The sequence below is a fragment of the Equus caballus genome, chromosome 31 (assembly GCF_041296265.1).
Source record: "Equus caballus isolate H_3958 breed thoroughbred chromosome 31, TB-T2T, whole genome shotgun sequence".
In the NCBI taxonomy this organism is placed as follows: domain Eukaryota; kingdom Metazoa; phylum Chordata; class Mammalia; order Perissodactyla; family Equidae; genus Equus; species Equus caballus.
Window position 1 is genome coordinate 17,548,708 of NC_091714.1, and position 576,716 is coordinate 18,125,423.

The 576,716-nt window shown below is 42.1% G+C and overlaps 1 protein-coding gene and 3 long non-coding RNA genes across 8 annotated transcripts; 2 read left to right on the forward strand and 2 right to left on the reverse strand.

The window, feature by feature from the left end:
• Positions 1-88,687: 88,687 nt before the first annotated feature.
• Positions 88,688-438,767, reverse strand: UST (uronyl 2-sulfotransferase). Of its 5 annotated transcripts, none has more exons than XM_023632884.2 (9): positions 438,276-438,767; positions 323,594-323,637; positions 273,580-273,735; positions 260,738-260,817; positions 251,740-251,893; positions 203,045-203,142; positions 200,930-201,087; positions 94,936-95,024; positions 88,688-90,205 (listed from the first exon to the last, which is right to left on the reverse strand). In XM_023632884.2, the coding sequence occupies exons 1-9, from the start codon at positions 438,520-438,522 to the stop codon at positions 90,167-90,169; spliced, it is 1,065 nt and encodes a 354-aa protein (XP_023488652.1). In that variant the 5' UTR covers positions 438,523-438,767; the 3' UTR covers positions 88,688-90,166. The 5 variants fall into 5 exon arrangements, with proteins under 5 accessions (XP_023488652.1, XP_070112516.1, XP_070112514.1 ...); XM_070256415.1 differs by having other exon boundaries at positions 94,936-95,073; XM_070256413.1 differs by lacking the exons at positions 88,688-90,205; positions 94,936-95,024 and adding exons at positions 147,772-147,996; positions 153,225-153,504.
• LOC138921660 (uncharacterized) lies at positions 111,997-145,128 on the reverse strand. The gene is made up of 3 exons (XR_011434416.1): positions 145,029-145,128; positions 143,544-143,590; positions 111,997-112,075 (listed from the first exon to the last, which is right to left on the reverse strand). It is a non-coding gene; the product is annotated as an uncharacterized lncRNA (long non-coding RNA).
• Positions 125,380-135,872, forward strand: LOC111771377 (uncharacterized). The gene is made up of 4 exons (XR_011434415.1): positions 125,380-125,762; positions 126,661-126,907; positions 127,331-127,438; positions 132,436-135,872. It is a non-coding gene; the product is annotated as an uncharacterized lncRNA (long non-coding RNA).
• A 256-nt stretch (positions 438,768-439,023) lies between the features above and the next one.
• Positions 439,024-440,464, forward strand: LOC111771378 (uncharacterized). The gene is made up of 2 exons (XR_011434414.1): positions 439,024-439,327; positions 439,613-440,464. It is a non-coding gene; the product is annotated as an uncharacterized lncRNA (long non-coding RNA).
• The last annotated feature ends 136,252 nt before the right edge of the window (positions 440,465-576,716 follow it).

Below are 576,716 nucleotides of genomic sequence, written 5' to 3' on the forward strand. Positions count from 1 at the left end.
GGATAGACCTTGAGAGTACTATACTAAGCGAAATAAGTCAGAGGGAGAAAGTCAAATACCGTATGATCTCGCCCATAAATAGAAGATAAAAACAACAAACAAACACATAGAGACAGAGATTGGATTGGTGGTTACCAGAGGGGAAGAGGGCGGGAGGAGGGTGAAAGGGGTGATTAGGCACACGTGTGTGGTGATGGATGGTAATGAGTCTTTGGGTGGTGAACCTTATGTAATCTACACAGAAATGAAAATATAATGATGTACACCTGAAATTTATATAATGTTATAAACCACTGTTACTCCAATTAAAAAAATAAAGTTAAAAATAAATACATAAAAGAACTAGGAGAAAAAAAAACAGTCATAGGGTCTGAATCAGCTAGTACAGGATGCTTTCAGCTGCAAGAAACAGAAGCCCAACTCAAGCTCGCTTAAACAATAAGAACGTGTACTGAATCATGTGAGTGAAGATCCAGAGGTATGCAGACTTCAGGCATGGTTCGATCAAGCCTTTTGCTTTATTTTTTCTGTGACTGTCACAGCTCTGCACTCTTCTCTTGACTAATTTTGTTGTCAGGCTAGTTCCCCTGAAGGTCTTTGGGTTGGCCATCAGAGCTACATGCTTTCTTGCTCACGAAGAAGTAAGGAAGAGAACAAGAGAGAAGACTTGGCATGTCTCATGAAAGAAAGCCATAATTTAGACTCTAACAATAATATAGACTCCAGAAAATCATTCCTATGTTTTGTTGGCTACAATGAGCCTAGATATCTCTGTTCCCAAGCCATTACTGGCCAGGGGAATAGGAATGGGGTTACCATGATTAATTTACACTAAACAGCCAGGATGGAAGAACTAATATGTGCAATACCGTTCTATGTAGCAAACTACCACAAAATCTCAACAATTAGCATTTATGTGACTTATCTGTCTGTGTGTTGGCTGGAGGGTGTCTGATCTAGCATGGGCCCAGCTGATGTGGCTTGGCTGGGTTGCCTCTGCTCACATAGCTCTCCTCTGCTCTGTATAGCTTCTCCTCCTGGGACCACAGGCAAGATCTTCTCATGGCAATGGTGCAAGTGAAAGAGGGCAAGTGGAAGGATGCAAGGCCTCTCAAGGCTTAGGCCTGGACGTGCCACACCATCACTTCTGTCTCATTTTATTGGCCAAAGCAAGTCACAGGGCTAAACTTAAAAAGGAAGAGAAATATACTCTGTCTGGTCAGTGGAGGGAATTCAAACTCCTATGGCAGAGGCTGTCAGCAGAGCTAAGGGTAGAGTGAGTGAGTGAATGCTTGTCTTCAGTGAAAAGTTTAAGGAGGTGCCAAGATATTTAATCAAGAAAAATCATATTTTAATGATATATTTTAAAAAATCAAATTTAGTATAAAATGAGCAAAACCCCAAAATTTTAGATAAAGCAGGATCCACATGGGAAGGATAAAGATTTGGGGCCAGCAACCCAATCTGCCGTAGACCGCCAACCGCAGTGCTCCCTGTATAGAACTTCATGCCTCAGCCTTTGGTGCCTTAAAAATAACTCTGCCCTCTTGAGGTTTGCTGCCTGTTGTCTTCTAGGCCTGTCGCTCAAGTATCTGGCTATCCTGGAAGTCATTCAGAAATTTAATAGGAATAATCTCCAGAAAATGTCTTGAAGAATAAAGTATTTCTTGAGACATCTTTGATAACAAAAAAAAAAAAATAAGAAAAGAAAATTGAATTCCGTTCAATGGTTCTTGTATGTTAATCCAGTTCTCGTTTGCTAGTTTAAGAACTGGTACAATTTCTGTAAAAATTAAAATTAGTGGAATGGTGCAGTGATTCTCTAGAGACTGCACTCCTTAATATTTTGGATTTTAAATACAGTGCATGTCCTGACAAAGTACAGTGAAAGTCTTTTTGGATCAATCACAAGTTATGTCATAGGTGCTTAACTTTTTTTTTTAAAGATTTTATTTTTTTCCTTTTTCTCCCCAAAGCCCCCCGGTACATAGTTGTATATTCTTCGTTGTGGGTCCTTCTAGTTGTGGCATGTGGGACGCTGCCTCAGCGTGGTTTGATGAGCAGTGCCATGTCCGTGCCCAGGATTCGAACCAACGAAACACTGGGCCGCCTGCAGCAGAGCGAACTTAACCACTCGGCCACAGGGCCACCCATGGGTGCTTAACTTTTTATAAATGAGATTGGCTTAGGAATTCAAGGGCCGTACATTAGTTTGTAGAGAACTTTCTCTTGTCTTGTGGGTGGGTTGTGTGCTGACCTCAGCACTGAGGGCTTTGGCGGGAACTTGGGAAACACTTCCCGTGTTCGTAGGACTCCTTGTGTGTGGAACTGCCATGAGTCCACGGGCTGCCACACATTTACGTGGGAAATACTTTCCAAAGAAACTTGAAAGAAAAAATATTGTATCCCAAATTCTATCATTGTTTTATTTAAAAAGCAAATCTCCAGCTAGCCCGGTGGCACAGTGGTTAAGTGCGCACGTTCTGCTTCAGCGGCCTGGGGTTCGCTGGATCAGATCCCTGGTGTGGACATGGCACCTCTTGGCAAGCCATGCTGTGTCAGGTGTCCCACATATAAAGTAGAGGAAGATGGGCACGGATGTTAGCTCAGGGCCAGTCTTCCTCAGCAAAAAAGAGGAGGACTGGCAGTAGTTAGTGCAGGGGTAATCTTCCTCAAAAAAAAAAAAAGAAAAGCAAATCTCTTCTCCAGTGTGAAATGCTAGAGCTACAACTTATTTCTTCCTAAGTTTGTCCCAGTGGGAATCACATGTTGGGTCATATGGGGTGACACTTACCTTTCCATCTCATCTGCCAACCTCCTCCCTCAATCCAGCTGCACCCAGAGAATTATGGAAAGGAGGGGTTGACGGGGCGGCGGGGCGGGGGTGGGGTGGGGCTGGCACCAAACTGAGGAGAAGTAGAAATCTTGTCATGTGGTGAGAGGTGGCTGATACTAAGTGAACCCTTAGCCTCAAAATATTTCCCGCGATGGCCTGGCGTGGAGCTGAAATATTCCCCCGATAGTCATTTGTGTAGGTGATTGAGGCTCTGCGTCTCCCAGGGGCGCATCCAAAGGCCAGCACGCTAACCGAAAGGGAGAACTCAGGTAGTGGCTGACTCACAGCGACAGAGCTGTGCGTCCAGTGAGATTGAAAATGGAGACAGAGAAAGAGCGAGGCTAAATCCTTGAAAAGCTGGTGGAAGGTGGATAGTATGGAGGACAGCAAGTATCATTTGGGAAAGAGTGTGAAGATGTGTGAGCTTTTCAGAGAAAACTCTTAAGGGAGGCAGAAACAAAGCTGCTGGTGCAGGGGCCCCTACGACCACATAGTAAGCACCAGTATGAAGTGAACTCATAATGTAAGATGGTAAATATAATTTCCAAAGATTTTCCAAGATTTGGAGCAAATATAGCAAAGGAAGGGGATAAACCTGATCAAAGTCAACATATCCGTTAAAAAAAATAGCTGGCATGATGCTATATTTTCCCCGCTAAACTTCCCCTTTGAAATATATTTTATACACCGTCTCGAGTTATCCCTTTTTAAAAACCCAAATGCAATTACGCCATTTCCTTGAGCAAAAAAAGTTTGGTGCGTTCTCACTGTCTGTAAACTGAAGCGTAGACTTTTCTGCATGACATAAAATGCTCTTTAAAATCAGGCTTTATCTTACTTCATTCAAAATCCAAAATAAATATTTACTGAGGGCCTACTGTGTGCTGTTTTAGGATCTGCGTCCACTGGTGAACCAAAGCTACTCCCCGCTCTTGCTCCCCACACTCAGCCCCCTGCTCATTCTCATACTGAGCCCTTCCTGCCCTTTGCCCAGGAACTCCTACTCATCCTTCAAGACTCAACTCACATATGGCCCCTCTCTGTAGCCTTCCCTCACAGGCCAAGCAGATATAATAGCCTCTTTTCTGTTTTCAAATAGCTCCTAGTTTATATTTCAAGTACAGGACATAAAGTTTATTATTAGTTGATTTTCTATCTCTTGAGCTGGTTTGTAAAACCAGTGACAAGCGAGGGCTTGAAACGGAGTAGACAGTAACTGACTGTACATAAACGAGGAAAGGAATGAGTGAAGGAGACACGTCTGCACAGGAAGACACAAACCTGAAAGTGAAGACAGAGGGTGAATGGGGGGCAAAGAGCAAAGGAGAGAGAGAAGCCCTCTGCCGGAGCTGTCCGTGAGGGAGTTGTCCCAGATCTGTAGGTCCTGGTGGGGCGTGTTGGAGGGCCCAACGCTGAAGAGGGGAGGATGGGAAATAAGCTGGAGGGTGATGCTGAACTGTCAGGGGCAGAGTTCTGCCTGCTTAGAACCACAACCACGCCCTAGGCGCTGTGCTAGGCTCCGGGCAGACGCCACCTGGAATTGCATCTAGTAGAGTAGGTGTCTGTGTGTGTGTGTGGTTGGGAGGATGGAGTGAGGAGTGGGGAGAGGGTTGCCACATGTCCTTAAAGAGGCACAACTACGGTAGAAAATGAATAGTGGTGATAGTGGCTGGGAGTGGGGACAATACTGCTCTGGGGACAAGATAGAAAAAATGGCAGATGACCCCAGACACAGGCCAAGAAGGACCAGTGACGAGACACTCCCTTGGATGTCTCATTCCTTTTACAGGCAGAACCATAAAAATTCCTGACCCAGCTTGTTGACAATTTCATTTCCCAGAGGGCAGAAGGACTGGGGAAAATGCTCCCTTTGAGAAATTTTAATGAGCAAGGCCAAATTCGAGTTCACCCAGTGCTCCTTATGAGCATCTTGGGAGAAAGTCTGCGATAGCTGGCGAGGGAGATTCAGATGCGGACAACTTTCATGGATGCTACATTTGTGGAATGTTGATTTCTTAGGATTCAGGGGAAAGATGGACATGATTCTGTGGCCCAGGATTTTGGAAGAGAGGGAGGCTCGAGAAGCCCAGACGAACTCACAACTGGGACTTGTAATGTGTGATTACACCTGATCTTATTGCGAATAAAAGGGAGCCCTGCCCCCTCGCCCTGACCCCAAACAGACTGGCTGTGCTGGGAGATCTCGAATGAACTTTAGAGGGGCAGGTCCAAAAGCTGGTAAGAAAAGCATATAGTCAGGATAAAAACAAGTAAGAAACCTCGTAAGTGTAGGTAAGAATAGTGCCAGGGACGCGGAAGCCCCACGTGAGCTGAAGGTGTAAAAGGGGCTGAAAACTATAAAGGCCATAAAGACCATAAGACTATTAAGTCATATTAGGTCAGAAGATCAGGGAACAGTTTGGGTGACAAGAAAACCCAGTGGTTAAGACCAGGGCTTCTACTTCTCGGCTTCCATTTCTGTGAAAGGAATGCTTAATGGCACTTACCCCATAGGATTGTTTTGAGAATTAAACAAAATACTGTATGTGAAACACTTAGAACAGTGGCTGGCCCACAGTAGGAGGAGTATGTGATGTGCTGGGGCCCCCTGTGTCCTTATAGACATATTAAGCAGGCTTGTGCCGGGCCCCAGGGATGCGGTGGTGACGCAGACGGGTGAAGTCCCCATCCTCACGAGCTTACATTTAAGAGGGGGAAGCAAGGGTATCATGAGAGTGAGTTACCGTGTGGTGGGGGGCGTGGAGAGAGGGGAGCACTAACCTGAGGAAGAGAGGCTTAAACTGAGACTGGCTGGGGGTTGGGGGCAGGGCAGAGGAGCAGCAAGCGTGGGGACCCCGCTCAATGAAGGAACCGAAAGTCGGCCATGAGTGCGGGGCATGGAGAGCCGAGCAAGCGGCTTCGAGAAAGCAGAACTCTTGCACTTTCTGTTTTGTTTTAGTCTTCTTGGCCAATGAGAATAAATTTGAGACTCAAAAGGTCTAAATATGGGAGAGGCGGGGATCAAAAGAGCCCCCAGCTCTTCAAATGAGAGCCAGGCCCTCCACCTGCACCGTTGGCTCCTGACTCCCTCGCCTTGGATGGCCCCATGTCCAACGGTCTGTGCTCAATGGCCCATCCGGGAGCACCTGCTGGGAACTCGGGATTCCTTTGACCCTTCAACTTTTATTTTAAAAAGTTGCTGTCAAGCAGAATACATAAGAACTTCCAATTAGTGGTTTTATGAGAAGCTTTGTTTCAATGGTGCCAATGATGTAGGTTGAGGAAATCATCCGAGAAGATTTGAGTTTACATTTGCTGGAAATTGTTTCATGCAAACTGCTAGGGAAATAGTGTCCTGAAGGAAGGAGATGATTGAATTTTTAGGCCTGGACAGACCACTTGTTTCTCAGAGCCAATTCTAGGCAGCCACTTCCTTATGAGGTAGGCAGACATGTATGGTCAAAAGTCCAGTGACCACCGTATGATGTTCACAGCCTACAGGCACAGGAAAGAGGGGTGGGTATACAGAGATATCTGTTTCAGCCTTGTGTGGAGAGACGCAGAACTGGAAACCATCCATCAGCAGGAGAACGGCGGAATACTGGTGGTGTGGATACTGCATGACCATCAAAGTAGGAGCTGGAGGGTTGTCCGTGATGTTTACTTACCGGACCAAAGTAGGCTGTGGAATGCAGTGTGTGCTGCATCTATATTCATAAAAAGAAACAACGAAACACCCTAATTTCGTACATATGCATCATTACCTAATTGTATGAGCACAGATAGAAGTATGACCTCAGGAAAGTAAGAATGGAGGGATTAAGTTAGGAAGAGAAAGACCTCTTAATTTATATAATCATGGACTATTTTATTTAGTTAAATAAGTATGAATTCTGAAACTTCAAATTTAATTTTTAAATGCATTAGAGAAACAATTTGAGTCCGATATCAAAATGAAGAAGAAACAAGGAAAAATGTCATGGTCATTTCACATCCTGTTCTGTGATATAAAACTACATTTTAAAATGATGTACTGTGAGATAAAAGCATCAGTGCTCTTCTCTGGGAGAATGAAACCACACACTGTGTTGATCTCTGGCCTCGAGTCCCCTGCTCACCACTGCATGTGCCCCAGGGTGCTCTTAGACCAGTCTGAGAAGCCAAGGGCCAGCTCCATCCAGATCACCCTCCACTTTCCAAAAGTTGGATCTTTAAGCTCCACTGACTCCTAATGTCGTGCTCTCCCGCTGCCACTTCTCAAAATCTATGCCTTGACCATCTTCAAAAAATGTCACTTCACACCTGTCTGGCAAACTCTTAGCATCTTGATTGGACACTGTAGCTGGATGCCTGAGTTCAAACCCCAGCTCTGTCATGTGGTAGCTGCTTGATTTGGCAAGTCGCTTAATCTCTCTGAGCCCGTGCAATAGAGATAATGCTGGTATCTACACACGGTCTCATGAGAATCCAGCAAGTTAATACATTAAAAAACGCTTAGAGCAGTGTCTGCCATATACTGTTACATAGATTGCCCTTATTATCACTCATCTCTCCAGATTCAGTGCTGGCACGGTCGTTCCCTAGCACACAACTTTGGAACTGCTCTCTCCTTCATGTTCCCTCAGCAGCCTGCACCGTGTCCTGGGTACATTTCATTACATGATTCTCTTTACTAAATTGTCTCCCCTTACCCCTCACTCTTGGACTTTGAGCAACTTTCGGGCAGAAATCAAATCTCTTTCATCTTTGAGTTGCCAGCATTCGGCACAGCACCTAGCACGGAGTGGAGGTTAAATTGATGTTGAAGGAATGGAAGGAACAATGGATGGATCAATCCATCCATGAGACCCTTCCTTATTTAGGTTGTTTCCGAATCCTCTGGAAAGCCTCAGTGTTTGTGTTTGCGTTTCGGCACACCTGTAAGTACTTACATCTCATTGGTGTGCATTGTCTAATTTATCTTTCTTTGTATCAATCATGTTCCAACTTAAATTATGTGCCTTTTGGTTCATGGCGTGTATTTACTTTCTTTGATGTCTTTTTCAGTTGCCAGCTGGAAGAGTCTGAGCCTATTTTTTGCCAAATGGGATGGGAGGACCTAGGAGGCAGGAAGTGTAGAGGTGGCTCCTCTTGGGGTGTCCTAAAGACAGTGACCAGAATTTCAAGGGAGTATTTTCAGATTCCACAATATAATAAGAGAAAAGGAACCAACCCCTTAAATGGAGAACTTTCAGTCACCTCTACCCAGGTCCACGTTTCAGTTTCATTTCTGTCCATCAACTCCTCGCCTTTGATGGAGTACTGAAATGAAAACAATTAGGAAAATAAGATACTTAAAAGAAACCCATTAAAGGGGCCAGGGTTTAGGAAGGAATTCAGGGTGTTAGGAAGAAATTCACTTCAAAGACTAGCCTTTTAGTCAAACAAAAAGCTGGGGTAAGTCTATGAGGTGAAAATACAGACCATCTATATCCTGTTTAAAGATAAAATATTACGTTATATAGTCAAAGGGCTCTGATGAAGTCTATCCTATTTTTTAAGTTATAGGGGGTGCGGAAAGGTTTGCACAAACCTATTTCCGTTTCCTAGTACACAGAAACTAGATATAATATCAATCTGTTATAAATAAACCTGATGCCTCCTCCAACATTTGTCATTGCTTCTGACTAGTCTACTCGATCTGTGAAAAATGAGATTACTTGAAAACCTGTCCTAGATTTTAAAGCTGAGCAAGATATACTGATTATACAAATATTTTTATGTCACTATATATCTTAATAAAATAACATTCATGTCTGGAGTGCATGTCAGTCTGAAAGTCTGCCCAAAGTCAGATCTATTTATTTCAATCAGGAAAGGCAAAGGGCCACGCTGGCAGCCATTCAGCTTGTCTCATGGTTGAACACAGATAATAATAATTTTGGGGGCACATGAGCAGATTCCTGAAAGGAGGGAATTAAACCCTGTGTTTACATTATTAATCAGCAGGGAACTATTTCAGATGCTGAGACCAACGGGAGGCAAAGCTGATTTCTTCTCTCTTTTTAGATTTCGAACCCCGGTGGACATCCCACTGGAATTTCAGATTCAGATTCTAAGTTCTGAAAATTCCAGTTTATAATGAAGTGGTGAAAGGCCTGTGTTCCCAGGGTCAGCCTTAATTCAGCCCTCTCTGGCGCGACGCAGTTGGCAATTTCCCTGTGAGGAAGAGACTTGCACTGCCTGCCGTCCTTGGATGGTTGGTCCAGGGGCCGAGCACCGTGGGGATTTGATGCCCATCACTGGGGATGAGACTAACAGCCCCATGGTGAGGAGAAGGGCCCTTCTCGTGTCACAGCCTCTTCTTCACGGCAAAACAGCCCCAAATCAGAAGCTGCTTTGGGGTGCCTAGGGGACTGCCAAGAGAGGAGAGTTACCTGCTCCTCAGGAAGAATGGTGTTTGTTTCATGTTGGAAATTCTCTTAAACCGTACATTTTGGGACACTCCAATTGTGTTGGCAGCTTAATCCCAGAGGAAATCTCTCCTTTTGGGCATTGCGAGTTAGTTATTAAATCTTCAATTTCCTTTAATCGGCAGAAATTTAGTTTTTATTCTACCCAAGGACAACTTTATGTACCTTGTAATAACACGTACTAACTGCTGTGGACTGAGTGTTGGTGTCCTCCCTGAATTCACATCTCGAAACCCTAGCCCCCAAGGTGATGGTATTGGAGGTGGGGCCTTCGGGAGGTGATTAGGTTTGATGAGGTCATGAGGACAGAGCCCCCAGCATGCAATTAGTGCCCTTGTAAGAACAGGAAGAGACTAGAGCTCTCAGTCTCTCTTTCTCTGCCGTGTAAGGAGACACCAAGAAGGCTGCCATCTGTAAGCCAGAAAGTGGTTCTCATCAGACACAGAATCTGCCAGCACCTTAATCTCGAACTTCCCAGCCTCCAGGACTGTGAGAAATAAATCTCTATCGTTGAACTACCCAGGCTATGTTATTTCACTATCGCAGCCCAAACTGACAAGACACTGACAATAAATAGAAAGAGAATAGATTCATTTAAATTTCAAAGTGCTAACAGGTTTTGATTTATATTTAAAAAATACTTTTTACCGACTTTAGTATTAATGAGACCGAGAGGGATATTTGAGTTATCTCAAACTTTTAAGGGACTCTTATGATATTATATTTCTGTGTAGAAAAAAATTAATTGAACTTGGTAAAGATGAATGTTGGGTCCATAAAACCAATCCAACTAGAGACCAAAGACTAGAATTGGCATCATCGAAATGATTGCACAAGTTGTACAGAGCATTGTTTACATACGGATAGGTTTAACGGGCAGGAAGGAGTGGCATTGAGCAGTGACTTCCCCATTATATAGAGATTAGTTTACCAGATTCCTAACAGAAATTGGAGCCTGATGGCACAGGTGGATAAGGTTTGATGAGGAGGGTGACTGAGGAAAGATCAGAGACCTGGGGAAGGTGGGATCCAAGGAAGACCTCAGGGCCTCCAGGAGCCACCGTTGCTGGGCAGTGGAGAGAGGAGACAACAGGGAGAAGGCAGAGACTCAGCTTCAGATCAAGTCTGTCTCCTCTGTGGTTCTTCCTGCTTCCCATTTGCACGTTTGTGTTCATGGAAGCTCTCCTCGAGTCTGATTCCATGGCTGCATAGAGATGTACTCAAAGTCTACTTCTTTGGCTTGAACGATAATAGAAATCACAATTCGGTTTGTAAATCACTCCAGATAGCATAGTGCGGAATTAATGTCTGGTAATATTTGCCTGGGAGTCTTGTATGATCTCTTGAAGACTGCAGCCAGTCTCACCTTCCTTTCTGACTTAGCTCATTTGCATTATATTTCTTGATCCACAGTGTTGGAACAGTGGCTTGCAAACAGAATTAATTTGCCAGCAGATTTTAAAGGAACGCATATTCAAACTAAAATACCTTTTCAGGTAGTCAACCTTTTCAAATGTTTATTGGATTGGGGTCTGATAGAACAAATAAAGCAAATATGTCATAATTTCTTATAAGGGCAACTTAAAAACATTAAAATGACTGATAATACACAGAATAAACGTCATATTGATTTAAAGAGTTTAGGCAAAAAGTCACCATTTGAAAACAAAAAGCCACCGTTGGAAAACAGAAAAAATGGGAAAGTGGTTTGCCTGTATATATAATTAAGAGTAAGTATTAAACTTAGCCAAAAATGTACTGTCTAGTCTGCTTGGACTGCCATAACAAGATATCACAGACTGGGTGGCTTAACCAACGGATATTTATTTTCTCACAGTTCTGGAAGCTAGAAGTCCAAAATCAAGATGCTGGCAAGGTAGGTTTCATTCTGAGGCCTCCTCTCTTGGTTTGAAGGTGGCTACCATTTTTCTGTGTGCTCACATGACTTCTCTGTGCATGCAAGGAGACAGCCCTGGTGTCTCTTCCTCTCTTTATAAGGGCACTTGCCCTTTGGGATTAGGGTTCTACCCTTACAACCTCATTTAACCTTTATCACCCTCTCATAAGCCTTATCTGGGAATACAGTCACAACAGGAGTTAGGGGCTCAACATTTGAATTTTGGGGTGACACATTCAGTCCATAATGTGTATCATAATTAAATGTGAAGCTCTAAATATTTATATTAGTTAAAATACAACTATTTGACATATTATGGGTCAAAATATAACTATTTGACTTTATGTTAGAAAGTAATGAACAAAACTCAACAGATATTACACTTAAAATTTGCTTATTGTGTTGTATATAAAATACATCACAATAAAGAAAGAATAAAAAGATAATGGAAAGAGTAGAAAAATAAAGGTAATTGTTCTTTATTTGAATGTCTCTAGTCAGAAAGCTGAATAGTGATGTTACCACCTTTGTTTTTATAATAATAATAATGATATCCTACAATTTCATAGCATCTTACAGTTTACAAAACATTTTGACCTACCTGACCCCATTTGCCCCGGAATTGGAGACGCTCTCCCCGAGTGCCTCTGTCTGTGGAATGGCGGTAGGGCTCCAGCAGAGAGGGGCAGTCTCCCCGTGGATGTGGGAGTGTCCCCCCTGTTTCATGGCCTGGAGGAATCCTGCCACCACTGCAGGAGGCAGCAAGCTAGATGACTTCTCTGGCCAAAGGGACAGTAAGAAGACCAAAGTCTGATTCCTCTTCCCTTCCTCCCAAACTAAGGAGGAAGACCCCTGCAGGACAGATGACAAAGATTCCTGCCGCAACCCGTTACATGGGAAAGGCCCTTAGCTGAGGGCGTAGTGCCTGGAGAACCTTCAATAAAATGCATTATTAGAATTAATAATGATAAAAATAGCACAGCCAGGAACCTTGGCTCGGCCATGGGCGGAGTCAGCCTGGCCGTTCCAGGCCTGAAACCCTTGCTACTTCTCACCACCGTCAACCCCAGGACGTCTATAGCTGGACTGTCAGCTGTGGTCACAGGGGCCCTCTTTTCATTTGGGGGCTGCCACTGCGGTTGAGGATTCTAATAGAGTGGCCTTGTCCCTGTGCAGAAAAGCCTGACAATAGGCATAGTTTACCGCTAGGTCACACTGTCCACGAGACTGTCACCCCTGTGAGGACAGGAGATCCCTCTGGCATGGTCAGCATTATCTCCCTAGTGACTGGCTCTGTGTCTCAGTAGTGAACAAGGACTCACACTTCACAATTCTGACCCTCGAGGAGGCCACTCAAGTGCCAAGGACGGGAGAAAATCCAGCCCTTGTTAACATTACTGAAAACAAACAAATAAGAGAACAAAATAGAGAAGCCTGGAGAAGCGGCTTGAGTAAAACACAGTTGGATCTTTCTTGCCAGTACCTAAGCTCATGAAATTTAACTGAAATGCCCCAATGCCGTGTCAAAACATCGACATATGTCTTTCTAATTGAAAGCCTAGGGTTGTGGCAAGGCCTTCGCGTACTTAGAGCACCTTTTGATCACCACAAATTCTAGGCTTGCCCATGACATTGTTTTGACGGTGATGTTGTGGCTGGAGCCGTGGCCTGTCCATCAAATGGCTTAGCCTCTGCTTCCTGGCTCGGTCACTGGCTCAGGTGACCTCATTGCATAATCCGGGTAAGCTCTGGCCATGGCAACTCTGGGCGAAGTTTAAAGTAATGGTGATCAAGAGGCTAGGCCCAGCGTTCCTTTGTGCTTGTCTATCAAGGGATCATATGACATTTGAGTTGATAACAGTCAGACATGCCAGGCTCACTGGAAACACAAATGCCCTGCGTGTGTGATATTTGCAATGATCCCTTTCTAAGTGTCACTTGAGTTTTAGACAGAGAAATGCGTTCATGGCTGGATATCAGTTGGTGAGGCCCTGACATTCCCCAGACAGTTGAGTTCATCCCTTCTAGAGGTCTCTGAGATATTTCCACGGCTGCTGTCTTCTCTTCTAAACTGGTCATCTGAATATGATAAATGTGAGTTTTACTGCTAAGATTAGATACTCCCTCAGCCCCAGCTCTGTCAAGGGGGTGGTTTTGAACAAGTATATAAAGAAGGAAAAGGAGGGCGAGTCTTGGCTGTGTCATCTAAGACGTGAGAGTCTCTGTGTGTAAGTAAAGAGGCTTCCTTCGAACAGGAAATCTGGCTGTGTTCACAAAGCCTACTAGGGAGCAAACCTGTGTTTTAAGAGGAAATGATAGTATGCTCTTGGAAGCCTCAGACAGCTTCCAGAATGTGCAGGTTTGTGTCTTTCCTTCTTCTCACAGGGAGAATTACTCCAATTGACAGGGTTGGGTGGGACCTGTTGGGTAGCATGGTGGATGATGCATTGCCCTTGGAGGGGGTGGGGAGCCACCATGGCATGCCACCTTGGCAGGCCAGGGCCAACAGTGATGGACATTAGTCCAGCCAGTGACCTTGCTCAGCACTGGGTCACTGGGCCGGGCCATGTAGGGTCATCCTCAATTGCAGTAAGTTTGAACCTAGTAAATTAGCTATGCCTTGTGCACGTGCACCTAGGTTTGCAATCCTTGAGGAGCACAGGCCAGAAACCAGACCCAGCTTGGGCAGAGAAAAAGTATGCACAAAGGCCAGGTGCCCTCTGGAATGAGAAAAGCAGCGTGGGGATTTAGAGGCATGAAGGGTTCTTGGAAATTCTGAAGTTCCAATGTGGAGTTTCCTGGTTGCTCAGTTACGTTCTCTTTTTTGCTGAGAAAGATTTGCCCTGAGCTAACATCTGTTGCCAATCTTCTTTCTTTCTTTTTCTTTTTTAATGTGAGCCTCCACCACAGCATGGCCACTAACAGACAAGTGATGTGGGTCTGTATCCGGGAACTGAACCCTGGCTGCTGAAGAGGAGTGCACCAAACTTAACCAGTAGGCCACTGGAGCTGGCCCTCAATTACGTTCTTGTTAGGCCATTGGACGTCAGTCTGTGCCAGGCAGCGCGTTGGGTGTTGGGAATAGCAAAGTGATGAGGAGAAGGTCCCTGCCCATAGGAGCTCACTAGTTAGTGAAGGAGGTAGACTAGCAAACCTGAGTCAACGCTGGTAGAAGCCTGGGTTAAGTATTACAGAAGTAAAGAGGGATAAAGGAGAACCAAGTGCTGTGGGAACAATGTGTGTGGAGCAATGAGTGTGGGGTGGGGAGTGGTCAGGAAAACTTGATGGTGAAGAAATGTTTGAGCTGAGTTTTGAAGAAGTGGACGTTTATCAGGTAAATGGGTTTGGTGAGGGAGGTGTTTGGAGTAGAAGAACTGGCAATGGGAGTTGTCACTTATCCCTGAGCCCAACAGCGCCTGGCACATAGTCTGGTGCCTGCAGTGCCGGGGGCCGTCTGTCACGCTGGAGGCCCTTAGGTGTTCCCTGAGAGGAGATGGTGAGTTCCAGAAACGAGGCCCTGGCAGGAGCTGAGGCAAGCCACACAGTCATGGCTAAGGGGTTTTGTTTCATAGTGTAGGGCTCAGGAAGCCATTGAAAGTTTTGTAAGCAAGAGAGACCTGGATTCCACTGTGAATTTCAGAAAGGTCATCCCAGGGCGAGGTGTAGAAGGGGTGGGAGGAGGTGACAGTGAACGGCCTGAGGAAAGGCAGGACTGACTGCTCCCCGATTCTAGAGCAGAATTGGACCCAGATATGTCACCTTGGTACCTCCATCGCGTCAAGGCTGTGTGTGGTGCTTCCGGGATAGTGCTGCCTAGAGGATGCTGCGTTCCTGGAGAAGCAGGAGGGGTGCCGGGCAGACGCAGAGTCTCTGCGTGAGAGGGGGCTGGAGCTGGAGGGAAATGGCAACAAGGACCACATGGCATCTTCAGGGACTAACTTCTCAGCACATGTGAAGCCCCCTGAACCTTCCAGAAATATATAACAAGACTTTGCAAAGTGTGGTTATACAATAGCAAGTAGTGGTGAGTAACATAGAGTAAGAACAATTTAATTTTTGTTTAAATTTACTTTCAAAGAAACAAAATGAAAGTCATGCATTATATCTGGTTTTGTGTCTTACTCTACTCACTTAGCATTATTTCAAGGGCATTTGCTTGTGCCCTTACGTATATTGTTGTTTCTTTCTAAATTCCAAGGAATTCTTTATGCTGAGAAACAATGCTTCATAGCATCTAACACAATGCACAGAAGGGAACTCTATACAAATAAATTAAAATATTTTATTTAAAGGTCAATTTAAAAAATAAGAGAGTTGGAAAGATAAATTATTTGGCTCTGCAGCGGTGTGTCAGACCAAGTATAATACAGCAAAATATCAGTCTTGCAAAGAAAGTCAAAGGAAAAGATTATGCTCAAAATTGCTCCTGGCTGACTTGGCCTCCTGGTTATTAATTCAAATGTCCCTCTTATTGGTGCTGTTAATGGCTTCAAACAGATCTTGTCTCCTTTTATGCAAGGGGAAAATGGGACCCATTCCAAACAAAATAGCAGTAGCAGAAGGAAGCCAAGATTTACAGCATTGTTAGATAAGTCCAACTATTAATTTTCTTCAAGCAAGTCCCTTTTCATTTTTCACAGATATTTCTTACACTGCTTAAATCTACAAGTTAGACATTCCTAATACTTAGAAAGATTTTTAAGTGCAAAAAGAATTTTCCCGTTTGATTAGCATCCTCTCTCTTTTCCTGGGCTATTTCACCAACGTAAGGTACTGACAGAGCAGTAGAAACCTCAGATGTGTGGTTTTCAGTTCTCAGCTTAAGATTGGGGAGGAGGGATGGGAAGGGGAATTAGAATCTTTGGGGTCAAGGAGGAGAGCTAGGCAGAAATCACTTGAAAAAGCTCCTTGAACATGATTCTGACATGTCCCCAGGTTGAAAATGAATCGTCGAATCTTGGAATTTAAGGGATCTCTGAGTTCAGCCAACAATACCTCTTCCCTCAGGCTGGAACCTTCCCTGTTTGATCCTATGATTTATGCTTGAATACTGTGAATGAAGGTGACCTCATGGACATGACATTCCTGGACCACTTTAATATTCAGAAATTATTTCTTCACCCTGAACTCTGTGTAGTGGTCGTTTTTCGTTTTTTGGATACCTTAAATCCATTCCCCCTTCCGAAGAGCACCATGATTTCCTCTGGAGGCCTAACTTGCCTTCCATTGGAGCAACCTGGGTTGGACAAATAAATCTAGATATCCTCCAGCTGTGGAAGTCAAAGAGCTCTCCGGAAGTTCCTTCTGCCAGACTCTTCCTGTCACTTCCCTGGGACAGTCAAGGGGCAGGCATGAAACCCAAGCATGTCTAATAAAACTCACGCCTCTGGGACTTGAACAGAATGACACAAAGACCAAGGAAATGGTTGGAATTCTTTTATTCTAGAGGTGGTGCCAGGCAAGATGGTCACGACGTTCCTGATATCAGGATCTCGTGGGGCCACCTCTTTCTTGTCGGCCCCGAGTCTGGTTTCTCAGCCTTTCCAATAACTGATGAACTCCTCTATCCAAGTGAGGTGATTTCTGTTGCTCACAACCAAAGAATGCTAACTGACATTATCTGCTGCCTCTAACTTTGCCCAACTCGTCCAAGTTCTGCTCTCTGCTGTTACATAAGGTACATCCGATCCCCCTTCAATATGACCTCTGAAATTTTTAAAGACATCTATCATGTCCCTTCTAAGATTTCTTTCTCAAGTGAACATCTCCATTTCCTTGAACTCTTCCTCCCCTATTATGGTTTATGGAGCCGGCACCATTCTGTTTTCCTTGGCATACAGCCCAGTTTATCAAGGTCCCTCTTACGGTGTGTCATCCGAGATCGAAATCATAATCCCCATCTGGCACTTTGACTAGTAGAGATTATGGTCAGGTTTTCCCTTCCTTCACCTCTGTACTCTATTTATACGACTGCACACAGAAGTGGCATTAGATTTTATTCATTTTATGTAACACTCTTGACTCAGATTGGGCGACACACAGTGGGCATTTAAATAACTGGAGTTATTATTGAAAACCTCCTGGCTTTTTCATAAGAAGTGCTAAAGTTATGTCTCTCATATTGCATTTTTGCAATCAATTTTGAAAATCTAAAAAGTGGGGCTTAGCATTTATTCTTGCTTAATGTGCTGCCTTTTGTTTTTGGTCTATTCTAAGGCCAATGCCATTAAAATTTTTTTTGACACTTTCTAATCTAAATAGTCCCTCACATCTTTTCATCATCTACTCATTTGGTAAACACGCCTTCGATGTTTCCATTAAGTCATTGGGAAAGGTGTTGCTCAGTTCAATGGTACGGCACCAGAGACCTTCCTCCAGGTACGAATCAATTCATTATTATCTCAGCACAGAGTATTGCTTGCTGAGCATCCAACCTAACTACATTATATTTTTCCATTTTGCCCACAGAAAACGATAACTAGCAACGTGGGCTCTCTGGCTGAAAGCGCCATATACAATGTGTACACGTAGCGGGTGGGGTGAGCATCTGTGAAATGAGCATGTTGACTGTTCATCTTCTTTTTCATTCGAGCACCAGTGCCCCCCAAAGGAAGACTTCGGCAAACCCCCAATACACAGGAGATAACAGTGGGTTAGCTCCGGGTTAGGTGGGGATGAGGCAGGCAGCGACTGGCCCCAGTACCCTTTAGCCAATCCTCATCATCTTCCCTCTCCTCCTGGCATCTCTTCAGAAAGGAATGACCTCCAAGAGCTTATGGTTTTAACATTCTGATTGAAAACATCATGAGTAGCAATAGTTTCTTTTATTTCTTCTGCCTTCAAGTCTACACTTGTCAGGAGGAGAAGCCAAGATTTTATCAGATTGCCTGCTTTTAGGAGGTTTCTATTTGATCTCAAAAATATTATTGAAAACCTCCGAGGTGAAAGCTTTGGTGAATCTTGGGTGTGCTGTTCAATACATTTATTATAGACACAGGAAAATATAAATGACAAGTGCAAGTGATTACTACGGTTAAAAGACAGAATAAAAAAATCCTCATAAACTGAAGTGAAAGACTGTTGAAATTTCATAGGGATAAATGTAAAAATGCCACATTTAGATATTAAAATGCTCAAAAATGAATTATATATGTGTAGGATTGAGAGATCTAACTTAACGGCATTTTGCCTTTTTCCTTTTGGGGGGATTTCCAGGACCGGGGTGGTGAAAAATTATGCTACCATTTATGGAAAGCTTGTTATGGATCAGGCATTTGATACAGATCAAGGGTAGTTTCTGCCCTCGAGAAATGCATAACCTAATAAACAACTCTGCTGCCGTGGAGCCCAGGAAAGCAGGACTACTCAATCGGGAAAGCCTTCCTGAGCAGATTTTCATTTGGAGAATCAGTAAGATCCACAATGACCCGGTGCTTCCCTGTGTTAAGCGACGTCTCATGTTGGTGATTCAGGGATAGAAAACCAGCTCTGGCCTTTAAGAGGCTCCCAGTATGACGGAGGAGACAGACAAGTGACTCAACCATGACATTTATGTGTGACAAATCCGACACAGAGATGAGAGCAGGCTGCCGGGCCCTGGGCAGCTCTAAGCCAAGGTCGGAAGGAGGGCTAGTTTGCTTCTCCCTGGGGTGGAACTCCCAGGATGGGCTTCCTTGGCAGACAGTAGGGGTCTCATGACAGAGAAGCAGAGCAGGGATCTTGAGAAGAATGAGACTTACTGTGGACACCTGGATGGCTGAGACTCTGTCACTGCAGCAAGTGGCCCCGATGATAATTTGTGTTGGAAAAGCCTGTTGCTGTCTCTTGGCTGGCTAGTCACCATAGTATTCATTACTTCATTGGTTATTTTCTCTCCCCATTTACCTGTGCCCACAAACTCTCCCTTCTACTTCCACCTTCGGGTTAGTGGATTTCCATACAGGATACCCCTCTCCTGGTATGAGGTGTGGAGACTAATCGGGTTACCTCAGGATAAACGGGCTTACTGTAAAGCTACTTACTGTGGACTGGCATGAGAGTGGGTACTTCTTGCTGGGATTCCAGCACTGGCTCCCGTCTGGCTTCAGCTCCAGCAGGGGTCACAGTGGGAGGAGAAGAGCAGCATCCCTCACGAGGCGCCGGTGGGTATGACTGCCATTCCCAGGCTTGTTCTGGTCTGGGATACTTTCTCAGAAGGCAGTCCAGTCTGGTGGCCAAAAGCAAGGGTGTTGGTTCCAATGCTTATCAATGGAGTGACCCTGGGCAATTCTCCTTCTCCGAGTCTGTTTCCTTATCTGTCAAATGGAACCTGACTTCATTGGATTAAAGGAAATAATTAATAGAAGGCAATGAGCACAATGCTTGGTATAAGTGAGAGCTAAATAAACCTGTTTTGTTATTCAATACAGTGATACCCTCTCACTACTTCTATGGTTGAAACAAGGCATATCCTCCCCCATTATTTTCTAAATGGAAAAGATATTTAAGGCATATTGAAATTACGTTGCGCATAATCCCCAAATCAGATTAGAAATCTAATTTGTAGGAAAGTCAGAAGAAAATGCCACAAAAAGTTGTTTAAAAAAACCGGTAACTACTTAAATACGTGCAATTTACAGAATGCAATTAAGCATCTAATTGCATAAGTATATAACCACAGATGCACGCCTGTTTTCTCACTACAGTTTTCAGCATTTTCTGTGGAACAGAAAATAAAGTCTTTGGTCTTAAAGTGGTGACTGTTCAAGTTCACAAAGCATGTGGTAGTTAATCATCGGTTCCCTTGCCCTTTTCACATGTGTAATAAAAGAGAATCATTGTCTACATTTCATCTCCCCTTCCTAATGTTCCCCAAATACTGACGTGAAAGCTCAGAAGTACAAGAACTGAACTGTAATGTGGAGGCTCCAGGTTCAGTGTGACAGCCTGGGGTTAGACTAAAAGTGTCCTGAAGGCAGCAAGACCTGTCTGCTACACCTGCAGAAAGAGTTTTTCCCGTGAGCCCCGAGCTGGAAGCAGGCCAGCGTGCTCAGTCGGTGAGCTTGCCTGGTTTCTATCCCACAGCACTTCTCTGTCTTGCAGCAAAACCACGGGCTGTGAATACACAAAAAGCTCCAGGGAGCTAGGCAATCTGTTTTCACTTCCCCTAAGATGTCAGAATATCAACCTGACCGTAGAAAAACACTTAATATAACTTCCTAACCTTTATTGTGAAAGCCAGTGTGTCAAAAGTGGGGTCGAGTTCCTAGGATGAAAATAGACCTTCCAGTTCACTGCAGCTCGCCCTTACGGCCTTGTAGGGCAAAGAGGCTTGCCTCGAGGCCAGCCTGCCGGTACACTGGTAAGAAGGCCCAGCCAATTCAATTCGCAGGTTTCCCTGTGCTGTATGAATTATGACTGGCGAGAATACTCGATTAGCTTATCATCAAGGAAATGGAGTCAGCCATCACAAGGATCAGCGAGCTTTGCTCTGATCCCTAACTAGAAAACTTGATAAGTTTATTTTTAAACTCTATTCCTTGCCCCAGGCACTTGACCCAGGAAATATCTGTTATTGATTTTTAGTCCCTTTGGTAATTTCTTAGTCCCTTTGGTAGGGGCTAAGAGGAGGATGGAGGGAAGTTCATCACTGAGGAAGGGGTTTATCACTCTCTCTGGCATGACTAGCATATGGGAGGGGCTTACTGTATCAAATACACGAGTAGATGAATTAGTGGATGATTGCAAATGTTCATGCAGGCTGAAACTGAAGAGGTATCCATCATGCTTATCAATGGCATATTGCAATAAATACCCTCAGCAACAAGATGTTGCAAGAAATACTCCTCTTCAATAGGATGTTGCAATAAACACCCTTATCAATAGATTTTTCAATAAATACTCCTCATCAATAGGATATTGCAATAAACACTCCAAAGGCTCTCACTTTGTCTAATTTCATCCAGTTTCATCCAGTATGTATTCGGCCTGGAAGAGCCAGGAGGGAAGCTGGGATTTCATTATACCATTCCATTCAGCCAAGCCCGGGCTTTTTGACATTTGACTGAACTCAGAGCCAAGCTTTTCCGTTTTTCTAACTTCTTACCCACTTCTGGGAGAGGTGTTCAAACATATTTCCAGAACTTGAAACTAGCCAATGTCCTGAGCAACTGCCATTAGAATTGGCGAAATTTAAAACTTCGGTCCAAATAATAACATGACCACTAAAAGAACAAATAAGTCTACCCAAAGCAACACTGCTGGATGGTTTGAAAGCTTAACCTACAAGGGCACCGTTGGAGTCAGGGATGACATTTTAGGTCCCCAGGGGTGCAAATAAGAAACTGAGGATCCAAACTTGCAAGGGTTTGCACCAGAGTCTTGCTGAGCCAGCTGTGCAGGAGATGGCAAGTCTGATTGTCCACAGCACCCACCAGGTCCCCAAATCCTGCCCTTCTGGATGGCCGCCCATTGCCAGGCCTCCTTTCCAGGCCCTGCTGACTCTGTGTAGGCTCCACTTCCCTCGTGGAACGAAGCCCATGCAGCATTGATGTGGCTCCCAGTGTCCCAAGCAACCAAACAACACCTCTGATGGGCTCTCCTGCTGCACAGGGTGGGCCTGCAATTCTCAGGAGGGAAAAGGGTGAGCCAGGATAGTGGCAAAGGCTGACCACTGTTGCCAACCCCCCTTAAAAAAAAAGTATATGTATGGGGCTGGCCCCGTGGCCGAGTGGTTAAGTTCGCGCGCTCCGCTGCAGGCAGGCCAGTGTTTCGTCAGTTCGAATCCTGGGCGCGGACATGGCACTGCTCATCAGACCACGTTGAGGCAGCGTCCCACATGCCACAACTAGAAGAACCCACAACGAAGAATACACAACTATGTACCGGGGGGCCTTGGGGAGAAAAAGGAAAAAATAAAATCTTTAAAAAAAAAAAAAAAAGTATATGTATATGTAAGTCTTTATTTAGGTTTGCTGGGCTGTCTACACGAAGCCCATGTTTTCTTTATTAGCAAAAGCACGTTGCCAGTTCGGGGTTTTACTTTGCACCGTTGACAATTTCATCCTGCTCTTGTGTTTGGTTTCTGACACCACGTACTTTTTCTTCCCTCTTGGTTTTGGCATCTCTGGTGTTTTCTTCTTTTATCTCTCTCTCTCTGCTCCCCTGCCTCGTCCTTCACAATGCGTGCACTGCGGTTTCAGACGGCTGGCTGGCTGGCTGGCTTTGTGGATTACGTTCAGAATGCGAGTTTTAGTTTCACTCTTTTAAAGGTCCTCTGTGGGCCAACCTTTTCTCCCTCTGTTTTATTAGCAATGTCAGCCTTTATTACTATCTAATTGTTCTTTTCTCCTTTGTTTCAATCTCCCAAAGATGAAACAGACAGTTCAGTTTTCTTTGGGGGTCACTCTGCTCTCCCTACAGGGGGCTCTGTCAGCATCTGTGTTGACTCTGAATATATCCATGCACACACACGCACACACATGCGCACGCACACACATGCACACGCGCACACACACTCCCCTCTTGCGTGACTAATTGGCCATGGCTATCTTGGGGGTTTCTGTGGTTCTTAGAGGCCAGTGTGACTGAACTGGCACTTTGGGACTCTTAAACCGAGCACTTTTAAAAGGCTGATTTAGAGGGAGCTTTGACAAAGGTTCTTTTAATTATTTTTTCCTCTGCTTTGCCAGTGCATGCTGCTGTAGCCAGTGAGAGGCCGGGCCCAGAATCGCGAGGGGGCCAAGCCATTAGGTGTTCCTGCCTACTCTGCAAATATAACAGGCTTATCACGTAGAACTCTGTCTCCAGCTGGTTTAAAATGTAGGTTGTGCCAGGGGGTAGCAGCTGTTACAGGCTGGGGAGCCAGGAGACAGTGGGGACGTTTTATGGTTCAGGGAGGTGAGAGTTGACCACGCTGTACAGTACAATGCACCCTTCCATTCTTCTATCCCGGTAGTGGAAGGTTCTGAAGGGCAACCTGCCTCGCGGGGTCCCCAGATGCTACCCTCTCCTTCCTAGCTAGACCTCAGGCAAGCTTAGCACTGGTTTTCAACACGTGGGACCAGAACACTCAGTCGCATGGCAGATAATGAATAATTCATACATTAGTAATTCAAATAGTCACAGTGATGCATAATTCAAGTGAAAATTTGTTATTGTAAATGCTGGGGAAATGGATTCATTTCAGAGATTTAAAACAATTTTTTTAAATTATTATTTTGCTTAGGCTTCGAGGTTGGAGCAGCCTCTATTTTTACAGCTGTTTTATCTGAATTGGTGCTGGGCTTAATGGCTTTGCCACAGTGTTGATCAGATAGGGCCACGCTTACAGCTGGGATAATTCACCAATAACAGGCGCTAATTTGCTTTTTTCATCCTGAGAAATGAAGCTAGTGTAGACATTCTATTTTTTCTCTCTCTCTGGCCATGCTTGCTTCCTGCCCCAATTACATTAGCAGAGTTATTAAAAAACACTTTATTATGGAGAGTTTCAGCCATCCACGAAAGGTAAAGAGAATAGTATGATGAAACTTCATGTACTCATCGTCCAGAAATAACAATTATCAAGACATCTCTTTCATCCCCATAGATTACTTTCAAGCAAATTTCACATTTTTAAAATACCGTTTAATCTTTCTCACCCAGTACTCTTCAGCACATTAGCAGCTCTTCTGGACTTTTAGCAAGGATGGCTCATGTGGCCCGTATCCTACCCAAGGTCTGGAAAAGACTCCTCATCACATCCTGGCGATGTGCTCCAGGGGCAGTTGTAGTTTCATGGACGTGGAGGGCATGGAGCAACCTGGCCTCACCCCTAGTGACATCACATAGGAAACCAAGCCCTTGGAGGAATGGCCTGGAGTGCCTCTTCTTCCCTCCACCCTCAGGCAGCGGCCTGGCATCATGGGAATTTGCCTTGTCTGCTTGTTGATGGTAACATGACTCTCTTTCTCTTTGAGCCCATATCAAGTTTTTGAGTCTCCCATTCTGGCTTACAGCTGGGACATCAAGGAGCTAGTTTTTTCACAAGCAAGCTTCACTCACTTTTCATATTTTCAATACAAAGTAGACTGTAAAATTGGTGGTTAGGATGATCAAAGTTTACTGGAGCAAAGAAAAGACTCGTTTTAAGAAAATGACTCTGGACATAATACTCAGTCGTGTACAAGAAAAGCCTGAAGAATTTGTTTACCATTTCTAATTTCTGTAATTTAGATAACACGGCAGGAAAAAAAACCCCTCTCTAATTCGAACATTAAACGTTGTTTACAAGAGGTAAGACTTGTTTTCCATGATATATATGTTCCTGAAGAAACTATGTATACACTGTTTTGTTTTTTGAGGGGAGGGGAACGCTAAATAATTTCTGTTGAATCTGGAGTTCTCCACAGGAATTTTGAAATAAATCTATTTGAGAAGCAAAGAGCTCCTTTAAAAAATGAAAAAACACCCCCTTTATTTATTCATTCATTCATCAAACCCTTTTGGGCTCTAAATATTTTGTTAACTTGTACATTTTTAAAATTTGGGTTTGTGTGCCGTCAGCGTTATGTAGTTGGCATTTTGTTTTTATAAATAGTGGCCTCACTGGACGTAATAACTGACATCAATCACACTGGGATAAGAGCACATCAATATTAGGAAAACCCAAATGCCTACACTTGTTTTTACACTTACTGTCTTACATGCTTACAGCGCTAAGTGAAAAGACACAGTCTGTGGTGGGATTTGAAGGGTCAAAGATCAGCCTCGTCTCCACGTCTCTCTGCTTTCTGACTTGTTTCAGAGGAGGCTCCATTAAGAAAACATTAAGAGAAAACAGCTTCTACCTGGGAAAGGCAGCAACTATTATTACATATTCCTAAAATTGCGAATTATCTTCAGTAAGGGCATCATTGTGTGAGCATCACAGAGCGGAAACCTGGGGCAGTGGGGACTGGGCACGTAAGGACCGAGAAGGAACCAGGATGTGAGTTATGGTGCGTATGTGTGGAAACACACACGCATGCACACACACACTCACACCTGAGGACTAGTAGGACTGCATTCTTTGGCGTCACTGAGAGATGGAAACAGATGAGTCCTCACACTTCCCTTCACACCTGCCTTTTGATTCCCTCTCAGCCCACAGCCACGCCTGAGTGGAAGGCTTTTCCTGTGTCCCGTAAAGGGCAGGCACGTAACCGGCTCCAGAGCCCGGACCCCATGCTGTACCAAACACTAGCCTCAACGCTGGATGGCTACAACTGGGGATCCTCTTGTCCTTCTTGTCCTATCTAAGCCGGGTTTAATTAGACCCCTGGACGCCCCTGGTGGTGGCTCTTTTGTCCCTTCATCAACTGCTCTTGTGCTTTGTCAGCCTGCTTGGATGTGGCTTTGGAGCTTCTATGAGGAAAGGCCTCCACAGGGCTCCAGGCCTTGTCACTTCTGCAGCCTCCCTGGGCCTCGTGCCTGCTTCTCTTCCCTGGTTATCCTCGTTGACCTTTTACTGCTTTGATCTTGGCTTCTTAGCTGCTGATATTCTACTTCTCAAATTCTGCTTGTTTTCAGAATACTTGAAATGCTACGCTCTATTTTCTCCCAATTCTTAAGCAATGGGGCTCCCTAACACCAAAACACACTTTTTCAGTCACAGGCTCCAGCAGGGAGCATGGCCTGCTTTTTGCTGACTGCCTGGTGACTTTAATAGTAGATGAGGTTTCTTTAGGGGGATGGGTAAGGCCCTTCCAGTTTAAAAATTGTGTCTGCTGCCGTCAGCTATGGGACAAATAAAATTCCCATTACTCTTCTGGAGGGGGGATTGATCCACAAGAGGGAGAGCAGCCCAGAGGGAGGCCCCCAGCTCCCTCGCAGCCCTGCGCTGAGTCAGCCTGCCAACTGCAGGAAGAAGATTGCCTCCTTTCTTGCTCTGCCTGGTATCCACGGGTCTTGTTGAAAAACTTCAGACTATATTCGGAATCTGGCAAATTCTGAAAAGTTTCCCTTAGACATTGAGTACTTCTTTTTCTTTTCATTAATAGACTCTCATTCTTCTCCCTTCCAGTTTTCTGACGTACAAATTGGTTTTAGTTATGGTAAAGCTTTAAAACACAGATGGATTTTGAAGGCCTACAAGCCACTTCTCAAGCGGGTGTTTCATATTTTTCAGAAGATTTGTGTCCCTATCGCCTAATTTTACAAAGAATTACAAATTCTCTATTGCCATTATTTACCATTTGCACTTCTGAAAGCAAGGACAGTGTCTTTCTTTCCTCGTTCGGTTTGGCTGTAATATACATAGCACTTTGAGGTTATAAATATATTTAGCTGAACATACCAGCTTTGAAAAGAAGCACTAATAGAAATTATGAGCACTGGATATAAACACAAATTCCAGAAAGAGACCAATGATCCTCAACATCCTGTATCTACACAGAACTGAAAAATGGCCAAAGAGTATCATATGCTATCAATTACACTGACACTTTCTAAAAAAATATGTATGGAGGAGCAAATACCTTAATTCCTTTGTCAGTTCTCCTTTTACTTTTCAAGAGCCTGTTTAACTCCCACACAAAGGTGTGTAGTGCAGCATTAATCTGTGTATCAACCTGTCCATGACTTAAAAGGGCATTGCAAAGCAGGCTCTTGCCTGGCTGTTTATGACTAGTTTCTTCCTGTTGCTCTTTTGTTCTTTGAGACATTTGTGTTCTCGCTCACCCCTCGTGGCACTGCGGGCTGGCACGCCTCCCGGGACGGGCACCAGACTCTAGCAGCGTGAATGTTTCCTTCCTGTAACCTGAGTGAGAACCACAGTAAGTGGGGCTGTAAGTTACAATGAACCCAGGATTACCGGGAACAAAAGGAAAACAGGATCCATCATTTCAGAGTTCAACCCAGGAACCACTGATATGCATGTCAGCGTTTGACAGTACAGATAGGAAGATTTACGGGAAAAACCCAAGCAATTTGACTTGATCTGGGAAAGATTTATTTTGGACTTTCAGAGGGCAATATTAATGCATTTTTGCTAAAAATAGAGTATCTTTTCCCAAAAGGGAGACTTTGGTTATCTTCCAAAATGATTGGGTCACCGTGTTGTAAGATAATACACAAATGCAATTAGCTCCTTGTACTATCCAAAGTGTGTGCCAGAAATCCATGATTACATTTCATTCATTATCGCCTTTCCCAGCGCATGGGCCGCTGTAAACATCATTTTCTTCCAAGGTCAGCTGCAGTTACTGCACTGAGAACTGTCTAGGTATATTTAACTTTGGGGATGGGTCCAACATGCCACTTTAAAAGATGATCGTATTGTTTTTCCTGCTTTCCATTTCTGAAAAGGCAAGGCTTTGGCCAGTGGGTACTAGACGTATCTGGCTGCAAATAGGTTACTAGGAGCCAGGCAATGTGGTGCCTAATTTCAGCATTCACTTAAGTAAAATTATTTATGACAGTCCCTACAGCTTTTTTTTTTTCTTTTCCTAAAGGGGGAGATGCATAGTCTCAGCCAGAGTGAAGGAATATTTGCTTTCAGTTTCAGCTCTTGGTGCATTTAAAGTATGGCCTTGATGGTTTAAACTAGGTATGGTATATAAAAAATTGAATTAAGTGTCCAGAAAATGGAATGCGTTCATCCAAAACATCACTAAATCAAGTTCTCCAGTAATCACACAGCTTAACATTTTTTACACAAGCAGCTGAAACAACATCAGAAGAACTTTCTAAAATGATAGGGTCAGTTACTCTGTACCAGGCATTTAATCACCTGAGCCACAGAAAACCTGGATGAGGGAGATTTGAGAGAAGAGAATTGTCATTTCTAACCATCCAAGTCCGTATTACAAATCGAAAGTATTTTCCAGTGGATTAGGATGGGGCAGAGAGTCTGGACTATACTTTATCAAACGATGACACAAGGAACATCAGGAAACACAGGCTCGAGGCCGGCCTGGTGGCGCTGTGGTTAAGTTCCCACATTCCACGTCAGCAGCCCAGGGTTCACTGGTTCGGATCCCTGGTGCAGACATGGCACCGCTCATCAAGCCATGCTGTGGCAGGCGTCCCACATATAAAGCAGAGGAAGATGGGCACGGATGTTAGCTCAGGGCCAGTCTTCCTCAGCAAAAAGAGGAGGATTGGCAGCAGATGTTCGCTCAGGGCTAATCTTCCTAAAAAAAACCCCAAAAAACCACAGGCTCCAATTTGGAAACGAATGGGAGTTCTAGAACCATCATATGGATGAGGCTTAGGGATCTATTGTTTTAATTTCTCTTTAGTTGTACCCGTTCAGCAAACTAAAACAAAGGAAAGTTGGTGCAAGAAAAGATCGTCTGAAATGTTGTCCTCATGGACACGTCAGATAGTTCTGAGAAACAAATTCCACAGCAGAAACAGAACAGACTCTGTTGTCTGTATTAAAACCGAGCTGATGAATCCCCATTTTCTTACCCCAAAGCTTTCTGTGATGAAATATTCCTTTTGATATTAATAAGATAGTCTTCTGAGTTTATAATTTACGTTGCATGGTTATTGCTAGTCAGCAAAAAAGAATTTTTTCTTATTGGACTTGATCTTGGCTCAGAAAATGAAATTGATGCAGAAAATAATGAATGGAACGGGGGTAGTGGTCACAGTTTAACAGAAAGATAGATTTATAATACTCTCGAGTTTCTTGTTAATTTTGCTTGTTAATTAGTAGTTCCTAGTAGACGTGATCTGGATTACTTAGGAAGAATGATTCCAGCAAAATAGCTTTTCTAACTGCACAGAGCCTGAGATGTGTGTGTGGATGCATGTGTGTGCGTGCATGAGTGTGTGTGTGTGTGTGTGAGAGAGAGAGAGAGATTGGCAGTACTCCACTGCTCCCTTGCTAGGCACCAGCAAGAAAACTATGGGTTATCACCCATGAGATCCTTATTTTCAAAGGGCATGACTATTACATACATTCACATGGTCAAGAGGGCATGAGTAACTTTCCCCAAGTCTCATAATCGGAATGGAAATCAGGGGTTCGAATACTGGCATTTCTGAATGTCAGACCTGGGCTCAGAGAACCAGGAACTCACTCTCTCCCGCCTTCCTTCCAGAACTGATTACCCAGCACAATCTATTCGACTTAAACTTTATAAAGAACTTTTTGCTCCCTCCTCCCTACAAGCGACTGAGAGACTTTTTCTCAGTAAGTTAAACGCTGCAGTTAGAGAGCGTGTTAACTGTTTCGCTGTGGCAGGGAGAGGGACTGAGAGAGTCTGGCCTCTGAAGGCTTTCTGTAGGCTGGGTTCTCAAAGTGTGCTCTGTGGACCCTTGGGGTTCCCCAGGCCCTTTATGGGAGATTTGCGAGGTCAGAACTCTTTTCATAGCACTGAGGTGTTATTGGCCTTTTCACTGGGTTGACCTTTGCACTGATGATGAAATAACAATGGTGAGTAGAACTGCTGATGCCTTCAGTCAAGGCAGTGCACCAAATTGTACCAGCAGTCATTGTGTTCTTCATTGTCACATACTTGCCTGTAAAATATGCTAGTTTCACTTCAGAATGCCCTTATGAAGCAGCAAGAAGTATTAATTGCATTAGTCTGGATGGTCAATTACAGATTTTTTTTTTTTTTTTTTGCTGAGGAAGATTTGCCCTGAGCTAACATCTGTGCCACTCTTCCTCTATTTTGTGTGTGGGTCACTGCCACAGCATGGCTAACGAGTGGTGTAGGTCCGCACCCAGGATCCAAACCCGCCAACCCGGGCCGCTGAAGTGGAGTGTGTTGAACTTAACCACTACACAATGAGGCCTGCCCCCAGATCTTTTTAATACCTGATCAAAATGGGAAGTACACATAAAAAATTTCTGCTGCATATGTGAGTACCATGGTGGTCTTGAGGAAAAGCATCTGTGTAGTTGTTTGAGCCACGAACATAACGACTCATCATGGACTACCATTTTTACTTGAAAGAACGAATGACAGGCAAACTGTACCTTGGATACACAGCGATGTTTTCTTGAAAAGGTACTAAGCAAGTTGTCATTTCAAGGAAAGTAACTGACAGTATCTGTTGCCAATGATAAAATTCAAGCTCTCAAGTGAAAATTAGGTGTTTAAAAAACTTATATCTCCCACTGTGGGCTTGACAGCTTCCCCAAACTCCAGGACTTTTCTGATGAGACTTGTGCTGATATTAACAAATGTCATTTTGGGGGATATTAGATAATGAAATGTGCCAACATTGGGAAAGTCTCAACAACTCTGAATTTCCAAGTGACCAGTGCATGATGTTACAAGATCACGCATGGGTTCACAGTGAAATATCGCCCAATGGAGTTTAAAGTTACAGGGTGTGAAAAGTTCATTGATAATGGATCCAGATTCCATTTGCAGTTCGGCTTTTTATAGGAAACTACCACTGGTTGAGTTTTGGTATGGTATCAAAGAGGAATATCCAAAATTGTCTGAAAAGGTTATGAAAATATTCTTACCTTTTCCATCTACATACCTGCATAGAGCTGGATTTTCTTTATATATTTCAACCAAAGCAACATATCACAACAGCTCGAATCCAGAATATATGAGAACCTGGACAGGCATTAAAGAGATTTGTAAAAATGCACATCTCTCACTAATTTTTTAAAATCATGGTTACTCTTCATGAAAATGATATTTAACTCAACATGCAATGGGGTAATTATTATTATTAAATGAATTAATCAATAGTTGAATAATTGCCCAGTTTTAAATTCCAAAATGGCGGATATCAATAGATATGACCCACAAAACCAAAGCTGTTTGGGGTCCTCAATAATTTTTAAGAGTCTAAAGGGGTCCTGAGATTTAAAAAATTGATAACTACTTGTCTACAGGTTACAGTAGGGGTTTCTTGGGGGTCTCAGGCCTATTAGAAGTACAGTGGGAAGTTATCAAAAGTAAGGAAAGAATTTGGGGAGTGGGGAGATGGGAAAGGGTTTCTTTGAAGCAAGGGTGGACTGTTTCTAGGCTAACACATGGACACCTAAGGGTCAATGGGTGAATCGGGTCACTGGTTGAAGATAAAGGCAACGTATAGTAGCAGGCAACTTAAAAAGGCTTCCCTTCCCTTAATTGGACCTAAAAGGCTTTTCCAGCTCTCCATCCTTAAAAAGAGCAGTGCTTAAAAGAGCAGATTCTAAACGAACAGAAACTCAGTTGGAATCTTGGCAAGGCCACATCACTAGCTGTGTAATCCAGGCAAATCTTAGTGGTTACCTCAGTTTCCCTTATCTGTAAAATGGGTTAATAACACACAGAGTTGTTAGGTATAAAGCGTGGCATTGCATCCTAATGTACCCGACCCAGTGTCTGGCACATGGTAAGTGTTCAATAGATGTTAGCCGATCGGTTAAACACACACGCTAATTCCAGAATATGAAACACTTAGGGAACAAAGGTTAATGTTGAAAACGGATCTGGCACAACTATGGCAAATGGCGGCCCTGCCTCATCTAGAACAGAGATTTTTCTAACTGTGAAGCTTCCGGGCCCTAGTGGTTTGGGTTCTGGGAAGGGTTCTGTGGGTCTCTTTACCCTCTGGCTGTCACTGACGTACACCCCTCTCCACACCCTCCCCAGAGACTATCATAATTAGTAACTGAGCAAGTGACAACAAGAGGTTTACAAATAAAAGATGAGCAAACCAAAAAGAAAGATCACATGTTTCCTCGACACAGCTCTTTCTGTCCTAAATCTGGTTTTGGCTGGCAGTATCCTAGCGGTCTCTTTTCTTTGCAGTCAAGGATTTTAATGGCATTTTAAAAAGTCCTAGGTTTTCCATCTCTACTCATTCGTGTGCCTTTCCCAGGCCTCTCTGCTGAAGTTCACTAAACAGACTCAGCACACAAGATCACAGAAGATCCTTTTTCCAGAGACACTGGCTGTTTCCTCATTCTGGGTCAGCTTGGTCTGGAGAAACGAAGTGAGGCTCAGGTCCTCCTAGCTCTGGGAGAACATGGTGGTTAAGAGCGCTGCATCTGGAGCCAGAGAGGCAGGCTCAGATCTTTACCAGCTGTGTGACCCTCCCTAGGCAAGTTAAATTCTCTGAGCCTCAGTTTTCTCATCTGCAAGAATATTAAAGCAGTCTCCTTTTATCCTTATTCCCTACCCTGCCAGCTCAGAGCACTTGTTTCTAAGAGGACAGTCCCTTCTGGGACTTAGCTCCTGTTTTAGCCTCTTTGGCTGCAAGGACCAGAGACCCAACTTGAACGAGTGTAGGCACGAGACTCAGACGCTTTCTTCAGGTTTAATGTCACTTTAAAAAAAAATCTTCCTTTAAACCTTGATTCCAAATTAATCTTTTTTTTCCCTGAATAAGCATTTTAATAAATCTCTTTTTCCTTGAATGAGCATTAATCTTTTTTCCTGAATAAGTATAAAACATGTGCAATGTTCTTTTGGCATTCTGCAAGAATAAGTGTGCTGTGCAGCCAAGAACCAATTTGTTCAAGTACCAAATTTACTACAAAGAGTTTTTTACGTAGTGGATGAAACAGGAGCCACTGAGGGCTAGTGATAAGCTTTCTATTCTTCTAAGTCGGTTTGGCTTGTATATTTGTTAGGATTAGTTTAATTACTGAGCGTAGAAAATCCCAAATAAGTAACTGATGATGCATACCACATCAGTACACAGTTCTGCTGTGACACGGACTCAGGGTCCTTGTGTCTTGTGGCTCTGCCACGAGTGGCCTCCATTCTCAAGGTCACATCATGGTCTAGGACTGTGTCCCAGCTCTAGCATTAGCGTCCACACTTGCCTTCTAGGCTTCAGGAGGGAGGAAAGGGAAATCCCACCAGGATTCTTTCCAGAAGTCGCATAAAGCACTTCACATTAAATCCCATTGGCCAGGACTCAGTCACATGGTTACATCTAGTAGCAAGAGAGTCTGGGAAATGTAGTTTTTATTCCAGGCAATCATGTGCAGGCTGAAAATGGGAGGGCTTCTATTACTACAGAAGAAGGGAAAGATGGGTATTGGGAGGCAAGTAGCAGCCTCTGCCACCAATAGTTTTTATGCTGATCTCATCATGGTAGGGGAAGGTGCTACAGGCTAAACCAAAGATTGGCAAACTTTGCTATAAAGGGCCAGATAGCAAATATTTTGGGCTTTGCAGCCATCTTGTCTCTATTGCAACTACTTAATTCTGCTCTTGTAATGAAAACATACATAGACAACACGTAAATAAATGAATGTGTGCTAAACAATAATACAGATACTAAAATTAACATTGATTCTCCCCTTACTGTGTCTGTGCTAGGCCCTGTTCTGAGCACCTAACAGGCATTTTCTTAACTATTCCTTACAAAATGATGAAGTAGGTATCATCACCATCAGTTTTATCTGTGAGGAAATTGAGGCTTGGAGAAATTAAGTGACTTGCTCGAGGTCATGTAGCTGGTAAATGGCAGATTATTTTTTTTTTTTCACTGAGGAAGATTAGCTCTGAGCTAACATCTGTGCCAATCTTCCTCTATTTCATATGTGGGTCACCACCACAGCATGGCTGATGAGTGGTATAGGTCTGCGCCCAGGATCCAAACCTGTGAACCTGGGCTGCCGAAGCAGAGTGCCCTGAACTTAACCACTTGGCCATGAGGCCAGCCCCTCATAGGGGTTTGAATGGAGGCATTGATTCTGCAGCCCACTCTCACCCTGCTCCCCAAGAAGGTCTGGGCAAAGGGGTAACCAGAGCCATGTGACCAAGAATTTGCTCCAAGGTAGTGGATTTGGAGGGCTCAAAAGACCTAAATAATAAGTTTGAAAGCTTAGCACCTAGTTAACAAGAACAGTTAAAATGGGAAGAAGCTATTACATAGAGATTGTTGGTAAAAAATCTCTTTGTGAGCCTCGTCAAGAATTACGTTGTTGATGTAAGGGCTTCTGTAAGTGCTCTCCTGGGCACCCTAATTTTTTGGATCAGGATAACTGGCTTTATATAGGTATTGGTGGGGGCTCTTGGCGGGAGGACATGCATGCGGGTAGGTGTGAGGTGGTTGGGGCTGCCTTGTACTATCACGTCGTGACCATGATGAGTGAGCAGCCCCATAGGGCTGTGCACAATCTGCCCCACGATATGAGGTGGTCCTAGTGTTGAGTGAGGGCAGGAGGATACAGGCTTTTAGAAGCTAAGAAAAACCCGGCTGGGTTGGAGAGGTGAGACAGAAACCTCAGTCTATGTCGATGGAGGCCAGAGCCCCGGGGAGCCTTGTTTTCCAATAAAGGGAGGGAGATTTGGGTGGGAGGAGAGACAAAGGAGGAACAGCTTTTGCTGTTGGGGTAATACTTGAACCCAGCTGGAAGGCTTCCTTCTCTGTAGGTAACTGGCAAGTCTATTTGTCAGTATCTAGCAGCTTTGTATGAGATATAAACAGATTTCCCTGGAACGATGCTGTCTCCAGGGAGAGGTGTTCAGCTAAGCAAAGCACAGCCCTCCTCTGCTAGAGCACTGGCTTTGCCACCACAAGGCCCAGAGTTCCTTTCCAGCTCCTTTATGACTCCTGGAAAGCCGTGCGGGTTCTCAAATCAAGGATAATTTATTAGGAAATCCTGCCATTTGCGACAACATGATTGGACCTTGAGGGCATTAAGCTAAGTGGAATAAATCAGACAGAGGAAGACAAACAACTGTATGATCTCACTCATATGTGGAATCTAAAAAAACTGAACTCCTAGAAACAGAACAGATTGGTGGTTTCCAGAGCAGGGCTGGGTCGGGTGGGGGAAATGCGAGAAGGTGGTCAAATACCTTTGCAGTTATAAGATATATATCTTTCCAGTTATAAATTAAATAAGTCCTAGGAATGTAATGTACAGCATGGTGACTATATATAGGTATACATATAGTCAATACGATACTGCATATTTGAAAGCTGCTTAGAGAGTAGATCTTAAAAGTTCTCATCACATGAAAAAGAAATTTGTGGCTATGTGACATGATGGATGTTGACCAGACTTACTGTGGCAATCATTTTGCAATGTATACATATATCAAGTCATTATGTTATACACTTTAAAGCAATGTTATATGCCAATTATATCTCAATGAAACTGGAAAAAATAAAATAAAAAAAGAGAAGCCTAAACAAGGATAATTTATTACTGACGTAATATCAATAATCTGAACAATATGTATAGTTTCCAGAGCAGTTGTATCTACAGTATCTCATTCGATCTCCGTAGAAACTCTAAAGGTAAGGGGTGACCAAAATAACTAACACACGTGGAGCTGGGATGCTGTGGGTTACTGGCTGCATACTCTGACGTGTATAGTCTTGTCCAGTCCTCCAGCCATCGTGGGAAGTCGGTTGTTAGAGCGTGCCCATTGTACAGAGGGAGAAGCTGACTCCAAGAAATTAAGTATTTTGCCCAGGACCAGACAACTGACAACTGGCGTGTGGTATTGCCCAGACTGGAACTCAGTCTTCTGGAATCAGTTCCATCGCCCCTCTCATTATTGTTCAGCTGTGAGTCCTTATAGAGAGTATGATAAGGAAGGAAACACTGGTGGATGTTAGGGACTTCTGAAGACAATAGATTCTATCCAAATACCAGAGCTACTTGTCCAAATAAAATTGAGAAGCAGTAGCAGCAGTCCCCAAAAAGAATTAATCAGAGCTTCAAAGTGGTACAGATCAGGCCTAGATATGTGGCGGGTGCCCAATAAACCCTTCTTTATTAACATGGACCTGTGCTCATGATGGAACAATGAAATTAACCAAGAAACATTTCCTGATTTATTCATTCATACATTCGACTGACTTTTTTTGAGAGCCAGGCTCTGTTGAGATGTAGGGGGTAAGAATGAGAAACTGACACTCCATCCACTATTAACCAGCACAGCTATATGAGCTCTTAAAGGTTGGTGTCCATTCTGATGGGTTGGTGTCCAAGCTGTACCTGTCGTCCAAAAGCTTGAACACCATTGCTGGATCCAGCAATAAACCAGTTCCTGTCCTTGTGCCCCTTATAGCTTCATGAGAGGAGAGAGTCAATTGAAAAAAATCAACTAATCAACATCAGGCAATTATAAGAGAGCCTACAATACAAATAAAACAGGGAGATGTTCTAAGGGTGACGCCTTTCATGCTTTTCATCTTGTATTACTGTATAAAGATACTTGATTTCAGATTGAATGAATGTAAATAGAAATTAAATACAAACTTGAATGAAGAACGACAACAACAAAACCAGGATGGTGAGATGGAGGCTTCTTTGGGCACAGGGATCCGGAAAGACTTTTCTGAAATGGTCGTAGTTCACCTGGGACCTAACAGCAGGAAGAAGCCAGCCTGAGAGAAGGGCATCTTGTGGAGAGGGAACCGCCAGCATGAAGGCCCTGAGACGGGAATAAGGTTGGTGCGTTTGGGGAATGGAAAGAAGGCCAGTGTGACTGGACACAGTGCGTGACAGAGAGACAGGTGTATACAGGAGGTCAGAAGGGAGGACATGGCTGATTCATGAAAGGGTTTGAATTTTATTGTCAGTTTCAAAGAAGCCACTGGAGAGTTTTAAAAGGGGAGCAACTTGATCTGATTTACGTTCTTAGAAGATCACACTGGTTGCAGTGTGGAGAATGGATGTCGAGGGAGCCAGACTGGGTGCAGAGAGATCTGCTGGGACTTTCAGAGCACTTTGTAGACTGGTAACGTGGACTGCAGAGACAGCCATGGCAAGGGAGGGAAGTGGATTGCTTTGGGATGTATTTTGGGTATGGAGTTGACAGGTAATTTGGACATGTTGAAAAGGGCGAGGAATTGTGTTTGCCTCCTAGGTTTTTTGCCTGAGCAATGGAGATGGAAAGGACTGGGAAAAAGCAGATTTTACATGAAACTCTGTTTTGGACATGTTAAGTTTGAGATGCCTGTTGGGCCCTTAAGTCAATACACTTATGCGCAAGGCCCGTGATATGCAAGGTGAACTACATACATAGTTTACAGAAAGCCATAAGATTAGAGAGGATTTTTTAAGGCCATTGCCCTGGAAGTTTGATATAGTGTGGACATCCAAGGAGACTCTTAGGTGATTTTTAATGTTGGAACCTAAGATTTGTACAGGAGAGAAGTAAGAGATGCATGAGAGAAGCAGGCAAGAGCCATGTAAGGAGACGATGGGGAACCATTGAAGGGATTTGCACGGAGAATGATGTGACCACAGCGAATTTTTCAAAGATACCTCTGGCAGCATTATGCAGGGGGGACTGGAGGGGAGTGAGGCTGGAATCAGGGTGAACAATGATTTAGTGCTGACAGTTCAGGTGAGAGATGATGAAAGCTGGAACTCAGCCAGTGACCTTAGAAAAGAGGAGAGAGCGGATTCAAAAGATTTTCAAAAGATAGATTCGACTGTACTTGGGGATTTTTTTGGCTGTGAGAGTGAGAGAGGAGTCCTCACTGAGTTGGTTTTTCGGCCTGGGTGCTGGATAGATGTTGGGCCATTAAATGAGATCCGGAGCTCAGGTCCTTGAGGGCAGGGGTGGGTCTGACCCCATCCTGTTTTTCCTGCGCCAACCCCAACACCCCTCTTCAGGCTGAGGAACTGATTCGCTTTAACATTTCCAATAAGTGCTTCCTCATTCAAGAAAGTCTTGATGAATTAGAAGGGAGCCTAAGGGTGGTACCCGGGGGAATGCCAACATTGAAGAGGTAAGCATTAAGGAGACTTGGTAGGTAGTGGGAGAACCAGAAATCGGAGGAACCAGCAACCAGCAGAGTAGAAAGTGACGGAATGGTGGTCAACAGCAGTACGAGATGCCAAGGAAAGGTCCAAGGAGACAAGGACTTACAAGTGTTCTTTGGGTGAGGGTGTCAAAAGTAGCATCAGCCAAAGCAGTTTCAGGGGCACGATGAGGGTAGAAGTCCGGTGGTGGGGGGGTGGGGACACAACCTGTTAGGACAGGAAGTGGAAAATACTGAGTTAAAAAACTTGTGGGCAGTGTGGACAGAGAATTGAGAGATTTCTCACCCCAGTTTCTCTGTTTTTTTCTCCGTGAATTAGGAGGAGGCAGATAATGCCCTGCACCTGAGGGAAGCAGCATGGAAGCGTAAGATCAGCCGTGAGTGTAAAGGCAGGGAGTCTTGAAAAACCCAACTTTGGATATTCATCTCTTTCTCATCCTGATCTCTAGAATTGTCCTTCAAGGAAAACTCTCTCTGCCCAAGACACTTGAGTGTGAACTCGAGTTATGTGAAGTGCCAAGACGTGAACCCTGCTACCCCAGGTCACAGAAGGACCCTCTGTCAGAACTCAGAATTAATCCTGGGAGGGTAGCCCTGCCTCTTGCTGTTTAGCTCAGCGTCTTCAGACTTCAGTTTCACTTAGTATTCCAGCTCAGGCCAGTTGGTTGTTTTCAGTCGCTCCCGGTGACTCACTTTAGCACTTCCATTAAACACAAAAGAGCTTGGGTTTGGGGCCCCCAGCCATGAAGAGACCGAGAAGGGCTGGGAGGCATTCTAAGTGCTGCCCTTCAGAAAGAGATGTTAAACTCGTGTTTCTCCTGATAGATGTTGGTAGCTGTCCAGAGAAAAGTTAAAGTTCCCATTGCTTTTTCCAGAAAGAGTAATGGGGAGCCCTTGTGTTCCAGCCAACAATCCCTCTTCTCAATAAAACAAATAGGTTCCAATGTTGGCAGCTTTCTGAGCTGTTGCTGAGAACATAAAGGCTGCTCTGTCTTCCTCTGTGGTAAATATAAAGCAAGCATTTAACTCATTACTAGATAAATCACACTGAGATGGCTCAGAAGAAGCGTCTGGTACTGGTTTTTAAATTTTTTTTAACGTTGCTTAATACGTTTCTCCTTTTTTTTTAATGTTACCTTTTTCAGCTTTATTGAGGTATAACTGACAGATAAAATTGTAATACGTTTAAAGTGTGCAAAGTGATGATTTAATAAATTTTTCCTTTCTTGACTAATTCAGTACCTGAAAGAGACACAAACATGTTTAACAACAGCAGTTTAAGTAAGGTAACTAATTAGAGAAATGAATTGGTTAAAGAAAAGATGCGGCGAGACTCTTAGTGTTCACCCAGTGATTGGGTGCTCCTCTGCATTTCTCAGCCCTCACGGGCCAGGTGGGCTCGGGGACTAACTCTGGCCAGTGGGAAGATGGACAGAAGTGACCATAAGACATTTCTAGGTCTAGCACTTAAAATAACCCAACAGGCTTCTGGAGCTCTCTTTTCCTCTTCTATGATGACCATAGAGGCCACGTGTTGCAGTTGGCGTGTATTTAAGATGGAGGAGGGCCACCCAACCCTTATCAGGCATTAGATGACCAAGAATTAAACATTTATTGTGTTACGCCATTGAGTTTTCTGGGGTTTATTGTTACTGTAGCAAAGTCTCTCTGAACCTGACTAATACACAAATGATATCACTTTATCAGGAAAGACAAGGCGTTTCACAAGTCCGAAGAGATAGCAGACCCTGAGATGAGACAGGAGGTTTCCTCCCTCAGAGCTGTCTAGGCGAAAGTCTGCCTTGCTCTTCAGGTCCCAGTCTACATATCGCTAGAAATTTCCAACAGTCTTCATGTTTAGTTATTACTGTAGACCATAGTCTATGATAACAGGCTCCTGCTGAGAAACCAAGGCTGTTTTCCTTTAAGGCTACAGCTTGATGGCAGTCAAAAGAATAACAATTTATGTGCAATTTACTCATGTGTTGGAATTTCCCAAAGCCACATTAGCTATGAGTAAATCATAGTTGTGATCATAGTAACCTCCCATGTTTCACTATCTCTTTTTGCTGCCCACTGGTATAGACCTTGTGACAATCTCTCCAAGTTTTACTGGGGGCTCCCTAGAGGATGCCTCCCATGTAGTAATGAACAAGTCTGGTTATCTATAGCTATCAAATGGCATGCCCCATTTTTCTCTTCTTTTGTGCCAGCCCCCTCCACTGGGTCCTACAGTTTCTTCCAGATATCCCTTCCTGTCAAGCTGGACATTGTTGCTGCTAAGTACATCAGAGGGGCCATGTGTAGGTGGGCATTACTTCTGCTTTTGCCGGGCACAGCTAGTAGACAATCCTAGTGAGAACACACTGCTATAATCTGAGTCACCTCCCCCTTCAATCACTAAATCAAGCTTGTCTGTCTCGTTCTCTCAAATCTTAGAATAAATTTTACACAGGAGACTTCTGCTGGGTCGACCTCACCAGCTTTCCAGACATACATCAGACACATAGAATCTAGCGGTATTTACAGGACTAACGGTTAGCATCTTGTTACACCTATAACTATCATTCACTTAAACATTTTGTTAATGTTGATGTTAGAAGTTTACTAAACTTCCCAATAGATTCTCATCCATTTTTCTTTACTCATTCACTCTCTTTGTCCTGGGCTCCTCCCATTTTGTCTGCCTGGCTCCAGGAGGATGGGGAAGGGGAAGAGGAAGTGGATGTCTAGGTTCTGTGGGTCCCCTTACTGGACCACAGTTTGCGTAATATCTTCCCTCTACCTACCCACTACAAACAGATCCCCAGACCCAATGGCACACACAGAATCTGGAGTTAGGCCTTGAGGACTCCAGTCTTTTCTAGACCATCTCCATGAGGTACGCCTCATCCATATTTGCTCCCTGGAATCACAACTAGCAACAAGCTGGTCTGAGAAGGCTGGCCCTGCTTGGGGTCATCCCTGTTGTTGTCATCCTATTTAAAGCACTCAGTATAACAGAGGGTTTTGCAGGGATTAATAAGCAAGCCAGTGCTTTGCAAAACCCGCGCATATCTAAGAATCCCCCTCAATGGTGTTATTGCACATGGACAAATATGCAGAGCCTTCTTTGACCTACTTCTGCATCAGCTATGGATGTGTTTTACTGAGGTCCTCTCGTATGCAAGGCATTCTATAAGATTCCTTGTATATGTTATTTCATTATTTTTCATGAGAACCCTGTGGACTAAACGTTGTTTCTCCACTTGGCAGAAATGGAGATCGAAATTCAGAGACTCTAAGTAAACTGCCCAAGGTGAGAGTAGTAAATGGCACCCTGAGATGGAACTGGAAGGCTGCCTTTGTCCAAAGCCTATGTCCCCCGCCCATTTTTTAAAACCCATACTGCACTATCGTATTTCACTGGGTGAAAGTTTCTAATCACCCAGTGGTGTTACTCAACCAATGCAACCACAGCTGGGCTCATGGTAAAGGCCCAGAATAGCCTTGAGCCCTCTCAGTTCTGGTCCCCTCCATGGTCTCTGCCTCTCATTCTTCCTGGTCTTCAGCAGCAGGAGTAGGAGTTTTAAAAAAATTTTTGATTTTTTATTTAATTTTTTTAAAACCTAGATCAAATGTACTCACACATTTCCCAAGATGTAACAATAATTCTCAGAAACATCCACGTTAAGAAAGAGAGGCATTTTTCCCAACTTGAAACACACTCTTCATACATTTGCCCCACCCACAATGTAACATGTAAAACTATTATTTAATTAATGAGTAGTGTCATTAGCTTCTTTTTTCATGTTCCTGCTTTCAGACGCTCTACTTTTTCACTCTTTACCTTCCCCTGCCCTCCAACCAGGATAAGAAATTGGACTGATGAAAAAATCACTTTCTCCTTAGCCATGCAAAGACCAGGTAAATTTTTGAAATTATTGCTTAAAAAGTTAAAGAACTAACAGAAGCATAAGCTCAACAAAATTCAAATCATACAGAAGGTGATAAAGTAAAACCAAAATAAGCCTATTCCTTCCAACTCAAATCTAAGGCCTGAGTGATAACTACTTTGATTTATTGATGTTTTAAATTCTTTTGATAGCTGCTACCTACTAGCATTACACTAGCAACATGCTTATGCCTCTTTTTCTTAATTTCTCAACTTTGGGTAGTATCTATTGGCTGCCCACCGAGAAAGATGAAGGATTTTGCATACTTACAACTATTATTTCCCACATGCTTTCCTCCTGACAATTGCACTGCATTTGCTGGGGAAGAAAGGGAGAGGTGAAGTCTGGTGTCTGCCCACCTACTCCCTTGGCAATCCTTTCAACAGTTACCCAGATGCCTGCCCCCAGTCCACTCCTGTTCTCTACTGGTTGACTCAGAGCTTGGCATCTCTTGAAGCTGTGTGAGTCAAGGGTCTTGTTAGGAAAACAGAACTCATGCCAGGTAGCTGAATAGAGGGAATTTAATTAGGAGGATTAATTATGAAGGTCTTGGAAGAGCTGAAGAGCAAACAGGAGGATGAAGCAACTCAGATTTTAGAACCAGAGGAGTGTTAGGACATGAGATTCCCAGAGTTCAGCAGCTCAGGCTCCCCCTTTGCTGGGGGCTGGAACTCCATAGTAGGGTCCCCCAGCTGGAGCAAGACCTCTAGGTAGGACTGGAACCATGGAGAAGAGGTAGCTACTGATGGAGACACTACCCAAAGCAGAGAAAGAGACGGAGAAATACCCTCGCATCGGACAGTCTCTTGTCAGAGCCTCCCTTTGTTTGAAACTAGCCAGAAGCCAGTTTGGCAAGGGAGTCTGGAAAATGCAGACTGTAGGAGTTGGTCACCTAAGAGACAGAAAGAGCAGAGAGAGGGCAGGAAATAGATCTGAGAGCAGACAGGTGGATGATGTTATTACAGGTTGAGTTGTGTCCCCCAAAAGATATGTTGAAGTTCTAACCCTAGTACCTCAGAATGTGACCTTATTTGGATATAGGGTCATTGAAGATGCAATTAGTTAGGTTAAGATGAGCTCGTACTGGAGTAGGGTGAGCCTTTAATCTAGTATGACAGGTGTCCTTACAAGAAGTGGAAAGAGGGGCCGGCCCCGTGGCGCAGCAGTTAAGTGCACACATTCTGCTTTGGTGGCCTGGGGTTCACTGGTTCAGATCCCGGGTGCGGACATGGTACCGCTTGTCAAGCCATGCTGTGGTAGGCATCCCACATATAAAGTAGAGGAAAATGGGCACGGATGTTAGCTCAGGGCCGGTCTTCCTCAGCCAAAAGAGGAGGATTGGCAGTAGTTAGCTCAGGGCTAATCTTCCTCAAACAAACAAACAAACAAACAAAACCAGTAATAATAGCAACAACAACAAACACAAAAACCCATGTGGTACCAACAGCCTGAGAAATGACAGACTACTGGCGTTGAGAACAATTTCTATTTAAGTGCCTACAGACCCCCCAGGTTTAAGGGGACCACCGAACGACACAATTTCTAAAACTCTCTTCTTATCGTGGGTACTGAATCAGCTATATACTAATTGCTTAGGATACTCTTGCCTGATGGGAAAAAAGTAAAAGCAGCCTTCTGATATGTGTTATTCCCCTAAAATGACTAATACCAAGGTTTTAGAGAATAGAAAAACATTATTTTGAATGGCATTTTTACATGGGTCATGGTATTAAAGTGCATGGTTTTTAAGATCTAAAAGAAAAGAAAAAAAGCTATCCAGATTCACTCTTTTAACTGTTTTAAATTATCTTTCTCCATCTACGTGGCAGTAAAATGATTTCCAATGGAAATACTCCTCGCAAAGCTACATTTTGCTCTTTTGCGTGCGGGGGCAGGAGAAAGCGAAGGCTTGTTTTAAGGATTCTCTCAACAAGACTTTCTATATTGTGCTCCCAGACAGTTCTGCACATATTTACTCGTTTTCCTGGCTTCGTGCAGAATGGATTAGGTTTGGTGATAAAAATCCTGCTTCTTTCTAAGGCTTAAGATGGCTAAATTTGCTTGATTTTATTTGAAAGTTGTGATCTTTACCATAGTACACGTGTGTTCCCTAGGAATGGGCATTTTCATCTGGCTTCTTCAGTGTCTGTACTGAAGGCTTGTAATCCTGTGCGAATGAGAGCCCTGAGAAAACCGCGCCTCAGGAAGCCCCCAAATGGAAGACCGGTTCCATTACTGCTGAGGCCACTTTCTAGCTCCTGGACGAGCAGAGGCTCGCTTCCCAAGAGCACATTCTCTACGTATTCCCATGGTCATCTCCAGTTCCATGTCCTAGTTCTTGCCAGACTGCAGGTTCTTAAGCTTACTGGAGAAGCAATGTCCATCTGGCAGGGCTCGGGGTTCACCCCACTGTTCAGTATAAATGCTGGTGACGGTCACCCAGGCTCTAGTTCATAGGGTCCTGCGACTTTGAGTTCAGACTCTCCCTGATACGATTTCTCCTGAACTGAGAGCTCCAGACTCTGTTTTCCTATGATACTTTTTCATAACCATCTATGACAAGATGCTCATGGTGTCTCATCTTTTGCTCTAAAGCTTCCTTAATCATTCACTCAATAAAAATTTAGACGGTGCTCACCTTGTGTGTCGCCCTTTGCTCAAGCATAGCAAGAGGATGCTTTAGAAATATGTGATATGCTCTCTGTGTAGGCACTTGACTGGCTAATCCAATACCCATTCTCCAATCCTTTTCCCTTGTCTGCCTCCGCTTGGGATATTGGAAAAACCAAATATTTGTTCCCCTGGTTCTTTTGCAGCTAACAGTGGCCATGTGACACAGTCTTAACTGTGACAAAATTGTAGCAGGGGCAGCATCTCTGCTATCCCTTCCAGGTCAGAGCTATATCCAACTCATTATTTTTAATGTTTTCATGATATTTCATAGTGTATATGTATTACATTTATCCAACCATTTCCCAAATGATAAATAGCTATTTCTATTTTTCCCAATACAAAAATGCTGCAATAAACATTTCTTTTCATACATATTCAAATATACTTATATAATTTGAATATATTGATATGTTCTTATGAACTGGTGATTTTCTTTCTTTTAGGATAGAGTCCCAAATGCTATATTACTTGGTCAAAATATATATGTATTTAAATTTCAAAAGATATTGACAGAGGGGCTGGTCCAGTGGTGTAGTGGTTAAGTTTGCTTACTATGCTTTGGCGGCCTGGGGTTCACAGGTTCGGATCCTGGGCAAGGACCTACACACTGCTCATCAAACCATGCTGTGTTGGCGTCCCACAAACAAAATAGAGGAAGATTGGCACAGATGTTAGCTCAGGGACAATCTTCCTCAGGCAAAAAGAAGAAGATTGGCAACAGATGTTAGCTCAGGATCAATCTTCCTCACCAAAAAAACAAACAAAAAAAAGATATTGACAAATAATTTTTAAAAAATATAGTGGTTCCAATTCTCAGTAGCTATGTATAGTTATGTTTATTTCCCTACATCCTTATCAGCGCTGGAAGTTATTTCTGTTTTCACTTTTTACCATCCTAATGAATGAAATTAGATTATTAGTGTTGCTTTAATTTTTTTTTTTTTTAAAGATTTTATTTTTCCTTTTTCTCCCCAAAGCCCCCCGGTACATAGTTGTGTATTCTTCGTTGTGGGTCCTTCTAGTTGTGGTATATGGGACGCTGCCTCAGCATGGTTTGATGAGCAGTGCCATGTCCGCGCCCAGGATTCGAACCAACGAAGCACTGGGCCGCCTGCAGCGGAGCGCGCGAACTTAACCACTCGGCCATGGGGCCAGCCCCAGTGTTGCTTTAATTTTAATTTTCTGATTCCTAATGAAATCGTTCATCACAGATTTATTGGCCATTTGGAGACCCTTGTCTGTGAATTACAGGGTCATATCCTTTCTCCAATTTTCTAATGGCTCGTTTGTACTTTTTCGTGTTGACTTGTAGGCACTTTTGTGCATGTGAGAGGCGTTATCCTATGCCTACCATATGTATAACAAATATTTCTCCAGTCTACTTAATTTGTCTTTTGAATGGAAAAAGACATAAACAGTCTTAAAAAACAATTTATGTAATCAAATATGCCTTTCCTTTCCTTTTCTTTCCGATTTTCTTGATTAGGAAAGTCTACCCAAACTCAACGAATTTATTTTCTGAACTTGGTTCAACATTTTAGGAACACATGCTTTCGAGGGCATGCAGTGTGACACAACCAATCTTATCTGAGAACTGCGAAGGAATATGTGCAGAAGGCAAGACTGTAGATGGGACCGGCACGGCAGACAGGCTGAGAGCTCTTGAGTCAGATGGTCCTGAGTGTGAGGTCCATTTCTCAGGTAGGGGCTCTGGGTGAATAACTGCTGGGATCTTAGACAAGTTACTTAACCTCCTCTTCTGGAGAAGGGAGTACTAGCACCCCCTTCACATGCTTACTTTGAGCGCTAACCACTAACAACAAATGCATGGAAAGAATTTAGCAGAGGGTTTAGCACACAGCAAAGGATAACCATTGTTATTACTGTTACTAGTGCAGAAAGAAGTAGGAGAGAATTCTAGAAATATAGGCCGGAGTTAAAGAGATTGGACTTAATCTGTAGGGGGTAGAAACAATGGAAAGTTCGGTAGCAGAAGTGTAGTATGGGATAGGTGGTGTTTAATAAAAATTGATCTCTTTAAGGACTTGTGGTTTCCTAAATGTCATATTTATATCTATATATATTTATATTTATGTATTTATGTTTATTTTTATATATAAATATTTTATTATAAATATTTATATTTCTGTATTTTTATCTCAAAATCTTATCTCAGAAAAAGACAGCACATCTTAAACCCAATCACATTTAAAAAGCTATTGTGATTTGGTCAGACTGTGATGATTCTATCAATCTTATCTGATTTTAGGTGAAGATTTTTGTCTCATGATCAAAAACACATTCAATCCTAAAATGAAACAAACTCTGTAACTTGGATTTTCCGTGTGGCTATTTGTAGGGAGCTAGGTATCATTAATTCAGCCGAGAACAAGTGAGGGTCATCTCACTGGCTCTCGCCACACACCCACAGGTGAATAGGATGTCACCTTACAGCAGGATGTGTACACCTTCCACATCTGTTATGGACTGAATGTTTGTGTCCGCCCATATTTATATGTTGAAGCTCTAACCCCCAGTGTAGCTGTATTTGAAGGCAGGGCCTTTTGGAAGCGATGAAGGTTAAATGAACTCGTAAGAGTGGGGCCTCAGTCCAACAGAATTAGTGTTCTTATAAGAAGAGACATCAGAGAGCTTTCCTCTCTCTCAGCACATACACGGAAGAAAGGCCTTGAGAGCACGGAGCAAGATGGCGGCCGCCCACAAGCCGAGAGAAGAGGCCTCAGAATGACACTGAATTTGCTGACAGTGTGATCATGGACTTCCAGCCTCAAGCACTGTGATAAAATAAATGGCTGCTGTTGAAGTCCCCCAGTCTTTGTTATGGCAGCCCAAGCTAACAGAGCATCTAGAGTCAGACTCTCATTCCATGTGTGGATACTAGGGGTTACTTTAATCCAAGTTAAAGTTATTTTTTAAGGATGGAATTTCCGTTCCTCCATTCCTCCCAAACTGGGTTGGCTTTGTCTCCAAAGGAAGGATAAAGGAACACCCTTTCTTCCCGTTCGTCTGGATGCTGGGACCCTCCTGCACGAAGTGTGAGAGAACGCGGACCAAGAAGCCACAGGGTCAAGTAAACCAAATAATTGGGAGAGCCATAAAATAGGAAAAAAAATACATCTCAACTTGAATCCGATCTGTGAAATCACAGTTAGGGTTTCCTCACGCAGCGATGACGTGGCTTGACTCAGAGGACGCTTTTCCTGGCCGCTGGTCTCCTTGTTTCAGGGCACTGCTGAGAGACAGATTCTACGAGAACGTAGCTGAAAACAGAACTCTGACCCACAACCTGCCTGGGAAACCAAGCCCTTTACCTACAACAAACAAGCCAGGAAGCCAGCCTGCCATAAGTCAGACTTGCAGATTGCTATCTCTAGTAAGCTAAGTAATAATTCTACAACAATTGGCCTTGAATTGTCAGGAATTAATTAATAACTGCCAACTTCTCTAACTTTTATCCCTGCTTCCAACTTAGGACCAACCAGAAAAAGCTAAATCTATACCCCACAACCCATCACATGGATGCCCCACTCCTAGTCAGCCCACCTATGGCTTCCCATGCCACAGCCTCCAGTCAGGGCACACATGAAGCCTTCCCTTTTTTTCCGCTAAAAGTTTTCTCCTTCCTCTGCCTATTCTTTTCTTTTCTTTTTGTGAGGAAGATTGTCCCTGAGCTAACATTTGTGCCAGTCTTCCTCTATTTTATGTGGGATTCCACCACAGCATGGCTTGACAGCTTGGCTAGGTCCGTGCCCAGGATCCAAACTGGTGAACCCCAGGCCACGAAAGCAGAGCACACGAACCTAACCACTATGCCACTGTGCCAGACCTCCTCTGCCTATTTTTGAGTTTCCATGAAAATGCAAGAGATGGTAGCTGACTCCCTTGCTATATGGCAACTCGGAATAAATAACCTTTACTTGTTCTTATTGAGTTGGTCTTTATTTCCACAATGTCTTTTTAGCTATTCTCTAGAAAATTCGAGCGATTCTTTTCCTCCCTAATCATGCTCTGAAACATTTTCTCTCATATTTATGACAAGGATAGTTTTTTCCCCATGATTGTTCATTTTGAAGGCGCACGTGATGCAGTGCAAAAAAAAAAATCATGCTAGATTTTTGTGAAAATATAGAGTAATCCTTAACATGAAGGAGAAGCACACCAAGCCTCAAAAAGAGAAAATTATCCCCATCTTTTGGTAAGTGTGGACTTTGAATATAGCACACGGGGCTAGTGCTTCCAGAGCGACTGTTCTAGACCAGTGATGAGCATACAGGGCCCCCGACCACCTGTTCCTGTTCTTTCCCACCCCCACCACTTTTCAAAGGTATTTATAGTGACTTAAGCCCGTGTTTCTGAGTTCCTGGATCTGACCCCTGGCAGCCTCCAGCTTCCCTGCCTTCACTGTGCCGTTGTCGGTTGTCTGTTACATTAAACTGGTTGTGTGGCCTCCTGGGTGTCCCCTTGGGAACTGGGCATGCGGTCCAGGCACTTGTTTTTCTCAAGCCAGTGAAAGAGGCATGAGCAACACCTCAAAGGACGCTTTCAAACTGCTGATCTTGGCAGTTCTGCTGTTTTGAAAGACAACAGAACAGTGGGAAGGAGGAAAATTTCATTGCCTCGGAGCCTCTCTGCTTAGCTCTGGAAACAATAGAAACAAAGGACGTTTTGGGGGGAATTGTTTGAACCAGGTCTTTATCTGCATTGCTCGGAAAAAGGTTTAAAGAAAAACACATCTACCAAAAACCTCTCCACTAAATTCAGACTGACTCAACACTGAGTCTGGTTTGTTTCTCCTGAATATAAATGAATCGTTAACTTCCTAAAGTTAGGTATTGCTAAAATAGGAATCTATTTAAATGACTTGGAACCTGTGGGATTCCCGATTTAACCCTATAATCTACTTGTTTTACAAACTTTAAGTGACTTGATGGAAAATGAAGGCTCCAAGCTACCATTTGGTGTTCGACAGCTTCTCTCTTTCGTTGGGAGGAAGGAGGGGCACTTCTCGGGGCCTGTGTCAGCGTAATCTATGCAAATATCAGCACCCAACAAAGCACCGTATTTTGATTCATCTGTAGTTTTCCAGGCTATTGCCAATGGTTGAGCAAGTTAAAGTAACGTGGAGTTAGGAATAGAAGAGTTGAACGTACCAGCTTATCCTTGTCTATCTTTGGATATTGGTCAGGCAGCTACCATGGACTGGAGACACTGGGTCCAGTTGCCAAAGACAGTGTAGACTGGAGACTGCTGTTCCTTCCTTCGTGTGTGGCCATCTCTTCTGACTTAAGAATGCTCTTCCAAACTGTCCAGATATGAGTTATAAACAGCTGATAGACCTTCAAGGAGAGGGGCCTGGAAGAGGCCAAGAAGCACAATTAACGGGAAAAATAAAATAAGCAACCTTTAAAAGTGTCAGCCCAGCACTACACCCCAAGTGCGGAAGGGAGAGGGCAGCCGATGTCCCCTAAGTGATGGTCAGCCAGTCAAGTACACATAGAATAAAGGAAAAATGTGTAAAACGGGACTTTATTTTGAATTGGAATCATAGACTCTGTTCTCTGCCCTACTCCAGGTGTTTCCTGATCCCGTTCCAGGTGCCTTACCCAGTTTGTCACTGGCAGGCCCCATAATTGATTCTCTGGGGATGCATGTGGCCCACCGCCTTGTAGCCAGTCACCCTCTCTGACTTTCACCTTCCACCCCTCCTTCCCTTCCCATGATCCCTCAGACCCTGGAATCTCCTTTACTCCTGATGAGGGCTCTCTCCCTGGGTAAACTTTCGGCAGGCTCCTCTGAGCCCCCTTTTTGCCTAGGCCTCGTCCTTGGCCCTGTCCTTAGCCTGCTGAGTCCAGTTTTAGCAACGAATCCTGCTGAGCCAATTTTCCGAGAATTGCCCGCTCTTGCTATCCTGTCAAGCTCCCCACCCTCAATACCTAACCAAGTTCCGCGTGGTCATTTTCCGCTCACTCCTTCACCGCCTGCGGGCCATCAATTTCCACTTAGTCCTGGTGTGTTCCGAGTTCAGTTCAACCTCGTTCCTCCTGCAGTAGTCTTCAAAAAGGTCTTCGCCGCCGTTCACAACGAGTGTCAGAACAATTTCTCTGGAACACTGCCCAACCCCTGGGGCCCACCTCTTCCACACATGGGGCTCTTCCTGTCCTTTAGCTCTTCACATTAACTTGGTGTCCCGCTGCTGGGAGCTAGGGCATCGGATCCCATGGGATGGAAGAGAGGAGAGGAGAAGAGGCTTCCTTAGCGGTCTGTCCTCAGGGCTGCTGGGCAGGATAACCCGGGCTTCCCTACTGCTCAGGTTCACAGTTCTGTGGCATCTCTCTTCCTTCCTTTTGCTACAAGAAGTCCCGTCCCCTTTAGTAACCTTGGTCTGAGACTCCAGGAGAAAAAAAAAAGGAAAAAGGAAAAAAGGAAACAAACAACGTTGATTTGTGATGCTGAAAGAACTCATCCTGTGACACTGAAAACCCCATTCTGCCACCAAAGAATTATCCTCTATATGGAATTAGAGATAAAATTAAAGTGATTTGAAACTGGTACCAAGCAAACAACCAAAGGCCCTGCTGAATTATTGATGTAGTGGAAAAATCATGGGTTTGACGTTAGATGGACCTAAATTTAAAGCCCAACTCCCCCATTTTCCGTGCTGGGAATTTAAGCAAGCAGATTACCTTCTGGAGCCCCATTCGCCTTACTTACAAAAAGCTCTATCTCACAATATCAGTGAGAGGAAGAAATACGCACCTGGTACATTCTCGGCACACAGTTATTTTTTAAAGGTTCATTCTCACTTCCTAATCCTCATTCTGTTTGGGGGACCGCAGTCTCTACGGGGCTGATTTTGGAGACTGGAAAAATATACAGTTCAAAAAGTTCTTGATGTTTATCTTCAAGTTTTATTTTGTGAATTTATTTGATGGTAACCCTATATTTCAACAGTTCTCAATGTTTTTGTATGCTTGTTAACATTTTATGAGGCAAGAATATTTCTTTCAGTCTAAAATATAAGGACATTTTAAGACAGTTTTTTTTCTTTCTGCTTTTTCTCCCCAAATCCCCCCAGTACATAGTTGTATATTTTAGTTGTGGGTCCTTCTAGTTGTGGCATGTGGGACGACACCTCAGCATGGCCTGATGAGCGGTGCCATGTCCGCGCCCAGGATCCAAACCAGTGAAACCCTGGGCCGCGGCAGCGGAGTGCGTGAACTTAACCACTTGGCCACGGGGCCAGCCCCTAAGACATAGCTTTATTTCATCTCAGCTAACACATATTTTTAGACACGTAGTTCCATAATGGTCAGAGAAAAATGAGAAATGTTTAGTAGAATGTAAAGTGATGGAACAATAAAGTAAATGTTCACAAACATTGAAGCTCTATAAATGTTTAGAAAAATGTAAACATATGTAAAAAGTAGAGAGAATAGTATAATGAATCCCCATGTAGCTATCATTCAGCTTTCACAATTATCATTTTCTGCCGATCTTGTTTTGCCTATAACCACCCTGCAATTCTCACCATTCCCTTCACTGGAATATTTTTAAGCAAATTCCAGACATAACTCAGTGTGTATTTCTAACAGATAAGGGCCCTTCTTATTTTAGATAATCCCATCACTATTATCACATCTAACACAATTGAAAAATAATTCCTGGTTCCTTATATCATACTTACATATTCTCAGTATGTACTGAGTGTTCAAATAATCAGATTGTCTCCAAATCATATTTTTACAGTTGATTTGCTTGAATCAGGATCAAAGTAAGATCCACACATTGTGTGTGGTTAATGTTTCTTAAATCTCTTTTGGTCTATATTGTCCCTCCTTCCCTTTTCTGCCATTTGTGCATTTATTTGTTGAAGAAACTTTGTTATTTGTCTTGTAGAATTTCCCATGATCCGGATTTAGCTGATTGCATCATTGTGGTACCATTTAACACAGACCCCACCCTCTTTATTTCCTATAACTGGTAGTTAAATCTAGAGGCTTCATCAAATGGAGGCTCATTTTTTTTAAGCAGGAAAACATCACAGGTGGAGTTGGTCACATCAGGAGACTTATAATCTGTCTCTCTTTCAGTGAGTTTCCAACTGATCTCTGAAGAGAAGGGGCACTTTGCTTCCAATCCACAATGACATAACTCCTCCCCCACATGTGGCAGAAAAGACGCGGACTTTGGGGTCAGCCAGACTTGAGATAAGATATTGACCTGTGTGACTAGACAAGACATGGTGGCTCTTACTTTCTTCAGTGCCGGATATTTTATTTTCTATAAATATTCTTGAGCTTTGTTCTGGGATGTAGTTAAAATACTTGGAAACAGTTTGACACAGTTTTAAGATTATTAGCTGGGTCCAGAGCAGCATTAATCAACGACAAATTTGGTGCCACTACAGAAGCGAGACCCTTTGAGTTTTCCACCCAGCGCCCACAAATTATGAGGATTTCCAGTCTGGCTGGTAGCCCATGTGAGCGTCAGGCACTGTTCCCTCTCACCCTTGAGAGTGTTTCTTTTCAAGGCTCGGGTAGCGTCCTTGCACACACACACTGATCAGTCTTCTGCTGAGACTTAGAGGGGAACATCTCGGATTTTTGGAGCTCTCTGTCAGTGCAGCTCTTCCCTCTCTGGGACTGTGCCCTGTGAACTCCAGCTGCCTTCTTCTCCAGACTCTCAGCTTCATCGCCCCATTTAAGGAAACTTCTGGGCTCTACCTAGGCTACTCCTTCCCGTGTCATGGCCTGGAAATACAAGGTGATAAGCTGGGACAATCAGAGGACTCACCTCATTTATTTCCCATCTTGTGAATCATTTTTCTTCATTACCTGACACCCAAAGTCTTGAAAACTGTTTTTTTAAATATTTTACCGTGTTTTTTAGTTGTTTCAGGTGGAAGGGTAAATCATTTTTCTACCTTGGCCAGAATTGGAAGTCTTCAAATGGACCTCAACTATATTTAGCCTACCAACCCTTGAACACAATATATATCTGCATTTATTTAGGCCTTGTTCAAGTTTTCTTAGAAAATGTTCCTTTAGTTTTCAGTGTAGATAATTTCCAGCTATTTTTGAAGATTTATTCTTAGGTGTTTTATTTTGTTTATTGTTTTCTGGAGGAAGATTTGCCCTGGGGTAACATCTATTGCCAATCTTCTTCTTTTTGTATGTGAGCTGCTGCCACAGCACGGCCACTGAGTGACAAGAGGTGTAGGTCTGCACCCCGGAACTGAACCTGGGCTGCTGAAGCGGAGTGCACTGAACTTAATCACTGGGCCACCAGGGCTGGCCTGGGCTATTTTACTTTTTAAAATGGCTTTCTGATGCCCTTTATCATTTCTAGAAGATCTGTGCTTCTATCTGGTATCAATCCCATCTGACGTGAACAACTTTGTTATGCTGGCCTACTGGCCATGAATTCTCTCAACTTCACTCATCTGCAAGTGGCTTTGTTTTGTGTTTTCATAGGATATTTTTTCTGAGTAGAGAGTTCTAATTTCTTTTTCTTTCAGTTTTTTTTTTTTTTTGAGGAAGATTAGCCCTGAGCTGACATCTGCCAATCCTCCTCTTTTTGCTGAGGAAGACTGGCCCTGAGCTAACATTCATGCCCATCTTCCTCTACTTTATATGTGGGACGCCTACCCCAGCATGGCTTGCCAAGCGGTGCCATGTCCGCACCCAGGATCTGAACCGGCGAAACCCCGGCCGCCGAAGCAGAACGTGCGCACTTAACGGCTGCGCCACCAGGCCGGCCTCCTTTCAGTGTTTTCAAGATGTTGTTCCATAGTCTCTGGATGCCATTTTTTCTGATAAATGAGTCATTATTTGTATGGTGTTAGCTTTGAGTAAAGTGTCTTGTCTCTTTGGCTGTTTAACATTTTTTCTTTTTATCTTTGAGTTGTAGCAGTTTGCTTATGCTGTGATGGATGTGATTTTCTCTGTATTTAAACTGTTTGGAGTTTTCTGAGCTGCCTCGATGGCTTGATGCACTTCATCAATTTTGGAAATTTTTAGGCCACTTTGTCTTCAAATACATCTTCTGTCTCATTCTCTATCTCTTATCTTTCTAGGACTCCAATTATATTTATTTTATACTATTTCATATGGTAGCACACATATGGCTGCCTTGTTCCCTTTTTCCCACTTTTTTCTCTTGTGGTTTAGTTTAGATAATATATATTGACTTGTTATAAAGTTCACTAATTCTTTCCTCTTCTGTACAATCTGATGATAAACCCATTGAAAGCTTGCTTTATTTCTGATACTTTGTTTTTCATTTCTAGCATCTTTGTTTCTTTTTTATAGTTTCCAATTCTGCTGAAATTCCTCATCTGTTCATGCGTATTGTCTAATTGTTTCCACTAGGTCCTCTAATATATTTATCACAGTTATTTTAAAGTCATTGTCTGATAATTCCATCATCTGGGCTATCTTTGAGTCTAATTCCATTGACTGTTTCTTCTCTTGGTCGGGGACCACATTTTTTTTTGTTTGTTTCTTCACAGTTCTTGGACTTTGTGATTCGATGCCAAAAATTGTGTATAAAAGACCAGTAGAGAATGAAGTAGGTAGTATCTAACCTCAAAAAAGAGCTTGGCTCTTCTTCTGTCAGGCTGCTGCTGAGGAGGACTGAGTCAGTCTGATATGTAGTTGAGCTGGTACTGAGGTTGTCACAACTTTAGTAAGATCCATTTGACCTTCCAATGTTTTGAAGACAGAAACAGGACTTTCCTTTCAATAGGGCTTGGGATGCGAGCCCTGGTGAAACTCTATAGTTGTCTTTCTACTTTAGAGTCCAGCCACCGACCTTCGAAGCCACATACGATTGCTTCCTGCTTTACAAGCTGGTTGCCAACTTTTCGGGCCTGTGCAGAGTTCTCTTTGCTCCCAGTCCCATTCCCAGACTTTGGCTCCTTGACAGATCTCTTTATGCCCTCTCTCCCACACCAGACTTTGGAGGGCCACTGCAGGGCACTCAGTGGAGGTCCAGACTATCTCACAGGGAATTCTCTCATCGCTCCTGCCCTGCCCTCAGACTTCACGGGGCCATTGCTGTGTACTCAGTGAAGGCCTAGTGTGTCTTCCAGGGATTTTCCTCCACTTTCCTGCCTTTCGTGTATCCTTCAGTGTGCTATTAGTATTTGGAGAAGACCTGTGTACCTCAGAGGGCTGTCTCTTTGAGCTCCTTCCCTGCCTCCAGTCTTGGGTGGACATTTCCCATGAACTCAATGAAGGCCTATAGGAAAGAGTTGGGTTTTTGCCTGGTCCTCATGAGGACTCTAGTCCATCACGTTAGCCTGTGTGACTCCTCCCACTACCCTGCCCAGTAGGAAAGGCACTGTAGATCTCTTTCCTCCTAGGGAGAAATTGTCCCTTTCTGAAATGACGTTCATTAATTTTGGCTTTTTAAAACTATGTTTGGTGGCTTACCTTGCTTCTTTCATTGTTAGAGTCTCTGTAACGTTTTTAAACTTTTTTTAAAGCAACTTATTCTAAAACAAAATCTTACATGAAACCTGAATACATGAAACACATCAAAGCTGCACCTTCCGGTTAAAACATACTTTTTGAGGGTAGGGGGTGTGGAGAGTTCCACAGCCTCTCTCATTAGTCTCTGCAATGTCTACTTGGAGAAATTTTCAAATTGTTTGAAAATCACTGGTCTGATGGTCAAGCATGAATCTTTTGTTTGGGATCTCCAGTCTTTACTATGTAGTGTGGTTTTCTCGATATTTTCAATGTCCAGTACTCTCTTTTCTTTTTACATGCCTCTACTTATGCTGTTTCCCTCCATAGGATGCTTGCCTCATTCCCAATTTAAATCACTTATCCTTGAGGGTTCAGCTTACCCTTAAGGATTTCTGCGTTCTGAGAACTGTTACAGCACTTACCGTTTGGCCTATCCAGTGTGGACATACCGACTGTGGGACACCTCCTCCTGGTTTGGTGAGCGTTCTTCTCGTCTCTATAGTTGGACACCCTTTCTCCAGATAGGGACTATGTTGGAACTTGTGTTATGTCTTGTTTGGGGCTGGGAGGGATGGGCAGGCTATGAGTGTTTGCTGCTGTGACCACTCTGGAAGTGTGAAAAACGTCTTTTGTTTGATGGCTCTTTATTAGCCAGGATTGTCCTGTGCTCATGATTTCACATCTTTGTATTGAAGCCCACTTGGCTTCTGCTTAAAACGAACCTTAGTTCAGATCACTCTCAGCTCTTCTGAGTCAGAAGAGCTATGGGATGCTTTTTTTCCACTATGGGATGCTGGGGCTCCATGCGCCTTTTTAGTAGCAGTGATGCCTGAAAATTCACCATCCAGATATTTTATCTACCCTGCTTCCCCCATCCTTCGCCCTCTGAGCTGGTCGGGTCCACCCACGCTAGCGTGGTGCTCCATCGAGCCTTGCCTAGGTGGGGTAGACTGGCTGTGTTCCAGAACCACACTTCAGTTGGATTAATGCGACTATAAGAGGCGCCAACTGAGAGTGTGTCGTTTCCCTGATATCCCCTGAGCTGTCAGCGATACAACTGGCCTATTGCAAGGTGGCATCTAGAATATCTAGGCAAGCTCTCAACATGTAATTGCGAGGATTTAGAATTAGTATGTTACTCTTGATTGAGCCCGATTGCTTTCTCCAGAAACAGCTATTTCCAGGCATCTCAGACTCAAAGAGATTTCTGGGAGATGACATGTCTTCTTTCACCCCTGGGGAAATTGGAGAACTTTTACCTTTCCCTTTTCTAGGGTAACTCAGCCACCCTTTTTCCTCAAGTATTTTCTTTTAGAATCTTGGGGGTTGCTATGTTGCTAATAATACCTATCTTACAGAATTGCTGTGAAGATTTAAAAGGGCATCAGCCTTGTTTATAGTCTATGCATATTTTTCAACATGTTCGTTCTTCAAGCCCTTTTATGATGTAATTGGGCCCCAAACAACAAAAACACATAAATAAACACCAACAAGGCTGTTTTCATTAAAAGCTCCAAGTTTTAGGACCATAGATTGAATCCTCATTACAGCATTCAGATCAATTCTGTGGTTGGCATATCTGGAATAAGGGTACACACGCCCCAAAATTGCAAAGACTAGATGGCAAAAGACTCGAATGTGTACACTTCTAACGTGGGAGGACTTTATATTCTGTTTTCAGGGGCACTCTAAAGTATCATTTTCTTGAACTAAATTTCCTTTAATCAGATTCACACAGCTTCCTTCAAAAACAAGCCTCCACTGCATCTTTTGGTAGTGTTATAGCTGTGCATTCATCCTGCTTTCATTATATCATTTGCCCAGTTGGCATTCTGCAACTCTGAGCTATCTGCTGATAAAAGCTGAAATTTAAAATCTGCCTAGTAATCAGTTGATGGACTGGGCCTGTATTAAATGACTCAAAATGAAACGTGTTCTAGGATGTGGGTAACTTTAAGTCCAGCTTTCACCTTTTATTATCCGGGTGAATCCTGCCCTCTTGTACTGGGTGTGGGCACAGGTAGTCAAGTTTACAGGAGGGTAGCATATTCTCTCCCTTGCTTTGCAAAGGGGGTTATTGTGAAAATTCCTTGGGGCTTGGGTTGGACTATTTGGGTACTTTATCATCTCCATTCTGAAATGAACTCTCTTAGGTAGCGGAGGGGCTGAAACCTTGGCTGGCACCAGCAGTGGAGCAAACTGGCCCTCTTACCAGCTTGATGGGTGAGGGGATTTGCTGCTCGTGTAGATAAGATTTGATGTAGTTAGACATTGTCAACACATCCTGGTGTAAATACAGTGCCCTTCCTTGACTTTCCCAATGGAAAAATAGATCTCATGACATTGACTTTCATTTTTCAACTACAGCACCCAAAAGGTCTTTTCTTTTAAAGGGGGCTGGGACATTGGCCTTTCAAGGTCTCCATTGCTGAGCAGACTTAGAAACATAATCCGACATGCAGTTTGATTGTTCATACATGGACATGTTTATAAATGCTCATATGATTTTAAATGTAAATTTACACACAGAGGAAATGGGACATATCCGCAGGAAGTAAGTATTTACTACTTGATGGCATTAGTATCAGCTTAGATTATAAGGACAGTGGCTCCTGGATATCTTGAAGGAAGGGATGATCTAAGCTCCACCGTTGTCAGATTTGTTCTTGGCTTTATTGTCTTTTTATTTGGTCATTCATTCATTCATTCAAGCACTATGCCTGGTGCTGAAGATATATCTTGAAAACCACACGTTGTCCCATTAAGAGATTACAGTAGAATGGGAGAGACAAAATAAATAGGTCATTTCTATACAGTAGTAAAGAGAGGAGATGAAGAAACACACAAAAGGGATTCAGCTTCCGGGCGGGCACTGGGAAGGAGAAGGAGTCCTGGAGGAAATGACCGCAACTTTATATTACAATATTTAAGAGCATAAGGCTCATCGTCTCTCTCATTCCCATACTGACTCTTTAAAAATTTTTCCCCCTTTTTCTATTTATTCTTCCACACAAAGTTTGTGTTATTTTTATCAAATTTCAAATTTGGACTACATGGAATTTATAGATTAATTTAGACAATCGCGGTCTTTATCAGGGTTGAGTTTTCTTATATAAGAATCATATACTTTCCTCTATTTGTTCACATGATTTTTTGTGTGTGTGTGTGAGGAAGACTGGCCCTGAACATATATCTCTTGCCAATCTTCCTCTTTTTGCTTGAGGAAGATTGTTGCTGAGCTAATATCTGTGCCAGTCCTCCTCTATTTTGTATGTGGGACACTACCACAGCATGGTTTGATGAGCAGTGCCTAGGTCCATGCCCGGGATTCAAAACCCGTGAACCCCAGGCCAGCAAAGATGAGTGTGCAAACTTAACCACTATTCCACCAGGCCGGCCCCTGTTCACATCTTTTTAAATGATTTTTAGTAGGGTTTTATCAATATAGGGCCTACACTTCTCTTATTGTGGTTATTCCTAGAAATTCGCCCTATGTATTTTTTGTTATTGTGATTGGGATTTTTAAAATATATTTTATAACCGATAAATTGTGGTAAATAAGAAAGCTAATGAATTTTGGATATTGGTTTTTTACCTGGTGATAGATCACACCAGAGACAGGTGATGCCCCTCCCATTTATGGATTCCTTACGACAGGTTCCCTGGGAAACAGACTCGGAGATGGGTCTGTGTACAGGAGATTTATTGGGGTGTTCTCTCAAGAAAACATCTGTGAAGAGTGAGAGAAGGAGGATTGGAAAAGGAAGAAAGTGAGCCACAGTGCAGTTGCAAGACCTCAGCTGGTCCCACAGGACCTCTAGAGCTGGGATGGTCCTTCAGAGCTGGCCTGAACTGAGGCAAGAGGGCCAGGCCATTGTACTCTCACACTGACCACTCACTGGATGTGGGCTGCCCTTGAGGAAGCTTGGGCCAGGCGGTTCCCTTTAACAGAGGGCAATTCCAGAAGCCACTGGAAGTCAACACTCCAAGCTACTAGGGGATCCAGTGCCTTGATCCCAAAAGGGAGAGCTGGACAGTGCCTCACAGCAGCCACTACACTATTTTAGTGTTTTGATCCCTAAAAGACTATAGTCAAGGACGCAAACACTACTGATAAGCCCAGAAGGTCAAAAACACCTAGGTAGCAGCAGCTTCTTTTACCTTTAAAAGACTTGCTCTTTAAATTTACTTTTAAAGACTCGTAAAGGCATTTCACTCTGAGAATGATACAGATAATGAAGTTCTTTAAAAATGGATCACCTTCATTTTGAACTCACTTTGATGTCCCTTGAAGAAATAAATCATATTTATGCCCGGTACAGGGAGACTTATAAGAATAAAGCAGTGGGTCTTCAGTCCAAACATTATTGGATAGAAGTTTAAAGTGCCTTGACCAGTTCAGACCTGTTGCAAAAATCCCACCTCCCCTCAAAACACGCTCAAAGGAAGACTTAAAAATAGCCACTTCTTTGCTTTTCCCCTCAGTTTCCTGGGGAATAATTTACATAAAATAAGATCTATTTTAAGCATAGATTTTGATGAGTTTTGACAAATATACACACCTGTGTAATCACCACTACAGTGAATGTACAGAACATTTCTATCAGTCGTTTTCCAGTCCAGCCTCCTGGCCCTCCCCGACTCCACTCCCAGACAGCCGCGGATCTGCTTTCTGTTACCATGGATTAGTCATACGAGTTTCATATAAATGGACTCCTAGAGTATGTATCCTTTTATAGCTGGTGTCTTTCATTTCATTTAATATTTAAAAAATAGTTTTATTGAGGTATACTTTACACACAATATAATTTATCCATTTTGTACAGTTTGATGACTTGATAAATATATACAGTCCTATAACACTGCCACAATCAAGATAAGACATAGAACATTTCCACGGCCCTGCAAAATGCTCTCATTCCCCTTTGCAGTCAATCCTTTATCTCTAGTGTCTAATAAGCTCTTAATCCCATCGTGTTATATTTTTCACATTGTATGTAGTTTTTTCGTTTTTAGAAGGTCTATTTGCATCTTTTTCAAATCTCCCTTCTTCTTTCATCATCATGTTCATGCTTTCTTTTATATCTTTAAACACGTTTGTAAGATTTTAAAATCTTAATCTTTTAATCTTAAATCTTTCAAGTTCCTTGTCTACTAATTCCATTACTTTTGTCTCTTCTGTGTCTGTTTCCATTGATTGATTTTTCTTCTGGTTGTAGGTCAGATTTTCTTGTTTCTTTCCATGCTTTGTGAATTTTGATTAGATGTTGTGCATTGTGAATTTTGCACTTTTGAGCGCTCATCTTACTATATTTCATTAATGAGTGTTGGTTTTTTCCCTGGCAAACAGTTGTCACTTGGGATCAGTTTTATCAAGACTTTCTTTCAAGCTTTTTATAGTGGGTCCACATCAATCTTTACTCTAGGGCTAATTAAGCCCCACTACTCTGGCATCATGATTCCTGATAATACGTTGTCATTATTTTTACTTTAAAGATGTTTTCTAAAAATACTGAAAATGAGGAAAAATTGTTTTATTTTCAATAATATATTTACCATTTCTTGTTCTTCATTTTTTTTGTGTGCATAGATACAAACTTCTTTCTGAGTGTTATATTTTTTTCTCCCTGAAGAGCTTTCTTGAACATTTTTTATAGTGAAGAGTTCTCAGGTTTTGTTTGTCTAAAAAAGTCTTTATTCTGTCCTCGTTTTTGAAAGGTGTTTTCTTTGGATATAAAATCCTAGAATGATAGTTTTTTTCTTTCTGTGCTTTAAAGTTGCTGTTCTATTCTCTTGTGATTTGTGTTGTTTCTGACAAGAAGTCTGCTGTCATTCAATTCGTGTTCCTCTACACGGTGTCTATTTTTCCTCTGGCTGCTTTTCAGATGTTCTGTTTACCACTGATTCTGAGCGGTTTGACTATGCTGCTGTTGCAGTTTTCTTTGTTTCTTGTGATTGGGATTCTTTGAGCTTCTTGGATCTGTGGTTTATAGTTTTCATTAAATTTTGACAATTTTTAGTCATTTTTTTTTCTTCAAATATTTTTTTTCTGTATCCGTCCCTCTTTTTCTGGGACCCTGATCACATGTATATAGATCAAGTATATTGTCTCATAGGTTTCTATCAATTGTTAATTACAAAAAGCCTTTTTTTCTGTGCTCCATTTTGGATAGTTTCAATTGCTACATCAAGTTTACTGAACTTTTTTTTCTATAGTGTATGCTTTTTATCCCAACCAGTGTGTTTTTTCATTTCAGATATAATATTTTCACCTCTAGAATTTCCATTTGAGGCTTTTTTATACCCTCTATCTCTCATTTCATCATATGCATGTTTTCCCTACATCCTGACCATAATGTTCATATTAGTAGTTTAAAAATCTCTGTCTACTAATTTCATTTCTGACATTTCTGGATTTCTTTCTATAGATTGTTTTCCTGGTTATGAATTCTATTTTCCTTCTTTTTTGCATACCTGGTAATTTTTGACTGAGTACTAGACAGCATGAGTTTTACATTGTTAAGCGTGGGATTTTCTTGTATTCCATTAAAGAGCGTTGTGCTTTTTATAACAGGCAGCTGCGTTACGTGCAGTTTAGTTGAATCCTTTTATGTTTTATTTTTAAACTCTCTCGGGATAGGGGTAAATGAGCCTTTAGTCTAGATGTAGGTTAATTCTATTTCTAAGGCTTGGCCCTCCTGGAGTATCTCCTAAATGTCCTGTGTGTTTAGTAAGATTTCTCTACTTTGCCTCATGAGAAGCTGAAGTATTACCAACCCTGTGTGAACCCTGGGAACTGTCTGGATACAGTTCTCTGGCGATTGTTTTTTCCCTGGAAGTTGTTCTTGCCTGGCCTTGTGGGTTTTTATCTGACATAGACATGTTCAGTTAAAGACTCCAGAGCACCCCTCTGCACATGTCTGAGTTCTTTCTCCATATGGCTCCCTCCTGTCATATATTCTGCCCCACAGAGTTACCTTGTACTCCTCAAATTTATATCTGTGTCTCCTCCATTCTGGGCTCTGCTTGCATTTCACTTCCATGCACTGAACTCCAGAAACTTCTTCCAAGGAGGAAGCCTTGTCAATGGTAGAGCTCTCCTCATTCTGTTTCCTTTTCTCAGGAAGAACAGCCCTACCATGCTTGTTGTACAATGTTTGAAAATAGCTATTTCCTATATTTTGTCCAGTTTTCTAGTTGTTTATGACCGAATAGTAGTTCTGGACCCTCCCAATGTAGCTTTTATGTTACTATTTTTTAAATGTATGTAAAGTAAACATCATTAATGTTTTAAATTCGTTTTGTGATCAAGTTTTTTTTATGATATGAGTGAATTTGATTTCCATAAGCAAGGTCTCAATTTCACTTAATGGAAATAAGGTCATCAACTTCTTATGGTTTAAACATAAAACCACTTAGGTTGTAATTCAGTGGTTACCAGGACCCTCAGATACAACACATTTTGCATCTTGTTGGGAACAAAAGTAGTTTCAGCCTTAATGTGGAAAAAACGTTTTGCCTAATCATTGCAATAATAATTCCAAAGCTCAGAGAACAGAAATTGGGGCAGACTTTAATCATAATTAGAAATAAAACTATGTACATTAGAAACTAATTAAGGAAGATGGTATTTCTAGGGTTTTTTTTTCAGTCTTTTCTCTTTCTGCATACCTGGTTTGCTTGCTTTAAATGGCTTATGCACATGAATAGTCTCCATCAAATGATCAAGGTAGACTAAATCCCAACTACGAATAATTGCCCAAGTACCCAACGCCTGAAAATAAACCAGGGTGTATGTAGAGACAAAAGGCAGCAAAACTAAACAAAGATAAATATCCTGGTATCATTGAGTTAACAAGTCACTTCTGGCCAGGAGATGGGTCTGTCAGTGTCCGTACCAATACTCCTGGCTCCCACTGCACACACTTGAAATGGCTCCCCCAGAGAGACATCTTCAGCTGATGCAGAGAGTCACCTTGCCACGAACCTTTAGAGCTAGAAGGGATTTTTATAATCAGTGCCCTCCTTCCTTTTACAGCGGAGTTAATGATTTTTTGGTGCCCAAGAGGCTGCCACTGTAGCTGTTGCCTTCTGGCTGGAAGGGAAGATATGTTCCTTGTATACTCAAAACCCAGGATGCATTTTTCATAAAAGTCATTCACAAATGAGAGGGAACGGAGTTGCAAACAAATTCTTGTACCCAAGTCTGCAGATATTAGGGGCTAAATTGGCTTTCGGGTTGGATGCGGAACTTAGTTTCTGAGACAATATGAGTTTCCAGCGATAGGGGGTCCTTGTTATCCCGTATTCATTAGAGGAGGCTCTACGGTTATGAGGTTGCAGGATGCACAGGGAAGCCAAGGTCAGAGGCAAGCCAAAACCATCAGAGCCTGAAAATATTTACTAATGACCTGACCGCTTGGGAAATTGGTCCTTAGATGAACAACTCTCCCAGCTTAACACTAGAGTATTTCTCAGTCCGTCACGTCAAAGCCTTTTGTGGCCTGTCTTTTGCTGATGTCTTTTGTCGGAGCTTGTTAACATTCAACAATAAAATACAAATACAAAAGATTCAGGAGCTCATAAAGTTGATGAAAGCAATGCTGGAGAATTGTTGGAACCACACTCAAAGTTTTCAACTTTGAGAGTCTGGCAGAGTTAACCTGACAAAGAACTGAAGGAGAGAAATCTAGTACAGGTAAGGTCAGGACATACCCCTAGGCTGAAAACGATTTGATTATAAAGGACTAAGAGCAGTACTGGGAAAATTAATGATACCCTACATTTTTTTTCTGACTGCTTTCTTTATGACCATGCTGAAAAAGCCAAATGTAAATACCAAGTGACCTATGTCTTATTAACCTATCATGCAATTTGTTTGAAAAATAATAATTCCCTCCTCAAAAAACCTCATGCAATTTTTTTCAAAAAATTAAGATGCAATTTAGCCTCAATTTTGTTAAATGTAGTATATATTTGTCTTTTATAAGGTTTAGTTTTATTATTCAAGATTAAGTTTCTATCAAACTGTTTTTTGTATTTGGTGTGAAATTTTGGTCCCCATTTTAAAAGAATTCGCTTTAACTGGCCTTTAACCAATTGTGTGACTGTTCATTTTCTTTTTGCTTGAGAAGATTCACCCTGAGCTAACATCTGTGCTGATCTTCCTCTATTTTTTTTTTGTATGTGGGACACTGCCACACCATGGCTGATGAGTGGAGTAGGTCCATGCCCATAATCCAAACCCATGAATCTGGGCCACAGAAGTGAAGCACATGGCATTTTAACCACTCAGCCACAGGGCTGGCCTGTGACTGTTCTTTTATACAAAAGAAATTTGGTATTATAGTTCTTTAACAAATTGGGGACCAAAAGGAAATGCCCTTGGGTGACTTTTCTAGTATAGAGACTTTGAGATGACTATCTGTCTATCTGGAGGTCTTCAGAAATGCAAATTACCCACAAGAGACTAGCTGGATTAATGGATGCTAGTTATAACTCACAGTTTGGCCCAACAGCACTTCCAAGAGGCCCTCGGTATGGTAAGAAAAGAAGGACCTTCCAAATCCTAGAACCTAGATGGTGTTCCTGCTCCCATCCACCGTCTTCAGCCTCATCTCTCCCTTCTCCCTACCCTGCATGCCTCACCTCCTCCGCTCTGAATTCCTTTCCTTATACAGGGCTCTCTCTCTCGTGGACCTAAGACATTCTGATAGCAACAGCAATCATCCTGGTATTTGTCTGAGCATGTGGTTCAGCTTTGGGTATTCACATTCAGATGTAAATTATCCATGTCACCATCTTGCGGTACAAATATACTCGCGTGTCTTTTATTTCCTTTCTCCAGTGATGCACTGGAGCCACCCTGTCCCTCATTACGCAGGAAGTTCATTTTCCTTGCTCTTGATCTCACCTCTCCCCACTCCCACAACTACTTAAGCATACTGGAGACTTGGCCAGTCCTAAGGGTCAGTCTTGTCCCCAAGTGCCAGTAGGTAAAGAACTGGCAAGTCAGATTAGTCTGCTAGTGGGCTTCAGGTTTTGGTTGCCATGATTCACTGTCAGCCCTGCGGTGGTTTTGCTGCTGAAAATGGACCTGTGCAGTCCAATGCGTCTTTGTCCATTGCTTTGAGGATGCCCTCTCTTGTCGACATCTGCCAGGTCTTGACAGCACCATTAGTACAGACTTTTTTTAAGTTTATGCTCACATGCTCAACCAAATGATCCCAGAGTCCAGTCTCTGTGCAAGAAGGCCTATGTCTCCATGGGTTTGCAGCCTCTGCCATCCCTGTTCCCTCCACCTTCCTTTCCCCATCCACTTGGTGCTGGAGTTGAGCCTGAGTTATCAGTCCAAACGCCCAATTCCTTCCTTGGGGTGTCCCCTTTGGGCCCATGGGGCTCCTCTCTTACCAACAGACCTCAGTTGAGAGCCTATCTAAAAACCTACAGATAACTTCCCAATACAATGGAACCTCAAAAAGGTTGTTTTCTTGGTGGTGAAGAGAACCACAAAAATCTGTGAACTAACAAGAAATCATCTAGTCTAAACCCTTTATTTTAGAGAGGAGGAAGAAAGAAATAAAGGTCAGGGCCCAAAATATAACAGCTGGTCAATAAGAGACCTGGCATCAGGAGTCTCCGGTTTTCGTACAGCACTCTACGTCGCTAGCTTAATAACGTCATGGCATAACCAATGAAACTCTTCCCAGAAAGCTTTACCCCATATTTCGTTTGCCTGAAGAACACTCAAAACAAGCCATGGGCTTCTTGGCACTGTAGGGCCACCCTTTTATCTGTCCTGCTTTGTCATATGTGACCAGAGCATTAGATGGTAGCTGAATATTGAAGTCGCTTTCTTAATACACACTTTTCATACCAAAAAAATTTTATTTTGTTATTTCAAAAGTCAATCAACATTTTTAAAAACAAAAGGGGAGGGCGTAAGGGAATATAGAATTGTCACATATCTTTGTTTCTGTGTGCGATGCTAATATAGTAACTCGGCTGTCCTCTGAATGTCACTGTATTGAGTGGATTCCTCCAGGACCTTTGACTCCATGACTTGGGCCCAAACCATGGAGGTCATTTTAAGATGGCAGATTAAAAGTCCTGACCGGATTTCTGTCCCCTGATACCTCTGCATGTCTCTTCATGTAGAATTTTATTTCCAGTCAGTTCTTTGGGCTGTCTCCTCGGGTTGCGTAGCGAGATTTCCTTCCCCTGTCTCAGAGCTGTACCTTCTCCAAGCTTGAAAATACTACAAGAACTAGTTCACGGGTCTGGACCTTCAGCAGCTGTATTGCCACACTTCCTACCCTGTGGACACCTGGGACAGGCGCTGGGGACATATTTGCAAATGTCCCCATTTGCATACCCAGGAGGTTTCTGTGAAGGGCAGCTTGATCAAACCAACTAAGACCTAGGTCTGCTTTCTTCCAGAAGAATGGTGCCTCCCACCTTACGTTGGCTTGACCAAGAACACTCAGGCCAGGACACACAAACGACTCCCCGCAAGCACCCAGAAAACCTCACCTAATCCTCTCCAAACTGTCAAGTTCACTCAGACCAGTAGGAGACCATTAGATCCTCTTGCTAAAAACGTTCAATCTGCCTCGTTACGCTCCCTGATACATTTTTTCCTTTGGATCCAGTTCAGTGCCTAGCATGTAACAGGCATTCAGGGAATATTTGTTGAGTAAAAAAATTTTTAAAAATCAGTGACCCAATTGGATGGAGAACTCTGCCTTGGGCTAAAAGAGAAAAACAGGAGGTGGTGAGTGGGCGTTGGTGAGGGTTGGGTGTGCTGTAGGCAAATAGATGTGGGGAGTGGTTGATGTTGATTTCACAGATGAATTAAAACATTTGATAACCCTGTAAATAGACTACTGTACAGTTACATAAACAGCATACTTAGCTTGTAGTTATAAGGTGCTAAAATAACTATGAAAAATGAAAGAGACCATCAATCAAATGGTTGTTTTGCCTACGTGAAAGTCAAACAACCAATTTGACTGATTTTTTCCCTTCTCTGAATTGACCCTTTGTTCTGTGACCCAACACTGTAGCGCAAACTGCCACTTTAAGTCGATGCTGACTGCCGTGCTGAGGACCGCGTTCTGCAGGCTCCTCTGTGAAAAATGAGGCAAAGGAAATCTGCTCAGCCATGCTGCCGGCTTGGTCAACATTTGTCAAAGTCAATGATTGAGGTCGTTTTATCATCAAGCTGATCGCTTTACTGTTTCTTCTTCCAGGGCGTTAGGTAGGTGGTGGAGGGGAGAAATGAGTAGAATAAAGGCGGCAAGTAGGTTCTATTTTATGATCTCTCCAATTTAAAGGTAATTTATTTTTTGAGTTGGAGTAGAGAAAGACACATTTATATATCTCTCTAAAAATGCGCTTACTTAAAGACCCAGTGGTAGGCTGGACAAGGGCTCCCAAAACATCCAAGTTCTAACTCCAGGCTCCTGTGAATATGCTACCTTACATGGCAAGGGTCCTCCTCCCTCTCACCCTCCCCCACGCCCCCTCCCCTTCCTACCTCCCTCCTCCTACTCCTCCTTCTTTGTTTATAGCCAGCATTCATTCATTGGACATTCTGGCATTTTCCATGAGTGCTGGCGGGTCGAATGTATCCTGCTTTGTATCCTCCACTTCCCTTTTCCTTCCCCCACCTCAGGCAGGCAGCATCTTCACAATACCTGTACATGCAAAGTCTCCTGCTATAGCGTCTGTTCACACCTGCCCTTTTTGGGCAAAATCCAGAATTCTGCCACTTTTCTGAATTCCCTCTCTAAGTATACCTGTCTTAGTTTCCTAGGATGCTGTAACAAATTACCAAAACCTGGGTGGCTTCAAACAACAGAAATTTATTCTTTGGGGCCAGAAGTCCAAAGTCAAGGTCTCAGCAGGGCCATGCTCTCTCTGAAGGATCTGTTCCATACCTTTCTTTCAGCTTCTGGTGTTGGCCCACAACCCTTGGCGTTCCTTGGCTCACAGCTGCACAAGCCCAACCTCTGCTTCTGTCTTCACATGGTGTTCTCTTGGTGTGTCTGTGTTTGTGTCTCTTCTTTTCTTCTTATAACAACACTAGTCACATTGAATTAAAGACCCACCGTATTCCAGTATGACCTCATCTTAACCTACATCTTAATTACATCTGCAAAGACCCTTTAACCAAATAAGTTCACAGTCCTAGGTTCCAAGAGTCAAGACTTCGACATATCTTTTTGGGGAACACAATTCAACCCACCAGAGCCCTTTTCCATAGGGATCTGCTCTCATCTCTCTCAGCCTGGGATGGTCCTTGAGATGCTACTTGATCCTGATGGCCATTCCAGTCAGCCTTGACTCAGAGGAACTCAGGTCATGGGCAGCTTATGGTAGGAATATACATTAGAACTAAGGCACTAACATCCCGGGTCAGGAGCCTAACAGGGTTGGTCCTGGAGCTGGGAGGAGAGTCTTGATTTTGGGAGGCTCTGAGGAGCTCAGCAGCCAGAGGTGTGAAAATCCATTCTCATGCTGTGCCATTAACATAGCAGTGTTGCTTTTTTCCTGCCTCACAGCAAAAGTGTCTTCCAGTCTCTACTCACCAACTTTGCTCCCTTACCCTAACTGCAGCTTGTTTCTGATTTGGCTTTTCCAGGCCTGATTCTGCCTCGTGATCTTTTGGCTGTATGACTCACCACGAACTGACATGTTCTTGTCACGTTTCTTAGTTGTCATGCTGTTATGGACTGCATGTTTGTGTCTCTCTCGAAATTCATTTGTTGAAACCCTCACTCTAAATGTGATGGTATTTGGAGGGGGTGCTTTTGGGAAGTAACTAGATTCAGAGGGTGTCTTGTGGGTGGGGCCCCCATCACGGGATTAGTGCCCTTGTAAGAAGAGGAAGAGACGCAAGAGCACGCTCTCTCTCTCATGTGAGGACACAATGTGAAGGTGATGGTCTGCAAGCCAGGAAGAGGCCCTCACTAGGAACTGAATCTGCTGGGACCTTGATCTTGGACTTCCCAGACTACAGAACTGTGAGAAATAAATGTCTGTCGCTTAAGCCACTCAGTCTGTGGTATTTTATTATAGCAGCCCAAGCTGGCTCAGACATGCTTTATCTAGAGATTCTGAGTGACTCAGGCCCTCTGTCAGAGGCGGGCATCGGGGCAGGGTTTGCGAGGGTCAGGCCTGGGATGTTGGCTGGGTATGCTCATCTCCTCTGGTCTCAGGGTTGTGTATGCTCCTGTGTGTGTGTGTATGTTTGTGTTGTGTTTGAATAGGAGGTGTGGTCCAACCCAGAAGGCTCCCTCTGTAATGGTGGCATTTGACGCTTGACTGCAGCTGCTGAGACAGCCCAAGTCTTCTTTTTTTTTTTTTCCTAAGGTATGCTTTTTGGTGAGGAAGATTGGCCCTGAGCTAACATTTGTTGTTGCCAATCTTCCTCTTTTTTTTTCTCCCCAAAGCCCCAGTACATAGTTATATATCCTAGTTGTAAGTCATTCTAGTTCTTCTATGTGGGATGTCACCACAGTATGGCTTGATGAGCGGCATGTAGGTCTATGCCCAGGATCCAAACTGGTGGACCCCGGGCCCCCGAAGTGGAGTGCGTGAACATATCTACTCGGCCACAAGGCCAGACTCCCCAAGTCTTCTTAAAACGCAGGAAAGAGGCTGCCTCTGGTTCTTCTGGGATAAAGCTCCCACCAGGTTAGTAGAACTCAAAGGAGTTCTCAGAATCCTTACAGGCAACTCCAGAAATTTCAGATGACACTTCCGTGCTGGTGCAGAGGTGTGTACCTCTGACATGGCAAGACCGGTGCATTTATGGAGGGAGAGAGGACTTTCAGACCCAGGACACTCACTGCCGCTTAGTCCCCAAGCACGAGAGCCAGATCCGTGGATTTATGCTTATTTGTTTGTTTGTTTTGGTTTTTAAGCTGCTGAAGTACTCACCCTGTTTCATAATGAGTAGAGGCAGCCAACACATGCTCATGGACCTCCTTTGTTGAACGTATTCCAACTCAGAGATGGAAGAGCGCCTCCTCAAGTGTAAAGAAACCCCTTTGCTCACGTAGCTGAAATTTTAAGTACCACTCAGGTCTGGTTTCAAATCTGGCAATAAAACAAAAGTTTTTCTCACTATTTCATAGATTGGGTTTCTCTGGTATATTTCAAGTCAGCGTTGTAAGCTGACCCCTCTAATATTTCTGGAGATGAAATGAATAGGGGTAATTCAGCCTCACAAGCTCAATAGCATCTTGCTTGCCTTCATTTAATCACAGCGTGGAAGTGTCTTGGCTCCTCTTGCTGCACGACAAAGCTTGATTATGACAGGATATGGAAATCTAAGTTAGATATATTTGAGAAGTCACTTTGACGAAACTATAACATGTATAGGTCTATAAATCTTTGAAAGTCATTGATAGGAAAGAACTGGTTTACTCAAATCTTATAATCTTTCCACTTTAAAGAAAGTTCTTCACAGAACAGTTTACGTGAGTTCCAGGTTCCAGAGCAAACACAACTGAGAGTTTCAGATTACCAGAAAGAAAGACAGTGTATGGTGCTTAATGAAACTTTATACGGACGTGCAGAAAACAGGCAGTAAAGGGTGAAATGGCAAGAAAAGGACTTCACAGCAGTTAAATTACCTGCTGGGACCACTCTGCTGGGCTCTCTGAGGGATAAAAATGGTAGAAGTAATAATGCTGGCCCTCTAGAAACTTCCAGTCCGGTTGAGGAGATGAGATGCAATTTAGGGAAATATTAAACAGCATTAAAGTGTTTAAGCGACGTTTTAAAAGAAAGCAATGGAAGAACAATTCCATGGTAATCCTGGGCTAACTGCCAAAGCCATCCTATCAACAGTCACTGTTCTGCATTGGAAAGAAGGAGCCTTGACTCAGGATATGATGCCGGAGAAGAGCAGCTTGACCATGGGGTGGGTAAGAGGTTAACAGACGAATGGATGAGGGTCTTTCCAGGCAAGCAGAATGAAGTGGGCAGAGGGCAAAGAGGGGAAATTGAAAGATGTGCGTAGGAGAAGCAGAATTTTTGTAGGGATGTTGAGAAAGCTCAGTTGTTTGTATTTTATGTTCTACAAACACCCTGAGAGAAAGAGGAGGAAAAAAATATCTGTCCTTCAAAGTCCAGATTTTGTAATAAGTGCTGATAATCTGAGCTTCCTTACTGCAGAAATGTGTAAATGCATGTTTTATTCTAAACCACAAATAGAATTTTGTATACAGTGAGACTGAGATATAAACTATAAAAAACATCAGAATTTTACAAGTCAATTCTTGTACAGTTTCTCTGATAAGTCTTTTTTCTTTTTCTTTTTCTTTTTTTTTTTTTTTAAATCATAGATGGAATATTGCCTTGTCCAAAGTGGTTGGAAATGTCTCCCATGGAAGGTTTCTCAATGAGAAAACAATTATGCGATAGACTCGTGTTTGCCTCACTTCTATGCAATTTAATTTACCGGAAGTGAAGCTTCTAGCTGAGGGAACTTCCCAGAAACCTCCTCAATCCTAAAGCAGAACCTCAGAACCAAAAGGTAGGAAAACTGATGGTTTTAGATCTACGGCTTTGTGTCAGTTTATGAGGGGTCAACGGAGTGAGGCACGGCAGCCGTTTACTCATCCGTGTTAAAATGGCTTCTAGCAGACACATCTTGTAAAGGCCCCAGAACTCATGGAAACTGCCGGTCATCCTGACCCTAAGCTACTGTCCTTCTCCCAGGTAACTTTCCAAACGGTTCATGTAGAGTTTGCCAGCACCACACAGTAAGGAACACAGATGGTGCCTCTGGGTACCATGTTGGTGTCTCTCGGAGCTTCCGCCCGTGTTGGTACAGCACAGAGATGCCTCAGTGGGCTTCAACTACACTCCGAAGGCCTTTAGGCTGTTTGCCCAGAAGCTGGGCCTGGTCAGCATCAGAGCTCTGCCCTGGCCCTGCCCTCTTCGGAGGGCACAGAGCCCTGTTTGACAAAGCCCATTGAAATGGAAGCCCATCCCCAGAAGTTCATGTTTTACTGATGAATACGCCCCATTGTGAATCTGTATATGTCGTTGCTGCTCATGGGTATTCTGTAAAAGGCCTGTTTGTATATGCTAATTGAAAGGATTTAAGTGTGACAGAGTTGCGTTCTGGCAAAGCGAGGTTGAGAAGCAAGGTTTTCCAGGGCCCAACCAGAGAAGACTGGAGCCTTGACAACCAGGAGTTTGTGCAGGAGGATGGCGAGAGGAGAGCAGGAGCAGGAAGACAGACCACGGAGAAGAAAAGCCTGGCAAAGCAGAAAGTCCTAGTTCACAGAGGCCCCCAGTGGAGACAGGGGTGAAGCAGGAGGGAGGAAGACATGGGTGAGGCTGAGAGCAGCTGCACAGGTGTGTCTACAGAGGCTGGCTTGCCTACTTTTTTCTAAATTCTTCCCACCCTCCACCGCGGGTACCTGGGGCCTCGCGCTTCAGTGTATGAACCATGTCATTCATTTTCTGAGTTCTGACGCTTTCACATCCGGGGGCCTTGCTGACCCTGGAGGGACTGACTCTCCCAGGGCCGGCCAATTCCTAGAGAGAGCAAACACCTCGCCCACAAGCGCACCTTTCAAATACAAAGCAACCAATTCAGAGTCCACACCCCTACACCTTCTTTATCAGGCTCTCACACTCTGGAACACTACCCACCTGCCTTACTCACTCCAGGGCCAGGTACCAGACAACTAGGACAGCCCCTATGCCCCAGAGGCCCCTGAAATTATTCAGCTAGCCAGCCCTAACTAGCTTACGCTGTCTTGCTCATTCTTTCCTGCAGAAACTACTATAAAGCTTCCTGCCACAGTGGCCCTCCTTGTACTTCTGCCTCCTGACCACCTGGGGCTTCCCCATGTGGCCCCTTGTGGTGTGGTGTGTCTCCCCATCTTGGGCTAGGTAAAGTTGAAACTATCATTTCAATGGCAATCATCTCTTGATCTGTTGGTCTGACCATACCTAAATAATAACAAAACCTATTAAAATCTTCAGTTCCCCCCAAATTTCATGTCAGTGCCCTACCCAAGTCAGCCTGCTCCCTAAGTCCCCACACTCTGCTGTCAGCTCTCTTCTCTCTCTCAGCGTTAGAGACTTCATCTCATTGATAAGCAAGTCAATTAAGTGAAGTTGAAGGGAAAATCAAAGTTTAAGAGTTAGCAGGTAGCAAAAGTGCCTAATACTATCTCTGAAATTATATATCGAAGGCTGAAGTGAAGCTTGAAGTATCTGTTTTCTTAGATTCACAATGTTTGGCCTGGGAGTAGAAAGGAGGTGAAATTAAGAAGTAGATTTCAGGGGCCAGCCACGTGGCCGAGTGGTTAAGTTCATGCTCCACTTCGGCAGCCCAGGGTTTCGCTGGTTCGGACCCTGGGCGCTGACCTAGCACCGCTTACTAAACCATGCTGAGGCGGCATCCCACATGCCACAACTAGAAGGACCTACAACTAAAATATACAACTGTGTACTGGGGGCCTTTGGGGAGAAAGAAGAAGAAGAAGAAGAAGAAGAAAAAAGGTTGGCAACAGATGTTAGTTCAGGGCCAATCTTAAAAAAGAAGTAGATTTCAGATCCATTGATCTAGAAAGATCCAGGCCATGAATGGGCTGGACTTGGGTGGCGGTCTTGAGACATGCAAGGACAAGAATATTGGGTGATTACTATGTACCAGGACTGTCCCAAAGACTTTATGACACATTGACACATTTAATCTTCCAACAAAACTGAGGCAAGTGCTATTATTTCCATTTTAAAGATAAGCAGACTGAAGCACACAGATGCTGAATAATTTACCCAAGGTCACACACAAGACTAAGCCACAGGGATGGGGTTCATATCCAGGCAATGTGGCCCCAGGGCCTGTGCTTTCAATCACTTTGCTATTTCATACAGTAGAAAGGGCCCCTTCTTGGCAGCCATACAGACCCATGTATAAATTTGACCCTACCAATTATTCGTTGTGTCACTTTGGGTTAGTAACTTGACCATGTTATAACCTGATAATATTATAACTTGACCATATTAAAACTTGACCGTATTATAACTTGACCGTTTTATAACTTGACTATATTATAAGGGTTCATCTATAATGTAAGGGTGATAATACTTATCCAACAGGGCTGTTCTGAGGATAAAATAAGATGATAACCATGAAATAAGAACACTGACCACTACGCTATATAAACAAGCTAAAAATCAGCGTCCCTTTCTTTTCCTGAGTGAGGCATGCTGGCCTTTGCATGATTACCCCGCTCAGTGATTTCGTGGTGGCCCATACCTGAATTATCCTACGTGGGAAGAGTCAAGACACCGGAAAGTGCGTCATCAGCAAAGTCTTCCTTCTGAGGAGGGCTCCAGGCAGGCAGGGCTCACATTCAGTGCTATGCTCCGGTATGCTCCTAGCAGTTGTTAAAATAAGAAATATGTCCTCTCGGGTTGGTAATTAACTGTTTCCCAGAGACTCCCTCCCCACCACGGCTCCTGTCACTCCAAGCATCGGGTTGGGCCTCCAGGACACTGGTCGCAGCACCAGGGCTGGCGCCCATTCTGGCCAGTCAATGCCCACGCTACTCTCATGGTTAAACATCTAGAATTTCACCATTGCAGGCAGAAGCAGAAGGCTGTAGGGTGGCCCTCAGATCAACACCCCACCCAAATCCTGGGGTGGGGGCCAGTCAAAGCAGGGAGCAGGTACCAGGCATTTGGCCATAGGGATCAAAGAGAGAAAGAGAGCAAGCTAGTCTTCCTCCGTCCTCCCCTCCCCTCCTCATCCTCACCTTTGAAAGTGACCTCCTCAGGGGCAGGTTAACATTTTAGACCCTTAGCAAAGATGAAAATGTCCCTGTTTATAAAACTGTCATTCCGAAGCAGACCTGTGCCCCATTAAACCGACCAGAGCGATAAAAACCACCCTTCTCTGGGCTTCTGTCTAATTGCATGTGGCCTCTCTGAAACCTAACGGCTCACAGCTATAAGGGTCGCTTCTGGAAAACACCCCGCCATGAGGTCCACTTGTCCCGGGACCACCCACCCTCATTCACATTTCCTATGAGTCTGGAGATAATCGGCTTTGATTTGATCTTTTGAAAGCGTATCTGCAGTTTCCTGGGAGCTCCAGGAGGCATCTTAACCCCACAGTCGAGGGGTCGCTTGGGCGGGCTTCCGTTACTTTGCAGTTCCAACCAAGGCTTTATCCACTCTGCTGTGGGCATTTGGGAGCAGGCTTCGGAGACCCAGCAAACTCAGCTAAAGATAGTTCAGGAACCATAGTCATCACACCCTCTCAGAGAGAAACGCTCGAATTGTATTTCCTTTCATATATAATAACTGCACGGCTTTCCACATAATTTGTCATGTGTAATCTTGTCTGCTTTCTCAGAAATCCTGTAAAGCACCCCATTTTATAGATGAAGAAAAGGAGAGTTAGAGGCACTGAGTTCCTTGCTCACAGACGGAATAAAAATAGAATCTTTCTGTATATTCTGCCCTTAACCAAAATTGCTTTGAATTGAGGAATCATAAATAAACGGGTTAATAATTCCTAGGAAGTAGGAATCTTTTAAAATTATTTTGACTTTGTCTTTAAAGGTAGCATTGGCTAACCTTATCCATAGCCTCAATAAATTGAAAAGTCAAGAAGTGGGGACAGGAAGTTGGTATGTGAAGGCTTATCATTTCATAAGTTGCAAGACCTTTGTGATCATTTAGACCAATTTTCCCCAAAGTATGTGTCTCAGGATGTTAGCAGACATTATGCATTAAAAGAATTTCATGAGCAAATTGAATTCAGAGCAGTAATTTAGGCAGGTGAGTAAGTGTTTGCTGTTGGGTTATCAAGGGTTTTAGTAGACTCGTATGTTTGTGACCAGGTGATCTCATGTTAAATGTTTAACAACCAGTTCTCCAGAGAACAAGCCCCGCTTCGTAACATCTGCTGCTATCTGTGGTGTAAATACTCCCACCACATCGATGTCGAGTTACAAGCACAACATCAAGCTCATGAGTTTGGGAAGAGATGCGCAAGAGCACACTGTCACATAGTACTTCCACAACATGTACCTCAAGAATGTAAATAAAAGAAAAATGTAGTAAAATAATTAGTAAGTATTGCTGTGAGTAATTACTACCTTTGTTTTTAATACAATTATTTAATCATAAGTTACATAATTTAATTTTTAATAATGACTGTATTTAACAATTGGTTCAGAAAATTCCTATAAATTGAACAATTGATTTTGCAGGCTGGAGCAAGCTGGCTCCAGCACACCACTGCTGCTGATTCCCGAGGGACTGGGTGGATGGGGGTATATTGTATGGTACTCTCCAAAATGCCTTGACCAGGGACCCTTTCTTTCGGGAGCATTTTACAGGATTTGTGGTCTGTGGAGCACGCTTTAGAAACTTGATCTAGTTTAACTAAGCCATTTTTTCCCCTTTGTTTTTCTTCATTTTCAAAGCTCATATGGTTTCCTGGCTACTAGCTGGGAGCTTAACATACCACATTTCCATTTAATTCAATTCAATAAATGTGTATCGGACTCCTGTTATGTACAAAATATTATGCTAGTACTGTGGAGAATTCTAGATGACTAAGAGTTCCTGCCCTTGGAGGGCAGGTTGTAGGACAAAATCCACAAAGAACTGTAGGAGAAGGAGCATCTGGTTAGCGCCGTAGGAAACGCACAAGGAGATCAGAGGAAAACAAACCATGTCCAACTGGAGATGTTATCATGAGACAGTCAAGTCCAAAGTGGAGCCTGAGATCCAGCAGTGCCTCTTGCCTGGGGCTGGAAGAGGTGCAGGCAGACAGGGCGGCCAGCATGTGCTCCTCCTGGCGAGTGTGTCTACTCACTCATTCATTACTTCTTCAGCAGACAGGTATGGGAGGTCCTGGTCCGAGGCCAGTGAAGCCCTTGGTTTTAAAAATTTGCGTTTTTTATTATCAGCTAGACTGAGTGTTTGTTCACGTACTAGTTAGCTCTTTGGGTTTTCTCTTCTGTGAATTGTCTCCTTGTCTCCTTTGCCCACTTTTCTACAGGTTTTCCTGCCAGTTTGCAAGGGTTTCTTCTAGGTTCTATAATGTAAGTTACAGATGTTTAAAACACTTTGTCCAGTCCGTCACCCACCTGTTTTGTTTGTCTGTGTTGTCTTGCAGAGTTGACACAGTGTAGTGGTGGAGCACAGGGCTCTCAGGCCGACCGCCACTCCTGATGGGACCCAGGACACGTTACTTACTGATCTGTGCCTGCTTTCTCTCTGTAAAACAGGGTAACCACGACTCCAACCTCATGGGAGTGTTAGGAAGATTAGAGAAATGAATATACTTAAAATTTTTCTTGGTAAATATTAGCCTTTGTCAGTTGACCTGGAGTCTTTCATTTTGATGTCATCTAATCCATTAATTTTTACTTTTATGGTTTATAAGTTTTGGGACTTTTCCAAGAAATTCTCCAACATTCTCTTCTATTAATTTTGTATCTTTATTTTCACATATATCTCTTTAACAACATGAGGACGTCCTCTAGCTTTATTGTTCTCCATGTAATGAGCCAACACCACTTCTAAATAATCCATCTTTTCCCAAGAAATAATACCCTATTATTTCTTTTACCTTTAATTATATTTTCTCTAATATTAGTATTAGATTAAATATAGTTTATTATATATAAATATTAAAACTGTTATCACATCTTTCTTTGGTTCTTATTTAACGTGTGTGTCCTTTTCCATCACTTTCTTTTCGACCTTTCTGAAACTTTAAAAAAAAATCTCTTGGAAACCATAATAAATGCTGGAGGTCTCTGTCTTTAGATGTCTATTTTAGTCATTTATACTTTTAATAATGATACATTATATATAATATATAGTTGTTATTATATTAGAATACAGTTTATTTCTACCATCTCACTTCATAATTTCCATTTTCCATGGCTTTCTTTGTTTCATTCCCTCCTTTCCTACTTTCCATAGTCATATTAAATTTTCTTTTGCTTGTTTAAAAGTTGTACGTTCCATTTTTATTATTCCAACCCAAGTTAGGTTGTCCTTAATTTATTAGATTATCTCAGGGCATTATCTATTGTTTCAAGAAGTATTACAAAAATTCTCTCTGAAATGGGATCTTCTAATTGGCTCTAATAAAAGTAAAACTTTGTTCAACTTCCTAATAATTAAATACATGCTAATTGAAATCACAATCAAACACCATCTTTTTAACCCTCCAAGAGTGGTAAAGATGATAACACCCAGCATGGGGAGGATGGATGGAAGCAAATAGTGTTGGTGGAGGCATACATAAACTGGCACAAAAATTGTGGAGACGATGTGACAAATATCTATCAAAATTTTGAATGTACATGCTCTCTGAACCATCGTTCCCACTCCTAGGAATGTATCCGGTGGATAAGGACTGAATTATAGCTTGTTTGTTGTAGTAAAAATCTATACTCTTTTCAACTTCTGTACTGTTTCAATTTCTTACTTTCATCACATATCACTTTTATCATTAAAAATGTACTATATATAAATATATATATATATTTGAAAAAGGAGAGAAATATAGAGAGGTCACTAAGCCAAAACAAACAGTTTCTAATTTCAAAAGTTAGAGAATCTCTGCCTTACTGTATCACTTTAATGGTTTTCTAAACGATATTTGCCTTAGTTCAGGCTGCTATAACAAAGGACCACAGATCGGGTGGCTTAAACAGCACACATTTCTTTCTTGTAGATCTGGACACTGGAAAGTCCAAGATCAAGATACCAGCAGATCTGCTGTCTGGGGAGGGTCCTCTCCCTGGTTTGCAGATGGCCATCCTCTTGTCATATCTTCACACAGTAGAGAGAAATTGGACTAGCTCTGTCCCCCTTATTATAAGGACACTACCACAGAAATGGAGGCTCTGCCCTCATGACCTAATTACTTCCTAAAGACCCCTCACCTCAAAGTACCTCCACATTAGGATTTCCACATATGAATTGGTGGAGAGGGGCAAAGAGTTCAGTCCGTAGCACTTTTGTATTTCAATGAAATAAAAATAGGGTTTTCTCTACTCATATCTTCTTTTATATGAGTTCTTCAAAAATTCAATATAGTTTTCCAATTTACTTTTATAAGCGAATTATCTAAGCTAGGAAGAAGTTAAAATAGCTGAACTAAGGTCCCACAGTGAGTTAGCACAGGCCTGAGGCCTGACTGACCATGGTCGACTCTGGGGGGAGCGTTCATCTGAGAGACACGTGGGAGAGGTACCAGTGCTCCTCATTCCTCAGTCCTCATTCAGTTCTTTGTATATCTGTCCCAAGAAGAAAAAACCCTCTCCAGGGCCTGGAAGGAGTCCTTATTTACTTTGGAATTATTGCATTTGTTTTTCCTCTCATAGACCATTCAAGTTGTAAGCACTGGTCAGTCTGCTACACGGCTTGGTGATCAATGAAATTTGACAATCTAAGTCGCCTTCCATTAGAAGGAATTGCATAATATTCCATGAAATCATAATTTTGCATTGCATTCTTGAAACAGGCCTACAAGGCACAGAATGAAAGCAACGGGAAGTGCTAGTTTGGAAGGGGCAGACCCGTCAAGCCATGTTCCTGAGCTCTGCAAGCAAGGATTTGGCGAAGGAATTTACAGACTCACGAGGGCTTCAGAACAGGGAACCTAAGCAGCCCCCGTTTCCAGCTTTGAGTTATGCTCTGTTCAAGCAAAATACCCTGCTTCCTGAATGTTGCTTTGGCTTAATTTCAGCAGAGTAGCAATTCTTAATCCAAAGCAATCAAGAAGAATTTGTTCGGTGGTCAAACAGCATTTTTCTGAGTGCTTGGAAATCACGAAGGTCCAGTGTTGCACAATGTTCTCTAGCAAACAAGGCAGAGAAAATGAACAAATGTGCCAGACTATGCCAGGATCAGCCCTGATGGCACTGAGACTGACCCAGACTCCAGTGAAGTCCATTTGTTCAGCTGTGAAATAGGAACATAATAAGACTTTATGTTGAAATCTGAAATTGTACTCTAACAGCGCTGGGTGTGTGTGTAAACGTGTATGTGTACACAATTCATCCACATTACAATTGCCATTCCAGTCTAGTCCAAAGGCGACAGATATAACTTTGGTTAATTCTCACTTTTTCAAGAATATATTATTCACTATTTCCTCCATGCCTCCAAAGCACTTTGTCCATATTTTCATTAATGCATTCATCACATTCTGTCATAGTTAGTAATTTATCTCTCTCTCTTCTCAGATAGACCTTAAATTCTTTGAGAGCAGAGACTGTGTCTTCATCTTTATATTTTCAAAGATAAATGCAATGCCTGGCATACATTAGGCACGACATAATCTCTGAAGAGTAAAGCTATAACCAACAACTGAAGTCTACCCATGTTTTGATCATGCAGTTATAAGACACTTTGAAAGAGTAGATACATCACTCCCCAAGATAGATTCAAAGCAGGGGTGTGGTAGAATGCCAGAAGACAAGATACAGCAAGAGACTCTCTCCTGGATGGCAAAGAAAAAAATATATACATATAATCATCATCTTTAGATTTGAATAAAATCGAGGGCAATTTTCATCCCAATCATTTATTATCTAAATTCCTGGCCACTAACATGCCCGGAGAGTCAAAGACAATACAAGTTTGCATGTTTTAAAAAATATATTCCTAAAGCTTTTAGAGATATTAATAAGGTCACAGAATAAGCCAGTGACACAGGCCAATTTAAATCCTATCTTTTGTTCATAAAACTTTGAGAACAAAACGATGAGAAGAAATCATTTGAATGCTTATCCATCTTGAACCATTAACTCCAGTAATAAAGTTTACTGAGTGTACATTTCTTATTTCAAATTAATTTAATGAACAGAACAGTGTGAATTCTATCCCTGAATTTTACTTACGTGTACTACTAATTTATACAACAATAACTTACAAGGAGAATGTGTACACTATGGCATATCCACAGGCCTGTGTGTCAAGATGGACTTGCACTTCCAGCAAGAGGTAAAATATCTTCATTTTTCGAGCCAGGAGAGATGAACTAATTTGAATTGATAGGATTTTAGGAATGGAACTCTGGACCATTGGGTTTAATTGGTTAATCCCTTTAGAGAGATAGGAATAATTGGTTAATAATTTCTAACAAAGAGAGAATCCCTGGGTTGGATGAGTAATTTTTCTTAGTCTGAGATTCAGTACTAACAATTTTGCACTACTTGCTCACCAAGGAGATTTTGGGGCAGAAGTTGTGGAATGTGACGGGAGAGGCCAGGAGGGCAGTAACAGACATCTGGTACACAGCACCTTCGAATCTTAGAAGGTCAACTTAGAACCCAAGAGAAGTAGATGACATCAAGATCCTGATTAATGACGGCAGGGACTTTTATTTCTTAGATAGAATGACAATATCATTTATGAAAAAACTGTGTAAGGTTATTCTCTGATATGGACTAGTCCTTGAGGACTCAAAGGAGAGAAGGATGGCACTTGGGAAATGGGGCAGAGAAAGGGGACCCGGTTTTAGGGAATCAGCTGAACGTCCTTCACCTCCTAATATGGGGGTGACTTGAAAAGTGGGAGGAGTACTCTTAACGGTAGCCCTTGAATTCCCAGGAGAGACCAAGGGATCCACCCAACATGAGGTGATGCTCTGTGGTATGACAGGCGCTTTGATGTTCCCATTGCAGTGCAATTCTGTTTTTTGAAGATTCTGGCCATCTTCTGGATGGGAGCATCAAGCTGCCTGTCTTTCTAGATATTGTCTGCCAGACTACTGTTATCACATGAGCAAGATTATTTTCCCCCCTCAAGACACCACTAAGCTTGGAGAATCTCCAGCTATCTAGGCAGGTAGACATGGGAGGATGAGCTTCCAGAGCTGGTCCTAGCTGGGAACTGGGAGACTGTGCATCTCTCTTATATTCTCAGTAAGACCCCAATACTTGAGGGAACTTGGATGAGTTCCTTGCAAGTGAAGAAAGCTTGCCAGAACATTCATTTCTGTACCCTCATATCTTTGCATCATTCCTGTTGTCTAAATTACGACTGTTAACTTAAACCAAATTAACTTTGACCTTCCTGAATTATTTTTGCCTTTTTCCCAAAGGAATAAAACCTGGTTCATCCCTCAACCGGTAGAGAATGTTGCTGCCGCTATAGACGATGGCAAAGATCCTTTAAATAAACAGCATTTTAGGGTTTTAGTCCTTTATTTCCTAACAACCACTGTGAGGCAGGTAGGTACCTTTGATTGTATATTCTAGCTTAGGTACCCTCCTAAATTCTCAGAGGCTATCTAGGCATTCAAATTAAATTTAGCTGAATATAAATGCACTTCTCTACTTTGCTTCAAAGTCCTGCACAGAAAAAAAACAACCAAAGGAAAAGACTTCAAAAATTTCCCCCTCACTTTCCAACTTTTGAAGCATCCTATCCTATACATATCTTTCTGACTGAGATAGTTCAAGTTAGCATAATTCTAAAATAGCATTGTAGATCACGTCTTCAGATTGGTTCTCTCTAGACTGGTGCTGCCACAGAGCAAGGGCTAAACCTAGTGTATGTTTGAGGCTGCACCTCCTGGAACGGTGCCTGGCACTCATTCACTACTAATTGAATGAAAAAATGTTAGGACTTATTCTTTTTAATTAAAGTGTGCCTCATCTTACAGATCCAAATGCCTGATTCAGAGTTGTTAGGTTGGAAGGCTACACACTTATTCCAGTGATTGGGCCATTATTCTAATCCCTTTTGGAATTCTCTTATTGGAATTCCTGTCTTAGACCAAGGCATGTGGTTTTGACGGATTTATTGGTGGCAAACCTTGGTTTTGTGAGAGGCTCTGCTATTTAGAAAATGCGAAAGGCATCTGGAGGCCACTGTGGTAAATAAGTTGAATAACACAACATTTTAATCTCATTTGTATGTGGTTAGAAACTAATGAGACTGATTTTCTGATGCACTTCATAAACCATATCTGAGAGCCATTCCAAACGGGAATTCCACAGATGTTTTGAAGAAAGGCAGTGCCACTGGGATGTGTATAATCTAGGTGGGAAACCACCTTAAATGGAACTACAATCCTTTTAGGCTTCTTAAAGAAATTTTTTGAAGTTTTGACACATTAGAAAAAATTCCAAGTGTCCTCATTCCATATTCACAGGCAGTGTTTGTAGATTATTTGGAACTGAGTGTGGCTGAGCCCATCCCTTTGATCACCCAGACCAGTGGTCCTGATTGCCATGATTAGTTTGAGTTTGTGGCCATCCTCATTGGTCCTTCAGTGTCCCAGAAGGGATGGCATTAGTATCGTTGCTTCTTTAGCCAATTATGTTTTTACTGGATTTAAAATAATGAGCTTCTGTGCAACCTATTAACTTCCTTCATGCTGAGATGAGAATAGCTTGAAGCTGTGGAAAAATGCTGATATACTTAAAATAAAGAACCAAGATAGCCATATAAACAAACCTCAGGGAATTTTAACCAAGAAATTACTGCCAAATAAATCTTCAGCCAGTTAAAATGCTGAATATTTTATTTCAAAAAGGAGCTATAGTTTTAGTCTCTGCCATGCTTGTCAACACTCTACTGTAATAATAAACTTAACCATTCATAGAAACAAAACTATGGAAGAAACTTTTTCACAAACCCTATCAGCACCCCTTTGTATCAGTGGAAGCAGAAATGCACAACTGACTATTGGTGATCACAAACATTAGGGTGGGGTATTTGGAGTTCATAATAAAGAAAAAGAAAATAAACAGCTACCGCTAGATGTCAGTTCCATGAAAATTGCTGACTTCCATGGGGCCCTTCTTGCAAGAACAAAAGATGACCTGAAAAATAAAAGCAAACTCTGGTTGTGTTTCATGGTAACTCGCTAGTATATTCTTTTTTCTCTCTTTTCCCTTTAAGTGCTCATTTTCTTGAACCTACTGCTGTTTGGTGGAAGACTGAAGCAGCCAAACAGAAAATTCAGGCAACAAGGCCAATAGAATATGTATTTTAACCATATTATGTGTTATAAAAACAGTATACATCAGAGGCCAGCCCAGTGGTTAAGTGCGCACGTTCCACTTCAGCGGCCCCGGGGGTTTGCCGGTTAGGATCATCCATTCGGACATGGCACTGCTTAGCAAGCTGTGTTGTGGTAGGCATCCCACATATAAAGTGGAGGAAGATGGGCACGGATGTCAGCTCAGGGCCAGTCTTCCTCAGCAAAAATAGGAGGATTGGCAGTAGTTAGCTCAGGGCTAATCTTCCCCAAAAAACAACAAAAAAATATACATCCATCTTAGGCAATTAAGAAAATAAGTCAACAATCAAGAAGAAAATAAAAATCACCCACATCCCCACCATTCAGAAATAATCATTGTTAAAATTTTGATTCATTTCTTTCTCATCTTCTTTAAATGCATTATATTATATGCAAATAATTTAAGGTAATATTAGAAGCATACATATAATTTTGTATTTTGCTTTTTTCTTTAGTATATTATGAACATTGTCCCATGTTAGTAAATACTCTTCAAAAAGTTGATTTCTAAAAGCTCGTGATAGCTGATCATATGCATGGAACATAAATTTGTCATTGAAATTCCTGTTGGTAGATATGTGGCTTTTTTTCATTTTCCGGTTATACACGTCTCTAATGAGCACTTTTCTCCATAACTTTCCCTGCACTGTTATGGTTATTTCCTTAGTATACATTCTTTGAAGTATAATTCCTAAAGTCAAGGGATTATTTGCATGCTCTTAATTAACATATTTTTGGTTAAAAATAAATGGCACCTCTACTGATATATCGAAAAATACTGTAATAATACTCCTGACTTACTTTTCTTCCAAAAAGAAACATCAGACACTGGAACCTTGGGATTATTAGTCCCATCTCTATGCAAAATCAAGCATAATGTACAAATTCCCTAAGACGGAGAGTTGGACTAGAGTTGGATTTGCTAAGAGACTCAGTGTGAATGCAAGAAGCATGGTAAATATGTTTAGGAGGCCTGCAAAGACCATCCTTATTCTTACAAGGATCTTCCCAGGCTTTGCTGGAAGAGTGGGATTGGCAACTATTTTTATAACGGGTTGATCTGGGGCCTCTGGCTCAACCTGAAGAACACACATATAAATCACAAAAATTTGACTTAAGAGACAAAGAAACTCTGTTGTTTCACGAATGTTCCTTCAACTAGAAGATTGGACTAGAGCAGCCTTTTGGGGCCATGAGTGCCATGAGTACTGGTGAGGAAACAGAAAGAGCCAGTCTGCCAAGAAAAGTCAGAGGATGGAGCCAAGGCACAGAGAGAAATAGAGGTGGGAGACCATCGAGGTGGGGCTGTGCAAGGGGGCAAAAGAGACAAAGCAGGCAAGCATTTAGTTACCGACAGATCTGGATTGCCTAGGTATACATTTTCAAGCTTCACGAAGCTCCTCTCTTCTTGCAATAAGTCCCCCTTTACTCAAACTAACTGAAATGGGTTCTGTTTCTTGTGACCGAAATTACCCCACCTCAGACATTGGGACTGATGCTGATCAATCTTGCTACCTGGCAATCTCAGGCACAGCCTCTTTGCTTATATGGCCTGGTGCTGGTCAATAAATCTTAAAGAATAAGGAGAAATTAAAACGAGAATGTGTAACTGAATATACCTTAATTTGAAAATGCTATCTTCTCTTTTTCCTGTGGATAGGTCACGTTGGTCAGACTACATGCTGACATGTGAATTTATTCCCATCAAATGAGTCAGTTGAGGTTTAGAAACACAAAAAAGAAAAAAACAAACAAGCCCCAATTGTTTTGGAGGATATAAAAGGAGCTAGTTGGTCTTATTGGCTCGTGCTAACAAAAAATAACCCCAAAAACCTGGCTTCAATATATTTGAAACAATAATATTAGCTGTTCCTGCTACCCCAGTGGGAACAGAGTTGTAATAAAGTGCATACTATCTGGATTGGTGTGATTTTTCACCTGGCACGGGCTGAAAAGTACTTGTTACATAGTCCAAGGTTGAAATAGGAAGAGCAAGGTTTTCTTGTATTCACATTTTCCTGAGCAGGTGTCTGTGCAGGGAAGACTATGAACCTGGGTGTGGGCAGCTGAGACCCACTTTTTGAGGGATGTCAGCTCCCCTCCTTGCTCCCTGGATAATGTCCATACTGGCGTTAAGACGAGACTCTGCGGAGACTGGAGTGTCTCTGTTTTGTTTTTGTTTTTCACTTTTATTTTGGAATGGCAAAGTGTGGATGAGGAGAGGATGATGTGATCGTTTGGGGAGAAAAGATCCAAGGGACAGGGCAAGGACACGGCAGAAGCTGTCGCTTCTCTGTCTTCTTCCAAAATTCAAATACTCTAGTGGGTGATGTCTGGTTTCTTGGGAAGGCCTCATCTTGGCTGGATCCCTTAGGAGCTAAAAGAAAAGCTGAAAGAAGCATTTCACTATTTCTCCAAAGTCTATACCCAGAGGAATTTCGGCCATGTCACACCAGAGCCTTCTTGCAGAGTGTCACCTGTGTCCACCTGAGCGTATATGAAACACAACTGAAGACTACAGTTCTGGGGTCTCAATCAAGCCAGGGGCAGGTGAATTTGTTTATGAAAGCAGGTGAGACATTTGTGGGGGACCCCAAAAAATATTTGAGAGGGCCCCAAGGTTTTACACTAGCAGGTAGGGGCAATAACAAATTATATTGAGATTACTACTTTACTCTAACAGCATCTGTGTGCCCCCTGGTGAGGTCGATACTAGATAGAGACAAAAGCAGTGACATTTTATACATCTTAAGCTAGTTATAATGGGCTGCTATTGACTGAACGTTGGTATCCCTCTAAAATTCAGATGCTGAGGCCTAATTCCCAGTGTGATGGTATTTGGAGGTGGGGCCTTGGAGAGGTAATTAGGTGATGAGGATGGAGCCTTCATGCTGGAATTAGCGCCCTTACAGGAAAAGACACGAGAGAGATGATCTCTCTTGGTTAGTGAGGACACAGCAGGAAGGTGGCTGCGTACACGTCAGGAAGCCAGCCGTCACCAGACCCTGCATGTGCCAGCAGCTTGACCTTGGACTTGCCAGTCTCCAGAACTGTGAGAAATGAATTTCTGTTGTTCAAGCCACCCGGTGTTTTGTTATGGCGGCCCCAATGACTACGACATGAGCACTGACGTAATTTTTATTTGCCAACTCCTGCTGGTCAGAAACAACTGGGAAACTCCCTCACCCACAGTTTCATGGTGTTTGTAAATTCTTTTGTCTTTATTGTAAATACTTCACATTCGAAGAATGATGTTTGCCTCTGGCTCATCTGCTAACCAAGTGCCCGACGCCCTTCTGAATTTACGATTCAGAGCATTCATTTCTCCCCTCTCTGGGTTTGTTATGTGTAAATAAATGATCGTAGAAATGATAAAACAGATGACAAAGTAAAGTATGAAGAGGATGCAGAATTTCACAAATGAAAAGACATAAAATTGTTGCTATTTGATACTGGTGAAAGAGTACAAACTTTCGGTAGTAAAATGAGTAAGTTCTGGAAACTTAATTTACAGCATTGGTGACTATAGTTACTAACGATGTAAGGTATCCTTGAAATCCACTAAGAGTAGATGGCAAGTGTTTTCACCACACACACACACAATGGTAACTATGTGAGGTGATGGATATGTTAATTGGCTTGATTGTGGTAATCAATTCACAATGTATACATATAACAAAACATCACGTTATACACCTTAAATATCTACAATTTTTATTTGTCAACCACAACTCAATACGGCTGGAAAAAACAAGCAAACAAGAAATTACATATGTCCAAGGCTTTATCTTGCATCATTGGTATACATAAAATTATGGCATACATATCCATACAGTGAATCAATGCAGTCATTAAAAAGATTGAGGAAGTTCTTTATAAACTGAGCTGGGGGCTGGCCCGGTGGCGCAGTGGTTAAGTTCACACATTCCACTTCGGCGGCCCGGGCTTCGCCGGTTCGGATCCCGGGTGCAGACATGGCACCGCTTGGCAAGCCATGCTGTGGCAGACGTCCCACATATAAAGTAGAGGAAGATGGGCACAGATGTTAGCTCAGGGCCAGTCTTCCTCATAAATAAATAAATAAATAAAATAAAATGGATCCAATAAAGTTTAAAAAAAATAAACTGAGCTGAACAATCTGCAAGATATATTGTTGGGTAAAAAAAAAAAAGTTGCAATCTGGATGGGGCAAGGATTTGGAGGGGCATGTGGGTGTGCAGAAAAATATTATGCAAGTATTTCAGGAAGTGATTGGGCAAGCCCTCGGAGGCTAAGGTTAAACCAGGGCTCCTCTTGTTGGCCTGTGGCTCTGCAATTTCGTCCGGGCTCGTCCAATGGCAAGATTTATAAATGGGCTCCACCCTAGTTGCTGCAGCCAGCCAGAGGCGCTAACGCTCGTCTTCACTGGATAAGTTTGTAAATCCAGGATAAAAAGATTAATGTAATATTGACATTGTTATGTCAGGTATGCATTTGTAGGGATCATTGAATGTAATAGATTTTGTCATTACTATGCTACTTTGAGTATGCTTGATCTGACTTTAAGATATGTGAGATTAGAATCATTGGCTTTACTCTATTTTAAAATTTATGAGAGTCACAATAGTTGATTAAGTGTTAGGAAAGAATGTGCTTGTTAAATTTGTTAAATTTACTTAGTCATTTGACAAGACGTATTAAGTATAGAGGTATTACATACTTAACTGTAGTATGAAATGTTCGAGAAAATTTGGTTAGTTATTTAAGAGAAAATAATTTAATCCTTTAATTTATGAATTAATTTAAACATGAATCAAGGAATGTAAAAATGGCTCTTCTTATTTTTGGACAATTGCTATATTTCCAAGAGTAAAAGAAACAAATTAGCAAGCTGAATTTAAACGTCTATAAAAACTAAGATTCTTAATTTGTGGCTTCAATAAATTGAATACTAATTTTAAGCCCTGCTACAGAAAGTCTTTCTTTCTGGACACAAAAGCTCTCTGACTTTTAAAAATTCAATTGATCGTCCCACTGTGATCTCAGAGACAGAGTAACTTAAGTGCTTGAGATGGAAAAAGCTCAGGGAAAACCTTAATTTAGCTGTCTTTAACTTTTAAAATCCTTTTCCAGTATCCAAGTTAGCGTAGTCTTCATTGGGTCTTTGTAGTCTTCAGAGTGAAGCGTCTTACGTTCTCCTTGGCTCTTTTCCTCCTTGGAGATGCCACTGGAGAGCAGGCAGAAGCACACGATTTAATTTCCCCATCTGACTTACTAAGAGGAATTATCATAAACATCTCTATTTCTTTCCTAACCACTTACCTCTTTTATTCGCTTTCTAAACTCACTTTTCTCCTTCTGCAACTATTCTAAGAAGAAATTCACTTCTACGGAATTTCTCGAGGTTCATAAAAAGGTATCCGGGAGCGAATTCATGTGGACCAGAACTCCGCAGTAGGGAAACGTGATGTGGGCGGCGTTATGATTTGCAGTTCCTGAATAGATCGTGCTGTTCCTTGTCTTTGTGACTGCACTGTCCTTTGCTGTGTCTTTGTCTAAACTCACTCCTCATTTTTCCAAATCTCATCTTTTCTTGACCAATTTATTTTTCAGGACTCCCCCCCCCGCCCAACATTATCGAGACTCATTCATGCTGCTATTAGGTATTTCATTCCATGACTAGATGACATTTTATTTATCCATTCTGCTGTCGAATGGAAATTTCAGGTTGTTTTCAGTCTTTTTATTTATTACAAACAACACTGTTGTAAATAATCTTATACTTGTCTCCCGGTGTACATGTGCAGGAATTTTGCTCGTGTCTATAAGTATCTAGAAGTGCCACTGATGGGTTAACTTTTATAGATGATGTCGAAGGTTGTACTGATTTCCACTGTCCTACAGCATATGAAGCATTCTGTGGTTCCATGTCTCTACGAACACAACATGTCAAGATTTTTAATATTTGCCAATTATGTGGGTTTGAAATTATGTCTCATTGAGGTTTTAATTTGCACTTCTTTGATTACAAATCTTCGAGTATTTATTAATATTTGGTTCCCTTCCTTTGTGAAATACATGTTCATTTTTTTGGCCTATTTTTCCATTGGGTTGTTGATTATTTTTTTAATAGAGCTTAGCACATAGGAAGGTATATAAATGTAAATATGTTTTTTGAATATATAAAGAACTCTATCATAGGAATTCTTTATGTATTCATGATCCTAATCCTTTGTCAGTTTCACGTATAGCAAATATCTTCTCCCAGTTGATGGCATGTATTTTTCACCCTCTTTATGGTATCTTTTAATGAACAGAAATTATTTTAATCTAATTTATTTTGTCAATATTTTATGATTTTCATCCTTTGAATTGTGTCTAAGAGTGGCTTCTGTACCGTGAGGTGGTAAAGAGGTTCTCCTATATTCTCTTCTAAAAAGTTTTTGTAGGAAAAAAACCAAGTTTATTTTCAAATGGCTTCAAGCTTATAGATAATTTGAAAGAATAAAAATAGTACAGAGAAGAGCAGTATATCCTATACCCAGATTCCCATATTGTTTACATTTTACCTCTGTTTCCTTTTGCATTCTCTCACTTTTTTTCTCTTTCTCTCTTGAAACACTTAAAGGTAAGGTAAAGAAATCATGATCCCTAAATACTGAAGTGCGTATTTCCTAAGAATACACACTTTTAAAGTTTTAAAATTTTGCTTTTAATTTAAATTTTAAATTTAAATCCTTGATTCCTCAAGAAGTAACTTTTGAGTAAATTATGAGGTAGAGATCCAATATGGGTTCTTATGGAGGTAGCTAAGAGTCCCACACTCTTTGCAAATAGTCCAAGCTTTCCTCCATAACGCTACTTCTAATAAATATCAAAGTTTACACGTTTGTGGCTCTAGGTCTGGCCTGTTAGCCTGTCCCATTGGTCTGTTTGTCTATCCTATTAAGATAGACCACACCGTCTTAATTACTACAGCACTGTGGTGGGCCCTTCTGTCAGGCTGAGGAAGTCCGCCTACCTTCTTTATCTTCTTCAGGGGTGTTTTGACCACAAGAGGCTCTTTGACCTTTCACATAAATTTTAGAATTAGTTTGTCAACTTCCAAGAAAAATCATTTGGGGATTTTGATTGCAATTTCATTAAATCTACAAATGAACTTTGTAAGAACTGACATCTTTGCAAAATGGAGCCTTCTGATCTATGAAGTTAGTATGTCCCTCCATTTATTTAGGCATTTTTATTTATTTATTTTTTTTTAAAGATTTTATCTTTTCCTTTTCTCCCCAAAGCCCCCTGGTACATAGTTGTATATTCTTCGTTGTGGGTCCTTCTAGTTGTGGCATGTGGGATGCCGCCTCAGCGTGGTTTGATGAGCAGTGCCATGTCCGCGCCCAGGATTCAAACCAGCGAAACACTGGGCCACCTGCAGCGGAGTGTGCGAACTTAACCACTCGGCCACAGGGCCAGCCCCATATTTAGGCATTTTTGAATCTCTTTTAATATACATTTATAGGTTTTGCTTGCAGAAAGGTATTGCATATTCTTTTGGATTTATTCCTAGGTGTATATATTTCTTCATATTGTAAATGGTATCTTTCTAAAATTTAAAACTCAATGTTTGTTATGTTATAGAGAGCACAATTGATTCTTACAAATTGGTGTTATATCTAGTAACCTTGCTAGAAGCTCTAATGTTAATAATTGTCTGTAAGTTTTTTCATATTTGCTATGCAATCAGATGATCTCCATATAATAATAATGTTGTTTCTTCATTTCCAATCCTCATCTCTTCCTTTTCTTTTCCTTGCTTATCTGCTGCATATTGAATTTCATTGAATGATTTCTCTGGATCTATTAAGGTGATCATATTCTCTCCTCCCTTTAATATGTTATGGCAATTATATTAATAAATTTTCTGAGTTTGAACTAACGTTGTATCCCCAGAATAACTTGATCATGCTGTCATACACATTACATAGAATTCAGTCTACCAATATTTTCTTTAGGGTTTTTGCCTCTATTTTCATATCTGAGGTCTTTTTTACCCCTGGGTTTTGAAAAAGAATTACACTAATTTTGTAAAATAATTTAAAGTAATGTTTCCTCTTTTTATGCTTTCTGAAAGAGATTGGTAAAATTGGAAGTATCTATTCCTGAATTTTGGGAGAACTCACCTGCAAAACCATCTAGGTTTGGAGTTTTATTGTGGGAAGATTTTAAACTATTCATTTAATTGTTAATAGTTATCAAACCATTCAGATTTCTATTACTGCTTGAGTCATTTTTGGTAATTTATATTTTTTAGGAGTTTGTCCATTTTATCTAAATTTTCAATTTATTTTAATAAATTTCTTCATAATATTCTTTTTTATATTTATAATCTCTACTACATCTGTGGTTTGGTTCCTTTTTTTCTCAGTCCTATTGTTTGTTTATACCTTCTGTCTCTTTTCTTGATCAGTTTTGCTAGAAGCTTGTCCATTTATTAATTTTTTTAAAGACCCGACCTTTGGCATCTTGATCCTCTTTATTGTTTTTATTTTTCCTATTTCATTAATTTCTACTCTTGTCTTTATTATTTCCTTTTTCCTTTTCTCTTTGGGTGGATCCTATTGTGTTTTTCATAGTTAAGTTCTTAAATTGAATGTTTAGTTCAGTAATTTTCAATCTTTTTTATATCAGGAATATAACGGTTATATTAATTTATGAAATAAACTTCCTTCTCTATATTGCTTTTTTCCCCTCAACCAGTCTGGAAGTTATGCACTCTATTTCTAGGTTTTTAGTGGCTCCCCTCGAAATTTTATCATGAATATCTCATTAACAATCTAGTGTTAATATCTTATCCTTTTGAATAATCCAAGTATGTCCATATGTCTTACCTACAACTACCTCCCAATCCATCTCCATGCTGTTATTGTCAGGTATCTAATTCTGCCTGGTTTTTGTTTTTCCAATCCCTAGAAACTAGACATGATTCTTTCTGTTACTCCTTGATAGTAAAATCATCACCATTTTGGGTCCCAAGTTAATTCTTTCAAGTTCTAAGATAGTCCATGACTCACACTGGCTTTCATAGCCCTGAAGAGCGTGGACTTTTAGTCTAGGCCTGACCTGGACAATACCACAACCATTTAAAAAATGAAATTCATGAAATCATTGCTATTTCTGAGAACTGTTTACCTCAGACAAATTTCCCCTTGATTGAGATGATCAAACAGTGGCTGCTCACTCCCCCCTTTCCTGTTTTCATATCCTGACACATACTGTGTTTTCTTGCTAATGAAACAACTGGGGGAATTTTCTAGTACTCTTGAAAATCTACTTTTAAAAATAAAGTTAATGAAATAGTTCCCCTTTTACTGGGATTCCACTAATTTCCACAAGTTCCCCTTTCCTTTCCCTGCGACTGAAGTCTTGAATCTTTATTGGCAGATGGGTAAGACGTGCGATGTTTGATACAGGAAAACAAAGAGCCTCAGTAAATAGGGAAATGTGGGCTTCACTTGTCAGAGTGCATTCCATGAGTTTCCTGACTAAACAGTTCAGAAAAGCCCTTTAAGACAGGACTCTCATTGGGTATGCGGCACAAAAGGGGCCATGTAAAAGCTTGAGGGAAGAGAGAATTATGAGTATTCTCTCTAAACAGAAAGCTGTATTTCTGAAACAACCTCTGTAGGGTTAAAGCAATTTAATTCTTTGTCCTGACAGAGCGACTGGAAGTGAAGAACCACTTGATTTCAGACTCGGAATGGGAGCAGGGACTTGACCTCTGGCTGTTCCACTCTTAAACCCATGGCCTGACTCAAATGACCCTCTCAAGGGCTCCCCAGTAAACCACATTAGGCTGTTTCGATTTTGGTCTAGCCCAAAGCTCGCTGAGTGCCAAACTCATAGAAGGGGTGGGGAGAAAAAGCCAATCTCTGACCAGACGAAGTGATAAACCAATCTCACCTGGCAGTTCTGGGAGGCCATCACGGGGCCCAAGCCTGGGGACAGCATGGCTTTGCTGCAAAAGTCCTGGGAGAGCAGACGACAGGACTCTGGAACATGTATTTGCAAAGTTAAGCCACAAAGCCACAATGATGACCTCTGAGGAGAAAAAGAAAACTGGGTGGAGAAAGTTAATACACGGACAAGAAATTTCTTTTGCAAAATCTACACTCAAAATGATCTCTTTGGTTTTTTTAGAACCCATAAAATCAGCTTTTCTAAGATAAACAGTCAACACTGTTCGATAACGGGGACATTTTTTCCATAAATAGGCAACAATAGAAGATTTCTTTTTCTCTCTTTGAGAGTTCTCTGTTCATCAGATCTCCAAATCTTGACCTTTGAACATTAGCAATATTAAGATATTTTGCCTCATCACCAAATGTCTTAAGTTTTCTTTCCATTTCTTGAAAGGGACGCGCTTTACTCAGCCTCTGGTTGCGGTGTCTGTCAGGTGGCAGTTTGGGGCACGTCTATTGTAAACCTTCCCAGAATACTTTTAGATCTCATCTTTTCTTAAGATTGAGGGCCGCTGGATTGAACACATTTTTCTTTCTCTGTCTCAAATAGAAAATTCCTGTTTAAATTTCCAAATGAATATAAGGTATTCTTTTTGAGAGTAGACATTTTTGCCTTCCTCGTAATCATCAGTTCAAAACCTTGAAGTGTCTCGTGAGAATGCAGACTTTATAATTTTACATTTAAACACATGTCCATGTATGCCCTTCTTTTAAATGATATTAATATGTGTCCAGTGCTGACTATGTGCCGGGCATTGTTGTGTTTTACATATATTAACTCATTGATCCTCACAATAGCCCCATAAATATGCACTGTCATTATTTCCATTTTATGTGTGAGGAAGCCCAGGCACGGAGAGTTTAAGTGAATTGTCTCAAATCACATGGCCTGTGACACAGGACTGCGGCTTCAGATTGGCAGCCTGGCTCAGCTTCCAGTTCATCACGCTCCACTGTGATACCTCTCTGGCCAAGTGTGCTTCGTATTTACCCTGTTTCCCAGGCTCACACACATGTGGAAGCTGCATTAACTCCTAAAAACCACTAGGTTTACTTACTGTGCTAAGTCAAGGCATCCGCGGGTACTGTCTGATTCCTCTGACATGAGGTACCTGGAGTAGTCACACCCATAGAGGCAGAAAGGAGCAGGGTGTCAGGGGTGGGGAGCAGGGAATGCGGAGTTGTTGTTTGATGGCTACAGAGTTTCAGTTCTGCAAAATGAAAGGAGTTCTAGAGATGGATGGTGGTGATGGTGGCACGACAATGTGAATGTACTTAATGCCACTGCACTGTGCCCTTAAAAATGTTTAACACGGTAAATTTTATGTTGTGTGTATTTTACCACCATAAAAAAATGCAAAAAAACAACACACCCCCCCCCCCCCCCCCCCCCCCGCCCCAGGATTCTCTTCAATGGGCCAGTGATTCAGCAAACACCAAGTATCCGCTTGTCACCAGGAGCTGCCAGGTAATGGAAAAATTGTGTTCAACATCTTTGAACACTTCCGAAGAAGCTGGGGTTTGACCTGAGAGATACTTCTTATTGGAAAGGAATGTGTGGATCAGATTCTGTCACACACCTTTCACCATTGTGATTCAAGATGGTGCTGTGTGTTGGTGGAAAAGAGACCAGAGCGGTGTCTGGCCAGAAGTCGGAAGACCCGCAGCGGAGCAGCCCATCCCCACACTGGGAGCACATGACTTGAGTTGGTTTGTCCTTGGTGGGTGTCCCCAGCTTGGCTCTGGGAGTGGTTCTCCCCTCTGGGGGCTCCAGCTCTCGGATGCTTTTGCTTCTGAGCCATGGTCTGTGGCTGCTGTGTTCTCCAGGTGTGTCACAGCTTGGCGGCCTCCCTGGCCTTGCTGGCCAGCCCTGCTGGGGGTTAACCTCCCTTCTGTTCCAGAGAGAAACCATTGGCGTCCAGTGTCGTTCCTCCTTTGTCCATAATCTGAACCAACAGAATATAATCTTGAATGTTCTGCCTTCACCACAATAATATAATAACCACTGCTTTGTCAGGCACTGGGGTACACGCACAACCAGGTTTCATCGTCACAGCAACCCCACTGACTCAGGGCCAATATCTCCAATTAACAGATGAGGAAGCTTCCTCCAGTTCCCCCAGGGGAAAATAAGGCCCCAAATACACTGTCTCATAGCAGCCTGTACATTGACCGATGGCCGTTTTCTCAATGTATAGTTACAGATGTGTATGATGTCTTGTAATGGCTGGCTCCTCTGCTAGATGATAGGGTCCTCCCCTGTTTTGTTCTAAAATCACTCTAGCAAGACGGTGCTAGGAATATACGAGGCATTTCGCAAACATTCGTAGAATAAAGAAATGAGTTACATAACTTGTCCAAGGTCACATTGCTCATAAGCCATAGGTTGAAGAATAAGATCCAAATAAAACCTTTCCTTAGGCTCTATGTTTTAAAAATTATATATGCACATATACACACTCACACATACACACACTCTTACATATATGAAATTTAAAAAAAATAGGGCACGAGGAAGAGAAAAGGGAGATCTGCACTATCCGCAGGGAGGAAGGACCTGGGGCAGGGCCCGAGCCCTTCAGGGATCACCATCCTTCACTGATGGGCAGACGTCGCAGAGGATCAGCGCCAGGACTTGGCTCCAGGCCAAGGCAGCAGAGGCCCTCGGGGCTGGCAGCGCCCCCTCCCAGAGTCAGGGGGAACTGACTCTGATCTCAGAGTCCATCCAGGTCCCCCTGCAGGAAGCTCAGCTCTCCCTCCACTCTGCCTAACCCGTCAAAGTCGCTGACTCACCCCCCCACCCTGTTCACACACTCCCACACCAATACACATACCCTCGCGTTCATACTCACACATTAACACGTACGTGTGACACACACTCCCACACACATCCACACACTCCCACAGACACACACACCAGACTCACTCACCCATATACATATGCCCTCACACTCACACCTAGGCACACACACCACACATGTATACACACATGGTCACACACACTTGCATGTATGTGAGACTGAAAAGCTTATTTACTGTGCTTTCTGAGGCTCCCTAGTGACGCTTGGAATTAGATCTAAACTCCATGGTTTGGCATTTGAGGCCTGCCACATGAAATCCCAACATGTTTTTCCAGCCCTTTCTTTCCCCTCACCTCTCTCTCTCACCTCCATTTGGAATCTATGGGGTGACAGCTTGGACTACTCTGGCTGGCAGATGAAAGCCTGACACTGGGGCCCCTCTTTCCTTATCCACGCTATCGAGGCCTTCCATCGCTAGTCCATCCCTGAGGGCTAAGGAACAAGGCCCCTGTTAGAACCCTTCCCATCTTTGCTCAAGCTTTGTTGACTGCTCTAATCCTCCCTGACCTACCTGGTGAAATATGACCCTTCTTCAAAACATAGACAAAGGCCCCATGTTGTGCATTTGTCCCCAATCCCCTCACCCAAGGGAGAACGCCTCTCAAGCCCACCTGTACCACACACCAGCCTTGCATGAAAGTTGCTTGACTTCCTTCATTACGTCTTAAATCCTTGGAGACAGGATGGTTAAGTGCTGCATTTATCTGCATAGTTTCAAAGAGTTTAGCAGGATACTTGCACAATCAGGTGCTCTAAAAACTCATTTACAGTCATGTGTCGCTTAACAACGGGGGTATGTTTGGAGAAATGCATCGTTAGGCGATTTCGTCGTTGTGCGAACATCATAGAGTGTACTTATGCAAACCTAGATGAAATAGCCTACAACACACCTAGGCTGTATGGTACTAGTCTTACGGGACCACTGTCATACATGGGGTCCATTGTTGACCAAACGTTGTTACGCGGTACATGACTGTACTCCTCTAGCCTCTCAAGGGCTAGTACAATTTTGGGGTCAGTAAATTCATTCATAGTTGTTGAGCTCAATTTATGACATTGTGTGTTGAGATGTCTTTAAGAAAACCATTTAAGTGTAAGTATTATCTGATAGGGATAAAACATTAAGCCAGTAACTCCTGCTTGTGTCCATTGATGTGAGGATCCCTTCCCTGGGCTGGTCACAGGGGAACAAGATCCCGGGGAGACGGGATGAGCAAGGGTGTCAGGGAAGGGCCAGCTTCTGGGCTCATGGTTCTTGATGGGAAGCAGGAAGAGGCAGCTAGGTCACAAGATAAAAGTGAGAAAGTTCTGGAAAAAGGAATGCACAGAGGGAAAGGGACAGAAAGAAAGAAATAAGGATTTAAAAATCATTGAAAAATTTTGCCTTGACTCGGCATGCCAAGCCAGAGGGTCAGAATTGAATTAAGAGGCTTATGCAAAAGGATTCCCATCACACCATCTCTGTATTTGCCGAGTACAAGTTTTCTCCTTTGAACAGTTCAGTGCAGTGCTGGTTGCTTCTGTGTCCATTATTATTAAGACGAGGCTCCCACATGAATAGCATATCAACTTTATAGAAGCTACCATGGGCTCTTAAGAGGAAAATGTCTATCCGAGTGAAAAAATATTATTATTGCTACTTTATTACTTTCAAATTCAGCTGAAGCTTTGCGTTGGGGCCATGGGGATGTCTTACACGCATGGCTTTGATCTCTGCATTATTTATTTCCATATCAGAGTGAGGGTTTTTCCCGGGGACTCTCTCATTTCTAGCCCAGGGCTTCTTTGGCAGCACAGATGCTGTGTCAAACAGTGGGGCCCTGGGATTTGCCATTTCAATTCAACATGCAGATTTACCTTTAAGGGCTTAAAAACTATCCAAAGCGGGGCTGGGGAGGAATAAAATTATTTTTTCCCTCCTACCTCCGAGTCCAATTACCTAATAAAGATCCATCGTGCCTTTTGTCCGAGGAGCTCTGTGACCTAATTTTGCTCCTTGCCTCGGTTCAGATATCACAACCCATTTTTACGCATTCAGCTTTCCTAATGAAATCCACATGTCCTAAATCAATAAAGCCATTGTTTGGCTTCCTGCTCTTTCTCTGCAGTGCCTTTTGCCTGGTCCTATTTTATTTGCATATTTGTTTTTAGGAAATATGGCTCTTTATCTAGATTTTGCCCCACACCCTGCTTTTGGGGGGTCTTTTTCTTATCTTTCCTTTTAATGATTATCAGTTTGTTGGTGTGTAGCTATTAAACATACAGTTCTTTCTTTAATGGGCTACTCTAAAGGAAATTTTGTTTATGCAGGTTTTCTGTCTCAATAATGGTTTGTTTTAGATAGGTTAAGAAATTAACAGTGGAAAATTTAACATCTTAGTTCAATATTTTTGTATACACGGAGGATGCAAAAGCCCATGTGTAAACTTCAGAATCTCAGCTTTTATTGCCTGTCAGTGTTTTCTCTTTTCCCCAGAATCTCCAGTCTGTCTCTTCTTCCACTCAACAGCCAAGCATTGCTGAGTATGTAGATCTTTTTACATTCTTGAGTCCCCCAGATCACGTCAAGTTCCTCTTTAGTAGCTTTGTGCTTCTAATGAACTGTAAGCCCATGAAAGTTGCCTGATGGCTAGTCAGGCTACTTTTGCAAGCAACATTTTACTTATCTGAAAATCCAGGACCTCAAAAGAGAAACCTACCCATAAGCCCCAGAGACAGTACCAAAGGGGGTGTTTTCTTCTTGAGTAGCTCTCTCTGAGTATTCCTATAAATTCTAGGTAGTTCTCTATCCCATCACTGACTTTCAACAGAGTCAGGCAAGGATGGGCCCAGCAGCATCTTTTGTTACTCCTCCAGGAATCTTTCCTTTTCTCATCTCTCCAAGTTATCATGGCAGAAAGCGTGGGTTGTGTTAGCAAGATGGCGCTTGAATGTAGAAGATGAAGATGATGATGATGGAAGACCTGGTTCCATTTAGTAGCTAAAACGTTAGTGTTTGACCATTTTATTCACCAAATTCTCTTGAATTCAACTTTGCCAAATAGGAGAGAAAAAGGAATAAACAAATGATGATCCTAAAGTTCAGACATTCTTCATAATCTTGTTCTTTTTTCTTCTTTCTTGATCTCTCTTGGCCTTTTTTGTGGATTCCTGCTCATGTCTCTTTCTCATTTTCAGCATCTAGGCAGAGTCATGGCAACTTTTCTCTTCCCAGATCATTTTCTTTTTCTGCAGTTTTATTTAAATCATATCCTAAGGGTGAAAAAAAATGTCTTTTCTTTTCCTGAAAAGCTCTATTGTTACCATTCTGGACTTTATGTCAGATGGGGAACTTGGAAGTAAAACTCCACATGTCGTATATATAGCTAGCTAGCTACTGTAAAAAACAAAAAGGAAAACTCAAATCCACCCACAACCGCTTTATTCATATCTTTCCTTGAGGGGAAGTAGTTGAAAGGCAAAGCAATGTACATGACTGTTCTACTTTGTGCACCTAAGAAACACCATCAGCTTCCAGGACACTTCTGCTTCCTTCGTGGAAAACAGAGAAAGCAAGAATTCTGTTCTGTCTGCTGTGACCAAGGGTAGCTGCCCAGCCCTTTTTCTATCTTCTCCATTTTCTCTCTCTAGACTCTTCATTCCTCTGGAACATTCCCTCTTCAATGTCTAGAATTACTTCTCTGTCACTTCTGCAAACTGGTTTCAAGTCCTTTTGCTATGCAAATATTCCCTGTGGGCCAGTGCTTTTTGGCCCTTCAGGTTTTCCTTTCTTGAGCTGGGGAAGTAAGAGCAGTGAAAGAGGCTCTGGAAACTGGAGCTTGGTTTCACTGGGGCTGAATGTCCTTTCATTAAAAAGGGGAACATTGTGTTTGAAAAACTGGGAGTTCCCTGGAGTAGGGTCTCAGACATTCTCCCTTTGGCTGGTGACAACATCCTTCAGCTGGTTTGTGGACTGGAGTAAGCCTGGGAAAGCTCTCACAAAGGCTCTGCTCCCCCTCCCAGCCTGGGTTGGGAGTAGCACCCAACACCAGCTTAAGGTCAAGCTCCCAGCCGCCTCGCCAGCACCTTCTCTTTACACAGGTCTTAGCTCCACCTCTATCATTGATTGGCCCTGGCAGGAAAAGGGAGCGCTCTTTGAAAACCAATTCCCAGCATTACCAGAGGATGCACTCAGGATGGAAGAAGTGGTGGGTGGTTCCGCAGAGCTGTGTGTGACCAGCTGGTCACACCTTTCTTGCTGTCATCGTGATTTACTGATTGGGCAGTTCTGCGATGATGAATGTTTACGCCTGAGTTGTAAGTGGGTTTCAGATGTTTTAAAAGAAAACAGGCTGTGTGTCAGGTCAGGAATAGCAAAAAGGTTTCGTTTTGATTGCCGGTTTCAGTACTGGCTGCTTAGAGCACTGTGTTGACAAAGATTTTGAGGTTTTGTTCTGGCTCAGCAAGACTGGTCTGCAGCGGGCATGGGAGAGAGGAGTGGCAGCAAGAGTTCTGGATCTTACTCCTTCTATTTCCAGAGGAGGAAGTGACTCAAAGGCCAAGGACATAGCCTTCTCTCCTGATTGCCAGAACGGAGCTGGTCTAAGCCTCTCACTCCTTCTCTCTTTCCTGGGGCTCCTTTGGTGCTTCCCAATTGTGACGCAGCTAATCTCACCCCATAAACTCAGTCTCACTCCACAGGCTCCGTCTCACCCCACAAGCTCCGTCTCGCCCCACAGCTCCGTCTCGGCCCACAGGCTCCGTCTCGCCCCACAAGCTCCGTCTCGCCCCACAGACTCAGTCTCGCCCCACAAGCTCAGCGGAAGAGAGTCAACAAAGAGAAAGGAGAGACTCATCTGGCACATGCCCAGGGAGCATAGCGATTGGATGCTCAGCTCCTCCACCTGCCAGCTGGGACACTGAACAATTCCTCACCTCTTGGTGTAAGAGTTTCCTCACAGTTTCCTAGAAGGGGGATAATAGAGCGTTGTCATGAGGATTAAATGAGATAACATAGAAAAAGCACTTGGCACATATTAAGTTCCCATAAATGTCAGCTATTGTTATTAAATTATATATAACCTCTCTATTTTCTTACTGAAAGTCCCACTCCTTCTATGGCGACTCAATACAGTGTCTCCTTTAACGATTCCATTTTGTCCTTGTCCATGTCACGTCTCGTCCCCTTTGGGACTCTCTGAGCTTCTGTTGAAGACAGTGTGTGGCTTTTTGGGAAATAGAGGCATCTCAGGATCAGAGAATGATAGTCCAGAAGGAATCTTGACAGTCTTCTAATTCCCACCTTAGGAATTCCCAGCACGGAGCCAGAGATGGGCAGCAGAGGGTGTGCAGCGTTCCTTAGCAGTCGTGTAGGTTGATAGAAACTTTGATAAAAGCATGAAGAAGACGATGAGTGAGTCTGAGGTCTTCCTGCTTCCCTTTCATCCTCTCCAACTTCAGCAGCTCCCCTTCCTTCTGGCACCCAAGGCTCCCCTCAGCTCATCGTCCAGGCCTTTTCTTCCGAGTTCTCTAAACTTTCATTCCTTGGGGAAAGCATCCTACTTGCATTTTTAGGAGGTTCTCTGATTCTGATGATTCACACTGGTAGGAATGGCTGATATAAAGTGACCACTTGGCAGTATTTACATTTTAAAAGTGAAGGCCATTAACCAAGATTATGGGGACATGTAGTACAATTTTTAGTCTGGAGGGTTTTCCATCCTCCACCGATATTTCGGAAAATCAGGAGTTGGTCAATAGGTATCCCCTTTTTGGGAACGTTGCCTGCTGACCACTGATTCAGAGAGAGCCTTCTTTTTCTCAGCTCATGTCAGGATTTTTCTAAAAGATTTTTAGAGAAGACAGTCCTATGCTTCCCCATGTAGCTTTCCCTGACTGGTCAATAATTCTCACTGTCAGGATGTTTTCTCTTATATCTAAGCTAAATCCTGTCTGTGCTGTTTGATCCATTTTATTTCCTCCTGTCCTGCCCTCAGTGGAAACAGAAAACAGCTGGGGAGAGTTCCCCGCACACAACAAAGGATTCTGGCTTCTAAGGATATTTGATTTAAAGGTAGCTTTCTAGAGCAGCCACCCCAATACAGACCTCTCATGCCCTAACTCGGAGGGTTGGACTAGGATCTCATACTTCAGAAAAACCAGGGGCACCATCCTACACCAGTTTTATGTCATTGCCGTGTGTGTGACAAATCCTCTGTTTACCTTGGGCCAGCTTCAGAAGGTTCTCCCAGCGCCACATTCTAACGAAGAGCCTGCCGTGAAAGGCCCGTATTTGAACCCTGTTAACATTCTCCACAGCCTTTCAGACTTCCCGAATGTAGCCAACAAAGTAGCCGCCGTGGAGGACATGGATAATGTCACCATCGTCAAATGTAGTATTTATCCATTTATTAAAAAGGGGGAGTACGCAGGGTGTTGATGCACAGAAACTGCAGAGCCCAAACTCTGAATAGTCTCATTGATATTATTCAATGTTTCACGGAGCACAAATCCTTTGTCAGCTTGGTGAAAAAGGGAGACAGATTTCGTTACTGAATGGGTTCAGAACTGTCACTTTAAAGCAGCTGGAGTACAAGTCTGAGCCCAGACACATTCTTGCCAACATAACAAAAACATAATGCTTTATCTCTAAGTTTGCTAACTGGGAACGGAAATAATTTTCAGTATTTTTACCTTGCAAGTTTATCTCTGCTGTGTTATCAACTGCTTTTCAAGTGGGATCTAAGTACCACTGTGAAATGCCAGAGAGTAACTCATAATGATAAAAACTAACATTTATGGAGCATGTGTCCCAAGTATTTGATGCATATTAACTCTTTTTAAAAAAATTTTATTGAGGTCACATTGGTTATAACATTATGTAAATTTCAGGTGCACATCATTATATGTTGGCTTCTGTATAGATGGCATCGTGTTCACCACCAAAAGTCGAGGTTCCATCTGTCACCATACATATGTGCCCCTTTACCCCTTTCACCCTCCCCTACATTAACTCTTTTAATCTTCCCAACAACGCTATGAAGTAGGCACTGCTGTTATCCTCATTATATAAAGGAGGAAACTGAGGCACGGAAAGATTTGGAACTTGCCTGAGGTCATCCAGATAGCAAGAAGCAGAGGCACGACTCGAATCTGGGCAATTTGGTTCCAGAGTCCAGACCCTCAGCTACAGCATGACATGACTTCTATGCCCAAAGCCATGAGTTGAGCATGGCTGTCTCTCTGAAAGGGCAAGTTGCTTGATAGTGAGTAATTCAACACATCCTTTTTTACAATGATTAAAACAGATGCGGTATGGAGTCTTATGCAAATATGCAACCTCAAAGAAATTTTTAAAGTCTAGTGGATTGCCTCAGCCTGCACCCTGGGATCTGCTGGGGGTAGGTACTACCTCTCTTCCATGTCGGGGGCATACACTTTGGTGAAAAATTTAAGAGGTACTGTTTTGTACCTTATCTCTTCCTGGTTTCAGTTCTCCTGCACTGAAGCCATAGGTCAGAGGTTAGATGCTGGTGATAGAATCTCTCACTATTTTTCCTAGACCTTTGTTCCACCTCCTACCTTTGAGGCAATGTCAAGGATAGAGAGGGGGAAGAGGTAGGTCAAGCCAGTGGCCTTACCTGCAGGGCATGAAAAGAACATTTCCTTAGCCCTTGGGACTAACATCCCAGCAGTAGGGGCTTTGTCCTGTCACTGGTCAGTCACTCCCTGCGCCCTTCCCAGGGTTGTGTTCTCCTGATGCCCACCCTTGGGTGGGCTGCACTTCCTTCCCAGTGCTCTGGGCAGAAAGTAGGAGCTATTATGCAGTGTGCTCCTCTCCACCCCGTCTGTCTGTCTACGGATGATACCCTGAAACTAAGCAGAAGTCAAAAGCTGAGCTCCTTCCATCATTCAAAGAAGCAAGGATGGACCCATGTTTGACTGAAGGAGAGTCTTTTCAGATCTTGAAATGTGTCCGTGCATACTCCCCTCCTTTCTGAGAATCAGGAGCACAGGGCTCAGAAAAGCAGGACCCTTATCAGCTTTTCCTTTACTACATGTTTACAAGGAGAAGCCAACCCACAGCTGGGAGGAGCTCTTCTGGATAGACTTTGAGTGTCATCCAGAGCGATGTGCCATTTCTTATAGAAGGGTCAACGGCTGGTGAACAGCAAGTTTACCTTAGTAAAACAAATTCACTCTGCTGGTGTCCTCATTTTATTCCTTTGTTTTCCATATTGGATTATTACAAACTAAACTCTAAGAAAGGCTGTGCTCATAAAACGCACCAGGATTAGAAATACTGGACGGAATCAGAGTCTATTTTGAGAATTTTCTCCTTGTACTGTTTTCATGACCTTTCTCTGTTTCTGTCTCTCTTTTTTTTTTTTAACCAAACTTTTTATTTTGAAATAACTGTAGATTCACATGCAGTTGTAAGAAATAATACAGAGAGATCTCCTGTATCTTTCACCTAGTTTCCCCAAATGGTAACATTCTACAAAACCATACTACAATATCACAACCAGGATATTGATATTGAGACAGTCAAGATACAGAACAGTTCCATCATCACAGGAATCCCCCATGTGGACCTTTTATAGCCAAATTCATTTCCCTCCTTCTTGACCCTCTGTCAACCATTAATCTGTTTTCCATTTCTGTAATTTTGTCATTTCGATAATGTTATATACATGGAATCATATATAGGAGTGGTTTTTTTCACTCAGCATAATTCTCTAGAGATTCACCCAGGTTGTTATATGCGTCAATAGTGCACAACTTTTTATTGTTGAGAAGTATTCCACGGTAAGAATGTAGCAGAGTTTGTTTAACCATTCTCCCGCTGAAGGATGTATAGGTTGTTTCCAGTTTTGAGCTATTATTAATAAAGCTGCTATAAAAATTTGTAGCCAGGTTTTTACGTGAACACGAGTTTCGTTTTTCTGGGATAAATGCCCAGGAGTGCAGTTGCTGAGTCATATGGTAGCTGCAGGTTTATTTTTTTAAAGAAACTGTCAAACCGTTTTCAAAAGTGGCCATACCATTTTACATTCCCACCAGCAACATATGAGTGACACAGTTTCTCTACGTCCTTGGTATCCTGATAGGTGTGTAGTGGTATCACGCTGTAGTTTTAATTTGCATTTCTGTGATGGCTAAAGATGACAAACATTTTTTCATATGCTTATTTGTTATCTGTATATTTCTTCTGTGAAATATCTCTTCACGTCTTTTGCCCATTCTCTGAGATGTTTTTTCTTACTGTTGAATTTTGAAGGTACTTTACATACTCCAGATACTAGTTCTTTGTTGGATATGTAGTTTTCAAACATTTTCTCACCATCTGTAGCTTATCTTTTCATCCTCTTAACATAGTCTTTGTAGGGCAAAAGTTTTAAATTTTAATGAAATCCAATTTATTTATTTATTTATTTATTTTTAAAGATTTTATTTTTTTCCTTTTTCTCCCCAAAGCCCCCCAGTACATAGTTGTGTATTCTTTGTTGTGGGTCCTTCTAGTTGTGGCATGTGGGACGCTGCCTCAGCGTGGTTTGATGAGCAGTGCCATGTCCGCGCCCAGGATTCAAACCAACGGAACACTGGGCCGCCTGCAGCGGAGCGCGCGAACTTAACCACTCGGCCACGGGGCCCGCCCCCAATTTACTTTTTTCTTGTGGATTGTGCTTTTGCTGTCAAGTCTAAGAATTCGTTGCCTAGCTCTGGATCTCAAAGATCTTCTCCTAAAAGTTTTACCTTTTTACATCTAAGTCTGTGGCCATTGTGAGTTAGGTTTTGTAGAAGGGGTGGGACTGAGGCGAGGTTGGCTTTTTGCCGATGGATGTCCCAGCACCATTAGTTGAAAATGGCTACCTCGACTCCGTTGAATTGTGTTTGCATCATTGTCAAAAGTCAGTGGAGCATATTTGCGTGAGTCTATTTTGGGTTCTCTATTCTGTTCCACTGATCTGTGTGTCTATCCCTCTGCCAATATCACACAGTTTTGATTGTTTATTATATAATATTACTTATTACATAATAAGGCTTGAAATCAGATAGGCAGACTCCTCTCACTTTCTTCTTTAAATTTTTTTTCAGCTGTTCTACCTCCTTTGCCTTTTCATGTATAGTTTAGAATAACATTTTGTCTATATCTACAAAAACTCTTGCTGGTATTCTGACAGAAATTACGTTAAACCTATACGTTAATTTGGAGAGAATCGATGTCTTTACTATGTTGAGTATGTTTACGTATGAATGTATGAACTTGCTGAACTCATTTATTAGTTCTAGGAGTTTTTTCATAGATTCTTGGGATTTCCTATGTAGACAATCATGCCCTCTGCAAATAGGGATGGTTTTATTTCTTCTTTTCTGATGTGTATGTCTCTTGTTTCCTTTCCTTGCCTTACTGCCCTGGCTAGAACTTGTAGCACTATGTAGTGGGCCTGGATATCCTTGCCTTGTTCCCCATCTTAAGCAGAAAGCATTCAGTGCTTGTCAATGGTCTAAATACACCAATTAAAAGAGAGATTGGCAGAGTGAATTAAAGAATGTGATTCAACTATATGCTGTCTACAAGACACCCACTTCAGGGGCCGGCCTGGTGGTGCAGTGGTTAAGTTCACACGTTCTGCTTCGGCAGCCCAGGGTTCACCGGTTCAGATCCTGGGTGTGGACATGGCACCGCTTGGCAAGCCACGCTGTGGTAGGCGTCCCACATGTAAAGTAGAGGAAGATGGGCACGGATGTTAGCTCAGGGCTAGCCTTCCTCGGCCAAAAGAGGAGGATTGGCAGCAGTTAGCTCAGGGCTAATCTTCCTCAAAAAAAAAAAAAAGAAAAAGAAACCCACTTCAAATATAATGATATAGGCAGTTGGAAGCGAAAAATAGATAAGGATATATTATTGCAAACATTAATCAAAGGAAGGTAGGAGTGGCTATATTAATATCAGATAAAGTAGGTAAAGCAAAGAAAATTACCAAAGACAAATAAAGAGACAATATAATGATCAAAGGGTCTGTTCCCTAAGAAGACATGATAATCCACTATTATTTAGTCTGCAAGTGTTTGGAGATTTTCCTGTTATCTTTCAGTCATTGATTTCCAATTTGATTCCATTATGGTCAGAGAACACACTGTATCATTTCAATTCTTTTAAATTTATTGAGTGTTTTTTAATGGCCCAGGATATGGTCTATCTTGATATCTGTTCTGTCGGCTGGTAAAAAATGTGCATTCCGCTGTGATGGGGTGGTGTTGTTACTACGTAGTGGAGTCACGTCCTGGCTCCCCAGTAGCTTTCTCTGATATCACCCTGGTGCGGAGTAGGGAGGGAGCAGGCTTGGGATACCTTGTTGCAGCCTGTAAAGACGAAACTCTAGGCTCCCTACCTGGCCTTTCCTGGCGTGATTGGGGCCACAGTTTTTTCCATGGTGTTTACTGGAGTAGAACAGTTGTTGTCTAAAATAACCTGTCTTACGAGGCTGCCCCGGTCCTGGTCCTCTGGCTCAAGAGAGCAGGCTTTAGTTGGGGCTTTCTCTCGTGTGTGCCCACTGGCATCCTAGCATTTGCCCACTTCTGCAGCTCCAAGTCTGAGATACACGAGGCAAAAGAGAAAACCCAGGAACTCACCACCGTGTCATTCTTTGGGTCGGGCTGTCTCTAGCCGATCTGCCCTCTTCTTTCCACCTTACGTGGTTTCATACACAAAGTCCAGAGTTTTTAGTTGTACTTGGCAAAAGGAAGAGGGAAAATTACATCTACCCCGTCTATATGGAAGTAGAAGTCAGTCTCTCATGGTTTTACCAATGTTAACATGAAAAAACACAGTTCTCTGGTGCTCTGGACCTCATCTGCTCCATCACCCACTTCTCTCTTTTTAAAAAATAGTCCCCCATTCAAGCAGAACAATTGCTTCCCTTTGGGAGAAGCTTGAAGCTAAGGAGACTGAGATGTTCCATAGGGTATTGTGTTTGTTCATCTCCGTTCTCTATGCTTTCTTTTTTTTCGTCTTTCAGAAAATGGGGCTTGGGCTTCCTGTGTTTGTCTAAAGTGGTTTGCTCTTGGATTATGTCCTGGGTCCAGAATGCCAAATATCTTCTGGAATTGAGGTCCAGACACAGATTAAGGATAAAGTTAAGGCCACTTAGGTGAAGCAGCCACAGAGGGCAGGAAGCAAGAGCAGGAATGTGAGTCTTCTCAACCAGGGGAAGAACCTATGCAAGTTTGCTAGGGCTGCCATAGCAAAGTACCATGCAGTGGGGGCCTTAAACAACCGAAATTTGTTGTCTCGCAGTTTTGGATGCTGGAAGTCCGAGATCAAGGTGTTGGCAGGGTTGATTTCTCCTGAGGCCTCTCTCCTTAGCTTTAGGATGACTGTCTTCTCCCTGTGCCTCCACCTGGTCTTTCCCTTGCGTGTGTCTGTGTCTTAATCTCCTCTTCTTATAAGAGCACCAGACAGATTGGATTACGGCCCACTCCAGTGGCCTCATTTAATCTTAATCACCTCTTTGAAGACCCTATCTCCAAATAGAGTCACATTGTGGATTAGGGCTTCGACATATGAATTTTGGAGACACAATTCAGCCCATAACAAGTCCCAGAAAGGAAAGTGAAAGGCAGAAAGGGTGGAATGAGCACTAAATTGAGACTTTCGGATGGACCAGGTCAGCAGAGGAAGTATCTGCCAATTTCACTCAGTGCTTTTTGCAGCTGATCCTGATGTGACGGTTAACCCTTGCTTCTCTCCCAGAGAGTCCTGGTCTTGCCTAGGTCAACTTCTAACATTTTTTTGTTAATACAAGGGCAATTTAGGTCACAGGGGGAGTTTTCCCAGGAACTAAATTCATGTCAAATCTATTTTTCTTTTTACTTTTTTATTGAGATATAATATGCATACAGTAAAATACATAAAATCCACCAATTTGAAGTATGCCGCTCAAGGTTTAAATACGTGTACTCCTTTGGAACTACCACCCAGGTCAAGACATAGCATGTGTGTCCAGAAAGCTCATTGTTCTCTTTCCAGTCAATCTCCGCCTCTCCACCTGGAGGTAAGCACTCCAGACACCAGTTTTTGAATGTCATATAAGTGAAATCATACAATATATACTCTTTCGTGTCTGGCTTCTATTGCTCAACATAATGTCTGTGAGATTCTTCCGTGTTACTGAGAGTATTTGTAAACTTTATTGCTGAGGAGTGTCCCATTATGTGGATATAGCACAATTTACTCATCTGTTCTGTTGTTGACAGACATGTGGGTTGTTTCCAATTGGGGGTTATCATGGATAAAGCTGCCGTATGTCTTTTGTGTTCTCGTATACGTCTTTTGGCAGATCTATGCACAGATTGCTCCTGGGTGTATAAATCTAGGAGTAGGATTGCTGGGTCATATCAAAGCTACTTATTAAACTCAATTTGATAAATAGAGATAAGCAAGTTTAGGTCACTTTTTTCTTTTGTTAGGTTATTTTTAGCAGTGGTTCAATGGACTACAGTCAGGGATATCACATATCTTTGTGATATCTAGTTATATCATAAATTTAATTGAAGGCACAATAAATTATCAAAAATATGATCACTTTAAAATTTATAGATCAACATTTTACATTAGACCTGAGATGTGGCAAGGTGAGTATGGGATATTACCCAAAATACAATAGAAGATATATCTTAAGACCTTTTGGTGGGATGTCACATTTTAAAATAAAGCAGCTTTCTTCCAAAGATTTCATGGAAAGAACAGATTATGCACAAAATGTCCGGCAATGATGTGACTCAGAGACAAATTCTCCTCCTTCATATGCTTTCTCTAGTGCATTGTTGACATTCTAGCTGTTTGAGAGAAATGGAATTGATGATGTGTCACCAAAAGGACTCTTCTTCACCATCAGGAGTTCCGGATTGGACTGAGGTGGGGTTTAGGCTCAGAGAGGGAGGGTTTTAGGAGGCTATTGCAGACCCCAAATAGTTGTGTTGATTCCTGAGCTGCCCAAGGGAGAAATACGCACATCAGTGGTAACAGGATTAGGCTCCTCTGACTTTTCATCAGATCATTTTATTGACTAGTCCAGAGGTCCCCAGTGGTGTGCCCAGACATTGGTCTTCAAGTTCTCAGGGTGGCCAGCTGGGGTCTGGGGCTTCCAGAGCTTGCCGGCCTGCTTCTGGCTGCGAGTGACCATCCGTCTTTACCTTGTCTCCCAGTGTGGGTTCAAATATGATCATATTCTCTGTGTTCTGTGACAACAAAGAGCACGGTAAGGAGTATATTGGGCCCTATTCCCTCAAGTTAAGTTGTACACCCCAACCCAAAACTCTTCTGGAGCATCTGAGGTCTCACTGATTTCCCTTTTCAGAGGCTGAATGCACTGAACCATCCTTTCTCTTACGTCTTCTTCTCTACAGTTCCCCACATCAAATAATTTTTGTAAATAGTTGTGGTAGAGATCATTCTCATGCTTACCTCCTTTAGGGACAACCCCCCCCAGGAGAACCGTGATACCTAAGGTAGACATGATGGCACTGCTACCTTAGAGGACATGAAAGAACCGGGCATCTGGTAGCCATTGGCTGAGAAATTGCCAAGACCACTGTGAACACAGCAGTCCTGTTCTGCAGGTTGATGACATTGCCCAAGCCATAAAACAAAAAGGCATGACCAGAGAGGGCATGGGGGGCTTCTAAAGCTGGTCAGGAGTGAGTGATGGGCAAGGGGACATGAGCCCATAGGACCACCTCTCCTTTCTTGGAACAGACTGCTAGGGCCACTGCAGGCATCTTTGCTCGGTAGGGATCAGTTTGGGAGGCAGCCTCTCTGTCCCAGCACCATTTGCAAAAACACCCGTGTGTTCTCTTCTCTGTTGTAAGTGCTCCATTTCATTTCCTTCTGATGATTAAATCTAAGTCATTTGGAAAAAAAAAAGATATAACTATCAACTATCTTTTTGATGAGTACTAGGCAACCATGGAAAACACCTGGAGTTGACATGATTCCCTTTAGGAGCAAAGCGTTTTACCCTCACCTGCCTAATCTTAGTGCAGACCAAGGCATAATTTCTCTTAGTTTTTATCCGCTATCTAAACCAGCTAAGGGGTTCCCCATTTCTGCTGTTACGGATACTAGCCCTCTGGGAGAACCATGGCAGTTGTGTAACCACCAGTGACCCTTGTCTGGGTTATTTTTTTTTTTAAAGATTTTATTTTATTTCCTTTTTTCTCCCCAAAGCCCCCAGTACATAGTTGTATATTCTTCATTGTGGGTCCTTCTAGTTGTGGCATGTGGGACGCTGCCTCAGCGTGGTTTGATGAGCAGTGCCATGTCCGCGCCCAGGATTCGAACCAACGGAACACTGGGCCGCCTGCAGCGGAGCGTGCGAACTTAACCACTCGGCCACGGGGCCAGCCCCCCTTGTCTGGGTTATTAACATGCTCCGGGAAAATTCCTTTCAGGAGCGCTAGACCTTGGTGTCTTGGCCTTATTTCAGGTGCCCTAAGATATGGCGTCTATTCTGTCTTCTCCTCTCCATCACTGCACACCTTTGATGGGGATATCTAAGGACTTGAGGACAATTTGGGACTTTCAGGGCTCAGCACAGTGTGACTGGGAAGAGCACAGGCCTGGAACCAGACTGACTCAGATTAGCCATATAACTTGTCACTGACCTTTTCTGAACCTGTTGCCTCACCTACCAAATGGAAATTATAATAGGATCCATTTCCTAGTTTTTTATGAAGCTTCAAAGAGAAATTGTATCTAAAGTCCCCAACACAGAGCATTCCACACAGTAGGCTTTCAGTAAGGCCATGTTCCCATGTCACAGTTTCTCTGTGCCCTCAGCAGAACCTGGGGAGTGAGGAAAAGAGAGAAAGAACAAGGGGGGGGGGGTGGTGGGTATTAAGGCCTTACTTAAGCTCCTCATATGTGAAGGCAGCTCAGAACTGACCCAGAACCCATATCCTAAACCATCAGCCAGTGGAGCGGCTTCCCAGGGAAGCTCCAGATTGGCCCACCAATAGCGGAATCCAGCGGGGTTAGAATGGAGCTGGGACAGCCAGAGGGAACACAGTGACCAGCAACAGTCAGCAGCCTGTCACAAAAACTAAATGGCCCCATATTCTTTGAGCTACGCACCCCTATGTTCATTGCAGCATTATTCACAATAGCCAAGATGTGGAAGCAACCCAAGTGCCCATCAAAAGGATGAATGGATAAAGAAGATGTGGGTATACATCCAATGGAATACTATTCAGCCATAAAAAAGACAAAATCATCCCATTTGTAACAATATGGATGGACCTTGAGGGTATTACGTTGAGGTAAATAAGCCAGACAGAGAAAGACAAACACCATATGATTTCACTCATATGTGGGAGATAAATAAACATATGGACAAAGAGAGCAGATTAGTGGCTACCAGAGGGGAAGAGGGCGGAGAGGTAGGTGAAAGGGGTACAGGGGCACATACGCACAGTGACAGATAAAAACTAGATTACTGATGGTGAGCACGATGCAGTCTACACAGAAACTGATATATAATAATGTACACCTGAAATTACACAATGTTATAAACCAATATGAACTCCGTAAAGAAAATTTTTTTTAAAAACCTAAATGGCCCCGTCTAGGATGGTGAATAATAATCTAGAGGTCCAGGGCAACATTAAATACCCTCCCGTCTAAGTAAGCAATTTACTTCCTGATAGGATCTGCACTTTCACTTAGAAATCCTTCCAGCTCCTTGAAAATGGTCACTTGGGTAGCATAAAGTTTTGATGATATTGCAACATTTCAATCTTTTAGGTTGAATATCAACGTGAGAAATTTTAAACCAGTAGCCAACCAACTAGTGACAGGATTACACCAGCAAATCAATAAGAAAGCATCCTGGAGGACCCAAGCTTCTTCGGTGATGGGCATAATTGTACCTCCTCCTCATCTCCTTAGGAAGCCACCCAGCTGGACAATGATCCCAGAACTGTGGCTGCTTGTCACAAGCCCTGGGGTAAGGTAGATAGCATGGAATTAGTTAGCAAGGATGCACAGTGAGGAATCAGGAGATTCTTGAAGAATGCTTCAACCCCTTGCGATTCTGACCATGTTGGCGAAGCCCATGGCCTGCTTGCTGTGATCACAGCCTTGCCTTCTGCTAACACTTGCCTGGGGCACTCTTAGACGCCCTCATGGCCTCACTTCTTTACCTCTCTCTCCTTTCCTGGGCTGGGGTAAGTCTATGTCCAGGCCTTTGGCCTGGCTTCAGTGGTGGTTACAGGTCTGGAACCAGAAATGTGTTTGCTTCTCAATCAATTCTTAGAAACATAGCTTGAGCCCATCTTAAAACCTTTTGAAATCCTTAGGACAATATGAAAAGAAATCGCAGTGAGGGGCTGGCCCCGTGGCCGAGTGGTTAAGTTTGCACACTCCGCTGCAGGCGGCCCAGTGTTTCATTGGTTCGAATCCTGGGCGCGGACATGGCACTGCTCATCAAACCATGCTGGGGTGGCGTCCCACATGCCACAACTAGAAGGACCCACAATGAAGAATGTACGACTGTGTACTGGGGGGCCTTGGGGAGAAAAAGGAAAAAAATAAAATCTTTGGAAAAAAAAAAAAGAAATCGCAGTGAGGCCTTCTAAAGTTAACAAGGTGAAAAACAATAAAAATACCAAACTCTAATGTCAAATCACTGTAGATAAGCCAAAGAGAAAACTGCTTTCAAATGTTTTGTATTAAAATTCACAGAACTGACATTTAAAAGTTGTCCTGGAAATCTTGGTAACAAGTCGAGGCTATTCCCATACAGAAGGAAAAAAATTCTACCCTTTTGGGTGCAGAGATGGTGGTTCATTATTCCTCAGGCCGCACAGGAAGCCTCAGTCCTGGGGAGGGCTCAGAAAGGTCGCTCTCTGAACTTTAGGGTGAGACAATCAACACGAAATGGAGTGAATTTGTCTGGAGAGAAGGTTTGTCCCCCGTGAGGCCCACCTTCTCCCCCCGTCTCCATGGAGGAAGATTTGCTAGACAGTTTCCGGGGTGGGGGGGTGGTTGCAGAAATAGGAGGGGCCCTGGGGGTCCAAGGAAGGGAGCTCAAAATCCTTCAGTCATCTTAGATGGCCTGTCCCCTGAGGGGCCTTGTTTGATCCCTCAAACTGAATGCACCTCCTTTGAGTTCCCATAGTACTGTTTATCCCTACAGAAATATCACACCATAGCTTCCTTCTCAGAATAAAATATTTAAAAAGTAAAAACTTCAAATAAACACACATGGGTATGCACACACACACATTCAAGGGCCATGTGATTTAAACTGCCTGGCAAAGGTTTTGTGGTCTCTCATTGGTGCCTGGGTGCGACCGTGGAGAGAGACTCTTGCCAACGTGGCAGGGCAACCTCCCGGCCTGGGTCCATTTCCAGGGCCTCTCATGACAATGTCACAGGCCTGGTCAGGAGTCTGAGACTATGCTCTGTGAAGGCACATTTCCTGAGAGTGTTTACACTTCTGAGTCAATGTATAACAAGAAAGTGCCAATGGACATCGCACGAGGGCCCCCAGGTTAAGAAGCAGTGAAAAACAATCCCGACTGGAGTCAGTAAAAGTTTTCAGTTGCACTGGAAACAAGCCAAGGGATTATGACATTGACCAGGCAGTGCATCTCGTTGAAAGGTGGCACCAAGAAGAGAGTGCCAAATTTGGAAGAACACCAAATCTTCTTCTTTTTTTTTTCTTAATTTTTATTTTTTTCGGATGTACATCATATTTCAAATTCTGGATACATTACATCATGTTCACCACCCGAACACTAACTATAGTGCATCCCCTCACATATGACCCTAATCACCCCTTTTGCCCTCCCCCCTTCCCCCTTCCCCAGTGGTAACCACCAGTTCAATCTCCAATGCTATGTGTTTTTTTTTTTTTTGTCGTTTTTATCTTCTACTTATGAGTGAGATCATATTGTATTTGACTTTCTCCCTCTGACTTATTTCACTCAGCATAATACCCTCAAGGTCCATCCATGTTGTCACAAATGGCCGGATTTCATCATTTCTTATGGCTGAGTAGTAGTCCATCATGTATAAATACCACATCTTCTTTATCCATTCGTCCCTTGATGGGCACCTAGGTTGCTTCCAAGTCTTGACTATTGTGTATAATGCCGCAATGAACATAGGGGTGCAAGTATCTTTATGCCTTTCTGTTTTCAAGATCTTTGGATAAACACCCAGCAGTGGGATAGCTGGATCATATGGTAGATCTATCCTTAATTTTCTGAGGATACTCCAAACTGCTTTCCATAGTGGCTGCACCAGTTTGCACTGCCACCAGCAGTGAACAAGGGTTCCCTTCTCTCCACACCCTCTCCAACACTTGTTGTTTCCTGTCTTGTTAGTTATAGCCATTCTGACCGGAGTGAGGTGATACCTCATTGTAGTTTTGATTTGCATTTCCCTGATAGCTAATGATGTTGAGCATCTTTTCATATGCCTGTTGGCCATCTGTATTTCTTCTTTGGAGAAATCTCTGTTCAGATCTTTTGCCCATTTTCTAATTGGATTGTTGGGTTTTTTGTTGTTGAGCTGCATGAGTTCTTTGTATATTTTGGATATTAACCCCTTATCTGATATGCGGTTTGCAATTATCTTCTCCCAATTGTTAGGCTGTCTTTTCGTTTTGTTGATGGTTTCCTTTGCTGTGCAGAAACTTTTTAGTTTGATGTAGTCCCATTTGTTCATTTTTTCTTTTGTTTCCCTTGCCTGGTCAGACATGGGACTTGAAAATATGCTGCTCAGACCAAGGTCATAGAGCGTACTGCCTATATTTTCTTCTAGAAGTCTCATGGTTTCGGGTCTTACATTCAAGTCTTTAATCCATTTTGAGTTGATTTTTGAGAACACTGAATCTTCTATGCAAACATTCTAGTAATGGAGACTGGAGGGCAGCACAGACAGTGGTTGAAGGCTGACCTGCCCCGTGATCAGACATTGTTAGTGAATGCCGATGCTGACTTTATAAACATTTTCCATACTCACGTTTTCCATAAATGGTTTATTTACTATATGATAATGTGATGACCAAGTGGACAACCGGCGTTTTTCAACATGCTAAAACATCAACCCTTTGTTAATTTCTTACAAAAAAAGAAATTTCGATTTAAATCTTTATAAACTACCAGACACTTCTATGGATCCCAAACCCTTGCACTGTAAATCGGCCCCCGGGTGTATTGTAATTCCTTGTGGATCTGAGCGTCTCCTCACTGGGTGGCAAGCTCCTCAAGGCCAGTCAGTGAGCGGCTACTGCTTCTGCCCAGAGCCTTGCACAGTGTCTGGCACGTGGTAGCCACTGGGACGTGCCTGGTGAGTGGAAGAGAAACTCTGAGACTCTCTGAGGAAGCTTGTTCTCTCGCAGGATGGCACAAACTTGTGATCTGTTGACACTTTTTTATAGCTATCTTGGCTTGATGCTACTTTCTATGAGGGTCTACCTTACTGAATTTGTGTGAGGCAGCAATGCGCCCAGTTAAAAAACTATACTTCCCAACCTCCCTTTTGGCTGGGGTAGCCTTGAAACTCAACTCTGACCAATTAGACTCAAGGAGAAGTCTGTTAGAGAATTTAGGACAAGTTTTGCTTTCTAAACACAAGTATCATCCATTCCTTGGTGCTTCCTGCTCTTTCTGCCCAGAATATAGATATGATAACAAGATTGCAGCAAAAATGGACGGAAATCTCAGCCTTACCTCCCTCAGCCCCTCCACCGGCACCAGCAGTGGTGCCAATAAGGAAAATGAAACCTGATTTGTTGAAGCCATTGTTCAGTCAAGTTTTCTGTAACTTAGAGTTGAATATAAACCTTAAGTGACCCAGGATGGGGTGATGGTGAAGGAGGTCCTAGAAATCGAGGAGCAAAACCAATCAAAGAACCCAGAGAGCTGAGAGTGAGAACTGGGCTGGGAGAGGTGGAACAGGTGGCAATCTGCATTTGGGGGAGACAGAGATTTTATGAACATCCAAAGCTCATTTGCATAAGGCTCTGGGCCAGACGGGCGTCTGAGGGAGAACGAAGTCACAAGTAATCTGATCAGGCAGCTCTATTTCTCTGCGTGAATGAACATTTGTCTTTGGGCTTATTGGGCCATAGATAATGAATTTAATTTGCTTGAATCGTCATCCAGGCTTGAGCACACCTAGGGACACCTCTCACTGCCAGTTTCCTAATATAATCTAATTTTAAACGTATTACTATCACTCTGAATGTAACAATATGCTCTTAGTTTTTCTCCCACAAGGTCCTGGCTGGGCTCTGTTAGTTTCCCTGGAACTGAGCCCCAGTTGGGCAGTGGAAAAACCAAGGCTTGCAGCCACACCAACCTGCTTTACCCAGCTCCACAGATAAGCAGCTCAAGACCTCAACCAAGACACTTAAACACTCGACTTTAGGTTCCTCATCTGTCAAAAGACCATAGCAACCCTGACCTCAGCAGGTTGCCTGCAAAGAGCCAGTGTGTGTAATGTACTCCCTGCCTCGCCCATTGCTTCTCTCTCCCCTCGCTGCTCACGCTACATTGACTTTAAGCTTTTCATGCTCTTTTCGATCTGACATCAAATCAGGATCACCACTTTGAAACTCTCCCATGTGTATCTCTGGCCATGCCAGAACCTGAGACTGACTTCTCACACATCAAGTGACTGAATCTGGCACCCTTTCTCTGTGCTGCCCAAGTTCGCTGAGCTATTCCAGCATGCATCTGATAATTGTTATTCGTCAGCATCCTCATATTCTGAGAGACTCCTGTGCTCAGGACCCTGCTGTATTCGTTGTTCTAGCTCCAGCCCCTAGAACAGTTCTTGGCCCATAATAAACACTCAAGATTTGTGGAATAAATGAGTGAATGAATGAACTCCTTGAACATTATGGACATCTTTGTAGCACGGGAAGGTCCTAGTAAAGTGCTTAGGTGACGTTTGTGGAACGAAGACATTTCAGTCCTAACTTCCCAGCTTTGGGGAACTCTCTCTAATTGCCATCGATTTCCTATTACTTCCCTGTCTCAGTGTTTTCTAACCAGGGCAGCAGAGAAGCCCCTGAGAGCTATACCACAACGGAACTATATTTTATAACAGCTCTGGTCTTTCACAAACCTTCTCCCCACTAGCCTACTCAAGGGAGGGAAACTAGGATCCTTATCAAAACAGCACTGGTAATCCCTGAAAAAAATAAACAAAAAAGCCAATTTATCCTGGCTTATCAAGTTAAGCATAGCAAGTTGTATATTTAAGAAATTACAATGGAACCTTGCAATTACACTATTTTAATAAGGGCCATGGCCACCACAACTGACGTTAACAAGCACTTCTATGTGCCAGGCTCTAGTCTAAGCAATTCATTCCTTGACTTTCCTCAGCAACGTTATAAGGTAGATAAGATAATTATGCCCTTTTTACAGATGAGGAAACTGAGAGGCAAAGAGGTTAAGAAACTTGTCTAAAGTTACTGGTAACTGGTGGAACTGGGATTTGAGTCAAGGCGATCTGATCCAGAACTGGAACACCTGACCACTGAGCTCTACTAAAATTGATCATTATTTTGGCCAAAGAATTTGGTGACATTGCTCCGATCTAAAGAACTCTCAGTTTTGACTTATTGAATGAAACTCCTGAAAGGATAATTTCATGTACATATCACTGTCCTCTTATCAAAGCAAAATTCCACATCAGTTTGTCTAGTCTTCTTACGGCCTAGTCAATATTTTTCTATTTTATTTAGAAGAACCTGTAATCTAGTTCCTACACTCCCTTCTTTGCATATTTTTTAGAATGCATCTTGCTTGCAGAGAGAGCAAACCACACCAGTCATGAAACCATGGTGCTGTGTGCACAGTTGGGCCAGGAACGAAAACAACTACACCATAGTAACAATCCGTCATTCTGTCCATCTGCTGCCCTGGAGGGATCTTAAAATAGTTTCAATTCACCTTTAAAATCTGCTGCTCTATGAAGGGCTTCTAACACTTGGCGGCCCTGGAAGCCTGCCTGAGAAGCAGGGCCGCTGTTCGGACTACTGGTGTCCAGCTGTAAGACTCTTCGGAGGGAAACAAGCCATCCATTCATTGGGCCGTTGTGAAATTTTCCTTCCCCACCAGTGCTCCCAGCCAAGGAGGAGAATTCCTGGAGGAATGGCATTCTGGATTTTTGTTCTTCCTAATGTGGGATTGATGTTTTATTTTTTTAATTGATTCCTTTTTTTTTTTTTTTTCCTGTTTAATCTCCTTCTGCTCCCACTCTGAACCCTATAACTTTCTTCTTCTTCTAGCTTTTCTTTCTTCAGCTCTACAACGGGGGGACTGGGCATGAGTTGATGTTTATAATCTAGAACTTTTCAATTGGTTAGTGAGATGATCATTTATGATTTATCACCCAAACCAGGACACTTCTGAGAAGGAAAGAAGTGCTATTAATAATTAGGGTAGAAGTAAGAGGAGTAAGCTGGGACCTTCTTGGGCAAGCCCAGATATGTGGTCACCCCTGGTTTTGCTCCGGCTCCATTGCACAACACAGGAAGAGCGTTTAAATGCTCACCATGCAGGGGCTAAAGATAACAGTATCACTCTTGGCTCTTGGCTCCAGTTCCCTTGTATTCTAGATCTTGAACAGAGCATGGTCAATCGGGATTCAAACAGGACAGGTTGTTCTCTTTTTTGCTGACTGCGTCTTTAGTCTATACTGATTCTTTTTTGTTGTAGTTCCGTGTTTTTCCAAAAGGTCACATTCTCAACATCCAAGAGTTTAGTCTATCAGCTCTCTAATTTGAATTGGAAGGTTACATTGTAAAATTTCAATCTCATGCAGATTTTTTTTTCCATTTTAAATCCCATTTAGGCTGTGAAACTTAGCGTGAAATGAACTGACGGTTATACTCCTTAAGTATTCTTTGAGATTGATGCTATCAGATCAAGAATATCTTACATGTGTAAAGAGTTTTGTATAATTGCATATATTCTCATTTGATACCCACACCAAAGCCGGGAAGTAGGTGGCAGAGATTAATCTCTTTTTGAACCCAGAACATACCACTCTGAGATGGAATCAAATTATGGCAGGTAGGAACAAAGGTGGCATGAAAATCAACATCATCAGAGTCTAACGTCCAATCTTTTCATACTTCTGGTTGAGGTATAACATCATTTTAAAGCTACCATTTGCTCTTGTTTTGTTTATTGCTCGTGAGTAATGGTTAACACAATGAGCAGCAAACAGTTTTGACTGTAACCAATAGTCACCCTCCCCCATATCCCTGCCAGCGGAGCCTGCCTCCAGCTTTCCCAGCTGGCTTTGCAGCCACGGGCATCTAATTAATGGGCATCTGATTAAATCTTTGTGAATTAAACCCGAAAGGAAGTCTTCCCTAGAATTTCTGGAAAAAGTCTTCCTCTCTGATAAGAACAGCCATGCAAGGGAAAATCAGTGCCTCTTCCCTCTGGATACAAACTGAGTGGCTGCAGGCCTTCTGAAACCATGAAAGGACATGCCTGAGGATAAATGCCAGCACACTGGAGGTAGCAGACAAAAAGATGGAGATCACCCAGGTTGTTTTCCACCTCATGAAGCCACTAAACCAATGTTGGAACCACCTGCCATCTTGTTATGTGAAAAAATTGTTTTTGTGTTGTTTTTTAAGCCACATTCAGCACACTGTTACTTGAAGTTAAGAGCATCCTTAATGATTCACCATTTAAATGGTATCATCATAGTTCACTATTAGACTTTGTTGTAGGAAATATGTTCTTACAGGCCTTTCACTCTCTTGAAATTAAATATCTAGATAATAAAACCTATCTATTCATATAATCTTTAAAAATCAATAGAATGCCCTTACTGTAATCTAAAGGAGAAATGTTAAAAACAACTTTAAAGAAGAATATGCGTTCAAATGTGTAAATGCCTACCCACAGCTACTCTCGAAGACAAGATAAAATAGAGCTTGCAGGTCTATGTTGAATCGCTATGAATGCAATAGCTCTCTCATGCAGCCTCCTGCAGGCGTGCTGTGCTGGTGACTCAATCCCGTCAGAGGTGTAGACATTGGTATTATGATTTTTCAAAGGGTGAACAACTCTTGGTAAAGTTCCAAATCAAACAGTGTACAATCTTCCATTAACTTAAGTGGTACCTGCGTTCTCAGAAAATTGAGTGTATGCTCAAACCATGCAGAAAATGACTTTGTGATGATATGTAACACAGAGCTAGGATCTAGGATCACAGGGTTATAAACACATTTTCAACTACATGAATATCTGATGGCACATTTGGAGGTCACGTGGGACTTTGGACAATTCTTTGCTGTGTAGAATTTGCCCGCACATTGCAAAATGTCTGGGGTCTCACCCAATAAACACTGATGGTGATTCCTAATTAGTGTGACAACCAAAACGTGCCCCCAGAAGTTTTCAGAGCATCCCCTGGGGCAGTCTTACAACCCTCCCCTTCACCACAGAGGACAGTGTACTGAGGCCAAACTGGTCTGGGGCAAGCGCCCCGGGTCAGTCACTCTGTGTGAGTGTCAGGAGCACCCTGCATTCCCCACTCTGAAGGTTGTGGGGATGCTCTCATTTCTTTGGAGGCAGGTGTGGCTAGGTAGAGAGAAAGCAGAGAAGCTAATGATGGGTGGCTCAGAACAAGTGCTCTTGCTGAATCCTTTAGGGTCAATGATTCACCCTTTCTCAATATGTGTGCATTTTTTTCACTGACCATTTATTGGGCCCCTACTATATGCAAGGAACCGTGGTTACTACCGATAGATACTGGGCTGACCAATATTTCCTTTCTGCCCTCTGGGAGGTAGAAATCTAAAGCAGAAAAGGAGAAAAGTATCCAACTAAGATGGAGCAGAGGCTCTTAGCCTGGGGTCCCAGGCACGCATTTCAAGGGATCCTTTAATCTCCTGAAATTGAAAGCAAGATTACAATATTTCCCTTTGTGTGTGAGCGTTTCTTTTTCTGGGTAGAGGGTGTATTGATTTAATCACATTCTCATACGACTCCAGGATACTATAAAGACTACAGATTATGCACAGGGCAGGCCTGATAAGTAGATGGTACCTTATTTGATAGGGTTTCACAAGTTCCCTCCGCTCTAAATCTCTCTCTTACTCAAATACTTCTCTCGCTGAAATGCTACAAGTAGATTCATTTATAGCAAATGCATAGTTAGCATGCATCTCTGTGGCCATCATCTTTCCAACAATCTTCAGGAAATGTTTATTGAGCTTCTCCTGTGCGCCAGGCACTGAATCGAGGAGTAGGTTTCCACTGGTGAATGGAAGGGGGCTCTCAGTCCGTGGAGGGGGTGAAGCGCAAAAGGGATGCTGGGAGAGTGGATGCAGGATCTTTCGAGAACACAGCAGGGTAACCTAACCTACAATGGGACAGCAGAGCTGTCAGGAGGAGACAACAAGCCCTCCTGGGCTGCTAACCCCCTGCACTCGTGTGGATGTGTGTATCAGCCAGCTGGCCAACATGAACAGAGGGTCCTGGTGAGTGAGGACACTGCCTTAGGCCTAGGGACATGGGGAGGCAGAGTGGTGGACAGCCTCCACGAGCATCAGGCCTCAGCAGTCTCACACTATGGCTTGGGTCAGCCACTGAGTGAACAGATTGGGCCCTCTACGATGACTCTGATAACATGACCTGCATTTTGGTGCATATTTAAAATTTCAACTTACTTGGGCTATGGCTATTTGTTGCAAGAGTGTGTTTGGAAAACGGACTATCCGGGATTGGAGAATGAGGGGGAGAGTGGTTTATAACTGGGAAACTATGTGCTGACTATCACCATGTTGAAAAGCAGTGTGGTTTCTAGGGGGTTCATTCTGGAACTAGGACATTTCGGTTTCCCCCTGCAAGACGGCCTTCAGCAAAAAAGAAAACATACCTTGGCCACGAAAACGCAAAAACACTCTCTCTCTGTAGCTCCAAGCAGCTCTCTCCTCTGAGAGTTAACTTGTCCTAAGGCCATCTTGTCTTTGGAAGCCCCAAAGCAGCAAAACACAGATCTTCTTATGCCTTCCCCTCCTTTACTAAAAAGGAACAGGAATAATTGCCAATTCAGTAGGCTTCTTGCTCTTTTGTGCATTTTAAAGGCATTTGCTGTTTGGGATTTGGAAGAAAATCATGAGAAATGAGAATCTCTCGCTGCCTTGGCTGGAAGCAGGCTCATTGTTTGCAGAGAGAGCTGGTTTCCATGGTTTTGGACTATAGACAGCTGCATTTTTTTTCAAGAGTAGTTTCTACTTGCAATTGGATCTAATAAATAGCCAAGGTATTCAGCCTTCCAACAGCGAAAGGTCTTAAAGTTATTTGAAAACACCCTACGATGTTATCATTCACGACCCACTGTACACGGTTTTTAGTTATTAAAAGTCACGCATTTCTCTCTGGATAGGCCCTGTTTGGCCCAAATTTCTCCTTTATAGAGGGCAGCCAATCATGTTTTGGGCTCCGAATCCTTGTCTTGAAAGTAAACACATTCCTCTCCTCCAAATGACAGGAGACTCAGGGGATAGCCTGAGAGAGCAGAGCAGGCCAGGAACATGCAATATTGAGGCCTGAGCAATAGCCATGGGAGCGGCTCCTTGAGCTGCGACCATCATAGCTGTAAGGAGGTCACACGGCTTCCCCTCCCCCCGCCAGCCCTGGAGCAGGGCCCACCTTCACAGGAACCATATGGCGCGCTGTCAACAGAACAACATGTGGAAACTGCCTATTTTACCTTCTGTCGCTGAAACAGGACACATGACAAACTTTTGCTTCTTTTTTTTCAGGACATCGAGAGAAGAAGAAATTGGCTAAAATGAAAAAACATTTTTTTGTCTTCTTGGGACAGTGGCTTGGAATGAAGGAGGATCAGGCAATGAATTTAATTTCCACGGTGAGTGGCAGCAGTAAAGCAGCATAGAGTGTCCCCTTATCCGCAGCAGGGGGCTCAGCTCAGGGGACTGAGCCTGGAGCCAGGTCTCAACACCTGTCAACAACGCATGTCGTCCTTGTGGCCCCTTAGCAAAAATCTCTACTCTTTTTAAACAAGGGTGAACTATATGGCTACTATTAAAACCACTAATATTGCCATAATTTTTTTTGTAGGATGTCATGGTCTTTTCTCCCTTTCCCGAATGTATGGCAGTTGCTCTGGGTCGTTTTTTGTCATTTGACCCTTATATTGCTATTTGATTTTTCTTCTCTTTAGATCTTGCTTTCCCAACTGGATTCTTAGTTCTTTGGGAGCTGAGACCATAGGATCTTTTAATTTTCCTATATATGCTGTTTCCCCACCTAGAATGGATTTCTGCGTCTCACATGGGAAACCACCTGGGCCTGGGTTGTACTGACCTTCCAATGACATTTTAGTCAAATAGAACTAGAGATAATCCTTTTCATGTTCCCATCTCTTCTCTAAGCATCATGGTTGCTGAGGGATAGAAGTTTGTTGAGGGCCACTTAAACACAGATTTACCGCCAGATGTGTAAAATGTAGAACAGGATCCACTCGATAGATTAGGTAAAATTACAGTGGAGTTTGGGAAGTTAGTTAAAGGAAAGGATTATACTTTAATCTGTGATGTAAGCATTGCAACATCTTACTTTTTGGAGCCACTGCCCATCCCCTTGGCAAGAACAAGATTTCTCTCCAATGAGGCTTGAATTTTCTTACTCTCGATTGAATAAACATTTGGCTGAGGAACCATTATTTCTCTTCCTTGGGGACCAATCTGAGAATAATAATAATAATAAACATTTCCTTTCAAGTAACACTGCACCAAATCTTTCAGGGCCAGGCAGATGTGGTCAGGGAAGTTCGACTCACACTCCGAGGAGTATTCCTCCATGGAAGGAGAAACTCAAGAATGTGTCCTCCCGGGGGAGTGCCCCAGAGACCCCAGACCCGAGCCCAACTTCACCCTCGCCCGCAACCTTTGAACCTGGTTCACAAATGGGGACCAACATCAGGAAAATTGCCCCTAACTCAACTCAGTCTTATAAAATCTTACCAAGTTACTTCCTCAAGTGCACTTTCAGGTAATCAATACTATTTTAAAACAATCATTACAAATTCTGTGATAACACTTTAAATGAGTGTGTTTCCATGTTGCTTTCACATTTCTCAGGAATCTAAATGATCATTCTGGTGAGATAAAAAGTTTCCCCTCTGTGGTCTACTGATGTGTGAAAGAGAAGTGTGCAGATGGGGAGGGGGATGGGAAAGGGGAGCAGAGTGGAGGAGGGGAGAGAAACAGTGGGTAGATGTGTTCATCTATGGGGCTGATGGTTAGAAAGTGGCTTCCACAACATGCTTTGAGATGAGAACTGATTTTATTCAAGTCCCTCATTCCAATACTGGTGTCTTCAGTACTTTCGGTCATTAAATTAGAAGGAATTTTGGTGTGTGGGATTTAGAATCAGAAGACGTGTATTTGAATCCCAACTCTGTTTCTTTCTAAGTGACGCTAGTTCAGTAATTTACCTCACCTCTTGAGCCTGGGTACGCACGTGTGTAAAATGAAGATGATGTCTTCCCCTCGGACCTGCTGTGAGGACTCAACTAGATAGGTACGTTGCAAATATTGGAAAATGCTAGTTATGTCTAGACTTGGAGCTCTTAAGAGTCTTACTGCTTTTTAAAAACTTCCCAGCATCTAACATAAATAACTGACGTAGACCAGACACTTTTCAATGCATGATTAACTATATGCAGAAAGTTTAGTATCTTGAAGTAACTTGAATAAGCAAAGATAAAGTAATATTTCAAAAACTTTTAATATGAATTATGTTTCTATAGAATGTGAAAAAATTTAATTTATTCATTTAATGCACATTTGTTGAATGTCTCCTAATGTCAGGCACTGAGTACCAACCGGGGAGAGCAATAGGATAGTTGGGGAAGTCAGATGTGAACACAGATCATGAGAGCAATATCAATAGAGCTGAGTAGATATCTATTTACACAAATAGACAATGAGCTAGAATGCTTCTTTCCTCAATCATTTGGGATCAATGGGAGTTTATTATTTGTAATCCCTGAGCTCTTCACACTGAAGATGGACAAAGACATCTGGGTAATTGAGATCCTTGATTAAACAGCACATAGCTGAGCATACAGTAGTCCGCAATCCCAAGAATCTCCTTTGAACTTTCTTTTTTTTTGGTTGAGGAAGATTGGCCCTGAGCTAACATCTGTGCCCATCTTCCTCTACTTTATATGTGGGACTCCTGCCATAGCGTGGCTTGATAAGCAGAGCATAGGTTCATGCCTGGCATCTGAACCTGTGAACCCTGGGCCGCTGAAGCAGAGTGCATGAACTTAACCACTATACCACTGGGCCAGCCCCTGAACTTTCATTTTAATGTGCTTAGTTCCTAAGATCTAAATGATTAGTGCTTCTCTAATAACTGAGAGTCTGGCTTGGATGTCCCTTCTCTTGTTTTCCATGCCACCCTTTGGTGGAACGCTGATGAGGGTTGAAATGGTGGTGGAGATAAGGATAGGAGAAGCAGTGTCCCTGGAGGTTCCTTAAGCCTGGTCGTCACCTTATGCTTAACTGAGAGTTGAACGCATGATGAATTGTTCCCTTCCTGAAGGTGCGGGCAGATGTGATGTGCAGGGGGATGAGACTAGAACACAACTGCCTTAAGCATGGAGGGAAACCACACAGACCTACACCAGCATGCATTAAGCACCCCCAACATTGAAACCAGTGTCTCTACTCAGGGCACCAGCCAGTCTGATCTTGATGCTGTATGTGTAGACATCAAAAGACAGCTGGCACCCACCATCGTTAACTACACCAGGCCTGCTTGGGAAAAACAGGAAACCTTTATCACCCCACGAAGCATTTCCAAACACACGGTTGTTGACACTTGCTCCAAGCTGACCCAATAAATCAGAACAAACTCTTTTTTCCTATGTTGGTTTAAAATCCAAATAATTTCCATTGAAGTGTGATCTCAAGCTAAGTCACAGCAGCCTTCCTGTGCAGCCTGTTCTCCTTACATGGTGGCTGTGATTGGTAACATGTGTACTTATGTGACTCCCTGGACCTCAATTCTTCCTCCACCCATGCGGATGGGTCCAACCTGGTATCTGTAGAGTTAATGTTCAACTTCGTTTAAAATCGCTTAGCAACAAGTATTGATAGATGAAGCCCAAGGAAACACTTCGAGTTTTGCTTGAGGATGGCTACCTAATAGGTTATTTAAAAATTACAGATCCAGCCCTGATGGCCTGGTGGTTAAAGTCCGGTGCTCTTAGCGCCTTGGTGGCCTCGGTTTGCTTCCCTGGCACCGAACCACACTGCCTGTCTGTCTGTCAGTTGCCGTGCTGTGGCAGTGGCTCACGGAGAAGAACTAGAAGGACTGACAACTAGGATATGCAACCATGCACTGGGGCTTTAGGGAGGGGGAAAAAAGAGGAAGGTTGGCAACAGATGTTAGCCCAGGACAAATCTTTCCCTGAAAAAAGAATCATGTATTTTTGCATATATGTGTGTATATATACATAGAAATATATATATACATAGAAATATGCATATATGTACATTATACACATATATATACATATAAATACACATGTATATAAAGTGCTTGACCATTGAGTAACTGATTCAGCTGTTACTCAAAGAGGGGAAAAACATAACTTCAGGCCATTTTTCAGACTGAGAATAAGGCATCCTGAGCTCTGGGTAGCTTGTCAGATTGCTGAAATCAGGGTCCCCAGTCTGCATACCAACCCCATGGCAGTTACATTCCTGGGATGTTGACCCTTTACTAGGAGTTGCTTAAAAAGTATATGAGTGGGGCCAGCCCGATGGCGCAGCAGTTAAGTTCACACGTTCTGCTTTGGTGGCCTAGGGTTCGCTGGTTTGGATCCCAGGTGCGTAACTACACACTGCTTGGCAAGCCATGCTGTGGCAGGCATCCCATATATAAAGTAGAGGAAGATGGGCACCGATGTTAGCTCAGGGCCCGTCTTCCTCAGCAAAAAGAGGAGGATTGGCAGCAGATGTTAGCTCAGGGCTAATCTTCCTCAGGAAAACAAAAAGAAAGAAAGAAAGGGGAAAAAAAGTACAAGTGACCTGACCTTAAAAAAATTAGATGAAAAAAATAGCCTTTTCCAACTTTAAGTACATTGCTGCCTAACTATTCAGGATGTCTAGATTTCCAGTCATAAATGCTCACTGATCATCAGAAGGAGCCTTCTTTCTCGAGTAGACAGTCGTACGGTATTTATTGGAGTTGGAGTACACAGGTATTTATTTGCCATGTGATGAATATAATTGCCTGGGCTTGATCTGTGGTATAATGCGGACAGTTTTTTTAGCCTCTGTAGAAGCTCTGCGATTGGATTATTGATTTTATGTTTCATTTACCACTTCTACATTCCACCCACCGTTTTCCTCTAGACATCAATCTGTGATGAAGCAGCTGATGTTTTTAATAAATAAGATCACCTGAAATTCTAGATGATTTGTAGTTAGTTCTAATTTCAGTTGGCCTTTTCTTTAGCAGAATAATTTATCACCTCAGTAGCTAGACATCCTGTATTTATCTTTAGTTTAATAAAAATTCTAATAAAGCCACTTATTGACAGTTAACTGGGCTCCCTGGAGCTTATCAAACTATAATACTGTTGAGAGACAACTTTTAACTCATGCATGGGTGTTTTATACTTCAAGTTCTTGAGAAGCTCTACAGGCACTTTCATTCCCTCTTTTCACGCATGCATTCATTCATTCATTCATTCACGTGGTGTGTCAGATTTTGCTGCTGGAGGTTTGATGATAAATGTCGCCTACAGGTGCTAATGCTTCCAATATGCTGTAGGTTGGCGGTTAGCCATTCTTCTCAAAATTAGTGAATTTGGCATTGTCTTTGTACCTCCTCTGGGCTCCAGCCTACTTTCTTTGAAGGGAAATTGTCAAGGTTTCACTTGGCTTTTTCATACCTCCCACTCTCCTTCATCCACACCACAAATTCCCCAGGGTTCTGACTATTTAGAGGACCTTTTGCTGGCAGTGACACAGACGTGTGGGTGGGGGAACCTCTAATTCAAAGAAATCATCAGACTTTGTTGTTGCTGCCGAATTTACCATGAAAGGATGAACGAGAGCAGAGGGGCAGACATGTTCAAGGAGGCAAAAATGAGAAAGCCAAGAGCAAGAGGAAGAGAGAGGCCAACATCATCCTCGCCGCCCTAGAAGGGCGTGTCAGGGCTGGAGGAGACAGGCACATTTTAGGGCCCAGCTGCCCTAAAAGGGCAATTTCATGCTCAGCCTGGGGGCCTGGCCTGCGCCTGCGCTTGGCTGTTTGCATCCGGCTGACTTCTTTGGGCAAACACAATTTATGTCCACTAAATACAAGCTTGCTACGTGTTTTCTCTCCATGCTCTGGAATGTTACCAGAACCCGAAAAGAAAATCCCATAAATCTCTGCTCATCCAGATCTTTCTTGTTCTGCAGAGAAGCCCAGCATGAGTTCCCCATCAGCGGCACGACCTCCTCCAGCTCCTCCAGCCCACACCGAGTTCTCCCTTTGAGCCCCTACAGATTCTAGGTCTGAACCACGAAATCCAGCCATTAATCATCCTCCACCACAGAGAGGGTGTGGAGCTGGGAAATCCCAGGACACTCGGAGGCCAGGATACCTGCAGAGCTGGGTCCTGGGCCAGTTCTGCTTCCTCACATCTTGGTCAAGTTGCTCAGTCTTACTTTTTGCATCTGCATCATTAAAAACACAGGCTAAACATCTGTAAGCTGACTTGTTGTTCTACAACTTCAAGTTCGCGCATTGCTTTCTTAATGTCACTTGTTTCAAGTCACGAGAGCAGAAATCGTGTTTTATATTGTTTCTTCTTCTTTACATGGCATCAGAGGCTGTCTATTCATTTATTTAACATGCACACATTGAATCTTTGCTATACATCCGGCGCTACGCCGGCTGCCGTATAACTGGGAAGCAAGATAGACGCGCCGCTCATCCCTAGCGCATTCAGAGATTCTCACACATCAGCCAGCATCGGGATCTCCTGGAGACTTGTTAAAACACAGATTGCTGGGCTGCACCCTCCGAGTTTCTGGTTTAGTGGGTCTGCAGCCCCCAAATTGTATTTCTAACAAGTTGCCAGGTGATGGTGATGCTGGTGCTGCTGGCGGGGAACCACAATTTGAGAACTAGTTTGTTCTCCCGGCCATTAGCGACAGTGCTATTTTCTCCAGGTGCTATTATCTTAACAGTTGGCATCTGAACTCCTTTTAAGGCGGCATCAGGCCTTGTTTGAAAAAATGCCTGATGAACCTGCTGGATGGGGTGAGACCCTTTGCATGTCAGCCAGCACCAGGAGATCAGGAAGGGCAAGTCGCTCCTTAGGAGACAAGGGAGGAATTTGTGGGGTGTGCTCCCGAAGGGAAGGGGGGAGATGAATGAGGAGGGTGAGAAGGAAGGCAGGAGGAAAAGGTGCAGGTGCAGGACCAGCCATTCCTTTGAAGGCTTTGGTGTTATATGTTGTAAACCTGCCTTTGTTCCCACCCCTGCCCCTCCCGCCTCCCCCACAGCTTCAACACAAAGAAGCAGGAACCCAGGGAGAAGAGGCCGGGAGAAGACAAGGCTCTCCAGAAAACACAAGAATCTACCAGCGAGTCTTGAAGTTCCACGGGCTATAGAACTGGAATCGATGGTGGTGCTGGAGCCCACGTTGCCTGGCATTTCAAGGGACAGGGGACTCTTGAAAGCATCTGGTTACACCATGGCTGAAAGCCAAGTTTTCCGTGAGGTCCCGAAGTCCTAGACAAACATTTCTTTTATTTAGAGTGTTTGAATTTTAAGCTTTAGGCCTTTAGAGAAAGAATCAAGCTGACATCCCATTAATATTACTATAATCCCCATTGTAGCGTATTGTACTACTGCTAGGAACCTTTTCAAATCTTTAGTTTTCTTTGATCTTTACCAAAGACTTGTCAGAGAGAAAGGGCTGGTATTAGTTTTACATTCCTATGGGGAAACTGAGGCACAAAGAGATGAACAATAAAGCCGTAGTTTAGAGCACAGCTCTGCTGGCAGCCAGTCTGGGGAGCTTTCCCGAAGGTTATCCTGGGCAGAGCCGTTGTTCCTAGCGCAGGATTTTCCTCTCAAATGAGGTTGCTACAGAATTCAACTCAAAGTCTGAGCCAATCAACACTGAGAACAGCATTTCAGAATATCCCGGTGAGGAGGTTAAATCATTTCGTCCTTAACCGAACATCTGACTCTCAAATCCAGAGCTTTAGCTTTTTCCTTTAAAATCCGCATGTCACTCATTGGCAGGAGGGAGGTGGGGAGAAGGGGGATCATACTTAACTCTCTTTACGTTTTACAGCCACATGTTACACCCCGACATAAATCTTCTAACTAAAAAAGCTCTACAGAAAATAAGAACCAGTCACGGCCAAATCCTCTATTTTTTGGCAACAATTGCTCCATCTGTCTTGAGGGTCGACAAACAAATCAGTTCCATTCTAAATCAGGATGATGGGTTTCCTAGCAGCTGTAGGGGCCTTCCAGCACTGGTCCAGGAGAATTCCAGGATGGGCAGGACCCAGAGGCGCCTCCCACTTAAATGTCCCTTCAGGCATCCTCCTTAGTCAGGTGAGACCAAGTTTAAATGAATCTCCCTAACAGGGACGAAGAGAATGAGCTCCCACAAAACCTAGGTCAAGGGAGTTTGTGGTCCCAAAGAGGAGCAGCTTCAGGTTGGGTGTGGGAGGACTGGGAGCGACCTTTCCTCTCCACCCTTGACCCCAACCCCTACACTTACATACACTCACCCAAGTCTTGGGGATAAAGGACGGCCAAAATGATACACCCAAGAATGACGGCAGCTTCCATTTATTAGGCTTAATGTGCTGGATTCCTTTCCTTCTCACCATTGCTCTGAAGTGAGAGTCCCTGCTTCGCAGAAGGGCCAGCCACGCCTCAGGGACTTGGAGCCCCTGCCCTGGACGGCGGAAGTGTTAGTAGTCATGAGCCAGTGGAAGAGTCGGTATTTGAACCTGTGTTGCTGCAAAGCTCATATTCTAGACTATTCCATCCACTAGTTCCCCAAAGCCCGCCTCTGAGAAAACCAAAATGAGCGACTTTTTCCTTAAATACACTCTATATCTTTTTAATTTGGAGATGATGCTCTTAGTTTTTTGGTGTTAAACTGGCCATTCTTTTCTCAAAATCTTGGTGAGGATAGATGGTTCTCTCTTGCTTCTCCTCCCCTTCCTTCCTCCCCCTCTTCTTCCTCCTTTTCTTCTCTTTCTCCTCCTCCTCGTTCTTCTTATTTTTATTTAACCAAGAAAAAACAAACCCTGACAATCCTATTTTGGTTCCACTTTTCCACTAAAATTTTTTTTCTCGGTCCTTAAACGCAAAAGGCCTGGGACTTCAGCTTTATACACAATAACTCAGCATAGTTTGAGAACCACACAGCTCTGGAATCCAGGGCCATCCACAGCCTAGATTTGATTTAGGACTCAATGACATGGCACATTTGGTCCAAGTCTGATGATAAGCTTTAAGTAGGATTACTAGGGACGTCTTAGTGAAAGGTCATCTCTTCTCCACGCTGAAGTCTCTCACTCCTTTAAGATCTCCACTTTCCCCTCTGGGTTCTCCATATGCCTGGTTTCTGGTTTCCTGAATCGACAGAATGTGCTAATCAGTTAATATTCTTCCCAAACCCCTTTATTCTGTTTTATGCACAGTTATTTTCTTTCTATGGTGAAGCCTGAACATATGTTTTTCAACTGCAAGTATTCTAATGATTTTTACGAACTGTATGAAATTGTGTTAGGCCGTATGAAATATGACAGCCCCCTTACACTTGAATGAAATACTGCAAGTTAGGACAGACAGAGCACATTTGCAGCTTGATCAGCAACCTCCCCCTGCCGACTTTACATTCCATTGTGTCAGTCTGCCGTGGGACGGAGCTGCTGGTGACTCCTCTCTTTTGAACGCGGTCACCTGTGGACTCGGGCAGCTGTGAGGTGTCCACTCCCTCAGCCTCAGAGCCACTTCTCCAAACACAGCTCTGTCTGTACCATCCCAGCTTCAGGCCTCTGGACTGTCTCTCAGCTCCAAGTCCTTTAATTTCCCGTATGGATATAGTAAATCATTCTACACACGGTGGAGCAGAGGCAAAATCTGATTTATTGGACCTACCTGCTTGGTTCTTTGAGAGTAAAATTCCCATATTGAATGATTTTCCCTCTTCAAATTTTTTCTTTCTATATTTTTAATATTAAATGTGTAAATGTTTAAATAAAATACCCGTGAAGCATCCCCTTAGAAGCTGACCAGGGGAATTCCAGTCCTGTCAGCCCACCAGCCGTGGGTTCCAAGAGGTGGCAAGTTATGTCACTTTCTTTCTCTCTCCATCTCTCCTGTTTGTTTTGCCTTCCTTTCTCACTGCATCTTCCGCACTTCCCTTTGCTCAGTGAAAAAGGAGTAGTTGACCTCATGCACTCTCTATTCATTCACTCATTCATTCTGAGTGCTGTGTTTGCTGCAGACCCAGCAGCGAACAAGACTGCAAGGTCCCTGCCCTCGCTGAGGTGTGGTCTAGAGGACAAGGTAGTGGTTACATGGGCATTTACAACGTCGAGTGTTGCGAGTGCTGCATCAGGGAGGAGCACCGAGGAGGGCTAACCCAGCCGTGGCGAGGGTCAGGTTGGGCTTCCAGAAGGTTTCCACTTAGCTGAAGGCTGAGCCCTGGGCAATGGGGAATGAGCCAGGCACTCAGGCGAATGCTGGTTTAGTCGGCCCTCTGAAATTGTCTGGCTTTGCTTACGGGTTGTAAGTTTTATATTTGGTGACTTTAAACTGTGGCTCTCTGACCATGGTAGGAAACTTGGTGGCAGATGTGACAGAGGAAACAGTGTCAGAGCAGAAGCTCAGAGACAATGCCTTAAAACTGTATAGGTCCCTGGTTTTAATATAGTAAAATAAGCCAAAATGCAAATGGCAATCGAGTGTGTTATGTGTGTTCCCAAGTGCGTGTATGTATTGCTCATTTCTTGCTTCTCATAACTAATGAACCCAGTTTTCATCCAAACAAATTAAACTATTCTTGCAAATTATAAGCATCACCTAACTGAGACTAGATTTCCCCAAAAGCTAAAAAGAAATTGCTTAAGAGTTTAAGAATTTAGGATTTTTGGTTTCCAAATTCAGACCAACAATATCTCTTGCTCTTTGATTTTTCTTTTTCTCTTGAGAGGAACACTATTTTGATATATTTTTGCCATGAAAGTGCTGATGAAGGACGTCTGGAACCCACCATTTATCTTGATGAGTTCAAGCATCAATTGTGATCAAACTTGCTTTGCTGTATATTTTGTTTTTCATTCCTTGCATCCATTTCATACTTGGAAATAGACGGATTCCCAGAACAGGATAAATGAGACCTGTAAGGAAGTCGCCCGGCGCTCCATGTTTTGCATTATCTAGGTGTTTCTTCCCCATGATTTGGGTTTACGGGAGTGAGAGAATGGTATTTGGAACTTCGTTCTCCTGGCTGCTGAGTCACAAAGTGGCCACCCATCTTTTAGTATCTGCTCCGATTCTTAGTATCGATCTAATTAAATTCCTAGATTATTTTCTTCAATCTCTAAAAGCGAGAAGAGAATGGGAATCTCTTCCTCCAGTTAAATTATGAAAAGCAACTTAAGTTGCTTTTAAGCTGTTAGAAATTAGTGATTAAAATTCTAAACAAAAACAGCTTAAAAAAATAGCCCTCTTTCTGGCTTCTGGAATAGTTTATTTGAAATTTATTCTGAAATTGTAAGACTTGTTCAGACATATGTATTAGCCAACTAACTGAAACTTACTCCAATCCAGTGATCTCTTGTCACATCGTCTTGTTTTATTTTCTGTATAGTGTTTATCCTTATCAAATTATCGTGCTTATTTACTTGGAAAGAAATGGAATCCAGGAAGGAAAATGGAAAGTGATTATCTTTTTCCTCTAGAATGTTAGCTTCTTGAGATAAGAGACTTGATCTTGGTCACTGCCGAGTCTTCAGTTTTACTACAGTGCTTGGCACATAGTAGGGTCTTCATGGGTTTATGTTAAATAAACGAATGGATGAATATTTCCATCTGTAACAACGTACCCAAGTAAGTTATATTTTCTTGCTATTACACAATCAAGATTGCACAAGTAATTTGAGTGGTAGACCAAAAGAAAAAACCATTGAAGTATAATACACCAAGGGATCAGGGACCCAGACCCAGTGGCAACATTTATGTGTCCACTTTTGCCTGGAGATGTTGGGTTGCACTTCATGTCCATTTGTCGTGTGAAAATGTGACTTACTTTTTATGACATACTCATAGTCCCTGAGGGTTGTCATTACACAGAAGACAATTTTGTGACATATCAATATTAGGTCTGGCAATATCAGATTAGTGGATAAAGAAGAGAAGACAGCAAATAGGGAGTTTGACACAAAATAGGCAATTAAATTTATAGAAAAGGAACGAAGTGACATTTGAGGGCTTTGCATTTTTTGTTAATTACTGGCAACTATTCAAGTGGATTGGGCTTGCTAAAACCCAGATGACTGCATAGAATAATTCTTTAACTCAGCACTAGGGCAAGGGCAAATTTATTCGTTATATATTCTTAATGGAACTGACAGCTATTTTGGCAACATACTCTTATTTGCTATTAAGTCATTTTCTTTGGAAAAACTCAAAGCACTTTATCAACAGGATTTCAGAATTACTCTTATCATCCCAATGAGGAAATGGTTAAATTGTACCTTTCAAAAAATGAGAAACTGAGGCTCAGGGGACACTGTCTCAAAATCAGGATGGAGTTATGAGGAGCTGTTAGAATATAACATGGGCCCTGTGTTCCCAGCTGTCTCCACTGTATTTTCTCCATTGTTAGTCTAGTTGCTTTCTGTGTGGCAAAGAACCTATTTGATCAATACATTTTTCACTCACCAAGGTAAGCTCTAAATTCTGCTTCACATGTGCTGAAAGGGAATCAAACAATAAGAAACAGAGTGTGTGTTTAATCCTGAAAAGCATAAAAGAACTTTATAATTTAGACACAGATCTTCCCATTTCTGAGGGAAATAACTGTGATGGACATCTCACAATATGTCAAATCAGAGAATGGATTTGAAAGCATGGAGGCATCGAAGGGAGGCCTTTTAAACAGATGCAGTGACACAAAGCAGGTGGAGAGGTGCTGGCTTTACCTCAGAATGAGCCATTAAAGTGGCAGCTTGGGTGTGTTCACACTCGGCCTGGGCTCCCCTGGGCCGACACAAAATGGCAGACCCAAGGCAGTTAAACTGCATCCGTAGTTCTTGTTGAGAGTGAAATGGGGTCCCAGTAGAATACCACAACTGAGCTGGAAATCAAAGATTAGGATAAAAGTGTGTGCCTAGGAACTGAGAACATGACTTCTATGAGGCAGAGAGACCTAAGCTGCACAAGTGGGAAGTTGGCCACCATCAAACAAGTTTAGCCAGAGCGGAATCAAAGAGGGCTCTCAAGGGTGAAGTCCACTGATGTTGTATACAATTCACCACAGAGGGAATGCTTGAATCATAGTTGGCTATTTAGTGTATAGGTGAACTTGAAAATTTGCCTGAAAAATCCACTTTTGGTTTTGAATTATCTGAATGATCCTGGAAGCCACTGCTCCAAATTCTGTCAGTCTAGGAACCGCAGTAATTCAGGCAGTGAAACAGCTCTAGGCTAAACTATTTCAGGCAGTTCTATCCATGCCTCTGTAGTTCACCATTGATATCCAAAAAAACGCCGGCTCCTCAGATCCTATTCTTTCTCATAATCTCATCTCCAGAGCACACTGCTCCCCTGCCAGCATCCTTCACCTGGTGACCCCCTGCAGTGCATACACACAAGCTGTGTAACCATTCACAAGAGTTAGCCATTACACGAGGATGAAGGAGCCTTGCCGAGCCGAGATGCTGAGCATCAGCTAGACTCACCCACAAAGGAAGGGTCTGGCTTGAACATTTGTGATTCAAATTCATGCATTTGCAAGTTACAATTTGCCACATGTCATGAACCTTTATGTCACTTAAGACTAGTTGAAAGTAAAATATTAAATATGCAGCAACCATGAGTCTGTTGTAATTTACGTGGAAGTGCTTTGAAAACTTGAATGGTCATAGCTCTTAACCTTGAAAGGTCACAGACGACTTTGAGAATCTCATGAAAATATGGATCCCTTCCCAAGAGAAATATACATCAATACACTTATACCTATAAGGCATGCATATAAATTCAAGAAGTTCCTGGATCTTCTAATGTGTCATAGATCCTCTGATCTAAAGGGATTCATAAGTATAAAATGTTATTAGTTAAGAGTATTCTTTTTACATTTAAGTGAACAGTAGAACATAGAATTGTACGTTTAACATGATCTCATTGATATACAACATATAGCAAAGAATATATGTACATAGAAAAGACTGGAAGGATATACACTCAAATGTAAATAGGGCTTATATTTGGGTGATGAGATTGAGATTGATTTTAATTTTCTTCTCTGAATTTTGTTACATTTTCTAAATTTAAAAATGATATTTTCACTAGTTTATTTTCACAAAAGTAGCTGTTTCTTGTGACCAATGTCAGAAATACTGGGCTGAGCTTTCCAAAACGAATGGAAAAAGACACTGCAGTGGACACTCCTTTGAGTGGCTGCTCCATTCACAATATTTGCCAGTCTTTAGGATCATGTGATCCACACCACGGGAACCTTCCTCCTGGCCTTCTGATTGGTTCAGGGGTGGGCACCCAATTCAGCTAAACCAATCAGTCTCTTTCCCCAAGATTTTTCTGACCTGTAACTAGCAAGGAGCCAGTTCCTCTGCAGTGACAGAAGCAGAGAGTGAGGGTTGGGAGCTTTGAAGGGGGAGGGGACACAATTCCTGCTGGTCTGTGATGAGAGAGAGAAAAAGAGGGAGAGAGACACCAGATAGCTCCTGGTTCCAGCTGCCCTTGAGCCCAGCTGCACCCTAGTCCATCTCTCATTTCAGTTTTTCAATCCTTCCTTTGCTTTTATACCTCTCATTGTTCCAACAAATTTCCTTTTTGTCTGAACTAGTTAGAGTTGGATTTCTGGCACCTGAAACCAACAAGTCCACACAATTAACAAAAGTATATTTATAAATATTCAAGAATAGAATTTGACCCAGGTTGTAAAACAAATGAAATCAACAATATTTCTTGACACAGAAAGCAGCCGGCTTTGGGCGTCTGGCTCTGTGCGGGACAGAGGGAGGACAAAAAGCAGAGACAAATCAGGATTATTGGTTCAGACTCGTAGAGCATTCTGTTCACTTAGGAGGCAGAACTTGTCTTCTTGGCTCGATGTAGAAACTGACAATAATGGGATTATTCAAACCCTGGTTATGACCATAAAAATTACAAGTCTCTGCTCTCATTTATGAATGTGATGCTCAGGATGACAAAAGTGAATGAAAGATAAATGTATATTCTAAGTCAATGAGCTAGAAAATAATTTCTGCATTAATTTGGCAACCTGAAGATATCTGAGTTCTGCTAACGAAGGAATTTTAGCAAATTGGTAGATACCGCAAAGAAGTAGCACTAGGGGCCAGCCCCGTGGCTGAGTGGTTAAGTTCCCACACTCTGCTTCGGTGGCCCAGGGTTTCGCTGGTTTGGATCCTGGGTGAGGACCTAGCACCGCTCACCAAGCCACACTGAGGTGGTGCCCCACATGGCGCATCCAGAGGGACCTACAACTAGAATATACAACTATGTACTGGGGGCCTTTGGGGAGAATAAAAACAAAGAAAAGATTGGCAACAGATGTTAGCTCAGGTGCCAATCTTTAAAAAAAAAGAATCAGTCTACATGTGGGTTTGTGCTCTCCATTGCCAATTTCATTTCAACAAAAGTTTAACTATAATGAAAAGTAGTTAGAAATACTGGGACATGGCTTAATTATCCTAGCAATATTTGACATAGGGAAATTTTAGAACCACCCTCTTAATCAAAATAGATCTCAGCCATGTGAAAAGCTCTAACTTCAAACCCAGTCCTATCAGTAACCCTACTGGAAGTGTGGAAAATTAGATTTGCTACTGGCGAATGTGTGTTTCGATTGAGTTTAGAAACAGCCTTCCCAGGGTAATGTGGTAAGCAGGCCATGATGGAGCCAATGCCACCTCTGGAGGCTGGTTAGAGCGACACAGCCAGAGGGAAAGAGATTTGAGTTTACATCCAGACATGACTATAAGGTAATGAGACCAACAAAATTCTAAAAAAATCAACATACCGTAACCTACACACTCTAATTCAAGTAAAAGCTCTGTTGACATTTCTTGGAGGTTGAGAGGTATTGTTATCACAGTGTCTTAGACCGAGACTTTGAGTCATTTGATCTTACATGCGCGATGTCTTTAGACGATTCTAGATTTTGGATTTGATGCTATCGCTATGAAATCAGCACTTTCGGCAGGGAGGGCTTTCAAACTCGTTAGACTCTCAGTGTTTACTTGATTGTGGGTTTTGATACGAATTACTAAGTTACTTTTCAGAAATGTACCAATTTTACTCTCATCAGCTGAGTACTTCATCGTGCTCATCTGGGCGTTAGCACACTTAAATATGTTTGTCACTAACGTATCAACAGTGGTGTCACGTTGCTTCAATTCAAATTTCTTTGATTATTAATGAGGATGGATATTTTTTCATGTTTGTTAGCTTTTTGCAGAGTTAAGTTCTGAGAACTAATATGTCCTTTGCATCTATTTTACTCCTTTTACCATTTCTGCTGCAATTATCTGCCATTTCCCCCTACTTGTTGTTTACTTTTTAATTGTGATTCTTTTTTTGGAACCTCAGAGATTCGAATACTTTTTTCTTTGTGATTTCTCCCATTGTGCTTATGTTTAAAGTCCTTCCTTGTCCCCAGTTAAGATTCCTCTCTGATTCATGTTCACCTGCACAATATAGCATAGATCCTGTCAATTCACTGGAGTGTGGAGGCATATTTGGGATACTAAAGTAAAATCATTTTAATTTTTAATACTGTTTTTTATTCATGCTATTTGAAAAAGAAAGAAAAGAGAAGGCAAGAAGATAGGGCATAATGGAACGCCAATGTCCGTGGGTCCCTGAGATCCGAGAGAGTGTGTGGGATTTGAGTCTCTGTGTGGAGGAGGAAGCCAGCTGTGACTTTCCTCTGCCCTCCCCGTGCTTCTGGGTTTCATAGTGCTCTGGCCAGAGTCAGGAAAATAGCTGGAGGCCTCGATTTGTTAACAACAGCCCCAGTGCAAGTTACAACGAAAACACACGTCTCTCCCTATCTCACCCGACCATCATAGGGATTAAGTGCCTGGAAACCCAGGGATGAAATGAAGGGGGGGTCTTTTTGGGAAAGGAAGTAAGTGGTGGGGGAGGCTGGGCAGCCCAGTCTCTGACATCTTTTCCTTGTGCCCCTGTCCCCAAGACTTGGACACTAATTCATACTGCTTGCCATTTATAAGGAATGGGGAAAAGGATATTTTCAGATTTCCACTCAGCCAAGTTTACGTCTTCATTCAACCACAGTGCTGCTTTTCTCTCTATTTCCTTGAAACTAAAATTTGTGCTAAAAGTGATAGGTAGAATATAGTAAAGACCAAACCAAGTAATGTATAGGTCTTATTCCAGTAGAATCTCCCCATGACAGGCTTGTGTCTGGAATTAGAGCTTCAAAAGCACCCCAGATGAGAAGCGCTGTTTCTATCATGTTTAATCAAGCTCAGGCCAAGAGTTCACATGCTGCCCTCCCATCGACTCACAGGGGAACCCTGAAGTCCTTAGGTGAAAAGCATAGCTAATGCACAAAGAAAAACAAAAATGATTTCCTAAATGTTGGCTATGGAGGCATAATTTAGACAAAAGAGCAATAGACAAGGAATCAGATGGTTCTAGAGTCAGTTCAGCCACTCTGTGACCTCATGTAAAGCAATTTGCCTCTTTCTTGATCCACATAACTGTCTACACACATATATGTTGATATAACGTGTATAAAAGTGTTTTAAAACATGATATGGAAGTGCACAAATGGGCAGCATAGTATGTTCAGCTGAAATCACATTTCACCTCTGACTCCTAAACTATCCAGTCAAATAAACCACCCTTTGTATTTTTAATTTATGAATTCTAAAATATTCATTTAAAACTGTTTTAATTTTAGTATACATATATTTGAATGACACAATTTACACATAAAATCCTTTTTTGGGATAAATATCAAGACTGGACATTGATGAGAGTTTTCCTGGACAATATTAAATAACATTTATAATTATGGAAACAATTTACCTTTCAATCACTTCTGTGAAAGGGAGACTCTAGCGATACAGGTTAATGATTTTCTGCATAAGAATGGTAATAAATTTCTGATTTCTATTTTTCTTGGGATATATGGATGGCTAGTTTGTTCGAGGCTGGTGCTCATGAGCCTGAGGTCAGAGATTTGCATTTAGGTCAATTAGTTTTGTCATGTTTTACACCCAAATTGGTCTGAAGCAGTCAAAATGGGCAGGTTTCTAAGTCATCACCTTTGCTAGAAAAACTAAACAGGTCACCTTATTGATGGTGAATCAGTGCTCTGAAGTTCTTACAGGCTTACCTGGAAGTCAAATAATGATTAATGCGAAAGAAAAGAAATCGCAGGGCCTGGAAAGAAAAGATTTGTGTTGTTTGTTTTTTGACTTTAAAAATCTTCTTTATTACTATTGAATACACATAAAATAATGTATGTAAGATGAGATTTGTTTTAAGAAAGAAATCAAATCAAAAACTGTGTATTTTGGGTAGAATAAATTAAAGCTGGGCTTCCCACCTTTTTTCATCTCATGGCCCATCTAGAAAATGCTTAGATTTATATAGCACTCTGGTGTTGAATGGAGGGAATTTGGGAGCCCAAATTTCCAGCTGCTTAAGGCCACACAGAGGACTGAGGGGATCGCTGTAAGGCCCATTGGGAACCCTGCCTCTGAGCATAATGAAATAGAGGGAGAGGTGAGCAAGCACATTGAACTCAACACATCCACACATCTCAAACGGGACTCCTCTACCCACTAAGTCGGCTCTCTCACTCCATCATCTCATTTATATCACTTGCATCTCTACACAAGCTAGAAATACTTGAGTTAATGCTGTATCTTCTCTTAGCTTCTTTTGGTCCATTCAACTCAACAAATATTACTGAACACCTTTGTGACGGGCACTGTTTTCCCCTGATTGAAATCAGTCATGGAGCCATCTTCGCGTTCTAGCCTCTACTCTTCTTCTCTGGTCTCACGGCCAACACCCCCAGCCCATTCTCCAGGTGCACATGAGGATCACTGGCAGAGTTTTGCCTTGCATTCCTTCCCCCATTACACAGTCAGATGCAGAATTCCATTCAGACGTTCCCCATTTCCTGTGCGCCACCCATTGGCCAAATCTCACTGAGAGGCAGCAGGCAGGGAGCCTGGGTGATAGAATTCACAAGGATCAGCATCTCAAGAGATAGAGCCTGCGGAGAAGGGCAGTGAACCAAGGAGGCAGGAGGGCAAAGGGAGAATAATCAGCTCACTTGCTAACTAATTTAGAAAAAGAAAAATCACTTCCTCATGGGTCTTTACTATTCTGAAATGTCCAAGGGCTCCTCATTGCCCTTTGAGTAAAACAAAAATTTCTTCCCAAATCCTTGGCCATCTTGCCTTTTTGGATATGCATCCTGGGCCTGCCCCTTCCTGTGCAACCACGAACTCACTGTTTAACTTCACAGGGCTTTATTTCCTCTCATACCATCAGGGTACAAAACCTTTCTTGCAGATCTACTGGAAGGGTAGAATGATCTTCTTTGTGATTTAGATCTGCTGCGCTATTTTCTACAAATTCCACTGTCCCTGGAGGTGTAGCTCAAGCCCCACAGGAAACCTCCTTATTCAAGTCTTCACTGATCCATATTTAGCCCCTATATGTGCCAATCAATTTTGTAAATTAAAAAAAATTTGAACTGAGCCTTTTTCTGAACCTTTTTCTAGTTTGGACTGCCTTGATGATAGGACAATATGGCATTCCTGACTTCTTCCTTGTTTGTTTCATTGTACCACTTTTTACTCACCTTTATAGATGCAGTGGTGGTATTGCTCGAGGGTTATCATGACCATCAAGTCATCGATGAGTCACCTCTTGAGCACGGAATCAAAATTTCAACCGTGCTGTAATTATACAACACACTCAGGAAAGATTACCTGATAAAGACGGACTTTAAGAATACTGTAGTAATTTAAAATTAATGGCAGCAAAACTAAAGCAGGTCACACAGCCTGGGAAAGAGAATAACCCATTGATCAATTGTGGGTGTGTACGTTGTGTTTTAAATACACTAAACATGACTTCCTTCTGGGCCATACTACTCCAAAGCATTGAAGGAAAATAACCAGGTATGGGAGAGAAATTAGGTTTGGAAAGACCTTGGGATTTCTGGAGTAAATTGTTATGGATACAGCTCCCCCTAGTGTGCTGAACAACACAGCTGCCCCAGTGTGCAACAGCTGAGCTAGAGGAAGAGCTGAGCAGTCTCATCTCCAATCGCCAACGTTACCTGAGCACGGCGAGAGCTCTCTTTTGCCGATTTCCCTTCCTACTGCATAACCAACCACAGGTCAGGGGTGAAATGAGGCAGATGGCCTTTATCCAATTTGATGTGCGCACCAATCATCATAGAAGTAGTGAATTAATTTGAGTACCCAAATAATACTCAAAAAGCACAAAAAATTTACTTTCAAAAGAGTTTCTACTTTCTCATGAGGGAAGGGAATGTAATTAGGGAGAACATGCAAAACTGAACAATGATCCCCTGTTAATTATTTTACTAAAGATATTATTTGCCTTCATCTTCTACATATCAAAATGTTAATTATCTGCAAATATATTTTCCTCAAGCAGGATACGTGGACCATTTGGAAGACCAAATAATGAACTGGCAGAGATAAAGTGACTTTTTCAAGCGGGAAAAATGACTTACGTTCAAACAATGTTTCTCAAAGTGTAATCTTCAGAACACTTGTACCAGAGGCTCATGGTGGATCCTACTCAATAAAGGTTTCATAGCTCAACAGGGAGTTCTGAGAAATGCAGAGTTCAACAAAGATAAACTGATTTTCTCTTTAACTGCAGGATTCTTCCAAGCCCTCCATATGCTCTTAAAATACCACTGTCCTGTGCGACACTAGACTTTTGACTGGAGCATTTCCCAAATTGTTTAACACAATGATTTTCTTTTCCATGTCTATCTCATACACGTGGTTCATGAATTATCCTTTGGGTATATGCATTGGATTAGAATTTCATTAACTTTCTTTTTTTTTTCCCTCCCCAAAGCCCCAGTGCATGGTTGTATAACCTACTTGTAAGTCCTAGATCTTCTATGTGAGCTGCTGCCATAGCATGGCTACTGACAGACGGATGGTGTGGTTCCACACTGGGAAACAAACCTGGGCTGCTGAAGCAGAGGCTGCTAAAGCCGAACTTTAACCACTAGCCGATCAGGGCTGGCTCACAGAATTTCATTAACTTTCAATCAAAGACAGAGAACAAACAAGAAAGTGTGCCAAAGGAGGAACGAAAATAATGAATTTGATACAAGCAGCAAATAGAGTGGCTATAAGGAAGCTTGTGGTCAGTGTCATAACTCTCTTTTGCATGCGAAATATTAGTAATGCAACATATTCAAGTGTCAAAGCATAGCGGTCCTGTAGTGGGGTCGGAAGGATCGACCATGCTGGATCCATCACCAGCCCACAAAATCATTCCCAGATTTCTCCCAGAACATCACAGCAATGAGGCCACTTCCGAGAAAGAGAAGTAAGACTCAAAAACGTACAGCACCCCATCCTATCAGGTTCTCAACTGTTATTACAACTTTTCCTTGTGCACAACCTGCACTAATTCACATTGATGTTTTGGGGTCCCGATTATTAACAGGATCACAGATTGACAGGTATGTTAAAGAAGTCAGAGGAAGCCTGTACTAAGTAGAAGCTGTGGATTAGAGATGATTCCTTTAACTCGCAGCTGGACTAACCCCTTCTAAAGACGGTGTAGGAGAAAAACCGAAATCCACAGAGTGGTGTGTCTCGGATAACAGCGTAGGATAACAATACTGACTCATGTCCAGCAGAATGTGCGTATTCCTATCGGCTCACTTCACACTTCAGAAGGCTGCTTTCCATGGACTCGTCGGTATGTTGGGCAGCAACACTGGCAGACATGACAGGTTGGGGCATCGACGGACCTGGAATTATGTGTAATTTATGCTCTCTTGCTGAGGTCACAGCATTTTGTGGAGAAAATGAATGTTCACTAGCCCCAGAAGGATTGTGGCTCTTAGTCTCTCAGCATATGGGGGTGGAGGGTGGGATAAGGGTCATCCTAGAAGCAGCTCTTGGTTTTCAGAGGACATCCTATTTTCTTCCTAATACTTTCCAGCTGAGTTGACTTCAGGCATGGGGCGGTTAAGTGATTTACTCAAACGCCCAGTGAAATAGATCAGCTGGGGCTTGAACTCGGGAACTTTGCTGGTGTGCAGTCTTTGCCCTAGTCAGTCACTCACTCTGCTTCCTGGTTTAGCTGCCTCTCTAGCTGCACCACGCAGCCAGCATGCTGTGTCTGGCACGGCCCGTCCTCCCGGCTGTCTCTGCTCATGACTGGAATAAGAGGCGTGTTACAGGTCAAGTCTGAATGTTCTGGCAGCGCCGTGCAAGGCAGATTGCTCCATGCCTGCTCAAAGCATACAGTGTCTGTCGAAAGCCAGATTGAAGATAGCTAAGCTCACATGCCAAGATTCCAAAAGGAAAAACTTAGCTCACATTTTTCCTTTGCACGGTGATGTTTCTTCCTCTTCTTTTTTTTCCCTTTTCTTTTCTTTTCTTTCTTTTTCTTTTTTTTTTTTTGCAAAGGGAATCCCCATGTTTACAAGTTGAAATCCAAAATGCACAAGTGGTCAGTTCACGATTCTGTGACCCGTGAACATCTGTGGGCCTGGGTGTTCCTTGGGAATCAGCAGGGCTTGGAGCTGTGAGCCAAGCCTGTCCTAGGCAGGAAAGAATTCTCCAGTGAGTGGAATAGTCGCTGAGTGAGGAGGCCTGCGAGCACTGTGGGCCTGGTTATCCTCTAGTTCTGCTTTTCCAGGGGCATGTCTGCACTGGAGTTCAACTAGTTTTATGAGTTGCATTTGACTTTATTTTTTGAGGTGGGTCCATCTGAAAATCCTTACAGGAAGTAGGACATGAATCTTCATTTTTCCTTTAAGAAAACTAAAACTCTATAATCCGAGATGGGCAAAGCTGGCCCAAATGTGTTTATCCAGAAACAAGAATCTTTCTGTATCCTTTGAGTAAAGAGAAAAATCTAGAATAAGACAGATTTATCTTAATATCTGCCTGTTGAGGATTTAAGTGATTGAAAACCAACAGGGCCTCCCTCTGTGGAGGGGGGGGTCCCACAGTCCCCACTCCTAACAGGGCCACACATGGAGGTGGCTTCAGTGTGGCAGGTGGCCAAAAGTGCCTCATTATTTCCATTCCAGATTCTAGATCAGTAGATGGACTTTGGGTATATCATCATTTTGAAGTTTTAATTTGGTAGATACACAAAAGTTAGTCAAATCCTGGAGAAAGTTAGTGTGTGATATATTTGCATCTCCCAACTAGACGTTGGATTCCTCATCCATAAATGAGGGAATGGACCAGTTGACTGCTGAGCCCCACTGCAGCTCTAGGGGTCCGCCATTTTAAGCCTGCTTCTCTCCTGTTGGAGTTTAGTTCCTCTGCTCTAACTTTTCTGCTGTAATCTGGGTGTTATGGGCTGAAATGTGTCCCTACAAAATTCGTGTGTTGACGTCCCAGCCCCCAGGGCCTCAGAATGTGATTGCATTTGGAGACAGGGTCTTTACAGAGGTAACCAAGTCAAAATGAGGTCATTAGGGTGGGCTCTAATGACTCAATTTGACTGGAGTCCTTATTAAAATAGGAAATTTGGACACAGACATGAGTGCGTGTTGCTCTCTACGTGAGACTATGAAGACAATGGGAGAAGATGGCCATTCACCAGCTGAGAGGCTCCAAGGAAACCAGTCCTGCCGACACCTTGATCTCAGACTTCCTGCCTCCAGAACTGTGAGGAAATAAATTTCTGCTGTCTAAGCCCCCTGGTCAGTGGAACTCTGTTAGGACAGCTCTGGCAGACAAATACACTGGGTACACCACAACGACTTTCCGAGCTGTGAAAGAAGCTCCATGTGTTTTTCTGAACAGCCTCTTAATATTGGTTTTAGCCTAAAATAGGCTTTCCTTCTGCAGGATTGTCAAAATGCTTTTTTAAAAAGAAAATTAGTTTTTTAGTCAGTAGAGGTGAAATAAGTCATTTTAGTGAAATAAATCCTCAGTTTTTACTTGAAGAGAATTTCACAATTTTGACCTACACAACTGTTTTCCTGAATGGTTACAGATCATCATTCTGCTTTTTGAGAAATACTGCCATTATCTATAAAATTCATTTGAAACCAAGTAGCTCATTAGATAAACCTGCAGGTAGTGGTACATTTATAAAGAACTTCAGACCAAACAAGCAACTCAGATGAGCGCATAGTCCAGGTTTGTTTGGTAATTTTGAAGTTCACTCAGAGTCCAACATCATGTGAACAGGTTACAGGAGAACAGATTGAGTAACAGAGAGAGGGGACCACTTATCACTTTGCCTTTAATACTCTCAGATTCTTGAAGCAAAGCATGCTATTACCAAAATGGATTCATTTAGTACCAAACTTCCAATTTTTTTTCTCCCCAAAGCCCCAGTACATAGCTGCCATTCTAGTTGAAGGTCCTTCTAGTTCTACGTTAGCCGCTGCCACAGCATGGCTACTGACAGATGGGTGGTGTGGTTCCAAGACCAGGAAGTGAGCCCGGGCCTCCGAAGCCGTGAGTGCCGAACTTTAACCACTAGGCCATCAGGGCTGGCTCATGATTCTTTTCTTTTACCAAGTAGACACATGGAGTTGGCATGTGGTGTCCAATATTAGGAAGCATGGGGACTCCCTCTCTCTCTGTAAGTTCCATTTGATGCAGTGGTGAAATTTCTCAGGGAGAGTATTCCTGAATCGAAATGTGGGAGGTTAGAATCATCTAGCTTTTGGGGCTGTAGATGTCTGAGAAAGAGATCCGAGTGCACACTGAGAGACACGGCATGACACATCCATCCTTTCGCAGGTTATCACAGACGTGCAGCAAGGATACCCGCCATCTGAGGTTAATGATTCCAGTGAAGCTCCCTGATATTAAACCAAGCAGTGGACACAGCAATAAAGTCAGCTGTTTAGGGTTTTATACACACAACTAGATGAATGAATGACTAGCCCATTTTTTCATCCAGCTTTTTTGGCATCATCTAATTACGAGAATGAGGGTTTATAGATTTAAAAAATACATCTTTCCAAAAATCCCATCTTGAGGGAAGAAAGCTTGGCCAATTAAGAAGGCTGAAGGGGCTGTGAGAAACTGCAGGCACCTTTATATCCAGCTATCGACAGAATGGAAACTTTTCAACTTATGTATATTCATTTATTTACATGGGTAATGAATAAGTTAAGGAACACTTCGTCTTGAACACAGATTGCTTTTATTTTAGCTAAGCTAATGTTTCAGGTCCATATATATTTTTGAATTTCCATCAATGTCAAACACCATTTTTTTCTTTCTTCTTAAAAAAAAATTTACAAGCACTTTTACGGCACTCAAGGAAAGTAGGCTGAAGGCTCATAATAATAATTTTTCCTTTTAAAAAACATCCATCGGACCAAAATAAAATCATTTTAATTAACTCCTTCCTGAGTAACTAAAACCTTGGAATGTGCTGAAAGGTTATAATAAATAAGGCAGTCAAAGATCAACCAGCTTAAAATGTATTTTTTTAAATTAAACTATGTAAAATGTACAATATATTTCATGAAGTACGAACTCTTTTGGGCTCAGGGCCAAAGAAACGTTGTCCTGTGTGCCAAATAAATTGATGAGGTGTCTTGCCTTTTAGGACTTAGGGGCTATTTTTGGGACAAAATAACATTAAGGCCCTGTGAATGAATCGTCAGCATCTTTTGTTATATTATAATGATCATTGCTGACAGTAAATGCCTTTGAACACACAGGCAGATGTGCTCACGTGAACTTGCACTAGGAGGATGCGTTGGTTAAATGACCAATTGTCCTGATGTTCTGACAACAGCAGAGGACACTTAGCTAACTCAACTTTATTTTCAGAGAGTGAGATTGCACAGTGTGTGAACTAATTATCATTCTTCAGATGCAATTTCATAGAAATGACTCACCACGGACCAGGGAAGAGTTCTTGTTTTTGTTCTCAGCACGATAGCTGTTCTCTGGGTTGCTTTTTTAAGGTACGCCTAATGGTAGGGCCCTGGTTGCTACACAGGACAAAGGATATTTCCTCTTCTAAGGACATTTCCCTTAATCACTTCCCTGCCCCAGTTCTCGGAGGCAGAATGGAGGCCCACAAGTGGCCAAGTGCTGGACTTTGTGCCCCTGTGGTCCCAGCCTTCACTGGACTCCTGTGGGGTGGAGCCTTCTGAATACATCTCATGATAAAGTAGCTTTAGTGCACACTTGACAGGTTCCAAAGGACTTGCTTTATATCTTGGCTACCATCCAGTTTTAGTGAACGAAGAAAAAACTCTAGAGAGACTTGTTGGTTTCTGAAAAGTAGAAAATGTGTAGCTTGTGTAAAGTCAGAGTCTTATTTACTATTAAGTATTCCCAACTCACACTTTCCTAGTGCTCTTGAAGGACTGGCTCTCGGGGAAAAAACATGAAGGGGACAAAATCTGTCCCCTGCCACCACCATCTGTACCCTTGCTTCTCAGCTGGCTGTATCTGATCCCCCCAGGACTATATGTATTTTCAGGGGTAGCCTGGTAGTTAGAGATGAAAACATTTCAGAGACCAAAGAACCAAGGCATCACGGATAGATGGCAGACGATGGGACCAGGACAGGAAAAAAAGAGCTATTTTGGAGCAACGGAGCTGCCCAGCATCTACCCACATCACTCTGCGGCCAGACACCTACTCATAAATCTGGTCAAGCAGTCTCTTACCCAGAAGCTCTTGCTTCTTCTCTTCTTGATGTCCTAGTAAGGGTTCTCAGGAGCAAGCTGCTTCCATAGGAAATGGGACTCTAGTTTCACAGCTGTCTGCACAGAACTCAGTACCCCTTTTTACCAAAAGCCAGATACTGGTTTAAAGGGCCAGAAGGTGAAAGACACCAGGTACTGTGGGACCCAACTCGGTTAGGGATGTACCTGAGAGACTATGTACTGTCTGTGGTCAGGCTTAGAACTTCTGCCAAAGGAGTCAAATGCCAGAGCTAAATGGGTTCCTGGGTTTCCAAAGCAATGCTGGGGAGAGAGATGTTTCATATTGGGTGCAAAGAACACAACCGTGCCATTTTCCTGGTGTCACGTGACCTCCTAGGATGATCTGTCTTGCCTACACTCTTCCTTACACAGCACACGATTTTCTTTCCCTGCTATGCTACTTTGATATCTGTCAGAATGGCGCTTGGAAATGGAACGTCTCAATGGAGTTGGCCACGCACTTTGACCTTGAAAGGTAATCAAGGCTCCGGCCTGGTTGGGTGTATGGCCCAAGCTGACTTGCTCTTTCAGAGATAAGAATGCTGCTCTTGATGAGAGTGTCTCCTGAGATGGACCAGAGGCAGAATTCTACCCATGTGGGTAGAAAACACTCACCCAGGGACATCCTCCCTTTTGATGTCGATATCTGTCTTACCTTCTCCTCTTAGATCCTTCTAGAATAGATTCCCTGATCTCTGAAGTGGTTTTGTATTTCTACCAAAATATACAAGTCTGGATGTTTCCCACCACTGAGGTAATATTTTTACAAGTCATTTTACAAATGATAAGTTATTGGGCTACGGGCTGTATTTCTCGCCCTTCTCTCATTATACTTGGGGGGGGGAAGATATTTTATGACGAGATGCCTTGTGATGGAACCATCTAGTGTGCCTGGGAAGGACCCAAGGAGCCAGGAAAAACACAGAATAAAATTAAACAAATAAAACCCGCAAAACCGGGCATCTCCCAATGACCCCAACATGTGGGAATGTTTTTGTTCTTTTTAATGCAACCGAGCATTAATTTAGTCCCTTAAGGATTTTTCTTCCCCAAACAAAAACTTTCTGGAAAAGGGAGATAAAGCCACTGGAGGCAACACAGTGCTGGCATCACCTCTTATAAATATCTTCTAGCCACTTCTCGTCATCTTGTTCTTCATCGTCAATGGGCTCCTCGGTTTCCAGCGGGGTTGGAATAAAGAACTGGGGTCTCAGAGGGGGCTTGCTGACGTGAGACTTCAGTCCAAACTTTCGCTTCAGCAGGTGGAATTGCTCTTTGACGTAGTGGTAGAACTCGTACTCATATCTCATTCGCTGGTAGAGAATCTGCACAGCCTCGGGAGAGGGCACAGTCTTCTTGACGGTCACAGTCATATTCCCAAGTTTCCTATGCTCTGGAAAAGAACCAGGATTGCACATGAGCAATCGTCTGTAATGCTTTCGCATAAAAGGAATAACGGTGAGGCCTCTATTACCTGCACCATATGGGCAGCTACTAAAGAAAGAAACTCAACACCCAAGGAATAGAAGGGAAAAATGGGTTCCCAACAGTGTCTGGTAAGATTTCACCATATTCTGGGTGTTAATATCAGCGTTAGTTGACTAAACATACACTATCTGACATTCTGTTCATGGAATGTGAATTACGCGAATTGACCACAATTCCATTAACTGTAAGTTAGACATTCTTTTTTTATTTTTTTTCCTGCAGGGAAGGATTAGCTCTGACCTAACATCTGTTGCCAATTTTTCCTTTTTTTTCTCCCCAAAGCCCCGCAGTGCATGGTAGTATATCATAGTTGCAAGTCCGTCTAGTTCTTCTATGTGAGCCACTGCCACAGCACGGCAACTGATGTGGTTCTGAGACAGGCAACCGAACCCGGGCCTCCGAAGCAGTGAGAGCACCGAACTTTAACCACTAGACCATCAGGGCTGGCTCAAGTTATACATTCTTTTTTGTTTTGTTCTGTTTTATTTTGTTTGAGGAAGACTGCCCTGAGCTAACATCCGTGCCCATCTTCCTCTACTTGATATGTAGGACACCTGCCGCAGCATGGCTTGACAAGCAGTGCATAGGTCTACAGCTGGGATCCAAACCAGTGAACCCTGGGCCACCAAAGTGGAATGTGCGAACTTAACTGCTGCACCACTGGGCTGGTCCCCTATACATTCTTTTGAACAGCAAAATCTACCCACTTTTCTGCTTTTATTTGCATAGAAGGATTTACTTTCAGAAGGAAGCACAAAAAACGATCTCACCACCTTCTAATTATCTTTTTTCTTTTCAAATATTGATATCTATTATTGATAGTTTAATTTGATTCAAAATCCATTTGCATTCTACTATTTCAGCAAGGCATTAGTCAAGAAAAATGAAGGAAGGACTGTTAGAGTCCTTAAATACAATTTTAACTGCTGTAATTTTTGAATGGTTATCTTTTTTTATTGTGGTAAATTATAACTAAAATCTGCTTAATTTTATATTAATTTTATATTAGTGACTAATATTTTATATATTTTTTATATTTATGCTTAACATAAAAATGTTATGTATATGTCATAAAATTTTAACCATTTTAAAGTGTACATTTCATCCCTGAGTCCCTATTTTTGGCAAAGCAAATCTGAGACTCATGCTCTCACTTCCTCGCATGGCTGCCTTGCGCGTAAACCCTCTCATTGCAAAAATAAATAAATAAATAAAGTGTACGTTTCAGTGGCATTAATCATATTCAGAATGTTGTGCAACCGTCACTACTATTTCCAAAATTCTTTCATCACTCCAAACAGAAACTCTGTACCCGTTAAACAGTAACTCCCTATGTCCCTTCTCGTCCCACCCCTCCCCAGGTAACCTCTAACCTACTTTCTGTCTATGAATCTGCCCATTCTAGGTACCTCATATAAGTGGAATCATACAATATTTGTCCTTTTGTGTCTGGCTTTTTTCACCTAGCATAATGTTTTCAAGGTTCATCCATATTGTATATGTAATGGTACTTCATTCATTTTTATGGCTGAATAATATTCCATTGTATGGATATACCACACTTTGCTTATCCATTTATCCACTGATGGACACTTGGGTTGTTTATACCTTTTGGCTATTGTGAAGAGTGCTGCATGAACATTTGTGTACAAGTATCTGTTTGAATCCCTGTTTTCAATTCTTTTGGGTATATACCTAGTAGTGGAATTGCTGGCTCATACGATATTTCTATGTTTAACTCTTTGAAGAACCACCAAACTGTTTTTCTCATTGTTTGAACCACTTTACATTTTTGCCAGCACTGTACGTACAAAGGCTTCAATTTTTCCAAATCCTCGTCTACAATTGTTATTTTCCTTTTTTTTTTTTTTAAATTAGAGCCATCCTAGTAAGTGTGAAGTGGTATCTCATTGTGGTTTTGATTTCCATTTCATCAATGACTAATGGTGCACAGCCTCTTTGCGTGTGCTTGTTGGCCATTTGCATATCTTCTTTGGAGAAATGTCTATTCAAGTCCTTGGAATACTTTTGAATTGGACCCTTCTGTTGTTGAGTTGTAATTCTTTACATATTCTGGATATTCTGCATATATATCACGTATATGATTTGCAAATATTTTCTCCCATTCTGTAGGTTGTCTTTTCACTCTGTTCAAAGTTTTCTTTGATGAACAAAAGTTTTTAATTTTAATGAAGACTAATTTATCCATTTTTTCTTTTGTTACCTGTACTTTTGGTGTTATATTTAAGAAACCTTTACCAAATCCAAGATATGAAGATTTGCCCCATTTTCTTTTATCATCTTATTTTTAACTAACACTTTTATCACCAGATTTGAGTAAGTACATTATTTACTGCATATAGCTCCAAATGGCTCTTTCACCCGACAGGACAAAGACTTATTTTTTAGGATATTGGAGACATTTTCTGAAGCCTCCAATAGCAATTCTAAGGAAGGAATTTAAAAAATTCTCTGAGTAGTAACAGCTTCATTGAAATAAGGGTATTGCCTTTCAAAGGGAGTCTCTTGAAAGGCATAATACACATTTGAATATATCAGGCCTAGAATTTTTGTTCAAGAAGTTGGCGTAGTCCCTTCTAAAATGAGTTTATGATAAAACATTTTATAACGGCTGTCTGCTCTGCAGATATTAACTATAGTTAATCTGAGGCAAGACGTGGTTTATAGGCTTCAAGTATAGATATCCCTTTGGGCTTTTAAAAACACAAAGTTTAAAAAATTAGTATTAAAGACAGACAAGGCCCAAGGAGTTTTACGTTAAACATTGAGAGGCATGAGAAAAATAATTCCCTCATTTCCAGACTCCTATAATCCCTCTCTCTGAAAGCACTCTAAGTTGTGTGGCGTTTTGTTATCTCATATCAAAAAATATTAGGATTCCTGGGATTTTCAGATAAATTCTTTAGTTAAATTATTTGATCTAACCCATTCCAAAAAAGAATGTAAAGAACTTTGCAGAAATATATATGCTGCAATTAGCTAAAGAGTTAAGGAAACTGGGCAAAAGGAGAATGAAGGTAGGAAAGAAAAAAGGAGAAAGGTCAGTGTTGGGGGTAATGTTTTCCCTCCCCGAATAGAGGGAGCTCCCCAGACTAGCACTCCTGCCTCCTGCCCAACCCCTCTTTCAGAGAGGGAGCCTGGGTACCAGGGCTGGAAGGATTTCTCTGATGATGCATTTGGGAGAAGGGGTTGACAAGCATCTCCCCTCTGGGGAGAGTGTGCCTGTCCTCCCACAGAGGAGGGGCAGGACTTCCAGGCATGCCCTGTGACTCAGGGGACAAGTCTGTCTAACTCAGCATGGTATATTACCAGTCCGTTCTCCTCACACCTAAGCTGCATTCTCTCACCTAGTTTAAACTGGTAATAAAGCTAGCATTGGGATCTCCCTCTGTCTATCTCCAGTGTCTATTTCTCAATTAGTTCAGAACCCAAGCAGGGGAAAATGGGTGTTATTTATTAGTCCCTCAAATCCCAGTATCAAGGAACACAAAATGTGTGTTGTGAAATCCTAACTATTTATGCAGGAGGTGGGTCGAGAGTTCAGCCCTAAACCTTCTAGCAGTCAAAATAGAATTTAACATTGTATATTGCTCTTCATTTAAAACAATCTATTCACATCCACTCCTAGTGATAAAAACAGGGAGAAACATCTTCTATGAATTTTCATAAGAAAAAAACTGTAATGGTATTAGCAACATTGTAATAACATTCTTAGAGTAAATTCAACCCTGAGTTTCATGGGTGACAGAGGAAAATGGCAGGTTCCAGGTACCCAACTCTGGCTTGATCAGGAAACACACTGCAGAAAATCCAGAGAAGAGGTTCTTAACACTCCTGAAAACCTGACTAAAACGCATGCTCAGGAAGATGGGGAGGGTACATGGACTTCCAGAAGCCCATCCATGAATCTTAGGCATTTACGGATCTGTTAAGAACTCCTGATTTCAAGAAATCAATAAATTGCATTTCCTTCGACCACCTTTCATATACCTGGTTTATTCTAATAAGTATTAGCCTGCAGTATAATTGATAAATACTGGAGCTAGTTAATTTGTGAGTTGGTCAGGTGTAGCATCACAAACATTGCAACAGCAAAGAAAACAAAGAAAGGGGAGGGGCTTAACAGTGCCAAGAACTTAAACAGAAGGCCACCCTACCTTGTTTTGGAGGAAGAGCCAAGGGAGTAAGCATAGAGGAGCCTAGATCTTTGTAAAGAAGTAATTTGGGATCTGCTTTATTGCAGGACCTCAAAGCTCTTTAAGGTTAAAAGGTTATTTTCCTAAAAATAACAGAGAGCAAGTGTAATCACTGACCATAAAACCATCCGAAAAAAGTATCCATTGAATTTTTAACCTACAGCAAGGTAACTTCCTAGACAAATCTTCAAGATAAATTGGATGCAAAATGTTGATCTATATAATGGTTTGAGTTGACTTATAAAGGGTTATTAACATCAAGCCAGTAAAATGTGGGGAAGATTATAAAAAATGATACCATGATGAATTTATACATGGCCCTCTTTGATTATGATTAGATAACTGGGTTAATTGCTATAAAGCGACTCCCAGTTCATGACAATAAAACTCTCTTCCCTGAGTGTTTTTCTCTATGTCCAGGGATGGGAGGGTTGGAGAGTGGGCAGAGCAGGTAACCAGCTCTGTCAAAAGCGACAGCATGTCATTCAAGCATAAGTGAAAAGAACCAGGCCATATTTACATCATTAGTTAACTGATTTGTCAAGAGATGGTGACAGCCCCCGTTGAGCCTGATTTCTTGTGGTGTATTTTTATAGTAATAGCTACAGGTAGAGAGGACTAAGGTGTACCAAGCATAAAGTGACTTAAACTAGGCATTTAATCCTCACAATAACCCCTCAGTGGAAGAGCCATGTTATAGATGAAGAAACTGAGGCAGAGCAAGACTCTGACTTGTTCAAGGTCATGCAGCTGGAAAGTGGCAGAGACAGGAGGTTCCACGTCATAGTCAACTGCTGTGCTTTTGCTGTATTGTTTCCTGCTGCAGAAAGGTCACCAACCTTCTGTTCCCCACACATTTCTCAACAGGGAGATAGAGCACATTGGTGGTGAAAAGCTGGCCCTAGTGCCTACTGCTCCTCACGTCAACCAGGGAGGCCAGACTTGGAGTAGATCTTGCAGAAAACAAGCAGGCATTTTAGTGGGAATGGCTAATGGGTTTATAATTTGGAGGGGAAAAAAGGTTGATTTGAAAAAGAAATTTGCACTAAGCCATCTCTGTGTCCAATCAGAAGGCCAATACCCACAGAATCAATATGAAAACCAACACAATCATCACTGTTTGGAGTTTCTCAGTTCCAGGAAACCTCCTCGTGGGTGCTTTATCTAGCTTGAACTTGTAATGATGTGTTTCTAGTAGGAAACATTATTCAGAAACCCAGTCATCAATTGACTGGAGATCTACAGAGTTTGGGAGAAGCCAACATTCTTGCAACGACCAGTGTGTGAACTTCATAGCGCTCGCCATCAACTCAGCTCAGGTGATCCCACTCAGATCCCTTCACATTGACTTATGTTATCCAAATTTCGTACGGTAGTGAGAGATCTCTAATAAGATTTATATTTAATAAGATCCCAAGTGGTCTTTCCAACCAAGTTTTAATTACACATCGCCTCACTATCCTAATGAAAGCATTTGTCTATTCGTTAGTCTTAGCCAGAACAAACACTAGGAGACACAGCCCTGTGTTTGCTAGAAAACTACAGATAGGACGGAGTTTCAGAGTAGGAGGAAAGGGGAAGTTTTCATTTGTGGCTACAAGACAAAGCTCTGAAAGATCTTTTTTGATAGCAACAGATCACCACGTGTATTTCAGTGACCTCAGTCCTATTTACTCTTCTCAGCCCCTGCCCTATCTCTTGTCTAAACATGAGGGACAGTGACGGCTGGTTCAGAGGATTCTCATGAGAACTAATTTTTTACTAAGCTCCAGTTTTACATTAATATCCAATTCTTGCTTCATCCATCTCTGCCTTCTCTCTCTGTCTCACTCTCTCGCTCTCTACCTCTCTCTTCTTCATTGTCAACCTGTCCTTCTCAACTGGCTCCTTCCCATCAAAAGTCAAACGTGCTCAAGTCTCTCCCTTCTTACAGAAAACCCTTGTCTCACGTCCTCCTCCATCTTTTGTCTTTTCTTTATCTTCTCCATCACAGCCAAACTTCTTGAAGAGTTACTCCATTCAAATTACTCTTGCTTCCCTGTTGATAACTCAGTGGGCATTTCTCAGGCCTTCCATGACCGCACAACACTGTTGGCCACACACTCCATCTTGAAACCCTCTCTCTCTGTGGCGTCTATAACAGCACTTCCCTGGTTGTCCCGGTCTCCTTCTGATGGCTCCCTTCAGTTCTTGACACCCAGTGCTCTTTCCCTGCCTGTCCTTTATATGTCAGTGCTCCCAGAGTTCTGGTCCAGCTTTCTTCCCTTCTCCTTTCTTTACTCCCTGGGTGGTATCATCCAACCCTCCACCCTTTGAGTTTACAAAACCAAAAGTTTATATGAAATGATTACAGCTTTTTTTGTCCTTTTGTTTTCTACAGAGTTGCCAAATTTAATAGGAAGGTTAACGATATTGCCAGAGTTACATCACGGCCAGAAACAGGAGTGCTATTTTGTGATGGGAGAAGCAGAGATTCAGATTCAACCAACATTGACAGCAAACATCTATTATGGCTTTGGATTATGCCTATATGTATATTATTTCATTTAATATTCCTAATAACCCTGTGAGGTGCCATGAACCCTATTTTGCGGATGAAGAAATAGAAGCTCTGGGAGATGAAATGACTTATCCAAAGTCTCACAGCCAGTAAGTAGGCGACTGAACAGGAATTTGAGCCCAGGTCTCCATTTGTGTTGAGATTTCCCCTAACTAAGTACTAGGCCATAACCGGTGAAGCTTTCATGAGCCTGTAGAAAAAAAAAATCACCTTTGTATGGAAAAACTAGAGAGCATTTGCCTTGTATAGTTAGTAGAGAATTTTTAAAATCACATTTCAAAGACATATGGTTAAGCGTCTTGCTGTACAATGATCAGTGCCATGGAAAAGTCATTCCATTGCTAAGCGTTCCACACTTTTGTAAAACGCCAGACTTTCCCTCCAAACAAAACAAAGCTACGTGAACTACGCACTGAGCCTCGCTCCAGATTGCCATAATAGCAGTTCTAGAGGAAGTTGTTAGGATTTTTGGGAGACCGTTGTTATTTCAGCCACAAAACAACCATGCTTTAAAAATCTATTATTATTATTAGCATCCTTTGGGAAGTGAAGCAGCCCTGCTGGGGGCACAGATGTTGTAGAACGTAACCATCAAGCAGTGAAGACCCACCCTCATGAGCATCCTCTGAGAAGCGGGGACCAAGAGGTGACTTCAAGGGGCTCATGTCTCTTGTGCCCACTCATGAACATTTCAAAGGGAAGAGACAAATACCGAACTCCTTCCATGACGGCCGGGACAGCAAGCAGGCAGCCTGAGCTCTGACTGGCAGGCTATGTGTTATTTGGCCTGTGGGGAATTTTTTTTAGAAATTGACTTAGTTATTATAAGACTTGGTCTATTTCACGTGGAAGGCTAGATTTCTGGCTTCTCTCAAAGCGAGGCAATATTCTTCTGGAGCTGAGCATGGCTGCCCCCTTGAGAGAGGCCAGAGCTCTCCATTTTGTGTCAGACCCTAAATGCCAGTTCATTCTATTATGTTACCTGCCTGGCTGCTATAGAAATTTGAGTTTTATGCTTCTGCTTTAAAGGTTTTGAAATTCTGGATTTCACAAATCTAGGAAGCAAGTGCTTTGTGTTAAAATTAAGGCTTCAATTGGGGCTCATTTGTGTGGCCAATGTCACCTTCCTTCTTTTCTGCAAATATTTATTGGATAATTTTTCCACACCGAGCTCAGGAGTTATAAGCAGTGAATGAGACATAGTCATCATCATCACCATCAATAGGCATTTTTGAGAACTTTCTCATTGAAAAGACTGAGATATCTAACGAGCGTTTAATCCTTACAAAACCACCAATGAGGTAGGCTCTCTCATTATCACCATTTTACAGATGTGACGCTGGAATTTAGTAACTTGCCCGAGTCACACAGCTGGTAGGTGGAGAAGCCAGAAGTCGGGCCTAGGACAGTGTGCCTACTGAGCCCAAACTCTTAACCCTTCATGTTGCTTATGGTTGAATGGGGCTCACAGTGAAAGGAGACTCCCTCCTCATGGGAGTGGTCACCAACAGGGCAGATAGGGCCTTTTGCTCTGGTTGGTTTGATGGCTTCAACATTTCCTCTCATTGGTCAGAAATCCCTCGTGGAAGGACCATGCCTAACGGGCTTGACTTAAAGACTCTGCGTGGAGTTGGGTCTTTGATGACTACTATATACTATCTGACCGTGCAGATCTGCTGTGTGTGCAAGTCTGGGAGTCTAGGGTGGGTTTGCAAGTGTGTGTATGAGTTTCAACCAAAACACGGAAAACTTTTAGGAGGCCTCTGAGGCATTATCAAACCTCTGGAAAATTTCCCCTGGATTTTTTTTCCTAACATCCCCACCAGTTTCAAGTAGCTGTTCTAATGGCTGTTCTTGTTTGGCTGAGAAGTCTCAGGATACGGGTGATACCCAGTTATCTTTGTGCTTGCACAACTCAGCACCTGGGGAAACACAGCACCCTCTGCACATGCTTGTTGAGTGAATGACAGAAACCAACAGAGGGAAGAGGATGTTGTCAGACTCGAAGAAGGCTTGGCTGTGTCTGTGAGGTGCAGACATGGCCAAGTGGGGACAGAGGCAATATCTGAATGTGCTTAATAGAAAATCCCAAGAGACCCATGTAAGCTGGCTCATCCCTTCTATCTGGGATTTCTTAGCTCCTACTGGGATCTATAAATTCCAGTGATTAGCTTTGTGGCTCAGTTGCCTTTCTGGAATGATAGCGCTGGCCACGTCATGTTTTTCTGCTTCATCCTTTAATTAATAAATACGTTTTGGCAAAAGAGAAGCTGTGGTTTCAGGATGCTTTTGATTTTTTTTTCATTTTTCTTATTTGTCTTGAGGGATTGGCAGAAGAATCCCCTTAATTATTTTCATGATGATTGCAGAAAATTTCCTCAAAGTTGGCACTGGTTTTGAGCTGTGAAATGATCAGAAGGGGAAACAAACAAACAAAAGCCAACCTCTGACCTTTCTATTTGCGTAGCAAAATAAAAGTTGTTTTTCCTTATAGACATGTCCAAAGTCAGCCATAGAGTCAGGCCTGTGTGGGGACAGACTTGCAGGTCCTAGGCCTCTAGACTCTGAACTCTCCCTGTACAGCAATGGCAGAGATCCCACAGAGTCATTGTGGCCCTGAATAGGGAGATTTTTTATATTGTTAAACCCCGACAATGTAAAAATCTGTAGTTGGTCATCCAATGCTAGTAGAGAAAAAACCAAAACTATAATGAGGGCTGTAGAGAGACTATTGGGTTGGGTCAGCTTTTTGCATTATTAAAGCTCTATAGATAGTGATATAAACAGCTCATGCCCCTTTCTCCTCCTAGTTCATCAAAATAGCATCTCCTTCATTTGCATAGAGTTCTGTGGATTAACGTGTTTTCACATAGCCCCTCCTTACCTCACAGAGTACTCACAGCAACCCATTTACCTACAGATCCCTGGTCCGAGACGTCACAAGACTGGCTCAAGGTTGTATGACCAGTAAGTGACAGTCCTGAGACGAGAAAGCTGGTGTTCCGAGTCCCAATCTAGCACCCTTCTGCGACATCACTTGCTGTTAATTTCCAAATTGAGTGGAAATCTATAACCACCCACTTCTGCTTGCCCTGTGTGTATTCTGGCATGAAGGGGGTTGGCTGAGAAGAAGAGCGTGAGTGTTCTGAGTCAAGGGGAATGCTTTGGTAAGACTGGAAGGATCTGCTGAAAAACTTGCAAGCCAGCAAAAACGTTTTCACACGGAAAGGGACTGTGTCTTATTCACTTTTAGCTCCCCAGCACCCAGCTCCACGCCTGGCACATAACGACCCTCAATAAAGGTTTGTTGATTTGAAGCCTGTATGTTAAATCCATCTGTAAGACTGGATTAACCCAAGGGGCAACTTTTGGTGTTGTCTATATATATGTATGTTGTTTTTCCTAAATTCTTTCCTTAGTTGAGGGTCCTTCCTGAGCAAACTTTCCATTTCTAGAAATCAGATTTCTTTAGACTAGGCGGATACAGGAGTTTAGGATCACAGGTCGCCCTGGAGAAGTAGTGGTATTTGCTTTTCATAGCCACTTCATTGGAGAACACTATGTTATGGTGACAGGTCGCTTACACGTACTTAGCAAAGCTTAAGAAATACTGCAATATGGGACATTTGCCACAAACACAAATACCCACACAGAAGACATAATTCACACTGTGACCTTGCTGCTAGTGAATTTATGTCACCGGTATTATTTACTACAGTCATTAACCAAAGAAATCCAAACATGGCTGGGGCAAAAAGATATCTGTGTGACCTATTAATGCTGTTCAAGGACTTAATTTGCCATCATTATTGGTATTTGTTAATGCTGTTTCTCCATTAGCAAAAGAAAATGTTTCATTTAGCAGTAACACATTCATTCAGATCCCACATGCTTGACCCAAGTGCAAAGGGCTTTGCTGTGGCTATAACTTAATCTGTGGCTCCTTGGTCAGTCTGGAACATTCTCTGGTGGAAGAACTTAGGCCAGGCCATTGGGAGTATCCTCAGAAAGCTGGTGTCTCAGGGAAAGGACCGCAAAGGAGAAGGTCTCCAGCGCCCTTGGAAACACACCTCCACTGAGCACCAAGCACCCCCATCTGCAAGGAAAGCACATGCCAGTGGAAGGTACTCAGGCCCTGGTTCCTCAGCTCATCCTGCCTCCCAAGGCACTCCCAGGAAAACACTGGGAGTTCAGCTTTTGAATGTGGTGGTAAACATCATTTACCAGTAACCTGTTTGTATGCAAGATCGGGCAGTGACAAGCACGATGCTCCCAACACGGCCTCAAGCTGAGGCCATGAACGAATTTTGCTGTACTGCCCAAGATCTGGACATTTTTGCAAAAGCAGTGGCTCTTTCTACCTCCGCTGCAGTGACATTATGTTTGGACTGGTTCATAATCTTCAGAACTCTTAAAAGTCCCTTTAAAGTAAATAAAAAGGAAATCATAGGCCTGCCGCATGAAGGCCCCCTTCCCACCTCTCTTCGTCTGTCAAACGTGCATAATGGAAAAACGCCGTAGCCCTGGCTCTGGGCCAAAGTAAACAATCTGGAAATACTGTGTAAACCCAGCTGCTGTGCCAGAGCACAGAGGCCTCACTTTATGACCTCCAAGATGGTTAACCATATGCAAAATAACAAAACCGTAGTCTATTCTGATGTTGGGCTGGTTTTGGCATTTCTTCCCTTGATCTAAGAGAATGCACACTCCACATGGAACAAAGCCCCTCTTTCCCCAACAATGTGGGCTTGTTTGAACCTGGTCCAGCTGAGATTATGTGCAAGAAATGAATACAAGTTGAATAACAACCAGGAGTGGGGCCAGATTTTAGCACTAAAAAAAATAAGCATCGTCCAAAGATAGGCATCAATTCTTCAGCTTCAGAGGAGCTGAGTGGTGAGCAACCAAGAGATCCTGCTGTTTTAAGAAGCACTCTGTCTAAAAACCTGTTGTTTACTAATCGCAGGTTAGAGTACATCCAGAATTTCCAGCACACAAGGTATGGAGGCATCCTTTTTCAGGTGACAGGTGTGATAAAGTCATGGTCAGGTGGAGTGGGGCTGGGCATTAGTGAGGTAAGGACAGCACGGTGGGTCCACATCCCAGGGCCACTCCCGAAAAGCCCCACACCCTGCTGGCTGCTCCTGAAACCGTGTGAACACGATGCTTGTCAGAGATAGAGTAAACTCATTTCCTGAATTAGACAGGGAGGCCACACAGTTCAAACACAGGCGGCTCCCCACAGCTGCCTCCACCGGAAATGAATGTGTGTCACTGTGGCTGGCAGCGATGCGCTGGGCTGAAAGGGCCAGCGTTTGATCCCCCACTCGGATGATCGATGGCACGTTAAGACCAGCTTCTTGGAGGTATGGCAATTAGGGGAGAAAAGTACAAAAAGCACTTCATGGCCCACATGGCACTTGGAGTTGGTAAAGTAAACAGAGGGATTTTTTTTTCTCCCTCTTTGTTTTTTTTTTTTTTTTTTTTTGCAATCTTCTTTTCAAAGATCTGGAAATATAAATAATTAAAAAATAAATGGAGCTCACTTTGAATTTCAAGAGAACCTTTTCTTTATGCAGCCGAGTGAAAGTTACATGATTTGCTTTTTTTTTTTTTAAATGCGGGAAAGCGCTAGGCTCCTTTAGAACAAAGAGAATGAAGACTTTATGTTTCCAATTTGTTTTGAGTTTTGGAAGCAGGAGCACAACAAAAGGAACCAGGAAGAGAAGTAATTGGCCTGTGTGGGGTGGGTCACTGAGGGCCCATGAAGGCCTGGGCACTGGCCCCCTCCGGGAAGGAAGCCGGCACCAGCCCTGCAAGGAGGCATGCATTTCCAGAAACTGCATAGGTGACCCACCTCAAATCTGGAAGGGAGGGTGGCCCATCAGAGGGGCTTCCAGGTAGTCTGCCTGGGAGATCCAGCTCCTCAATACTTATCCTCAGAATCTGCCCAGGGCTGGCCCGGTGGCACAGAGCTTAAGTTTGCATGTTCTGCTTCTCGGCTGCCTGGGTTTGCCGGTTCGGATCCCGGGTGCAGACATGGCACTGCTTGGCAAAAGCCATGCTGTGGTAGGTGTCCCACGTATAAAGTAGAGGAAGATGGGCACGATGTTAGCTCAGGGTCAATCTTCCTCAGCAAAAAGAGGAGGATTGGCAGGAGTTGGCTCAGGGCTAATCTTCCTCAAACAAAAGAGAATCTGCCCAAATTGCTGGGGGACAGTGGTGGGGATCATGACTTATTTTCTTGCTTGGGCTTCCATTTGCTCATTCATCCTGCACTAGCCCCTCCTGAGCACAAAGCATGATTCCAGGGCATTAGAGAACCGCTAAATGCTGAAAACACAAGCTCTCTTCTCTAGGAGGAAAAGTAAACAATAAAGAGACACAAACGGACAGTCCTCCCCGTAAGTTGCCAAGCGATGCGGAAATCCCCGTTTCACTGCGGGCCGGGAGGGGTTTCTCTTTCAGCAGAGCGGCAGAGGAAGGATGGGAAGGATGAAGAGGGTCACAAAGGGGTGGGTGTGGAGGGCTACCTTGTCCTTCTGGAGGGCCAGGCGAACACCTTGCCAGACAAACTTAACGTGCAATGAATCCCCTGGGAGGCCGACACCCGCAGAGATTGCGCTGCAGGGGGCCTGAGGCGGGGCCCTTGAACCTGGGTTTTTGATTAGCATCCCAGCTGATTCAGATGCAGGAGCTGTCCAAACACACTCAGATCCTAAAGCTTAGACTTAAACATGCCAGGGCTAGAAGAGGCGACAGAGCTCATCGTCTGCTGTTCAGACACTCATGCACTGCGAGTGATCAGCCCCGGGACCGCCTCTGTGCCCACCAACGTCGGCTGGCTCCAGCCCCCTACTCTCCCTGTTGCCCTGGTTCACAGGTCAGAGGGCAATTTGTTCCTGTTTCTCTTCTCTCTGACTTTGGCATCACAACCCAAATCATCAAAAGCTGATCTTTTCTTTGAAAGTACATGCCACCCTAATTCCACAGGCACACTTTCCCCAACGTAGCATTTTGCTATCACAATACGGCCTTTTGGGCATGAGAACGGCAATAACAGAAGGGTTTATCTTCACAGCAACAATTGAAACAAACATTTGTTTGAAAATATCTACTTCTGAAAAAAACCTTATTGGAAGACTTGCTATGGCATTATTAATAAAATATGTCTCTCTGTTGGAAATACATTTTTATTTGAAATCATTATTGAGAAATGTTTTTGTTATTTTTCATATATTTGTTACTTTATTTGGAACCATATTATGGAGGCCCTTATCAATGACTGACAACATCCCGATCAAATGGATTTATCTGAACAAAGAAGATCAAGAGAAACACTAACCCAGTAGTTCTGTCCAAATTCCTTTGGCATCTGACAATCTCATAGGCTCTGCTTTTACTTTATATGCAAGATTCTTCTTCTTTCTATTCCTCAAAGTCTGTATAGTGTTAGCAGGCCTGGGTGACTTGTCTTTTACACACATACACACACACAACCCTCCTTTGACAAGGAAGAGGCCCTCTCCTGGAATCACTCTGCATTGTCTAAATCCAGCCCTGATGACGTTGAAGGCAACTGCTGACACCCACAGTCACTCTGGACACCCCACAGATGGTGACATGCCCACAGGACAGTCCTTTGTCTCATTTTTTTTTATGTTGCTCTATTATTTGTTTCTCCAGAGTTTCATCTAGATCAAGCTACCCATCTAATTATGTATAGGGTCAAAATAAAGCTCTTGGGCAGTTTATAAGCTTTAGCTTTAAATCTTAATTCTTAGAAAAGTAATGTACAACTTAAAAATTCATCTTTCTGGTTATGATTTACATATATATACATATCAAATATACACACACTTATGTATATGACATACTAACATACGCAAATATATAGATGGTAAAGTTTTTGGAAAAAGATTAGGAAAATAAAATGACTTCACATCAAGCCACATTTATTAGTGTAGTAATATATTTCCTTCTAGTCTTTTCCTTATTTATGTATGTGAATTATAAAATAGATCTCTGCTACACCATTTATTTAGTTTTATATTCATTGAAACTTAACTGATCACAAGATTTGCCTACAACGTTAATTATTTCAAGTCATATTTTGCAATGTGTTCTTATGTGATCCATTTTACGGATACGTTATAGATCATATAACCAGTTTGCTACCATTGGATAATAGAGTTATTTTCAGTTTCTATGACTTTAAATAATACGAGATAAATATTCTTGTTCATACGCGATCATGTGCCTTTTTGATAGTCTCCTTAAGATAAACGGAAACTTTAGATATTGAGTGGTGAGTTTCTTCTCAGAGCTGATAAGGTCGTCAATTCTGACAACTTTAAGCCACCATTTACTTTCTTTTGTCAGAGATCCTGAATCTATGCAATGCAATTTTCCTAAATTTTAAGATATTTTCTTGAATGTTAAGCAACATCAATCTAACCATAACCTAAACCTACCAAATCTTTAAAACGCACAGGGCTTTTGAAGATCCTGTATCTATTGTCTGTGAGAATAGAAAGTTCTAGAGCACTGCACTTACCATGGGAATATGGTTGCTTATAAAACATTCAGTGAACAAGAAATTCTTAGTAAATTACACCATATGGTGGGGCTGGCCCCGTGGCTGAGTGGTTAAGTTCGTGCGCTCTGCTGCAGGCGGCCCAGTGTTTCGTTGGTTCGAATCCTGGGCGCGGACATGGCACTGCTCATCAAACCACACTGAGGCGGCATCCCATATGCCACAATTAGAAGGACCCACAATGAAGAATATACAACTATGTACTGAGGGGCTTTGGGGAGAAAAAGGAAAAAAATAAAATCTTAAAAAAAAATTACACCATATGGTGGCTATAATGACAGTGATTAAATATTTCCTCATTCTTGGATTCTATGTACTGAGTTCTCATCTAAGGCTACCACAGAACCTAGTTTTTTCTTTTTTATAGTTCATTCTAGATACATTTGTTTTAACAGAATATAGTCTATTTCATTGCTACTGTTATTGTTTTAACACAAAACTATCACAATGATCAGCCTTGCTCAGTGAACCAATGGTGTGTCCCAAGAACCAGCAACCTGGATGCTCTCCCTGGAATGTAAAACATGGTGAGATTTTGATAAACCCTTGAAGCGCTTTGAATGAAGTAGCTGTTCATGGAAACCAAACACGTAGATAAGCGAGATATTTAACCTCTTGCCCAGGCATTAAGGAGTTAGGTTAACAAGAGGTGCTACTCAAAATAACCATTCCCAAGTCAGGAAAGTGTGAAATGAAGTTCCAAGGATGCTGTCAGTTCCAGTGGAGAGTTTGCAGTGTTGCTTTAGAATTACATTTACTTTATCTGGGCAACCTATAGCACACTGGTAGTACCAGGTCTTAGGAGGATGTAAATGAACAGCCCTATCTCCTCCTCCTTCTCTCCCTGTTAGATATCAGATTCAACTGCATGTTCTGTCAGACAGTGTGTATATCTAAAAGCATGGCTAAATCACTTTTGCTTTAAGCAAAACCCTAAGAAAGAACGTTGAGATGAAATTGCAACCTGTCCATTTGTATGGAGTGTCCAGTTGTTTACTTAAGGAAAGCATGAAATTGACAAGCTAATGCCAGTAGATGCCAGGACCATCTCGGGGAAAAGACCTGGGCGCCATGGCTACTAGCTTAAAGAACAGTGGTAAATGTTTGATATGAACATGTGAATATGGTAAAAATGTTAGACATGTAAAATTTATAAACATCATTGGGGAAGAAGAAAATAAAGTTTTTCTCAGTATATTTTTGAAAGGTTTGATTGTGGTAGAAACTTGTAATAGAACTTGCCCGCAAAAGATGGAAGGCAATAGAAGTTTCTAAGAGAAGATATTTAAACGATTCATCGCCTTTGGGCAGCAGTGGCTCTTAGAAAGAGATGATGGCAGCAGGGTATTTTTATTAAGGTAGAAGAGAAATTTAACCCCCTTCTGATGAGAAAAATTAAGTTCTTTCATTTTCTGACACATGAAAGAAAAAAAGGAAGAGCATTGACATGTGATAGATGTTAGATCAACAGCAGGCCATAATGAAGGCAGTTGGGGGTGATGTCTTGAGCTGAACCAATGGCCAATGGCTGTGAGAAGCTGCAAAAACCTGTGATGTTAGCCAGAAGAAGACAGACTGCCAGAAAAGTTACGCGACATAAGCCTGAAATCGTGTAGTGTGCCTCAGCCCTCCTCTTTGATAAGATGGGGGCGGGTAATCAAAAAGCAACAGTCTACATATGCTGGAAAGGCCATGCTGTGGGCTAGAAGCAGCCATGAAAGAAGAGCTGATGTGTTCAAAAACTCGCTCACAGGTAGCATTAGTTCCGTCAGGATTGGTTGACTTTAAAAAGTGTTTTAAAGACAGGTGGGGGAGGGGACAAGAGAAAAGGATAATTTGAATGACATTCAAGACATTCTTTAAAAAATCTGTTCGAAGGATGGAAAAGCAAAAATAAGGAGAAAAATCAACAAACGGAAAAGCTGTAACCCATTACATTTTAGTTTTATTGGGGCATGAAATGAAGTTTCATGATGTTCTAAAAGCAACAACTTCACCGCAGAAAATTGAATAAGTGAACTGGCATTAAATCCATACCATATTTTAATCTCATTTTGATAGATAATAAAAACTAGCTCGTTATGTCACAGTCTTTTTCAAATCATAGACAGAGAAATATTTTAAAAATTTTGAATTGCTTCTACATTCTAGCAAAACCATACATAGGCAGGCTGGTTGATTTATGACTTTCCAGTAACCTTTACTCTCTAATGGCTTTTACCAAATGATTTATTTACTTGGTCTATGCTGAGGTAACCTCCTGGCTGGTCTGTCTGCAATCCCCACAGCTTAGTCGCAGGGACAGAGTCCGCTCACTAACACCCCTCTTGAACTTCTGTGTGGGCTGTGGGTTCTTATAGAGAGAAATTAGCAGTCCTGGGTTCAGTTTTAAAATGTCCCTCCTTCCCCGTCATTTCTCTTTGGAGAAAAGAGACAATCATTGACAATTTCTGAGCAGCTGAATCATGTAGAGTGTCAAAGGTTACATACCTTTGCAAAAGCCTGATTATTTTAAGTCTTTGCTGTCTCCACAGTTCTACTTCATCTTTCTCTTGTCTTTACTGTCAACTTCCTCTCTGAGATTGCAAAATGAATCTACTAAATGGCACCTAAAATAGCACAGTTTTTAAAAATAAGACCTGTATGAAGTCATTAGCTTTCCCATTAAGTATTGGGTCCCCCCCGGCCCCAGCATGTAAGGTGGATATAGTATCTGGAATTGTGAGAGATTGTAAAGACGATGCTAGTGTGCATAGGACCTCCTCCAGCTATGAGCTCAAGGAGATGATGTGGTTGAACATCAAAGGTCGTGGAACAAGCTAACAGGAACTAACAAGTCCTCCTTGAAAACTGTTACACCATCTCTACCAAAAAAGATGAAATTCTAATTCGATGTTACTTAACTCAATCATCACTTCTTGGGTTTACTTGCAACAATAAAATGAAGGCCTGACTTGTTGGCTAGAAGCGAAGGTGAGTGACAGCTCTTTGGCTCTTCTTTGGAAAGATTTCATCCCACTCGCCTTTTCTGAACGTTGCAAAACCCTCCGGAGCATCAGAACTTCTGCTTCCCTCCTTCCCTTGTTATCCCACAAAGGCCAAAGCAGCAGAGGATGGGGAGCTGCCGGGCATGGTGAGGACCGGGTCAGAGTGGGGCACGGAATCCCTCCTGCGCTCAGACTTTGCTGGCGTCCTGAGCACGGGTAACAGCTTGTGACACTTGAGCCACCATTCCATCTGTCGCAAGTCCGTGGCAGTGATTACCACTGGGCTCAGCCTGACAATCTTTGTGCCTGTGTTTCCGGCCGCCGTGCCCAACTGTCCAAAATTGGCACCAGACATAAGCCCCACTTCTTGCACGTTTTGGCTGACAGAACGCCTTGAAGGAACAGCACACTGATGACTCCTGAAGGCCTTTAGACATCATGCCTTCTGTGCCTTTCCTCAGGTGTTTAGACCTGATTCTTCGATAAGTTAACAGTTGCAATTGAGCACATAATTATTTGTATCCGCTGAGAATGTTTATGAGGGAATTCCCAATTCCATATAACACCGTTAGCTCCTCTCCTGGTCAGACAGATACGTGAGTGACCATTTTCCCCTAACTGTGATAAATATAGCTGAAATCAATTGACACCCAAGCTTCTACCTTCTTGCAGCAGACAGTGAATAAGTCATTTCTATAATTGTCAGGGAAAAACCACACATGCATGAGCTTGGGTCTACAGACCCAGTGAGCACAGCAGAGAGTAAGAATGCTCGAGTTTTAAGAGAAAAAAAATATGACCCTGAACATCAGCATGGGATGTTTTCAAGCTTTTTGATATTCACTGCCTTTAATCAAATCATTTCAATGATATTCATAAGTAACAAAGGGCTTTGTGAAAATATTTGAAAGCCAATAATTCTTTTTAAGAGACTAACAAGACTGAATTAATATTAAATTGATTTCATTACTTGGGAACCATATTTATTTCTGGTAGATTATGTATTTCAACAAAGGACTTTGAAAATAAATGTTACTGAATGTTGACTCACTTAAAATTAACAGTGAACACATCATAGAATATTTTTCTATCTAAACAACTAGAATAATGATGATAAGACTCTAAAAAAGTTTTTAAAGAAGTGCTTATTAAGCACTTTTTTTTTCTATATGATAAATCATGTACTCTAGGAATTTTTCAGACTCCAGCAGACATTTGCAGTAACTAGACTGGAAAAGATTCCCATTTTTGCTTTGCTATTTTAGAAAAATAAGCGGTTTTCCTTGGATTGTTTGCTTTCTTAAATTCCACTCCCCAATTCATTACACTCCTATGAAAGCCAAAGTTGTTGACATGGCTGAAACACATGCTTTTCTGTTAACTGGATGAGTCTTTGAAAGCGCTTTATTAAAGCAGTTAATGTTAGTAAGTTCAACTATTCAAGTCTTTCTCCCAGGAAAAATAGAACAAAGTAACACAGCTAGAATATCAGTGAATATCAACTCAACAGAATCTCTAAGCTTTCCAGAAACATTGGGTTCTTAAGAATTTGGCAGAATAAAATGTCCTAGGATCCCAGGTTTTATGAACTACCCCGTCTCCCTCAGATCTTCATGATTCCATTTTGCTCTTTACATGGAGAGGCAGCAGAGTAGAGAGGTTGGGAGCATGGGGTGTTGGAAGTTATTCAGGCTTAGTTTTGAGAGCTGGCTTGGCCAACAACCAGCTCAATGACCTAGGAAAATTATGAATCCTCTCTAAGTTGGCAGTTTTCTTATCTGCATAATAATAGGGTTATTATTAGGATTAAAGGAAATGATACATCTAAAGGCCTTAAAAAGTGCCTGGGACACAATAAGTTCCCAATAAGTGTTAAATATAACAACAGCAATGGCAGCAATTATTATTATTACTATTATCCTTCTCAAAACATGCCGTCTTGGAGCATCAATATTCTGCCACTAAAATAGAAAAATGTTAATCTTCCCAATTGAAAGAGAAGAATTTAAGTTTAAATTTAATTGAAACTTAGGGGATAAATCATACTTCCTACAGTTACAGACATCAAGACTTCTAGATGCTCTGCTCTCTCAAAAGTTTAAGAACTGGTGGTTCAGTGAAAGCAAACACTCACGGCCTATACCGTATTCATGGACATTTATAGATAGACTTCCCCCACCTACATATTCACCAGCTTCATAAAATTCTCAAAGTGCTTCTTACTCATCAATACCACACAATCTAGAATTGATTATATAATGCTTTAAATGTCAAAAATATATTTTGGATGTTTTACATATTTTTACCTCCCCAAAGTTCCATTTGGGTGGGGCTGTCTCTTTTCTATCCATTTAATCTTCCATTGCATTTTGCCTGGGCTGGGCAAATAATAAGCTTTCTAAAAGTAATTCACGACTGCAGCATCTGAAACACTTTAAAAAAAAAAAAGAAAAAAAATGTAAAGTTTTGTAAGGAACTCTCCCCAACTCACTGCTACAATAGATGGACAGTTAAGGGTGGAGGGACATACAATGAAATGGTTCAGATACGAAGGTCAGATCACGGCCTTGCTGATATCAGGAGTCATGCCATTTGATCCTCCACCCAATTCCTTGGGTTATGTCATTTGACCAGAAACAACTGTTTTCTTATAGCATGACATGCTGTTTAACTAAATAGTGAAATATAAAGTGGAGCAATTTGAGTTTGTGGGTCAAAAGACCCAACGATGCCCATGAATTGGTGTTAGAAAAACTAGATCCATCCCCAGGTCCTTTCTCTCTCTTGGGTGGCCTTCCTGTTTTTTTCCAGCATAGTCATGATTACTTGGTGGAAGCTCCCCAAGGCATGCAGAGGGGACACCTGTCTCTCCAGGTCTTTTCTGGTCGGCTGAATCCCCACAGGGCTGATGACAGTGCGGCTGAAGGCAGTTTTGGAGAGCTCTATTCTTGAACGTGGGTGTTTCTCCATGAACATGGCTGTGCCATACCCTGCAGCTCAATGTGAAATTGAGATTTCATTGACGATTAAATGAGAATGTCCTGGCCGCCGAGTCTCAGCTTGTGGAATCCATATTCCACGATGGAGGCTTCTGGTCCATTTCAGGCTGTGGTCCTCACTCTTACCAGCACCCCCAGCACCATCAACTTTCCCTGGGCTGCCTCCCTGATCTGTCTCCAGGCTGCAGCCACCAGATGTGCCCAGAGCTGGGGGTGTGTTCTGCCCCAGCAGCCTTCCCAGCCTGGCTAAACCACCTGTCCAGCTGATGCCCTGGCTCTGGGTTCTTGACTAGTCTTGGAATATGGGCCTTTACAAACACTCTAAACAAAGTGGAAAAGAATTAGGAAGAGACAGTCCAAAAGTCAGTCACACAACAGTCCAAGTGAAATGGGAGAAAGGCATACAAATTCACCCTCTCATTCCATTTTCCCACATCTCCTGACTCTCAACATTTTTCTACAATCAACCATTACTTTTATAAAAACTCAGAATCAGTTTATATAAACCAAGGGTGTGACGGCTAATATGTATCCAAAGAAAGGCTCATGGCTTTTATTTTTGCCACTTAATTTTGAAGGACTTTTGAAAATATACTTTATTGGAAAATAGCAACAAAGCCTAAATTTCACTCCTGAATAATGCTAGTGTTTACTCAGAAAGGATCCTCATCGGTCCAGAGGAAAAGTAAACAGGCAAATGTCATTTTAACATTCCTTTAGAATTGTGCCATGCAATGTGAGGAAGGCTGAGCAGAATTTGGAGTGTCTACACCTACAAACCTAATAAATCAACGACCTCAAGATATCATAGCCTGAAGACTTTATTAGGTGCCATCTGTAATCACTCAATTAAAAACAAATAAAAGACGCATATTTAAACCTCAGTGCCTAACACGAAAATAGTTGTACAGTTCACATCTGGTTTAGCTAAACCATGATACTGACATTTCATCTTAACGCCACAATGATGACTTGTTGGGGAGGAAGGCGTGTCAGCTACTGTAGAGTTAAATCAATTTGTTTTCAGATTAAAGACGGTCACGCTGCAACAGAAAAGATCGATGAGCTACCCCCACATAATAAACCATCTTAAATATCACCATGGTTGCCCCAAATGGGTCAAGGATTCAGGCCTAGGAAGCCAATTCCTGCCCTTATGGTGTTTACAAAATAGTTCATATGGCAAGATAAAAATTTCAAGACTATCAATGAGTTAAGGACAGGGTCATAGAATTTTAGTATTTCAGGGTTAGAAGCCTTCACACATTTCACAGCCCCTATATATACACCAAAATGGGTGTGTGTTTGGGGTCTGTGTGTGTGTGTAACTAAAGGTGGATTTTTAAAAGACCATTGGCTAGGGGGCCGGCCCCGTGGCTGAGTGATTAAGTTCACGCGCTCCGGTGCAGGCAGCCCAGTGTTTCGTTCGAATCCTGGGTGCGGACATGGCACTGCTCATCAAGCCATGCTGAGGAAGCGTCCCACATGCCACAACTAGAAGGACCCACAACGAAGAATATACAACTATGTACTGGGGGGAGAAAAAGGAAAAAAATAAAATCTTTAGAAAAAGAAAAAAGACCATTGGCTAGAATTTGGCAGGCAATTTGATGAAATTCAAAGGAAAGTTGCTGAAAAGAGGCTCAAAGTATTTTAGGAAGAGAGGCCAGTGAAGTGATAAAAAGTTGGGCCCTGGATTCCATCTGCATGAATCTGAGCTGCCCCCTAGAGAAGGACGCTCTTCACGTGCCCGGTCAATGTTGCTGTGTGTGCTGAAAAGAGCATGAGAGAGAGAAGGGGATAAAGTTGTGTGTGATCTGACCAATGCCATGGCGATCGAGTGGGCACTACTTCCGCTTCCCTCTTTCACATATAGTTTTTATCTGACCAGTCAATTATTTTCCTAAAATTAATAACCATATTCCTAAGTTCAAAATGCTGCATGTTTATTATATAATAGTTGGGAAATAAAGGAAAAGAACCACTAGTAATCCTACCACCCAGAGATGTGACTAATGACCATGAACACATTTCAATTTAATCATATTCCTGTGCTTATATGGTTTTTCTAATAAAATTGGTATCATATTGTAAACGCTCTTCTCCGCTATCCTTTTCTCCCTCGCTTCATGTCACATCATATTTTGAGCAATCACATCATTAAGTGATTTCAAAGCACGATTTTAATAGTATAGTGCATGATATTCTTCACACTGATATACCACGACTTATTTAACCATTCTCCTATCTGTAGACGCTTAAATCTGTTTTTGTTTTGCAGTTGTAAACTACACTGTGAAGAACATCCTTATAACAGTTTTCATGCATCTGTCTGATTTTTCTCCTGGAATTAGAATGACTGGATCAAAGGCTATGGACATTTTTTCCCCATCAAGAAATCAACGAATAACTTAGATTTAATTAACACATGTGTTTAAAGTACACAATTCAACGAGTCTTGATAGCTACGTATATGTGTGAAACCACTGCCACAATCGAGATACTGGATATTTCCATCAGTCCTCCAGCTACGACATGTTGAAGGCTCTTAATATGTATTATTAAATTACTTAATAGGTATTATTAAATTGCTCTTTGCCCTACATTGTACCAATTTGCCCTCCCTTTAGTTATCTCCTAAAGTGCCATTTCTCTGTATTCTCTCTATCATAAAGAACTCTCAGACTACTTAGTGTCTGTCCATTTAACAAAAAATTTAATAGAAAATAAGGTTTTATTTTAATGTGCATTTCCTAGACTCTTAGTGAGGCTGGGCTTATTTTTCAATATATTTATTGGCCACTTGGATTTCTTTTTCTCCATTTTTTCTTGAAAGTTGGTATATTTCTTATGGATTTATAAAAACTCTTTACATATTAAGGATACGCCACTAACTGTATGATATCTTATCATTGTTGCAAATAGTTTTGCCAACTTAAGAATGTTTTAAACATGCTTACTTTAAAGTTTTAGTCAAATATATATTCTTTATTCTTTGTATGTATATGTGTATTCTATTGCTCTTATGCTTAGTAAATCCTTAGCAACACCCATCATTACAAAAAATCACTATCTTTATTTTCTTCTGCTTTTTTTGTTTTCACTTTAAAAAAAAATTAACTCTCTAGACCATCTGGAATTTATTAAGGACCATGGTATAACATGAGATTCTATTTTCTTCTCTAAATATATTTAGCCAACTATTTTACACCTTTATTTACTCTTTCTTTGTGATGATCTCTATCATATAGCACATCACCTTTTCTTTTTTTTTTGCTTGAGGAAGATTAGCCCTGAGTTAACATCTGTGCCAGTCTTCCTCTATTTTGTATGTGGGTCGCCACCACAGCATAGCTGATGAGTGGTGTAGGTCCATGCCCAGGATCCGAACCCGTGAACCCGGGCTGCCAAAGCACAGCATGTTGAACTTAACCACTAGGACACAGGGCCAGCCCCCAGCACATCACTTTTTACACTGGCATCTGATTCTGTTCCACTGACTTGTCTGTCAAGCTTGCGCCTTTATATCATTATATTAAACCCAGGCACTTTCTAATATTTTAGAATCTTGTAGGGCAAATTTCTTCTCATTTCTCTTAAAAAAAATCACTGGTCATCTCACATGCTTATTTTTCCAGATGAGCTTGAGAATCACTTTAAGTTAAAAAATTTCTTTGAATTATCTAATTTGAGAAAAATGACATTTTTACAATACTCTACATTCTCATGCAGGAACACGGATTAACCTCTTGTTTTGCATTTCTGTGCAGGTGGTTGTTCCCTAAGTAAAGCTTGGTGCCACATGTCAAGTAGAGATGCTAGGGTCCCTCAAGGGCTAAAACTGTTGATGAAAAATTCTGAGCTCAGCTAAAGCATTCTGCACCAAAATAGCCTAGGTGTGGGAAAGCACAAAAGATGAGGTTGCAGAAAGCCAAGAGTAATTTTACATTTTTAAATGCTTCATAAATGGTTATGAAAATGTGTTTCCCCGACTCTGACTAATCAGCCTCGGGGTTAAAAATCCTAGTTCTAGTACATTAAAGAAATAAGGGCTATGATCACAGTACTATTCTGTAATATTCCTTAACTCTTCTTAAAAACTCAAAGTTAATTTGACATTAGCAACTACTCATAAAATATGCCTAAGTATTAGCATCATTTTTTTTCATTAGCTTACTTACTCCATTTCACAGATATGTGGAAACAAAGCCTGGCTTCAATTTGCATCTGAGACGGGGTGTGTATGTATTTTTGCCCTTGGTTTATATTAAAAATAAACTAGAAGAGCAAGTGGGAATGTGCCACAGGATGTGGGCAGTCAACTTCGTGTGACCTCAACTTTTGCATTAGAAAACAACACTAGCTATTGACTTCAAAGGTTATTTTCAAAATAATTCCCCCTTAACTGCAAACAAAGACACTTCCAAGAAGTCAGGCTGCCCAGATCTGTAGGCACTAAGTGGGCAGTTCCACTATCACAAGGAAAGCCAAAGCCAGCAGAGACCTCATGCCACACACCACCACTACGGCTCAGGCCAGGGAACACTGGAACTCAGCACCATGACAGACTTTGGGACAACTGCGTTGGTCTCTGCTCTGAAACTCAAAGACTGGATTAGCTTGAGCACTTGTTGAAAACCCTGCCCTATTAGAGACTGGAAATGAGGAGTCAAATGAGATGATCAGTGCCCTGGAAACTGCACATTTATGCAGGAGCACATTATCTCCATGAATTCCCAGCACAGCTCTCTGAGGTTACCATCCTCTTCTTTCAGATAAGGAAACTGAAACTCAGAGAGGTTAAGGAACTGGCCCTGGGTTGAACAGCTGCTACAAATTAGAGCTGATTTCAAATCTAGGTCATTGGCTCCAAAGCCCATGACTGTGACCTGTGTACCATATTCCTTTCTCACCTCAGGAGAGGAAAAAAACCCATGCTCCATAAACAGGATTGCAATGATGCTCTCCAGGCACATGCACATTCTAAGTGCATTAAACTGTATGGAGTTAAGGGGAAACCCACTTTCCAATCCTCTGTTGATATTTCTTGACTGTGGCCGGCAGGAAAAACCAGTTATTGAAAGACACCTGTCTGGCACCCGGCGATCTGGCATCTGCGCTCTCATTGGTGAACTGGGGAAATTTCCATAATGCCCCCAAGCAGATTTTCTGGGGGATGGTCCTTTTTAGTTATAGTTGAAAGGACTTCAAGCTTCCAAACTTGGGTGACTGGCAAAACGGTGGAGCTGGAGGGTGATCTAGCTCCCTTTAATTAAATGAGACATGAAAACCCACAGAGATGATCAAAGAATGTTAAGAACTAGAAGGGGCTGCCCTGCTCCTGAAGACCTCACTGCTTCCTCTCAGAGATTCTGGTTGACTTTAAGCTCAGCCTTTCATCCCAGGAGAGAGCTGCTCATGTGTGAGGTAGGAACACTGCCCCAGAATCATTTGGGGCTTCCCAGCTGGCATCTTCTGTCACCACCTCCTGGGGGAACAAGAGAGTGGGCGTGTCCATCACTGCCCCTCGGACCCTTACCTGCACCAAGAAGGACTTCCTGGTTGAGTTCTCCTGCCACCTAGCAAGGTCAGGAGCATAGCACGTACTCAAAAAACATGTTTGCTGCACTACCCTGAGTTTGTGGACCAAATAAATCCCTTTTCCAGATTTCTCTGTAGCACTGCATCTTTAGTAAAAAATGAAAATTACTAAAGAATGAAGGAAAAAATATGGAAAAATAAGGAACATAGGAGCACCCCTCAAAAGAAACCAGTTTCATAAAAAAAAAGAGATGAACTTCAAATACAAAAGATGAACTTTGGAGCCCCAAATAGCTAACGATATCCCTTAACACCCAGAAAAGCCTGTCCACACAGCCACACTTTATCTAAAGACCTTGCCCTGGGATTCAACCTCAAAATTCCTGACTCTCTCTGAATCTGAAAACAGTACCAGATTAGTTGCACCTTTAGGAAAGAATTTGGCACACTGTTGATGAGACATTGATTATTTCAGCAATGTGTGCTCAGCACGGGGTAAAATTCTTTTCCATTTTGTAAAAGAAAACAAAACACGAAGGCTTTGATGCTGGCATATTGGCCTTTTTCTTCTGGGTGGACTCCTTTTTGCAAGTGTTTCCCGCCCCACGTTCATCTGATATCCCAAGCACGTGTTATTGGCAGAAGTTTTGACTATTTTGCCCAAAACACTGGACCACTGAGCACGTTATAAAGCAAACTTGAAAACGACTTGGCTCTTTCTGAGGAGCTCTCCAGATGTGTTACTGCCTTCCAGCGGGACCCAGCATTCTTGTCTCTGGTGGTATTAAGCTGGAGCCACAGGCATGTAGCAGATGCCATTTCTCCAATAAATCTTGTGGTTGAGTGAGACATAGGTGGCACCTCTCATATTTACCATTAAGTTTGACTTATAGATGTGGATGTCTGAGTAACACTCCCATCCACCCTTATCACCTTCATAAAGCAAAAATGTAGAAACGTAGGAAATTACAGATGTAGCTTGTTATTTTGACACCACTGTATTTCCTCACTGATACTAAGGGAAAAGGGAGTGAGAAAAAAGGGGGAACTATAGCCATAATATGATAACTGAGGCCACAAATAACTACTGTATGTCAACAGGACTCAGATACCGATGACAGAATTTTCCTTTAAGTGGGAAAACATTGACATTTTAAAAGAATATGCCAATATTTCTTAAGGATTAGGAACTAGTAGAAATCTTGGGCTGAACAGAGGGAACTGTTTAGCAGAACTCTCATGAAATTGATTTAAGTTTTACAAGGAATTAAGTTACAGTTTTTCACTCTGGACCATTAAAACCAAGTATCCAGCCAAAAGTGTATTTGAGATTTCACATTTTCTTTTGGAAAAACATCTTAGAAGTGACGTACCTTCATCACTTAGAAGCTGTGAAACTCTATTTTAACAATATGATGGGGTCCACTTTCAACCAAGCAAAGTTAATAATAATACGGTCTAAGATGAAGGCTAATAACACATGTGGTTTGGTATCTACTTATAGACGCTCTGGGAGCTGTGTGGTCTTTCTTGACAGCCATTGGGGCTGATTCTGGGTTGGTGCAAGTAAGCTGATCTTCTGTGTTCGATGCCAGGAACCAACTCACATGCCCGATTATACTTAGGCAAACAATATCCTATGCTATAATGTGGAAATCTAGAAGTGTGGCAGAGCCAAAAATCACTCTGAACAAACATAAGACTTCATAACCATTTGGAATATCAGCTCTATAGTCCGTGTCTAAAGAAGATGGCCAACCTCAGTCCAGTAGGCTTAGTTCTTCTGACTGAGCGCCAGCTCAATAGCCCTTCTGGTTGTTCCCCATCAGATCAGGCCTGTCTGTGTCAAGACTCACACCCACGGGGCTTACTCTTCTGTGGGAGGGCTCACGGTCCAGTTGGACAGGCGTGTTGTCAGTGGGCAGGCTCTCCCAGAACCCAGCCATTGGAAAGGGAGGGCAGAGCAGTGAGCGGGAGAGACTGCGAGGCTGGCCTTACATACAGATTGTGATCCTTACTGTTCTGGGGGTTGGGAATCTGTGCCAACCTGAAAATCCTTTGCTTCCCAGAAAAAAGCAGGCACACACAATCTTTTCATTTAAAGGGGATGGGGATGGGGCAGTTTAAGGATTCCCTGAAAACTGCATGGGGGACTTCAGATTCAGACAACTCAGGAGGACTCCATTAAACCACAGGTGGCAGGTTAGTGCAGTGGTCATGCCCGGATCCACATCCTCGTGCTATGTGACCTAGGGTAGGCTCCTGGGCTATAGAGTATATTACCACACCCCAAGGCCACCAAGATTTCATCCTCTGTCCTTATTGCTAATGTGCTGAATGGATGGACGTGTCAAGGATGTAAAATAATGGACTGGCTTAATGGCCAATGAAAATTCACATCACCTTCCTATATTTATAGTGCACCAAATTTAGATGAATAAAGCAATGTATTTTCTCCTAAAGAGCTCTTTAAAATCATCTTAAGTACATATATAACGAAAAGCATCTAAAGTGATTCTTTTTCTAAGGAATCTCCTCATAAAATAGTGATGTGTCACATATCTCTTTAAACTTAGTTAACTCATCTGTAAAATGGGAATAATAAAAGTATCTATGTCACTGGGTTGTCCTGAGGATTAAATTAGGAAGTCTACATAAAATGCTTATTGCAGGACATGCCTTCAATATTAATTCGAGAAATTTTTATCAAATACCCACAACGTGCAAAGCACTGTTCTAGGTGTCACTATTATTATCATTATTAGAAATTCCCTTGGGCAGGACAAATTGTGTTATTGTCAGCTGTTACTATCTTCATACTTCTAGAATTGTCTATTAGGGCTCTGAGGGAGTGGGCCACGGGACAGGTAAATTTTGGGAGAGGATGGTTCTGCTAGAAATGCTGTTAGCATGGGGAGACTGGTTTAGGGTACAGGAATGCCTTACAGCGATGTTGGAAGTCTGGAGGTAGGCACGAAGTGGGGGAAATCTACCTAGAAAGATGGAGTAGGAGGATGCAGAAGGGAAACTTTATTTACTCCCAATGAAGAGGGTGTGTTCCTGGGCAAAGCATGGCTGAGAGAGGGACGTGGGTCTCCAGCGATGGGATAGAACAAACACTGAGAGGCACGTAAACCCTGGTGTGTGCATCTCACAATGACCAGAGACCATTGTCAGTGCTCTCCATCATGGTGGAAAGAGTCTTCATGACTAAGCTGAAGGCTGGTGCAGTGGGGTCCCTGGGAAGAAGGCACCCTCTCCTAAAGAGCGAGGAGCATGGACTAGAGATGAAAGGCAGGAATGCCCAACCTCTGGGACTTTTCCTTGGCTACGAACCTCAGGATGCCAGTTAAAGCTTGGAAGACAAATTATCCAGATAAATTCACCTATCTCTGTGCCTTTCCTCTGCTCTTCTACAGGACGTTCCAGATCCACCTCGCTGGGCTGGATGTCTAAGAGGAAGCTTCCTTTGTTCACTACTGAACCAGCCGGTTGCAGCCCCTCCTGAACAGGAACAAAGCAGCCAGCAGTGGTGAGCAGGAGGAACCCTGCCACAGAGACAAGTCTCAAGACCATTAAATGGGCTAGTAGTTATAAAGTGCTCACACGCCGCCTGGCCCATAGTAAGTGTGACATCAGTGTTTGTTAAATAAGTGGCCCAGTGGCCTCTCCCTATGAGGAAATGTCCTTCCTGGGAAGGATGAGCTTTACTTATGTTTACAAAGGAAGGCAGCATTTCTGTACAACTGATACCCACCCAGGGTCTTACAGGAGTGCCATGGATTGTATCTCAGGGCAAGGAGGAGCGTCATGCATGATTCATTCATTGGGTCAATCAAACATTAGTAAGATGGCTGAGGAAACGCACTCAGATCGTGAAAACAGAATCTGGTGAGAAGAGGCCTTGGGAGTCTTTACCAGGATGCTCCTGAGCCTTAAAGCTGTGTCGTGGAGATGAGTTGTCAGCACCCCGAGAAATGACACACCTGCCTAATGGGGATGCACGCCAGAGAACGGACTTAACAGGAGGCTTTTCACTGACTGAACTAAATAAAAAACAAGGTTTCATTTTCACAGCATCTGGAGATATTTTTCAAGGAAAAAATTCAAATAGCACAAAAAAAAAATCAGATCAAAATAGTGGAAACAAAGACTCAGACAAATAAAAATTAAAAATCTATGATGAAACTATATGCTCTACTAATGGAATAAAACTAGTTTCAATACTCTATTTTAAAAGCTACTTAAGGGCTGGCCTGGTGGCATAGTGGTTAAGTTCACGCGCTCTACTCCAGCAGCCCCGGGTTCATGGGTTTGGATCCCAGGCACAGACCTACACACTGCTCATCAAGCCATGCTGTGGCAGCGTCCCACATACAAAATAGAGGAAGACTGGCACAGATGTTAGCTCAGGGTGAATCTTCCTCACCAAAACAAAACAAAACAAAGCTACTTAAGTTTTGACCGAGGATGAGCAAGCCCTGACCAAACACACTACAACGACAATTTCTTCTTGTTTCTTCACTGCTTAATTGTCGCCCTTCCCACTATCCTCTCTCTTTCTGATCATGACAGTGGAAGAGGCCACAAAACATGGCAGGAAGCACACAGAGTTTGGAGCCAGGCAGGCTCCGCCTCTCACCAGCTGCGAGACCTCGGATATGGTCCTTGGACTGTCTGGGTGTGTTTTCTCCTGGCAGAATGCAGATAACAGTATCAAGCTGGCCACGCCACTGTCACAGTCAGAGATATGCATGGAGAGCACAGAGTACAGTGCTGTGTGTGCAAAGAGTCGGACATGGCCAGGCCATAGTTCACTGTGGCCATCTGCAACATATGTTTATTATAGTCAAGATAGACAACACAGAAACTTCTCACGGGCCAAATAAGAATGACCCAGAACCCACAAGCACAATTTCCAACTGCTATTCTGTTGTTTTATACCTTCCAGTTTGTTCTTCCAAGCATATTGTGTGTGTGTGTGTGTGTGTGTGCACTACAAAAACATACAAATACTGTATAATATAAATATTGTGTCTGATTTTTCATTAATTGTTTTTGTGAGTATTTTCCAATGTCGTCAACAACTCTTCAAAATGAAATTCCATTGGCTTCATAATATTTCACTGGATCACTATAAAGTCACTGAGTTAACTTTCTCCAAATGTGAGATACTTCCTTTTTTCCCCAATTCCTTCATCCAACAAAGAGAGGCAATCTGGTGTAGAGGACCACGCTCATCTTTGTTCAAATCCAGGCTCTGCCACTCGCTGCCTGCTTCGAACATGAGCAGATGGGCAGACCTTACTGCCACCGAGACGCCAGGTTTCCACCTGGAAAGGGATGAAGAGGACTTCTACCTGTATTTGTTTCGGGGCTGCCATAAAATTACCACAAACTGTGTCGCTTAAAACAACAGAAGTTTATTCTCTCACTGCTTGGGAGGTTACAAGTGCCAAATCAAGGTGTCAGCGGGCCCACGCTCCCTCTGAAAACCCTAGGGAGGAGTCTGTCCTGCCTCTTTCTAGTTTCTGGCTATCCTTGCTGACAATCTTTGGCAGTCCTTGGCGTGTGGCAGCGTAACTCCAATCTCTGCCTCAGTCTTCATATGGCCTTCTTCCCTGTGTCTCTGAATCTCTCTCTCCTTATAAGGACACCAGTCACTGGATTTAGGGTCCTCACTAATCCAGGATGACCACATCTTAAAGTCCTTATCTCCACAAAGACCCCATTTCCAAATAAGGTCCCATTCACAGATAGAAGGGGTTAGGACTCCAACATATCTTTTTGGGGGGACACAGTTCAACCCAAAACACTACCTAACAGAGTTGTGAGGAAGAAGTGAGCCAACATAAATTGAAGGTCCTTTGCTAACTGTAAAAAATGCTATGCCAATGTGAATTGCCACTTTTCAAGGTTTTAGATAAAAAAAAGGCACCAGTTTTAGGAGGCAGAGTTTCAAAGGATCACGTCTCTTTCTTTGAGTTTGGATGTTTGGCCATTGCTATGGGGCAGCAGTTTGAGCTTTGAAGCCAAGAAGGCAAAACCATACAGAAGAATTATGGCGCCCCATAAGCCCAAATGCCTTAGGAGTGGTCTTGTCAATTGGATGGCCTTCCAACCCACTGACCTGGGCAGTGCAAACCAGAAAGAGAATCTATAGCAGTGCGAAACTCTCTCTGACTCTTTCCCCTTATACTCCATCTTAGATTGATACTTTCGTAAACTACAATAAAAGTGAGTTTTTAGAAAAATGATCACAGCCATGCCAAATTACCGTCAAAGTTTCTAAAGGTTACTCTCAATTCCTGCCCTTATCTCACCATGGGCTGGGGGGCAAGCAGCTTGCGGACTGGCACCAGTCCTCGGACCACACCGCACTCTGAGAAGCACCGCTCGGCCGTGGCCAGGGCCACCATATACCCAGGGGTCCCGCTGGAGCACGGTCCCGCTCCCAGGCTTCTGATGAGGATTAACTGATTCCCACCTCCAGCCCCATTCCGGGGGGCATGGCTGGCCGGGGAAAACCAGCGCAGCTCCCACACCTAAGCCTCAGTGTTTTCTTTGAGTTTGCTTTCCCACTGACTTGCTTTCCTTTCAGTCTGGGCTTTCAAAGCAGCTTTCTGAGCGAATGCAGGAGATCTCAGCAGTCCCCACACCACGCCTCATGTGGAATGCATTTAGACAGGGGAAAAAACTCGGAGCGGTTAGATGATTTCGAACTGGCTTGGACACGGCGTGGCTGGAATTTCAGAGCTGGCTTTTGTTTGCGTTCGTCATGAAACATTTGTTATACGAGCTGCTGCTACTGCTCCCAGAGCAGCTGCAGCCGAGAAGCCCTCTCAATGGCGGCTGGTTCTTCTGGACGTTAGCTGACTGACAGCGTTCACCAACTGAGGGCCTTGACCCCCGAGCTCGGGTGCCTCTGCACTATCCTTGCATCAGTTATGGAAGACAGTTCCCCCAAAGCAACACGTGACAGCACGCGAAACAGAGACACACGTTTCCACCAAGTTTTACTGGCACGGTATCTTTGGATGGTGATGCCTTCCGCCTCTGATCATAAGCGTGTCTTTTTATCAGTTTTTATACTTTACTTTCTCTCCCATCAAAGAGATCTCCAATATGGCCCTGATTTGTCTTCAAGGTAATTTTTAAAACATAGCAGTTTGGAGCTTCATCATAGCAACAGCAATCGGTAAAAAGCCAGCGGGGTTTCATTAATAAATTACCATTAAGGGATCTTGTTATCGCTTGTTCGTTTTGCTTTTGAAATTTCACCAGGACTATAATCCCAAGATATGGATGCTGAAGGCAGCACTATGGTATCCGATTCGCATCACGGCTGTGTGGATGTCACATGAAGGAAACGTGTGTAACAGATCTCGCTAAGAGCTGTAAACACAAAACTGGCAGCAGAATCCTAAAGTTCAGGTAGTTAGAACATTCTCAACTAAATGTAATAGCCTGATTACATACCTTCAACACCTTCCTTTAAAAATCTAAAATGACAGCAAAGGATAATAATTATATAAAAGATTGCAAGACCACAAGGAGATCCGGAAAAAGATGTCACAACTGAAGATGGATATCAGTGGAAAACAGTCCTCGACCAATCTCTGGAAGATGAAAGCGGTTGAGGAGCGCATTCAGCACGGTAGAGCAGACGAGGCACATGTGAGGTGCTGGCAGGGGGGACGCACATCAGGAGTGCCAGGTCGCCCAGTGGAGCCCTCAGAGACAGAGAGGTGGCACCAGAGGGAAAGCTGAGCATGAGGCAGACAGTCTCTGGGTATGAAGCAGTTTAGGTCCACAATTCCCTCCACAGCGGCATGCAGACGGATATCTTGCAATGCTTCTCCCCTCATTCTCCAGGGGGCATTCTCCATTGCCTGGGAGCCAGCAATCTTAGGATAGTCTCCAGAGAATTTGGGCAGAGGCTCCAGACATATTTGCTAAGCCCAGAGGACAGAAAGGAGAGGCATGGGCTAAAATAAGAACAATCAAGCCAATGGTGCACTGAATGTGGACCTTCAACTCCTGTTCCCACACCAGCCGCCAGATGTTTGCCCCATTCTCCTACCCCCACCTCACCTCCCATCCCCCAAGCAGATGTTTGGAGAATTCTGCAGTGGGGAAACTGAACAAACGCCAGAGAAGAAAACAATCACTAACAAATGTTTTTCCAGCAAAACTTCTATTGCTGTTTGATCATCCCAAGTAGAGTCCCATTGCACAGCACATTCAATGAGCTCTTTAGTGCCCCCCCCAAATATAAATTCTGACAAAGATCAACAGAGGAAGAGAAGAGAGGTCCAACCCGATCAGAACAGCAAAAAGGAACCTGGAGCAAATAGAGATAATTCAGGGAATGGATAGAGACATTAAAAAAAAAATCTCTATAGGAGTCGGCCTGGTGGTGTAGTGGTTAAGTTCATGCTTCACTTTGGCAGCCAGGGGTTTGTGGGCTCAGATTCCGGGCGTGGATGTAGCACTGCTCATCAAGCCACCCTGTGGCAGCATCCCACATAAAATAGAGGAAGATTGGCAGAGATGTTAGCTCAGTGACAATTCTCCTCACACACACACATAAAAAAATCTTTGTAATTTTCAGAGATTTAAGATGATATTGCATCCAATAAACAAGGACAAGATATTATGTAAGCAGAAAAAAAAGATTAAAAAAGAGTTCTTGGAAAAGGGAAAATTCAATAGAATGATGGAATACAAATTGAGGAACTCTTCTAGAGTGAAATAGCTAAAGACGTGGAAATTGAAATAGGAAATAATAATAAAGCATACAGAAAGGATGAAGCTAGGGGTTCAAATGTATGACTAATAGCATTCCAGAAATGAAACAGAGAAAATGGTGTCAATAAAATCATGAAAGAAATGCAACAAGAAAAAGTCTGAGAAATGAAAGACATGAGTTTTAAGCATAAAAGTATCTGTTGAATACTTGGCACACTGAGTCATGTTGTAAAATTTCATAAGAGGAATAAAGGGAAGACCCTAGGGGAGAGAGAAAGATACACTAAGAAAGTCAGAGGAAAAGAGGTGGGAAATGGAATGCATGTATGAAGAAATCCATACCCAGCCGAATCGGCAACCAAATGAGATACAATACCAAGCTTTTCGGATATTCAACGACTCAAAGAATTTACCACCTCTCATGCACCTTTTATTGGGAAGCAACTTGAGAATATCTTGGATTAAAATGAGTTATTAAATCAAGAAGTAGGATCTCTGGGATTCAGGAGACCAGGAATCCAACAGAGAAATATGGCACAGGGAAGCTGCAGGACAGCTGTGCGGGGAGCTTTTGAGTATCAGCCCAGATTGAAGCAGGAGGTTAGAGAGCTCTGGGTGGAAAGGAAGGGGGGTGTCTTAGCGCGGAGGATGAAACTGATATTCTTATCTGAGAATAGTATTGCCAAAAATATCAAAAGTAATATTGATACTACAGATCTAATGGTACATTTGAAAATTCTGATAGGTACAAATAAATCTAAGCAAATTTTAAAAAACCAAGGCAATAATGAATTCCGGGAAAAACAAAAAGTTGTGCAAGAAATGAAACAAAATCATGGTGTATTACTTGGATCAGCAGTGAGTACAATGTTGTACCGTCACAGTATTGTAAACAGGGACTCTGCACGTAAAATGTGGACATAACCCTATGGGTGGAGGGGGGAGTAGAGGTGAGGGTAATGGAATAATAAGAGGACTAAATAATGTCTCAAATAAATAAATCAAGAAATAGCAGCCTATGCACACTAGTTATAAATACTGTGGGGATTATAAGAAGAATAACCCAGCTAACTGTGCTAAGAGTGTTTTGCCTCTCCAAAATCAGACTTTGTGATGGGGAGGGTCGAAATAGGAAAGTGCTGCTTTTCATCATACGTCTTTTAGCGCTGTTTGACTTTTAATCATATACATGCAGCACTTTAATAAATAAATTATAGTTAAAAAAACAGGGAGGCAAAATTCTAGGAACACATGTTTTGAAAAACAGCTCCCGGAGTGTCTGGTTCTGATAAGGCAGGAGAAGGACCTGGTACACATGGGGAAAACTGGGGAGATGAGACTTTCCAGGGCGTCTGCAACTCCCACTCGACAAGCAAAACTTTCCTGTTCTCATCAGTGGGGAATTATGCTGGATTTCTCTGTGGGTTTGCTGACAACGAAATAAATGTGCTTAATGCAGCCCACAAGGAACCAGAAAAAAAAAAGAAAAAAACAGCAACGTTCTGTGCACAGGTATGTTTGTAGTTTTTCATTGTAATCTTTCACCGTCCAATGCCATTTGTGAGATGTGAAAAGCCAAGGCATTCTATGTTGATAAAAATGTCTGAGATGTTAAAAAAAAATACAGACCAGGAAATGATATTTTTATTTGAAAAAGATTTAGCCGAAGAAAAAAAATAGAAGCTTTCATTGTAAAATGTTGAGTCATGCAAAATGGGTAAGGATTTACCCGTCCCAGCTGGGGGTACGTTTTATAAGCAAAGAATGTCAGAGAGGGCTGGCCATGAGCCAAGAGCACAAAGACGGTTCTGAAATCCTCTGTCTAGTGCTCTTTCCACAACACCACGTTAGTCCTTGGGTGGACAGGGCCCTTGGCAGTTTGCTCTTGAAAGAACAGGAAGATCACAAAGTCTTTTATAAAGACCAGCTCTCACCCTCTGGGGTTGGGTCTCTTTTGAACCTACTTTGCCCAGGTTTCAGAAGCATTTCAGTTTTGCAAAGTTATCAGGAAAGTCCAAAAACTGAAATTTGTGGTGACTAATTCCACTGCTTAGTAATACTCTTACTCAATGCAAAGCATATTACTGTCAAGCTCAACTAAAAACTGCTCAAAGTAGAAGTGATTAAATTCTAAAGTAGAAGAAATTCACCTCTGAACACAGAAGGATGCTGGTACCACCACCGCACACCCAGATATTATTAGCCGGCTTTTCGTTTGGGGAAATGAATCATGCGAGAGAAAACTGCACACTCCCAGGCCTGGCCGCGCTGTTGGGGGTATCCGGGGGTCTCCAGAGGATGAGGCTGGGACCCAGAAGAGATCAACTTCCCAGGGTGCATGGCGTGGGGGTGTGGGGGTGGGGGAAACTCTTCTGCAGGGATGATCCCAAGGGCTCCCCATGAGGGAGGTCATAAAGACCAGAGGCAGTGACAGGGGACACAGCCAGCTCAGATGGGTCAGCAGTGACTCATAACAGAAGGGGAGTCCTTGCTGGTGGGCAAAGGGGCGAATCTGGGCGGTCAGGCAGGGCAGTGGTTGGCGTCTGGAGATGCGTCGTGGGACCCCTGGGACAGTGCAAGACACACAGGGCCAACTGGAGCCACTGGGTGCCCCGGGCCTAGAGGGTGGCTGGCTCTTCAATGGGAAGAGAGCAAGGAGGCAGAACCCCAGCACTGGGGAATCTGGCAGTGTCCCTGATGCACCGTTAGGAAGTGAGGGATCCCTGGGTGGTGGTCAGGCTTGGCAGAGGGCAGGGACCCTGGGGGGTGGGGGGTGACACACGGCCCTCTGGCAACGGTGGCTTAGCCACTGGCTCTGGGATTGGTGTGAGTGACTCAGTTCCAGGTTGTACCGCACAGGGAGCTGAGGCTGCTGACACTTTTCCTGTCTTGGGCAGGACTGTCTCAGCAGCAGGGTGACTGGGCTGTGAGGAATTGGGGCACCCAGCTCCAAGAGGCAGGTCAGCAGGCAAGGGCCGACGTGGGCTGGACTGCCCCTTACGCCTCCCACACTCTGGACGCTCCTGTGCCTTCAAATCTCCATGCCTGCACTCAGGTTATTTTTTTCTGCCTAAAATGCCTCCTTCCACATCCACCTGGCGAACACCTGTGCGCCCCTCAAAGACAGCGCAATCTCGAGCAGGAAAATTCCCTCAGCCCTGCTTGTGACGGCTTTCAGGCCAGACACATTTCTCTTTATCTTACCCTGCCCTTCTCCAGGACTGGCATAGTGCAGACACTCAAACACTTGCTGAATGTGTGTGTTGAATTTTTCTGGTATTTTCAGATTATATCTGCTATTTATTAGTTGCCACAGAAGGGAAATATTTTTGGAAAGTTATTACTAGAAAATCATTTTCTAGTAATACAGACATCATTTACATGTCTGTAAATTAAGTCCTACTTTCCTATCAATCTTAATAAAATTGGAGATGCTGTCTCCTGGAGGCAGGATGATCCCAAAGCAAGAGCAAATTAATAAGCAAGTGAAAAATACATTTAAAAATAACATCATTCAAGGTAATTATTATTTCCAAGAGAATGAACAATTATAGTTGAAATGGGTCAAAAGTACATATATCATGCTGCAACTTAAGCCTTCATAAAATCAATTAGACACGTCTAGAGGATGAATCCTTGGGAGAGGTGATGTTTCTGTACACTGAATAAAGCTATCCATCTGTGGTTACAGAGTTCCCTTCAGGAAGGTGTTCACCAAAAAACTCCAAGTGTTGAGGAGTTCATTTAAAGGGGTGTTCACATTATATGTTAATTTTAACTATTTACTCAACAGCTACAGGTGAAACAGTTACACGCTTTCAGTTTTAATTTTTAGACACTATCTTAAAGGTCTAGCAGTACTGTTCCCTACCACCCTTGGCCCCATTAGAAAGACATCAGCTGCTGTCTAATGGATCCATTTTCAAAAGAATTTTCTTCTGTGTGGATGACCACACACTGGCTTAAGATAATACCTTAGCGACCTGCGGTGACTTCTGAGCCCAGCTTCCCCAGTGAACAGACGGCAGGCTGAACAGAGACAGTCTGAAGGTCTTACTTTTAACCTCTTACCTTCAACTGCAATACGTATTATGCAGGTTTAATACCCATGAACCTCTGAATTCATGATTAAATACGAAGAAGCTTGAGAGCGTCAGAGTTCATGGTCTTTGTGGTGGTTCTGGGGACAGAAGCTTGAACGTCTATGGTCACCTGGGACTTGATAACTGGGGGCAAGTTGTTCAACTTCTTTGAATCTCTGCTTCCTTGTTTAGAGAATGAGGCGAAGATTTTGGTCTTGCTCAACTTCAGAAGATTCGTGTAAGAATCGAATCAGACCATCTATAGGAAAGTGTCTTATAAACTGCAAATTGCTATGCCAATTATTATCTAGGAGCTGTTAATGCTTTTGTGACCCCGGACGGTTCACTCAGATAAGACTGCTGCATAACAAAGGAGTTTAGTTGTTTGAACATAAATGGATGTACACACACACACACACACACAAGTAACCCAGTGCCAACATGATTAGAATCTGAATCTAGGATATGGCTGGTGAAAAATCTTTATGGAGAACACTGATGGGAGATGAACCAACAGCAAAGTGGGGTCCTATTTTTACAAATGATAGTTGAGTTCTTCAAACAGTTTCGTTGGCATCCATAGGTGGATAATCTGACTTCTTCCTGACCATCAGCCGTATCTTTGTGAGGTTCCAGAATGTTTTGAGTTTTGTTGTAGTGCAAAAGCAATAGGAAGTAAGAAATAAAAATGGAAATGAAAGATGAAAGACAGGATCTGTTTAATCCAGACATTGTAGAATGATGGATTATTTTTATAAAACCAGAGTTGACGGTATATATTTTTTTAACCCACATGAACTTACTTAATTGTAAAACTCCGTCCACCCTTTAACCCCACTGGATCTCCTATAATGTAGTTTGGAACACTGCAATCCATTGTTCGTGGAATCCTTTTGATATTCAGGATCCCATTTTTAGGCCCCAAATTGGGCACGATTACACATGTGCGTTCAAGCATTATGTAAAGTCCTGTCTGCAGATGCAAATAGTACGGTCCTATTAGGGAACCACAGACACTTGCTCGAGAAAATGGAGAGACACTGCCACCTCGTGGACAAAGCTTAATTCATTAACAGGGTTCTGAAATATGCAATTCCGCATATGGAAAACAAACTAAAGGTTTTTCAAGAATTGAATCTTAGGGTCTTAAAATCCATTAAATCTTTAGACACTCATCCTATGTTTACTAAATACCATGATATATAACAATCTGAAAAATTCAACATTCAGCACGTTAATGGTAACTGGCCCCAATCACAGTGGGTTTCATTTAAAGTTAAAATCTTAACCCCCTGATATTTCTGGTAAGAGCTCAAGTACAACAACAGGTGATTTAAAAAAAAAAAAATCCTCTCAGTAACTTGGATGATGTGCGTTTTCAGCCCCGGAAGGTGTCACTAGTAATATTCCCAGTAAACTCACTCCCTATGACTGTTTCAGAAATAGGGTATTGGTCACAGTATAATTGTTCCCCTCTTCCTAAATCGGAAATACTAGTTCCAAAGGCATGTGTTTCCACAGTCACAGTGACTGATGGAAAACGTCAAGGTTTGTCATTCTCCCTCTCTCTCTTTTAATGCAGAAGTCACCAAGAGAGCCTGAAGTCCTGGGTGCTCACAGACACAGGCCCTGTCTCTCTCCTGTGCTGTGGCTCATTATCGAACACCTATCATATTAAGCTCTGGGCTAAGGGCGTTACATGGATCTGATCAGGTATGGCTCCCAACAACCCTGTGAAGTAGATAGCATCGTTTGTGCGTCTTACACAGACGGGGTTGTACCTTGAGGGGTTATACCTTGCCTCTGGTTATACAGTCGATAAGTGGAGGAGTGGCTTTAACACGCAGGCTGTCTGCTCCAGAGCCCACGCTCTAATCATTACGGTATCCTGTTTGCTCAAGAGAAATGCATGTGGCATGCAGAGAAAGGGATGGACATCATGACAAGAGAGTTTGAGTGGGGGTCCCCGTCTTGATCACCTCAACATCCCCAGCTGTAGGGAAGAATGGATTCTGAACCAAGAACCCTCCATCCAGGATTCCGTCGTGTCCTCTAGGTGGCGATACGGCCTCCATAACTAACGTTGGGAGTTCTTAGGGCAATGGGGACTGTCCAAGGACTGGTTTTCTTCTTTTGGAGAAAAGCACCCCATAATTTTGCTAACCAACAAAAGGCAGATGAGCAGCATTAAAACATTGTACTTGATACTTCAGTATTATAATACAGATCTTAGAGCTCATCCACTCAAGGTTGCATTTGTTCTGGGTTATATGGGCAGAACTGTGGCGGAAAGAGAACTAAGAGTCTCTTCTTGCTCCCAACTCAGTGTTCTTTCCTTGAAGAATGACTGTTCTTTATGATACGTGGGCCAAGCGCTAATCATTTACATTTGTTTTAACTCAGCCTGACATTTTTCTTGATAGATGGATGAAAACTTGCATTTTTCCTGTAGTATATTTTATTAAATTTTCTCTTCTACATATTTGCTATTATTTGCTATGTAAATGTCCTCAGACCTAAATATGGCAATGCAAATGAACTCAGAGAGCACACGACAACACTGCAATACCCCTAATGGGAAGTCTAATTATCATTTGTGCACAGTAAAAATGGAATATTTAAATTTGTACTCTATCATCATTGTTTATAGAAACATTTAAGTAAACATATTTTTTTAAAAACAAAGCACCCAATTTATGAATGAACTTAACTCCTCAAAGTTAGTATGTAAGCCATTTGTTTGGAATTACTCATTTTTCCTTTGTAATAATCGGTGGCCAGATTCTCAAGGCAGCCCACAGAAGCCTAGTAAATTCCATACTGCAGCTCCACTGTTTACGTTTGTAGTGGAAACAGTGGAAAATGAATACTGATGTCATGCTAGTAATGGAAAGTATTTAAAATACAAGGGAAAAGAATTGGACACCAGAGCTTTCAAGTCCCAGGAAGGAACGTTGCTATTAGGTCATATAGTTCCACGTCTGGAAGCTAGGTGGCGCTATTGAACCAGAACAGCTCAGTTATTTGCCAAGTCAAGGGTTTACAGAGGGACCTTCATTCACATAAGGACTGTTCCCATCACAGATATGCTCGTGTTCTCTATCTTTAATTAATCTGCTTATTTATTTTGGCCTTTAACACCGCTATGATTTTAGCTCCTAAATAAATTACGACTAAGAAAAATATTGATGGCTCACAGCATGTCAGTTTTTAAGGAGGAAGAGCATTCACGAATATGTTAACGCTCATGGCTCAGACACACATGAGTCTGTCCCTTCACTTTCAGATTTTGGTGGATGACTATGGATCATTCTCTCAAATTCTCTGGGCTGGCTCCAGTTTCTCATGTTTAAAGGGTAAGTAATGGGCAAATGTATTTGAGATTAATCAATAAAAAATGAGACCGTATAGGTTAAACCAGTGAGGTCGCTCTTACCCTGTAAATCTGTTTGGGCCTTGGTTCTCTCTTGGTTCAAACTCATACCCAGGATGGGTGGAGTGTACTGAACTCTCATTCTAAGTTTACTTGACTCGACATCAGCCACTGCCCCCTGGCTGGTAGGAAACACCTGAACTGTCCTCTCGCTTATCCATCATGCTAAAACTTTCATTTTTATTCCATCTTGAGTACTTACTATCAAGACTAATTCTCAAACATGTTTGGTGGGAGACAAATTTACTTGTCAGTATACCTTTCCATAAGAGATGAGTTGAGGGGGGGCAGACAGTTAAGCTGTTACTTAGGGAAGTTATTGACATCTCTAAATGATGGGTTATTGGAAGAAGAAGTACTGATGGGAAAGAATTAATCAATATCATTCCAATGTAGAATGAGTGACAACTCATTTGACAAATAGACGTGACTATTTTTACTAGTTCCCCAAATAGTCAATGTTATCAGTGCTTTTCCCTCAGTAACGAGACTGGTCTAACTATTTTTCATATTTCTGGAGGCGGATTACCAGAAATCAGCACACACCGGCGTTTTTTTAAATAACAGGACAAGCACCAAAGAAAAATGGCCAGTGGAATGTCTGCATCTTACTCCAGCTCCATGGGCAGTTAACCTACAATGATTGAAGGGTCCCTAGACCCCTCAGTGCCTTAGATTTTACTTTTTCTTCCCTCTGTTCTCTAGGCTACTCAGCTACAAAATTATTTTATAAAGGGTAAAAGCAATAATTTGGGTGTGCCATAATTCGTGAATTTAGACTAAAAATGTGCCAACGAGGCAGCTCTGGTGTGAATGACTAAAGTGACTTGCTGCTGCTCTTTCTTTAACCTATTTGATACCAACTCGCTGACCTGTGGCCACGAGCAAACAGTAGTACATGTGCTTGGTCTTTGCAGAGGCTCAAATATATTGGGAAGCTGGCCAGAAGTGGATGCTCACCTCCTGTCCTCTGTCTTGGGGGAATCTCTCTGGGACACAGAAACTGTGGAGCTGCTCGGCCTTCAATATCACTGTGGGGGATCAGAATTGGCCACTCCCAAATATGCCTCGTTGGCTTAATTTTTTTGTAGTTGTTGGTGAGGAAGATTGGCCCTGAGCTAACTTCTGCTGCCAATCTTGCACCTTTTGCTTGAGGAAGATTGTCCCTGAGCTAACAGCTGTGCCAATCACCCTCTATTTTTTGTATGTGGGACACCACCACAGCACCACTTGATGAGCAGAGTGTAGGTCCACACCCGGGATCCAAATCTGTGAACCCGGGACCACTGAAGCAGAGCGCACAAACTTAACCATTACACCACTGGACCGGCCCCTGGCTTGATTATTTTTCAGGACAAAAGACTCTGAAAGAAACTTTGACTTTCCCCCTAACTGCCTAAAAGAATTTAAAATAGAAGGCCTGTCTCACAAAGGAACTATCACTATAGATAACTCTGGGTATAACAGACAGGGAGGGTCCTTGCTAAGGCCATTTTTATCAAAGTTTTCTCTCTGTCTCTGTCTCTCTCTGTCTCTGTCTCTGTCTCTCTCTCTTTCTCATCACATTATCTATAGATGGCCCAGCAAACATTTATCAAACATTTGCATTTTTATTTTCATGTGAATTGCCTTCCTCCCCTTTGAAGTCTCAAACCATTATCCCCCAACATCCTCCTTTGTCTTTAGCTGAAGATGGTATTTAAGGTGGTGGCTTTTGCCATTCTGGTGAGTTACTCAGTTTTCCTGGGTTTCTCCCATGTATTCACTTTATTAAACTTTGTTTGATTTGCCCCTGTTATTCTGTCTCATGTCAATTTAATTCTTAGACCAGCCAGAAGGACCAAGAGGGTAGAGGAATTGTCTTCCTCCCCTGCATCACCATAGAAAAATCTAAGAAGATGCCAACGGGGCCACAAAACATGGTGGAAGCTACTGAAGGATCACTCAAAAGGTTATTTGGTTGTGCACATGCCCTGTGGCAGCTGAGAGTGCTGCACTAGAGTGACATTCAAAATATTTAAAACCAGCTCCACTTGGGAACTGAATTCAGAAGAGCTGCTGAGCGTCACACTGAGCCAGGGACCTGAAGACCCCGTGTGTGGCCATGAGTTACCCCTTTCGTTCCGTCATTGTTGGGGCAGAGGGCAGCCAGGGTGGCAGGTGTCCCAGAGGGCAGGCACCGACGGCAGTATGGACGTCTTTTACTTTCTAACCACCAGTCCAGCTGGGCTGTGTGGACTGGCCATGTGTGGGCCCTGGGCTTCTGGAAACCTCTCATCCCACTATGCAGGAGTACCAGATGTCCCTTATTTCTCCGAGGCAGCAAACCTCAGAGGCATTTAGCACACTGCTATGCCCAACTCAAAGGGAAAAATATCTTTTTGTGGGTGGAAAGAACACAGTTGAAGGCAGAGGGGCTAATAGTAACTCACTTTTCAGAAACACGTTCTATTTTACTTAAGGTGCTTACAGATCATGGGACGAAAGCCCATAAACTCTGTGGTCATGTATTTAAATGGATAAAATAGAAGGTGGGTCAAGATGGCATAACCTCACAAAAGCAGGTAAGTGGGCTCTCTGGGCTCAGGTTTTTGCTTGTGGTTTATTTGTATATAAGAAGAACAGTCTTCAAAATGTCATCACCTAAGTTATCAGGCCCAGCCCCCGATGCTGAACAGTGTGCTGGGCTGTGGCATCCTGTGGTTGGTGTCAGTTCCAGATCCCAGGATGGGTGATGTGGGTGGCGTGGCCCACCAAGACTCTTCCCAGATGCTGGGACAAGAGCGTGTTCATCTAACCTGACAAGTATGTGTCTCCAGAATCTATCTCATACTGTGTATCACACACACACACACACACACACAAACACACGCATGCTATACAGCAAGATAAAGCCAAAGAAGGAAAATACCAACAAACAACATAAGCTTTTTCTTCAAAGGAGTCTAATTTAGGGTAGGACCCCTCCTTGCACAAAGACCAGAGCTTACACTGTCTTACAAAGCTAAAAGTTGGCCACAGTAGGGCTCTTTAAATTCTTTAGACCCTTTAAATTGCCTGTTATTGAAAGGGCAAGGGAAGACCTTGTTTCAGAAACCGACTATATAGGGTTTATTATGCTTCTGGCTATTCAGATCACATCTGCTGGGGAAATACACCTGCAAGGCACACTTGGTGCTTCTTGGTTATGTGCCTGCACGTAGGTACACCAGAATTCGTCTCTGAGTGAGAGAGCTGGGAGACTAAGGGAGCATCCACCAGCCAGCTGTCTTCCTCCAGAAGTCAGTGGTGGTGGTAGAGCACCTTACAGAACAGGATCCAGGGCTCCTCTAAGCAAAGACTGGTTTACCTGGGCATTGGTGCCTGCCAGTGACACAGCGGTGATGCGAGGTACCCCCCGGCTGTGGAATGTGAGGCAGCAGGCTGCCTTTGGGGACCCCTTCATCTGCTCCTCATTTCTACAAAGTAGAATGCTCTCTCCCATTTCAGGGTGACAAAGCAAAACAATAAACAGATTAGTGAATTAGTATGCAAGGCTCGTTGCGACAGTAGTAGAGAAAGAAGTATAGGAAAGAAACAGACAACGTTGTTTATCTTTCAGGATAAAATAATAATGAGAAAAACAAGTGAAGTATTTCTGAAGGTAGTTATATTTAAAGTGATACTATGGGCAACCCTTTTGATGGCTTTGCTCCCCTCTCTTTCCTGCTTCTACTTGAAAACCACTCCATTTGTTAGGAGAAAATCATAATTGGATTTTCAGTTTGCTCCTCTGTCTATTCTATCGCCAGGATTGTACAACAGAGAGCTTTTGTCAACGGGAAGTGGGGCCAGAGAGCCTTCCTTGCACACATTTCCATCAGTGGCCTCCAACACGCACGTGCCTATTCATTGCCTCACGCCAGCGACGCTCACAGGACAGGGCCAATGAAAACGTCACCAATTTCACTTTCCCAAGGGGGAAATGGAACCATCAAGCTTTGAAACATGGTGACTTTACGTTGGGACCTGAAGCTCAAGGTTTTGGCATCGGTATCCCATGGTTCTAACCATGGAACTTGCCTTCCTGAACAGAAGAGGGGATTTCACGCCTTCATTTCCTGAGTCCTTTCCAAGGTGAAGTACTGTCAAAACAGGGACTCGCTTGCTTACAGCCAGAGTTACCTGGGTCTTTGTAGATACTGAGCACGCCCTTGAAGTAATGAGGTAAGAATCTTTCCAGTAAAAGCAACACATCTTCCAACTCTTCCAGAATCCCCACGAGCAGGAAGTTCTCATTCACGTTCAGTTTTGCTCTCTCAAGGGCCCACTCACCAGGCTCCCTTTATAGATATAAAAATGGGTTTTAAATCAAAGATTCATTTTTGAAATGCAGCAACAGCACACAGAAAGTTGATCTCTTCCACCGCCCCCCCCCCAATTTGCATAAGACCAAATCCCACTTTCTCCAAGGACCAGCTCAGGGGCAGCCGCCTCCAGGAGCCTTCCCGGGTCCTTCCAGCAGCCCCCTGCCCTCCACTCTGCTCACCTCTACCCCTCTCACCTCTTCCTAATGCCCAGCCCAGGGCCTCGAACTCAGGGAGCCCTGCCTAAATATTTGTTGAAAGAAGAATACACACACAGGGAGTTAGGTCCTAAGAAACACTGATCCAGGGGTGATTAGAATGTCTTTCTAATAGAAGGACCAAACCAAACCAACGTAAGTTAGAAGTTTTCAAATATGAAACTTACTGACATAGTATTTCTATAGACATCGAAATAGGTGTCAGGTGATGTCTGCTAACCATCTTATTCTTCAAAGACAGTTTTTTAAATTACAGAAGGAAAACAGCCTAATCTATTTGTAAGGCAGATCACTGAGCCGACAACGCTGATGTGAGTGAGGAAAGCCCCAGATGGGGAGCTTGGGTTCCAGGCGTGGCTGCCATTTACCATCTGGGGGAATTTGGGCAAGCTTGGATTCTCTTTTGAAAAATTGTAATAATAACCTTTATCTAGCTCAAATAATTGTTATCAAGATGGAAGAAGGTGACATTTCCAAAGAGTTTTGAAAATCATTGTGTGTACTGAGATAAGTACTCTCTCCAAGATTAGGAAATAGATAATTTAAAAAAATCATAGGGAGTTAGAATCATGTTCCTTGGAATAACTATCTTCGCTGTGACAGGAAGCGAGTCATCTGGCCCCAAATCTTCCCAGTGTCTGACGCACTGACCCTGAACCAGGCGTCATGAGGACAAGGGCAAGGCCTCCCGAACTCTGGAAGTTTATGCTGCAGCAGAAAACTGACACCTCCAGTCCCAGTATTCTGACCAGAAACAAACTCTTGTGTCATGGTACACTCAACGAAACAGCAATAACAATACACAGAATAATGAAGCAGTCCATCACCGTGTGAGCAAAAAGCACAATGAATGAGCTGCAATTTAGAAACCACTGTCTCCCCTTGGTCTCTTCAGTAAGACAACAAACATTCTCATCAATGTTTTTTGTGGGACAAATGTCACTTCTGGTAGCAGGGTTTATTTTCCACAAAGCAAAGACAGTATTCACTGCTACTAGCATTTCTTCTCTGAGGCTGCACGTTTGTCTAGTACAATGAGTTTCAACTGTAGCTAGACCTGAACCACCTGGAAGGTGTAGCAAACAGCTGCCCCACCTCAGAGACCGTGATTAGATGTAACAAGTACCCCAAGGGAGGCTGATGCAGGAGGTGTGCGGTCCACACCCTGAGTGCCCTTGCTATCTGAGCAAGTCACTTGCTAAAGAAAGTCTTGCATCCAAGTGAAACTGAGGGGCCATCAGTAGAATGTACTTCCCTCTCTTTCTACTAGCAATGTCTCATGAGGGAGACACTATTAAATGTTAGGTGTGTGCATCTCATGGTTCAGATCCTATTAGACACGCCACACAGGCGAGGACGGTTGTGATAAAGTACAGTCACTATGGAGGAACAGGCTGGGTCCTTGCCCCTGGTTTTTACTGTGTCTTGCGCTGAGTAGTGACAGCTACGTGTTAAGTATTATAAAGAGTTCGGTTGGCATTCCAGTTACACAGCTCCATGGGGTGGTCCCAAGGCCTCTGTTAGACCTTAGTCTGAACTTCTCTATGTATTGGACATTCAGAGTCTCAAATGCGATCTCCAAAGATTAACAGTAAATATTAACTGAATTCCAGAAGGTTGAGAGACTAGGGATACAGAAGGCTCCCAAGAGGGGCCAGTGCTGGGTTTCCTCCATTGTTCTCCACGTCAGCATGCCATGCGCCATTGGTCTTTACCTGCATCTGGGGTGCTGTCCACAAAAATACGGGATGATGTAAAATAACCTGGGATTGGAGCACTCGGGATAGTTTTCAAGAATACACTCATTGATGTCCTAGAAGAGAAAACACAGCAGTGAGGGGTCTTGGAGTCTCTGCAGGGCTTCATCAGATGCCACACAGTGTAAGTAAAACTGAGACTTCGATTACACGAGTAAGCCTGGAGGAGATGTAGAGAATTCACAGATTTCATGAGGACACTTTCTTTTTGCCTCACCTCATCCTGTTCCACTGGCAGGGGTACATATGGTCAGAGCGTTTCAGAAAGCCCTTGTTCTATGGAGGGAACCATATGTCTATGTTTCCCAGTGGCCTGAACTCTTTAGCTGGATAACAAGTATCTTGAGAGCAATTCTATCCACTATGATTTGCTGTCACCCCAGAAGTGACCAACCAACCGGTATACACTTGACACTTAACAAATATTTGTTGAATGAACTCAGTATGACTTAATTCTTAATCAGGGACCCCTGTATGGCCAGCCCTGTACCAATGTGTTTCCTTGTGTATCCATACATCCAATGAACAATTATTAAGTACCTACAATAGTCATGTGAAGAGTCTGGAGGTTTTGGAGGGGCTATAAAATCATTTCTAATATTATCCTAGGTTAGAAAGTGATAGGATATTTGTACAGACATTATCTCACTCACAAAGGCCACAGTTGTGATTCCCAGATTTTCTATTTCTCTTCTATGAGGGTGACCATGTTGTGTCTGTGAGCATTACAAGACCTTGCAATGGCTCGGTGGGGATGCATCGGAAAGGCTAAGAATCAACTTTTATCACGGCCGACTACATTGACACCCTGGATAAGACACGCCTGGTTCTTAAGTATTTCTAAGGAGAAAAGATAACCCAATTTACAAACAAATCAAATAGCTATGGGGTGTTTTTCCAGCGACAATACTGGTGAGGCAGATGAAGAATGGGTGTCACTCGCTAACACAGTCACATGGTCAGTGGAATTTATGAGTTGGTTGAAACCACTGTATCTGATATGATTGGGGCAGGTGGTTAGTTACTTAAATATTTTTAAGTTGGGAATCAGAAAAATGTAACTTAAACTTTTTTTCTTTTACAACAACCCTGTCTTTCCCCCATTATACTTCTTTGGTTTATATACCAATTAAATAAATCACCCAATTACAATAACAAATTCAACTATAATAAACAGTTTCACCAACAAACACACTCTAATGAAGCTGAGTCTCCTGTGAGAAGCAGAAGTGCACAGTTCCCAGAGAGGAATACACTAGAAGCCAATGGAGTTCTTCAGGCCATCCAGCCATGTGTTAAGTGAAGGGTGGTTAAGAGCACCTCATTGTGTAGGAAAACTCCTTAAAAACGCAAGAGGGGCCAGCCCAGTGGCATAGTGGTCAAGTTGGCACACTCTGCTTCGGTGGCCCGGGGTTCACTGATTTAGATCCTGGGTGTGGACCTACATACTGCTCATCAAGCCAGGCTGTGGCAGAGTCCCACAGACAAAGTAGAGGAAGATGGGCACAGATGTTAGCTCAGCAACAATCTTCCTCAAGCAAAAAGAAGAGGATTGGCAACAGATGCTAGCTCAGGGCCAATCTTCCTCACAAAAAAAAAAGCATGATGTTGGACCCAAAATACCTTTCTAAGAAGAATTTGACACAGAGAGATATAAGTATAAGGATATTTATTGCTACAAGATTTATTACAGTAAAATGGCAGAACTGAAATGTTTCACTAATGGGAGAAGCTATGGTACATCCTACAGTGAATTACTGGGCACTCAGGAAGGATAAGGAGAATCTACGTGTACTGTCCTGAAAAGCACCCATGAGGAATTTTCAAATGAAATAAAGGTAATTATAGGACAATATGAACATGTTGGACAATATAAAAATAAACCTATGTGTTTACATAAACACAAAAATACCTGGAAGGATAAACATTAAACTGTTAAAAGTAGTTATTTATGGTGGCAGATGTAATGCAGGATGGGAATATATTGAACTTTTACTTTATTCATCTTTGAAATGTTAGCTTTTATTATAATGTATGTGTTTTACTTTTATCATCAGAAAAGTGTAAGGAGAGCCAGCCCTGCCGGCCTAGTGGTTGAAGTTTGGTTAAAGCATTGAAGCTTTAGGGAGGAAGACTGGCAACAGACGTTAGCTCAGGGAGACTCTTTCCCGGCAAAGAAAAAAAAAACGGAAAAGTATAAGGAGATTTACACGTCGTAAAATAAACCAAAGCTTGTGTGGGAGGGTGACTGGGCTTTGCTGTGAAGATGCTCAGACCTCCCTTTCTCCATCACGCTCTTGTGTCCTCTGGCAGCTGGTGTCCCCCAGGGACCTGAGCCTTAGGTCAGAGGGACCCAATAACTGGGCTGCGGTCAGAGAGAGGGAGCCGCAGCTGGGGTGAAGCAGAGCGCCCGGGAACTCCTGCCAAGGCAGGTGTGTCAGAGGCAGAGTGTGTCCACTCCGGCCAGGATTGCACACCAAGGGCAGAGTAAAATGGTGGTGGTTTAGGAGGTGTCCAGAGATCCATCCCATACACAGCCAGCCCTGCAGAGACCCGCCTTAACATGAGGGGCAGGGCAACAGGGCCCCCGGAGAGACTCTCACGGAGCCTGCGCTTGGCCAGAGTTCACTTTACGGCTGCCTTTTAACAAGAACTTGTGTCATTATTTGTTTAGGTGGTAAGGCCGTGAGCGCACAGACGGTCTGTTCGCTGCGTCTCCAGCGCTTAGCACCCTGCCTGGAAAAAGCAGGGGTGCAATAAATATTCAATGAATGAATGAACAAATGGCAGAAGGAAAAAGCCAAGACACACAGCCCTGATCCTCCCCAGAGATCCTGGCCTGGAGCCGGCAGGAGCAGCAGAGGACACGAGCTGGTCGGGGTGGGAGAGCGGAGGCGGAGGAGGTTCGAGGGCCCAAGGAGGCCAGTTCCCTATTGGAGTCCACAAATAACCTCCCGGGATCAATTTATGGGAAGACATAAATTCCTAGTCTCAGAAGCGCTGTTAATGATTCTTCTTTTCTTAGCTCGAGGCATGTCCCAGGGGATTTCAAAGAGTTCCGTTTGGGCCCATTAGGTTGATGAATGGCATTGGCCACAACCCATCCTATGGAGAGGCTATAGGAGGACATAAATAAGAGATGACTCAGGTGTAAGATCAACCGGAAGCACACGACGAGCTGTGAAGACCCACGCTCGAGCCGCCTACGCCCAGGCACATGGCACGTGACGTGCTTCCCAGCAGCTCAAGGCCGAGGGGCCTCAGGAAGTGCTCCTGGCCACTCACACAGGCCGCTCATACTGGAACCGAGGCCTTCAGCGAGTGACCTTTCAGTGTCCTGGGAAACTGAATGGGACAAGTGTCAACACAGCTGCTCATACAGTGTCCCCCTGTGACGGCCACTGTCCAGTCCCCCGGGACCATGCGGCTTCCCCTGCATTAATTGCATTAATGGTTTGAACTTTGGCGTAAGCCTTGCTATCCTGTGTGGCTTTACAATCACCTTTTTATACTCGAGTTCTCTTCGTACATATATATTTTTAAATGATTCTACTACTTCATTTTTTTCATTCCATGCAAGTGTTTCCAGGATAAAGTTGCTTTAAAGGAAAACTTTAATATTTATTTTAACTTTGCTCTAAGATCATCATCACGGTGATGACTTTAGCCAAGCTGACCCGCTGGCCAGCACCTGCTCATAGGGTCCCTCCATCTCTCCATGTGTCACCTGCAATGCTCCCCCTGCCCAAGTCTGGTCTTCTTTTAAGATTGGGCCTAAACCTAAGACCCCACTCTGCTCATAATCTCACGTTATTAGGGAAATGGGACCTTCTCTATAACTGAATGTTCCAGGAAACTAAGAGAATCCTTTTAATTGCCAAAACTACAAAAAGAAAACTTGGACTGTTTTTGTTGAAATTTATTCTAAACTTTACTATTTTAAAAAGTGTACTCTTGGGGCCAGCCGTGTGGCTGAGTGGTTAAAGTTCTGCATTCTCTGCTTTCGTGGCCCAGGTTCATGGGTTCAGATCCCGGGTGTGGGCCTACTTCACTCATCAGCCATGCTGTGGGGGCCTCCCACATACACAGTGGAGGAAGATTGGAACAGATGTTAGGTCACAGCTAATCTTCTTCAAGCAAAAACAAAAAAGATTAGCAACAGACGCCAGCTCAGGGTGAATCTTCCTCAAGCAAAAAAAAAAAAAAAAGGCAGAGGAGGATTGGTGGTGGATGTTAGCTCAGGGCAGGTCTTCTTCATCAAAAAAAAAAAAAAAAAAGGCATACACTTAACACCCTCTAGGTTATCTTTGTGGGATCATCTTCTTCCACTTTGATCTTTCAACAAAATAATCTTTTATTGATTTGCTCCTGTAAAATTTTCATAAGATGGATTGTGATGAGCTACACTCATCTTTTGAAGTCAAAGGGCCTCTGTGTTCAAAGGAAACCCCAGTCACTACAGCCAGACCCCAGGAGTCATTCCTGCTTCCTCTCCCACCCTCATTCCCCACGTCCTGTCAATTGCCCACGGGCCCTGCAACTTGGCCCCCAAATGGTTTCCTAAGCTGCCTTCTCCTACCCCTTCCACGCCACAGCCCCATTCAGCTCCTCTCCTGTTAGTCAGTATCTCTTCTTTCCATCTCTTCCTCCCCCAATGCATTCTCCATATAGTTGCCCCAGTGGGGTCCCTGGGACAGGCCAATGGTGCCCAGCACGGCACATCCTCTTCACTGTTGGCTGGAACCCCAAATGTCTCCAGGAAGGGGTCCTGCCTGGAACCTCAGCCACCAGCTCAGTCTCCAGGGCGGGGTCTGCTCCCAACATGCTCTGCTCGTGGCCAGGGTTCTGCTGTGAGTGGGAGGACTGCCTGATGGTGCCCACGAAAGGCCTCCAAACTGGACTGAGGGCCACTTGGCGCCCCCACTGATCTTCCCAGCTCCCCTTGCTGGGGCTTCTCTATGTGTCGACACTTGCTCCATCCACATTTGGGCTTGCTCTAGAGACCAGACACTGCACTGGAGTCCTGGGCACTCACTGCCCCACACCACCGGCCCTGCTTCCTTCTCTCACCCATGGCCAGGTCCCTGCAGGTCTTGTGCCTGCTTCCGTCTGAGACTTGAAATTGCCTGCTCTTTTCTGTGTGGAGAGAGAACTTGACAACTGCTACCTCTCTTGGTTTCAATTTTGGAAAGGGTGGAAGGATTGAGATCCTAGGTGGAGTTAATCTTATCACAAAAGTAAATTTAGGAATGATTCATATTTTATTTCTCCTTTCATAAGGCCGCACCTTGTCTAAAAACTACTGGATTGAAAAAAGACTTGGTGCTTTTGTACAGCTCCCTGCCTATGACATTATCAGCTTTGTCCGTATGGCCTAGGACTTCAGAAGGCATGATTTCTGGATGCCTTTAGCAGCACAGACCTCGAGAGGCCATATGAAAAGGAACCCAAATGAGGAAAAGGAAATTTGGGTTCTCGTCCCAGCTTTGCAACTAATTAGCAGCGAGTCTTTAGCTAAACCATGCCATCTCAAGCCTCAGTTTCCCCATCTGTATAAAACGGGGCTGAGCCATATAATCTCAGGCCATGAAACTGTGTGCTGATGTGCTGGTTCCTTAAATCAACCAACTTTTAAGAATAGTTTTGTATCTGAGGATCTAGAAAAAGTGGTAATTTTTTTAGTCCCAAGCTTATGAGTTAATAAAAGACTTTCACTCAGCATTTATCATGTAAACTTTTTGCCTTTCATGGAAGGCAGAGAGGGAAAGTACTGAGGTGGGTACCAGACAGACCTCAGTTCGAATCTCGGCTGTGCCACTTAGGAGTTGTGGAGTCTTGGCCAATGTCTACTTCTTGGAGGCTCAGTATACTCATCTGTAAAATGGGGACAATAATGCTTGCCTTTATAAAGATTAGAAATCAAACATACAGATTATTTTCCCTGTCACCCAATTCTTAAGATTACGCCATCTTTATTATGCCTTCCACATTTTTTTTTCCTTAAAGAGCAGGGGGCTGTGATAGCTCAGTAACTATGGGTATTAATGCCCAGCATCTTCTTTGTGTGAGTTTTTTTTTAAATTTTTTTGCTGGGAAAGATTCACCCTGAGTTAACATTTGTTGCCAATCTTCCTCTTTTTTTTTTTTTTTTTTCCTTCCCCAAAGCCTCAGTACATAGTTGATATTATAGTTGTAAGTTCTTCCAGTTCTAAGGGAGCCACCACCACAGCATGGCTACTGACAGACCAGTGGTGTGGTTCCGCGCCTGGGAACTGAACCCAGGCCACTAAAGTGGAACACACTGAACTTTAACCACTAGGCCATCAGGGTTGGCTCCACTTTCTGCATGTTAATTCCTCTGTCCTTTAGCTTATATTTAAAAACACGATTCCTGGGTGATTTCAATAGTTTTTAATTAGTGACTTCAGCTAACTCACAGAGAAAACAGAGAGGAAGGAAATAAGGAAATATGAAATGTGTATTTGTGCTAAGTCAAAATAATAACATAGTTTGGTGGAAAAACAAATGGTATTATGCAAAAGCAGCCAAAATACACCATTGTGAAACTTTTTGCTGCTTATAATATCTCATCTTCCTCTGTACATGAAACAATGTAACATCATGACATTAAGAAACTCTTTTTCAATGTCGATTTGAATTTGATTTGGGAGCCAATCTTCACACTCTAAGAACACAGACATGAGGAAAACTTGAACAGTAAAGTGAAGGATACAATAAAGGACAATTTCTCTTGCTGGATGTGACTGTCCGTCCAACATGGCCATGTTGGAAGTGGGAGAGAGAAAAATTACCGTCATTCACTGTCAAAGCAATACATGAATCCTTGACCCATAGGTGGACCATGACAATCAGATTACAAGTTTAACGGTTTGATCAATTCAGATAAATGGGATGGATGTGACCTGAGCTAACTTTAATTGCATCACGCAGTCTTCCATAAGGAAGGCTTTTTCAAGCTTTATAAAAAACTTTGAGCCAGAACCCCAGAAGAGTCAAGTAAGGCTTCCTTGGTGAGGATTAATGGACTTGAAAGCTGCAGATGGCCAGATACCAGCGTTTTCCCTTTGTGTGCTCACGTCAGGCATGAATCATTGATGACACGCTCTTTCTAGGAGAGTTGGGAAGTGCCCTTGGGAACCCTTCTGAGCCCTCCAGGAAGCAACACAATCAAGCAGAGTAGCACTTTGTTCTCCCTGTTGTAAGCAGTGTGTGATGTTGCATGGATAACATCTGTGGCATCTATTTTTGGTGGCTCTGTGGCCCTTCCCACCACTTCTGAGTCTAGGGCTGTGTGTCTGACTTTAGGATGGCAGACAGGCTTTGTGGATAAGTATCAGTCTACATTTATTGTAGTCAATATCCTTATTCACTGGGGACTCTGGTTCAATGAAATCCTTAAATCCTGACACTGAAATACTCATAGACACAAGAGACAAAACATTTTTGAAGTCCTTATTTGAACTCCAGGATCGTGAATTTCAAGTTTCTATCGCATTAGACTTAAAAAAAAGAAGTAGCCACAGTTTTATCGTGAGATGTTATATTCTAAGATGAGGATCAATCCATTTTCTGGCTCAGTGTTCATTAGATTTCAGTAGGTCCTTTTCAATTAGCTGCGACAAAGTTTACGGAGCATTCAAGTTGACTGTATGTAGGGTCCTGTGCAGGCTGTAAATGCTGCTTCCCAGAAATGTCCTTGCACTTCTGTTAAAACACAGCGTTACTAAAATAAGAAACCACTGTCTTTGAGATCAAGAGATTTTGGTGCTTATCAGGGATGCGGAGACCACAACTACCATGATTTCAGAGACCCTGGAAAACTTGGGGAGCCTAACCAAATAAAAATAGTGACATTCAGACGGAGTCAAGCTGACTAAAAGACACGAGTTACTTTTATCTTTGTTGCAAAATATTTATCACAGTATTATTTAAAAGATCAAGAGATTATAAACAACGCAATTAGAGAGATGAGGTAAACTATAATATATCTAATTATAGAATACTTGCAGTCATTTAAAATATTTACAAAGGATATGTAACTATAAGAAAAATGTTTACAAGAGAAAATAAGGGTAAAAATATATATACAACATGACTACAACTCTGTTGGTTTTTAAAAAAACTATATTTTAAAAATAGACTTGAAGAATTTAGACCAAAACTTTTAACAATGGTTGGGTTTGAGATGGTAAACTATGGCTTTTCCCCCACTTTTTTCTTTTCTAATCTCAAATGCTAATTTAAGTACATGTGCTACGTGAAGAAAGTTTTTTTAAGTTTTTGTCAAAGTAATACATACACATGTCAAAAAATGCTATAAAAGGGGTTATAATGAAAAGCAACTATCTCTTAGTCTACCCCTTTCTGCCCCTCAGTTGCGCTCACCATAGGTAACCATACCATTTAACTAGATTCTGTTTACTCCCTTGTTTTGCTGGAGCAGCTCCTCACATAACTTTTTGCTGTGGTGTTTTCTAGTTTACAGTGTTGCTGATAAGGAATCGGTGTCAGTAATATTCTCCATACTTTGTAGGTGATGTGTATGTGAACATAAGAGGACGTGTTTGTGTCCTTTAACATTTCTTTGTCCTAGATGTTCTGAAATTTCACTATGGATCTCACATTGTGCTGACCACTTAGTAGACGTTTTTAACCTGGAGCCTCAGGTCTTTCAAGCTGGAGATATTCTTTTGTATTATGTGTATGTGTGTGCACGCACTTAAACAATTTCAAGTAATTTAATAATAATTCAATAACAATAATAATTTAAATAATTAAGTAATTTTCTCCCCTGTCTCAATTCTTTAATTCTAGATTTCTCTGTAGTCAGATTTTGGACCTTGACTGTTCTTTCGTGACTCTTATTTTTTCATCTTTTCCTGCTTTTGTCTTTTTGCTCTTCTTCAAAGAAATTTCCCTTACCTTACCTGTCATGTCCTTCTATTGAATTTTTTATCACAGCAATCACATTTTAATGTCTAAGGATTCTTTCTTGATACACACTGATTTCCTTTTTATAGCACTCTGTTCTTTTTGTGGGTCTAATATTGTCTCGAATCTCTCTAAGGAAACTAAGTGCAGCTCCCTTTTAAAGCTTTCTTATTTTTCCTGAAATTTCAGTTTCCCTTAGGATTATTGTTTTTTTTTTTTTCCTGAGGAAGATTCACCCTGAGCTAACATCTTCCTCTATTTTGTATGTGAGGTGCTGCCTCAGTGTGGCCACTGACAGACGAGTGGTGTAGCTCTGCGCCTGGGAATCAAGCCCGGACTGGCGAAGTGGAGTGCGCCGAATGTAACCACTACGCCACCGGGGCCGGCCCGGGACTATTGTCTCTGTGATTCTCAACCCCTCTCTTTCAAGGTATAGTCTTTTTTCACATATGTATGGAGCTTTGCCTGTCCATTCATATTTAATAATGAGTCTCTAAAAACTGATGGAGATCTGTGCTGACACGGATAGGGTTTATCAGCCAGTGGGCTTCACTATGTTGCTGGAAATTACTTAATTGCCAGATTTAGGAGGGTCTTTTCTCTGGAGACATTCACATTCTTTGGGAAAGAACCAGTTTGTCGCCTGGGACGCAGCTGCTGGACTGTCCCAGGTGGGGATGGGTAAAGGGCTACTCTTTCCCATGGAAATCTCCCGTCCATCCCTGCTGTTAGCCTCTTGCCTTCTACCCTCCTCCACTGTCTGGCATTTCCACATAAGCCCACCCAGGGCTCAGGCACACGCATTTCTTATTCAGCTGTATTTTCTCCTCCAAATTCACTCGGCTGTGGCTTCCTTGCCCCATTTTATCAGTTACCAACATTCTATTCTCTCTCCTAGGTATGTGTGCAAGTGTTTCATCCTTTTGTTCTCCCATGGCTGTGTCTGACCTTTTAAAATCCCCTTATCATCATGTTAAGGGGTCTTGGGAGAGAATTAAGGTTGTAGGCCACTTGTCTTCTTGAAATGAAAACCGCCCAGCAGGGGCTAGTCTTCCCAAACCTCCAAGCACACACATCATTACTAATGTACAAGTGAAGAAAACTGAAATAGGATCAACGCAAAAGAAAACTCACAGCAAACATCTACGACCTGAGAAATATTGACTTCAAGTCCCTGTTACTTTAGGATGTTATGTTTCAATTCACACATTAATACAATATTTTCACATGTTAAAATGTCTATAATTATTACACAATCTTTATTGTTGCAACACGAATTCCTTCCTTTGTAGAAGGTTTCTCTTTATCTCCCTCAAGCCTACGGCAAATTGACAGAAAAATCTCCAAGGCACCCTAATCAGCTGGAACCTTATTGCACCAGCTCTTTGTTATCACTTAAAGAAATCAGGAGGCAAATTTAAACAGAAGTTTGTAAGTAAGGGCAACCTGGGAAGACAGAGACTCAATAAACGGCTGTGGGCTCTCTGTGCACCTTGAAAAGGGAAATCACATATAATAACCTAAGAAAGCAGTGAGGGAGTGCCTGGCCTCCAGGCCTTTCAGGCTCCTCTGCTCTTTAGGGCTGGGATGGATGGGCATCTCTGACAGCCAACAAAACCTTCTGTCTCAGACATCAAACCTGGAATGCCATCAAACCTGGAATGCCATCAAACCTGGAATCTTGATCACTTTTGGAAATGTTTAAGAAAACACCAGTTGACTGCATGAAGGTAAGCATCACCTTGTAATAGAACGCCTAGCAGGAGGAATCATTCATTCAACTCTCTGCAGCGACCTGAAGGTCCCAGCAATCACTCAGAGAAAGCTGTAGGAAAATCTTCAAAGGGCCTATTGCAGACAGGAGGCAGCCCAGTGATGTTCATGCCACATCCAGACAGAGATGATGTGCACTCTGTAGCTATGGAATGCGGGAAAGATGCAGGATGGAGGATCAGAGCGACATCTACGACACGGGATTAGTGTCAGGGAGGCTCACTGTGAGTCGACTGCAGGCACTGGCCCTGACCAGTTACTCTCAGTGGATCACAAGGGTCCCATGGGCCAGGGTGGGGATCCTGGTTGAGGCCATCTTCTTAGGTCTGTGGCAACGATCAGGTTCATCCAGGGAGTCAAGCCAGGCACAATGCCACAAGGACCACAGCCATGCTCAGGTCTGCCCTCCTCCCTCTTTCAATATGCCACCTTACTGGGTGTGATCGTGTCTGTGAGAAACTGGTCATGGCTGTCTTCACCTGTCCCCTTAAGGGCCTTTCACCTCCCCATGGGCACCCTGGACTTCTGCCCATCAGAAAGGGCTCTCAGCTTGGTGCCTAGGGGAAATGATCTCATAAGTTAACACACACGGAGGTATAAATAAGTGATCACACTTAATGTGCTCCCTAGAAACATTTAGTTTTTAATAAGGGATGTCTTTTAACCCAAAGAAATAAGGTTCTAATGATGAGGGGGAGAAGGAGGAAAGGAGAGGAGAGGAGGGAGCCAACATTTATTGATCATTTAGCACTTAATGAAAGGCTGTGGAATGAATGCGCAATGTACTGGAGATATTGCTTTACTTCATCTTGTTAAATGAACGAAGCTCAGGGACCTCTGTCAACTTGCTGAGAGGAGGGGTGACTTTTAAAAAATGGGGACCATGGCTGCTGAGGATGCCACAAACCACACCACATAGGTTGCATGTACCTTATCTACTCAGAAGGCTCACCAGAAGTCAACTTGAACTTGCTGTCAGATCCTGAATTCTTCTCCAGCTTTTGGAACCTTCCCTTCTCTATAGCCAGTGTATTCAACCCTCTCCAATCCTAGAGCTAATCCTGGGCCTAGAAAGGAGGAATTTAAGGAGTTCTAGTCAAAGAAAAAGTCAAGGTGTACACCGGGTCATGGTGATGGAGGGAGTGCCAGGTGGGCAGGGCTCCAGGACCCCTGGCCCTACCAAAACCAGAAAAGCTGTGCTTTGCGTAGGTTTACAGGTTGAGTTTATTTGATAAGAAGGTTCTAAATCTGAAAATCATTGCTTTAGGCCAACACATGGAGGTGCAAGAGATTGAAACAGCCAGCATGACCTATGCCTGGGTCCCAACATGATCACTGCGCTGCTTCCTTGTTTCCAAGGGCCGACTCGGTTACCCACTGCTGGTACCTGAAGCCAGGTTTCCCTCCTGTGTCTGGGTCTCTGTGTTATCAGCTCCCTTAGTACCTCTGGTTCCTCTAGATTCTAGAAGAAGGTGCTCTCACTTGCTGTTCCTAGGTAGCCCCTCCTTGGGCAAAGTGTCTTGCTTCTGAACATCAGGTCTGTCACCAGGCTCTGTGATGAATGTGAGCTTTTAATGCTGTCTACTCCTGGACTCTGGGCCATTTACTGGGTCCCAGTGGCACCTCATCATGTCACATTCCTGCTTTGACTTTGACTTGCCCCTGTCACGTTATGTTCTGCCTGTTGGACTGTCCTGCTCCCATCAGGGACATCAGGGTCCTGCGTCCCGTCCCAGCACACTGCTCCTCTCTTTGCCCTCTATAAGCAGGTGATTCTGATTGTAGGGTCCACAAGGTCTGAGCTCACCAACTGGGTCATGATTGCTTGGGTCCTGTGATTAAAGAGAACTTTGTGGAAAAAACAAAAATACGAGAGAACTTTTTACTCTTCTTCTCCTTCTTAGGGTCCAGGCTGTTGAGAGCTCTACTCTTCTCCCCATTTTACCCTTTAGGGAAAGAGGGGGCTATCAAACCCATGTCGACTAGGGGAAGAGTAGGTTTCTTACATGTACAATAGTGTTAAATTCTATGTAGTATCTACATTCTAAATGTCAAAAATATCCTTTAAAACACATGGCATCTTTTATTAAAAAGAAATTTAATTTATTGTAATTTTGGTCTGTAGTGTCAATATCGAGCAGTTCCAACAAAGGATGTCAATTCCTTGGTTATTTCAGTTTTCATTTTCCTTGTGAATGAATAGAGGCCCTTTGAGCCTAGAAAAAGCTAGGGCATCCACCTGGCCTTCAGGAAGGCACACAGCACACAGGTGGGCGCTGGGCAGGCTTCCTGAATTCAACTCTCAGCCTTCTGAAAGCCACATCTGCTGAGTCCAGTGCTGTTCCAGGCTCCAGGGCAGGCAGGACTGCCAAGGAGGCAGCATTTTGCCAGACTGTGTGGTTGTTTTATTAGGCAGATAAATGTCTACAGAGTCTAGCGTAAAAACACTGGGCCCGACCCAGTTTTGTACAAACATTTTCAAAAGTAAAAGTGGAATACATTATCAGTCACTAGTTCTCATAACTTTGGTATTTTGGGTTGATAATCATTTTCCTTCCCTCTATATATAATGTCTGGAACATTAGCACCAAGAATGTCTTTAAGCAGAGGTTAGGCCCAGTGGGAGTTACTTAAGAAATCATCAGATACCCTAAGTTGTATACAAGTGGGATATCTTAATGTGAGTCCGTCTTGAAAAAAATTGGGGGATTTTTTTAACTTCACTTGGGATTCCAATTTTAAATTTTCAGCTAGAATTTTCTTATATAGTTTATATCTATGAAGGCACAATATGGGCTAATGCAATTTTATTTCAGAGATTCTTACTTTGGAGTAGCTCAAAACTGGTTGCTCATTGTGTTTAAACAATTCAAGCTGAAATCTTCAACAAATCAATGTCAAGATTCTTTAATTATATTGTGAATTAAGGCACCTACTGTACATAAGGTATTGTGTTAAGCACCCTGGCCCCAGGTAGCTGATGAATAATTGTGTCTGTCTTCCTTTATTTGTAGTTTATAATAGGTAATCTTACTAACATTTATGTAGCATATCTTTTGGGTAGTTGGTTCTCTTTATTTGTACATTGTGCCTCATTTTATTGAAGCTTTTGTCTTATATTAAAATTTGTCTTATATTATAAATTTTCTTTTAGTATATAAGTGGTCACCTTTCCCCATTCCATTATTTTCAGCTTCTCTGTTTCAACAGAGGAACCCTTCTGTTCTAAATAGATGAATTTAATAATTTGCTTCTATCTATCTATCTAGTCTTTATCTCTCTGAATTGCATTCTTGGTCAATTCCTCAAAACTACTTTCTAATTCACAAATTTTTTCTTTAACTTTATTCGGTTTGAGAGTTCATTCCATTTCTTAATTTTAAATTATTTCAATGGCCACATATTTCATTTCAAGATTTATAACTAATTATTTTAAAATAGCCTCATGTTCTTGTTTCATGTCTGTTTTTGTTTTATAATTTCCTGCTTTTTTTTTTTTTGGTGAAGAAGATTTGCCCTGAGCTAACATCCATTGCCAATCTTCCTCTTTTTTTTTTTTTTTGTTTGAGGAAGATCAGCCATGAGCTAACATCCGTGCCAGTCTTCCTCTACTTTCTATGCAGGATGCCTCCTCAGCATGACTGACGGGTGGAGTAGGTCCGTGCCCAGGATCCGAACCTGTTAACCCGGGCCACCAAAGCGGAGTGTGTGGAACTTTAACCACTTGGCCACAGGGCTGGCCCACCTCTTCTTTTTTTTAATGGAGGTTATTCATTCTTTTATCTCTTCAAACATCCTAGGCATACTTATTTTAAAGTCTTTGTCAGATTGTTCTTTAACACCATCTGGAATGAATTCATGTTCCAATAGTAGATTTCGCTGGCTGTGTTTCTTGGTAGTGGATTTTTTTCATGTGCTTAGGCTCATTTTGAGTGGGAGAGTCACTCTTCTTGCTCTCTCTCTTACTGTCTCCTCCCTTCCTCCTCTCCCTGTTCTCTCTGTCTCCCTCCCGCTCTCCCTCCCTCCCTCTGTCCTTCCCTAGTGGTTTTGTGGTTACTATCATCTGGACTCCTGGCACTTAGTGCAGAACTAGGTCATATTTGTGGTTCTCATCCTATGGGAACAACGGAGGGAATATTACAGATCTGGTTACCAAGCAGCAAGGATTTGTTTTGCTTCCTACTTGTGAGGCTGCAGCTTTGTTCTCCCCGTCTCTACATCTAGAGACTCTTACAAAGCCATAATTCCAGCAACAGGTCCACAGTCATTTTGTTCAGCTTCCTTTGCTTGACGGCGAGGCGAAGTGTGGCTCCCCGCCCCGGGCCCTTAAAGCACTGAGGCTGGTTCGGGCCCCCATCTTGAGAGGGGGCACTTTTAGGCCTCTTCGCCTTGCAGGAGCCCAACTCCGGGCTGCCACTGCCCGATCATGGACCACAGCCCAGCTCTCCTGGGGCTTCACTGCTGCTCATCACTCTGGCATTGTTCCAGGCTTGTGGACATTCGTCTTATTTTCTTAATTTGGTAAATCCTTTGGATTTCCTTTTTTAGTATTCTGTCTATCATTGCTATGTGTTTGGGGCTAAGGAGTATGAAATCACTACACCTTCTTGATTGGGGGTCTGTGTGAGCGAGTCACGTTTTTCTCCTGCAGGCAGGTCTACCGGAAGGGACCCTGAGTGCAGAGCTGTGGGTGCTGGAGTACGGGCAGCACACTTGCTAAGTCAGAGGAAAGAAGCTGGATAAAACGTCAAGGCCAGGCCAAAGCAAGGTCACCCGTTTACTGAAATGGGATAATTTCTGCTTCGTGAGCATGTCAGACAGTGTAGGACCAAGGCACAGTTTAAGCTGGACATCAAACAGTGTGAGTCCTAAGGATTCTTCCTACAAACCTTGCAAGACATTATAGTATAGCAGTGACTTTATTATATTGGTGTTGCTTTGAATCTTTTCATCCCGTCAACTGTGTTGCCAAAAGTTCCAATATTTGAAGTATGCCACGAAAAAAAATGGCATAGTATTTGCTGTACATATTCTTTATTAGTAGTATAGAGACTAAACTTCTGGAAGAAAAGCTTCACGTCTCTTATCTGTATTGTGGTACCCATCCAGGGCCAGGAAGGTGCGCTCTTATAGCTCATAAAAGTAGCCTTTGAAGATGATGAAATTTTAATTTGAATTGTGCTGTGCCTAGCAAATCACCATGGGAATCTGATAAAAGCTTTCGGAAGACAGCAGTGTTTTTCAATAAACAACATCATAAAAAATTCACCAGCAGAGTGAGATCCAGAATGCAAGTAATGATACATTTTAAACAGAAAGTACTTAAATGATATTGTACATAAAGATATATCACTATGGATCCTTTTTTTAAAGCAGACATCTGCACGACTGAAATGCCATTAAATGACCTATAACCCTGCTAGAAAAGGTGCATTCCAGATGTGGGCTCCACTTAGAGGAAGAACGGCTTTGGGACTTTGTGATTCTAATCTCCAAGGCCCAGAAAAAGCCATGTGGCTGGACCTCTGCCACCAGTAACTCTGCTGTGGGCTCTCACAGTGCCGTCTGGGTTAACCAGGTGCCCGCCAGCCCCCTGAGCGCAGTGCATTCAGCCCAGTGATGGATGGCAGCAGCTCTGCAGAAGGGGGCTATGCCGATTATATGTGGAAGCACACAGTCAATGGGACCACCTGTCCTTCTAATATGACCAATAACGAGATGCTGATCGAACTCTTAAAATAAGCAGGAAGTCAGGTTTATGAAGAACCCTACCCACCTCCCTTCTACTTAGTCACATAGAAAATGGCAGGTCCCTATTCTGTAGGCTTTCTATGGGGACGGCAGCGTGATATCTTTTGAATGGATTGCCAGTGGATCCTACAGAGTCTACAATTTTATCCTTCTGGCTCTTAATATAACCATGAAAATACATTTTAACTTTGACTTGCTCCCTATGTAATGTCAGAAGGAAAAGATGCCGGTAAAACTTAGGCCAGCAATCAAAAGGACCACTGTAGATTTTACATAGAAGTTGAAGTAGGAAGTGGAGAGAAACGAATCATTCACCTCAAATCTGTTCCTTTCACCTGTTAAAAGAAGCCGAAGGGGTATGCCGAGGCTCAGCACAGTTTCGGATTTCCTGGAGGCAGTACTGAGCAGAAAACCCAGGCTCAAACACATCTTCTCAACCAACGTGAAACGTCGTGAGTGGAAGAATGGCAGGAATTCCTGGGAAATCAAGTATGTTCTTTAAGGGTTTTATACCATAAAAATTATTTATGACCTCTTTGGGCCACACAGCTTCTAAAAGCCACAGAAACTGTCTTAGCCGCACAGAATTTTGATGATTTTGCCGTCTCAGCTGAAGAGGTTCAGAATTCACTTTTCTTTCTTTCACATCCAATAGTCTAACGGTTTTGGCCTAAGAGGCCAAAACGAACCACATAAGTCACACTTTCAACTTCTGGTTATCCAGGGTATAAACAGCATGTTTGTGGATTTTTCTAGGCCCACAGCCTCTCCTTTTTGTGGCCCCAGAGTCCCAACTCAGAAGGTCACAAAGGATCCACAACAGGTTCAAGAAAGAGATGTTGAAACTAGTCAGAATGATTATTTTAGATCAACTGGGAATTTAAGTTTCTTAAGACCCATCACCACGGGTGATTAAGAATTATCTGGGTGATGGAAGTTTACTGGATTATTCTTTTATGAATATTTGAAATCTTCCATAATGCAGAATAAAAAGCAAACCAAAAAGATTCCAGGAAAAATACTGTGAGTAGAGTTCTATCCCCAGCCACATGCCTCTTTTTTTTTCTCTTCCTTCTTTTTCCCTGGGCCTCCTTTTTTGTAATTCATTTGTTCATTCATTTATTCCCTTCTTCATTCCTTCCTTCATATTCTATCTCTCTCACCACTTTAAGGCTTCTTGGACTGTTTTCCAGTGGGTAGGAGTCCTCAATGAATCCTCAGACTTTCGTCTTTGTAATTTTCCAGCCTAAGTTTGTTTAGAGCTTCATTTCTGACCCTGTCTTGGCCCTGCTTCCTGGATTCTTTCTGCTCTAGAATGAAATACATAGAATGCAAGAAAGAAAAAAGTTACAAAATCAAACCCCTTTTTATGCTGGTCGTTGGGTTTTCTCTCACAGCTTCCTTATAGTATGTTCTCTCATATTTCATTATGTGCAGCTGTGTTTAAGGGTATGTCCTTTAGCAAACCAATGTAAACCCCAATTCTTATCTTTTCTTATTTTGAGGAAGATTAGCCCTGAGCTAACATCTGCCACCAATCCTTCTCTTTTTGCTGAGGAAGACTGGCCCTGAGCTAACATCCGTGCCCATATTCCTCTACTTTATGTGTGGGACGCCTGCCACAGCATGGCTTGTCAAGTGGTGCATAGGTCCACACCCGGGATCCAAACTGGCAAACCCAGGGCTGCCAAAGCAGAATGTGCGAACTTAACCACTGCACCACTGGGCCAGCCCCACCAATTCTTATCTTTTAAGGGCTGGATTATAATAGCTTTTCTTTTATTACCTTTTTCTTGAAAAAAATTCAAATTACTATAACAATTTCTACATACATAAGTACAGCATCTATTGAAATGAAAAACTATTAAAAAAGAGTTTTCTGGATTTCTTTTCTCTAAGTCTCTCAAAGTGAGAACAAGAAAAGCAAAAATGTAATAAATTCAATTTAAAATACATGAGAGTTTTCCAATGATGACGGGGCCAATCCACAGACTAAGTGTATAAATATGTTTACCATTTAGACTCACACGTGAGAGAATCTGGAGGAGGGAAAGCAGAATCTTCCTCATAAAAAACTCTTTAAACATATTTGGAAGGGGGTCATTTCTCTCTCTCTTTTTCTCTTTCACCATGAACAATCTGTTAAGCCACAATCTACTATAATAAGTTAGGGGGTTAGAACCAATTCTTTGTAATGACCAAGATGTACACTTTCAATACTCAAGGTATAACACTCAAGAAACCTAACAAGGTCCTTAGCAGTCATTCAACACTGCCCTTACCAGGCTCCCAATAAATGCTGGGCACCGTAGCATGTACAGTGCCTTCCCTGCCCCGCTCCCCAGGAATTCATCTTCTAGAGCAGAGACAGTAAACACCAGCACTCACAAGTGCCTGTCAGGGAACATGAAGGCATGAAAGGGGCCCTCTGCCTACACTGGCCGTCTGAGCGGAGAAGCCCGGAACAAACTTGGAAAGCACACTTCCAGTCTCAAGGGGGCTGTTGTTGCTCAGTTAGAGCGGATCATTGCCACATGGAATTTATGCCAGGTTTGCCCCATCTTCTGATTTTTCAAGAGAAGCTAGAAATTTGGATTTTTGTATGAAATCTCCTAATTCTTAAATGTTAGTACCTAAACAAAACAAAAATTGTGAGTGAACAAACATGCCTGCAGGTCAGATATGACCCACAATTGACCAGTTTATGATCCAGTGCTCTTAGCCATGTCCATTTCAAGTTTGGGTACCCCCTGAAAAAATACAGGATCTTATAATTCACTGTGCTATTGTTTTTGACAAGAATACTGTTGGTAGATAAAGGACAAGTGGGATTTGCAACAAGACTAGACCAGATAAGAGACAGTGGTGGGATAGGGAAGAAAACACTGGATTTGTCATCAGTTGATCTGGGTTTGAGTCTTGTTCTCTTATTAACTGGCTGGATTACAATGTGCAAGATGCTGCATCTTTTTGAGCATCAGTTTCCTCATCTATAGACTAAGGATAGTAACACTTCTTTCACATAATGGCTGTGGGGAAAGAAAATGTATTTGAAAATGCTTTATAAACTACAGAGAGAACTTTAGGAGTGCATACGTGGTTTGCTTTTGAATGCACTGATTAAGGGCGATGAAGGATTCAGCAACATTGGATATTGGATAAAGTGGTTGTGGAAATGCAAGATCTTGATGATTCTATTTGCCCCTGGAAGGAAAATTATGCAGTGAGAAGTACAAAGAAAGCAGGATAAAAACTAAAAGAGCCTGGTGGTGGGGACAGGAAGGAGAGCTGTGGTTTATACGGAGCATGATTTCCTTCACGAGAAAACTTACCAGGACTATAAAGACTACAATGAGACCCTTGACTAACGAAGTGACGAAACCCACCTGGTGGATTATTTGTGGCAAATTTAAAATCACAGGTTGGCTTCCTACTCTTGGGATATTTTCAAACCACCAACTTACCTCTCCACCCTTAAGTCAAAGAATAAGAATTCATTTCAATACTCGCCCAAGGAAAACATAATCAGAGGAGATCACGATGCTGGAATACTTCTTATTAATTTCAAGACTAAATATAGATGATTTTTTGATTGTTCCTATTTTCAATGATCAGCACCAACATTCTCTTTAATGAAAGTGGATGAATAAGCTATTTTTCAATAATTCACAAACCTTTCACCTCGAGAGTAGAAAATTTCACTGTGGGGTTATTATTGGTTTCACTCTTCAGGTAACCATACAACTGTAAATTCTTTGCTTCCTAACTTTTAGTTCTAAATGGTAGATAGTTTCTTAAAGTACAATAAACCTAAGGATGTCGGTTTAAGAAGCAGAGAAAAAGAAGGAAGTATTGATGTAAAACAATTTTTCCAAAAAGACTAACCAAAATTTCCGAAAGTCCCTGTAAAGAATTCTCAATATTCCTAGGCTGTTGGGGAGACAGTGCCCAGCATCTTCCTACCTCCAGCCTGGGGCCATTCTCCTTTAGAAAGAGTCTATATTTAGCTGGAGACATCTGCCACTCAGTCACTCAGTCTTATAGAAAGCGGAAGAGAAACTCACTCTTCTTGTAGCACATTCTTGCCCTGGAATTGGTAGGTCTAACTGTCTTATTGACAGTCAGAATTTGGGGACTTAAGAAGTTAAACGACCTGGAAACAAATACACTGAAAAACAAATGTCACCCCAGGTGTTTCTCCTCGCCAGCAGGGGTTGTAGGAAGCAGGTGGTTATTAACCTGAAGTACAGAGACTCCCCATCTCCCAAAAGGGGCGGGGGGCTATAACTGTATTTCAATATGATTTGTTTTCTCTGTAATCCTAAGTATCTTATTTTATGCATTTAAAATCATTATTCTCAGAAGAGGCCTGTAGGCTCCAACGAACTGTAAAGGGGTTCACAGCATGAAGGAGGTGAAGACCCCTCTCTTAATATTTTTTTCTTGTGCAGAAGCCATGTGTCTCTGCTGTAAGATGTATTTCCTGACTTGCATTACAGCGTTGGGCCATCAAAAAATGTCCACAAGTTCTTTCTGACTGAGATTTCTAAAATTCTCCCTTAAAACCTTGGGTAAAACTTCCATTTCAAAGAGTTGGAGAGCAGACTACAACAACCACCAACAAAATTTTTATGCAAATAGAGTTCTCTGTGTGGTTTGAGTGCCTAAAAGAATTTCTATGCTTGCCACTTAATCTAGCACCGTGGTTCTTAAAGTGTGGTCCGCAGATCCCTGGTGGGACTCTGAGACCCTTTCAGGGGTCCACAAGATGAAAACTATTTTCATAATAATACTAAGGCATTCTTTGCCCTTTTGATGGTGTCAACATTTGTGCTGATGGTGCACAACTGTGGGGGTAAAACGGCTGGCTCCTTAATGAGAATCAAGACAGTGGACCACAGCAGACTAGACATCACAGTGCTCTTTACCACTGCACACACTTGCAATTAAAAAAATATTTCATTTACGAACGTCTTTGATGGAGCAGTAAAAATTATTAATAGTACTAAAAGTGAAAAGAAGCGAAACTGTCACTCTTTGCAGACGACATGATTTTATATATAGAAAACCCTAAAGAATCCACTGAAAAACTTTTAGAAATAATAAATGAAAACAGTCAAGTCGCAGGATACAAAATCAACATACAAAAACTGGTTGCATTTCTGTACACTAACAACAAAGTAGCAGAAAGAGAAATTAAAAATATAATCCCATTTACAATTGCAACAAAAATAATAAAATACATAAGAATAAACTTAACCAAAGAGGTGAAAGATCTGTACACCGAAAACTATAAAACATTATAGAAAGATATCGAAGAAGACACAAAGAAATGGAAAGATATTCTGTGCTCTTGGATTGGAAGAATTAACATCGTTAAAAGGTCCATACTTCCTAAAGCAATCTACAGATTCAATACAATCCCTATCAAAGTTCCAACGACACTTTTCACAGAAATAGAACAAAGAATCCTAAAATTTATATGGAACAACAAACGATTCCTGAGAAAAAAGAACAAAGCTGGAGGTATCACACTCCCTGATTTCAAAATATACTACAAAGCCATAGTAACCAAAACAGCATGATACTGGCACAAAACAGACACACAGATCAATGGAACAGAATTGAGAGCCCAGAAATAAACCCACACACCTATGGACAGCTAATATTTGACAAGTGAGCCAAGAGCACAAAATGGAGAAAAGGGAGTCTCTTCAATAAATGGTGTTGAGAAAACTGGACAGCCACATGCAAAAGAAAGAACGTAGACAATGACCTTACACTAGGCACAAAAATCAACTCAAAGTGGATTAAAGACTCGAATGTAAGACCCAAAACCATGAAACTTCTAGAAGAAAACAAAGGCACTATGCTCTTTGACATCGGTCTTAGCAGCATATTTTCAAGTACTGTGTCTGAAGGGGCAAGGGAAACAAAAGAAAAAAGGAACAAATGGGACTAAATCAAACTAAAAAGCTTCTGCACAGCAAAGGAAACCATCAACAAAATGAAAAGACAACCTAACAATTGGGAGAAGATATTTGCAAACCATATATCAGATAAGGGGTTAATATCCAAAATATACAAAGAACTCATACATCTCAAAAACAAAAAACCCAACAACCCAATTAAAAAATGGGCAAAAGATCTGAACAGAGAATTCTCCAAAGAAGATATACAGATGGCCAACAGGCATATGAAAAGATGCTCAAAATCATTAGCTATCAGGGAAATGCAAATCAAAATTACAATGAGGTATCACCTCACTCCCGTCAGAATGGCTATAATTAACAAGACAGGAAACAAGAAGTGTTGAGAGGATGTGGAGAGAAGGGAACCCTCATACACTGCTGGTGGAAATGCAAACTGGTGCAGCCACTATGGAAAGCAGTATGGAGCATCCTCAGAAAATTAAGAATAGATCTACCATATGATCCAGCTATCCCACTGCTGGGTATTTATCCAAAGAACTTGAAAACACAAAGGCATAAAGATACTTGCACCCCTATGTTCATTGCAGCATTATACACAATAGCCAAGACTTGGAAGCAACCTAGGCACCCCTCAAGGGACAAATGAATAAAGAAGATGTGGTATATATACACAATGGAATACTACTCAGCCATAAGAAATGGTGAAATCCAGCCATTTCTGACAATATGGATGGACCTTGAGGGTATTATGCTAAGTGAAATGTCAGAGGGAGAATGTCAAACACCGTATGATCTCACTCATAAGTAGAAGATAAAAACAACAACAAACAAACACATAACAACTAAGATTGGATTGGTGGTTACCATAGCAGAAGGGGGGAGGGCAAAAGGGGTGATTAAGCTCATGTGAGGGGATGGAATATAATTAGTTTTTGGGTGGTGAACATGATATAATCTACACAGAATTAGAAATATATTACAATGTACATCTGAAAGCTATATAATGTTATAATCCAATGTTACTGCAATAAAATAAAAAAAATTTAACTAAAAAAAGAAAAAAAAGAAAATGGAAAAGAAGCATTATTCACACACACACACACACACACAAAATTTCACTTAAGAATGTCCTTGATGGAGCAGTAAAAATTATTAATAGTACTAAAATCTCAACTCTTGAGTATACATCTCTTTAACCTCTATGAGGAGACATGGGAAGTTTGCATAAAGCACTCTGCTATTGACCTCTTGGCAGTTTCTTGTAGATAAAGGACTCACTTCTCAGATCAATGTGCTGAGATAGAAATGAAAACATATGGGACTATAAAGGAAACCAAATATATTGAATTATTTATCAAAATACTAAAAAGTTATGGTAAATAATACATGTTCTCGTTTAATGTATTGAATAACAAGATCTCTCAGTGGGTCTAATATCTACCACAATATCGATCCAAGTATTATGGTAGTGGGAATGACTATTTTGAGCTATCTCCAATGATAGTAATTGATATAAAAATCTATGAATTCTACTGATGACATTATAGGCACTGTTAATACTGCTGTAGTTTGTTGCCTACATTCAACAGGGAGGAAATAATGAGGTGGTGAAAATGATGCATTTTTTTTCTCTACGGAAGTTCATAGACTCTCCTGGAATTTACCCATGGACCATTATCACCACCTGACATACTATATATTATTTGTCTGTCTGTTTGTTTACTATTGGTTTTACCTCCCTAGGATATCAGCTTCAAGAGAGAGGCAGGGCTTTCTGTCTTGTTCACTGCTGTCCCAGGGCTTAGAAGAGGACCCAACCCAGAGCAGATGCTCCGCCAGTGAATGAGGAAGTGCCATCAGCTTCCAGGTCCTACTGAGTCTGCTTGGCACCCTCTCTCCTCTTTCCACTTCTAATTCAGACTCCTAATAGAACATCACTGTGGATTTCAATATTTACACCTCTTATAAATATTGTGGTTTGCAGCTAGGCCCATTATTTTATCCAAATTGTTTTAGAAAGAAATTGAACTTTAAAAGAACTTCTCAATTAACACAGAGATTCTTAGCTCCGTTCCCCGAGGTTCTGGGGATGGTCAGTGTCCACTACTGTTTCCAACGGGCTTCCACAGAGAAAAGGCAAGCGACTGAAACACAAGCCAGAATTTTCTGCAAATCCCTGAAGGAAAGCTTCTGTGTGCTAAGATGGAAAATATGAATCTGAAAGTCTGACTATTTGGGATTGCAATTTTATCCGTGAAAACACCCTGGTGTCACGTGGAAGAGGTCAGACAGACTTACCATGTGGGTAACTTATCACTGACGGTTTTCTTTGGCTCTTATCTTAACACATTGATTTGCTTAAATATTCGAATTCAGAGGCAGGCAAGATGTCATTGGCACCAAGCCTTACTCTTTCTCCTCAAATATTTTTATTACAAAATTAACCCGTGTTTATTATAGAATATATAGTTAAGCAAAAAGAGATAAAAAGCAACCATAAGTCTGCCACATAGATATAAATATTTTAAAATAAAAGATATAAAAAGAATATAAAAAATAATAGGTAACAAGAAAAATATTTTGATGGAGAGCCCTTTTCAGTATTTTTTATATTTTTCTTACTGTGGGTTGTCCTGACAGGAATGCCAAACTCCAAATAAAATATTAAAAAGAACAAAGGAAGCAGAAGTCTTTGAACTTTCTTACCCTAAACACTTGTTATTTTTCTTTAATTTTTAAAAGTGAGATTTCTTCACAAAGAGGCCAATGTTTCTGTAGCTGGATTTTCAATAACTTAGATGTTTTTCCATCTAAATTACAAATGGGGAGGAACGGAATTAACAAAGGAAAACTCGTTTGATTACCAACAAGCTCAGGAAAGGTTGTTATTTACTATATGAACTGACAGCTTCTTATGAACTCTTGTATTTGAGGAAGAAGCACGAAGATTGAAGAGGGCCTTTACCTCTCAAGTGAGAACGGACAATGGCCCTGGTTGGGCTCTGGTGTCTCAGTTTTATGGGGCCCTTTTTTTGGAAGAGTGAATGCAGCTGCCTTAATTTAATGAGTTATCTGTTCACTGGAAAGACACACGACAGAGCTGGGGACAATGTTATCTCCCGTGCTTTTGCTCTTGGTAGAACAGATGCTGCTGTTAACGCAATCCAAGTTGTTTTCAGTTTTTCCGAACAAGGATGCAGGCCAATCATTTTTGTCTTCCCTTTATTTCGGGAATGGTCTCACGGGTTACCGTTTTTCTTTAATGCCCTAGCCTCTGTCAAATCAGTCTATAAATGTTGGTAAGACGCTAATGCAGTTTGTAACACGTAATAGAGCTGGGACCTGAATTTCCGTTGTGGATTCAAAACGGAGGGCCCCGAAATTTCTGACTTTTATATTTCACTTGGTTCTTCCCTCCGTTCACTGTCCCAACTCTTTTTTGAACCCTTAAAACTTTTTAATCAAGGTTTTCATTTGGGGGCCACTTACTGAGGTCGAAGAATGCTATCTTCACGAAGTTCACACAAAGCTAAAAACAGCTTCGTCAGAGGTCTAGAGGCCTCGAATGATAACAACAAAAGCACCATGAATTCCATGTTTCTTGTCTTTTCCAAGCCTTTGAACCTCTACGACCCCATTTTTATCGGCTGATGGAGGACTGAAGTGGTTCCTACGTTCCAGCAAGGGCCATTCCAGAAGGAGCAGAGGCGGCCATCAGCTCATTGCTTGGCTCAGCATTGGTGGTAAAGAGGTGTGAGAATGTGAGTGGGAGAGAACGCAGGGCTCTGAGCTGCCGCCCCATGGGCCAGTGAATTACCAGTGAATTACGGGAAACAGGGCAATGTGGAGGAGGAGCCAAGGAGCTGCATCCTTGGGAACAGGCAGAAGTCTCTTTTGAAAAGTGGATTTGGAAATGGAAAGAGGCCGAGACAAGACAATTGGAGTGGACTGGGGTGTGACTGGGAGGAGGCAGGGAGCGTGGGACACGTGGTCACCTTGTAGGTCTGCACCTTCAGGGTAGAGACCAGAGAAGCATCTCCTCTGGCTTCTTGCCTGTCTTTCAGAGAAGAACACCAGTAGAAAGATGGACTTCAGGGAATCATGGGTGTTACTGTTTTTTAAATAAATGGAATAAACTAGGAATGGACACATGACGCAGGCTCTGCCTAGCTGTTCAGTTCTTGCTACTTCCTGCCTCATACTTTATACCCCAGCAACCTTCACTGCTTTTAGTTCCTCTTGTGCATCAAGCTATTTCAAGCTATGCCCTCTCTGTCTGGCTGCCTTCTACTTATCCTCCAAGACTTGACTCAGGTGTCACCCCCTCCAGGAAGCCTCATGGACATGACCTCTAACCTGTCTGTTGATGCTTGTAGAAAATGCCCTGGTGTTAGGGCTGAATTCTGGAGAGCAGAGACCATCTTGTTTGTGTAGCGCCAGCCCCCACCACTACACGTGGCACGGAGAAGATGCCCAATATCTGTTTGGCTGAATGAATACATGTTTGGTGAGTGAACACGCATACACGCGATGAAGATCAAGAGGGTCGAAGCAAGGGATGAACCTTGCATATGAGCCCCACAGCAAAGGCAGGTTTTGTCTATTCACTGATGTTTCGACGTTCTGAGAAAAAGGCCTGTCACATAGTAGGCACTCAACAAAGTATTTTAAAAATAAATTAATAAGGAAGAAACATTCTCAGAAGTGGTGCAGAAGAAGTGGCGATTTACAGATTCTTTTGCAATGTCAAAAGATTTCAAAGAGCTTTGCTTGAGGGCAAAGCTTGCTTTCACGAGACCTGCTTTTTCATCTGGAAGCAGCCTTCACAGCACAAGCTTCTTGCACAGCTTGTTTATGTGCACTGTAAATATTTGCAGTAGCTCACATATTACAGAATTTGAAGTGACCCCAAGACCCACGTCTGCTGGCATCTCAGGACTACTTAGGGCACCTCGCTTTTTTCCATGGCTGGAGTCCACTGGGCAGCTTCTCTTCATCCTAACCTTTCTTGGGTTGTTCTCTACAGATGCTGATCTCTCAAGACACTGGAGTGCATGAACAGAGAGAGGAGAGTTTGGGACCCTGACAGCTCCTACAACCCTCCCTGCTTCCAGGAAGCATGCATATTTTATTCCCTAGGCTGGAGACTGGAGAGCTGGGAGGATAAACAATTTCACAATAAACTTCCAGTGGCCAAGGAGGCAGGTAATTAATATATCTCCTGGATTGTGGGTGGGAGTAGGCAGGAAGCGTATCAACCACATCACTGGGCTGTAATGGATGGTAGTTCTCTCAAAAGGTCATCTTGAGGTTGAAACACACTTTCTAGGAGTGACTGCCTTTATAAATGTAAGATTAGAGAATTAATGACTGGTAACAGATACAACTTCATTGACCTCAACCTTTTATATTATCTCATAGATGTTACTAATCTGTAATCATCAACAGACGTAAGTATATCAGTGTCACCTTCCACAGCAAATACTTATTGAGCAGTGTGGTGGTGTGCACGGCTGGGAATACAAGGAGGTGTAAGACAATTCCTCTCCCTGTTCTGGAGGAACTTTCTATCTAGGTAGGTGTCTCTGGAGTCAGATGACCTGGGTTCAAATCAGTGGTGTGCTGACAAATATATAACAATCACCTTTCCAGAAAGAAACAAACAAAAGCATGATTTGCAGCATTTGCAGATTTCCATGGTATAAGTACTCCTACCATGGCCAAATTCAAGCTACCATCTGGATGTCAACTGATAGCACAATTCCTGAAAATGTAACAATTGCTCAGAGCCAGTCCAAGCCAGCTCCAGCATACCACAGGTTGGAATCCAGGCTGTATATCTTACTAGCTGTGTGAATTTAGGCAAGTTACTTAACCTCTGTAATCCTTGGTGTGTCATCTGTGAAATGAGCATAACAATATCTTAGAGGGATGCTGTAAAGACTAAATGAGATAATGTAGGTGTGGCAGCCACAAACCTCTCCTGCTGCAGGGGGAGTAACTGGCCAATGGTCTTAGATGCTTTGGCCTGAATCTATCACTTCATTTATGCTGAAGTCTTGGGCTGTTCTCAGCCAAAGACTGAGCACGGCAAAGAGACTATGGCAGGCCCATTCCTGCAAGATGCAGGATTCCTCTGAGAGTGACTTTGGCTTGAAGACTCCCCATTGGCCTGCCCGAAACTTTCTTAGAACTGCACTGTAGTTTGAGCCTCTGCCTACCCACTTCTTCCTTCCTCGTTCTTCACAGGGTTCAAACCTACAGCAAGACTGATGGCTCTTTCCACCTCTCTTTTCCCTTATAGGCATTCCCCCAATAAATCTCTTGCATGTCCAATCTCATCTTGGCATCTGCTTCTTGGAGGACCTTAGCATGCTAATCACTTTGGACTGTGTATATAGTAAGTGTTCAATACGTATTTACTTTTTAAAAAGAAAAGTGATGTGGGATTCCCTTACCCTTTAGTTTCTGAGGACCTACTTCTTCCCAGGGGAAATGATCCTGGGAGAGAACATCCTCTTCAGGAGAGACAATGCCCACCAATCCGGGTATGCCTCTGCATGCCTCACAAAGCCCATGCAGACTAGCCCTTCCCATCACTATCTCCATCTTTCCATGTCTTTCTTACCCTCCACTCCAGTTCATCTGTCCCCTACCCTTACCACTGAATGGAGATTGTTCTTGCCAAGCTGACTTGCTCCTGCCATGCTGTTAAATCCAATGGCCACATTTTTCTAGTTTTATTTTGATAAACAATCCCCCCTTCTCAGAACTTTTTTCCTCTGATTCTGTGATGCCACATCTCTATGTTGTCCTCTTTTTGGGACTCTTGATTAGTTTCCTTTGCTTCCAACTCCTCAATGAGTGCTAAAAAATGGGTGTCCAACATGCTCTTTTATCCTCATCCTTGATTTCACCCCATGGCTTCAATTCAACAAGTTTCAGCAAATAATTACTGAGTACCACAGTTGTTCCAGACATGATCTCATCCCTCATGGAATATATATTTTAGTAGATTAATTACCCTCTCTCTGCATACTGACAATCTGCAATTCCATATACTCAGCCCAGCTCTCTCCTCTGCCTGCTGGATGTCTCCACTCACATGTACTTCAGGCATCCGAAACTCAGCATCTCCAGAGCAAAACTTATTTTTCCTGCCCCTCTGCCCCTTCATTCCCCACCCTCAGCAGTACCATCCATTGAATTACTCCAACCAGAAGCCTAGAATCTTCCTTAACTCCTCCTCCTCCTTCAGCTCCACATCCAATCACTCAAGAAGCAATTGTTGATTCTAGCTCATAGAGATGTCTTAATCTACCCATTCCTCTGGATCTCCTCTGCTGCGACAGCCCTACTCCAAAGCAAAGTAATTTATCTTGCTCTACTCCATGCATCTTCCCCTTGCACAAGATTACAAATGCAAATCTCTCATGTCATCCCCCATTCCCTACCCAACCACAATTCAATCTGTCTACGACTTTCCGTTGTCTTCAGCATCAAGCCACACATACGTAGGATATTTTTTAAGGCCTTTGATGATCTAGTCCCTGCCCACCTTTCCATCTTCACATCACACCCTGTACTCTGCTTTCTAAACTCCATCCATATGAGATTCTCATAGTACCTGGGACTCTTGTCCTGTGTACATACTGTCCCATAGCTGGATCAGCATCTGTTTTCCCTGATAGATTATACACTCCATGAGTGCTGGAAACACATCTGTGTTTTTCATTTACCTCATTCTCTGTATCTGCCAAGGCTCTAACTACAGAGTAGGTGCTGAGTATCCGTTGAAAGAAAGAATGAATGAATTAACCATATCAGAATATAAATAGTCCAAACATTTATGCACATGATGCACAGGATGACGCAGATGAGGAGGCGTATCATTTTATAGTAACAAAATGCCAGACCCACCAGTTTTATTTATAATTAAAGAAAAGAACCCAGGAAGAAGGGTTTAACTTAAAAAAAAAAAAAAAAAAAGCTTGGGGCCAGCCTGGTGGTGCAGTGGTTAAGTTCGCATGTTCTGCTTCAGCGGCCCAGGGTTGGCCAGTTGGGATCCCAGATGCGGACCTATGCACCGCTTGGTAAGCCATGCTGTGGCAGGTGTCCCACATATAAAGTAGAGGAAGATGGGCACGGATGTTAGCTCAGGGCCAGCCTTTCTCAGCAAAAAGAGGAGGATTGGTAGCAGATGTTAGCTGAGAGCTAATCTTCCTCCAAAAAGAAAGGCTTTAAATTCCAGTTACTGTGAGTGTGCAAGTAAGCATGTGCACGTGCATGGGTAGATGACAGGAATCCACCCTTGGTGACTGGGTCACCTTGAGGTGACTGTGTCCTCCCTTCCTCAACAGGCGTGGGATTGAACTAGCTTGTCATCATAAGTAGATTGGTAAGCAATAGATTGGAAAAGTTTAGGAGACAGCCATCCCTTCTGGCTTTATAATTTTGTCTCAAAACTTAATATATGCCTTTTCAGACCATCCTGTACTTCATAAATTCGTTCCAGACATTCTATTTCCTAAATTCACTTTGTCTAATTAACACCCTACTTGGCTGAGCTTTTGCGGTGAATAGCATCATAACGAGGGTTGACTCCATGTAGCGTTTCCAGCCTTCACGCTCTGGTCCTCACTACTCAGATGAGTGGTCGAGTTGAGATAACATCTATGTTTCTTTTCTGCCTTGAAGTCCCATGACTAATATTCCTTTTCTCAACTCCCTGGGCCTCCATGTTAAAACAGCCTTGATGACAAGTCCTGTTCTTAAATTTGGCTTCTTCCTTGCTGATCATTTTCCTTCCTGCTTTGTCAGTAGCCTCCTCTTACAGTTTTGATCCTAAGTCAAGGGCTTACCCAGTGTGACTCCATTCCAACAGACTCTGGTAAAGATATTTAATTGCTTCTTGTCACAACTTTGTCATTTGCAAAATGGGATTAAGAAGTCTATCTTGGAAAACAGCACATTTTTGGAAGACTCTAGACTTAAATGTGGTGCTCTGAATTTCTCAAAAGTCTTTTGAAAACTTGGTGTTAATTCTACCCTTGATGTAAAATCATTTATTTTGACTGAATTTTAAAATTCTCAATGCTAAATGTGGCTTTGCAAATAAATTAAATACAGATTGTGCTCTGCAGAAACCTGACTTGCTCTAATAACATTCAGAGAGAATTAAATGATGCATCTTTTGTCTAAAACATTAAAACCAACACTGGATGAAAAGTGGGGACCAAAGCAGTCCTCGGCCATAGGGTATGAAACACACAATGTGTCCCTCCAGTTTAGAACACCTCTCTCACGAAGAAGAAACATTTCTGAAAATTATTTTGAAGAATTGTTGGACTAATAATACCATTTTACTTACTTATAATATAAATAACCAAGTGCTATAGACTTCAAGTTTAAAAGTGCTATTTGTTAAGGCAGCTGAACATAACAGAAGTGTCCTTTTTGCTTTTGATAATAAAATATTAGTTTAATTAAATTGGTATAACTGAATTTCATCAGCACTACTAGAGAGATGAACTGGGAAACCCTTTAGACCTATAGGGTCAACAACTAAATAACTAAGCATCCATTTTATCTAAAAAAAATTTCAGCTCAACATCAGTGGTGGCTGGAGGCAACGGAGAGACTTGTACATAAAATACGAATGTGCAAATTTATATGAATGTGAAAACTTGAGAAGGATGCACTGACATGACCGTATATTTGTCAAACTGTGAATCAATCAAATATTTATTCAACAAATAATCTCTGAGCACTTACTATGTGTCAGACTCTGTTTCTTTGTTTGTTTCTTTTTGTTTTAGATGCTGAAGAAATGCTTGTGAATAAGACAAGTAAGTTCCCTGACTGCATGCTGTGAGTTCTATTAAGACCTTCCTATGTGATGGGCTCCAGGAAAGCAATGAATGGGATGTTCACAGGCACGGAAGATGACACCTGCCCTTCAGGAGCTGACATTTAGGCTGGGGAAGGACTAACGAAAGAATCGGAGAATCACATAGGAGAAAAAGAGGCAGTTCAGTCTAGTGGTTAGGAACATGGCCTCAGAAGTCAGACTGCCTGAGTCTGAATCCTAGTTTCATCACTTAATGGATGTAACTTATCTCTGGGCAAGTTACTTCACCTCCCTGAGCCTCAGGCTTCTCATCTCTAAAATGAGATCATAATAATACAATAATAATCTCATAAGACTGGGTTGTAAGGATCAAATTAAGTATTTGAGTGCTAAATAATACCTGGAACATAGCGTAAACTCAAGAGCAAGCAATAGCTGAGCACGTGAGCAACTAGAATTCTAGCAAAGGGGCAGCACCCCAAAGATTGGGATCAAGAGAGAGTGGAGAAGAGATTTTGAAGTATGGATAGGATATGGGCGGAGAGAGAAAAGAGAAGGCTTTCCAGTCTAGGGTAACAACATAAGGAAAAGAACGGACATGGGGATAAACCTGTTCTGGAAAGAGGATGTGAGAAGCTTGGTTTGATTAGCATTTATTTGGGAAAGCAGTAAGTCAAGGCTGGCAGGATAAATCCACATTATTGAAAGTCTTGAAAGCCACAGGAAGGACTTCAGAATTCATCACAGAAAGAGGGAGTCACCAAGCTCCTTGAGGAAGGAATTAAATGACATGATGCAAAGTGCTGCTTTGAAAGACTGATCTGGCAGTCCTGTGGAAGGCGAGAGAGAGGGAGAATGACCGGAATCAGAGGAGGTTAGTTAGGAGGCTGTGGCAGCGTTGAAAAATATTAAAGCCAGTGGTGCCGGCAGCAGCGATGGAGACGGGGTGAGGGCATCTGAGCGACATTCTAAAGGAAAACTAACCGGGATTTCAGTGCAGACTGGACTAAAAGGATGAAGGAGAAGAAGTTTTTCTAAAAAATCAGGATAATGGTGTATGGGTGATGTATGTATATTACTCAAAAGTTTTAAATAACATAAGTGACCAGATTGGGCAAAAAACAGACAGGCAAGATGCATGAAACTGCACAAAACTCTCATAGGATACTCCAGGAGGACCGAATGTGAGGACCCGATGAAGACACAGAGCCAGAATATTTATGGAAAGAGAAAATATTGTGAGACAGAGAGAGTCTGTCTGGGAACGGCCAGAAACAGAACCCACCATTGAAAATAAAGAAAGAATTATCGGGGGTTTGCACATAAAGGTAAAAGGCATGTACTAATTTATGACATCAAGGACCTAATTTAATGAGAGGAGCAGCTAGAAATGACAGTTAAAGTCTCAGATACACATAAGTCAAAACAATTGAAGTGAGGGGGTTTATTGCCTCACTTAACTCAGTTTCCAAAAGTAAAGGCAAAAAACAGCCTTAGTTACCCGGCAATGCCGACCACACAGGGTGAGTGAGCAGGGCAGGAAGTGGGGCGTCACTGTGAGGTGCTCCCACAGCGCATCTCAAGTCCAAAACTTCAACAAGAAACGTGGTTCGCCCATGGCTTGTCATGGTCCGCAGTTAGGATTCCTCTCAAGGATCTTGGCTTATGTGCTACCATATTTGTATTTAAATGCATGGTGTGAAAGCTGCTCACAGGACGGGGTCCCAGTCAAAGATTCCTCGCCCTTCTAATGTCAGGTGTGCTCAGGTTCACTTAAAGTCTTTTCAGTCCTTTTGTGGCAGCCTCACAGGAAGTCAAAAAAGCCTGTACGACAGAAGCGGAGAGACACGTGGTCTCGGTGTCAGGGAGGGCTAGACCAAGCCAAAGACGACTTTGACGTGGCAAGACTTGGTTTTGACATTTGCTCACAATTAAAAGCAAAATAAATGTGTACCTAATTCTACCTCCAGTCTCCAGTTGTTTTTCGTCTTTCCTTTGTACTGCAAAGGTGTGAATGATGAATCTCTTCTGTATTTGTTACAATTTATTAAATGTGGTCCCTGAGGAACTGACTGCCAGGAAAACCACACCCGTGGGAAAAGAAACAAAATCACATCCAGCCAGAGACTTCCAGAAAGGACTCCAACATTGAGTTTACCGCTAAGAGGTTGTCCTTCCTTCACAGATCTGGCGAAACAGGCTATCGAGAACGCAGCCACTCTAGGTTGGTGGGTGGTCAATAGTGACATCTAAGTTATAAGCAGGTGGTGGTGGAAGGTTAATGAAACAGTCTTTGTCTTTTTCTTTAGGTTTGTTTGTCATTAGACATTGAGACTCATACTGCTTATATTCTCCCTGAAATGAAATTCCAAAAAGTCTGGATCCTAAACATTACACTCTACTAAAAAAGAGTGGAAATGAACAAAAGTTGACAATTAGCAATTTAATTTTTACTTCAATTATCTGGCTTCTATAAGAAACTCATTTTTATCACCCTTATGTTTAACATTTTTCTAGAGATGCTAACAAAAACAACTGGATAAGACTTATAAAAATTGGAAAAAGAAAGAAAAAATTATCATTATTAGCTGGACATATAATTTTATCTGGTAAACTGAAAAGAATCTCCTGAGAATCTATTGACAAACTGTAAGAGAATTCAGTAATTAAAATAATATACAGAATTTAATAACTGTAAAAATAATATGCAACAATAGTAACAGCAAAAAAGAGAAAATACCTAGAAATAAACCAACAAGAACTGTGCAAGATCTAAATGAAGAAAACCTTAAGGCGCACTCAAAAATATACTAGAAGTTTCCAGGCTGACCCCATGGCCCAGTGGGTAAGTTCACGCGCTCCACTTCGGTGGCCTGGGGTTTCACAAGTTCTGATCCTGGGCACAGACACGGCACCGCTCATCAGGCCATGCTGGGGCGGCGTCCCACATAGCACAACCAGAAGGACCCACAGCTAGAATATACAACTATGTACTGGGGGGCTTTGGGGAAAAGAAGAAGGAGAAAAAGAAGATTGGCAACAGATGTTAGCTCAGGTGCCAATCTTTAAAAAAAAGAAAAAAGAAAAAAGAAACACACTAGAAGTTTCGAACAAATGCAAAGACAAAAATACATTCTCCTATAATAAGACTCAACATAAAGATGTCAATTCTCCCTATGTTAATCTAAAACTTAATGTAAATCCAATAAATAACAATAGAGTTTTCTGGGTATGTATATGGGGTGGGGGCTGAACAAGCTGATTGTAAAGTTTCTATAGAAAAATTAACAAAGACAAAGAGCTAGGACAATTGGGGAAAAAGATTAATGAGAAGAGATTGGACCTTACCAGATAAAATATATTTTATATAACAGTTATTATATATTGCATAACTGTATTAATTATATTATTGTATATTATATAATTATGTATTAGTTTACACATATATAACATATAATAGTGTTCTCCTATACATAAAGACACAGACCAATGGAACAAAATAAAAAGTCAAAAAGCAGATCCCTCTAAAAACAAGAATTTATTATGCCATAAAGGTGATACTTTAGATTGGTGTGGAAAAGATGAATTATTCTATAAATTCTGTTGGAATAATTTGTTAGGCATCTGAAAAATAAAAGACACCGGACTGATATGTCACACCTTACGGCAGGATAAATTTCAGATGGATCAAAGATTTCAATTTAAACAATATGAATTACAACGAAGCCCCTGGAAGAGGCCGTGGAGAATTTTTTTTTAACCAGTTTCAGAGTGAAGGTCTTTCCAAGTGCAATAGATAACTCAGAAGCAGCATTTCACATCATGTCATTTAATTCCTTGCTCGAGGAGCTTGGTGACTCCTGCCTTCTGTGACGAATTCTAACGTCCTTTTTGCGGCTCTCAAGACTCTTAATAATCTGGACCTATCCTGCCAGCCTTGACTTACTGCTTTCCCAGATAAACGCTAATCAAACCAAGCTTCCCACATCCTCTTTCCAGAGCAGGCTCATTCCCGTTTCCACTTTTCCTACATTATTTACTGATTAACCTATTCCTTCTCTATTGCTTTGTGATGCTTTTTTAATTGAAATTTTTAATTGAGATAATTGTAGCTGCACATGAGGTTGTGATGATTCTTGACCAAACAATAATGATAATATTATAATAATATTGATAGCATTACAACTAGGGAGCAGAAAGACTTGGAGGAGTTTTAAGCAGTGGGATGACGATGCCAGATTTCCACACTGGACACTTTGACTATGGATGGGAGAGCAACTTTGCCTCAGCGGCTCGATACATCCCTTGCTTTCTGTTCCCAGTGGGATGCCCATAAGGACCCACCTGGCACACATGCGTGCAAAGCCCAAATGGGAGTCTTGAGCCTCGATTTCTGTGGGAGTGACCAATGTGAGGACACTCCCTTGCATTGGCCTTCCCTCCTTCCATGTTTCTCTCTCTTTCCAGTCCCCCGTGCCTGTTCCTTGGGATCACTGTCCAAATTCTAACACCCTTCACCTAAGCCCTTGCCTCAGGGTCTGCTTTTAGGAGGATTCCAGGCTAAGATGGCGGCTAATTGCCTATGGGTTGGGGGTTGGGGAGAGAAAGCAGGCAGGGATGACTCCAGAGTTTCTTGTTTGGGTGACTGAACAGATGTGTATTCCACTCACTAATAACGGAATAAAAAGGAGGAGACATTTCTTTGTGGGTGGTAAAGCAGGAAGTAGGAACATATGCCCGTCTTGCCACAACTATTCCCATCACAATGCCTGGCACAGTGTAAGTGATCAAAATATACTGAAGTTGCTCATGCAAGTGGAGAAAAGAGGCAACATCATTGGTGCTGTGTCCACATTTGTATCCGTGAGCTGGGCTGGGGATTGCCCAGGGAGCTGTGATGGGTACTCAGATTGAAAAAGGGGATCATGGCCTATCATGTGAGAGGACTACATTTTAGTTAAAAATATAAAACATACACAAACATGAAATAATTTGAAGGATTTAAGAAGCAACATGTTAGCAAATAAAAAATATAATCTACACCGAGTAATAATCATCTGGAGAAATAAAAATTAGCAGCGATCAAAGCTGTTTGAGACTAATCTTATTGCCTGGGTTTAGGTCACTTTTTTAAACTCAAAGTTTTTATTAATAGTGGTCAGATATGGAACACCATAATATCTGGGATTTCTTGTCATCATCGTTTCCTCCGTCTCTTATTGAACTGGATAACTTTCTTGTTGATTCTTTCCACAAGTCTCATCCAAGAGATTAGTTTATTTCAAAAACTGGAAGTGAGCGTTTAAAAGTCTGTGGGGTGGCAAAGGGCAGCCATTGTACCATAAAAGTTCTATCAGTGTAGCCTTCCTCTTTAACGCAAAAGGAAATGAGGATAGAAACATTTAGCTGAATGTTGATACCATTCCACTGTGTTTTCACTTTGTAACATGAAATGCAGAGCTGTTTTTAAAAAGTTTTATTTGTCATGAAATTGAGTAGGCTTTGGTTCAAATTCTTTCATTCAGCCGTGAATATCTGCATGGGTTTAGGGTCAGCGCAAAAGTGGTGTGTGTCAAGGCTGCATGATTTTATAGTCAATTGATTGCCCACCTGTCCCATTCATTCTTGGCTGTTTCCTAGAAGATCAATGAAAACGTCACGTGGGACAAAATCAAACTTCCTATTAAAGTTCCACCAAAACCACATTTACTGGTATCATTTCCACCCTGTGACACACATTAGTCAATCACAGAAAGGAACTAAAGTGGTTTGTTAAGTGTGTTCTGCAAAACCAGTTGGTTATGAGCCAGGATCATTACAATTTCCAGGCTTGATTATTCTATGACTTCTCCAGGCATTTAAACTTTTCACTAGTATGACGTGAGTTTGACCTTTCAGGTGCATTTCAGGAGGTCAGACACCTATAACACCCGTTTCTATAGAAGACGGTCCTGAAGTTCCAAGGCACTTAGCTTACTTCTGGCCCCCGACCCGTCAGCCCCCATCTGGCTGCCTCCTTTGAAGAATATGCTCATGCTGACATCTATGCTGTGCCCCCTGCTTTGCACAGAGCTCCTCATATGGTGACAAATGGTCACCCATTCTCTTTCTGAGTTTCTATCCTCCTTGTAGTCAAAAATATTCTGTCTTGTCCTTCAATTTTCCAGCCATTGGAAGGCAAGGCTGCTGCAGCTGACAGATTCTGAGACTTGTTTGAGAGCCTGAGCGAAGCACGTGTCTTTCCAATTACACACGATCTAATTCAATTTACATTTATTAGAATAACTGCCAGCTATTTCATGTTAATATTGACATTTTCATAAGTACTTGCAATTAGAATTCAAGCTGAGACTCCAATAAATCTCTTAGATGTTTTACACTTTCTTTTCCTGTCTGTCTTCAGAATTTGCAAAATATTTTTAAGAACACGTTTGGAGGTCATTGCACCTCTGGGGAATTTATGCTGTGTCTGTGAAACAGTGGGGCAGAGCAAAAAATATTACAATTTGGCAAAGCAAATTGAGAACAACTGTAGAGGTGTCGCAGGTTCTGAAAAACAAGTGTAGAGTATGAAATTCAAAATTTTAATACAGATAAACTGAGCCATTAGTTTTTCATTTTATATAAAACTCCACCTCATAGCTTCTTTGAATTACAAGCTCCTGGACTGCATTGAAAGGACATTATTTGAAAGACCATTTCCTATATGGCCTGCATTTAAAGAGTGACACACGTCTCTTTGAAGAGATGGCAATGGATTCCAAATGCCTCATCGACCAAATAAAAAGAGGTCTTCACGCTAAAATATTTTATTCATCCGAGCGCTCACTCTGTTTTATCGCCTAAGGTACAGCTTCCCAAAGTGAGATCTTAAATGTACAGTATAATATACTCTTTGGTTTCTGTATAATAAATTTACTCACTTCAATTTAAAAGGAAGCCTGACTTAAGACATGCACTGAGTATTCATAAATTCAACAAATCTTGCGCTATGTTGTCAAACTTCGTTCATGACATTCATTTGCACATGCCAATTAAAAGCCTAACAAGCAAAAATTTCCAAGGGGAAAGTAAATTCAGCTTTTTCCGAATGGGCGGAGGATACAGAAAGTAAGCTTCTAGAAGATACTTAGGAGGTGTCTCTGTGAAAATAGCTTCTGCTAATACAGCCAAGAATGGACATGTTGTCATTCCTTGGGAGTTCTCAACCCTAACTGCATGTTGGCATCACTTTGGGAGCTTTTAAAAAGTCCTAAAGCCCAGACTGCACCAATGAACCCAGAATCTTTGGGGGTGGGACACAGACATCAGGATTTTTTAAAGTCCCCCAGTTGATTCCAATGAGCGGCCAGGCTGGGCACCACCGCCTCAGTGCATACCACCTGTCCCAGCAGGGGGGGCCGTGCTGCACCCCAGGGAGGAGACAGCTGCAGCCGCATCGCTGACTCACAGTGAGGCGCGGGGCCGGAGCCGATGAGCTCAGCTGACAGGTGCACAGCTGGCGGGATGCACCTGGCAGTGCTCTGGCAGCCCTGGGGTTTGATGCTCCTAATGGGACCTTCTGTCAAGAAAGCAGGTCAGGCAAACCTGATTTGGCGGCCAGCAGCTCAGCGCTGCTTTCCCTCCTCAGGGACATCTGGAGAACTGCTTCACCATCCCAAAGCTCCTTCCTTGCCTCCCTAAGCCCTCTGCTCCAGCCAGCTGGGCAGTTCACCAGACAGCACGCCTTGGACTCTCCGGCTCTTTACAAATACTCCACTCCTCCAGTCCTCTTGCCCCTGACCCCTGCCTTAAACTGCATCCGCCCTGAAAGACTCAGCTCCCACCTCTCCTGTCTAGGAAGCCTCCCCCAGGGACCCAAGCTCTCACTGATTTCTTTCTCCACCTGGATTCTCAGGTCGTAAGCCTCTGCATCATTCGTTTGCTAATTAAACGTGTCCCAGCCAACAATTCTTGCGCTGCTGCGCTGAGCTGTTCTCTCTCCCACTGTTGGTGTAGAGCTTCTCTGTAGCTAGCCAGGCGGTCAGCAACTGGGGGGACAGTGACACGTCTTGCACTTGTTTGCAAAGGCTCCCCCATCGGCACCCCTGCTGCTGGAGCTGGTCCTTGTGCTCCATAAACAATGGCTCTCTGATTTATCTCACACTGGATCACTCAGTGGCCTCAGATTAACTGGTCTATCCACGTACACTTGGAGCCCTTCTCTAGACAGCATGCTGAAGATAATTTTTTTAAATATAGAAGTTTCAGGATCCCATGTAAACATGCCCCCTGGCTTTAAATCCTTTAGGGCCTCCCCACTGCTCCTTAATAGGGCCTGGAAGGCTCTAAGGGGCCCAACTGCTGCCTGCCATTACTGCCCATTACATTCCTTCCTCCCTCCACCCTCCCGACTCCAGCCTCCCTGGTTCTTCCCCCATGCTCACTGTGCTCTCTCCCACCCCAGGGCCTTTGCACATGCTGTTCTCTACGTCTGGATGTTCTTCCTCCTCCTCTTTTCCTTCAGATCTTAGTTCAACCATCACTTCTCTGACCTCCCGATTTTCCAACTGCCCCATTGTACGCCTGGACAATGCCACATCTCTCCTCGTTGTTGCTATTTGACATGCATCAGTGTGATTTGGGGACCAACGCCTTTCTCTCTTGTAGGGCTCTGAGTTCTACAAGGACAGACAAAGGATCTGTTTTTGCTCAACATTTTATCTCCAGTTCCTACTACTGTGCCTGTCACACAGGAAGTACTAAATCAAGATTTATTGAATGAATGAATGATGGCTGAGTGGATGGATGAATGAATGAGTCACTAGTAGAAGGAGAAAAAACAAAATGTATGACTGGCCACTTGGTTTTGCAGACCAGGGACAGGAAGGCCACAGTGTGGTGTCACTGCATGGCAGCATGGCATGGGGGAAGCTGATGTGGGCTCCCCACCTGCGGATGGGACAGGCCAAGCTCAAAATGCCTGTCATACTCACATCACCTGCACGGCCCCCTTTGTCCCTGCAGTCTGTGGTGACACTGTGGCAGGCAGAATAACGGACCCCAAAGATGTCCGCACCCTAATGCCTGGGGCCTGTGAATAGGGTACTTTATACGGCAAAAGGGATTCTGCAGAGCTGATGAAGGTTACGGTCCTTGAGATGGGGAGATTATTCTGGATTGTTGGGGGCCCAATCTCATCACATAAATCCTCAAAAGTGGAGAACCTTGCTCAGATGGGTTAGAGAAATGAGACAGAAGGAGGAGGAGAGGTTTGAAGCAGGGGAGGGACTCAACACACCGCTGGCTGTTGCTTTGAAGATGGAGCAAAGGTACCACGTTCTAAGGAAAGTCGACGCTTCTGGGAAATGCGAATGGCACTCATCTCACCAGCAAGAAAACGGGATCTCAGTCCTGCAACCACAGGCCAGGGATTCTGTCAACCTCCCGAACAAATGAGGATGTGGGTCCTCCCCTCGAACCTCCAAAGAGGATTCAGCTCCGCCAACACCTTGATTTTAGCCCGGTGAGACCCATGTCGGACTTTCGACTCGTACAACCATAAGATCAGAAATTTCTGCTGTTCAAGCCACTAAGCGCATGGTAAATTGCCGCAGGAGCCACGGGAACTGACATAGGCAGTGTCCGCACAGGTGGTTCCAGCCTGTCCCACCCATCTGACACCCCCTGACCACAGCAGCAGTGAGACTTGTCTCAGGGGCAGCCAAACATGACCTGGGAGGTGGCTGGACAGTGACCAAGTGGATGAAATGGTCACTCTTGGGAGGCTGAATGAGCTATCGAGCTACCCCAGGCAGCGGATGGAGAGGCCAATGACAGAGTGGGCAGGAGGGCGAGCATCCCAAGTGTGTCAAGGGCAGAATCACAGAACAGGGACCTGGAAGTGCTGGGCGGCCCCGGCACCCACACAGCCCAGGCACTAGACCTGCCTTCAATTCTGCCAGTTTCTCCACCACGAGATGGGGCTGTGTGCTTCCCACGTGGCCTGGCTCTGCGTGGCATCCCCTGGCCGGTGTGGTCCTTTGGTGCTTATTCCAGATACATCCTTACAATTACTCTCACATTTCTCCTCCTCCCCGGCCCCTGTTACCTGAGGCCACCTGGTTGGATCTGAGCTCCTTGTCACTAATGTTGACTAACCCCATGTCCTCATGTAAGAGGTTTGATCTTTCCTGCCCAGCCCATCTAAGCTGGCCTTCTTAGTCTTTAAAAGGGGATTGAAGGATGGGTGCTAATACCTACACCAGGAGACGCTGTGAAGATGAAGGTGCAACATGAAGAAAGCATGCTAACCCGCGACACACCACATACAGGGCTGTGGTGACTTGGTGGCCTCTCAGGTGGCGGCTGGTGGCATTCTGTTCCCCCCTCACAAGGCTCCAGGCCTGCCATTCCTCATCACATCTCTTCTTCAAAATGCTGTGTTGTTTCCTACACTCCTCCTGCCTCTCCTCCTCCTGTGCCCACCATCTTCTCAGTGTGCTGGAAGCTCCCAGGGCGACTGACAGATATGAACAAACCCAGAGGTGGCCTTTGGTTTGAAAAACTCCTGTGATCCTCCTTTGGGCCTCAGGAAAAACGGATTCCCAAGACTTTTCCTCAAGCGGAGGCTCCTTCGCCCCCCACATCTCTGCACGGCTCACAGGAGCCTGTCACTGCGTTTCGGCCCCGGCCCCCTTTCCTCCCCGCCCCTCGGGCCGAGAGCCCTGCTTCTGTGAATGGACACCCCGTGCCTGCCCCAGCTTAGGTTTCCAAGTAAATAAACACAGGACAAATGTATGCCAGCGGGCTGGGATCAAAATGCGTCTCCAGCTGTTGGGAAACAAAGTGAAGCGGTTTCCTTAGAAACGAATTCCCTGGAGAAGGGGGCTGGTGAGGCCAAGGGAGAGCTCAGCGGAGGTGGACCTGAGGGCTCAGGGCACGGCCAGCGGGGCCCGAGCCCCATGAACACAGCAGTCCCTGCCGGCTCCCCAGAGCAGAGAAGTCCCTCATGTGTAGGGATGATGGTCCTTTTAGATCACGTGGAGCCACTGGCAGAGCCAGGGGGTGAAAGTATCAATGTGAAACGTGTTTTGGAGAGTTTTAGCTTTCAAAGCACTTCCGTGTAGAATATCCGATTTATTGCCGGAAAGCTCTACGATACAGGCAAGGTGGATAATAGTGTGTCATTCTACAGACGAGAAAAGTGGGGTTTGTAGAGGCGAAATCCCTGGCCGGGTCACCCAGCTAGGACAGCTGAGAAGGGAACATGAGTGCCCGCGCCCTAGGCGCTCTCAGCCTGCAAACGTAAGCCAAATGTGAACTAGGTGCAGACAAGAGCATTACCTTCTTACCTTCAAAGATGCAGAAAACATAGCTTTTTACCAAATTACTCAAAAAGCAGATCACCCAAATTCATTACTTGTTTTCTTTCTTTAAGAAAAATGACGCTTGAGGAACAGAGCGCTAAGTCTGAGCCCTCATTCACAGGACAGCCTCAGCTGGTCAAGACAGAGTGGAAATTTCCAGAATCGAGTCTTTCTATATACGCTTCCAAAGGTAAAGGAGGTTCAGAGTCCAAAACTCTCAAGAAGATTAAAATGCATAGCTTTCTGAAAACCTTTGCTGACGCTGGCCAATTTTCAGGCTTCTCCAGACTCCAATGGGGCCAGCATGATTCACTGAATTCTTTATGCATTAAGAAGCTGTAAATTACGCATCTTTTCTTTTAAACATGCACTACTTTCCACGCTTTACAGCCAAGCCGAATAAAGAGCATAGCAGTTTTCTCCCAGGGAAAATTTCCTCCTCTCTCTTCCTGCTCCTCAAATGCAGATCATTGAGTGAAGCTGCAAGAAGTTTGGATAAGGAGCCCAACTTGACATTTTTTGGAGTTTGAAAGCGCCAAGTGGTATCTCTGCTGAATATTTCACCAGGAAACTTTCTGAGCAAACACAAATCACACATGTTTAACTGGCAGAGTGGAAATGGCAGCCTAAGAAATCCATTTTCAGGGAAACTGGGTGACTGGACAAGGGAGTGGCTTCTGTAGGTATGAGATGCTCTCTCTCACTTGTAAATCACAACTGTTGCTTTTCATTAGCTGTCATTCATTCTTTCACTAACTACGTTCTATGTGCCAGGTTGTCCCTGCCCTGGAAATAAAGGACCTGGAGTACAGCTGCAGAAGGGTCTGCTGGGCCGGGACGTATTCAAGTGTGCCTGGGCTCAGATCTGCCCCACCTCACGATTCCACAGCCAACCAGAGGCAGTCACGTCTGCACCCACCGGGGAGCAGCAATGAGCCTGAGAGAATCGTCTTTTCACAGTGTGGCTGCTACATGTCGAATTTGCGTCCATTCCAGCAATAATTTATTCTAAGATGATTTTCCGGTAAATATCAGTGAGGAATGGTTTGGAAAGAAATAGAAACCATTAGAAAATCTGTTTCCAGAAAATATGGGGAATAGCTATAAGATGGTTGAATATTTGAAACAAAAATATTATAACAGCTATGACTTTGTAAAGAGGTGTTAGACAAAATGATTTTGCTCAAAAAGCATGGAACTTGGCCCATTCTCCTTCTCCTTTTACCATTCAGGAAGTAAAACCTAAGGCCCAAGTGATGAAAAAACATGGCTATGCAGTCAGGAGACCTGGTTTCTACTCCTGGAGGGGCCCCCAACCCATCCCAGACCCAGGCCCTATTCCTGCATCTGAGAAATGAGAGTTTCCTCCCGACCCCCAGGGACCCTGCAAACCCGAGCATCCCTGGGCCCTTTTTGATTTTCTTCTGAATCACCCGGCATCACAAGATGATATTATTTCACCCCCAGAGCAGGCTCCGAGGCCCTGGCCCTCTCTCAGCTGTATGCTAAGCAGCTCGACAAGGCTCAGGGCCAGGAGCAGAACCGCCTGACTTTTGGCAACTGGATAAAGCGTGTGGCTTGGGAGCGCTGAGATCTGGAATAACGTGGGTACATCAGCAGACCCGTTTTGGGCCAGCCCCCGTGACTCTGTGTGAGCAGTGTGCAGGGAGAGGCCTCGTCGCGCGGTCCCCCAGGGGGTGGCCTGCCATGGCTGCCTCCTCAGATGCGGGGATGCCCTGCGCATCTCCTCCTAAGCCCTGGCCTCCAGGCAGGGCCCCGCTAGGGGGACAGTGTGCTCCTCACAGCTGCCCTGCACCCCACCGAGACACAAACAACACCCTCTTTGGAGTCAAACAACTGACAACCCAGGCTTGCCAAAATAAGGACAGGCTCTGAAAGGGGGCAGTTTGATTTCAAGGGTCTAATGGGACCAAGGAGATGGCATGAAAAGTTTCAGCTATTAAAAAAAAAGGGCAAGAGACTGTCTTCCTCCAAATAAACAAACTATCCTTTGAACCAGAAAACAGCCTCCCAACCGGGTCAGGCTCGGGCCAGCTCGTGAAGGAGTCCCTTGCCCCCCCGTCCTCCCTGCTCCCCCGATTTCTCCCTCTGCTTTGGGGAGCCCAGGGCTGAGGCCTTAACAAGGAACGGCCTGAAGAGCTCGTCCGACATGGCCCCTTCCCAGGACGCAGCTTCTGTGTGGAAAGCGGGACCTCCAACTCTCCAAGGGAAGAATTCTGGGCAGGGAAACTTCCCCCGAACCTCTCAAATCACACCATAAAGGCAGCTACCAGCTCCTCAAAATATAAGACTTGCCTCTACTATCAACTTTCAACATTTTATGGGCTTTAGAAAAAAATCAAAACCATGATCTTTCGTTCATGTTTACGACTTCTTTCACTAATCTGTCTGTGTGAATGTGTGAAGACTACGGTATGTGGAATGACTCATGGGAGGGCAGACACTTGACAGGGGAGAAGAACCCAGAGAGTCCCCCTCAACTCATACATTAATATTTTTCTTGTTGTTGTTTATTTTGTTTATTAAGTAGAGTGCTACTGAGGTCTCCAGTAAGGAGAGGGACATAGATGGACCTCCAATCCTACCTTGTCCTCGGAGAGCTTATAGGCAGTTGGGAGGAAAGAAGGGAAGTTAAGACATGGTATCACTCAGAAATGACAAAGCCAGCACAGAATTTGGTGGGGCCACAGAAGAAGAACAGCAGGACCTCCAGGTACAACTGTGCAGGTTGTACACTGCACAGCTCTGGCGTCACCATCCCACAAACTCCGTTTTCAATAGAGGCCCCTGGAAGCTTTGAGTGTGAGGAGCCTTGTGAGATTTCCAGCACAAGCATCCACGGGTCAGCCAGATACAGGGCTCGAGCAGGAGGGAGGAGTCTTAACTCCTAGAACAAAGGGGGACAATTGCTGAGGATGTTTAAAGGCTAATGGGATGACACATCCCCTGCAGGGAGAAGTGGCTCAGCTTTCTAGTGGAGAGTCAGAAGGAATCACTGATGAGAGTGTGTTCGATCTGGAGTCATTTGTTTTACTTCCCAACTCACTTAGTGACTCATAAGCCTTATACAACTTGTTGCCTCCAGTCCTTTCCTCTCTGAATTCGCCTCCTGACATTTCTTTTTCCCCATCCCCAACTCCACGCCAGCCACTCCGTTCTCCCTGCTCATCTCTGAATGAGCGGAACATGTGTCCCCTCCCTGTGTCGCTCCAGCTGCCCTCTCCACGGGAGCTGTGTCCTGCCAGCTGACCACTGACCACCCTCACCTCTCATTCCAACCAGCACTCAACTGCCACGTCCTCATCGCCTTCCCCGACTGCCTTACTAACATTGCAGCCCCCCTCCCAGGCGTTCTGGGTCCCCCAGACCGCCCCTCCACTTTCTTGTTTTTCCAAATCACTTTTCACCTTCTGGTAGACTCTGAATTTACTTATTACCGATGTTAATATCTGAAGAGTAGGATTCATAAGACTCGTTTCCATATCTTTGGTTTTTCAACATCTTCTGCTGTAACGTGGTTCTAACTTTCTTAGTATCAGAATTAAATCAGAAACTTTGAAATATATTTTGATTAAACAGAAGATGCTCTATGTTTTTAAAAGAACATACACCTGCTAATCAAGATCCAGTACAAACTATAAAGATAACCTGCGCAGACATTACTCCTCTAGTCAGTGGTTCTGTATTCTGAATACATACTTGTCACTGAATAAAAAACAGTCATATTCACAATACATAGTTTAAAGAAAAAGAGTAGGGTTTTTGCCATCAGAAACTAAAAGCCACTTTTAAACTATACCATCAAAATATTTCACGGAAGCCTTAGGTAGTTAAACAAATCGTGAAAGGTGAGCGACAAGCCTTGGTTTCTCATCTTAGCGCATCTACAAACTAGTTGTCCAGTAACAGATAAGACACTTAATTTCTCTGTGTCTTAGTTTTCTCAACTCTAATCCTGGAGTCTTAAGACGTGAAAGTGCCATCATCCCCAAATGCTCCCGTCCTCCAAACATATACTTTTATCACATTTTTAAAAATTAAAGAAATTTTTAGCATTGCACTGGAACCATGACTAATGACACTTTCTGAGACTACAGGAGTGCTGCCGTGGCCCCACAGGCTCTGGGTTAGAGGCCGGCAGTGGGAGCAGATGTGCGCTGATTTTCAACACTGTCTCCTCTTCCTGCTGGGGTCCAGCAGCCCAGGATGGGTCTGGATGACCCAGGGGGCTCTCTCAGACACAGACTCCAGGATTTCAGCCTCTGTAACACCAGGCTCTCAGCTGCTCAGCAAGCTTTTGTCAATCTAGGTCACAAACATGTGAGAAATGTCCCTCATGCTCTGGTGCTAGAAGAAAGATGCATAACTCTGCCCTCCATTTTTGTCATCAACTTTGGCCCCGTAGAAACAATTAGGGGGTCAAAACTAGCATCCCCATGGAGCTGAGGGTCCAAAACAAGGTCCAGAAAAAGCAAACAATTTTTGCCGAGATGGCCTGATTCTGTCGTGCTGTGGTGGAAAGAACCTTGGATTTGAAGTCAGAAGACCCGGAAACAGGAAGTCACAGTTGTGCCCCTTCCTGGGGGCCTGAATTTGGCAAGTCCCCCTTTTAGAATTTGGCAAGACCTCCTTTTAGAATCCCAGGGTCCTAGTCTGGAAACACCGCTCCCTCATAGGGTTGCCATGGGAGCTGAATGGCATGCGTATAAGAAAGTATTCTGGGATGTTCTAAGAGATCTCCAAACACATCTAAACGACAACAGTGCTGGTCAGGACTCCCTAGGAAAGACCATTTCTTCTCTGGGACCTAAAATCCAGCACTGAAGACAAACGGAGGAAAATGAGATTAAGAAGTCATTTGAGAAGAGAGTTCATTAGGATCTGGGTCATCTGGAACAATTTTTCACGGGCAATAACTTCCTCTCTGAAGATGGAGGTGCCACGGCAGGGGAGGGCAAGCTTCCGTGCCTCCAGGAGCTGCTTCCGGGCGGGGGGGGACCACATCGGGGATGCAAGGGGACTTACCAGGTAGCGCTCCTCCTGCCTCATGCTGGGGGTGCGGATCATGTGATTCTGTTCCCCTCTCCAGTCTCCAAATCGACGGAAAAAATAGTTAGATAAAAACCGGTTGACAGGGTCTCTAATGATGTTGATGTAGACGGGCTGGTCTCCTCCAAACCTAACATGCACACAAACACGGAGCTGGTTACAACCCGTCACTCCGGGAGGAAAAGCAAGCCCACTTGACAACGTTTCCCATCTAGGTTGACATGTTATCATCAGAGCGCCCTGTCTGCTAAGGTCCCAGTGAACAGCGGATCAGCAGGTGGTGTCTCCTGATGGGCATTCTACCATCGTGCAGGAGGTGGGGATGGTGATGCTCGTCCACGGACCTGCCGAGAGGCTGTGAGCATGGTCGTAGGACAGTACTGTACAGATGATGGTGCTTGTCAACATGGAGGTGTATACAGATGTGGTCCTGTTTTCTCTCTAGGATGTAGTTTCCTGAGGGAGGAACCTCACTGTACTGGATTTTAGATTCCCAGGGTCTGGCAGGGACAACCGCTGGCACGTGGTGGGACCTCATTGAATGTTTCAATTGACTGATAAATTGTGACTGTTTTCTTGGGTGAAATGGTTCTTATTCTACATTCTCATTCAAACGTTCTCAGGTAATAAATAATCAATATTTATTAAAGACTCACTGTTCAGCTTGTTGTAAATACTTTATGTATCCAACTCAGTGAAGCCTCACACACTTGGGTGAGGGAGAAACCATAATTATCCCCATTTATACTGGGGGAAACTGAGGCAGGGGGCGGGTGAGTAACTTGTGGCTGAGCCAGGACAGGAACCCACGCTGTCCGACTCCAGAACCCGTCCTCTGAGCCACAGAAAGAAGATTCCAGAGTTGAGAAAAGGAATAAGGCAAGGGCATATCATGAACACAACAAACATCAATATCCTCAAATGACGGCAAGTGGTTTTAGATAAAAATAAAACAAGTACATAGCTGTCCCATTTTAATTCCTTCCACAAAGGGATTAGACAAAGGCATCGCACGCTGGCCCAAGAGTGGGGCCTTCTCAAAGCAAAATGAGTAGTTGGGCTGAACTTTTCTTCAGGATTCTTCCTCCTTCTCTTTGAACTGCCAGATGGCAGTGGCCCCGAGGAGCCTGGAAGACCACTCCAGGCTCTGGGCAGAGGTCTTGCTCTGGGGACCTCTTGAGGGACACACAGGCTCCTCTCACCCTCTGACGAGGATGCCCAGACATTCCGTCAGGGGTCAGAAAGGGCGCAGAGAAAGCAAACTGACCCGACCCTGCTCCCACCTCTCTCCAGCTGGCAGACCCCGTTCGCCTTTCAAACCCTGGCCCAGAACCATGGTCACGACCTCCAGCAACGAACTCGGCCCTCGAGCTCGTCCCTCCCTCCTGGCTCTCAGCCCTCTCTCCAGCACTGGTGTACGGTCTGCCTCTCCCACCAGGCTGTGGGCCTCCTGAAGCCAGGAAGGATGTCATTTAGCACAGGGTATGGCACATAGCAGGGGTTCAATCATGGAAACACAAATGCCTGGGCGTGTGCTTCTAAGTGTGTAAGTTTCTGCCTATTTCACAGGGCTCTGGTGTAGAGGAAAGGAGACAGAACAAGCCACCGATTCTTTTTTGTTATTAATTTGTATGATGTCCCCAGCTTATTTGCATTTTTAAAGAGAATCTTCAGACAGAAGAATCCAAAGGAACAAAAAGGAATGAGTCTCCAATGGGGGAATTTCAGGCACCAGGACACGCAAAGGATATTCTGGACTCCTCCAATACGCCACTTTGGAAACCACATTGCTCGTGAGAAAGGTTGGCCATGCCAACGAGAATCTTGTCGGTTTCCAGAAATACACCAGCTAACATTCATGCAGCTCGATGAACAACCATCTAGTCTCAGAAGCCAGCTGTGCCACCCCCAGCTAACCACCATCATCCTGGATGCATCTTCCTCTTTTTAATTAACTTGAGTTTCATATCTCAGATGAACAGCAACTAAGGTAATAATGCTAGGGTGAAGGAAGACAAAGCACACATAACAGAGTTGAATGCAATTAAACCCTCAGAAATTGCATCTTGCTTTTAAAAACCCCAACTGTATTTCTATCGTCATGTGAAGAATGACTATTATCGCTCCTTAGCAGAACTGACCGATCACGGGAGTCAATGCACAGCTTCCCACTGAGGGATGCTTCTTGGCCTGGCCACAGCCATCTTCCACCGAAGGCTGCAGACGGGATGATTGACAGGCTTGTTGAGTGGGTGTGACTTGCTCCGGTTTGCACATTGTAACCCAATGTAAGATTTCCAGAATACTTCTCCAGAACAGAAGTTTTAGATGGATTAGGAATTTATTATCAAGTATCAGATAATAAAATAGCCTGTGTCTAGAAATTTCTAACTGTGAGAGAGGTGTCTGATATAAATCTCCTTCTTTCCAGAAAGCAACAGTAATAAAGCTTTCAGGCGACCAACTCTCTCATCCTTTTTCTAGGACACACAGCTCCCTCCTAAACTGACAAAACCTGGGGTGGCATGTTAATTATACAAAAAAGGCAAGAACACCTCTCATGTGTCCCAAAACCTGAGAAGGGAGACAAATTTCCCACCCTCAGCCCATCCTTTCTCAGGATCACTTCCTCCTGTCTGAGTAATTTTTTAATGCTAGCCAGCATTCCTGGTCACCTTTAGAAGGTCTCTGGGTCATCGGAACCTACTGCCTCCTGCTGATTCCTTCTAAAGCGAGAATGCTTTGCACCCTACCCCAAACCCATACAGCAAACACTCTGCCTTATTTTTAAAACCTTCGAGAAGCTTCCACAGCCTCCCCGTGAAGTCCATCCTATCGGTCAACTCGACAGTTGGGGAGGCTTTGCTACACCCAGTCAAAATTCCTAATCTTTTTCTGCACATTTCTTTTTGTTGATCCACTCAATGCATAGAATTAACTTCTCTTCATATGCTTTTACAACTTTTAGTCTTTTCGGCTTCAATTTTGATTCCTTTAACTTTTCTCGTGTATGTTTCTTTTTGAAATTCCTTTAGGTTTTATCTTGAGACTTATTGCTCTTCAATTTATAAGCTATAGCTGTAATTTGGTCTTTATTGAGCCCTAAAAAATTGTGGCGGCCACAGCTAATGACAGGTTCTGTGCTGTGGGTACACTAGAGAGTACAGGAGACAGGCCATATTTTGTTTGTCACTTAACAACACGTCCTCTGGTCCCTTGGTCCCCACAATAACCAGTGTATATTAGAAGCTCTCTTGTAAGTCATCCTAAAAGAGCAGATATTTCCAATTTCTTTGACATTTGTTCACAGGTCATATTTACCAACTCTTTAATCGCCCCTGTGGTTCTCCTTCTGACCCTTTGCAAATGTATCATATTCTTTCCATTTTTGTTTCTTTGATGAGAAGATGAAGATTCAAAGGAGCATACAATTCTCTAGACTAAAACCTGCACGGTTCTCATCTTTTGGATGCATTTCTAAATATCTCATTCTGAGCATTTTCTTCAACATCTGCCCCACACTGCTATTCAGCCAATCAAGCCATTAACAGCTACACAAAGCACGTGGGGAAGAATTTTAGGTATATTTTCATCAAATTGCTGACGATATTTCTTCCTGGAATATTACTGCACATATTAAATAATAAGACTGAAGATCAGAATTATTCTGGGGAAGTAAGACTGTTCTGTTTTCCTACTGTAGTAGAGTTTTCTATGACTGGAAACAGTTTTTGAAAGTATACCTTTTCTTTTAATTGTGGTAAACATATATAACATAAAATTTACCTTTTTCACCATTTTTAAGTGAACAATTCAGTAGAATTAAGTACATTCACATTGTTGTGTGACTTTCTCCACTATCCCTCTCCAGAACTTTCTCATCAACCCAAACTGAAACTCTGTGCCCATTAAACAGTAAACCCCTTTTCCCCTCTCCTGGCCCCTGGTAATTTCTGTTCTACAGCACACATATCTTCTTTTCCACCTCTGGCCTGAAAGTGGAGGTATCCTCGTGCTGTTACCTATATTAAAAGAGGAAAAGTACCCCAAGGCCAGAGGCCCAGCTTGTATCCTTGTCAGGAGGGAGGAGACACTTTGAAGCGAGAGAAAGGCCATCATGGAAAAGAAAGCAGTTTAATAACCGCCAATATCAATTTTTGTTTTGATGCTCACTTCAAAGTCCGAGGCTTCTGTCACCATGACAAAAGATGTGCTGGGTACAGAATTAAAACGGGTCACTTTCCTAATGAGAATAAAAACAGAGTCAGCATTTAGAAGTACGTGGAAACCTGACTGAATTATGGAGTTGGCAAGACCTGCTTTGTTTTGTTAAAAAAATGCCATCAGGGGGCAGCCTTTTTCTCATCAGTAAGGGACAGTCCCCTGAAGGGAAGAGAGAGAGTAACCAAAAGGCCATCCACTCTGTCTGCTTCTTCAGTGACTGATTTATTTTTAAAAGGTTTGTTTTGCAGGTTAGGGCTGGCATTGGAGCCACCATCTGAGATAAATGAGGAAAGAGAAACGGAAGCAAAGGTCCTGAGGGAGAAAGCAAGCGGTACAGCCGGCCCTCCGTATGAGCGGATGCGCAACCCGCGGATGCTGAGGGCCAGCTAAGGGACTTGAGCATGCATGGATTTGGGTCCCTGCAGGGGGTCCTGGACCCAATCCCTGCAGATACTGAGAGAAGACTGTGGTTTGAAATTATTTAGCGTATTGCTACCTTATAAATCGCTTGGACTATTTTGAAAGACCTGTGCTCTGACGCAAAACTTGACAATGCTTTCCCTGCAAGACTCAAGTTGGGGGTTGAGAGGAATTGTAGATGGGAAAAAGAATTATGGTCCCCTCAGAAAGAAACCCTTAATAAACAAACAAAAAGTTAGGGGTGGGAGACGAACTGTCTGTAACAGTCTTTCCAGGGTGTCCATGTAAGACATCCATAAAGAGATACTGTTGATGTCGGGAAGTTGAACTTTTTCAAACATTGTAACTCTTTAGGTTGCTTCGACAATTGGGAAGAGACACATGAAACCATGGTGTGCAAATATTAAAAATCCTATCTCCACACCACCACAAAAAGTAGCATCTTTTAAGCCAAGACTATTTTGACTCAATTCTCTAGGTAGTTTGGGTGAAAAGCATTTGTCTGGCCTGAGCTTTCAGGCAGTTCAAAAACTGTGTGAAAGAGAAGATAGTCAAAAACCTTACAAACTCAAAGTGAAGCCTGAAATTTCTGCCGAGCTTGTTGTGTTTCTCTCTTCTGGCAGGAAACCGTCCCTGATGGAACCAGAAAAACATCAGACTGGTCTGATGCTATTGCTTTCCGTGATTGAATTAACAAAACTGGATATGGCAAAACGGTTCCTTCTAACTCTAGAAAAAGGGAAAAGAAGGACCAGAGCAAGATGCCTAGATGATGAATAAAAGAAATGTCAGCTATTGAATCACCAAACACTCACAGGATAGCATTTCACATCCCTCAGTGTCTGAATTTCAAGAACGCCATACTTAACAGGAAAAAGCAATAAAGGGCAATCAATTCATTTTGGTATAATGCCATACACTTCACAAGTTCAGAAGATGTGTGTGCACAAAGAAGGTGGGGGGAGAGAGGCTAGACTTTAATTCTGATAGTCTGCTCACCAGCAAGGAGCTTGCTGCATGTTAAGAATATAAGGAAGATGAGAAATAAAATATTAACAGAGAATATTAGGTTGCAGTATTAATTCTTTTATTAGTCACTTCATTATGCCAAGACAAGCCAACCATCTGCCTGTCAGCAATGATCAGCGTAGGTTTCTTTCCTTTTCTTCTTCTTTTTTTTTTTTAAAGCTTCAGTGCATGGCTGTGTATTCTAGTTGTTGGCTTAATTTTCTACATGAGCTGCCACCACAGTGTGACAATTGACACATGGGTGGCATGGTCCGCAACCGGGAAACAAACCCAGGCCACCGTGGTGAGAGCACCAAATCTTAACCACCCGGCCACCAGGGCTGGTTCAGGGTAGGTTTTTAAGAGCAGCTTAATTATCCCCATGCTTATCACTCAAAATACAGAACTCATTTTTAAAAGTAGGGAAAGCCCTCTTAGCAAGTCCCATCTTAGTTGTTTTTCTCTGTTACTTGTATATTTTGGGGCTTTCTCGATATGCCCAAAGTTGCCATCTGTACTTAAAAAATTTTCCTTAAATAAAGCTATTCTCTTCAAAAGAAATCTGATTCTGTAACTTTCTGTGTTCAATAAGTGTAACTATAGTCTTGGGATGTATTAAAGTTCAATTTGTCATTCTGTTCCCATCTATGGAGTGTTTGAACCCAAGGCCCCAGGCCTTGCACATGGCAGGTGGGAAGAGATGTAAGATTGCTCCCACAGTCAGCATGAGCTTTCGTTTTTTGGTGAAGAAGACTGGCCCTGAGCTAACATCTGTCACCAATCTTGCTCTTTTTTTCCTTGAGGAAGGTTGTCGCTGAGCTAACATCTGTGCCAATCTTCCTCCATTTTGTATGTGGGATGCTGACACAGCATGGCCTGATGAGTGGTGTGTAGGTCCATGCCCAGGATCCGAACCTGCGAACCCTGGGCCACCAAAGTGGAGCACACGAACTTAACCACTCAGCCAAGGCGCCAGCCCCTAGCATGAGCTTTTTAAAAGAGTGAAGCCCATCAGGCTGGTCCATACTTCTTCCAGCCTGAAACTGTTGACCGTCCTTCCATTCCTGCCGTGTACACCCTCTGGCTCCATTTCCTGGATTCCTTTTGGTCCCTCTCTGCATCCAGCTTTTGCTCACACTGGCCCCTGGGCAGCCAGTGCCCTTCTCATTCATCTCTCTAAAGCTGACCCATCCTTCACACCAGCAGCCACTGCTCCTGCTCTGGAATGCCTTCCAGATTTCCTCTTCCCAGAGAGAGGATCTTGCCTCCCACTTCCCATGAGGGAGACCCTGTGACTCTCTCCTCAAGGTCATCACACTCTGTTGCCACTCCTTCCTTAAAGGAGGAAGAACTTACAGCTCCCCAAAGGCAAGGAAAACATCCACTACTGACTGCAGAGGCCCCAGTCCTAGCACAGTGTACAGAAGATAGAGGGTCCTCAATAAAAACACGTTTAATTGAAGAAAATGGAACGGAGGGTGGAGAAAACAGCAAGAGCTAGGCCGAGGTCCTGACAGCCAGGTCAACACTGTTTTCTGCAGATGTGTTGTCTTCTAAAAGGTGTTTATCAACTTTTTTTCTTTCAGAATTAAGTCAAGCCAGATTGAACTCTTGGACACATATTTGATGGTGGAGCCCATGATAAAATATGGTCACCACGCTGTGCCCAGCTCGGCTGATCTAATCAAGATATCGGCTTCGGCTTGTCACTAGAGTTTTACACTGCCTTGAGTTAATTATCAATATTTGTTGCATTGCAATTTGTTTTCGTTGTAAAGATTTGACCTTGAAGCAAGAAGAGTTGTATGAATGCGGTTTGAGGATGTGAGGGGTGACGCAGAAGGAGGTTCATGAGAAAAGCAAGGACCAGCGGGCCTGCTCTGCTGTCTACAAGTCATAAAATGCAGGGCCTGAAATAGCTAAGTCCTCCTTATCTAATTACGTCCAGTTAGATGTTCTTGGCCGACTGGAAGTGAGAGGCAGGCCACATACCCCTGAAAATCCAGTAACAAGCCCCTTTATAAACGTGGTTGGAAATGCACTTGAACTCTTAGCGCCACGGCCCTTGGACACTGAGGATAACTTGCAGGTGTCTTACTCACCATCTTAGGGACTCCAGTCATCAGGCAGGCCTGGGGAACTGCCGGGGAAGCTTGCTTTCAAAGATAAGGCAGCAACTCCTCTTTGCTGCTTCATAACTGGCTTTGCTGAATCTCATTCTCTTTACATTTAATTTGCAAAGGGCCTGCTGCCCAGCAGGGAAGTCTTTGAAAGCTAAAACCTTCTCCCAGCCCAGCAGACTGTTAGGCATCCTGGGTGGGGCAGGACAGCCGTGCCTGCTGGTGCAAACTCAGGAGCAGCGAGTGTCAGGGCCTCCCTGGGCGCCTGGCCTTCAGAGGCCATGAGGTCAGCACGAGCTGGCAGGATGCTCCAGTGCTCTCCTGTGGACATGTGAGGTCCTATTGTCCCCATGGGAAAAAGAGTGAGGGGAGTGCCAGTTAGAGGGCTGATGAGGCAGGCGCAGGTCCCGGCCTGGTGAGCAGATCTGCCCCTGGGCCCAGTGCCCTGCCAGCTGATGCCAGCTGTGAGCTCAGACACGGGCCAGCCTGGGGAGAGGAGGAATCTGAGAGCTGGTGGCTTGTGGTAAAGCCGAGACACAAGAGGACCTTGGAGAACGGGTCACTGGGGAAGAGAATGCCCAGAACTTGCAGATAGAAACTTAACAGGTGGAGGGGCTGAAAACCTAAATTCCAAGATTAACATTATTATCAGAAGGTCCCTGCAGATGACAAAAAACATGTTTCTAAAGTACCCCACCAGCACCAAACAAGTAAGCCTTAGAATAATCACATGCAGTATTAAAAAGATGAGCAAAGAGGTTGGTACTAGCATTTTGGATCCCATAAAATATATATTACTTCACCACTAAGTTATTCCCAGAGTCCTGAGCAGGTTCAAAGTGTACAAAAATGTGCAATGAAATATTTCTGTTAAAATACTCATCTCTTGCCTTCTCATTTATTTGTTTCAATACAAAACCTGACTTTTTTTTTTGGAACTATCAGGTCCAATGGCTTCTCACTAAAAATAATTTCAAGTTTTTGTAACAGTTAAGATTAGTATTCTAGAAATAAATGCAGCTTTTGTCCAAATGTTTCAAACTTTGATCCTTCCACAGCAAAAATAGATGGATTAAAAAAGTCTTTTCAAGGGCAATTATACTACCTTGAAAATGAAGGTAGATTTTAAAGCAACTGTCCATTAGAAGGAGTCTAAATACTGAAAAGAAATGAAAGAACCATTAGACTGGAAAGTATCTTACCTTGAGAAGTTGAGGAAATGAACATGTCGAGTGAATAAATAAGGCTGTTCGGCGGTACTTATATTTTTAATCAGTTCCATCTATTAAAAAAAGTACAAAATTAGCATACATAGGATCTAATTTACGAAACTATATTAAGCTAAAGGTTATCTTCCCACCTCCTTTATTCCTCACTTATTACTTCTTGGACCAAGGCCAAACAGCTGTGCTTCGTGCAACATATTTACGAACTTTACATAAGGTTTTTTTTTCTGAATACAACAGTGCTGCCCAAATTTATAGTCCTGTATTTAATTTAGTTGATTGCTACCATGAAAACAATGTGACAGATTAATTTTCACTGGAGAAGTCAATGGTGTTGCTAAACTCAAATGCAAGCCAGAAAATGCCTTTAATCCCTTCCTTTAAAGTCAAACCAAGACAAGAGATCAATCATTATTTTATATTTCCATAATGATATTACTGGGCTATACTGCCATATTCGAAAGTAGTTCTGCAGAATTTAAAAGTGAGAATAAAATAAGGTAATACCTCATTATTTTTCTCTTTGATTACAAAAATCTTACAAAGCAGGTATTTCATAGGAAACACACAAATCCCCCAAAACTTTTGGTTTTTTGGTGGGTGGTCATCTGAATTATTTATTTGCAGTTATCAGCAGGGCAAAAAGTAGTTTATATTAGGATAAACTAATGTTTATGGTCTTCTGGACATGTCATCATAGAGAAAATGTTTAGTAAAATCTGTTAGAAATTCCAAGCATTCTTAGGACTGCCTGACTTCCTGAATTCCACTTTCCCTGGATTTTCTAATTGGCCCCATCAAAACTGACACACAGTGGAATTTTTCAAAATCGCTACTTTGGATGTACACCAGAAGTGACGCATTTCATGTTTTATGCAACCCTTCAAGTCGAGGGCTGGAAACAAAAACAGTCATTCACGTCTTAACCACAGTAGCAACAACAACAATAAAATCAGAGTCTGAAAGTCCAGGTTTGTCTCCAGCAGGACAGAAAACCTGGTCTGCCTCGATGCCTCATGTCTGACACACGTAAGTGCTCCATAAATATCTGTTGAATGAATTAACTCCAACTGGTACACGCTTCATAGATTGTTCCGCTAGGAAGTCCACACCTAACACCTTTAATTAGGCATTCATGCTCACATGGATTGTTTGAAGAAATGAAATTGAATTTTAAAAGTAAATGGCTCGCAGTCATCACTCTGTGCTCCTGTTTGTCAGCGGCAGGTAGAGGCAAATAATGGGTCTGCCTGTCCCCAAGCTTGAGCACAAAAGGAAATTGAATCCTGACTCTTTATCTACCGTTTACAGTCCACATCCCCCCCCCCTGCATGTCCCAGTGCCTGTTTTTGGTAATAAAATTTCCTGCTTGACCACATGGTAAATTTTGATTTTTGCTACCAAAAATATTCTACCATCAGAATTAGATTTGGAAGCACAACCAAAAGTACCTGATTTCTGAGGATGTCTGCTTAGAAACATAACTCTTTACTGTGTGTAAGTTTGCTATAAAGGCCATTTAATGCTTTAATCTCTAGATTATTTTTATTTGGATATTTCTCTGCATATGTAAGAGTCATATGAGAAAGCCCGCTGATATTGCATAAAAAGACCGGAAAAACAGGTCAGAAGAAAAACCATTTCTTTCACACATTTCACATTATATTACATTCTCTAAACACATGTCAGTGTGTTAATTTAATGGAAGAACAGCAGTGATTAGATTTTGAGAACAGTGTCACAATAGTCATAAAGCTGTCTCTTTCCCGAGGAAAAGTGGATTCATGATGACAATGTATAACTCTTTCTAGACGTATCTTTAAACACAGAATAAAGGTGCTAATGCTCATGTTTATTGCATTAGCACAGAGAAGTCAGAGAGCACGTTTCAGCTCTCGTACGTTCTGTCACTGCACACCAAACCGTAAAACCACTGATGGAGTACCACAAGACCTGAGGCGTTATGTTCAAGATGTCATTGGATCATCTTCACAAATGCTGTCTTTCCCCATTTCCAGTCCCAAGCACTGGTCTCCTGAACCCCTGCTGCCCGTCACCTGAGCTCCCCCTCCTGGTCCTCCCATTGTTGCTGGCGTCTGCTTGCCTTTTCTCTTGCTTGGGTCTTATTCTCATTGGTGGCATTATGGGCAACAATGACACTACCTAAAATCATCATGGAAACTACCTCTCCTTCCTTTCTTTGGCTCATGCAGGATACTGCTGGCCTTTATGCTGATTCTGCTGCATACATTCATTCATCATTCATTCATTCATTCAACATGTATTGAGCATTCACTAGGAGATCAACATAGGAATAAGATGAGCGGGAAGATACATGATAACAAGAGAGTAAAATGTGTCCACATGGCATCCCCAAATCCACCATGGCCAAACCACACTCTTGATCCTTGTACATCTTTACTCCTTATCAGGCTTACTCCGTCTCTAGAGAGCCTGCTTCTGGTTAACCATGCTCTCCATAGTCTCGTGTTTGATCTGGGTCTTTCCTGGATGTCCATCTTCAACCCCTTCCTGACTCACATTAATTCTACCTTTACTGTCTCCCTCACGTGGCTCTCAAGACCACACATCCTGTGGCCAGTTGAACTAGACCCCTCTTTGTTCCTTCCTTACACTGTGTCCAAGCCTGATCACGTCCAAGCTCAGGCTCAAGCTTCCTCTTCTGGAACATTCTTCCTCTTCTCCCTGCAAGTCCAAATCCTAACTACCCTTTACATCTGGCTAGAATGCCTATCTCCTCCAAGTAGGCTTCCTGGATCTCTCCTTTCATTCAACATCCATTGATCTCCAAGTCTGTGTCAGGCAATGTACTGCTTGGGGTAGTGGCTAGATAGAAGATTTGGGTCTTACTCTCAGGAAGCTCAGAGTCTTGTGGGCAAAGTGGATGAGCAGGCAGGTACCATCACATGATAACCACCAAGGAGTTGAAGGCACAGACGTGAGGCACCTACCCTGCCTGCAGATGGCAGGTAACGCTTCCCCAAGGAGGCCTTCCTGAGGGGTTTGCAAGGACCCATGGGAGTTAAGCAGTGAAGAAAGGGACTCACAGCATTGCAGAGACTGAACAGCAGACACAAAGGACAAAACACGAAACGACATGGATATTAAAGCCACCAGGAGTTCCGTGTGCCAGACGTCGGGCATGGGATCAGCGAGGCAGTAGAGGAGACTAGAGCGGAAGGCAGGAGCTGGGCACTTGAGGGCCCTGCAGGCCACATGAGGGATTCTGACTTTTATCCTATGGGCAATCCCTAGGCAGAAAGGATGGTTTTTTTTCAGATCTGAGATCAGGTTGGAGAATGTGAGGAAGGTAAGGACTGGAGACAGAAAGCTTAGCTAGAAGGACAGGGCAAGAATCCCGTGAGCACAGCGCTTCTTGCTGTGATCCTCAGACCAGCAGCAGCAGCAGCAACTGGGACTTGTTAGAATTGCATATTCTCAGGCCCCAGCCCAGACCTACCGAATTAGAGGAAACTCTAGGGGTAGGGCCCAGCGATCCGTGTTTTAACAAGTCCTCCAGGAGATTCTAAGTCATAGAAGTTTGAGAACCACTGAACGAAGACAATGGAAGTGAAGACAGCTGGAAAGGTTTGGGGAGGATTAGGAGGGAGTATCTGCTGAGCCTTGTGGCCAGCTGGCAGCAGAGGGGAGGGAGAGAGAGGTCAAGAGGGCTTCCTCCTCAGAGCCCTGGCTGGGATAACTGAACACTTGGTGGTACCCATTCGTGGAGATGGGGAACGCTGCAGGAGGACCAAATCTGGCTGCAGACTTGAGGGGATGTGGTTTGGTTTTGGACATTGTTGGTTAGAAATGATGTTGCCTTCTTTGACTTCCCACAACACTTTGAGGATATCCAGGACATGCATTTTTTACCTTAGATTATAGCTGAGTTTGTGCGCTAGCTTCGAACCAGATTGTAAGCTCCTTGTGGGATGGGGCCAAGTTTTATTTAGCCCCCAGACAGCCCAGCCCAGGAACCTGCACAGAACATACACTCCAGAATTGTTGATGCCATGGAGAAATTTATGCCCTTTAGAAATTTTTTTTGGAGTCAAGAAACGTATTCATTCGCTTCAGTTCACTGAAGACAATTATCATATAGGCAATGAATTTAGCGTCTCTGGGACAGATCTGTACCTTCATTACCCTGGGGTCCCGTGGAGCTACGAGTTTCAATGTTACAACATCTAGGACAGAACAGCACGAGACACACTATCCTCTTCTGAGTGGTTTCTCGGCTACATATCATATCTGGAAGCTCTTTATGCACACGCTATCATTTCATCCTCACGTGACTCCATCAGTTAAGTAGTATTATCCAGACTTTACAGGTTGATGCACAGAAAGGGTACACAGATTGTTTAAGGTCTCCTCGCTAGAAAAATGTGGAGCCAGGATTCAAATCTAAGTCTGTCTGACACCGAAAATCCTGCTCTTTATCCCTGAGCTGCAGTCCCCTCAGCACTCCCACTGCTTTTTGATCTATATACAACCATACAACCTCTAAAAATGGGAGGAACGGGTCAGTTAGCAAGATAACTCAGAGACTAAAGAGAGTTTATGGGAATATAAATTTGCTACCTTTCCTGGGATGTGCTGAAAAATTGAAAGTTATCACAGGTGGAAAAGCATGAAAAAGAATAAAAAATAAAAGGATTACAATATCAGAGAGAATATTTCTTAAAAGTTGTAGGTGGATGTACAAAAATCAACTCAAAATGGATTAAAGGCTTGAATGTAAGACCTGAAACCCTGAAACTTCTAGAAGAAAACATAGGCAGTACGCTCTTTGACATCGGTCTGAGCAGCATATTTTCAAGTATCATGTCTGACTGGGCAAGGGAAACAAAAGAAAAAATGAGCAAATGGGACTACATCAAACTACAAAGCTTCTGCACAAAGAAACCATCAACAAAACGAAAAGACAGCCTAACAATTGGGAGAAGATATTTGCAAACCATATATCAGATAAGGGGTTAATATCCAAAATATACAAAGAACTCATACAGCTCAACAACAAAAAAACCAACAATCCAATTAGAAAATGGGCAAAAGATCTGAACAGAGAATTCTCCAAAGAAGATATACGGATGGACAACAGTTACATGAAATATGTTCAACATCATTAGCTGTCAGGGAAATGCAAATCAAAACTACAATGAGATATCACCTCACTCTAGTCAGAATGGCTATAATTAACAAGACAGGAAACAACAAGTATTGGAGAGGATGTGGAGAGAAGGGAACCCTCCTACACTGCTGATGGGAGTGCAAACTGGTGCAGCCACTATGGAAAGTAGTATGGAGTATCCTCAGAAAATTAAGAATAGATCTACCATATGATCCAGCTATTCCACTGCTGAGTATTTATCCAAAGAACTTGAAAACACAAAGGCATAAAGATACATGCACCCCTATGTTCATCGCAGCATTATTCACAATAGCCAAGACTTGGAAGCAACCTAGGTGCCCAACAAGGAGGGAATGGATAAAGAAGATGTGGCCTATATACACAATGGAATACTACTCAGCCATAAGAAATGATGAAATCCAGCCATTTGTGACAACATGGATGGACCTTGAGGGTATTATGCTGAGTGAAATAAGTCAGAGGGAGAAAGTCAAATACCGTATGATCTCACTCATAAGTAGAAGATAAAAACAATGTCAAACAAACACATAGAAATGGAGCTGGATTGGTGGTTACCATGGGGAAGGGGGGGGAGGGCAAAATGGGTGATTAGGCTCACATGTGAGGGGATGCACTATAACTAGTTTTTGGGTGGTGAACATGATGTAATCTGCACAGAATTTGAAATATATTACTATGTACATCTGCAAGCTAAAAAAAAGAAAAAGTTCTAGGTGAGAAAAGAGTATATATTATAACAAGAATGAGAATGAATTTAAAATACTAAAAAAAGAAAGAAAGAAAGATAACTATGTAATGGAATGTACCTAAAGGGAGAAGTTACATCACAGAGCATCTGAACATGAGACAGAATTGAGGTTGGAAAAAAAAAGCAAGAATCAAACAGAATTTATAATGCAGAAGCTATGCCAGGAAGCAGTTTCTAATCTTTTCCTTTCAATCTAACTGGCTGGGATGGTAAAGCAGAAAACCTTTACCTGCAGTTCCACCAACATAGCTAGTTAATAAAAGACTTCGCTCCTGACTTCTTTGGGAAACGCCTGTCAGCAGTAATTGACAGAGTGCCAACCCTACTCTGGTCTGAATTCTTGTCACTCCTGAACAATGAGATGTCCTATAATTTTGCAGAATGTTTTAAATGAGGGAACAGACATGTTTTTAACACATCAAAGCCAAATAAGGGGTAGCTCGGGCAAGAAGTCCATGCCTTTTCATCTCAGAGGCTGGGAGGATGGCTGCAGGCTCCAGTTGCCTTTCCCCTCCTCCTGCTCTGGGAAGGCCTGGTAGCGGGAGGCAGGAGGGTCTGCCCATCTTTAGCTCAGGGCTGTGCAGTCCGCCCAACGCACAAATGCCCGCAATGAAGAAGACGTCCACCAGGGGGCGCAATGAGATGCACAAAGCAAAGAGCCTGGGTCTGACTAGAAGAGAAAGTCAATCTGGTGGCTACAGTTGGAAGGAGAGGAGAAAACATATTTTAATTTTTCAGGCCTTGTTGCTTCTTCCTCTTTTTTTTTTTCCCCCTTGCCTTCCACCGAGTTTCCATGAGCGGAGTCAGCTTTTGTCTATAGGACTCAGGATAAGACCTTGTTTGCAGAGCTGGGTGATCTGGAGATGGACTCAGCCAATCTTTTTGGTTTGATGCCAAGGTCTGGCTGGAGCAGCCCTGATGCCTGTGGACACTGTCCCTCCTCCTATGAAGTCAGGAAGCTCTGAGGGTCAGTCTAAGGAGACCATTCCAGAACATCTCAAGCAAGGGTAAGGTTTCTGGCATTAACGTGCAGGCTCCTGAGGAGACACCACTCGATCGGACTTCAGGGGAAACGTGATGTCTTCAGACCTTTGAAGGATTCTCAGGGGAAAGAGGACCCTTTCTTGCTTAGTGGAGGTTTCACTTTAATAAAAGTAAAACTTTTCTATTAATTAGAGCCTTTCACGAAATTGTCCTTCACTAGAATTGTGCATAGGATCTCCTTGGGAATGTTTTTTCCCCCAAAGATACAATACTTGGGCTCACCGTTTAGAGTCTAACTCAGTATTTTGTGGTAGGACCAAGAAACATGTTGTGACAAAGATCCCAAGAAGATTTTGATGTCCAACATGGTTAAGAACCATTTTTTTAACGGCTCCCCACTGCCACCGCATAAAGTTCCGACTCCTTAGCCTAGGGTTCGAAGTTCCTCAAGATTTGACCCGAGTTCCCTTCAAGTCTCACCCTCCCACATTCTTCTTGAACACTTGGTTCCTTCCTATAGAATGGGGTGGTAATACTTCCCTAATAACGTTGCTTAAAGGATTAGAAATAGGGGCACTAACATGGAGTGGGCTCTCTGGTGCTCAACAGACAGTGTTACAGCAGGTCTTCAATAAATGTTCATCAAATTGAATGAAGAAACAACGGAGAGAGCTCCTTCAAAAATGAATGAGTGAACTTTTGCATTAAACAGAGGCCAGATGACCATGCCTTAGGGAAGCCGAGGAGGAATCCTCATGGCTAGACTGTTTCCGAATCGAACGCGTTTTCTTTAGGTGAGTTTTCTTCTTCTGAGTGTCATTGCTTTAGAGGCACAGTCAGCCTTAGGACTCGCAGTGGGTGAGGGCAATGGGGAAGGGAAGTTTAAAATCTTGTAAAAGAATTCCGGTTTTGACCAAGAGGCTAAAGCAATCTAGAGCACACGGGCATGGGGTCTCTGGCTCCTCCATCCTTTGAAGACTTTTCAAGGTTTTGATCATTTGAATTGCTGTGGAATAGCGTCAGAGCAGAGGAGACGTTACAGGCAATAGTAGCCTTTTCTGGTTTGACTGACGGGAGGGGACAGGCTAGTCCAGCATCTCCCGAACTGCGAATCGAGTTCTGTGGGATGCAGGTGAGGGTCCCCAACACTCATAAAGAGCTCCCTGGCCCACTGAGGCTGGAAACACGAGGGGGAAGCCAGTTAAACAGATTTTTAATTTTGTTTTTAATTGAAAGAATTGCCAGAGTCTTTAAAAGGTGGGTTAATTGTCGTGAGTCTCCTAGAGGGGGACAAGGGAGCGTATTTCCCAAGTTTATTTAACCATGGTATTTGGTTTTTTTTCAGTGTCTTAGGGGATCAGGATTCTCAGGGACACACTTAGGGAAACGCTGATATGATGGTTTGGGCAGGAATTCTTAACTCTGTCTGTACTGTAGGGTCTCTTGTGGCACTTCATTAAAAAAAAAAATTTCTGGATTCTACCCCAGAATCTCCAAGAGAAGGACCATTGCAACTGTATGTTCCCAAAGGCTCTGCTGGAGAGTCTGCCATGCAGCCAGCGTGGACGAGCACCGCATTAAGAGAATGGGAGGGCCAAGGTTCGAGTCTAGACGTCACAGTTAGTCACTCCATTAATTACACTTGGAAAGTGACTTAATCTGGTTGTCTCAGTTTCTCATCCATAAAATAGGGAATCGTACTGACTCACCAGCATATTTTTAGGTCCAAAAGAGTAAAGGAAGTAATAAAGAACAACAATTAGCATGTAGCAGGTGCTATTTCCAATGTGTAATCCTCAGCAGCTTCAACGTAAATAAAAATAGTAAAATTCTTTGCTTTCTCGACCTTTTAGGCTCCTGTGCCAACAACGTTTGCCCTTCTCCAACAAGAATGAAATAATTTTGAATTCTTACATCTGTGATATGCCTGTGGCATTGTGACCTTTATTGTCCTTAGAGCAATGTTCTGAAAGATAGTGTCAGACCATTAACAAAAGTGAGTCTTTTAGCAATAACATCCATGGCTTCTGAAAAATAGTTCCCTATCCTTCAAATTGTATATAATCTCCATTTTCCAAGAGATTATCTAAGCCAGCCCAAGAAACTGAAATCTGGTTTCAGAGCATAAAGGAAATAATGTCATCATGAGTTTGCATTATACACTCTGTGGAGGTCCAACATTTGGCTGGCAGCAGCTGTCCATGCTCTTCTGTTGAAGCAGAGTTCTCTAAAATATAAACTTCAAAGGTGGTTCTATTTCTATAAGGGCAGATATAATGGGATTTTTATAGGCATTCCAACATTTGATGTCTTCATGCTCCCTTTCCTTTTTAATAATCCCTTCAGTGTCTTATTCTATTAAAAAGATTTTTGTTGTCATTGTGGTAAAAGAAAAAAATTTTATTGCTATTTTTATGACTATAAAAATAATGTATGTTCATTTTGGAAAATTTGGAGAAATCAGAAAAGTAGTATATATAGAGAAACTTAAATTGCCCTTGGCCCGTGCATTGGTGGCATTAATCTTCAGTGTCCTTCCTGTGTATGTGTGATTTTGTATCTGCTTTTGCCCCTTAATGCCACTTGGTGTGTGAACGCCATCAAATAGATTTTTTAAATTTAGTATGGTGAATGTGCGTGTGTGTGTGTGTTATGACAGCTCCCCTGGAGGGAGCAACGTATGTTTGAATTTGACTCTGGCCCAGAAAGGTGCTTTTGTGTATGAATGAAATGGTATAGATAATTCTAGTCTTATACATGGATGCAATTCCAAAGTTCATTTGTAAGTCAGTAGTTTGGAACTTGGAACACATTTTCTCATAAATGAAACGTTCTACACAGCGGAGAGAGGCCCAGGCCAGCCCGCGAGGGCCTGTGTAACTCATCCTGCACCTGAAGGAAGGCTGTTGTGAACTCTAGAGAACAATGTTTCCATGGGAACACGTCCTCAGAGTCCTGCTGTTTAATGATGAGAACCACCGGCTCTAAAATTCTAACTCGTCTCCTAAATCACTTCCTCCTTTTTCCTTTAATAAATTACCAAAAAGAAGAGCTATTCATACCACAAATTATTTCTCGAATATATTAGGTTAAAATAATATTTTTTCTCTGCTTGTTTTATGCACTTTGCAACTTTAGAAAAGGATCCACATAACAAGGGAAAGCGTTTCTTTAAACATTCTTGCCCTGCTCCAAACTTGGTTTCTTGTCATGACCCTCCCTGGCTCCCTTTGCATGCCACAGCCCGGTCAGCTGGCTGCAGAGAGGCAACTGTCACTGTCCTTACGTTTGTCTTTACATCAAAATCGTATACTTTTTTTTTTTTTAACCTTATCTTTACCTTTCACTGAAGTTTGTAAAACTTGCCTTATAATTTAATAGGAATCTGGAATAACTAAGTAATGAAACATATTCTAGGTCACACTGACCACAGGAATCAGAAACGTTTCAACTATACTGTACACAGATTATGCTAGAAGTTGTATAAATATATCACAGAATCATAGGGCTGGAAAGAACCTTAAAAGATTGTCTAGTCTATTCCTTGGCTCCCAGACAAGCCGATCATTCCAAAGAGATGAGCACCAACCTCTGTTTTAGAGGAGAAGGATGCCTTGTTCTTAACCCTTCCAGATCTAACAATTTATATACTGTTAGTAAGTTATCGTTAATTTTTCATCTAAATCTTTCTCTTGACAGTTACAACTGTATTTTAATTTCTCATGTTTGCTTCTCATCGAAAACAAAGTAGGTTTGTCCGTGTAAAATCCTAGTGTATTTAAATATTATATTTGTGCTCTCTCGTCTAGGACATTCCGGAAATCTCAGTGTCTAATGCTTTAGTTACCTTTGCCCTCCTCCTCTGGGCTGTTTGTACCCCTTTCAACAGTGGGAACTAAAAACCAGCTACTGTGTTTTATGAGGTGTCTGAGAATGGAGCATAGTTTCCACACATAGGAATATTTGAGAATAATCTGATAAGCAGACCCAAAGACTTCGACTCAAGGAAAACCAAATTTAACAATTATAATAAAATTGCAATAACATAGGCTATTTATTTATAGTCACTTTCTTTCAGGTGATGAAAAGAGCATAGCCAGCCTAAACATATTAGCTCTTCAATCAAGTAAGGAAATCAAAGAGAAGCTACCCCTATTAAAGTTATCCATACAATGTGGTATGCTTGAATGTTCCCAAGTATAGTGTTTCTATTGGGAGCCTTCTACACAACCTTCAGCGTTCAAAATAGGTTTTGCTAATTGGTAATGACTATTTAGACTTGATGCTCAGAGGCTCTGTAATGAAAGTTTTCAAAGGAATGGACATTTTGGTCCTTATTCTGTGGAAGATGCTAAACTTGCTGGCTTTATAGCAAGTACTACTGTTGGCTATGGTCTTCTCTCAAAACAGTCCTACCATTTCCCAACATAAAAGAGAAAGACAGACTACTGTAAATTCCCTGAGTTTGTAAGGTTCTGAATGCCTCAAAGGTGAGGACTGTATCAGAAAGCAGTGGACACGGGTGGAAATTTCCATCATTATGACCTCAACCTGATAGTAAACCATGTGTCTTGTTTATTCCCCATTCTTCTGTGCTCCCTGGGTGATATGATGGTTCCTTTTATGTGTCAACTTGACTGGCTACGAGGTTCCCAGATGAAGCATTATTTCTGGGTGGTCTGTGAGGGTGTTTCAGGATGAGATGAGCATTTGAACCAGTGGATTCAGTAAAGTAGATGGCCCTCCATGTGTGACTGGGCATCGGCCAATCCCTTGAGGGCCTAACAGAACAGAAGGTGGAGGCATTTGCCCCTTTTTTCCTGCCTCCCTGATTAAGCTGGGACTTCTCAACTTATCCTCCCCTGCCCTTGGACTGGGATTCATATCATGGGCTCTCCTTGGACTAGGACTGAACTACGAAATGGCTTTCCTGGGTCTCCAGCTTGCAGATGGCAGATGGTGGGATGTAGCTGCCATTATTGCATGAACCAATTCCTCACAATAAATCTCCTTTCATAGATAGATATATATGGAGAGATAGAGAGATGGAGAGATAAAGATACATCTCTCTCCATCCTACTGGTTCTGTGCTCTGGAGAACCCTGACTTATACGGATGGCTACTCATTCATCTTAAGTATCTGAGGGGACAGAAGCAACTTTCTGAGACCGGGCCAACAAACTCGACCCTGTAAATGACCGTGAAAGCACCAGGCCTAACTTCTCTACATTAGCAAAGCAATGGAGACTGTCGACCCTACGTTTACATAAGCTTACAGCATAGAATCTATCTTCATAGCTTCCTGACAGAGTATGGCTCACGTGTGCCACCAACAGCATGTCCACTTGTATGGCTCCGCTATACTGGGGCAGAATTGTCCCTGGAAAATGGGGTAATTCTTTTTGCTACCACTGAAGATGCCAAACGCTACTTTGGAAGCTCAAGATTCCTTGATTTACCACAGCAGGAAGCTCCTGGCCCCATCAATGCAAAGATTTGATGCCTGGCTCAAGAGCATCTTCTTTTTACTATAACCAGAAAGACTTAGGACATGTGTGAGAAAACACAGAGGAAGATACATTAAAATAAAGTTTTCTTATTTTTGCTGTCAGGATGGCAGCATTATTCATAGCTCAGTGGTGTAACTATGAGATTTATGCATTGCTAATGTAGCTAAATAGACAATGACAGGTGTACGCTGTCCTTCATCCCTTCAGGCAAACTTCCTGGTTGAAAGACTTCCTTCAGAACTTTTCACTTAAATTTCCTTCCACCCTCTGGCAAAAGTACGGGATGAAATTGCAACCCTGGTATTCACCCATTAGGGGTTTGAAGGATGTCCTGTAAGGCACGCACTAGTCACACAAAGGAATTGAGGCAAAGGACAATTTAACCCTGGCCAAGTCAACTTACTTGTTCATTTTTAGTAAGCCTGGTTTTGTTGTGAATGTCTGACGTGACCAAATTGAATCCGTGCTTCTCCGACAAGATTCTCAGAAGCAAGACCACAGTACGACTCCCACACTTGCCTACTCTGTTGTATACCACCTGGCTCGGGAAAGGGAGAACCTGGGAAGAAAAGAGAGAGCAAATATGAGACTTTTAGGTTAAAATCCTCCTGATTCTTCCCTCAATTTCAGAACAATAAATGTCTGATCCATCTAAATGAGAAGGGTCCATATCAAGTTAATGAGAGAACAGTAGTGATGAAATCCTATCTATCTTCATAGTAAAACTGGAGAAAAATGCTGGATCCACTATCTCCCCATCTGCACTGACACTGAAAACTGACAAAATTTCAAGCCATCTATAAGACTGATTGTGAAGTTGTTTTTGTTTCTTTTTAGGAACAAAATATATAAATAGGTGCTTTAATGATAATATTCCTTTGCAAGTTATACTATGCTTATTAGAACTTAATTTGCAGCGTTCAAGGAAAAATATAGTAATTTTTAAAATTGAGACATAATTTACATCCCATAAAATTTATCCTTTTAAAGTGTATAGTTCAGCGGTTTTTAGTATATTCACAAAGTTGTGCAACCATCACCACTATCTAATTCCACAACGTTTTCATCATCCCCCAAAGAAACTCCATACCCATTAGCAGTCACTTTCCATTTTTCTCACTATCTCAGTCCCTTGAAATCATTTATCTACTTTCTGTTTCTATGGTTTTGTTTATAGCCTTCTAGACATCTCATATAAATGGAATCATAAACTATGTGGCCTTTTGTGTCTGGCTTCTTTCACTAAGCATAATGTTTTCAAGGTTCATCCATGTTGTAGCGTGAATCAGTACTTGGTTCCTTTATATGGCTGAATAATATTACACTGTATGGATATACCATATTTTGTTTATACATTCATCAGTTGATGAGCATTTGGACTGTTGCCACTTTGGGGTTCCTACGGATAATGCTGCTGTGAACATTCGTGTATAAGTTTTTGTGTGGACATATGTTTTCGATTCACCTTATCCTAGGAGGGGAATTGCTGCATCATATGGTAACTCTATGTTTACTTTTTTGAAGAACTGCCAAAGTGTTTGGAATACAGCTGCACCATTTTATATTCCCACCACAATGTATGAGAGTTCCAGTTTCTCTACATCCTTGCCAACACTTGTTAACGCCTGTTTTATTTTTGTTTTGTTTTGTTGATTATAGCCATCCTGATGGGTATGAAACGTCACCTCATTGTGGTTTTGATTTGCATTTCCCTGATGACCAATGATGTTAAGCATATTTCATGTGCTTATTGGCCATTCGTAGGTTTTCTTTGGAGAAGTGTCTATTCAAATCCTCTGCCCGTTTTAAAATTGGGTTGTCTTTTTATTGTTGAGTTTTAAGATTTTAAGATTTCCAAATTTATTCTGGATTTGCAAATACATGATCTACAGATATTTTCTCCCATTCTATGGGTGTCTTTTTACTACCTTGATAGTGTCCTTTGAAGCACAAAGTTTTGAATTTTTATGGAGCCCAATTTATCTAATTTTTCTTTGGTTGCATGTGCTTTTGTTATCATATCTAACAAACCACTGCCAAATCCAAAGGCACAAAAATATACGCTTATGTTTTCTCCTCTGAGTGTTATAGTTTTAGTGCTAACGTTTAAGTCTTTGATTCATTTTGAGTTAATTTTATGTATGGTGTGAACGAGTGATCTAACTTCATTCTCTTGTATGTGAATGTCCGTTATTCCCAGCGCCACTTATTGAAAAGACTACTCTTTTCCATTTAACTGTTTAGCACCTTTGTTGAAAATCCACTAACCATAATTGTATGGGTTTGTTTCTGGACTCAATTCTATCCCATTGGTCTATATGTTTATCCTTATACCAGTACCACATAGAGTCTTGATACTATATAGCTTTAAGTTTTGAAATCCGAAAGGGCGAACCCCTCCAATTTTGTTCTTCTTTTTCAAGATTGTTTTGGCTGTTCTGGGCCCCTTGCATTTCCATATGAATTTTAGGAAAGCTTGTCAATTTCTGCATAAAAGGCCATGAGACTTTTTGATAGGGACTGAGTCTATAGATCCATCTGGGGGCTGCTGCCATCTTAATAATATTAAGACTTCCAATCCACGAACACGAGATGGCTCTCCATGTATTTAGTTCTCCTTTGTTTCACTGATGTTTTGTAGTTTCCAGGGCACACGTCTTACACTCCTTTTATTCTCTTTTTTTTTGAGGAAGATTGGCTCTGAGCTAACATCTGTGCCAATCTTCCTGTATTTTATGTGGGAGGCTGCCACAGCATGGCTTGAGGAGCGATGCTAGGTCCATGCCCAGGATCCGAACCTGCGAATCCTGGGCCACCGAAGCAGAGTGTGTGAACTTAACCACTATGCCACTGGGCTGGCCCCTCTTTTTATTCTTTTTGATGTGTTATAGATAGAATTCTTTTCTTAATTTCATTTTTGGATTGACTGTTCCTTGATAGAAAGGCAACTGATGTTTGAGTATTGATCTTGTTTTCTGCAGTTTTGCTGAACTCATTTATTAGCTCTAATAGCTTTTTTATGTGTGAATTCTTTAGAATTTTCTAATACAAGATCATGTCATCAGCTAACAGAGATAGTTTTACTTCTGCCTTTCCGATATGGATGCCTTTTATATCTTTTTCTGTTCTAATTTCCCAGTTATAATGATTTTGATAGCCCAAGAAGCCATTATGAAAATCATCTGATTAAATATTTATATCCCCAATAAAGATATTATTTCAATATTGAATGCTCAGTATTGAGCAAGAACTGACAAATGATAATCAAAAGATTCCTTCATTGGACATACACTCTCAACAGAAGGCTATAAACAGGCCCAAAGCTAAAGAACATAGTACAATATAAGCATAAATATAGCCTAGACTTGCCTATGGTACGTAATTTGAGTTTTGGCCTTTGTAATTACAGGTTTACTCATTTTCCTGAAACGTTTTATATGCAGAGTAGCATTTCATAAATTTGGGCTTAATGGCTAATTGTCGTTGGAGTAAAACATGATATCTCTATGACTCACTTAGCAACCAGTCATGTATCTTTTGGATGTAATTCTTCCGGAATGTGTTTTCTTTAATGAGCAATACCTTGTTTCTGGGGGGCCAGTCCATACCTTCTCTTGTGTCCCACAGTGCCCAGAACATGCCTTGTATGCATGGGGCCTCAGCAGACAGAGACTGGTTCCCTGCAGCTCTGAGGAATTTAATGTGCTGTTTAACACTAATTAACACAGTGATTCTGCTAAAACGTGAGACCAGGAGAATCTTCACATATAGCTGGTCTTTCTAACCAAATGCTAATAAAAGGCATCAGGGTACAAAGTCAGCCATTATAAGAGGTCATTTGACTTATGGCTTAATCAATGAGTTTTCAAAAAGTCTGTTCTCTGGCAATGATGTCTGTTCTCTGGCAATGGGTGCAGAAGTTCGGATATTCAGATAAATCATTTAGCTCTTAGTTATGAGGTTACAACCCAGAGAGGTTAAACCAGGCTTCCTGTTTAATGTGATGATATTAATAGTGTTTGTAAGTTGGACTTTCCATAATAAAATAAGCTGGAGTATGGTCTATGATTGTGACACGGCTGCCAACATAAACACAAATGTTAATTTCTTTGGAGAAATAAGCTTCTCAAGAATTGGGGTGAATGCCCTTTTCCTTTTCTTTTAGCACAGCATAGAACAAGGGAGAATTTGTTATGACTGAACTGATAATCTAGACGATGGGAGTTATCACGTTTGTAAGCACTTTATTCCAGAGTGCAGGTATATCTTCGAAGATTTAAATGGAGAACTGAGGCACGCACTTAGAAACCTTGGGGGGGGCACTTAATTTCTCCTGCCTTCCTTGGGTAATCAACATGGTAGCAGACGTAGTATTTATTTATCCCATTTTGCTAATAACTAAAGATGTTATTTACCTTTAGGTTACTGGTTAGTGAGTTTTTAAAAATGTGTCCATTCCAATTCTTTCATGAGTCTTGTGGGAAGCTCCCAAATAATGGTTATAAATATTTGTTGTTTAAAAAGAACACATATATAAAAAGAAAAATTGCTGTATCATTCCTGCAGCTCTATCTACAATAATATTTGAAAAGAAAGGAGAGCTTAACATCTCCACTGTGGCTCTGTTTTTACCATTTCTTTAGACACCAATATACAACTACAGGGTATGAACATGGAGCTAGGAAATCTGTTTTCAGATAAAGCTTCCAGAATCATCTTGTGAATTTTAAAGACACAGAATTTATCATCACAAACGTAAACCTCTCTCAAAATTAGGGTGGAGCTTTTAAATCATTTTCTAAACGAACCTACGTAACGCACTGAAAATTGGCAAATTTAGGCAGGCTAAGTCAATGTGTTGATGTTGGATATGGTGTTAAAATTAACAACAGCAACAAATTGATTCATCCCTGCTTTTGGTAGAACTATAGATTTGTTCCTGAAAGTCTGCTTTAAAAATCACTGTCATCTTTTATTTAAAGCGTACTTTCTGGAAAGATGGTGAAAAACAGACTGATTTTTACAGAGGGCTGACCCTTACTGTGTCCTAGGCTCTCTGCCATGTGAACTCTTCTAAGCCTTGTAAGAATACTGAATCAAATAGCATCACTGTCTTCACTCTAGCTGTGCATTTCTCTGGGAGTTTAAGTTATCAAATAGGGCAAGCATCATTACTACCCAAGTGACTCCCCTTCATGCCTCGCTCTCCTCCATAGATCCTAGATTCATAAAACAACAGAGTTTGAGATCTAGAAGTAATCTGGAATAATCCATCCATTCCAGTCCCCTCGCCACCCCGGCAGTGCCACCCTCTATGGCCCTGACCCCCAGCCCAATCTGTGTTTGACTTGGCTGGAGCTTTCCTTTATGTTGTCTTTTCGTCCTCTCAAGTACCCTGTGACATAGATATTATGACTATCTTTGGATGAGTAAACTGAGGCCCAGAGAGATAATTTGGTATTTTCAAGGTCACAAAGCTAAAATGTAGTACATAACAACTAGCCTACAGCTTTCCTGACCCCTAAGACAACACTCTAATATACTATAACACCAAAGGGTGAAAATGATTTTCAGTTCGATTTCTGCAACACACATACTATTTCTTTTTTTAGGTCTTGAATGTGTCCAATCTCATTAAATGCTATTTTTCAGCAGTCAACCATCACAACCAGTATCATCAGCCATTACTCATCCATTACCCAAGTGCCCAGAAGGCTCAGGTGGAACCAACACGAGTCGATCAGCCTCTCTTTCTCCTACCTGAGGATGCATTCTAGAAGCTAGTGTAAGCCCAGAGTGTCAAAGCAGCAAATGGAAGAAGAAGAATAGAAGGATGTAGTTTTCCCCTCACTCCCTCCCCTAATTGATCACAGGCAATCTCAGCTGCCTCCAACACTGTGGACCGCTTCCACCAGGAAAGGGAAAAACAGGAAGCAGTAAGTCACAGTAAATTATTTAAAATCCTAAATGTGCTTGAAATATTCATCAAGACAAGCAAACACCCTCAAACGATCAACTTAATGACTGTGAAAAGACCTCTTAAGGTCAACTTCGAAATCCCCATTTTCTTCAACAGATACTTGCCACTTGCCAGGCAGAAAGCTACAGCCCAACTTTAACCTTTCTATTACCATTTGCACACAAATTTCAAATACTTACTCTTTCTCTGGGTGTCCCATAAATAAGTCCACACCAAAAGCCCTCACGATCCCCCCCGCCCAAATGATTCTTCATTCCTGGCAACTATGGTTATGTGAATGTTATGTCTGTGGTTTCTATTTTATGGCCAACTTGTAAAAGTGAAGGGAGCTCCAAAATATTTCACTCTATGAATTATATATTTTTATGTTGCCTGCCTTGTAAGTTCTGCAAATGCCACAAATCCCCAGGGCCTGACAGGCTTGTGTGGAGCACGCCAAACAAACAGAAATCTTTCCAAAATCCTGAGCACAAGAGTAACTACCACCAGATTACATCTACCATTTCAATAGCTTAGCCCAAATCTGAAAGGGGGAGGGAACCGAAGACTTTCTAGGTAAAACGCAAACTTGATCTGGACCAAGACTTTCATAGTCTATGATTAGAGGACTCTCCGGGGACCTGTCTTGTTGGAAGGATTACATCAGTCCTGCTTTTAAGTTTTTGCAAAGTGATATTTAACGTAGTATGTTACAATCTGTGGTTCCCAAATGGCTGTGTATTCCAATTACCTATGGAACTTTAAAAACTACGATTTCTGGGCCTCCTCTAAGACTAACTGAAACACAAAGTCTAGGATGAGGGTAAGAGGTCCAGCTCTCAAGAGCTCCCTGGGGCCCAGCTAGAACTAGGCCTGTTTTGAGGAACCACTATCGTGGAGGGCTCCTAGCCTTCCATGCAGCCATATGAGGGATGAGGCGGGGAGAGCCTTTCCTGCATGATGCTGGAGGGGAGTGTGGGTGAAAGGCACTGTTGTGTCTTCCCTGGGTCTCCTGATGGCCTCCCACCCATAGTTACAAGTCATGATTAACCTGACGAATATGCTCACATTACAGTAAATGCCTGCTCACCAGAATGATTAGAGAACAGGTGTCCTGGTTAACTGAAGATATAGGTTAACTGAAATTTATACCCAACACTGTCAAAGCATTAGACCCTTAGGACTAATATTATGTGGAAGATGAAATGATTTTCTCTGATGGATAAAACTGCACTTTGTGGTTTTACAGCACCTCCATTCCATGGCTACACATACCGTGGAGGGAAGAGCCACAGCCAGGGTTTCGTGAGGCTTGAACTCAGGGACATTTCTGCCACTCACTGTCCGTATGACTTCGTGCAGTTCAATCCATTCCACGAATCCTTAAAGTTTCCTAGGATGCTATGGTGCTGGGAGCCAGTCATGTCCCAGCCCTGAGCCTCAGCTTTCTCCTCCATAAAAGGGAAGGGCCAGGTTGTAACCCAACAAATGATGCTCTGTTCTGAAGCTATTAAATGATTAAGTTTAATCTGTATTGTTATCAAGATATAACCCCGAAATGCCTTAAAAATTAACACTAGAGTTTAACCTTTTTTCCCTGTCAAATATATTCATAACAGAAACAGAGAAGAAAAAGTTCCAGTAATTTGTGCTGATGGCATGGGTTCCAGCAACCTGGGCATTCATGGTTCTCTTCCAGAACCTTCGGCATTTCTGTACATGTCCCACTCTTGTTTGGGCTTGTTGTGTAATAAATCTACCTTTATGCTCCTCTTTTGTTTCTCCTCCTTCCACAGTTTTAATCTCTTGGAGCTCTCTGTTTTTTTAAGACCATCACAAACACCAAAGCCTGCACCGGACTCAGCCTTCCAGCACTGCTTTCCAGAAACCAGTAGTGATTCTCGCTGGCTTTTGCCCATCATGCCATTCTAAGTCTTCTGACACATGCATCTCTGTTTTCTAATTGCCATCAACTCTCCAGACCCCTGGGCTCATTTCCTCCATTCTAGAGGAGGACACATATAGGATCCATTAAAGAACTCTGTTTCCCTCACTGCCACACCTCCTGAGCAGAAAGCTTTTCCTATGCACGACGCTCAAGTGACACTCCTGTATCTTCTAATTATTCACACCCCATCTTCTCCCACAAGCCTTGTCAAATCTGAACCTTATGCTGTCTCCTTTTTCTCCTCTCCCTACCTGAAACAATTGCATGTCTAATGTTATCTATAGAAAGACAGATGTATATAGAAAGACAGCTATAAAGCCTTTACAGATCCATCTGTTTTATTCCTCTAATAGACTGGGTCTATCTGGTATGTGCATAGTGGATAATTAATAAATATCTGTCTATTAAATAGACTGTTGGGATGAAAATACTATTAAATGTTGTTTAAGGACAAATCCTGTCATATTCATTGTTTAAAGGATGCTCTTTTGATTGTCTCCTAAAACTTTAAAGAAAGCTTATCAATTTTTCCTTAAACTCATATTTTGAAACACTCTTATATTGCTATATTACATAAGAAAAATTATGGCGAAGTGGAGCATGTTCCCTGGACTGAAAGTCAAGAGACTCGGGCTTTCCCCTTGGCCAAACTAGTTGAGTGACCTTGAACAACTGACCTTGAGCAACTTCTCTGGGTCAAAGCTTCCTCAGGGGTAAACTGGGGGTACTGAACTGAGCCTGATGATTCCAAGGCTCCTTTCTGTTCACGTGCCATGATGTTAAGGCAGGGCTACGCAACACTTACCAGTGCTCAGGGGGTTATCTGAGCGGCATCCTGCACTTCTAAATATTCATTCCATTCTGGTCCATCTAATGTCCCTATCTCCATCATGTACAACATCATTACACTTTGCCCAGGAATGTAATACCCTGCATACTGTAACGGAATCCTCATACAAAGAAGCAATTTTCACAGGGAGCCAGAAGTAATTTTTGGATGTTATGATTAAACTATCAAAGTTGAACTTTGAAGAATTCTTCAAAAAAAAAAAAATGACTTCCAGTTTGATGAAAACTCAAATTGCAGGTGACCTTGGGTGAATGTTCTCAATACCATGCACAAAAGATGAATACTTTCAGACTTCAAATTGACAGATGCAAAGAAAAATATACATATTAAGAAAAGGCAGATTCACTTTTAATTCTGCAGCATTCTTCATGCTCCTTTCTCTGGTCAGTAAACAAATCACAGACCAAAACAAGTCCATAATCTGCAGATCTCATTACCACCATACGTTACGGTTTCTAAAATTCAAATCTCAGTTTGGTCCACAGAAAACTGAGTCCATGGAATACTCATTATGCTTGACAGAAAAGAGAAATGAAGTCCAAAGGCCACGTATATGAAATCTGAGCAGAATGCAGAAGTTTGAGGCTAAACTGTCCTGAAAGACCATTTCAAAGTGTTTACATAGGACTTGGTCTTCCTTCCACGTGCGTGCAGTAGCCCTACTAAACTTGGGCTTGCCATCTCTCTCCACTCTTCCAAGAGCCCTTTAGACCTTTTCTACGGCTTTCATAATCAAAATGAAATGGAAAAACCCATTGTGAATGTGGCACTATAGCCTAACCCTCACCTTCCTGTGTACGTGTGTGTAGATGCGTGTGTACACACCTTATGTGTTTTGTTGAGCTTAAAGGCACTACAAGTAATATTGTTGTAGTAAATCTGGATCAATTACAGCCATTTCTGGCACTTTCTTACATGCCATGTATTTGGTGATCCTAAAGCCCTTATTAAACCAACCTCTAGGAATGAGAGTCACGGATTTCCCAGCAAGAACAGAGAAGGACTCAGGGTCCTCAAATTAGTTCTAGATCTGGAGTTGCTCCATTTTGAGTATGTCAACTGAACTGAATTTTTACATTAACTTTTGGACCAGAATATGGAATTATGCAGATGCTTTTAGTTAGATCATCTTTCCACTGGACCCACACACTAGTTTAACTCTCCAGTCACATCTAGGACATATTTTCTCTTAATCACACCTATCTCCAAATAAAAACATGCATAGACACACCAGTTTATATAGATTCTAAGATTTAAGAGTCTGCTTAAAGTTAAGCTTTATTTCTTTATATTTGTCCTACTTTTTTTTCAGTTAAGAATTTATACTCTGAGCCCAATCTAAAAACCCATTTGTTATAACGCAATAGAGGGGAAGTGTTGATTATTGAGTGTAAGTTTCATAATTTATAGCAGGTGTCGTTGGCATGGCCAACCATTCCATTTACAATGGTCTCCTCTGGATGTTGGGGGGTGGGGGCAAGAGTCAATTATTCTCATTATGAGTTTCACGAGGGAAGACTGTCCTCATTGTGAAGAGACCGAAGGGCCTGGGGAAAAGCCACGGTCGGCTGCCAGGACGCCTCTCTCCCATCAAAGCGCTTTGTAAAGATTTTAAGACCCGAGGCTTAGACCCACTGCTTGTTGTGAATCGCATCATTATTTTCCATTTGAAATGTCTGAATCAAATTTTAGTTCGAGTCTGAATGTGTAACAAGAAACATTCTTGGATTCAAATGGTCATTGTTTAAATTCCCTGGCTGAGTTTAAGGTTTTTACAACATAATCCAAAACTTAAAATAGTACGACAAATTGGCACGGAAACGGCCCGCCACCAATCCCACCTCCTTGGATCTACGCAGAGTGGAATGTCCTCCCACACGCACGTGGGGCTGGCCACGCAACTTCCTTTGGCCAATGAGACATCAGCAACACTGCGCGCAGAGGCTTGAAAAGAGCTCGCGTACTGGGGCTGGACCGCCCTTGCCTCCGGGAGCCTCTCCCTCCACCACCATGAGAACTTTACGCTATCCTCCGGCAGGATGCGAAACCATGCGGGATACTGAAAATTCCGTGACTGAATTCAACAGATAATTATCGAGCCCTTACTGAGTGCCAGTCGTTAGGTTAGAGGCAATAAATTAATTGATTATTGTGATGATCTGATTGACTAGCCGCTAAATTCCATGGCTGTAGGGGCACAGCTGCTTTTCCTTACTATTATATCTTCAGTACCCAGCTCGATGCCTGGCACAGAGTAGATACTCAATAAATAGTCATTAAATGATTGAATACAGCAAAGGCTACGACAAGTCCCCCACCCTGGATGAACTCAGAATCTAATAAGGAACCAGACACTGGCACCGCTCGCTCTGATACCCTGTGGCAAGTGCCCTAATATGAGAACAGGAAGAAGGGGCAACGGACTTGGCCTGGGGACTCGGAAAGTTGCACAGAGAACGTGAAATTTGAGCCGGGCCTTGCTATCTCTAGAAACTGTCCAGTCTCATTTCAGTCATTCTCCCTTTGCCAGAGTACACCTTCCCGATTCTTGCTGGTTTGAATTCATAAGGAACACTCTAGCCCTCCATGCTTGATCTGGCTACGAAGCATTGACTTCTTGACATTTTTCACTTTCATGAGCATATGTGTGCATTGGACGTGGGATATGCAAGGAAACGCGCCAGGCACCATTCATCAACCCTCTGGGCTAGTGTGGCTCCTCGTGCCCACTGGGCTTAGAAAGTCAGGGCAGGGAAATTAAGGAGCTGATGCATCCGAGAACAACTGGCTTAAACATGGCTGAGAATTTCCACGATTGCATTGTGTCATAGCTCCATATATCAATAAGGATGCTTTTGTCTGCAGGTAGTGGAAAACCCAACCCAATTCAAACAATAAGGAAAATATATTCTCTTACAAATATATAAATAAAGGAAAATACATTCTCTTTCCAAACAGAAGTCCTGAGGTATGGAGGTTTTAGGATTCATTTCCTATTTTTGTTCCATCTTGCTCTGCCATGCTAGTATGTCAGTATCGTCCTCAGACTAGCTCTCCTCATGTTGCATGATGGCTGCTGCAACCTGAGCCATCACATGCAGAATGGCAAAGTCCAGGGGAAGAAGAGACTATCTTTCTTGGGTGCTTTCTTTAAGATCTGAAAATCTTACCTGGAAGGCCCTGAGAAAATTTCCCTTCATGGTTCCTCAGCTAGGTCTAAGCTACCAGCCCACATCTCAACTAACTATTAGCAAATGAAGTGAGACAACCATTATAGGCTTAAATTACTCAAGATTCACCCTTGAGCTGGGGATGGGGTTACTTTCCCTGTAGGGTAAAATTTGAGCAAAGTCAGATTTCTGCTATAGAGGAAGAGACTGTGGGGAAATGGATGTGGCTCTGCTATACCCAAGAAGTCAAAGGCCCTATTTTTCTTGATTCTTCAAACCTCCACTCAGGAAACCCCCATTCTTCAACTGCTGGAAAGGGAGTAAGAGTGGCAGGCTCGGAGAACAATTCTCAACAATGACAAGGGTCTACTCGCTGGTTTTGTCCCACATACACTCCCACAGCTCCCCTCCCCCCCAGGCACAGATTTGCTGACAGCTGGAGAAAGGAACAGAAGAAACGTTCCCCTTTTGCATAAAATGGCATCACCCACTGAAGTGAGATGGAGAATTAGCAACAAGGTGACCTTGAGCTGGAAGATTAACTCCACACAAGAATCGAGAATTCATGAGGTATTTTTAGCTAGAGATGATAATAAGAGTAATAAGGTATTTAAATTGCTCTCAGATGAAGAAATGTCATACTGTCTATGTGTCGGAGGCTTTTCACAAGAATGACTTTTCCATAAATGAGTGAATTTTGAACAAGTGTGGCAAGTAACACAGCCCCAGTCCACCAGCATGGATCGGATTGCTACCACACAAAATTGGGTTCACTTGCCTGATGCACATAAACAGCCAATTAATTACAGCATCCGCCTTTGGGAAAAGAGACCAGCTTTATTCTGCGAGATTGACCTGCAGGGAGACAGGGGGTGGTGCCCTCAGATCTGTCTCCCGAATTCAGGATTTGGGGCAAAATTTAAGAGGTTAGGGAGAACAGGCTGGCACACGGAAACACTGATGGGACAGGCTTTGATTGGCAGGCTTCACCCATTTATGGTAAAGTTTCAAACATTTATGACAGGGTTCTAAACATTTCTGATAAGATGGGGAAGGAATTTTAACACCAGCTCTTCCTGAATTAGGGACCCCTCGCTTCTGATAAGAGACTGACTTTCAAGTTCCGCTCGTGGCCCGGTCCTGTGGCTCCATGGGGCAAAGGGTCTTTGGTTCCACGGTCATTTCAGGTCAAGATTTCTGCTTCTGCACCTGCTCTGGCTATGCCACTTTGCACATTTTCTGAAAGACAGCTGTTAATCACTCTGCTAATAAGAGATGGGGTCAGTTGAACTGATCCCGGAGGGCCCGAGGTTACGTGATCACGGAGAGTCCATTTCCACAGCATGTGTCAGCTGGTTTTTATTTGTTTTCACTTGTTCCTTGGTGCAGGGTAAGCAGGTTTTTCAGAAATTTCCACCAAGACAGATGAAGTATCCCATTTCCTATAAGGAACTATTATTACATTCAGATTATCAAACACTACTAAATAAAAGAAATCATTATTCCCCAAAATACTTTTTTTAAACTGACATGAATATTTGTCATCCCTCAAGATTTCACTATCTAATAGAGAGAGAAAAAGAGGAAGACAATTTACAAAACAACTACTGTCTTTGTAGCTAAAGAGTCTGCATGGGAGGTAGTTGATTTTCCCCATAATTGTCAAGGAGTTGGACCTGAATAAGCAATAAGAAAATCTGTGTTAGAGTTTATGTTGAGCAGATAAATGTGGTAAAATAAAGGAAACTGAAGTTTGAAACGACGGGGAGAGCCACAGGTTTTAAGAGTCCTTGGCTGCTTCTCTGACTGGCGTTGTCCTGGAGCAGAGGGTGAACACCTGGCCAACGGGATGACCATGCTCCTGGGCCCGAGTCCCCATGAGGCCAGCTGTCCAGCCCACATTCCTGCAGTGCAGGCGCTCATCGTCCGCCAGGACCTCCACTCCAGGCCCCCACCAGTGACTACATCATTTTTTTTTTTTTTTGAGGAAGATTAGCCCTGAGCTTCCTCTTTTCACTGAGGAAGACTGGCCCTGAGCTAACATCCGTGCCCATCTTCCTCTACTTTATATGTGGGACCCCTACCACAGCATGGCTTGCCAAGCAGTGCCATGTCCGCACCCAAGATCCAAACCAGCAAACACTGGGCCGCCGAAGCGGAACGTGTGCACTTACCCAGTGCGCCACCGGGCGGCCCCATGCCTACATCCTTGAACAGAGACCGCTAAAGTCAATCAAGGGCTGGCTGAAGGACACGCTGCGTAAGGAAGATTGTTTGAAGGACACAGACTCCACCGTTTCTCTGGACACTCTGGATTTTTGGTCTTGGACCAGGTGGGGCTATCACAAAGCTGTCTATTGGAGTATAATTTCTTGGCCCCACTAAGAGCTCAAGAGCTGCTCTGACCAAGTGACATTTGTCATTGTGTGCTTAGTGGTCATCAAAGGACACTATGAAAAAACAGCATCCCACAATCCAGTCCTGTGTCTGTGACAGGGATGTAACTGACCACACTGTCTCCTACGTGTCTCGTTTCTTTCTCATCTCAGGGCTCTTATTTGTTGGTACTTTATACCCAGTGATCTCACTTAGGTTGTAAAACCACCCAATGCCATGAGTACACGTACTCCCATATAAAAGATGAAAAAACTAAGAACTAGAGGGATTAAATAATTTGCCCAAGGTCAATGCAGAGCTGGTATTCAACCAGAACTCATGCTCTCTAATCCACCACAGTACCTGATAACTAGTATATCTCTGCCTCCTGGAAAATGAGAACCACTTAATGGCCCCATTTTTCCGTAGGCTCCTAGGAAATTCAGAATAAAACTTGCTCAACTACAGCAACGTTTTGGAACGTATGGTGTCTCTATTTTAATTTATATTGTCCATGGCCTCATATGGTTTCATTTATATTTTAGCATTTTGTTTTATATTTTCTATAAATGGCCTCAAATGGAAGAATGAGCCACGTATCAAATAAATCCACCAACAAACAAATAGAATGCATTCCCACTATGTTGTTGCCTATTAAAACATCAGCTTGTGATTTATCTTTCTGTGCCTAGGGCCAAATACACAAGCTCATGGTAGACTAGCTGTAAGCCTGACTCAGTTTACAGTAGTTTATTAAAATTGACAGTTTTAGCTGTTCCTCCTTCTTTTGGCAACAGTATCTCCATTTTCTTCTAAAGCGTCCCCCTCCCCCGCTCTGTCCATGGGACTTTGCAGGGCTGCCCTCAACTCTTGCTTTAGGGGAAGGTGTGTGAACCCAGCACGGTCAGCCAGGGCATCCGTCCGCTGAACATAGTAACTAGTTAAGAGACAGGCACCCACAAGTGTGTCCAATGAGACTCCATCGCAGGATTCTGTAGGCCTACAGAAAATCAAGCTCTTTTTTTCTACTATAACTTCTGAGTGGGGTGCAGGCCTGGGCCTATAGGTGGCCATTTAACCACCAAGAGAGGACCTTCCTAAGAGTTAGGCTGCCCAAGAACTGGGAGATAAGAAGAGACCATGGCTGATGGTGCAGGTTGAGTCCCTGGATCCAGCCGTACCTGACTGAGATGCTTTAGTTATGTGGGTAAATATATTATCCCTCCCCTGAAAGATAGCCCCACATGTGTGCATGTACACACACACACACACAGGCACATCCATTTCTGTGTTTGTTTAAGCAGTCTCAGTTGGGCTTTTATTACTTACAACCTGGAGACTCCCCATCTCTGAACTAAATTCACATGGAGTCTGCATGTAGTAACTCATCCTTTGGTTAAGCACATGGCAATTTATGTCATTCTTTAATTGGTCTTGTGACTAATAACACCAACCTGACTCACCCTCTAACCCATCAGGCTTTGGGCAGCTGAGACCTCAACATATTGCTCTGATTTTTCTGCCCTTCCTTCCCTCCCTTCGCTCCTTCTCTCCTCCGTCCCTCCGTTCCCTGTGTCTCTGTCTTTCTTTCTTCCCACTGTACCTAGCCCAGTACGTAACAGGAATGCAATAACTATTGATTAATTGATCACTTATTGTTGTGTTCCGGCATTCATGTCCTCAGTGAATATTTTATTTGGAAGGTAAGTATCCAGTAGTTTTGTATTCTTGGTTGCTTTCTTTTAGCCCCACAGTCTCCTCACCTTTAACATGGAAAACCAGCTTTTCCAAACATGACTATTAGCAACTACATAAAATATTTTGAAATGATGACCATCTCTGCAGCAGATTCTGCTTGTTACCTACCTAATATTTATTCTTCCTCTCCTCCTCATAGAATCATTGTTTCATTCTAGGTAACAATATACCCAGCTAAAAATATTCACCTTCTTAGATTCATCTGAAGCTGGAGGTGGCCAAATGATCAAATTCTGGCCATTCATCCAACAAATAAGTGAGATGTAAATAGATATTGCTAAATTGGTCTTTCGAGAAATCTTTTAACAATGAATAGACTTATCTGGGATCTTTTTTCATTCTTTCACCTTCATGTTCAATTCCTTCCTCCTTCCTGGAATACAGACACAATGTCCAGAGGTGCAGCAGCCATCTTGTGACCATGAGGCAACAAGCATAAGGCTCATTCTAGAAGCTAAGATCTACAAGCTAATGAGGAAGGTGAAAGAAGCAAAGAGACAGATCTCCAATAACATCTCTGTGCCATTATATCAGACCTGGACTACTTATTGCCTGAACTAAATAAGTCTCTTCACCTGTTTAGGCCACTGTAGTTAGGTTTTCTGTAGCTTTCTGCCAAATGCATTTCTAACTGATACAGTCCTTTCCCTTTTTAAATTTTTTGATGATTTTATTAATTTTAAAAAATGGCCCCAGGTATTATTATCCTTTGAGAAAATCAAAAGGAGTCACGGTGAAAAGAGTTCCAAGTCTCAAATTGTTCCTTTTGGTCCTGCGGTACATTGACACTGTAACACCATCAGCTTAAAAATTCTGTATCTATGATCAAAATATGTCACCAGAAAAGTTCTCATAAAGCGTGCCTGCTTTCTTTCTTCAAGTGCTTTAGCTTTAAAAGTCTTTCATTTCACAGGGTGATCTCTTCTTTGGGTAGTTTATAAAATATTTATGGCTGGAAGTCAAAGGAAGATTGATAAGGAGACACATTTGTTATAAACACGTCGACCCCAGCAGCCTGTCAAATGTACTCACGGTAGTGTTTGTAATCTGCTGGGTTATGGTAAAGCATCCCTCCTGAGGATAAAGGTTTACTTAACACACACACACAAACACGCACACCCCACTGATTTGCTGAGAAATACAGCCGGAGTCCTTCCGCCTGCACGTGCCCTGCCCCCAGCTGTGGCCTGAGTGCATTTAGCACCCAGCTCTGCATTCCTTGCACCTGGAAGGTGATGTGATCAGTAAACAACTTTTGACCTAGTTCCATGAGTCGTTCTCAAGGCCACACTGTGTTCTCCAATCCGTCACGGGGAGTGACTTCATTCAGAGGATCTCTTGCCTCCAAAGGACGAAAAGCAATTTTATTTTTCAGGAATTTGTAAACAATGCCTTTGAAGCTTCAGGGGAGTAATGCTTTGACGTCCAGTGTTTAGAATTGTGACTTTCCCAGCTCCCTCCGCGGGCCGATGTTTGCGAACAACCTACGTGTCGGAAACCTTTGGAGAAAACCTGTTATAAACTGCAATGATTTCTTTTGTTTCTTTTGGGGGGGGAGGGGGTAGAAAGGTAAGAAATCGTTAGGAGTTGCAAATCCTTCCTTTGCGTTTGTCACTTTCCTTTTAAAAAAAACCCAACAGGTTGGTGGTTACCAGAGAGGAAGGAGGTCGGGGAAGGGTGAAAGGGTCAAGGGGCACATGGGCACAGTGATGGATAGAAACTAGACTATTGGTGGTGAACACGATGCAGCCTATACAGAAGCTGAAATAGAATGATGTACACCTGAAATCTACACAATGTTATAAACCCATGACTTCAATAAAAATAAAATTAGATTAAAAACATTTCCTTATCTGTTGAAAAAGTCTGAGCTCATTTTTGCCCAAAAGTTGTAAACTGCTCAACTCGGATGCCTGAAGGCACCTTGAACACCTGCTCCCTCAGTCTGTGCTGTCCTCTTGCATTCCACGTCTTTCATCTCACAGCCTTCTAACCTTCCTTCAGGGCACAGCGGTCACGGCACAGATCAATCTCTCTCTCTCTCTTTCTCTCTCTCTCTCATATACACAGAGCTCAAGTTCACAGGAATAAATTTTTGAAATCATGTTCAGTATGTAAGAAACCAAAAAATAAAGGCATGTCATGTCAGCAGCGTTTGCATGGCTAATTCCATAAAACCACCGTGAAAGCTCTAGGGTAAACGGCGAGCATCTGTTTCTGCACGAGGCATTCAACATAAGCATGAATAGAAGAGAAATAAGTAGAGATTTAAGAAATTCTTTTAAAATGCTCCAATGTCATAGAATCGAGCAGGCAGAGACACGCCTGTTTTTCTTATTTACACTCTCGAAAGTCCCCATTATCCCTTCTTTCAGTCCAGAATTGTGCAGGAGGATGTGAACCCTGAATTCACGCAGCCTCGCTGAAAGGCGGCACGGTCACTTCTCTCCGGGCCAAAGGGTTGGAGCCACCCTGTTACCCATAGGCCAAGTTCCCTTTCGGGGGGTGGGAGTGGTGAATTACTGAGAAATGTGTTCGAGAAGTCCAGACCCTGCCTGTTGGCCTGGGGGATTTAGAATGTCTCTCCACACTAACACACTAGATGGTCTCCCTTATAGCTGGGATAAAGCTGGGGCCAAGGGCGTTGCTCAGCTAAAATGCAACGCATAGGAGGCCCCCAAACCGAGCAGCCAGTCTCTTCTCACATCAGGACTTAGGAAAATTGTGAAGCGGCCAAACTGAGCTTCACTGGCCCCCTCCATCCCCTTTTCTTTCTCTGAATTCATATTTATTAACTTTCTACTACGGGCCGAGGGAGTGAGGGGTGAGGAAGGTGCTGATGGTCTCACAGGGGATTCTGTGTGGACGGGCAATGACAGAGACAGGTCCAAGGTGACAGGGGCCACGAGGAGAGCATCTGGCCCTGGAGGGGGTGGGCAGGGTGGGGGGAAGAGAGGGTGGGGGAAAGAGACAGGTTCCACAGCAAGGGGCAGTGAACTTTTATTGTAAGGGGCCAGACAAGAAATATTGGGGGAAATAGTTTAGGCCATAGAGGGTGTATTTTCTAACATATTCTCTATTTACTTCACAGCCCTTTGAAAACGCAAACAACATTCTTAGTCTCTGGAAAGTATCACATCAGGCTGATTTGGCCCATGGACCATAGTGCATTGACCCATCGTCTAGAGAAAATACTATTGTGCTGAGTCCCTAAGGACAAGACATCAAATTAAACTACTGTTTAGCGAGCACTTTGATTTGTCAGGTCCTGGACCAGTTGCCCGATAAAGTTCATTTCATTTAATCATCACAATACCGTAAGGTTCTATTATCATCACTATGGTCCACCAGCAAGGAAACTGAGGACCAGGGACATTAAATCACTTGTCCTAAGTCACAGCCCTGGGGTTCCGCTGAGATCAGAACCCAGGTCTATCCAGCTTCAAAGTGGTCAAGTGCAGGCCAAGTACAGTTGTATAGGCCGTGCCCTGCACAAAGGCACCCAGAGAAGAGGTGTGAGGGGCTGAAATCTAGCCTGCACCCCACTAGCCAGGCTGAGAGCCTGGGTAAAGGGAAGGAAGGAGGTACCAGCTCCTCCCCAAGCCACGCCCTCATGAGGCGGTGTTAACCGGGGGCTGGGAACACCTAATTCTAACTGGCCCAGAGACTATCATTCTTAGAACTGCAACCAGGAATAACTAGGAAGAGATACTAGGGGTTCACCTGGATGCCTGAAAGAGCAAACAGGCCAACACTCTAAATAATGATTTAAAACATTGGGTCACCACAGGAGATCCCCCTTCACATCCACGAGGGTGGCTGTGATCAATAAGATGATCAGTAACAAGCGTGGACAAGGATGCAGAGAAATGGGAACCCTCTACATTGTTGGCGGAAAGTAAAATGGTGCGGCCACTTCGGAAAACAGTTTGGCGATTCCTCAAAAGCTGAAACCTAGAGTTACCATATGACTCTCAAATTCCACTCCAAGGTGTATCCCCAAGATGTGTCCCACAAAGTCTTGAACCTAAATGTTCATAGCAGTGTTTTATTCATAATGGCCAAAAAGTGGAACAACCCAAATGTCCATTAGATGAAACAAAATGTGGTATGTCCATATAATACCGTCAAATAGTATTCTGCTCCATAAAGAAATGAGGTACTGACACGTAACCACAACACGGGTGAACCTTAAAAACATAAAGGAGCCAGACACAAAAGGCCACATATTGTGTGATTCCATTTATACGAAATCTCCAGAATGGGCAAAAACACAGAAACAGAAAACAGGTTTGTGGCTGCCAGAGGCTGGGGGGAGGGCCCTGGAGACAGACTGTCAGTGGGACAGGGCTTCTTTCAGGGGTGATGAGAATGTTTTGAAACTGCATAGTGGTGACAGCTGTGTAACTTTGTGACTACACTCAAAAGCACTGAATTGTGCACTTTAAAAGGGAGAATTTTATGGTATATGAATATTAACTCGGTTGTACAGAACATGTTGTCTATTTTATCTCTGTTTCCCGACCACGAGGCTTTCCAGCTCTCTCCTCCCCTCCCCCTTTTCAAGTCCTCACTAGTCTGAGGTTGTGTCTGCTGTGTCAGGTGTCCCAGGTCCTGGCCCTGGCCCTGACGATGCTGGCTGCGGGACGAGGGGAATGGCACAGGGCCGTACTCTGGGCAGACGTGGCAGGCAGCACCAAGAAACATTAACCTCGCATGGCTGGAGCACAGGGTAGAGGAGTGGGGGCTTGGGTAGGGGTGGGGGGGGGACAGCGTGGGTGGAGGGAGATGGGGCTGCAAAGTGACAGGCTCCAGACCGTGGGGGGCTGGCACTCCATGACTGGGTTGGATGCTAGAGCTCTCTGTCCCCTTCTGTGCTCCCACCACCCACAAGGCTGCTCCAGGTCCCCAGTGCTCAGGAAGCTCCTGACCCAGCTCTGACCCTGGAGTGCTGAAGGTTCAGTGGGGTCCCTCCTCCCAGGGGTGTGTGTATTCCAAAAGAGGACCCTAGGGAGCAACATTTAACTCTAACACAATACCCTGTTCACGGTAGAATGCCAACCACCGAGGGACCCTGGAGAGGGAGAAACTTTGTGGGTGGGGTCCACACGGGTTGAATACCTTTCCAAATTGAACCACAAGATATTGTCTGTACCATGTAACTCTAAAGTCACTAGGAAAAGCAAGTGGTGATTTGTGCTGGATGCAAACACTCACATGTTATCCAGCTCTGGGGGATTTTCCTGTTCACCATTGTACTTACGATCACTGGGACAGAGCTGGGTACTAAGTTATCTCATCTCCTTAATCTACAGGGATTTCATCTTCCCCAGTAGGCTGCAGGCCCCCAGAGGCAGTAGCTCTGTCTCTGAGGGTCTTTTGCCCCTCGGGGAAGAGCATGATGCTCAGCCTGGGGCTCCTCATTCTGCCTGGCTGCCACCAGCAAGTGGCCCTTAACCGAGGTTATTTAAACCTTCCTTGTTAGAAACAATTATTAGCCTCATCTGTGTACTATTAAGAAAATGCCTCGAAGCCGTCTGCAAGTAACTGCATCTAATTAACTCTCAAGCCATCTATTTTAGGCGCCAGCAACGCCTAACAAGGAAAGCTAACGGAGCGGTACGTGCCACCCACCCGGCGTGGGATCGAGTGGCTGCTGTTTGTCCATCTGACACCCCTGATAGGAATACAGCCAAGGTACAAAGGGAGATGATCAGAATAACCCAGATAAGTCTCCAGTCACCACCTCTGAAATATTCTTAGTCTCTCTTTTAAAAGAGGCTCACAGAGTGAATGTGTCCTCTAACAATCAATATATAGCATGAAACCCCTAAAAGGGAAACAAGGCCTCCCATTGCTGTAAGCTCTCGAAGCTGCTCTCTCTTCAATGTGTGAGACAGAGCTTTCTGAGGGGATTCAAGACGACGTGTGAGGAGGTCAAGGGCTGTGTGAGGAAGCCTCTGAGGGCCTTCTCAGGGCGGGTGGGAGGCCACCTCACTCACTCCTTACAGCCTCTGAGCTGGGGGCTGTTGTCACCCTCAGTTTCTGGGTGAGGAAACCCTGGGGAGGTTAATAACTCACCAAATGCACATTGCTAGTAAATACAGAGCTGGTCTTTATTTTATTTTTGATGAGGAAGATTACTGCTGAGCTAACATCTGTGCCAATCTTCCTCTGTTTTGTATGTGGGACCCCGCCACAGCATGGCTTGACGAGCAGTGCTAGGGCTGCACCTGAGATCCGAACCTGCGAACTCCAGGCCACCCAAGCAGAGTGTGCAAACTTAACCACTATGCCAGCCCCCATAGAGCTGGTCTGTAAACCTATGTCTGCCTGACTCTAGGCCTCACACGCAACCCAAGCCGTTTTCACAGATAACAGTAGTCAGAAATCACCTAGGAACACTCTGGAAAGTCTGAGAGCCTTCACTGACACCAAAGACATCAAACTGAAATACCTTTTAAAACAATGACCACAGATTACTTGTTTCATCAATGATGATGGACTGTTTAGGGGGAAAAAAAAAAAACAAGAAAATATTGGCGCTAAATAACTGTGTTCAGAAGACAAACTATTTTGAAAACGTGGGAGTCCTGCATTTTGCCATAACCCCCAGGGAACTCGTGGGACAGTGTCATTTAGCCCCATTCTCTCCTTGCGTAGAAAAATCTTTTAGAAACCTTTTTCGGGATGAGACTGTGAACTCCCCACGGTAACAGGAGCAGGTACTCATGGTCACCCACCTGCAGGCCCCGCCGCCAGAAGTGTCCACACACACACACGTGCACACTCACTCCCACACACACACACACACACACACACACACACACTCCTACACAGAGCACACGTGGAGAGGTAGAGGGGCTCTCCTGGCCCCAAGGTGACTCTGACTTGTCCCTTTACGGGGCTGGAGTGACAGGAACTACGGCCGTGGGGAGCTGGCAAGGCCTTGGGGCAGCAGCCACGTTGGAAGATGCCCCACCAGCGAGGATGCCCCTGGACAGCATCCATCGGTGGAGACAGGGGGAGGGTGCCCCTTGGGGAGGAAAACGACATCCTGACCGGGCCGGGAGACCTTCGTATGTATGGGATAGTTGTGACTTGGACACTGCTGTTAAGGGGGCTCAGTTTCGTTCTTCTGGGAGAGATCAGAGTGCTGTGGGGGGCATCACAGGCCTATAGCAATGTCTACGCAAAAATAATGCTTTGAGTCAAAATGAGCCGAAAGCTGGATGAATACAGATGATATCTTAGTTTCCTCTATTCGTGCTTATTAAAGATATTTATTTACACATATCCTAGTTTATTCCAGAAAGGATGCAAGGTCGCTCATAAAGGTACCTCCGATATGGCAAAGAAGCACAAATAAAAAATAGGAAGAAATATTTTTAAATGAATCAAAAAAAGAAGAAAAATCAATTAAAGAAAAAAGTACAAGGCTTGGGACCTCACATGGGGCTAAGAGCCAGAGCTAAAACGTATACCATAAAGAGGCTATTGATGAGTTTCTGGTATTGTAGTAGATACAGCAGCAGCCACCTGGCTGAGCCTAGTCATGAAAGAGAGCGAAAAAATACGAACTCAAATCGCACACATTTCCTGCGATCCTTTAATCATCCTGTGAAAGGAAGCAAGAATAACAAAAAAGAGAGGATTCTGTTTGACAAAGAAAAATCTGAAAAAGATGGCCCTATAAAATTTAGATCAAAAGCTCCATGCAGGGCACTTTTTAAAAAGCATTCTAACCGCAGACAAAGTCAGGTACTGGCTGAATAAGATCCACTGAAGGATGGGGGAGCCATGAGGCGTGGCGTGAAATCAAACGGCTACTTAGTAAGTAAGCAGCAGAGAAAGGGTGGGAAAAACCTATTCGTTTTGATAACATACGTAGGACAGGATGAAAATGTTTCTTTTCCAAGCACACTCAAAGACAACAAATCTTTACAAGCTTTTTACATGGAAATAATGTCTGAAAACTCACTTAAGGGTAATAAATGAAGATTCTGAATGGGAATCCAAAGTTCGATCGATTTGGGAGTAGTTCCAGGTTAGCAGTCAATTCATAAAGCAATGTTTTTTTTTCCTCTTTACATAATATTTTGCAGCAAACACAAATGCCCTTCTGGAATTTTAACCACACGAGGACTCAGGTTCGGGTTCTGTTCTTAAGGATGTGGGGCCTCACACACAAAGGGGCCTCCTCTGGTGGGTGCGCCATGTGGCTGTGGCCCCCAGGAAGCCACAGTTATCAGTGTACAGAGTGGCGCCAGTTAGCAGAAAGATGGAGAAATGCTGCTGAAGCCGCTTCTCAAAGTGAATTTCGCAGTCTACCTGCTTTAGAATCACTGGGGGCACGTGATAAAAACTAGACCCCCAAGCTGCCCCGCCTGCCCTTGAACCAGGCCCTCTGGGGCGGGGGAACCCGAGAACCAGGATTTTTTGCAAGCTCCCAGGTCACTGTTAAGTCCACGAGTGTGCGAGCATCCCTGCCGTGGGGCATCATGGGGCACTGCTTGGGTGTTGATAGCAGTCAGTACGTTTCTATCCCATCAGTATGTGACCTCAGTTTTACTGAATTCAAGGACCATGAAAATAAATAGTGAATTTTATATGCACTGTACACTAGGCATGGGGTAAATGCAGCTATGAAGGTGAATAAGACAGTCCCAGGTCTCAGAGGAGCGTGCCCATGTTGGCAGAGGAGAGAGATGCAGGCTCTCCAGAAAACTGATGGCAGAAAAGCCTGGGGGGCTGCTGCCCTCGAGTTATAAGCAGTCCTTCCTCCCCAAGTCAGGGCTTCAATTTGGAGCCCAGATGGTGACGGATGCCACCTCAATGGCCCGCTAGGACCCCTCTCCCCCTCCCACCTTCTCCACTCCCCTATACTCTTTGCACACTGCACATGAGGCTGGACCACATTATCAGACCAGGTCAGGGGAGCACAGGAAAGGGGAATGTGAGGGGAATTGGGAGGGGAGGAGAGGAGGGAGGAAGGGTGTGAGGGATTGACCCTAACTGTGCAACTTGATGAGTAAGGCAGGAAGAAATCTCCTCTGCCAACGTTGGGTCCTGCTCAATAGCTAAGTTAGAATTATCAGTGAATCCCAGTGCAAATCACAGGCCAAACACAAATCATAACATTGTAGTCAAAATCTGAGGTCTGCCAAATCTAGGAAGTGGTGTACTCAAATGCAAGATGCCTGGGGTATATGGGTGAAGGCAGCCTAGGGGGTGGGGAGGGGCGGGCTAGCGTCTCCAGCAAGCGTGACCGTCCAGATGGCTCTCAGAGGCGAAGGGAAGGAAAAAGAGGTAGAGGGAGGGAGGAGCTCAGAGGGACGATGCAAATCCTGGGGTCTAAGATCTGCTATGAAACCTCCTGTGCTAGGAGCTGCCAGAGGGAGTGCCCCCCTCCCAGCACAGCGGACGGGCATCCAGGACCCAGAACCATGTCTGCACTCACCTGTGAAACCCAGTCTCTTCTCCCCGTTTCACTATTTATGACGAAGCAAAGTTAGTGCGACAGCCCGTCTCCCTCCTCGTGCTTCCTCTAGCAATTCACAAAAAACACCCAAGGAGACTGTGTGTTACAACTGATCCGTTACAATACGGTATAGCGCCAGGGTTCAAATCCCAGCTCTACCTCTGACCAGCACTGTGACTTTAGGCAAATTACTTCACCTCTCTGTGCCTCAGTTTCTCCATCTGTAAAATGGGCTAATAAAACCAATTTCATGGGTTGTGAGATTTAGATGCAAACGACTTGAAACAGTTTGTGGCCAATACACTTCAGCTATTATTCTTTCCCTTTTCAAAGTTCCTACCAAAACAACACAAAAACCAAATAGCTGAACAGACCATTTGCTTTGAAAATATAAGTGCACAAAAGTTCTAATTTCAGTGGAACAAAAGGCACATCCTGTTTAGAGAAGTGATAGTCTGTTGGATATTGTTCCTGGAGAGATTAAAGGACACTTGGTGCTTTCCAAAACGGCCGTAAGACATTTGGTCCTCGCCAAAAGGTCCTTGACATTTGGTCTGTCCAAAACATCCATGAGCGTATTTGGTCCATGCCAAATGGTTTTGGACAGGACCAAATATCAAGGGCCTTTTTGGCTTGGACCCATTGTCTCCATGGAGGTTTTGGACAAGACCAAATATGACCAAATACCAAGGACCTTTAGGCATGGACCCAATGTCTGATGGGCGTTTTGGACAGGACCAAATGTCCCGCAAAGCCCAGAGAAGCTATTTGTTCTGTATTCCGTTACATCTTTGGGGATATCTACGGAATGTCTACATCCCCACACCTGGCTTAAACACCCATTCCCCCCATCCACCCTCCTGTACCAATTCCTGGAAACCATCATCTGCTCCACCCTTCAAATCGGAAGGGTCCTTCCTTTCCTTGGACAAACCTGAGTTCAGTTCCCACTTCAGCCTGGCTATTTTGGGTAGAATCATTCAAATTTGTCCTTGGACAACAAAAATTTATCAAATGCTGGCAATATGTTAGCCAAGAATTTCTCTGCGTTTTTATGCATGCTTCTATTTTTCCTATCTGGATCAATATTTTTTTCCAGAATTTGGTAATTATGTTCACATAATAATGAGTTGCACCAGGATGCAATTCCATGCTATATGTAATGGACACTTCTCATTTGTGGCTCCCTGAAATCTTCTGAACACTCTGTTAATATTTTGACAGCTTTTCACAGTGTGAATCCTGTCTTTCCAACTTTTCTTACTTCCCTCGAAGCTATGGGTGACCATTTGCAGAATTCCTTGATTTGAGTTCTGGGACAGCTTCTTATAGTAGACTGACTCAGGTGGGAGAGAGGCTCTTTTTCTACTCTCTCACTACCAGCCTGGGAAGTAGATCTAATGGCTAGAGCTTCAGTGGCCATTTTGGACCACAGGGTTATCTTAAGCATGGAAGCCATGCACAAAAAATAATGGCTCCTTGATGACTGTGTGGTTGTCATGACAGTCTAGAACCACCTAGCTTTGGACTTATTTTACAAAAAAGGAAAATAACCTTCTTTCTTGTATAGGCCACTTTTATTTTCTTTTAATTATATGTAGCCAACTTAATCTTACATAGTTTTATATTATATACATTATATATAATTACATATTATATATTTAATCCTATATACTATATTGTACTTATCAAAGATGGAATTAAGTTTTGATTCAGATTTTTGAACTCTCATATAAAAGTAACACCATATTTATTGCAAAAAAAAGAAAACCAGAGATTGGGTGTCTCCTAACAAGATGCGATGGGAAGCATTTGGCATCACCTATGATGTATTCTTACCAAAACACTGAATTGGTGTCTGAGTAAGCCTCTGAATCTAGCCACAAATTTAAGGAAAAACAGAAAGTATAGTAACATGTTCTGCAATGTCACAGAGATGCAATCATCAAAATCCTAAATGTAGCAAACTCCAGCAGGACAAATGGCTCGGTTACTTCAAAAATAAATTGCAAGGGATGGTGGGAGAAGGAAAAAGAATTTACAGATTAACAGAGATTTGAGACATATCAACAAATGCGATGTATAGAAATTTCTTTAGATATACTGAGTTGAACAAACTGACTGAAAAACATTTTGATGCAATCAGGGAAATGCAAACACTATGTGGATTTCTGATGATAGGAAGGTTTTACTATTAATTTTGAAAGTTGTAATAATGGTATTGCAGTTATATTTTTAAAGTTCTATGTACAAAGTTTGTAGAGATATATACTGATATATTTATAGATGAAAGGCCATAATATCTGAGATTTGATACAAAATAATCCAAGGATGGGGTGGGAAATTTGAGAATATAAATGAAATAAAATAGGCCAGGTGTCTCAGTCAGTTTGGGCGGCTATCACAAAAATACCCTAGATGGGGGCGCTTAAAGAACAGAAATCTATTTCTCACAGTTCTGGAGGCTAGAAGCCCAAGATCAAGGTGCTGGCTGATTGGGGTCCCGGGGAGGGCTCTTTCCTGGCTTTTGGACGGCTGCCTTCTGGCTGTATTCCTCACATGGCAGAGAGAGATTATTTCTTTCAGGTCTCTTCTTTATTAGGGCACTAATCTCATCATGAGGGCTCCACCTTCATGACCTAATTACCTCCTAAAGGCCCCTTCTCCAAATACCATCATAAGGGATCAAGGCTTCAACATACGAATTTTAAGGCGACACATTCAGTCTACAGCCTCGTGGGATGATAATTCATGCAGTTGAAAGATGGGTACGCAGGGCCTTATCAAACTGGTCTGTCTAATTTTTGCATATATTTAAAATTTTCTGTAATTTAAAAGAAATATTTAAAGATAATATTCAACAAAACTAGATCCAATGTCTTTTTATTTTGTTTGAAACAATTTTCTTCTAATGCGGCAGATTCTTCTCTATAGAATCAATAATGAATAGACTCAGAAGCTTATTTGAACTGGCACAGGAAAGCCAAAATACTGGAATCAGGATTTCATGCTAAGGAATTAAGATCCCAGGAGACATCTAAACTACTCACTGTTACAGCTTTCCTCGAAATTCCTTCTTATCACGTGTCCAAAATTTTTAGGGACATTCATCACTGAGAACGAAATTATCTTTTGATGAATTAGCATAATTAGCTCTAATCCATTCTAGTTGGTTTCTCGGGTCACCCCAATCCTCAAAGAAGATTTTTGGTCCCTATAAGACTGGACAGCTACAGAAGTCGCTTACTCATGTAAATACAAGGTTTCATATCGTCCTGGAAGGGAGTCCTGTAGCCTGCAGGTGGAGAGAGTCTAGAAGAAACGCATCCTTAAAGTAACCCTTCCAAGGGGGTGGCCAGAATATCACAAGCAATGCACGTGCTGCTCCGGCTGTAGAAGAACGTTATCCATTATCCTCATTTAAGCTCGTTCGTTTCCAGCTGGGCAATTTCTTGATGACTGGCAAGCTGACGGGCCCGTAAAAACCACTGGCTCTGCAGGTCCCTACCGGCTCCACTAATTCAATAAGAACTTTCTGCACAAAGCTATTTGAATCTTCTAAGCTTCTCGAAAACTCTGCTGTGCAAAGGGAGAACCAGGCACGAGTGGCAGTGATGCAACTCGGGACCATGTCAGAAAATGCAGAATCTCGGGCCCCACTCCAGACCTACTGCATTTTAACAAGATTCCCACTGACTCCTCTGCCTCTGATAACCATTTGATAACCGATCCTTGAATAACAACCTCTGTGCACCTGTCTGCTCTATAACAAGCAGAGTGAACAGTTCATTATGAAATGATCATCCAGTTGGCATTCTGCAACAGCATTAAATACTTATTCTCCAAAGAGATCCTCCGGGCCTATCTGAGGGTGATTCATGGCAAGATAAAAATAAAACACAAACACTTAGGGCTAATCTACCACACCTGATAACTCTTTATCTTCATTTCGTGCACAATCTATGGACAGGCTCTGACCCACCAGAGAGGAATTTTTCCAGTTGCTTGTTTCTCCCTGTGGATAAATTATGGAAGCCATTGCAAGCAAAGGCACTGTAGATAAGAAGTGCATCTTCTTGATCCTGTGTTCTCTTAAATTATACACTACAGGGTCAGAGCTACTGATGAAGAACAGCAAAGCCTGAAATGTCCCGAGTAAAGAATCTAATGAAACACAGCTCAGGACCGAGGCACTGATACCAGCTTGCGCTCCCTCTGCCCTTTGCTTCTGTCATGGTGATATGTTGTTATATGGTATCTGACAAGCAGCCTTGAGATGAAAAGAAACAACTCATGAATGGAAACTTTCATTGAGATATTTTCCGGTAAATTACATGAGCTCAGGAAATGCACACAAGGTTCCACAGAAAAAGACACGTAGATGGGACATTTGAATCTATTTTTAAATTATAATCTCTTGGCTGCCAAAAAGGATCTGAGGCAGTATATCAGTGTCTTCTCCACCCCCTAAAAAGCACAGAACCGATAAAACAACTAAAACAAGACCAAAGGACAACACGGAAGTAAAAAAGGAAAGGAGACAATACAGAACAAGAAGATGATTTCCGTTTTATACCTGATTATTTTTTCTGATAATTTTTTTTTTATTTTATGTTTCTCTCTGGAGCTTCTAAGTTTCCAGTTGTGGCTTTCCAGAAAAGCTGTTTTGAAAGCCAAATTTTCTGGAAGCCAAGTGATTGAGAGAAGAGTGATCTGGAATTCGAAAAAACACCTAAAGGAAGAAGACATCAAGTTTACCAACCAAATCAAAGATTGGTGAAAGAATAAAGTAAGAGCTAGTTGCTTCCCAAAAGGAGATAAAGGTTTAATTGGCTGGTGAGATGAGGATGAAAAGGGACAGGACCAGATCTTACAAGTTGTCTGCGTCCCTAGGAAAAGTCTAGCTCTCGAGCCCCCTGGGCCAAACGGTTTGGGAGGGGCGGGTTAATAGAAACCTCAGATCATTTGCTGGGAATCCCGGGGGACAAGGGCACGCCTCCCAGGGTGTGTCCTTCAAGTCTCTAGGCCACAGAAAGAGGCCTTGCTTCTGACCAGAGCTTGAGCTTCAGGGTGTCGATGGCCCAGGGAGCTACTCAGACATGGTCCTGGGGCGGCTCACTCTGTGAAGTCTTGTAGGATTTTTCTGAAACTATGAGACAGGGCCGGAGGGACCTGGGGTCAGGACAAGGAGGATGCAGCACATGTTGGTTCATGGAGCAGATGTACTGGTGGGGCCAGGGTCAGTTGACTCAGACCAAGAAGCAAGAGGCTGAAACCCAAGACCAGGCCTGGGGACCTGGGAGATGCCAATCAGAGGACAGCGTCTCAACAAGGCGCCATTCCTCTGAGGCCACACAAAGCCCCCAGGGAACTTGATCAGCCTCTAGGAGAAGGGATGAAAGAAAAGAGAAAGGAAAAGAGAAAAGAGAAAGACCCCTGAGAAGTTGATTTAAACTGGAAGAAACTCAGGTATCTTTCTACCATCTGTGGAAATGGGGATTCCTGTGCTAGGTTTATTTATATGAGGGGAAAATCTAAAATGTTGCATTTTTGCACACCCAACCTCATACCTTTTACTAAATATATATATGTATATATATACACACTTAAGTTTACTAGAAAGTTGAAGTAACTGATTAATGAAGCAAGTGGGAGAGACATGCCCATCTAACAGTTGTGAGTTAATTTCATTAACTTTCTTTAAGGTTGTGAGCCTGTGGTTGTGCCTTAAAGACTAGGAGAGCTGCAGTATGACAGAACAGGGAGACGGCTTGAACTGTCCTTCACACCTGGAACGGAGTCCTAGAGGAAGGAAAGGGGGGCCAGGTACGAGGGAGTGTCAAGAGTCATTCGAGGTTACTTTAGGAGATTTAAGAAACTGTTTTGAATGTGAAATTTATCTGTGTTTCCCCAACACAATCAAATTAGTTCTAGGCTCCATTAACAGGAAACAAACTTCTAAATCACTAAATAAATAGCAGATAACACCCCCTCCCCAATAAAGCAGAATGGTAAACCTATTGCTTTTGTAACTGTGAGCCCTCCAGGACCAGCTCAACTGACCCCATCTCTGATGAACAGAGTGATTAAGAATTGCCTTTCAGAAAATCTGCAAAGTCACACAGCTGGGGCATGAGAAAAAGAAGAAATCTTGACTTGAAATGACGGCAGCACCAAAGATCCTCCTTCCCACGGAACCCAAGGACCAGGACACAACCCAAACTTGAAAGTCGGACTCTTATCAGAATCGAGGGGTCCCTCATTCAGGAAGATCCAATGTCGAAATTCCTTCTCTACCTCATCAAAAATGTTTAGAACCCATCACAAAGGTTTAGAACCTCATCAAAAATGTTTAGAACCCATCACAAAGGTTTAGAACCTCATCATAAATGTTTAGAACCCTACCATCAATGCTTGAAGCCCAACACTCAAGCCTGTCTCACCAGTGTCTCCGAGTGCCAGCCTCTTCTCCCTAACCTCTTAAATTTTGCCCCACATCCTCAATCAGGGAGGCAGATCTGAGGACACAGGCCCCCAGGCCTCCCTGCAGATGGATCTCGCAGAATAAAGCTGATTCTCTCCCAAAAGCTGATGCCATAATTAATTGGTTTGATTATGCACATCCGGCAAGCGAACCCCATTTTTGTGCAGTAACACTTTTCCCCAGTAAGGTTTGTAAGTTCTTTCTATATTTGCATAATTAAGACAATAGTTCTGAAATTTGTATGCACTATTTATCCTGTGAAAATGGAACTTGCCTATTTAGTCATCGGAACACATTACATCTGCCATCATTTTGGATGGGGGAAAAGTACTTGAGGAATTCCTCTCTAGCAAAAGATTTGTCTTCTTGCCAGGTACTTTGGCCGTAGCAAAGTAATCACTTAGAAGGCAGGAGCACAGGCTGGCAATTTCCTAAGTGAAAATGGAAGTGATGCGCCAGCACACGTCCCCTCTGCTAACACACGGTCTGAAGGAAGGCACTGCTAACAACGCTGCTTGAGTAAAGTAGATTCTGAGCTTATGGGTCCCTAGGAACCTACAGGTCCCACTGCAAATCACAAAACCAGATCAACAAAAACCGTCTGCTCAAAGCTCACGGGCACCTGAAATTGGACTATGAGTAGAGCCTTTTCAGAGTGAGATGGGAAATTTCAATCTTTTTACATCTAAGTATAAATGGAAGAATATGGAATCACACATTTAAAAAATCAATCATCTATTTTTAGTGCCATTAGCACAATTATTAGGGAACTGTGTAATTTTCTATGCCCTGTCTGGTGACTTCTGAGAAATGGAAGGGCGTTCCTCTCTGCTGATGGTGGAAATCCCGGACTCTGCTCTTGAGGCTACTCTGACCCAGTTACATACTTGAGCATCACTGCAACAGAGCTTTTTAGACAGAAAAAAGTTGAACTACTTTCCATTAAATTTGAGTTTCTCACAGACTGAGGAGAAATTTCACTAAAATATACTTACTTTCAAAGAGAACATTATAAGATAAATACAGTTTCCAATAAAGTAGTATTGGAAACAATATATTTATGTAGCATTTAAAGGAAGTTTTATAAAAAGAGAATTCTAAGCTTTGAAAATTATGAAATACAGAATAAATACAAAAGAATGTATGAAAACACAGCCTTACAAAGCTTAATTTTTTTTGCATGTTATCATTCTTAATTTTGAATGAATTATAGCTTTGAGCTATAACCAGTATTTAAGGATCATGCAAGCATAACATCAACTTTAAATCATCAGAAACTTCAGAGTAAACTACTGAATATATTTTTGATAAGATTGAAGAACAAGATCCATGGAAACTGATGGAATAATCTACGTTCTTAGACATTCCAAAAAGGGATGATTCAGCTTTTTCATAAACAGCCTTTTGGTGATTCTGTAAAAAAGATTTTCTTCTTTTTAAACATTGCATTATAAAACATTACAAACTCATTTGGTAATTAAAATGAGGGAAAATTTATCTTTCATTTGCACTTTTTGAATTATATAGACGTAGTTGAAAATAGATTATCTGTATTAACTCAATAAATCAAATTACTCATGTTCACATAGAGCTAAAAGAAATTTGGTATTTATATTAAAATATAAAATTATAAATCTGTGAATTTCTTTTACACACACTAAAATATAAAAGGCTTGTGCATAGGTAAAAGAATTAAATGCAATAAGGAATTAGTAACTTCTGTTATTTTGGGTAAAAATGGTTGACTTTCCTATATGTCAAGATAAAAAATACAAGCTGGAAAGAAAGTCCAGGATGTTGAAAGGAAATGATTGTCCTCTGGGACATTTCACTAATGTACCAACTGGCTTTGAGTACATAACAATGACCAAGTAGTCCTTTATGTTTCTGACTGGATGAAATAGTAATCTAAAAAAGCATCTCAATATATCACTGATTAAAAATATATTATCTGTATCTATTAAAAATGTTTAGTAACAAAAACACTTTTTGCCAGGATAAAAAAACTGGCTGAAGCAAATTGATCTGGTTTGAATCAAATGCCACAAAACATGTACAATGAAACTTATTTAAAACCTTTACCTTAAAAGCCTTAGCAGATATTACAAGTGAACGATTGTTAAAATAATATCTACAAATATTAGCAATTCAGATGGGGACCCAGTAAAACACAATTCATCAATTAATGGCATTAGGGAATATAACTTAGGTCATGACAGTGTGCTAAGCATTTTACGTGGTTTCTTGCAATTAATCCTCTCAACAACCCTCTCAAGTAGGGACTTCCGTCTCTTTTAGGCTGAGGATGATGGACACTCAGAAATCTGTCCTAAATCACATAGTTAGTGAGAGGCAGTTAATCTGAACTCAGGTTCACTGAGCTCTGGAAGCTGAGCTCTCATCTTCTCTACAACAAGGACAAGCATACTAATGATATCTTTCCTCAGTGACTGTCTGATATCTCAACAAATTTTGAAATTTTAGGAACATCTACTGGATAACCCTCATAACATGTCTGTAAAGTGGACAGATGACATGCCCAGATCAGGTCATTTTTTTCTTATCCTGATATTTTCATCCATGATGCAGTCAATTTGTAGCACAGAATCAAACTCTAAGTCAAGGGACCTGAAATCCTCATCAAACTACGGTCTTCACACTTCCTTAATGCTCTGACATAAGGCTTCAGTGCGAGATTCTTTTTGCCCAAAGCAAGGGAGGCATCTGGTTCCGAAGAGAAAGGAAAAACTGGGACAGACATGAGCATCCAAGTCAGGGGAAAAAGTGAGTCTGGGATAGACGCATCCCCTTTCCAGGCCACCTCTGGGTATCAATGCTCCACAGCACCACACTGAGCGAGCAGCGCATCGTGGAATCATGCTGGATACGGCCTACATAACTGAAAAGCTCGTTCTGGATACCTCTGACTGCCAGATGAAAGAATTCCTCTAGGTACCTATAATTAGTACATATCCAGTAAGCCAAAAAAGATGTGTAAAACACGTTCCATGCCTTCAGGAATTATGATACAGTTGGGGAGATAAAAATATATACATACAGGTGTCAGTACAATGTGTAACAATGTGTGCCAACTATTGTTACAGGAGAACGGTATATTCTAAGTGACGTTTTGAGTGCTTTATTGTTTTGCACACCATGATCTCCAGCAGGAGCTCAAGGTCACCTTCTTCTCCACGGAGGGGGAGGGGTCCTTAAGGTCATGTATTCCTCAAGGACAAAATTAGGCCATAGTGGCAAGGAACAGTGCTATCAAGGGCCGGTATAAAGGTCTTTAAAGCCCTTCTCCATTTGGCCCCCTCTCTTGGTCTCTTCCTGTTATTGGTCTGCTTCACATTGCTCATTTTTCTCCTCTGTTCCATGTAGCTAGTACAATAAGTAAATGGTTCCCAATTTCCCCTTTTTGGGGGCAAAAAAAGTTAAGAGGGAGTCTGGGTATGGCCTCAAGGAAAGGCTATGGGGAGAGTCCAGCTGGTTCTGCTCTGCTCGAGTCTCGGGACGAGACAGCCACCACTCCCTTCCTGCATCTTCTCACCATCGGGGTGGTAAAAGGTCGAGGTCAAGATGACAGCGTGAGCCTAGAAGAGAACTGTCAGGATGTCACTCAGCCTGCCCTTCGCTAGGCTTCAGGGTTGGGGGTAAAGGAGCCCTGAAGCTCCACATGGTCAAGCCAGCTCCCCCGAGCAGCAGGCCACATTAGGGTTCATCTGCAGGGTGTCCCCTCAGGAACCTGGGAAGAGACAGGCCGTTCCCTGAGGACTCAGCGGTTCAGGAAACAGGCCGTCCCCATCTTTAACCATCAGCAACACAGCCAGCACCTTACAGCTCCCAAAGCACCTTCACAAAACTTACTTGATTTCCTTTTCACAAAAATGTGAACAAGAAGGATACAGGGAAATCAGCATTACTTCCCATTTTATAAAGGAGAAGAAAAAACTCAGAAAGAGTAGTTGGCTTTTGCCAGATCTGAGAACTAGTAAGACTCGGAGCCAGGGCTTGAACCGGGATCTTCAAACTCCTGGTTCTGAAGTATTCACACAACGGAGCCTCCAGCCACGGCTGCAGCAGAAGGCGCAGGATTCACACGGAGCCCTACAAGACGGGCCATCAGGACAGTAGCCGTCCAGGCACTGATTTGGAGATAAGCATCCGTAATTACGAAATTGTAAATAAGAGTCAATAATTACTAAATAATATTCTTATTGGGAAACAGAGAATGTTCACTGTCTATTATATGTAAAATAAGAATGATCTTCTTGGATTCAAGAACATTGACTCTGAAACGTCAGGCTGTCCCTCCAAACAACCTTGTTCTCTTCCTAATTCATTGCGGATTTGTCATCCATGAATATATATAAACTTTTATGGGGACTGATTTATAGTTTTGACCTGCACTGTCATTTGGGCAAATGAAGTCCAGTTGTTTACTACCCACATAGGAAGCAGAATATCCTTCAATGTGTCTTTGATATACGTTATTTAATATTTGAGGGGCATTGCGTCTATTTATTTCAGACCAGAGACGTGTTCAAGGCCTTGGTGAACAATTTTATCAACGCCTCAAACATACTGCTTCTGGTTTTATAGACTTGGATCATTTTCCTGAGCCAATGTCTTTCCTGACAAGAATTGTAATCAAGTTAGTCTTTTCCTCCACCCTCCAAAATCATTCTAGCTGTTACTTCCTGGATGTTCTCCAGCTCAATTATGCCTCTTTTGATCTTTGTTGACTGAAACTGCATATAATCTTTCAGGTGTAGATAAATCATAGCTTGCACAGGGCACAGTTATGTTCTCTGCTGGAGGACGTCCAGGGTTTTGATAGCTTCATTGGGCTGCAGTACCAGAATGGGTGGAAGCCCCCAGGTGACAACTGACAAAGACACTAGGCTTAGTAGATAGTCCTGTGGCTTAGTACTCCCCCTCCCCCATACACACATCCACACACAAAGATTACAGTCACCTGCAAACTCAGATTTTTCTGAGCTTTCCTCTTCCGGGTCACCAGTAAAGATGTTAAGACAAATTAAACATTGGTAAAAAGTGCCTATTATACTTACCAACCTGTCTGTCTCCCATTAGTTTTTAAAATAAAAGTGAACTAAGTTAATTCAATTCAACATACGTTTCTAAGCGCAAGATCACAAGTCACAAAGGAAACACGATTCTCTCAAATAATTGCACGCTTTCAGAAAATTAAGAATATTTTGTTAACATAATAAAGAATATCTACCTTAAACCAAACGTCAAAATTACACTTAGTAATAAAATACTTGTAGCCTTATCATTAAAACTTCAAACAAAACAAAGATGCTGTCTATAACCACCATTCATTCACTTGAGAAATACTTATTAAGTGCTATCATGTGCCAAGTACATAGTTTAAATGTAGGTGACATGGTGATAATTAATGTACACTCTCCCATCATGGACTTTACATTACTTAATATTATCCTGGATAATGATATAAAACCTGAAACAGAATTAGACAGGAGGAGATAAAATGAATGTGGTTTGTTAATTATGTGATTTCCTATTAAGAAAAAGAATTAGAATTGAAAAATTATTGAAATAAACTAAAAAGTCCAGTAACATGAGTGTATATATAATGCACAAAATCAATAACTTTAAAATATTATGACAATTTAAAATTTACTGGAAAAATATTCATTCAGAATAGCAACCAAAAAAATAATAAAATATCTATAATTCATCTTTTGTAAGAAGTGTAAAGGCCCCAGAGGGAACCAAAGAAGCTATAACAAAGAACATACAGAGAACAGTAACAACAGCACAAAAAGCTCTTGGGAAGTTAAAAATATGAGAACAATGAGGAAGAAACTCAACAGAAAGGTTGGAAGACAAAGTTGAGAAACCCATCCAGAGAGTAGAGCAAAAAGATAAAGAACAACAAAATAAGAGGAACAAAAATTACAAATATAGACATCTATACTTGGAGGCATAACATCCAAAGAAGAGGAGATTCAGAAAGACAGAAAGAGAAGAGGCAGGGGGAAGAAATCATCAGTGAGAAAAGTGAAGCAAATACCCCAGAACAGGATATCAGTGTCCAGATCGAAAGGTCCACCAAGTGTCCAGCATAGGACCTGAAAACTCACACGCAGGAGGCACAAAATTATAAAATTTTAGAACACTAGGAATAAGAAGCTTCCATAGAGAGGAATTACATTTTCATATAAAGGGTCAAGAGTTACTCTTCTCAACAGGAATACTGAAGCTAGAATAAAGTGGAAAAGGACCTAACATTCTGAGGGGAAATGATTTTGTGGCAGATGCATTTAACACTCAGAGTACCCAGGTGCTCTGTTTCCCAGCCCCCTTGCAGCTGAGCAGGACCTTGTGACCAGTTCTGGCCAACAGATTGCTCACAGAGGTGACGTGTCACTTCCAGGCTGAAGGAATGAAGTCTCTCCACACCCGTCCAGTTCCTCCCTGCTCTGCAGTGACATGGGGTCTGAGTTGAGATGGTGAAGCCACAAGATGGAAACAGCCAGGATCCCTGAGTGAGCTCCTGAAAGGCGATTCCCTGAGAACCACGGGACCCACAAAGCAGGACATAAACTCTGACGTGTGAAGCCACTGAGATTTTGCATCATTGTATCCGATCCTGATTAACATAGATTTCCAATCTGGAATTTTATATCCTGTCAAACTATTAGTCAAGGATAGAATAGACATTTTCAGAATGCATTTTTTCAGAAAACTTCCATACCATGTACCTTTTCTCAAGGAGCTACTGGAGATTGAGTAAAGAGAAAGATAGGCATGGAAGACAGAACAATGGCCCCCCAAAGATGTCTGAGTCCTAATATCCAGAATCTAAGAATATGTTACCCTACAAGGCAAACAGATCTTGAGATGGGGCAATTATCCTGATTACCCAGATGGACCCAAGACAATCACAAGTTGGGTCCTTAAGAGTGGAAGAGGGAGAGAGGAGAGTCAGAGAGATTTGAAGATGCTACAATGCTGGCTTTGAAGACCGAGAAAGGGGACACAAGCCAAAGAATGCAGGCAGCCTCTAGATGCTGGCAAAGCAAGGAAATGGATTCTCCCCTAAGCTTCCAGAAGGAATGCAGCCCAATGACTCCTTGACTTTAGCCCAGGGAGACTCATTTCAGACCTCTGAACTCCAGATTGTAAGATAGTAACTTTGTGCTGTTTTAAGCCATTGGGCTTATGGTAGTTTGTTACAGCAGCGACAGGAAACTGATACAACATGGGATGTAGGAAATGGGAACCAACACAGAAGAGAGTGAAGGGAGCTTCAGAGACACACCTGAGCAGAAGGCCGAGTGAAAGCAGCCCACACGGGAGCAGGCGAGAAGGCTCGAGAAAGACTTCACAACTCAACACTGATAAAGTACTGAATGTGTCTGGAGGCACTGAGAGGAGAGTCACACAACTGGAGAAGAGTCTGAGGATAAACTGAGGATCGCAGAAAACTATGAGAGTAAATTTCCAAAACAAGACGCTTACTTTACAAAGAAAACAAAAAGCTAAACAGGAAAGAGAACACTATCATAACGGCTCAGCTGCCGCTACTGTTTACGAAGCGTCAATGACAAAAACACTGTGTACTGATGTGGCCCAAATAACAGACACCCCGTTTTGGAGGACGGGGAAGGAGAAGGGTCCTTGTGTGATGGTGGCGGGTGGGCTGCAATGAAAGAGAGAAATCCTTTTATTCCACAAAAGGATGTCAACGGGCAATGCCTAAAGCTGAGAAAATCAAGAAGAAGCAACATACACAGGTTATTCAGAGGCATGAAAGCGAATCCTAAAGACTTGGTTAAAAGAGTTTAAAGTAATTGTTCCTGAAGAGCAGGAAATCATGGGGAAGGACGTCATCACGGGTCATTTTTTCGTAAAAAGCCCGGAAGCCATTTAGCGCTTTAAACGCTGTGCATTATGTACACACATAACTTTGATTAAACATAAAAACTACATAAAAGGATTGGCAAAATATTTGCAGCAAGTGATACATAAGGCTTTAATATTCTTTATATACTCTAAAGAGTGGACACGATTGTGAAAACTCTTCATTGTGGTCGCCTCTGGGTGGTGGCATTCCTTCTATTCTATAATTTTCTGCACTTTCCAAATCCAAACAAAATAGGAGCACGTATAATTTTTTAAAACAAAAAAAGATTGATCATATGGTCAGGGAAGAAATAAGACAAACAAAAAGAATTAAGTAACTACTTTGGGAGCTGCAAAGATGATGAAGTTATTACAACTCTGAAAACTCTGAGGCAACCATTACCTTGCCAAAGAATGGTGGCATGGGTTTTCTTAATTTACGAAAGCGATTTCTTGATTAAATATGTTTTTCAACAACAATGTGCAATTTTTAAATTTCATGCTTCCTTTCAAGCCTTTCGTTTTTGTTAAGGGCAGCCCAGACTGGACAATCTGCTAAGTTGATGACTGTGACCAATGCTGGTTTGGATAAGATGTGGAGAACATCTTAGCAGTGATAACTGGCCCTCAGGCCTCAAGGAGTGGAGTAGAGAAGATGCTAAAAGAACAATTACATAAACCACCTATTTTTAAAACTGTGGTTTCACAGAAGATTTTTTAATAAAAAATATTTTAAATAAAAACACTTTTCAGTAAAAAATGAAGTGGACGATGTGCTGAGCAGCACTAAACATTTGTTGAGGATGAAATGGCTTCCTGATGCCCTTCTTGGGAAGGAGTAGACACATTACATCCTCATAAAATTGATAAATTTAGAAGTACTGTTTCTGAACTTAGACATAGATCTCCATGGAAAGTTGAAATCTCAAGAGGCCACTTGCTGGGCCAAAGATTTCCATGTTAATGATTAAAAGCTGTGATGAGCAAGAAGTGAGAGTGAAGCAAAAATACAGGTGACTTCAGGATAAGAAACAATAACCCTATTATGTAAGGCTGACTTGTTCCTCTTTTACAGGTCCTTTTACTTTCTAAGCTATTAATTACCCATCTCAAACGAAATACCAAAGCATAAAGTTCTTTATAGCATGCACTGAGCTCAGAAGCTCTTAGAGTTATTTAAGAATAAAATATTCAAGTCATTAATTTTCCTATCGCTGGCAATGATCAAAAAAATGAGAGGGTGGAAGGGACTCCGTCAAGGTCATGTTCATCAGAGTGAAACTGATTCCTAACTCCCTACTTCATTCTGGTCGCTAGTCTTCTTTCTCTAAACCTAATTTATTTATCATGAATCATTAAACACAAACCTATTATCCACTGCAATTGATTCTTCCGTAAAATGAAAAGCAGCTTCACTTTTGCAGGTTTTTTTTAAAAAAGGACTTCCGATAAAGTCAGGTTGGGACACAAACAACAGCATTTGCTCAAGAAAAGCTAAATGACAAGGGATGGGGAAGGCCTTGCTTAGTGAGCTGAACTAGTCACCCATAGGACCTGAAAGTTCTCATAAGTTGGGACTTGGTGTCTGGCATGCCACATGACACGTAGTTAATTGCTTTCAAATTCCAAAGGAAATAGGGTCGGGAGGTTGGGAGCGAGACTTACTCTAATAGCAAATTGAAAATTTGTAAATTACCAGAATGGCAAAAGGCTGTAAAAGGCAGTAACCGACAGGACTAAGGACCCACTGCTGGGTGCTGACATGTCTGGCACCAACCTAAGGGCTTTCCATTTATTGCGTTTATGCCTTATAATTCTAAGAAGTGGATATTAGTATCCTCTTTTAGAAATATAAAATTGAAGCTCAAAGAGATGAAGTATCGATTCTAGGGCAACTAGTCACATAGCGAGGATTTGAACCGAGGTCTGATTCCAAAACCGGAGCTCCTCGGCCTTGTAGTCTCCAAGAATCAACACAGAAGTCCGACTGAAGAATCGGACGGGTTAAAATAGTAACACAGTTAAATCTAAGGGGTGGGTACACTGCGTGTATGTTTTATTTGTCTCACTAATTTTTGTATTTGGAATATCTCACAATTAAAATGTAACTATAAAGAAACTTCATTGTTTCTGAATTAGATAAAAATAAGAAGACAAAAACTTCTTGAGAATGCCAATTTTGTTTTTTTCCCCAAAGAACATCAGACAATGTGGGTCTTTAGCACATCTGATGTCATTTACGGCAGGATGAAAGGGGGTCATAAAACCCGGGGGTCCTCTGATCAGCAGCAAGAGCGTCAGAATTGTCAGAATGGAGGTAGCTAGACAAGGCGGGAGCAGCACACAGCCCAGTTCTGTGTCCTAGACTTATTTACTTCTTGCAGAGCCTCACGGATGAGGAAAACAAAGCAGACGGCCATGTCTATAGCCTGAAAAATAGGTTCTGAGGTTTGGGGGATAGAAAAAAGAAATTACTTTTCCTCTCGAATTTCAATCCTAATCTTCCAAGTAAAAAGTGATTCAGACCAAAGGAGACTGTGGGTGTACAGAAAGCTCAGCAATCCCGCCCTCAGGGAGAAGGGAAATTCTGGATCCAGAAACCCTCTCCAAGTTGACCGATGCTTGGCCAAGACGCCTAAAAGTAACGGTACTCCCAGTATCTTCCGGAAGTCACTCACATACTATGATTACTGGATGTGTGGGTTTTCCACTTTAGGTTCCAAGCCAGGAATGGAAAGCTTAGTTTCTTTACTAGAGAATGTTAAAACATTTCCTTTCAGTTCATGTATGTCCAAGTTGAAAGGGTTATTGAAAGGGAAAAAAGAAACAGAAACAAAACTGCGGTCTTTCTCAGGGACTCACAGGCTGAGAAACCTATACAAATAGGGACATATTTTTTAAAGGGTAACCGACTTCTTTATTGTTTTTCTTTGTCGCTTTCAAAGCCTCTGGTTCTGTGAAAATAGGGAGTTTCCTTTAAGTAACTTTCTCTTGAATTGTCGCTGAGGTCATTTTCAGAGAAAAATATAATGTAATACGATATGATTTTTGTATATTGAAAAACACAATTTGAACGGTAGAAATGAGTTTTAAAAAGAAGAAACTGGAGAGAATATTGGGGATAATAAAGTAGCTGAAGACACAAGAATCATGAAGAGAAAAAAAAGAATTATGAAGAAAAGTGAAGAAAGAACATTGGGGGGAAACCTGGAGTAGTACTGAATGTTAAAAAGATGCATTTCAATTATCTTAATGACAGACTTCTAAAGATGGTTTCAATGTTTATTAAATCAAAACAAATAATGCCTAACAGAGCATAACACTCAACGCTATCCTGGTAATTGAAGATAGTAAATTCAACCTATTTGAATTACTTTCTCGGGCTGCTGTGACAAAGTGTCACAAACTGGGTGTCTTAAAACCACAGAAATGTATTCTCTAATAGTTCAGAAGGCCAGAAGTCTGAAATCAAGGTGTGGGCAGCGTTAGTTCCTTCTTCGGGGCTCAGAGGGAGAATGTGCTCCACCCCTCCCTCCTGTATTCTCGTGGTTGCCTGCAATCCTTGGTGTTACTTGGCTTGTGGCACCACAACTCTCATCTCTGCCTCCATCACCACATGGCGTTCTCCCTGTGTGTCTCTGTCTCTGTGCCCAAACTTCCCTCTTCTTATGAGGACATCAGCCATATTGGATTTAGGGCCTGTCCTACTCCAGTATGGCCTCATCTTAACTTTATCACACCTGCAAAGAGCCTAGTTCCAGATAAGATCACGTTCACAGATTCTGGTGGTTAGGACATCAACATATCTTTTTGGGGACACAAATCAATCCATAACACTATTCAGAACTGAACTTGTGATTCGTTACTCCTTTCTTCCTATTCATTTTTTTCTACTATACAATGATGCTGACATGGTCCACTTCTCCTAGGCTGGCATCTTTTCTCTCTCTCCTGTTAACGCCAAGCTCCTCAAAGCAGTTCATATCTCCATTGTCCACCTACCACTCCTTGAACTCCAGTAGCGAGGCCCATCCCTCCTCACCCCACCCATGCCTCCTCACCCCACCCATGCCTCCTCACCCCACCCATCCCAGACTCTCTGACCTGGTTAGTTACTCCTACTCAACCTTCAGGACTCTCACCTGGACAGCAGGTCAGGTGGAGCCTCTTGCATTCATCCTTATCATAGCGCCTTGCAACCTATTTAATGTATTAGATCCGGCCTGTCTGCCAGCCTGTCCTTCCCACTAGACTCTAAACACCTTGAGGGCAGGGCCTGTGCCTTCTGTAGCCTTATAGCCCCAGAATCTAGCACAGAACCCAACGAGAATTTGGTACCTAACAAATGCTTGAATGAATAATGGTTGTATAGGGTCGTTTAGACTAAAGACTATATCAACCACAGAACTACGTGCTCTCATAGTCTTTGATTCCATCAAACCTTAAGATGCAACTAGAGTATAAAGCATTAGATAGCAGAGGTTATCTTTTACTTCTTTGTGTCTTCTTGATCCTTTCCACAAACTAAGCACTCAATAATAAATTGATACTATAGGGAAATTAGCTTCTAGGGGGTGGGTAAGAAGGAATAACCTTTACTGAGCAATTTTTCACTGCCAGACACGGCTAGATGCCAGAGAAATGTCATCTCAATTAATATTGCCGCTTCTCATTCACTTGGAGATTGCCTGCTCTGCATAATAAATTGTAAACCCTCTTCTAATGAGCCCATTTTAAAATAGAATTTTGAATACTAATACTAGCTAGCACATTACTTTATATACAAAATAATATATAAATATTATTTTATATAAAAAAACTTGTGTATACAAATGTAGACATTAGTAATATATCTTAACTCAATATATCATCAGGATCTATTGGACTCTATTTTAATTTTTTAGGTTTCTTTTTTTCACAATTACAACTATTTGTATGGCTTAATATTTCTTGACTTTATTCTTTCTTAAAGATATTCCAACAAGATATACCTTTTTTTAAAAAATAAGGAGAATAAAACTCATTCTACCCTGAAATTATCATATGGGTCTACTATTCCCCTTTTAAAAATCTAAGATCCATTATGAGATCTTGATTTTTTTCTATATCTTAATACACTTTGCTACTTCATCATCTTAGAATAATTACCTATCAATTATTCCCAAATATGCTTTAAAAAGACTAAAGTAAAAGAAAAATGTAAGAATGATGGAATGGCTTAGAACCACACTGCTATTCAGCAATGATTAAAATGTCCCATTCTGTCTTGTCCAATATAGCAGCCACTAGCTGCATGTGGCTACAGAGAAGTTGATATGTGGCTAGTGCAACTGAAAAACTGAATTTTTTTTGAATTTTAATTAATTTAAATTTAAATAGCTACAAAAGCCTAAAGGTTGTATTGAACAGTGTAGGCCCAGAAGGAAGATTAATTAAGGAAATAAATTGTCATTATTGCATCACTCTTCATATTTCTTATTGTGTTGCCCAAAGTACTGTACCTTCTTCCTGAAAGAATTAATAGAATACTGGAGACACCATCTTTGCAGTCTGCTTTTAACTTTCATTGAATAGAGTGAAGAATTCAGAATTTGTCATTCCTGCCTATAAGGACAAAGAAGGAAACTGACAAAGGGAGAGGTTTCAGAAGCATTAGAGGAATCAGAGGTGAATGCTAAGGGTTAGACAGTAGCCGTCAAGACTCTAATGACAATGATGAAATTGATCATGAAAGTGACACCTCAAACTCTTGAGTTTTCAGACGATGGTATCCTGGATTCATTCTCTCAAACTTGAGTCGATGAGAGAACAATATATTTCTAAGGATGAAAAAAAAATACAGTATTCTCATGCAGTTAGTCATTCGAGAGGAAGGACTTCATCAAACGATATTTCTGACAAGAACATGGACTGTCCCATTTTGCTAAATGAATGTGGGACAGGAGTCTTTCATGTTTTATGATGTTTGTACACCAAAACTTACTCTATATACAGTTTGTAAATGGACGAATGCTGAAAGTAGATATATATTCAAAGGTGGTTGGAAGGAAAAAGATGAGGTAGAAATTTAAAAATTCACTAGATAGTTAATAAAAAAAATTAAAAGTGTCCATTGGACCCAGATGGTAAATGGTGATGACTATTTTTTTCGGGTATCCTGAGAATTAACATTTGTTTATTGTACTAGTTAAGGTACCAGATAACTTATATAAAAGGGTAAACTCCAGAAATACAGTGAAAAATTATTGTATTTCTACTTAAATTAGTAATCTTGAAATGGTTAAAAATGTGGCCCCTGAAGCTACACAGCCCTGGGCTGGAATCCTAGTGCATGACCTTTGGCAAATTATTCAGCCTCTCTAAGATCTAGTTCCCTCATCTGTAAAACAAGGATTAAAAAATTACTTCCTCTTTTATAGAGTTTTATAGAGACTAAACCTGCAAGAGAAGTGCTTAGCAGAGTGCTAGGCACATAGGAAGAAATCAGCTATGAATAGTGGTTTCATTTTCCTTGAATTGCTCAGACCAGCTCTCCTTATCCATCAGATTCGGGAATCCAAAATACATGAAATGATAACTGTATCCTATTTGCAACCACCGTAATTGATCATCACCAATGCCTGCTGCTCACATGGGGGACCCACGTCCCAGGTGAAGTGAAGCCACAAGAAGACGTCAACCTCCAGAGGTCACACTGCTCTGGGGGGTTGACGGAGCTGCAGACAATGCCACAGAGGCCAGAACACCCCAGGCTTTTCAGCCCAACTTTAATCTTGTTACATGAGGACGTTTTTTCCCCTGATTTTTAGATTGAGAAAGCATTACCTTAAGGAACGCAAATTACCGAAAAGTATAAGGAAAAGAGTAAAATTCTCCTGAAAATCTCACTCTCTAGAGAAACACCATTATCCTTCCAGGCTTTTCTCTGCACACACATCCACAGGCACACAATTTTATAAGTGCAATCACACTAGACTTGGTATTTCATGCCTGTTTTTGTACTCAAGAATATCTTTCTAATTCATTCCACGGAGACCTACATGTTCATTCTTAGTAGGTCTCCAACCTTTAACCACTGCTTTCTGTGCACACACAAAGTTGGTAGTAAAAAGTGGTTGACAAAAGAAAATATTAACATCTGCCTTTAAATAATGACTTAGATCAAAAACCAAGGTGAGCCGTGAGGTTAAACTGAATTTTAAAAACAAGTCAAGTCAGAAGCATTTGGTTCTTTTTAATGAAAACACTGGAGAGAATGAAGTCCTGGGTTCTGCGTGTGCTGTGTGGCACACACCCCATTCCCTAAATGGCTATTACTTGTGGAATGTGAAACTTGTGGAACTGCACTTTTAATAAAACGAGAACTTGCCTGTAAATCTCAGTACATTTTCAGGGTTTAAAAATCTTACTTTATCTAGATCACAGCCCTTTCCATATTGGCAAAAAAAGGTTATTTCTGAGTGCTAAACAAATGTGAAAACTGTGGGTCTGGACTCAGTCTTGCTCTCCCCTGCCAGGCTGGGGGTTCACTCTGGAAGCCAAACATGTGTGCATCCTTATCCTCTGGATGCCACCATGTCCCTGGATCCACCAGTGGTCTGCAGACGCAAATAACCGAGGCCCCGTCTCACGGTCACTCAAGGGACCTTTATCTGGAAGTTTGACCTTACCACTTCTGGGATTCATTTCCACCCTGCCAGGAGTAATAAGCATGGATGAAAAGATGTTAACATACCAATATTATTTTTACCCATTTTTATATTCCTCTTATTTTGGCTACTGCTTAGAAAGTCCAGAGTGTTTTTGCTACTCCACTCCTAGATAATGAAAATACAGTTAGAGTGAAAGAATCTGTATTATATAAACTTCTGCTGGTTGAAAGAGATCATATTCACAATTTTCAAACTTGGAATACAGTTTATAAAACTGGATTTACTTTGAAAGTGGTCTAAAATGAGAGGACATGACCTGATCATTTTTGTGTATCAAGGGGGGCAGGGGGAAGGGAGGGGTGAAGACCAGATTGCAGGGGTGGATGACAGCCATGGAAAGCCCTACAGGGGCAAGGGGACAGGGCCCAGCAAACACAGAATCCTGGCACCGAGGATTCCAACAAAGAGGCAGGCAGGATGGTCAACTCCTTGAGAGCAAGGCCCCTAGGCAGACTAAAGGGGTAGTCACCAAGGATTGAGGTCAAGAAGGCAAGTTTATATAAAGTGAGCCTCGGTCTTCTGACTAGGTAAAACCCCGTTTATCAAAGCTGCAAGCTGAAGCAATGTCCTGACATGCCATTGAGGGAAACAGCTGATGGGTCCCACAGACAGAGCCGCTCAAGCCCCTCCCTGCAGAGCAGAGGGGTGGGGAGGGTTTACCTAGCCCCACTTGGGAGAGAAGTCCAGTTAGTGGTGAAGGAGCCCAGCAGTCCATCCTTACCATTACTGACCAAAGAAAACAGGGTTATTGACCAAAGAAAAGATGTTTTCATTATAAGAAAAGTTACAATGGTGAGTCATCATTGTATTCATAAATAGCCTTTATACAATAAGCCACACCATTCTCTCTAAGGTATTAGCAGTAAAAACAACCCAGAAAATGTCCAGGGAAACAGTTTTCTTTATATCCATGGTCTTTAGAGCAGTGGTCTCAAATGTGGTCCCCAGAGTGCAGCATCAGCATCACTTGGGAGCTTGTGTGAAATGCAAATTCTCAGGTCCGGCCCCAGACCTACAGAATCAGGCACTCAGGCGTCTGGGCCCAGCAATTTGTATTTTAACAAGCCTCCAGGAAATCTTGATGCAAGCTAAAGTTTGAGAATACTGGCCTAGTGGAAAGAACCTGGGATGGGAGCCAGAAGACCTAATTCAGATTCCAGTTCTGGATTCCATGGTCCAATTCAGTGAAATTCAATAAATAGTCATGATGCCTCCCTCTGTGACTGGAGGCTAATGCAAGGATGTGAGGAGCTAGACGTGGTCTTTATCCTCAGACGGGTCTAATCCTCTATATTCTTTTGTTCCTCCAGCATAGGGGCTATTTGGTGGTGGTTGTTCTTGTTTTGTTTTATATTGTATTCCTAGTGCCTGTAGCATCACTGGCACTCGATACATAGGCAGTGGACCAAGTGGGAGAGCCATTCACGACTGTGATAAATACTACTGTACCATTCATCAATAATCCTAATGTTACTCCAGTCTACGTAACACTAGCCACAGTTCTTTTAATGCTTATTGCATGCCAGGTCCTGAGTGCTTGTCATATATCAGCTCATTCAGTCCTTTCAGATGTCCTGTCCTGGGCGTAGTATTTTTAATCCCAATTTGCACATCAAAAAACTGAGGCCCAGGGCCAGCCCAGTAGTGTAGTGGTTAAGTTTGCATACTCTGCTTCGGAGGCCTGGGGTTCGCGGGTTAGGATTCCAGGCGCAGACCTACACATCACTCATCAAGCCATGCTGTGGCAGTGTCCCATATATAAAGTAGAGGAAGATTGGCACAGATATTAGCTCAGGTACAATCTTCCTCAAGCAAAAAGAGGAAGATTGGCAACAGATGTTAGCTGAGCCAATCTTCTTCTCCAAAAAAAGAAAAAGAAAAAGAAAAAGAACCCTGAGGCTGAAAATATTAGGTAATCTGTCCAATGTCATTCATCAAAAGTGGCAGAGCCAGTCATGAACCCAGAAATACCTTATGCCAAAGCTCACGGTCTTGCAGGTGGTGGAGCTTTTCAAATCCTACAAACTTGAAAGCCAACTTTGGGGTACGTTTCCAGCCTCTGAAGTTAGTGGTTGATTACCTTTTCACTATGTACTTACAACTGCACTTTGCAGGCATCGCCTTAAGTGGTCAAAAGCTATCATTATTTTTCTCAATTTTTGGTAGAGTGACATTTGGTTTTCATTGAGCTCAGAAAAGTAGACAGTGGTAGGAACTACATTAATACTTCACTGGACTGTTCTGACACTTAAAAGTCAGGCCAAAACGGCTTAGAGGAAAAGAACAAAAGGCGACATGCAGACCAGGCTAGGGCAGCCTTGAGAGGCACTGGCAGAGAAGGCCAGTTCCAAGGGGTTGACCTTGGGTGGAGCATCCCAACTAAGGCAGGACAGGGGGAAAGACGCGGGGGTGATTCTGGCCCCCAAGGCCCTAAGGCATGAGGAGGCTGGGCTGGGGACATCAAATCGTGGGCCAGCATGGATGCTGAGGCAAACGCATCAGCAAACAGGAGATGCTGCCAAAGGTCTGAAGCCAGCCGAAGGCCCCCGTGCCTGGGACAGCTACAGCTACTGATTGAGAAACAGCTCCTCTTCCTCCCTCACCACCTGGCTATCTTCATGTGCTTCATTTTTCTCTTTACTGTAAGTCAAAGACTAACTTGACATCTGCCATCTACTAATTTCTTGTCAGAGCCAGGAGGAATCTAGCTGGGTTATTGGAGGCTGTCGGTACTGAGAAAAGTAAAACAGGATTTATACCACAAGCAAAGACCTTACCTTACTGGGAGGTGGTCCATGGTCATCCAAGTAAGTGGAATTTCCTAGGGAAAAAAAAAAGAAGAAAAAAGTTGATGAATCTATAGTGTTAAACCCAAAATGAATTTAGCACAAAGTCGTTAAAAATAAACATTCTAGATATATTTCTACCCAGACAACAGTACCAAAGAAAAATGAGTAATTAATCATCAATTTAGCGAGATTTTGCTGATATTACCATCGTTGGTTAATAGTTTCAGCAGTACAAACATTCTACATACGTGGGTGTTCGTGCACACAGACATCCACACGCAGAACACGCACCATTATTCCTCACCTAACATCTGTTGAGTTTACCTTAGACCAGTGGTTCTCAAACTTGAGTGTGCATCAGAATTACCCGTAGGGCTTGCTAAAGCACGGACTGCCCGGCCCCACCCCCAGAGGTTCTGATTCAGTAGCTCTGAGAAAGCGCATCTCTACCAGGCTCCCGAGTGATGCTGATGCTGTGGGTCCTGAAACCACACTCTGAGAAACACCGCGCTGTTTCTCCACGCTGTCGTGATTGTCAATTTCCTTTTATCTTCTCAGTCTAGCTTGCTTCCGAAGCCTCACTTGTCTTCACTAATAGCCACTTACCGGCATGTGTGTTTTCAGAATGCACGGTTATTGTTTCCTGAGGAATAAAGGCTCATGGGGGTTGGGACAGGAACTAAAGTTTATTGAGTTCCTTTTATGTCGCAGGTAGTCTGTTAAGTGTTTTACAGGTATTCATTCATTTAATTCAGATATCAGAGGTAGGTTATAATTATCCCCATTATGGAGGAGAGAACAGAGGCCTGAAGAAATCCAGGAATTTGCTCATGGTCACACAGCTGTTTTGCTGCAGACAGGAGAGAAGACTGGTTTTTCTAGAAGGTACTCAGGCATCTGCTCATCTGAAAAGCCTACCTAGAGTGTTGCCATCTCCGGCTTTTGTGCAACCCCGGCACTGCCCATGTGACCATCTGGCGGCACGTTTGATTGTGGGGGAGACAATGATGCAGCCATATAATCAGAGGCCTCTCTCCAAGGGGGCAATGCGTGTCAGTCTAGGGGAAAGTGATGATGACCAGACTTTCTAACAGAACAAAATGTGGAAAATACTGGAAACACAAGGACACTTATAGAGGACAGTAGATTAGGGAATAAGATAAATGTCCTCATTGGGATGGATGAAAGGTGCTTTTTCAAGAGAAAGCAAAAGTAAATTAAGAAAATGGAATAAAAGGGAAGCAAAGCTTAACCCGGGGACAGTTCAAGCGGGGAAACTTACCCAAGCATAACAATAAGTGGGTTTTGGCTTTTAGGTTTTCTCTATACTCAGGCATCATCCACCCCCTTTTCCTTTGTCGTTCTCTGATTTATCACCCACTTGATGTCCACAATGATTGTACTCTGGCCATTTGTGTACGGTAAAGGGACAACAGGGCCCAACTGTCATGCACAGGACAATCAAACAGAAACACCTGGCATGCTTGTGATTGGGTTATTTTCAGAAACCTTTGAAATGTGAACGTGATTAACAACTTGTGAGATCTTAATTATTGTGCTGTTCTCCACTGGGAACATATATAAATAGGAAATGAGATTTACATCTGACAATAAAGTGGATATGCATAAAAGAATTCAGGAAAACGGTTGCGTAAGTCTAGAGAAATATTCAGAACTATCGCACCATAATGCAGGTGGTATAGCTGCAGAGGGGCCCTGTCCGCTCATCACGTGGATGTGTCTTCCCTACGAGGGAGGTGAGAAATCCCAACATACTCCAGCATCTTCTCCAAGTATCAATCTCAGGAGTCAGAGAGCTCAAATAATTACATGTTTCTGAAATAGAAAAGTTTTCCAAAGAACCAAGTTCCTAAAAAGGGATGACTAAAATGCCTGACTGCCACCTCAAACTCCAGACGCGGGACCAACTGACTCCTAACACCTCAGCTTGATGTCTAAAGGCACCTCACACTTGGCTGAACTCTGATTCCACCCCGTGTCACCGCTTCCCTTTGTCTTCCTTATCTGGTTACTGGACACATCCCTTCCCCCAGGGGCTCTGAAGCCCAAGTGTCATCCGTGACCCATCTCCTTCCTTTATGCCATCCTTGCAACCCAGTTGCAAATCCTGTTGGCTCAGCCTTCAAAAGATTACTCAGATCTGACCACTTCTCACCAGCCCCGCCGGCCATCTGGGACAGCCCTTGTATCTCTTCATTCATCACTAATTTTCTCCTCTACCATATAGCAACCAGAGGGAGGTTTAATCTTATCAATCGGGCCATGTTAGCCCTCTGAGAACAAACCACTCAGGTTCTAGCATGGTTTATACCCTACACGACTCAGGCCCTGCCTCCCACCACACCTGCCATCAGGCTCAATAGCCTTCTCTCTTTTCTGGAACACACGGACCTGTTGTCAGACAGGGACGTTTTGAACTGGCTCCTTCCTCTCTTAGAAAAGCTCCTCCCCAACCCCTCCATTCAGACTCAGCCTAAATGTCCTTCCTAACTCCTTCCGTCCCTCTGTCCTTCTCTCCCCCCCTCCCTCATAGAAGACTTCACTTCTTTCTGCACAAAGAGAGGAGCAGCCTGACCAGTGGTGGCACTTGTACCATGGACCCCATTATCTCCACCCCATCCCTGAGCTCTCCTCCATCGTTGGGTTCCTGCGGTTCGTTAGAACACAGACGCTGTAAATGCCTCGCACGTTACAGAGGTACAGGAAGGGCAAGGAAAAGCTACACGAATAAAAGGTATTTCTTTAGCTGGAGACACAAGTTTTCTTTCTCCTAGGGTGTAACCGTATTACTCGATATGTAGGCAGAGCTTTTCATCCTAGGATTTTAAGCTTTCATAGTGCAAAGTAAACAAAACTATCAGAATTTTCCAACCCGAAGGTGGGAACTTGTTAGCTGGAGAGATCAAAGGATGAGCACTGTTATCAGAATGAGCTCCCCTGGAGCGGCTCCCAGGCATCAAAGCACCTTCCTGCTGCTCTGTCTCGCAGAGGATTCTGAGGAGGGTGTCGAGCTGTGGGATGGAAGCTCAGACCCCAGTCCTCCAGGTGGTCAGTCTTGGAGCTCAGATGTGAATTTGGAAATAAAAGGCGGAGGAGGGAGGGGGGCTGACGAAGAGGCTGGAGCCAGGACAGAGGACAAGTGCTCACCTGCCACCCACCCCCACTGCCCTGTGAATGTCCACTTTCCACGCCCCAGTCTCACACCCCAGGTCGCAGCACCCTGTGAGGCAGTACCTCTTATCGGGGGAGGCCTAGAGGGCATATCATTTCGATTCTTTCCAGAAAGTAACCCACACCTTTAGAGCTCTGATTTCAGCCTCCTTTTAGTGTCTCAAGTCCTTCCTTAGAGGATCAAGGATTTACAGTATCTTGTCAAGCTAGAAAAAAAGGAAAGGCATCCACCCCACACGTTTCCACTCCTCCATCAGTCAACATTCAGAAGGGCCTGTCTCCAAACAGCCAAGAAATCGCCGGCTGGGGCTAGCATTGAGCTAACCCTCTCACACAAAATTAAGTTTATCCAGGCTGCTTAGGCAGATGGAGCAGACGGGTGGCTACTGATTTGAGGCAACCGCCCTCCGAGCTCTATGCAGCTGGTCTCTATCTGATGGTGGTGGTGGTGAGGTGGCTCTCCACGTGGGTTAAAATTCATAGAGCTATACACCAAAAGCAACAAGTAGCTTAATGGTTTAAAAAATGCCCTCACTAGAAGGCAAGTGACCTCAGACTTAGGAACCAGCCAAATTATAACACATTCTAAGTCTCACCCACCCACCTAGCCCCTCACGGTGGCGACCTCCCAGGGAGGCTGTAAACACAACCTGAGAGCATGCGGGAATGTGCACAGGTGTCAAATCCAAGTACGTGGTGTTCCTATTTGTGTCTTTACTAGAGTTTATATGTGTTACCAGAGTCCTTGCGGACAGTATGTTATCATATGTGGCTACTTTAGCCAGCCTATAAACTATTTGCAGCAAAGTTGCATTTTGGGAAATTCATGTGAAGTCTGATACTAGGAATCAGGAGGCCAGGATCTGTGACCTGCAATCTGAAGATTCTTGACTGATTGCTATGTTAATACCTGGGTCTCAGTTGGCAGAACCAAGGTTTGCTAGGCATACTAGAACCATCTAAGTCTTCTTTGATTAAAGGCAACACTATGGAAAACCAGATACAGTGTAACTAGATAAACAGGTGCAACCTCACTTTTGTAATAGAGAATCTGCCCAAGAAGTGTCATTCCTCCTCAAAGTTTTCCATACACACATCTGTAAGAATGAAATAAGCTCGAAGATTATTGTAAGGAGTACACAAGGGTAATTTCCTTCTGTGAAAATGCTTGGAACAATCCCTGAGCCTAGTAAGTCTGCTAGCAGGACTAGTTGCACTACTAGTAATAACAGGAGCAATGCCAAGTCCCTCCTTCACTGACTCCATCCTCCCACTCAGGAGTCTGCAACCCACCCTGCACATTCTACTTGCCTGCAATGATTTTTAAGAAATGTTGATGCTGGGCCCCAGCCTCAGCTACTCTGATTTAATTATTTTGAGACAAGTCATTTGGCATTTGGTATTTTCTGAAGTTCTTCAGTAATTCTAATCTCTAGCCAGGGTTGAGAATTACTGAGATACAAAATACAAAGTAAAGCACTCTGTAATTCAACCTGAATCTCATTTTCAGAAGTAAAAAGTAACAGATGTTGTTCAGGCTGGTCTTCATCACCCGTCACCTCCATCATTTCTGGTGAAAGATTGCACAACACGAGTTTCACATCAAAGGAGAACGCTGATGGAGGGCTGAGGACCACAGAAGGACTCCCAAACGCAGAGGGGGCAGACCAGGCAGTTCTGGTCAGCACCTGCCCAGGGACCCAGGACAGGCTCACAGGCTGTCTGAGAGTGGGCCAGCACTAGGCATCTCTGGGCACAGAACTTACTCCTTAAACCATACGGGTTGCCCAAACTTTTCTGGGACTCCACCAATCTTTTCAAGAATAATTTTCAGAGCTCACAGTTTCAGAACGTATTTGCTCCTGCAAACAATGCTTAGCATCTGTTGTTCTGTTGAGCCTCTTGTTTCCTAGCAAACAGGGAAAGTAAAAGCATAACCCTCCATCTGCCCAGAGCATCCAGAGACCCCACTCGACTTACGCAACAGGGGGCATTGGTCAGCCCTGGAGACTTCATATCTGATGCCTACACAAACTTTAAGGGTCCACAAGGATCTGAAAGGAAGAAGCCTCTAGAAAATTTGAAGCAGAGACACTATCTGGTCCCAGCCCAGTGAGGTACCTGTCTTTCCAGGCTGGGGGCCTGGAGTGGAGAGGCGGTGAGGGAACCTGGTCAACACAGAGGAGGCTGCTGCCATGCCCATGTGAATCCAGTAGAGGCCAACACAGCCGGATAAAAAAGAAGCTGCTAGAAGCACTGACATGAAGAAGGACTATTTAATAGAATTATCAGGGTGTCACTATTTTAAATAGCAATAGTCGCTCTTATATAAGAGGAGAGCGAAAAGCAGCCCCAGGGGAATCATTTAATGGATTCAAGAAGATAGTGCCAGCAGAAGTGACTGTCACTGGTGAATAAGAACGGAAGCCCAGGGGTGATAAAGAGAATACCACAGACTCCAGAACGAAAAGACCTGGGTTCAAATGTCAGCCTTACCCCTCACTAGTTGAGAGGCCTTAGAAATATCGCTTAATTTCCCTGAGGCTTAATGGCCTCATTTGCAACTGAGGACATTAATAACAGCACCTAAGTAATAGCGTTGTTGTGAAAATGCAAGATGTGTATAAAACAGTTCGCATCATGCCTGCCTGGCATATAGTTAGTGCTCAATGAATGGTAGCTACTTTCTTATCTTATATTACCCAATTTAATCATTTATATTCAACATTATAGTTTTATTTATTATTGAGTAAATCAAAGAGAATCCTGAGGCCAGGGGAGTAGTTTATCGTATTAAGGATGAATATCAATATAACTATTTGATAATTTCTATTACTTTCCAATCCCAGCTTGATATGTCTTCAAAAATATACAAAATTGTTTTCCCAATTGTTTGAAATACCTTTGGCAATGTGCAAATGAACTTCCAGAACCTTCAGGGGATATAATTTATTCTTGATTCTTAAGTCTTGCATTAGCAGATCTATTTTTGTCTGAATTGGTCCCTGAAGCATAAAAATGTTTTAGTTTTAATTCCTCTTATAGAAACCATAATATGCATTAGTGTCAATGTCAAAAAAGCCGCCTCTACACTGTCAATTTTGATCAAACACCAGCAATTCTTTTCAGAATTTTTCTTCTGGCTCCTTTTAAAATCATAATCATAAGCCACTGAAATCCTTTTTCCTTTAGTATTCAGAAGCAGCCATTTCACACAGGACTCTGGTTACCTACATCAGAATCAGAGGGCTGCATCTCCCCCTTGGAGTCCGGGACTCCGATAAGACACTGTTAATGAAGGAGTCACTGTTGAAGGCGACACTGCAACCCCAGCTTTGTCCTTGCCAAAAAATTATGCTAATACCACACTTTCCACCGTTAACCATGGGTTACATTTCTTTAAGAGGCAGCTGTGAGCACACACCAGCAGTGGTTAACAATGAGGAGTTTGTGTGTTGAGTAAACATCTCCAATAGCTCCATTTCTTACAATTAATGCAGCCCCAAAGACACCGTAATGGAGGAAAATTGCTTGCACGACTTTATTTAAGCTTTAATAAAATTATTTCCCACTGAATTAAAACAAATGGCTATATTAACTATCAACACTTAAATATATTTATAAAAATACCTTTGATACGCTGAGTGAAATAAGTCAGAGGGAGAAAGTCAAATACTGTATGATCTCACTCATAAGTAGAAGATAAAAACAACGACAAACAAACACATAGCAATGGAGATTGGGTTGATGGTTACCATGGGGGAAAGGGGGAGGGCAAAAGGGGTGATTAGGCTCACATGTGAGGGGATGGACTATAATTAGTTTTTGGGTGGTGAACATGATGTAATCTACACAGAATTCGAAATATATAATGATGTACATCTGAAAGTTAAAAAAAAAAGAAACCATTGAAAAATTCTTGAATGTTCACCCAACCAGTTAACAAAGCCAAAAATATCTTGAAAATACTTCCTTGATCCTCAATGAAAAAAATGAGCATTCCAGTCACTGAAAAAAAATCCAAATTAAGCAGTTATCAATTACAATTTAGAAAGTAGCTTCTATTTCTAATTAATTTTAAAAGCAGCTTAATGCTTTTCTCTTTGTATTTCAGGCTCAAAAAACACTGCCTTGTTTTATAATACATCACTTTTTTCATTAAATCTGAATATATATTTTAGGATGTCAAGGGTACATTTGTAGAAGGAAATTACTTTTGGAATCAAATGATCAGTGGCGTATTGCTATAACAACCTAAATATAAATATGAATTATTGCCAAATTAGCTCAGGAATTCATTGTAGTCATATAATATGGTCTTAGGAATGGAGTATCAAAGAGAGATGGAATCACTTAGTTTTCTGTTTCATTGCATTAGCTTTTCCTCCCAAAGTCATTCCCACAGTCCACTGATCTCCTCTGTGTGACTATAACACACCCATTAATGGAACGGCCCCAGCCCTACACACTGCAAGGCTCTAATCAGCAGCGTGTAAACCCTCTTCTGCCATGAGGACCTAGCCTCCAAGTAGCCACCATGAGGACTGACACTTTCCATCATACGCTTACTGCATGGAGCACCCCTAATAAATGTAGTGGAAGACAGGCAGGAGGAAGACAATTAAGAATCTGCCTGGGGAGAAACAGAACAAGGGCAAAAAAATCAGCATCTTCCTTATCATCATCAGTGGTTAGCATCAGTGCTGATCAAAGCTCTGTGCTCAGCACTCTACAGACCTCATTCCAGTGAGTTCCTACGACAACCTCTGAGGTAGGAACTACTACTATCCCCATTTTCTGGCAGAGGCAGCCGAGGCTCGGGAAGGTGAAGTGACCTGCACAGTGTCAGCCAGCCAATCAGCAGGCGCTCCTGGATTCGACTCCAGCTACCTAACTCTGAGGCCACTACACACTCCCTGCCTCACTCAGAGATTCCGGTCTGGGAGCCACATGTGCTTTGAGACATTGAGCCCTTCAGCTCTCAGTGCACCGCAGGGTGATCAGGCTGTGGCTACCCAGGTATGGAGTAGGCAGAGTGGGATCTGAGCTCTATAAGCAACATCCAGCACTCATCAGCTAGACAGAACCTCAGGCCCATCGAGGACAAGTGGCCTGCAGGCTGCAGAAGTACCTACTATCCCAGGATCCCAAGGATCCAGCACAGCACTTGGGGGTGGACAGGGGACAAGTTAGGTGGGTCCAGATTCCAGGCGCAACTCAGAACCTCTGGCTACCTCGCGTCTGTTTCTAGCCGATGTCTTAATTTAGTGGGTCCCTGTTAATTACAGGATGGGTACTCTGTGAATGTGCCCTTTCTGCAGAGTCATCATTATATTGAAATACTTGATATAAAAAGTTAGCTTGGAGTAGCAATCCATTCACACTATTACAAGAAATTTCAACAATTGTCGACTACAGAAAAGGAAGCTCTGCGTGATTTTAAATGGAACTTCACCTGATGTGAATTTTGAAGGTAGCGTGGTAGCCTGGATAATGGCCCCCAAAGTTGTCCACGTCCTCATCTCTTGACCCTGTGAATATGTGACCTTCCATGGCAAAAGAGACTGCAGACGTGATTACGTTAAGGGTCCTGAGATGGGAAGACTATCCTTGATTTTCTGAGTGGGCCCAATATAATCACAGGGGTCCTCTTAAAAAAGACAATGGAGGTTCAGAGTCACAAGGAGAGGAGACAATGGAAGGAATGTTTGGAAGGCCATCATGAGTCAAGGAATTCAGGCAGCCTCTAGGAAGCTGGAAAAGGCAAGGATTCTTCCCTCGAACCTCCAGAAGGAACAAAGCTGACAACTTCATTTGAGCCCATTGAAACCCATTTCAGACAAACTGTAAGATAATGAATTTGTGTTGTCTTAGCCAGTAAATTTATGGTCATTTGTTATAGCAGCATTAGGAAATTAACACAATTGTTAAAAGGCCTTTACATTTTTAAAATTCCCTCTTTTTATGAATAAAGTTTCTTGTCGGTGTTGACTCTCAAGAATTTGAAGACATTTTCACCAAAAAGGCTAGACAGGGAACTGGATGAAGCATTTCAAGTTTAAAATCTGAAAAAAGTTCATAGTTTTAATGATAAATTTGAAATGTTTTTATTTGGAAGTTTTCCACAGCTTCAAATTTTAATATCTTCTCTAATGTTTGGTATTTTGTTTTTCTAATAATTATGAAATAAAAAGAAAATGTAATGAATGTTTTCATCAAGCCTTATATAGACACCCCCCGTCCTCACCAGTTTACGTCAGTGCCACAAAAATAATTTCTCTAAGTATTCCACGACTGGAAAAGTTTTAACGCATTGCTCTGCTTAACAAACACATAGACCATCCATCAAATGGAGTGTTGTCTTTGAAAAAGGGCTTGAGTCCAACTAAACTGCCATTACTCTAAATCTGGAATTTCTCTTTGGCTTTGTTATTAGAGCCAGTATGGGCCACACCCCATCACACACACACACACACACACACACCCCATACAATTTCAGAACAGGAAAATAACCACAGATATCATATAGTCCAACTCCTCAACTTACAGAAGAAATAACTGAATCAAAAAGAGGGTCAAGTAATTAGTCCAAGACACATGGTTGGTTAATAGCAAAGTTAAAAATAGACGCAGGTCAACGGTACTCATTGCACAACATAACAATCTTACTACAAGCCATTTTTTTTACCCTAAATGGCATTTTCAAGCTTGATCACCTAGCTTACTCTCCAAACTTGAACTGGAATGACTTTGGGCTTTTCTTACATAATCAAATTCTTTCTCTAAGGATAAAGATACATCATTGAGAGAGTTTAAAAAGAAAATATGCTTCAAACACTGAAGACGGTTCCCAAAGAGAATATTTTAGTTGCCCTGCCATGGCTGCAGGAGTCACAGCCCCCGAGGCTAATGCACTCATTTAGATGTTCAAGCTGGAGCACGTTTTGTTGAAAAGAAGTAATGCTTATGATGATCCACTTCCGTAAATGAATCAAACACATACGAGACCGGGCTATGGGCAGAAATGTGAGTGAAAATCCTAAATATTTGAGAAGATACAAGGTGAATGTGACTGGGAGAATTCAAGGCAGGACTCTCACTCCTTCACCCATCCATATGCCAGGCACCAGCCACGGGGATGCAGACATGAGTAAAACGATATGATCCCTGTCGGTCTGAGGCCCTTCGGGCTGCTATAATGAATTGCCACAGATGGGTGGCTGAAAAGACAAACATAAATATCACAGTTCTGGAGGCTGGAAGTCTGAGATCGGGGTGCCAGCAGGGTCGGGTGCTAGTGAGAGTCCTCTGCCCGACGTGCAGGTGGCTGTGTCTGGCTGTATCCTCACACGCTGGAGAGAGAGCGCTGGTCTCTTCCTCTTCTTAGAAGGACACTAATCCCATCACGGGGCCCCCATCCTCATGACCTCTTCTAAACCCCATTACTTCCGGAAGGCCCCACCTCCAAATACCATCACATCAGGAGTTAGGGCTTCAACATAAGGATTTTCAAGGGCACAGATATTCAGCCCATAGCACTGTCCCCGTGAAGTTCATGGTAAAAGGGATGACAGACAGACAGACATTAAACAAATGACTACAAAATAAGTATTTGGTTGGGATTATGATGAGTTTTTTTTAATTTGAGAAAATCATTATTTTTTTATTGAGATATAGTTGATATATAACATTATATTAGTTTCACGGGTACAACATAATGATCTGATGTTTGTGTACACTGTAAAATGATCACCACAATGTCTCATCAACATCCATTACCACACAGTGACAACTTTTTTTTCTTGTGATGAGAACTTTTAAGATCTATTCTCTTAGCAACTTTCAAATATACAATACAATATTATTAACTATAGTCATCACGCTCTACATTACATCCTCAGGATTTATTTATTTTAGTTTATTTTATAACTGGAAGTGTGTACCTTTGACCACCTTCACCCATTCCCCCTACCCCCCACCTCGGGCAACCACCAATGTGTTCTCCGTATCTATGAGCTTGGGGTTTTTTTTTTCTTATTATTTTTGGATTCCAGCAGTAAGTGAGATCATACGGTATTTGTTTTTCTCTGTCTGACCGATTTCACTTAACATAATACCCTCAAGGTCCATCCACGTTGTTGCAAATGGCAAGATTTCCTTCTTTTTGGGGCTGAATAATATTCCATTATATATATGGAATGTATATATCACATATACATCACATTTCTTTATCCATTCACCCACTGACGGACGGTGTGATGAATCTTATACGGAGTAAAGTCCAGGTGGCATAAGAAGAAACAACAGCGGCCTCTAAACTCAAGGAAGAGAAGGAGTGAGGATGAAGAGCACTCCAGGCAGAGGGAGGGCGTCTGTTTCGGGGCCCTAGGAAGATGCACTCCTGTAACGGAGCTGGGCACAGCTCCATGCAGGGGGAGTCTCCCTAGCTGTATTTTGAAGAAAAGAGGGGCAGGTGCCCCTGGCCAGGATACCTGGTGCCTGGGGTGGGATACTGGGAGGGGAGCAGGGCGTCTGCATATCGCCTCAGGATGGCGAGTCTAAGATGTCCTCGTGACCTTGAAATCAAGATCATAAGATGTAGTCTCACTTAAGAGGCAAAAGGTAGTTCATGCAAAGATGTCAAGGGCTTCGGGGCACATCAGAAATGAGCCTGTGTATGGAGCTCTAACATTCCCACGCATCCTCGCAGCAGCAACCCCAGGGACCCTAGGAGATCAGCTGGGGAGAGCGAGGATTCGCCTTTGCAGGGAAGGAAGCTGAGCCCAAGGTCACATGGCTGGGAGGTGTCAGAGCTGGACTTAGACTTGGGAACCCGAGTGCACAGTCCCTCAGGGCTCTTTGCACAGTGGGACAGTGGGAAGATTTGAGAGTTTGCGCGCCAGAACATCACCACTGTGAGCCCGGAGGAAGGCTGAACTCAGAACCTGGACGGAAGAAGTCTGCAAGTCTAAGCAGGGAAACACCACTAGAAAGGCATCCTCGGGCCTTAGTGATGTTCTATGAATGAAATAACTCTTGCTGGGTTGTGGACCACTACTCGCTTGAGGGTTGGTGTCAAAGCATATATATTTTTAAATGGATAAAAAAAGACTTTGTGTTTCCAGCTCTGTCTCCTCTTGATGGGTCCCTGGGCCGTGGCCTGAGGCCACTGGTAAATGAGCATCTGTGTCTTCCACATTCTAAACGAAACAGGCAGATGTTTGACAGAGAAGTTACTTGTCACTTGCCAATTCTTTTCATGCTTTAGGGAAATGAATAAGAAAGAACATTCTATGGGGTGTTTCAAATAAACTGCACTAAAATGATATGCATGTGAGCAAGAGATCTGAAGAGCTATTCATAAATACTGATGCTGATTTAGAAAGTGTGCAGATGAAATGGGTTTGATGGCAAAGTCGGTCTTATACAGACGTTGTGGTGTAGACAGAACTATCCCATCTGGGATTATACTTTCATCTAAACTTTCAAATAACACAACAAAGAGATCATAGTTTTTTCTTTATTAGGTCTTCAAATGTGAAAGAGGATTTTTAACAGAGCAGCGGAAATTATTGAAATCATTCAGAACAGTAATCCTCACAAAATTAACTGGCAATCTCACATACGAGCCTCATGATGTCTATTAAAAAAGAGTGAGTTTCAATAAATCCATCATCTCTCCTTTTTCGATCATCTCTCCAGTTCTATTTTGTATCAGATTTAATAGGATTAGGTGAGAATTTGTGGTTCATAGAAATACAATATTGGAAGATAAAATAAGATTCTTATACTTCCATATGTTACTCTGTAGGCACAAATAAACACCCCCCCCCCAAAATACAAAAAACCCAAACAAATAAGTGCCTCAGAATCAGAAAATCCTCACCAAAGATGAGCTGGAGGTACAGGGGAAAGAATGTGAGCTTTACCACGAAATAGTCCAAGGTGGCGATCCCCTTACTGGATGTGACCTTGGGCAAGGTCTTAAAGTTTCTGGATTTTAGTTGCCCCTAGGTAAAGCAAGAAGAATAAAACTTAGCCCATAGGACTGGGAGGATTAGAATTACCATTTATAAACTCTTGGCATGCATACAATAAAGTGTAGCTCTCATGATTATATTTAAAATAGAACCAATTTAAAGATATGGTACGTTAAATAAAACTTCTTCTAAGTAATCACATACATAAACACCAGTCCCGGCATGGAAATACGCATCCCTCATTATGCACTAGAACGGCCTGTCACTGTCTTCCTCCACATTTTTCAGGATTTACGATGGGAGGTTATACCTGGGCGTGAATGAGATGTAATTTTTTAAAGCCTGGCAGGATTTGGGTATTCCTAAGCTCCTATTATTATTCTGAAAGATAAAGTGTACTGGAGGTCATAAATACTCTTTAGCACATGGTAGACAAGCTTCTTTTCTAGCAAAGTCTTAATCCTGCCTTTCAACAAAATTTGAGTTGGGGAAGTGTGCTTTCCTACACCCAGCAAGAGGAGGCCTTCTTTTTTTTTTTTTCTTTTAAAGATTTTATTTTTTCCTTTTTCTCCCAAAGCCCCCCGGTACATAGTTGTATATTTTAGTTGTGGGTCCCTCCAGTTGTGGCATGTGGGACGCTGCCTCAGAATGGCTTGATGAGCAGTGCCATGTCCGCAGCCAGGATTTGAACCAGCGAAATCCTGGGCCGCCAAAGCGGAGGGCGCGAACTTAACCACTCAGCCACGGAGCTAGCCCCAAGAGGAGTCCTTCTTAAAAGTCTGGCTTCCTCGAATTCATCATAGATATGGAAACATTACTGGTACTTCAAAATTGCAGTGAGTTGAACCACTAAAGGAGTGAGCCTGAGGGTTGAAGGCAGCTACAGGACTTGGGAACAAAGACCAGCATGAGCTCTGCTGGAATGAAATCGGAGTTCATCTTTGTACCAAAACAAACAGCCGTTTCCTGGTTTTCACACTTGTGAATTCCAAACATATTCAAGTCTACTTAATATCAACTTGCTTGTTGGAATGTTTCTTAATAAAAAAGTTTTCTCCAACAGCAGAAAACATCAATCAAATGAATCTACGCCTACCCCAAATAACTTGTTATGGTGCGAAGGGAGCATCAGCTCATCACAAGACAGAACTTTCAGTCTAAGGAGCCGTCTGAAGTGGAACGGGGCCTCAGAGCAGCATCCTCTTAGTGGCACTGATAAAGTCATGAGGACCAGCGCCCCCCAACATTAAGGAGAAGACTCCTTCGCTGGATGGAAGGAGGCACGCGATGACCTCTCTACCTTCTTCCAATTCTCAGACTCCTGGAAGACCCCTTATGGCAACAAGCAAATGAAACCACTCATCTTTTTAAAATCACTTCATTTATCAAGTAGATTTCAATCATACAAATAAGTGTGAATAATACCAAAACAGGGATATCGATGATATCAAGAAGACATTTTAACACGGGCATGGCTCCTTTGAGCGCAGAATTTGACAAACAAAATGGCTTTTAGATATATATATATATATAACTTCAACATTGCCTTAAAGAAAGGTAGGAATGGGAAGCGAAAGCTGTTTAACGCAAAATGAGCTTTTCTTTCAGGAATGACTTTATGCCAGGCCAATGACACAAGTGTCACAGATTTGTCTCTATCGTGAATGCCCGGCCAACCTGTCCTGACTTACGCCCACTGAAGTGGCAGGAGCTGGGGTTGCAAGAAGATGACGTAGTCTAATTTCAGGACGCGAGGATTAAAGTTAGAGTTGAGAACAGGAGAATTGAAGGATTCTTGTTAAGGATTTTGTAGCTAAGGTTTTACAAGAGAAGGCATGGAGCGGACAACAAGAAGAACAAGACTCTGGTTAGTCTAGAGGCCCTGAATACTTGAGACTCAAGCAAAGCCCTTGCAAACCCAAAAAAATCACGCTCTGTGAGGGTCGTAAAAAGATAAATCATAAGAGCGTTTGTGAATGCTTTTCTATGTAGCCAAGAATAATTGAAGAGACCACTCAGCAATGGAGGAAATATATTTCATGAGAGCTCAAAGAGGCACTGGAGCAAAGATAACTTATAAGGCTTATAAAAGATAATAATGTAGGGTTATAAAAAATATGAGAAATTGAATATGCTAATGAAATCGTGATGATGAAAACTGGAAATAGAGAATTGGGTTATACTAGCTAACAGAAAAATGAAACAGCGGAAAATGGATTTTTAGGTAGGGAAACCTTGATGCTTGCCTGCGGTCCAGAAAAATAGGGAAAGGAACAAATACTTGTTATGTGCCAATCATGGATCGTGTTAGGCAAATCATTATGTATAGCTCTCTCATTCAGCCTTCAGGTACAGAGTGTTTTCTCATCTTGTAGATGAGGAACAAACTCTCAGAGATGCCAGAAAAACTCTCCCAGGAAGGGACAAGTAGCTATGGCAGTGCCAGGACAGACTAGAACAGTCTACTTCCAGAGCCCACTGCCGACTCCCCTCACCACCCAGACCACCACACACTACTGGTTCTTCTGCCTGTACAACACCAGTAATTTTAAAAAATCAGGGGTTTTGAAAAATCTTTCAACTCAGTGAAAGAAGTCAGGTTTGGGGGCCCATCACAGGTTTTGAAAAGTACGTAATTTATTTTTTAGTTAACCCATAAAATAGCCAATGTTGTCATGTGTCAAAGTAGGGAAGAATTTAAAAATTCTCTCCCTTTATTCCATGCATAGATTCTAAAGTTATATAAGTATTGTCACATAAAGTAAGAGATTGGTAAGAGATTTTGTCTAGAGCAGATATCTGTTTCAGTTGCAAAGACTCATGCTATTTTTAAATAAGTCCCATGCATATTCTCAAGAACATTTAAGTCAAGTTTACAGGACACCTGTCAAGTTTACAAAAGATGGATTTTGTTGTTTTCTCACCCAAAGTGTTTTATCACTACTTTCCACCGATCCAAATTTTAGCCACTCAGGATCCCATCTTACTTCTTTCAACTCTATTTTTTCAAAATTCTAAGCCAGCCTCATTTACCCCTTCTCTGAATTTCCACTATTTGAGGGAGAGATAGAGAGGAAATATATACATATAATATTTATATTTAATTTATATATATGTTTTATAAATATATATCTATTTTTTCTCCAGCAAGGAGGGAAAGTCTACAGTGGTCCTGGATGGGAATCAGATTTGATTGTTGCACGTTCCATTTCATTTTGGCGTGGACTCAGCTGGTCTAACCATCCAGTGTTTTCTCTTTCTTTACATTCTCCATGCTAAAAATGAAAAGTAAACAACTTTTCCCTAAAAAGCCAAGGAACTTAAGAAAATAACTGACTTTTCCCTACTGTACCTCTGATCACAGAATTATACACCGTGCTGAAAATTCAATGCTTGATTCATTGCTACGGGGAATCATTCCAAAGCTTTAAATACTGACTCTAGGCCCCAACGGCCACCGGAAAGACAATTTCAAAAGTGCGTCCCACTGTTACTCCCCTCTGGGGACCATTTTAAGCACCGACTGCAATCACTAAATTTACTAAAACCATGTAACTACCAGCAGAGAGGGCTGTGTTTTGAGCCAAATTCCTCTAACAGCTGTCATCCTTGAATGTGCCACACCAAACCAACGGAGCCATGTAAGTACTGGATGTCCCACCCCTACTTTACTAAGACACCCAAATGACGTTTACCATGGTGGCCAAACTAATTTTTAAGCGTTTGAAGCCAACATAATGTTCACAATCATGCCCACTTCTAGACCTAAATATTGCAGAGCATTTTTGATTTAGCCTACCTAGATTCTAAATCTTTTATGAATAAAATAATATACATAATGCAAACCAACTGATAAATATTCTTATTAGCACTTTCTGAGAAAATACACCTCAGCCTTCCAGAACACTCTGGCTTTTGAGCGGAGAAGCACTGTGTATTGGGGGAAAACAAGAGAAACTAGAGAAAGGCTCCTGACCATCTCAGTGCCCAGTAATCTGGCCTCTGGAACATCCTTTCCTGTCAAGCTACAATTCTTTCCTTCGCTACGACTATTGATTATGACATTTTTGGAAACAAACAAGAATAAGTACTAATTATTACATAAACATGTAACATTCCCACCCAACTCCTGCAGAGTGATTTCCTGGCCTCAGAAGTCAGTGCTGCGTTTGCTTTACACAAGAGCATTCCATAATGTTGCTGCAAGTAGACGCCACTCTTTGCCATCAATATACACTCAGATTTTTCCATTTTTACCGAGGTTCTGGATTCTCGTCTGGTGAGTAGCCTTGTCCACTGACAGGATAGCTGCCCAGGCCTGGATCAGATGGGAAAGATAACCAAAGCCGGAGAAACCTTGCTATGCTTCTTGGTCTTAAAACATCTGGGAGATTCTGTAAGACATCAGAGTCCTTCAAGGACACCTGGGTGCTGGCTTGACTGTTAACAGACTGTGTAATATTGGTCAAGTCACGTAGCTTCGCTGTCTCACCTTCCTCGTGCAAAATTGGGGTTCAGATGAATATAACTGAGCATTGAAAGTCATGCTGTCCACACCCTGTGCTCTGACCTCTACACTTCCGCACCTGCCGGCAGCCCTCCCATTCTTCCCAAGCTGTGTTAATTGACTGACTATGAATTCAGAGGAAGAACTAGACGTCTGGCAGAACTTATACTGGAAGGAATATTTAAGCCGTGGCTTAAAGGGTGGACATGATTCAACTCGAATGTGCTATGGGGAAAGGCATTTCCAAGAGGGGAACAGCACAAGCGATGACAGTGACAGGCAGCATCAGCTTGGCCTGCATGTGTGCTGGGTGGACAGCGAGCACACTACGGGAGACAAAGTTGCAAAGGAAAGTTGGCATAACAGTATTTGCAGCTCTCCTTTGAGTTTTTACAATTTATCTTGGACCTTGTGGGTGAAAATTTACACTTGAAGCCAAGTCCTGCTCGCTGAATATGTTCGCCAGTTTCAAGATTTTAATCACGCACCTCATAAAAATGATCAAAAAACCCTAACGTGACATCCTACTACACCCACATTCCCTCCTTCAGAGATAAAAAAAAGCACATATATAAAATATATAGGTAGCACAAAGTTCTCATTGTCAGTGTTTCTCTAAAAATCCAATTGTAAGAAATTATTCATTATAAAATGTTATCTCAAAAAAAGGAGGAAAAGGAGAAGGGTAGGGATCTGACCACAGTCCTGAGTTTGGATCCCAAATGTCAATCAGCTCGGGTATGAAGACCAACCTGAACTGTAACTTAGGGCAAGTTTATACTCATCGTTCTGTTCTAATCAGTTCAAAGCCTGCGCTCCTGACCGAGTCAAATAGCTTGTGCATAACCATCTGATTTACCTAGATAATCCCTGATATTACACAAGGGATTACATGGGGGCCCCACCCCTCAACTCTCCCATCTCTTAAAAAGGTAGCTATGGCTTAGTCACTGGCATTTAAGTGACTAAAGAAAAGCTACTGTTACTACATTTACATAAATAGTACCCCTGCATGCACATCTCGGCTGTAACCGCTCCCTGTGAATAGAATTTAGTTCATACACACCTTGATTATCACACACAATGTTATGCTAATGGGTTTGGATCTGGTTTTGTTTATTTGTTTAGCATGAATCATTTCTGTGAATGTTTACCATATTTACCTTATATAATATTAACCAAAAGATAATTTTCAAAGTTGTAGTGATTTTCCTGGGTTGTAGAAAGTTGGGATTTTTTTCCTAAATACAAAGGAAGAAATATTTCACCTGTCAAATGACTTTTTTGTCAGGTCTAAATGCTGCCCCAGTTGCTGCCAGTTCAAGCACGCACGCAAGATTCACTCCACACAGCAATGCATCTGTGGTGGGACCTCTGGGCTTGCCCCCGGGGCGCATCCCTGCAAAGCTTTCTAGCTAATCCCATTGTCTCTAAGAGTCATCTTTTCTCCTAAAGTAATATGATTACCAGTGAGCAAAACTCAAGTGAAAAATATACACAGATTTCTACCTGTGTGCATGTGCACTGCAAAACGAAATTGGCCTCTGCCAAAATGGCTTCCAGATACAAGTCCCCACTTGCCTCAGATTCCTCTTCACTCTGAATGGAGACCGCCATTGAATTTCCTTAGTTACTTGGCCCTCAGGCTCCAAATAGATCCTCTCCATGTGAGCAGAGACCTTTCCAGAAGGTGGCACGTTCCTTCTCTCCTGCCTGTCCCCACTGGTCTTCCCCACCTGGCCTTCACAAGAAGTGTTACGTCTTTGGTTAGGACGGTCTTTTGCTGCCTTCTGGGCATGAATTCCTCCCCTGTGCAAAGCTGAGTGCTCTGGGACTCAAAGCAAATTGTTGGAGCACTAACAAGGAACAAAGCCGTGGAAACGTGTGTAGGCTGCAAAAGAGTGATTCCACCAAGCACACTGTGTGAAAAACTAGAAAGGCCTCCAATGGACAATCATCACTGGGATAAGTGCTGTCAACCCTAATGCCAAACCATTTCAACAAGAGAGGCGACTGAAAGATTTTTCTACCTTTACGTTACACCTTCTTCACTCAAGGTGTGACTTACACCATCCACATACTAACTTCAACCAATCAGGAGACAGGATGTTTTATCTCCCACCAGACCCCCTCCTTCTCCTCCTGAATATTTCTATTCCAACGCAACATTTGTCTAAAACTTTATTACGCTGTCTTCGCCAAAAGCATGGTGATAGTAAAATGAAGATTTGGTCTGCAATGAATAACCTTTTCCTGAAATAAAATACTGGACCAAACCAGTGTTATAACTAACTTGTTAGACAGCATACCACAGTGCTAAGAACATAACTAACTATGAAGAAGAGCACATTTAGACAAAGTTTAATCCTCAGTTCTGCACAAGAAGAGAAAGAATAGGCAAGAACTTTTGAAGGAAATAGAACAGTCTTTCGGTAAGGGTGTAATTTATCGTCTTTAAATAGATTGGGCAAGTTCCTCCCCAGCCACGCATTCACAACCATGTCCATCCTCCACGTGCTTGCAATGCCCAGGCCCATCCCCCGGTTCCAAGAGCTCAGGAGGACAGAGAGGACTGCGGGCTCCAGGCCAGAAGGTGGCAGAGGGGCCGTGCTTGGAACGCTCCCTGCAATGTTGCCGAGTCAGATTTCTATAACTCAGTCAAAGCGATCTTATCCTGACGGCTACAGATTTGCTTTTGTCTTTAAAATCTTTCTGTTGTTTGTGGGTTTTTTTTGATCAATTACCTGCCTGAGCTATCACATCTAATCATGTGTGAGATCCGTTAAAAATAAAGAAGTTTGTTACATGATGCAAAAGTTGCACAATTCTGTCCTTAGCTATCTAGCCGAGTAGAAATCTCAAACATCACACCAAGGTTGCCGGTGCGCACGGGGTGGGGAGGTGGCCCTGGGAGCAGGCAGTGTTGGTGGTGGCCAGCAGTCCCCTACTACAGGACAGACGCCTTTGAGGTGTCCTCATTCATTCAAGAGATGCTTACTAACATAGTGCGCAGGCACAGTCCCGGGCAATGTGCTTCTGATCCTGGCAGACCATCTGCCTGGTGACTGATGGAGACGCGTGGCAGGCAATTGTAACCAGGTGTGAGAAGGGGAAGGATGGAGAAGCACAGAGGGGGAAATAACCAACTCAGATTTGGAGGGGTCAGCAAAGGCTTCCTGGGGAAAGTGCTATCTGCGCCCCAATGAGAAAGATAAATAGGCATCAAGAGATAAAGAGAGGGTTGGTGAGAGAGAAGCGCATTCTAGGCAAAGGGAACAGAGTTCACTAGGCAGTTCTCACATATTCTGGAAGCAGTTTCTTATCCTTCCAAAGCTTTGAATATTATGATATTTCCTGATACAAATGGATGAAGAAAAAAATGGATTTGGTTTACACAGTGATACACAGTAATATCTCTTTCAGTAGAATCTCTGGGTTGAAAATCAATAAGTTTGAGAATAGGAGCTTCAGTGTAACATAAACAAGACTAGACCCTTTTCCTGGACTCTAATCGTTCAAACACACATTCACATCCAGAACATGCACCCCAGGCCTTGGCAGCAGGAGGGTAAACAAGAGATTAGCTTTTTAACCAAATACAACACGTGTTTTTAATAGATTCAGTGTAATTTATCTATTTACACGGGCTGTGACTTTTTCCCAAAGGAAAACTCAGTGGTCTTTGTGCACGTTTGTCTCTAAACATTTTAAACACAATGGTCCTGATTCTGCTATGCTTTAGGTCCTTTCTTAATTACAACACTGGCCTTTATCACAGATTCATAACAGGAGTACAGTTAAAAATGTCCTTTCTGGAGAGAGATGAAAGAATCTACTTGCTGGTTTGCTTGGTCCTTTTTTCTGCTAATTAAATCAGTACCAGCCAGCGTCCTAAGATTCTGAGCATCTTGTATGAACAAGAGAGAAAGTCATCGCTTCAAACCTTTCCCAGCCATGCAGTGTCTGCCTCACTCTTCAGGCCTTATGAAGGCCAGCTCCAGGGTCAACACCACAGGGTGGACATTACCACTTCTGTGTCTTCACTTGCTGGCCCCTAAGCAACCAGCCCATGAGCTGGAGGGCTCCTCCTGGCTTCGTTCGTGCCCTACGCGTATTTCTTCATCCCCACGGACACATGAAGTTTTCAAAGATTTAGGAAAATCTGCACAAGCCCAGACATTGTGATAATTCTATTTAAAGCTGTCTCCTCACCCCAAGAAAACCTAGTCACAACATTCTTATTTCTTTTCACTAACAGCATAGTTTGGATCAACATTTATTGACCATGAAAGAACCCCACACAACTTGCTGGGTAGAAAAATTTACTAACAGCCTTCTTAGTAAGGATAAATTCTCATACAATTATATGTGTATGTGTAGGTATATATGAATAGAGATTTGCATAAAAGGGTACTTAAAATTTAATGTCCATTTTTTAGCAAATAAAGCAATATCTGTGAGTAACTGGATTTTAGGAGACTTTTACCTGTTTTCTTCATAAATTTCTGTGATATCTGGATTATTTTTATAATGGGAACTTCTTTATTGTCAGTAAAAACTATAAATAAATATATATGTATAATAATATATATTTATTTATTTATAATTATTTTTTAAATAAAGTAACCCAGGGTAATCTGAAGGGGCAGCTGGCTAGATTGTCCCCAGGCTACATTTCAGAGACAATAGGCGCTAAATGTCCACGACAATAACTGTTGGTTGCTCAAGATGTCCAGGAGAAGGAGGCAGTGCAGCTTCAGCTGGGTCCACACGGGCAGGCTGAGCGGCCCTCTGCTCTGGCTGCCATGGCCCCCATTGAGGCTTCAAACTGGGGCAGGAGGTCCTGAGCTGTCTGCTTCGCAAGGATAAGTTCTGGAATGGTGCAACACCAGTTCAAGGCCATTTTGATATGGCGGGCTTCAAAGACAGAAGCCTACGGGTCTTGAGGCTCTGCTTTACCTCCAGCCAGGAATGCTCCAATGCCATGCAAGTCACCCACAGAGTGTCCCTGGATGGATCCAGCGGGAAGTCTTTACTGGTTTCCGACTGTGGCTGTTGAAGGCCTCTTCGGAGCAGACCAAGAAGGACTGTGGTGGGAACAGGCATTAGTGTAGAGTCCGCGACACCAGTGGGGCCACAACTACTCTTCAGGAATGACTCCTCAGCGCTCAGCGTCTTCCCTTTCTTGGCTCCTCTGTAATCCCATACGGCAACCTGGAGACGACACTTCGAGATGCCCATTGAGACTTTTCATAGAGCTCAGCCATTTCCTTCAACTTTTGGGGTTGGTTTTCAATCCATTTGGGAAGCATTTTATGTTGCCATTCAGAATCATAATCAGGCCATTAGCGTCAGGCGTTTATTTTCCTTAAAATGGTGAAGTGTGGGCTTTCTTAGATTGTTGTCCTAACCCAGAAGCTTGGGCCAGACCAGAGAGGGTGTGCTTTTTTGGTTTATTTGTTTTCCTTAAGCTGGAATGCACCGGTTTGTCTTGGACTCTTTTGTGGATCCTGCTTCTTTAGCCTCAGTATGGGTGGCTATGGCCTACACATGAAGAGAACGCAAATTCCCCAAGACTGGGGACAGCGCGATGGTTCAGAGCAGAGACCCGGATCCAGGCTGCCAGCGTTCAAATGCCGGCTCCACTGCGGACTGACCGCGAAGCCCCCAGCAAGCTGCCCCACTTCCTTGTGCCTCTTAGACCACATCCACACAGTGCAGCAACGATAGAACCTACAGCATAGGATTTATCCAGGCCTAATTTTCAAAAAGTTAAAACACTACTCTCATGTAAATACGAAGTGAGCATGAATCAAATATTTATTTCAATCATTAAGAAGGGAACCAGCAGGATAAGAACATTTTTAAAAGAGAATATGTGGAGCTGGTATATATATATATTTCCAAGTTTTTGGATTTTTTGTTAACAAGTAGTTATGAAAACTAAATCAGAGTATATATGTAACATATATTATGTAAATATACTTATAAATGTATGTATATATATACTAATAATATGTGTATATATAGTTTATGTACATATATATACACTATATATACTATTCTGGGTAGAACAGTATGTGGCATATAATAAGCACTATATAACTGTCACCATTATTATTATTTTGTAACTAAAATAAAATTGCTCTTTCAATCTGCATCCATCAAAAGAGGCATTTTTTTGTTCTCAACGTAAATTGCCTAGAATGAATTTGAAAGGTAGCAAGTTTCCGAATATGTATTAATATTGTCTTTCTTTTTTAACTAGAAGAGATAAATATACTATTTTCCATTTCTTTGAAATGATTAATCCCTATACTTAAGGAAGGAGGTTATACAGCTTATTAAGGAGATGAATTTTGAAACAAACTTTTTTTAAAGTCCAGTTCTGTGGCCTTTAGTTTCTCAAAGCTTTCTAAACTATTATAAGATTATAATAATGTTTCCCAAAAGTCTGGAAATGAACCTTTGTGCTTAGTTGAAATTTTGAAAAACCTTCAGGGTGCTCAAAATCCTTACTGATCGAGGATAGGCAGAATAAATACCACCTGGTCAAGGTCAGACAAGGTCTGCTGTCTTCCTTGACCATCAAAACTCTCCAAGGCCAAGGGTTGAAGCCTGAACATCTTCCAGGTATCTTCTCAAGTGAAACATTTTTTTTGCACGGCTTTTCATACATATGACTTACTTTTTAAATTAAAAATACTCTCCCCAAAATTATAAACAACTTAGTTTCATATGACCCTTAGGTTTTTTTCTGCGTTTGGTCTGCATCAATCTTTCTATTACACTTAAGCAAAGTCATTGCTAAAAAGTTTGGCTTCCTACACTTGGGTTGCGGGGGTCACTCTGCCAAGCTCCCTACTTCTTTAATCCATGGCAAATTTCGGAGCAGAAGTTCTGTCCAGTAGCAGATCGTAGAAAAGACCCGATTCATTTACACTGAATGAACCCACTGAGAAGTACTTATCCAGAAATCGCTTCACGCTTGCCTATCAATCTTCTGTATCAGTGGACAGTAACTGCAGATAATTTATCCAGAACAGCCTCTCTGTGTTGGGGTAAAGTTGGAGCCTCTGCAACAAGTCATTAGAACAGTAAAAAATTTAATGTCCTCTTTGGGTCAAAACTACTATTTTCCTCATAATATCTGTGTTTTCCACTTTTTAAACACAATTTTAATTGACCAACTGTGGCAGACAGATACGAAGCTGGCCTCCCAATTACTCCCACCTCTTAGTATTCACGTCCTCATGTAATCTTCTCTCCTTGAATGTGGATGGGATCTGTGACTTGCTTCTCCCCAATAGAATATGGCAAAGATGACAGAATGTCACTTCCATGAGTGTGTTACATAAAATTCCAACATCCATCTTGCTAGGAGATGCTCCCTTGCTGACTTTGATGAAGCAAGCAGCCACGTTGGGGAGGCCCACATAGCAAGGAACTACGGGTGGGCTGTGGTCAACAACTAGCAAACAACTGAGGCCCTCAGACCAACCTCCAATATGGATCTGAATCCTTCCAACAACCAGGTGAGCTTGGAAGTGAAGCCCCAGCCAACACTCGATTGCAGCCAGTGACGCAGAAGATCCCGTTAAGCCATGCCCAGACTCCTGACCCGCAGAAACTGTGTAATAATTAACATGTGTTGTTCAAGCTGCTGAATTTGTTGTCACTGTTATGCAGCAATAAATAACTAAAACATCATCCTAAAAGACAGTAAGTCAGAGGTCAACACTTGTGGTTTCAGTAACGTTCAAGTGGACTTCCTGTGTCAGATGGCCCTACTGCTAAAGCACCTCCTTCCAGCAGAAAGTGGGACTCACCAGGCCACGTCACTCAGGACAGCTGATGCCTGGCTGGTCACTCACTTCCTCAGTAAAGATCGCCAGTCTGCCACCTCCCTTTTGAAAGGCAGCTACCCTCTGAAGATGATTGTGCAAAGCACTTTCAATTTAAAACTATCCGCATGCCACATGGCAGGAGGTCAGAATGACAGATTTTCATTGCTAGAAGGGATCTCAACCACCATTTTTGCAATACTCAAAATAAGTTTCACATGCATCATCTTTGTGCCAGACAACTGAGTTAAGCACTGTGGATACAGAGATGAGTGACATGAATTTCCTGACCTTGAGAGGCTCACAGTCAAGTAGGAAAGAGGGCATTTTAAAAAGCAGCATAAAACTTAAAAAAACCCGACAGTATCAAATGTTGGAGAAGATATGGAGAATTAGCACTCTCACACATTGCTGATGAGAGTATAAAATGGTACAGCCACTGTGGCAGGTCCTTATAAAGTTAAACATGTTTCCACTCTATGACCCAGTGATTCCACACTTAGGTATTTACCCAAGAGAAATGAAAACATATGTCCTCAAAATACTTGTGTAAGAGAAGTTTCACAGTAGCCTTATTCACAATAGCCAAAAACTGGAAAGAATCCAAATGCCCCCCAGTAAGAGAACAAATGAACAAATTGGGGTATATTCATAAAAAGGAATACTACTCAGCAATGAAGAGGAATGAACCATTGATACGGTGGATATCAGTGCATGTTGCAACATGGATTCATTTCAAAAATATTATGAGGAGGACGAAAGCGACAGACAAAAAAAGGACACACTCTCTAGTTCAATTTCTACGAAGTTCAAAAAAGGCAGTCTTAATCTTGAGTGGCTGGAAGTGACAGAGCAGGGTCATGAAACGTTCCGGGCAGTGGAAACGGTCTAGATCTTGATTGGCTTGACAGTTACACCAGTATGTGCACTTATCAAAACTCATCAAACGGTACTCTTAAGATATGCAAGGGTACTTTTTGTAAATTTGGCCTCAATTAAAAATAAAAGAAGAAAGTGAAAGCACAGGCTTTAGGAATCAGTTAGATCTGGGTTCCTACGTTCTCTCTGAAATTCACTCACTGTGACCAGGGGCAAGTTATCTACTCCTTGGAACTTCAGGTTTTTTTAGTAAAGGATCATGATGCCTGAGGCTTGTTGTCTCCCGGGGTTGTTTTGAGGATTAAAAAGAGAGAACCTAACCTGTAGAGTGTTTAGCTTAATGCCTGGCATGGTGCACAATAAATGAAACTTATTATCATTCTTACTTTTAAACAAATTACATGAAAGCGTAGTTCGTGTAAAATAAAGTCATACATAGAAGAAGAGACAATTCCACCTCAATGACAAAATAGGGCAGAGAAAGCTAGAGAAATGAGATGATGGTGTGAACGAGTCCTTGAAATAGGATTTGACCAGGTGGAAGAAAGGGTAGAAAGAATCCATCTCTGCACCATTTCTTACCAAAGTTACTTTGACCCCTGCAGTTAAGCAGCTTTCGTGGGAATCAAGATATATGAAAATGGATTAATTCAGCAAGTATTCATTATGCACTATATATGGCACATTGTTCCCCGTACTGTAAATGGGAGAAATAAAACACAAAAATAAACCATAAATACCTGGATTATACTGGAAGTGTGGTTAACTTCAGGTAAAACGGAAAACCCAGCCAAATTACAAATGTATTTGAATGTGCTAGGCCCACATCACACTGAATCATGGCTGTTGAGGTGATTTGGGGAGATGATAGCGTTTTAGGTAGACAAAGCTGGGTCTGGAGTCTGGAATCGGCCACCTTCTTGCCATGTGGCCTTTTGCAAATTAGCTCACCTCTTAGAGCCTCAGTTTTCTTAGCCGCAAAATGCCTAAGAAAATCATCTTGGTGATTAAACGAGATAACTTGAGTGAAAGCACATAGTACAGTAGACTAGCATAGTAGAAGCTTGAAAGATATTAGCTTACTTCCCATGGAAATGGCCCCAGAGAAATCCAAAGACTTAGGTTAGAATACAACCATGGGACAATGGTGTCTCTTAACCTTAAACTGTAATAGTATTGATGGGATCACTACCATTAGTCTCCTTAAAAGAAAAAGTTATTTTTAGATTTTAAAGAGATCTGTATTTTAAATCACAAAACAATTCCACAGTAATGATCAGTATTGTCTGAGATGGCTAAAAATCTCCCCATAGAAAATAAGTGATGCTGGCATGGACAGATTGCTTTTGCAGTCTCACATAACAGAAAAGGAGTCGCTGAGAGGGCACTTTTTTTTGGTGAGCACCTGCCTTCCTCAACATCTGCTCCCTGTTTCTCCTGTGATCAGTCAAAACGTTTTCAAAACATTTGATCTAAATAAGACACTTGAGATAGACGTTTCTTTCCTGAAATTTTAATCTGGGAAATGATGTTTGTTTATCTACAGGAATCTTCAGGTGCCTTGACCACACTCAAATTTAGGGTTTCCAAATTTCATTTCTGGCAATAATTACATAGGTGTGTTCTTTATTTTATTGAATATCTCTTTCCTGTGTTTTATTTAGCTTCCAGAACCACACTGAGTATGTCATCACCGCGGCAGAGTGGTTTGCAAATCCTCTAAGTGCTGGTCACCAGTATTGCCGCAGACCAGCCCTGTTATAAGAAACCTCTTAAAATACACAGAATAGGGCCATGCTGTGTTTGCTGCCTCCAAGGGTAGGAATTAAGGCTAAGTGCAAGCATATGCCTACTGAGGAAATAGTCTTACACTTTTTAAACATATCAAATACTCCAGCAAAATAAACCACACGGTTTAAATAATATTCTCACTTTGTTAGAATAATCACAGATGAAGGGATGTGTAGATGGGAAAAAAGTCCCCAAAACTTTCCTCAGGCTCCTCACACCTTTGGAGGAGGGATAGCTCTTAGTTCCCTTCTGACAGCATACGCATCCTTCTCCTTAACAGAGTCAGCCAAGGACCTCCACAACTTCTGGTGACCAGAACCTCTATCTCCTTCTTGCCCTTCTCATTTAAAAAGACAGGAAACCAAAACCGCATTTTGCAACAATCTCTCTCAAACAGCTATATCTTGTAAATAAAATCATGATCCGCATAAGACAATTACATACAATAGGTACATGCGTGTGACTGTCTCTTTCCTCAAAACACAGATGAGACAGGACGACTGGAAAGGCCATTCTTGCCTACACAACAAATTAACTGAGGTTTGTCTTGGTTTTTCCTGGAAAGCAATTTAAACAAATCTTTGCTATTTTACTTATAGTTTCTATGCCCTAATGACAGGCTTTAAACATCCCCTAAGGATGATTGCAAAAGCACCAAGTAATGATCTGTGAAGCCCTTTGGATTTAGAACTGACTTGCAATTAACTTAGTGCTATTATGGTATTATGGTGGTAGTTAACTGTTAGGCCATCATTCTTATTCCTCATAGACTGTCATTTGTTCTAGGTGGACCAAATAAAACAATCCAGAAAAACTGCTCAGATGCATACAGAAACATGGCAGAGCCCTTTTGCCTCTTCACAGGAAAAGTTAGCAACAATTGGCTGTCCGTTCAAATACGATGAGGAAGCAGGTATCCTTGGACAAATTATAAACAACAGCTAGGGAGGAAATGAGTCTTTGAAAAATTTTAAATAGCAATTCTCAAAGAGTAATCCAATCAGAGTTGAAGATGAAACCACAAGAGAAAAAATCTATCAATTTATTGGGACTTTTTCTCTCCCTAGCTCCGAGGAATAGAATTTCTTCTCACAGATGGAAATTGGGACAGGGTGAAATTCTGGCAGAAAAAACATATTATTTCAGTAATGTCTTCTCTCCTTAAGTATTAAATTACTCACAAGAGAAGGAAATTATGCAAATAAATGCAGGTATGAGAATTTGTTTTATAAATATGAATAAATTACTAACGCTGTAAGAAATTTTCTAACTCCACTTTTTAACGTATCACTTAAGAAGTGATCTTTCTCTGCTTTGTAAAAGGATTCATTTTCTTCACAAGTTATGAGGAAGACATTTTATCCTATTTTAAACCTGACTGGTCTTTACTTTTAGAAGTCTGTCAAAATATCAAGAAGAGCCATTATAATTTTACAGTTGTTTTTTTCCCTTCAAAAGTTTCTTGGTCACTGAAGAAAATTCAATCAAGTTTCAGAAGGTTGACAAAGTCAAGCACAAAGGGAAGTTTTCACTAACACACACTGGTGAGGACAGCCTGGTAAGGACACATGGCCCAGTGGAGAAAGGGTAACCACTGCAAGGACGAGACAGGGACATAGGGAGAAGATGGGAGAGCTGGGTGTCCAGTCGCTAGGACTCAGCAGGTGGAAATGCTCCACAGGGGAAGGGCCCAGAGTGGAAGGGTCAGGTTCCAAAGGCCAAAGAATAGTATCTGCTTCCTCTTGATGGTGACCGCTAGGACACGACCCACAACTTAAGAGTTTCAGCCTTCAGAGCATCTACTGCATTCTTTCGCATGCAGAAGAGGCGCATTCTACCCAATAGGGCCTTCAAACCAAATGCATAAGTCAAACCCCATTTTCCCACTGGCAATCCTTTTCAAACAGGACTTGGATTCAAGTGGGCTTGGAGTTCTGGGGAAGTGTGGGCCCAGTGGTTGGAGCCTGGCCACCAGAAGCAGCATCTGTGGCATTGCAGGACGGGATACAAGTTCATAGTTTCCAGCCTAGGACCAGAGCAGTTCCCTGATCTCTGGAAATATCCCTTCCTTTTTGTCTCTTCTGCAACTGTTTCTTCCTTTTGTCCCTTCTGCAGCTGTCCCTTCTTTTTGTTCCTGTAGCTCTCTCAACACCATTGTAACCAATCTCCCATATTAGATACCCTCCGTTTGAAACACCTGGGTTTCTCTTTCCTCATTGGACTCTGCCTCATACAATATTCCCCTCCAAACCTATCTAGCACAGTGAGTCTGGCCCAAAATAGTGATGTAGGGGATTAGTATGGTACTATGAAAAAGCACTAAATTTGGAGTTAGAAGAACTAAGTTAATTAGCCCATATTCACCTCCTCTGGCAACGGGAACAACAGTACTAGCCGCCTCCCAGGGAAACTGGGTGAAAACCTCTAGCACTGAGATTCTCAGCCTTATCTACCCAGTAGCATCACCTGGGAACTGCTTCAAAAAATCCACATCTGGGCTCCTCCCCCTGAGTCTGATAATTCCTCTCAAGAGTGATTCAAGCGTTGGTAGTTTCAAGATCTCCCAGATGACTCATTCTCACGGCATGATTTGAAAACCACTGGGGCAGAGCCCAGTGTGTGCTCTGCAGACTAGCTCCATCAACGCCACCTGTCAAAAAGCAGACTCAGACCTATTAAATCAGAATCCACAAGTTACAAGATCCCCCAGTGATTCCTAGGTACAGCACAGCTTGAGGAGCACTGATCCAGAATATGGTAGGTACTCAATGAACAATAGTGGGACCTGAATATTAGCCTTATTGAAATACGTATTGAAAAATAAATACAATTAAAATTCAATGTTGGGTTGCTTCATATTAGGGTACATCCCTGTGCAGAACCCTTGAGTGGAACCTACTGGAACCTCTATTCTGGAATATCAGGCCCCAGTCACACGATCCTGAGTGTCCATGTCCTTGTATATACTGCAGTAGCTTCCAGCTGATCTCCCTGGTTCTACTCGTTCCTCAGCAGTTCATTCTCCGCTCTCCACAGGGCAAAGTGAGCTTTTTAAACATGAATGAGAACTTGACACTCAAAGTTGGGTCCGTGGACCAGCAGCAACAGCATCACCAGGAAGCTGTGGGAAATGCAGACTCTCAGGCCCCACCCCAGGCCTGCTGAACCGGAGCCTTCAGCTTAACCACAGATTACCCAGGTGATTCAAATGCGTCTGCTTAAATCTGCTCCAGTGGCTTTCGATTACATTAGGAGGAAACCTCCGACTCCCAGCGGATCTGGCCCCTGCCTTCCTCTCTGACCTCGAATCCTAGCACTGCCACCTACACTCACTGTGCTCCACACACGCTGGCCTTCCTTCTGCTTCTGGAGCCCACTAAGCCCATCCCTGCCTCAGGGTCTCGGAACTGGCTGCTCCCTCTAACCCCTATCCCCCAGGATCCCGAGAGTGGCCTTGCCCATCCACCCTATTTCATAGTCCCCCTTCCTTCACTCTGTCCCCAATTATTCTGTATCATATTATCCTGTTTCAGTTTCTTTAAGGCACTTGTGAATATCTGAAATTATCTTATTCATATGTTTACTTATTTTTTACTCTCCCTTCTCCCGCAAGAATGTAAGCTCCATAAGAAAAGCCACCTTGTATGTCTTGTTCTCTGCTATATCTCAGATATAAGGTACTTGGTATATAAGGTACTTGGCAGGCATTTAATAGATGCTTGTTGAGTGTATACTTCTGTCACATTCCTCAACCAGAGTCCCCAGTACGAGTTTGATGCTAATTGTCAGAAGTGTCCTTTCCCACACCCTGGGATTCCCAGTGAAGGAACTTCAGCCAGAGAACATTCCTGGTCTGACATCTCTCCCACCTTCTTTTACTGACTTGATGGATGGATGAGTTTTAGAGAAAGTAACTGAACATTTCTGGCTTTGGAACCAGCCTATCTCCTCAATTCTGACACCCTCTGCCATAGGTTCTCTTCGTGGGGTAGCCTTTGTGCCAGTAAGGTGGTGGGGGTGGGGGCAGGCATGGGTTCAAAAGGATATATTCAATTTAGAGGGGAGCTAGCAAGCCTATTGGGATGCAAATCTAAGGCCATTTGGATGCAAATCTAAGGCCATTTTGATGTCAGATTGCCTGTCTCCAGTGGTTCAAAATTGGTCCACAATTCGGAAGAAGCCTAAAGCCACCTTATTAATAAAGCCGCCTAAAACCCTAACACATATCACAACTTATATCAGGCATCCTAAGAATAGTATAAATGGGTACCATTGGAAAGCTAAATATCTTACTCAAATATCCATGGAACTATCTAGAATTCTGTTTTCTCCTCCAATTTATGCCTTCATGAGTTACCAGCTGAGGAAAGTGATCCTGCTTCAAGTGGTTTCCCATCACTTCTGGAGAGAAGTGCTTATCTCTTCTTCACAACCTAGTAATCCAGTCTCCAAGCGCCGTCTTCAGGAAGCTCAGCTCCGGGTGTGCATCTCTTTCACCTGGAAGTGTCCTGCTGTCTCACCCACTTTGGGGGAAACTTCTTGCCTCCCCAGGGCTCACTTGTGTACCCCGCGATTGCCTACCCTCCCATCCTGGATACTTGGTGGACCCAATGTTCATCTTTTTGCAGAGTCTCCCCTGTTTCCAGTGGCATCCCCAAATGGCAACCAGTCTCAGAGAGCTGCAGGTTCATCCCAGGAACAATTAGAATATGTTCATCGAGTCTAAAATCTAAACTTTCCCCCAGAGCTAGACAGAACCTAGAGATTTTCTAATCCAGCCCCTGTATCAAGAATCCAACGCTCAGAGAAGTTAAGCGATTCGCCCGAGGTGACCCAGCTAGAGGGTGGCAGGGCCTGAACACTGTATCAATTCATGATGGGCCATCTTTACCATGAATTTCAATAAATAAACCAGATAGTTGTGTGAAACACTGCCAGATGCCCAGCAGGCCCAATGAAATTTATGTTTGTTTGGGTTTTCGTGAGATGGAGTTAACATAACGCTAACATGAGCCAGACATAAGAAAAAATGATGAAATGCTGCCAAGTCATTACAGTACCAATAACAACTATAGCTAAGAAAAGTAACTCATGACTCAGAATAAATAATTTCCATACACGTTAAATTAGCATTTGCTTTTGGCAAGAACATATTTGAGTGCATGTAGCTGCAAGGATTAACCGAGAAGGCTGTCCAGCAGATGCTTCCCTGGTGTGTACTCAGGACTGCTTCTCCTTTTCCACAAAACATCGTGAACTCTGATCGTTCGAATTAAAGAAAGAAGGAAACTCCTAAAAGTTCTGCTTTCGGTCACTGCAACCCAGACCCGTAAATCAGCGCTGCTCATTTTAGTAAGTTCTTGGCTAGATGACAAAAAGTGTGGTTTCTTTTAGTCTTTGCTGAAAATAATTGTGCGCCATCATGAAAGGAAAACACACACTCATCTTTAAACTAACTAAAGTTTCTAACATCCCTTGTTAAAAATAGCCACGAAATTGAAAAGGAAAAATATTTTCCAAGGAAAGCTAATTGCTCTGAACTTCCTGCCCTACACACTGCCATATTTTTACACAAACGTCAATACTTAAGATTCAGAGATGAATCAACCAGGCATCATCTTGGAAAACCCTAAGCCTCCCCAACTAAGCACGCAGGATGGCCAAGACTTTCTTGGTGCCAGTAAGCCACTTGGCTCAGGGCACACAGGTGCCCATTTTGCAACATGGCAAATGATAGACTGGAGACTCAGAACATGACAGCCCTTGAACCCTTCACAACAAGACCACTTCACCAATACATCAGTTAAATCTTAGTAAGCCATGACCAGAGCTGCCTGGGGACCAGAAATGTGCTTGATTAAGAGATTTTCTCTCTGAGAAAGCTTGCTAAGTCATTACCTTTCTCCTAGTTGGGAAAGAGACCATTGACGACTTTCTGTGTATTACACGGGGATCATAACACGTTTTGTATTCCTCTTTAATTCAATAAAAGGTCTTTGGAATGGAGTTTAGAACTGGTAGCAACAAACTGCCTTAAAGATCAACTATTTATTTGTCTGCTTTGGGGATTACATTTTGATGGGTCCTGTTAAATGCTCATTTTCTATTAGCAATCCTCAGATGAACTTTATCTTTAAAGAGTGTGAATTCCATGATAGCAGGATCCATGTTTTACTTAGTTAAGTATTTCCAGCACATAGGACAGCACCTGGCTCACCTTGTGCCCTCAGTAATTATTTAATAAATGAGACTAAATGAATGAGTGGCTTGCTTATTGGAAATAATGCTGTTTTAGCAAAGAGAACATCCTCTCAACATGGTTTACTTTCACCTAGGAAATCTAAAGTTTACTTACCAGAAAGGATTTTCCTGCAAGAAGTGACTAAATAGTGTTGGTGGTGGTGGTGGTGGTGGTGGTGAGGAAGATTGCCCCTGAGCTAACATCTGCTGCCAATCTTCCTTTTTTTTTTTTCTTGAGGAAGATTAGCCCTGAGCTAACATCTGCTGCCAATCTTCCTCTTTTTTTTTTTCTTGAGGAAGATTAGCCCTGAGCTAACATCTGTGGAAATCTTCCTCTATTTTGTATGTGGGATGCCTCCACAGCATGGCTGAAGAGTGGAGGAAGTCCGTGCCTGGGACCCAAACCCACAAACCCGGGCTGCTGAAGTGGAGTGCCAGAACTTTAACCACTCAACCACAGGGCCAGCTCCTTGTTTTTTTTAAGGTGGTCAAAAAAGTAAGGTTATTTTGACATTGGATTTTTTTGACTTTGCTTAAATGTGTTCAAGGTTAAAATAAAATGAATCTTATAATGGTATGTGATTTTTTTTCTCCTGTGTGTATCTTTGAGGTCTTTTTAAAATCTGTTAATGTAAAACCATGGAGACAATAGGTGGAAAGAATTACATGTTTGAGACAGACTCTTACCCATATTGTTTCAATAACAGCATCAATTTCTGAGCAAAAAACAAGAGGGGAAAAGGTCAACGTGACAACTGCTTCTCTCAAAATTAGTCATCTCACTGAATGCTAATATGGATAAGAAAAAGACTGCTCTTAAACCATCAAGATTTATGCAGGCCCATAAGGTTATGTTTAGATCTGGAAAAATGTTTTTTCCTTTAACCTTTTTGATGAAATGGCTGGTTTCAAAGGTATGTTTTTGAAAAACAATATTTAGATTCACGCATGTTGAATTTTAATCACCCCACTTCTCTCAGCTGGAGATCTGTGCATTGGACAACTCTGGGAAGTTTATAGGTGGGTGGCTGGCTGGAAAGGTGACAATATTTCCAGCAAGGTTAGAACATCTATACCTTATTTGTTCTCCACCTAAATTTCCTTGACCACAAGGTATCCTTTTCAACTCGGACACACACTTTTTCTACTGGGAGCTTTCTGCTTCTTATTTTATAAAACCAAGGTTAAGTCTTTTTTCTTTCTATAAGCTCCATAAAGTTTAAAAACACGTTTATGATGTTTTCCTATCATTGCAAATAACTGTTCTGTTATACCCTACCAATAATGTCTTCACAGAACTAAATGAAACAGTGTAAGAAGGTCTCCAATAGTCTGGTGTTTTTTCTGGGGAGGACAAGGGGGTCAAAAAAATGATTCCATCAAATGGTGTTGAATAAGGTAAAGCCTATACCTTCTTTTCTAGTTATTAAAGTCTTAAGATGAAGCCTTTTTCTCATCCTATTCTACCGACCATTTGTACTGACAGTTATGACAAAGAAAAGACAGAAATACAATACCAACTTGGCCCTGCTTGCTAGTTATCAGAAGCAAGTTGAAAAAAATGGAGGAATATAAATAGCTCAGAAGGTTTGAATCCTTGCCTAAATATCAAATACAATTCATCTGACAAGGGTCCAAATATAAATTGACTACATTTCTCCACTAGGTATCCCAATTCTAATAAGGTAAAGGGTTCTGCCGATGCAACTGGATTTGCATTTTCTGATTCACTCTCCTGTACAAGATTACTTTGACTTTTCCTCCTGAAAACGCTCCTCAAAACCACTAAATTACCAACACAGCGTGCAACAGTCTTGACTCTCACCTTCACCTCTCTGCCCCCACGTTACCATAACTGGCCAGTGCGGACCTGGGGAGGTGTTGGACACTGCTGTTTCATTCTGGCATTCATTCAACATATGAATGTTGAAGCCCTAGTCCCCAGTGTGACAGTATTTGGAAGCAAGGTCTTGGGAGGTAATGAGGTCACGGTGGGACCTTTATGATGGGATTAGTGCCCATCCCACTCTCTCCAGGCTCATAACACTGTGGAAAGGCCATGTGAGCACACAGCAGGAAGTGGGCTGTCTGCAAGCCAGGAAGTGGCCCTCACCAGGAACTAAGTCTGCTGGAACCTTGATCTGGGACATCCAGCCTCCAGAACTGTGAGAAATTAATGTCTGCTGCTTAAGCCACCCAGTCTATGGCATTTTGTCACAGCATCCCAAGCTGACTGAGACACACCCCAAAACCTGGAATCCAGTTGTGGCTGATTTCAACAAGGATCTAGCAATATCCCTAGAGAGAGACATCCTTGGGTAAAAAAATGCATTTTATGATGGTTGGTCTAAAGTTAATTAACAGTATATCAAATGCATTTCTAAGTATTAGACCCACTACCCATAACCAGGGTAGGTAACTGAGTTTAACTGTAATGAGTCAAAACTGAATTTCAATCCACCATTTACTAGCTCTATGACTTTGAGAAAGTACTTAAGCAATCTGTACCTCAGTTTCCTTATTTTTAAAGTGGGGATAATAACTGTACCTATCTCCTAGCATTATTGTAAAGATTATATGAGTTATTATTTGTAAGGCACTTAGAACAATGCCTTTCTCCTTATAAGCACGATATAAATGTCTGCTAAATAAAAATAGAATATATTCACAATGCCCCCCACACAGAAGGGATTCAAGAAATGAGCTAAATCTGAAAGCAATAGCAACACAGACTTTTGTTTGTTTGTTTGTTTGAGGAAGACTGGCCCTGAGCAAACATCCATGCCCATCTTCCTCTACTTTATATGTAGGACACCTGCCACAGCACGGCTTGACAAGTGGTGCGTAGGTCCACACCTGGGATCCGAACCTGCAAACCCTGGGCTGCTGAAGTGGAAAGCTGCACTACCAGGCCAGCCCTGCAATACAGTCTTAATAACACAACACTAAAACTACAAAGCAAATTTCCTCTAATAATGGACACGGTAGAGTAGAAAGAATACTCTTCTGCGAGTCACGAAATGACTGTTGCAGTCACAAATACACCCTGTGACATTTGGACCAGACAGTTCCTCTCTCTGCACCCAAATTTTTTAATCTGCAAAATGAGAGAATTGCACTGTAGTAATTTCCAGATGCTGGTATGAGATTGGGAACCAGTTAGTGGTGGTCCAGTCTGTGACAAGAGCGAAAAACAAATGACAATGGATTGGTTGTTTTCATAAAGTTACATGCAGTAATTTTAAAGGAATATGCTTTAATCTTGGACCATTTTTCTCCTCCCTTCCTTCCTTTTGTTCTTTCTTTCATTCTTCTCTCTTTCTCTTTCTTATTTACTTTTTGATGTGAAAATTTGTAAATGTATAGTTCAGCGACATTAAGTTCATTCACATTGTTATGCAACCATCAGCCATCCATCTCCACAACTTTTTCACCCCAAACTGAAACTCTGTACACATTAAACATTCACCCCCCATTCTTGCCTCCCCCAGCCCCTAGCAGCCACCATCCTACTTCTGTCTCTGCGCATTTGACTGCTCTATTTCATACAAATGGAATCATAGACTATTTGTCCTTCTGTGTCTGGCTTATTTCACTTAGCTTATTATCTTCAAGGTAAGATTTTGTTAGTGTTCTTACTTGACAGTCCCCAAGTAATGTTCTTACTAGTTTCTCATCCAAAAGCCTAGGAACCACTGGATTAGAAAACCTTTAACTTCTCATCCATCACTAACATTCTACAGTGCTGTGATCAAGGGCAATGGTCACACTTTCAATATGCTGCAGACCCAACACACGGCGCGTGCGCAATAAACTTGAAATTACCTGGCAAGACCTGGGGCTGCTGCTCAGTGGTCTTTGCAGTAGAATTGGACTGAACTTATGTGGGGTAAATCATTTCCTGTATTAATTGCCAGACTGCTTTCATGCTGTAAACTAGTTATACTATAATTGCAAAAAGGAGAGGATAATGGAAAATAACACTTTAAAACATATACATCCTGCTGCTGACACAACCTGGCTTACTTGCCACAAACTGGCAAAAGGAGATGGATGGTTTGGTCCAGTTTCCACTGAATTCTACAGAGCACCTCCTCCTGTCTGCCCCTGAACAATTCAGTAAGTCGCTTTTTTTATTTGTTTGAGGAAGATTAGCCCTGAGCTAACTACTGCCAATCCTCCTTTTTTTGCTGAGGAAGACTGGCCCTGAGCTAACATCCGTGCCCATCTTCCTCTACTTCATATGTGGGACACCCACCACAGCATGGCTTTCGCCAATTGGTGCCACGTCCGCACCCGGGATCCAAACCGGGAACTCTGGGCTGCTGAAAAGCGGAACGTGCGCACTTAACCGCTGTGCCCCTGGGCTGGACCCATTAAGTTGCTTTCTTAAGGGAACTATTTTAGGGAGACACCGGTTCCTCAAATTACCTTAAAAATCATACATTTCAAGTCTTGTTGTTTTGCACTCCCACTTCTTGAAGAACCACCCAGGCTCACGGACAAGATGCTGCAGAACTTGCAACCCTTTATGTGGCAGTTAATCATATGTATTTTAAGTGTAGTGCACAGCAGTTTTTAAGTGTTTTGGAAACGGTGTGCAAGTTTTTGCCCATGCTACTAACTCCAGGATGTTCTTGCACTTTAGGTCACAAACGATGAAATTACTAAAAATAACAGCTTCCAAAATAATATTCTGCAGGTCATACCAAAGTAAGTAGAGAAATACATAATGATGGGTGTGGTAAAATTGTTTCATTTTTGGAACTGAAGCTACGAGTCACTATTAGAAAGAAGAGGAGGGGCCAGCCTAGTGGCGCAGTGGTTAAGTTCTCACGTTCCACTTTGGTGGCCTGGGGTTCACTGGTTCAGATCCCAGGGGCGGACCTACGCACTGCTTGGCAAGCCATGCTGTGGCAGGCGTCCCACATATAAAGTAGAGGAAGATGAGCACAGATGTTAGCTCAGGGCCAGTCTTCCTCAGCAAAAAAGGAGGATTGGCAGCAGATGTTAGCTCAGGGCTAATCTTCCTCAAAAAAAAAAAAAAATTAAAAAAGAGGAATAGAGAGAAGAATAAGAAAATGTCTTAAATGTTTTTGAAATCATAAAAATTAGCTCCAAACAGTTGAAAATAATCAAGGGGTAAAAATAACTACGGAAGATAAGGAAAACACAAGTGACCATGATGAGGGAAAGGCTGGTGCAGGGCCCAGCACAGAAATGATGGATTGAAAAAAGAGCAGGTGGAGATGGAGAGAACAGGATAGATTCGAGCTGGATTTGGGAAGCAGACTGAACAGGACAGGGCATATTTAGTAACACTTGCACCTGAACTTCCACACAATATAGCTATCCCACGTGCCCTCCCAGCTTCGCTACGGTGCCTGGACATGGCTGACAGTATCTGTATTTCCCAGATTGAGAACTCGGGCATGGAAACAGCCATGAGACCGCAGGTGCCCTGCTCAGACGACTGGGTGGGAGGGGCAGAACAAGGCAACATGCCTTCATGGGAAAGGGGTCTTGGGAGCAGTGTCGCATATACATAAAAAGGCCTAAGTTGGGTCTATTTCCTCTACCACTCTTAAACATGTTTGGCCTTAAATTTACCAACCAAAAACAAAACCCCAGGGCTTAACTTGAAATACCCACTTTATCCCCTGGCTACCCTCAATTAAATTAGGGACACACATCTTAAATGGATTTTCCACTTCTTCCTTCAAGGAACTGGTGACATCCTGTCTCTGGGAGATGACATCTACTTGGAGTAATTCCTGCTTATTCTCTCTCAAATAAATAGCATCTGCCTTCTAATTTTAAGAAACAGGCAAATCTGTTCTTAGTTCACTTGTTCAAATGGAGTACTCATAAAAAGTTAACCACAATGTACTATTGGTTATGAAATGGTATTGTGGTGCTAAATTGTTTCTACTGTCAATCTAATTAATATAATGCTTTTTTAAGCCTTGAAAAGTGGCTGATATTTTGTAGGTACTTAGTGATCACTTAATGAATAATTTTGCTGTAAAGCTTAATTATAATCATCATCACCATCACAGAAAACACTCTCATTTACTTAATATGGATCAAGCATTTCTCCAACTACTTTATGTATAGAATTTGTTTAGCTTTCTCCTCCATTTTACAAATGAGGAAAATGAAAACAGGTAAGAAAGTGACCTGCCCAAGGACACGTGGCATATGGCAGGGCCCACACTTTCAACCCACACAGTCTGGTTCTAGAGTCTGTGCTTTTCATACCACATTGTCCTGCCTCTCTTAAACAAAGGAAATTTTTTTTAATCTAAGGAGCATATGATCATTTAAGTGTATTCCCAAAATATTATATTCCTATAACTAGTTTTGAAAGCTTATTTTTTCTAACAATAACATAATGGCATTACTAGCTTATAATATTGTTCTTTCTAAGCTCTTCCTATATATAATTCTTGAGCTCAAATCTGGTGCTAAAATAAGAACCCAATTTCTAAACAGGATAAATACAGTTTTCTTTGTTTAAAAAAAAAATGAGACTAACGAAGTATTTGGGGGCATGAATCTGTGAGATCCAAGTTGAACAAATAGATAGCTTAACAGAAGTCAAAACCCTGTAGGCTTATGCAAAATCCAGAAAGTTAATAGTTTAAACTCATTCTTAAATGGATGGGAACAACCGACAACCTCTCTGAAAAAGCTTTTTGTCTCCCAAAATAACAAATGAAAACGGATTGTTACGGGAAGAATTTCCCACTCTCCTCAATCTAATCATTTCAAAAAAAGGCATAAAGACACAAAAACACTTTTAAAAATATATGCTTCAGGGTGAACATTTCCTATCATATGTTTTAGAAAACCATATATGTCCATCTAAATATCATGTCAAGGTTATTTTAATGAATACTAAGCAAACTCTTTAATTCACAATTACATTAAAAAAAAGTAGAATAATTTTAAAATTGAGACACAGCAAGGTGACCAGGATCATGACAAATATTCTTGCTGAGATCGTCTCATTTGAAGTATAGACATTTTTATCAGTAGGAGGCCACAGACTCCTGTCTCAGAATGGAAGAATAAATCTTATGTAATTCTTTTTATTCAGAATCTTGTTCCACTCTCTAAGTAGAATTAAATTAGTGAACCTATTTTGATGATAATGGGAATGTCCAAAAGTCCATTTGCCAGCAAACCCCGAAGTATGTTCTATGAATTGCTCCCACTGTAGAAAGAGCAGGATCACCTGCAGTTAGCCATTATCAACACTGCCCTTATTTGTTGGTGGGTAGAATAATGACCCTCAATGATATCCATGTCCTAATGCATAGATCCTGTGAATATGTTACTTTCTATGGCAAAAGGGACTTCCCAGATGTAATTAAGTTGAGGAAATTGTGGTGGGGAATTATACTGGATTACCCAGGTGGGCCCAATGTAATCACAGAGAAGGGCAGAAGAGAAAGTCAGAGAAGGAGATGTGACCTGCAAAGCAAGGTCAGAGGGATGCAAGGTGAGAAGGACACAACGTGACATTGCTGGCTTTGAAGGTGGAGGAAGGGGGTGGGGGCATGAGCCCAGGAATGCAGGTGGCCTCTGGAAGTTGGGAAAGAGGAGGAAACAAATTCTCCCCTAGAGGTTCCAGAAAGGAAGACAGGCCTGCTGATCCCTAAATTTTAGCCCAGTGAGACATCCATCGGGCTTCTGATCTCCAGAATTATAATATAAATTCATGCTGTTTTAAGTTACTAAGCTTGTGGTAATTTGTTATAGCACCACAGAAAACTAATACAGGTACATGAAGTTGGAAGTTAGGCCCATGACCAATGATTTCACAGAGAATTGAAATGGCTCATGAAGTGAAGATATCTAGGAGGCATACTGTTCAAAGGAGAGTGAAATTGTAAAAAATCCAATAAAAAAAGCACACATCCTTTATGATATCCACAGTGAAGCAAATGCTGCTACAATCTATGTAAGTAATCCATTAAAAAATCATGATGAAGGGGCTGGCCCCGTGGCCGAGTGGTTAAGTTCGCGCGCTCCGCTGCAGGCAGCCCAGTGTTTCGTTGGTTCGAATCCTGGGCGCAGACATGGCACTGCTCATTAAACCACGCTGAGGCAGCGTCCCACCTGCCACAACTAGAAGGACCCACAACGAAGAATATACAACTATGTACTCGGGGGCTTTGGGGAGAAAAAGGAAAAAATAAAATCTTTAAAAAAAAAATCATGATGAATAAAAACAGATGCTCTTTGTCAGAGCTCATTTATCTCCCTACAGTCAGATCCATGCTCTTGTCTTTGATTCCCGGGTTCAATCTCAACTCGTTCCACAAATTATATCTCTCAGGATATCCTAGCAGTTCTCAGTGTCTCTTGGTGACACCTCTTATGAGCTTTATCTGCTCCCTTCCCAATACTACGCCCACAATGCCCTTGTCACAACTCAAATGAAGGAGATATTTCCCCCTTAAGAAATCCACACTAACCCTGCCCTTCCCTGTTCTTCATCTCTTCCCAGATGCTCTTTTATTCTATAGAACTCTCTTCTTTCAAGGAGAAACACGGAGAAGCTGGTCACTCTCCTCTGTGTCTCATAGGCAAGGACTCCTCAGACCTCGCAGCTGCCTGAGTCAGCTCCTGTTGAGCTCATAGCAATGGTATGCCAATGCCTTGCCCTCTTGAGTGTCTAGTACATTAAGATACTACCAGGTCAGTGGAAAGATGGATGGTCCCATGATATACCACCAGAATCTTTTCCCAGGACAATTTAAGATGGCTCCCGTGCTCCAGGAAGTGGTTGAGATTCAGAAAAATGAAGAAAGTAAATGATAAAGTTTTTGCCAGCCATGCCAAGGTATAATCTTCTGCCTTAAGTGCCTAAATAGCTCAAGTCCTAGGTTAGAAAAAGTGTTTTGCACATCATTTCAACTTTATTTGGGAGGTAGGCACCCACTGTTAAATTAATAATGTGCTTATGCAAAGGGGATGCACATGAGACATGTGGCCCCATCTTTGCCCTGAAGCAATTTCAAGACAGTCTGCCCAATAAAACGACTTCAGCCTCCAACTAGGGTAGCAGAAGGTACTGGTCTACCATTAGGGGACGAATTAGTCAGACCAACCTGCCAACCCACATCTCTGCCACTTTCAGTCTCCCAGTCTCTCAGCTGCTTTTCAATTCTAGAAAGGGGATGCTGCACCCCAATGCCAGGCTGCAATGATTCAAGTGACCCAGGCAACTTTATTGACCAGATTCTGGTGCTAAGAAAATAGCATCTATCAAGTTTGATTCAGAGATAGTGAAAGTAAGTGACGAGGGCAGCGTGTCCCAGTAGCCCATGGTCCCTCCAGTCTGCTGATGAGGGTGATTGGATGTTTCAAAACAGTACTCACACCCGCATCCAGTAGAGTGTGTAGAAATGGATCTCTGAAGTTCTCCATTAGTAGCCAGTTGCTTATACTGCACAATAGAAGCTTTCAGAGTAGATTTGAGTTTTGCTGATCAAGTAGAATATATTGGCCTGAGGTTCTCAAGCAGGAGGCTGAGGAATTGACTCTTACTATATCTGTGATTGCACATCAGCTAATAGCTGGGGCACAGACCTTGGCCCAATTCACCTTCTTTTCAGAGCTGGAAAACAGCCAGGTTTATCCAACAAATTCTTGCAATTCAGCCCCCAGAATATAACTTCTTGAAACCATCTGAACACACTCCATCAACGTAACTTGAACTTAGAGCTCCAGAAATATGATGTGAATTTCATGAACCTAAATGAGCTCAGAGGCTCCTAACAAGCCAAAGATTCCTGTTGTAGTGGAAGAATACTCAGAACATTAAGTACATCTTCAGATTTCCCTGGTATTATTGGTCCTTCATTCTTATTTCTTCCCTCTATCTTAGCATCTTTCTGTTATCTCCTTGTGTTGGTCAAAACCACCCTCAGACTTCCAAATCCTCTTTAAACTTAACATGAATTCCTTTTTTGATAATTTATAATAAGAAAATTGCTTGCAGGCAAACAGTGAAAGACTGGAAACCTACCTTGAGGAATAAAAACATTAAATATATGCTACATCATCACCTGACAGTGTATTTGTCAGGTTTTTCTTATTTCATCTGTTCTGAATATACTTTGTTTGATATAAGTATAGCTACCCATGCTCCTTTTGGTTTCCATTTGCATGGAATGTCTTTTTCCATCCCTTCACTTTAAGTCTATGTGTGTTCTTAAAGCTGAAGTGAGTTTCTGGTAGGCACCATATCTGGGTCTTGTTTTTTCATCCATTCAGCCACTCTGTGCCTTTTGATTCAAAATTTAACCCATTTACATTTAAGTAATTATTGATAGGTAAGGACTTACTATTGCCATCTTGTTAATTGTTTTCTGGCTGTTTTGCAGTTCCTTTCTTCCTTCCTTCCTCTCTTGCTGTCTTCCTTTGTAAATTGATGATTTTCCATAGTGGTATATTTTGATTCCCTTCTTATCTTCTGTGTATCTACTATGCATTTTTGTTTTGTGGTTACCCTGAGGCTTACTTGAAACACTTGTAGATATAACAGTCTATTTTAAGCTGATAATAAAATTCATTTGCATACAAAAACTCTACCCATTTACTTCCCTCCCCACATTTTATGTTTTTGATGCCACAATTTACATGTTTTTATTAACAAATTATTATAGCTACAACTATTTTTCACACTTTTGTCCTTTAACCTTTATACCAGAGTTAAGTAGTTAACACGCCAACATATTACAGTGTTATAGTCTTCTGAATCTATCTACTTACCTTTACCAGTGTGTTCTATATTTTCATACTAGTTAGCGTGTTTTTGTTTCAGCTTGAAGAACTCCTTTCAGCATTTCTTGTAAGGCAAGTCTAGTGATGATGAATTCCCTCCACTCTGTGTTTGTTAGGGAAAGTCTTTATCTCACCTTCATTTCTGAACGACAGCTTTGCTGGTTAAAGTACTCCTGGTTGGCGTTTTTTTCCTTTCAGTACTTTGGATATATCGTTCCACTCCCACCTGGCCTGCAAGGTTTCTGCTGAGAAGTCTGCTGATAGCCTTATGGGGGTTCCCTTGTATGAGAGAACTTTTTTTTTCTTTTGCTGCTTTTAAAATTCTTTGTCTTTGATTTTAGACAGTTTTATTATAATATGTCTTGGAGAAGATCATTTTGGATTAAAGTTTTGGTTCAATGTCCAAATCTCTCCTCAGATTTGGGAAGTTCTCAAACATTATTTCTGTAAGTAAGCTTTCTACTCCTTTCTCCACTTCTTCTCCAATGATGTGCAGATTGCTTCTCTTAATGGTGTCCCATAAGTCCCGTGGGCTTTTTTCATTCCTTTCCATTCTTTTTTCTCTTTGCTCCTCTGACTGGATAATTTCAAATGATCTGTCTTTGAGCTTGGTGATTCTTTCTTCTACTTGGTCCAGTCTGATATTGAAGCTCTGTATTGAATTCTTCAGTTCAGTCAAGGTATTCTTCAGCTCCAAAATTTCTGTTTGATTCTTTTTAACGTTTTTTATCTTTTTGTTTATCTGTATTCTCTTATAGCTCTCAAAGCACCTTTAGAATAATTACTTTGAAGTCTTTATTGTGCAGTTCCTATATCTCCGTTTCTTTGGGTCAATTACTGGAGGTTTACTATGTTCCTTTGGTAGAATTATGTTTCCCGGGTCCTTTGTAACCCCTATAGCCTTGTGTAGATGTCTGCACACTGGAAGAAGCAGTCACCTCTTCCAGACTCTACGGACTGACTTTGGTAAGGAAGGATCTTCACCTGTGAGTAGGGGCACACTGGAATATGCTGTGAACCTGGGTCTAGCAGGACAGGGCACCGAGTGTGGGGGGGTGTGGTGCCTCCAAGTACAGGGGGATGTGGTGACTCATCACTTCAGGCTGCTGGTGTCCAAATCATTTACAACTGCATGGTTCTTGGCAAGTGCTGTGTGTGGTCTGCATAAGCTGCAAGGGCTATTGTGTGAAACTGAAGCAAGTCCTTCATGTACTGACCTGAAAAACTGGGGAAGCTAGTTGCTCACCCTTCCCCAGTGAGGGGAACTTTTTATAGTCGGGGAGTTCCCTCTTGGAGCTGAGGAATGCCAATAAGAGTGATGCGTGCAAAATGAAGCTGTTCTTCCTTCCCTTTTTGTGTGGTTATTCTCATGTTTTTTGCTCCACTGTGCTGCTGAAGTTTCTTAAGTGGACTACAGAGGTCTCCCAGAGCTGTTTTTGTTTGTGGATAGCTGACTGTTGATCTTTGTGGTGGAATGGAAGCTGGGGTCTCCCATTCCACCATCTTGGTGATGTCACTCTATTCCGAATCTAAAATTCTGTAAAAATCCCTCTCATCTCAGTCTACAGGACACAAGATAGACTCCACCAGAGAGCAGTGTTCACTGACACTCTAAACACACAAGTAACTCTTTCTAATTAAGGAGACAAGTTTTAAGAAAGCTTTTATTTCCCACCCTTCCAAATCAAGGTGTACTGCTACTAACCCTAATATCACATTTCTTTTTCTGTGCTATCAGCTGAAGGATGAAAAGGAAATGCAAGTAACAGGATAAGGCAGCACCAGAAGCTAATAAATTAAGGAAGAAAATATAATCCTCCTCTAAATTATGTTGATCACAAAAGTGCACAGTTCTTCTGTAGCTTAAAACTCAGGAGGGCAAGTGTTCTCCGTAGGCAACCAGATTACTATTGATTTCAAGAATGCCTGATGTCAGCTGCAGATATAAAAGGCATTCTTAGAGCAAAGGACGGAAGATTGATTTATAGGTTACTTCTTTTCCAACAGTAATTTTTTTTTTTTTGAGGAAGATTAGCCCTGAGCTAACTGCTGCCAATCCTCCTCTTTTTGCTGAGGAAGACTGGCCCTGAGCTAACATCCGTGCCTATCTTCCTCTACTTTATATGTGGGATGCCTACCACAGCATGGCTTGCCAAGTGGTGCCATGTCCACACCCGGGATCTGAACCAGTGAACCCAGGCTGCCAAAGTGGAGCGTGCACACTTAACCGCTGCGCCACCGGGCTGGCCCCACCAACAGTAGTTTTTGTATTGTCAATGATAAACTTCCTTTTTTTCAGTTTGCTATATTTAAATTAAAAAATCTTTCTAAATCATTCTTTTAGATTTTTGTCTTAAACTTTTATACAGCCCGACAAAGCATGCAGTTATGTATGAAAAAGGCTCCAAACATCAACATTTTGTGTGATATTTCACATTTTTCCAACTAAAAGAATGGTCTTGAGGGGCTGGCCCAGTGACAGAGCGGTTAAGTTCACGTGTTCCACTTCTCAGCAGCCCAGGGTTCGCCGGTTCAGATCCCTGGTGCGGACATGGCACCACATGGCAAAAAGCCATGCTGTGGTAGGCGTCCCACATATAAAGTGGAGGAAGATGGGCACGGATGTTAGCTCAGGGCCAGTCTTCCTCAGCAAAAAGAGGAGGACTGGCAGCAGTTAGCTCAGGGCTAAATCTTCCTCAAAAAAAAAAAAAAAAGAATGGTCTCTCACAACCCCCTTCTCAAACTAAAGGGAATTATCTACATCTCTCTGATGACGTAGGCGGATGTGGGGAACTCACCCTCCTCTCTGCATGGCGCACACGTGCAGGTACACCCACCCCCACCCACACAAATACAAACACCCACGACTCGTGTCAGAGCCGTGAGTACACAGTATCTGCTCTTCTTGCACTTTTTAAAAGCCAGTTCCTTTAATTAGTCTATTCATAAAAATAATTAAAATCTTATTTTCTGTTTACAAAAACAATTTTTTTCTACTACCAATAATATATATGGTTTGCCTTTTCAAGTTCTTCTAGTAAGATTTTTATTTTCAATGCAAAAGTAACGTTTTAGGCTTATTTATTTTTTCCTTTGAGATTACAAACCTCCTCCCAAAGGAAGGGAGATCAGTTTTGTTCATATCACTTAAGAAATGGTAAATTACTCATGTTCCCCCACAGAAGTATTTCACAGCCCATGGTTACTCCAGCTCTATGTGTCAAAATCCTGCCTTGAGACTGCTATCCAGGCTTGGTTTTACAGACTGTGCAAAAACTATATTCTCTCTCTTGCTCTCTCACTCCTGTTTCATGAATCTTGCCAATTAAGGACTATTACATTTTTTTCTCATGTGGGGTCATGGCCAGTGGGGCCAGAGCCAAGCATGCAGTCCACAGGTGTGAGGATCGCTGCTCCTGGGGCTTGAGCAAGTAAGGGAATATATTAAAGATAAGAGGGGTCAGTCTCTTCTCAGTCAGAGGGAGTTATAAATATGGAAAGGGAGAAGACTAGAATAAACCCAGGGTATTATACTGGAATTGAAGTATCAACGTAAGCTCAGGGTTTTTAACAGATGGACAGATACAGAAATTGGCATGGATGTGTGTGTGTGCATGTGTGTGTGTACAGCCACATATTTTCTAGCTCTGTTCACCGAAAAGGCCTAGAAGCAATGGCCCTCCAGTAGCAAAGTGCATACCTAGCACCCAGACATTGGTTTTAAAACACTATTTTCTACTAAAAAGAATCAGATATCCTTGGAAAAATGGCTGATTCCAGGGCAGGGAAAGTACCAGGTGAGTCTAGAACATCTTCTTGGACCAAAAAATAAGGAAGTGCTCAAGGAGTGATGGGGACATGTCAAAAAGACACAAGAGCCAGCTCGATGGAGCTCCCTCTGGCCAAATCTGGGAAACTTCAAGCATCCAAAGGTTATAATCCATTGACTCCAATAAGACTCTATGAGTCTATATTAAAATAAACAAACAAGAAAAGAAATTTCTATCTTATAGTAGAATGCCAAGCAATAACAGTAGAAAGAATGAGAATGTAGAATATCACCTTTTGACAACAATCTGGTAATAACTTATTCAATTTGTTAATAATTAATTCTGTCAAGAACCGTCAAGAGATGTTAAAATAAGTGGGTGACAGTCTGATGAACAACAGAATAGTTGCATAGTTTTCAATGCCTCCTCATAAAATATTTATTAACTACCTACTAGTTAATAAGCACATAATACTTAAATATATATGTAGAAATCTGGCAGATGCCATTTTATCAAAGTGATAAAGTTAACATCACGAGTGATGAGACAAGTCAGCATCATGTACCCCTTAAGATGATGCACTGAGCACTCGGCATCACTTCTCTGGTTTTTATTCCTACCTCCCAAAAGCATTATCTGAACCTAACCATGAGGAAACATCAGACAACCTCAAATTAAGGTATGTTCTACAAACTTATTGACCTGGACTTTAAAAAAATGCTCCAGAAAGTGACTAAAGACACAGGGCAACTAAGTGTAGCACATGGTCCTGGATTGAATCTTGTGTCACCAGGACATTGGGTTCTTGTCCCCCAGAATAGAAATCAAGAGAGACAACGAACAGGAGTAAAAAATAAGCAAGTTTATTAGCTTGTGCACGAGGGAGGCAGAAGGGAGCCTGCGCAGAAAGGAAAGGGGGAGGCGGCCGGCTCATTAGGCAGCGGGATTGTGGGAATTTTATTAGGCAAAGCCTGAGGAGGAGCGCCTTGTCACGGCATGTAGAGATGTAGAGATGGGGTTGTGCTTGAGCCTATGCTGTCGCGTAGCATGCTACTGCATGCAATGCATGTATCATTAGCACGCTAGCTCTCCACCCCTGGGTGTGATTTTTACTATGCTAATGGGGAGAGGGTCACCTTCAGTGGACTCCTGGGCGCTAGGACGCATGTGTAAGCCCAGGAAAGGCCAGAGGATGCAAAATGTGGAGCTCGGTGGCCTCTGTCTGATTCTCCTAGCTTGCCGATTGGTTAGGGGCCTTATCTTGTTAGGCCAGAGGACTTATAGATGGCCCTGTCTCATTAGGCTCGTTTCTGTCACACTTGGACCTATAAAGGACATTATTGGGACAATCAACAAAATTTGAATGGGGTCTGAGCATTAACACGTAGAATTTACACCTGTGTTTACATCTTGATTTTTGATGGTTGTTCTGTGGTTATGTAAGAGAGAATTCTTTTTCTTTTTTTTTTTTTAGGAAATATACACTAAAGTTTTAATCTTCAACCAACTCTCAAATAGTTCAGAAAATGAAATGACACATATAGAGAGAACATATGTATGGACACCCACTGAAAGAAAGAGTGAGCAAGAGAGAGAAGCAAGTGTGATCAACTTAATTTGGGGGGAAACTGAGTGAAAGGTATATGGGAACATATTGGTTTTTTTCTTGCAACTTTTAGGTAAATTTGGAATTATTTTTAAATAAGTATTTTTTAAGGAAAAAGTTTAGAGAATTTTAATATATCAATACCTTCGGATGGTGCTCACTGACCACCTGTTATGTGCCGGGTCTGCAGCACCCTGGGAATACACACAGGAGCAAGACCTGACCTTGAGGTTCGCTATCTAGCCGGACGAGTGTACACGTGCAGTGTAACGTGAAATACCTGCGACTAAGAGATGGAAGCCACCAGCAGGTACACGTGGGCTGCAAGGGCATTCTAGAAAGAAAAAGCAGCATGTGGAAAAAAACTGAAGGGTAATAAAACCCAGAATAGCTGGAGAGTAAGAAGCAGAGTTTCATGGAAGGAGGAGTGGATGACAAGGCTACTCTTAAACAAAAACACTTTGAGTGGAAGATGCTATTTTTCCTTTTTCATTCATAGAAAGGTTCCAGGCAGGCTACGATGCATTTAGTGCGACGAAAGAAGAGACTGTTACTGACCTTGACACGAACATAATTTACTACTAATATAAATACAGAATAAGGCTCTTTAACACCCACACAAATTGACTTTTAAAAACAATGTGCGAAAGATACAATTCCAATTTTTAACTTCTTTCAGAGCATAAAATGCATTAGTATCCATCAGAAAGTGCACCAAGCCTGTATAAGTTGTCAGTAGGCAAATAAGAGAAAGTAATGTGAGAGATTCCTAATATCTTTCTATCTTTAAGTCGATAGAGTTTCCAGTTCCATTCAAGTCAGTCTTGATTACTTTTGCAAATGGAAGAAGTATGAGGTAACAGGGCTTCGTTTTCTGACCCCAGGGTAACTACGCAACGAACATTATGTCAAATCATATTTTGTTCTACTGAGTAATGGGAGAGAGTAAATCAAGAACCCACAGAGGTATTTTTACAGTCTCTTCTAACATTTAAAACACGCTTGCTTTGCATTTCATTATTATCTCTGCTAACAGGACTGGTGATTGAATTCAGGCTCTTTGCAGGCTGAAAAGCAACCTAAATTGCAATCTATTACTTTCTCTTGCAAATCTGCCCTATCTTTGCGACATGAGATTCACTCCCAGAACCCAGCGGGGATTCTGCTTCAAAAGTAGTCTCCCTGTGGAAGGGAAAAGCCAGTGAAAGTATTAACCCTTCATTTCCTGGGTCCGAACGCATTTTTCCCCTAAAGAGTGGTCTTACATTACATAAGAGCCCAGATTTTGATTGCCCGTCAGATAGAAAACCAGAGCTGGACACCAAGTGCTATATGGGTCTGAATACATTAGCAGTTGGGCGCCAGAAGATAGAAAAAGAGGAACAAATTCACTTCTTTCCCTTCTCATTTCTTTCTCCTTTGAGATAATCTTCTGTGTACGAAGTATAAAAGCAAACACACACATATGAATGTTCTCAAATATAGAATTTGAATGAACTCAAAGGATGTTAATTTATCATCCCAATTACACTCAAGCAACAACATAATGCTGTCCTCCGATAATATAATATTGCTCAGAGTAGTTCACATTTTTCTTAATATTTGGCAAATACTCTTTGAATTTGGCTACCAGCCTAAAACTTCCTTACAAACACAGAATTTGCCCCGGGGTTAAAAGCCAGCCACCCACGTTTGAAACATTTATGTCTGAACCTGCAATTTGTTGCCCACCCACACTTGCTCATTAAAACGTTGGAACCAAATTTGCTTTGCCAGCTTAATTATCAAAGCCAAGAAACCCATTTCCCACTAACTGAACTGGTGGCAGCATTCTCTCTCAATGGAAAAATGAAGACCTCTGTGTTACCCCCTTCTCTAGATTACTTAATGCACCTGTCTACTTCCAATGAAATGTGAGATTAGAACTAGTCTTGTGTACACAACGAGGGTCAAACCCAGCACAGGGCCAGGTGTGTCCCTCACCCCAAGTCACACGTTAGTAAATGAAATAAATCGTTTATTTCAGTGGCCTGAGGCATATCTTCTCCTTTGAGATCTAGGCCACTTTACTTTAAATAAATTCTATTTTGAACTTATTCCATTCTGAGTCTTTTTAATTTTTGCAGCTAATGGAAATAGACTCCTCATTGACTAGCTAAACACCCAAGTTTTCTGGTGAAGGTCTTACTTGTTCTCAGGGAAATAAATGTAACATATCAGGTACATGTTCACCCTTTAACATGGCAACTGGCAAGTTTTTTCTCTAAAGGATCAGACAGTAAATATTTTAGGGTTTGAGGCCATATGGTCTCTGTCCCATTCACTCAACCCCGCTCTTGTGGTGTAAAAGCAGCCATAGACAGTACGTAAACAAATGTACATGGCGGTGTGCCAACAAGACTATATTTACAAAACCAGGAAGAGGGCCAGATATGGCCCATGGCTGTAGTTTGCTGACCCCAGCTTTAATATTTCTTGGCTTTGCTGTCTAGTAAAAGTTAGCCTTTATATAGCAAAAAACAACAGGGTTTCTGAAAGAGTAGTCTCTATACCACCCACATCCCAATCTCCCAGCATGTCTGAAGAATGTTCATATTCCTGGGCTCCAATCCCAATTTACTGAATCAGGATCCTCAGGAGAAGGGCCCAAGGATCAGCATGTTTACCCACAGTTAACTCCTATAGCACCAAATTTAAGATCTTTAGGGCCGTGACTTGAAGATAAGATAGGATATAAAATTTCTTATTGTTGGGATGATGCTTTGGGGGAAAACTCTATTGTCCAAACCTTAAGAAAAAAAGAGATTCACTCTCATCTCAAGGACCATTTATTACCCCACAGATGAGTGTAACATTTAGCTGTTTGCTTAAAAAATTTTTAAATACAACAAAAAGAAAATAAATGTAACCTGTTCTCCATTTCTCCTATATAGTAGCCACTGAATCTCAGCTTTGGCTTTCTTTTATGTAAATAACTGGATGGAAACTTTAATTGCTTAATACTTTACAATCCATTCTTCATACATCCCTGTTTATGTATGTGACAGCAGCACTCTTTGGTTTTAGTTTTGGTATCTCAGAAAACTTTTATTTCAGCTGGAATCAGCCATATAACATGTGCAGACAGCTGCATAGAACTCTGTTAACGCCCTTCACACGTTGGAGTTTGTACAAGAGCTCCCCCCCCCCCCCCCCAGGAATCACAAGGGACATCTTCTTTTTGCCCCATCTCTTCTTTCAGTAACATATGCTCAATTTGGAATTTATCTTCTTCCCCTAGACTGAGGAACACCCGTCAAATGGATGTACTGTCACCTCTTTGCACAACCCTCTTGTTTGTCTGGGTGTCATAGTCACATTTTACCTGAAACAGCATGTTGATATCAGCTGTCATTCATTCTCCCCACACGGTGACCATGTGGCTGGAATTCACTGTTTGGGACCAATCAGGGGATTACGGCACATTACAAGTCATTGGTTTACTTTTCTTGGCATCTCCCAAGAGTTTTAACTCAAGTGTACAAATCTGGGTGAAAACAACACAGTACTGTATGCAATTTCAATCCCTCCATTTACCACCCGTCTAGCCCGTCCCAAGGTAGCCGACAGTCCCCCGCATCGTAGACTCACGGCGCCTAGTAGGCCACAGACAAGTCCTCTCATAGGTCATAGTTCAGCTCCCTTAAAGAGTCTACTCTTTGGCGGGAGCCCCATCAGGTCTGCAGCTCATGAGCAATGAAATGTCCCAGAAAATGAGGTAGGGAGAAAGGTAGGAGGTTGAAATATAATGGAAAGAGAAGCAGACTCAGGACTCAGCCTGTCTTTAACTACAAAGTCTGTGATCACGCAATTAGCAATAATTTGCTGTCATCCTATAATTTCAGTTCATATAATCAACGATTTAAACCTGAAGACGGGGCTTGACACTAAATAGGAAAACTGTTAAAAACCACTGATAAAAATATGTTTCCAAACCCAAATGCATTTTCTCTTGACTGAGACTTTTCATTCTGAATTTGTTCCTTTGATTTTCTCTCTGACCAAGACGATTTTCAGATTGAATGGCATGGATTTTTAAGAATATAATATATACTTTAAAAATGAAGAGTGATTTTTCCACGTGGTATGTATTTTTTCAGTTGACAACATTTATTGAAGATCTACCATGTGCCAGGCACTATGCGCTGGGAACGTAATGGTAATAAAAAGGGGAAAGAGGGGCTGGCCCGGTGGCGCAGCGGTTAAGTGCGCTTGTTCGACTTCAGCGGCCTGGGGTTCGCTGGTTGGGATCCCGGGTGTGGACATGGCACCGCTTGGCGAGCCATGCTGTGATAGGCGTCCCACATATAGAGTAGAGGAAGATGGACACGGACGTTAGCTCAGGGCCAGTCTTCCTCGGCAAAAGGAGGAGGATTGGCAGCAGATGTTAGCTCAGGGCTAATCTTCCTCAAAAAAAAAAAGGGGGGGGAGGGAAGAGGGCTTGATTCTCTGTCCTCTGGGGGTTCACCATCAACCCAAGTCTCACTTCCACCGAGTTTTGTTTCAACACTGTTTACTTTCAATATTTTTTCATTTTACTTACTTGGTTCAAGATTCAAAAGGCACAAAGGCTACGTGCACAGTTTGCCTCCCCCTTCTGTCTTCCAGCTACTCGGTTCTCTCCCTAGAGGCAACCAATATTATTAGCTTCTTATATAGCCTTCTAGAAAATGTTATACTATTCAAGCAAACAAGTATAGTATCTGTGAAGTGCAATAAAACAGGGGATGCCTGGACCCTCTTTCTTTCCTTTTCTTTAAATACAAGAAATACACCATTTACATGCTCTGTATTGCGCCATGCTTTCTACACTTGACAAGTCTTGGACTTCATCCCATGTTGGTGCATCCTGTTTATAGCTGCACAGTATTCCGCTGTGTGTGGATATACCGTAACTTATTTAACGAATGCCTTTGATAGGCAGTTATGTTGCTTTCAATCTTTTATTATAAAGTATTACCATATATTTTATCATTTGCACATACACACATTCTAATATAGAGAGTCATCCTCAATGGAGTAACTTAGTTTATTCCTTGCACATGCAAACAGTCTCCAACCCATAAGCAGAAACAAGGGCTGACCTTGACCTTTCCACACTGGTGAAGCCCCCGCATCCCTAAAGAGATATATGTGTCAAAGAGAATGCACTGCCATTCAGCTACTTTTGCGCTGTGTACCCTGGAAAGTTTCCTCATGGGAAAGGGAAAGTGAAGAATCCAGTACAGATTCTGGAAATCTGCAAATAATCATCCTGTTTTCCCGAGATCTACAAATAAGTGCAGCAAACCCCATGAGGCCCGAGGGCAGCAGAAGCTGATCAGGTCAGCTGCAGCGTTCAGAGCTTACAGAACTGTAACCCTGGTGTCACAGATGGAGTTCAGGCACCGGGCACCATAAATCTATAAGAATTTCTTGGTCAAAGCCCCTCTTGGCGTGATTTTTTTTTTTTTCCAAAATACTGTTAAATGCTCAGAGTTTTTCTTGATCCCTCCGTGCAGCTGCGAACTCTGCTCACTCACGTGCCCCTACAAGAAGGCGTAACTGGAGTGTTTCCTTTTAAACCTTTTAAATCAAACACCTTCCATAGGTACTTTGGCAGCTCTTCTAAGTCTTTAGAGGCAGGAGGGGGTAGAGAGAGGACCACCCACGCACAGTTCAGCTTGTTTAGGCAGCGTGAGCCTTGTGGCGAGCTTTAAGAGGCAGCCCTGCCTCACAAGCTCCTCTTACAGGTGCTCCTCCTGCCGAGACCTCGCTATAAATGCAAACCTTGTCATTACTATAAACGACCAGAATCCTGTCCTTATTACCCCATCATTTAACTTGGGAAGGGCAATTTATTGAGGGCCCACAACACGGAAGGTGCTATAAAATTTATTAAATTTTGAAAAGATTGAAAGTACATCATGTAAATGAATCCAGATGGAGTTCTGGAAAGGCTGAAAAGATTTTTACAGACATGAAAATGAATCTGTTATATTTTATCTCACATAAATGGCGAAGGGGAGGGTGTGAACTCACCGAACGTACGAGTATTCATTTATAACATATTAAATTAGTTCACAGATTGTAATAAACGCTTTAAAAATCACCTGACATAGAACAACCCTTTCAGTATACTGGGCTGGGGTGCGGTTTCTTTAAGCTGCCTCAAAAGTGGTAGATAGCAGAACTGTAACTCAGCATGAACAGCGAAGGACATGCTCTACTTTGTAATGGTCAAGTTTCTTCCAATTAAGATTTCTTCCACTAAAAGAACTCTTAATGGCAGTGGCTTATATCAGGTTGGGACAGGGTGGCCTAACTTATGGAAACCAGGCACTACATTTAAAAAAAAAATGTTCTGGGAGACATTGGGACCCAGAAATTTCTTTCCCTTCTTTCTCCTTCTCCCAAGCCATAGCTTACTGAGTGTGCTTTCTGGAAGTCTACCAGCAACCGCATGAATTGTACAACGTTTTGAAGTATTTTATGTGCACGTTAAAAATATAAGAATAATTATATAAAAATATAAGAATGTCCTACAATATAAAAAAAATTTATAAAAATAGCTTACAATTTAAGAAAAAGGTGCCATTGAATCACTGATCTCTATGATCCGGTAATTCCACATTAGGAGGAGATGCTGACAGTAGATGTCTCCTTCCCATTCATCAACACAAAACAATTTGTGGAAAGATTTTTACAGCAATGTGTAGCATCCAGGCTCCATGAAGACCCCGTCAGTGATCCCCATCTCCTGGCATTCACACCCACGTGTAGTCCCCTCCCACACTGTTCCAGGCTTGGTCTGTGTGGTCAAGAGAATATGACAGAAGTGAAGGCATGTCACTTTCAAGATTAGGTTATAAAAACACAGCTTCCATTTCGGTTTTCTCTCTCACTCACTCTCTCCCTCTTATCACTCCCTTGGGAAAGTCAGATGCCATGTCATGGGCGGCCCTATGGATAGATTACATGTGGCCAGAAACGGCAGCTCCTGACAGCTGCCACGTAAGTGAAATTGGAAGGAGATCTTCAAGCCCAGCGAAGCCATCAGATGAGACAGCACCCCAGACAACTGCTTGACTGCGCCCTCATAAGAGACCTAACAAAGAGCTAAGCCACTCCTGGATTCCTGCCCCAGAGAGTCTGCAGGAGATAAGTGGTTATGGTTTTAAGCTGCTAAGTTTTGGGGTAATTTGTTACATAGCAATAGATAGCTAATACACGGTGCTATCAGGTTAATATAACTGTAAATAACCGAGATAGCCAAACTGGGAAACTGCTAAGCCAATTATAATATTATTAACTTGCTGAACTCCTAGATAATTAAAATAAAAATTATAAGCATTTTATGTATATAAAATAACTTGAAGAAATGAAAGCACAAATATATACACTAATTAAACTATTAGAAAATATGTATGTATGCATTTTCTCCAAGATTATTGAGAATTTGGAATGAAATAAACAGCTAACCTTAATCATTTCCTGAGTTACTTTATAATATACAGAACTATACAAAATAAGAAAAAAATCTGAGGATGTAAATTGTAAGAGCACTATTTAATGGGAATGCCGAGTGCTGAGGATGGAAAGATAACAGCACTGTGACCTAACCTCGCACAATGAGGGAACTGATTTCTTCCCATGAATAACTGTGGGAGATTTGTGGAGATTTTTAATCATGTCTGCAAATTCTCCAATACTTCTTGCACCAAGAGGCGGGGTCTACTTCACCTCCCCTTGAATTTGGGCTGACATTAGTGGCTTGCTGTTTCCAACAGAAGGTGCTCGAAGTGAAGACATGTGGCTTCCCAGGCTACATCAGACAAGGCCATTCAGCTTCTGCCTGGGTCACAGGGGACACAAACTCTGAGGGATGCCACTGTCGTGTGAGAAGTCTGACTACTTACCTAATGGAAAAGCCATCAACTGCTAGCCCCGTGAGGGAACCAACTGGGATGCCCCGCTGAATCTTCAGACGGCTACAGACCCAGGTCAAGTGACTCCCAAGCGAGAACTGCCAAGCTAAGCCCTTTCCAAATGCCTGAACCACAAAATCACAAGCAAAACAAGGTAGTTATTGCTTTATATCGCTAGGTTTTAGGAAATGTGTTAAGCAGCCGTCACAACCAGACAAGTGGATTGTAAATTTGGCGCCAATCCTCATCAATCCCTACATACGTACCCTTTGCCACGTGACATTAAGAAGTTGAGTCTCTTTCCCCACCTTTGAATCTGGGCCTGACTTGGGGCTTGCTTTGGCCAACAGAATGCGGCAGAAGTAATGGTGTGCTGGTTCCAAGCTCAGGCCTCCACTGGCCTCCTGCCCTTCCTCACTCTCGATACCCAGCCACGCTTAGAGAACAAGCCTAGGGTAGTCTTCTGAAGATGGAAGACCTTGTGGAGAAGTTGTCCCAGGTGCCCCCAGACCAACCAGCTCCCAGCTGACCCCAAACACATGAGTGAGCCCTCCACTCACAACTAGAAGAACTGCCCACCTGACCAACAGCACTCATAAATGTGTCTTTTTGTACGCGAGTGAGTTTTCTGTGGTTGTTTGTTATACAGCATTATTGTGGCAATAGATAGCTGATACAACAATCATATAAAAGCATATCTTTGATAAACTAATGTACTCTTTATACAACCTGAAAATGCCAGCTTGCAAAAGCTCAATAATATTACATTATATACGTCACGATTTCTTTTATGACTTAATGCTAATTAATTAAGATACAATACCTCCAACTGTTTTAGGAATTATTTTGTCACTTAACTGATGCCCTGTAACTCAGAATGACGTACATGAAGGGACTGCTTTAAAAGAAGTAGTTTAACTCCAGAGTAAGGTTCACTGGCAAAGTGCTGGGTATAACAATTTGGTGGATTTGGGGTTTTTTTTTTAATTTCTTTTCATCTGTGATGACACCTCCTATTGCAGCTTTGGACTGTAGAGAGAAGAATTGAAACCATCTTTAAAAAGGCCAAGGTTGGAACTATCTTGGTACTTATTTTGACCCCATGCTGCTTAGCAGATGGGCAATAAGGTTCAGACATAACCAAATAACAGGGTTGATTTTATCCACACGATTTTCCTCATAATAGCCATGCGGTAATTATGTGCATGACAATGATGTACCAAACTACTGCGGTGCTCTCTTTAAGTAAAGGAAATGGAAATCTCTACATGCAATACTTATTACTCACAGGAAAAGACAAACTTAAATACCATTTACATCAATTCAGATCATGCACTACCACTAAAACCAATAGCAAACCATATAATGAAGTGTCAAAAGGACATTTTTGAACCATATTTATGGCCTCTATTCCAATCCCGATCCATGGCAGCTTACTAAAAATTTCCAAAGGCAGCTATATAATTCTAAGCAGACTAAAAATATATTGCTATAGAGTCCGCCCTTTTCCTAACCTTTCAACCCAAAGATGGTCAGCCATAATGTTCAATATTATGGTCAAAGTTCAAAAGCTTTAATGCTCAGGTTACTTCTGGCTACTGAATTTTCTCTTCTAGCTATTAATTTAACCCAATTGCATCCTAAAATTGACTGTGGCAATACATTAAAAAAATGTGGTAAAAACATAAGATGGTCCAGTCTCCCCCCATCCCCCCGCAGGGAACACTCCTTCCCAATCAAATTGATCTCGCATTTTCTGTTCATGATACTTTTGTGGACACCAATTGACATACAGCAGCAGAGCTGGGGTAAGAATGGACATGGATACACATGGGGCTGAACAATATAAGATTTAAATAAAAAGTCAAGACAACCATTGGAAAGACGTCACAGGCAGTACCTGTGAATTTGAGAATAAAATGCAGGACTGGACAACGTGACATTTATGGGCTCTTCCAACCCTGAACCTCACTGATGAATATCCACACAAATGGTAAAGGAGTTTAGAAGTGGAGAAACCTGAATCAGGCTGAGATATTCAAGAAAAACTAGGTCTGCCAGAAACAATGGTATCACAGTGGCAATCAGCATACCTGGCTCTTTGCTTTTGCTTTCTAAATACCAATTCCCAGAGAGCTGCAAGCATAAGTCACTCCCACCCTAACAATAAGAAAAAGGAAGAACAGGGGCTGGCCTAGTGACACAGTGGTTGAGTTTGCGCACTCCACTTCAGGAGCCTGGGGTTCACAGGTTTGGATCCTGGGCACAGACCTACACACTGTTCATCAAGCCATGCTGTGGTGGTGTCCCACATACAAAATAGAAGAGGATTGGCACAGATGTTAGCCCAGCAGCAATATTCCTCAAGCAAAAAGAGGAAGATTGGCAATAGATGTTAACTCAGGGCCAATCGTCTTCACTAAAAAAGGAAAAGAAAAAAAAAAGGAAAGATAACCCATGGAAGCATCATTTTGGGGACCCATTAAAATGTTGAGGTCACAGGCAACTCAGTGAACTGAATTCCAAAGGGTGACAAGTGCCTTTGCAGGCAGAAAGGACATATCCGCTGTTTTATCTTTGATAAAGCCTGGGAGAAAAAGACAGCAGCCAGAAATGCAGGTGAGAAGCAAACAGCTGAGATTCTCACAAATCCTGTGTAGCTCAGTGTGATAGTTCAGGACCCTGGCTCCCTACGGGGAGAGACTTGCCTCCACTTGCCAACTCTTCTTCCACAAGCTTCCAGGGACTGCTCATGACAACTCTGGGGTCAGAGCCAGACCTGAGAGAGCCCTCTCAGTGCAGAGACCGTGCCGAGGTGTGAGGGGGAAATAGGCCTATCTGGAGAAGCCCATGTGCACTTGGCGTCTGGCGCATGAGTAACTACAAATGGGGACAGTGTCGTAGTCTGCTTGGGCTGCTATAATAGAATACCACAGACGGCGGGGCTTCAACAACAGACATTTATTTCTCCCAGTTCTGGAGGCTGGAAGTCCAAGACCAAGGCGCCAGCAGTTGTTGGTGAGAGCCTGCTTCCTGGTCTGCATCTCGCTGTGTTCTCACATGGGAGAGAGAGAAAGCCCTCCGGTGTCTCTTCCTCTTCTTATAAAGACACTAATCCCATCACGGCGGCTCCACCCTCATGACCTCATCTAAACCTAATCATCTCCCAAAGGGCCCACCTCTTAATGCCATCATACTGGAGGTCAGAGTTTCAACATATGAATCTGGTGGGGACACAAACATTCAGTCCACAACAGACAGGCACAAAATTTGCCTGCGTCCCAACCCTTCTCAACATCAAGGAAACGCCATCTGCTGCTGTGGAGGGGCAAGAAACTGCCCCCATTCCAGACCTGACCCTGCTTTGACATGAGGCGAAAGCAGTAAGGCATTGGGGAAGGGCCCAGAAACCCTCCCAGCCACCCCATCTCTGTCCCATAAGGATGGCTGCCTCAGGGGAGGGGAGGAAAGCCATGCTCCTCACTGGGACTGGCAAAAGCCATCTCCCCTGGGGATCCTGCATTGGTACAAAACAGAAGAGATAAGTAAAAGCAGGAAAATGTTGGCCTGTGAGGTGGAAGACTAGGATATCTGTTGCTCTTGCTGTCCCCAAAGTCAGGGGACACGAGTGAGAGGGTAGGAAGATTTAATGTCCCCAAGGAGACCCTGCTCACTCAGACACTAAGTGCCCTCCAGGCCTGCCTGGAACACCCTTTCTGTGGGTTGACACCCATGCATTCAAGCACTAATGCTCCTTAAGTCCGTCCCCCCAAGAACACCCACGGAGACTCGAGCCCCCTCCAGTACCTGGTCTTTGGGAATCCTAGCTCTAGTACTCACGGCTCTGACCCACACCAGCCCAGCCCTGCCTGCTGTCCAGGCCCGCCCAACAGCTCCTGCTGCTCACTGCTCAGAAGCAAGTCTTCATCCACCAGGGCCCATAGGGCGGTGCTATGAATCCCAAGAACGTCTTACTCCTCCTTCCTGATTGGTTTCTTCTCAGCCAGAAAGTCAGTTCACAGGGCCTATTCACATTCCTGCCTGATGTCTCTGAAACCACGGCATTGACATCCATACCCGACACATTCTCGTTGTATCACGATCATCCAGAAGGACCCAATAATCTCTTTCAGATATACGAGACGTGTCACATTGTGATTACAGGTCACCTCATCCCAATTTCTCAACATGAAAATATGGCCTTTCCCTCCTGCTTCTTACCCAACCCTCTACCAATGGCCCAGGCAACATCCTACCCTCAGTTCTCTTTGGCACAATTCACCCTGCTGCCCCAGCCCCGTCTCCCCACTCCTGACCTGCTTACCTCGGAAGAGAGAAGGAAGCTAGTATTTACTGCACACATGCTAAGCAACAGGTGCTTTCACACACGTTCAATTCTCATAACTTCATTATCATCCCCTTTGCCCCAAAGAAACAAAGGCTCAGGCAACTTGTAATAGCCACGTGCTGGGAAATAGAGAGCTGGGGTTGAAACTACTAACCCCATAGCCCAGGCCTTTCCCTACATTCCTTGATGTCATTTGAAGGCCTAAAGAGGTCAAGACAATGAAGACAACATGGCATCGCTCCATCCCGATCGGGCAATGCAGCAGAGGCTTCATCACACGTTGCTTCCAGCCACCTGCTCGAATCACCCACATCAATTTCCTGCGAAGAGGTGAAGGTTTCCCACTCTGGGCAGCTGATGGAGGTACTGACCCAACCCACAGGAGACGTATTTTCTAAGCTCCCAACAAAGTAACTCTCCCCCATTTGAGAGGCCTTTCGACTGCTCCTCTCCTTTTCATCCTCGAAACTCGAAGACTGAGCTACTTTCAAAGCGTAGAAATTAACAAAGAAAAAAATGAACAAATTAGAGATATTGAGACGGTAACTCCTTTCTCTTTTTAATTTCAAGAATAAGCTCGGACAGCAATGACATTTACAATAACATAATCATTGGATAAATGCCTAAAGATGAGCTTGATTAAGTATGAGAATACAATGACAAAAAGGTTAACTGAATTCAGGATTCTCCTCAACATTCAATCTGAATAAACTTGGCTCAGTCTATAAACAGTAAAGCATTGTTGTTTCAAAACGAAGCAGCAACTACACTGCAAACATTGACAAGAGGAAGATTTGTCCCTTTGATGTCTTGAGACGTATATTTAGGCTAGCAAGGAAACTGTTCCCACTTCTTGTAAACTTGAGTCTCGTCTTTTTTTTTTTTTCCTTTCAATAAGCTCTAGTGTTTCTGTAACGATAATGAAAAAAGAGCAAGAGTTGTTTAGAGCACCCAAAGGCAAATTACGTGCAAAGTCTCTATTCACAGGCTCCATAAAGTTTTCTTGTCGAGATAAGAATGTAAAAAGCATTTTGAAGTTATAAAACATGTCTTCTAACCTCCTTTATAATCTGAGTCTTCTGGATAGTCACTAGTTTTCAGAGTCAAGCTAAAATTTCCAAAGAGGCAACTGATTTTAAGGAATATGAAAAGTCTAAGAAAATGAGACTTTAAAGCCTGAATTCTGAATTGTGTTGGAAAATTACATCAAAGTTCAATTTCCTCTCCAAATATGAATAGCCTTAAAAAGAAATGTCCTTCCTTTTCTGGGAAACTCATCCCAGAAATCCTTACCACTTTATTGTAATTTTTGCTTAAAATCGAATGACTTTTAAGACAGAGTTTTTAAGAGAGAATCTCCCCCCACCCACGTCTTTTCTACATAACTTTTAGAAAAAATAAATAAATAAATAAAAACCTCCACTAATTTTCCAATATTTCAGGCTTTTTCCAGTTGACTTTGGATGGCTGATCATGGAATCAAGGCTGCAGGCAGATCATTCGTTTCCCATTCTTTTTCTAATTAACATGATTTATGAACATCTCTACACAAGATAGCAAACACTAAAATACTTCTTCTGCAGAATCCCCAGAAGACATTTACATAAACAACCAAATTGCATAATAACTTCAGGATATTGAAGAATATCCTTCAAAGTGAAATAAGAAATAAACAAAATTATCTTGGAGAACAATTCGAAGCCCTCAGCTACACAGAATGGTTTACTTTATGCGCATGTTTACTGCAACTCTCAGATACAGAATTTTGGTCACGTGGAATTCCAAAAAATGGACACACACACACATACACACACACATATAGAGGGATAGCACACTGAAAACACGCTATGTTTAACAATTAGAATTGCATATATTTGCAAGTATAGTTTCATTTTATGAATATTCAATAAATATGTCATTTTATGAATCACATATTGTGTATATATAAAGAGCACACTGGAAAAAACATATAGTAATTATTACAATTTCATATGTTTCCTATCATAATTGTTTTACAAACCTGAACTCAGGTTTCAAAATAATATGAAATCATGTACATTTCAAGGGTTTTATATTCTCACATAAATATTAAAGACAAATGTCTTGAACGCTCATCAGAAAACAAACTATAAAACCTCCACTCTGACATCCCCCTCTGAAACACATGTCTAGAAAGCCTCACCCAGTTGGTGACTAAATGTAATAATGGCACAAACATCACACAGGTTGTTGACATGCAATGTGCGTTTGCTAGCCTTGTAATCAGGCAGTGGAGTACCAGGCCACTCCACCCTTGTGCATGGCGCTGCAGTCCCCAGGGGTGGCCCCACAGCACCAATGAGAGGGACTCTGCTCCAGGGGGAGGGGTGGAAGCCCACAACCCCCACCCTCTACCCCTCGCCAGTGCAGCAGAGGACAAGGCGCTGAGGGTGCAGGGGGATCATTGAGGGGGATCATCCTGCAGGAAAGGTTTATAAGCACAAGGAAACTGAGTGTGCTAAATGTGAAGACAAGGAGAGTTTCCATCCCTCCGTCTCTGAGATGGGAGCGTGATCACTTGGAAAGCTCCGATTCAGCCGCTCCATCTGAGTCCTCCTGAAGGGGAGAGCACCTCAGAAGTTCCAGACATCATCTCTCGAGTTGCATGAAGAGTGTCCAAGAGTGGGCCAGTTGCCCTGTCACTCAGTTCCTGCATTTCCCTCATTTCCTTTAATGTAGTAATTCAACAAATATTTACTGAGTCCTGTATGCCAGGCCATTGTAGGCCCTGGAGATACAGTGGAGACCAAAACCAGATAGCTTCTCTGGCCTCATGGAACATATGATCAACTGAGGGAGATGAGGAGGAGCTGAGAAAGCATATAATAGGGTAATCTGATTCAGTCAAGGATTCAGAGAAGGCTTTCCAGAGATCTGAGGATGAGCAGGGTTTAAGTAATGTAAGAAGGCCTTCCTGCAGTGAGTACCACATGTGCAAAGGCCCTGTGGCAGGTCAGAGCAGGGCAAAATCAAGAAGGCCAGTGTGCCCAGGGCCAGATGTACAAGCAAGAGAGGCAGGCAAAGCTGGCCCTGGCAGGGAGTCTTCTGCTCAGCTGCATTGAAGGAGCTCTAAGGGTCATGGGGGGCCATGGAGGGGTTTAGACAGGCTGGGGAAGGCATGGAGGATGGGAGGCTTTATCTGATTTACATTGCAAAAAATTCACTCTGGCTGTAGAGTGGAGAACATCTGGCATGGAATCTGAGTGGATAAAGGAAAACTAATTAGAAGGCTGCTACAGTAGCCCAGGGGAGAGAATGTGGTGGCTTACATTACACTGTCCATCACGGAGCTGGCGAGAAGTAATAACACTCAAGAGGTACTTACGAAATAAAATCCACAGGACTAATAATAGACCATGTACAGATTTTGTCAGAGATGACTTCCAAACTCAAACATGGACCCTGACCAGTATACGGAGCCAGGGAACCATCGCAGCACCTCAGAACATCGCAGGAATGGCAAAGAACTAGGCACCAGGATGCTGCACTCAGTTTGATACCATAGCTAAAGTTTCTCCCCTCCCTTTCCAAGAGGGGAAGTAGAAATGGATTGAGAAGGGAGAGCACGAGAGGAAGAATGATTCTCGTCTATGACGCTATAAAGTGCCAAGCTTCGCTATCATAAAATCCTATTATCAAAATAGTCAGCAAATGTAACATCACCTTAGTCCCCAGGCTTCGAAAACGAGAGCTCTGACCCCTACAGAACAACTTATTGTGAAGACACAGTCTCTATCGATGATGCAAATGACATGATGGTAAAGTTTTTCATACCATCGTGATCATCAATAATAAAAAAAGAGTGACTATTTATTGAGAGCCTTGTAGCAGGCAATGGAACAGGAGTGTTTAATCCTTACAAAATGATTACCACGGACCAATGAGGCCAACGAAGCTCGAGATGTTGCATCAAAATCGGTCCTGGTAAAGGTCGGCAACAACCTCCTTCTGTGTCCAGCATCCTGCTCAGAGCTCCAGGATCCCTTTCACAATTTCGGTTAAAATTGTTCTTGCTCACGTGGGTAAAGACACATGTTCACTCCTGAGTACGCTGTGGGGTCTGAATTTCTTGGTGCTTCCCAAGCACAGAATCCGGGATAACACAGGAGCATTTCCTTCCACCTGGGCCCTCAATACACAACACTTACCCATCTGGCTATCATTTAGAGCCAAGAGAGTGTACATAAAATGCTCCATAATTTACAAATGACACAGAGAGAGACAGACAGAGAGAAAAAAAATTAATGTGTGTCTTAAAGAGATCTCTAAAACCCTCAGTCCCTAATTTTGCATTGGGTTGGTCCAGATAATCTCTCCTACCCATACTTTTATGCCCAGAGTCACTGAAGCCTAGTTGTATTGAACCTCAAATAAACTCATACGTGTGTTGTGCGCTCCTAAGGAAAATATGAAGATAGCAAAAAATTAGATAACTTCAAAAATGGGATAGATGGCTCATTCTTGATTCACTGGTTCATTAAACTCTGTCTCAACTTTGAAAAACTATGATTGATTGCTAAAAAAAGAAAAACAAAAGCATTGTGAGGATGTCTTAGGTTAAGTTCTCCAGAAGCGGAGTCAGAGAGAGGAATCTGGATGCGGTCCTCGGGAGAAGAGACAGCCGTGGGCCTTTGCCGCCTACACTCACTGAAGCTGGGGAATGAGGGCAGTGACCCAGAGAGGGACCTGGGCAGGGCACCAACAGCACACGCTACAGGCTGTTTTTACAATATGAGCTTGCTTTCTTATAAAACTTTTCAGTACACGGAGTGCCCTGTGAGGTCATTATGGCCCTCTCCCTTCACAGACAGGTGGGATCACTTCTACAAAGCCAGGGAGTCAATTAGCAGGGCTGGTACATTAACCCAAATCTTCAAACTTCAAGTTCCATTTATTCGACCTGACAACTGAAAATTTTCCCAGTATAAAATACCTAGAAATGTTGGATAAATACAGCAAACGTCATTTTACAAGCTTGGTTGAGCTCAGAAAGAGAACAGGATATGTCCAAAGGCCAAAAAGAAAGAGGAAATCGAGTGGCAAGCATGGGCTGGTGCTCAGGCAGCCCACGGGGACGAGGGTGCGAAACCCAGGGGTTTGGATTTTATTAGCCAAAGAGGCTTGAGGGTTTCTTGGACCCAAAAGTGGGATAGAATGAGAACTGAGAACCCCACGTAAAGCTGAGAACTTCACAGGGCTCCAGTGAAAGGATGAGTTACTAGAAACAAAATCTGCCACTAGCACAATGAGACAGGAAGGACGTTCGTCTCAGTGTGAGCTCTCATGGAAACAAGAAGAATGAAAAAAGAAAAAGTCTTTCTGAGAATTCACAATTGGAAGCTGACCTTCATTTGGGTTTGGAAGTCAAATCTATTGGTGTGTCTAGGAACCCTTGGGAGAAGAGAGTGATGTAAGTGGTGTCAGGTCAGGTGGAATACCAGTCAGGAGCCAACACAAAACCTCTCTGTATAGAAATACCATTAATCAGAGCGCAAGGAATCCCAAAGATAAAGTCTGCTGAAGATGAGCCCACATATCAAAACTATAAAAAACCCAAGGGGGAGGAAACCCACCATGACTGCATCAGTAGACACAATAAACAGCAAAACTAGAGCCTCATGGTTTCAAATCTGAGTGTTATTCCTGCCATTCACCTTCCAAGAAACTAAGCTGATAAGGCAGCTTCACTCCTGAACCACATTATTCATGGAAATGCAAGTCATGCTCTCTTTCATTAACTTAAAAGATCTACTCAATTGTTCAAAAAAAGTTTCTCTTTGATTTTGGTTTTAAGGGACAAGTAGACATGGCCTTCTAATTCTTAAAAATAGAAGGACTTATCAATATCTTTCTTAGATAATTTAAATAGAGCCCCAGCCAGAGGCAAGCAAAGTGGAATAATTTTCCTCTTGAAATCCCTTAGAGTCTTAGGATTCCATGAGGATTCCTCTAGAGCCACATGTCTCAATCGGCTTTCAAAAAAAAAAAATCTGATCTGAAAATGTTATGCAGTCATTGGCTGCAACCAAAGAGAGGGTGGGCGAGGAAGCCGCACTGGTTGCCAACCAAAACAGTAACTAGACTAGAAAAACCCAACTCCTTTGTATTTGGCAATCTTGTCTCATTGTGAAATGCGGAAGACACAAATATTCCTTGAAGAAATCCACAGTGGCCTGTTGTAAACAAATATATAATCATTCCTCATAACCATTAATGTAGGCCACAGACAACAGCCGAAGGCTCACATCATGAGACAAGGATCCTTTCCAGCTCAAACTCAAAGCCAAATCCTTAAATAAATAAGGGGAAAGGGAGTTCTCTTCCTGCATAAAAAGATTATTTGACTGATTTTCAATGGTTTATTTTAATTAAGGACAAAAGACGGGAGAGGAAGAAAGTTGGAGTAAAGATGAGGAGTTAGGGAAGAAAGGGGATTTTAAGCGCTGATTATGATACAGGCTCAGTTGTAAATTGCAAATACTATTTCATTGAATCCCCACAAAATCCAATGGCTTCTGAATTGATTTATGAATGAAAAAACTGGGGCCCAGTGAGGGTCAGTAATTGCCCACAGTCACAGAGACACTGAGTGCAGAGCTTAGCGAGGTCTTTCTAACTCCAAAGCCCAGAATTTTCATTAGACTCTGTTCATAAAGTCTATATTCAAATCAAAGTTCACGAAGGGTAGGAAAGAAAAGGCTCTTCCTTTTCTGGGTTCAGAAAGCTCCGATATTTGTTTTAGGGTTTTCGGTTTTAAAGAAATATTTCTTATATTGGCACCTGACAGTTTTGATAAGTCTTTATATTTATTAAAACATATATGTCCCTCAACAAATTGGGTATAGAAGGAACACACTTCAACATAATAAAAGCAAGATACAACAAACCCACAGCTAACATCATACTCAATGGTGAAAGGTTGAAATCTTTTCCTCTAAGGTCAGGAATAAGACAAGGGTGTCCACTCGCCTCACTCTTATTCAACATAATACTAGAAGTCCTAGCCAGAGCAATCAGGCAAGAAAAAGAAATAAAAGGCAACCAAATCAGAAAGGAAGAAGTAAAAGTGTCATTATTTGCAGACAATATAATCTTTTTTTTTTTTTTAAGATTGGCACCTGAGCTAACATCTGTTGCCAATCTTCCTTGTTTTCTTCTTCCTCCTCTCCCCAAAGTCCCCCAGTACATAGTTGTATATTCTAGTTGTAGGTCCTTCTGGTTCTGCTATGTGGGATGCCGCCTCAGCATGGCTTGATGAGCGGTGCCAAGATCTGAACCAGCAAAACCCTGGGCCACCAAAGCAGAGCACATGAACTTAACCACTTGGCCACTGGGCTGGCCCCATAATATAATCTTATATATAGAAAATCCTAAAGACTCAACCAAAAAAACTAATAAACAAATTCTGTAAAGATATAGGATAGAAAATCAACACACAGAATCAGTTGTTTCTATACACCAACAATGGAATATCTTAAAAAGGAATAAAGAAAACTATTCCATTCACAATAGCATTAAAAACAATAAAACACTTAGCAATAAATTTAATCAAGGAATTGAAAGATCTATACAATGAAAACTACAAGACTTTGATGAAAGAAATTGAAGAAGACCCAAACAAATGGAAAGATGATCTCGTGTTCAGGGATCAGAATTAATATTGTTAAAATGTCCATACTACCCAAAGCCACCTAAAGATTCAATGCAATCTCTATCAAAATACCAATGTCATTTTTCACAGAAACAGAAAAAACAATCCTAAAATTTGTATGGGATCACAAAAGACCCTGAATAGCCAAAGGAAACCTGAGAGAGAAAAACAACGCCAAAGGCATCATACTTTCTGATTTCACACAATACTACAAAACTATAGTAATCAAAACTGTATAATAGGTATTGGCATAAAAATAGACAGATTAGTAGAACTGAATCAAGAGCTCAGAAATAAACCTCTGCATTTACAGTCAACTAATTTTGACAAAGGAATCAAGAATAACTCAATGGGGAAAGGACAGTCTCTTCAATAAATGGTGTTGGAAAAACTGGAAAACCACAGACAGAAAAATGAAATTGGACCCCTATCTTACATCAACCACAAAAAATTAATTCAAAATGGATTAAGGACTTAAACATAAGACCTGATACCATAAAATTCCTAGAGGAAAACAGGGAAGAAGCTCCTTGACATTGGTCTTGGCAAAGCTTCTTTGGATATGACATCAAAAGCACAAGCAATGAAATAAAAAATCAATAAGTAAGGGGCCAGCCCTGTGGCACAGTAGTTAAGTTCAGCATGTTCCATTTCAGCAGCCTGGGTTCATGGCTTCAGATGCTGGGCATGGGCCTACACCACTTGTCAGCCATGCTGTGGCAGTCACACACACATAAAGCAGAGGAAGATTGGCACAGATGTTAGCTCAGAGCTAGTCTTCCCCAGCAAAAAATAATCAACAAGTAGGACTACATCAAACTAAAAAGCTTTGGCACAGCAAACAAAATGATCAACAAAATGAAAAGGCAACCTATGGAACGGGAGAAAATATTTGCAAAATCTGCTAAGAGGTTAACATCCAAAATGTATGAAGAACTCATACAACTCAATTGCAAAAACCAAACAATCCAATTAAAAAATGGTCAGAGGAATTGAATAGACATTTTTGCAAAGAAGATACACAGATGGCCAAAAAGCACAGGAAAAGATGCTCAACATCATTAATTATCAAGGAAATGCAAATCAAAACCACAATGAGATATCATCTCACACCTGTTAGAATGGTATTATCAAAGAGACAAGAGATAGCAAGTGTTGACGAGGATGTGGAGAAAAGGGCACCCTTGTGCATTGTTGGTGGGAATGTAAATTGGTGCAGCTGCTATGGAAAACAGCATGGAGTTGTATCAAAACATTAAAAATAGAACTCTCAGATGATCCAGCAATCCCACTTCTGGGTATATATTCAAAGGAAATGAACACAGGATCTCAAAAAGATATCTGCACTCCCATGTTCACTGCAGCATCATTCACAATAGCAAAGCCATGAAAACAACCCAAGTGTCTGTCAATAGACGAACAGATAAAGAAGATGTGGTATATATGCACAATGGAATGTATTCAGTCATAAGAAAGAAGGGAATCCTGCCATTTGCGACAACATGGATGGACCTTAAGGGTATTGTGCTAAATGAAATAAGCCAGACAGAGAAAGACAAATACTGTATTGTACCACTTATACGTGGAATCTAAAAAAGCTGAACTGTAGAAACAGAGACCAGAATGGTGGTTCCCAGGGGCTGGGGGCTGGGGAGATGTTGGTGAAAGGGGACAAACTTGCAAGTAGAAGATGAACAAGTTCTGGGGATCTAAGGCAGAGCACGGTGATTGCAGTCAGCAACACTGTATCATAGACTTCAAAGCTGCTAAGAGACTAAACTTTAATGTTCTCACCACAAAAAAGAAATAATAATTATGTGATGAGATACGGTTGTTAGCTAAAGCTATGGTGGTAATCAGATTGCAACATGCAAATGTATCAAATCAACACGTTGTACACCTTAAACTTACATAATGTTATATGGCAATTATATCTCAATTTAAAAAAACCATTTATTGAGGCTGGCCCGGTGGCACGATAGTTAAGTTCACACATTCTGCTTTAGCAGCCCGGGGTTCGCCAGTTCGGATCCTGGGCATGGACCTATGCACAACTTGTCAAGCCATGCTGTGGTAGGCGTCCCACATGTAAAGTAGGGGAAGATGGGCATGGATGTTAGCTCAGGGTCAATCTTCCTCAGCAAAAAGAGGAGGATGGGTGGCAGATGTTAGCTCAGGGCTAATCTTCCTCAAAAAAAAAAATTTACCTAGTACTTACTGTATGCTCGGCACTATTATAAACACTTTACAAATACTAACTAATTTAATCCCCAAAACACTCCAAGATAGAATAGTATCCCCATTTTACTGATGTGGAAACTGAGACACATAGGGGTCGAGTAACTTTCTAAAGGTCGCACAGCTGGTTAAATGGCCAAGAGAGGATTGAAAGCCAGGCAGCGTGGCTGCTGAGTCCATGCTCTGAAATGCTACTTGTTGACCACCTACCGAATAACAGATCCGAGAAGGTGGACTTTAGTGAGAAAGCACAGGCGTCTGCCTGCTCAGGGGGCCCCCTTTTCCTTGCTGAAAAGGATTGCTCGCTGAAAAACTCTCCCCAAATTCCTTTTTGATTCAGATTTACTAAAAAGTTATTCTAGTAAATATGAAATAGGGAACTTCGCCCCATGCCTTTGGGCAGCCAGAAGCCCATGTCAGTACTACACCCCTCCCCCCCCCCGAAGCTCTCCTAAGAACAACAGCTCTCAACGGGGGGTGGCATCTTAGACTGACCTTGAAAATTGGTTAAAAGTCCACGCCTCCCTCTTCCTCTGCCCCCGCCCCCAAGAAACACACACATGGATTCTGATTTGCACTCTCAAAGGCGTCTGGAAATGCACACACACAAACAAACAAAAAAATGAGGGGGGCACGGCTACCTCCTAATTCCACTTCACATACAGGCCTAAGTGAGATGCAAAATCTTTCACAATGAACACCACCAAGAACCAAAAGGATGCCACTGGTTTTGTATACAGGCAAAATAAAGATTGAGTGCATACTTTATGAGTTTCTGGGAAATTTCTGATAAGAACAAGTGTACAAGTAGCAACTGGGATAAGAGGAAAGAGAGACAGGCAATTGGAAATAAAGAAGGACGGGAGGAAGGAAGGAGAGAGGGACAGAAGGAGGGAAGAAAGAGGGAAGGGAAGGCAGGAGAAAGGGAGGGAAGAGGGGAGGGAGGCAGGGGGATATGGAGGAAAAGAGGGAAAGGCAGGGTGGGAGAGAAGGGAGAGGGAGGAAAGAAGAGAAAAATGGAGACAGGGAAAGAGAGAAAAGGACTGCGGGAGACACAGTGCAGATAAAAGAAGAGGCAAAACAGAATAAGTCATTTCTCAAACGGTTTAAGGAGTGAGAGATGCAAAGGATTTCCCTGAACCAGAAGGAAACCCTGAGAGCTGAGCTGGACCACTCAGTTGCGGTGTCTGACCAAGTGCTCCCGCCTTACCAATCCCTTCAACTGGCATCTACTAACTGACCACATTGGGCCCCAAACTGTGCCTCACGATGACTGATACAAAGGAGAACAGGGACTGCCCCGGCAATCAGGGAGCTTAGGGTCGGTCTGGGGAGACCTGACTTGTAGACAAACATCTACAGCACAAGACAGAACGTGGGGAATGTCAGAGTGCAGGATGGACTAAGTGTCAAGGGCAATCAGGAAGGAGACGGCTCCCAATCTGAGTAGAGAGAAGGTAGGATGGAGAGCAAAGAAGGCTGCACAGAAGAGATGGGACCGCAGTGGCCCTGGGGGTGGAGACGGCCCTCATTTCCTGTAGGTCCCAAACGTGTGTCCCCCACTTATACTAGAGGATTCACCTCATAAACCACCATCACTTTGTCACTGTCATGACTAGGCTAAGCTGCCACCTTGATCTGGGATGTCTGCCTGCCTTCCCTCCATTATCCAAATTCTGCATATATATTTAAAGTCTTTATTTCAATCCTACCTCCTCCTTCATTGCTTTTCCTGACCACTCCAAGCCTCAGTCATTTCCCTCCCTTCTGCGTTCCTAACAGTAGCAGGTGCATATGAGCACTGGCTGTGTACTAAGCACAGGGCTAAGCACCTTCTGCAGTGTCCGACCCTGGTGAGCGCCCCTTCTTGAAACGCTCCCCTTCCCTGGCTTCCATAACATCACTGTCCTATTTGAGCTCCTCCACTGATGCCCTTTTGAGGCTCCTCTTGCTCTGCTCACCAACTAAGCGTGCGTGGTCCAAGGATCCATCCGTGGTCCTGTATCTTCTCACTCTGTACCCACTTCCGAGGCTGCTTTGACCACGTCCTCTAATGTACACAGCAATACCAGGCTGATATCTCCCCAGTCGACATGTCCAGGCCAGAGCACACTCCTGAGCTCCCGACCTGTACCCACCCATCTCTGTTTCATTTCCTCTGAGATAAACTATTTACATCTCAAATTCCATGTTCACCAAATACAACTCTTTAGCCTCGCTCGCATTCTCCATCGCCAAGCCTCTTCTCTTCACGTATTCCCTCTCTTAGCAAACGGAGAAACAAACAAAATCCCTTCTTTCTAAAAATAGCTACTGCACTCTCATCTTGGCTCTTAGGCAAGCCCAAAGCTAAGATGTGTAGTGTAGGCAGACCCCTCGTCCACACTCAAGGTACCAAGCCCAGGACACTCTACTGCTCCAAAATCCCACTCTGCTCTCCCCAGTGTGCCCGCCCTGTTCAGGCTCTTTGCTTCTCTCATCTGGATTATTCCTTTATCTCCCAGGCTCCATGTAGGCCTCTTTCAAGCCATTCCTCACCCTGGTCTCACGGTGAACACTCTAAAACTCAAACCAGACTGTGTTGACCATCTATTTAAAACGGTTCCATCCTTCAGGATGATGGCCAAATTCCTGACTCCTCCGTGGAGGACACTGGTGTGCGATTTACGAACTGGCCACTGCTCACCTATCCAGCCTCGTCCCTCCCCCGCATTCCTACCCTCCCGAACACCCATTTCATCCACTAGGCTTTGGACATACTGAATGATGCATGATCCTCAAAGATCATCCCATTGCCTTTCACATACATGCTCCTTCTGTCTGATTGCCTTCCTCCACATGGGCAAAAAATCCTCATCCTTCATAATTCAATGCACAATCACTTCCTCTGGGAAGCCCTCCCTGCTTACTCCTCCTAAAAACCCCACATCCCTCTGTGCCCCACAACACCCTATGAGTACCTTACCACCCTGTACTCTGAGTACCCATTTATCTCACTGTCCTTCCTTCAGGGCAAGGGTCAAATCTTTTTATATTTTGTATCTCAACACATACCGCAAGGCCCAGCATGTAGCAGACATTCGATAAAAGTCTGTTGAATAAAAGAAGAAAATATTAGGAATGCTTTTTAACACGATTTTTTGCTTTTCCAATGTATTAACCTTTGGATTCAACTTTGCAGACTATAGTAAATAAAACACTATATCAGATAGTGCTTTTTAAACTGCTTTAAATTATCAGAGACCATGGGCCTTTAATGAGGAGCACTGTGGTGAAAGAGCCTGTGCTCTGGAGGCAAGTGTCCCTGGGTTTCATGTCTGAGGTCTAAGAGCATATTATTTAACCTCAGTTTGTTTCACTGTCTCCCTCCCAGCTCTTAAACTATGATTTTATTTACAAAACTCCAACTTATAGACAATTATCAAGAAACGTTTACATATTCTTAAAGCAAAACCATACCTCCCTTCTAGGTGTGTGGATGTATGTGCTGAAGAAAAGCCAAGCCTCCTGTGGATTCTCATCGCAGTCCTCCTCCCAGATAAGGATGCAAAGGACCGATCAGTGTCTCGGGCTGTGGAATCACCCGCGAGCACGCGGCCCATGCATCTCAGCGGGAGCACTGGCGCAGCCATCCACCACACTGTCCCATCTTGTTTGTCGAGTGATTAAATCACGGTTACTTTAGGCCTAAACAAGATTAGCTGAACTATAAATATTTTCCTGACGATAGTATATGCAGGTGTAGTTAAGAACCAATCTTTTGTTTTGCTTCTAATAAACTACCTCTGGAAGTAAAATGAAATTAATGATTGTATATCACTTTAACCAGCCCACAATGAATGCGCAGAATGAATGAATCAATATTATTAAATAAACATTTATCACAGCTGACATAACAGTTAGACAAATCACGTCCCTGGTGTGGTTTTATAGCTCCATTAGAATCCAAAAATACATAATCTGAGCAAAGATGGAATATTTTAGAGCAGAACTAACCATAGACTACGGACCCACAAGATCCCTGCCACCCATTCCGCAGCCCCACCTGAAGAAATTATTCCACTTCAGGGTGCAGTATTTTTCTTAATCCCTAGGTAAATATAGCAGGTACTGAGAGGGGTTTTTTCATGTATGGTAGAGAAAAAAACTTCTTAAACTCGAGAATAGAGTTTTGAGCCCTGCCCCAAACCTACCCTTTATGAAAACATGTCCACACTGAGTCCAAGAAATCAGACAATGAGGCACTTTGTGTCACAAACCAGAAGCACATCCACAACATGTGTGTGCTCAGGAGCAAAGCAGCCTTCAAGGTTAACCAGCGAGGAGGTGTCCCCACCTCGTTGAGAACTCCTAGGAAATGAGCGCCCTGAAGAGCAGAGAACTCAGCCTCTTCCCGCTGTGCATTCACACCTCGAGCCAGCCCGCTGTCATCAGTGCTCCGACTCAGCTCACACCTCCATCCCAGCCCCAACGCTCTCAAATATTCCTTACGACACCTTTGTAAAGTCTTGAGATTTATTTTTCCATTATAAAAAAGTCTTACAAATCACATTACAGAAAATTAGAGAAATGATTCGTTGCAATTTAACCAGAAACAGAAGTCAGGAAACTCCAGACTCATTAGGCTTTGCATCAACAACCAGTGCCCTTTAATACTGAAAAGCAACATGCGTCAGTACTTAGGACGACCAAGTGCCTTTCCTAAGGCTGTGATGTGGAAAAGATCACGCAGCCTTCAAAGAGAACCGCAGACCTCAACGCTCAGAGAAAGAGAGAAGTTTTAAAAAGACAAAGGATGCCCATGGCAGTTGTAGAAAATGTGGTAAAAACAGATGGAATAAGTGCTCCTGACCTCCAACTTTATTAATTATTTCATGTCTTCATGGGCCTCAAATGAGAGACCTTCCACACAAAGCTTTCGTTAGTTCATAAGATGTTCTGTGCGCACCAGCAGCCAATTCTGTCTGGGTCTGGCCAGAGCAGGGTAATGTTTTGGCTCTGGGTCCAAAGCAAGCCATCTAAGCATTGGATCTTCTGCCAGTGGGTCTTGCTGGTCTCACAGCAGTTTATCAAGTATTTCCATGCTAAGTGGGGGAACATTGACGAAAATAAAGTCATCTGTAAGATCATCAAATCTTTGGCTCCTAATCTGAGACTGATAACAACTTACAAGAGGATTTTGTACCTCTAGCCATAACATTTTATCATTTTTTCACTCAAAAAATCAACTTCCTTATAAGTAAAGGTCTGCTCGTGGTAATGGCAAAGTATGATATTCTTGCAATTCAGATAATAAGTTATTAGAAGAAAAACTGTCACTTGTTCTTCAATCAGGAGAGGCATATAAGACTTATAGCCATTCTGAGCAAAGATAACGGCTTACCCAAAAAATGTAGACAATGACTCAGAGTTTTCTAGAATATCTATTTGATATTCAAAGTATAGCTGTAATCATAACAGAGGTAGAAATTATTTCAAATACGACAGCATCAAATAATCCAAGAGAGCTCAGAGCAGCTTGGGGAAATCTTGTGATGGAAATGTGAGTTGCTATGACCACTTTGGAAAGCTGTTTGGCAGTATCTGCTAAAGCTGAACAGAAACATACTCAACGAAGCAGCAATTCCATTTCTACATGTTCCCCCACAGAAACGTGTACCTATGTTAACTAAAACAGTGCTCACGTTAGCACTATGCATAATAGCCCCAGGCCAGAAACAATCCAGATGCCCATCAACAGTAGAATGGATGAATTAAAAGTGAGTATTCACTCAATGGAATCCCTTAGAGCAAGGAAATCGAACAGACTACAGTTACACACAACAGTATGAATGACTCACAAACATAATGTTGAGCAGAAGTCATGAACCCAACAGGAAATGTATTGTATGATTTCAATTATATAAAGTCCAAAAACAGGCAGTAACCTTGGCAGTTATGTTAAGGCAGTGGAGGAGAGGGACAGGTATTAGTGACTGGACCGGGACCCCAGGGGGCTTCTGGGGCCCTGGTATATCCAGTTTGAGCTGGGTATTGGCTATGTGGGTGTATTTATCTTGTCAGAACTCAATAACCTAAACACTGATGATCTACGCACTTTTCTACGTGTGTTTCACATACACAATTTTCATTTTGAGTAACTTTTATTTTTTACTTAACACAAAAGTAACTCCTATTCAGTGTATAATATATAGAAAACAGAAATGAAAAAATTTACCTGCCTATAACCCCATCATCCAGAGATAACCACCAGCTCCATTTTCAGGATAGTTACACAGGGATCATTCCCCATCAACATACTATCATTTGTTTCACCTAATATCATAAATCACTTTGTGTTATTAAATAGTCTTCTATTCCATCTTTTCAATTAGCATATCACAACCCATACCATATACCTACAACAAACTGTTTAACAAATACTTGCTTTGCTAGACATTTATGTTGTTTATAATTCATCATTATTATAAACAATACTGTAATAAACATGCCTGTAGCTAGATCTTTAACCCCCTCTATGATTATTTCCTTAAGATACATTCCCGAAGGAATAACTGGACGAAAGGGTATGTAAAAAATTAACTACCCCCAGGAAAAAATTTTGCTAGGTTACATTCCCAACTGTTGTGCTTAAGCTCTTACTCAGATGACAATAATTTTCGAAGAGTGCAGGAAAAGATACTTAAAGCCATGTTGTTTCAAATATTAGATTTTTTTCCCCTCACCTATTTTTAAAATAGATCCCAGAAATGTATAAGGAAGTTTAACTATAGGGGCTGGCCTGTGGCCGAGTGGTTAAGTTCACACGCTCCACTTCAGCAGCCCAGGGTTCGGATCCTGGGAGTGGACATGGCACTGCTCATCAGGCCATGTTGAGGCAGCATCCCATGTGCCACAACTAGAAGGATCACAACTAAAATATACAACTATATACTGGGGGGATTGGGGGAGAAAAAGCAGAAAAAAAAAAAGAGTAAGTTTAACTATAAAATTTCCCATAAAATTGCAAACACCAGCTACATGAGACTTAACTGAGTCTTGACCTGGAGCATTAGCACAGGCATTTGGGAACAATATTCCTGAGTCACAAGCTGACAGCAAAAAGGGGATATGTGGGAGGCGGTTGACATCCACACGGCCCTTCACACATTCCCTTTTGGAGGATTTTCCAAAATCATCTTGATCCTCCATCAGAAGTGTCTAGGAGGCTGTGTAGTTTGCACATTTCAGGCCCAGGGGACTTCTGGGTTTTGCTGAACACAGAAGCCAGGGGCTTGGAGTCGGCAGGAAGGAAAGATCTGTGAGCTTCCATCACCAGCACAGGATCAGCCCTGGACAAAGCGACAGCCTCTTGCCTTTTTCAGTTTGCAAAACTCATACAACTTGAATATATTTTGGGTCTGCGCTGTGCCAAGGTGCATTTACTGAAACGCAGAAAATATTTTTTAAATCCCACCAATGCGAAACAGAGCATTCTCTAAGTCATCACCAGCAATTAATCCCAATATCCTGAAATTCGACGAGATTTGAAAGGAACTGGGCAGAACCTATCCATCTTCTCCTCTGAGCTACTTGCTGACTCCTCCAGCTCTTGTCATTCATCTCAAGCATCCTTTCCCTCCTTCCTCTGAGGATTGTGCCATCTATTTCCACTGGATGCTGCTTTCCAGCACCAAAGGTAACCAGATGAACTCTTTGAAAATGGTGTTTCCATTTGAATGTCCTAAAGTCAATCTACAAGCTTAGATGTAGCATCATATGTCCTGTGATTGAAGCTTTGGTGCTGACTTATTCCTTCCTTCAACAGTCTTTCCTTGAGTTTCATGCTAATGGATACAAGTTCCCATTTAACACATAGGACTGTCAAGAAAAAACAGGAAACCTAAACTCCAGGATCCTGGCATGGAATTCCTGGATTTCCATTTCCCCTTTATTGTTACTTTAGACAGACTGAAGGCAAGAGAAAGCGTTTACTATTTCCATCCCAAGAAAAACAGAATATCTAGGACAAGTAGTCATAAGACCTAGGACAACAGGAGTATTGTATTTAAATGTTGTGTTTCTCCACGGGGTCTAGCGATCAGAACAGCTGCCAACCTCAAGATTACAGAGTAGAATCCCCATTTGTCCCCCCTCAGGGAGCAAATGAGTGGAAATATTGACTTGGAGTGGCATTTCTACCACCCTACACACTTCTTCCACATGGGCCTTTAGTAAATGTAAATTATGCAAAACACGTTAACAAAAATTCATTTATCTACATAATAGTTTTAATACGGAAGATTTTCTTAAAATATTGAATCCACACCCCAGGAAACTATGATGGAAGTACAGTATTTCTCACTTTATCTCTATCTCATTCATCCACTGAGCAGAGTTTCTCAACCCCAGCGCTTCTGACATTTGCGATAATTCTTTGTTATGGGGGCTGTCCTGTGTACTGCAGGATGTTTAGCAGCATCCCAGGCCTCTAGCCACTAGATGCCATGAACAACCCCCAAGAATTCAGACATTGCCAAATGTCCCCTGGGGAAGAAAATCACCCCTGTTGAGAAGTGCGTTGGAGGGATCAGAATGGTGGGACTGGAAAAGCATTCGACTGAGACAAGCTCCAGTCTAGATTTAGTAGTTAGTTCACTGTGTAACCTGGTCATGGAGGTTCTCTGAGGTTCAGTTAAAGCATCTGTCTTTAGCTGATGCTCAGACTCTGGGATAGAGATGTGCTCGCACTCAGGCATGAACTAAAAAGAAACGAGGGAAGCAGGACTGGGCAGAGGGAGGAGCAAGCTCCTTTGCCAACTGCAATAGAGACCTCAGCTGGTCCCACAGGGAGCTCCGGAACTGCGATGGCCCTTCAGAGTTGTCCCAAATAGAAGCAAGGGGATCAGGCCTTTGCTGCGCTCAGGAAAGACCCGTAACCTTAGGCAAAGAGCTTCCCTTCAGCACAGGGCAAGGCTGAAAGAGGGACCCAGCTGTGAGCCACCAGCAGCCAGCGCGCAGGGGCCAAAGTATTGACTCCCTCTCTGGGCGGTGGCACATCACAGCGTCCTCTACAGCATCTGAATGATGCGGGAGTAAGATTCACCAGGCACCAGCAGGTACGTGAAGGGAATAAGGGCAAGGACTTCAGAATCTGAATTAGCTAGACAGGAATCCCAGCTACCCTTGGGCACGTTGATCTGTCTCCATCTGAATCACCGGTAATTGTTCAGACTTTGTGGTCCCCACTACTCCAGTCAGTCAGCAAACATACAGTGAGGGGCCACTCTGTGCCAGGCATTGTTATGCACTGCAGATACAGCAGGAAACAAAACAGCTTCCATCCTAGCAGAAAGGTATAGGGAGCAAGGAGTTAAAACTCTGCCAGCATGAAGTGACCTAAGATAACTGCCATGTCCACCCAGACAGGCTGCAGCCTGAGCAAGAAGGAGAACACTGTCAGCAGGTAAAGTCTGAAACCGCTTTAAGGACAAACACAACAATAACGTGAATTTATTATTTCCGGAGAAAGAAAAGTGCTAAAGGAATCAGCTTTCCCAGAGAAACAACAGGAGCTAAAATCTGAAAATACCTTGAAATCTTGGTGGAGAAAAATAGTCTGGCTTTTAGCTGACACGTGTGATATTTATTTATCAAACGTCATCAAAATATTTTCAGTGTTGCATTATTTTCTTTTAATTTTATGATCAGAAACATTTCCAAAATAAATAAAATTCAGACATTTTTGGAAAACAGTGGCTGTGTGTGTGATCCGTAGAAGAGTTCTAGATCTCTGCGACTCAAAAGTATGGTCTGAGAGGGGAGTGTGAGATAACCACGAGGAATTTGGGGTCACTTTTCTAAGGTTCTGCACAGAGATGCTGCCATTCCTTCTTTCTAATGTGTGCACACACATTACCGACTTCATCTTTTCTGAGGCCTTAGCCCAAACCCCAATGCAACAAAAAATTTCCACTGACCAGTCTCTTATGCAAAGTGCTTCCTGTTAATAAAGAAAACATACAAAATCTCTTTGGTATTCAGACAGTGGTTAGCTATTCTGGGTGCTGATGCCGATAAAGGAGTAACACAGTGCAAATAGTGCACTATGTGTAGTGTTTCTGCTCCTAGGAAACATTACTTTTGGGGAAAAAACCCACACACACAGCTGTTGGATTCCCTAACACTTCATTGACAGTCACCCTGGAAATTGTTTGTTAAAATTTTCAAGCTACTAATTCTAAAGGAGAAAAGTTCACATTCAAACCAAGCCAAAAAAATATTTTCTTACACATTATCAGCATTTGGTGCAAAATCATTGTGAAACTGTGCATTATAATAAAGTTAATATTCTGCTGTCAGAAACAAAAGGGGGCGCTGGCCCGGTGCTGTAGCAGTTAAGTGAATATGTTCTGCTTCGGCAGCCCAGGGTTCGCTGGTTCAGATCCCGATGCAGACAGGGCCTCGCTTGGCAAGCCATGCTGTGGTAGGCATCCCACATATAAAGAAGACAAAGATGGGTACGGGTGTTAGCTCAGGGCCAGTCTTCCTCAGCAAAAAGAGGAGGATTGGCAGCAGATGTTAGCTCAGGGCTAATCTTCCTCAAAGGAAAATTTAAAAAAAAGGTATGGTCTGAATAGAGCAGTCTTCATATAGAAGATTCTACTGAGGAAACACAGATTCTAATTCAATGGGTGGGCTTGAGAGTCTGCATTTCTAATAAGTTCACAGGTGATGCTGATGCTGCTGATTCGCAGACCACATGTTGAGGAGCAAGTTTCTAGATCATTCAGCTGAAACGGTTGTCAATTCAGCTGAAGAAACAACTGAGCATCCTAGGAAGAAAAAGAAATGCGGAAACAATATTGCAGCAAGAATCCAGTGGCTTAAACGCTGCTGTCTTAGCAGCAAAGTGAACCCTAATTAAAACTTTCAACAAACCGAAGATATTTCCTCCAGCATTTCAACATCGTGCGTCTGGACCTAAGACATCAGGTACGCACCGTTTGCTGGCAGGCTCAGGTAGTTACACGGACTTTGGATATATTATTTACAATATAAATACCACAAAACAAGACCTGAATAATATCACTCTGTGAACATCGCCAGCCCTTAACCACAGCACTTTCCTTAACTGAACTGGCATCCAGAACTATTCCCTTCAAAGGTCAGAGCTGAGCCCTTAAGTAAAAATAATTTGCTACAGACATCACGTTGATAAGACAGTTGCTGGATATTTTTTGGTCCTAAACTTAAACACAGTTAGAGGCCAAAGTAGTGGAGTTTCTCTTGACAGTTTTATTCTGGATGCCTGGCATCACTCAATGACGTTATCATTTTTTAAAGAGCTCATAAGACATATTATAAATCAGCATCTTGGATTATATTTTTTATCATAGTCATCCAGGCTGGATGTGTCAGATAATTATTATACGAGGATGATGAGTGATCTGTGGGAATGTTTCAATTTCATGGACATGAGCAGAACTTTATGAAATGAATAATAGCCTAATAACAGTACTTTTAAGAGAAATTCCTAAGGTATTTTAGTGATCTTTTCATGTAATAATCCTTCCTCAAAGTGACTCATATCTATATTACTTAAACACTCAATGAGGTTTATCCTGATTAATTAATAAAATAACTATCATTAAATATATATGCATATTTTAGTTTAACAATCTATTACCAAAACTTAACTAAAATTCAGGAAAGTGAACTATTAAAAAAAATGACCTAATAGGAAGAAATTACTCACAAAGATTTACCATGTAATGTTAGTGGCTTTGATTACAATTTTTTAAATAGCACTGTCGCTAACTTGAATTATCAAGACTTGTGATGGTAGAATTTATATTAAGCAAAAAGCCTTGAGATTGGGTTCTAGTTGTACTATATTATGGAAAAAACTGGATTTTTTTTCTGTATGAACAGGGCTAAATAAAGTAATTCTTATTAAATTCTACCCCCAAAAATACCCTAAAAAGTAAATTCTATAGTTTACTTTGCTACACCCCACATCAGTTCCTCCATTCATATATTTTTCATAATCAGGGGATCAACATTAAGCAAATATGTATTTTCAGGAACTACTTTTTTTAAAGTGTGTGCCTTGGGGCTTCCAGTCAGCGTTAGTTCTTTTCTTACATTTTTTACATCTTTAGTACAATTCTAGTGTTCAAGCACTAGTCATGAAATATACAGCAATATCTTGAATTCTCATCCAAATGATTAATTGTGTCCAGTATAGCACTGATATTAAGGATATTTTATTGTAATTTTTTTGAGCTAGAAAGACATTTACTATACTTCCATTACCCAGAATACTCTAATAACCAGAATGCCATATTCTCCAACCATTTTGCATAAATGGCAGTTTACTGGTCATTTTAATAGTAAGTCATGTCAATAAAGACAAATGAGTAGAGTACTTTAGTCTTTAAAAAGTGATTTTCACAGGCATTGCCTCATTTAATCGCACGACAACCTTTGAGGTAGGCATTATAATAACCCTCACTTTTAGATCTAAGGAGTCCCATAAAAAGATGATGTAATTCTCCCCAAATCATCTAGTTATTGGGTAGGAAAATCTGGATTCAAATCTGAGTCTTCGCTGCCCTTCTCCTCATGATGCACTCCCTCTCTGAGACACCATAACGGGCGGTGCAACACAGACTACAGAAGATAATGGTCTAAGTCTCCTCAATGCTGAAGATGCTTCCGTGCTCTTCACAGTAAGTTGAGTGCTCCATGGCCGTTCTCTGCTATTACTGGGGCTTCTACACTTCACCTCAACTGCCGAGATACTTCAAGGTGACTTCGGACAAACGACTTGATGGAGCGCTGTCACTTTCCACTCATTTATTCAACAAACAATTATTGGGCTTCTACTATGCAGCAAGCACTGTGCTTTGAGTTTTTCCAATGGTTCAGTGGATAGACACACGACATAAACAGCCAAAATATATACACCTTCTCACTGCTCTCCCTTCCAATGGCATATTCTGATTGCAACGACGTCTAAGATCTTACAACTAGCCTGGTTACATACGATTTGCTTGACATCATGCTCCATTTGAGGGGATAGCACGTAATGTGTGGAACTTGAGAGCATCTGAGATGAGATGTGGGTCGGCAACGTTATCTAGACTTACACAGGGAGGACCTTATTTCCTTCACAATATTCTTTCAATCATTCTGATCATATAAAAAAGAAAGGCATAGTTTGAGGCCAGTATACCTGTAACATCTCCATAACTGGACAACCTCTCTTTTTAGCAGAGAAAAAGCTTCAGGTTCAGAGCCTTGAAGAGGTAACTTTATCTAGTTAAAATTAAATACATCTTTTCATTGTTATTTTTGGTGTTACCTTTTTTTTATAGCAAGTGAAACTGTTCATATATTTCCATCTAGAATAGTGAAACACAAAGTTTCTTTGATAAATTATTGACGTATAAGTCAATCTACATTTAAAATTATGACGTCTTTGATGGCAGATGGGGGTACCTGATGTGGCATGAATTATGGAAGTAGCATAGCAATTGCTGACATTTGGGGAAAACCTGTAGGGAGAAAAAGCAGTGGATTGATCAGCAACAGCCTGGCTGTAGGCCAAGCTGAGTGACTTTGAAGATGTACTGAACCCGGCAGCCTCGTCATCTTCATCTGTAAGATGTGGGGTCGGACTGAATCTGTAATGCGTCATGTTTCCGTTTCCAGTTCCCTATTCGTGTGACATGCTCCCATTGGGCGGAATGACCTCACTATTGCAGTGATGGCGGAGTAGCAACTAGAAGGTTGGAAGGAAATGTGTGGTTTTTCCAAGTTCCCCAGGCTTCCCCTCCCAAGCGCATCCTCTTTGTCACGCTAGGAACCTTCTCAAGAGTTAAGACTCACCAGATGAGACGATCTCTAAGGCCCCTTCCACCTCGTCTAAGACTCTAAGAAGCTCTGATTTTACATATCAATTTTGGTGCTAAAATACTAGGACTATGTGGTAGCTCTGAGAAGAAAATATGCCCATAATTTCTCCAAAGAAGGAAGAATTGTTAAAAAATAAGGACAGTTTCTCCTTTTTTAGGGAAAAGGTGTACATGGTTCCAGACTCAAGGAGAAAAATATTCTATGCAAGGTTGATTAAAACTTGAGCTCTGTCCAGCGAAGAAACATGACTTGTCTGAGTCTTGCAAACACTCCCACCTCGTTAGAGACGTGTCTGTGTCCGTATATTTATTTGTGTATCGTCAACACAATACATCTCACTGATCCATAACTCAGTGTCTGCAGACCTCTCATATCTGGAATAAACATGAGAATCAGTAAATAAGTAACCGAAATAAACATCATAAAGTCTTTCCACTAGAGTTCCCGTGCCTTCCAAGAACTCCATCCACCAACAGTGAAAAGAAGCAGCTAACAACCAGGGAGCGCAGAGGATCCAAGTATGCCACCCTGAAACATGCCACTTTGGCATAAGGATTATTTTTCACTGAAGGCAACTGAGAAACAGCAGGCACAGGAGGAGCTCTCTGCCCTCCTGCGTCTGTCTAAAAGCAGGGCATAAATTTTCCTTCATGACGGTGACATAAATTCCACTCGTAAAGGTTCCCCTTCTCCTGTACGAGGAAGAGGAGAATGACTTTGCAGACAACTCTCATCACGAGAGACAACTTGAGTCTGCACAACGAACTTTACTAAACAACTCTTGTCTACCATACATTTCCTAGTTGCTGTCCCACAATTTACCACCCTTTATTAAAATGGCACATAAGTTCCCAGGTCTAACCATCTCCTTGGATTTTCACTTCTTTTCTGTGAAGTCCCTGTGAATGTAAAAATATTAAAATGTGTATGCCTTTTCTCCTGTTTGTCTGCTGCCAATTCAATTCACAGGCCCCAGTGACATAATCTAAGAGGATAGAGGAAAAATATTCCTCCCCTATGGCAGGAAAAAAAATTGAGAAACACTAAGTTAAACAGAATTACATAGGATCTCTTTCCTGCAGGACTTAAGGAAGCCTTTAATATGTTAAAATGTATTGTGAATCTCCAAGGAGAGAATAATTCACTATTTCTTAAATTTCTTTGACCAAAAGTCCTCTTTACCAAAGCCATATATATTTCCAGTAATGACCACACCTACATTTCTAGAGCTCCTTTAATTTTTGAATTTTCCAAATGCTTTCACACACATTGATTGCATCTCATTTCATCCACACAACATCTCACGGGCTGAGTGAAAATTATTATTTCCCTGTGGTGGTGGAGGAAACAGAGGCAAGGCCAGAATCAGAAGCCCCTTAACGTTCCTCCTTGCGCAGAAATCAGCATTCCCGCTAACGTCTATTAACTAAACTCTCCTCTGCTTAGATCACGTCTCCTCTACAGAGGGGGAGATTTCCTTGAAAACTTCCAGTGAGGAACCTGGAGGAGGAAACAATGTGAAGGAGATTCCGTTGAAAACACTCTAAATCTCTAAAGGTATTTTTTGAGAGAGTTGAGATGATAATTTAATATTACATAAGGGCCCCCCCCCCACGTCTTTATTTCACTTCCTCAATGAAATGACGAATGTCTGTAATCCATACTTGAAAATTACACAAAAGTGCTGAGTCAATGGAAGCTCAGTGATGTTTCTGAAATAATGAGGAATTTTCCAGGAGGTTTGAGGTAGCACTTTCTGGTTGAAAAAAAATGCTCCACAAAGAACATTCTTTGGTAAAGCAAAAGCTTAGTCACTCAGCAGAAAGAGAGAGAAGCCCCGCATGGGGCACCACAGCTGGTGAGGACCCCCACGGCTGTGGGCCAGAGCCCAGGGGGCTGGGGCAGGACCTCACAGAAGAGGGCAGAGGAGCCGGGATGCTGTGTGCACCAAAGAGACGGAGAACAAAGAGTGAGGGATACCCTGATGCCAGTGCTTTCTGGACAGGATGGAGAGGACCAGCCTTGGGCGACACCCGAGAAGACCACAGCTCTGACTCAAGGCCCCACCCCACTGAGTACCGCCTTTATAATCTTCAGCAAGTTGCCCAAGTTCCCGAAGTCAACACAACATCAGTGATGATGTCTTATGTGCCTGTCGATCACAGGTGCACCAGGTGAACTCTGACCTGTGACCCTATGATGACCCTCCTGCCAGGCCCTACTCTGATATCGGGATCCTCGCAGGACCACTCCCCACACGGTGTGCCCCGCCCGAGGTGGCCTGGGAGGAAAGGAGAGGGCTCAAAGGGATGTCTGCTTCGCCAAGCCTCGGAGCCTGCCTCCTCCTGAGGGTGGGCACCCCATATAACCAGTTAGTCCCAAGGCGGTGCCTTTTTTCCCATTTCCCATAAAGGGGCAGTCTGTCCAGCAGGGGCCCAGGATGCTCAGCACTTCAAATCATTTAGTCAAATCACTTGATGTAAGAAAAAAAAGACAAAAAATATCTCTAAGAGGCAAAATCTCCTTATCTTGCTTCTGAAATTATCGTTTAAGAAGGAAAATAAAGAAGCTAGCAACGCTGCATGAGGGACCTAAGAAAGAAAAGATTAGGAACGGGGCTTCTGTACTCCAGGAACTCTTTACAGCAAAAGAGACAGGCCCTCTGCTCCAAAAAGCCATCTCCTGCTATCTTTCTCGACTGAAAATTAAATTAAAGGTAAAATTTTTAGATATTATTTTTTGCATTATTTTTATTTTTGATATTTTGCTTTTGTTGATATGTAAATCTAAGGCAGTCCATTTAAAAGAGCCATACTGTGCCTATTTTAGAAAAAAGAATCTCTATGTTTGTTTGGCTTTACATTCGATTTGGTATTATCTGAGAAAAACCTATCAAAATTGCATAATTCGATCGTCTTATTATTTATTTATTCAGAGTTAGCCATCAGGCTCCCCCATTGAAAACACAGCTGAAAAATAGGAATTAAATAAACAAAAAGGCTTCTGATGAGTTAATGGCCTCGAGTCTAAGAGATAAACACCATGAATGCTGTTCATTTATTCATTAAATACAGTCATTTTGAAGGGCTGGTAAGTCAGCCCCCGGCCCTGCGTGGAGGATGAAATGACAGCAAACCAGACACGGGAAGCAAACAGCAAGCGGGCATTTAGCCTTCTACTGATAACTAGCCCCCCCAGTTTACAAACAAGGTCTGCTACTTGTTGTCTAAATTCACTGTCCGTTAGAAGCAGCAAGTGTGGAAAGAGCTGCCCGTGCCAGCCACCTGACGCCAGGGAAAAGCCCCAAGTAACAAGACAGAAGACCCCAAAACTACAAACACGGGGGCCAGCCTGGTGGCACAGCAGTTAAGTACCCACGTTCCACTTCGGTGGCCCAGGGTTTGTCAGTTCGGATCCCAGGTGCGGACATGGCACCGCTTGGCAAGCCATGCTGTGGTGGGCGTCCCACATGTAACGTAGAGGAAGATGGGCAGGGATGTTAGCTCAGGGCCAGTCTTCCTCAGCAAAAAGAGGAGGATTGGCAGCAGTTAGCTCAGGGCTAATCTTCCAAAAAAAAAAAAAAAAACCTACAAAGACAGACCCTAGAGTTCACAAAGCAAAGCAGACAAGACTGGGAGGTGAGGACAGCACGCCCCACCCGCTGGGACGAGAACACAGCTGGATCACAGCCACATTCCACACACGACGCCTTCGCAGTGATGGGCAGCCATTAAAACAAGCAAACAATGACTAACAGTTCCATTTGAGAAGAGAGGAATGTGCACTGTTTTAGAGAGATTTCCAACAAAACGATTAAAGAAAAGGGGAGAATATGACAGGGAAAGAGGCAAATCTTCACTTTCTAGAAAACACTGTTCTCTAAAGCTGACGTTTCAAATAACTGGCACTCCAGAGAACCGGGGTTTAACACTACGTTTTGTTACAAGGATGTCTCTTCACCTCTTTTCAAAATGCTCGACTCCAACTGCTGTATCTCACTAAACTTTAAGTTTCACTTTAAAACGAACCACGTGCAGAGAAGAATTAGATGATTCTGCAGAAAACTGCGAGTCACAACATAACAGCTGTATTTCCAAGTCCTTGAAATTCTGTGACCTCACTGACCACACTCCCACCCTCAGAAATCCACCACAAACACTTTTGCTGAGAAGAGGGTTGAACACATTGGAAAATGTAAGCTAACGGTCATATTTTTAAAAAATTCGAAAGGAGATTCACAAAACGCCTGAATGAGAACCAGAAAGCACGGGCAGTCGGAAGGAAATGTCACAGTGCTCTCGCTCAGGAGAGCATCCTGCTGAGATTTAAAGATAAGATCTGTCATTTTTGTTTCTTTGAGATGAGGTGAATTTGCCCTATTAGTTCAGCCAAAAGAAACAAGAAAGATTCTCTGAAATTCACAGACCCTTTAAAAAAGGTGGAAAAGAATCATTAACAACCTTTTCAGCTCAGAGTTCCTCCAAGTTAAAAAAAAAAAGGCCATTAAAAATATATGTCTTGGTCTCCTAGTGTCCCAAGTAGAAAATTCATATTTTACGAAGTGTAGACAATTAATTGCAACATCATAAATACAGTCCCCATATTTGGGATTCTTTTCCAATAGGTTAAACTATGGCCAACTCAGCACTTACATAACATCTCTCAGCCTCAGCTTACCCATCAGTAAAATGGAGCACTAATAACTCATAGGATTTTGTGATCATCAGGTAAAATAAATAACATAGCCAATGAGGCCATAGTAGGCAATCGATTAACACTAGAATTTTTTTCACTAGACTATAAGCCCCTTGAAGCCCCCTGGCTCAGAGAAAGTGTTCAATAAATATTTTTGACTACATCAGGGGCCAGTTCTGACCCGAGGTGCGGACCGATGCACCGCTTGTCAAGCCATGCTGTAATAGGCATCCCACATATAAAAAGTAGAGGAAGATGAGCATGGATATTAGCTCAGGGCCAGTCTTCCTCAGCAAAAAATAAAAAAAAAAGAAAGAAAGAAAAAAATTAAATACATCAATAAATTTAAACTCAATAAAATTCCAATTTAATTCTATCTGCATTGCATTTTCCCTGCTAAGTACTAATATGACACCAGATGCCGTGACGAATCAAAAAAAATGTGTGAGGCATAGTCCCTGCCCTGTCATCAAAGAATTTACAAACATAATTGAAATAAGGTGCACAGCACAGCTAAACAACATCCCATAAGGATTAGCGGGATCAAGTTAAATTCTGCCTACCACCACAACCACCACCAAAATGGAAGATGATTTTCACTGTGACACTGAAAAAAGAAATGACACGCTATTTATAATCCCTGCTGTCTCTAAGAAACTGGCAACTAAAGGACTTTCTATTTGCTAAGTGAAGGGATGGGTGTGGGAATATCAAGTCTGGAAGCGCTCGGAGAGAGTTAAAATGCTCCAAATGAGACCAAACGACCTTGCAGATAGAAACTTACATCGTTAAATTTTTGTCCTTAATCAAGCATGTAACTCAGGACAATGACAGGTTGGGCAGGCAGAGGGGAGCAGAAGAGCAGTAAGGGGAGGGAGGGGAAGCTGGATGGAGGAAACTGGTTTTTCACGCCTCCCTGGCAAGCAGATGTGAAACAAGGATCTCTCTCAATGTGCAGCCACGCGTGCCCTCAGGTCCAACACGGGGTAACAGCCTCTGGTGATCATGACAGTTCCCTCCATTCAGAAACCTCCAACGTGCCGCGGAACTCCTTTCCAGCCACGGTGGTCAGCTCTGGGCCTTCGCAACACAATTTCAAGTGTTAGGACGGCAAGGACTATTCTATACTGTGATGGTCTTCAAACTTTTGCACTCACATAACCCCACAAGAATTTTGAAAAATTTTGTACTTCCTAGCACATTTTAAGTTAACATCCAGAATTTTTCATCGTATGGTTAAAAAAGATGCAAGGATGTAATTTCCAGCAAGATATATATTAACATTTAAAATAAAACAATATCATTTTTATATGTATATCCAACAGAATACAGACACACACATGTGAGTAATAGGGTACCTTGCCACTATGAATATAAAAACTTTTTCCACATAAAGTTAAAATCAACTCAAGTTGGACACACGTGTCCATGTGTGTGTGTCAGTATGCATCACACACACACACAGAGACACACACACAGAGGGAGATCCGTGGTGAAATTACCGAAGCTTGCGAGTCAGGAGCCTTTACTTGCATAAACAAAGTAACTAGCAGTAAAGGCACTTGGTCCCACGTTTTTGTAAAGTCTGCAAAGGTGACCTATTTCACCGCAACTGGTTAAGACCACTGTCTCTTTCCACCCTAACTTCTTCCCCTTCCTTACACACCCTCTCGGATTGGGTGTCATTGCACAGGTTGAGCATTTTTAACTCATAATTTTGTATTCTTTTTCCGAAAGAAAGCTCTCAAATTTGTATGATATTTGAGGCCCACAAAACCTGGCAGAGAAGAGTAAACAGAAGACCGAAAACACCAGTTACCTCGGGGAGGGGGAGAGGAAAAGAGGGCGGGAGAGGATAACACAGGTTTATGTAAGTTATCCTCAGTACTGGAAAATCCTTGTAAGAGATGAGTCCACTATGAACGAAGGAAGGGCAGGAGGGGGGAATTAACAAGCTTTTCCTTCCTTCATTCATTTTTCTCCCTAACTTGTATTTTCATTCCACCGCCCCCCTCAAATTTTTGTTCCAACATAATATATTTTTATGTTGCATTTGAGAATATTTTTGATGACTCTATTCCATTTTGCACAACAAAAACACATATGTAAATTGCAATTCATTTCTAAAACCTTCCATGACCATAATGCTCTAAAAGTTTAAAAACTAGGTTCTGAATTGAGTTATTATGAAGATTACCATTGGGTCACAATTGATCAAAACAACACAAAGATTTTCACAACTTTCACAAATAATTATTAAAATGCAAAAGTAAAATTTGATCAAAAATGCACCTAGTAATGAGATGAACAGGGCTGTGTTGCTTAACTAGTTAATGTATCTATGACTGAATTTTACTTATTTCAACTTTATTCCTATTTTTCATTTTCATAAATATGAACACTGAGACCCCTTGTTTACATAAATTAGCAGATGGAACTGGAAGGAGTTATATTGTGGCAATGCCACTCACTTCTCTAATCCCATAGTGATCTGTTGATTACCCACCTGAAGAAATAACTTGATTCCTTGAATAACTTGATCCCTTGTGATGAGTAAATGACAAGCAATAGGATATATAAGAGTACATGGAAGAAGCCATTTGGTTTAAGAGTTTAAGACTAATTTGGCCTGACCTTGTTTTTCCAAACGGGCCTGATGTGGCCTGTTGAGCAGGCATTGTACATCTGTTTTAAACATTTACAGTGGCCCAAAGACAAGAAGATGCCCCTAAAGATAGGGATGTCGCCTCCCCCATATCAGCATTTCCTTTAGGAGAAGCACCTTTCCCTAAAAACTGAGGATTAATTACCAACTTGCAGTGCTCACCTTGTGACCACTGACCTGCTGACCACCGACCTGTTGTACCAGCAAAGCGATCTCATGACTACTGGAAAGGGCACAGTTCTAACATATGCAACGTACGCTCTTCGTTCCAAGACAGTGTATAACCACTCTGTACACCTCACATCTTTGAAGTGCTTCCTTCCTTCGTGAAGGTACTGTGCCAAGATATATGCTCCTTAGGGTTGGCTCGTAATAAACTCACCCCAATTTTGATTTATAGATTGATTATGAATTATTTGCGTCAACACTTGGTAACTTGAACTCCTTCACTTTGGTTGAAAGCAAAGATCTGGAACCACCTGCCTTACGAAAGGGCTTGTTCCCTTCACCAGTCATGCACTTTCTCAACACCAGCCTTCTGAATCCTTCCTTTACACCTGGCAGTGTTTGGCACCCAGCGCAGCACAGTGTGATTCAGGCGACCTTCTTTTGCAAAGTGGGGGAAGGGCGTCGAGGGAGAACTGGTGGGAAGGCAGAGCCGCAAGACAAGTTCTCAGGGAGATCAGTTTTGGGAAAGAATAATGGAGGAGCGGATGATCAAGAATGTGATTCTCTCGGACAATCTCTGCTCCATCTTCCCCGGAAAATGTGTGCACCGTGCCCGAAGATATACCAAACCCTGTTGTGAGATGCCACAGGCCCTACACCTGGCATGTGGTGCAAATTCACAGATTTACTCTTACATCTGTCCCTTTCAAAAGGTAAAAATAGAAAAATATGGCTGTCCTGTAAAAATATTTCAACAAAATGTCACCCCACAGAAAGGGCTGGAATATTTGCCTTTTCCAGTGTACTAAAAAATCTGCACATGCATGTGTGTATCTGGGAGGGTGTAAAACAGTGTTCCAGTGTTTCCATTTACCTCATTTACACTTGAAAAAACAAACTACTCTTAATATGCATGTCATCCTTATTCTAAATGTGAAAAACATCACCATTTTCTAATTCATATAAATTTAGGTGAACATTAAAAGATACGGAGGGAAATCTGAGTCCCAAGTTATAACCTACTTTATACTTGATTTCACAATATTCCTTAAAAGTTCCTCATACATTTTCGTGAGATCACGTACCCAAGAGTGCCTAAAATATGGCAAGACTAATGACAGTTTGCTGAATTGGAAAAAGGGGTCAATAATAATAATAATAATTGTAATTATTATTACTTTAAAAGTTGGTGAAGAAAAGCCAGTAAAATGAATTCCATTCTCTCACTGGCAATTGGAAGCATGTTAGATGTCTAAAAAAACCTTTCAAGAGGTCAGGTGTGAAGGCATTCAAAATATGTTTATTCAGAACTTCTCCCTCAGAAAGATTCTGGCCAGATCTCAGCTGCCAGAGCTTCCATCCCACCGATCAGAAATCAGACTGAGAGGACAGGAGGGTCCCATCCAAGGCGGGGCCTCCACCAGGCCCAGGGGATGCCAAGCGGGCTGCCCAACGAAAGCAAGTGAATAAACCAGAACATTGCTCCCGCGGCTTAATCATCTGCCACGGCAACATGCAAACTCACTCACCCATAGTGAATTTCTGCACCTCAGCACTTAACATCATTCACCTGTCTGCTCTCCCCTTCCTGCTAAAAAGAAGGCTGCAGAAACTGATCCTGGAGAGAAACAATCACGCCACACTTCATAGCATAGCTCTGTCCGTTCTCAATGCATAAACCCACTGAAAAGCAAGACATCCAAACCCTAACAGCTCGCTCCCAGGGAAATGCCATGACTGAGCTGTGATTTGATACTACGCTTTTCAATTTTATAAAGGGTTGGTGTGTGGGCACAGCCTCACGAAGAACAGTCTTTTTCTGGGAAAAAAAAAAAAAACCTATAGAAGACATTGTCCACGATAATATTGTAAGCTTGAATAAATTTCTCCTACAATTTGGAGGTAGGAAAAGAGAACCCATCCTAACCCAATGAACAGGTACATTTCGCACTCTGGGTAACGATGACATGACATGTTTTCTTCCCTTTTTGCCTTGGCCTCCTGAAAATTCAGCTGTTTATTTAACGTACAGCTACAACTCTCTCACTCCAGGTACATGTTATAATTACCTTAATGACCATACATCACCCAGGAAGTGCCAGACCCTGAGCAAGTTCAGACAGGCTCACTCAGAACAGGGAGGATCCATTTGAGCTTTTGTTCCCTTCACTTCCCTATAAAGATGTCGCGAAATGCAAGCGCTCAGTCCTTGCAAGGGCTACCTACCCACCCACGACAATCCTGGCACAGTTCAATTTTTTTGCTACCTAGACCCTCTCCTCCAAATGTGTTTTAACAAAATTGGAGATTTAGAAACCTGTTTCTGGATGAAGAAACAAAAACAAAAACAAAATGATTAGACCATTCTGCTTTAAATCTCACAGAGCAGGTGGCACCACAGGTAGGACTGGATATCACCCAGCTGGGGTCAGAAGGGCCGAATTGCTTTACAAAAAGCTACACCAAAAGGCAAGATCACAAGCCCCAGCCTACGGGACTGAAGGGAAGACATGAGTGGAGTCCCTTTGAAAGAATCTTCGATAAAGCTACGGGAAAAATAAACTGCCGTGCTCAGTGAAAAGACATTTTTAAAGCAGCAAGAAATTATAGCCTAAATGCCAACTTAATCTATGACAAAATGGCATGATCAAAGTTACTGAACTAAATGAAACACAAATACATAAATTCAAGATGTGTTATAACCTAGCCTAATAAAAACACAGTGGGGATTTTTCTTCTCATTTTAGCTAATCAGAGAAAATAAACCATCAGCTTGTAGAATGCTCTCCTAACAGGAAACGTCAGCAAGGAGGCATACTGCCATGACTATATTATACTAAACAAATATCCACCAGATAAGAGTTAAGTTGATTTTCCTGTCAAACTTTCTTTATCAAGATTAAAACTACTTTGAAAGTTCTCGTTAAAAGAATTAGAAAAATATTCCGGGGCTTTTGTTGAAATCTGCTTCCATATGGCACAAGGTGAAAGGAAACGATGATTGAGGCCTGACAAGATGGGGACTGGATGGAGAAGTCATCTCCGCCCCCCACCAGCCGAGCAACTCGGAACCCGTCAGACATCTCTGGACTCAGATTGCTCATCTGCAAATGAGCTGAACACCCATCACGAAAGAGATAAAGCAGCAAGTGTGATAACACGTGTGCAAGTACGGTATGACCTTTAAGGTGCTATTCAAACCTGAGGACCATTTCAGACACCTGCTTAGGCTCTTCCATGGCTGTTTCCAGAGTTATCTTCATGAATAACAAACTTGCTGTCACTCCACGGTCTAAAAATGTTCAGTGGTTTCCCACTGCATGCCAGTTAGTGTGATATACAAGTTTCTTCACAACCCACCCTTTTACGCAGGAGCCTCCCTTGCATCGACCCCCTCCCTCCTTCCTCCCGCCACAGTCTCTCGCTGGCCACCCTATACTGCTTGGTGTACCCAAGGGTGCCACGATTTCCCCCGCTGGCTTGCCTTTGCAAGTGCTGTGCCTTCTGCTTAGAATGCCCTTTTCCCATAGCTCTCCCAGCAAACTCCTATTTACGCTTCAACACCCAGCTCAACTGTCACCTCTTCCATGAAGCCCTCTTGTACTCTCCAATTTTTTCCCTCCCCTGTGCTCCCCAAGACATGTGGATGAATCTCTACTACTTCACATATATGCATGAAAATGAATTTATACATCCGTATCAGATACTAGACTAGCTCTTGCGAGAACCTTTGTGTCTTTGGCATGCTCAATTTTGAAAAAAAGTATTGAAGAAAATTAAAATCTTATCAAATGATCACCAGGTAAATACTTTAGAAGTTTTAATCATCAAACTATTCTTCCCAACTTAAAGTGAAATAGCCAGAGTCCTTAGGACATACACAAAATCTTTATTTCGTCTTTTAGGACAATAGGGAAAGAGTTAAAACAGCCAATAGGGTAAAATTTAATTTATATCATCTTAGGAGTTTCTTCTACATAAAACCATAAGTGACGGAAAGGGCAGGAATACACACAACAAATAACGACTCTTTGTGAATGCCTAGAGGCAGAATTCTGATGGGTTTATTTGTTTACTTGTTTATTTGTTGACAACACCCCCCCCCCACAGTAAGTAACATCCCTCTGGCTCCTACACCCTGAAGTGCCACCTGCTCTGGTTAGGCTTCTGCATGGGTAATTAAAATGAAGACGTGCATTAGCAAATATTATAAATGCAAATTTTCACAGTACTCCAGGCAACAGAGTATCAGCTAACATTCTCTTTATAATCTGGTGGTGGTTGTTCTAGAACAGAAAGAGTCCCTCTAACGTTCCAACAGGGACTCAGAGAGGTTAAGTGAATTACCCAAGGTCACACAGCTGCAGGGTGGCAATGCCAGGGCTCAAACAGAGGACTTCTCACTGGAAGCCCAATGCTCGTTACACTACACGGCCTCTTGTAACATTAAACATCCCGTGAAAGGCAAATTCACAGAACAAACGTTAATTTCCTAAAAAGAAAATGCAGCTCTACTAGGCCATATGGCTGGCCTTTAAATATCCATGTTTTCAAATTGTGGTCCCTTGAGTTTTATAAACATTAAAAAGAAGAACAACCCACAGGAACCAAGCAACTTATTATCATCCAGCTGCTTATAAAAATAGTCAGTGTTCAAATGAGTGCTGTCCCATTACCACGCAAAGGACCGAGGGTTGGTGGAGCCAGACCGTCGCGAAGGAGCTCACTCGTCACCCCCAGCTAAGGTTTCCAGCCAAATGGAAGAGTCCATCTGGCTGTCGGGAGCTCATTTTGGGCTCCAGACCCTGTAGGAATCAAGAGGCTGAGACCTGCTAACTTGCCCAGTCCTGCACTCAGGCAACTCAGGCAGGGCAGGCGAGGAGAGGGGCTGTCTGCCTGGGCTGCGTGGGAGGGACTACACAGGGCGCTGAAATGTCAAAGTTCTCTCCAGGAACAAGGGCGGCAGGACCGGGAGGGGCGGCGGCGGGAGTGACCGGGGAACCGACACCGGGCGGACCGCGTTGAGAGGCTCAGCTGGGAGAGGCCGAGGAAGGAGAAGATGCTACTACGACGGCCAGGTACCAGATGGGCCTGAGAAGCCCACCCACCCGCAAAAGTTTAGGGTGAAATGGCAAAGGGGTTTCAAATCCTCTAAAAAGAGTTAAACTCAAATCAATCCATTTCAATGTTTGAAAACGGAATTTACTGTTAAAGAATGACATCATTCAAGGATGATGACTTTGTCTCCAGCTAGACTTGCAAAATCATTGAGTTAATGTACCCCAAAATAAATGCTAGAAAGATTCAAAAAGTAAAAGAAAAAGTGAAACAACAAAGAAACTAGAAGAAAATAGAGAGACGATTATGTATAGATGTCAGGATTTAAGGCCTTTCTAAGCATAAAACCCCCCCAAAGAAATAATTAATGGAAAAAAGTTAATTAGTGTACAGAAAAAATAAAAGATACTGATTTAAAATACTAAAGGGCAATAAAAAACCAGAATATTATTTACACATATGAAGGGCTAGTACTCTTCATCTCTAAAGAATTCTTACAATTGATAGGGAAAAAGAAAAACCCATCGAGAGGGAAAAAATCAGAAAGTATAAAACTATAACTCCCCAAAGAAGAAAGATGTCTTAGAAACATAGTCAAATTGTTCAATTTCACTAATATTCAAACAAAGGCAAATCCAAGTGTAAGAATATCATTTTCACCAATGGAGCAGGTGAAGGGCTTTCTAAGATTATATCCAGTGCTCAGAAGGGTGGGAGCTGAAGAGTTTACAGACTACTGGTGAATTACACCCAAAAATATGGCAATTTGTACTAAAAGCAATTTAAAATTGAGTACCCACTCTAACCCAGCAATTCCAAGTCTAGGAATTTATCCCAGGGAAGCAGAGAAGTATGCAGAAATTTAACAAGGTTCATCACAGCTTTACCTAGAATCGTGAAAAACTAGAAATAGGCTGAATATCGAAAAGGCCTTCCAAAGGAATCACTGAACGTTCACAAGCTACTCTGTCACCACGAAAACCAACGTCGTAGAAAAAGGCGTAAAGATGTGCAATGACATTTGCGATACCGCAGAGTAGAGATAGGGTGTGACCAACCAAAGCTGTTGTGAGCAAAGGAATTAATAGGCTTCTTATTTTCTTCTTTGTGCTTTTTCTCTCTTTTCCGGTTTTCTATAATGGGCATGTATTTCGAGTTTTAATTATTTCTTAAAATTGTGTTTTTAAAGCATCAAGCCAAATCATTCTAATGATTTGCATCCAATTATTTGCTCTGGCCATAAAAAAAAACTTTATCCGGAGTATTTGGGTAATAGGGACACTTGGCAAGGAATTCCAATACTACGCCAAAGGCCAAAATTTAAAACAGTGCAAGAATCTGCAACAACTATTTGAAGAAACTTCATACGCAAGACCAATTGTTTTACTCCCTACGTTGATTAATGAACTTGACATTAGGTCCAAATCTGTATGCTCTCAAATCACCAAACAGCCTGTATTTCAGTACTGTGGTTTGCAGAAATTAATTAAAAACAAAAACAGGCATTTTAAATTTGAACCATGCAAGTGTGTGATTCTCACTTAAAAAAAATCTAATATTCTTAAATTCAAACAAACTGATTAATAAAAATTCAATTAAAAAGAAATTTATAAAACGTTTACTAGCACAGATCTTTAACTGGCCACGCTGAATCCTGACTCATTGTCTGTTTACAAGAGCGTTAATTACTTCCTAGAAATGCTACAGTGTAGATCCTTGCTACTCAAAGGAGGGTCTTCCAACTGGAACACTGGTAACACCTGGAAGCTTGTTGGAAATGCAGAATTCCAGGCCCCATCTGGGACCTACTGCACCGAAGCTACAGTTTAACAAATTGCCAGATGATTTGAATGTACATTAAAATTTCAGAAGAGGTAGTATAAGAGAAGCTGAAAGCTGCAGTGTTATAAATCACAGCCAAATAAAAGATGAAAGATTAGATTAAATTAAGCATCCCTAAAGGACTACAGAAGAGAACTTCATGCTCACACAAAATGGCATGGCCGTGTGTCTACTAAAAGAGCTTCTCTGCCTTGGTTGCGTTTTAGAACGACATAGGGAGCTTTTAACAAACACAGATGCTCCAGCCTCGACCCTGACTAGGTGAATGAACATCAGTATTTCCAAAGCTGTCCAGGTAATTCTATTGTGCAGCCAGACCTCAGAATCCCTGATATACTGGCCTAAACGGGGCCTTAACCAAAGAGATCATCAGCCTAACCAGAGCCAGGCACAACTAATCCTTGCTTCTCCTCTCTTCCTGTGGCCCCCCACAGCCCCTGTTCCTCCCTCCTTACATTTATCCCAAGACCTTCTCTGCCCCTCAGGTAGAACGCGGTCCCCCAGTGCAGTGTTATTTTAGTCACACCATCTCCAGCACCCAGCACTTAACTGGAGTTTGATGAACGTTTGTTGAAGGAATGAATCTGAATAGAGGGAAGAGATGACAGAGAGGATGATTGCCAAGCCAAATGTGAAGGAGGATGGGCATATGAAAGCAATAGGAAAACACATGTTCTCTCATCCTTTAGGTCTCCTGGATGGGAAACTTCAATGAAGTATAAGCCTTGTGGGCAAGACTTACTCTGAAATTAACAGAAAGTCACCTATCATTCCGACAAGGTGGCCAGAAAAAGTCTGGTCAAAGGGGGGTATATTTTGAAACAGCAATGCATTATGCCATAAAAGAAATGAAACACAAAAATAGAAACCTGCCCGGTCACCAAAGTATGTTCTAGTAGGTTCTCCCTCCCAAGCTAGGGAGCACAGCTAACAGCACCCCTACACACTCTATGCCAGAGTTCGGTCAGAAACAGATTGGCACCATCGTAACTGCATACATCTCAAGATGCAGGCACAAAGGACTTGCACACCTCTCCCCAGCCACAAGGAACAGAAGAGCAAGACGTGAGAATGCTGAATAAAGTACTGTTCAAGTGCGTTTGAAAAGTTCACCATCAAGCTACAGACATAGGAGACTCAAAATATTATCACTAAGTGGGAGCTGTAGATTTCCTTTGCCCCGGTGAAAAGGGCAATAAAAAAATAGAGGTGATGGATGCTAACAAATATTTCTGTCACCCTCCCTTTAATTTCTGGGAACCTCTTCATCTCACAGCATGACCAGAAGAACAAAACCACAAACATTTCAGACTCCGTAAGGTCTTGGATCTCCGCTGGGCAAGCAAACAAGAGCAGCCTTTTGAGTTGGGAAAAGCATGAGCAAAGAAAATAATTCGCCCTCAGTCCTGTCATCTGCTAAAGCAAAATGAAGACACTGCGCCATTTGGTTTCATATTCATGTAGCTTTCCGGAATCCTTGCCTCCATTTTCACCTCCCTGTCCTAGTTAGAGAGTGGCTGCGATGGAATGGCTCTGGAGAGCACACGACACACTTTCAGGAGTAACCAGTGTTAACCCCACGGTGGCATCCTACTCAGAGGTGATGTCAACATTCTTCTCCTCTGGGCAGGTGTTCCACACAGGAACTCCTCACTCGACCGGCTAAGAGGCGACCACACCACAACACCCAGGCCAGCCTGGCAAGACTGGAGATGGGAGCGTGCCTGAGCCCGAGCTGCTCAGAGCCCTCGACCTCACCTCTGTCCTCAGCCCTGCCTTGGCTTCGCTGCCAACCGTCACTTGCTGTTTTCTTCCCCACTGTGGTAAAAATAACTTCCTCTCGAAGTGTCTAAATCTGTATGTGATTTTACACACATTTTTTGGCACGTCGTCGGATGAATTCTGACACTAAAGCAGAATGAAATCGCAAGAAATCTGCAATCACATTTCTGCAAAACTCTAACCAGATGAGTCAGTTCCACTGTTTTCTCGGATATTGAGAAAATACTTCCAGGCAAGATGCCGCATTCTAAGCACCACGTCAGTTCCTTCTGTCCTCTGTTCCTTACAGACTCAGCAAAGCCTCGGAGATGCAGGGAAGCAGAGCAGAACAGAATGCACAGTGCTATTTGCTGTGAACAGTGCAAGGCTTGCTGGCTGTGGTTCTGAGTGTCGAGAAGGGCATCTCAGTGGGCAGACCATCCAGTACAAATGTGGCTCCGAGAACTTTGCAAGACTTTTGAATTCAGGACCAGAGACAGGACTCCAGGGAGCCACCCTGGCTCCAGTCACCTGTCATCACCACAGAACAACGGTGGATGTGGCACAGCCATTCTCAACAGAAGAGAGTTCAGAAGACAGTCCCTTCTGCTGGTGACTCTCCTCCCAAAGTAGGCTCACAAACTGAGGGAATGGAAAATTCCTCAGTTCTACAGGCCCGTGAAGGGCCATATATACAGAGGAAAGTGATTAAGATGCATCAGGGATTGAAAATCACTTCCTCTTTTCATTTGCTTATTGGTTGGGATTCCTCCTGTCTGAAGCGCTTGCTCATATTCTTTGCCCATTTATCTCATGAATTTTCTTTTGCTCATTGATTTATTGATCTTTTATATATATGCATATTAATCCCATTTCCTAGAGAAACATCTGTCCCCAATCTGGGTCTCTTGGCTTTGTTTATGGGGTGTCATTGTTCAGAAGGTTTCCCTTGAATGTCGATTTCTTCTTTTATTGTTTTGCTTTCTGTGTCTCAAAGGGACCTCAGATGAGGAACTACTGGCAGATAGACCTATTTGTCTAGACAGGATTTACGCGCACGTGAATGTGGGGAGGTGGAGGCACGCCGGTCACCTTGATATCTTCAATTCTTTGAAAGACAATGAAGTCCAATAGACTATTCTATGTCGCTGCCGGAAGAACTAGCAGAAGTAGAAGGAAGCTACAAGGAAGTAGCTCGCCACACCGTAAAACCCTCTCTCAGCCGTTGGAGCTGTCCACACGGAAGGGAGGACCAGCGCCAGGCAGCTGGGCAGAGGTTGTGAGAATCTTTTCTCCCTACTTGTTTTCCTTCTTTCTTCCTATCACAGTGTTAGACTTTGAATTCTGGAAAGCCATGTCTTACACTGTTTCCTCTCTCTCTCTCTTTCTCTCTCTCTCCCTTCCTAGGGACATTCTGCCTCCCATATTTTCTGGATCAAGATTCTCCCCTTATTGCCCAGAGAGGCTGAAGCAAACCGGTGACATTGGGAAAGTGCTGCCAATTTTAATTAACACCAAAAAATAAAACAAAACAAAGCAAAAAAAAAAAAAACACTATGATTAAGACTTTGAAAAGGACAGCCTAAAATGTTTATGCATGTTCTACTTGCCTAGTCACTCAACTCCTGCAATCTTATCAATAAGCATTTGGCTCCAAAGGAAACAGCCTTATATTTTCAGTTGCTCCAGTTAAATGGCTTCTTATCTTTTTGAACACATGAGTTGAACAGCAGACAGGATCTTAGAAAGCACCTAATTCTGGGGTTCTAAAGAGAAAAGAGGCACCATCCCCTGGGGCTGCATAGAAAAATCACCTAGAGAACTTCCTTAAAGAACCCCAAAGCCACTCCCATTCTCCCTCTCCTGGCCACTGGGACATATTCCCAGCAGGACCATCAAGGCCATAGGGGAGCACTGCTGCTGATGGGGTCCTCGGAAAGTAAAACAATTGGGAATCACGGACTTCATCAGACTTCTTCCTTTCAGAAGTGAAGAAACTTAATCCAGGAGGTTCCTGTGACTTAGCACTGGCCACTGAGCTATTTGGGGACCCATTCCAGGCTCAGGGCCAGTGCCCCTTCCTTCCATCAACCTGCACAGCTTTGCCTGACAGTTCTGCTCATCCACTGGGAAGGTCCTCACGTCAAACAGCCTCACATCAACGCAGGAAGCTCTGCACTGGAATTGCAAGGTCACGGTTTTCCTAGACAAAATTTAACTTTCTATTAAATATGTAAAATCACACTTGCTTTCCCCTTCTCAAGAAATTGGGTGACCAGCTATCCCGGATGGTAACGGCCTTATGGCTCTCACTTGTCCCGACACCCATTGGAGGCTGGGTAGGTCAAGGCAACATGAAGAAGCAGAGAATGGAAAATAGAAGCAAGCTCACCAGCCTGCTGGCAAAGACACGATCCGCGACTCTGGTTCACTGTTCTTGCCCTGACTTCCGATGGAAGGGAAGTGGGAACCACAGAAAAGAAAGTGGCCATACTAGTGGGCTTGGTAGTTCCACCATAAGTGGGAGAAGTTCCTGGAGCAGTCACAGTGTGTGCCTGGCATTGTGAGTGTTTGAAAGGACATGATTTACGATCTCGAGTTCTGTCCTAGAACAGCCAGATCCCAGAAGGGAAGCTGCACCATACTCCCTCTGCACAACTATTTTTATTTTGTGAATGCAGGGAAAAAAAATGTGGATAAATTCAAAACAGAGGAGAGGAGGCTGTGCAAAGAATGTGCAAAGTCTGTAAAGACTGTTTCCAGGAAGCAGAAGACAGGATCGGAAGCAGGAAGGTTTGTGTGTGTAATTTACGGGGCAAGTGACTAGAGCTTGTCAGCTGGTGAAGAACCCTCGCCAATCTGAGGGTGAGGGAGACAGGATTAGCCACAAAAACACTAGGTTAGTAACTTCAAATTTCTTGGTTAGAATGGTTCTTTCAAATGGAAGCCAAGCCATGAGTGAATTTCCACTAGTACCTATGTTTGTATAAGTGTGTGCACAAGCATGTGCGTGCATGTAGACACGTGTATGTGTGCCAGAAGAAAAGGGAGTCTGAGAGAAACAAATAAGGCGAGAAAATTGACATTTGTTGAATTCAGGTGCCGAGCCTTGGGTGAGAGAAGTCCCCTAGAAAACAGCAATTATTAATCCCATCCTGTAGATCGAAACACCTGAGGTTCAGAGAAGTTAAGAAAATTGCCCAAGGACTCCAGCTAAGAAGTGGTAGCACAGTGATTCACACCCAAGTGTCTACTCTAAAACCATATTCTTCCTAATGTCTGATGCTCCTGGCCCACACAAGGCCTTTAATGAATATTTGCTGATTGAACTGACTGAACAAAAAAATTTACACGTTTCGGAATACTCTCATTTTGATTCTCATCAAGACTGTGAAAGTCATACTCAGTGACTAGAAAAAAATCGATGGTGTTTCCAGAAATGCAGTCCAGTTAAATAAACGCAAATGATTATTTAAATCGTCTATCAACAAATGAACGAAGAATTACTTAATCGAAGACCTGACTTAAGATTTCAGTATCTTTCACCAAACCAGAGTCAATGGGTTCCTGCATTGAGCCCTACTTTTATAGTCTATCATTTTGTGGTTCTAGGTTAAAATCTGTTCAGTCACTGTTTCAAAAACCACATCATCTTATGTATGGTCTCATCTCCTTTGAGACTCAAAGTCACCCTTGAAATGTACTAGCTAATTTAACACAAATTGCTACCTAAGGAAGATACTGCCCTAGAGAGAGAAATAAATTGCTATTCTGCAAACTCCCAAAACAACTGGTCTGGGGTTCAGGAAAATGACAAGAAACGAGAAGTTTGCCTTCTAGTTGTACGCAGCCAAGTCTCTAGCTTGACCTCAGGTATTTTTAGTTACAGGGAGAGTTCTATAAATGTAATTCCAAATCCCCACAGATAAGAGGTGGACAATTATCACCCTGCACAGAAGGAAATGTTTATAGAACTATATGTCACTGTGGTTTCAATATCGTTGCCTGGAGCACGTGCTTCAAATAGCCAGGAGGAGATGGGTGTAGACATCAGCTGAGCCTGAGTCGTTCCTGGCATCCCTTCGCACATTCTCTGCTTCACATAGAGACCAAACGAAGCAGGATATGGCACCCTAGCGGAGAACAGTCTGCTGAGCAAATATACTGAATCAACAGAGACTCCCTGGGGGCCTGTGCAGAGCGTCCAAGAAGGGTGTCAGAGTGGAGATGGAAAGTGCTGACTAAGCTTCCTGCTTTTGAGGAGCTTGCCCAGAAATGATCACAATGCAAAGGGAGAATGTGAAAACTTCAGAAGTGATCGTGAAATGAATACTAGAGGAGTTCAGAGACCATCATGGGAATTTGAGCCTCCTAAACCATCAGCACAGAGGTAATAACAGAAGCAAAGGCAGGCAGCAAGACAAGAAAAATGAGCTGGTAGCTGTCTTTGGGAAATTACAGACAACTCATTGTAAAACCTGAGACAGATAAAGGGGGACAGCACATGCTCAACACTGAACAGCTATCTGCCTCCCTGGGAATTTTTAATATGAGAGTGTTACAAATTACTCAAATTGAGGCACTACCAGGCAGCATAGAATTGACTGTACCTACGTTAAAGCTTCTTATTTTGATAATATATATTTTTAAAACTTACTAAAAATTTCTAACACTTTTGGAAAAACAATTATTATTTCTTCCTAAAATTCCTGTTGTTTTGCCAAAGAGAAACATATATAGGAAATATTGGTCCTACATATTTGTCCTGTATATTATTCCACAATGTGAATAAAAAAGGAATTGCATATGAATTCCAATTCTATGAGAACACTCAAGATTTCCTTGGTAGCCTTGTCATACATTGTAGAAGGAACACAATGTACTCAAACGTTTTCCCCTGCCCAGTTCATCAGCTCCATTCTAGTGACTAAACATAAAGACAAAAGATTCACATCCCTTGCATTATAATCTGCTGTTCAAAATTGGCTATGCTTAAATTCCACATGCAAGTCACAGTAATCTTTGTGACATCTGTAAAATTTATAAGCGCTAGCTATCCATGAATGTTCATATGTTAGAGCCAGACGCAGACAAAGTATCTACTATTCAAAGTAATCCAAAGGTGTAAAACAAGACCCCCAAGATTCTTTGGAAGAGGACCTTGTTTTCAATCAATCGTCAGGAATTTATTTACGTTTACTATATACCCAGACACTGTACTTAGCACTTCAAAAGTGGCTAAAGCATAAAATGAATTTCTTGCTCCTTGAGAAGGTGCACACTTATGATACAGAGAACAATACATAAAAGTATTGTGTGTCAGTCAGCATCATCTTTTGAAACTTCAAAATAAATAGCAAAATAGTATATCTGATAAGGTTCTCATATCCAGAATATATAAAGAACACTTAAAACTCAAAAACAAAAAGGCAATCCAATTCAAAAATGGGCAAAGGATATGAATAGACATTTTTCCAAAGAAGATATACAAATGGTCAATTAGCACATGAAAAAATGCTCAACATCATTAATCATTAGGGAAATGCAAATCAAAGCACAGTAAGATACCACTTCACACCCATGAGGATGGCTATAATCAAAATAATGGGAATGACAAGTGTTGGTGAGGATGTAGAGAAAATGGAACTGTCGCACATTGCTGGTAGGGATGCACAATGGTGCAGGCGCTGTGCAACACAGCTTCACAGTTCCTCAATACCTTAAACATAGAATTACCATATGACCTGGCAATCCACTCCTAGGTATATACCCAAAAGAACAGAAAATAGCTGTTCAAACAAAAACTCGCATATAAGTGTTCATAGCAGCACTATGCACGATAGCCAAAAGATAGAAACAACCCAAATGTTGATCAATGGGTGAATGGATAAATGAAATGTGGTGTATCCATACAATGGAATATTTCTCAGCTATAAAAAGGAATGAAGTATGGACACATGCTACAACATGAATGAACCTTGAAAACAAGATGCTAAGTGAAAGAAGTCAATCACAAAAGACCACGTATTATATGACTTCATTTCTATGAAATGTCCAGAATAGGAAAATCCATAGAGACAGAAAGTAGATTAGTGGTTGTTTAGGGCTGGGCAGATGGAGGAATAGTGGGGTGATAGCTAAAGAGTACAAGGTTTCTCTTTGTGGTGTTGAAAATGTTCTGAAACTGATTACAGCAGTAGTTCGCTTATCTATGAATATACTAAAAACTATTGAAAACCATTAAACTCTTAAAAACTTCAGATGAGTGAATTGTATGGTTTGAGAATATCTCAACAAAGCTGTTTGAAGAATTAATAGCATATACTGAAATACGCTTCATCTTGAATTTGCTTGCACAATAGTTGCTACATTCTTTTGACTTTTGCAAATAAGAATTTTTGGTGAAATGTTAGTGTTTCTGTCCCTATTTGTGATAAATAAAAGGGTTTATGTAGATCACTGCTTGCTTAAAGTTGAGTTTCTGTAACAAAAATAAATACAGGTAAGACAAAATTTATTTGTGGTCAAGTCTTCTTTCCAAAAAAAAAAAAAGGCAAGTGATAACTCCTAATAATTCTAGCAGCTGCAGTGTTGCAAATAAGATGGCTTTTCATTGTCCATCACTGATACCCTTCAGTACAGCTGCAGGGCAAGCTACAGTTTCTGCTCCTGCAGCTTCCCTCTGGGGAAGCAAAAGACACTATTTCTTTGGGGGCTCCAAAAGCTTGACCTCTCAAATACAAAACCAACTAGTGTTTTAAAGCTGGATAGATGACAGGGAATTTGAAGAAAGACAGTATCCAGATAATACATATTTATATGTATTTTTAAACAATTCATACTGAGACGAGTCTACATTAAGAACAGTTTACAAGACAGGATGCTTTTCACCCTTCATGCTGTGTTTACAGAAGTCTGCCATAATGGAATTCCATTTTCTCTCCTTCTTCTAACACAGTGCTCCTTACTGTGTCCTCAACCAACCCTATAAGATAAATTTGCAGCTCTGAACAAGAATATCATTTTCTTTTTATGTCAACAATTTCTATTGATAACATCATATTTTATGCATTCATTTCCTAGATTGCTGTCTGCGGCCTGGAGTACTATATTTAAACCCCACGTGACATACAGAAGAAAAATTAAATTTGGCTTTTAAGGTTTAGAGAAATTATTTTCTAACAGACCTGAACTTCTATTTTCACATTTTCCTTTAAATTCATTTAAACATGGAGAATTTCAAATTCAATAAAGTTATATCCTTTTCTCTCTCATTTTTTTGAGTCAAAATTGCCATGCTCATATATAACACATATAAAGACTGGCAATTCTGAAAAGTAAAGGAGTATATCTCCATTTAAAGTTGTATAAATTAAAAATAGAAAGGAAGAGATATCAACTTGAGATTAATCCAACGAATTTAGTTCCCATAAACGCTAAGTCGCATATCCAGGATTTGATGATAAATCATTAGAGTTTGCCAGTTGTATAAGATCGGTAGTAGGCCATCTGGCTTATTCCGTTTACATCAGTGTAACGAGTGTTATTCCAAGCTTTTGATATTTCCACAGCTCACAAGCAACGAGGCTACTGGCAGAGGCCGCATCATAACCTAATTTTGGGGGGAGATTTTATTTGATTTTTGTTTGTTTTCCATACAAACGGAAGTCTGAAAGCCACTGCAAAAAAAAAAAAAAAAGAATAATTTCACTGATTTGGAAAGACTGAGGTCTCCAAATTTAAGTACAGAAATTTGCTATATTCATCTATTTACCCCATTCTATCTTTGTCTTCTCCTCCCTCCACCCATTTCAAGGAGGAAAAAGATCAAGACAACAGTTATCCGCACAAAATTCTCCTCCTCCTGACTTACTGTCCTTTTTTTTTCAAATTTGTTACAGCAGAAAGTATCTTTAAGGAGACTTTGCCCTTCCCCGAACTGACTAGAAAGAAGGAACTGTTTGAACCAGCTCCCGTGGGAAGAGAAGCATCATTATTGACTCCCTTTACCCTTCCTCCTTCACACTACTCTTTCTGGCTGTCCCGATTCACCCCATTCCATGCATCTCCTAATCCCAGAACGTCTAAAGCCAGCTGGGGCTGCAGCTGTTGGCTGGTCTTTCCCTTGAAATAATGGGGCTTAAGCAGTAAAGCAGATGCATTTTTAAAAGTTGAAATTAAAAAAATGAAACCATGTACATCACCTTCAAAATACTTTATAAATCTCTTCTCTCTCTCATCCCCCCTCTTTCTCTCAAATACGCAGGAAGCTTCCTGAAAGCAATGATTTGCTCTAGAACGATGGTTCTCGAACTTTAGCCTGCATGAGAATCACCTGGACGATTTGCTAACACACAGATTGCTGGGTCCCACACCCAGAAGCTTTCATTCAGCAGGTCTGGGATGAGACCTGAGAATGTGCATTTGTAGCAAGTTTCCAGGTGATGCTGAAGCTGCAGGTCCACGGACCACACATTAAGAACTACTAGCCCAGACAAAGAACAATTACTAAAAAATGAAAGAAAGATCAGGAATTTAAGATTCCAGTTCACATCACCTCCCATTGTATGGCTCTGGGGGTTCTGGGGGGTCAGGTTCCCTTGTCTGTGGAAACAGATGGGGGAGACAGATAAAGGACGGTGGAGTGAAGAGCAGCCCAGCTGCTTGAATCATCTCCCTTCTCCGCTGGCCCCTCGAGATACTCAGAGGAAAAGTATCAAGAAAAGGAAAGTGAAATTATGGAAATAAAGACGGTCATTTTTAGCCAATCAGCACTTTAGATTCCCACTTGCGTCTTGGCTGTCTGTCCATTTTCTCTCTTAAACGGCTCACGGTGCGATGCAATGGGGACCTGAATCACACAGATTTGGGTTCAAGTCTTGCCTCACTTCCTGTGTGTCCATCAGCAAGTCCGCAAACCTCTTTGCCCTCATTTCTCCCATATCAAAAATGGGAATAGCAATGGAACCTACCTATAATATTGCTATTTGCATACAATTTCGTTCTGCATGTGCACTGACTGGTACATGCACAACAAGTGTTAGCTTGTACTGTGAATGGTCATATCTCTTGGCTTTCCTGTGAGAATATTCAATATGTTAAATAGCACACCAGCTATTTGATACAATTGGTTCAGTCATTACTTCAACAATATTTATCGAGCAGCTACTGTGTGTCAGATCTATAATATTATACAAGTATATGAAAACAATATCCTGTCAAGAAAAATGTTTGCTATAAATATTATTTTGATTTGGGAAGTTTCAACTTTATATGAACTTACATTTAAGAAAAATACTTCCCTCCAAAATTGGCTAACTAGGGAAACTGAGAGGATGTGCTTACTAACCACACATTTTGTTTTGACAGACACCAAAAAATAGAATAGAGGGAACAAGGGGAAACCAATTCTGCACATACCTTGGCCTTAAATTATTAAGGGTGTATTTTAGACCCTCCTGGAGACCACAAGCCCACTTTTCCTGAACATCATTATATTTATGTAACAAAACAACAGGGAACAAATTTGGCCAAGGGCATCCTATTTTCAGTTCACATGATGTCATTTTTTTAACCCATCATGTTGGTCAGAAACTCAATGATGAATTACGCTCAGGAGCCATGTTCAGTCCTTCCGCTCTTCTCCATTCCTTGAGCAAAGGCTGTGAATTCACTCTTCTGCCAAGTAGAACATAGCAGCCCTCGTTTTTTGAAATAGATACTGAAAGCACTACATTCTGTATACCACGTGTATTTGACTGAATTTCCAAAAGATTAACATGATAGATGTGGGAGTTTCTTGATTTTATCCTCAGTAGTGCCTTTGCTCTCTCCTCCTCCCAGGTTTTCAGGTCCCCAAGAAGGGAATCGGGACCACAATGTTTTAAGAGCTGAGTGGAGGCTCAGAGACAATCTAGTCCAGCCTCTAATTTTACCCATGAAAAAGCTGAGAACCATGAAGTTTGGGTGCCCTACGAAGCCAAGTGCTCTTGGAGACACTGAATTTCATGTCTTCATTCCCATTGGCTGTATTTTCCCTACACCACTGGCCTCCATTTTTGCTTAAAAGGAGCTTCAACAAAGAATTCACTATCAGATATTACGGAGAAAGACCGCTGAGCTTCCACACCACTTACCTCCCTATGCCAGTTAACAGGAATTGGTGGTGGTGGTAAAAATAGGCACCTTTGTGGCAGGAGCAGGTGTCTGAGAGCCTATGAAGCTATGAGACTCCAAAATACAGAACTCAGGGAAAGAAGAGATTTGACTCCCTAATAAAAGTGCATATTACCCCAAATCCTCTAAGAAGCCAGATGCCAAGGACTGTACTTTGCAAATCTACTTGGGCAATATTTTCCTTTAATTTTCCCTAAAGCATCTTACAAAACCAGAGTTCCCAAAGTTTCTACTGAAACAGAACTGTCACTTTTAACCTCTGAGCTTCTCTCCATGGAAAAAGCATTATTTTATCTGCTTTCACATTTCAAAAGGCTCTAACACATTTGTCGCTTTGCTGAAGTGGTTTTTTTCTTCGAAAACGGTCTGCTCTCCAGACCTGTGGCTTCTGCGACAGAAGGGACTTTCGTGGGTGAGCCTGGCAGCCTCCAGCCGGCCGGAGGCATTTAGTAGTCTATTCTGGTTTCCGCGCTTCAAGGCTCCCTTCGCGCGCCCGCTCCGGTCCTGCAGATGCAGGATGTCTGCTGGGCGGCTCAGGTTTATCACCTCGGACGTTTGAAAGAAGCTGGAGCGATCCCAACCTCTCCCGGTGCCCCTGCAAGACCTATTCTGCCCACAGACTGGCGAGAGAGCTGCATCCTCCCTTAGCCAGGGCGCGCGAGCCAGCATCGCACCGGGGACCTGGGCGCGCGCTCCCGGGCCCTGGCACCGCTCGCTCCTCGAGCCGGGACCAAGGAGCTGCGGGTCACGCCCTCTCTCCGGGACCGCTCTTTTCTCTCTCCGCACATCCTCTTCCTTACCTCTACTAAAAACAGGGGGCCTCGCTCCAAATAAACCAAGAACACCACCCCCAAAAAGTTCTGACTTGAAACACACACAGCGCAGAGAATCGTTGGGGCTGGCCAGGCTGACCTGCGCCCTCGGAGAGCCGCAGACCCCGGGGGCAGCCTGCTCCCCGCGTTCCACTGGGTGCAGGCGGCGGGGTGTGCAGGGGCTGCCAGAGGACAAGCCAGCTCAGGGACAGCGCGCAGCCTGAAAAGTACCCCTGCGCCGCCCAGGCCGGCGGGCAGGAGGGGTCTTGCGGGGCAGAATTGGCAGAACCTTCCGTGGAGAGAAGCTAACATCCCCCCCGCCCCCTCGTGCACGACACGGAGTGCTGGACAGGACAGGACTATGGTCACTAACAATGCCCTGGAGGGGGCTGTCCCTTCCCCTCGCCTCGCCGCGCACTGCCAGGCCTGAATAGACGCAGTTGTACACACGCACAAACACACACGCCTGCACTCCGCCCCCGATGGGGTGGAGGAGGCGGGGAAGGTATGCAGTGCTCCGCCCCGGGGTACCTGCCCGGCTCGGCAACCCAGCGGCGCCCCCGCCTCGGTGCGGACAGACGGACGCGCGGGAGGAAGCAGGCTCTCCCGGCCGCAGCCCCGATGCTCCGGGGCGTCCCACCTGGGGAGGCTCGGGGCGGCGGCGCGCGGTGGGAGCACCAGAAGTCCCCGGCGCGTCCCCTCTCCCCCCGCACAACTTCGCGCGGCCGGCGCCGCCCTCGCGCCTGCCTCCCTTCCTTACCCAAATACTGCCGCAGGTCGAGCAGGAAGCGAGGGGGTCCCCCGCTGAGCTGATAGAAGAGCGAGCCCAGGCAGAAGACCAGCAGGGTGGCCATGCAGAAACCGTAGTCCCGGAGGGAGAAGCGCAGGAAAGGCAGCAGGGAGACCCGGCGCTTCCAGCTGCCCAGGCCGGCAGGGGCGCCCCCCAGAGGGGCCCCATGGGGCCAGGGATCCGCGCCGCCGCCGGGATGCTGCTGCTTCTTCTTCATCGCCTGCTCCGCCGCCTCGCACAGCCTGCCCGTGCCAGGAAAAGGTCACCCATCCGCCTGCGAGGAGGAGAGCCGGGCCGGCCGGCGGCACATGGGCAGGGCCGCGCGGAGGGCAGCCGGGTGGGGGCGGGGAGGGGCCGAAGTTGCCGGGCTCAGGAGACTTTCCTCGGCATGGTCCCCGCCGCCGCGGCCCGAGCGGCCGAGGTGCCCGGCCCCGGCTCGGGGGCGCTGCCCGCGCCCGGCCCGCGCCCGCTAGCGCCCCCGCGCCCCGCGCCCCGCCGCGCCTCGGGCTCGCTCGCGGCCGCCGGGGCTCGCCTCCAGCGCCAGCGTGGACCCCCCGGCTTTGTGTCTGTCGGTCTCGGCGTGTTTTGTCCCGGTTCAGGCTCCTCTAAAAAACGGCAGGGAGGAACAGGAGGCGGACACCATCCCCTCGCTCCACCTCCTTGACAGGGGTTTTCCTCCTTCTCCTCTCTCCTCCCTCCCGCTCTCCGCCGGGTCTCCGGGTTTCTCTCGGGTGTCACGTTACTGCCTCTGCCCGGGGAGGGGGGAGTGCGGGGAGAGGGGCGGCGATTATTCGCAACAAGGAAGAAAGTTTCTGGGTGTTTTTTTCCTTCCCCCTTTCTCTCCAGTCTGGCCTCCGTTCCTGCGCCACCAGCGACCTCTTGGGGGCCCCGCAGACTTCCCTCTCGTAAACAGTCACCGGCAGGAAGGAGCACGACTTCTTTTACTCTATTTTTTTTTTTTGCATTTCAGAAACTTGATTCTCCTTCTCTATCCCAAGCTGCTTCCAAAAGGCCGATAAAAGGTACTTGGATATAGGTTTCAAGAGTTTGCTGAGATGGTCTAAGAGCAAGCGGTGTACGTGATAATTAAACCAACCGCTCCTCGCCCCGTCTCCCTGGAAGAGAAACAGAAGAGGATGCTTTCTTCTTGCTGGCCCTGGCCGTCCAGCTACGCATCCACGTAGCGACCGGAGAGGCAGGGGGTGGGAGAGGTCCAGAGCGGACTCAAGGAGGTCATTCTGCTAGCAGAAATGAAGGGGAAAGAGCCCTTTCATACCCATTTCATCCCTGCCTCCCTTCTTTCCAAGAGAATCTTCTGGACCTAAAAGAGGACCTCCGGGCAGAAAGGCTGCATCGAACAGATCCGCTGGCGGGATGGGTGATGCGCGAAAGAGCTGCTCGCACCAGCACACTCTCAGGAAGAATAATTCATTGGTGTATACACAGGCTGTACCACCTGAGGCTCAAGTGACTTGCCCAAGGTCACGGAGCTACCAGGAGTCGGGTTAGGAGCCACTCAAATCTCTTTGACCCTGAAGCCCACTATACAAACCACTGCACGGTATTATCACCCAGCCCGGGCCCTTTCCCTCATAATTTTCATGAAGATTGGAGAATGAGTTATAACTTATTTTTAGCCCAGGCCACCTTGAGGAAGGAAACCTCAATTTCTGGTGCCTCTCGTCTCTGGCTCCCTACTTGCTCTGTACGTTCTGGTAGCTGACAACAGGATGAAAGGAAGAATGGGGAGTCAGCTACAGCTATGTTTCTGTGACTGTACTCCTGAAAACCTTCATAAAGTTGGGTGTCTGAAGAATTTTCTACGGAAAACTAGGAAATAGGTTCCTGAGATTAAGAACTTACAATGTAAGAATAATATGGTTTAGCTAAAATCCATGCATGAGCATCTCTGGTTTCTGATTTGAAACCAATGAAGAAGACACATCGATCCTAAGCTGGGGAGAATTATAGATGGGGTGGGTGGTGTCACACATCCACACACACACACTCACACGTGCATGCTCACAAATTCTACTTCCCAATTTTATGTTGCCCTAGCCTGCCTTCTCTGGTAGAGGAAGGCTGCTTCCCAAGAGAAGAAAAGTCCCTTTGTTCTGCCCCAGAAAATCCTAAATAGAGTGTTAATGGTTTGTTTCACATTTATTGCGTGGATCTGAAATTTGTTGGATTAATATGCACATTTTAGAAATATGAATGCTCCTGAGAGAATTAAGCCCATCCGTCACTGCCCATTAATGTGAATTACTTTAATCAGCACTGAGTAGCCCGGAATAGGCTCCCAATTAATAATTTTTGAGTTAATGAAGAGCGGCTAGGAGAGGGCGGAGCAAAGCAATTTTCCTAATGTTTCCGAGACCACCTTTGACAAATGGGACGTGTACTGGAGGCTTGGCCCTGTGAGCGGAATGTTTTTCGTTAGATGTAACGTAGTGTGGGAGATCCTGTCTGTGCTCACAAGGCCTGCCTGGGATCTAGAGACTTCTCTCTCAGAATGCATTGGTTAACCTCCCAGTTCTTTCTCCTAAGGAAAGGAATCTAAGCAGGAATGAGGTTATAACAGGGAGATGGAGCAGGAAGAAAGAAAATAAACATTTGAAAAAATAAGTAAATATGGGAATGAGTTTTTTAAAAAAAAGCAGTGCAAAAGTTATGAGGAAAGTACAAGGGGGCAAGGTCCAGCTTAGAAGAAACAAACTTTGACATGAAAAATTTTAGAGGGAGTTTTCAAAAGAGTACATTAGTGGAGGAGCTGCCTTAAAAAACTCACAGAAGGAAAATAAAAAATAAGATACAAAGAAGTTTCACATTTTAAAAAAATGCTTTGTGTTTTCACCCAACAAAACTTAGATGTTTGGGTACAACTTTGTTCTCTGAAGTCCTGTAAATGTCTCATCAAAAAAAAAAACTTTTTGAGGCTGGCCCTGTGGCCTAGTGGTTAAGTTCAGCATGCTCCACTTTAGTGGCCCCGGGTTGCAGGTTCAGATCCTGGGTGTGGACCTACTCCACTCGTCAAGCCATACTGTGGCAGCAACCCATATATAAAGTAAAGAAAGATTGGCACAGATGTTAGCTTAGGGCGAATCTTCCTCAGCAAAAAAAAAAAAAAAAAAAAAAAAAGACTTCTTAGTTTAAAGAATTTACACTGATGAATGGTATCTTTATTCAACCAGTTAGTGAATCTACTAATTATGAGAATTTGTGAACAAATTTTATTATTAGTCTTATAATTTAGTATACTTTGTTTAAAACCTTGCCCTCTATTCAATATCTTGAGCTTCTTCATTCTTTCTGTCTCCCGTGACTTTTCCTCTCTCTCATCTGAGCCACTCATTTTCAACAATCCCACCCTTGGATCATCATCACTTCTGCTTCACTTCTCAAGTGTCCATACTCTAGCAATGTTTCCGTCTTTTCAAGAGCCCTCAACTTCTTAATCCATCAGCCATCTCGTGTGTTTACCTCCTCCTTTATCCAGTTTGGGTTCCTGATCCATTGTTCTGATCCCCGTCTCGCAGACACACTTTCATTCCCTTGTTCTTTTTGTTTTAGGTGGTACAGTACTTGACTGGCAAAACCCAACTAGACCCAACAGTGCCACTGGGCTGGATTGCAGAAAGACACACAGCATTGCTAACAGCTTCATTTTGAGATAGCACAAATTTCAAAGGGATGCTCACTCGTTGCTGCCCAGCAACCCCACCCTCTAAAATGCCTATTTCACACTTCTCTTTCTCTTCTTCTCCCATCTCCACCCTCTACTTTCATCCCTTCAGTCTCAGCTGATGACCTGGTCTCATACTTTATTGAGAAAATGGAAGCAATAGGACAGACGCTCCCTCATTTCCCCACCAGTCTATGCCCCACGCTCTCTGCCTTCCCTCCTGTTTCATTTTGACTCTCCTCGCTTCTAGCAAGGCCAGCCTGACGCTGCCCTCGCCTCTTGGTTCCACCCAAACCCGACCTCACAGCCACGCATGCTCTCTGCCTCGCCTTCTGCATCTCTGTAAATAATGGCATTATCAAGTCACTTGGGTGCAAACCCAGAACTTTTCCCTGGTATTTCTCCTTCCTTCACTCCTGTGTCTAAACCATCTGCAAATCCTATAGGCTCTCCCTTCAAAGAACTATCCGGAATCTGACTTCCTTTGCTGCCACTCTGGTCCAAGATGCCATCTTGTCTCATCTGGATTATTGCAATGGCCTCCTATATCAGCTATGGTTAGGTTTAGCTGTGTAAAACTGAAAAACGCAAAGTAACAAGAGCTTAAACAAAATAGAAGAGTATTTCTCTCTTACGGAAAACGAGTCCAGAAATAGGCGGTGCAGAGCTGGTGAGGCATCTCCATGCTCTCATCAGGGACCTATCAAAGCTTTCTGTTCCACCATCCTCAGCATGTAGCTTCATTTCAAAGGTAACCTTATGATTCAAGAGGGCCACTGGAGCTCCAGCCATTACATTTGTGTTCCAGGCTGGCAAAAAGAGGAAGCAAAAGAGGGGAAAAAACTCCGTCCCAATGGAGTTGGCTCTTTTTAAGCAGAGTTCCAAAAGTGCTACTTACAGTTTCTTGACCAGAACGTAGTCAAAGGGCTACAGCAAATTGCAAGGGAGGGCTAAGAAATGAAGATTCAGCTGGGCACACTGCTGCCACCAAAAAAATCAGGGTTCTGTTACTAAGGTAAGAAAGGACGAGTGGCTATGAATGACCATCAGCAAGCACTACTGTTCCTCCTCGCGCCCAGGCCTTTGCTCTATATTCCATCATCTTCACAGAGCAGGAATAATTCCTCTGCTCAAAACTTACCAAGGGTTCCCAACACACTCAGAGTAAAAGCCACAGCCTTCTAGTGCTTTCCACGGCTCTGTGCCATGTGGCCCCACTGTCAAGATGACCTCATCCCCTATCACTTTTCTCTACTCATCCTGCCCCATTGTTGTTCATCAGACAAAAAACATTTGCTCTTCTATCTGGGCTTTTGCATTTGTGGTGTCCTCGGCCTAGAAAGTTCTTTTCCCAGATCTCCGCATGGCTTGCCCTCTGACTTCCTTCCAGTGTCTGCCCAATGTTGCCTTATCAAAGGAGCCTTCCCTGGCTAGCCCATACCTAATGCACACACCTACATTCTTTATTCCCTTGACCTTCTTTAATTTTCTCCACAGAACTTACCATAATCAGGAATGTTCGCATTTTTTCTTTGTTGTGTATCTCTCCTCACTAGAAGACAAACATCAGGAGGGCTGTGATCTTGTCTCATTCTTTCATTGCTCTTTCCTCAGCACATAGAAGAGTGCTGACAGGTGATGGTCAGTCAATAAATATGTGTCAAAGGAAAAGGTTAGTTTTCATATGAAGGGTCTGAAGCATCGTGAGCCCAATCCCATTATTCCATGGCTGGCCGAGTGGAGATAAGAGGTGGGGGGAATGGAGAACACATCTGCATCCTGCTAGAACATTCGAATGATCATCAAAGAAATTATTTGAGATTAAAAATATAGAAAGAAAGAAAGAAGCCCTCACCACCCCAAAACCCCTAGTCTAATTAGCAGTTCCGCTGTTCCCTGTGATATGTATGCCTCATGGGATCATGAAAGGAACACGAATCCGCGGGTTTTGCCTGGTGTTACCACTCGCCTTGGCAAAGTGCCGCTATCTTCAGGACTGCTGCTCATTCCAAGGCCTGGGGCATTCCCTCTCTTGGAAAGCCCAGCTCTCCGAGCTTTGGCAGTGGGAGACCACCAGGGTCAGTTCAGACCCTCTTCTTTTACTGTTCCGCTGGAAGCAGGACTATTTCGGGAAGTTTTTGAGTTAGAGTGCCCGTATTGCAATAATGGCTAATACAAGCCGGCCCGATCTGTTTCTCTGCCTGGGAATTGAGCGGTCAAATGGCAGAATAAGATTTTAATAACAAGTTTAAAACATCAGTGGTTTCCAGTCTGGTGGGTCCTTGGTCTACTGAGTCTATGAGAACCTGGTCTTAGGCGCTCTGTACGCTGCTCAGTGTGCCCCCATCCTTCTCCACGTGGCGACACACGCATAAAGAATAAGAGGTGCTCTCCACCCATGCATCCTCATTACTCTTCTCCCTCTCGAGGAGACATACACAAGCATATAGACAAGCAAGCAAACAAACAAAGAAAACAAGCATTAAACAAAAAGATGTTGTAAAACTCAAATGCTTTGTAATTAATGATAAAACTATGTTAGTGTATTACTCTGTTCCTAGCATGTTCTAATCACTTTACATGACTTCAGTCATTCTATTCTCACAACAACCTCATGCTGTGGGTACTATTATTTTCCCCATTTTACAAATGAGGAAACAGACAATAAGAATAATAGATATCAGCTACTGGAGACCTGGTCTTGGAAGGCTTCCTGGAAGAGGTAGTATGTGAGTTGGATTGTAGAATGAGTAGAACTGAGAGCTGGGCAGTAGCCCAGAGGTCATTCCAAGTAATGAGCACTGGCTGAGAAGGACGGCGAAGATGTGTTTGGGAGCCAGTGGCAAGTCTGCCTGGAGAAGGAAGATGCAGATCTGTGGCGCTGTCTCATTGCTAAGAATGGGGGGCCCTAAGCATGGGAGCCAACTGGAGTTTTGTCCAAAGTTTCTTTAGAGATTCTCCCCAGAGGCCCCTTAGCTCTTAGGCGAGCGTTTAGCAGAAATTCTTGATTCTATTTTAATTAAATGGATGCTGCAAAGAAAACAATATCAGTATAGGGAGCGCACAAAAGACAGACGTGGCTTAGATTTTTGCAGAAAGAAACCACTTATCGAAAAAGATACTGTTAAGCGCAGATACTGTCTCATGGTTTTTACATAACACAGTGCAACCTGGTGCTCTCTTCCAACTCTGAGAAAACGCAGAGCTCACAACAGATATTTTTCTTCCAACAGTGAATTTTCTTTGAAAGTGGTTGTTTAGTCTACATAAAAAAACCTAAAAAAACAGCTTTGTTTACAATTAAAGAAAAACCTTAATATGTCCAAGTATTAAATGTCTTACCTTAATAGATAAGAATTATACCACGTTAATAGCACAGATTGCTGTTTGAGCCATATTTTTAAATCTCTTGGCAGTACAAATTATTATACAAACTTCAGAGTAGATAGGTTGGCTGGTTTATTTTTAACTAGGCTCATAAGAGGTTCTAAACTGCGTCCAATTTTTTGCTTATATTTGTCTCATAAAAATTCTTGACTAGATTCTTAATCTATGCTAATATGGCTTAACATTAATATAGCCCTTTCAATCATGCAATAAATACACATTTAACATTATTATATGCCTACCACTCTGCTGATTTCCTCGAATCAAAACAGAAAAGTGGAAGACCAGCTGTTCAGCCTTCAAAGAATTTGCAATCTTTTCTGGAAGACAGGATTGTCGTAAATGAAGAAATTTGACAATAATGCAAGGCAGTATATAGTTAGATGCTAAATAGTTTGTTACACATTAAAAATAATAGCATCATTCAAATCTTTAGAGAACCCCAATATTCATCTACAAAAATATATATATATTTTTATTTTTAAAGTTGTCTTGCAAAGTTATACAGGTGGCCAATAGGCACATGAAAAGATGTTCAACATCGCTAATCATCAGGGAAATGCAAATCAAAACTACAGTGAGACAGCACCTTACACCCGTTAGAATGGCTACAATTACCAAGACAAAAAATAACAAATGTTGGAGAGGATGTGGAGAAAAGGGACCCCTCATACACTGCTGGTGGGAATGCAAACTGGTGCAGCCACTATGGAAAACAGTATGGAGATTCCTCAAAAAATTAAAAATTGAAATACCATATAACTCTGCTATCTCACTACTGGGTATTTATCCAAAGAACTTGAAATCAGCAATTCAAAGAGACTTACGCACCCCTGTGTTCATTGCAGCATTATTCACAATAGCCAAGATGTGGAAGTAAACCAAGTGCTCATCAACTGACAAATGGATAAAGAAGATGTGGTGTATATACATATATACACACACAATGGAATACTACTCAGCCACAAAAATTACAAAATCGTCCCATTTGCAACAACATGGATGGACCTTGAGGGTGTTATGTTAAGCAAGATAAGCCAGACAGAGAAAGACAAACACCATATGATTTCACTCATACGTGGAAGATAAACAAACACATGGACAAAGAGAACAGATTAGTGGTTACCAGAGGGGAGGGGGGTTAGGGGAGGTCATAAGGGGTAAAGGGACACATATATAGCGTAACGAACAAATAATAATGTACAACTGAAACATTTCACAATGTTATGAACTGTTATGACCTCAATAAAAAATTGTCTTACAAACATTTGTCCTTTGAGTGTGGAAGTGATTTTTAGCTCTGAGAGTTAGTTATAAGCAAATGTGATGGATAAAGTAGATAATCAAACTGGTGATTGTTTGTGGTCCAGAGTGGCGGGACTCTGAAGTCACGGTTATGATTTCCTTGTGTAGCTTTTACATTGACTCTATCCGCTGCGTGTTCTTGGAGGGGAGGAAGCCAGATGTCAGGCCAGGGCGATTGAGGAGGATTTAGGGGCAAGAAAAGCCTGGGAAAGTGGGAAATTCCATGAGGTCTCTAAAGACATTACTTCCCATAACTAGTTGAATAATTCTTTCAGGTGAACTTCGTGTAATGCAGCGTTATTATGAAATATGTCTGGTGCATTTCATGCAACTGTGTACAAATATGAATTCCAACATATTCATTTAGGACAAGATTTTTCTTTTTTTGCCTTTAATTAGTTAGATCAGTGATTTGATTGACTCGTCTGCCTTGCTTAAAAGGCATGAAAATAAAGAAATAGGATAGATTTTTTTAATTTAAAAAAAAATGTTTAAAGTCCAAATAGGTGTTGTCACCTCAAATCCCAATGCCAGTGCTTAAAATATAAAAATATGACACTTTCTTTATTTCCTGTGACTGATTGCATCTTACTCCAGAGTCCTATTCACTGAAGTGACAGGGGATGGCAAGACTTGATCTAACTCACCCCTTGTGATTGGAAACAACCTCTTTCAGGTTATACTTACGGCACTTAGTCACTTTGGTGTCAGTATTCAGTCAAATTCAAGGTGCAAACTTTCTGCAAAGACCCCCTTCTTCCTGGCCAAGATGGCTCCGTGGATGGAAAGTGTAGTGCTCACAGAGGAAGGTGCAGGTGCTGTGGCTGGCAGACACCATCTCAGGATGCCCTGGTGTCTCTGGTCGCTGCAGTCCACAGCTGGTGACCTCTCCATTAGCTCTCTGCTCCTCCCTGGTGCGACTCCCAGGTTTGGGCCATCTGCTCAACAGCCTCTGCTGCCAAGTCTCCTTGCCCTGCATGAAGTGACCACCAGCTCTGAATAACAGTCACCTTCTGTGGCCCCTCACTACTTTGAGGGACCCCAGGAACTTTTCTGGGTCTCAGGGTGTCCCATTAGCCCAAGGCTGACTTGAGGGCCAGCTCAGGCCTTCTCTGCTTAGAATCCTTCCTCAACAACTTCTGACCTTGGTCTAGTTGGCACTGTGTTAACCCGGTGACTCTCCGGAAGGCTCAACATAGCCTGCATCGGTTCCAAGGAAACACAGATGAACCTCACCGTTCTGGGAATGCCCTGTCTTGGTCAGTGTGGGCTGCTAGACTGGGTGAGCCAACAACAAACATTTATTTCCCACAGTTCTGGAGGCTGGGCAGTCTAAGATCAAGGCATCAGCAGATGCAGTGTCCTAAGACGCCCTGCCTCCTGGTTTGTATCCTCACATGGCAGAGAGAGACATCTAGTCTCCTCTTCGGATAAGAGGACTAATCCCATTCATGAGATGGACCCAAAGGCTTCATCGTGAAATACCATCACATTGGGGATTAGAGCTTCCACATATGAACGTTCACTTCACAGTAGCTCCAAATTATCTGGCTGTTCCCAAACTTCCCGGAACAGGATTTGGACCTGGAGTGAGACAGCCAAGACCAATGTTTCCCATGGGCCTTTTTCCTCTCTTTTTCTCTGTCCTCCAATTCAGCCCTCACAAACCAGAAGCACTTTCTTTGTCAATGTTGACAAAAGAGCTACAGAGAATGACACTAGAAAGACAGGAAAATAGTTCAAGGAAATAATTCAAACATCATGTACCTTTGGGCCATTTATGTTTAAATTTCCTTTGGTGTCGGCGGTTGCTCGGAGGGAACGTATCTTCATCCTTTGAAGACTTACTTGACTTTTAGAAATGGCCCAAATTGAGATCTCGTCAAGGTGGTGGCATAGGCGGACTCTGAACTCACCTCCTCCCACAAACACAACCAGGTTACAACTATTCTTGGAAAAATTACCCCATAGAGAGAACTGAAAACTAGATAAAAAGAGCCACAACAAGGGACTGTCCTGACTGAGAAAGAAGAGGCAGGAATTAATTCTGGACAGAAAAAATGCCACCTTTGGGAGCAGTGGAGCTTCACAGCTGGCCGGGCAGGAGCTGCCGTAAGGTACACAGCCTTGCCTGGAGGAGTGGGGACCTGAGTGGTGCCCATTACCACTATAAGCATCCTTCAGACTCAGCACAACTGAGATGAGTGTCCTACTATCTGGCTTCACCAGCTATTAACTGCAATGGGGAATACCCCCAGAAAAGCTATCAAACAAAAGCCAAAAAAAAAAAAAAACCCACTCTTCAAGGGTCCATGCACAAATTCAGTCATCTCAGAGAGTAATCTATAATCACCAGAAAGAAAGCTGCATAGTCCTTTGGTGAAAAGAGACTCATCTGGTAGGCTCTGTGTGCATCTCAGTGAGACGTGAGACCTCTCCAGAGACTGAGACATTGGTGGCAGCCATTGTTGTGACCTAGTACAGGCTTGCTGACACAGATGCTGGGAGACACCATTGAAGTTCTTCGCCTGGCCTGTTAGCCCTGGGGTCTGCAACACCCACTAGAGTGTAGATTTAATCCAGTTCAGCCAGGGCAGGCAGCCTGCCGTAGGGACAAGCCCCACCCAACACAAGCCCTCAGGCTACTTGTTGGCCTGCATAGACTGGGTACATTGATCCTCTGCAGGCAGGTAAGTGTGTCCACCTCTGTGGGGCATGGCCTGTGTGAGGATCAGGTGAACTGCGGGGGACATGGTGGAGAGGTGGGGGCCTTTGCAGTGGGGTGACTGGATACACTGCAGGGGGTTGGGAAGTGTGCATGAGCCAGGACTGTGTTGATGGTGTGTATGGACCTGTGGGAGGTGGGGCTTATCAGTGGCAGAAGACCTGTGCTCACCAACAGCCTCATAGGGGATCAACCCCACCTTCCAAAGCATGAAACAATTGGGTGCTCCCATGCCTGAGGCCAGTCCCAGTCAGCTGCAATCCTAAGAGAGCTGACAACAGCCTTGCAGGCCTGAGGCCTACAGCAACAGTAAGCACCTGAGCCTAGCAACCAGCTACAGAGGGTGCCTACCCAATTAACAGGAAAACTGCATCAAGGGTGTGCCATTAGACCTAGTAGCCAATGGTGCTGGGGGTCCCCAAACTCGATTTATAAACAGCCAGACAGGGAGGGAAAGCCTAGACTCCCTGGGTACCTGTAGTAACAGCAACTCTGCCATAGCAAAAGGACACAGGTAGCCCACACAGAGGACACTCCTGGATCATTTGGACCAGTGATGAGAGGGAAGCACACTTCCAGGCCTCAAAAGGTGTCTCTTACATAAGGCCACTTCTCCAAGATCAGGAGACATAGCTGACCCACCTCATACAAACATATAAGCACAGAGAAAGAGGCATAATGAGGAGGAATACATTCCAAGCAATGGAACAAGACAAAACCCCAGGAAAAGAACTAAATGAAACAGAACTAAGCAATCTACCTGAAAAAGAGTTCAAACAAAAACTCATAAGGATGCTCATTGATATTGGGAGAAGACTGGATGAACACAGTGAGACCATCAACAAAGAAGTGGAAAATATACAAAAGCAACAATGAGAAGTGAAGAATACAATACTGGAAATGAAAAATTCACTAGAGGGACTCAATAGCAGAGTAGATGATACAGAAGAACGGATCAGCGAGTTGGATGAAAGACTAAAATTTGGAGATCAACAAAGTTGAACGGACGAAAGAAAAAAGAATTAAAAAGAATGAGGACAGTCTAAGGGAACTCTGGGACAATATCAAGTGCACTAACATTCATATTATAGGTGTCCCAGAAAGGAGAAGAGAGAGACAAAGGGGCAGAGACTCTATTTGCAGAAATAGTAGCTGAAAAATTCCCTAACCTAAGGAAGGAAACAGACATCCAAGTACAGGAAGCACAGAGAGCACCAAACAAGATAAACCCAAAGAGGACCACACCAAGACAACTATAATTAAAACGTCAGAAATTAAAGATAAACAGAGAATCCTAAAAGCAGCAAGAGAAAGGCAACAAGTGACATACAAAGGAAAGCCCATAAGGCTATTGGCAGAATTCTGAGCCAAAACCCTACAGGCTAGAAGAGAGTGGCACGAAATATTTAAAGTACTGAAAGGGAAAAACCTACAGCCAAGAATACTCCATCCAGCAAGGTTATCATTCAGCATGGAAGAAGAGTTTTCCAGACAAGCAAAAATTAAAGGAGTTTATCACCAAGAAACCAGTTCTACAAGAAACACTGACGGGACTTATTTAAGTGGAAAAGAGAAGACCACAAATAGGGATAAGAAAAGTATAAGAAAAAAACTGCCACCAAAACAGGCAATAAAATCACTGGTAAAGGGAAAAATAGAGTAAAGGTAGCAGATCAACCACCTATGAAAATAATATGAAGGTTAAAAGACAAAAGTATTAAAATTACCTATTTCAATGATAAGAGGGTAAGAGATTAGATATGATTTCAAAAACGTAAAATGTGGGAAGAGGGGAGTAAAAGAGTAGAGCTTTTAGAAAAAGGTCAAGCTAAAGAGACTATCAACTCATTATAGATTGCTATATATGTAGAATATTATACAGGAAGCTCATGGTAATTACAAACCAGAAACCTATAATAGATAAACAAATAAGTAAGAGGAAAGAAATCACATATATTACTAAAGAAAGCCACCAAACCACAAGGGAAGAGAGCAAGAGAAGAAGAATGGAACAGAGAAGAACTACTAAAACACCCAGAAAAAAAGAAGTAAGAAAATGGCAATAAACACATATTTATCAATAGCTCCTTTAAATGTCAATGGACTAAATAGTTCAATCAAAACACATAGGGTGGCTGATTAGATGAAAAAGCAAGACCTGTATATATGCTACATACAAGAGGCACACTTTAGACCCAAAGACACTCACAAAATGCAAGTGAAAGGATGGAAAAAGATACTCCATGCAAATGACAAAGGAAAGAAAGTGGGGATAGCAATAGTTATCAGACAAAATACGCTTTAAAACAAAAACTGTAACAACGGACAAAGAAAGGCACAAAATAATGATAAAGGAAACAATCCAACAAGAGGATATAACACTTGTAAATATCTATGCACCCAACATAGGAGCACCTAAATATGTAAAACAACTATTAACAGACATAAAAGGAGAAATAAACAGTAACACAATAATAGTAGGGGACTTTAACACTCCACTTACACCAATGGATAGATCATCCAAACAAAAGATCAATAAAGAAACATTGGCCTTAAATGACACATTAGACCAGATGGACTTACTAGATACATATAGAACATTCCATCCAAAAACTGCAGAATACACATTCTTTTCAAATGCACATGAAACATTCTCTAGGATTGATCACATATTAGGCCACAAAACTAGTCTCAATAAATTTAAGAAGATTGAAATAATACCAAGCATCTTTTCTGAGCACAAAGTTATCAAACTAGAAATCAACTATAGGAAGAAAATCAGAAAAGCAACAAAAATGTGGAGATTAAACAAAATGCTACTGAACAACGAATGAGTCAATGAAGAAATCAAAGGAGAAATCAAAAAATACCTAGAGACAAATGAAAATGAAAATACAACATGCCAAAATCTATAGGATACAGCAAAAGTGGTTCTAAGAGGGAAGTTTATAGCAATTCAGGCCTACCTCAACAAACAAGAAATACCCCAAATAAACAATCTAACACTGCACCTAAAGGAACTGGAAAAAGAAGAACAAACAAAGCCCAAAATCAGCCAAAGGAAGGAAATAATAAAAATCAGAGCAGAAATAAATAAAATAGAGACTAAAAAACAATAGAAAAAACTAATGAATTCAAGAGTTCATTCTTTTTTTATCGAAAAGATAAACAAATTTAACAAACCTTTCTCTATATTCACCAAGAAAAAAAGAGAGAAGACTCAAATAAATACAATCAGAAACAAAAGAGGAGAAATTACAACAGACACCTCAGAAATACAAAAGATTATAAGAGAATACAATGAAAAACTATATGCCAACAAATTGGATAATCGAGAAGAAATGGATAAATTCTTAGAATCATACAACCTTCCAAAACTGAATCAAGAAAAAGTAAAGAATTTGAATAGACCAATCACCAGTAAGGAGATCAAAATAGTAATCAAAAATCCCGAAAAGTAAAATTCCAGGACCAGATGGCTTTCCTGGTGAATTCTACCAAACATTCAAAGAAGACCTAATACTTATCCTTCTCAAACTGTTCCAAAAAATTGAAGAGGAGGGGAAGCTTCCTAACTGATTCTATGAAGCCAACATTATCCTGATGCCAAAACCAGACAAGGACAACACAAAAAAATAAAATTATAGGCCAATATCACTGATGATCATCGAGGCAAAAATCCTCAACAAAATAATAGCAAATCGAATACAACAATACATTAAAAAGATCATACATCATGATCAAGTGGGATTTATTCCAGGAATGCAAGGATAGTTCAACATCCACAAATCAATCAATGCGATACACCACATTAACAAAATGAAGAATAAAATTCACATGATCATCTCAATAGATGCAGAGAAAGCATTTGACAAGATATAGCATCCATTCATAATAAAGACTCTAAATAAAATGGGTATAGAAGGAAAATACCTCAACATAAAAAAGGCCATATATGATAAACCCACAGCTAATATCATTCTCAATGGAGAAAAATTGAAAGCTATCCCTCTAAGAATAGGAACCAGACAAGGATTCCCACTTTCACCACTCTTATTTAAAATAGTATTGGAAGTTCTAGCCAGAGCAATCAGGTAAGAAAAAGAAATAAAAGGGATCCAAATTGGAAAAGAAGAGGAGAAACTGTCACTATTTGCAGATGACATGACTTTATATTTAGAAAACACTAAAGAATCCACTAAAAAACTTTTAGTAATAATAAATAAATAGAGTCAAGTTGCAGGATACAAAATCAACATACAAAAATGAGTTGCGTTTCTATACACTAACAACAAAGTAGCAGAAAGAGAAATTAAGAACACAATCCCATTTACAATTGCAACAAAAATACCTAGAAATAAACTTAACCAAAGAGGTGAAAGATCTGTACACCAAAAACTACAAAACATTGTTGAAAGAAATTGAAGAAGACACAAAGAAACTGAAAGATATTCCATGCTCTTGGATTGGAAGAATTAACATTGTTAAAATGTCCATACTTCCTAAAGCAATCTGTAGATTCAATGCAATCCCTATCAAAGTTCCAACAACAATTTCACAGAAATAGAACAAAGAATCCTAAAATTTATGTGGAACAACAAAAGACCCCAGATAACCAAAGCAATCCTGAGGAAAAAGAACAAAGCTGGAGTTGTCATACTCCCTGATTTCAAAATATACTACAAAGATATAGTAACCAAAACAGCATGGTACTGGCACAAAAACAGACACATAGATCAATGGAACACAATCGAGAGCCCAGAAATAAACCCACATATTTATGGACAGCTAATTTTTGACAAGGGAGCCAAGAGCATACAACGGAGAAAGGTGAGTCTCTTCAATAAATGGTGTTGGGAAAACTGGACAGCCACATATGAAAGAATAAAAGTAGATCATTACCTTACACCATGCACAAAAATCAACTCAAAATGGATTAAACACTTGAATGTATGACCTGAAACCATGGAACTTCTAGAGGAAAACATAGGCAGTACGCTCTTTGACATCGGTCTTAGCAGCATTTTTTCAAATACCGCGTCTGACCAGGCAAGAGAAACAATTGAAAAAATAAGCAAATGGGCCTACATCAAACCAAAAAGCTTCTGCACAACAAAGGAAACCATCAAGAAAACAAAAAGACAACCTAAGAATTAGGAGAAGATATTTGCAAACCATATATCAGATAAGGGGTTACTATGCAAAATATACAAAGAACTCATACAACTCAGCAACGAAAAGACCAACAACCCAGTTAAAAAATGGGCAAAAGATCTGAACAGACATTTCTCCAAAGAAGATATATGGATGGCCAACAGGCACATAAAAAGATGTTCAACATCATTAACTATCAGGGAAATGCAAATCAAATCTACAATGATATCACCCCACTCCAGTCAGAACGGCTATAATTAACAACATGGGAAATAACAAGTGTTGGAGAGGATGTGGACAGAAGGGAACCCTCATACACTGTTAGTGGGAGTGCAAACTGGTGCAGCCACTATGGAAAACAGTATGGAGTATCCTCAGAAAATTAAGAATAGATCTACCATATGATCCAGCTATTCCACTGCTGGATATTTATCCAAAGAACTTGAAAACACAAAGGCATAAAGTACATACACCCCTACGTTCATCGCAGCATGATGCACAATAACCAAGACTTGGAAGCAACCTAGGTACTCATCAAGGGGCGAATGGATAAAGAAGATGTGGTATATATACACAATGGAATACTACTCTGCCATAAGAAATGAAATCCGGCCATTTGTGACAACATGGACGGAGCTTGAGGATATCATGCTAAGTGAAATAAGTCAGAGGCAGAAAATCAAATATGATATGATCTCACTCATAAGCAGGAGATAAAAACAATGACAAACAAACACATAGCAACAGAGATTGGATTGGGGATCACCAGAGGGGAAGGGCGGAGGGGGGATGGGGAAAGGGGTGATTAGCACATGTGTGGTGATGGATTGTAATTAGTCTTTGGGTGGTGAACATGATGTAATCTACACAGAATTCAAAATATATTACGATGGACACCTGAAAGTTATACAGTGTTATAATCCAATGTTATTGCAATTAAAAAAAGAAAGAAAGAAAGAAAGTGCCAAAATTATTCCAAAGTGAATCTGTTGAATAAAGCGGATGAGCTATTTGGTCAATAGATTAAGGCATTAATAGAAGAGGGGAAAAGGAAGCAAAAGGGAAAAAGGGAGAGAAATAAAGCAATCAGAAGACTGCCCTGGTAGATGGGGCAGAAATGCACTGAAAACTCAGGGCCTTGCAGTACCTGCCCTTTTCCTGAACAGTCTCTGGAAAGCCTATGTGACCAAAGTATGTGGTCGAGAGGTCCATTTGGATGGGAAGGCAATAAAAACCTCTCAGTGACCAACCAACTATTGCTTGTGTTTAAGCTCCTATGCAATGACACAAGTTTTGAAAACTTAGCTTTTAGCTTATAGTTAAGGGCAAACGTATTTGAATCAAAAGTTGCACTGCACAGCTGTTCTCTGGGACTGGCCAGTGTGATATCACTGGCCACCTAAAGGCTCTGTAGCAAATTGTCTCAGTATTTTCTCTGTTTTTTTTTTTTTTTTTTTTTTTTTTTACAAAATGTAGTAGGCCATTGGTATAGATAGAGTGAAAGGAAAACAATTTTAAGTCAAACATGTACCAGTTGCTTTTGAGTTACTTTTGGCTGCCCCATATAGGGTTGAATCTCTAGCCAACTTGAATTGCTCATTTCTAAGATCCTTGTCAATTCACAATGTTACACTGGTGCTTTCCTCATTTTAGAGGTCACTGGCTAGTATTAATGTGGAAGACCTAAAATCGATGTAGAAGTGATGTTCTTTTTCCTCCCTTCCTAACGATGTCATTAGTCCTTGTTCAATGGGCATGTCACATACCCTCTTGTCCTCTTAGAGAAAAATATTACTTAAGCTTTTCAAAGTACTTTAAAATAATTTTCTGAAGAACAGCCAACAAATGAACTATGGAGGTGGAGGAACAAGCTCTCTAGTCAAAAAGCTTAGCAGAATAAAGATTCCCAAGGTCATCTTAATGGAACATTTAAGAAAATATTAGAGTTTGAAGCATAATCTTCCATCTCTGCGAATCACTAGCTTTCTGACCTAAGGTGAATTATATAACCTCTTTGAAACTCAGTTTTCACTTCTGTAAAGAGTGGATAATAAGATCTGCCCTTCTGAGCTCACAGGACTCTTGTCTGGTTCAAGATGAGACTTACCAGGTGGGAGAGACTCATCACGAGCTAGCTGCTTTTCTCTCTATGATCCTTGCAGTGAAGACATCCAAGAAAGTTTCCTACCCAGGGCAACTGCCCTGCAGAATGTAGGGTAGTGTGAACTCTTTAAAGAGCAGGCAATGTGGAGGGCGAAGAAGCATGGGTCTTGGTCTAGAACTTACCTGGGGACAAATGTATTCTTGGGCGAGTAACCTGAGTATGTGCGGAGAGCATTATTGTCACTATCCATGAGCTGTAGTAAAGCATCTAGCATTCAGTGACAAAATTGAATACATTTTTACAGTACCAGGTACATGTAAGTTGGAACACAAAAGATTATTTTTAGAGAAGAGGAAAGTAGAATTCAAATAAATTAACTAATCTGCACAAATTTATATTATTTGTAAGTGACAACACCAGAACTCAGATATAGATCCTGTGAATCCATCTCTAATACCTTCTCTACAATGAGTTAGTTTTATTTGGACCACTAACTCCTCTGGGAATCTGACAGATCTATGAACCCACCTCATAGAAAAATGCACATAATTTTTGTACCGAATTTCAGTTCATTTTTGGACCTCCTAGGCGACAATGGACCCGGATTAAGAATCCCTGTACCACAGACTGTGGCCTCTCTTAAAGACTTCCAGGTGCTCAGTTTTCATCTTTATGTGAGAAGAGAAGGGCAGATTTTATGATGTTAAAGCAGGATGGAAAGTCTTTAAGTAACGTTACATCAGACTGTCAAGGTCTTTAAAACACTCCTGAGATGCTGAGAATCTTCCAAAATCTGAGCCATATTCAGGCATTCATTCAGCAAATCCTTACTGAGGGCCCAGTGGATGCCTGGCCCTGGAGTTACAGTGGTACCCAAGACAGGCCCTGCTCTCATGAAGTTCATATTCACTGTGAGGGAAGATGGACAATAGATAAATATATCATGCTATGTAGGAAGGAGGTTCTACTGAAGGTTGTGTGGACAAGGGAGACATCTTTGAGGAGCTGGCATTTGAGATGTGACCAGAAGGATGAGAAGGAGCTGCCCGGGGATGATCTGGGGCATAAGTATTCCATGCATAGAAAACAGGTGGTACAACACCCTAATGTGGAGATGCACTTGGTGTGTGCCACTGTGGTGGGAGTGGGGTCACCAAGAGGGCAGGTGGCATGAGATGAGGCTGGAGAGGTAGGTGGTGCCATCCCTGTATGGCCTTGTAGACCAAGGTAAAGAGTTTGGCTTTTATTCTGCCAGAGATGAGAAACATCAGAGAGGTTAGGCAAGGACACGATCTGACTCATGTTTTTAAAAGATCATACAGGCTGCTATGTGGGAATGGGTCACCACGGGTCAGGGGTGGAGAAAGCAGATGAGGAGTCCAGGAAGAGGAGGACGCTGGCTTCATTCAGGGTGGTAATAATGAAGACTGAGAAATGGTAACAAATTTGGGATACGATTTTTGGAAGTTGAGAGTGTAGGACTTGCCAATGAACTGGATGTAGGGAGGTGAAAGCAAGAGTAAAGCTAAGGATGATACCTAGGGTTTTGCCAGAGCAATGGATTGATGGTGAAACTATTTCCTGAGGTGCAGAAGGTTGGAACAGGAGCAGGTTTGGGGGAGGGGTGAGAGTGGGGCCAGCAGCCAAGAGTTATGATGGACTATGCTAAGACGGCAGTTAGCTATATGAGTTTAGAGCTCTGGGGAGAGGTCATGGCTAAAGACATAAATTCAGAAATTATTTCTAACTATATGGTATATAATATCATAAGATTGCATAAAATTAACTAGAGAAGTATGAAGATAGAAAGAATAGAAGATGGTACAGGACATAGCCTTGGAGAAGTCCAACATTTAGAGGTCAAACAAGAACTATAGCCAGCAAGGGAGGCTGAGAAAGAGTTGGCAGAGAGGTCGGAGGAAAACCAGGAGAGGGTTCTATCACTGAAGCCACTGGAACAAAAATATTTCAAGGAGAAAATGATTGACTGTGGCAAATGCTCCTAAGATCTTGTAGTAGAGACTGCTGATTGTCCCCTGTACTCATTTTCTCCATTTTTCTTTTAGTAATAATTCTCTAATAGTAAAAGCTAGGCTAGAACACTGAGTTATGGCTGGACACACGGCTGTATAGAGACTGCATTTCCCAGGCTAGGTGTGGCCATGTGACTAAGTTTGAGTCAGTGGGTTGTGGGAAAATGGAACTTACACAATCTCCTAGACTTGGTCTTAAAATATTAAGTATGTATTGCCCCATTCTCTTTTCCTGTAATGTGTACATGGAGGTGACCTAGCTTCAATCATGCACCTGAGGACAGTACTCTAAGGAATATTAGATAAACTGGTAAAAGAAACTCAGATTCCTTCACGTTCTTATGGAGTAGAGCTGCCCATCTACTGTGGACTCCACTGTGAAAGAAAGAAATTAACTTGTTTCTAGAATTACTGTATTTTGTGGTCTCTGTTTTAGCAGCTTAACCTACACCATAACCAATCCACACATTGAGAAATTTGCAGAGAGGCAACATGAGCTGATTGGTGAGTTTGACAATTTCAGACGTATGACTGGGACATAAACCTGAAAAAAGCAGTTAGAAGAGCTAATCCATTCATTCACTCTTTTATTCACTCAAAATATTTATTGAGGTTTTACTATGAGCCATGAACTGTCCTAGGCCCTGGGATAGAGCAGAGAACAAAGGAGATAATGCCCTTGCCCTCATGGAACTTGCATTCTAGTGGAGGAGACAGAGAGCAAAGATATAAACAGATAACGAATAAACAGATAAATATGAAGACCAGGTGGTGTCATGGGCTAAGGAGAAAACAAAGCTGAGAAAGAGGATGGGAAGTGCTGGTTTCGATAGAGTGGGCAGGGGAGGGCTTTTAGAGGAGACGACTTTTGAGTGGAACTGAATAAATGGGGATTAAGGGAAAAGTTACATGAAAATCTTTGAGATGAGGCCACCAAGGAGAGGGAACAGGATCTACAGAGTCCCTGAATCAGGAATTCACTTGTACACAGAATAGCAAGCAATCTGATGTGTGATGGAGCACAGTGAATGAGACAGAAAGAAGCAGGAAATGAAACTGGAAAGAAAGCCACCAGATCAGGGAAGTCTTGTCGACCAGGACAAAGGGTTTCAGTTTTATTGTAGGTGTGATGGGAAGCCATTGGAGTCATCATAGAGGATTTAATCAGATTTCGCATTTTAAAATATTGATCTTGCTGCAATTTGAAGAACTGAATGTGAGGGTGAGGGTGGAATCAGCTGGTTGATTGAAGGGACCCAGGCTAGAGATGATGATGGCTTAGACTTGAATAACAATGGTGGAGGTGGTAAGAAGTGGTCTGATTTGGAGAAGTGTGTGTGTGCATGACCGTGGGCTGGGGTTGGCTATGGAATGGCTATAAAAATACCTTTGAGGTGATCTGCTGTGTAGGAAAGCAGAGAAATGGGTGAACAGCTGGGAAGTTTACAGGGAGTTAGAAAGTCTCTCTCTCTCCGTCTGTCACTTTTTCCCCCTCCCTCTTTTGAAGGTAGGTGATATTAGAGTTAGTGTAACCATGTGCCCTCCAGGACCAGTTCAACTGACCCCATCTTATCAACAGAGTGATTAAGAATTGTCTTTCAGAAAATTTGCAAAGTCATGTAGCCAGAGCAAATGCAGAAGAAATCTTGACCTGAAATGACCTTGGAACCAAAGATTCCCTTCCCCATAGAACCAAAGGACAGGGACATGACTGGAACTTAAGAGTTGATTCCAATCAGAAGCAAGGGGTCCCTCATTCAAGAAGATCTGGTGTTAAAATCCCTTCTCCTCCTTACCGTAAATGTTTAAAATCTTACTGTAAATGTTTCAAACCTTACCATAAATGTTTAGAACCTTACCATAAATGTTTAGAACCTTACCATCAATGCTTGAAGCCTGCCAATCAAAACCTATCCCACCAGCATTTCCATGTGCCAACCTGTTCTCCCCAGCCTCTTAAATTTTGCCCCAAATCTTGGATCAGGCATACAGATCTGAGAGCACACGCCCCCTGTCTCCATGGAGATGGATCTCACAGAATAAAGTTGATTTCTTTTCCCAAAAGCTGATGCTGTAATTAATTGGCTTCTTTATGTACATTGGGTAAGAACCTCATTTTGTGCAGTAACGTTAATGTAATGATGGGGATCATCCAGTAGGAAGGGATAAATAGATGATGCAGGAAAAATAGGTGATGTTTGCTGGAGAAGGATGGACCCAGAATAAAGTGGAGGGTTTGAACTTTAATAGGAGCAAAGACACTTCGCCCTTTGGAAAGGGGGCATGTGTTGGAAATAGCAAAGAAATAAAGAAATTCTTGTGTGGTGGCATCAGTTTTATCAATGAGGCAGCTGAGAGTGAAGATGTGGGCAAGAGGAGATGCCAGAGGTTTGAATAAAGGGAACGTGTTGTGGCGTGATTATTTCAGAGAGTGAGAAACATGCATATGAAGAAAGTGCAGTAGGATTGCTGACACATTGAGCCTGTTTGAAACGGATGGTTCTGAATTTAAAGTGAGTCTGGTCAGCACCAGGGTTGTGTTTGCCTGTGACCCAGTTCAGTTACTGCGTGCGGTTGCTGAGTAGGTGTCTAGTTGTGCTTAACCTTGGCAGGAGTTTTAGTAAGGAAATGAAGAAAAGGCAGTGGTGTTAAGGGTGTTTGCAAAAGAGAGGTATGATGATGGGCCCTGGGATCTAAACCGAGTGAGAAGAAAAATAATCAAATGAGGGGAACAGTAATACAGATTTTATCAGCCCAAAATTAATACTACTTGGGGGGGTCCTCTTAAGGACAAGAATACAAAATTATGAATACAGAATTAGGTCTGAAAGTTAATGTTTATTTAGAACGACAAAAATAATTACAAGTAGTTATGAATGTTATAAAGCTGATTGTGATGGTTAATTTTTCGCCAACTTGACTGGCTAAGGGACGCCCAGATGGCTGGTAAATGTCACTTCTGGGTGTGTCTGTGAGCGGGTTTCCAGAAGACATCAGTGTTTGAACTGATGAACCCAGTAAAGCAGGTAGCCCTCCCAACTAGGTGGGCATCATCCAATCCCTGAGGGCGCGAATAGAACAAAAGGGTGGAGGAAGGGCAAATTCACTCTCTCTCTCCTTGAGCTCAGACATCCTTCTGCCCTTGGACATTGGCTCTTGGTTCTCAGACTTTTGGACACAGATGAGGACTTAACACCACCGGCCCCCGCAATTCTCAGGCCTTTGGACTCAGACTGAATTACACTGCCAGGTTTCCTGGTTTTCCAGCTCATAGACACAGATCATGGGACCCATGGGCTTCCGTAACCGCCAGTCAATTTCTATAATAAATCCCCTCTTATATATACCTATACATACCCTATTGGTTCTGTTTCCCTGGAGAACCCTGACTAACACATTGATATACACCATAAAACTAACAAAATTCAGGGGCTGGCCCCATGGCTGAGTGGTTAAGTTCCCGTGCTCCACTGCAGGCGGCCCAGTGTTTCGTTGGTTCAAATCCTGGGCACGGACATAGCACTGCTCATCAAACCACGCTGAGGCATCGTCCCACATGCCACAACTAGAAGGACCCACAACGAAGACTATACAACTATGTACTGGGGGGCTTTGGGGAGAAAAAGGAAAAAAAATCTAAAAACTAACAAAATTCAGAAAATTTACTTGATATTTTTATTAACTGTCTGAAACCCCTTTATTATTCTATTTTCCTTGCATATCGTTTGATCACCTCTTCCTGTGACAACAATTGTGTAGTAATTTTTTTTATACAGAAAATAGAAAGAAAATTCAGTCCGTCTTCCAGCATGGATTTCTGAAAAATGTTTATTGATATCTGGGACACAGAAATCAAGTGACATCACACACAGACACACTTGCTCCTCATAGCACAGCTACAGGTTGCTGCTCTATACTATAGGAATTGTAATAAATTCTATTTTACATAATTCCATCATAGAAAAAAATTGCAGGGCGTTTTTCTATATATTACCTGATCGAGAACATTCATGGCAGGAGAGAATTTCTGTTTTGCCTGGGCATCATTGAGAGTCAAAGGCGCCACTTACACAATTGCACACGACAATCTTCCATACGTTTTTAACTGTGTTCCTCTGCTACCCACAGGTTGGTACGGGTCTGTGGCTCAAGGCCACATGGTGATGGTTTCCCTTGTCCCATACCTTTGTGTCATGACTTATGGGGAGATGGTGTCGCAGGCAGTAGGAGGAATCCTGAAGCTATTACTACACTGGTACAGCTAGGGAGTACATGATAATACTCAGAGGTGATCGTGAGCAGTGTACCCCGACTAAACCCGGTCTAAGTGTATCACCAACAAGACTCTCCCTTAGCTGGGTCCTAAAAATGCCCGCCGCCACTCCAACACCATTAAACGGAGTGGAGTAGAAGAGAAGGCAGAGTGAAAGGGATGTCACTTTTATTCGTTACTGTTAACTATCTCGAGGCTTCTATTGAAGACTCTCAGTGTATGTCCTTTGCCCATTCCTCTCTTGAATTGACTGTCTTTTTTTCCTTTTGGTTTTTATGCATTATTCATCTTTTTTTATTGAGATATAATTGACATATAACATTATATTAATTTCAAGTGTACAACATAAATGATCCCATATATATTGCATATATTGCAAAATGGTCACTACAATAACTCTAGTTAACGTCCATCACCACACATAGTTACACATTATTAATCTTAAAACTTTTGCTTGTTATTTTAAGATGTGTAGAGTGGTCCCAAAGTCACTCTGGAACTTGCTCATCACATAAAGCATCTGACTGTGTGAACACTTTACTAGAGCCCATTCCAGACCTTGTCCTGGGGCGGGGCCCTGAAACAGGGTTCACTAGCTTCTTGGTAAATCTGCCTCTGGCTTAGACCAAGAGGTCAGAGATACTGATGCAATTTTAAAAGATTTATTTCTTTCCTGAGAATCCTGTCCCTCCACAGCTTCCTCTGCTGGCCCAGTTGTCGCTTCTGGCCCCGGTCCTACCTGCACTCGGGTGTGTGGTGGGTAACGGAGGGAGGAGGGCAGGTCGGGATTGGCTAGGAAAGCATAAATCCAAATCTTTGGGCCTCACACTTGGGCCAACAGTTTCTTTGAGTCTTGGCTTCTGCTTCATGATGGGCTTGGAGATCCCCCTGCAGGGTACAAGTGAGGAAGCAAATGAGAAAAGAAATATATGGGAAAGAAAACCATGTTAATACTCGGCAATGCAATCCTGCCACAGCCGAAGAAATGAGTTAAAATTGCTCATGGGTATTAGATTTCTCAAAAGACAAACAGCCCCATGTAGCTGTTATTGATGGTGATATGCAGGCTATAACTAAATCTCTTTGTGGGGCCCACCTTCCCCGAAGGCCCCCACATCCACTCCATTTTGCTTGATGAGATGTGTCAAAACGCTGCCTCTTCAGAAATGTCTGCACCACGGATCTATTTGAAACTCCCCCCATTGGAATATCCCCTTAAGTTTTTCCAGGAAGTTCGTTAAAAGGTAACTGGAACAGACACATCAACCTGGTTTAGTTTCTAAAGTCAGCTTAGCAGTCTACTTATTGACCCCGTGAAATGTGAGAGAAAACGGGGAGGTTTTGACACTGACACGCAGTCTGGAAAGCCAGGAATGAGGAGATGGTGGGAGGGCGTCAGGAAGAGCAGAAAACCAATCACGTTTCACAATTTAAGCTAGTTCTAAATGGGAACCTTCATCTTATCGGATTATCCTATGAGCTGTTTAGGAAGTGAAATTACTCATTAAATGAGAAATTTGAGGGGAAATTTTTCTCTCGGAAAATTTAAACAACTCTGTTAAGAAGAACAGTAATTTAAGTATTTTTTCTTTTATCTGGGGGGAAAAAAGACAAACCTAAAAAGCCCAACTACCAAATTAACATCTACAGAAACACTAGATAGAAGAAACTGAAGTATATGTCCAAAAATAAGTAAAAGCTTCCCTCAAAAACTGGGTAATTACATTCCGGCCTTACAGAGGTCCTCGTAATAGGGGACCCTCTTGGAATTATGTTATTTAGAACCAAAAAAATATTTTGAGGAAGTCATGTAGCTTGAGAATTGGCCTTATCAATGCTAGCTTGCAGGGCTAACAGAATAGGTAGGAAGCCAAGGAATTTTTTTCAGTTTAATTGAGGTATAATTTACATATGTTAAAAAAGAAACAAGAGAAGCAAATGGGGTCGCTTGTGCTAAGCCCACATCAGGGAACCAAGACCCAATATCTAATTGCAGTTTCAGCCTCTCCCAGGAATGTGGCCTTTGACCAATCTGGAACTACTAGTCAGCACTAGTGAGGTCATCTGCGTGATAAACCCCTGCCTTCCCCCAAAGGAAGGAGGCCTTGCCTGAAACAATCCACTCTTTGCTAGAATAGCTCCCTTGCCCCGCCTTCTGCCTACAGAAGTTTTCTGCTTTCTACAGCTCCTCTGAGCAACTTTCTACCTGCTGAGCTGGGATGCTGCCCGAATCGCCAATCATTGAATGAAGCCAATGGGATCTTCAGATTTACTCAGTTGAAGTTTGTTTTTTAACGCATACCACCAAATTTACCTATTTTAGTTGTACATATTAGTAAGGTTTAGTAAACTTGCACAGTTCTGCAACCCATTATTACAGTCATGCCTTAGACCAATTCCACCATCCCCGAAATGTGACTAACCCCTGCTCCCACCCCAGCACCAGGCCACTGCTGATTTGCTTTCTGTCACCAAGTTCTGCCTTTGCAGATACACAAACAGAATGATACAGTGTACTCTATCTCTCATTCCTTTCGTTCATAGAAGATTTTTGAGATTCATCCAAGTCATTGCATGTGGTAGTATTTTGTTAATTTAGGTTTGGTACTTAATTTTTTAATAGGGGTAAAATATACATAACATAAAATTTACCTTTTTAACCATTTTTTTTTTTTTTTTACTGTGGTTGTGATACTGTGATTTATAATGGGAAATATATATTTGGTCTTCGTCCTGTTTTTCTGGCACAGAGCTCCTAAAACTGATGGAATTTCCTAAGGGAAGAGATTGGCACAGATGTCTTTTGTTACGTTAATGAGGTTACTTTGGGAAAGGCCCTACATCTCCTACGGATGGGGGCTGGTTGTCGAGGGACCTAACCATGTGATTGGAGAGCTGGAACTTTCAGTCTCCCACAGTCTCCCTCCCACTCCCGGACTCCCGGGAGAGAAGAGGGGCTGGAAGGTGAATCCATAGCCTATGGCCAATGATTTAATCAAGCATTCCTGTGCTATGAAGCCTCCATAAAAATCCGAAAGGATGGAGTTCAGAGAGCTTCCAGGTTGGTGAACAAATGGAGGTTCAGAGAGAGTGATGCCCCAGAGAACACGGAAGCTCCTCCCTGCCCCCGTGCCTTGCCCTGTGTATGCATCTCTTTATCTGGCTGTTGATTCGTATCCCTTAATATCCTTTGTAATAAACCTGTAATCTACTTAGTAAACTGGTTTCCTGTGTCCCGTGAGCTGCTCTAGCAAATTAATGAACCCAAAGAGGGGGTGGTGGGAACCTTTGATTTATAGCCAGTCGGTCCCAAGCACAGGTGACAACCTGGACTCGAGATGGTATCAGAGGTGGAGGGAGGTCTTGTGGGACTGAGCCCTTCACCTGTGGGATCTGATGCTATCTCCTGGTAGATTGCGTCACAATTGAACTGAATTGTAGGACACCCAACTGGTGTCAGAGAATTGTTGCTTGGTGTGGGGAAACCATCCCGTCTCCTATGTTGGAATTGGGTGCAGAACCCTTAGTGGCAAAACATACATAATATAAAATTTACCGTTTTAACCATTTTTAAGTGTACAGTTCAGTGGCATTAAGTACACTCACAATATTGTGCATTCATCACCACTATTCATTTCCAGAACTTTTTCAACTTCCCGAGGAAACTCTGTACCCACTAAACACTAATTCCCTATTTTCCCCTTCTCCTATTCTCTGACAACTACCATTGTATTTTCTGTCTAGTAATTTGCCTGGTCTAGGTACCTCATATAAGTGGAATCATGCAATATTTGTCCTTTTTTCTGGCTTATTTCACATTGTACAATGTTTTCAAGATTCACCCATGTAGCAGGTATTAGAATTTCATTCCTTTTCAAGGCTGAATAATATTCCATTGTGTGTATATATACATTTTGTTTATCCATTCACCTATCGATGGACATTCAGGTCGTTTCCACCTTTTGGCTCTTGTGAACAATGCTGCTATGAACATAGGTGTACAGCTATCTATTTGAGTTCTCTTTACAATTCTTTTGGGCATATTCCTAGAAGTGGAATTGCTAGATCGTATGGTAATTCTATGTTTAACTTTTTGAGGAACTGCCATTCAGTTCTTTCCTTTTTTTATTGGAACTATTCTGGTAGGTGTGTAGAGGTTTCTCGTTATGGTTTTAGTTTGCATTTCCCTAATACCCAGCGATGTTGAACATCTTTCCATGTATTTATTTTGGCCTCTTGTATGTCTTATATTCTGAAGTGTTTGTCCAACTCTTTTGCCCATTTTGGGGTCTATTTTATTTTATCTTTTTAAGCCACTTTATCGAGGTATGATTGACATACATATACTGAGTTGTCTGTCTTCGCATCATTGAATTGTCTGTCTTCTTACTTAGTTGTAAGAGTTCTTTTTGTATTTCTTTTTCAAATATATATTTTCTTCCAACCCATTGCTTATATTTTCATTTTTAACTGTGTTTTGCAACAAGCATACATTTAAAAATTTTGATGCTGTCCAATTTTCCACATTTTTCTTTTGCAGTTAATGCTTTCTATGACCTATTTAAGAAATCTTTACCTAACCCAAAGTCACGAAGATTTTTTTCTTTTTTTTCTTCTAGGAGTTTTATAGCTTTAGCCCTTTTGCCTAAGTCCTTCATCCATTTTTAATTAATTTTTGTCTGTGACATGAAGAAAGGCTATTAATTTTCTCCCACGTAGATATTTAGTTTTCTAGTTTCATTTATTGAAAGAAACTATTCTTTCCCCCATTGAATTACATGGCAATTTGTTGACTGAATTAATCATAATTGTGTGGGTTTATTTCTACACTCTCAGTTCAGCTCCATTGATCTACGTGTCTATCCCTACGCCAATACCACACCGTCTTGATTACTAAAGCTATGCGATATGTCTTAAACGCGAGTATTATACTTCTTCCAACTTTTTTCTTCCTTTAAAAAATTGTTTTGACTATTCTAGGTCCTTTGCATTTCACATACATTTTAAAATCAGATTGCCAATTTCCACACATCAAAAATATCTGCTAGGGGGCCTGGCCCCGTGGCTGAGTGGTTAAGTTCGCACGCTCCACTGCAGGCGGCCCAGTGTTTCGTTGGTTCGAATCCTGAACGCGGACATGGCACTGCTCATCAAACCACGCTGAGGCAGCGTCCCACAGGCCACAACTAGAAGGACCCACAACAAAGAATATACAGCTATGTACTGGGGGCTTTGGGGAGAAAAAGGAAAAAAATAAAATCTTTTTTTAAAAAATCTGCTAGTATCTTGATATGGATTGCACTGATTCTATAGATCAGTTTGAGAATTGTCATCTTTACACTATTGAGTCTTTCAGTCCGTGAATATGGTATATATACATTTATTTGGGTCATCTTTAACTGGTTTTAGTAATGTTTGGTCTTTTCAGTACAAAGGCTCTGAAATCTTTTCTTAAATTTATTTCTATGTATTTTAAGTGTGATTGTGAATGGAATTTTTAAAATCTGAGTTGTAGATTGTTTCTAGTGTATCGACCTCCTAAATTCACTTATGCTTTCTAGTAGGGTTTTGTAAAGTCTCTGCAATATTCTAAACATATGATCATGTTTTCTGTGAATAAAGGAAGTTTTACTTCCTTTTTTTCAATCTATATCCCTTATAATTTCTTTTGGTTGACTTATTTCAGCACAATGTTGAACAGAAGTGGTGAGAACAAACATCCTTGTTTTGTTCTTGACCCTTGTTAGAAGTATTCAGCTTTTCACCATTACACGTGAGATTAGCTGTCATTTCTTTGTTGATGACCTTTATTAGATGGAGAAAGTTCCCACCTATTCTTACTTTGTTGAAAAAAATTTTTAATCATAAATAGGTGCTGGAATTTGCCAAATGCTTTCTGTCTATTGAAAATTTTCTTCATTATTCAAATTATATTGTATTAATTGATTTTATTACAAGTGTGTTGATTTTTGAATGTTAACCCAATATTGCATTTCTGTGATAAATCCCATTTGTTCATGATCTATTATTCTCTTTGTATGTTGCAGGTCTTGAATTATTCATATTTTTAAGGATTTTTGCATCTATGTTTATGAATTATATTGCTCTGTAGTTTGTTTCTGTTTTTCCCTGATGACATCTTTTTCCGGCTATATTATCAGGGAAATTCTGACCTCATAAAATGAGTTGGGAAGTTTTCTTCGTTCTCTGTTTCTTGGAAGAAATTTTTTTTTGGTTGAATTGGATTATTTATTCCTTATATATTTGACAGAATTCAACAGTGAATTTCTCTGTGCCAGAAGTTTTCTTTGTGGGAAAATTTTAATTAGCAATTCAATTTATTTACTTGATATAGGTCTTTTCAGATTTTCGATTTCTTCTTGAGTCAATTTTGATAATTTACACCTGTCTAGGGATTTGTCTATTTCCTCTCAGTTGTCAAAACTATTGGCATAAATTTGTTCATAATATTTCCTTCGTGTCCTTTTAATTTTTGTAGAATCTATTGTGATATCCTTTTTTCATTCCAGATATTGGCAATTATTTTCTGTTCTCTTTCTCTTGATCAATCTAGCTAAAGTTTTATCAATTTTTTTGACTTTTTTCAAAGAACTGACGTTTGGTTTCCTTGATTTTTTCTGTGTTGTTTTTCTGTTTTCTATTTTATTTACAATGTCAGTCATTCAAATTGTTGTTCCTCATATGTAAACTGTCACTTTTCTCTTGCTGCTTTTAAGATTTTCTCCCTGTCTTTCTGCACTTTGATGATGATATTTCTTGGTCAGACTTTCTCCATTTTTAACCAACATGATATTCTCTGAGCTTCTTGATCTGTAAATTAATATTTTTTACAACAGTTGGGAATTTGTGAGCCATTGTTTCTTCAAATTTTTTTTCTATCCATTTTTTTCTCTCCTTTCCTTCTAGACTCAATTTATGCACATTTTGAAATACTTGGTATTGCCCCACATATATCTGAGGCTCTTCATCTTTTTCCATCTCTTTTCTCTTTGTTTGTTGTTTTGTTTACAATCTATTGATATATATTCAAATTCACTGTTTTTCTGATACCTCAAATCCGAAGTTGAATTCATATAGTGGATTTTTAATCTCAGTCTTGCACTTTTTCAGCTCCAGAATTCCCATGTGGTCCTCTTCATAGCTCCCATTTTTCTATTGAGAGTTCTTATTTTTGACTCATAGGTAGTATATTTTCCTTTAATTCTTTGAAAATGATTACTTTGAAGTCTCTTTATACTAAAATCCAACATCTAGGCCCAATGGAGCCAGGTTCTACTGTTTTTTTATTTAAACCAATTTATTAGTTTTGTTTCTTTGAATGTCTAGTAATTTTTTCATTGAAAACTGGACATTGTAGATAATATGCTGAAGCAACTCCATATTAAACTCTGTTTTATTTTTTCCAAGAGTTGTTTTTTTGTTTGTTTTAGTAACTTACCTATATTCTAGCTGGGATTTGTCTATACCACAACATACAACCTGTGATGTCTTTGCTGAGATTTATGAGTTTGTTTTAGCCTTGTTCCATAAGGTCTCTGTGTGCCTGCATAGTTTAGTGGTTGGCTGATTATTTGGCAGAGGTTGTACGCAGACATTTTGAGTCCAAAACCTTCTAATTTTTTTCATCCAAGCTGCATATGAGCTGAGGAATACTTTCAAAGGCACAGCAAATCCTCAACTTTTATTTGGACCACGCTTTTTGCTGCACTCTCTGGGATCTCCCCCATGCAGAGGTAGTTTAGCAATCATCCAGAGATTTAAGGGGAACTTTATCTCAGCCATTCCATGACTCTCACTTCCAATGCCTCACACTTAAATTTCTAGCTGCTCACCATCTGTCCTGAATTGAAATAGTAACCTCTGACTGGTAAAGTTACAAGTTTTGTCTCCCCACCCCAAACTCAATCTGCTACCTCTGGCTTGAAGAGATACAGGTTTTCACCACCCATGACAAACAAGCCCACCACTACTGGATAACGGTCTTTACCACTTGAGCTGGAGGAAGGGAAAAGATGGGAGCACTTTCAGGTAAGAAGCCCATAGTCTCATTGACCTGATCTGATCCAGTAGCAGTTTTTTGTGAGAAGCCTCTCCTCAATTTGTTGTCTGCCTTTGGTCATTTTCTAGTGCCTTGTCATGGTTGTTCTTCAACAATTTCATCCAGTTTTCTACTGAGAGACAAGGAAGAAATTTAACACAGAATTTGTTGTCATCTTAGGAATTTATAACTGTAACTCTGCGATTGCAAACAACACAAACACACTTTTAAACAGCAATACTGAAAATGGTTAGGTTGTGGAGATCCAAAAAATACCCAACTTACAGGATGAAAACAACAGCAGCAAAAGTCTATTCTAACGTTATGCAAATAGTGTCTACAGAGAAGCCCTTCTCTCCAATTCTTCCTTTCTCATAGAATCAGTATGTGTTCACATATTGCAAGATACGTTTCAGATGCCCCTTCCCAGTCTCAAGAGATGATTATTGATTCATCTTGGACAATCATAGTAACTCATATCCCTTGAGAGTTACCATAAAAGGCATGGGCTATGACACAACTCTGGCTAATGACGTAAAAGGAGGAGCCTGCCAGGTGGCTTTTGGAGAGGTTTTTCTTTCTCATATAAAGAGACATAAGACAGGAATTTCCTCCCTGTCCTGCTTTCAATAGTTGTTTGATGAAGATATGATGCTTAGAGCTGCTCCAAGAGGACGAAAGACAAGGACTGGGTCCTTGGTGAGAGGATAGGATGACCAACCATACCAGCTGGCCCAAGGCTGTTTCAGTTTTAGCCCTGAAAGTGCTGTGTCCCACGAAACCTCTGAGCGCTGGGAAAACCAGGAAGGTTGGTGTCCCTGCATTGCTCTATCAGTGAATTAACCAACACAGGCAAAACCCTATCATCAGACTTGTTGAAATATGAATAATGAACTCCCTGTTTCAGCTCTCTTTACTTGAATAGACTATCACTCACATCCTAACTCTCATAGTACCCAAATTTAAAGAGCTTTAACCAACTCACCATTGTTTACCCATTCTTGACAAGTTAAAAGAAGTTTGCACCAGAAAGTTTTGATCCGTACTAGAAGCATATGTCATGGTTGCAGTGGTGGATCAATGTCGGTTGTCCATTGAGAGAAAAGGACAAAATAAGTTCCATGACATCAGAGACCTTATCATATCTTGTAAGGAGAGATGTTTCCCGTCATCCAGCAGAATGCTCAGCACACGGCAGGTGATAGTATATATCAGCTGACTGAGTATTGCTCATTATTTTTACTAAACTTTTTGAGCAAATAGGAAAGTGTCCCCGGGTACCAGTAGAATGAACTAGACAGTGAAGTAAATGTCTTTAAAACATTGATTTCTATATCGAGCTTAAACAGATCTGGTGTATCACAAATCAGAACAAGCTGGTGAACCTGATATCTTGCTGGGGAGGAGTAAGCCAAGAGAGGGACAAAGGGAAGGCGTGCCAAGAGCCTTGGAGTTCTGGGGTGAGGAAGGAGTATGCAGCTAATGACTACCTCTAGATATTGATGGAAAAGTATACATTTAAATAAGAAAACTTGTAAGTAACTGCAAATTATGGAATGTAATTTTAAATAACTATGGAATACTGCTGTGTGGTCAGACCTGGGTTTTAAACAAGCAATATGGATGTAGAGTCGAGGGCTGGTGGGCCAACCATGAGCAAGGTGACCCCACAACAAAGATTCGACGGCCAGTCCAGCTGGCTGGCTGGAGACCCTGGCAAAGGCTTGGGGATGAGCAGCCAGCAAGAGTCAAGGTGAAGCTGAGTCAGCGCAGGGAGTGGTGCTAGGAGCAGAGCCTGAGCCAAAAGGACAGCTCATGAGTTCAACAACTGCAGACCTCAGCTTCGGAGACTAGCGGGTGCCCAGCAATCAAGTGGATGGGACACTGCCCCAGAGACCAGAGGACACCATACTGAAGGACACTGGGCCCCTCTTCTCTGCTCGTACCCTCACATCATTTTAGGGAGACAGAACTACTTGATTTGGTAGAGAGCCAATGTAAAATACTGAATTGGACTAAGCTTTAAACCATATTGGGCATTTCATTCATTTCTTACTGCTAGCCAGTGACTGGGAGCTTAGGAGCAAGACTGTATTAATTATATTCCAAATAAAGAAATCTTAATTTTTCAGTACACGAGTTATTATCGAGTTCAATTTTGTGACCCACTTCCCCCATATACACGTTACACGTACACTGTAAGGGAAAAAGGAGTCTAGCTTTCCAGGAAAGTTGGAGCTGGAGAGAAGCATTGGAGATGGAGTGAAATCAGAAGGCTTTCTGGATTGCTCAGAGTGAAAGTCTCTGAGGCCCCAGCTGTGGGAGCTATGATCCCAGAAGACGTTGGAACAACCTTGAATCTGCTTTAGCCGTTCAACCCAGTGCTGTGGATCTGTGTTGTTCAGCTTCCCTCTGCTCCTAACCTCTTCTCTTTATCATCCTTTATCATGAAAGATTGGCTGTGTGCACATTTTCTCGCAGTGTTATCTACTGGTTGGGTAGGGAGTCACTGTTTATGTTGTCAAGCTTCCCCATCCACAATGGGCTTTCTCCTTGGGTATCATTTCACTGTACTGGTTGGAAATTACCTGATAGGTTCATTTGTACTAAAGTGCCTGATAATAATGGTGTTTTCATTTCAAAGGTAAACTTGGGGAAAAATCATCAAAATCTAGAGTAATGAATTGATAAGTTGACTGTTTACACGGTGGTTTTTAAGTGTCATATACTTGAATATTCTGGGAAATACATTTTAAAAAATGCCAATTCCCCAGTGAGTTCTGTCACTCCCCCCCCAACTCTGAGAGTCTGACGCAATAGGGTCAAGAGTGGGCCTCAGCAATTCAGAGAGACAGGAACAGAAGAAGAGGAACAGACGTTACCAGGAGTAAGGGGAGGAGGAAATCTGGAGCAACTGTTTAATGGGTTTATGTTTGGGGTGATGAAAAAGTTCTGGAAATGAACAGCGGTGATGGTTTCACAACATTGTGAATATGCTTAATGCCACTGAATTGAACACTTAAAAATGGTTAAAACGATAAATTTTATGTTATATCTATTTTACCACAGTAAAAGAAAGAAAGCAAAAAGGGCAGACCTCGGGAATTTGCAACTTGAACAGGTGTCCCTGGTGATTCTAACGCGGGTGGTGCCTAGACCACATGAGAAATGTATATCAGACCTCACGACTAGATCAATGGAGACGGCTTATGGTCTAGGAGTCTGATCCGCCTCCGTTTTATTACATGTTTCCCAGGCCATCAGTGACCTCACTGGGACCCAGTCCTTTTGAATTCTCTCTCCTTGGTGTGTTATAAATTACCATCTTCCAACAGGTTCCCACTTGGCTTCCTGACTTCCAAGGTGGCTGTGGCTGGCAGTGCCAGACACTCCAAACATATCAGGAGGCTGGCTTACCTCTGTTTGTTGCCTTCACTGTGGCCATGAATGGATGCTCACACCCTACTTCAGAGAGATGTCTTTTCCTCTTGGTGGTATGGTTGTATTAAGGCTGAAAGTACTCATGTCCCATGTCCTTCCGTTTCACAAAGAAACTGGGAAGGCCAGGTTTATTTACTTACCCTTTGTTAGGGCCACCACACCACAGTCTATCTAGGACTCTGGCCTTAATCCAAAAAGGAATAGGACTGTCAGTGATACCATGTCAAAACATACTCAACATCCTTCTTTGGCAACCCTAAATATTTTCCCCAGACTCTTTCTTCCTGCTGGGTGAGCCCTTCCCCACCTGACATGTTGTGTAGGAGATAAAAGGATGCCCCTCGTCTCCCACAAGCTGAGGGGTCTTAGACGTCTTGGCCCTCCAAGTGGTCAGACTTAAAGCATCAATTCCTTTTCCTCTCACACATCACGTGCTTTGGCTCTTTATGCCAATTGCTTTCTGGAAGTTCTACCCCTACAGCCCTTTACCCATGCCTGGGTAAGTGAGCACTTCTGAATCTATATCCTCCAAGCCCACAGTGTGGATTCTAGTCGCGTATGTGTCCAAGCTTCATGACTCTAAAAATGATTATGTGGTCGGTTTGAATATATTGGGAGTCTGCTTTCAAATACGTGCTTAGAAAGTTATTAACAGAAATAGACGACATTTTCCAAAGTTTTTAACACACTTTGATTTTGTGGTTTCAAATTTTAGACTTGATCACAAAAAGCCTTCCAGGTTTAGGCTCCCCAAAATGCAGATTAAACACCGTGTGGTTCAATGCAAATTATAAAGTGAGATTCTCTTTGGATGTAAGCTAAATCTGACAAAGCTGTATTTTGATGAATGACGTTTCAATTGTTTAAAAGTAGACAAGTTTAATTCTCACTGAAATAGACAGGAGTTTGAAAATTAAAAGCATTTGCTGGGATGTTTTTAAAGTTTAAGTACCTGGACACATTGGTTACTACGAAATATTTTCAAGTTTCCCCATGTCTCCTCCTATTTTCCCTAAGCACAAACCCAGTTAAAGGATTTATCACTTGTATTTTGATGAATTACTACCAAATCTGGTTTTCTCAATATTTCAATTTCTCTTCCCAATTATTTTCAAGGTATTAAGGAGTGAAACAGAGAGACAGACAGAGAGACAGACAGATAGGCAAAGTGTGATTTCCTAACTAGCCGTTCTCATCTTGCCCTTCTAGTTAAGCTAACTCCTGTTTTTACGTCACTGGAGTAAGATAAAAAGACTGAAGAAATCTTACTTAGCATTTCTTTATGAAAATACGCTCCTGCTAAAATTTAACACTGTTATATTCATATGAAGTTGTTTGAACTGGCTTGCCTTCCACTTCCTATATTCTTAAGACTAAATACATATTAATATTGTAATTTACATGACTAAACTATATGCACATACTCTCAAATATTTGAGAGATCATTTTACATAAGAACGTGAGAATTGCCAGACTCCTTCTGTCTCATTCATTCAACACTCATTTCTGTCAACACTCTCTCAACAAACGTTCATGGATCCCCTTATGCCAGTGCTGGGGATACGAGGCCAAACAATCCAGGCTTCTCTTAAGTTTCTTAAAGGCTTAGTATACTGCTCTGGTTTTGATTTGAACTCTTGCAATGCTTTTCATTTCAGAATGACAAGGGACCAATTAAATTACCTAATCTCAGTATTTTCCTTATCCTTCCCACATGGACATTTTAAACTTTAATTTCTGTTTCTGGTATTCCTCTCCTCTCCACTGGTCAAACCACACATTCTGCTTGCGTGCTGAAAAAAATGCATCTCAATCAAAGTAAAAGTACTTTGATCATTCATTCATCAGCTACTCATTTACTATCGTGGGTCAGGCACTCTTCTACACATTGTGGGTTTGGCAGTGAAGGAGATGAAGGAGATAGGTAACGTCCCCCGCCGACTGGTGTTTAGATGCTAAGAGGGAAGGAGGACCCCACCAATTGCTCGCCCAGTAACCTCATTCTGCCTTATTCTTATCAGAGCCCTGATTTAGTTCAGAGCAACAATGTATCCAGTTGCGAATATCTGCCTAGTCTTCCTTGAAGCCGAAGATGGCGAAGTGACTCATTCTTGCCATTAGGAAATAATTGTAAGTCAATAGGTAGGACTTTAAAAGTTTTAAAAGGCATGCTCTTTTGTCTATTGCTTGTCATTCTCCACCCTTCCTACCTAGAATGTGGAAGTGACTCCTAGAAGTGGAACAACCACCTTCTTACATGGAAATGAATGCCACTCTCTAACAGTGACAACAGTGATGGGGCAGGATGCTGGAAGGAACCTAGTTCCTTGATGCTAGCGTGGAGACAATACACCATTTATTTGAAGATACGTAAATATCTATTTGGTTTACCTATGGTGGTAGGCTTTCTGTCATATGAAGCCAAGGCCAATTCTAACTGATTGTTTCAGGTTGGGTTCCCTGAAGCAGACTCTGAAAATAGGGATCTTCACATAGGAAGTTTATTAGGAGGTGCCTTGGGGAAACAACGTCTACAGATTGGCAGAGGGAAAAGTTGGACTATGGCTGTTTTTTGAGCCTGGGATGGCCCTTCAGACTTGTCCCAAGTTGGGGAAAAGGAGGTTGAGCCCTTATACATCACAATGATTAGTCAGCACTTCTGCTGGTCTCAGTGGCTTACCTGGCGGTGCGATGAGTGACAGACCCTCATCACTGAGGAGTCTGAGCTGCTGATCATCGTGCCTTCTTCAGGCCAGCATGGCTGCACTTGCCTTTTAACCATCAAAATTGGACAAGGGACTACCAAGAGATGACCAACTGGATCACTAAGTGCCAAACATTTTCTTCCCTGTCCTCACTCTAAAGGAGCAGCCCTACCTTCTTCTAAAGCCAGGGTCAATTGTCCCTAACAAGATAATAATGACTTTTCTTTCCTGTTGTTCCCTTGGCACGTGAAGACAAAAGTGCCTAGACAACAATTGTAGCTTATAGATGTTGCTGGGTCCCTTGGTAGCAGAATTTCTCTTTGTGACTTTGAATCTCCAAACCCACAGAGCACAGAACTGTAGAGACAAGAAGCACAGATTCCCTGAGTGGATCACCGAGAGTGATGGTAAGCAGAGCCACTCCCGCTTCCACCCATTGGTTCACGGACTCCCATGTATTCCAACAATGGGGACACAGCACCATATAAAGGTCTGATTTAGAGTGTACATGGCCTTCTGGAAGATAATGTTTCACTGGAGAATTGGTGTTAGTTTCTGTTACTGGTAAGTTGGACCATTGGCTGTAGCAGTCTCTAGACCAAACTTAGTAAGTGGGAAGCCATGCTGTTGGGCTCATGCGGACTCTCTGGCTCTGTGACTGTCACAATTCTGTTCATGCTCCCATTGTGCAGGCAGTGGAATGGCTGGTGACAGAGGCTAGCTAAGGAGGTCTGTGACATGTATCAGTGAAGACTCAATGGAGCTGACCCTGCAGGGAGTGCTGCAGCCGAGATGGCCCTTTAGAGAGGGGCTAAAGGACTGGAAAGGCACTTCCTCAGGAGAACTGACAACCGACAGCTGTTTTCTGCAAGTGCTTCCTGTAACTGGGGCAATAAGTCCTCCGTTTCTAAACAGGGTTCTTGGAGATACATCACAGTATACACTATGCTAATATAGAGACCAGGACATATGTACCTAAACAAATAAATAAGATAACGTTGGGTAAATGCTATGAAGGAAATGAACAGGATGATGTGGTGGAGAAGATTGCAATGGGAAGGAGAGTGATAATTTAGAAAGAATATTCTAGGAGGTCCCTTCTGAGGAAATAGCTGTACTGAAAGCTGAAGGATGAGAATGACTCAGCCCTTAGAGGAGCTGGATAAAGAGTTCTCTAGAGAAAGGAACCTGGAAGTGAAAAACCCTAAGTTGGGAACCAATTTGGTTTATTTGAGGAACAGAAAAGGTCAGTGAGGGCCAGCCCAGTGGCATAGTGGTTAAGTTCACACGCTCTGCTTCGGTGGCCTGGAGTTTGCAGTTCGGATCCTGGGTGTGGACCTACACACTGCTTATCAAGCCATGCTGTGGCAGGCGTCCCACATATAAAGTAGAGGAAGACGGGCATGGATGTTAGCTCAGGGCCAGTCTTCCTCAGCAAAAAGAGGAGGATTGGCAGTAGTTATCTCAGGGCTAATCTTCCTCAAAAAGAAAGAAACAGAGAAAGAAAGGAAGCAAGCAAGGAAGGAAGGAAGGAAGAAAGAAAGAAAGAAAGGAAGGAAGAAAGAATGTCAGTGAAGCTCTCATATAGAGAATATGGGGAAATGAGTATAAAGTGGATTTGGAGAAGTAGGCAGAGGCCAGATTATGTATGATCTTTTGGGTCATGGTAAGGACTTTGTCTTTTATTCTAAACACAGTACAAAGTCTTTAAAAGGTTACAAGCAAAAGAGTCACATCTTCTGGTTCCGGTTTTAAAGGGTTATACTGGGGAAAGTTGGGACAGATAGCTGTGGAAAAGCTACTGTTTTTTAATTTTCCCAAATCGCCCCCACCATGAAAGCACACAGCAATGAGAAAAGCAAAAACAAAAATCCATGGGCAACATCTACAACAAAAACTAGGTAAAAAGGTAACCTCATGAATCCCAAAATGTAAGGGACTTCTATCCTGACAGCTTTTAAATCTGCATAAAAGCAGCATTTATGAAGGAGAAAGAGAAGGTCATATGGGGTAATTGACACACCTAAGAATTCCAAAATCTCCATGGGTACCACTTGAAAGCTCTGTAAAACAATTTGAGAACAGTAGCTAAAACTAGGACGGATTTTCCCCCTACAAGAGCAGGTCAATGACAAGGTCTTAAGTTGCTGGAGTGGTCTGGACCTATGAACCCTCAAAACTAACTAGCAAAAGTTCCCTTCCAGCACAACTCCCCATGCTAGGGTTGAATTCTAGGCAATCAAATAAAAACTGAGCAGCAGGGGGTCAAGGGAGTCAAAGGAAAAAGGAAAGTTTGGATAAAAATAGGCAAAGGGAACAGAACCAAGAAAGCTGAGAGAGTAAGCCACTGCATTTTCACACACATCACGAAAGCCACAGAACAGGGAGTTCTAGACCGTGAAGCTGGAAAAGGTACTCTAAAGTTCAGGAATGTTAATTTCATGTAAAAATAAGCAACATAAAAGGACTAAGGTTAAATCTCCTACAAAGTTATTATAAGAAAAAATAAAAGAAAATGAAATATAAAATCCCTAAAAACAATAAAGCAAGCCAGAAAGTCATGTCCTCAAAATAGATGAAAATATAAACTAATACTTCCAAACAATATAAAATACATCAAGAAAATGACACAATGTCTAAAAGAATAGTTATCAGAAGAAAAACTTAAGAATGAGGATGTAGAACTCAGGAAAGAATTAAACAGAAAAAAATAGAATTTATTTCTAAAATAAAATCTAAGCCAGAAGAAACACAGAATGGATAAATAGAGCAGATAATGCTGTAAGAAAAATTAAAGATTGAAAAGAGTAAAAATTTAATATAAAAAGTTAAGGAATAAAGAGGTTAAAAAAGATTAGAAAGAAAGTGATAAATATAGAAGGCAGGCAAAGAAGACCCAACAAATTTAGAATAGGAGACTCTGACGACGAAAACCAAACCAAGGAACAGAACAAATGGCAGGAACCAGCAAAAAGAAAGGAAAAAACACTTTCCTACACTATATAACAGCAATAAAACTCATAGTCCATATCGAAAAGCCATAGTGCAATCCTGAGAAAACCCAACTCAGAATGACCAATATTGAAATATATTCTAATAAAACTATTGGACTTAAAAAAAATCCTTTGGGCACCCAGCAAAAGACTAGGTCACTTACATAAGGGAAATAAAATCATGTTGTCTCCCAGATTTTTGACAAAAATGCTTTATGCTGGAAGAAAAATGGAATAGCATATTTAAGATACTCAAGGAAGGGAAATGTGGATGAAGGATTATATATCCATCCAAAATGACTTTCAAGTGTTAAAGCTACAGACCAATGGTGATCAAAACTCAAGAACTCAGAAGACACTGCTCTCATGAGTACTTTCTTCAGAAACTGGAGAATGTGTTTCAGACAAACAAAATTAGAGAAAAGACATTAACATAGAGACTGGTGGTGAACTCTAAACATATACTTACATGACAAATTAACACTGCTTGAGAAAGAAAAGAGTAAAGTATGTAATAACTATGTGGTCTGACAATATAGAAATAGTCCAGCTGTAAAAAAAAGGGGAAGAGCTCTTGCAAAAATAACTTTTTAAGTATTTTCATAATCGTATTGCTAAAAATATTGTTCGTCTTAGATTACTTTTTGTGTAATTTAGAATAAATCAAATGAGTAATTACGTGAAATTCTAATTCATCATCTCCAGCATTCTTGACAACAGGATTTGCAGTGTGGGTGCAAGAAGAAACAAATTTCATATTGAAAAGACTAAGTAAAAACTCTGTAGTCTTGAATTTAGACTGATATCTTTTAGTGGGAGATTCTATTTTTAGGTCAAAATTGCTGCCAGGCTGGCCATTCTTTCCAGGTCTTTCAGCATTCAGAGCTACAATATATGTTCTTCCTGATTGCACTATATAAACCCCCTGGATTTTAAATGCCATCTGGGAAAAATAAAGGAAAGAAAATCATCCTGAGTGGACTGAGTTTGAAAGTACTAAGAAAATCCTAAAATGACTGAAGAACCTGGAATTCAATTTTCTGCCATTAGTGGAATAAGAGTTGTAGAAAATATAGAAATAGAAAAATAGATCAGTCATAGAAAAATAACTGTATTTTCTCACACCTGCATTTGTGATGATGAGATTTGTTTCCACTATATTTCTATCACTTCAGTGAAAAAGAAGATAAAGTCATCAGCTGAGAGTGGGGAGAGAAAGGGTACATGAGATGCTTAAGCAGAAGAGAGATTTAAAAGAACCATCGCAGAGGAGAATGATAAATTTACTAGGGGAATAGGGTTACTGAGAGCCCTGAGTGCCTTTGGAGGTCTGTGGCTATGAATAAAGGGTTAGTAGTCAACCTGGATGAAAGAACATTTTCAACAATTTGCAGGCAAGAAGGTTGACCTGGGCTGGGGGTCAGCCAGGGAAGCACTGCATGATGGGAAGGAGAGGGGGTGAGGTTATGAGAGCCGACAATTTCGATATGTCATATTTCAGTAGGCTAGAATTGAAAAACGCAAAGCAACGTTTCAAAACAAATGTGAGATGTGGGTGCAGTATTTCCTCATGGATGTTAGTCTTTCAGAATAGCCACCGCATACATTGCAAAAGAATCTTGAGCAAAAATAGAAAACAATTTTATCTCTAATTTGCAATTAAAAAACAAAGGGTTTTAATTTTATGTATGAATTTTCAGTGGGAGTTAAACTTCTTTGTAGTCTATTATGTTTATTGGCCTTAAAAATTCAATGTTTTGGGACTGTGGCCAAGTACTTAAAGTTCCACGTGCTCCTATTTGGCTTCCCGGGTTCACGGGTTCAGATCCCGGTAGGACCTACTCCACTCCCAGCCACGCTGTGGAGGTATCCCACATACAAAAAAATAGAGGAGTATTGGCACAGATGTTAGCTCAGGGCTAATCTTCCTCAAGTAAAAAAAGAGGAGGATTGGCAGTAGATGTTAGCTCAGGGCAAATCTTCCTCAAGCAAAAAAAAAAATTTCATTGTCTCCTTCTTAATAAATTTGATTTATTCCTAGGGAACTATGTGTCTAAAATGAACTCATATATTTCTCAAATACGAAAAATAAAATATAGGAACAATACGCAATAAAGTATTGCTGTGAACTGAATGTTTGCGTCCTCCTCAGATCTACAAATACTGCATCCACAGCTCTAATCCCCAAGGTGACGGTATTTGGAGGGTGGGGTCTTTAAGAGGGATCTGGGGTTAGACGAGTTCATGAGGGTGGAGCCCCCAGTATAAGGGGATGAAGATGCCAGAGCTCACCCTCTCCACCATGGGAGGATACAGCAAGAAGGAGCCTTCTGCACACCAAGAAGAGGGCCTTCCCCAAGAACTCAACCATGCCGGCACCCTGACCTCAGACTTCCAGCCTCCAGACCTGTGAGAAGTAAATATTTGATGTTTAAGCCACCTTGTCTATAATGTTTTTATAGCAACCCGAGCTAAGACGAATTTATAAAGTATTTTGAAATTGAGTACAGTTTATGCTGAAAATACATGAAAAATGGTCACTTTTGGAATCTGCTATGTTTACATCTTGCTTGTCAAAAGAAAGTGAATGTTTATAGGACCTTAAAAATTGTTTGTCCTTTTTAAAAGAAGAAATTCATGAAATATATTCAGAGCATTGTGTAGTTCATTATACACCCTTCCGCAAGCAGATTAAGGAGAAACAGTATTCTTCACTAGGCTAACTCTCATTTATTGTACAAATCTTGGCTAAATGTCACCTCCTGCAGGAATCCTTTGCTGATCCCCCAAGCTTGAGTTAGGCTTCCTCTGTTGTGCTCTCATCGTACCATGAACTGACCTCTGGTCAAAGGGTCTCTCTTCGTGCTGAACTGTAAGCTTTTTGAGGATGGGGTCATGCCTTGCTCCTCAAGCTGTCCTCGGCATCTGGTCCAGCCCTGCTCCAGACAAGAGCTCTATGTCTATTTGTTGAATGAATAAATGAATCATCTCGAGAAAAGCCAGCAGCCAACTTGATAATTGTAAAATACACTTTGAAAATTGCAAAGCGTATTTTTTTTTAATTGAAAAGAACAGAAAAAAAAAAAAGTAGAAGCCCAGAGTTTAGAGAATTGCCCATGTGTTAGAAATGTTGGAAACATTAAAGAAAAATTTAAAACACCAAAGCAAAACAATGAATTTTGCCAAGAAGGAAATGAGTATGTGACAGTGAAATTAGCACAGCCATTCCAGAATTTGAAAAGGCAAATATCAGAGGAATTTTTGAGAAAGATAATAAAAGTTTCTGTTAATATGGAACTGAGTAAGTATATACACAGTTCATATAAAGATTTTGTTCAAATCATTTCATTTTATGCAAACGAGCTGGTGAGCCCATTTTGGCACTTTCTGTTTGTTGTTGTCTTTGTCCAAAATCATGTGCTCTGAGGAAAACCATGAATTGCTTTAAACATTAACAGATGCTGGATTTAAACAGCGATCAACTTTTAAACTGCTGATGACCATGGAAAAACTAAATACGTATTCTCCGTTCTGTATCAAGTCTGAAGCTGTTACACTACGAAGAGGTTTCTTCTGTTGGAGAAATCGTAAAATATGTGCCATAAAAAGCAATGGTTTAATGGCTGTTTGTTTCTCCTTTGCATTTGGAGTTGATTGACATCAACCAATCTTTGCTGAAATGTACGGAGTATGATGATGATAACTAAGTTACTGGGGGCTCTCTACGTGCCAGGCACCGTTCTAAGGGCCTCGTGTATTAACGCACTGAAGCGTCATCAGAACTCCACAACAGGTCTAATTCCAGTTTTACCGCTGAGGAACCTGAGTCATGGAGAGAAATTTGCTTTAGGACGCAAGCTAGCAGGTGGGACGCCTTGGAGGTGAACCAAAGCTTCTCGATTTAGAGCCTGAGATCTTCCTGACTGCAAGCAAAGGCCAACTTTGTTCAACTTACAGCAGAAAAAGAGTTTATCTGAAGCAGAGGTGCTCTGGCATAAGGCTGGAGAACAGGCACGATCCCTGAAAACACTGGCAAAGTTGCCCTGGGGAGAAAACCACTGTCCCAGCCACAACCACCAGCCAGCGGGTGGGCCGTACGCCAGGCGCAATAAACCTTTTTCTTAGTTTTGACATGAGGAGGCAACTGAAAGTCTCTCTTGCGCTTTTCTTATCTTGTATAAACCAAATTGACTATGTGTCACTGTTTCACGAGTGTCATTGCATCTTCCACTGAGGTAGAAAATTGTACTTATCAGAGCTTAATAAATAAACTGGATTGTAGAGACGTGGAGGGAACAGTTCTCTCTGGTGAAATATTGTTTTTGAGCTAAAGAGGTGAGGGGTGTGATCTAGGGAAAGAAAGTGCAGGAAGACTGCTGGATTTTGCTGTGTTTTCAAAGCTTTGTTATATTTTACCCATTGTGTTTGGGGAGCTAGTGCATGCATCAGGGATGCAGGGCTAGGTAACACAAGATTTTTTTTTTTTTTTTTTTTTGGTGAGGAAGACTGGCCCTGAGCTAACATTTGTGCCAATCTTCCTCTGTTTTGTAAGTGGGACGCCACCACAGCATGCTTGAGTGGTATGTAGGTCTGTGCCTGGGATCTGAACTGGTGAACCCTGGGCTGCCGAAGCAGAGCACACAAACTTAACCACAATGCCACAAGGCTGGCACCCCACAAAGGGTGATTTCAAGGGACAAGGAAGCCTAGGAGCAGGGCTCTAATCAAACATCAGGTACAGATGGTTAACTCTCCCTTTCCAAAACATTAGACCTGGTATCCACACCATGAAGGAGCCCAAAAGCCAACTGTATGCATCTCTTCCCACATTCAGTGGCACTATGTTGGTGGCTTGAAATAGGTTGGGGGGGAATGTTCGTACCACAGAAATCGGCAAACACCTCCAGGGCACCAATCGTTAAACATTCACTCATTAGGAAGATATACTATGGACAGAACTGCCAGAGCAGAAATGGAGGGGGTCCACGCACAGTGCTTCCGGTACACAAAACCTGATACTGCACTCCGAAACAGGGTATGTATTGTGCTTACTCACCTAATGTTTGAAAAGTCATAGAGGAGCGTGAACCTCAAAACCCTCGGAAGTGTATTTAAAGTGAATAACTAGAATAATGTCCCCATTGATATAACTTAACAATACAGGTAATTAGAGTTGAATGTCTTGTACTTCACAAACAATACCTAATAGGCTCCAAATATTTTCGGGGTCCAAGTTCTCTTTGAGGATGTTCATTTGGAGGATGGGAAACAGAAAAGAGACAAAAATGGAAGAAAAAAATATGCTCAGGAAGCAGTAACAACCGGAGCACTAAAGTATGAATAAATCAGTCAAGATGTCACTGTAAAAAATGAACAGATCACAATCAGCCCAATGTACGCACGTCTCTCCCCCCTTACACAGCCTGCACGTCTCCCCCTGAGCAGCTCCCAGTGGCAGGAGGCCATTCCATTGCCACCTCAGCACAGGCTGCAGATGAACAAATGAGGTGGCAAGGAGTGCTAGGAAGAACCACAGCCTTTGATGGGGGTAAAAATGCCAAAATAAATTCTCTACTTTGTTGCCAAAAGTGGCACCCAATGGTCCTGATTACCCACAGCTTGCCTAGCTTTGGTGAAAGTTACCAACCATCTGTGTCCCATCTGTAAGAGGTTATGAGGTGCTCAATGTGTCCAGTAGTTCTGTCACGAGCCTTGAGCAGCCTCCATAACATGAGCTAAGCAGACACAAAGGCAGTCACTACCCCGAAGTCACCCTAACGTGCTGTCTTCCTTTAGGGTTTCCAGATACATCTGTGTGTATGGGAGAAAATGCTGTCACTCCAAACGTGAAGGCCAGTGATGGAGTGGTTTTTTATTGCAGCCTTCTGGGACTGCCAGAGCTGAATCATCTGTGTCTGACAGAGAGGATCTTCGGTGATGACTAACTCCCTCTCTGACGGAATGTTCTGCTGTTATATTGGTCTGCTGGGGCTGCCATAACAAACGCCTTTGACTAAGGGGCTTAAACAACAGAAGTTTATTTTTTCACAGTTCTGGAGGTGAGAAGTTTAAGATCAAAGTTCCAGCTGATTTGATGCCTGGTGAGAGAAGTCTTTTCCTGGCTTGCAGATGGCTGCCTTCTTGCTATGTCCTCATGCACCGAGACAGAGAGAGAGAGAGAGCGCTCAGGTGTCTCTTCTTATAAGGAAACAAATCCTATCAGATCAGGGCCCCACCCATATAACCTCGTTAACCCTAATTACTTCCATAGAGATCACCTCTCCAAACACAGCCGCACTGGGAATTTGGGCTTTGATACAAGAATTTGGGGGCTGCAGAAACATTCAGTCCTTAACAATCATTGTCCACACCGGTCTGGGTCAGAGGGTCACACATGATCCAGAGTCAAGCATAAAGCACAGTATCCCTTACGATAGAGATTTAGTCCTGCTATAGATTTTCAGTGGAGTTTTCCCTTAGAATGAAGAGACTGAAGACAGAGATTTCCCTTTTGTTTCCCAGGTAGTCAGGGCTGAGGAAAATGGGGGAAGACAGAGTAAATAAAGGGGTAAGATCCAAAAGTGGGTCCAGGGCAAATTCTATGGAATGATTTTTGACTGGTCCATCATTGTTGGGAGCATCCCCTCCAAAAGGGACTTTTCACTCAGGCCCAGAGTCCCTCTTAGGGCCTTGTTGCTAGTGAGTAGAAACTAAGCCAGCCCTGCTGTAAGGTCAGGAAGCCTCCACCTGGGTCTGTCCTAAAAGGTCTGACTACAGAATATAAAAGGGAACTTGCCATGCCCTCCAATGGTACCCTGGGCAACAAGGCTGAGAAAGAACTCAAAGGCTTTAAAAAAGATACTTAATTTTTCAAACTAGGGATAAAATTTTTTCATTAAAAAAAGTTTCTTAATTCCCCTTTTAGAGAAATCCTAGCTCTGCAACCCCCATGATAAGTCCCCAGCCAAGCCATTGGAGTTGCTATGGAAACATGCCCAATGACTGCCGTCCAGGTACCTGGGTATTGCTCAGCATATCTGCACTGGAGAACTAAGCCTGAAACCACCTCAGTCGTGCTTCACAGCTCTTTAATTTTCTTTCGTCAGTCTGATTTTTGTTTTGTTGTTTGCTAACATGTGGGCTCTGCCTACTATCTAATTATTACATTCCATCATTACAGAGCGTGTGTTTGTACTAGCTACCTGAATGAAAGGCAGTGTTTTATACTGACGTTTTAATCAGTGGAACTTACTGTGATAAAATCTCCATGAGACAATAATGATTTGCAAAACCTAATATTATATCTCTTGTAGAGCCTGGTGTCTGTGTGTGTATAATTGACCGATTTATTAGATGCTTGTGGTTCGTTGATTTTCTACACAGAAAAAAAATTGGATTGCAGTTTCTAGCTGCTATTTTCTTCGCATTTATCATGTTGGCTCTCATAAACGTTCCCTTTGTACTCACGCTGTTACTTTTGCACAAAAGAACCTGTATTATATACAGCGTGGTGTCATTGGCCTTGGAATTAGAATCAAGTTTTTTTTTTTGTTTTTTCCTGCAGAAGCTCTTTCTTGGTTGTTGCTGCAAAGTATTTTGAAGGCGGTTTTATTCAAAGGAATTTTCCTTACAAAAGGCTGCTTATTTTCTGAAAATGCATCTCTTCTGTCAAACATTATCCCCATAAAGGGAAATTTTCTGGAAACTTCTTTGGTTGATTTACAATGATGCCAAATAAATAGACAGACATTTCTTGACAATTAATCTTGGGACCACTGCCAAGGCAAGATGACTTTTAGAAAATTTTTCTGTACGCTATTGCTGATAATAAGACGTTTCTGGCTTGAATCCGTGTTTTACCAAAACAAGTCACAGTGATGCAACCTAAGGCCACAAAATGATTAAAAGCAAATCATTGTCCCTGTTCTCTTACATAAAATATGATGCAACTTATGGGATGGGGCAGGCCCATGTTTAACATATATGAGTTTAGGATTACTGACTCTTTTGGGGCTTAGGAAAAAATCTAGAAGTAAACAGAGGTAAGGAGAAAATAGAAACAGAGGGAATACTTCCTAATGATTCTATGAGGCCAGCATAACCCTAATACCAAAACCAGACAAAGACATTATGAGAAAGAAAACTACAGACCAATATCTCTCATGCACGCAGATGCAAAAATCCTCAACAAAATGTTAGCAAATTGAGTCCAACAATGCATAAAATTATTTATAAACCATGACCAGTGGGATTTATTCCAGGCATGCAAGACTGGCTCAACATTTGAAAATCAATTAATGTAATCCATCACAACAAGTTAAAGAAGGAAAATCATATGCTCATATCAAAAGATGCAGAAAAAGCACTTGACAAAATCTAATACCCATTTATGATTTTTAAAAAAACACTCAGCAAATTAGGAATAAAGGGTAACTTCCTCAAATTGATAAAGAACATGTACAGTAACCCTACAGCTAATATCATATTTAATGGTGAGAAATTATATGCTTTCCTTCTAATATCAGAAAGAAGGCAAGGATAACCACTCTTACCACTCTTATTCAATATTGTACTGAAAGTCTTAACTAATGCAATAAGACAAGAAAAGAAAATAAAAGGTATAGAGATTGAGAAGGAAGAAATAAAGCTGTCTTTGTTCACAGACAGTACAACTGTCTACATAGAAAATTCCAAAGAATCAACAGCAACAATAAGAAAAACCTCCTGGAAATAATAAGCAATTATGGTTAGGTTGCAGAATGCAAAGTTTATATACTAAAAGTTAATTGCTTTCTTGTTTACTAGCAATGAACAATTGAAATATGAAATTAAGAACACAATACCATTTATATTAGCACTCTAATAATGAAACACTTAGGTATAAATCTAACAAAATATGTACAAGATCTATATAAGGAAAACTAAAATCCTCTGATGAAAGAAACCAAAGAAAGTATAAATAAATGGAGAGATATTCCATGTACATGGATAGGAAGATTCAATATTGTCAGGATGTCAGTTCTTCCCAACTTGATCTATATATTCAATGCAATCCCAATCAAAATCCCAGCAACTTATTATTTTTGTAAATATTAACAAGCTGGTTCTAAAGTTTATATGGAAAGGCAAAAGACCCAGAATAGCCACCACAATATGACAGGAAGACGACAAAGTCAGAGCACTTATACTCCCCAACTTCAAGACTTGCTATAAAGCTACAGTAATTAAGACAATGTCTTAATGGCAAAAGAATAAACAAATAGAAAAATAGAACAGGATACAGAACCAAGAAATAGACCCACACAAATGTAAACTGATCTTTAGCAAAGGAACAAAGGTAGTTCAATGGCAAAAGGACAGTTTTTTCAATGAATGGTACTAGAAAAATGGGACATCCACATGCAAGAAAATGAATCTAGACACAGGTCTCACTCTTTTCACAAAAATTAACTCAAAATAGATTATAGAACTAAATTTAAAATACAAAACTATAAAACTTCTAGAAGATAGCAAATAAAATATATAGGTGAATTTGCATATGGCAAAACTTTTTAGATACAACACCAAAAGCATGATCTGTGAAAAAAGTTGACAAACTGGATTTCATTAAAATTTAAAACTTCTGCTCTGTGAAAGACACTGTTAAGAGAATGAAAAGACAAGCCACAAACTGGAAGAAAATATTTGCAAAACACATATCTGATAAGGGACTGGTATCCAAAATATATGAAGAACTTGAAACTTAACAATAAGAAAACAAAAGAACTCAATTTAAAAATGAGTAAAGGATCTGAACAGACACCTCACCAAAGAAGACATATAGATGGCAAATGAGCATATGAAAAGATGCATGGCATCGTATGTAGTTAGGGAATTTCAAATGAAAACAACAACAAGTTTTTCTGCACATCTATTAGAACGGCTAAAATTCATAAAACTGACACCACCAAATGCTGGTAAGAATGTGCAGCAACAGGAACGAACTCTTGCTCATTGCTGGTGAGACTGTACTGGCACAGCCAATTCAGAAGACACTCTGTAGTTTCTTACAAACTAAGCATACTGTTGCCATATGATCCGGCAATTGTGCTCCTTGATATTTACCCAAATGAGCTGAAAGCTTATGTCCACACAGTAACTGCATGTGAATGTTTACAGCAGATTAATTCTTAATCGCCAAAACTTGGAAGCAACCACGATAGCCTTCATTGGTGAATAGATAAATGGTGGTACCTACGTATAACGGAAAATTATTCAGCAGTAATAAAAAGAAATGAACTCTCAAGCCACGAAAAGACATGGAGGAACCTTACATGCGTATTGCTAAGTGAAAGGAGTCAGTCTGAAAATGTGCCATACTATATGATTCCAACACATAAGATATTCTGGAAGAGGCAAAACTATGGAGACAGTAACAAGATAAGCAGTTGCCAGGGGTTTAGGGGTAGACTGGGAGAGCTGAATAGGTGGAGCCTAGGGGATTTTTAGGACAGTGAAGCTATTCTGTATGATGCTATAAGGATGGATATACGTCATTGTGCATTGGTCAACACCCATAGAATGTACAGCACAAAGAGTGAATCCTAATGTAAACTATGGAATTTAGTTAATCATAATGTGTCAATATTGGCTCCTCAGTTGTAGCAAATACATCACATTAAGGCAAGACGATAATAACAGGGGAAACTGGGGAAAGAGGACATATGGGCTCTCTGTACTTTCTGCTCAGTTTTTCTGTAACCCTAAAACAGCTCAATAAAACAAAGCCTATTAATTAAAATTAAAAAATAAAAATTTCAAAATCAATTTACAAAAGGGTTAGGGGAGAAACATAGCTATATAAACATATAAACTTTTGGAGAAAAGGGAAGCTTTGGCATGAAACTCATGAACACACAAAAGGGGACCTAAACACATGAAAAAAATTACTAGGGATATCTGTATTTTGTGGTAAATTGGCCCCAAACCAAAAAAGTTAGGAAAATAAGCAGCCAGAAAGAAACATAACGTATCTAGTCAAAACGGAAGAAACATAGCCACCAGGCAATAAAATGAGCATTCTAAAGGGTCAAGATGCAAGCAAAGCACCAATAACCCTAAAATGTCATCCTTACTGAGGCTACGTGTATAAGCCAGGTCCACAACCCACTCTGCAGATGTCCTCAAAAATCAACTACAGCAGCCCCTTCCAGCTCAGAGGAAGTTCTCTGGGGCTCTGTCCCCAGCTCAGTAGAGATTCGAGAGTGTAGAGAGTTCTGGAGTCAGACAGATGTTGCAAGCCTGGATTCCCGTGTATTAGTGAATGACCTAGGGCAGGTAATGGCCTCTCAAAGACCGTAAACCAGAGGAGCTGAGCATAGATGCGATGTGGACAGGCTCTCCGGTCACACTGCATGGGTCATTTTCCAGCTCCGTCCCTTCTTGGTGGTGAGATTATGAGAATCAAATGAGAAAATGAATGAATACGTTAGCTGTTAATATTTTCTGATTTTTACTCCATCGTCTACCAAATTGATTCTCGGTTTGGCCCCTTTGACTTGTCAACTCTATTGGACAAGAGGATGACTTTTATTTTGTTTTCTTCCAGAAACTGCTGCCTCTTATTTCTCTCTTCTTTTCAGAATGCTGCTTCTGTCCCCTGCCCAGCTCCAGGTCTCCAAATTCCAGCCAAGGCTCAAGAAGCCAGTGCTGCTTATTTTGAAAGGGATAACGACTCTTAGGGACCTAAAACTCCAGTGCCAAAATGGCTTCACCGGACCTGTGGGCCTACGACACCGATGATTGAAAAACCAATGGAAAAAGATAAATAACATTCTCTATGTAACAGCAATGTGGAGATTGAATTAAAATGAAAATGAGACTATGCTTAAATTTTCTAGATTCTAGGTGGTTATCAATAGGCAATTACTCGGGTGGTCCCATCGATAATGTTTATTGAACAGGTTCCTGAATCCAGGAACATGGGGAGAAAAAGTATGCTTTCTTGGACTCTGGCTCCAGAGCCACCCAGCTGGGTGGGAGGCAGTAGGAGCAATTTTTCATTTCCTTTTTCACAGCCTAGTGACTGGGCAGAATTTTATGGTCAACAGCAATAAAAATTCGGCAATTAGACATTGGAAGCCCAGAAATTGAATCACCCAAGCAATCCCGGGGAAAAACAGAGAGGGAAAAATGGCAGAAACAGAACTCACCCAATAACTAGAAAATAAGATAGAGAGGATTTTAAAAATCTAGGAATTTGGGAGAAGAGCGAACTTTTGGTCAAAAACAGAAAGGGAATTAAGAAAATGAATAAAGGCTTGGGGAGGAGAGCACTGTGGAGAAATTGAGTTTCCAAGGCTTCAGGGGGTGAATGGGACATATTTCAGAAGATCCAGAAATTGCACAATTGTCCTTTGGAATTAGTGCCAGATTGAATTAGTGATATAAAGATAAGGGAACATTTAGAACAGAGTGACTAATTCCTTTGTCTCTGAAATAAATATTTGCTCTGTTAAGGAGAGAAAGGAAAACAGAAACGAAAGGAAAAACCACAAGTGTTCAAGAAGACTTTTCATGTTTTGAAAATATAATTAAGGCACTACAAACTATTCCAATATTTACTGGCATCCAATTAAAACCATAAGAGGAGAAGACATCAGAGATCTCCACACCTAATTCTGAAGGAATCACATTTATGTATTAGAGTGTCACATCGGTGGGGTTTACAAGCAACAAGCGAATAAAGTTATTATTTTAATTATGAGTAATAAGGATAGTAGATGCTGTTTTTTAATGAAGCTCTAGGTTAACAAAGGGGCTGACCTAGATTCTCGAATATATTGAATGTCAGAGTATCTGTTCATGTCAGAAGAATTTTCAACATCTAAACAATTTATTTGGAAGAGAAACTTGTTGAGGAATCACATTTTATCAGCCTAATCCCCAAACTTCCCCCTCTGCAGTGGCTCAGAGCAGAGCCCCTGAAGTCAGGCTGCCTGCACTCAAATCCTGGCTCTGTCTCTTATTTGCTGGGTGACCTCAGGCAAATTACTAATTCTCGGTTCCTGTTTCTTCATCTATAACCCAGGGGTATTAATAGTCCCTACTCTAGAAAGTTGTTGTGAAGATTAAAAGAGTTAAAATAGGTAAACTCCTTAAAATAGTGAGCAAGGTAACTGATCAGCTGCGTATCATGAGTGTAACAACTTAAGAAGCAACTCCCTTCCTACCCACCCCTACACCCAGAGTCCATGGGTGGAGCCTCAGGAGTCCAAACGTTCTCCTACGCCCTGGCAGAGTATGCCGTCTTTACCTGGGCAGTAGATCTGCCAGGAAGTGCTCCAGAGGAAGTCAAGAGGATCCCAAAGCAAGACTGAGAGGTGAACCCTCTCAACCTGGCCTGATTCTAAAGAGGTGGGCTTCAGAGGGCCTGCAGCACTGTAGGAGCCAGGATGGGGCCAAGACAGCAGGCCAGGTGACCGCTGGGCTTGAGAATGCTGAAAACAAACTGGGAGGCACTCCACAGCAGTCATTTGGGTAGCAGACACAGCGAAGACTGCGTTCCATGCCTAACGACCGCAAGGCTTGAGTTGCCCATCAACCAAAGGTCAACAGGGACAGCAAGGACTGCTGAATAGCCCTTGGACCAGAGCATCCTACTTACACACAATCTTCAGGAAACTTCCCCAGCACCTGGATGTTACCAGGAGGAGCAAAGGAGGAGAGACAAGAGTCTCTGAGAGCCTGAGGTTTTACCTCGAGAGAGACTGGGTTAAGTTTCAAATCTGAATCAAGTTCTTCTTAAATGGTAAAATTAAGTTTTTTCAACTGTCAACAGAAATAGAGGCTTAAGGGAAAGTTGAGATCAATCATTAGAAAAAAGAAAGAAACAAAGAAAAACTGGCCATTATAGCACCTCTCAGAGTGCCCGTTATCGCTAAGGTAATCACCATCTCTGTTTGCCCAAAGTGGTTCTGCTCGACTCCTGTCCCAGCGTAATCAATAGCATCCCTTTCACTCTCAACAGGGTTCCAATCTTGGTGCTTTGCAAGAGCACCACGCTCATAACTCATTTGACTTTAAATGCTTTGCCCAGAATTTCCAAGAGTTGTTATACAGGTTTACATCACTAAACAACAAATAACCCTAAATATCAAAATGGTGCTGAACCGTTGAGAAGTGGGTGCAGAGTAGAAGTGAGTGCTCAGAAGCAAGAGCAATGTTGAAAACAAAGAGCTGTAATATTTCCTGGTGAGATAACTGGAGAAGAGCTTCACCTGGGGTATAGCCCAAAGTGAGATAGACAAATGGGACTCAATATTTGCAGATAAGAATTCTATGTATAATTTATTTTGATGTTTGTCCAGGAGGCAAAGATTTACCTGTGAGATGAATATGACAGTGTGATGCTTATGGGAAGAACCAGAGCTGCTGAAAGACAACTGAGGACAGTCAGGGGCCAATCAGGGAAGCGACTCACCTGGTCCTTGTTGCTTCTGCCCAGATATGGACACAGGCCAGCCCCTCAAAATTAGCAGTAGCAGAAAGGAGGGGATGTGATAGGCTTGGGAACAGGATGGAAGTCCTGAGATGGAAATTTTTAACTGGCCAGTGACTGAAAGAATATTTGGCTTTGACCGGGTCGCGTGTTGCTCTGGAGCGTGTGAGCTGCTGTAATCACAACAAGCCATCAACGTTGGGGCAGCAGTAGTCCTGGAGAGGGTCCAGGAATCCGCACTTGGTGATTCTGACAGGACATTTCGTCTACATGCCCACCTTGGAGGAACACTGAATGTTGCTGGAATTGAGCTTTGAGGCCAAATATTAACTATCAAAACTGAAGATTCTCCTTTGAATGGGGAAAAATAAATCCAGCAGTCCTGTGAACATAAGCCATCTTTGTCAGCAATCTGAGGCCAAGTTAAATCAAAACAACTTAGTTTTTAACGACTGCCAACAACTTTTTTCCATCTCCATTTTATATCGTTCATTCATCATCTTACTCATTGCATTTATTTTGTGTTTTTATGTTTCTTATTTGTTATCTAATTATAAACCACATCATAAATGATAATTATTGAGATGTATTACATTTGCCTCCTCCTGTTTATTATTTTTAGTCTTTTTCCAAGAAGAGGGATGGACTTTGGGATTTTCCTTCTGAGGGAAGTTTATGTCCCAAAGTCAAGTGGAAGTTGCCTGAAGACAATCTCTCTTTCTGGCTTTTGTTTTTGAAAATGAAAACAATAAGAGATTTTGACAGAGGAAAGAGAGACCTGTATCTGGAGTGAGAGGGAAGGTAAGGGACAAGAGAGAACAATTAATACAAGACGGGGACAGTAGTTAGATTTGAACTCTTAGTGACTGAGGGAGGGTGTGGAACCTCAGAAGAGCATGAGTGAGGGGCTATCTCTGGCAGCTGGTCCCTGGGTGCTGAGTCCCCTGCCCAAAGGTGACGCTAAAACTGTGGAACAATTTCCAAGGTCTGTGAAGTCATAGACAACTGTGATATCACGAGTGGCCAGGAAGGGCCACAGAGCAGTGGTATTTCCCAAATGTTCTGCTTTGTCATAAGACCTCAGAAGCCCTCAAAAGATCCTGGCCAGCAGACAGAGAAGACAGTGGAAAACAGAGACTCGAGTCCCAATAATGACTGCTATTAACTTTCCTCTCAGAGTTCAATTTAACTTGATTTTTGAAAAAAATTAAGTTAATGATATATTTCATTTCTTAACACTTGGTACAGGAGGGTAGACACCAATCATACAAAAAGGAAATTCACCAGGAATGGTACAAATAATTGAAGTGAACAAAAACAATCCCAAATCTATTATCATTTTAAATTCAGCTCATTGAATTAGAGTTGCAAACAACTGTTGAAATTGATGAATTCAAGTTTTAGTCCTTGTTATCATATCTTCCTCCTAGTGGATATTCTAATGAGCCATGTGTTTAGGAAGGAAGGAAACAAAGGGTGAAATAGACTGGCCACAGACCAAGACAATTGGCAGATTGGCAAATCAACATCTAAATTATTGAGAGGAGGCTAATGTTGAGATGTTTTCATGCTAGCATTACTTGTATTCCCAAAGGGGACTAGTGACAATTTAGCCCTAGCTCTACCTCTGAATGGGCTTTTTTTCTTTTTTAAATCTTTGTTTTCTGAATTAAGGGTCTCTTTTAATTGATATTATTTTAAGTACTACGGACACAAAGTCCACTAACACAACTTTCCTTTAACGTGGTATAAAGAGTTTCTGACTCTGGGAAGAATGGAACTTTGTTTCTCTCCAATAGATGGAAAAGTAGCAAGACTTGTCATCAAGAAACTCAAACAGTTCATGTTTAGCAGAAACAAAAATTATATATTTTTTTATGACCTTTTAGGAAAGGCACTACGAACATATTAGTCACATTTCACTTTAGCAGCCAAGAGGGAAAAAAATGACTAAGAAACAAGCTGTTCATGTACGTATGAAAGACTTCCACTTTCATGTTAGTTATGTTAAATATCTAAATATAATTTTGGTTGAGTTAAATATAATTTTCACTCTTTTTTTGGAGACATTTGCTTAGTTTCAATGGGATTTCCCCAAGTGAGAAACTGTCTAAACTAAGGATTAATCTTTAGCACTGGTCACTTTCCTTCTACTTCCTCATCAACTAAGATTATTGTATAGAAAAAAAATGGTTATAAACTCTAGAAGAAGGTTTAGATCTCGAGAGGGAGACAGAGTTCTTGGTAGCTGAATATGTTTGTAATAAATGATTTTTGAGAGATTTTTTTGGAAAATAATTGCTTGTTATTAAGTTCTTTGCAAGAAAATAACACCATGACGCATCCATAAGGAAATAAAATATCTGATTCATGCCAGAGGACCACTTCATCCACATTTTCAGTAATATCCATAGTATGTAAGAACTTAATGGGAGTATTGATGGGCAAAGAAAAAGAGACTTTGCCAAAAGTTAGCTTAATTCATACTTCTCTGTGTATGGCAATGCAAACTATTAAGTTAGAGGAATATTCTGAAGCAAAAGACCTCCTAACTGAGGACCCCTGACTTCGGCCAGAGTGATTCTGGAGAGCTGAGACTTTTCTGAGTCTCTGCTAAATCTAAGACTGTCCACATGAACCTGTTTCTGCAGGGCTGCAAGGCGTTGATCAAAGCTGGTCATGAGCAGATAAATCTTGGATGTGAAGCAGGGTGAAAATGGATGCAGCTCATTGCATTCCAGACTCTGGGGGTCTTTAGAAGAGTTTTTTATTGAAGGGAAGTTGAAGATGAGCGAGCAGTATAGCCTTGCTAACCTCATTTAGCCTCTGCTCTGTCAGCATAAAGTACAAAAAGTCCTCATTATCCAAGAATAATTGGTCCCAGAAAAGATCCACTTAAGAATGTGCACACAACGGGAACCAACATTTAATAGTAAATAGAAAATAAAAAAGAACGTTTGATTAGGATTTTATCTTGAAAAATGAAGCTAATACTATGAAAATTAGTTTTATATTACATTAAAAATTTTAGGCTATCATTGTATCTACATGATCATTCTTAGGATAAAGGAGAAATTAAGTATTGCTTGCTTTGGGGGAGGGTTAATTTTTCTCCAACGATGTTAACTGAGAGCACAGTTTGACATTCTTCACATTTGACTTTCACTGCAACCTAGAAAGAGGGTCATTTTCCCTTGCAAATGTATTCAAGGATTTCCTCATATTTTACAAGATCTTTTCTTAGTCCTTTGATATTTCAGCCATGCTTTTTCATCATCCTTGTCCAATTTCTCTTCTTCAGTTGTCGATTCTTCTAACTCTGCCAGAAACTTATTTGCCAGTGGCTTTGTGAGTGAGTGGAGTGGTTCTTTAGCATTCTTTTCAATGACTTTATGAAATTCTATATATATATAGCAAGATTGCCATTTTTCTTTTGAGCTCATTTGCCTTGTATTGTAGATTGTTAGTAAAATCAAATTGTGATCAATATTCCAATAAGCAAAGATTTTGAAATGGTTGGAATAGAAACTCTTGATAAATGTGGTCGGTTTATTGTTAAAAATGTTCAGGTTGTGACATCTTTTGCAATCTCATAATATCAGGGATTCATTAATGAATATTTAAGTGCTAAGTGTACCTCCGTACAACCTAGAAATTGAAAAGAGAGTAGGTAGATGGGAAAGGATCCAGAGCCAATTGTTAACAGTTTCAAAAAAAATAAACAAACAGAACACCTTTACCCCTCTATTAAAAAGTAGTTGAAAAATCTTGACCTCTTCTTTCTTTCTATTTTTCACATTCTTATCAAAGAAGTCAGTCAACATGTTGGAAAGGAAACTCTTTTCTATACTGCCATAGAAAGAGACAATCTGTGCAATGACACAAACATTTGAACATTCCTTGAAAGACATTGCTAGTTTTATTTTGTTTAGCATACACTGCTGACATCCCCAGTTGTGGCTATTTTACTAGAAGTAGCATTACCTCATAAAATTTAAGATCGCTGAAAGAAATAGCCTCTAATTAAAACGTATAAATGTAACATTGTTTGAGGGTTGCTGATGCCAACATTTCTCTTTGACGTGTGTTCATGCGGAGAAAAGATGGCTTCTCATTTTGCAATGACTGTGGGAGTTCGTCTTGGGAGAACGCATTGTTTATATCCTATTGACACAGCTGAGTGCAGAGGTTGAGGGCATTCATGCCAGAGCTACTGTCTGGGGCTGGTCCCAGATCTGCCTTTTACCAGCTGTGTGATTTTGAGCAAGGTACTTAAGTTCACTGTCTCGCTTTTTTTTGGCTTAAACAATAGAAATTTACTTTCTCACAGTTCTAGAGCCTGGAAGTCCAAGATCAAGGTGTTAGCAAGGTTGGTTTCTTTCGAGGCCTCTCTCCATGGCTTGTAGATGGTCATCCTCTCTCCATCTTCATATAGTCTTCCCTTTGTGAGTGTCTGTATCTTAACTTCCTGTTCCTATAGGGACACAAGTTGTATTGCATTGGGGTCCACTCTAATGGCCTCATTTTAACTTAATTACCTCTGTAAAGACTCTATCTCCAAATATCATCTCACGCTGACATCCTGGGGGTTGGGGCTTTAACATACGAATTTTGAGGGGACATAATTCAGCCCATCGCACCTGGGTACAGAAGTCTAGTTTTGAAATTATTTTTCTTCAGAATTTTGAAGCCATTGATCCACTATCTTCTAGTTTCCAGTGTTGCTATTTTAATTTTATTTTTTAAATTTTTTATTTTTTTGGATTTTTAAAATTTTTCCTTCTTCTTTCCAAAGCCCCCTGGTACAGAGTTGTATATTTTAGTTGCAGGTCCTTCTAGTTTTGGCATGTGGGATGCCACCTCAGCGTGGCTTGATGAGCGGTGCTAGGTTCGCGCTTAGGGTCGGAACCGGCAAAACATTGGGCCGCCAAAGCAGAGTGCAGGAACCCAACCACTTGGCTGTGGTGCTGGCCCCCAGTGTTGCTATTTTTAAGGATTAAAAAATCCATTTTGATTTCAGATCATTTGCGTGTGACATGATCTGTCTGGAAGTTTTAAGATCTTCTCTTTGTCCCCAGTATTTTGAAACTTCACAATTATGTAAATCCACTTTCAATCATTTGACTAGGTCCTTAATGGGCCTTTTTAACTTAAAAAAAAATTTCCCAGCTTTATTGAGATAAAATCGACATACGACATTGTGTAAGTTTAACGTGTACAACGTGAGGATTTGATATGGATATATATTGCAAAATGATTACCACAATAAGGTTACTTCACACATCCATGGTCTCACACAAGTATCTTTGTGTGTGTGTGGTGAGAACACTTCAGATCTACTCTGTTAGCAACTTTCGAGTATATAGTAAAGTATTGTTAACTATAGTCACCACGCTGTACGTTAGATCTCCAGAAATTGTTCATCTTACACCTGGAAGTTGGTATGTTTGACTAACATCTCCCCATTTCAACCATCTCCCAGCCTCTGGCAACCACCAGTCTACTCTCTGTTTCTATGGGTTTGCCTATTTTAGATTCCACGTAAGTGAGAACATGTAGTATTTCTCTTTCTCTGTCTGACTTATTTCACTTAGCATAATGCCCTCAAGATCCATCCATGTTGTCACAAATTGTGCCTCACTTTTTCCTCAACAAACAGGAGTAGTAATAGTGCCTACTAATTAGAGTAGTTATGAAGGTTAAATGAATTAATATTTGTAAAGCAACTAAAATATTGATGACATAGTAAGTGTGCAGATAGTTATTTTTAAACATAAATACACAAATATACATGTAGCACAATTCATTATCGCTAAAGAAACCGCAACATCAAGGACAATAAGGGAATGGATTTCTCAGAAGGGCTTCTGGCAGCTTTATATTAATCTACACGAAATCCTTGGCAACTTTACCAAATCAAACAGAGTACACAAGAGGTATTCAAATTTCAATTTAAAAATCCATAGAGCATTGTATGTTTTTGTAGCAGAACCAATAAGCAGCTTTATAACCTATTTTGAGAGTGGACCGTCTTACTCACTGAGGACACAAGACAAGTTTGGAGCTCCAGCCTTTGGATGATCTCCACCAATCAATCCACTGCCTGACCTTGGAGCCCAGTGCATGTGTGTGTGTGGGGGGGTGGGGGGTGGCGGGGAACCTGCGTTAGTTGTTCCCATGTGTGTTCCGACCACAAAACCACCTCTAGTTTACAGCATCTGAGGGCAGCAGGGTGATGGCAGGAGTCCTCTGCCCTCTGCATCCCTTGCTGCTGGCACCCAACTAGGTCCCAGGGACAACCATTGAGAGCATCGTGAGTAATGACGTAAGCAGCATTAAATAAATGGTATGAGGGACCTGTAGAGGATGCGAGATCCATGTTGTTTCAGTAGGAAGAGCCGTGGCATTGTGAGTAGTAACGGTCTTGCTCCTTTCTTCTCATGGTGGACATAGGAAATCAGCCTGGAATGGAAGATTTGACAATAAAGTAGGAAAAGATTGTTCTTGGATCTGCAGAGGAAGAGATGGTGCCTGGATACTACAAAGAATCTTCTTCTGAGTGGACAGATTGAACAATAAACACGTAGAAAATACGTCGTCTCCACCCATTATTCTAAATCTTCACCGATAGTCTTCATTCACTATACTTTACATGGCCCCATGAATTGTGAAACACGTTTTTAATAAAATTGTTTATATACACAGAGGCCCCATCAGAAATATTTGCCCAGGACTCACACACCTTGGGGACCACCCTAGTTAAGAGTGCTGGCTTTGAAGTTAGACTTTCATTGTTCAAATCCCCCACTCACTAGCTGTGTACTATTGGGCAAGTCACTTAATCTTTCTGTTCTTCTGTTTCCTCATGTACGAAATGGGGATGATACATCACAGGCAGATGTAAAGATCAAATAACTTAATCTATGTAAAGCCAGTGCCTGGCCCATGAGATAAACTCAGTGAGTACTATTATTTTTTATCATCTCTGATTATTTCCTTAAGATAAATTTCTAGAGGCAGAACCGCTAGTTCAAAGACTGAGCATTCATGAGGCTTTCCATGATCTTGTGAAAGAACTTTCCTCAAAGTTTGGTCACAAGATTTTTAAAGCCTGTGATTTCATCACATCTTAAAGCGGCTTATTTAGATCACCTAAAATAAGATGGAAGAATGAAGAAGAAAAAACAAAATAAACAAGAAAGAAGTGAGAGAGTAAGTTGAAAGGGAAAAAGGAGGATATAGGAAGAGGGAGATTTAAAAATATATATGAATGGAAGTGGGAATCACCCTTAGCATTTTAGATTGTGACTAATAGTGTGCGTGTATTGGCCCCCGTTGGTTAGAGTCTGATACTTAAAGACCAGGTTTGTCTATGTTGCCCTTCCATCTCCCTTAGTCCCCCAAGAAGGACCCTGTGAGAGTCAGAGTTGTCTCTACCAGATTCCACAATGTCCACCAGGGATCTCACACTCTCTAATAATGAATAAGGAGAAGAGTTTACCCTAAGTAACCCCAAGATTAAAACATTAGCCTGATAGTATTAAATTGAATTCTCCCTCCCCAAGCTCTAAGTAAAATTTTAGGAAAAAAATTTTATTGAGGAGATTTATTTTTCATGATGGATGCTAGTTATAGAATTTTTTAAGACAATGAATTTACCCTTTTTGTTCACAAAAGCTCTCCAGGCTCCTGTGTAATGCAAGAGCTACAGAAGGGGTCTTCCCTATAGCAAGAATGATAGTGAAATATGACTAAATTTGCAAGGGCTTAAATCACTTTCTGTAAAAGTGTAATGTCACTTCTTTATTCATACACCGAGTAATGCTTATGCTTAATGCAATTAGTGCTAAGGGGCAGCTGGAGTTTTTATGTATTATTTTTATTTCTGGAAGAATAACAAAGCAAGAGCAAACAGCAATTCCTTTTGACACTGTAGTTCTCATTCTCAGTCTGTTCCAAGCACATCTACCCCAGTCCCATCTAAATGAATTCAGGGTTTCCTAGGAAAACAGGGTATCTTCAGAGGGGCTGAACAGAAATTAATTTTCACCATTTCGAAGATCCTGTGCAACAATGGATATCATCTCCTTCACTCTCCTACCCCTACCCAACCTGAAAAATCATGGTGAACAAACCTCTCTAAATTATATACACGGGCAAATATATATTGCCAGGCTCCGCAATAGAAGGTGTTTGAGGCTGTAAACATAGCTAATCCTTGACAATTTCTCTCTCTCTCTCTCTAATTTCCATCTTTTCTAGGTAGGACGGGTGTTCCTGTTTTCAAGCTCTGTAGCTTCTGAAGTAATTCCTGTTTTAGTAAACAAGTGTCCACCTACTGACACGGGTCCCCCAGCCTCTCTTTGCACATTCCCCATAGGAGTCTTGCATGTGCTCTGAATCGTGTCAGGTCAGCTGTCAGACCATCTCCCAGGCTCCACACTGATGTCGGGTCAGTAAAGAGAAGGTCTGATGGCGCCCCTGTTGTCTTTCTTTACTTCCAAGTGTTTCCCGTTTCTCTTCTTATCCCTTTGTCTTGTCTGGCAGTTTGGCGACAGCACCATCTCAGGTGAGACCCTTCTTTCTTTGAAAAGAGCAAACTCCACGTGGGCCTTAGAATGTGTATTAGTCAGGCCCCTGTAGAGAAACAGAACCAATAGGATATGTAGATAAGAAGAGACCTATAAGGAATTGGCTCATGGAATTACGGCGGCTGAGAAGTCTCTTGATTTGCTGTCTGCAAGCTGGAGACCCAGGAAAGCCGGGGTGTAATTCAATCTGAATCCAAAGGCTTGAGAACCAGGGGCATCGAGAGCAGAAGAAGACTGATGTCCCAGCTCAAGCAGCCAGGCGGGAGAAGCCAGATTCTTCCTCAGCCTCTTTGTTTCTTCAGGCCCTCAATGGATTGGGTGAGGCCACACGGGGAGGGCCGTCTGTTTTACTGAGTCCATTGATGCAAATACTAATTGTAACCGGAAACATCGTCACAGACACGCCCAGAAATAATGTTTAGCCAAATATCTGGGCGCTTCGTGGTCCAGTCAAGGTGATGCATAACATTACCGTCACAGGATGGGATGGTGTGTTCCTCAACGGTTCCACACAGGGAGCACCTTGTAGTGTTTAGAGACACTGAGGGATGAGGAAGGCAGAGGGAATAAAGGAGTGTCAGCCAGCCCTAAACTCAAAAACCACTCAACTACCTCTAAGTGGATTAAAATTGCTCTGCTGCGCTCATCTAAGGGAGCCCGGGTTGGTCGTTTCAGAGTAGATCTGAACGGCTCTTAACTTATGTTTTGCTAAATTTTATGCTAGTTCTGGATTAGCTTTGACATAATTGCAAATTTGTTTTCTGGCTATTCTATCTGCTTGTAATGCAAAGTCTGAGAAATAATGTACCCTTACACCATACACACACACCCTAACACACCCCAAGATTGTGCATTATAAAATATAAAATATAGAGTGTGTTCTATGGAGCCCATCATTGGGATGTGGGTGCTGACTCATCTTACCCGCCTCCCTTCTGGTTCTAACCAATTCGATGCATACACAGACGACAGATGGGAGGAGCAGAGACAGGAGGGAGAGCGTGGCTTCCTTCTCCTCCCAGGCTGAATCTGGTTCGCCCTCGCAGCCACAGGCAGTGCAGCTGGAGAACCTCACACAGGAGGTGCCCTTCCTGCTGCGGTCACCACAAGGGAGGACGGCATGGGGAAGAGATGGAGACGGGGGCCTGCTTTCTGACGCTGGGTTCCACTTCCGCATGGGCTTACATCACATGCTCTTCGGCTCTCCCATCTCTCCAGTCAAAAAGCCACTCCTTCCAAAGAGAGGAGTGAAGAGGTGGGAAGAATTCTGAAGCTTCCTCGTTCAGTATGTCCTGGAGATGGTGGACATATTGGTGGAGAGGGAAGAAGTTGTTATTTTATGCATTGAAATGGGTTCAAGGGAAGAAAAGTGCCTTCCTCCACGACAGATAATTGAAGCTAAGAGGCAAACTTAGTTTTTGATATTTTACGTAAACTACTAGAGAGTTGGCATAAACTGTAGAGAGGTGTCTGTAAAGTAATCGTAGTACAAAAAACCGTATCTCAGGTTTTTGTTTTACAACTAGACTGAACCATTCTATTTTTAATTGGGATTTTTTGTTTTTGGTGAGGAAGATTGGCCCTGAGCTAACATCTGTGCCAGTCTTCCTCGATTTTGTATGTGGAGTGCTGCCACAGCATGGCTTTATGAGTGGTGTGTAGGTTCACGCTTCGGGTCTCAACCAGTGAACCCCGGGCTGCTGTAGCAGAGCGCATGAATGTAAGCACTGTGCCACCAGGCCTGCCAATTGGGATATTTTTGTAACTTAAAATTCTGCCCAATTTGTTATGATCACGTGTGTGTGAATACACACACACACATGAATAGACAAGGTAATGGAAGGAAATACACAAAAACATCTCTGGTGATTAAATTAAATGTGGCATTTTTTTTCATCCTTTGGTTTACCTGTTTTTTCCTGAGGTTTCCAAAACTTTGCTTTTGTAATAAGAGAAAACAAAATACATTTGGTTAAAGAGAGAGTGTACTCTGGAACTTCTGAGCATAATCTGACCTAATACTTCAACACAGGAAAAAACAAAGTCAACCCCTCACTGTCCTGGGAAAACCTTGGAGGCAAAAGAAGAACTGGGAAGGGCAGGGGGTTAAAGCCAACAAGATTAGGCAAGAAGAACCCATAACACACAGAGAATGAGGGCCGAGCATGGGCACGTGTCCCCAAGAGATACATGGAAGTACATTCAAAGGCCGGGAGAAACTTAAATCAATTGAGTGATGACAGTTAAGTTCATTCTGATTCTTGACATTTGGGGATGTTTAGAAGTTGGGCTTTTATAGCCAGTGGACTTTCCCAAAATATTCTCACATTTCAATCATTTATTTAATCCTTTCTTTTTCTTTGTTAAAGACATCTTTTTAACTTAAAAATTAGAAATATACAATTCTGACCTTATTTTTTAAAAGGTGTATTTTTTATTATAAAATATAGACATGTAGAGAGAAGGATTGAATTCACGCTAGTCCAAACACAACCATTGTTAATATTTGGGGTAATCTCTTCAGTCAAAGGCATTGCCTTCCTGTGCCAGTATGAGGCCACAATACATGCCCCGTGTGGGGATGGCCAGGCAGAAAGGAGAGAGTATGGAAGTTCAGAGATGGAGGACAGACTAGGCAAAGCAGATGTTCTTCTGGGTAGAAGCTGCTGATAATTTTTCTGCCTTCGATTTAATATAATATTCACGACAAAGAGATAGTTGTCTTGGGGGACTTTTCTACGGCTGTTCCGAATTTGGCGTAGTGGCGAGACAATGAGCTTGAGCTGGAGTCCCGACTCCACCCTTCACGACCCTGTGACCTTGACAAGGTTACTTCTACACTCGGAGACTTGGTTTCCTTCTCTGTGAGATGGAATTAATAGTGCCTATGTCATATGACAATTGAGAGAACTAAATATAACACATTAAAATACTGAGCACATAGTACTTACGCATATTTTTTTAAGATCCTAAAAGAAATTTAGCATCGCTCGTAAAATTTTTCCCATTTGTCTTTCCACTTAAACTTCTTATGCTTAATTGCAGCATTTTAAAACAGTGTATCTGTATTCCATACTTCAAGAAAGAATTGCTGTTGTTAACATGGCTTGGCTGTCTTTCACTAAATTACAAATTTTTGGTCATAGAATACCCTCTCTAAATTTTTGATCTCTGCAAATACAACTCCAAACATCTGGATTAGTAACTATAGGTGTCAGAAAATAGGGACCATTCAGCCAAGTTTCAGCCTCTCCTTTATTTCAAGAAAAGGAAGAGTATTAGTGAATTATAATTTCAGGATGACTTTTTTCCCTAAAAGTCAACAAAATCAAGTTCCTTTTAGTAATAGCTGATAGAAAAGAATATTACCTGTGTTCTAAGTTATATTTCTCTCTCCTTTTTAAATATATCCTCAAAATTGAGTGATGAATAAAGAATATCAATAAACCATTTAGAAAATAAAGTCAGTGAATGAAATTTTATTTTCATCTTGGAGAGTTCATTTTATAGACTCATTCCAAGGGAAAAACTCAAATATGATGATATCAGATGTCAGTTGTGAAATCAGTTATTTAGGTTTGGGGGGGCAATAAGTTAATAAACGAAATATCTGAGCTTTAAGGAGCTTTGGAGGCTGGACTCTCTTTGGATTATCCAGAACCATTAAGAAGACTCACTATTTGTCATCATTTTCTCTATTTCTTAACTCTTTAAATTTCTAAATTGCCTGTCGCCAAGTACAGTCCCAGGGGTCCTCAAAAACTAACCAACACAAAATGCTTTTCTTAAGACCCGGGAGTGAGCAGCTGTTGGTGAACACAAGCTCTTAAGGCAGTAAAAGATGCTATGGCCAAATTAAAGTTGTGCTGAAAAGTTAGAGAAGGGAACCATCATGACCTGTAATATACATGCCTTAGCTTAAAGCCAAATTTTTCACAAGTCCCATTGGTTACATTTACTCGAAAGAGAGAAAATTTTAAACTTCTCCTTTCCAGGAACCATCACAACCTCCTGCATGAGTTGATGGGGAAGGGCATTCAGCAGTTTTACTCAGTCAGGACCCCTGCGAAACCGAATCAGTAGCAGAGTCATGGAAACCATGTTGGATGCTAGTGCCTGGCCGGCGACCCGCATCTGTGGGCCTAGCCTTTGGCAGTCACGACTCCACACCAATGCCTATTATCAGTAACCAAAACTTTCTTGGTGTCCACAGTTTGCTTGTATCATTCTGAAGATTTTTTTATTGAGATCATGTTGGTTTATAACATTGTGTAATTTTAGGTGTACATTATATTTATCAGTTTCTGTGTAGACCACACCGTATTCACCACCAAGAGTCTAGTTTTTATCCGTCACCGTACATATGTGTCCCTTTACCCCTTTCACTGACCTCCCCAACCTCCTTCCCTTCTAGAAACCACTAATCTGTTCTCTTTGTCTGTCTGTTAGTTTATCTTCCACATATGAGTGAAATCACGTGATGCTTGTCTTTCTCTGTCTGGCTTATTTCTCTTAACATCATACCCTCAAGGTCCATCCATGTTGTTGCAAATGGGACGATTTTGTCTTTTTTATGGCTGAGTAGTATTCTGTTGTATATATACACCACATCTTCTTTATCCATTTATCAGTTAATGGGCACTTGGGTTGCTTCCACGTCTTGGCTATTGTGAATAATGCTGCAGTGAACATATGGGGGGCATAAGTTTCTTTGCATTGTTGATTTCACATTCTGTGGATAAATACCCAGTAGCAGGATAGCCCAATCCTATGGTATTTTTATTTCTAATGTTTTGAGGAATCTCCATACTGTGTTCCATCGTGGCTGCACCAGTTTGCGTTCCTACCAACAGTGTATGAGAGATCCCTTTTCTCCACATGCTCACCAACATTTGTTATTTTTTGTCTGAGGACTTTTTTAAAATTGATAGTTATAGTTTAATTTTATCAGAGTGGAAAAGAACATTCCAAGGGTATAGGAAAATGTTCACCTTTAGAAAATCCTGTCTACCATAATTTATCAAATCAAGCTTATTTTTTCCAGCTTTACTGAGATATTATTGACATGTAACATATATAAGTTTAAGATGTACAATGTGACAATTCAATACATGTATGCATTGCAAAATGATTACCACAGTAAGGTTAGGTAACCCCTCCATCACTTCGTATCATTACCAATTTTTTTTTGTGGTGATTAACATTTAAGATCTACTCTCTTAGCAACTTTCAGGTATACAACACAGTATTGTTAATTGTAGTCAATATGTGGTGCATTAGATCCTTGGAACTTATTCATCTTATAACTGGGAGTTTGTACCCTTTGACCAACATTGTCCCTTTTCCCCCACCTCTCAGCCCCTGGCAGCTACCATTCTACTCTCTGTTTCTGTGAGTTTGGCTTTTTTAGGCTCCACATATAAGTGAGAACATGCAGTATTTGTCTTTCTCTCTCTGATTTCTCACTTAGCGTAGTACTCTCAGGACCCATCCATGTTGTCACAAATGGCAAAATCTCCTTCTTTTTTACAGCTGAATAATACTGCTCTGTGTGTGTGTGTGTGTGTGTGTATGTGTGTGCACGTGTCACAGTTTCTTTAGCCAGTCATCCATTGGTGGACACTTAGGTTGTTTCTGTGTCTTAGCAATTGTGAATAATGCTCTAGTGAACAGGGGGTGTGTGTTTGACTCTTCGACTTAGTGATTTTGTTTTCTGAGGACGTCGTGTTACTCCTCTTTAGCGCCCCCTCCTGTCAGGGCCTCTGGCAGTGTTTGGACCCCTGAGACAGATAGAAAGACCGTCCTGCTTCCCCCATAGTTCTCTGAGAGCTGAGGTAGTGGCATCCGCCAAAGAAGCTTCATGGTTGCCATGAATTTTATCTTCAGAGTTTGGAACATTATTGCTAATGGTCTCTCCGGTGTCATCCCTAGGTCCCTCTGGAGTTGGCCAAAGCTTGCCTAAATAATCTGAGGACCTGCCATGGCGCCAAGTGTCCCAACCATCTGTAATCCTCGAGGCTTCTCTCCAGAGAGCCTCATCTGAAACATCTTCTCAAGCAGGGCTAATTCATGAGGTAGTGATCTGAATTCATTATCCAATTACTTGTGATAAATAGTGCCCTAAGAAATGTGATATAGAGCAAAGAAGGGGAGGTCTGGAAAGGTCTGGGCTCTGTAACCATGAAAGGAAAGGGTGAGCTGCCCAATCAAAATTCACCATTTCTCAGAAGCCCCTCTCCCTCCCGTATACTGGTCTTGCTCGCAGGCTCGTCCACTCAGCACAGCCTTTTGAGATTTTTCCTTTTCCACACAAGAGCTTAATGCCTTCAAGCCAGTGACAGTCTCCTGGTTGGCTGCCTCTTTTCTCGTATAATGTAATTCTTTCCTATGAAGATGGATTTGAGCTGGAATTTTATGCCGCTGCTGTAATATTTCTCTTACTCTCCTTCTTCATATGTGCAGTGACATTTGGGCCATTTTTGTCTAGCCTAATGCATGGTCTTGCCATCCATAATGCCAACTATGAATGAAATGAGCATTAAGCACATTAATTTTCAATGCTATTAAGGCCATTAAGCATATTAGCAGGCCCATAACTTCATTTTCTTACAGATGTTTTAGTAATAGTGTCTACTGCCATCCCCAGTCACAAAGAAAAGGTGAAGCCTTCCCCAGCAGAAGCCGCTGTGGATGTGGACGGGGGTGAAGTTCACACGGGCCAAGTTGGATCATTAGTGGAAAATTATGCAGGCTCCAGCCTGCCAGGTGACCTGGGTAAGCATGAAATCCCGCACAGCGAAGGAAGACATTGACCTGTGTCCACCTCGCCGCCCACCTTGTTGTATACAGCTCATTAATTTGAAAACCAAAAAGAGAAAGAGACACTAGAAATTTCCATTTTGATCTGCCCCTCTTCTGCCCTTCAAGTGGCAGCTGTGGAAGCAGAATAGCCTGAAGCTCCAGAAAAATGTAAAAGCTTCTTGATTTAAGTGTAAAAAAATGGACCAGAAAGCTTTAAAGAGGCCAAAAGTAAAGAACCTGTAATTGAAGGAGTCATTTCAGAACAGGCCTTGGAAGCATTTAGCATATTCTTTTAATTAATTTCTTCTAAGGATGGTGCTGAAAATATATTTATCTACTTCATGGCAGAAGGAATAATCTCCAACTTTGCCTTCTGCCTAGATTTGTTTGACCTTTACTGAAATGTCTACTTTACTCCTTGTAGGAAAACACTGGCTCAGTATCTTTTCAGAAATAATGTACCCAAATGAGAAAGAGGCATTCTACACCAAAAGTGGTACCAATGGAGTTGGGCAGCAATGTTTTAAAATTTTACAAGTGACTGTTGGAAAAAGTTAAAGCTAAGGTAAAATGTTAAACTATAGCTTCAGACCTGAAAATTCTGGTTTCCTAGTATTTCGTTTGTAAAAGCAAGGAACAATTTCAGCTGTAGGTAACTGAAGACTTGTTCTTAACCGTGATGACAATCGTTGTTCACTTAAGAGCTTGGTGGTCTCAGTGTTGGTACAGCAGCCCAATACTGTCATCAGGGGGCCAGACTCTTTCTATATTTCCATTCTGCCATTCCTAGTATGTTGGCTTGTTGTCCACAGGAGTGCTGCCTCATTATCACAATATGGCTACTGAATTGCTGGGCATCACATCTATAATCAAAGCCAAAAGAAGGAGGAAAGAGCAGCCAGGCAGCTGAGAGTCTACTAAAAAGAACAGACCCACTCAACTAAATTGAGAAGTCCTTAGAATAGAGACTATATCTATTTCATCTTCATATCTCCATCTTTCCTGGACAGATTCAGTAAGGACACATAGTAAATGCTGAAAAATGGTGGAATTAAAGAGAAAACCATGTACTATGCCCTAGTCATGCTTGTCACCAACTATTAGTCAGTAGATTTTTTTCTTGGGTCACTCTTTGAATGCTCTACCCAGTGAGTGCGTCCATATTCTCATCAGCCCAGGAGAAAGAGCCTAGAACATGCCATTTATAAGGCAGAAGGCATGGCAAGCTACAGATCACACAGTGTGACCACGATGAGCAGATCCGTTAAAGGAAAGTACCTCCCAGAGCAAATCCTGCCCTGTTTAAAAATAAAAACCATGAATTAAGACAAAGTACAGCTGGATTATTACCACAGCTTAGGGTTCAGCTGATGTTCTCACTGTGGGGCAAAACAAAAATATCTCTGTTCTCCGTCTAAAAAAATTTTTTTTTATCCTCCAAGAGTTAAAAAATAAACATGATCAACCCTGAGCCAAAGTGAAATGCAGAAAAGTTATGTTCTCTTTCTCCATTTTAGGCAGTTAGGTCAAATGGTATATCCTCCTAAATGCCTTTTGACATATATTGTCAAATTCCTTCCAGAAAGCTTTCTGTAAGCACTGATGAAAATGTCCCTAAACAGAAAGGCTGGGTATGGATCTCTTACTCTTGAGTTTGGTGTCATCACTTTTCTGCTTCAATGTGCTAGATTAGGAAGAGTGCTCCAGGTATAGGCCCGACTGTGGTTGATAAATACTTACTTCTGCAGGTTTGTCGGGGATAATTGTTATTTTTAGCTTTTCACACCCATGCTCCCCATATCTGTCACCCACCAGCAGTATGAAGTCCTGCCTTTGAGAGAATCACCCAAAGGCTGTGTTTGTGCAGCCTTGCTCAGAAATAGGAACTTGTCTCTTGCCAGAGTCTTTCTTTCCCTTCCCAGAGGGGCCAAGCGTGGCCAAGAAGACGCTGTCTGTTGAAATTTGAATCTTATGTGACTCCTGCAAAGCTAATAGGTACTGTTGGAATCTACTTGTTTCATGAAAATAGTGGTATGTGGACCAACTGGTTCTTGCCGTTTAATCCTTCTGAATTTTCTTGGGCCCTGACTGTTAAACCAACTCTGTGGAACTTTAATATCCTTCCATTAAATTTCCTTTTTTCCCCTTAAGATAGCCAGAATGAGTTTCTACTGTTTCTGCACATGGATTATTAGGTTTTCTTTTTTAAATTCATGACCACAAATCTTAAAGGGCCACTCAGGGACGCCCAGAAATCTCCTACGATTTCCAAGGAAGCCCTTCTCCCATACTCTGAGACAAGCATTTTATACCTACTCTCTCCTCGAGTTTCCTTCCTCGGTCCTCAGCACAACCACCTTGCCTCGCGCTCCTCCAAAAAGAAGACATCAGAATTGAACTTCTTCATATTCCTATCACCAAATCAACAACCCCCTCTGTAGCTATATCAGCTTTTCTGTCTTCCTTTCTGCTGGAATTAAAGAATTGTCTCTATGGGGCTGGCCCTGTGGCCGAGTGGTTAAGTTCACACGCTCCACTGCAGGCAGCCCAGTGTTTCGTTGGTTTGAATCCTGGGCGCGGACATGGCACTGCTCATCAAACCACGCTGAGGCAGCGTCCCACATGCCACAACTAGAAGGACCCACAACGAAGAATATACAACTATGTACCGGGGGGCTTTGGGGAGAAAAAGGAAAACAATTTAAAAATTTTAAAAAATTAAAAAAAAGAATTGTCTCCACTCCCCTCAAAGGCCATCTTGAATCATGAGGTAGAAGCCATATCTGTGGAAGGCAGAGTAATAGAGTAGAAAGAGCTTGGTTCTGGCAAAACGGATGTGGATGCCATGGTGTGCTGCACAAACACCACCTCCAGGACCAGAGCACTCATTCTCCCAGCTTCTAGGGGTGTTGGCAACTGACTGCGGTCAGCTGATCCCCTCTCTGGGACTTGCCTTCAACTGAGGAGAGTGGCACTGCCTAAGCTCAGGTCCCTTTCCCTGGAGCAGCCTTTGTCCAATCCCAGGTCAATGCAAAGGTATTAAGTTCCACCCACCTTGCCCTACTTTGAGACAACTCTGCAGGGCCCCCCCATAGCTCCAGGATGACCCATAGGACAGGCTGAGCTCTTTATTGACTGCATTACAGTTCAGCTTTTCTCTTCGCCAAAATCCTATTTCCTTCACTCTGAGAGCATGCTCTAACACACTTATCATCAACAAATCTCTTATCATCAACAAATCTCTTATCACAGTCTGCTTTCTGAGGAAGCTGACTAGCAACAGTTAGTGCCGGAAGTGGTCTTAGAGAGCCGAAGCTGGATCACTTGCAGGCAGCTGGCACTGGTGGTAGTTACTCATAGATCCTGGCATGCAGTAGCAAGCCATTGTTAAAATTTTTATTGTGATGAACAGAGATCTTATACTGATGGGAGGTAATGTACCGGTAGTTGCAATGCGTGAGCCATTTGAGAGACAGAGGCCAAGAGTATAAGGAATATGAAATAGGAAGGCAATCAATGCCAGGGACAATCAATGTTTTGGAGAAAGACAATGAAAGGCTGAGAGTGAATTAATCAGCAATTAATGGCCTTGTGTGAAAGCCAGAGGGCTTCCTTTGCTGCAAAGGAGGTTGAATTCTCAGCTTCCACAAGTCTGTCATGCCAAGGTCAAGGGCCATCTTGGGAAGCAGTGGGACACTAAGAAATGGAATTGGGATATCAGAGCCATACTTGAGCATCTTAAATTCCTAGATTCTCCTAAACCCTTTGGGGTTCCAGAAATGGCCCACTCCTCTTCTCTGCTAAAGGTTAGCACTCCTCTCTTTCTTTAAGATGATGCAGCCATCAATCTTCTGCAAGACAACCTGTGCCTCTCTTCGTATCAGCTCAAGGATGACATAATGCCAGAAAATTGAAGAGGAGGAAAGACCTCCCAAGTCTTTATATGAGCACAGCATTTCCCTGATAGGAAATATCCATGCCCTCTTCTAAAAAAAGACATTATAAGAAACAAAACTGTAGACCAGTATCTTTCGTGATTATTGACCATGATTCAATATCAAATCAGGATCATGATTTGACTAAAAATTCAACAAAATATTAGCAAATTGAATCCAACAAAACATAAAAAGAATACTACATCATGATCAAGTGAGATTTGTCTCAGGAATGCAAGGTCAGTTTTTTATATTTAAAAATCAATGTTATTCACCATAATAACAGACTGAAAAAGAAAAATTATATGATCATCTCAATAGATGTATAAAGTGCATTTAATAATAAGTCAACACCTGTATAAAGTGCATTTAATAATAAGCCAACACCTATTTGTGATTCAAACTTTCAGAAAACTAAGAATGAAGGAGAACTTCCTCACCCTGATAAAGAGCATCTACCAAAAAATCCTGCAGCCTTAGTGGTAAAATAGCATTACCCTTAAGATCAGGAGCAAGGCAAGGATGTCCACTCTCACTATTTCCATAAGACATTGTATTGTAGGTCCTATCCAGTGCAATAAGGCAAGAAAAGGAAATAAAGGGCATCCAGATTAGAAAGAAAGAAGTAAACTGTCTTTATCCACAGATATGGTCACTTATGTAGAAAATCCTACAGAAGCTACACAAAAGCTTCTAGAACTAGTAAGGTTAGCAAGGTTGCAGGATACAAGGTCACAACACAAAGATCAGTCATATTTCCATTTGGTAGCAATGAGCAAATAGAAGTTGAAATTTTTTAAAAATATCATTTATAAAATACTTAGGGATAAATTTCACAAAAGATATGCAAGATCCATGCACTAAAACTATAAAATATTACTGAGAGAAATAAACAAAGACATATATAAATAGAGAGATATGTCATACTCATGGTTTGGAAGACTCGATACTATTAAGATGTCGATTCTCCGCAAATTAATCCATAGTTTCAATGCATTTTAATCAAAATTCCAGCAGACTTCTTGTAGAAGTTAGCAAGCTGATTCTAAAATGCGTATGGAAAGACAAAGGATCTAGAATAGCCAATATCTTTTGCAAAACAAGAGCAAAATTGGACTATTTACACTGCCTGATTTAAGATTTATCAAAAAGTTCAGGTAATTAACACAGTGAGGTGTTGGTGTAAATATAAACATACAGCTCAATCATATCAGTGGAATAAAATAGAAAGTCCATAATAGACCCAACCATAATGGCTGATTGGTGGTTAGTGCATTCACAGAGTTGTGCAATGATTCTAAGTTCAAAACAAGTTTTTCAGCCCTGAAATAAGCCCCATACACATTAACCAGTCACTCCCATTTCCCCTCTTCCCCTAGCCCCTGGCAGCTAATAAATTACTTTTGTCTTTATGGCTTTAATACTTCTTGACATTTCATGAAGTGGAATCAAACAATACGTGTCCTCTTGTGTCTGAGTTCTTTCAGTTAGCATAATGCTTTCAAGGTTTATCCATGTTCTATCACATATTAGTACTTTATTGCTTTTTATTGTGAAATAATATCCATTTTATGGATATGCCACATTTTGTTTATTCATTCCTCAGTTGTTGGACATTTGAGTTATTTACACCTTTCAGCTATTGTGAATAACGCTGTTATGAATATTTGTGTACAAATTTTTGTATAGGCCTATGTTTTACTTTCTTGGGGATATATACCTGGGAATGGATTTGATGGGTCATATGTTAATTCTTTATTGAAAATTCTGAAAAAATGCCAGATGTTTTCTAAAGAGGCGGCACAATTTTACATTCACACCAGCAATGACTGAGGGTTCCAATTTCCTCACCAACACATCTTAATGTCTGTCTTTTTTATTATAACTGTCCTCATGGGTGTGAAGCGGCATCTAATCATGGTTTTGATTTGCATTTCCCTAATGACTAATGAGGTTGAGCATCTTTTCTTGTGCTCATTGACCATCTGAAAAATATCTCTATTTCTGTGCCTACTGAGGTGGTCATGTGGTTCTTGTCTTTTATTATATGAATATAGGATATTATATTTGGTTTTCATATATTAGATCATTCCTTGGAGAAATCTCACTTGGTAATGGTGCATAATCCTTTTTATATGTTGCTGAATTCAGTTTGGTGACATTTTGCTGAGGATTTTTGCCTCTGTATTGATAACAAATAATTGTCTGTAGATTTCTTTTCTCATCATTGTTTTTGGTTTTAGATCATTCTCTGTCTGGTTTTTGGTACAGGGTAATATTGGCCTCGTCGAACGATTTGGAAAATATTCCCTCCTCTTTTATTTTTTGGAAGGTTTTATGAAGGCTTGGAACTCATTCTTTACGTGTTTAGAAGAATTCACCAGTGAAACTATCTGAACTGGGCTTTTCTTTGTAGAAGGTTTTCAATTACTAAACCAATCTCTTTACTTCTTAGAAGTCTATTTGGGTTTTCAGTTTTCTCTGGAGTAAGTTTCAGTAGTTTATGTTTCTAGAAGTTTATCCATTCCATCTAAGTTATTTAGTTTGTCACCAAACAGTTGTTCTTAAGGCCTGCCTCTCCCCTTAGGATCAAACTCTGCACCTCGCTTCACAGGAGCTGGGGCACAGATAACGACCTCCTTATCCTGGAGTGACACCTTGCTCTACTAATGGATGCTGGCAGGGGGCAGGCGGTAACCTCTGGCCTTCCCTGCCTGCCTTCTCTTTGTGCCCTTCACTTTGTGAGTGAGCTGGAGAGGAGGCAAAGGGCGCTCCAGCGTTCTCAGGCTACCGGTCCTGAAATGGTGTTTTCCTCCTGTGAGTAGAGTCTCAGAAGGGAGCCTCAGTCTTTTTGGCCATGTCAGATAGGAATAGAGCTTCTGCAGCACAAGGCTGCAAGGAGATGAGAAACACAGCAGCGGGCCCCACCCGGGGTGAAGCTGGGGCCCTATCCTGGAACACAGGAGGGAGAAGCAGCCGCCATATCGTTCTTGGCCGCAGCTACCTGAAGGAGGACACCCAGAGCAGGGTTTCCATGAGATGGAGCTTGGGGGTGGGGACGGCGGAAGCCAGTCATGGCTCAGATGCCACAGACTCTTGCTCTGACCAAGGTTTAATAGATTTTCTTGAATGAATGTTTCTCCTTTTGCTATATACCTTAGGACGATTCTCAGAAGATTTGAATGATTGAGTTTTTTTGGTTTTTCTTTTTTGCTTTTTGGTTTTTTGCTGAGGAAGATTCACCCTGAGCTAACATCCATGCCAATTTTTCTGTATTTTTTAGTATGTGGGCCAGCATGGCTACTAACAGAGCAATGTAGGTCTGTGCTCGGGAACTAAACCTGGGCTGCCAGTGGAGAGTGCTGAACTTAACCATTAGGGCACCAGGGCTGGGCCTAAAAGATTGATTTTTTGAAGAAGGAGAGGAAGATTAGCCCTGACCTAACATCTGCTGCTAATCCTCCTCTTTTTTGGCTGAGGAAGACTGGCCCTGAGCTAACACCCATGCCCATCTTCCTCTACTTTATATGTGGGACGCCTGCCACAGCATGGCTTGATAAGCAGTGTGTAGGTCCGCACCCAGGATCTGAACCAGTGAACTCCAAGCCACCGAAGCAGAATGTGCGAATGTAACTGCTGCACCACCAGGCAGGCCTCATTAAATGATTGAATTTTTAAAAATAATTTTCTCCAGTAAAATGATTGTTATCCTGGGGAAAGAGGCTGCCCTACTTTTCCCTTCTTCACTCTGGAAGTCTGTGGCCCACTCCTCCACTTCCTATCCAGTTAATTGATTAGATTTTTGACAAGTACCAAGGGAGTTTAATGGGGAGGGGCAAGGATAACCTTTTCAACCAACAATGCTGGAACAACTGGCTATCCATATGCAAAATAATTACCTTAGTTCCTTACCTCATACCACGTACAAAAATTATTTCAAAATGATTATAGAGGGGCCGGTCCCGTGGCCGAGAGGTTAAGTTCTCACGCTCCACTGCTGCGGCCCAGGGTTTCGTCAGTTCGAATCCTGGGCGCAGACATGGCACCGCTCATCAAGCCACGCTGAGGCGGCATCCCGCGTGCCACAACTAGAAGGACTCACAACTAAGAATATACAACTATGTACCGGGGGGCTTTGGGGAGAAAAAGGAAAAAAATAAAATGTTTAAAAAAAAAAATGATTATAGACCTAAAAGTAAGAGCTGAAACTACAAACTTCTAGAAAAAACACAGGAGAAAATCTTAGTAAGCTTGGGCTAGAAAAAGTTTTCTTTATCAGTACACTGAAAGCATAAATTATAAAAGAAAAAACAGATAAGTTGGATTTCATAAAAATTAAAAACTCTCAGTCTTCGAAAGACACTTAAGGAAGTGAAAAGGCAAGCCACAGACAGGGAGAAAATACCTACAAATATTTTCTATTAAGGAATTTATATCCAGAATGTATGAAGAACTCACACAACACAGTAAGACACAAAGCCCAAAGAAAAACGGGCAAAAGACTTGAACAGACACTTAATGAAAGAAGATACACAGATGGCAAATAAACACATGAAAAGATGCTCCAGATCATTGGTCATTAAGGAAATGCAAATCAAAACCACAATGAGATATCACTATACACCTATTAAAATGGCTAAAATTTAAAAGACTGATCAGACCAAGCGTTGGGGAGGAAGCAGAGCAGTTGGAATTATGTGAGACTGTGAAATGGAGCCTCATCTGTTTGTCAATTTCCTAAAAACAGAAACCAACTGTACCACCTGTCATTCCCTCCTAAGTGTTTACCCAAGAGAAGGGAAAGCACATGCCCATAGAAAGACTCGTGCACAATATCATAGCAACTTTACCAGTGATAGCCCGTAACTGGACAGAACCCAGATGTCCATCAACAGGTAAAGGAATGAAGAAATTGTGGAGCAGCAATACAAAGAAGTACCACTCAGAGATAAAAAGGAATGGACTATTGATAACACAAATGCATGAGTATCAACAGTATTATGCCAAGTGAAAGGAACCAGAAACAAAAGCCTATATACTGGATAATTCTCTTTAGATAAAATTCTTTAACAGGCAAAATGATAGCCATAGAAAGCATTATCAGTGACTGCCAGGGCTCAGGCGATAGAGGAGAGAAGTGGCTGTAATGGAGTTGCAAGGGGATTTCTATATCATGATTGTTGTGGTTGTCACACACCTGCATACATTTATCAAAACTCATCAGATTGCACACCTAAAATGGATTGATTTTATTTTGTATGTAAATTAAACCTTAATATAGTTGATTAAAATGAATATGTATGACTATGTAATGAATATGTATGGTATGCCATTTATACAAAAGTGTGAAACACCAAAATAATACTATACATTGTTTATAAAAGTATGCATATGTGTATATGTTACAAATGTAAAATGATACATGGGATACACCAGTTTTAGGATCATGGTTACCTCCTTGTGGGAGAGAGAGGAAGAAGAGATGGGTTTTGGGAACTTTATCTGCATCTGTAATATTTTCTTCCTCTCTCCTTCCCTATTCTTCCTTCCTTTCCTTTTCTTTTTTCCTTTAGTAGACTTTATATTTTAGAACACTTCTAGATTTACGTAAAAATTGAATAGAGAGCACAGAGTTCCCCTAGAACCCTGTCCTCTTTACCGTTTCCCCTCTCATTAACCTCTTGCATTTGCGCTGTATATTTCTTATAATTAACAAGCCAATACTGATACATTATTATTAACTAGAGTCTGTAATTTACATTATTTATCCACCATTAGAGTATTATACAGAATGGATTCATAGTTTGTCCTAAAAAGCCCTGTGCTTCACCTACTCATCTCTTCCACCCTTCCCCTGAGCTTGTGACAACCACTGATCCTTTAACTATCTCCATGGTTTGGCTTGTTCCAGAATGTAGTTGAATCGTATAGGATGGAGTCTTCTTTCAGACTGGCTTCTTTTACTTAGCAATATGCACGTGGTTTTCATTCATGTTTTGGGGGGCTTGATAGCTCATTAATTTTTATTATTGAATAATATTCCATTGTCTGGATGTACCACAGCTTGTTTTCCCATTGCCTGGTAAAGGACATCTTGTAGCTTCCAGTTTTTTGTAATTATGAATAAAACTGCTATAAGCATGTGTGTGCAGATTTTTGTGCGGCCGTAGGTTTCCAGTTCAATTGCCTAAATATCTAGGAGCATGATTGCAGCATTACATGATCAAACTATGTTTGACTTAGCAAGAAATTGCCAAACTGTCTTCCGAAGTGGCTGTACCAGTTTGCATTCCCACCAGCAGCGAATGAGAGTTTCTGTAGCTCTGCATCCTTGCCAGCATTTGGTGTTGTCAGTGTTACAGATTTTAGCAATTCTACTAAGTGGAATCTCACAGTCATTTTAGTGTTCAATTCTCTGATGGAAAACGCTGGTGGGCATCTTTTCATGTGCCTATTTTCCATTTGTATATCTTCTTTGGTGAACCATCTGTTCAGATTTTTTGCCCATTTTTAAATTGGGTTATTTTCTAATTATTCAGTTTTCAGAGTTCTTTGTATATTTTGGATACACGTCCTTCAGCAGATATGTGTTTTGCAAATATTTTCTCCCAATGTGTGTCTTGTATTTTCCTTTTCTTCACAGTGTCTTTCACGGAGTAGACATTTTTAATTTGAGTAAAGTTCAAGTTCTTTTTCTTTCATGCATAATGCCTCTGTGTTGTACCCTAAAAACTCATCACCAAATCCAAGGTCATCTAGATTTTCTCCTCTACTGTCTTCTAGAATTTTCATAGTTTTCACATTTCGCATTTAGGTCTACGTTGGATTTGATTTGCTAACATTGTGCTGAGTATTTTTGCATCTATGTTCATGAGAGACACTGGTCTGTTGTTTTCCTTTCTTGTAATGCTTATCTGGTTTGGGCATTAGGTAGTGCTGGCCACATCAAATGAGTTTCTGTCTCTCTGCTTACATTACTCATCAGTTTTTGCATGTTGTCTACTTTTTCCATTAGAACCCTTCACATATTAGTCATATTTTATTTATTTACCTATTTATTTTTATTGAAATATAGTTAACATACAATATTGTATTAGCTTCAGGTGCACATATACATAGTGATTTGACATTTATTTACATTACAAAATGATCACCCTGTTAAGACTAGTAACCATCTGTCATCATACAAAGTTATTACAATATTGTTGACTCTATTCCCTATGCTGTATGTTACAATCCCATGACTTATTTATTTTAAATTAGATATCTGATAATTCCAAGATCTGTGACATAACTAAGTCTGGTTTTGATGCTTGCTTTCTCTTTTCAGATGGTGTTTTTCCTTGCCTTTGAGCATGCCTTGTAATTTTTTGCGGAAAGCCAGACATGATGTATTGCGTAATAGGAACGGAGGTTTGTTGTTACTCTGGACAGGAGCTGGGCTGTGTTTAGGATTTTCTGTAGCTATTGGTGCCAGTGGTTTCAGTTTCCTCTAGCCCCGTTGTTTGTTTCTCTCCCCTGTTGTCTTTGGATTTCCCCATGAACTCCTTCCTAAATAGAGTCTGGTGTCACAGCCCTCTCAGTGGAAATCCACCATTATGCTGGAGCCTGTCGATGTGTTGTTAAGGTGTTTGGGGAGGGGAAGCATTCTATAATCTTATGATTAAACCTCAATCTTTTAGTGGGCTGGAGTCCCTGAGCTTCGACCTTTGGAAGTTTTTCTTAGCCGTTTTTTTCTCCACTTACGTGATACAAGAAGGCTGGTGGGGCCTAGAGTTGTCTGCTTGCCCTCATGCAGGTCGGACCTAAGCTCTGGTTAAGTATTTCGCCCTGGAGGACAAGTATTTCACCCTGGTCTTTGTCATGGAGAACACTCTGTGTGTATTTCAAATTGATTACTTTTCCTCTGGGCATAATTCAAAGGGTTACTTTTCCCTCCTCCTTCCTGAAACAGGAGGGGATTTTTCTCTGACCTCCTGGTGGCACTCTTGGAGGTGGAATCCACAGATGTGTGGTCCCCTCTATGATGGAACCCCCCAGAAGTTTTTAACCCTCAAGTTAGTCCACACTCAACCTCCAGCAATTTGTCACAATTACCACTTAGGTGCTCCTACCAGTTACTGGCTCCGGCAGCTTCCACTCCCAGTAAGTTGATCTTGCCTGGGATTTTCTTTATTTGCCTCTCTCTCCAGCTTCGTGGAGGCAATTTGCCCCGTGCCCTCAGTTCACTAATGGATCAAAGAAAAGTCATTGATTTTCAGTTCGTTCAGCTTTTTTGTGTGTGTGTGAGAATGGGAGTGATGATTTCAAGTTCTTTACGTGTTGGAACTAAAACCAGAAATCTGTCTCTCTTCCTCTCTCTCTCTCTATTTCTTCCCTTTCTTTCCTTCCTCTCTCCTTCTTTCTTTCTGAAGCAAATATGGCAAAATGTTAATATCTGTTTAATCTCAGTGATTCTTATTCCCCTAAATTCAGGTTAGAGGCAGTGACGGTGGCATTGCTTGAGAAGGCAATCCTGTTCATTGAGATCTGAATTTACATTCCAGCCTCACTTTGCAGTCAATAAAATAAAATGGGCTTCAGTGTCTGTAAAAAGATCCACAGTAGTCAAATCAGCAAGAAAGCATACAGACTTCCGAAGCTCATTACTAGTCATTTTAAGGCATTTCAATAGCTAACATTGACGCGTTTTCCTGATGAGAAGACGCTGCCTTGAAAGCTCTCTCCTGTGTGTCTTGTTCACTTGCCCAGGAGTCAGGTTAATGAGACTTTTCTGTGGATTAGACTGGTAGAAAAAGGCCTTCAGATGATGACTCATGTCCACACAGAGTTCAAATTGAACCAGCTTACTAAACCAACATACGTGGATTTTCAAGTTATTTAAGATTTCTGTTATCACTGTTAGTCATCATTATAACAACAGCAACAATAACTAAATACTTTAGTCTCTTTGGCATATAATTCCAATAATGTCTGCTTTTACGTATAAATGGTTTAACATGCCCCCTGTTAAAATTTTCGTTTTTTCTTATTCATAAGGAAAAGTTTATGTTTATCAGAGATTAAAATCTTGCTAGGGTCTTGTTGACTGACTTCGCATTCACGGTATTTGTTTTTCCCTCACATAGCGCACGCTGAATGGCTTGGCATAAGTGTAGGTGTCTCTAGAACACTGTTACCTACCAGCTATGGCTACTTCTGGATGTTAGATTTCTCTCCCCACATTGGCCAGACTTTGTCATATGCTCTTCTGCTGGAGGTAGGTTGGGGGTTGGTACTTGTATTAGTTTGCAAGGGCTAATGTAACAAAATACTACCCACTGCGGGGCTTAAACAACAGAAATTTATTTTCTCACAGTTCTGGAGGCTGGAAGGATGAGATGGAGGCGTCAGCAGGGTCACTTTCTCCTGGGGCCTCTCTCCTCGGCTTCCGCATGGCCGTCTTCTCCCTGCATCTCTAAGCGGTCTTCCCTCTGTGTGTCTGTGTGCTACTCTCTTCTTAGAAGAACACCTGTCATGTTGGATTAGGGCCCATCTTAATGACCTCATTTTAACTGAATTACCTCTGTAAAGGCCCTATCTCCAAATACAGTCACATTCTGACAGACATTCTGAAGTTAGGACTTCAACACATGAGCTTTATGGGTGACAAAATAGTGCTGGAGGCAGGAAGAGAAAGATCATTTTTGTAATGCTCACCGTAAGTGAGGCACTTTATACACATTACGTCATCCTCGCAAAGTCTCCTGAGGTGGGGGTTTATTTCTGACTTACAGAGGAAGAGACTGCAGCATAAAGTCCCGCTGTTAGGAAGTGTGGAGCCAGGATGAACTCCTGGCTCTGTCTGGCCTCAAAGTCCACATTCTGTCCACCACCTCACTCTGCTCATCTTGGCCTTATGTTGCAAACTCTTCACTCCTTTGTGCCTTGCCCCTTTTGGACTTCTCTGTGAGTGACTTAGACTCTTGGTACTGTTGCCCACTCTCCAGCCCAAATGATCAATCAACAGATTTGGGGACATAAAGATGGCTTGTCATTAGAATGGGAAACGGCTCTCATCCTAGAGTAACCCAAAGCCTCAGCCCTTCCTTCTGATCTTTAGGCCAGCACATACTCAATAACTAGAGCAGGGCATTTGCACAGGCAGTTTTCCTTTGATGTGTCATCCCAGCTTGGGATGTTCCAAGCATCACTTAAAGCAAACCAATACTCAGGGATCTGGTACCATGTTCTGAGGCAGTTGCTGCGGGAATGTCTGTTATGCCCAGGCACTGTGTCCTAGAAATACCTCTTCTGAATTTAGCACATTCCTTGCAACTAGGACTCATGGCAAAATACTCCTTTAGTACAGGCATTGATGACACATTTGCATTGCTTCTTTTAAAACCTACAAATAGGACCAGGCTTGCACACAGACGGAGGAGACAGCTGCCTCTGGGACGCTCAGGAAGACATCCATGGTTTCAGAACTTTGTCTTCCACTGGATACCGCTTTTGTGTTTTGTGGGGTTCTTTTCCTTTTTCCTTGTCTAAATTTCCCACTCTATTATTGTGAGATAAACTGTTTTTGTATTATTGAGCAATTAACTCATATTCTATTTACAGTTCTCAGACTAAACGCTAAGCAATTGCATCCTCAGAATTTCCCCATTCACAAGTGAGTGAGGTTGATCTGCAAATGGTTCAGGGCCAATTGAACCATTTGATTTTCCTGATGATGACAGAAAGCAAGGATGGACACTGGACTTCAATCGTCAGCTCTGTACACAAACACATGTGTGTTATGTCACATCTGTCTATGCAGACATCCCCCCCGGCTGCTCTTCTCCAGTCAAAGGACACTTTCTCAGTGTTTGCACTAATGAGTAAATATTAATCTGTAAGGCTTGGATATTTGGCTTTACACAGAATAAATTGTAAATAGAGCAAAAATCATTAGAACTGGAAGGGGACTTAGAGATCATTGATCTCAATCCCCTGATTTTGTGGCTGAGGAAACCCAAGCTTAGTAAAATGAAAAGATTCATCCAAAGCTTCACAACCAGTTAATGAGAGAACCGGACATTAACTCCCAGTCGTGGCCTCTCCCCACAGCACCCTTTCCTACCACACCCTCAATACAGATGGAAGTTCACACGTGTGCTTGTTACAAACTGTCTCTACCCGCCTCCAAAACTCAATTTTTTAAAAAAACACAGTTTTTTAAGCTTAAAAATAAGTCAGGAAAAAGCTGTCTTAGTTGTAAAGACATTCAAATAACTAAGTTACGACTTCTGCCAGCTTAAAAGAGAGGAAATGTCACATTTAAAGTGGCATACTAAAATATCATCTATTTCCTCAGTTTCATTCCAATTTACTGTAAATATTTTTAAACCTCTATGTGTGGTTCCTGTACTTCTGTGATGTAGCTCTCAGTCCAAACTGACAGCCGAGAAAGAAAATACTAGGCAGCAAATGCGGTGCCAAAATCAGGATCATTTACAGAAAATGCCCTCAAGTGTTCTGAGGGGACGCAGTCAAGAATTCTGGACCTGAAGTTAGATCCGTGTTGGTTCGTGGGTTCACAGTGGCACAAATTATGTTGCTGCTCTTCTGCCAAGTTGATCTAACCTTCAGATAGTCTGCACCACCCTTGGGAGCAGGTGCTTATTAGGATGCTAAGGACTTTTCTCAAATCCTGTATCTGGGGTCTTCCTCGTCACATTTGGAAATGAGTATTCACTTCCTGGTACTTTATAGTCGCTATTATCTGAGACTTCCCTACGCTGACTGTTGATCAGACGTACTGACTAGTACCACACTTATTTATGCTCCTGTCCTAGCTCCCTTATTAGATCTTAAGATGACCATTTCCAGGTGTTTGTGCCCATTACAGAACCCAGGGCAGAGCTCTGCGTGTAATATGTGGCCCAGAAATATTTGTTCAGTAAATAAATGACTAAGCGCTTGTTGCCTAAGATGAAAAATCACATCTGTTACAAACTAGTTGCAAAAGAAAATACAGTATATTTAATATGTTTAAGAATTTAAAAGTTTAGTATGAAAGGAAATGCTATTTCTTATAAACGTGTATGAATGACCGTTATTCTTATTAATCACTTTTTTCTGTTCAGTTGGTGGATTTATCTGTTGCTTTTGGATCTTGGCTTGTATTAGTAAATATAATTTACACTGAAGATGTCTATGTGAATGCCTAACATAGTCCTGCTTCTATTGTAGCAAGAGAAGGACAGTCCAAGTTTCTTAATTTATAGATAAGGCAATCAAGCTCTGGAAAATTATATCTGTTCAAGGTCAAAAACCAAGGCGATGGCAGACATCTATATTTGCGATAGACGTCAAATAGAAATTTTAAAAACATATTTGTGAGCTGTAGAAATGCATGCACCTGTCCACACTTCTGATTTTTTCTGCCTCTATGCTAAAATTTACTTTCAGAAAATAATTCAAATTATAATGGGGACAGTTAAAGATCCTACATCAACGTACCATGAGCCTAAATTTGTGAAGAGTGTTCTGGTACTAAAGGGGGTTAAATATTGACATGGATCATTGAGATGGGGAAGAAAGACAACACAAAAGGGGCAGGCCTGGCATTCTGATTTCTCATGATGCTGCAGATTTTTTAAAGTAAAAAGTAAAAGAGTGACAGGTTGTCATTACAGGCAAAGTCAATAAAAAAGGCTTATCGCTTGGAAAAATGTGATAAATACAAATCTTGAACGACTGAATAGTGAAGAGAGAAAAGACTTTCCTACATGTCTATATAACAAACGTTCCTTTCATTATTTTTAGTCGAACTTTTAAAGAGAAGATGACTAAAAAGCACAATCACTAGTCCTTATTTAGTTAGGTGGTGAGACCCAAGTTAGGTTTTGTTTTTAAGAACCTCAAATCCAGCTTTCAACTTTAGCGGAATTTTCGTCACGGTTAACTTACTTTTCTCTCTTCTCTCACGGTAGTGGGCTAGTGGCTCTTTTCCTTCCAACTGATGTGTTCATTTTTAGACCTCTGCTCCTCCCTCCAGTAACGTGCCTCCCTCCCTGGGATGCCAGACAAAGCCTACTCATCCTTCAAGTCCGACTCAAATGTTCTCTCCTTGGGGAATTTACTCTAATCCTCCATGTTAGAATCATCCAGTCCCTTCATTTCACTTTTACAGATTTCTTCCACTTGTGGCTGATTTTTATCTAGAGCCCAAAACCCGCAACAATGTAGGACCCTCACCAGCTCATATCCCTCTAAGCTTGGTCTGGATGTAAGTCCTGACTCTGCTTTCCTCTCTCATGACCATTGCTTTCAATTGTTCCCTATCTTCTCCTTTTCTTCCTTCCCAAATCTTTGCAATGTACGCTCTGGAAGCCATACTTCAGAATGAAGAAGATATTTTGATCACAAGCCAACAAAATTAATTCTTTTTTTCCCCACAACTCAGGAAACAAATGAATTATACATGTTTTATTTTAAAAAGTGCAATGCAGTCTAGTATCTTCCATTGGCCTTAAAAAATAATAATAATACTGGGTTGTAGGACAATTGCATATCCATATACAGAAAAAGGAAGTTGCATCTTATCTCATACCGTACACAATATTCAACTAAAAATGAATCATAGAGCTAAATATAACAGCTAGAACTATAAAACTTCTTGAAGAAAACATGAGAAAATCTTTGTGACCTTGGGTTACTTAGACAAAGAGTTCTTAGATAAAATACCAAAAGCAAAATCCATAAAAGAAAAATTGATAAATTGGATTTCATTAAGAACTTCTGCGCTTCAAAAGATACCATTAAGAAAATGAAAAGACAGACTACGGGCTGGAAGAAAATATTCACTAATCTTATATCTGATAAAGAAATATGTCAAGGACTCTCATAATTCAATAATAAGAAGATAAATAACCCAATTACAGAATGCCCAAAAGATCTGAAGATACATGAACAGTGAATAAGCCATGAAAATTAGATACCATTACACGCCCACTAGAAGAGTTATAATCAGAAAGACAGATACTACCAAGTGGAGAGTGTGGAGCAACTGAAACACGCATATATTGCTGTTGAGAATGTAAAATGGCACAGCCAGTTTGGAAAATAGTTTAGCAGTTTCCAAAAAGTTAAACATAAACTTTTCATATGACTCAGCAATTCCACTCTAAGGGATATATCCAAAAGAAGTGAAGACATATGTCCACCCAAAGACTTACGCAGAAATATTCATAGGAGCATTATTTACATAAGCCCCAAATTGGAAAGAGTCCAAATGCCCATCAATTGGTGAGTGGATGACGCACTGCTGTATCCACACAACGGACTACTCGGCAATAAAATTATTGATACGTTTTCAACATGGATGGACCTCAAAAACACTATGCTCAGGGAAAGAAGCTAGACACCAAAGACTACATATGGTGTGGTTCCATTTATAGGAAATGTCCAAAAAAGGCAAATATAAGGAGACAAAAAGCAGATCAGCGCTTGCCTGGGGCTGAGGACGGAAGCAGAGATGAGCAGCAAATGGCACAAGGAAACTTTTGGGGATGTTGGCAATGCTCTAATATTAGATTGTGGTGATGGCTTTACAACTGTGAATTGTCCCTCTACCTCTTCTTCGCATCTAACCAATGGCCAGGTTCTCCAGTGGGTCTTTCTCAAATCTGTTCCCGTCTCCTCATGTCTACTCCTCTGCCTTAGTTCAGGCCACTGTCATTGCTTGCCTCGATTATTGAAACAACTGCCATTTGGTTTCTTTGACTCTAATCTTTCTCCTTTTCTGCAGACAGGCCCTTTTAAAGCACAGTCTTGTCCTGCTAGTGCCTGTTTAAACATTTTAACACCTTCCAGTGCCCACAGGATGGAGTCTGAACTCCTTAACAAGGCAAGCAGTGTCTGGCTGACACACATGACCAGTAAAATTTGTTGAAAGATAGAATGAACGTGTCTCAAGGCACTGATTTTTTTCTTTAATTTCAGTGTATCTATTTGTATGTATGCCTCTCTCCCCTAAAAATTGAACACTCCTCTAGGACAGAGATTTATGTCTTTACATTCATCTGTCTTCCTGAGGTCCCAGCACAGTGTACTCCACGTGGTAGGAATCTGATAGGCCGTTGCGAGTGAATGAATGGAAAAGGGCTTCTCAAAGAACTGTCTTAGGGCCCAAGAGTTTCTGATTCCCTGGGAGGTTCTTGGCTTTGCTTTCACTGGCAGAGCCAACAAGAGGTTCCTGGTACAATATGCAAACTCACCAAGTGTTCTACATTCCTGCACTCGGCCTGGGGACTCATCGTTCAGACACTGTTCTGACTTAGGAGAGTTGATTAGCTCGGTTATGGACCCCAGTCAGCAGCCTCTTCTTGCCAGACACTCCTAGAATCTTCCCAAGAAGGGGAAGAACACATTTCATGTTTATACTGAACATAGAGACTTGAAGGACACTATTCACGTGTGTGGTCGTAGTTTACACCCCAGTGTCTCTAACAAGGCTTAGTCCATCTCATTATCAAGCGTGGCGAAGTGACAGACCTGCTCTACAGGAAGTGGTACAAGACGGCATCCTGGTGTCCTTTCCTTGCTACCAACTTGGGTATAAACTCTGTGAAAGTACATCGTCTCAGTTCACTGCTAAAACAGAGCTGGGCACCTTCGCGAATTACTTGGCTGCCTGTGTCTAAAAAGGTCATTTTCGTTTTATGCTCAAAGTTCTGCTGCATTTTTCAAAAGAAGAGTTGGCACTTTTCAGAAGAGCTGGATAGCTATTTTTTACCCAGAGCTCTTACTGAAAAAAAAAAATTACCATTTCATTCAGCCAAATTAAGCTGCCTTCTGTTAGAAAAGAACAGAATTCTTATAAAGGACTTTACACGTGGCCATGTTGACACATCTTGACCTTCAAAATAGTGGATTTAATTAGATCATGTTCTTCAGAAAGATAAAGAATAAAACAAAATAAGATCCTAGAACAAGTTCTTCACTGAACTGACTCCTTAGAAGGAATCATTTTTAAATCTTAAATATTTTCTGGGTTATATTTTAAAATGTTTTAAGATGTTTCACAGTTACATTTCCTCACACACTCTGTTCTTGCCATCTCCTTGTTTTTGCTTTATTCTGGAAAACCATTCTCTCTCTGTCCTCTCCTTCTCCTGGCCAAGACTTCTCTTCCTTCAACGCCTAGTTTACGTGCCATTTCCTCTAGGAGGGCCTGTCTCTAAAACTAGAGCCATTACTAATACTTTTCTGGAGAACTATTTATTGCATTTTGAGTAAAGGTTGTCAACTGGGAGCGGGGCTTAGGGGCTGGGAAGGACAAGGAATCTTAAGTGTAATTTAAAAAGAGTATCACAGTATATTTTGAAATAAAAGAAAAAACTGTTAGTGCTGGTTTAGGGATATGAAAAAGAGACCATCTTCTCAAGAGAGTAGAAGCTAGCTCCTCTTGCACCCACCTTCTCCATATCAGCATCTCTAGGTGCAATGCTTTTTTTTCCAATTAAGAAAAACTAACATGAAGTCTACACCACACAGTGCTCTTAATATATGATACTTAACATGTGTAAAGTTCTTAACAGTTTACAAAGGGCTCACACACAGTTCTCAGTTGGTCCTTATTCCAACCTCGTAGGTGGGATTGATACCAGCTTAGCACAAGGTTGACATAAGGGAAGCCATATTGTAGAAAAGAAACCATATTGTAACTTTGAATGACCTGATTAACTAACCCAGCTGGAAATGCACCCTCCAGGAGATACACATGCTCTGTAGGTTTTATGGCCTCTCCCAGCTGCTACAAGACAATAACTTTGTTCTTTTGAGTTCCCTAGGAATGTGATGACCCCGGACACAGATTCTATGCTGATATCCATGACAAATGAAAGATCTGGTGTGGGCCTCCCAGTGTGTAACACCAGAGCGTCAACATTCCGAACTGCCTCCCCTATAACCCACTCGCCTATGTAACTGCCTCAAGATTCTCTGCCCCTCTTAACATGGTTCTTTAGGCTGCTAGTCCAGCATCTTCTGATTTGCTAGCTCATCACTTAACAGAATGCCCCTTCTCTGCCACCGTCTTGCCTCTTGATAGATTGGCTTTGTCCTGCGGCGAGCAGACTGTGCTCCTTGCACAGTAACAGGATCAGTATTCTCCATCCTAGATGAGACAGCTGAGCGCCCGAGAAGTTAAACAACATCTGTAAGGACACATTAGTAGTAAGGCGAGACCCAGGCTAAGATCTATTTTTAGTTTTCTTTCTTTTGCACCATTCCATTGAAGGGGATCAGAATACGCCACCCGCAGATATACCACTTTGGCATGAGGATTATTTTGAGCTGAAGGAAACTGAGAAACAGCAGACACAAGAGGAGCTCTCTGCCCTCCCCTTTTTGCCTAAAGATAGAGTATAAATTTCCCTTTGTGAAGGTGCTCCCCCTCCTCTCTCCCACACCAAGAAGAGGAGACGACTCTTATCACTGAAGAAAGCACTGCCTTGAGTCTGCATAACAAACCTTACAAGATAACCATCATCTGCTGTTAGTTTCTCCCATGTATTTATCTTCCCACAATTCACTGCCCTAGAAGCCCAAACCCCTTTTCCTTTGTCCTGTCACTCGTCCACAATTCTTCATCCTTTGTTAAAATGGTATATGAGTTCCCAGGCCTAAGCACTTTCGGGGGTTTTACTTCTTTTCCATGAGGCTCTCCAGGTGCCTATGAAATAAACCTGTTCTCCTGTTAATCTGTCTTTTGTCAGTTTAATTCACAGTCCCAAGCCTCAGGGGGTAGCCTATGAGGATAGAGGAAGAGTTTTTCTTCCCTTACACTATGATCTCAAATTTTTCGTGTCTGGTATCCCCTAATTTCTCCAGAATTTTTTTCCCCTCAACTTTCTCATTGTGTCTAGTACAATTATGAGTGAGAGGGTGGATGGATGGATGGATAGATTTGCTATAAGAGATTTTTAAGTTTAAGATATAGCTGTTACAGGATAGAAACTAGAGGGGCACATTCTTTGGCCTCCCCAATACCTTATTAATATTTTCTAAATTAAAAAATCTGTAGAAACCCTAACACTATTTAGATATTAGTCATGACTATTTATTTGATACAACTTGAAAGATTCAGGAGATGGATTTTGATCAAGGTCACAAGTCATTGGACATTATTGTTCAATTGTTCAATTATCGTCATTTGACAATATTGCTCACTATTGTTCGATGAATATTTATTCTTCATTGGAAGTTATTTCTTTTCTCAATAAACATTTGACTATGCTTATTTGTACTTTATTTTTTTTAAAAGATTTTATTTTTTTCCTTCTTCTCCCCAAAGCCCCCTGGTACATAGTTGTATATTTTTAGTTGTGGGTCCTTCTAGTTGTGGCACTTGGGACGCTGCCTCAGCATGGCTTGATGAGCTGTGCCATGTCCGCGCCCAGGATCCTAACCAGTGAAACCCTGGGCCACTGAAGCAGAGCGTGCAAACTTAACCACTCAACCATGGGGCCAGCCCGCTATTTGTACTTTAAACACACTTCTCAAATGAAAACTACCATGATCTTTGATAAAGACATTAAAACAATCAGTAAACTAGTCATCAGCCATTATTTTTTCTTTTAAATATAGATTTTCTTTCTCTACATGAAAGGAAAAAGATCTGACAAAGTAGCCTGGCTAAGAATGTCTGTACACAGTAGAATTACCCGACAGTGTTGTACGTGAATATGGGTATCTGTGTAATCCAGCTGCGGCCTCCATGTGAATGTAGAAACAGTTGATTCATGCCGTGGCCTTGCCTCCACATCGCTATTGCACTGAAATCGAAGTAAGTATGACAAGTTCATCAAAGCTGACTCCTTTTTTCTTAGCTGAGAATAAAAAAATTGGGTCTCCTGTCAGCCCTTACTAATAAAGACAAAACAAATAATGCTTGCAGTTAATCATTGGTTCACGAACCGCATCGCTGTGGGAAACAAGCACGCAGTTCCATGATCTCTTCAAAAGCAAAAGGCCACAAACGTTTGTTGAAAGTTTGGAGCCAAGTAAATTTTAAGATTTTTTAAAGTAAATTTTCCAAATAAATTCTTTTTACCATTCGTTTCTAGCTCCATGAAGAATTCAATACTTGATTATTGAGGGTCAACTATGTGCCAGGAGCTTTCAAGTCCATTATTTTGTTTTTGCTCAATTATTACAAAAACCTCAGGCTCCCGACACCATGCTACACGGCTTTCAACTACCAATGAGTGGCAGAAAAAGTGCAGGCATATTTCAAAAAATTAAAAACATTTAGGAGGGCTCTGTAAGTTTTTCTATTGTCTTATTTGACGGTGTGTTCCATAAGAGAAAAATCAGAGTCTCATAATTTTTTAAATACGAAAATTATCTTTATTAGAACAACTGATGCAAATAAAAATGTCCAAAATAATCCTTTTGCCCCTAAAGGGGATCATATATTTGTCAAATTCCCTGCATTTCTTTCATACTAATTATTTTATTTCAGAGCTGGATGAATTCCAGGAATTGCATGATAATTATTTTGAACTCAGTTAAAGAAACTTATGCGAGTTACTAACCTGAAATTTTTCTCTCTAAATATTTGAAAGGTTCAACGTTAATGTTTAGAAAGTTTTTCAAATATCATATTTAAGGACTTTCTCCCCAAGGACTACGATATCCTTTTACTAATTAATAATCTGATGGCTTCTGGCCAAAATAAACTCCTTAGCAAAATTATACTCTTGTGTTTACCATGGTGCAGTTATTTAAACACTTGGATTCCAGGAAATGAAGTTTTAAAACATGTTTAGGTAAATACTTTTTAACGTTATCCAAATGGCTGTGTTAATTTACAAAATTATTAACAATTTCTGTTGCAAAGCAAGCTTTCACTTCAGCAGGAGGCTGTTGCGCCAATCTCTTAAGCATGGCTCTTCCTGTGGGTCATCCCAATTTTGTTCAGCTCGGGAGGAATTTAAAATCAACCTAAATAATCAATACACAGGTATTTCCCAGGCACATGGATAGCATAACTAAACTACAGACACTAAATTTGGAGTCAGGGTGCCCGAGTTTGAATGGAAACTTTTAGTTACAAGGGAGATTTTTTTGACGTCTTTGGGAAATGATACCCATTTTCAGAACTGTTTGAGCCTTCAATTTCATAATCTATGTGAAAACGCTTCATAAGTAGGCAATCAAAAATTATTTGCTTTGCCTGGGGTGAAAGTACTCAAATTGTGATTGAGCCGATAGAAGGCAGCTGTAGCGATGAGCAAACTGGGTTGAAGCTCATTCTATGCCTTTGCTTTGAGTTGAGATTTCTGCTTTGCTCTGGAATAAATCAGGGCCTATTCACTCCTCAGGGGTTCCTGACCCCCTGTCTGTCCCCGGATCCCCTCTCCGTGTGCTAGCATAGCTGGATGCTCATCCAGCCGGCCTGTTACTAACTGCCCTCCACCCCCACCCCGTTCTGGCTTCTGCAGCTCTCCCAGGTAGCATAGGCTTTCTCTCCCACATTTTCAGATTAGTTCACTTATGTGAAAGTACTTACTTCCATGGCTTTTAAAACTGACTCACCTGGTAGTATTTTTTTGTTATGATTGCAAAAAAAAAAAGGTACTATAAGATAATCACTTATTAAATAGTTAACTTCATTACCAAGTCATGCACGAAGGAAAGGATGATAAAGTTATTTTTTCTACAAACCCCAAATGGTGCCTGAGACAGCGTTTGGGAGGAGGTCTCACTGACTAGCTACATCAGTCACGTGGGGCATTGTATAAAATGCAACCACTCCAGATTATCTGGAGGACTCAGTAGTCTGCATGCCATGTAAACTCCCTGGGGAAACGTTATCCCACTGGCTTTTGAGCCTGGTGGTAACCTTACGGTCAGCACTTGAATGCTTTTGGATTCGCTGAGGATCCGATATACATACAGACGTAACTTCAGTTGGACGCTTCTCCCTTTTATTTCTCCTCTTCATCCACAGCACAGCCATTGTTACTCTCTGATTCACCACTGACCCACTGAACCACTTTGTCCAGCCCCAAACCGTGTTGAGAGCACCACAGGGTGGGAAGCGGGTCCTGCTGGTAAATTCAGTCTTGAGCTGCTGGTGTCTATTCACCCCTCAGGCCTCATCCCATTCTGCGTCTAAATCTCCCCATAGATGAGGAAATGAATCTCGGAGCGGGGTGACGTGGAGGAAGTGACAAGTACTCATAATAGTAGTGCTAGATCTCTGCATAAGTGGACAGAAGCCAGCGAGGAGCTATATGAGAAATTTCAGATGAACTCAAACAGCTTGTATGTTTTGAATCATGTGACTTAGCGGGCTTATTTCCACTAGTTATCTCACCAATAATACCATCACCATATCTCCTACAAATTAAAATAAAAGAATGCTTGAGACCCTCTCAGTTAAGTTTTGAAAAAACAAAGAGTGAAAGTGTACTGACCAAAGAGCCAAGTTATTTAAGGTGAGATGCAATTAGTAAAGTGCCATTCATCTCCCAGCTGATTCAGGAAAGTTCTCTATCCCTTTCTGGGTCTATGCAGCTCCTTCAGCTTGGTTAGAGATTCTGGATAAACAACCACCAGACAGGTCTTTGAGCTCTCTTCCTTCAGGATTCTGGGCCACACATTTTTCAGATATCATGGACCAAATAACAAGCATTTATGTTCTCTCAAGTCCTTGGCTGGGCCTGAGCAGTCATGTAATGGGCAATGCCTCTGAGACCTGGACAGCCTCGCTGCACAACAACCGCCAAGATTAAGCTGATAACAACAACAGCTGAAGTTAAATTCATACGGCAACACTGGAGGGCTAGGATTACACTGGCACTGAGTCTCTAACTTTTTGTGCCTTTTTTCATTCCTTCATCTGGAAGTTCTGAACTGAGTTTCACTTGGAGAAAATTGCCGTGAGAAGAAGTGAGCACGGGCGGAAAGGACAGTGCCCTGAGTTGAGAGGGCACGAGGGAAAAACCATTACGGAGAGCTCAGAAGCTTTCTTCGTTTTTATTTTCTATTTTGAGGAAAATTTATAAAACGGAAACAAAGGCAAATACAAAACGCAGCTGAGGTCATGCTTTTCCAACAAATCTATTAGGGATCTTATCATTATTTGGGAGCTGACATCACAGCCCATCCTCTGATCATTCTGTTCTGTTCTCGCCCCTCCTGGCTTGTTGCTTTCCAGCCATGACCTTGGTCCAACTGTCCACGCTGACTGTGCTATTTCCTACTCCAGTTCACTCAGGACCCTCCTCCCCGGCACCATTTCAGGAATGACCCTCTCACCCAGAACCCAGGTCACTGTCACCACTTTAGAATTGTTTCCAGAATGTTCACTGGGAAAAGTCATTGTATTTAGCACAATAAAATTTACGAAGTATAGATTAAAACATGGAGCAAGAAATGTAAAGAAGAGATCAGACAGACAAATGGAGATTCTGAACATATGCTTTAGTAGAGATTCTATACATGTAAATATATATATATTCTGATGTTACACACAGAATTCATAAGAATTTAGGGAGATTATTTTGTTTCTTGAATTTTTTTTTTTTTTTTTTGAGGAAGATTAGCCCTGAGATAACATCTGCTGCCAATCCTCCTCTTTTTGCTGAGGAAGACTGGTCCTGAGCTAACATCTGTGCCCATCTTCCTCTATTTTATATGTGGGACACCTACCACAGCATGGCTTGCCAAGCGGCGCCATGTCTGCACCCGGGATCCGAACCGGGGAACCCTGGGCCGCCAAAGGGGAACATAAACTCTTAACCACTGCGCCACCAGGCTGGCCCCTCTTGAATTCTCGATCTACATAATATGGCTCAGCACCTCAGAGCCACCAAAAGGTTAATTATAAAGGTACAGAGGCCCCTAGGTAGCCAGAGGCTTCATTTTCTTCTGAAGAGGATTTAAAAATGCAACGTTTGTTATATAAGATGCTCTAACAAGATACGTCACGGTCACTGGCCTTTCACTCCTTTCTCCTAATCCTTGTCAACTGCTATGTAAACTTATGCTCCTGGAAAATGGGACATGTCACCCTGGCAATGATCCCCAGCTCCTGTCCCTAATGGTGACAGGCAGCAGAAGCGTGAGGAAACTCTGCTCTTGGAAAAGTCCCTGAGAACCCACAGGCCGAGAGTCAATGGAACTGTGTTATCAGCTCAGGAACTAACAATTTGGAAACAGAGCAGATGAGGAATCCTGGAGATTTTCTTGCCCAACTCTGGAACCCAGGAGGAGCTGAGCAGGCACTTGATGCCACCGGCTACACCCCTGACCAGCAGGGGGCAGTGTGGTAGACTCTGCTCCCAAGAAAAGAAAGTCGTTCATATCAGAACGTATGACCAGTTCTGAGAAGGGTGTATTAGTTGTTCTGGATTCCAGGACATGGAAGTCAGTAAAGCACAGGTTTTAGAGGCAGACTGACTCAAATCCTGATTTGCTACTTGCTAGCTAGGTGACATGACCTTGAGCAAGTGACATGTTGATATTCATTTTCATCATTTGTAAAGTGGAACTATTTATATCTTCTTCATAGGGTTGTTGTGTGATTTAAGGAAGATAAGACATATGAAAGCATTTTGGCGTTCTACAGTATTGCTACCTACAATTATATGAACTTGGCAAGTTATTAAACTCTGCGCCTCCATCTGCTCGTTGATAACATGACGATAATCGTAGTACCTGCCTCATAGGGGTCTCGTGAGTATTAAATGAGATAATAGTCGTAAAGTACTTGGAATCATTCTCAGTAAATGATATCAGCTATTTTTAGTAATAGCAATAAATGTTAACTATTAATATTAGGAGTGAGTACTCAATACATGAAAGCTATAATCATTGTCATTATCATCATTGACACTATAAGTGAATTATAGAAACATTCATTATTAAATTTTCCAAATTCATCAGATCCACTCACTGCAGAACATAAAACTGATCTTTGTTTTAACCAACTTCCTTCAGTCTTAATGTGATCGAAGTGTTTATAAATAGAAATCTCCAGGTCAGGCCATTTCTAAGACTTCTCAGTGCCTAAACTTAAGCCAAGAAATGCCAAATAACTCCCCAGAAGATGCCTGGGCTTCCCAGCATAAAAAATTATAAACATTTTTGTAATCTTGCATAAAATCTTGCATAAAAAAATTACATTTATGCAAATGCTGACACACAACCGTGTGTACAGGCACTCCCCACAATCGGTTCAATCAGAGAGTTCCAGTTCCCATGGGCTTTGGTGGTTTGAAGCAGCCAGATTCCAATGAGGCTGTCTGGGTAGTGCATCAGATGCTTGCTGTATCCTTTCAAGATCAAAGATTTATAGGACTACCACATAGTTACAATTTTTTTCTTGTGATGAGAACTTTTAAGATCCACTGTCTTAGCAACTTTCAAATATACTATACAGTATTATTAACTACAGTCACCATGTACATTACATCCCCATAATTTATTTAGTTTATAACTGGAAGTTGGTACCTTTTGACCCCCTTCGCCCATTTTGCCTACTCCTCATGTGTGGTGATGGATGTTAAGCAGACTTACTGTGGTGATCATTTTGTAATATGTACAAATATTGAGTCATTATGTTATACACTTAAAACTAACATAAGGTTATATGTCAATTATATCTCAACAAGAAAAAGCAAGTTAAGGGCCAGCCCCAGTGGCCTAGTGGTTAAACTCAGAATGCTCCACTTTGGCAGCCAGTCTTTGGTTCCTGGGCATGGACCTACACTGCTCTGTTAGCCGCTGTGCTGTACTGGTGGCCCACATACTAAAAAATAGAAGAGGATGGGCATGACTGTTAGCTCAGGAAGAATCTTCTTTGCCTGAGACAAACGGTAGCTGACACTATTGCTGGGAAAACAGGGATGCAGAAGAAATAAAAGCCTTATAGGATCTTAAAGATAAAACAGATATCTTGGTGGTCATCTAATTCAGCCTCCCACCCAGTGGAAGGTTCTTCATCAGCAAGGCTTCCTGTTCAGTCCCTGTCTTTGGGGAGAGCTTGCTCAGTGACTGACCATTGTTGGACAACTGAAGTCATTATAAAGTTTTTCACATGTTGACCTAAAATTAGCCTTCTAGACTCTTCCACCCAATGATCTTATTTCTGTCCTCGGAAGAAATCAAGTCAGTGCCTTCTTCTCCATGAAGACTCTTCAGTCTTTACAAGCTCTAAAACAGTTCTCACGCCAACCCTTAGTGTTCACATCTCCAGTTCTTCTAACCATTTTTCATCCAGTCCTTTCAAGTATTATTGTGAAAGTACAATGGAAATATCACCGCCGGGGCGGACAGCTGTTGCTTTTGCCTGTCCCGTATCCCATTTCCCTCTGCTTCTATTCATAGGGTTCTTCTTTCCATATGGGACCTACCACGTGAGGTTTAGACGGAAATGATCCTGCTGCTACTAACCCCTCCAAATCAAGAATGGGCACACGACCTACATGTGGCCGCCCCACCTGACCACAGTGATTGGCTCAGGGATGCGACCTCTCAGGTAAATGAGAGTCCACTTTAGGGCTCCACTGGAAGTAACGGGAAAGGGTTTTTTGTCCTGCTAGGTTAGTAGAACATAAGTCGCAGATGTTGAGGGTCGTGTTAGTTACCATTTGGTGAGAACCTCTCCAAGAAGGAAGACAACACATGGGAAAGAAAAGTCAAGAGACTGAGAGAGCAGATTTCTCCCTACAGTGAGCACTCAGCTCCAGCTACGCTGCAGATTGGTTTATCTCTGGAATCTGTAAATACGACATCCTATGCTTTTTTTGTTGTTTCTTAGTTCAATTTATGTCCTTTTCAACTGAAAGCAAGATCAGTTCACACACCTCCCTTACCTATGCCATGGTAAGAGGGTAGCCAGGGCGTAGGCGCCACTCTGCTCCCCTCGTCCACTCCCCAGCAGCTCCACAGCCGCCTGAGCTTAGGCCTCCTGGGAGGGTGATGCTGTCCGCTGTCTTAGTTTGGGATCCCTTGATTGCAAGATGAGAAATTCACATAACCAGCACAAATAACAAGAATGTTTATTAGAAGGATACAACAGTGCAATCACAGATGAAGCCTTCCTCTCTCTTAAGTTGGATCTGATTGATTTTAATGCAATGTCTCAACAAATTGAGATCGACATAAATTTTGATTCCATCATCGTTTGAATTAGTTGTTCCTGGCAGGGGTGTATCTTCTGCATACTTTCACGAGTATGCCTTACGACTATTTAAACCACGAATACAAAAGCTGAATAGAACAAGGCCTCCGAGCACTCTCGTCCTCCACGAGAAATCTATATAGATTAACCTGACTATTCATTCATATCCTTTGGGTCTAGTTAGCCAGCCAGCTGCAAAGCTGTCTAACATTTCTCCAATCCAGCTCACATTTCACCCTCTTAACCATAAACCTATCTCAAAGGAGACTTTGAAAAATGCTTTTCTTAAAAGAGAAAAGTAATAACCCACTGCACCTGGCATCCACTATCGCCTCGCTACTCTCCAGTGGTGACTTCTATTAGAGAACTTGTTGTTCTGAATTGTCACTGTCTGTCTTTCCACAAGACTGTGAGTTCCTAGAACGCCCAGCTCAGTGTCTGTAGTAGCATATTGGTCCATTCGTTGTCATGAATCAGGTTTTAAATATTTTATTTTATCTTGCATATTGATGTTTGAGGAAAAAAGGTTAACTACAGAAAAAGAGATGCAATGAGGGCAGGGGGAGAAGGAGAGTTGAAGACTTTTGCAATAATCCTGAAGGGATTAGCTTGCCATTTTAAAGAATTTGTAAGATGGTGACATCGGTGTTTGTTATAAGATGATGGCAATTGGTTTTTGTAACAAAGCAGAGATGTCCTTAGCGTTATTCTTATGCTTACAAGCCATGACTATGAAATTGGAGGATAATAAATAGATTAGGCAGAAAGAGGAAGAGAGAGAAAATAAAGCAGATAGGCTGAGATGGAATGAAATGAACTGCAGAGTGGCAAAACACAGAACAAGCTGGAAAAGGAAAGCACCAAACTTCTGATTCCCAATATGTGGATCTAATCATCCCCTTGCAGGGCCACTAGCCCAAGCACAGGGAAGATGACCATTTGGTTACTGTAGGCTGGCTTCCAGGAGAGAGAGGAGATGAGCTGTTCACATAAATAGGGGACACCACTTGTGATATACTGAATGTTTTTGCCCCCCTAAATTCATAGGCTGAAATCCAATCCCCAGTGTGATGGTATTTGGAGGTGGAGCTTTGGGGAGGTTCTTAGGTAATGGAGGTGGAGCCCTCATGAATGGGATTTAGGGTCCTCATAAAAGAGGCCCCAGAAAGACTCCTCACCCCCTGCCCTGTGTGAGGACGCAGTGAAAAGGTAGCTGTCTACGAACTAGGAAGCCAGCTCTCACCAGACGCTGAATCTGCTGGTGCCTTGATCTTGGATTTCCCAGCCTCCAGAACTGTGAGAAATGAATTTCTGTTGCTTATAAGCCACCCTATGATATTCTGGTCTAGCAGCCCAGATGGAGAAAGACACCACTATTCAGATTTCATAACTTAAGGAGTTGAATGTGGTTCAGATGAGCTGGAATATAGAGTCATGTATGTGGAAATACTTCCACCAGCAAACTAATGAGCTTCTACAAAATATCTACTTTAATTCCCATAATAATCCTGAGAAATAATACTGTCACTCTCCTTTTTTTTTTTTTGCAGATAAACTGAGGCTTGGAGATATTAAATAATAGTCCTAAGTCAACGCCTAATTTGTGATGTCACCAGACTGTGATTCGAGGCCATCCTTGCCAGGCCTCACAGATTTCGAGACTTGATTTTCAGCTCACCAGGGAGTAACAGGTTAAATGTGTTTATCATTACCTCTTTTTTTAAGATGCCCATATTCTTTTTGTAAAAACCATGACTTTGAACTGTGTTTTTTCAATAAGGTTTGTAATAAACTTCAAGGTTTGGATTCTCACTTGAAAGCAAGGAACAAATCCCTTTGTAACTAGAGGTGATATTCATCAATCTGAAGCTTGAAGGATATTGACTTGCTCACGTGTTGAAAGGCAACACAGCTGCCTGCAATAAGTCCCAGACCGCAGACGTGGGAGAGAGATGGGCGAAACAAATGGAACATCTGGCCGAAGAATTTAGATCTCCTCCTTTGGTTTTTCCCTCTCTCAAGTGCCATTGCATAACCTCTGATGATCGCTTATGATCCTTGGAAGTCAAGCCAACTTGTTGGTCATGCTGTCAATATTTCTTCTGTACTATCGTTTTTATTGTAAAAGCCATTATGAAGCAAAAAAATGAAATAAAAATAAAAAGACCACTTCTCCCAGAAAGTTTGCAACTTACAATATTTATAAAGGCAATCAGTGAACTCTATAACTGGATGTTACTTCATTTCTTTAATAATTAATCAAGTATTACATGAATCTATTATTATGGATAATTATTTAATGAAACTATTAGCATAACGTTCCTAAAAGCATTTAAACTGTGACTCAAAGGATGTGATTGACCCACAGAAACTACTTTATAAATAAGGTAATTGCTAAAAAGTAACACTTTCACAGTAAGAAAGCAGTGCATCTGCTTCTAAGCACCATTTTTCTCCTCTTCCTCTTCTAGGGTCCCACTTCCTCTCTCTGTTCTAGCACATCTCAACTCACTGCTAGAGAAACTGATGTTAAATTTAGAGCTGTGTGACAAGTTCTGCTTCTGGGCATCTCTGGGTATTAGGACTGTCCCTAGCAACCTTCCCGTCCTGAGGTCTGGGAAAGAGTTGGTTGGTTCCAACCTCGGGAAGAATTCAGGCAGCTTTCAGTTGCCCTGGGAGGTGGTTTAAGGGTCCCCTTCATCAGACCCCACAGGCAAATCAGTAAGAGGGTGTGAAATCAGTTGTAACATTTTGATTCACTGGGGGCTGGGCCCATTGAAATCACAGTCAACCAAGAGCCCTTGAAGGACAGGCCCTAACTCAGCTGTGAGAGACAGAGTTAAGACTGGAGCTTCTCCATGCCTAAGTCTTGCCTGTACTAATCATTTGCTTAAAAGCTCCATTCTTTGCTGCTTCTTCTTGTTCTGTTTTGTCCCCCGGAGACTTGTCGGGTATCAGAAGTTGTGTGACACGAGGGAATGTATGAAGTAGAGAAGAGCTATGAGGAGAAAGTAGTCAAAAATAAATGATTATGGAAAGAAGGGGGCAGAGCAAAATGGTGGGGTGAGCTGACCCGGGATTCTCTCCCCTCCAAAATACAACAAAGGATTGGAAAAACTGAATTTCAGAGAATAAACATAATGCCAACACGTTAGAGACCTACAATACCAAGAAGGCAGAGATCATAAACCCTACTTACAGCCTCAGAGGCGCTGGAATAGTAGGAGAGAACATCGCTCCCTCCCCTAGAGTCTGTGATCGCTGGGGTGTGGTTCGGGAAGGAGCGGGGGAGGGGCCACGCAACCAGGGATCATCCAGGACTCCTGCCCTGGTTCAATGGAAACCCGCTGACGGGGGGAAAGCTTCTGTCCGCGGGGACCCCATAAACCAAGGGTCTCGGGAGACCAGGGAACAGAACTGATCTGAACCCAGACAGGCATGTGAGAGTAACAGCCCCTCCCCCCCAGCAAAGCCAGTGGGCGCCGCCATCTTGCCCCAAGGCGGAGAGCTCATAACACTCGGCTCTCAACCTCCATCTAGTGCCGACAGGCTGTAACTGCAACCAAATTCTACCACCATGTGAAAAAACCGTTACTCTACCATCCAGCAATTTATAAAAGCCCCAGACCAGAAGGAAAACCATAAAAACATAGAATTAAGTCCTGAGGACTTGGAATTAGGTAAATTAAGTGATAATGAGTTCAGAGCAGCTATAATCAAAAAACTCAGTGAGTTAGAGAGAAAGATAGAGAAACAAGCCGAGTTCTGGAGTTACTCCACAAAAGAGATTGAAATCATAAAGAAGAATCAAACAGAATTACTAGAGATGAAAAACACAATGGACCAGATAAAACAGAATACGGTTTCCCTGAATGCCCGTGTAGACAACCTAGAGGAGCAAATCAGCATAATCGAGGACAGACAGGCTGAATGGTGCCAGACAGAGGAAGAAAGAGAACTAAGAATTAAAAAAAAATGAGGAAAATCTCCAAGAGATAATGGATTCAATGAGGAGTAAGAACATAAGGATCATAGGAATTCCCGAGAATGTGGAAAAGGAAAATGGAGCAGAAAGTGTGCTTAATGATATTATTGAAGAGAACTTCCCAAATCTAGGGATAGATGGAGAAATGTGTGTAGAGGAGGGTTTTAGATCTCCTAGATTTGTCAATGTAAAAAGACCTACTGCAAGGCACATAGTAGTAAAATTGGCAAAAAAGAAAGATAAGGAAAGAATACTCAGGGAAGTAAGAAAAAAAAAAAAAGAGAATAACCTATAAAGGAACCCCTATCAGACTGTCAGCGGATTTCTCTACAGAAACCGTACAAGCTAGGAGAGAATGGAGTGACATATTCAAAGCTTTAAAAGATAAAAATCTTCAGCCAAGAATGCTCTATCCAGCAAGAATTTCCTTCAGATATGAGGGAGAAATTAAATCTTTTCCAGACAAACAAAAGTTAAGGGAATTTGTAGCTAAAAGCCCTCCATTACAAGAAATCCTCAAGAAGGCTCTCATACCTGAAAAAAAAAAAGAGGGGGAGAAAGGGGACACAATCCACAGACTAGGGAGACCGATGGATAGAACCAGAACAGGATAGCAAATATTCAACTGTAGCATTAGGGTAAAGGTAAGGAAACTACCAAAACAAGGACGATCTTAGCACTCTAACTACAAATTCATAAGACAAGTTGGAATAAAAAATGAAAATAATTATTTAGGAGGGGAAGAGCAAAGGGTCTAAATCAGTATTGGTCAAGTAAGTAAGAGACCACCAGAGAATAGACTATATTATACACGAGATTCTAAATACAAACTTCAAGGTAGACACTAAAATAAAGTACAGAACAGAGTCACAAATCATAAATAAGGAAACATCTAAGAAACCTAGCATAAGAAATTGCAGTATTAAATGGGTAGGATAAAGCACACAGGAAAAGAAACACAGGAAAACAAGATAATGAGCTACAGATTGACAGCATTAAGTCCACATGCATCAATAATCACTCTCAATGTGAACGGATTGAACTCTCCAATAAAAAGACACAGAGTGGCAAAACGGATTAAAGAACAAGATCCAACAATTTGTTGCCTCCAGGAAACACACCTCAGCCCCAAGGACAAACACAGACTCAGGGTGAAGGGGTGGAGGACAATACTTCAAGCTAATAACAAGGAAAAAAAGGCAGGTGTTGCAATTCTTATATCAGACCAAGTGGATTTCAAAATAAGACAGGTAAAGACAGACACAGAGGGACAATATATAATGATCAAAGGGGCACTTCATCAAGAAGAAATAACGCATGTAAATATCTATGCACCCAACACAGGAGCACCAAGATTCATAAAGCAACTATTAACAGACCTAAAGGAAGATGTTAAAAAACAACACAATAATAGTAGGGGACCTCAACACCCCACTCACATCAATGGACAGATCATCCAGACAGAAAATCAACAAGGAAATAGTGGAGCTAAATGAAAAACTAAAACAATTGGACTTAATAGAAATATATAGATCACTTCACCCTGAAAGAGCTGAATACACATTCTTCTCAAGTGCACATGGAACATTCTCAAGGATAGACCATATGTTGGGAAACAAGGCAAGCCTCTACAAATTTAAAAAAATTGAAATAATAACAAGCATCTTCTCCGATCATAATGCTGTAAGGCTAGAAATTAATTATAAGAAAAAAGCTGAGAAAGGCACAAAGATGTGGAGACTAAACAACACACTACTGAACAAGCAATGGATCATTGAAGAAATTAAAGAAGAAATAAAAAAATACCTGGAAAAAAATGAAAATGATAGCATGCCATACCAACTCATTTGGGATACAGCAAAAGCTGTATTAAGAGGAAAATTCATCGCAATACAGGCACATCTTAACAAACAAGAAAAATCCCAAATAAGCAACCTTAAAGTACACCTAACTGAACTAGAGAAAAAAGAACAAATGAAGCCCAAAGTCAGCAGAAGGAGAGAAATAATAAAAATCAGAGAGGAAATAAATACTATTGAAACGAAAAAAGCAGTAGAAAGGATCAATGAAACAAAGAGCTGGTTTTTTGAGAAGATAAATAAAATTGACAAACCACTAGCCAGACTTACAAAGAAAAAAAGGGAGAAAGCTCAAATAAACAAAATCAGAAATGAGTGAGGAGAAATAACAACAGATTCTGCAGAAATACAACAGATTATAAGAGAATACTACAAAAAACTATATGCCAACAGAATGGATAACCTAGAGGAAATGGATAAATTCTTGGACTCCTACAATCTCCCAAAGCTCACTCAAGAAGAGGGAGACAATTTGAACAGACCAATCACAAGGAAAGAGATTGAAACAGCAATCAAAAACATCCCAAAGAATAAAACTCCAGGACCAGATGGCTTTCCTGGGGAATTCTACCAAACTTTCAGAGAGGATTTAATACCTATCCTTTTCAAGCTATTCCAAAAAATTAGGGAAGATGGAACACTTCCTAACACATTCTATGAGGCCAACATCACGCTGATACCAAAACCTGACAAGGACACCACGAAAAAAGAGAACTACAGGCCAGTATCACTGATGAACATAGATGCAAAAATTCTAAACAAAATTTTGGCAACCAGAATTCAGCAATTCATCAAAAGGATCATACATCATGATCAGGTGGGATTCATACCAGGGACACAGGGATGGTTCAACATCCGCAAATCAATCAACGTGATACACCACATCAACAAACTGAGGAATAAAAACCACATGATCATCTCAATAGATGCAGAGAAGGCATTTGACAAGATCCAACAGCCATTTATGATAAAAACTCTGAACAAAATGGGCATAGAAGGAAACTACCTTAACATAATAAAGGCCATATATGACAAACCCATAGCCAACATCATACTCAATGGGCAAAAACTGAACGCCATCACCCTGAAAACAGGAACGAGACAAGGATGCCCTCTATCACCACTCTTATTTAACATAGTACTGGAGGTCCTGGCCAGAGTAATCAGGCAAGAAAAAGGAATAAAAGGAATCCAAATAGGGAGGGAAGAAGTGAAACTCTCGCTGTTTGCAGACGACATGATCTTATATATAGAAAACCCCAAAGAATCCATTGGAAAACTCTTAGAAGTAATCAACAACTACAGCAAAGTTGCAGGGTATAAAATCAATTTGCATAAATCAGTAGCATTTCTATACTCCAGTAATGAACCAACAGGAAAAGAACTCAAGAATAAAATACCATTCACAATCGCAACAAAAAGAATAAAATACCTTGGGGTAAATTTAACTAAGGAAGTGAAGGACCTATATAATGAAAATTACAAGGCCTTTCTGAGAGAATTGGATGACAACATAAGGAGATGGAAAGACATTCCATGCACATGGATTGGAAGAATAAACATAGTTAAAATGTCCGTTCTACCTAAAGCAATCTACAGATTCAATGCCATCCCAATCAGAATCCCAATGACATTCTTTACAGAATTAGAACAAAGAATCCTAAAATTCATATGGGGCAACAAAAGACCCCGAATTTCTAAAGCAATCCTGAGAAAAAAGAACAAAACAGGAGGCATCACAATCCCTGACTTCAAAACATACTACAAAGCTACAGTAATCAAAACAGCATGGTACTGGTACAAAAACAGGTGCACAGATCTATGGAACAGAATTGAAAGCCCAGAAATAAAACCACACATCTATGGACAGCTTATCTTTGACAAAGGAGCTGAGGGCATACAATGGAGAAAAGAAAGTCTTTTCAACAAATGGTGCTGGGAAAACTGGAAAGCCACATGTAAAAGAATGAAAATTGAGTATTCTTTTTCACCATTCACCAAAATAAACTCAAAATGGATCAAAGACCTAAAGGTGAGACCTGAAACCATAAGGCTTCTGGAAGAAAACGTAGGCAGTACACTCTTTGACATCAGTATTAAAAGGATCTTTTCGGACACCATGCCTTCTCAGAGAAGGGAAACAATAGAAAGAATAAACAAATGGGACTTCATCAGACTAAAGAGCTTCTTCAAGGCAAATGAAAACAGGATTGAAACAAAAAAACAACCCACTAACTGGGAAAAAATATTTGCAAATCATATATCTGACAAAGGCTTAAGATCCATAATATATAAAGAACTCTCGCAACTCAACAACAAAACATCAAACAACCCAGTCAAAAAATGGGCAGGAGACATAAACAGACATTTCTCCAAAGAAGATATCCTGATGGCCAATAGGCACATGAAAAGATGCTCATCATCGCTGATCATCAGGGAAATGCAAATCAAAACTACACTAAGATATCACCTTACACCCGTTAGAATGACAAAAATATCTAAAACTAATAGTAACAAATGTTGGAGAGGTTGCGGAGAAAAAGGAACCCTCATACACTGCTGGTGGGAATGCAAACTGGTGCAGCCCCTATGGAAAACAGTATGGAGATTCCTCAAAGAATTAAAAATAGAACTACCATACTATCCAGCCATCCCATTACTGGGTATTTATCCAAAGAGCCTGAAGTCAGCAATCCCAAAAGTCCTATGCACCCCAATGTTCATTGCAGCATTATTTACAATAGCCAAGACATGGAAGCAACCTAAGTGCCCAGCAACAGACGAATGGATAAAGAAGATGCGGTACATATATACAATGGAATACTACTCAGCTGCAAAACAGAACAAAATCATTCCATTTGCAATAACATGGATGGACTTTGAGGGAATTATGTTAAGTGAAATAAGCCAGCGAGAGAAGGATAATCTGTGTATGACTCCACTCATATGAGGAATTTAAAATTATGGACTAAGAACAGTTTAGTGGATACCAGGGGAAAGGTAGGGTGGGGGGTGGGCACAAAGGGTGAAGTGGTACACCTACAACATGACTGACAAACATTAATGTACAACTGAAATTTCACAAGATTGTAACCTATCATTAACTCAATAAATAAATAAATAAATAAATGATTATGACACTTGATGGCAAAGGAAAGGGGACATCTGCTCAGCAGATATGAGAGAAAGAAGAGTCAATCTCAGCTGCGAAATCTTGTGAACAAGAAAAAAGCCCATGAACATGAGAAAGCCACAAACAATGGCTGACAAATGCCAAGTGGCCGGGGCAGGCCCCCCAGAGCAGACTTGTAATAATGTCAGGCTTAACTCACCCACTACCTCAGCATCATTTTATTGAAAGTGGATCTTCCAAGGCTGGATTGCCAAAACCCAGAAACCCAGTGAAGCTAGCTCCAGTACAGAGACACAGAGAGACACTGAGAAGTGTCACAGAATCTAAGGTTGGTAAACAAAATATAACCCTGCTTTTAGGGTTTGTAAGGCCCCCAGGAATAGAATTTCCATTTGTCAGGGGTGGTGCGGCCTCTCGTCTCTCTTGTCTCTGCCTGCCTCCTCCATTCTCTTCCCTCTTCAGGCTGGTTCTAGGTATTTCCACCATAAGCATCTTTGCCGTGGACATCTTTGTTGTAGACATCTTTGCTGCAAGCGTTTTCTCCACATAACTAGTTGGCCACATAACTCCGCATCACTAATTTGGTTTCAGTTGGTTGACAGTTTGGTTTCATTTCTCCATTGACACAGTACTCCCATTTTTATATTATATAAATCTCAGCTCCACACTTCCCATAGAATTTCGGAACATGTATTAATGGGCATGTGACCATATGCCAAGAAGAAACGACGGTGTGGAAGGCTTTCATGACACAATACAAAGCTCAGTGACAAGTATGCATCCTAGTGTTTGGAAACTGATACTTCTGTTAATGAAGGAAGAAATTTTAGCAAAAAAGAAGAAGTGCGATGGATGTGGAACGAGGACACAAGTCAACAAGCAAAAAAAAATGTGTAATACTATGAACGACAGACTTCGAAGACGAGTGCTTAGTACAACCCACAAAATGTCAGTTCTTTGGGCAGTGTTGCCATGAATCTACACACATTTTAAATGTATTCAGATAGTATTTTGCAATAAAGTCTTTTCAATTTTGTTACTCGTTTTTCATGTTTCATTGTGTCCTTTCTAACGTCTCTCTTGTTTTTCATTATTTTATCTTTTACGGCAGAACTGTCTTTTGGCCAATTAGTGATGTGGCAAACATGCTTGCAGCAAAGATGCTTATGGGGAAAATGCCAGAAGCTGCTTCAGGCTTGGTTCCTCAGCTTACTCATCAGCTTTTGCCGGACCTCAAAAATCCCCACTCTAAGTTCTGGGTTTCTTGTACCCTCCTGTCAGTTAAGATTGACAGAAGTCTCTGTACAAAATAGTTCAAATTATGAGAAAAAAATCTGATTAGGATAGCTCATTGGCCCAAACCAGATGATCTAAGGCTGCTTTTGGGGTGTATCCTTGGCTCAATTAGTGTGATGAGTGGTACTTAGGGTCACTCCTAAAAGCTATGAGTGGGACAGGCATCATGGAACAAGGCTATACATTGTAGGGTAAACCCTATATATCTATAGATGATGATGTGATAAGTGACAGTGTATAAAAATAACAAAGGGATGAGAATAGAAACAGAAGATCCTATGCACTCATCTCATGAACACGTGTTGAGATCTTTCTGTGCCAAGCCCATGCTTGGACATTGGAATACAACCTGTAAAGAGTTTATCATCTAACTAAAGGAATAAATTTACAAACATCCATCTATAATATAGTGGGGTAGATGCTTTGATAGAGGTTTGAATCAATGCTATGTGAAAATGGAGGAAAGAGAGTTAATTCTTCCTGGGAGAATCTGGAAAAATCTTCAAAGGAGCTCAGGCCTGGAGAAACCTACAGAACTTTTATAATAAGTAAATATGGAGAAAGCTTTCTCAAAGCATTATGTCATTTGATTCTCCTAACAGTGCTGTGAAATATATTGAGCAGGTTATTTCCATTATATAAATGAGAAAACTGAGTCCTACAAAAGTAAAATTAATTGACCAAGACCACAAAACCAGGGTGGGGTAAATTCCAGACTAGATCCTAAGTTTTCTGACTCCTAGTTCACTGCTTTTTCTGTTTATTTATATTGTGTTGTGTATAGAGACAAAAGGATAGGCCTGTTCCATTGTCATCCATCACCCTGGAACCAGGAACCATGACTATGATTTGAATCTGCCTTTCCTAAGCTCGATCTCTATCATTTCCTTTGCAAAAACTCTTGTATTTAGAACACATCTGTCCAAGCTTGATGGGAAACCAATGGCACACTCAAACAATTTGATTTGGGGAGAGTTTAATAAAGGGATTATTACAGACCTGTGGGCGGGGTTTAAGGGAACCAACAGAGGACAGTGTAGGATCCCAGAACTGGCAACAAGGATCCATTGTCACCATTGCCACCCCTAGGTCTGAAGGCAAAGTGGGAATGGAGTCATCAGAACCAAGAGAGTATCATGAAGAAGCCACTTGGCAAGAGCTATGATTTTCATTGGAGGACACAGTCAACCCCTTCCAACCACAACTTCACTCTCTTCTAGCTTTCAGAACTCCCGCCAGCTCCTCCCATTGGCTGAACTCACCAGAAGTCAGAGGGCATGGGACCCACTGATGAGATCCATAAAAGGTCAGCTTTTCAGGGCAAAATCACATTAGCAAAGGATGAAGAGTAAATCTGGAGAGACGAGCAAGGAGCATCCAGGAAGGGGATAAAGGTGTAGGAGGTGAGGCGTGGTTTCTAATCTATTTTGTTTTACTCTCCTTTCCCACTCACACACACCTCTGAAACCACACCCACCCACCCACCCACCCACCCACACACACACACACACCATCCTCTTTTCTCCTTTCCCTTGCTATTTCTCTTTGTATTTTGGAAATCTGACCACTCAAGTCAGTGCCCTGGGTTTTCAGCCAGGAATCCACTCCAGGTCAACGGAGCCAAGTCTACTTTGTCTCAGTCTCTTGGTCATTGCAAGTCCTGAACTGAACTTGAGGATGTATGCCTGCCAGGGTGAAGGACGATTTGCAAAAAAAAGCACTTACATGCTTCTGTAGTATTCCAAACTCTGTCCTTTTCAGGACCTTCTTGGTGCAGTCAGAACGACTGCTCAATGGCATCATTTTGAGGAAAAAATCTTGGAGATCCAGGCTGAAGTTCCATAAGCTTTGACTGGAGGAACCAGTGACTCTATTGTACCAACTGCAATCAATCTGCTCTCTCCTGGGCTACGCAGAGAGGGCTAAGATGGGCCAACCTGGATGTGGCAGGTGAGTGCATCCTAACAGCCAAAGGAGCACTCTTAGAGGAGACCGACTAGGAAAACAGAAATATTTTTGGCTCTTAATGTAATCAGGGCATCTAAAAATTTCTTCCTGTGGAGAAACAATTCCTTCGTTTGTTTTGCTGATGAATGAAGTTTGCCTTGATTTCCACTTGAAATCAAAATCATAGACATGTGGATTGTATTTGTAACCTTACTCAGTGATATTTTCCGTCTCAAAGCCTTGAGAGGAAAGCCAACTTTATTGCAAGGTAGAAAAGTGGCAGTTTAAAAGGGATGGGAGGAGGGTGGGGTTTATTTTATATCATGAAGATTAATTTTACAAAATCTGATGTTTTAACTAATAGTGATGGGCCCATTGAAGTAAACCAAAATCTTATATTGAGATGATATTGAAACTATGCTTCTTAAATCAGGTGTCTCAAAGCAACAGTGGGAAGGTCGAATGATTCTAGAGAGTCATTTGTTGTGATTCATGTTTTGTGTCCTCTCGTCTACCTCGTATTTGCCCCTCAGTGCCCCGCATACTGCTTCTAGCCAATTACTCATCCATTGGGAGGTTACCCACCCACATTAGTCTCCATCTTGAGCTTTGCCAATTCGCTCCTGCATTCTTTTTTAGTCCTCCCACCACAGGCAACAGGGAGTTTGGCTATCCTAGAATTATTTTATCCTAGAGATACCACAAAAGAGTGCAGGGAGGACTCCAAGGGGGTGTTAAGGTGGAAGTACAAAATTTTCCAGAATAAGGCAACATTTTGCAGAAAAGGAGATTTTTCAAGAGAAAGAAGGAAGTTGCTTTTCTGGAAACAGAATGTCTGGGTTTTTTTTTTTTTCTATCTTCCCCTCTGCCTTGCCTTTTAACTTCTTTTCTCTTGGCTGAACTTTTAGAGAATGGGGAGGAAGTTTTGAGTAAGTTTCTAATGTGTCAATTGGCAACGCCAAAGGGCTTCACAAAATGATGGCGGGGCTCTGGTCTAATGGTATCTGGTACATGAAGGTATGAATGTCCGCTCAGATGTAGGCAAAGTTGTAAGGTAGGATTTTCTTCCTCTTCCATCGTCTCCTTCTTCCCCTTCAATACCATGGCTAGTTTCTCAGGACACAGTCTTGTAACCCTGTTCTTCCTAGCCAACAGTATCCCATGGTCATAAGCTTTGCACTTTTGAACCCATCAAAACAACCAACACATTTGACTTCAATTTCCTCAGCATCCAACCTGAGGAAGCTAGCTAGTTCTTGCAGACATGCGTGGAGAACTAAGGGGTTGCAAGTAACTAATTGAGGTAATGTGTTTGTGTTAAAACTGGAACTTCTTGGAGACATTGCTCAAATATACAAAAATTACTTGGATGGTATGGATTGGGAGACCTTTAGCACGTGACTGGGAACTTGTGTTTTGGGTGACAGGACTTTTGTAAGCCTTCCACTCTTGTCATTTTGACCTCAATTATGCCTTTTTTACATAGGGTTGACCCTTATAGTTTTATCTCAAGACTGGTTGGGAGCTGGAGTCAGAGCCTCCAGATCTCAGCCTCAAATGTGGGAGAAGTCTGTAGCTGTTCAGCTTTGTTTGTTTGGTCTTTCACACACACGAGCCAGATGGCACTCAGTAAGATCCAAGATTAGTGGCACTGCTGCTTGATGACTAATGCAATTAAATAAGTCTTGGTGCTGGCACAGCATTACAATAACAAGTCCCATAGTGTCAAATGCTTTTGCCAGATGGATTGCTCAAACCTTTGGACGCGTTCACAAGTACACATACTTCATCACTGTAGGCCGAGTTCGTGGAAAAATGACATGGTACTTGTGTGGGCAGAAGGTTTCTGTCACTTTCTTTGGGCAATCAATCCCATTGTCAAATTTTATAGCCAATATTGCCCCAATTTCCTCTTTTGTGGGCTAGTGGTATTTAAATATTAGATATATAGTGAATTTAGGAAATCTAATGATTTTTTCCCCAAATATCTTAGATGTTTCTAGAATGGGCTTGATTTCAAATATCCTGTCCCATTGCTTTTTAAAGTACATTCTGTACTCATCAAATTGGGTCCCAATTTTTACTTTAAAAGTAGGTTACAACATTTCCTCTATTCATTTTATTAGAGAACACAACTTACCTGCCTAAGAGGGATGCATGTATTGAAAAGTAGGTTAAGCCTTGTCAAAACCTAATTGAATCTATCATTCAATTCACTTATCCCAATAAATCAACACGGCATTCAATTTTTCCTGCAATCAATATTTATCACATGCAAGGAACTTCAGAGACAGAGACTCAGCGTGTTGTAATCTCTCTCCTCAAGGAGTTTGTAGTTTAGTTGAAGAGGAAACCGGCTCTCATGAATGATTATAAATAAGAAGTATGGATAAATAAGTGTGATAATTGTATGGCACAGATTGTTGCTGGTATAGAAGTGCAGGAAGAGAGAAACAAGTACAGGAAGGCGTAGCCAGACAAGTCTTAGAAAGAGCGTGGCCTACCAGTAGACCTCCAAGGTTTCATTGGTCTTGGGTAAACACAGAAGAAGAATGTTCACGTAGGGAAATACGCAAGCAAGCCACTGTTGTGGGCATGTATACCAAGACCAAGCTGAAGGAATGGAGGCTTTACCAGGTGGGAAATGAGACACAAAATGAAGATAAGTGAGGTTAGAATATGGAAAGCCTTAAGGCAGACTTAGCGGCGGCGTCTACAGGAAACCACTGCAAGCTTCTGATGAAAAGCTTGATTTCAGGACCCTTACACTAGATGGTCTTCCATTATGATCCAAGCAATAGTAAGGAGGCCTTAGACTAACTTGGTATAAATGAAATGGAAAAGGAAAGAGAGATGTGAATGATAATGAAAAAGATGTATCAAGACTAGAAAAAGGAACAAAGAGGAAGACTGGCTCACAAATTACTCCAAAGCCAGTGACGGTGCCCTTGGTAACGACTGAATCCCTGAATCTGGTTATATTGAACTGGATATATTGAAGAGGATAGTGATGCTACCGACAGAGAAGAGACTTTAGAAGGGCCTCTATGTGGAAAAGGAGATGAATTGGGTTTTGAATTCCCGGATTGTGAGATGATGAAGGGAAATTCAAATTCAAATTTCTCTCAGATAATGAAAGAGCTACACAAATCTCAGATGAGAGGTCATAAAAAGAATCACCTGCAAGAATGTGACACCGAAGCTGAGATCATGGCTGACCACCCCAAGGAAGAGAGCCTATCGCGAGAGGAGAGCAGAGCTTTGCTGCTTTTATCCCTTAAATCTGGGGACCAGTTATATTCCATATGGAAAGTCTGCCCAGTAGCAAGAGATGTTAGAATAACAGAGCTGTGTACATAATCCTACCATGCTTGATCAAATGGCAGTTTATCATTGAAAGTCTGCAGGAGAGCTGTCTTTAAAATATATTGACTGCTGGGGTCAGCCCGGTGGCACAGCGGTTAAGTTTGCACATTCCGCTTCGGTGGCCCAGGGTTCGCTGGTTTGGATCCCAGGTGCGGACTTATGCATTACTTGTCAAGCCATGCTGTGGCAGGCATCCCACATATAAAGTAGAGGAAGATGGGCATGCATGTTAGCTCAGGGACAGTCTTCCTCAGCAAAAAAAAAGGAGGATTGGGGGCAGATGTTTGCTCAGGGCTAATCTTCCTCAAAAAAAAAATTTGACTTCTGCTAAATTTTAAAAATGTTTGCAAAATTAATGGGATGTGTTTCAACCTCCAAGCCTAAAGTTATGTAAGTCAACCATAAACATAATGTGTGGCATAACTGATGTTTTTCACCATCTCTGTTTCTACTCTGACATAGATTATCGCACAACTACCTTGCTAAGTTGCACAGCTGTAATTATCCTGTTTCTTAGATGAGAAAACCAAAAACCACAGACTCGTGGTGGCTTGGTGCAGATCCAATCATAAACGGCAGAAATCAGACTGTTAATTAGGTTTTCTGATTCCAAATATTGTACTCTTTCTGCTACGTGATGAGAAGTCATGTTCAAGAGCAATGCAGAAAAGGTGGGACCTCTTCCAAAAAGCCAGATGGACACATTCCTGCAATGCTACATCTCCTAGAAGAATATTCCAGGGAAACACACTGCTAACGTCTCTCCATTTCCCATATTCCCCAATGCGAGTGCACATGCACATAGGCACTCACATATCCAAACCTCCTGAAAGGCGGGCCAGGCCAGGAGAAGAGATATAGTCCATTGCGGGGACACAGGTGTGGGGTATGTAGGGAGTAATTGTGCTGCTACATATTCATACTTAATAAATATAAATGCTTCTCGATTTACAAACTTTCAAAGCACAACTATCCATACAGATGAACAAAGCGACTTTTCGGAGCAAAAGCCCACCATCCCTGCTCTTCACCAACAGATGGCCCCATGGTTGTGCACAGATATTTTAGTCTTGACTAATGTTTGTTAATCGGTGGCCAAAATCATAAACTCTGGCAGGTAAAGAAAATGAGCAAGACCAGAATAAGGCAAAGGGTAAAACGTGTGATGGACAGAGTGGGGCATGCCCTGTCAAAAGGGGACAGCCACCTCCCCACTCTGGCCCATCGTTACTGTGAGGGATTGGGGGCCCACCCTTGCAAGATATTCTGATTTTTCAAGATGGTATGAGAATTCTAATTTTTATGTGAGACCTCATGGTTTTAAATTTTTGCAGCTAATTCTCATTTTATAAAAGTTCTGTGCAGACTAAACATGCTCACATCTGCTGGCCAGATTGTGTTTGTGTGTTTTGAGTTAGTTTATTAACATTATTAACTCTGTCATATCCAAGAAGTGTAAAGCTTTTAGAGACTGATGAAAGTGATAAGAAGAGGGCCAAGAAAGTTCGAAATTCTGAACTAATGCCATCAATATGTACAGTTCTCTGGAGAAAACTATCTTTACATGGATATGGATACATTAACTGCTTCAAAAGTAATGCTTTGCACTTAAGAACAAATGGACTTATGAAGAGCTTTTAAGAAACGTATGAGTTCATCAAGAAGAAGCATCAACAACAAACGTTTGTACTATAAAACTTGTTTTAAAAGGGATTCCCTTAACATGTTTATGGAAAAGGAATACTGCTCTGTGACTCCAGGCAGGTTGAAAGTGTGTCTCTGGAATTAAAAAAAATTACATCAAACATGAGCTTTGAAGGCAAGACTAGCTGAGAAAAAAACAATTGGGCCACTAAATAAGAGAGGGACTGCAGGAAAGACATTATAGTAAGGTAAAAAAATTACCTGGAGGGGCCAATCTGGTGGTTACGTTCAGCGCACTCCGCTTCAGCTGCCTGGGTTTGCGGGTTCAGTTCCAGGTGCACATCTACATCACTTATCAGCCATGCTGTGGTGGCATCCCACATACAAAGTGGAGGAAGATTGGCACAGATGTTAGCTCAGGGTCAATCTTCCTCAGCAAAAAAAAAAAAAGAAGAAAGAAAGAAAGAAAGAAAGAAAAGAAAACGCTACATGGAATTTGGAATCAGAAGGCCTAGACTTTAGTCTTAGCTCTATTCTTAATATGTACCTGACCTTGAGCAAGCCTTACAACATTTATGTCGTTCAATTTCATTTTCTATAGAGCAGGAGTTAACAATTACTTTCACACAAAATTGTTTTATTCATTTCAATAGTGTAACATACTTTATAAATTTTAAAGCTTAAATGAATTTTATTAAAATGATAACAATAATGAAGAAGAAGGGGATGGTGTGGGGAAGAGAGAGTAAACATATGAGGTAAAATGCATAAAGCAGCAATCATTTGTATTCCATGAAAAAAAATCTCTCCTGGCTCTTTTTAGATTGAAAGAGAATACATACTTCTCAGGGAACTTGCTGTAAAAGACTCAGTCCCAAAATAATGTGAGCACAAGGGGACAGCTACCATTCACCAAAGCCATTCAAGCAAAGCTATCTTCAGAACTGAGACACTACAAATCCTGGGTCATGGTTTATAGCAGTTTACCCTGACTTTTATCATTAAAAAGCACTTCTGTTGTGTTGAAAACCTCGACCTGAGAGTGGGATATTTTGGGGTGCACACTTGTGCACCACAACTTGCAATGGGGAAAGGTCAAGAGATGAGAGGAGGCCAACTCCCATCACCTTGAGAGGGAGTCCAATGCTGGGACATGGGTAGTGAGTGAGGGAATGATAGTGAAGCAGACATGATACAGCCACATTTCTACCATCTTACATTAAATTGATACTTGTATCAACTTATAACAAACATTTGATAGCATATATGTCAAGATTTCCTTAGCTAATTTATTAGCTAAAAAAGATTTTGAGGGAGACTTCCCCTCCAGCCATGTCTGAATAACTGGGGTTAGACTTACCCTCTCACCATAAACAGCAAGAAAACCGGACATTATGTAGGAGGAAACAGTTTTGGGGATGTTGGTCAACAGGACTGAGATCTCTCAGAGAATGGAAACACGTGAGGCGAGCCCAGTGATCACCCTGGCTACCTGGAGGCTTTTCTGGATCATGAATCATGGAGTGAGAGACTCCAAGTGGAGTCTGCCAATCTTCCTTTATTTGAAGAGACAGAGACTGAAGCTTGAGAAGGCTGAGCTGGCTGACACTTGTGGGGCAGAGTACTGTGGGGGATGGGAGGTAGTGCGTGGAGAAAGAGTTCCAGAAAACTTCAGAAGGATCAAGAATCACATTAAATGTAAATAGTCTAAACATTCTACTTAAAAGATAGAGATTATTCTATCTGATGAAAAAGGAAGACCCAACTATACGCTGCCTATAAGAAATTCACTTTACATATAAAAACACAAATAGGATAGAGGCAAAATAATGAAACAAGATACATCATGCTAATACTGCAAACAAATAAATAAGGAAAAAAACAAGCTGAAGTTTCTATATTAATGTCAAGCAAAATAGATTTCACAGTAAAGAATATTACCAGAGATAAAAAGTTTATTTCATAATGATAAAGGTTAATTAATGAAGAGAACATAACAACCCTAAAGATTCATGCAACTAATAGGTCTTCAAAATACGTGGAATGAAAGTGACAGAACTGCAAGGAGATGCAGACAATCTACAATTATAATCAGAGAGTTCTACACCCTCAATAACTGATCAAACAAGTTGACATAAAATCAGTAAGGATATGGAAAATTTAGACAACTCTATCAAACAAATTGGCCTGATGGACATTTATAGAACCCTCCACTAACAACAGCAGAATGAATGAATACTCGTTCTGTTCAAATGCACACAGAACATTTACCAAGACAGACCATATTTTGGATGCATAAAAGAAGTCTCAAAAAATATAACAGAGTTACAATCATGCTGAGTATGTTCTCTGACCAAAGTTAAATTAAAACTCCATAACAGACAGTTATCCAGAAAAATCTTCAAATATTTGGAAACTAAATCACACACTTTTAAGTAACCCAAGGGTCAAAGAAGAAATCAAAGAATAAATTAGAAAGTATTTTGAACTGAGTGAAAATGAAAACACATTCCCATACTTGTTGGATGCAGCTAAAGCAGTACTAGAAAGTATTTTTAAAAGATAATAAGGGGGGGCTGGCCCCGTGGCCGAGTGGTTACGTTCGCGCGCTCCGCTGCAGGCGGCCCAGTGTTTCGTTGGTTCGAATCCTGGGCGCGGACATGGCACTGCTCGTCAGACCACACTGAGGCAGCGTCCCACATGCCACAACTAGAGGAACCCACAACGAAGAATACACAACTATGTACCGGGGGGCTTTGGGGAGAAAAAGGAAAAAATAAAATCTTTAAAAAAATAAAAATAAAAAAAAAAAGATAATAAGGGATTATTACGAAGTACTTTATACTGATAAAATACCATGCCAAAAAATTTGACAACTCAGATTAATTGGACAAATTCCTTGAAATACAAAACTTAATAAGGTCCACACAAAAACAAATAGATAATCCAAATAGCTCTATATCTAAAAAAGAAAGCTAATTTGTGTTTAAAAACCTCCCAATGAAGAAAACTCCAGGCCCATATGGCTTCACTGGGGAATTCTAGCAAATATTTAAGAGGAAAGAATATCAATTCTACCCAAACTCTTCCAAGAAATTGAAGAGGAGCGATTACTTCCCAATTCATTCTCTGAGGCCAACACTACTCTGACATTTCAAGAGGAAAAAACCCCATACATATATGATCAATTCATTTTTGACAGGGTGCCAAGGTAATTCAAGGGAGAACAAACATTTAACATTTAAACAAATGGTCCTAGAAAATCTGGACATCCATCCAAAGGCAAAAAAAATTAAAAAAAACCCTCAACTCTTACTTCATAGCATATATAAAACTCAAATTGGATCATAGTCCTAAACATAAAATGTAAAATTGCATAACTTCTAGAGGAAAACTTAGGCAAAAATCCTTGTGACATTGGGATGGGCAAATTGACAAATAAATTATAAACTTCTGCTCTTTGAAAGATACCTTTGAAAGAAAGAAACCACCTTTGAAAGAAAACAAAAAGACAAGCAATGAAATGGAAGAAAGTATTTGCAAAACACATCTCTGAAAAATTAATTGCATCCAGAACACTTACAACTCAGTAAGAAAAAAAAAAACCTCCATAGGGGCCAGCCCAGTGGCCTAGTGGTTGAGTTCACCACGTTCTGCTTCCGCAGCCGGAGTTCCGTTCCCTGGTGCTGACCTGCACCCCTCGCCAGTGGCTGTGCTGTGGCCGGGACCAACGTTCAGGGTGGAGGAAGGCTGGCACCGATGTTAGCTCGGGGTGAATCTTCCTTAGAAAGACCCCAAAATGGTCCATAAAAAACCAGCAAAAGATTTAAACAGACTTTTCACCAAAGAGATATGTTTAGAAAATAAGCACTTAAAATGACATTCAACATCATTAGTCATTGGGGAAATGCAAACTAAGACTCCAAGGAGACATCATCACACGCCTATTGGAGTGGCTAAAATTTTAAAAACAGCAAATACCAAGTGCTGATGTCGCTGAAGAACAAATGAAACTTTCATACATTATTCGTAAGAACAGAAAATTTTGGAGTTTTTTAGAAAGTTAGACATACCATTTGAACCAGCAATTCCATTCTTAGGTATTTATCTAAAAGCAATGAAAGTAAATATTCCAGAAAGACACATGTGCAACTATTTTTTGTTGCTTTATTCATAGTTTCCAAAAACAGAATTTATTCAAATTCTCTTCGACAGACAAATAGATAAATAAATTGTGGTCCATTCATACAATGGAATACTGCTCAGCAGTAAAGAGAAACAAACTACTGATACAACAAACTACTGATACATACGACATGGATGAATCTCAAACGCATATTGCTAAGTGAGAGAAACCAATCTGAAAAGGCTACACTGTACGCTTCCAACTGTGTGACATTCTGGGAAGGCAAATCAGATCAATGGTTCCAGCAGGTGGAGGCAGAGGGAGGGGATTGACCACAGATGCACAAGGGAACTTTGGGAGATGATAGAAATAGTCTATTTTGTGCGTGGTGGTGGTCAGAGAACTATATACATTTGTCAAAACAAGAGTGATTGTTACCATTTGTAAATTATATCAAAATAACCCAATTTAAAAAAAAAAGAAGATTCTGGAAGGAAATTGGTTGGTACATGGAGTGGGAGATCCAGCACAGGGAGCCAGGCAGGCTCATAAAGCTTCACAGGATCTTTATCATGGAAATTATGTTTTGATCACCTCTCATCTGATATTTGAACAAGTCCAGAAGCTCTTATTAAACAAGGTCTCCATTTAAACTCAACCACAGTAACTTAAATCCCACACTTGGAAATAATACCCTGAAATGTATTGTCTGCTGATACCTGGGCTTTCTCATCCATTCCAGGAAATGAAATAGCGGAAAGTTTATATGAGAGTGAAAATATTGAAAACAGAAGCATGTTCTATGTGCCTAAAACAAACCAAAACTGTACCACAAAGAGATACCTCTCGGCACGTACTAGATGAGTTAAAATTTAAAAGGCTGACAAGACCGACTGACGTTAATGTGAAGCAACCGATACTGGCACACATTGAGGATGTAAAATGGTAAAACAATGGTCCTGCATGATGAAATTCCTTCATGGGGAAATCTAATCTATAGCCACAGAAAGCACGTCAGTGGTTGCCTGGGGCTGGGTGTCTAGAGGGGCATCTGACTGAAATGGGGCACAAGCGAACTTTTTGGGGTGCTGAAATGTTCTTGATTGTAGTGGTGGTCATGTGAGTGAATACATTTGTCAAAACTCATCAAACTCTATACTTAAATGGATGTATTTTGTTATACACAAATTATATCACAATAATGCAGTGTTTCTTTCTCTTTTTTTTTTTTTTTTGGAGGAAGATTAGCCCTGAGCTAACATCTGTGCCCATCTTCCTTACTTTATGTGTGGGACGCCTACCACAGCATTGCTTGCCAAGAGATGTGTAGGTCCTCACTCGGGATCCGAACTGGCAAATCCCCAGCCACCGAAGCAGAATGTGTGAACTTAACCGCTGCGCCACCAGGCAGGCCCCAGTGCAGTGTTCCTTAAAAAAGATTTTGGTAGCTTCTCTCTCCTGCAGTACAATGGACTAGACACACTTTTTAACTCTACCAGTGAAAGCAAATAAAAATATGGGACAATATTTAATGCTTACATTATTTTGATTATGAAATTGTTACTGCTAAATCTCAGAGGAGATTATTATTGCTTTTTCTTTTCCATGCATTTAAAAATTGCTTTTTTTTTTTGGCTGGGGTTGGTGGAAATAAACGAAGACCAGCCAAATGAGAACAAGCAAAGGCTATTTATTCAGAGCTCGCTATAGCAAGAGAGTCAGCCACTGTCATTTCCATTTCGGCAGAAACTCAAAGCGAGGCAGTGGCGTAGGGAAGCTTCACAGTGGAGAAAAGGGAAGCCTTCCGTGGGTCCTGGTGGAGGCTGTTGGCCCTGGGAAGCTGTAGGTGGGCCAACTAGAAGAGGGGCTTCCATGTGGTTGGCTGTGGGGTACATATTTGGCTTTCTCTGGTTGGTCCTAAACAGGAAGTAGAAACAAAAGTTAGGGAAACCGTCAATTATTAATCAGTCCTGGCCATTTGGGGCTGATTGTTACAGGCACTATTGTTTGGCTTCCTGGGCAAGTTGCTAGAGATAGTGGTCTGACCTCCAACAAGTCTGACTTATAGACAGCAGGCTGCTTTCCTGAGCTGGTTGCTGCAGGTTGTGCTCAGAGGTCCCTTTCGATACATGGTCTGGTCATTGTCCATTTGTCTATTGAATTTCTCAGGTATATATGACCTTATCCTTAACATAAGCCCCAAACCATCATCAAATAGCTAAATCTCTTTTCGAGTATTCTGTCCTTTAATCTTCATAATGAAAACTCCTGGGAATCTTTTAGTCTGTCTTTTTTTTAATTTAATTTTTTTAATTGAAATATAATTGTCATACAGCATTGTGGAAGTTTAAGGTATATACATGATCTGATTACCACTATAGGTTTAGCTAACAGCTCTATCACATGGCATAATTATTATTTCTTTTTTGTGGTGAGAACAATGAAGATCTAGTCTCTTAGAAACTTTGAAGTTTATAATACAGTATTGTTGACTATCATCACTATACTGTGGATTAGATATCCAGGACTTATTTGTCTACTGGTTGCAAGTGTGTACCCTTACACAACATCTCCCCAATTCCTCCATCCCTCAGCCCTTGGTAACCACCATTCTACTCTATGTTTTTACAAGTTTGGCTCTTTTATGCTTTTCTTTTCTTTTCTTTTGGTGAGCAAGATTGGCCCTGAGCTAACATCTGTTCCCAGTCTTCCTCTTTTTTTTCTACCCAAAGCCCCAGTACATGGTGTATATTCTAGTTGCAGGTCCTTCTAGTTCTACTATGTGGGACCCCACCTCAGCATGGCTTGATGAGCGGTGCTAGGTCCACACCCAGGATCCAAACTGGCAAAACCCTGGGCCACTGAAGCAGAGCACATGAACTTAACCACTATGCCATCGGGCTGGCCCCAACTTTGGCTCTTTTAGATTCCTCATATAAATGAGATCATATAGTGTTTGTAGTCCAACCTTGCTGTCGAGCTGGGCACACCTGTGATCTTGTAAGAAACTGTCCCTGTCATCCTAGAGATGCCTTTTCCTTCTTTCCTGCATTGGATCTCTTAATCCTGCGTTCCGTGCCCTCCTCTCTCTCTGTTCATCCCCCTATTGTAGTGGCACACATTAACTTTTTGAGAAAAATCACACGGGAAGTAAAATTTTGGCGACTTTGAACTCTCTTTAGTCTCACCTTGCACATACATGGCAGCCAGTCTAGGCAGCAATTCTCTATTGGAAAACATTTTTCTTCAAAACATTTTCCTTCAGAATTTTAAGGTGTTATTCCCTTATTTTTTCACTTTCAAATGTTTCAGTCATTCTGACGCCTCATTCTTTATAGGCAGCCTGTTCTCCTCCTCTCTAGAAACTTATAGGATCTCTTTTTGCTCTTAATATTCTAAAATTTCACAATGATGTGTGTGGGGGGGATCAGAATTGGCCACCTAAAAATGCGTCATTTTGGCTTGATTATTTTTAAGAACGAAAGACTCTGAAAGAAACTTTGACCTTCCCCTAACTGCCTAAAAGAATTGAAGATAGAAGCTCTGTTCCAGGAAGGAGCTCATGCCATAAGATAATATTGTCTATAGCCGGCCCAGCAAACACTTCTCTAACAAACATTTGCATTTCCATCTCCATGTAAATTGCCTTCCTCCACTTTGAAGTCCGAAGCCACCACCCCCAACATCCTCCTTTGTCTTTAGCTGAAGATGGTATTTAAGGTGGTGGCTTTGTCCATTCTGGCGAGTTACTCAGTTTTCCTGGGTTTCTCCCATGTCTACATGTTATAAAGCTTTGTTTTATTTTCTCCTGTTATTCTGCCTCACGTCAATTTAATTCTTAGAGCAGCCAGAAGGACCTATAGGGTAGAGGAATTGTCTTCCTCCCCTACAGTTGCATCTTAGCATGAAGCCTTTTGATGGATGGTGCTGGGCACTCAGTGGACCCTTTTATTTTTTTATTTCATTTTATTTATTTATTTGTGTACACACACAGATTGTCACTGAGCTAACATCTGTGCCAGTCTTCCTCTATTTTATGTGGGATGCCGCCATACAGAGTGGCTTGATGAGTGGTGCTAGGTCTATGCCCAGGATTGACCCTGCAAACCCCAAGCTGCTGAAGCAGAGCACGTGGACTTAACCACTACACCACTGGGCCAGCCCCACAGTGGACCTTTTCAATCTGGAAGCTGCTGGCAAATTATCTTGAATTATTTGGTTGTTTAATTCCTCCCTTCTATATTCTTTGTCTTATTTCTAGAACTCTTTTTTTTTTTTTTTTTTTTTGATACTTGATTTCAGGAAGTAGTTCTTTAATTTTCTTACATATTTCCCTCCTCTTTTTTCATCTCTTGGTATTTTGTTCCATTTTCCATTAGATATCCTTAAATTTCTCTTCCAACCATTTAACCGAGTTGCTCTTTTCTGCTATTCAAACCATCACCCTGTTTTTAGCCCTACCTTCACATTCAGATATTTCTGATGTTGACAATTTGAAACATTTTGGGGAGTTTCGTAACATAAATTAGATATCTTCTCGGTTTCCCATACAGCTGATGAGGATCAAGACTGCCCCAGGGAGAGAAGCCCAAGGTGTCCTGCCCTACATACTGATCTATATCAACTTCTGGGAAGCATGGGACATCCTGACCTGATCCGATCTGATTCTTATCTAAAGTTATAGGACCACCCAATAACCAGGCCCCACCTGCATGATACCATTTTAATGACTTTTTTTTACATAATCTTTCCTTTGTCTTGTAAAGAGATAACTCACATACCTATGCCTTAAATTTAGCCTTACCCTCAACCCATGTTTACAGCTCTTACTGCCCGTGGGTCCTGTCCCCATGCTACTCCATGCTATTCTCTGAATAAAAGAGCACTACTGCCAGACCTTGAGAGTCCAGGAAATCTTTCTTTCGACTTCTTGACTCACCGAGCCCGCATCAGAGCCACTTAAAGAATTAATCTTCTCAGTCTACCAAGAGTTAGTTTCGGCTCTTTTTTTTTTTATTGGCCATGAGCTAACATCTGTTGCCAATCTTTTTTTCTCACCTTTTCTTCTTCTCCCCAAAGCCCCCCAGTACAGTTGTATATTCTAGTTGTAGATCCTTCTGTTTCTGCTATGTGGGACGCCACCTCAGCATGGCCTGATGAGCGGTGCTGTGTCTGCATCCAGGATCTGAAGAGATGAAATCCTGGGCTGCCAAAGTGGAGCACATGAACCTAACCACCCAGCCACGGGGCTGGCCCCTAGTTACTGCTCTTCTATCTGCTTTCCAGTTTCCAAAATTTTTTTACTGTTATCTCCACTCTTGTTCTCTTTGTCTTTGTGGTTATAAGCCTTAACAAAAATATTTTTTTTTTTAAAGATTTTATTTTTTCCTTTTTCTCCGCAAAGCCCCCCGGTACATAGTTGTGTATTCTTTGTTGTGGGTTCTTCTAGTTGTGGCATGTGGGACGCTGCCTCAGCGTGGTCTGACGAGCAGTGCCATGTCCGCGCCCAGGATTCGAACCAACAAAACACTGGGCCGCCTGCAGCGGAGTGCGCAAACTTAACCACTCGGCCACAGGGCCAGCCCCTTAACAAAAATATTTTTGCTAGCATTTTATCGGGGTTTTGAGGAAGAAAGAAAGTAAATATGTGTTTTGTTTGTTTGTTTGAGGAAGATTAGCCCTGAGCTAACTACTGCCAATCCTCCTCTTTTTGCTGAGGAAGACTGGCCCTGAGCTAAGATCCGTGCCCATCTTCCTCTACTTTACATGTGGGACACCTATACAGCATGGTGTGCCAAGCGGTGCCATGTCCGCACCCGGGATCCGAACCGGTGAACCCTGGGCAGCCAGGAAGCAGAACATGGAAACTTAACCGCTTCGCCACCAGGCCGGCCCTAAATATGTGTTTAATTTTCCTTCTGTACCAAGAGGTACTGACCAAGACAACCTTAATTCTCCCCTCAGCTGGACTAAACTTACCCAGGTTCTTCCTGACCGTAGGCTCCTGACCTCCCTTTGCTCAGAGCGTTCGCTTTAGAAAACTTGCCATCATAAATTCTTTCCCTGCTCCTTTGAGATGTAAATGTTCTCCTGGCCTCTTGCCACTCCAAGAACGTCTTTCTCAAGGACGTGGGAGCCATTCCTTTGAAATGTAATCATCAAGAAAGATAATGCCCCTACATCAGTTTTTGTGGGGTTTGCGGGAGGGTAGGAGCCTAATAGCAGACACAGCCGGCCTAATCACATTGACCAGCTCCTCACCAACATCCTCCAGAAGGTTCACCAGCTCACCCCAGTCATTAAAAGTTCTCCCTGCCTTTTGTTTCAGCAGAATTGAGTTCAGTCTCGCTCCCCTATTGCAGGAGTCTTGAACAAAATCTTCCCGACTGTTTAACTCTGTTTGGTTCAATTTTTCTTTTACAGTTCATATGCATTTTTATTTTTAAAAATTATTTAGATCAGTAACTGAGAAAACCAAATATTTACTGTATCTGGAAATACATCATATTTTTGACATATTGTTCAATTCAGTAAACATTTCTTGAACACTTGTGTATTGTGCTTGTATTATGCCAGGCATTGAAGATAGCAAAAAAAAAGCAATAAATTCAGGAAAAGGGCAACCATATCCAAAGCATCTATTACAGTCATTGAGATTGATTTGTTTACCTATCACTGAGACAAAGACTAGCTTTGTGATCTCAGGAAAATTCACTCTCTTCTCTGTACCTGTCTTATTCTGGAAAATAGCAGCGTTGGACTACATGATTTCTAAATTTCCTCTTGACTTTGGATTCTGAGAAGAATTTGAAGAAATTCAGCAACTTGGTTTTGGCAATAAAATTACTAAAGCGATTTTTAGTCTTTTACTTTAGTCAGAGGTTGTTTAAATATGTTAACAGCCTCCTTAAAATCGTGGTAGAATTGGATAGGAATAACGCAGGATCAACTAAGCACAGCTGAGTTCTCCGAGAGGTACTTACAAATCGATATTTGAGTCTTATCTGAAATCCTAGTGATTTTTTCCTCCTGCAGGACACAGTTTCAAGGTCCAAAAAGTGTCTCTGGAGAGTACTACATTTTGGAACATGCTAAAAATTCTTCTATAAATACTCCAGCAAAGGAAAGAAAACAAGCCATCAGCAATCACTCTGACAGGGATTTATCGAGCGACTCAAAGTGCTGGACTCTGGTCCTAATTCCTGTCAGGGTTGTAAAGGCAGCAGAGTCATCATTCAAATGGATTTAAGCGCCCATTGTGTGGAAAGACCTTCCCCACCTCTCTGGGCTAACGAGTTAAGATGGATGGGGGTGCTTGGCACAGCAAAATTCAGACGCAGTAAAGATAACTTCACTCCATCTCCTGGCTGAGTTGAGCCTGCAGTAGAGGCGAGAGTGCGAAGAAGCAGAAGTGATCTGCAGTCACGTAGAATTAAGTTAGATTCCGGTCTATTCCCATTTACTAGTTGTGTGACGGTGGGCAGGTTTACTTAACCTCTTTGAGCCTCAAAGAATTGTGGAAATGTTACTGAAGCCAAAGGGGGGTTCCCTCCTGGCGAGTTAAATCGGACTCTGCAGAAATAGTTGTCTCACAAAGTAACATATATTTGCAGCAAACAGGAGACCATGCAGAATCATTTCTAAAGTCATGGCATCCCTGAACAAAGGGAAGCAGGGACATTTATTTTGGATGGGGAATGAATATTCGAAAGGGAGAGGTTGATATTGGCTTCCACAGGCTCAGTTGGAAAACATGCTTCCATGTACACTGTAGGTTACGGTAACAAGGTCTAAGCTCCTCCTGGAGAGATCTTAGCATTAAAAATAAGGCAAAGGTCAGGGCAACCAAAGACCCCAAATTACTAAGGCAATCCTGAGAAAAAAGAGCAAAGCTGGAGGTATCACAATCCCTGACTTTAAAATGTACTACCAAGCTGTAGTGACCAAAATGGCATGGTACTGGTACAAAAACAGGCACACAGATCAATAGAACAGAACTGAAAGCCCAGAAATAAAACCACACATCTACGGACAGCTAATCTTTGACAAAGATGCCAAGAACATACAATGAAGAAAAGATAGTCTCTTTAATAAATGGTGTTGGGAAAACTGGGCGGCCACATGCTAAAGAATGAAGGTAGACCACTATCTCACACCATACACAGAAATTAACTCAAAGTGGATCAAAGACTTGAAGATAAGATCTGAAACCATAAAACTCCTGGAAGATAATATAGGTAGTACACTCTTTGACATGGAACTAAAAAGAATCTTTTCGAATACCATGTCTTCTCAGACAAGGGAAACAAAAGAAAAAATAAACAAGTGGGGAGTTCATCAGACTAAAGAGCTTCTGCAAGGCAAAGGAAACCAGGATCAAAACAAAAAGACAAAACAAAACAAAACAAAAACCCACCAATTGGGAGAAAATATTTGCAAATCATATGTCTGACAAGGGGTTAATCTTCATAATATATAAGGAACTCACGCAACTGAACAACAAAAAAAAACAACCCAATCAAAAAATGGGCAGAAGATATGAACAGACATTTTTCCAAAGAAGATATACAGATGGCCAATAAACACATGAAAAGATGTTCAACATCACTAATCATCAGAGAATTGCAAATCAAAACTACATTGAGATACCATCTTATGCCTGTTAAAATGGCTGTAATCACTAAGACTAAAAATAACAAATGTTGGAGAGGGTGTGGAGAAAAGGGAACCCTCATACGCTGCTGGTGGGAATGCAAACTGGTGCAGCCACTATGGAAAACAGTATGGAGATTCCTAAAAAACTAAAAATAGAACTACCGTATGAGGGCCGGCCCGGTGGTGCAGCAGTTAAGTTCACACACTCCGCTTCTCAGCGGCCCGGGGTTTGGCGGTTCGGATCCCGGGTGTGGACATGGCACTGCTTGGCATGCCATGTTGTGGTAGGCGTCCCTCATATAAAGTAGAGGAAGATGGGCACGGATGTTAGCTCAGGGCCAGGCTTCCTCAGCAAAAAGAGGAGGATTGGCAGTAGTTAGCTCAGGGCTAATCTTCCTCAAAAAAAAAAAAAAAAGAACTACCATATGACCCACATTTCCCACTACTGGGTACCTACCCAAACAACTTGAAATCAACAATCCAATGTAACATATGCACCCCTGTGTTCATTGCAGCACTATTCACAATAGCCAAGACATGGAAACAATCCAAGTGCCCATCGACTGATGATTGGATAAAGAAGATGTGGTGTATACAATGGAATATTACTCAGCCATAAAAAAAAAGGCAAATTCATCCCATTTGCAACAACATGGAAGGACCTGGAGGGAATTATGCTAAGCGAAATAAGCCAGACTGAGAAAGACAAACACCAGATGATTTCACTCACATGTGGAATAAGAACAAACACATGGACAGAGAAAACAGTTCAGTGGTCACCAGGGGAAGGGGGGTGGAGGGTGGGCACAGGGGGTGAAGGGGAGCACTTATGTGGTGAGGGTCAAGAAATAATGTGCAACTGAAATCTTACATTGATGTAAACTATTATGAAGTCAATTAAAATAAAAAATCTAAAAAGAAAATATAAAAAATTTTAAAAATAAGGCATAGGTCATAGTCGCTCTTGTGGTGAGGCTTGGTCTAGTTCAGGGGGGTTGGTGATGGCATCTCCTTAACAGAACAAAAGGAAAAAAACAATTGAGAAAACAGTTAAATGCTTCCAACCCACCACTGAGTTCCTTGGGGCAATTACCCAGTGCCAGAAAGAATGAAATGAAATAGATTATGTGACATGCTTAGCACGGTGCCTGGCATATAAAATGTGCTTAATAAGCACTAGCTGAAATTATCAATAGTAAGAGCTAATATTAGAGATGACCATGACAGGGGTTTAGTCAACCTTGTAGGCATTGTGGGGGATCAGACTATGCCACCCCAAAATATGCCACTTTGGCATAAGAATTATTTGAGCTGAAGATACTTGAGACACAGCAGATGCAAGGATTCTCTGACCTTTTCTACCTAAAAGGAGGACGTAAAATTTCCCATGAGAAAGGTGCTCAGCCTGTACCAGGAGGAACAGGCTCTTAATCAGCAGACTCCTATCAGGCCAGAGATGGAGTCCACAGAACAAACCTGACCAAAGCAGCCCCCTCTTCCGTTAGTTTCTCCATATAGAGAGAGAGAGATAGACACCTTCCCACAATCTGCCACTCCTCAAAGCCTAACCCCTTTTTCCTTTGTCTTATCACTTCTACAAATTTATTATTTGTTCTTAAGGTGCTAAATAAGCTCCAAGTTGTAACCACCCCTTTGAGTTACTCATCATTGAGTTTCTTCCATGTGTATGTGCAACTGCCCAAGTTAATAAACTGTTTTTCTCTTGTTAACCTGACTTTTATCGGTTTAATTTTCAGAGCCCCAGTCGCAGAACCTAAGAGGGTAAAAGCAGAGATAATTTTTTTGCTCCCCTACAGCTGGTACGTATGTGTGTGATAACTGTGTCTATCCAAAGGGACATTGATCTCATCTATGGATTCAGGGAGGCTTGATGGAAGAGGTAAAAAGACAGGATTGCTGGAGTATTAGAATAGGGAGAACTGAGAAATTTGATGGAACCCTTAGGCAACAGAGAGATGAACATCCAAAGTTGTGTCTTAGATCCAGTCTCTCTCAAGTGGGGTTTCCTATTTGAACCACAGAACACAAAGCAGGACCCGAGTGACTGTTTCCTGGATTCTTCCAAGGATGTTGTGTCCTAAAATCATCCTAGAGGCTTAGGAAGGAAGTTAATCCATTACACATAACGGATGCCTTAGGGCATTAGGGCTTCATTCAGGTCTTGGACTTCGTGTAGTCAGACGGAAAGTGGTTCAATGGCCTTTAGGAGTCATTCTCCAAAAAAGCATAGTGTAAAACCCAACGCAGCTGTTAAAAAAGATGAAGTGGGTTTGTGTACAACATGGAAGAATATCCATGATTTATTGATGAAAGCAAAAGGGAACATCTTGAATAGTAAGCATAAAACGCTCTGTTTTCTTTTTTTTAAGCCTATGTACAAATGATGAGGATCAAGGCTGCCCCAGGGAGAGAAGCCAAATCGGGGTTCATTGCGTACCATTCGGGAAGCATAGCACATCCTGACCTGATCCGATCTGATTCGTATCTATAGTTATAGGACCACCCAAAAGCCAGACCCCACCTGCACTGATACCATCTTAATGGCTTTTTTTCCCTTGGTCTTGTAAAGAGATAACTCACATACCTATGCTTTAAATTTAGCCCTATCCTCAACCCATGTCTGAAGCTCTTCACTGCCCATGGGTCCTGTCCCCATGCTACTCCATACTGTTCTCTGAATAAAAGAGCACTGCTGCCAGACCTTGAGAGTCCAAGAAATCTTTCTTTTGACTCCTCAACTCACCGAGCCCCCATCACAAATACTTAAAAGGAAGGCAAATCCTGGAAGAATCTACACCAAGCTGGGGAAGAGGTTTCCCTTGGAAAATGAGATTTGAGCGAAAGTAGCGGGCGAGTGAGGATACACTTTAACGCTTTATTTTTACTCTTCAAATTTCTTCAATGAGCATCTACTTCTTTTGCAATTAAGAACTTTTTCCCCTCTAATTGCCAGTTGATATATGATTCAAAAAATCAAGATATGAAAAGAGAAGGGAACTTTGACCATGAGAGCTGTGGCTGGCAGGGGCGTACAGTACTGAAAGAAGTAAGTGGTGAAATATATGCATGAGTAGCTGCAAGCGTTTGGGGAAGTGCTGAGTAATCAGAAAGTGTGCAGGCTGAAATATTCGGGGCTGGCAGGGATCCAGGCACAGGCTGGGACTGGGTGGGTCATCCGGGAGGGGGGCCCAAGTGCTCTCAAAGGTTGCCCAGCTTTGAGCACACAGAGCATCCATCTGCTTCTGGTAACTCCATGCCCTGGGGGAGGTGGTACAACCAAGGTCCCCTGACCCTAATTCAGAGCTTTCCTCACTTCATAACTGGACCAGAGTATCCCAAATGTCAGTCATTCTCGTGACATGTTATGATTTTTGCCTTATTTTCACAACCACTCTCCAATCACTCATTTTTCAAATCTAAACACATTTGGCTCCATCCTGAGCAATAGCACCCATAAAATGAGTTCCTATGTTATGTTTTCCACTTCAGGGCATTTATTAAAATAATTTTTAAAAAACCTTTTATCTATATCACATCTAAAATCATCAGAGCACATTTTGGGAAATACCAAGTAACATTATATGTTACATACATCATACAGTAATCTCTCCTTATCCACGGGGCTGTGTTCCGAGACCCCAAATGGACGCCCAAAACCACAGATAGTACCCAACCCTATGTAAATTATGTTTTTCCTATGTATACACAGCTATGATCAAGTTTAATTTATAAATTAGGCACAATAAGAGATTAACAGCAATAGCTAATAATAAAATAGAACAATTATGACAATATACTGTAATAAAAGTTATGTGAATGTGCTCTCTCTCTCTCAAAACATCTTATTGTACTGTGCTCACCCTGCTTCTTGTGATGATGTGAGATGATACAATGCCTAGGTGATGAGATGGAGTGAGGGAAATGATGTAGGCACTGATACAGCGTTAGGCTACTACGCACCTTCTGATGATATGCCAGGAGGATCATCTGCTTCTGGACCACGGTTGACCACGGGTAACTGAATCCAAGAAAAGCGAAACCACAGATAAGGGGGAGCTACCGTACATTACATTACAAGACCCCATTATTGAAGTCATGCTACTAAGAAGAGGAAAGTAGGGGTATTAAGTATTTAGTCAGAAAGTTTCTGTATTTACAATGATGTTGATAACTGGAAAAGAATCATTAGTCGGCCGAATGGGTGCATGACACTCTTCATGACTATTAGTGAAAATTCCATCAGGGAAGAGGAATGACAGTGAGTCTTGTGGAAGAGGACTTTATTATAGGAATTAGATATGACACAATGGTGGACGGAGCTGGGAGATAAAGATCTGAAAAGGGGAGTTGGAAGTTCAGGAAAAATCCCCTAACCAGCCTTCCTGAAGCATTGGGGCAGATGGACAACTTGGAGCACACAGGGATTCGGGAAGCCAGGCCCATCCAGCTGATGGAGAGGAACCACAAGGGAGAGCTGGTGGGGAAGTCTACTGCAAGCTGTCACTTCTCCATCTGGTGGTGGGTTGAGGTCGCTATGGGTTAGCAGAGCCAGCAGTCAGAAAGAAGAGCTGAACTCAGTAGGAAAGCATGAAGCAGAGTAGGAAAGCATGAAGTAACCGGCATCTCAGTGTCTGTTTCTCACAGAGCATCCCTTAACCAACTTTCTTTCTTTTGGCCAACTGAAAGTCAGAACCATACAGAGAAGGGGATTCTGGGAAATGTAGTTCCAGGGAGCCACACTGACAAAGTATAAAGCCAGCATTCCATGAGAAGGAAATGTAAGGCTGAGGAATAGGGGACGGGAAGTGCTGACTCCAGGCAAGAACGGGAACCAGAGGTATAACCATGATGCTGTGGTTAAGACAGATAACCCGGATCTGGGGTCACAGTGGGCTGCCTGCTAAGGGATGCTTGGCTCATCCTTTTTGTTGGGCCTGCATGGGCTTTAGAAACGCCACACATCCAGGCATTGCTAAACCTGCACACAATACAAGCAACTGAGAGCCCATAACTTCCACCACTCCGCATACGTTTGAGTTCACTGCACATCCCTGCAGGCTTGTGAATTTCCACCCTTAATGCAGATGCACAAGTAACAGCTTAGATCATCTAGTCATTCACGTGGCAGGTAGTCACTGAACACCTATATGCCAAGGACAGTTCCAGGAGCTGAGGACACAGTAGTGAACTCAGTAGACGAAGTCTCTGCTCTCCCGAGAAGGAGTGGGAGACAGGCGATAGCTAATAGAGGCACCCACTCCATGCAGGGTGAAAGTAAGAGCTACAAGGTAAGAGCAGAGTATAGATCTAGAAAGAGAACGGGATGTTCTTTTTAGATAAAGTGGTCACGGAAGGCCTCTCTGAGGAGGGAGTTGATGAAGGATGGGGCCATGCAGTTCTCTGGAGGGAAAGTCTTCCCGACATAGAAACAGCATGTGCAAATGCCCAGAGAGCAGAAGATGCTTCATATGTTGGAGGAACCACAAAAAGTCAAGTCTGATTGTGGCAGCAAGGGCCAGGAGGAGAGTGGTAGGAGATGAGATCTGGGGCCAAGGAAAAGTCTTTAACTTTCATCTCAGTGGAAGTGGAAGTCTCCTGAGGGTGACTGGCTCTGCATGCAAGGAACATGGAGCTGTTCCTCCCCAGTCAGAGTGGACTGGAGTTTCGTGGATGGTTTATATCTGCATAAACAAGCGGTATTAGAGGAGGAAATCTGAGTGATAATTTGACTTTTAACTGAAAGAAAGCATTGAAGTATTGAGTCAGCTCATTTTTCTCTAGAGAGTTTCTTTTGTTTTTGGCCAGCAATTGGCCAAGGGCCTTATTTGTCAGAAACGCAGCCTCTGGCTTTAGCGTGGTTCCACCGCTAGTCTAGGGGCTAGGCCCCTAGATGGTGCCGGAGAGAGCTGGGCAGTGCATCGTGTCAGCTTCCTGCCCCCTCCCTCCATGCGGCAGAAGTGGGTGGAAAGCGAGGGACTGTCCCCTGAGAGACAGTCTCGAAGTGTGAGAGGCTGTGATGGAAGCAGTTTGCCAAGTCAGAAGAGGCCTCGGCCTGGGGAACAGGTTGTGTTATAACTGCATCTTCAACCTTTATTTCCTGGCCAAATGCCAGTCCTTGCAGTCATAAACCGTTAGAGCTGGAACGAAATCGCTTCAAGAACTTCAAGTCCTATAAATGATCAGACTGTGCTGAGGAGCCCTGGGGTTCCACAGAGGTGACTCAGGGACAAGCTGGAGAGGGGATGTGAGGCAAAGCCAGTGGGCAGAGAGGGGCTCCTCCATCCCCACTCCCACCGCTTCCATCTACGTCAGATTGAATCTTTATCTAAGATTTGGCTTGAAGGATGAGTTTGTCACAATCAAATCCAGTTAATCACCTCATTGTAGAGATGAAGAGAAAGGTTCAGAGAATAATTCTAAATGTTCTGCACAACCCCTTCTCAAACCTGCCCTCTTCATCACTTATTGCCTAGGAACAATGTTATTTAATGAGCACATACTGTGTGCCATGCTCTTGACTGAATTTTTTACAAACTTTATCT

Bases quoted from the DNA above. Each gene is read 5' to 3' on its own strand.
- UST (XM_070256413.1), bottom strand. From the start codon at position 438,522: ATGAAGAAGAAGCAGCAGCATCCCGGCGGCGGCGCGGATCCCTGGCCC. The intron at 323,638-438,275 runs GTAAGGAAGGGA...TTTTTTCCCTAG, and splicing joins CGACCTGCGGCAGTATTTGG to GAAATTCCACTTACTTGGAT. The intron at 260,818-273,579 runs GTAAGTTGACTT...TTTTTTTAATAG, and splicing joins GGCTTACTAAAAATGAACAA to ATGGAACTGATTAAAAATAT.